We start from the raw sequence: 511,133 nt of genomic DNA on the forward strand, positions 1-511,133 counted from the left end.
GAACAGGAAAGAGGAAGAGAGCGTAATGGACTATGTATCGGTGTTGCGTAAATTAGCACAAGATTGCAATTATGGGAACAACCTGAAGGAAATGCTGCGAGATAGGCTAGTTTGCGGAATTATGGATGACCGAATGCAGCGTAGATTATTATCCGAGACTGGGCTTACTTATGAAAAAGCATTGGAACTTGCTCAAGCCATAGAGACAGCGAACCAAGATGTAAAAGAAATACAGGGTTCAGACAGGGCTAATGCTATGCAAGTTGCAGGTCAGGTTGTTGTGCACAAGTTGAACATGCGTCAGAAACCACAACGTGAGCATGTGAAGGCATGTTATAGATGCAAGGGTGATCACCTGGCGAGTGAATGCCGGTTTCTGGAGGAAAAGTGCTACAAGTGTGGGAAACAAGGACACATAAAACGAGCTTGCAGGGCGAAATCACCCGTGGAGGAATCCAAACCAAAAGGGGGAGGACAGCAAAACCAAGGGAGAGAAGTGAAAAAACATGGAGCACACCACATCAGCGGGGAAGCTGAGGAAGAAGAGGACATGTTCATAATGTATAGCATGTTAGAGAACATTCCAAAAGTGGCTCCTATCACATTGCAACTGACAGTAAATGACTCTAAGGTGAACTTTGAAGTGGATACAGGGTGCGGCATGACCATAATGAACAAGGCAGAGTACTCAAAATTGTGGAACCGTGCAAAAGTTCCAGAGTTAAAGCCTTGCTCCCTGCATCTTAAAACATATACAGGTGAACGAGTAGCGACATTAGGTACAGCTAATGTAACTGTGTAACACAGGGACACAGTGGAACAGCTACCTGTAGTTATAGTATCGGGTACCGGACCAAACCTGTTAGGTCGGGGCTGGATAAAAGAACTTAAATTAGACTGGGGAGCAGTAAATCAAATAGATGCGGGCAAACAGTTGACTTTGCAAGAAGTGTTGAGTGAACATGAGAATGTGTTCAAGGAGGAACTTGACACATTTAATGGCCCCCCAGCTAAGATTTATGTAGACAAGGAGGCACCGCCAAGGTTTTTTAAACAACAACCTGTGCCTTATGCCATGAGGCCAAAGGTAGAGGCTGAGCTTGACTGTCTATTGAGAGAGAACATACTGGAGCCAGTGAAATGTTCGGAATGGGCAGCTCCCATAGTACCTGTTTTGAAACCGGACAATTCGGTAAGACTCTGTGGAGATTATAAATTGACAGTCAATCAGGTGTCCAAACTAGAGCAGTATCCAATTCCGAAAACAGAGGATCTCTTTGCAAACCTGGCTGGAGGAAAGAAATTCACAAAGTTGGATATGAGTCATGCCTACTTGCAGATTACACTGGATGGCGAATCAAAGAAGTATGTCACCATAAATACACACAAGGGCTTGTTTACATATAACCGCTTACCATTTGGTGTCTCATCTAGTCCAGCTTTCTTCCAGAGGACAATCAAAGGCGTACTGTAAGGGATTCCACATGTTTCCATCTATCTGGATGACATTCTGGTGACAGGAAGAACCGACCAGGAGCATCTGAGCACTCTGAGAGAGGTACTACAGAGATTGGAGAGGGCAGGGTTCCGGCTCAAGAGGAGTAAGTGCACTTTCCTGGGGAATAAGGCAGTGTTCCTGGGACACAGAGCGGATGCCACCGGGCTCCATCCACTCAAGGAGAAGGTACAAGCACTGCAGGACGCCCCTGCTCCTACAAATGTGGCTGAGTTAAAAGCTTACCTGGGACTGCTGAACTATTATAACAGGTTTTTACCAAACTTGTCAACTATGTTAGCACCTCTTCACAAACTACTGCGCAAGGAGACACAGTGGCAGTGGGGAGAGGAGCAGGGGGTTTCATTTGAACAGTCCAAGAAACTGATGCTGTTGTCGGATGTGCTGGTTCACTACAATGCAGAGAAAGACATCATTCTCTCTTGTGATGCTTCACCTTACGGGGTGGGGGCAGTTCTTTCGCACTGCATGGAAGATGGAACTGAAAGACCAATAGGGTTTATGTCCCGAACTCTAACACCAGCGGAAAAAAACTATTCCCAGTTAGACAAAGAGGGGTTAGCAGTAATGTTTGGGTTACAGAGGTTCCACAAGTACATATATGGCAGGAAGTTCACCATATGCATTGATCATAAACCTCTTCTCTCTCTTTTCAATGAAATGAAAGCAGTTCCACAGATGGTGTCACCCCGGGTCCAGAGGTGGGCAGTGACGTTGAGGGCATATGAGAATGTCATCGTCTACAAGGTGGGTGTGGTAAACCACTGTTTGTATTCCTGTTTGTCCTGTTTGTATTCCACTGTGTACATGCCTGGACATGCCTCGGCTGACTCCTCCCACAGGTCCTAGTATAAAGGTGACTGCTCCCCAGCCTTTGTATCCTGGACCGGTCGACCACTCGAGGCAGACCTCCATTCTGTTGTTAATAAAAGCCTTTAGTTACTCTTCTAACTCTCAGTCTTTTATGAGTAATTGATGGCGCATCAGTGGGCAAGTACCATGGAAATGCAGATGCCTTGAGCCGACTTCCACTGCCAGGCACACCTATCCGTGCAGCTCCAGAGGACAGAGTTTTGATGTTGGAGGACACTGACATGGCACTTGTGACTGCAGAGCAAGTAAGAACATGGACAGGTAAAGATCCAGTACTGTCTAGAGTTCGAGAATATGTGGTGAGGGGATGGCCACAGCATCCGGAAGGGGCTGACTTCACACCCTACAGTGTCAGGAAAACAGAGCTGAGTGTGCAGGATGGTTGCGTGTTGTGGGGAGCACGAGTAATTATTCCACAGCCAGCACGACAGTCTATCCTAGAGCAACTACATCAGTGTCATCCTGGGGTCTCGCGTATGAAAGCCTTGGCTAGGAGTTACTTGTGGTGGCCAAAGCTAGATGAGGAGATAGAAAATCTAGTCAAGACATGCAGCACTTGTCAAGAACACCGGAAGGCACCAGCAGCGGCTCCTCTCCACCCCTGGGAGTGGCCGAATAAACCATGGAGAAGATTGCACTTAGATTATGCGGGTCCATTCATGGGGAAGATGCTCCTCATAATCATTGATGCACATTCCAAATGGATGGATGTTTATCCTGTAAATTCTGCTTCTGCCGCTACTACTATAGACTGCCTGCGTCGGAGCTTCAGTAATCAAGGGCTACCGGAGATCGTGGTGAGTGACAATGCCACTTGTTTTGTGAGTACAGAGACAAAAGAGTTCTTGAGAAAAAATGGCATAGTGCAGGTGACCTCGGCTCCATATCATCCGTTCTCGAATGGACTTGCGGAGAGAGCCGTACAAACATTTAAGGAGATGATGAAAAAAAGTGCAGAAGGGAGCTTAGCAGCCAAAGTGTCACGGGTTCTGTTCAGCTACAGAATAACGCCTCAATCCACCACAGGACTCTCTCCTGCTGAGATGTTATTAGGTCGTAGACTACGCTCCACTCTTGACCTTGTCCACCCAGACCTAAAAAGGAAAATGGAAAACAGACAAAACAAACAAAAAGAGAACCATGACAAAAGAACAAAGAGCCGAAGTTTTGGAGAAGGAGATGCGGTCCTTACCAGGAATTTCAGTTATGGACCAAAGTGGATTCCTGGCTTCATAGACTCAATGACAGGTCCAGTATCATACAAGGTCATGTTGGGAGATGGTAGGGTAGTACGCAGACATGTAGATCATATACTTCCCAGACAAGGGGAAATTGAAATGAAGGTTCCAGATGCAATGACTGAAGACAGGATTGCCCCAGTTATCCAAGTGCATCTGTGGTGCCACCCCCAGGGGCAGAGACAATTCCACAGGAACCTATTCATCAAGAGGAAACCATCGTTGCAGAGTCAGATACTCTGAGCACTGCTCAGGAGCAGCTGGTGGCTTCACCACAAACAAGCAGGGACTTTACTGTTAGACGTTCACAAAGGACTCGCAAGCCACCAGAGAGATTGATACTGAACTGTTAGATTCGTCAAGTATGGAACATGATGAATGGAGACTCCTTATGTGACCCTCAGGAATGGTTGTCTGTTAAGAAATTCATACTGAAATCTTAAGGGGGGAGGGATATAGTAATCTGGGATGTTATGATTAAGGTTATCCATCAGGTGGTGCTGTAGCCAATGGTGCTGCTAAGGTCAGAGGTTTGCTTCCTGTTAAGGTCAGAGGTTTGCTTCCTGTCAAGGTCAGCAAAGGTGGAATGCCAGGATGCAGGCATGATGTTTGTTACTCTGTTTGTTTAATAAAATACTCGTACTAGTTCCAAGATATCGCCTCTTCAAGTTCTTGTTCCACGACATGGATTTATCACAAAAAATATTCTGCTTTTCCATTCTTCTTATCAAAATGGATAATTTCACACTTCCCCACATTATACTCCATCTGCCACCTTCTTGCCCAATCACTTAACTGTTCTAAACCCCTTTACAGGCTCTTTGCGTCCTCCTCACAGCTTACTTTACTGACAAAGGAAATAAAAGATAAAATATAACAGAAAAAGGAAGCTTATGACCAATGTTCCCTTTAAGCTGCTCAGCCACGCAGCACTTTGCAGTTCCCATGCAGCCGGCACTTAAATAGGAAATAACACGCATGCACGGTGTTTTGAGTGGGCCGCACAGCCCCTTAAGTGGGGAACAAAGGCTCATCTATATGATTAGTCTGAAACATCAAAGCTGTTTAGTTTAAAAAGGTAAACAAACCACAAAAATGTGCAAGTGGCATCCCAAATTATTGAAAAGGGATAACATGGAAACATAGGAACAGCGGTAGTCCATTCAGCCCCTCAAGCCTGTTCCCCCATTCTATTAGATCATGGCTGATCTGTCCCTCAGCTCCATTTTCCCACCTTTGCTCCATATCCCTTGATATTCTTACCTGATTGGGTCAGTTAACCAATCCTCAATCCATGCTAATATATTACCCCCAATCTCATGAGCCCTAATCTTGTGTACGGTATGGTACCTTATCGAATGCCTTCTGACTATCAAAATATACCACATCCACTGGTTCCTTCTTATCTACCCTGCTAGTTACACCCTCAAAAAACTCTAATAGATTTGTCAAACATGATTTTCCTTTCATAAAACTGTGTTGACTCTGCCTAATCATAGTAATTTTCCAAGTGACCTGTTACCACGTCCTTAATAATAGATTCTAGCATTTTTCCTACTATTGATGTCAGGCTAACTGGCCTATAGTTCCCCGTTTTCTTTCTTCCTCCTTTCTTGAACTGCAGGGTTACATTTGCTACCTTCCAATGCATGGGAACCATTCTAGAATCTAGGAAATTCTGGAAGATCAAAACCAATGCATCAACTATCTCTGCAGCCACCACTTTTAAAATCTTAGAGTGTAGGCCATCAGGTCCAGGACATTTGTTGGCTTTTAGTCCCATTAATTCCTCCAGTACTTTTTCTTTACTAATATTAATTACTTCAAGTTCCTCACTCTCACTAGACCCTTGGTTCCTCATTATTTTTGGTATGCTTTTTGTGTCTTCTACTGTGAAGACAGACACAAGGGACAGGATTTTCATTGGGCCGTGGAGGTGGGAGTGGAGGCGTGTGTGGGGTTAAAATCTCGAAATCAGGGGGCACGAACCCATCCCGCCCCCAACCCGCCTCCATGCCAGTTTCAAAGGAGGCGGATACCCGACCTGTGCTGGGACCCGCCTCCCCGAGGCGGGAAGGGGATTAGTGCCAATTAACTGCCTGTTAACGGGTAGTTAACAGGCAGTTTTTAGCCTAATCCCTATTTTTATTGCTGAAGTGTGGGATTCCCGACGACTCCAAACCACGCCAAGTTAGCGAGGCGGACCGTCGGGCTGAAGGACTTGGAGGGTTCGAGATGTCCGATGTTCAGGTGAGTGATGGGTGCATGAGTGCAGAGGTAAGTGTGTTTGGTGTGTGTAAAGTGTATAAAGAAGTTTTACTTGCATTTACTTACCTTTACAGCCTTCCTTCCTTCAGGTCTCGGGAGTCTCTCATCTCACCAGCACAGAAAGCAGAATGGCCGCGAGCTGTCAAAAGTTGCAGCATTCAACTTTCTGTTCCGGAGAGATCTCTAAATCAGCCTGAGAGGAAGGAATTAACTTGAAGTACAGATTGCCAGTGTTTGACAACTTCAAAGAACTGCTAAATGCTGATATTTCATCTGTCAACTGTTGCCGGGTGGCCCTTAATTGACCTGCTGAGCCTTCTGGGCGGGCTCAACAAGGTCAATCAAGTGAAAATCGCGTGGGTTGGCCACAACTCGATGGAGGCGGGACTACAACCCCGAAAGTTGTAATCCCGCTTCCTACACACCTCCTCAATGAAAATCCATCCCAAAATATTTGTTTAACGTCTCTGCCATTTCCTTATTCCTTATTAAAATTTCTCCTTGTTTCTGCCTCTAAAGGACCCACGTTTACTTTTGCTAATCTCTTCCTTTTTATATACTTGTAAAAACTCTTACAATCTGTTTTTATATTTATTGTGAGTTTACTCTCATTTTATTTTCTCCCTCTTTAACACTTTCTTGGTCATCCTGTGCTGATTTTTAAATGTAAGAAGTCACACAACACCAGGTTATAGTCCAACAGCTTTATTTGAAATCACAAGCTTTCGGAGCGCTGCTCCTTCATCAGGTGAAGTGGAGAAATGCATAAAGACACAGCTTATATAGTCAGAGAATAATGTCAGATGTTTACAGGTAATCTTTCCAACTGCCATTTGTCACACCTCGGCAGAGAGATAATCACAGCAATCAAAGGTGTGAATGGTGTCCAAACAGGTCAGTCAGGAAAACATTACATCAAAGAACAATGAGGTGGGGTCACAAGGGGTCAAATATTGCAGATGCTGGGGTCTGTATGAAAAACAAAAAAAAGACAAAAAACATTTTTTTTGCTGGAAATCACAGCAGGTCCGGCCGCATCTGTGTAGAGAGAACAAGCCAATATCGACTCGAGTCTGGATGACCCTGCGTCAGGTGGGGTTACATGTAGCATGACATGAACCCAAGATCTCGGTTGAGGCCGTCCTCATGGGTGCGGAACTTGGCTATCAGTTTCTGCTCGATGATTTTGCGTTGTCGTGTGTCTCGAAGGCCGCCTTGGAGAATGCTTACCCGAAGATCGGAGGCTGAATGTCCTTGACTGCTGAAGTGTTCCCCGACTGGGAGGGAACACTCCTGCCTGGTGATTGTTGCGCGGTGTCCGTTCATCCGTTGTCGCAGTGTCTGCATGGCCTCGCCGATGTACCATGCTCCGGGGCATCCTTTCCTGCAACATATGAGGTAGACAACATTGGCTGAGTCACATGAGTATGTACCATGTACCTGGTGGGTGGTGTCCTCACGTGTGATGATGGTATCTGTGTTGATGATCTGGCATGTCTTGCAGAGGTTGCTGTGGCAGGGTTGTGTGGTGTCGTGGTCGCTGTTCTCCTGAAAGCTGGGTAATTTGCTGCGAACGATGGTCTGTTTGAGGTTAGGCGGCTGTTTGAAAGCGAGTAGTGGAGGCGTGGGGATGGCCTTAGCGAGGTGTTCGTCGTCATCGATGACATTTTTAAAGCCCTCTCAATCCTCAGGCAATTTTTGGCAACATTGTAACCCTTTTATTTTAATCTAATAATATCCTTAACATCTATAGTTAGCCATGGTTGTATCACTTTTCCTGTGGAGTTTTTATTCCTCAAGGGAATGTATATTCATTGAGAATTATGAATTATTTCTTTAAATGTTTGCCATTGCTTAACTACCATCATATCTTTTAATGTAATTTCCCTATCTGCCTCATCCAACTTGCCCCTCATACCTCTGTAATTGGCTTTGTTTAAATTTAAGACCCTAGTTTCAGACTTAACCACAGCACTATCAAACTTATTGTGAAATTCTATCATATTATGATCACTTCCCCAGAGGATCCTTTACTATAAGAATACTAATTAACCCTGTATCATTACACAATACTAGATCTAAAATAGCCTGTTCCCAAGTTAGTTCCTCAACATATTGTGCTAAAAAAACTGTCTCGAATGCTTTCCATAAACTCATCCTCCAAGCTACTTTTGCCAATTTGGTTTGCCCAGTCTATATGAAGATTAAAGTCCCCCCGGATTATTGCATTACCCTTGTTACATGCCCCTCTAATTTCCTGATTTATACTCTGTACAACACTATGATTACTGTAAGGGATCTATAAACTACTCCCACCAGTATTTTCTGCTCTTTGTTATTTCTTAGAAAGAAAGGCTTGCATTTATATAGCACCTTTCACGACCACCAGACCTCCCACAGCATTTTACAGCCAATGAAGTACTTTTGAAGTGTAGTCACTGTTGTAACGTAGGAAACGTGGCAGCCAATTTGCGCACAGCAAGGTCCCACAAACAGCAATGTGATAACGACCCGATAATCTGTTTTTGTTATGTTGGTTGAGGGATAAATATTGGCCAGGAAACCGGGGATAACTCCTGTGCTCTTCTTCGAAATGGTGCCATGGGATCTTTTACGTCCACCTGAGAGAGCAGACGGGGCCTCGGTTTAACGTCTCATCCGAAAGACGGCACCTCTGACAGTGCAGCACATAATATCAGCTTTAACTTAGAAATGCAAACTCTGATACCCTGGATTTTGCCAAAACAGACAAAGGAGTAGCCGAAACATTAATTCCTCTGTACTCCCCACAGATGCTGCCTGAACTGCTGAGTGTTCCCAAGATTTTCTGTGTTTTTTTCTTTTGATTCTTTTTCTATTGGTCGTTTTATTTTTTTTGTCTCTAAGTAAGGTATGTTCAAACGTATTTAGTACAGAGGGAGTGGAAGGGATGGGGTGGCAAGGAAGAAAGCAGAAGAAAAAGACATGGGATTTTGAGAAATGGAACACATCCATTCTAGACACCAATTGTCAGCATTGTGCATTTACCAATGTAGTATCAGCCAAATGCAGAGCAAAGCTCCTGTTTCTATACCACCAGATGCCTGAACTCCAGGCTCAAGTGCACCCTCAGCTGCACTTGCTCCCTCCATTTTGAAGAACACCCATCCTTATTGTCTCCAAGCAAAATTGACAAGTCAAAGGCAATTCTGCACATGGGGCACTTCAGAGACCAGAGTTCAGGCATGTTGTGTCAGGGCAGGAGTAGCACTATTCTGCATCTGGCCTACACTACACCCAAGAGTGGCACCTAGTCCTTCATTAGATAACTAACATAAAAAGGCAGTTCCAAAAGCCACCAAAAGCAAAGTTTACTCTTGATAGTTTAGCCATTACGGAACAACAATAACACAAAAGCAAAATACTGCGGATGCTGGAAATCTGAAATAAAAAGAGAAAATGCTGGAAATACTCAGCAAGTCAGGCAGCATCTGTGGAGAAAGAATCTGAGTTAACGTTTCAGTTCGATGACCTTTCATCAGAACTGTAAAATCATAGTCATATAGAGTCATAGGCCTAGAAATTCATTATGGGGCGCCCAGCTCGCCTGGGCGCTGGAATTACCGCTGCGCGCGGATCCACTTGCGCAAGCGGAATATTCAGTGTCAGTGCACCAAGTGGAAGGCGGCCGCTAAACAGGGGTTTCGGCGCCCCGCTTGAGCGCTGAAACTGATTATCGGCGCGCTAGTGGCCGCAGCGCCACCCGCAGCGGAGCGGCAGGCTGCGGTACTGCAGGCCTTCCTCCCTCTCTTAAGGGGGAGGTGCCTGCAGCAGCCGGAGCCCCGATCGCGAGTGCCGGCAAAAGAGCCCGGCAGAACGGAGAAGTGCCGGGCTCCTGGAAACCAGCCGGCAATGCCGCGGGGGTGGGGGTGGAGGAGGCCGGGGAAGGAGGTGTGGGCAGGCGGCCGCCGAAAAAGCGGCCGGCCGCACCTCCACTTTAATTACCGCCACTACCGCCACAGGTAGGCCCTGTGTACCGGTCGCTGTTTGCGGCCGGCGCTGAAGAGGCGGGCGCGACTTAATATGGCGTTCTTCGCGGAAACGGGGCGCTGCGCACACCGATGACGTCATCGGTGGCGGCGCAGCGCTACAGCCTAACGCCGCCATTAGCGCCCCGCTGAATTTCGCCTGAAGTTTGCAGACTGGCGCAAAAGCCCTCTTTGGGCGCAAACTGGTGGCGCAGGCCACTGAATTTCTAGGCCATAGAGTCATAACGGCACAGAAGGAGGCCATTCGGCCCATCGAGTCCGTGCTGGCTCTCTGTAGAGCAATCGAGTTAGTCCCATTCCCCCGCTCTATCCCCGTAGCCTTGCAAGTTTATTTCCCTCACGTGCCTATCCAGTCTCCCCTTGAAAACATTGAGTGTCTCCGCTTCCACCACTTCTGTCAGCAGCGATGTTAGAGATGAACAGTTTTTAAACAAATGCAGAGCCAAAGAAATGAGGGACCATATGAAAGAACAAAAGGGAGAGGTCTTTGAAAGGGTGTAGTGCAGGAGTGGTTAAATGACAAGAGTGATGATGGTGCAAGGCATAAGGGGTGATAATGGTCCAAATAAACAAACAAAAGATGGGTCTAGAGGAGGTGTAAATGGTTACAGCAGAATAGCAGAGGGGGAGGGACATCTGGTAAAGTGGAGAGGGATGCCGTGGTCTGGGAATGTGGCAGAAGAAAGGCAGTTAGAGCCCCAGGGTTGCAGACCATCCCGCTGGTCATGTACTGATAAAATAACAGTAGTTGTCTCCCTCATAAGACAGGTTTATTTACAGAAGCTCCAGATCCTCTCTCAATAAGTAGCTAACCGAAACAAAAACAGAAAATGCTCGAAATACTCAGCGGGTCAGGCAGCATCTGTAGAGAGAGAAAGAGAGTCAATGTTTCAGGTCGATGACCATTTGTCAGAACTGGAAAACGTTAGAGATGTAACAGATTTTAAAGTTCTGATGAAAGGTCATCGTCCTGAACCTTTTGTGTTGAAGTAGCTAACCGAGTTACATATTTCCCCAGTGACACAGGCATTATGATTAATGCCTTTGGCTTTTTCTCACAATAGCTGATTCATACACGTGTCTGAGGAGGCAATCAAACCATTTGCCCTTTGAGAGGACTGTCTATGAGCAATCAGTATAAACAGAGACAAGACTTTGTGATTATCAAACTCCATTCCAAACAGTCAGGTGCATATTTGCTCTATCCCTGCACCCTCCATCCCCTGCCCCCCGCGCCCCCCACCCCTGCCTTCACAGGGACACCAAGCCTGTGATCTGAAGTCTTGAGTGAAGCAGGGATGAAATATTTATGGATATTGTTAATGATTGCTTTCTTATTCAGCGTATTAGCAAAAATGCTTCTCTAAATAATTTTCTAGATTTAGCCTTAGCAGTGACCATGTGATGATACCTAATCTCCAATGTGGGGGTCCACCTGGGAAATAGTGATCAATAACATTATCAGATTTCAGTTCATTAGGCACTGCTGCAGATAATTTAATGGTAGTAATAGATTTTTAAGGGAGCTAAATTTTCAAGAGTGAGGAAGAACTTGGGAAAGGTTATTTCCAGGATGCTGCTAGGTAGGAATAACTATTGCAAAAAAAAAGGCGTTCTTTTAACTCTTTTGCTCATGGACGAGGAAACTATGTATGTGTGTCAGATTAAAAGGGAGGGTACATGGTAAAGGTCAACCCAAATGGTTGAATAGAGTTGTTTTTAGCTGTTGTGTCCCAGAATTGTTGGTCATTGCACCTAGTAGGAATTTTTGGTTTAAGATATGAATTCAGTTTCAGGATTTTTAAGGGTTAATTCTCAAAGTGCGAGGCAGACAGATGTCATTGAGACAAAAAATTGGTATGTTAGTGCGCTCACCCAGGAGTTAATGAGCCAGCACTGAAACTGTAAAATAAAAAGAAAAAAACTGCAAATGCTGCAAATCTGAAATGAAAACAGACAATGCTGGAAATACGCAGCCTGTGAACAGCATCTGTAGAGAAAAGACAGGTTATGATGTTTTGGGTGTGTACCCTTCATCTGATTGACTGTTAGTCTAATAAAGGGCACACACAAACATGTCATGACCTGCATACAGGTTAAATTAGAATCTTAATTTGGTTTTCCACGTTGTCCCGTACCTTCAGCAGTGTGCTAAGTATGAATTACTCTATATTTCACCAGGATAAGATTGTGATGAAAATGTTGAATTTGAAAGCAGCAGTCCACACTAAGGGCATGGGTGTGCCAAAGCATTATTCCATTTTTGCCAGGATTTGAAAATTGGGCCCATAATTCCTCTGATCTCCAACGTCCATCTTTTTTACTCACATTAGCGACCACAGGAAAATACTCTATCACGTTGGCCAGATTAGGCTAATTCATAAAACCCAGGAGCAGTTTCTCTTCAGTTCACATAGAATGTGGGTTTCTTTGACAATTTGCCTCCAGACTTGTCTTTTGTTCAATTTTTATCATTATTGTGTGCTGTGAGACTTCAATCTCCAAATTCCTCTGTTATCATCTAGTGCAGAGGAAACTATCAAGAATCCATGTCCTAGCTTTCTGTTGTACAACACATTGGATTACCACATATTTTGTCACTAGGAACATACGTATTGCAAGATGAAAAAAGACCAAGGTTCATCTAGTTTGCCTTCTACCATCCTGGAAGTTGCATGATACAATGATATTGGAGTTGATAACTAATCATAGCAATCAATCGCTATTAATTAGTCTACAAATGACCAGACATGGAGCGAGGAAACCCCAGTGGTGGAGAGCTTTGGGAATCATAGGTCTAAAGTTACCTGTTCCTCCCAAGCATGCTACACTTACCACGTGTTATGTCTCAAATTATTCATAAACTATATTCCAAAATAGTATTTTCTGAAAAAAATCTATCTAATTTGCAACTTACCCTCGCCGTTAGTGAATAATGAGATGGGCAATTAACAAATTTGTAGCTACCAAATTGAGACTGGAATGTTACCTTCAAAGGGCTAATTCTGCTGATGGACTATGTTATAATGGAATTTATCTATACTTTGTCCTCCTTTGTTCTGGGTTTTATCCTTTAAAACTGCTGGTCAAAGGCAACCTAAGAATTGAAATAAAAACAGAAAATGCTGGAAATACTCAGCAGGTGATATGGTTATGAACGGTTACATTGCCATAGACTATAATCCCCATTTACTATGTGCTCCGGTTTCCTCCCACAGTCCAAAGATGTGCGGGTTAGGTTGATTGGCCATGATAAAAATTGACCCTTAGTGTTAGGGGGATTAAATACGTGGGGTTACGGGGTTACGGGGATAGGGCTTGGGTGGGATGGCTGTTGGTGTAGGGACCGGGTGCTAGGGTTTGGATGATCAGCCATGATCTCGTTGAATGGCGGAGCAGGCTCGAAGGGCCGAATGGCCTACTCCTGCTCCTACCTTCTATGTTTCTATGTTTCTATGTTTCCTTCCACCACCCACCCACCTCATCTGTCAGGTGAGCTGCGTTCAGGCCTCAAGGACTCTGTAACTGGCCATTATGAGATATGTGAGTTTGGCCCATGGCACCTCGTCCTCTGATTTTCTTCCCTCCTGTGAGGAAGTACCTGTTCATGGCGGAATGATTGAGACTGTGATATTGCCATCTGGTGATTTATGTAAACAAATCTGCATTTTAATATTCCTTGGGAAAGCACATCGAAACCAGAATACGGCTCTCATCCCCATTCATGATGTCACTGCCAACAGAACCTCATTCTGTCACTGTGGGATAATTCTACGCAACCTGTCTGTGCTTGATATTAAGTCAATTTAACAAAAATAAATGGCGGGAAATGATACACTTGTGGAGTACTGGTATATTTTGTTTGCATAGCTGTTGCAGGGTTTCTGAAGCACCCTGCTGTAGAAAAGTAACAAATGAATGAATAATGGAGTCAACGTTTAGATTTATCTGATTAACAAGTCCATAACTGAAGAGAGGTAGACACAGATTTTCTGGTCCTATCTCATTGCTGTTTGGGGGCCCTTGCTGTACGCAAATTGGCTATCCTTGGCCCCCTCCTATTTCTCATCTACATGCTGCCGCTCGGCGACATCATCCGAAAACATGTCGCCAGTTTCCCCATGTACACCGACGACACCCAGCTCTACCTCACCACCACCTCGATCAACCCCTCCATTGTCTCTAAATTATCAGACTCCATGTCTGACATCCAGTACTGGATGAGCAGAACTTTCCTCCAACTAAATGAGGAAGTGAAAGAAATTAGTATTGGTAAAAAAATAACACTGGAGAAATTAATGGGACTGAAAGCCGATAAATCCCCTAGACCTGATGGCCTACATCCTAGGGTTTTGAAAGAGGTGGCTATAGAGATAGTGAACATAAGAACATAAGAAGTGGGAGCAGGAGTAGGCCATACGGCCCCTCGGGCCTGCTCCGCCATTCAATAGGATCATGGCTGATCCGAACTAAGACTCACGTCCACTTCCCTGCCCTCTCCCCGTAACCCCTTATTCCCTTATCAACTAGGAAACTGTCTATCTCCGTTTTAAATGTATTTAATGTCGCAGCTTCCACAGCTCTCTGAGGTAGCAAATTCCACAGATTTACTACCCTCTGAGTGAAGAAGTTTCTCCTCATCTCAGTTTTGAAAGGGCAGCCCCTTATTCTAAGATTATGCCCCCTAGTTCTAGCCTCACCCATCAGTGGAAACATCCTCACCGCATCCACCCGATCAAGCCCCCTCACAATCTTATATGTTTCGATAAGATCGCCTCTCATTCTTCTGAATTCCAATGAGTAGAGGCCCAACCTACTCAGCCTTTCCTCATACGTCAACCCCCTCATCTCCGGAATCAACCGAGTGAACCTTCTCTGAACTGCCTCGAGAGCAAGTATATCTTTTCTTAAATATGGAAACCAAAATTGCACGCAGTATTCCAGGTGTGGCCTTACCAGTACCCTGCATAACTGCAGCAAGACTTCCCTGCTTTTGTACTCCACCCCCTTGCAATAAAAGCCAAGATTCCATTGGCCTTCCTGATCACCTGCTGTACCTGCATACTAACCTTCTGTGTTTCATGCACCAGGACCCCCAGATCCCTTAGTACTGTAGCACTTTGCAGTTTCTCTCCATTTAGATAATAACTTGCTCTTTGATTTTTTCTGCCAAAGTGCATAACCTCACACTTTCCAACATTATATTCCATCTGCCAAATTTTTGCCCACTCACTTAGCCTGTCTATGTCCTTTTGCAGGTTTTTTATGTCCTCCTCACTCACTGCTTTCCCTCCCATCTTTGTATCATCGGCAAACTTGGATATGTTGCACTCGGTCCCTTCCTCCAAGTATAAGTTGCCCTCGGCCATTCTTGTAAACCTCCTGGAGGGAGCTTGCAGAACTGCATTTGCAGAGACCTGGGAATGGTGCCAGTCCATCCTGTTATCTGAAGGATGATGTGTGGCTTGTGGAGGGTGGAGGCTGAAGAGGGAAAGATAAATAAATTTAAAACAAGGTTTTTTTTTCTCCAAAAAATGAACTTGTTGTTGTTTTTCTTTCCTTTGATTTCCTTCCCTACCCCTTTTCTTGTGAAGGCATTGACTCATTCACTGGTACAAATTACACAAGTGCCTTGTCCAAGTGGTTATTATTCATATGAGCTCTCACAACAAGTGCCAGCCATTTATCTGATTGTGGAGGACATGATATGCCAAGCCAGGTCCGATCCTTACCCAGTGTCTACACCTGGGCACTGGTGTAGGGATCAGGAGCAGGAACCCTGCCCAAAATTCTCTTCCTTACAAGTGATTAAAGCATCTGTACTACTGCTGCAGATGAGGTTAGCTAAAACAGCACAGGACAGCCAGTTCTTTTTTTTTTAAAACCTTGTTTTAAGTTTATTTATCTTTCCCTCTTGAGCCGCCACCCTCCACAAGCCACACATCATCTTTCAGATAACAGGATGGACTGGCACCGTTCCCAGGTCTCTGCAAATGGAGTTCTGCAACTGAATATGCATTGCGTCAGATCGGAACAGATCAAACCCAGTTAGGCCTAAACATGAGGCCATTAGTTTGTCCGCATAAATAATCGGAAACAGCTCAAGGAAGCCACCAAGGCTGGACAGGCCGATTAAAAGGCATTAATGACAATACAACTCGGACATCGGGCCATCAGGTGCGATAAATGGCCAGCTAAAGCCAGTTAGTTTAGATTGGTATAATCATTTAAAACAGCCCGCCAAAAGTTAAACAATGGACTGACCTGATTTGGCGCGCAGATAACGGCCTTCGGAAGGAGTATAATTGTAGGCCCATCAGTAGCAATCGCTCTCTTGACTCTGACCTCTTGTCTGGCCTTGGGCTGCTGCCACCCGTACTCGTGCCCCTGGCCTCGTGACGGGTTCTCTTCTCGCTCCCCGCATTGGGAAAACAACCAAGGACATCCATACCAATCGCGGGAGGGGAACGAGACCCGAGTCCAAAGTCACACAGGACACACGGGCCACGAAACAAAATGAGACGAAGAAGAGGGTAAAGACCCAACAAGGACAGAAAAGGGCAGCAAAAGACGCATTGATAAAAGCCAAACGCCTAGTTATAAGCTGGCATTTGGGGAAGAATTTAGACGAATATGCTGGTGTTTGACGCTTGGGTAGTAAAATCAAACCAGCAGTGAAGACCGCCAAACGCCCCGTCACCGCCGACGACCGTCCGAGGGAGAAGAAGAAGAGAACCCATCGCGACAAGACGATGACAGTAGCTGAGGAGAGGGAAGGTGTGTCACAGCAACAGCTCCAGCATCGCGCCCTGAGACCACGTGGCGACGGAGTACTGCAGAGGACAGGAGACCAAACCTCAAAACTCGCAACTGTTAAAGCAACAGGCTTTGGATTGGTGAGCATAAATTCCTGGCCCCTTATAGCTTAATCTAGTTAGGTTTAGGGGGTGGGATAAGGATAAGGGGATTGTTAATGTAGTTGTTTTTCCCTCGATGTGCCGTGTGTTCCCCATTCCCTGTATAAGTATAATTATTGTTTATGCCTGAAATTGTTATCAGTAGCTTCTCATCAGACTGTGTTTTTATTCTGTTTTAATAAAATCTTGGTTTTCTTACACCAAACCACTTGTCTACTCGATTTTCTGTATCGCCGCCTGCACCTAAGTCCGGTGTCTAGAACCCAGGGGTGTGGGAGCAATTCGAACCGCTCACAGGCAGTCAGGGGCATAACTGACTGGGCGCACGCACCACCCGCCAACCCCCTACAATGCAGACATTATAGTTATGGAGGAGGAGTGTGAAATATTAGATGAGATGAATATAGGGAGAGAGGAAGTATTAAGGGGTTTAGCATTTTTGAAAGTAGATAAATCGCCAGGCCCTGCCGAAATGTATCCCAGGCTGTTAAGAGAAGCAAAGGAGGAACTAGCAGAGGCTCTGACATCATTTTTCAATCGTCTAAGAACATAAGAACATAAGAAATAGGAGCAGGAGTAGGCCAATCGGCCCCTCGAGCCTGCTCCGCCATTCAATAAGATCATGGCTGATCTGATCCTAACCGCCAATCCACTATCACAGAACCATCTCCTGAATCTAACAGAATTAGACACACGAAATAGGAGCAGGACCAGGCTACACGGCCCCTGGGCCCGCTCCGCTACCCACAGGGCCATGACCGATCCGAACCTAGACTCATGTCCAAATTCCTGCCCGCTCCCCGTAACCCTTAATTCCCTTTACTTCTAGGAAACTGTCTATTTCTGTTTTAAATTTATGTAATGATGTAGCTTCTACAGCTTTTTGGGGCAGCATATTCCATGGACCTACCACCCTCTGAGTGAAGTAGTTCCTCCTCATCTCAGTTTTGAAAGAGCAGCCCCTTATTCTAAGACTATGCCCCCTAGTTCTAGTTTCACCCATCATCGGGAACATCTTCCCCGCATCCACCCGATCCAACCCCTTCACAATCTTATATGTTTCAATAAGATCGCCTCTCATTCTTCTGAACTCCAATGAGTAGAGTCCCAATCTACTCAACCTCTCCTCATATGTCCATCCCCTCATCCCCGGGATTAACCGAGTGAACTTTCTTTGTACTGACTCGAGAGCAAGTATGTCCTTTCTTAAGTATGGACACCAAAACTGTACGCAGTATTCCAGGTGCAGTCTCACCAATACCTTGTACAACTGAAGCAATACCTCCCTATTTTTATATTCTATCCCCCTAGCAATGAAAGCCAACATTCCACTGGCCTTCTTAATCACTTGCTGCACCTGCATACTAACCTTTTGAGTTTCGTGCACCAGGACCCCCAGATCCCTTTGTACTTCAGTACTTTCCAGTTTCTTGCCATTAAGATAATAACTTGCTCTACGATTTTTCCTGCCAAAGTGCATAACCTCACACTTTCCAGTATTGTATTCCATCTGCCAAATCTCTGCCCACTTACTTAGCCTGTCGATGTCCCCTTGCAGGTTTTTTATGTCCTCCTCACTCACTACTTTCCCTCCCATCTTAGTATCATCTGCAAACTTTGATATGTTACACTCGGTCCCCTCCTCCAAATTGTTAATATAGATTGTAAAGAGTTGGGGACCCAGCACTGACCACTGCGGAACACCACTAGTTACTGATTGCCAGTCTGAGAATGAACCATTTATCCCAACTCTCTGTTAGGTAGCCAATCCTCTATCCATGCCAGAATATTACCCCCAATCCCGTGATTTTTTATCTTAAGCAATAATCTTTTGTGTGGCACCTTGTCAAATGCCTTTTGGAAGTCTAAATACACTACGTCCACTGGTTCCCCTTTATCCACCCTATACGTTACTTCCTCAAAGAACTCCAGCAAATTTGTCAAACATGACTTCCCCTTCATAAAACCATGCTGACTTTGTCCTATTAAATTATGATTATCCAAATGTCCTGTTACTGTCTCCTTAATAATGGACTCCAAAATTTTACCTACCACAGATGTTAGGCTAACCGGTCTATAGTTTCCAGCCTTCTGTCTACTGCCCTTTTTAAATAAGGGTGTTACATTAGCAGTTTTCCAGTCTGCCGGGACCTTTGCCGAGTCCAGGGAGTTTTGGAAAATTATTACCAATGCATCCACAATCCCTACCGCCACTTCCCTCAAGACCCTAGGATGTAAGCCATCAGGTCCAGGTGATTTATCCGCCTTGAGTCCCATTATTTTACCGAGTACCACTTCCTTAGTGATTTTGATCATGTTTAGCTCCTCCCCCCCTTTAGCCCCCTGTTTGTCCAGTGTTGGGATATTCTTAGTGTCTTCTACTGTAAAGACGGATGTAAAATATTCATTCAGTGTTTTTGCCATCTTCATATTTCCCACCATTAATTTCCCGGTCTCATCCTCTAAGGGACCAACATTTACTTTAGCCACCCTTTTTCTTTTTATATAACTATAAAAACTCTTACTATCTGTTTTTATATTTTTTGCTAATTACTTTCATAATCTATCTTCCCTTTCTTAATTAATCTTTTTGTTATCTTTTGCTGTCTTTTAAAGTTTTCCCAATCCTCTATCCTCCCACTAGATTTGGCTACCTTATATGCCCTTGTTTTTAGTCGAATACTATCCTTAATTTCTTTACTTAGCCACGGATGGCTGTCTTTTCTTTTACACCCTTTTCTTCCCAGTGGAATATATATTTTTTGGAAGTTGTAAAATAACTCCTTAAATGTACACCACTGATCATGTATCGTCTTACCCTTTAATCTATTTTCCCAATCCACTCTACTCAGTTCCGCTCTCATACCTTCATAGTCTCCTTTATTCAAGCTTAGCACGCTTGTTTGAGATCCAACTTTCTCACCCTCTAATTGAATATGGAATTAAACCATGTTATGGTCACTCATTCCAAGGGGATCCTTTACTAGGACATTTTTAATTAATCCTGTCTCGTTACACAGGACCAGATCTAAGGTTGCTTGCCCCCTGGTCGGTTCAGTTACATACTGCTCAAGAAACCCATCCCTAATACACTCAATGAACTCATCCTCAAGGCAGCCCTGCCCAATTTGATTTGTCCAATTAATATGATACTTAAAATCCCCCATAATTATAGATGTTCCCTTATTACAAGCCTCAACTATTTCCTGATTGATACTCCGTCCAACAGAGTTGCCACTGTTCGGAGGCCTATAGACTACGCCTACTAGTGTTTTTTTCCCCTTATTATTCCTTACCTCCACCCAAACTGTTTCATTATCCTGATCTTTTGACCCAATATCATTTCTCTGTATTACAGTGATTCCTTCCTATATTAACATAGCCACCCCACCTCCCCTTCCTTCCTGCCTGTCCTTCCTGATCGTTAAATAACCTGGTATGTTTAATTCCCAGGCATTGTCACCCTGCAGCCATGTTTCTGTAATGGCCACAAGATCATACCCATATGTAGTTATTTGTGCCATTAACTCGTCTATTTTGTTACGAATGCTACGTGCATTCAGATAGAGAACTTTCAAAGATGTTTTGTGACACTTAGTTCCTGCTTTTGCCCTTTTTATTACTTTACCTTTTACTCCATACTTTCTGCCCCTTCCTGACACGCTCTGGTTTTTAATTTCCCCACTGCTACCTAAGTCTATGACCTTCTCTGTTGTCATTTTTATTATTTGCTCTCTCGGAACCTCCCCCCCACTAGTTAGTTTAAAGCCCTCTCTGCAGCCCTAGTTATATGATCCGCCAGGACTCTAGTCCCAGCACTGGCCAAGTGAAGCCCGTCCCAACGGAACAGCTACCTCCTGCCCCAGTACTGGTGCCAGTGTCCCAAGAAGCAAAACCCATTTCTCCCACACCAGTCTTTGAGCCACGCATTTAACTCTCTAATTTTATTTGTCCTAGCCAAATTCGCTCGTGGCTCAGGTAATAATCCAGAGATTATTACCCTTGTGGTTCTGCTTTTTAATTTGGCCCCTAGCTGCTCAAACTCCCTCAGCAGAACCTCCTTCCTTGTCCTATCTATGTCGTTGGTACCAACATGGACCACGACAACTGGATCCTCCTCCTCCCACTCCAAGTTTCTCTCCAGTCCAGAGGAGATGTCCTTAACCCTGGCACCGGGCAGGCAACACAGCCTTCGGGACTCTCGCTCTCGGCTGCAAAGAACTCTATCTATCCCCCTAATGATACTATCCCCTACCACTACAACATTTCTTTTAACTCCCCCCACTTGAATGGCCCCCTGCTCCACGGTGCTCTGGTCAGGTTGCTCATCCCCCCCGCAGTCCCTGTTCCCATCCTCACAGGGAGTAAGAGCCTCGAACCTGTTGGCTGCGGCTCCTCCAACACTACCTCCTGGATCCCCGTACCTGCCTCACTTCTAGTCACACCATCCTGACCCTGGCCACGGACTACATCTGAATTAATTAATCTAATTGGTGTGAATACCTCGTGAGTCCAGGTAACTCTCCCCCTCCCTGATGTGTCTCAGTGTTTGAAGCTCGGACTCCAGCTCTTCAACACGGAGCCGGAGTTCCTCGAGCAGCCAACACTTACTGCAAATGTGATCACCGTGAGCATCAATGGTGTTCACCAGCTCCCACATATTGCAGCAGCAACACATCACCTGATCTCCCATTCTAAGTAATTAATTAAAATTTATTAATATTATTCTTAAATACCCTCTGCCCCGATTCTAGATGGTATTTAGATAGTCTCTGGCTACAGGTGTGGTGCCGGAGGACTGGAGGACGGCTAACGTTGTACTGTTGTTTAAATAGGGAGAAAGGGATAGACCGAGTAATTACAGGCCAGTCACTCGGTGGTGGGCAAATTATTGGAAAAAATTCTGAGGGACAGTATTAATCATCATTTAGAAAGGTACAGATTAATCAAGGACAGTCAGCATGGATTTGTTAAGAGAAGGTCGTGTCTGACTACCTTGATTTAATTTTTTGAGAAGGTAACAAGAAGGGTTGATGAGGGTAGCGCATTTGATGTAGTCTACATGGATTTTAGCAAGGCTTTTGACAAGGTCCCACGTGGCAGACTGGTCAGAAAAGTAAAAGCCCATGGGATCCAAGGAAAAGTGGCAAGTAGGATCCAAAATTGGCTCAGTGGCAGGAGGCAAAGGGTAATGGTCGACAGGTGTTTCTGTGACTGGAAGGCTGTTTCCAGTGGGGTTCCACAGGGCTCAGTACTAGGTCCCTTGCTTTTTGTGGTATATTTCAATAATTTAGACTTCAATGTAGGGGGCACGATTAAGCACTTTGCAGATGATACAAGAATTGGCTGTGTGGTTGATAGTGAGGAAGAAAGTTGTAGCGTGCAGGAAGATATCAATAGACTGGTCAGGTGGGCAGAAAAGTGGCAAATGGAATTCAATCCGGAGAAGTGTGGGACAATTGGCGTTTTCAAGACTGAGTTAGATTTTCTATTAGGTAAGGGTATCAAGGATTATAGAGCTAATGTGGGTAAATGGAGTTGAGATCAGCCATGATCTAAATTGAATGGTGGAACAGGCGAGAGGTGATAGTGTGAGGCTTGTGGAGGGAAAGACAAATAAATTTAAAATGAGGATTTAACTAGCTGTCCTGTGCTGCTTTAGCTAACCTTATCTGCAGCAGTAGCATGGGTGCTATAATTGGTTGCATCACTTGCAGGGAAGAGAATTTTGTACTCCTGTTCCTACGTTCCTCTACTACTAGCTTGCTTAGAACTGTGATTTCAACACACAACAACAACTTGTATTTATATAGCACCTTTAACATAGTAAAAGGTCCCACGGCACTTCACAGGAGTATTATAAGTCAAAATATTTGACACTGAACCACCTAAGGAGAAATTAGGGCAGGTGACCAAAAGCTTGGTCAAAGAGGTAGGTTTTAAGGAGCGTCTTAAAGGAGGAAAGCGAGGTAGCGAGGCAGAGAAGTTTAGGCAGGGAATTCCAGAGCTTAGGGCCTAGGCGATTATAATCAGGGATGCTCAAGAGGCCAGAATTAGAGGAGCGCAGATATCTCGGGGGGGTTGTGGGGCTGGAGGAGATTACAGAGATAGGGAGGGGTGAGGTGTTGGAGGGATTTGAAAACAAGGATGAGAATTTTGAAATCAAGGCGTCGCTTATGTGGGAGCCAATGTAGGTCAGCGAGCACAGGAGTGATAGGTGAACGGGACATGGTGCAAGTTAGGACATGGGCAGCCAAGTTTTGGATGACCTCAAGTTTACATAGGGTAGAATCTGGGAGGCCAGCTAGGAGTGCATTGGAATAGTCAAGTCTAGAGGTAACAAAGGCATGGATGAGGGTTTCAGCAGCAGATGAGCTGAGGCAAGGGCAGAGACAGGCAATGTTACAGAGGTGGAAATAGGCAGTCTTAGTTATGGCATGGATATGTGGTCGGAAGCTCATTTCAGGGTCAAATATGACATCAAGGTTGCGAACAGTGTGGTTCAGCCTCAGACAGATGTTAGGGAGAGGAATGGAGTCAGTGGCTTGGGAACGGAGTTTGTGGCGGGGACTGAAAAGAATGGCTTAGATCTTCACAATATTTAATTGGAGAAAACTTCTGCTCATCCAGGACTGGATGTCAGACAAGCAGTCTGACAAGTTAGAGACCGTGGAGGGTTCGAGAGAAGTGATGGTGAGGTATGTCTTGTTTTGCACACTTTGTACAAAAATAATAACTTGCAGGACAACGGAGTATTATAGTTTAACTCTTTCATTAAGCATTAGGTCTGATCTTACTCATAACAGCACCATTGGGGAAAGACTGGCATTAGGACCCCTAGCCTGGGTCTTCAAAACAATAGTAGTCCTTACAGATGCCTGCAGGCCAATGACAACTCAGCATATGATCACATGTGAATATAATAGGTATTCCTTACAGATGCCTGTGGGCCAATGATAATTCAATATGCAAATGTTACATCCCCTTTCTTTTAAAAGAAAAATGTTATGCATTACTTTTAAACCTTTCTTCTACATAATGTTCTCAGTAACATAAACATATAAGTAAACTCAGCATTTAACTAGCACTGAAAACATCTCAACATTTCAATAACGATGTACAGTTTTTTTTTAGGGCAGCGATCCGCCTACACCCTTTGACAGTTCACAAGTCAAGGATAACTCTAGGCTTGACCTCTCGTCCCGACCTTGTGTGGTATGGAATTGAGCATGCTCCTGAATCGGTCAACAATTCAGGTTCAGGTTCAGGTTCAGGTAAGTATGATGTGTTTTGTGTATTGCTCTGTTCATCACACTCTGTTGAACTGATCCCCTCATCGGAATGACGGTGTTGTTCCTTGGTGTTCAGGAGGTGCCTGCGATTGCGACGGTACACCTGTCCTTCTGGGGTGCGGACGTGATACGATTGCTCAGTGTCAGCTGGCTGGATGATGACTGCTGGTTTCCAGTAGTCATGCTCCTGGATTCTGACGGATTCTCCATTGTGCAGCGGCGGCAGTAGTCTAGCTGACCTGTCATAGTATCTCTTTTGGTGTTGCTGTCTCTGTACACATTTTGCATGCACTTGCTTGCAGCTGACGACCTCTGGCTGCAGCTGCTGGTTGGTGCTTGGAAGGATTGAGCGAAGTCTGTGGCTCATCAACAGCTGTGCTGGTGACTTGAAGTTGTCAACCGGAGTGTTGCGGTACTCAAGGAGACTGATGTAGGGGTCTCTTTTGTCCGCTTTGGCTTTGTCCATGAGTGTTTTTGCAATCGGGACAGTTTTTTCAGCAAGGCCATTACTTTGAGGGTAATGTGGGCTTGATGTGACATGTGTGAAATCCCATGCCTTGGCAAACGACTCGAACTCTTTTGATTTGTATTGGGGGCCATTGTCTGAGACTAAAGTCTCTACAATGCCATGCCTGGCAAAGGCTGCCTTTAGCTTGTGGATCAGAGCTGCAGATGTGGTGCTGTGAAGCTTGTCCAGTTCAAAAAATCTGCTGTAGTAATCAACAGTCACTATTTAGTCCTCGTTGTTCCAAGTAAACAGATCCGTTGCTGCGACCTGCCAGGGCCTGTCTGGGATACGGTGAGGCTCTTTGACATTTGATGGGCGGCGTTCTAGACAAAGGGAACATTTTCTGACAATGCCCTCAATGTGTTTGCACATTCCGGGCCAAAACATAATGTCACGTGCTCTTTGTTTGCATTTTTCCATGCCCATATGTCCAGCATGAATTTGTGTCAACATCTCTTCTCTGAGACTGGTAGGAATGATTTTCTCCCCTTTGAAGACGATTCTGTTGATTTGTGACAGTTCGTCTCTGTGGTTCCAGAATTCAGATATGCTCTGAGGGCATTTCCTCCTTTCCTCAGGTCATCCTTCATGTATGACTTTGCTCAGCAGTGTGAGTTGTGCATCTTTCTCTGTTCCTGCTCAGATCTCCTTCAGTTTTGAGTCACTCACAGGTAAGCTGTTGTACACCATGTGCACCTGCACATCCATGCCTTCACTGAGGCTGCTGTCCTGGTAGCTAAGAGACTTTCTGGAGAGCGTGTCTGCGACAGGAATGTCTTTGCCTGGACGGTGAATGATTGTGAAGTCGTACTTCTGTAGCTGAAGGATCATTCTCTGTAGCCTTGGTGGGGCTGCGGCTCGTGGTTTCCTCATGATTGACTCGAGGGGCTTGTGGTCGGATTCCACAATGACTTGTCGGCCATAGACGTACTGGTGGAAACGCTTACATCCAAACAGAATTGCATATAGCTCTTTCTCGATTTGAGCACAGTTGATTTCACTGTCTGTGAGAGATCTGGAAGCGTAGCCGATGGGCTTTCCTTCATGCAGTAATACTGTGCCTAGTCCATACTTTGACGCGTCCACTTGTAGTCTGAGCTCTTTGTTGGGGTCAAAGTAGGCAAGAACTGGTCCTGGTTCTCTGGTGATTAGGTCTTTCATTTTCTGAAATGCTGTGTCAGTTGTTTGTCCCACAGGAACTCATTGGATTGTTTGAGCAACTGACGCATGGGTGCATTGATTTCGGAGAGGCTCGGGGCAAACTTGGCTATGTAATTAACCATGCCTAGTACTGTCTCTAGCTCTGCGCGGTTCTTCGGCGGCTCCATCTTCTTGATGGCGGAGATTTTCTCTGGATCCGGCTTAATGCCATCAGTTGAGAGGCGATGCCCGAAATAACTGATCTTGGTGGATCCGATTATGCTTTTCTTGGGGTTGAGCCGGATACCTTTCTCCCGTGATCTTTGTAGCATCGCACGGAGGTTCCTGTCATGTTCCTCCATATTCCTGCCATAGATGAGGATGTCGTCTGCGATTGCGACTACTCCATCGAGGCCTTCATAGGTTTCGTCGATCTTCCGCTGGAATTCATCCTGAGCTGAGATAAGACCAAATGGTAAATGCAGAAATTGGTAGCGTCCAAATGGTGTGTTGAACGTTGTTAGCTTAGATGACTCTTCCGTGAGCTTGATAGTCCAGTATCCTGATCGTGTGTCCATTACACTGAAGTAACGTGCTCCCACTAGCTTGGGTGTGATGTCATCTCGCATTGGTAGAGGGTAGTGAGGGCATTTGATAGCCTTGTTCAAATCTCTGGGGTTGAGACAGACTCTGAGCTTGCCCACACGTGGTTTCTCAACCACTACTAACGCGTTGACCCACTCTGTCGGTTCTGTTTCCCAGACGATGATTTCTGTATTCTCCATGCTCTGCAGCTCCTCCTTCAGGCGACTATGTAGAGCAATGGGTATCCTTCTCGGTGGGCAAACCACAGGGGTTGCTGCTGGGTCAAGGTGAATAGTGCATTCACCTGGGAATAGTCCGATTCCTTTGAAAACGTCAGCAAACTCCTCCATGACTGTCTGCTTCTCAACTGGTGCTGTCAATGATAGCACTAGCTTGACGAGGTCCATGTCTAAACATGCCTTTAGACCTAGCACTGGAGGTGCTCGAGTGTCAACAATGTAAAAGTCCAACATCATGTCACTTTCTTTGTACTTGCATTTCATCACGCATGTGCCTTTTACAATGAGCTGCTCACCCCCATAGCTGGTCAGTCTGCATGAGGTGGGCTGTAGCTCACACTCATCCTTCAAGCTGTGATACTCACTCAGAGGAATTACATTAACCTGAGCTCCAGTGTCTAGTTTAAACTTAAGCTCTGTGCCCTGTTTTCCTATTTCAATATCTGCAAAGGCTTGCTCAGACTCTGAAATCTGTTTTTTCTGTGACACAGAATCAATAAACAGTTCCTCTGCATTTGGCTCTCTATCTGGCATTTGGCTGTCACTCACTGTGTGTACTGCTTTCCGAAAACAGTCCTGCAAACTTTAGCAAAGTGGTTCCGTTTACCACATTTAGCCCATTGCCTTCCTTTGGCAGGGCATTGCTCCTTTTCCCCATGCAACTTGCCTCCACAATAACCACAGTTTTTGAAGTGTTTTATGGCTGTGTCGCTCATTTTTAGAACTCTCTCTGTTCTTTCTGTTCTGAAACATGCTCTCTGGGCGGTGTTCTTTGGTGTGTGTCTATTAACTGTGTGCACTGTCTGTTCACGCGAGCTGCTCGTGGTGCCGGTTATGGTTTTCAACTGTGCTTGGGCTATCTCGTGCGATCTAGCTATGTCCATAGCTTTCTCCAGCTTTAGCCCGGACCCAACATTCAAAAGTTTCTCTCTCACTTTAGCTGAATGTATTCCAAACACGATGCGGTCTCTGACCATCTCATCTTTATCTGCATATTCACAGTCTTTTACCAGCAGTTTTAACACAGTCACGAACTGTTCAAATGATTCACTAGCTCCTTGTGCTTTCTCCTGAAACTTGTACCGAGCGAATATCGTATTTTTCTTGGGCATCACATATAAGAACATAAGAACATAAGAAGTAGGAGCAGGAGTAGGCCATACGGCCCCTCGGGCCTGCTCCGCCATTCAATAGGATCATGGCTGATCCGAATCTAGACTCACGTCCACTTCCCTGCCCTCTCCCCATAACCCCTAATTCCCTTATCTGCTAGGAAACTGTCTATCTCCGTTTTAAATTTACTTAATGTTGCAGCTTCCACAACTCTCTGGGGTAGCAAATTCCGTAGATTTACTATCCTCTGAGTGAAGAAGTTTCTCCTCATCTCAGTTTTGAAAGGGCAGCCCCTTATTCTAAGATTATGCCCCCTAGTTCTAGTCTCACCCATCAGTGGAAACATCTTCACCGCATCCACCCGATCAAGCCCCCTCACAACCTTATGTTTCGATAAGATCGCCTCTCATTCTTCTGAACTCCAATGATTAGAGGCCCAACCTACTCAGCCTTTCTTCATACGTCAACCCCCTCATCTCCGGAATCAACCGAGTGAACCTTCTCTGAACCGCCTCAAGAGCAAGTATATCTTTTCTTAACTATGGAAACCAAAACTGCATGCAGTATTCCAGGTGTGGCCTCACCAATACCCTGTATAACTGCAGCAAGACTTCCCTGTTTTTATACTCCATCCCCCTTGCAATAAAAGCCAAGATTCCATTGGCCTTCCTGATCACCCGCTGCACCTGCATACTAACTTTTTGTGTTTCATGCACCAGGACCCCCAGATCCCTTTGTACTGTAGCACTTTGCAGTTCTTCTCCATTTAGATAATAACTTGCTCTTTGATTTTTCTGCCAAAGTGCATAACCTCACACTTTCCAACATTATATTCCATCTGCCAAATCTCTGTCCACTCACTTAGCCTGTCTATGTCCTTTTGCAGGTTTTTTATGTCCTCCTCACTCACTGCTTTCCCTCCCATCTTTGTATCGTCGGCAAACTTGGATATGTTGCACTCGGTCCCTTCCTCCAAATCGTTAATATAGATTGTAAAGAGTTGGGGTTGCAGCACTGACCCCTGCGGAACACCACTAGTTACTGATTGCCAGCCCGAGAACGAACCATTTATCCCAACTCTTTGTTTTCTGTTAGATAGCCAATCTTCCACCCATGCCAGTATATTACCCCCAATCCCGTAATTTTTTATCTTGATCAGTAATCTTTTGTGTGGAACCTTGTCAAATGCCTTTTGGAAGTCCAAATACACTACATCCACTGGTTCCCCTTTAGCCACCCTGTATGTTACTTCCTCAAAGAATTCGAGCAAATTTGTCAAACATGACTTCCCTTGCATAAAACCATGCTGACTCTGTCCTATTAAATTATGTTTATCCAAATGCTCTGTTACTGTTTCCTTAATAATGGACTCCAACATTTTGCCAACCACAGATGTTAGGCTAGCTGGTCTATAGTTTCCAGCTTTTTGTCTACTTCCCTTCTTAAATAAGGGTGTTACATTAGCAGTTTTCCAATCTGCCGGGACCTTTCCTGAGTCCAGGGAGTTTTGGAAAATAATCACCAATGCATCCACAATCCCTACCGCCACTTCTCTCAAGACCCTAGGATGTAGGCCACCAGGTCCGAGGGATTTATCCGCCTTAAGTCCCATTATTTTACCGAGTACCAGCTCCTTAGTGATTTTAATCGTGTTTAGCTCCTCCCCCCCCATTGCCCCCTGTTTGTCCAGTGTTGGGATATTTTTAGTGTCCTCTACTGTTCCCCACCACTAGTTTCCCGGTCTCATCCTCTAAGGGACCAACGTTCACTTTAGCCACCCTTTTTCTTTTTATGTAGCTGTAGAAACTCTTGCTATCTGTTTTTATAGTTTTTGCTAGTTTACTTTCATAATGTATCTTCCCTTTCTTAATTAGTCTTTTAGTTATTGTTTGCTGGCTTTTAAATGCTTCCCAATCTTCTATCCTCCCACTAGATTTGGCTACTTTATATGCCCTTGTTTTCAGTCGGATACTATCCTTTATTACTTTACTAAGCCACGGATGGCTGTCTTTTCTTTTACTCCCCTTTTTCCTCAGTGGAATATATTTATCTTGAAATATGTGAAATATCTCCTTGAATGTAGACCACTGCTCTTGTACTGTCTCACACTTTAATCTGTTTTCCCAGTCCACTTTAGTCAATTCTACTCTCATACCTTCATAGTCTCCTTTATTTAAGCTCAGTATGCTGGTTTGAGATCCAACTCTCTCACCCTCAAACTGAATTTGGAATTCAACCATATTATGGTCACTCATTCCAAGGGGATCCTTTACTAGGACATTTTTTATTAATCCTGTCTCATTACACAGGACCAGATCTAAGACTGCCTGCCCCCTGGTTGGTTCAGTTACATACTGCTCAAGGAACCCGTCCCTAATACACCCTATGAACTCTTCCTCAAGGCTGCCATGCCCAATTTGATTAGTCCAGTCAATATGAAAGTTAAAATCCCCCATGCTTATAGCTGTTCCCTTATTACAAGCCCCAACTATTTCCTGATTTATACTCCGACCAACAGAGTTGCAACTGTTAGGAGGCCTATAGACTATGCCCACTAGTGACTTTTTCCCCTTATTATTCCTTATCTCCACCCAAACTGTTTCACTATCCTGATCCTTTGACCCAATATCATTTCTGACTATTGCAGTGATTCCATCCTTGATTAACATAGCAACCCCACCTCCCTTTCCTTCCTGCCTGTCCTTCCTAATTGTCAAATAGCCTTGTATGTTTAGTTCCCAGTCATGATCATCTTGCAGCCATGTTTCCGTAATGGCCACCAGATCATACCCATGTGTAGTTATTTGTACTGTCAATTCGTCTATTTTGTTACGAATGCTGCGTGCATTCAGATAAAGAACTTTCAAATATGTTTTCTGACAATTTATTCCTGCTTTTACCCCTTTTACTACTTTACCTTTATCATTATACATTCTGTCCCTTCCTGACATGCTCTGGTTTTTAATTCCCCCACTGCTACCTTGCTCTATTGCCTTCTCCGCTGTCATTTTTATTTTTCGCTCTCTTAAAACCTCCCCCCGACTAATTAGTTTAAAGCCCTCTCTACAGCCCTAGTTATTTGATTCACCAGGATTCTAGTCCCAGCACTGGCCAAGTGAAGTCCGTCCCAACGGAACAGCTCTCTCCTGTCCCAGTACTGATGCCAGTGTCCCAAGGAGCAAAACCCATTTCTCCCACACTAGTCTTTGAGCCACGCATTTAACTCTCTAATTTTATTTACCCTAGCCAAATTTGCACGTGGCTCAGGTATTAATCCAGAGATTATTACCCTTGTGGTTCTGCTTTTTAATTTGGCCCCTAGCTGCTCAAACTCCCTCAGCAGAACCTCTTTCCTTGTCCTATCTATGTTGTTGGTACCAACATGGACCACGACAACTGGATCCTCCCCCTCCCACTCCAAGTTTCTCTCCAGCCCAGCGGAGATGTCCTTAACCCTGGCACCGGGCAGGCAACACAGCCTTCGGGACTCTCGCTCTCGGCTGCAAAGAACCCTATCTATCCCCCTAACAATACTATCCCCTACCACTACAACATTTCTTTTAACTCCCCCCACTTGAATGGCCCCCCACTCCAGGGTGCTGCGGCCAGGTTGCTCATCCTCCCCGCAGTCCCCGTTCCCATCCCCACAGGGAGTAAGAGCCTCAAACCTGTTGGACAAAAGCAAGGGCTGCGGCTCCTCCAACACTAGCTCCTGGATTCCCGTACCTGCCTCACTTCTAGTCACACCATCCTGTCCCTGGCCACGGACTACATCTGAATTAATTAATCTAATTGGTGTGACTACCTCCTGAAACACAGGGTCCAGGTAACTCTCCCCCTCCCTGATGTGTCTCAGTGTTTGAAGCTCGGACTCCAGCTCTTCAACACGGAGCCGGAATTCCTCAAGCAGCCAGCACTTACTGCAAATGTGATCACCGTGAGCATCAATGGTGTCCACCAGCTCCCACATATTGCAGCAGCAACACATCACCTGCTCTCCCATTCTATGTAATTAATTAAATTTATTAATATTATTTTTAACTACCCTCTGCCCCGATTCTAGATGATGGATATCACACCTTAGAAACTATAAACCACAGAGTTAAGTTTAAAAAGAGAGAAATACTCACCAACCAATCACTTACCTGCTTTCTGGTGACGTCACACTTCGATTATTTTTTACCTCTCTCCTTCCCTCTGAGTTCCGAGTTCGGAGACTGGTCGGCCTTACCTGGTCTCTGGAGCCTTTTATAGCCCCGCTCTGCCGCCGCTGAATTCCCGCCGACGCTCTGAGGCCTTACCTGGTCTCTGGAGCCTTTTATAGCCCCGCTGCCGCCGCTGAATTCCCGCCGACGCTCTGAGGCCTTACCTGGTCTCTGGAGCCTTTTATAGCCCCGCTGCCGCCGCTGAATTCCCGCCGACGCTCTGAGGCCTTACCTGGTCTCTGGAGCCTTTTATAGCCCCGCTGCCGCCGCTGAATTCCCGCCGACGCTCTGAGGCCTTACCTGGTCTCTGGAGCCTTTTATAGTCCCGCTGCCGCCGCTGAATTCCCGCCGACGCTCTGAGGCCTTACCTGGTCTCTGGAGCCTTTTATAGCCCCGCTGCCGCCGCTGAATTCCCGCCGACGCTCTGAGGCCTTACCTGGTCTCTGGAGCCTTTTATAGCCCCGCTGCCGCCGCTGAATTCCCGCCGACGCTCTGAGGCCTTACCTGGTCTCTGGAGCCTTTTATAGCCCCGCTGCCGCCGCTGAATTCCCGCCGATGCTCTGAGGCCTTACCTGGTCTCTGGAGCCTTTTATAGCCCCGCTGCCGCCACTGAATTCTCACCAACGCGCTGAGGCCTTACCTGGTCTCTGGAGCCTTTTATAGCCCCGCTGCCGCCGCTGAATTCCCGCCAACGCTCTGAGGCCTTACCTGGTCTCTGGAGCCTTTTATAGCCCCGCTGCCGCCGCTGAATTCCCACCGACGCTCTCAAAACACCCTCAAAAATGATTCAAAACAGTCAAAATAACTTTTCAGTACCTTTGCTTCATCCACGGTGAGAGAGCATGTGTTAAAAATGTCTCTCCCCTTTTCTCCGATCCACAGGAGTAGGTAGCTGCATCTTTCTTCCTCCCCTTTGCTTTTCAGCGGACCCGAGAACATCAACTCCACGTGTTGCTTGAACTTGCGCCATTCTCTAGGTAAGTTCAAAGATTCCCAATTGATTCGAGGCAAGGGAGCTCCAACGATGTCCATTTACAATCCCTGTTCTAACACCATGTCTTGTTTTGCACACTTTGTACAAAAATAATAACTTACATGTGATCACATGTGAATGCAATGGGTATTCCTTGCAGACGTCTGCAGGCCAATGATAATTCAATATGCAAATGTTACAAGGTAGAGGGATCAAGGGTTGTTTTTTTGAGGAGAGAGGTAATGACGGCAGATTTGAGGCAGAGGGGGACAGTACCTGAGGAGAGAGAACCGTTAACAATATCAGCTAACATGGGAGCCAGAAAAGGAAGTTGGGTGGTCAGCAATTTGGTGGGAATAGGGTCGAGGGAGCAGAAAGTGGGTCTCATGGACAAGATGAGCGCGGAGAGGTCATGAGGGGAGATCAGAGAGAAACTGGAGAAAGATGTGAGTTCAGGGCTAGGGCAGGGGGGAACCTTCAAGGAAATTTGGCCCAGTGGGCTAGGGGAAGGAAGGGAAGTGGCAGAGGCAGCTGAACAGATGGTCTCAATCTTAGAGACAAAGAAGTCCATGAGCTCCTCACACTTGTTGTCGGAGGTTAGGGTGGAGGAGACAGGGGAGAGGGTTTAAGAAGATTGTTAGCAGTGGAGAATAGAAGCTAGGGTTTATCTTTGCATTCCAGAATGATTCTGGAATAGTGAGCAATTTTGGCAGACGAGAGCAAGACCCGATAGTGCTTTATGTGGTCCTGCGGGATCTGTCAGTGAATGACTAAACCAGTTGTCCACCATATCCATTCAAGTCTTCGTCCCTTGGACTTAAGGGAGCGAAGATGAGGACCGTACCAGGGGAATGGCCAGGGTGAGAGAGAGTAATTGTTTTAGTAGGGACTAGGGCCCCAAAGGTAGTGGTGAGGGTGTGGTTGAGCAGATCAGTAACTGCAGAAATGTCATGCTGAATGGAGGGCCAAAGGCTGGACAGTTGGAATTTCATAAGTGCAGTTGTAAGAGTTTTTTCCAGGGACGGACACAGAAGGAAGTAGAGTTGGGGGGTTGCGGGGGATGAAAGGGGGATGTGGGTGGAGAGTGATATGAGGAAGTGGTCAGAGATGGCCTTATCTGCGATTGACATGATGGGAGTAGCGAGGCCACGAGAGATGGCAAGGTCAAGGGGGTAGCCGTGAATATGGGTTGGGGAATTCACATGGAGGAAGGGATTAAGGAGGTACTGTATAGGAGGGTAATGAACTCAAAGGAGGGAGAGCATGATGAATTGAGATGGAGGATGAAATCACCGAAGATGAGAAGTCGCTCGGTGCAGAGGCTGAGGGAAGAAAGCAGTGAAGATATCTTGGCAATAACATTTTTATTGTATTTGGGTGGGCGGCAGAAAACAAGAATTTTAAATGAGAGGTGAGAGGGGTGGAGTAAGGTGAGATGCTCAAAGGAGGAGAAAGTACCGGAGGAATAGGGGGACAGACCTAGGTGTGATTTGGTGATGAGAGCCAAGCCGCCACCACGGCAGTTGAGCGGAGCAAGTGGTGGAAGGTATAGCCAGATGGGGGGACTTCATTTAAGGGTAAGGTGCCATCACCCCTCAACTAAGTTTCTGTCAGGACCTTGATGTCGCTGCAATCATCCATGATAAGCTCATGGATGGCAAGGGCCTTGTTTGCAAGTTAACGGACATTCTAGAGGGAGATGCTCATAAGGAGGCAGCGACGAGTGCATTGATGGGCCCTTCGTAGGATGCCAAGAGAGGCACAGAGGGAAGCAGTAGGCTTATCTAAGACGGCAGCTGTAGGCTTATCTAAGAGGGTGTCGAGCCTGGGACAGCAGCTGGAGAGAAGGAAGGTCGAAGGGTTATGAAGGATTGGGGTAGGGATTTGGGAGGGCAGAGTAAAACGTTGCATTCTTATGGTAGATAGTGCAGAAAAACCCATGGAGGGAAAGAAAGTAATTTGTGTTTGAATGGGGCAAAAAAACATTAAAAAGAAACAAGTCTCTTCTAAATGATGAAATAAAAACAGAAAATGCTGGAAATATTCAGCAGGTCAGGCAACATCTGTGGAGAGAGAAACAGAGTTAACGTTTCAGGTCAATGACTTTTCATCAGAACTGGAAAAAGTAAGAGATGTACCAGGTTTTAAGCAAGTACAGAGGCAGGGAAAGGGGGGAGGGGAGGAAAGAACAAAAGGGAAGGTCTGTGATAGGCTGGAAGGCAGGAGAGATTAAAAGATAAAAGGGATGATGGTGCAAGGCAAAAGGAGTTAATAATGGGACAAGTTAAGAAACAGAAGATGAGTCTAGAAGAGGTGTAAATGGGAATGGCAGAATCATCAACACCTGCCATGTGAAAAAGTAGGAGCAGAGGTTATGGTCTGAAATTGTTGAGCTCGATGTTGAGTCCAGAAGGCTGTAAAGTGCCTAATGAAAAGATGAGGTGCTGTTCCTCGAGCTTACGTTGAGCTTCGTTGGAACAGTGTAGGAGACTGAGGACAGAGAGGTCAGAGTGAGAATGGAGCGGAGAATTCAAGTGACAAGCGACTGGAAGCTCGGGGTCATGCTTACAGACTGAAAGGAGGTCTTATGTTCATTAATAAATAGACATTCTTATTATGAACACAGCTAGCTTTTGCTAGTTACTTTATTGAGCACATGTGGACTAGGTACAGTATCTGTAGAGGATTCCATCTTGACTGCTGCCTTGTGGGTAGCCTAGTGCCTCATGGGTAATGTAGTCTTAATATACATACAGCTGGGTAGTGTAGTCTTATACATACAGCTATATACAGCTCTACACAGCTCTACGGCTCCACCTAGTGTCCACTATAGAATGACATGTTATTGATCATTACATCCCCCTTTCTTTGAGGTTTAACAAAATCAATATCAATCAACTTTCAAGAAAACAATAAAGATAATATCAGTAACACTTTTGTTAGTGCTCTATAAACATAAACATTTTCAAAACAGTCAACACATTTTCAAAGCTTTACATTGTACTCAAAGATTAAGTCTATCAGGCTCTTTTACTTCACGTGTGGATCTTCTCAACATGGGTAAGTCTGATGTGTCTTCATGAGATTGTTCTGGTGGTGAATTACAAGATGCAGTTGCGGCATTGTCATCAATCTGGTCTTGAATAGTCTCTTGTGTTTTTAGGAGGGAACGGCGGTTCCTCCTGAGAATCTGTCCTTCCTCAGTTCTAACAGTGTATGACCTTGGTCCTACTTCCTCAAGAACTGTAGCTTTCCTGTTCCATGCATCTGGATCCTCAATCCTGACAACATCATCCCTTGTCAATGGTTTTAGAGTTTTGGATGACTTGTCATAGTATGATTTCTGTTTCAGCTTTAACAGTTGAAGTCTCTGTCTCAGTTCCTCACTTTGCTGTTCTTTTGCACAGCAGGGTAGCGTGGTGCGCAACTTGCGACCCATTAGTAGTTCAGCAGGTGATGAACCACAGTCTAAAGGTGAGGCTCGGTAGCTCAGCAGGGGGAGATAAGGATCAGACTTGCTTTCTGTCGCTTTCTTCAGTAGCTGCTTGAGAACTTGAACACCTTTCTCTGCCTTACCATTTGACTGAGCATACAAAGGACTGGATGTGATGTGCTGAAAGTCATAATGTGCTGCAAACTGTTGCCACTCCTTACAGTTGAAGCACGGACCATTGTCGCTAACGGCAATCCTGGGAATTCCATGTCTGGTGAAGATGGATTTCACATGCATTATGACACTGCTTGCTGATGTGCTTGAGAGCAGCGCCATCTCAGGATAGTTAGAATAGTAGTCAATCACTATTAGATAGTCTTTACCATTTAAATGAAAAAGGTCCATACAAACCTTTTGCCATGCTGCTGTTGGTATGTCAGCTACTATCATTGGTTCCTTTGCTTGTTTGTTTTGGTGTTTCTGACATGTCTCACATTTGCCTATCATGTTCTCAATGTCCTTATTTATGCCAGGCCAATAAACAGTGTCTCTTGCTCTCCTTTTGCACTTTTCAATTCCGAGGTGTCCCTCATGAATCCTTTTGAGCATGTCTTGACGTAGAGCCTGTGGAATGACTATTCTGTTCTGTTTTAGTAATAGTCCACTTGCGACACTCAATTCTGACCTTATGTGAAAATATTTTGGACAGGAACCTTTTGGCCAACCATGATGAATGTTCTCTATTACTGTTTGTAATACTGTATCTTTTACTGTTTGTTCTGCTATTTGCTTTCATTTTGTGTCTGACACGGGCAGCGCAGCAGTGACCATACTCACATGAACATCCACGTCTTCTTCAGTAGAGCTCACATGACTCATTGTGGGTGCTCAGGATAGTGCATCTGCTAACACTATGTATTTGCCTGGTGTGTAGATCAGTTCAAAGTCATATCTTTGCAGCTTCATCATGAGTCGTTGAATCCTTGGAGACATCTCATTCAGGTTTTTTTTTATGATGGCAACCAGAGGGCTGTGGTCTGTCTCAACTGTGAAGGTGGGAAGTCCATATATGTAGCCATGAAACTTTTCTAGTCCAACTACCAAGCCTAGACATTCCTTTTCAATCTGGGCGTATCGACACTCAGTATCAGTCATAGACCTGGAGGCATAGGCAACAGGCTTCCAATCTTCACCCTCTGCTTGTAGCAAGACCGCACCTAGGCCATCTTTTGATGCATCCGTTGACACTTTGATTCTTTTTGTTGTGTCAAAGAAGGTGAGTACAGGTGTGGTTGTCAGCACTGTTTTGAGGTTTATCCACTCTTGTTCATGTCTTTCTGTCCATGCGAACTCATTTGTTTTATGTAGCAGGTCTCGCAGACAGGCTGTCTTGGCTGACAAGTTAGGAATGAACTTTCCAATGAAGTTTATCATCCCCATGATGCGTAGCACTCCTTTTTTGTCAGTGGGTCGGGGCATTTTGAGTATGGCGTTTACTTTTTCCATATCTGGCTCTATTCCTTTACCAGATAGATTATCTCCTAGGAAAGTGACTTCCTGGACGCCAAACTGACACTTGGCTTTGTTGAGCTTCAGTCCATTCCGGCGTATGCTCTGTAGCACTTTAGTCAGTCTCTCATTGTGTTCTTTCAGTGTGGAGCCCCAGATGATGATGTCAACAATATAGACCCGAACTCCTTCCAGACCTTCAATTATGTGTTCCATCGCTCTATGAAAGATTTCAGATGCAGATATTGTCCCGAAAGGCATTCTGAGGAAACAATACCTGCCAAATGGTGTGTTGAAGGTACAGTATTTGGTGCTCTCTTCATCCAGTTTTAGTTGCCAAAATCCTTGTGAGGCATCGAGCTTTGTAAAGTATCTGGCACCTGACATTTCACTGGTGATTTCTTCTCGCTTGGGAATCTGGTAGTGTTCACGTTTTATGTTTGCATTTAAGTCCTTTGGATCCATGCATATTCTTAGATCATTGTTCTTTTTCTTCACACATACCATGGAGTTAACCCAGTCTGTTGGCTCTTCGACTTTCCTGATGACTCCTAGTGTGGTCATTCTGTCCAGTTCATTCTTGAGCCGGTCACGCAGGGGTGCTGGAACTCTTCGTGGAGCATGTACCACTGGCTGAGCATCCTGCTTTAGCTGGATCTTGTAAGTGAATGGTAGAACTCCAAATCCTTTGAATACATCCTGGAAATTATTCACTACAGAATCCACCGAGTCATCTGGTCTGCTTATGGTACAGTTTATACGGTAGACTCTTTTGACCAGTTCTAAGTCCTCACAAGCTTTGTCACCCAGTAGTGAATCAAGCCTTTCAGCCACAACAGAAAACATGAGATGATGCACTTTGTCTTTGACTGTCACTTTAAGTCTGCATACACCTAAGCTATCTATTTTCTGTCCATTATAGTCCTTCAGTAGTACTGACTTTTTCTGTATTTTGGGCTTTTCTTTCATATTGTTAATGTCACTCATACTGATTAAGTTTGCTTTTGCCCCAGTGTCTAGTTTCAAGGTAACTAATGCTCCATTTACCTGCAGTGGGATCATCCATTTGTCCTCTTTTACTGCATTAACTTTATGTTCAGCATTGTCCATTTCTGAGGGCTGCACATTTTCTGTATCCTTTTTGATATTGTCACATGACACCATTCCTACAAAAAATGTCTCACTTAAATCAGTGTCCTCAATTACATTAACTCGTTGCCCTTTCTTAGTTTGTACTTTTGAAAAGCATTGTTTGGCAAAGTGATTCTTTCCATTACACTTTGTGCACATTTTTCCAAACGCTGGGCATTGTCTTAAGTGGTGTTTGTAACCACAGCGTTTACAATTAAAAATTTCATCCTCCTATTGCTTTTCATTTCTGTTCTGCCCACGTTTCTTCCCCTTGTAGGACACAGCACCGACAGCAGCATTATCACTCATTACAATCGCATCATTATTGATTTCACTGAAAGTCTTCGCGTGCTTTCGAGCTAGCTCGCTGGCTTGGCATATTTTCACCGCATTTTCCAAATTTAGTTCAGTTTCTCTCAACAGACGTTCCCTGACTTTTTTATCATGAATACCAAACACAATCTGGTCACGAATCATGGATGCTTTGAGCTCAGAGAAATTACATGTCTGTGCTTACAGTTTCAGATCAGTTATAAAGCTATCAAAAGTCTCATTTTGCTGCTGTGTCCGAGAACAGAAGATGTATCTTTCATAGGTCTCATTCTTTTTGGGAGAGCAATGTGCATTAAAATTTTTTAGCACATCTTCTAATTTTTTTCTGTTCTCCTCTGGATTAAATACAAATGTATTAAATACCTCTATCGCCTGTGGGCCTGCAACCGTAAGCAGCAACGCTATCTTCCTTGCGTCTGGTTTTGTACCGAATCCGATGGCTGCAATGTAGAGTTCGAATTGTTGTTTAAAAGTCTGCCAATTGTAGTCGATTTTTTCTGTGAGTTTCAAACGCTCTGGTGGCTTCAAATTCTCCATGTCGCTTTTCACAATCTTTAGCAGATCTTCACCATCCTGGTACCATCTTATGTTCATTAATAAATAGACATTCTTATTATGAACACAGCTAGCTTTTGCTAGTTACTTTATTGAGCACATGTGGGCTAGGTACAGTGTCTGTAGAGGCTTCCATCTTGACTGCTGCCTTGTGGGTAGCCTAGTGCCTCATGGGTAATGTAGTCTTAATATACATACAGCTGGGTAGTGTAGTCTTATACATACAGCTATATACAGCTCTACACAGCTCTACGGCTCCACCTAGTGTCCACTATAGAATGACATGTTATTGATCATTACAGGAGGTGTTCTGCAAAGTGGTCACCCAATCTGCATTTGGTCTCCCTAATGTAGAGGAGACCATATCGTGAACAGCGCATACACTATACTAAATTGCAAGAAGTACAAGTAAATTGCTGTTTCACCTGGAAAGAGTGTTTGGGGCCCTGGACAGTGGGAAGGGAGGAGATAAAAGGGCAGGTGTTTTTTTTTATATAGAAGATAGGAGCAGGAGTAGGCCATTCGGTCCCTCGAGCCTGCTCCGCCATTCAATGCGATCATGGCTGATCATCCAAATTCAGTACCCTGTCCCTGCTTTCTCCCCATACCCCTTGATCCCTTTAGCCTTAAGAAATATATCCAACTCCTTCTTGAATATATTTAATGAATTGGCCTCAACTGCCTTCTGTGGTAGAGAATTCCACAGGTTCACCACTCTCTGGGTGAGGAAATTCCTCCTCATTTCTGTCCTAAATGGCTTACCCCTTATCCTTAGACTGTGACCCCTGGTTCTGGACTCCCCGACCATCGGGAACATCCTTCCTGCATCTAGTCTGTCCAGTCCTGTTAGAATTTTATAAGTTTCAATGAGATCCCCTCTCATTCTTCTAAGCTCCAGCGAGTATAAGCCCAATCGACCCAATCTCTCCTCATACATCATATATGCCATCCCAGGTATCAGCCTGGTGAATCTTCGCTGAACTCCTTCCATGGCAAGAACATCCTTCCTCAGATAAGGCGACCAAAACTGCACACAATACTCAAGATGTGGTCTCACCAAGGCCCTGTACAACTGCAGCAAGACATCCTTGTTCCTGTACTCAAACCCTCTCGCTACGAAGGCCAACATACCATTTGCCTTCTTAACCACCTGCTGCACCTGCATGCTTACCTTCAGCGACTGGTGCACAAGGACACCCAAGTCTCATTGCACTTCCCCTTCTCCCAATCTATTGCCATTCAGATAATAATCTGCCTTCCTGTTTTTGACACCAAAGTGGATAACCTCGCACTTAACCACATTATATTGCATGTGCCATGCTTCTGCCCAATCACCCAACCTGTCCAAATCATCCTGGAGTTTCTCGGCATCCTCCTCACAGCACACATGCCCACCCAGCTTTGTGTCGTCTGCAAATTTGGAGATATTATATCTAGTTCCCTTGTCTAGATCATGAATATATATTGTGAATAGCTGGGGTCCAAGGACCGATCCCTGCGGTACCCCACGAGTCACTGCCTGCCGCTCGGAAAAAGACCCGTTTATTCCAACTCTTTGCTTTCTGTCTGCCTACAAGTTCTCTATCCAAGTCAATACCTTGCCCCCAATCCCATGTGCTTTAACTTTACATGCTAATCTCTTATGCGGGATCTTATCGAAAGCCTTCTGAAAGTCCAAATACACCACATCCACTGGTTCTTCCTTATCTATTTTACCAGTTACATCCTCAAAAAATTCCAGTAGATTAGTCAAGCATGATTTACCTTTTGTAAATCCATGTTGACTTTGTCCGATCCTGTTTTCCAAGTGCTCTGCTATTACATCTTTTATAATGGACTCTAGCATTTTCCCCACTACCGATGTCAGGCTTACCGGTCTGTAATTCCCCATTTTCTCTCTACCACCTTTTTTGAATAGTGGGGTAACATTAGCTACCCTCCAATCCATAGGTACTGTTCCAGATTCCATCGAATGTTGGAAGATGATCAGCAATGCATCTGTAGGAGTCTACGTACTCCTAGCAAAAAATACTGAACTCGGCGAGGTTCAACAAAAAAGGTTTAATTCTTGAGACTGCATGTTGAACACAAAATGGCGTCAGAGCCTACACCAAGCATGACTGCCTTTCATCAGTCCACAGCTTCAACTGCTCCTCCCCCGCTCTGGGCTTAACTATGTTGCAGATCGAGTTTCTTAAAGGTGTGATCCTTCTTAAAGGCATGACGCCTGATTTATAGTGTACGGACCGAAAAGCGGATTGTGTCGTTTCTGTGGTCGGTACGCCACACAGCTCCCCCCAGAATCCACTAGTAGGGAGTGTACGAACCGGCGTGGCGGCTTGATGGCACGGCCGGAACGGCTCTTGGCGGTTGGTGTCGGGAGCGGGGCGGTTGAACGCGTCGGGCTCTTAGGCGGTCTGCCCCGCGGTGGGGGTTGGCCCACTTGAACGGGTTCGCCGGGCTCTAGGTGCGCCAGCTTGAGCCGGTCGACCGACACCTTGTCAGTTCTGCCGCCCACTTCAAGGAGGAAGAACTTGTTCCCCGTCTGGAGTACCTTGTAGGGTCCGTTGTATGGGGGCCGTAGAGGTCCTCGGTGGGTGTCATGGCGCACGAAAACAAATTTGGCCATGTGCAGGCTAGGTGGTACGCGGGTTGCTGGTTCGCCGTGCTGGCCGGTGGGTACCTGAGCGAACTGTGGTGCTCGGTTGGCGAAAGTGCGGCGTTGCTGGTCAGCCGACCAGGGGGTCGTGGCGGTGGGCAGGAACTCTCCGGGTACGCGCAGCGGCTGGCCGTACACGAGTTCCGCCGCCGAGGCTTGCAGGTCTTCCTTGACCGCGGAGCATAGGCCAAGTAGCACCCACGGGAGGCGGTCGATCCAAGCCTCGTCCTCGAGGCTGGCACGGAGGGACGCCTTCATGGACCTGTGGAATCGCTCGCACAGTCCGTTGGCTTGGGGGTGGTAAGCCGTGGTGCGGTGAACGGCCACCCCGAGGTTTCGGGCAATGGCGGCCCACAGATCAGAGGTGAACTGCGGGCCTCTATCCGACGTCATGTCAGAGGGGACGCCGAACCGAGCGACCCAGGTACCGATGAACACCCTCGCGATGTCGGCGGTGGTGGTGGACGTCACTGGAATGGCCTCGGGCCAGCGGGTGGTACGGTCCACGATTGTCAGCAGGTGCGTGTGACCTTGTGATGGCGGCAGGGGGCCGACGAGGTCGATGTGGACGTGGTCAAACCTTCTTTCTGGCACGGTGAACTCCTCGAGTGGGGCTTTGACGTGCTGGTGGATTTTGGCACGCTGGCAAGCTATGCAGGATCTGGACCAGACGCGCACATCTTTGCGCAGGCCGCGCCAGACAAATCGGTTGGCCACCAGTCTAATGGACGCGCGGGTGCCGGGGTGTGAGAGGCCGTGGACGATGTCGAACACCCGTTTTCGCCAGGACGCCGGGACTACGGGGCGGGGTTGCGCCAAGGAGGTGTCGCATTTGACTGTGACGGCGGATGGGCCACAGGCGACGTCGGTCAGTCGCAGCCCTGGGAGGGTTGTGGGCGCGGAGAGCAGATCGGGGTCAGTGCGTTGCTCCGCTGCCAGTTGAGCATAGTCCACTGCCAGGTGGGCGCCATGGACAGCGGGGCGGGATAGGCAGTCGGCCACCACGTTGTCGCGATCGGAGACGTGCCGGATGTCCGTGGTGAATTCGGACACCGCGGCGAGCTGGCGTTGTTGCCTGGCTGACCACGGGTCCGCAGATTTCGCCATCGCGAATGTCAGGGGTTTGTGGTCGACAAACACGGTGAAGGGGCGGCCCTCCAGAAGAAATCTAAAATGGCGGACTGCCAGGTACAGTGCGAGGAGCTCGCGGTCAAAGGCGCTGTATTTGGCCTCCGGGGGGCGCAGTTGGCGGCTGAAAAAGGCCAGCGGTTGCCAGGCCCCGTCGACCCACTGTTCGTACACGGCGCCGACCGCATGGTCGGAGGCGTCCGTGGTGAGGGCCACCCTGGCGTTGGGCTGTGGGTGAGCGAGCATGGTGGTGTCGGCGAGCGCCTTTTTGGTCGAGTCGAAAGCGGTCAACATGTCCGCCGACCACTCGATCGCCATTCTGTCTTTCTTACCCCGGAGGGCTTCGTATAGGGGCCGCATGAGGGAGGCCGCTCCGGGAATGAAGCGGTTGTAAAAGTTGATCATCCCCAAGAACTCCGGGAGGCCTTTGATGGTGGTAGGCCGGGGGAACTGCTGGACGGCTTGCACCTTGGCGGGCAGGGGAATGGCTCCGTCCTGCGTGATGTGGTGGCCGAGGAATTCGATCCTGCTGAGGCCGAATTGGCACTTGGCAGGGATGATGATGAGCCCGTGCTCACTGAGCCGCTGGAACAGGGTGCGGAGGTGCTCGATGTGTTCCTGCTTGGAGGAACTAGCTACCAGGATGTCATCCAGGTAGACAAAGAGGAACTTCAGGTCCCGGAGGACCGAGTCCATGAGCCGCTGGAAGGCCTGGGCCGCGTTTTTGAGGCCGAAGGGCATTCGGAGGAACTCGAATAGCCCAAAAGGGGTGATTATGGCCATCTTGGGAACGTCCGTGGGGTGGACTGGCACCTGATGGTAACCGCACACCAGGTCGACTTTGGAGAAGACTGAGCGGCCGGCCAGTCTAGCCGAGAAGTCTTGAATGTGCGGTATGGGGTACCGATCCGACGTGGTGGTGTCGTTTAGGCGCCGGTAGTCCCCGCAGGGGCGCCATCCCCCGTCGGGTTTGGTGACGATGTGGAGTGGGGAGGCCCAGGGGCTGTTGGAGTGGCGGATGATGCCGAGCTGTTCCATTGTGGCAAACTCGGCCCGCGCGATCTCCAGCTTGGCTGGGTCCAGCCTGCGGGCGTGGGCATACACCGGTGGGCCTGTGGTGGGGATGAAGTGTTCTACCCCGTGCTTAGCAACTTTTGCGGAGAAGGTCGGGTTGGTGAGGGCTGGGAACTCAGCCAGGAGTGCTGAGTAGTCGTCCGTTGAGCGGGCGCGGCACTGCCACGCCATTTTGGCGGGTTGGGGGGGGCCATGGCGCCCGGGATAGGTGACATGGTGTTCATGTCCACGAGGCGGCGCCGAGGCATGTCGACCAACAGGCCTTGGGCGCACAGGAAATCTGCACTGAGAAGCGGGGAGAGCACCTTGGTGGTGATAAACTCCCAGTGGTAGCGGCGGCCTGCGAGGTCGATGGTGACGGTGCAGGTGCCGTACGTCCGGATGTCAGTGCCGTTGGCGGCAGCCAGCGCAGGGCCGCGGCTGCCTCGCTGGATCTCGAGGGCAGACGCGGGGATGATGCTGTGTTGCGCACCCGTGTCGCATAGGAAACGACGTCCGGAGGCGCTGTCCGTAACGTACAGCAGCGCGCCTGCTTGCCCCACGGCCATCGTGTAGGCCAGTGTGGGGGCGGTTGGAAACGTGCAGGGATGGCTGCAGCGGTGTGCCCGTGCGCCGAACCGGGTATGGAAGTAGCAGTAGCTCTGGGTCGGAGGGCTTGGGGGACGTGGGGGCCTGGGGGGCCTCGTGGCCGAGCTGTGTGGCCGCGCGATAGAGGGTGGAGCGCGCGCCGACGCTGCAGAGGCCAGGTCGGGGGTGACGGCGTGGTTGGAGCCGGCGGACAGGAGCTTATCGGCTTCGTCGGCCAGGACCTCGAGGTCCGTGAGGCTGGACGCCACGATCGCCGGGCGGATGCTAGGAGGTAGTTGGTGGATAAAGAGCGTGTGGAAGAGGGAGCCGGGCGGTTTCTCGTCGGTCAGAGCAAGCATGTGTGAGAGCAAGTCTGACGGAGTGGAGTCACCGAGGCCCGGGAGGTCGAGGAGGTGGCAGTTGCGCAAAAATTGGGAGACTGTGAATTTTTTAAGGAGCACGGCCTTGAGATGTGCGTACTTGCCTTCCTCCGAAGGGTTTTGTAGTGTTGTCCAGACTTTCGTGATTGTGGAGCTGCCCAGGGAGGCGAGGAGGTAGTCGTACATTGTTGCGTCGGCGGTGATGCCGCGGAGTTGGAATTGCGATTCGGCTTGAAGGAACCAGGCGGTGGCTAGGTTCTCCCAGAACTCCGGCAGCTTCACAGAAACTGCATTTGTGTCAGCCATGGTTACGCTTAGGGGTCGTCCTGAGCGTCGGGGTGACCAATGTAGGAGTCTATGTACTCCTAGCAAAAAATACTGAACTCGGAGAGGTTCAACAGAAAAGGTTTAATTCTTGAGACTGCATTTTGAACACAAAATGGCGTCAGAGCCTACACCAAGCATGACTGCCTTTCATCAGTCCACAGCTTCGACTGCTCCTCCCCCGCTCTGGGCTTAACTATGTTGCAGATCGAGTTTCTTAAAGGTGTGATCCTTCTTAAAGGCATGACGCCTGATTTATAGTCTACGGACCGAAAAGCGGATTGTGTCCTTTCTGTGGTCGGTACGCCACACATCTACTATTTCTAGGGCCACTTCCTTAAGTACCCTAGGATGTAGATTATCAGGCCCTGGGGATTTATCAGCCTTCAATCCCGTCAATTTCCCTAACACCATTTCCCTACAAATACTGATTTCTTTCAGTTCCTCCCTTTCATCAGACCCTATGTTCCCCGACATCTCTGGGAGGTTATTTGTGTCCTCCTTTGTGAAGACAGAACCAAAATATGTATTTAATTGGTCTGCCATTTCTTTGTTCCCATTATAAATTTCCCTGATTCTGACTGCAAGGGACCTACGCTTGACTTCACCAATCTTTTTCTCTTCACATATTTATATAAAAGCTTTTACAGTCAGTTTTTATGTTCTCTGCAAGCTTACTCTCATATTCTATTTTCCCCTTCTTAATTAATCCCTTTGTCCTTCTTTGTTGAATCCTAAACTACTCCCAATCCTTAGGTTTACTGCTTTTTCTGGCCAATTTATATGTCCTCTCCTTGGATCTTATGCTATCCCTAATTTCCCTTTTTAGCCATGGTTGAGTCACCTGTGTTGCATCTCCTGCGCTTGGATGGGAAGGTTCCGTGGGAAGGGGTGGTGATGTTGGGGGTGATTGAGGAGTGGACCAGGGTGTTGTGGAGGGAGCAGTCTCTTCAGAATGCTAAAAGAACAGGGGGAGGTAAAATGTGTTTGGTGGTGGGATCACGCTGGAGGTGGCAGAAATGGCAGAGGATGATACGTTGAATGTGAAGGCTGGCAGGGTGAAAGGTGAGGACAAAGGGGACCCTATCGTGGTTCTGGGAGGGAGGGGAAGGGGTGAGAGCAGAAGTGCGGGAAATAGAATGGACACGGTCGAGAGCCATGTCAACCACGGTAGAGGAAAAAGGAAGACATATCGGAAGCTCTAGTATGGAAGGTGGCATTGTCAGAACAGATGCTACGGAGACGGAGAAACTGGGAGAATGGAATAGAGTCCTTACAGGAAGCTGGGTGGGAGGAAGTGTAGTCCAGGTAGCTGTGTGAGGCAGTGAGCTTATAATGCCTATCCCCAGAAATGGAGACAGAGAAGTCGAGGAAAATCCATGCATGTATCAGCCCTACACAAGAGGAGTGTAGTAAAGCTACGTTGGTTGTTCCAACTGCCGGAAATATGCAGAGGTATGAACAATAGGGTATAACTCACTGTTGGATTATGTCATAACTAACGTTTCAATAAGTTATATTTTCTCTTTTCTTGGGTATTTCCTGCTCTATCCATAATTATGTTGCAGCGTTTGAATGTCTGATAAACCATGTAATCACTTGCATTTAAAATCGGAATGTTGTAGCTTTTCCCCTCTCACCCATTATTATATGTATTTATACCACATTTCTTCGAAAGAAAATATTTTTTTCAGGTTGCTAATCAAAGACACTTTATTCAGCTGATGTCTGAGTGATTTTTGACTAGCGTTACTGGTCTCGGAATGGTATCTGTTTAATACGATGCTCAGTGACAGACCTGAGTTGCACTGTCGGTTGAGGGCTGCACTCAGTTTAGCGATAACGGAGCTCTACACTTGCATGTGAAGAGTCCGCTCTCCAATGGCAATTTTATGAGCAAGGACACGAGCATCGGCTTTCTCCCTACGTTTAAAACTAAGTTTATAGTACACAGGAAGTCCAATGGACTGCTGAGGCACTTTTTAAATACAACTTCACGCCGATTTACAGCTATACTGTCGCCGCTGAGAATCCCAAACAATCTGAGCCGACCTACAAGAGGTGACATCACGTTTCTTGTTAAAGTGCATTTAGAAGTTAGGTCATTGAACTGATTCTTATTTATGCATTGATGCACCCCATAAGCTGTATCATACCAACCTGCTGAAAGTAGCATTATAACTGCAGTCTGAGGTGTCACAACGGAGATTGTTAGATTATAGGATCACCATTAAATTTGTGTTTTAGATCAAACACATGGGAATTGGTCCCAGTTTACCAACATGAGGGAAGTTCTACATTTACCCACTGTCGACACTGTGTGGCGATTTAAAAAATTGAAAGTAGCGAAGTTTACTCATTTGCTGAGATTCTGACATATTGCAGGTTACCTGGTACTTGCAGATACATATTGAGGGTCTTATTTAGGTGTGTATATTTTGTCAGCATTAGGTGTTGAGGGCTGACATAAGCTGTGTCTTTTCATGGAGGGGAAAGGGGTAAAAGGTTGTGCACAACAGGTGGGTCAGGGAATTCACTGGATGTGAGTGAGGTTTGCGTGGGGTAGTCTCTGTGGGTGTTGAGATAAGCAGTAGTCACCCACTGCCTACATCAATAATCAGACACGACAGGTCCAAAGATGATCCCAGAGATCCTTCAGCTGTGAAGACGGTTATAATGCTAACAGTTTTATTGTCCAAATTGGCAGATTGAGTTTTGAAACAAGACCTGAGGAACAGAATGAGCTGGATGAAATAAATGGCCTTTTTGCATTTGTACATTGACTCTGATAATGTCATGTCAATGAAAATACCACTTTATAATATATTGAATTAACCCTTGAGAGAAATGGATACCTAAGTGATTACAGTAATCTGATAGTTATGCTGAAATAATAAGACATGAGAGGCTTGAGTAATTTACATTGGCCACCTGAATACTGAAATAGATTCACAAATCATTGTTTCAGTAATATCTACTGTAAATTGTGTGCATTGGCTTTATCAAATTGTGGGCCATTTTAGTGCTGCCAGCAAGTCTTTATAACCACAGAAACGAATAGTGAAGATTCACCCAAACACCACCTGTTCATTGTGACCACATCAAGTGCAGAAGTGAACCTTGAAAAAGTAAGTATCTTTTCTCTGCCTGTGTAGGTTCACCTGCATATTCCACCATGGTAATGCAGTGTTTCATGTATGAACAAATTTGTCAGCGAACTCACCAATTACCAATGTGTTTCCTGCTGTTGATATGAATGTTTCACACTGAAAGCTTAATACTTGTGACAATGTTGCTGCAAGTTTATCAAGAAGTAACTTTCAGTTAATTACTGGGATGTTCTGCTCCCAGTATACAAGTCGTTAGTATTCTTCTGTCATCATCACATGGTATTAATGTCCTTTTGCAAATGTTATCAGTACATAATGAATACTGTTAGTTGTCATCAGCAAAATATGAATCGAAAGTGGAATAAGAACCTACAAAGGAACAGCATGTATTATAAACAGGATCAACGAGAAGTGACAGTGAATTAACAGACTTTATTTCATTTCAACGTGACTTAATTACAGCAAAGCCTGAGTGGTTCATTAACATTAGAGGCACTGTCAGCTTGAATTCAACTCACTGGCAGCAATTGGTTATTTTTAAAGTATATTTGATTTATTGCTGTTGCTGGCATGGTAGAAAGAAATTGCATTTATGTAGCACCTTATCATGTGCTCAGCCCATCCCAAAGCAGTTTGCAACCAATGGTGAGCTCATGGGGAATTCAGAGGCAGTATAATGTAGGTAAACGGATAATAAAGCTGATTGTAATGGTTATACTGAAGGCATATGGCAGTGTGTGGAACATACAATTTCCAAGTAATCAATTACAGATTATTTCAGAGTAAACCTGCAGTAATTATGTCACAACCATTAATCCTTCAGTGTGAGCATCATCACATAACAATTACTGCCATTGGCATCAACACTGTAAATCACTGAAATAAAAACAGAAAATGCTAGAAATACACAGCAGGTCAGATTGCATCTGTAAAGAGAAAAGGCAGGTTCTGACACTTCAGGTGGATGCCCTTTTTCTGAACAGCAATAACACCATCACAAATGAGCTAGGAGAGCATCAGCAATGAAGGTGAACAGGATGAAAGAGACCTACAAGATTCACCAGAGAACAGGACTTCTTCAAAACTGACATTCCTGAAAGAAAAGTGACAGTAATTTCCAGCATTTGCATTTAATTTCTTTTAATTTGTGCTAAAAGCTATTGTTGGCATAAATCAAACCATGAAACTCATAATTTAGAAAAAAAACTTCTCCTTCTAGCTCTCTCTCACTAGTTCATATCTAATATAATTACAGGGACCAGAAGATAGTTATAAACTGTTTGAACTTTGTTTGAACCTGAATGTTTTGTGGACACCAACAGGTAGCTATTATTCTACATACAACACAGGGTTATTGAGACCATTGTTTACATTTTTCAAATGCAAATAACTCTTTAAATATACCCAAGGTGCTCACAATACAGATTAAGTAATGCACTGTTACAATATTTGGGAACCATTTGAGATCCAGACAGCTCCACATAAATATTTTAATTATTGTGGGTTCCAGAAAATGTCCTGATGCTTATCTCAACATGTCAAGTGGGCATTTATATAATGGTGGCATTACTTAACCTCTATGTTAATAAACTTGGTACATTCTTGTGAATTCCATGATAGCTTTCTGTAGTGGTTACATTATAAATGGTTCTTGCAGTTTTCAATCAAAATTCAAATATTTTAACGATTAGCATTGTGCTTTAGTGAAATTGTTGTATACATTAAGTAAATGACAGATGATGTTTCATGCTTTGTGAAATCATGTGCATATCTAAATTAAACAACAGAATTGTAGCTCAGAAAAATGTCCCAAAACGCTTTACAGAGACGGAATTGGAAAATGGACGCAGAGCCAAGGAAGGAGATATCAGAAGGGTTGACCAAAAGCTTTGTCGGAGGTGGGTTTTAAGGAGTGTCTTAAATGAAGAAGACAGGTGGAGAGGTTTAGGGAGGGAATACTGACACCAGTCTAACCTAGCTGATGTTTGTGAATATTTAAGTATTGTTTTATCTTGTTGCTTGTTCATATTTATATTCTTACAATCCTATTAAAAAACACTAAAAATTCAAAAAAGTAAAAATCTTATTAAACCAATTTACAAAGTGTAACCATGAGAGGATTTATTATATTTTTATGGTTATTGTTGTACAGTAACTTCATGGAGAGGGCAATATACAAAATTATGTGGAGCTACTAAATTTATAGCATCATTATAATGAAACAAAAACATTGATTCATAATAACATATATATATATATATTCAATAAGAAATGATCGCGTCATTGTTGTAATCTACTTGGTTTCCTTATGTGAGGTCGTATGAGACAGATACTCGTGTCGCAAATGAATCCTTTTCGGTATCCTGTTGCTTCACTACTTCTAATGTTAATTTTATTGTTACTGCAACATGCAGAATGCACCTCAAGTCTGTTCTGCCGTGTGAAACAATCAACAACCACGGATGCCGTTCGTCTGGGACGTACACACAAATTAAGCAAGTGGTTTCACTATTATATATATTTATAAAAAAAATGCGGAACGTCACATCTCAAATGTCACACGAAAAAAAGTCTTAATATCCCGCGCAAACACGGGACATGATCCTTTTGATTTTGTTTGTTCTGTTGTTTTTCCTCCCCCCTCGGGTCGGGGTGGCTGCAAAGTGTCAGTGTAAAAACAGTCACATGCCGTGTTTCTTCCTGATGACCGACATGGACAGTAACTTCTCCTTGTTCCTCAGCTCCTCCCGCAGGATCGCCTCGCTGACCTTCAGCTGCCGGATGGTGCCTTTCATCTCCTTGATCTTCACCTCCATCAGGGCGATAATGTCCTTCTGCTCGTTGAGCTTCCTCAGCAGCTCCTCGGAGGTGGTGGTGGAGGAGAGCGAGTAGGAGTGATCCAGGCACTCGGGAGCCTCGGGGCGAGCGACGGCGGTGGCGGCAGCAGCGGCGACGGCGGCCGGGAGGGACGGCGAGGAGGAGGAGGAGGAGGAGGATAAGAAGAACGGTCCGGACAGGTCGATGGGCTTGACGTCCTCGGAGCCGGCGGCCGGCAGCTTCTTGCGGGACCTCCTGATCTTCCTCTCGTTGACCCCTCTCAGCGGGAAGATGGTGGGCACGTTGATGGAGTAGGTCTTCCTGCCGCCCGGGAAGTGCGCGCTGCAGACCCGGTGGCCGGTGGTGGGGTAGAAGGTGCTGAAGCAGCCCGTCACCCCGGTGCGGGAGATGTTCTGCAGCCACACCCGGCGCTGCTCCTCATCCTTGGGGAAAGTGTAGAAGCGCAGGTCTCGGTCCCGGTGCGAGTTGTTGTAGCAGCCGGGCACGCAGCAGGTGAAACCCGGCATCTTCCCGCCGCGATCCCCGGGGCCGCCGAGCCGCCGCCGCCTCACTCGCCGCCCCAATGGGCTCTTCTCCCCCCGCCGCCGGCCCCCCACCTGGGCTTTCCCCGCTCTCCTGTTTTTGCGATCTTTTCCTACCCCCCCCCACTTTTCAATTTATTTATTTTTCCCCCAAACGCTGAGTTCGGTGCAAACCCCAGGCCGCGCGGCGGAACTACATCCCCCACAGTGCCGCGCGCCCCGCGCTGCCACTTCCGCTCCAACTCACAACTCCTTTGGCCAAAAAAAAGTTCTGATGATTTTATTAAAAATGAACTTTAAAAATAAATGTACCATTTTCCAACCTCACCTCACTGTTGTACAAAAGCTCGCGTGGATTATTACTTCTATAAATGCTGCACAAAATTTGTGTTTGAGTTTTGTTGTACACTTTTTAATGCAGTACCCGCACAAATTAAGTATTAGTTCAGCAGTTTTACTGTTACAACACTTCCAACGCGTGAATTTTTGTATAGCTTTTATTAGCTGAGAATAGGGCGAGAGCTGGCTGCAAAGCAAAGTCCACAGAAATAATTAATTAAAAAATGAAAATCCTATTTCTTGTTATTTTATTTACAGCATATTCACCACGAGACAATACAGTTTCAAAATAGATCACTAAAATAGTTTTACAAAGTTAGGTTCTTTAACATAATTTTCGTGACATCTTAAAAGCAGTAATGTTTCAAAAAAAAGTTACAAAAAATAAAATGCATTTTAAATACAATAAAAAGGAAAACCAAATTGACAAATAATCATTGAAGATAATTATGTGACCTAAAATCAAATCATTGGACTAAAACGGTTTGAAATCTGAAATAAAACACAATCTGCCAAAAAATTAACTCGTAATTCATTCTTATTCTATCAAAACTGCACTCTCCCTTGTCCATTATTTGCAATTCAGAAGAGTTGAGCAAACACTAGTTGTGCATTCCCACCCACCTGCAGTCTTACACTGTTTTACAGGATGCCTAGACAAATTCAATAGACTCACTGCAGCTGATCTGGAGGGAAGTCGTACTAATTATTTTATTAATAAAGAGATAAGGATGCCCTCAGTATAATTTTAGAAAACCATCAGTTCCTTTAACATAAAAGCATATAATTAGAACCAGAACGTGTTGTACAAATGGTTATGGTAACCCGGTGGGTATGGTACTGCCCTAAAATTGCAGAGGTTGTGATTTCAAATCCCATCATGGCACATTGGGAAATTAAATTCAGTTAACCTGGTAATTTGTGGGCTGGCACCAGATGAAATAACCATGAAAACTGCTGGACTGTTGTAAAAACCCAACTGTTTCTCTAATGTTCTACCTGGTTCCACATACTTAATGCTTTCAGGGCAACTATGAATGGGTCAAAAATGTGGCTTTGCCAGCATTTCCCCATATCCTGAGAACAAATCATATATATATATATAAAAATGTTGGTCTGCCAACCTTCAAAAAGAGGAAAGATATTTGTTTACTGTGATTGTTGCAACCATTAAAGGGATGTTTGCACCATAAATGGGCCAGCATGCCATGGATTAAGAATTTTAGCACAATATTTTGCACCTGAGGTTGCATAGGCAGCTCAATATGAACTCCATATTGTCAGACTATCATTCCAGCTAAAACTAGCAGTAAAATTTATTAGCAAGATTTTATAATTACTCAAAGTGAGGGTAATCAGCAATACAATTTTGACATACAATACTTTAAACTGCCTTGTGATAATAAAAAAAGGAAACTCAGTCCTTTTTGGAATCTTTTAACTGAGACATCAATGAATGTAATGGAACCCTTTGGCACACCACAGAATTCTGTCTCACTGCCATAACATGGAAACAAATGGTTGAAGTTGGGGAACTGCAGAATAGGGATACCCAGCAGCACTTACACTGCTCCAAAGCTTCTTTTGAAACCCCAGATCAGAGCAGTCCTTTCACACTAGGCATGTTTTTTTGTAGTTGACCAAGATTCTTTGTCACAAGAAGGTAGCTAAATATTCATTATTTCTATCACTTGAAGGGATGGGAAGTGAACAGTACCACATTTCTGGTCTGGAGAGTTGTTTGGTGGAACAAAGCTTATTGCAATTTTTACCTAGTGACACTAGATAAAATGGTTGTAATAATCACAGTAAACAAATTCTGTCTGCCTCCACAGTCACCAACTTACACACATTGTTATTTTAACAACATAAGGTACTCAAGCAAACTCGATATGATTAAATACTGATTACAAGCAGCTCATTAACTGAGGTGGGCTACTGCTCCTTGAAGCCAACAGTTATCGCCAGACAATATTTGTCTAATTTCCCCAATATAAAGACAAAATAATTCTTTCCAGCAATCCAACATAATGATGACACCTAACTCTACCTCTCCACCACCTCTCTCGATCACTGCACTGCTACTGTGTTGTCAGCCTGGATGAGCAGCAATTTCTTTCAGTTAAACATAGGGAAGACCACTGTACAAGTAGATGAGTTCTCAGAATAGTATTCCACCTGACTGACAGCAGCTCCCAGAATGCAGCACTCCCTCATCAGCATTGATTACATGCTCAAATTCCCTGGATTTCTGTCAGTGATATGCTCTCCCCAAAACATAAGGACAGGTATGCACACACACTCTACTACATTATCTCTTATCCTGCTACATTCCACGTAGTGTAGTCTAGGACACAGCTGAAAACTTGAAGTGAATGTGACCTAGAGTTAAAGCCGTTGTGCTGAAACTGAGACCATGGCAAAACTGGAGATGCATTTGTAAACTTTAGCTTTTCCAGTGCCAACATGGAAAGATCAGTTGGCACTGAACTGCATTTTCATATTGCCCATGCACTTCTTGGCATAGCGTGTTGCAGCTGGAGTGCAGTATGCCATTGTGCTGCTTGAAAAATAATTTCTGTTAAGCTGTGCCAAGTTCTGGATTGATGGCCTGAATGAAGAAGCAGCACTTCTGCCAGGTCAGGGTTGCTAGATTAGAGGAAGAAGAAGCAAGTTTATTGACTTGCACCATGTATGGGTTTAATGAACTTGGTTAAATTCAGATTGAACCATAACTGTTCCTTTTTACAAGCTCAAATCATTTATCCTTAACAAAATGCAATTGTATAGGGTCGCCAACCCTTGAGGATTGTCCTGGAGTCTCCAGGAATAAAAATTAATCTTCTCGACACTGCTGCAAGCAACACGGGAGAAAAATCTTAGGGGCATTAAAATTGTGTGTTCTTTTCATTTTCTTTGAACACTTTCATTTATTAGCTATAAAAATATTGGAAAAAAGGCTGTTTGAGGGGGCAGTTCATGTGATGAATCCTCTGGGAATACGTCCTACTGGAGTTGGCAATCCTCTTCTTGTGTAGTTTTGAGAAGTTAGGGACTTTTTATACTGGACTGTAGAAGGTTAAGGAGTGACCTGATAGAAGTTTTTTTAATTATGAAGGATTATGAAAAAGTAATCACACATAGTTAGAATGTGTTCTTTTGTCACAGGCAGTTGTTGAAACAGAGTCTATAAACCTTTTAAATGGATTTAGATAGTTGCTTGAATATTAAAGAGTACAGGCAGCAAGCAGGAGAGCAGGGCTTAAGTCAATGGCTCATATGGAGATAAAGCAATGATGCCGACTTGATGGGGCAGTCAAATGACCAGTTCATTTGCTGTAATATTCTAAATGGAGCTTCAACCCAGAATATTCTGACAGAGTTCTACCATCTAAGCTAACTTAGCACTCACTCGTTTTTAAAATACACACAGATATATAGATGTAGACCTTTCTTTAAAACCCAATACAGCTTGTAGATTTAAACTGGGTTTCCAATTTGTGTCACTCCTGACATTCCCCTCCTCTAAGTATTTATAGGAGCCTCAGACAATATTTTTAGCAAAGGCCTGAGAAGAGATTGTTTTTTCAGCCTTTTGATAAGGGTGTGGTGCTGGTAGCCCTATAGAAGGGAAAGGGGGTCTGAACGCTAAAATAAAATGTTTAATGAACAAAAATAAGTAAAAATGGGTCCCTAGTATCGGAAAACCAACAAATTCACCTAACCTCACCAAACACGAAGAAGCCACAGGAAATAAACTACATTTCCCAGAGGCCATTGTGATGCCGAGGAGTTCACAGACCGCGCTTCCGGTGCCCGATTCTCGCGATAACTAGTTGAATTACGAAGCAGGTGAGGCGCGGTTGTGGGGAAGGTTCCTGAGGCCCGGACCGATCTAAACAGTCGCCTGTTTCATTGACCGACACATCCCGAACGGCCGGCTGGACTGGAGGCGTCTCAGAAATATACGGTTTAGAGTTTATGCCGAGGAGAAGGTGAATTAATCGTCAAATGAAAGGCAGTGATGGGGGCGGGTCTGGAGCCCAACCGCCGCGCAACGGATAACAACCAGGGAGCCGACCCTGTAACCCGGGCACGGACCCAGGGAGCCGACCCTGTAACCCGGGCACGGACCCAGGGAGCCGACCCTGTAACCCGGGCAAGGACCCAGGGAGCCGACCCTGTAACCCGGGCACGGACCCAGGGAGCCGACCCTGCAACCCGGGCACGGACCCAGGGGGCCGACCCTGTATCCCGGGCACGGACCCTGTAACCCGGGCACGGACCCTGGGGGCCGACCCTATAACCAGGGCACGGACCCTGGGGGCCGAACCTGTAACCCGGGCACGGACCCAGGGGGCCGACCCTGTAACTCGGGCACGGACCCAGGGGACCAACCACGTATTCGGGACATCAACCCAGGGAAAACTGATTCTACTACTTGATTTTCAGAGCTAAGATCCTTTCTATCTGCTGTCTTTACCCATCCTTCATTATCAGGACTACCCTTCCTCCAATTCCATTTTGCCTATCTCTTCTAAAAGTTAAGTATCCTGGAATATTTATTTCCCAACCTTGGCCACTTTGCAACCTCGTCTCTGTTATGGCTATTAGATCAAACCTGTTAAATTCTAGTGGTGCTATTAATTCATCTCTTTTGTTGCGAATGCTTTGCGCATTCAGATATAGTGCCTTTAGCTTTGACTTATTTCTATTTTTCCCTGATGTCACCGTAGTCACTGATTACCTTTGTTACTCTCTCTGTTCCTTCCTGACCCACTCTGCTTATTTTTACCCACATCTCTACTCTGCTCTAGAGCCTTGACAGTTCTCTTGCTGCTTTTAAATTTGCTCTTTCCTGAATCCTCCCACCCCACCTTCATTAGTTTAAAGCCCTGTCTACTGCCCTAGTTATTTGGTTTGCCAGGACACTGGTCCCAGCCTGATTTAAGTGGAGCCTGTCCCATCGGAACAGCTCCCTCTTTCCCCAGTACTGGTGCCCATGCCCCATGAACTGAAACCCTTTCCTCCCACACCACTCTCTAAGCCACGCATTTAAACCTGTAATCTGTTTGTCCCTATGCCACTTTGCGCCTCAAACTCCCTCAGCAGAACCTCATTCCTAGTTCTACCTATGTCGTTGGTTCCTACGTGGACCACAACAACTGGATCCAACCCCTCCCAAGTTCTTCTCCAGCCACGAGGGGATGCCTTTAACCCTGGCACCGGGCAAGCAACACAACCATCGGAACTCTCGGTCGCTACCACAACTACATTCCCTTTCACTCCCCCCACTTGAATGGCCTCCTGTACCATGGTGCCATGGTTAGCTTGCTCATCCATCCTGCAGGCCTTTCCCTCATCCACACAGGCAGCAAGAACCTCATATCTGTTGGATAAGGGCAAAGGCTGAGGCTCCTCCAGCACTGCACCTGGGGTCCCCTTACCTGCCTGAGTTGCAGTCACACCCTCCTGTCCCTGACCACTAACCAGACCTGTACCACTACCTAACCTAAGGGGTGTGTCTGCCTCCTGGATCAAAGTGTCCAGGTAACTCTCCCCATCCCTGATGCCCCGCAATGTCTGCACCTCAGACTCCAGCTCCTCTGAGCTGAAGTTCCACAAGATGCAGGCACTTACTGCAAACGTGGTTGTCCAGGATCACAATGCTCTCCACAAACTCCCACATGCTGCAGTTGTGGAACACCACCTGCACTGCCATCCCTATATGACCTTGTTTTATTTAATTAAATTTGTGATTAGGTAACTTAGTTTACAGTGTAGTTTCTTGACTACTTGATCTAGATTAAGTTATGGATACTGAAATTAAATATCTACCTGTAACACAAAGCACTACAAGTAGTGTAGGCAAAAAGCAACTCCTTTCCCCTCTTCTCCAAATTCCCACTCTTTCCAAATTCCCAAATAAAACACTGTTTAAGTACACTCTGTTTTCAGACCGCTCTGTGCTCTGCAGACCCGTTTACTCTTATACTCTAGGAGCCTCACCCAATTTACAAGTGTTGACTCTGCTCCCCTGCTCCTGCTGATTTGCACCTATTCAGGACACTTACCGCTGACCGAACGTTAACTGCCACTGGCAGGCAGCTTCTGTTACCTACAGTTTTTAAAGTTCTAGGTTAAAATTAAAATCTTAAACTATATTTTACTTTTTACAGCTTCTACTTACCCAATACTGTACTTAGCAGAAATTCCCAATCTTTCCAAATTCCCAAATAAAACACTCTGTTCAAGTCCACTCTGATTAATCCTGCTCTTTGCAGATTGCAGTCCATCATGGATTGCTTTTTGTTTGTGTTTGTTACTTTGTACAGCCCAGAAAATGTACTTGTCAGTGAATGCAATAAGGACAGGATTGAAAATGGGATCTTTCCAGATCAGCAAATGAAACAAATGGTCTGACAAAAGTAGTGCTGGTGCACAGCTTTTAGTGAAAATCCAATATGCTCCTAAATTCCAGCAAAATATGATGCATTCGAAGCCCTTCCAGATTTTCTGGGTTAACAATAGATGACTGGGAAAAGTACTTGTGCTAAATTTTTTTTTGCAGATTTTTCTAACCAAAGAGATGGATTCTTTACCTGAAGATATGACGATGCGCACCTTAATTAAGGGTATGATTGCTGAAGAGGCTCCACAGAGTATTGTGCGTCCAGGAACACACAGGTTAGAATGTCATCTCCCCAATTTGTTATCTCTCTACCTCCCTCTTTAAGTCCACTGACATCAATCTCACCATTCCCAGGATAGTACTATTTTTTGAGACACGTTAAATAATGCCACCTCAGTCACACACACAGAGGGGTCAAGCATTCTAAGGCGCTTGATACAGGTTCCAGTCTCTGCGAGTATGTGATGTTGAATCTGACCGTTGCCAGAATTTTGCAGCTGCGATTGCTGAGAGGTTACAGCGTTGGTCTTGAAATCCAGTGGGGTTCAAATCCTGCTCACAGTGCTACTGTTTAATGTTCTGCTGAATTATCAAATCAATGAGTTGGAGCTACCTGTCGGTACTTCTCTCTCTCGGACCCTGAGGGATACTCCAGTCCGATAGGTGCTTTTAACTGGGAGCCCAAAGTGCACCTGCAAGATTTCAACACATGAGAAGGAATCGCCCTCAAGCTGCACCTTAAATATTAACCCTTACTGCTCAGTCGCAGAATTTGATGTAGTTGCCCATGTCTGTGGTGCTCGAGTTTCATGTGAGATTCAGAGCAATACTGTGCCCAGTTTAAGACTGAAGGAAACTGATGTTTTTATGGTGAACTCACAGAACTCTGGTATAAATTGTGCATGGCTATCTTAAGCTGCTTTTATGTTAATGTTGCCACACTAGGAGAGTGGTGCTCAGAGACCTACAAGCACTCTTTTCCCAGCAATGTGACAAGAGGTGTCAACTGGAGAGCCAATAGGAATGAACCTAACATTGTGTGCTACCTCAGATGGCAGCTCTTGGGTCACGGGGGCAGTCAAGCCCTGGATGCTCGATATATTGATAATTTAGCATTGTCCATAGGAAAACCATGTGTCTTCTATCAGTGGCACACTATTAATGTAAAAGCTTCTCTAGTGCAGCAGCAACATACTCGATGGCTGGGTAACCTGCTCTTGAGCCATTGCTGCTATATACAGAGGTTGTTCCAAGTTGGCTTGCTATTTGTCATTTTCCATTAGAGTGCTGAATTCAGTGATGAGTTGTTGATGTACAAATGTGTTGCCGCATTGATCTGACCCATCGTTGTTCAGAGGGCTATTTGACAAATAGTCTAATCACATCTAAGGTGCACGGACATTCATCAAGTGTCCCAGTGAAAAACGGTTGTTTCAACAAAGCTTAGCAAATATTTTTACCAGATACAACTTGATCGACAGATGTGACACCTACAAATTATTCTTTGCTAATTTTGTAGATCTTAATTCTTTTTCTCTTTAAACAGTAGGTTACAGAAAAGAACAAGTACTCCCAAAAAGCTCACCATCTCTGTGCAGCAGTCTCCAAGTATGGTTCTTCGCAGTCACATGAAAGCAAAAGTCAGATCTTCTGTGACAAAAAAAACTTTAGTATGTAACAAGCCACTTTTCTGCTATTTCATCACAACTGACGTTAATTTGTATCAATCTACTGTTGTGAAGGTTTTGGATACTTACTTTTATAAAATGCTTTTCTAATGATTTTTAGTAAAGTGTCTCCCCATGGAATATCATAGTGTGTTGATGCTCCAGTATACTGACTGCCAGTTTGGCTCAGTTAATAGCACAGTCGCCTCTGAGTGTGAAGATCATGAGCAGGTAATCAGGAGAGCTGGATTTTTTGAGACATTAAACCAAGGCCTCATCTACCTATTCAGCTGCAGATGAAAGATCCCGTGACACTAAGTGACCAGAAGATTTGTGTCTATCATCTATTATCTGACGCATTTGGATTTATGATTTTGGGGGGGGGGGGTTGAGAAGGTATATTTCAAGATAGCTGTGTTCAAATGTGTAAGTTTGTCGGTCATCTTTTGGTCTTCTGAGAGCAGTGGAGGCAGGCATGATTATGATCCTAAAGAGAACCACTGCTTTTTAGTTTATCCTGTTCCACTGTACTGTAGCCTGTGTAGAGGTGAAAGTGTGAAAACCTTGAGAGTAGAATAGAACGTTGTGCACAAGTTTATGTTACGGACACTAGTCCAGATTTAATAAGTGAAGGGTTGCATCTTTATTATTTTTGCTTTTTGAGGAGGTGAGAATTAAATGTTCTGTAATCAAGTGAAACCTACTGTATTGACCCTTTAACACGGTTTAATTTTTACTTTTCGGTGTCGGCCTTGGCTCAATGAATGGTAGCACACTCGCCTACGAGTCAGAGGGTCGTGGGTTTAATTCCCACTCCAGATACTTGAGCATATAAACTAGGCTGACACTTCAGTACTGTACTAAAGGAGTGCTCAGTTAAACCGAGGCCCCATTGCCTGTTCAGGTAGACATAAAAGATCCCATGGCACTATTCATAGAAGAGCAGGGGAGTACTGCTGGTGTTCTGGCCAAGATTTATCCCTCAACCAACATTACTAAACAGATTATCTGGTCATTTGTCTCAGCTATTTGGAGACCCTTGCTGTGTGCAAATTGGTTGCTGCATTTTCCAACATTGCAACAGTAACTGCACTTCAAAAGTACTTCATTGGCTGTAAGGTACTTTGGGATATCCTGAAGTCATGAAAGGTGCGATATAAAAGTTTTTCCTTCTTTAATAAACATTATTCATAATTTATAGCCTAAGAGGCATGGTCTGATAGTGCTTATTCTCCCACTATCTTTAGGTGAGGAAAGTACAAGCTGGTTAATTCCAGTGACTAATTACAGTAATACGGTTTCTGTTGAACCCTATGCCATGCTACATTATCACATGCATATAAGGTTGCATTTGGTTCATGAGCGAGGGGCTCATTTATGGGAGTGGTCGTTAATACTGAGCATGAGAGCAATATCTGGTGAAGTTCTAAGATCGTAACAAAGTCACTTGTGTAAGTCCAATACTAGTGCTACAATATGCTCATTAATAAGGAAAACTTGTTTTTTGTATAAAGGGAACTGCTGCATCATCGAGAAAGCATTCTCCAGCCCCGAGGAACGTAGAAGCATTCCCCCGGGAGGCTCTAGATGATTACACACCAAGAAGACTGCTGAAGAAATTCATACAGATAGGTAGGTAGAAACTGCATCTTTTAAAATTTTTTATAGTTGTAGACAGCTTGTGCATTTTTAATGAGCTGCTCAATGCAGGGATGTCACACTTAAATATATAAAGTGGAAAAAGAATGATGTCTATCTGGTAATCTTATCACAAAGAGTTCTAATTTGAGAAGTTTGTATTTCAGCTAGAATTGTATATGGAAGTCGTTGTGCAGTTCCACGGGCACCAATCAGCCTTCAGCACGTTGCCCAAGTGGCAATTAATGTGTGAGCTGAAACAGTGAGTGTTGGCAAGTTATTCAGCTATGGTGGGATATCATAGCTGAGTGTCATCTGGTCCTGAGCTGATAGCCACTGGATAGTATTAGGAGTAGGAAGTCTTGCTGATTTCCCGAATCTAGTGACTCTGAGGCCAATTATAATCCTAGGATCAGCTAACTCTGTACAGAGCAGGAAATGCAACCCGTGATGATCTGATCTGTCTGGCTCCATTATGTATTGATTATACCAAATGAACCATCGGGGGAGAGACCAGACTACCCTTAACATTACCTGCTCACAGATTTTGCGTTACGTTAGTAGGATTAAGATTATAAATTCTTAAACAAACTATCTTCTTTCCCCAACAGAGCTGGAATCCTCCTTGGTTAAGGTTGTGAATCCTAAAATGAAAGAGTCTGTGCAAAAGAATTCTCAACCCAAGACAAAATTGTCATCTGGCAGGTATATAAATTAATTAACTATTCAAGAATACATAGAGTTAACTCCTGGCATGGATTATTAGTAGAAGAAATCATACTGCCTCTTTAATGCTCCACTCTTCAAGGCACAGAATGATGATTTTAAAGGCATAGGCATCACTTAAGTGGTCTTCATTCATATGTGATCCTTGGCAGTGAGTGTTAGCAAGCTGTTTAACTGTGTGAAGCACCACAGGCAAGCCTGATCCTGCTTTCACCTCCCACCTACACGTACACACTTCCAATAAGGGTCACTCTATAGGGATAAGGAAAAAAAACCCAGGGTAATTCTTTTACTTCCCTCAACTCGAAGCACTGAGGAGAATCATAGCCCTCTTAAAACCACCCTGGATGAGTACAGACTGAGGATCATGACTCCTTCTTGTTCTGGGCAGCTCATGAGGTGTTCCACTGTCAAATTGAGCCATTGAGGGTGCTTCAGACCAATTTCAATCAGAATTTTAAATGTCATTCTGCAGGAAGATTATACATGTGTGTACAGTAGGCTGTCAGAACATATTGCTTTAAATAATTCCTGTTTTCTTCAGTAATGACAGCTTCGGTTTAAGTTTGCCAGCAGAAGATACCACAGAGCAGAATTTGCCCATAGACTATAACGTTCGGAAACGGAAGAAAATCAGTGTTTTAGAGTTTGAAAAAGCAACACAACAGAGACTCCAACGTGCAGCAGGTATATGCGGACTTATCCCGATGTGATCAAATATTTGAGAAATTGTTCGGACAAGGATTTTTTCTCTCGTGTCTGTTAAGATTCCGAGACACTGTTACTGATCTTCCAGTTTACAGTATACTCCTATTTCATAACTAACCAAAAAGCCGATGTAGGCTAAATGGTATTGTTCCCATAACTTGAATTATCAAATTTCTTTTGCCTTGAAAGCCTATGCCATTTCTCTAACATTTTAGCTAATGTAGACTGAAGTAGTTTTTGTTAAAGGTGAACTTTCTGGCTAGATGGACAACAAGTGCTATTTCCAAACTTCAATTACTCTGTCCCCTTAAAAAACAAACAAATGCAGAGCAACGTTTCCTTCAAGGGATCCTGCGCAGCTGGCTTTTCAATGTAAGAAGGGGCTGCACGGTGCCAAAAAAATTAGAGTGAACTTTGCTTGGCTAATCTACAACAATGAACATTGGTCTTTTTTCATCCAGCAATCCCTATGTCCATTTAGTTCGCCTTCTACCACCCTGGTGGTCACATGATGCAATGTTAATGGAGTTATTGACTAATAGCAATCAATCTCTATTAATTAGTCTACAACAGACCCAGACATGAGGTGAGGAAAACCCCAGTGGTGGAAAGCCTAGGGAACCACCGGTCCAAAGTCACCAGTTCTGCCATTCCCCCCGCCTCCCCAGCATGCTACGTTTACCATATGCAATAATATATCAAATTACTCACACTATCTCAAAATATTATATTCTGAAATTTGAATAAATCAACACTATGTGCTTCCACCACCTCCCTTGGAAGCCTGTTCCATAGATTTACCACTCGCTCACTGAAATAATGTTTCTGCAGGGTTGTTTTGAATTTGCCCCCTTCAAGCGCAGGTTGGGTTCTTTGGTTCTACTATTCTGGACAAGGTGAAATAGTCTGTTATCTAGTCCCTTTTTAGAATCTTAAAAACAACATCTTTCAACCTCTTTTCCAGTGAGAATATGCCTGTAATGGCTGATCATAATCAAATCCCTCCATCCCCGCAATCATTCTGGTTGCCCTCTTCTGTATCCTCTCAATAGCTGCAATATCCTTTTTGTACTGTGGCAACCAGAGCTGTACACTGTATTGTAAGTGCAGCAACAGTGCAGGATCATCTCCCTATTTTGGCTCAGTGTTGACCTTTTTAATACATCCCACACCTGATTTGCTTTACTCGCTGCTCAGTATTGTGATAGTCAGTCAGTCATTTTCCACGCACCTTAGTTTCTTTCCATTTAATTGATGACACTTCAGTGCTAAGTGGACCAGGTTTTTAAAGGTCATTCATTTCCCTCTTTGCATGTTGCTGTTAGTTAAAGATAGAGATTGATTTTTTCCTCGTTATGCAATTTTGTGATATTTAAAAGGCCAGTCAGTTTAACATCAGCGCTGGGTAAAGTTTTCGAAACAATAATCAAGGAAAAACTTAACAGGCACTTGGAGAGGTTTAAGCTAATTAAGGAGAGCCAACACGGATTTGTAAAAGGCAAATCGTGTTTGACTAATCTAATTGAATTTTTTGATGAAGTAACAGGAAGGATTGATGAAGGGAATGCAATGGATGTTTTCTACATGAATTTTAGGAAGGCGTTTGACAAAGTACCACATAGAAGGCTGGTTAACAAAATTGAGGCTCAAGGAATAGGTGGGTCAGTGGCAGCTTGGATAAGGAATTGGCTTAAGGACAGAAAACAGCGAGTTGTGGTAAATGGCTGTTTTTCAGACTGGAGGATGGTAGACAGTGGTGTTCCCCAAGGGTCAGTGCTGGGGCCACTGCTTTTTTTTGATATATATAAATGACCTGGATATTGGAATACAGGGTAGAATCTCTAAATTTGCCGATGACACCAAACTTGGGGATGTGGCAAACAGTGAGGATGGTACCAATCGATTGCAACAGGACATAGAAAGGCTAGCAGACTGGGCAGACAAGTGGCAGATGGAATTTAATACAGGAAACTTTTGATTTACCGGCACCTAAATAACCGGAAATCTCGGTTAACTGGATTCAGGAGTAGGTTTTACTTCATATTGTATTTGCCGCCTTCCATCTGTGCTGTGCAAGGGTGTGGCTGCAGCTGTTGCTAAGCTACAGAGACGCTTGAAACTTGTGGCCATTGTTCTACAGTTGTTGCTAAGCAATAGGGTTTGTTGCTTTATACGGAGCTGTCCGCTTTCCCTGTCTTTTACTATAGCATTCAGTTATCCGGAATTTTTGATAAACCGGCACCATGTCGGTCCCGTCCGTGCCTGATTTTAAAAAAAAGTTTCCTGTACAGAGAAGTGTGAGGTGATGCATTTTGGCAGAAGGAACAGGGAGAGGCAATATACACTTAATGGCACAGTTTTAAAGAGTGTGCCCGGACAGAGGGACCTGGGAGTTAATGTGCATAGGTCCCTGAAGGTGGCAGGACATATTGAGAGAGTGGTTAACAAAGCATATGGGGTCTTGGGCTCCATAAATAGAGGTATTGAGTACAAAAGTAGAGAAGTTATGCTGAACCTTTATAAAGCACTGGTTAGGCCACAACTGGAGTATTGAGTCCAGTTCTGGTCACCACACTTTAGGAAGGATGTGAAGGCCCTTGAGAGGGCGCAGAGGAGATTTACCAGAATGGTTCCAGGGATGGGGGATCTTGGCTACAAGGATAGGTTGGAAAAGCTGAATTTGTTTTCATTAGAGCAAAGGAGGTTGAGGGATGATTTGATAGAGGTGTACAAGATAATGACAGGTTTGGATAGGCTAGATGGGGAAAGGCTGTTCCCACTAGGTGATGGTGCAAGGACTAGGGGACACAGATTTACAGTTTTGGGCAAGAGATACAGGGGGATGTGAGGAAAATCTTTTTTACACAGTGAGTGGTGAGAACCTTGAATTCGCTGTCGACGGAAGTGGTGGAAGCGGAAACACTCGATGTTTTCAAGGGGAGACTGGATAGGCACTTCAGGGAAATAAACTTGCAAGGCTACGGGGATAGAGCGGGGGAATGGGACTGACTGGATTGCTCTACAGAGAGCCGGCACGGACTCGATGGGCCGAATGGCCTCCTTCTGTGCCGTTATGACTCACCTTTCTGCACCTTTAGTAGTTAAAGTAACATCCTTCATGTTAGTAATGTGTCACATTCTTTACTGGGGGAGATGGCTGGTGGCATCAGCCTTTAAAATTCTCATCCTCTTGTTCAAATCCCTCCAAGGCCTCACCCCTCCCTATCTCTGACCTCCTCCAGCTCTGCAACCCTCTTAATAAAGATAAACTGTTTTCAATGTCAGAAGGGTTGGTAACCAGAGGGCACAGATTTAAGGTAATTGGCAAAAGGACCAGAGGTGAGATGAGGGGAAAAAAATACGCAGCGAGTTATGATCTGGAATGCACTGCCTGAAAAGGTGGTGGAAGCAGATTCAATAGTAACTTTCAAAAGGGAACTGGATAAACACTTGAATCGGAAAAAAATTGCAGGGCTATGGGGAACGAGCAGGGGGGTAGGACTAGTTGGATAGCTTTTTCAAAGAGCCGGCACAGGCACGATGGGGTGAATGGCCTCCTGTGCTGTATCATTCTATGGAAGACCAAATTGGTAATTTGGGTTCTGAAGTCATAGTGGTGAAGGGGAAGTGCAGCAGTTTAACTGAGAAATGTAGCAAAGTTAATCTGATGGATACCAATGCCAGTCATCTAGGAAGAATAGTTAAAAATGTTGATTTTAGTGGAAAGTTAATCCCTTTCTATATCTGTTTAAGCAACTGATTTTCGCAATCTTTTAAATCAACAATCCTCAACTTCCACAACAGCTAAGATTAGATCAGTATAAGCATGTTTCAACAATGTAACAAGGGTGATGAATGTAGAAATAGTATCTAAGAATGTATTTCAGTGATGTGAATAGAGCTTCCCCAATGCCTCAGCAGGTTTCTCCAGTGAGTAACTGAGCCACACAGGCTACGAAGATACCAGCTTCCAACCCTGTTGCTGAATTACCTGATATTAACCAACATAGCAGTGGCCCTGGACTAGGGAGGAGAAAAATAGGCCAGTTTTCCCACTCGTGATCATTATCTGGTGGAAGTGCGTTTGCGTGGATGTATAGTGAGGACATGTTCAGAATTAGCTATGCTGACCCCTTCTCGCAGTTGAATAGCTCTGATTCCCCTCCTTTGGTGATTTGAATAGCCTATGTATATTCACTTTTGAGGCTCACGTGTAAATAATGGTCACTTGTGTAAGGTCCCAAAGGGAAACTGGCTTGTAACTGTACTTCAGCAAGGCAACACTGCCTTCAGGAGAATGAGAAAAAATTGTGAATGGAAATAGTCAAGTCGTGTTTTATGTGCTAAAATGTCTGTTTTGATTCCTAGAACCTCAAGAAAGTGAACAAGTGGAACTAAACGAAAAGAGCACAAGACTTCCAGATGTCTCAACAATAGTTGGGTAATAACCATGCAATCAGATGAAATGAATACTGATTTTACTTAATAGTACTAGAAGCTATTTTAAGGGATTTTGCTGCATTTACCATATAAATGTTGAAAAGTTATCTGCAAAGGAGTCTTGCATTGACTTAGGAATTCCATCATTCTAAGGCTTGTGACTCACATTTTGGGAATGACTGGGGAAATGAATAGAATATATCAGTTTAAAAAAAAAAAAAAAAAAAAAATCCAATGAACAGGTGGAAAAGGAGTAAAACCTCTTGCATTGGTGTTGCTGTACCCACTTTCTGACCCATAATACCATGTTCGTGTAATTACATTTTTCTGCTGGGTGTTGTGGCACCATCCAGTCTTGATGTAGGAGCAAATTCTGGAACTGAGCCTTAAAATGTGTTGTGTTACAGCGGACCCAATTATTGAATTAACAGTTTTTAACCTAGCTTCCAACATACCTACAGCCCCATTTGGTTTCATTATTTTAGTTAATTATTGCAGGCTAACTCATGTCAGAAATGTGGCTCATGATTGGATGGTTTCAAAGACTTGGGACTTGAAAGCTAAATTAAATGTAAACTTTGTATTGTTTTTAATTCTCGGGATGTGGTTTGGCTGGATTTATTGTCCAGCTCTAGTTGTCCTGAGGTGGTGGTTAGGTTTGATACAACTGGGTGCCTTGCTAGGCCACTTCAGAGGGCAGGTTAGACTGGAATCACATACAAACCAGATCAGGTAAGGATAGCATGTGTCTTTCTCCAAAAGACGATAGTGAACCAGTTGGGTTTTAACGACAATCCGACAACTTCATGGCAACATTCGCTCTAAGCTGCGCGGCCACTCTGCTGTCTGCCGGTCCTGCGCAGCCCGGAACCGGCTTTTCCAATGTGAAATTTTGCGCATGTGCAAAACTTTGAGTAGGCTGCACAGCCCGTTAAAGGGACCGCGTACCCAAATTTAAAATTAGGAGGAACATTGCTTCATGGTCACTTTTACTGATACCAGCTTTTTATTTCCAGATTTTTAAAACTGCATTCAAATTCTTAAACTGCCATGGTGGGATTTGAACTGACCGTCTCTGGATTATTAGCCCAGCAACATAAGCACTACACTACTGTACCCTGTTTTAGTTTGATAGAATGTGCACTGTGTTGGATAAATGTGCTGAGAATATAATTAGATAATGAGTAAATTCTAGAATGATGCTTGGAGCAGCTAGCTCTCGAGTGAAAATTTTCAGTTGTGTTGTTTCACCAGTTGAGTTTACTAGTACACTGAGCAATAAAATATTTACTGTGGAAGACTGGAATTATAGTTGTAGTCAACGTTCCCGCTAAGCCGCGCAGTGGTCTGGACATCCCGCGCAGGCCACTCACCAGTTTTTAAATGGAAGAAACAGCGCATGCGCGGAAATTTGAATGGGCCGCGCAGCCAGTTAAAGGGACCACACGAAAAAAAAATGACAGGGAGCATTGGCTGTAATCCCCTTTATACACGCTTGTGAGAAGAGGGAAATGGCTTGAATGGTGTCACAGACACTTATTAAGGAAACTCCCGAAGAATAAATGCTTCTCATTTCTAAATTGTGTTTAACCAGTTCAAAAATCAAGATGGTATGTAAAATATTACTATATATACGAACTTCAGAAGCAAAAGTATATGTAAATGTACCAGCAAATTGGCAAGCATTTATAAATATAGCTGTAGAGGTGGGGGAAGCTAGGACGGATAGGAATTTGTGGCTTTGGGTAAAAGGAATTTGGCTGAAGTAGAGTTCCATACCAAATGTAGTTGGCTTAAAGTTAATTGTTATTTTAGATTTTGAGTCCATTCTAATCCTTTAGTATAGCAGGACAGCAGAAGCTAGTGGTGTGGGGAATTTGCTTAACATGGAAGTTTCTGTAAACCCTGAGTGTATGGGATATTCACTGGAGAAAGTGTCTGCAGTTGGACGTATTCAATCTTAAAGTTACTGAATTTGAGAGAGAGTTAGAGAAACTGCACTATGACAAGAATGGTTCCTGGCATATTACAGGAGGTTGTCACTCCTCAGCTAGAGAAGGATAGTAAAGCAGGGAAGTGGGTAGCCATCTGCTGGGGGGCGATGGGGAAGGAGGAATTGGGTAGTGCAGGAGATTCTTGGGGGTCTGAAGCTGTCTGATAGGCATATGGTGCTGGCTACCTATGACACAGACAAAGACATGACATGAAAGGAAAATCACAAGCAATACTAGCACCATGGAGAAAGTGATTTTGGTTTGGAGGAGGGGAAAAAGTGATAGTGTTGAGAAAAGGCAGATGTAGTTATTTTACTGCTGGAGGGCCAGGTAGCCTTTACTGCAGCTGCATCAGGAAGACTTGAATGGTGAAATGCTTCCCAGGTGTCAGGGTGAGGGATGCAAGCAGCTGGAGGAGATTCTGTAAAGGAGTGTGAGCAGCCTAAAGTCGTGGTTTTTATTACGAACAATAACAGACAGGAAAAGACCCTCTGGTCCATTCAGCCTATCTCTCACAATTGTGATACTGTGGCAGTACCACTGGTTGTCCCTTACATTGAGACACATAATTCCCTTTAACTTACCTTTCGGGGCCGTTGCCCTTTTAACTTACCTGTTGGGGCCATTGCCCCTTTAAGGCGCGCCCTAGCGCGCTGACGTCACGTCACGTACAACGTGATGTGCGTGCGCCGGCATAGCCCGGCCTAGCATCTTCGGCCTCAACGGCCAGCCGACAGGAGCGGCGCAATCTTCCGCTCCCGCGGCAAGCACCGGCACAGCCCGGCCTCCCGACTTCGGCCTCAACGGCCAACGACGCGCATCACGTGACGCCCTAAGCGCGGGAAACGCGAGCAACGTGATGACGTCACAACACAAACGCGATGATGTCATCACGCTCCCCACAGGACTGCGAACTCAGTCCTTGTGGAGTCCCCGCTGGGACAAGACCTACACCACGGTGCTCCTACAGTCAGCCATCTTACCTGATGTAATTAGCCTGTTCCTGTAAATAAACAACCTATTTATAGTTCGTCGAAGTCAAACTCTCTTATTTAGTGGCGATCTACACGAACCGCTACAATACCTTGTATATCACAATATATCCACTCTTCACCCCACCTAAAAACCATGTGATATTGAAATAATTGTATTGGCGAAGAGTAGAATAGAGTTCTTGCGGGGGAGTTTGAGCAGTTGGGCGTTATATACAAAAGTAGGATCATAAGGGTAGTAATCTAGTACCACGGCTTAGGCCAGTTAGCAAGAAGCAGATGAGATGCATCAATACATGGCATGGCAAATGGTGTAGAAGGGAGGATTTCAGGTTTCTAGGGAAATGGGATAGGTTCTGTGGAAGGACAAGATCTACCGACTGGATACCTTCTTGTAAACCAAACGGGTACCAGTCCTCTCCCAGAGAGGATGAATAGGGCAGTGGGGGAGGATTTAAATAAGTAAAATGGGCAGAGAGGTTGGGGTTAGTATAAGTGAAGTTGAAAAGCAATTTAGAACAATAAGCTTGAGGTTGGATACAAAGAGACATATTAGATATGAACAATGTTGAGAAGGATATTGAAAGAAAGAATAAGAAAAGAGTATTTCCCTCCTTTTTACTGAGGTGTGTGAAGGGCCAGGGTTGCAGTCCTTGTATGCAAATGTACAGAGTATTAGAAATAAAGTAAACTTAGCTGGGAGCTAAATATTTCCACCTAATTTTTAGAAGCAGTAAAGATGGAAAAAGGGGAAGAAGGGTGGTCTTTTTAAGAACACAGTTATAGCCTGAAAAAGGAAGGTTTTAACTGATGATGCTCCGATGGAATTTATTTGAGTTGATTAGGAAATAAAAAAGGGATCTGTTACCACATTGGGAGTGGGGGGAAAATGAGGATGAGATTTGTAAGCAATTTAGAGAGGTTTGCAGTGGCAACATAGTTTTAATTATTCTGTGGTTGGGGTGCTTTGTGAACTAAGGTAGATTAGGATAGGACAAAAGTTTGTGATAGAAATGGGGATGGATTCTTAGAATGCAGCCAAGATGTTTCCTAGTCAGTATGTTGCATGTCCTGCAAAGCAGGATGCATTACGTCTGGTCATGGTTAACGAAACAAGACAAGTAAGCGGCCTGAATGTGGGAAGAGAAAATGGCATACGAGACTGCAGATCAACAATGGGATATTTTTAAAAAGGACATTGCAAAGTTGCAGAGTAAATGTATACTTTTTTTTAAAGAAACCTACTTTAAGTTACAGAATGTCATGGATAAATAAAGATGATAGAAACAAGTTAAAATTAAAGAGGGCATGTGGGGCCTGCAAGTATAAAATGATTTAAAAAAGAGATGGAAAATAGGAAAAAAGATTGAGAGCGACAAGGAAAGCAAGGAGGCAGTATGAGGAGAGAATCTCAAAGTATTAAAAACAGTAAAGCCTTGGGGAACAGGAGAGGAACATCCCAGTGTTTTCCTGAAATGACCATAGTTTTGTTTCTGTGTTTTTGCCAAGGAGATTGCATGGTTAGAGGGCGGGTCAGTGTTGTACATGGTAGCACTGTGACTGGGGTGGTATTAATGGTCCTGATGTCCTTTTCATACGTTCTGGCAGCTTTTCTCAGCTGAGTACAGCATACATTGGACAGCGCATTTGGAGAAGTGTATGGCCCAGACTGTAACATATACCTAACTGAAGGTGGAAACGTGGTAGTAGTATTTCAAACAGAGAACGACTATAAAGTAATCCATATGGTTGTATATTTGTTGCAGTTTAATTAATTCTGACTTTGAAGAGTCCAAAACAAAACCAATTCTTTGCAGAAGACCTGTAAACCGCAGAGTCATAAATGAGGATGACTTTGAAGAGGGAGTGCACAACTTTCTGGAACAAGAGAAAGGTATAAACTTAAATTTTTCTTGGGCTTTATATAGTTTTTTGACCACTATCACTTTACAGCTGCTTTAAAGCATGAATGGCCTGTAGTGGCTTGCCACCCAGTTTTGGTTTTACTTCTCCACATTTAAGGGATGAATAGTTGTCAATATCCATTGTACCTTGCAACATGTTAATTGGAAAGGCATACAGTTTAACGTGAGCAATGCACAGCTTTCTGTTTTACATGTGTGTAAAATATAGATATGTGAATATAGTCTCTAATTATAAACTATATAACAACAACAAATATTTGGTATTAGTGTTGGGTTTAAATTTGCTTTAATCACAGATCAAATTTAGAAAATTGGGAAAAGCTGCGCGGGCTATCTTTGGAAATGGCTGGTTTCTACATTGAGTATGGGGCTGAGAATTGTGTTGCTTCTGCGCACACATTCTGCTTTACTTTGCAGTGCATTTAGTGGTGATCTGTTAGGCCCTTAAATAACATGTTAATTCTTCTCATTATATTCTGCAGTCCTGCCACATCCAGTCGTGAGTGGTGGTGGACAATTAAACAGTTAACAGGAGGAGGAGGCTCCAAAAATATCCCCATCCTCAATGATGGTGGAGCCCAGCACGTAAGTGCAAAAGACAAGGCTGAAGCATTTGCAACTATATTCAGCCAGAAGTGCCGAGTGGCTGATCCATCTCGGCCTCCTCCTGAGGTCCCCAGCATCACAGATGCCAGTCTTCAGCCCATTCAATTCACTCCACGTGATGTCAAGAAACGGCTGAAGACACTGGATACTGCAAAGGCTATGGGCCCTGACAACATTCCGTCAATAGTACTGAAGACTTGTGCTCCAGAACTAGCTGCGCCCCTAGCCAAGCTGTTCCAGTACAGCTACAACACTGGCATCTACCCGGCAATGTGGAAAATTGCCCAAGTATGTCCTGTCTACAAAAAGCAGGACAAATCCGACCCGGCCAATTACCGTCCCATCAGTCTACTCTCAATCATCAGCAAAGTGATGGAAGGTGTCGTCGACAGTGCTATCAAGCGGCACTTACTCAGCAATAACCTGCTAACTGACGCCCAGTTTGGGTTCCGCCAGGGCCATTCAGCTCCTGACCTCATTACAGCCTTGGTCCAAACTTGGACAAAAGAGCTGAACTCGTGAGGTGAGAGTGACTGCCCTTGACATCAAGGCAGCATTTGATCGAGTGTGGCATCAAGGAGCCCTAGCAAAACTGAAGTCAATGGGAATCAAGGGGGAAAACTCTCCATTGGTTGGAATCATACCTAGCATAAAGGAAGTTGGCTGTGGTTGTTGGAGGTCATTCATCTCAATCACATGACATCACTGCAGGAGTTCCTCAGGGCAGTGTCCTAGGCCCAACCATCTTCAGCTGTTTCATCAATGACCTTCCCTTCATCATAAGATCAGAAGTGGGGATGTTCGCTGATGATTGCACACTGTTCAGCACCATTCGAGACTCGTCAGATACTGACGCAGTCCGTGTCCATATGCAGCAAGACCTGGACAACATTCAGACTTAGGCTGACAAGTGGCAAGTAACATTCGCACCACACAAGTGCCAGGCAATGACCATCTCCAACAAGCGAGACTCTAACCATCTCCCCATGACATTCAATGGCATTACCATTGCTGAATCCCCCACTATCAACATCCTGGGGGTTACCATTGATCAGAAACTGAACTGGACCAGCCATATAAATACTGTGGCTACAAGAGCAGGCCAGAGGCTGGGAATTCTGCGGCGAGTGTCTCACCTCCTGACTCCCCAAAGCCTTTCCACCATCTACAAGGCACAAGTCAGGAGTGTGATGGAATACTCTCCACTTGCCTGGATGAGTGCAGCTCCAACAACACTCCAGAAGCTCGACACCATTCAGGATAAAGCAGCTCGCTTGACTGGCACTCCATCCACCACCTTCAACATTCACTCCTGGCGCACTGTGGCTGCAGTGTGTACCATCTGCAAGATGCACTGCAGCAACTCGCCAAAGCTCCTTCAACAGCACCTTCCAAACCCGTGACCTCTACCACTTAGAAGGACAAGGGCAGCAGACGCATGGGAACATCACCACCTACAAGTTCCCCTCCAAGCCACACACCATCCTGACTTGGACCTGTATCGCCGTTCCTTCACTGTCGCTGGGCCAAAATCCTGGAACTCCCTTCCTAACAGCATTGTGGGTGTACCTACACCATATGGACTGCAGCGGTTCAAGAAGGCGGCTCACCACCATCTTCTCGAGGGCAATTAGGGATGGGCACAAAATGCAGGCCTAGCCAGCGACGCCCACATCCCATCAATGAATTAAAAAAAACATTTGGCTTGACCCAATTAAAATTTTGCATGGCGTACTTGGAAACGTTTTATCAATATATAAGAACAGCAGCAGGCTATTAAACTCCTCTAGATTGTTCCGCCATTCAATTAAAGAATGGCTGATCTATATCTTAACTGCAGCTACTTACCTTGGTTCCATAACCTTTAATACTCTTACTTGACAAAAATATGTTGAAAATGTTTGAGAGCTCACCCAGTGGCTTATTTGGTGACAGTACCACTTGGTGCAGAACTGAGCCTTTCAATCAGAAAGATCACAGGGTCAATGTCTGGTCTGTGCCGAGTTAGTTAATTTTAACTGAGGTAAAGGTAAGGGCAACAGAAAATGCTGGAAATACTCGGCAGGCCAGGCAGCATCTGTGGAAACAGAGTTAACGTTTCAGGTCTGGGACCCTTCATCAGAACTGGAAAAAGCTGGAGATGTAACAGATATTAAGCAGATGCAGAGAAAGGGGGAGAGGTGGGGGGTTAGGAGGGGAGGAAGGAATTGAAAGAATATACTGTGCTTATGTAAGAGGCAGGAAAGATAAAATGTTGCAAATGGGAATGGCAAAATCATACAGCATGAAAAATGGGAGCAGGGATTATTGTCTGAAATTGTTGAACTCAATGTTAAGTCTGGAAGGCTGTAAAGTGCCTAATCGAAAGATGAGGTGCTGTTCCTCGAGCTTACGTTGAGCTTCATTGGAACAATGTAATAGGCCGAGGACAGAGAGATCAGAGTGGGAGTGAAGCGGAGAATTAAAGTGACAGGCGACTGGAAGCTCAGGGTCACCTTTACGGACTGAACGGAGGTGTTCCGCAAAGCGGTCGCCCAATCTGCGTTTGGTCTCCCCAATGTAGAGGAGACCACATCGTGAGCAGCGAATACAGTATATTAAATTGCGAGAAGTACAAGTAAATCGCTGTTTCACCTGGAAGGGGTGTTTGGGGCCCTGGACAGTGGGAAGGGAGGAGGTAAAAGGGCAGGTGTTGCATCTCCTGGCTTCAGCATCTTTCGGCCAGTGAGTGGGAAGTCAGCCAGTGCTCTTGGCTCAGTATATAGTGACCTGCTAGAAGGAGCATGTTGACAGATGGGGTTCAGATGTGATCTCCTTGTGGTGAAATAACCTGCTTACATTCATGAAGAATGGATGAGATGCCAGAAGTCAGTTATTGACCCTGTTATCACTCGTAATCCATATGCATGTATTTCGAGATTGGGGTCACTGGATGATGGTGAGCAGGAGCTCTGTTTATTTTTCCTTTCCTAGCGCAGAGATATTGACGCTTATTATCGTTTCCCCAAAGCTGTCCTGGCTACAATCATTCAGCTTAGCACGGACCAGGCATCGATCATAGGTTTTTCCTGATTTGTGCTGTTCAACGCTACTTAAAATTACATTTGCCCAAAGAAGGTCCACCATATGGCAGGTTTGAAATATATCTGGCAAGTTCAATCCTAATTACTGAAATGAACGGTATCTATATGCACTTGGGGAACAGAAATGGTCGATGCGCATCACATTGGTATCTAAATATGTTGAATTGTTTCTCTGCTAAAGTGCTTGTTTTTTTTTAAAGAACCTGAAGAAATTGAAAGATCTGGACAGTTTGAAAAGACTGCAGGACTGACTGACATTTCAGGAATAGTTGGGTAATAAATGATAGACAAGTAATAATCAGAGCTGTTGATTTTAATGATTTGAATAAGTCAAATTCAATTTTATTGCATGGTTTATGATATTTATTGATGATTTGGAGATTAGATGCCATGATTGTATTCATTTTTCTGTGTAAACCATAAATAAGTGGCATTGTTAATTCATAAATGCAAAGATAGCTTGATATCAGTAAATGTTGCCATTTATGGAATTCTCTGACTTTCATTGTATTTGACATGGTGCACTGGTCCTGTTTGTCGACCAAGTATTACAGAACATTTGTAATCAATCATCTTCAAGTCTATTAATCCCATGTCAGCAACTCCAAATTTCCTTTATTTTTGGGGGGAGGGGGCATTTAACCTCATGGGGTAAATGCCAGTGTTGCACTGATACTGTGCTGAGTTGAATTGTAATTTTCTTGTGTGGATCTGATTGCAGATAATTAGCACTTTTTTAGCTCTACGTGGCTGAGCTAAGAGCAAGAAATTTAGGCATCATTCTCTAACCTCTCTCTGCACTGCCCTCAATTTTCTTTCCCTTTTTCCTCTTCTGAAAGCAGTGATTCGTGCAGGGATACAGTTGCTCACCAAAGTGACCATCCTTCATGTCTAAGCCTAGATAGTGAGTGTTTGAAGTTATTTGATAATGGGGGCATCTCCGCTGAGCCCAATCCTGCCCTCATTCAATGTGCGCAAATGTATACTAATCACTGTATAAAAATCAGTAGCGGGAACTCTGTCAGATTTTACCCTTCTTAACCCAGTTGCCTTTTCATCAACCCATGGGGGTGAGACAGTAAAGAAAACCCCAAGCCGAGACTCATTTCTGAAGCTGTGGGGTTCCCAAATAATTCAGTTGATAAATACACTTCCCATTGTGGAACTAAGCCATACACACCAGAAAAGTGCATGATTCAACTCCTGGTCTATACCAAGGTAATGACAATAGGAGTGTTGCAATGAATCTCGGTGCTTTTGGACCAGAAAAAGAAGAAAATCAGTTGAGAGTTCCTGCACCTGCTTGCTATTCACTGCTGGCAAGTGCCTGCATGTGGATGACTGGCGAGGACAGGGTCAGGCTCAGCTATGCCATCTCAGATATGAGAGCAAGTTACAGATTGATTTGTTCGACCGCTCCTCAGTGGGAGAAGAAGTCATGATGCAATTGAGTACACCCTATTTTGATGCAGTTCATTGGCTCCAGAATGAGGTAAATTGGGTTTTTGTGGGAACTTTCTAGGCCTGTTCTGCACCATACAATTGAGAGCCCAGTGTCCAGGCAACTTATAGTTTTGAGCACTAATTACTGTAATGCTTTCATGGATTTTTGATCATTTTAAATTATTAGTCCCATCTGAGGAGTTGTGGGAAGATCATTTAGTCCTGTGGATTTGTGCAGGCTGATGCAGAGCCTAGCCTAAACTTAGTGGAAAGAAGAAGATAGGTTGTTAAAACAGAAGACCACGTAGAAAGTCACCTGCTCTGAACCCCATATAAATCGTGACCACTGTTTATATGGTTTTAAAATGCTGCTATTTTGTTTGCATAGAATGTACAGAACAGAAACAGGCTATTCGGCCCAACTGGTCTGTGCCGATGTTTATGCTCCACATGAGCCTCCTCCCACCCCTCTTATCTAACCCCATCAGCATAACCACCTATTCCTTTCTCTCTCTCCTGTGTTTATCTAGCTTCCCCTTAAATGCATCTATGCTATTTGCCTTAACTTACTCGTGGTAGCGAGTTCCACATTCTTAGGGGTAAAGTAGAATCTCCTGAATTTCCTATTGGATTTAGTGACTATCTTATATTTATGGCCCCTAGTTTTGGTCTCCGCCACAAGTGGAAACATCTTCTCTATGTCTACCTTCTCAAACCCCTTCATAATTTTAAAGACCTCTATCAGGTCACCCCGCAACCTTCTCTTTTCAAGAGAAAAGAGCCCCAGCCTATTCAGCCTTGCCTGATAGGTAGATCCTTTCAGTTCTGGTATCATCATTGTGAATCTTTTTTGCTGCTTCTCCAGTGCCTCTACATCCTTTTTTATAATCTGATTTAATCATGATATTTTAATGTAGAAAATATCGGGTATGCTGGAATATTAATAGTCTATAGCCTGATGGCTCTGGCAGTGAGTATTGCTCTTGCAACCTTCTAAAGTTCAAGTTGGTCAATTTTGCTGGTTTGCAACTGGTCCTCCAGGTGATGCGCTCTGGATTTCAGCTAAGGTGAGAAGAGCTGGTGAGACCTGCCCAGTCTCACGGAAATGTATTTCTAGACAGAACATCAAAGGCCATATATGGCACCTGTGGAGAATGTATTAATAGTATTCTGTCTGTTGCAGATCAATTAATTTTGATACTGAAGAGTCTCTGTCAAAACCAGTTCTGAGCAGAAGACCGAGAAGAGACAAACTCATCAGTGAAGATGATTTTGAAGAAGGAGTACTTTTCTACTTGCAACAAACAAAAGGTGTAGTAAATGTTTTATTAAAGCTTTTTCCTCCTGCTTTTAAGTTTTATCGGGGCTCTGCAATTCCCTTGTCTTAAATGTATGCATAGGTGGCCTGGTTCTTCAGGGTCAACTGCTGCTCTTGTAACCGTATGCCAGAAGGTAAGTGACAGCTGCCTGGGGTGGCTCACCTTGTTTTCTTTTTCCACCTCTCTTTGGTAAAGTGGGTCACTTCTGCTCAGTATATCCTCCAACTACCTATTCAAGTTTGGGAACTTGAGTCCTGCAACTGCATGGCATGTTACTTTGATAAGTACTAGGTGTCCCAGCAAATTAAAAGTTGTGTGAAATGTTGCTGAATACAATTTAATGTGAACAAGTACAATGGTGTGTAAAATGCAGAATATAATCACCATTTCTAAATGTCTACTGTATTAACTATTAGTGCACTAAAGAAGCATATCCCACAGTGATAGAATATGGATCTGTGGCTCAATGCTCCATGGAAATAAAGCAAAACTATATTGATGACGTGCATGTGTGCAGCTGGCACACTGAGGTTGGATAATCCCTTGAGGAGGCCTTGTGCCTACTGTGTGCTGTGATTGTGCTGTCTGTGTTTTTACAGCCAGGCTGAGGTGTCATCACAGGATGCTTGCATTGATGGTGTGCAAAGTTCCCGTAGGGTTTGATTATGAGGCTTCCCTACCGTACATTTTGCATGGTTTGTCCAGAAATGCAATGTGATCATTGAAGGACAGGATATTGCACATTTTTAAACTTGCTTCCTGGCCTTTGAGAGTGAGTTTCTTAAAGATGTTTAGCTGGTTTGTGAGTGAGTATGGGCTAGCAGAGTACTACTTTTGGCTTTTCGGATTGCTTTTGTTCTTAGTTTGCTGCATTTTTCTACATTATTTACTTAATTTTTATATTTTAGTTTCTTTGCCTGCCATTTGAAGGGAGTTTTAATCTCATTTTAAGCAACTTTCACTGGTACCCAAGGAGATGGGTGTAGAGACTCCAGTAGAGTTACTTGGACATCTCCAAGTAGATCTGCCTTCCATGCCTACACTTCACCAGGGAGATGGTCTCTACTGCAGACATCCTGCAGGATTAGAATGGCTCTGCCTGTGGCAATGAAAGTCATGACTGCCTCAAACTCCTATGCTATTGGCTTCTTTCAAACTGCCTCGGCCAATATCTGTCACTTCAGCCAGTCTGTGGTGAAATGCCGCATACATGAGGTGAATGATATCTTGTTTACTAGGGCTAATGGGTTTATCACTTTTCCATGGAAAGGTCTCTACTTTTTCAGAGTAGACGGGCTCTCGAGTGCAAGGTCTTATCGATGGAACCCATGAGACCAGTTGGGCTCCTTTCACCAATGTTACGGATTTTATAAATAGGACAGGATTCCACTAAATTAACATACAGCTTGTGACCATCACACCACATTGTAAAGGTGGATGCCAGGTAACCTGGAAACTGCCATGACACACTTATCCTTTAGCAGTTAACAGTTCCATAGTTATTTCATGGTCTATCTAGACAAAACTGATGGATCCTGAAGGAGCAGGAATAGTCTTTTGATACATGATACCAATATAAAATCTATGAAATACAGCTGAAGGAAAATATAATGAGGCGTATGCCACCACAAGAATACAAATAGCACATACCACAAGCATGCTGAAGGCAAGATTCTGCTGTTTGAATAGATCTGGGGGTGTCCTGTTGTACAATGTTGCAGTTACGCTCTCAGAAGAAAAGTCACCATGGAGTAGGTGGAAGATGCATGTCAGGCAGGCCTGAAGAAGACAGTGAGTCTGGGGATGAAGAATTGCAACTGCAGCAAGGAAGATAAATGGCAGTGTTTAATGGACAACAATTTGAATTTAAAAAAATCAAAGCCAGCCCAGCACCGTGTACATGTTACTAATAAACCAGCCCACCAAACCACATGCCCACCATTATCCTCTACTTAACATTAGTTACCATGCTTATCCATTCATTATTTGTAAATGTTTTTTCCCCCTCTTGTGACTGTATGGTGGGTGTTTCCTGCTACCTAACCTAGTGCCACTTTTAGATGCTACCTAACCTAGTGCTACTTTTAGATGCTACCTTAGTGGGAGAAGAAAGTGAGGTGGCTTCCCGATAAATGTCTGAGTAGCTCCTGGAATGGAGGTGGCTCTTTACTCTTTGTGCTGGGTTTTAAGATGCTGATGCTGTGGTAGCTGCCTAAGTCTGTCCTCTTTATGGCTCAGCATGAACCATTTGAGTGGAGTAGCTAGTTGGTACGGTTGTTACATTGAACTGAGAGACAGCAGTCTCATCTGTGCCTACTCCTGCGTGTCCCTACTAGTGGGCACGCTCTCTGCATAATCTGTGATCTGCTTGGGAGCAGATTGCAGGTCTGCAATCATGCTTTTGAAGCCCTGCATCAGGGTACTTTCCAGATGATTCCCAGCATGGTGAATCCAGACAGGACAGTCATGGGCATTGGAGTCCAAAGTCTCTAACATCAAGTTGGAACATTCCCAAGAGAGTCCTGAGCTGCGATTTAGACCTCTGCTAAGCACGGGAGTGGGGTGTGGTGGGAGTGCTGCACTGCAGATGACCCTGAAGGTTTCATGCACTACACGTGAAACAGCACTGCACAAATGTGCTTGGTGAACTCCTTCATACTATTGGATCTTGCAGGGTGTTTTGCACATTCAGATGACTCTATGAATTGATGGTGCTCAGAAAACAGCATTCTTTTGTATACAGGACTTAAATTGCACCAATCCTGGAACTCAGCAGCTGAAGGTGGCCTTGAGTTAGTCCTCAGGCCAACTTGTTAGAATCATAGAATATTACAGCAGTGAGGGAAGCCATTCAGCCCATCGAGTCTGCAGCAGCTCCTTCGAAGAGCAATCCAGTTAATCCCACTTCCTGGCTCTCCCCCAGATCCCTGCAATTTTTTCTCCTTTGAGTATTTATCCAGCTCCCTTTTGAAAGCTACTATTGACATTGAATCTGTTTCCACCACCCTATAAGAACATAAGAAATAGGAGCAGGAGTAGGCCATTTGAGCGCACTCTGCTATTCAATAAGATCATAGCTGATCTTCTACCTCAACTCCACCTTCCCGCACTATCCCCATATCCCTTGGTTCCCTTAGTATCCAAAAATCTATCAATCTCTGTCTTGAATATACTCAACAACTGAGCATCCACAGCCCTCTGGGACAGAGAATTCCAAAGATTCACAACCCTTGAGTGAAGAAATTTCTCCTCATCTCCAGTCATAAATAACTGACCCCTTATTCTGAGATTATGCCCACTAGTTCTAGACTCTCCGGCCAGGGGAAACAACCTTTCAGCATCTACCTTGTCAATCCCCCTCAGATTCTTGTATCTTTCAATGAGATCACCTCTCATTCTTCTAAACTCCAGAGAGTATAGGCCCAATCTACTCGATCTCTCCTCATAGGACAACACTCTCATCCCTGAAAAACGCAGATAGGTTAATATTTCAGGTAGAGACCCTTTATTAGAACTTGATCAGAATTCTGTTCAAAATTGATCACCTGAAATGTTGAGCTGTCTTTTTTTCTTTTCAGATGCTGATGGACCTGCTGTGTATTTTTATTATTTTTGTTTCTATTCCAGATTTCCAGCATTTGTACTTTTTCTTTATATCTCAGAAATCATCTGAAGCTGATTGGTCTTGTGTAATAGTTCAGTATGCAATTTATATTCTCCATCTCAATCTACTTGGAAAGACATCAAATTAGAGATCAGAACTATACATTACAATATTTACAAATTATGACCAATGAAGCATAAGAAAGTTAGCAATTTGTCTCGTATAGAGCTAAAAATCATAAATGTTTGTGTTTGCAGAACTAGCAATAGTCCTGCAGCTGCAGAATTTACATAGATACATAGATACATAGAAGATAGGAGCAGGAGTAGGCCATTCGGCCCTTCGTGCCTGCTCCGCCATTTAATGAGATCATGGCTGATCCTTTAATTCAGTATCCCGTCCCCGCCTTCTCTCCGTAACCCTTAACCCCTTTTGCCCGTAGAAATATATCTAATTCCCTCTTAAATATATTTAATGAGCTGGCGTACACTGCCCTCTGTGGCAATGAGTTCCACAGGTTCACCACTCTCTGAGTGAAGAAATTCCCCCTCATCTCTGTCCTAAATGGTTTAGCCCTTATCCTTAAATTATGTCCTCTAGTTCTGTTTTCACCCGCCAAGGGAAACATTCCTTCTGCATCCAGTCTGTCTAGACCTGTCAGAATTTTATACACTTCTATGAGGTCCCCTCTCAATCTTCTAAACTCCAGTGTGTACATCCCTAAACTACATAGTCTCTCCTCATAGGTCATTCCCGCCATTCCTGGTATCAGCCTGGTGAATCGCCGCTGCACCCCCTCCATGGCAAGAACATCCTTCCTCAGATGAGGCGACCAAAACTGTACACAGTACTCGAGGTGTGGTCTCACCAGTGCCCTGTACAGCTGCAGCAAGGTATCCCTGTTCCTGTATTCTAACCCTTTTGCTATGAAGGCCAGCATACCGTTTGCCTTCTTGACCGCCTGTTGCACCTGCATGCTCGCCTTCAGTGACTGGTGTACAAGAACACCCAGGTCTCTCTGTACTTCCCCCTCTCCCAATCTATTGCCATTTAAATAATAATTTGCCCTCCCGTTCCTGCACCCAAGGTGGATAACTTCGCACTTGTCCACATTATAGTGCATCTGCCATTTATCCGCCCAATCGCCCAGTCTGTCCAAATCGCTCTGGAGCTTCCTGGTCTCTTCCTCTGAGCCCACCCCACCTCCTAGTTTAGTGTCGTCTGCAAATTTGGAAATGCTGCATCCGACTCCCTGATCCAGGTCATTAATGTAAATTGTGAACAGCTGGGGGCCCAGGACAGATCCCTGTGGTACCCCACTTGTTACTGCCTGCCATTCAGAAAATGAGCCGTTTATTCCAACTCTCTGTTTTCTATCTGACAGCCAGTTCCCTATCCACGCCAAAACTTTCCCCTTTATCCCATGAGCCTCAATTTTCCATGCTAATCTTTTATGTGGGACCTTATCGAAGGCCTTTTGGAAGTCCAGGTACACCACATCTACTGGCTCTCCCCCATCTATTCTACCAGTTACTCCCTCAAAAAATTCCAATAGATTAGTCAATTGTGGAAACCTTGGCTGATTGCTTCAATCTTCCTTGGCTAAAAAGAATACAATTATAGCAGCCCTACTGCCACTGTTCTAAGATCACCTAACAGACCAGGATTTGAATCTGGAACCTTCTGGTCTGTATGATTCAGCTACACACTGCCCTTTCCAAATGAGCCATCAGGAATGCTGACCAATTGCACTCTTAAATTGATTAAAAGTTTTGCAAAAGAGGAGCCTGGGTTGACTTCTATTTTTTCTTTCCACTCTATGGAAAATTGCTTTGATCGTGTCTTGATCTTGCCTAGGATTGACCAGTGGCAGTATTACTGAGCCCAAGAACTCACCGTGGTGAAAATTTTGCCATGAGTTAACAATTTACCATTGGATTGCTGCACCATGTACCCAGATAATGATTACACATTAGCTTCTGTTAGTGATGACAATTTCTGATAAACATAATAAGCCTGGCTATAATTTAGTTTTAAATACATTTTGACCAACAAAGTGGAATCTATATTGTTTTTCTTTAACTTATTTAGTTAGTAGAATACCTTAAAAACAATAAGGTAATGAGACAACATTTTCTTTCATAATCTAGAGAAACCGCTCCCTGAAGTACAAGAAACATCAAGTGACAGCACTGGGAAAGAGAAATCAATTGCAAACACACAGCAGGATGAACTTGCTGCTACTGAACTGTACACTTCACCCCGGCCAACGAAAAGTGATGGGATGGAGGCTCTTTCAGTTGGGACTGAAGAGATGAAAAATGAATTTGGTCTGAACTCCAGGCTTGACCTGGAAAAACAAACAGAATTATCAGTACCCGCTGAAGAAGAATCTTTACCAGTACCCGCTGAAGAAGAATCTGTAAAGATGGCCTACGCAGGAAGAGCCAGCTCTCACCCTCTCATTAAAGAAAAGAGCTTGACAGATACAGGCCACCAGATGGAGTATAGTGCAGAGAAACTCACTGAGGATCTTCATGTGGGTGAAGAGTCTATGGATCATGGTATTGCATTTCAGTCATACTGTTCTGTTGTAATGTTGCTGAATCCACTAGATTATGCAGAAATGAATGTTTTGCATTATTGAAGGGGTTATAAGGGCAATTTTCTTGGGATGAAAAGTGTGCAGAATTATTTAGTTCAATATTTGATCCATATAGTCTGCAAATCAGTTATTATTGGTACTGCAGACATTCTCCCTGTGTAGATTCAACTGTTTTCTTTGCAGCACTTCCCTATAAATATATTTTTCTGTTCCCTTTTTATATTTTTTCTCATCTTCAAAGAAATTATAGGAATTTTACTTTCTCCAGTTTTACTCCAGCATTTAATGCAGAATTCTGAATTATATCAAAAATTCTGAACATAAATTGAGGTTGTAACTAATTTTCTCTTATAAAAATGTAACCATTAAATACTGCATTTCACACCTGCAGGAAAGTGGTGGCTATGTAGAGGATGAAATACTCATTCATAACTTTGGACCTTATTGGGATGGAAATGGTATTTAGACCCATACCACATTCTTCTTATGACTTGTGTGTAGTGCAAGGAAACTTCATGTCATTACTAATTACAAGAACTTCCATTTGCATTGTGCTTTCTGGATTTGAATCCAGCGTGGCTAGTTGGGATAAGTCTCCTTTCTCCTGGCTGTAAAGTTGTAAATGAGCTGAGTTTGGTTAGTGCCAACGCTATGCCGAATGGTTCCAAATCCATAGCACGCACAAATTGACACTAAATTATATTAAAATGGCAGTTTCGCTCCGGTTACAAGACAGCTAAGTTGGGCAAAATTGACACCGTCTACTTTTCATTCAAAACTGCTTAATTCAAATTACAGGAAACTTTCTGGTATCCGGCATGGACGGGACCGACCTGGTGCCGGTTCATCAACAATTCCGGATAACTGAACGCTATAGTAAAAGATACGGAGCTCAGGGCTCCATATAAAGCTACAAACCCAACAGCTTCAAAACAATCGGCACAAGTTGCAAGCGTCTCTGTAGCTTAGCAACAGCTTCAGCTACACCCTTGCACAGCAACAAATGGAGTTTAAAAAGGTAATAAAAGTTAACGGAACCGACTCCTGAATTTTGCCGGTGGATAGAGCGTTCTGGTTATTTAGGGGCCGGTTAATCGAAAGTTTCCTGTATGTGAATTCAAATTTCTACTTTGCTGCATTATTAACATTGCTTAATTCAAGTTACTGGACATTTGATTTTTTAAGCACAAAATGACTGAATTGTCAGGAGTAGACTAAATTATATCAAATTGGTAATTATTTAGTTCACAAAGTTTGCCTACATATGTCACTGAGCTTGTAAAATTAATTTCTGTGAATTGTTTGGAGTTGATTCTTAGACATGATATGGAATTAAACATTCAAATCATCATCTTTGTTTACAATTGGTCAGTAAGGGTAATGCAAAATAAATTGGAAGGGAAACAAGAAAATGGAGTAAGAGCAGTAGGACTATTTCAATAGGGTGATTGCTGTTGATTTTCCCATCGTGGCTTAATGAATACATGTACGATTTGGTGTGGTGCTGAGTCATTGAGACCAGGAGGTTCCCTCTTTCCTGGTCTATGCAGATTTGGCTGCTCTCAGCCAGTGTAGCAGTGGGACTTTACAATCAATCTGTGTCCCTACGCTCAGAGGGGAAATATTAGCCAGGGTCCCAGTTCCTGATTTGCCATCTAGTAACCCATGCTGGAGAGTACCTGCAGACATCGGGTGATGGCAGTATTTGGGTTTGGCTGCGATGTCCCTCACACTTGAATAGCCTGTCAGCATTCACTATCTAGGCTCACCCATGAAAAGTGGTCCTTTTAGGTAAGGTACTGGAGGGTAGCTATAGCCCGGCATGAACCATTATCTTCAGAAGACATTGAAAGAAGAGAAAATGAAATTTACGTATAGTGTCTTACTACATCCTTTGAACATCCCAAAGTGCTTTCTAACCATTAGATTACTTTTGAAGTACAGTCACTGCTATGTAGGTAAATGTAGCAGCCAATTTGTACACACAGGTTTCACAAACCGCAAGTGACGAATGACCAGATCATTTCTCTCTTTTTGGTTGTGTTGACATGGAGAGGAATGTTGGTCAGAACACCAGGAGAACCCCAACTCTTCAATAAGTGCTACAAGAGCTGCGCTGGCTTCTGTTTAAGGTCTCATCTGAAAGACAGCACATCCAACTGCACTGAAGTGTTAGCCTAGATGATGTGCTCAAGTCCATAATGGGACTTGAACTCGACAAGCTCTGACTCCGAAGTAAGAGTACTACCAACTGAACCAAGCCGACACTGAAGGGGCAAAATGCGGTCAGTTCCTTTTAAGTGAATACATTGGTGGGAAATCTGGGAAAATTCATGGTACCAAATTTGGGAGAACAATTTTTTTGTACAGTCAGTCATAACGCAAGACCTTGTGAACAATAAACAATGTCAAACTTCTTTTGAATTTTGATCAGTTGAAATAATAGAAGAAATGCAACAGATTTCTGCTTTCTGTTCTGGCTATATTTCTCAACATTCTGTTATCTTTTTTAAATTGTTCTGCTACATTATCTGGGCATTGAAAGTGCTGTGTCTTGCTATTACTCTGATTATTTTTTAAGCCTCCCTGTGTTGATCCAAATCCACTCCACTTATTTCATACTTGTGTCCCACATTTTTTTCCAACCTGTTTCATAGGCAACCATTTGCTGTATTTAATTGAGAATCTGAGTTTATCTCTGCTATTTGTGGGACCTTGCTGTGCACCTTGCTTTTGCATTTGCCGAAGTGACATTGACTATACTTCAAAATAATTCATTTTCAGTGAAGTGCTTTGGGACATCCTGAGGATGTGAAAGATGCTGTAATTAGTGTGTTCTTTTCCTTTTCAGTAAAATATAGTTCTAATTTTCTCGCAGTTTCTTTGTTTTTCTAAAACTATAGGCATTGGAGTTGTGCTTTCAGATGTTCGTGTACAGATGTACAATGCATTTGTGTGACATTCCTTTGTTTGCTATGTTAATGGTAGTAATTCAAACAGATTCAATGTGTATTAAAACAGTGGACAGCTTTTGTACACGACTATCTGACAGTCATTTGAAGACCTTTTTAATTTGGGAAATTCAGAGCAATAGCTAGAAAATTTACTAAAAACAAACTCTTAAATCGGTCCCTTGATTTTTTTTTGGTGTTTTTTTCCCTTCAGGTGTCCAGACACAAGGGGGTAGCAGGGAGCACCGGTCTGAGCATGGAGGATCAGAGTCAGTAGCTGTCACTCAGCATTCTGAAAGAACCAAACCAGATAAAGGAAAAGAAACAGAAAATGATGGTGAATATCAAGCTGGTTATGAAGGTGAGAGTGGAGACTTGAGATGAAAACAGCAAAATCCTAACACGATAGTTTTTTTTAATTGAATCTAAGCAAAAACTGATGTGCCAAAATAAACAATGTTATAGTTTTTCAGTTTTATTACCCGTGGCTGGTGCTGTACTGCACTGTTTAAGTCCTGCTTGAAGAAGGAGAGTAACAGATGATTTAAAGCTCCTCCAAATACAGTGTAGATTTTGACATGTATTTTATTTGTTTGCTTTGTCATTCACCTTGGACACTGACCCAAAACTCAATGACTTGTTTGCATGGTGGGCTGAGAGCCCAGCCTAGCCAGCTCCTTTTTGGCAGAACAAGACAAAACAGTTTATTAGGAGACAGCAACATGTTACCAGACTGCACGCTGCATATAGCAGAACAAAGCTGAATTCAAGTACAATAAAGAAATCTACTGGGGAAGCTTCCTTGATGGCTTAGAATCGAGGAAGCCTCTTGATTCTCCCAACTCAGAGGGAGAAATCCTGCCTTTAACCCGTGATCTTTGTCAAATGAGATTCAGATCAGCTGTAACTGTGATGTTCTCCATACTCAATAGCCTACCAACATTCACTGTTGAAAATTACAAATGGATGCTTGGGCAAGGTACCAAAAAGCACCTAATGCCAGTAGAGCTGCACTTGAGAAAGGAATTGACAACAGGAACGGAGGAGGGAAAATTGATGAGAAAAATATTTTTAAAATACCTGAGCGTTTAGTCCACAAAATGGCTTCATATTTTCTCCTGGGATCTATAGCTCCCAGGCCTTCATGACTTTTCATCAGCATGGGCTCCATGATTGCTCTTTGTGAACAAAGCACTTAGTCTTTGTCTCATTTAATGCCCTTGTGTTTGAAATACTTGTTGGCCATTTTGAAAGTCTTTGTTTCTTTCAAACGCAACATTTACTTCACATAGTATTGTGGAGTCATACATATCTTACATTCTTAGATTTTCTAAATTATCAAGACCATTATAGTTGGGTAACCAACATGTGTCTTTGATCTGAGCTGGGCTGTGTGATGGAAACCCTACGCAAGGGACTCTTGCACAAGGAGAAAGTACATATGTTCCAGTTACCAGTGACCGTGATATTGGCATCGTCTGTGCTCTCAGCAAATGACCTAGGGATGATTTTTTTTTTTTAAAGGAGGTAATCAAAGGAATTATTTACTTGTTTCAAAACCTCAAAATCCATTCACGGGCAATTCAGTTTCAGCATCGATCTGATAATTTATTATGACGGTATCTGAATGGAGTGCCGATGCCCTTGGTGGAGTTCAAAGGAATTCATTGTAATGACGGTCTTCTTCATCTGCAGAATTGGAGATGCCCAAGGATACTGAACAGAACTTATCAACGCAAGGGGGACAGGAGTCAGCCGCAGCACAGCACTCTGAAGGAGTGGACGTTGATGAAGGAATGTTAGTTGATGAAATGGGTGGTAAAAGAGTGGAAGGTGATGAAGTGGATGATCGAGTGTTTGTTGATGAAGTGAGTGAAGCAGGAGTGGAAGATGATGAAGTTGATGATGGAAGAATGGAAGATGATGAAAGAATGGAAGGTATTGAAGTGGATGATGAAGGAACAGAAAGTGATGAAGTGGATGATGAAAGAGTGGAAGCTGATGGAGTAGAAGATGAAGTAGTAGAACCCGATGAAGTGGACGAAACAGAAGAGTTGATAGATGACAGTGAATATGAGGAAGATGACAGTAAAGGTAAAAGTCAAAGATGCAGATAGTTGCTAAAATCGTGATGCAATCTTGACTGAATCTGAGAAAATTGTGTAATACTAGTGAATGCTTTAAAGTCTTTGTTTTTGAATGTCTTCAGCTAATATATAAAATTGATTATTTAAATCATTAATGAGTGTAAAAGATTATTTGTGTAATCTAATCCATACTTTTTTCTTCCTTTCTGAATATATAAATGTGATCTGGAAACCTGCATTGTTATAAAAGTGAGACCAACTTTCCAGCAGATTGGCAAAGTATTCAGATCCTCTCCATTACTGACCACACCACACTTTCTCAGGATACTGGGTAGAAAGTAAGTAACAAGTGCAATACTTCATCCAATATTTCATCCACATAAGACATCTAGATATTGCTAAGAAATGTTTCTAGCATGGAGCCATCTTTTAAATACAGGACTACGCAATTTATCTTCACAGCTTGGGAAACAGCTCTGCTTATAGATAAATATATATTTCAAATAATTGTTAATTTAAATGTTCTTCATTAAACAATATTAATTCAGTTCAAAAACTACTGATGTTTTTACTTAATGGGAGGTCCAGCGGGATTGGCTAACCAGTCTGTTTAGGTAGGGAGTGTTAATATGAATGGGTTTCCTCTGTATTGGGGTGGATGGAAGAGAAGAGGAATGGTCATTAGCAATTCAGTGCTGAACTCCCAACAGAAGCCCACAAGTCTGAGTCAAAAGGCCACCTATCACTCAGATTTGCTTGCTTTTGTTATTAGTTTTCACAGCCCTTATTGCACTGAAGCAGTGAGGAATTCCCTTCTTGGGAGTAGAGAACTGGCACAATACAGCTTGGCCTATCATAGCTCTTGACCATTATAGTGGAGACAGCTGTGGCCCAGCCTGATCTTCTCACACACACATTCTCTCTCTTTTCCCCCCCCCCAACCCCATTTTTTTTTTATTTTTTTATAAAAGAGCAGAAATTGTGCTCAAACATGGAAAGAATAAATAAAAATTACTGAAAAAGCTAAGTGAGTTTGTAAGTTTAAGGTATTTCAAATTAGAAAGGTTAAAAAAATGAGTCTGTGGAGTCTGGAAATCTTATGGTGGATGAGAGTCAGCTGCAACCCAGAACTCCGAAGGAGCAGAAGTTGATGAAACGGGTGGTTAAAAACTGTTAAATTCTAGCCTGGAACTTCTGTAGGTCATAATTATATTCGCTGGTTTTATGAATAAAATATCTCTACCCCTGCCCACATTTGAGTCCCTTCATCATTTTTAAAACTTGGTTATGCTTTCTTCAATCTCCGACCTACCCCCGCCCCCCCCCCCCCCCCCCCCCCCACAACAAGAATACATTGACAGCTCCTCTGATAGCTTAGTTACTAAATGTAATATATAGTGTTGTATTGAGCCATGGAGAGCAGGAATATTCCAGGCTCAATCCCTGGTCTTTGCTGAATTGGCTGATCTCAACCGGGATTGTGCCTGGGACACTACATTTGGCGTCAGTGCTACTGAAGACATGAGAAAAAAATCACCCAGGACTCCTGTTTCTAATGGAAATGCTACCTGGAGGGTAGAGGAGGTTCTCTTTTGAATGTGAGAAAAGGTACGTTGAGTCAAATTGTAAAAATATTAGATCCAGATGAAGCAGCTGGAGAACTGGTATTTCTTGCATACCACATCAGCTTGAGATAGTGGGGTTCATTAAGGCATTCCAGTAACATTCACACCTAATGTGTTGGAATGGTTTCATTCGTATGAGCCCAGTGGGAGGCTGCTGGTAGCTATTGGAGAAGCCCACAGCTATACTGACAGCTTAAGTGGCCACTCCTTGAACAGTGTCAAAAGTCAGGTCTTTCCGCCTAGCTAAGAAAAGAGATAGTATGTAGAAGCTCAGTTTTAAGACTGACACAGAAGGAGAAAACTCTCAAGTTTAATGCTGAATAGCTTCAGAAATTTTCTGGTCAGTAAAGTGAATTTAGTCCTCTAACAGGGATAGTCTGGTATGCTTTCTTATTTTCCATGTAACGAGGGGCATTATGGAAAAGATTAAAATTCACTAAACTTTATTCTGTCTGTTCATGTCATGTGTAAAAGTAAACCAGCTTATTGGTTCACTAGAGTCTGACTTCTGGAAGATAGGAGAAATGCACGTGGGGTAACTTGAGATTACATAATGAGGGGTTTCAGTGTTGGGAACCCCCGGGATAGCTATCCCTATGACTAAATATTGGGCAGTAAAAGTAAACTCCTGGACATGGTCTGCTTACAAAAGTGACGAGTGACACTGAACCCAACTGAAAAATCTGGTGCAGATCTGAAACACACACTTTTGATTTTGAAATCTGGTTTCCAAGTACCAGATGGTTATAAATCTGTTACAAAATAAAATCAATTGCTTGTACCAACAATAAATATATCCATTTTCAACAGGGCACAAAAACCACTTGCAAAGGTAAAGCAAAATCCGAAAAAGCCAACACAAACACGAAAGAAAGCAATTTTGCCAAGCAGCTTTGTAAAGTCTGTGTTTACTCACTATGCCAAAATGAGAGTGAAGAAGGAAGCATTTACAGCAGTTGAACAATGGTAAGTGGCAGTTTCAGGATACGAAGTAATGCAAATCATTTTGTAATACAAATCTTTCAAACAATCCTAAAAACAAATTTTCATTACTGGGGTATAGGCAAATAAGATATTGCTTCTATATATGTCACGGATATTACAAATGCTACTGACCTCTCTTGCAGCTTGGAGTTGTATTTCAAACAGCTTTGTGATGATGTGGATGTTTACAGCAAACATGCTAAAAGAAAGACCATTGAAAAAGAAGACTTGGAACTTCTAATGAAAAGGTAAGGGTTTGAATGCTGTCACAATAAACAGCAAGTCCACAAATCTTGGGATGTATGCTTTTAATCAGCAATTGGTTCCATTATTTTTCATTGGGTATGTTCTGGTCTTGGGGTTATTAAGGATTCATTTAGAGAAGAGGTCATTTCATTGTTTGCAAAGTCAATTAATCTGCTGGGGTTAGCAACACCCATCCTTTTAAGAGGCAACGTCAAGACTGTTAACTAACCGTTTTCTCCAAATTGGCAGTCTGACATCAGCAGCCCTAATACGTGAGTCAGCTTTTTGCCACAAGTAGAAAGCAATTTAAGAGATGAGACTGCATTTACAGCCATTGGCTGATATCTGTGGTTTCAGTCTTTGCATTGGGCAAATCATATCAATCATGCTTGATTTGTATGACATGCAGATCTCAATAAATACGCAGCTGTTTGACAGTAAACTTGCTGTTCAGAATCTCTACGACTTTCAAATGTAACAGGGATGGTTTGTGGCCTTCTATCTATGCACGCTCACATGTGCGCACAATATTCAAAGTACTTCATTGGCTGTAAAGCGCTTTGGGACGTCCTGAGGTCGTGAATGGCGCTATATAAATGCAAGTCTTTTTTATACACGCGCGCAGTTGCATACACATTTTATAAAGTTATAACTCTATTGTGAACAGTAAATTCAAGAAATGTGTTCATTCTGTTAAACTAAGGTATTTTTGAAGTGGGTTGTGGAAGAAAGGCAGAATTCTAAACTGATCTGGTAGAATATAATTGAGATCCATATGTTGAATTTGTTGTTGAATTATTGTTTTTTCTGTTCCTTAGACAGGGTTTTGTGACTGCCAAGACACCCTTGAACGTACTCATTGAACACCATCTACCTATGGAATGCAGAGAAAAACTAATTCCAATGGCTGTCAGTGGGAGTAAGATAATTCCTAAAAAATAACTAGCATATATATATATATATATATATATATAAAAGTGATGGTGTCTCATCAAATCTGTTGCTTTTAGTTGTCAAGTCAGAAATTACAATTCTACGTGAGCAAGTGGAAATGTTTCTCTTTGGTGAAGACAATGTACAGGTCTATAGCCATTTTATAGGCCTTACAGACTTTCATGAGCTGTATGAATCGTAACATCTCTCCACTGAGGGAAAAAATGGTAGTGTAGCATCACATTTAATCCACGGATCCCATCGACTTTAAAACTGATTGTTTCCCAATCACCACCATTTATAATTTTATAATCTCCCCCTCCTAAATTATAAAAGAGGCCAATGTATATATATTTTTACTGGGTCATTTTTTATCTTAATGATGTAAAAGCTCCAGGCTCAGATGGAAACCCTGCTAAGAGATTCCAACATTTTTTTTTAACATGTTCATCAAGATGATGGATGCCAGTACTTTTGGCACTAACTGTCAACATTGAGTACTCCCAGGTTAGGTGTAGCGGAGCCATTTGCAGAGTAATCTTCCCTCTACTCAGCCCAATAACGTGTCTTAGCCCCAATTCCCTACTCCACCAGTGTGAACGTTTCCTGTTCCCGCACCAGCTGCTCTGAGTGAGATTGCCAATTTTGTATAAAATTGTGCACAATTACATGGTGGGTCTGTGCTCACTAGGAAGCAGGTTAAGACTGACCAAAGAAGTTTCCAACAAAAAGAGAGCTAGATTCCGGTCTGGAGGTGAAAAGAAATAAGTACAGTATTTTACTCCAATTGTAGATCTTAAAGTAAAAGTAACTTACAGCACAAGCAATTTTTCTTGCCAAAGCTTTTTGCAATTTTGATCAGATTTTGTTTTGAATTAAAATGCTACTTTCTTAAAATAATAGATGACATGAAGGGTACTGTTGGGTACCTCATTTAAAAAAAATATCTCTTACACCTCTAGTCTTGGGTTTTGCATTCCTGACTTGGAATGACTTCCATGACCAATGTTTGTGAGAACCCTGTACATACAGTGTTGTACATTTTATGTAAAATGTTGTATAAATATTTAAGGAAAGCCTGCATCTAGTTTAGTAAAACTTTACCACAATTGAGATGACCCTTCTATTTGAGTAATTATTGAACTCCCATTACTCCTGTCCCAATAACTACTCAGATACCCTAGTAGTTCTCTTGTAACTTCAAGTAATTTAAATTACTTCATGTTGCAATGGTTTACTAAGTAAATAACAATGTTAATTTAACTTTTAAAGTGTAGAAATAGTGGGAAGTTATTAATCATGACTTTGTCATTCATGAATCATTAAGTTATCCCACTCCTGCAGATGTCTATTGTAATTCATTGACATGTCTATTGTATTTCATGATTCTGAGTATGTATTCGAATAACCTGTATTTCTAATTAAACTGATAGTATTACTTGTTTCTGTTTGGCATGCTATGAAATGTTTCACAGTCTGTTTATCAAGTGTGCAATGTTGGTAATTCTTTAGAATATACTATAAAGGCAACAACTTATTTGTATAGTTGAATCTCAAATTAACTTTCTTTGCATAAAGTTCCATTGTCTGTTGTGGAACCCCTACAATTAGAGTAACTTACTTATTTCCTTTCACCTCCAGGACCTGTTACTTTCTATTCTCTTCTTAGGCGGAACCGAGGATGACTTGCTTCCACATTAAAAATGAGTTTGCAAGTGACTGAGTCCAATGTGGGACCTACAGTCTCTGTCACAGGTGGGGCAGACAGTGGTTGAAGGGGCGGGTGGGTGGGGTGCTTGGGTTGACTTGCGCTGCCTGCGCTTGGATTCCGCTTGCTCCCGGCGGAGCGACTAGAGGTGTTCGGCACCTTCCCGGATGCTTCTCCACTTTGTGCGGTCTTGGGCCAGGGATTCCCAGGTGTCGGTGGGGATGTTACACTTTTTCAAGGAAGCTTTGAGGGTGTCCATGAAGTGTTTCCTCTGCCCACCTGGGGCTCTCTTGCCGTGCTGGAGCTCCAAGTAGAGCGCATGTTTTGGGAGTCTTGTATCGGGCATGCGGACAATGTGACCCGTCCATCGGAGCTGATCGAGCATGGTCAGAGCTTCGATGCTGGGGATGTTGGCCTGAGCAAGAACACTGACGTTGGTGCGCCTATCCTGCCAATGGATTTGCAGGATCTTGTGGAGGCAGCGTTGGTGGTACCTCTCCAGTGCTTTGAGGTGCCTGCTGTACACGGTCCATGTCTCTGAGGCATACAGCAGGGTGGGTATCACTGCTGCTCTGTAGACCATGAGCTTAGTGCTGGGTTTGAGGTCCTGGTCTTCAAACACTCTCTTCCTCAGGTGACCGAAGGCTGCACTGGCACACTGAAGGCGGTGTTGGACTTTCTATTCGATGTCGACGACGTTCTATTAATACTTTATTAATCCCTACGAAGTTGCAATATAGCTGTTTCATCTTAATCTGTTCCAAACAAGGGACAGAATTTCCTGTGGCCAGGTTTTTGTGCTCTGTCCACATGATGGGATTTTCCAAAGTGTTTTGTGTCACTTTTTTTTAGTTGGAGACAAACCTGAGACTCCCCCAATGGGTAAATGTACCATATGGTGTTCCTGAACCAGAATAGTCCCAGTTCAGTTTCTGGTCTGTGCTGAGTTAGCCTATCTCAGCCAGTGAGGATACGAGTTCCTGGACGAGGAAGTTAGCCAATCTCAGCCAGTGAGGATACGAGTTCCTGGACGAGGAAAGGGAACTTCAGCCTGAATGCTCTGATTACAAGCCAGTGACCCTTGCTGGAAAGGGCATGTCAGAGAAACCGGAGCAAGCTATGCATTTTTACTGCCACAGTTCAGCAGCCTGCTAATGCTCACCATTCACACTCGTGCATGCAGAATGGTCACCTAGATGAGTTAGCAGAGAGCTGCAATGCCCATGGAGCCATACCACATAATAAGTTACTGCCTTGAGATGGAAGAAAATGACACAGTCACCTCGGCAGATAAATCTCTGCCAACAGTCAGATACTTTTTAATATCTGGGCTGCTCATTTTAATAACACTTGAGTTCACTACTGCAAGTAGGAATTGCCATTTTCAAACTTTTGTATTGAAGATTAGGCTCGGCATATCTCCTCGGTTTCAGAGGCAATTTTTCTAAAATAGGTTTTATAATGTATGACAAGAATTGAGTAGTGTCTAGTACTAAATTGAAAGGATGCTAATGTTAATTTTAGCACTATTTATATATTCATTTATAGAAAAGCTTATTTGGAGCTGTAAAAAGAACAAAACAGTAGTCTCGTTTTAGCATTTATTTTCTGAATGCAAAAAAAGGAACAGCTCAGTTCAAAAACACTACAGCAGCAAGTAGCAACCAAATATGGCTCCTTAAATGTCCCACTATTGTTGCTCATTTGGATGTTAATTCATTTTATGTGGGAATTGAGCTACATTGAAAACATTAGGAAGAAATATACCTCAATCAGATGATCTTGCATGGCCCAAGACATTTTTTGAAATTACATTAGAGAGACAATTGTGGAAAGAATTCTTAGTTTTATACCTAAAATGGACACTGTATGGGTATTAAAGTTGCATTGATGTACTTCTATTTAAGCGCTGAATTATTACAGTATAACAGTTTGAATCTGTAGTAAAACAAATCTGTAATTATACCATCAACATGTGACTGATGTCTCGCACTTTCTCACAGCCAGTTTTCATGCTTGGAGCATCACTTAACTTCTGGCTTCCAATGGATGTCATTCAGAAACTGGCAGCAATCACTATTTTAAACAGACTATGGATGTATTCAGTTACAGAAAACAAGAGTACTTTTATTTGGGTCCTTATGCTATTTCTACATTGAAAATCAACTGCATAATGTGATTTTTAAAACATCAGCATTAAGTAAGGTTGTACTCATCACAACTGTTTTTAAAAAAAAAAAAAGACAACTGAATTGGAATATCCATTTGTACTACTTCCGTGGTCCACTTCTCTTTATATCACTTGCTTGTAGTCGGTCAAAAACAGTGTCGGTGTCCACAGCACTAGCCTGATCAAGCTGTTCTTTTGTTGTTTGGAAACCTTGAGCTAAATATGCGGTCAGGATTTGTGGATCCACAGAAGGGTCAATTTTAAGAAAAGCCTTTTTTAGGTCAGCTACAGTCAGCTCCCTGTAGATAAAGGACAGGTAAGAGAATAAAATCAGCATTTCTTTTAGTCATCTTCTGTGGATTGCAAAATAATCTGCTTTGTGGGTGTTTCAACAATTATGCACAAGCTTGACTGCAATGAGAGTGCTTTTAACTTATCCACATTCTCCCAGGACTATGTCCCCAGCAGGCTCAGTTGTAATTGACATTTAAATAAGGAGTGCCGAGAATACAAGAGGGAATACTGTACAAGGTTGAAGTTCTGAAGCTTGCCGGTGTCTGGGAGCAGAAATTTAAAGACTTAAGCGGACCTGAAGCTCTCTGGGTTATCTTTATGGATGTTTATTTGATTCTCCTTTGGGGAGTCTAGCTCAGAATGTCATCAGCACTCCCTGTTTAAACAACACTTTTTTTGTAAATATGAAAGGATCAAGTTTGCTATATGACTGTCCTTTAATCTCTGGAGTTCTGCTGACATTGATACAATGTTGAGTGCTGCACTTGTGGTTTATGAAGTCAGTAGAATCCCTTATTTGAATTCTAGTCCTGTAACTTCTGCTTATATTGGGAAATATATATTTTTGATTTTTTTTAAATGCTCACCGTATTAAGGTGTTCCGAGTGAGAAGGACCAACAAATAAAAAATATCTGACCTTGTAGCAACAGGTTGCAAAATTATTGCAGTTATCAACGTACTATGTCTCAAGACATTACAACTAAAGGTTTTTTCCCCAAAAACAAAACTATTACAATAATAGAAATATGTCTATTCCAGTAAAGATACAATTCATTCTCTATTCCCTGTATGGAAATTAATTTAACTAATTTCATAACTGTTGCATGTAGACGTTCTCTTGAACATTTCACACGATTAAAGTCCATCTTTTTTAAAAAGCCCTTCAAGAAACTTTGTTCACCTCATCAAATTGAGTGAAATTAGAAACTTGGTTAAATGATCCACTGGAAATTGGTGTGCTTTCAATTTTCATAGTGAAGCCCCTGCTAAGTTGCTTTGTAGTGAACTGGAGCAAATTCTTGAAGATCCACATTGGTAAGTGGTCTGATGTCAAATTGTGAAGGAAATACTGTGGTATTTTTAAACTGCTAGCTGGTTTCTCCACACTGGTTTATATTCAATACGCAATGATTATTTTCTTCAGGACCATAATGTGATTACATTGTGCATCATTTTTGGTTACCAGCACACGGACTATACTGATCAGTGCTGTGAGACATCTGAGCTGCTTTGTTTTTCAACCGGGGCATTAGATAAGGTTTATACTGTACGTGGTTTGGGGGCAGCTGGCTTTATCCAGCACAGTATTCATTTAATTTTTTGTTGCCTTTACATTAAAATATTAGACGATATCACCACTAAACCATCCTTTATCCAATTTGTGTACTAGCATGCTAAAGTTCCAAATGCAATTGTATTTTATTTACTGCATATCCTTGTTTTCAATTATGTTTTAAGGAAAAATGAATTGTAGTTATAAAAATCTTAAATTGTGTCCTATAAAATTTTGCCTAACAAGAACTTAGTTTCAAATTTAAGCAGAAGTAAAATGACCTAATATCAGTATCTTTAATGAGTCCTATGTAATTAATATGATGGCCACAAAATATCTGTAGTCTGTTTCCCAGTAATCTGCTGTCCAAAAACCCAACAATATACTAGCAGTTCCATCAGGCCACACAATAGTCATGTGACCTGTGCCACATCTGCTAATAAGTGGAAAAGGAATATTATTTAAGAATCAAATATCCCACTATATTAAATACAACTGGCAATGAGTTTAAAGCAATAATAACTTGAGATTCATAACTACTTGGCAGTCAAGCTTGATTTATGAAATCAGAACTGCTCAATTCAATTTGTGTAACTTATAGCCAATCATGTATAATGCCATATGCAATACAGATTTGATCTTTCTGCTGGAACAAGATCCATAATAAAGTTTTACTCTTACTCTTTCTCTGCCACTATATTTTTCAGTTCATTGATGTATTTGTTTTTCTCTGCTGCATACTGGCTTTGCAGCAATGTGATAAAAGCTCCTACTTTGCCTTCTTCATTCTGTAAAGCAGCAACAGGAGAAAATAATAATAAAATGAGAAATCAAACTACCAAATGGGATGGGAGTTTATCTCTGTGGGAGTTCTAATAGAAATCTTCCTTAGGTAGAAAATAAGGGAAATAGTGTGTTGTCGAGTTAGGTTTGGACATAATTGAAATCATGGAATGTACAACAAAAACTTGCAATGCAAGTTTTCCTTTGAAAATGGTACTTAGTAAAAGATAAATCACAAAGGCATTCTTTGCCTCATTAAGTGAGTTAGATGCCTCACCAGTAGGCGGCGTTAGTTTGTATTTAGCTTGTGCACAATGCATCATCACTTGTGAGGGTGAGGTGAGATTCGGTCAAATCTTGCTGGAGCGGGGCATCTCTCAGTGTGCGCCGTTGGACCTTTTCCCTTCAGCTCTAATATAATTTGCGGCGTAACTTGGTGGAAGTACGAGCTGATAATGGTGCAGCAAGCACAATGGCGCATCTGGGAGCTAAGTGAATGGCAGGACCAACAGTGTATCTCATTAAAGAATGAGATTTAAGGATTGGGAAAGAAACAGAGTGAATTAGAGTCAAATCAGGTACAGAAACAGGGAAAGAAAGATTGGATTGAGAGAGAGAAAATAGAGACAAAGAAAAGTAAGAAAAAAAACAAATTTAAAATCTCTTAGAAGCATTTACTACATACAGGAATGAGACAACAGTTTAAATTGTTCCCTTTATGGGACGGAGAGGTTGATTGGCATTGCATTAACAATTATCACATTATTAAAAGGGTACTTACACTGCTAATTATGAGCCCGAACTTTCTGTGGCAAGTTTAATGGCAAGTAACGTGCAGATCCAGCAAATTCTTTAAAATAATGTTCCCATTAAGCTGCGCAGCAGTCTGGCTCACCGGCTTTTAAATGGAAAAACCGCGCATGCGCGGAACTTTGAATAGGCCACATGCCCAAAAAGAATTAGAGGAAACATTGGTTGAGGATGAGCTGTCATTTGTGCAAGGCAAATGGCGGAGCAGCGTAATTTAACCAGAAAGTTACAGAGATTCACGGCGAATCTCCTCTTCCCCTGAACTTGCTGGCCGATTTGCGTATTAATGCCATGCATCGTGAACCCGCCGTTATATTTCCAGGAAGCTTTGAATATTTTAACAATCAAAAAAGTTCACTTTTCTAGTAATTTGGCTGGCCTGCTGAATTGTTGTCCTCATGTTATGATTGGTCAGTGGTTCCCTAAAGCCTAATGCTTCCAATTAGACACTTATCTAGCAATCTGAATGTTTGTGGAAACCATGGCCTTTGAACTATTGCTTGATATGACTGCAGCGACTATCTTGCAGTTTAGGTTTCTTTAGTGAAATTTCTATATGATATACTTGAAACTTGTTACAAGGTCAGAGACCCAACCTGGCAGCAGCAACACTATTCACTGGCAGAGTATCCCCATAAATCTTCCCCCTAACACCCCTTGGCCAGAATCAAATAAATTGGCTGTACTGTTAAATATGCACAACTGGACCAATTAACCCAATGTATAGTCCTGTAAGCATTGTGTGGACTAAACCTATTGTGACTTAACCAACTATGACAATGTATGTAAAATGCTCAAAAGTAATTTAAAAGTATATCAGTATACATCTTGCGATCAAAATATAGTTTTATCTCAATGTATTTAAACCTGTAATAAATACGTTGCACAATTTTTCCAATTGACATTTTAATTAAGTCGTCATTCTGAATTGACAACCTACTTGCCCCACATTCAGTGTTGTGTTTTGTTAATTTTCTTTTTACTAATCTCATTTGTGTCTATTGCCCTAGTTATTTCTGAAAGGCCCCTCCCTCTCCACGTGTCACAGCATGGTTGCTATATTTGGTCACCTATCTGTTACAAAGGGTATAAAGATCTATCCATAATCTATTTCTATCATAATGAGGGCCTCAGTTCTTTTATCTCAAATGCCACTTCATAACTTGTGAAATACCACGGCCATGTGATAAACCGCAGACATGAACCAGAATCCATCATTCCTTAATACTGTAGACCCGCGCACTGCGCTGCACGACTGGGAGGAGGGATTTTTGTAAGCTGGGTGTAGCAAAGTCATGAACATTTCATAAAGAACCAGTTTATGATTTTGCTACACTAACGTAGAAGAAACCTTTGCCTAGGGACACCAGCCTACTAGTTTGGATATTCTTGAATATAATGTTTGCAAGGTGATCGTTGTCTGAAAATGCAGCCAAGCCACAACTAGATTTTTTTTTTTACATTACCTCATCAAATAAGGCTTTGTATTGAATTTTTTTGCCATCTCCAAGCTGGGTTGTTGCAGCACTAATTAGCTCGTGGACGTTTCTTTCACTCTTATTAAGGAGGGCAGTCTTCAAAGTTTGACTATAAGAAACAAGTTTGAGTTTTTATTTCAAAGCTACATACACCAAGATATAAAGATACAGTGGCAAGCTACCAGTGTCTATTGGGCTCTGTTGGTAGCTTCTTGTCTGGGTTCAAGCTTCACTCCAGGACTTCAGTACATAATTAGGCTGATACTTCAGTGCAGTAGTGAGGGAGTATTGCATTGTCAGAGGTGCTTTCTTTTGGATGAGATGTTAAATGAAGGCACTGTTTGCTTGTTCAGGTGGATGTAAAAGATTCCAAGATATTATTTAAAGAGTAGGGAATTCTCTTGGTGTCCTGACCAACATCCCTCTCAACCGACAGCACCAAAACAGATTAACTGGCCCTTATCTAATTTGCAATTTGTGGGGACTTGCTGTGCACAAATTGGCTGCTGTACTTGTTACATAGTAACAGTGACTACACTACAAAAGTAATGAATTGGTTATGAAGCTGTTTAGGATACCCAGAGGCATGATTCTCATCGTGCTGGTTCTCATCCTATTCTGGCTGCTGCTTCCAAGCTGCTGAATGATCTCTGCTTTGCTGCTATCTGCTTGCTTCCTCTGCTCCACTTGTCCATCACCTTTTGGGTTGGACCAGCTCCTCGTCATCCTACAGTTGTTCCTCTCACTAGTTCCCTCATCCTCTGACTAGTTCCCTTATTCTGCCGATTTGCCCTTCAACCTCTCCTGGCTCCCTGCTCTTAATCCTTGGGTTTCACTCCCAATGATCCTCGCTCCTTTACTGGTCCACTGGATCTGTGTGTGCAATCTGCTAACACTTGAGGCAACTGCACACCTCTGCCTAAGCCTCATGCTCTGGAATTCCTTCCCTAAACCCCTCCACTTCTCCATCTTCCTTTCCTCCTTTAAGACCCTCCTTTAAACCCACCTCTTTGACCAAGCATTTGGTCACCGCTTCTAATCTCTCCTCCTTTGGCTCAGTGTCCAATTTTTTGATTATGCCTTTGTGAAGTGCTTTTCTACATTAAAGGTACTATATAAATGCAAGTTGTTGTAGTTGTCTTGTCTCAAACAATGGGCAAGCCAGTGCACAGCCATAACTCCATTGTTTATAGTCCTTTATTTTCTTTGCCAGCAGAAAAATAGACACAAGAGAGTCCAGTAAAAAGTAAAATCTTAGATCCTGATGGTCCAGTGGAATTTTACATTAAATACTGACGGAGATCTTGGAAATACTATGTTGAAGGACACTAGTTTAGTTTACTATTTCAGTACAAGGCACCATTTATCAGTGACTCATTAATGGCAGCATTTTGACCATATTTAAAGTAGAGACTCAATATGTCCTACATAGTTTGTTTTTTTGATGGTGAAAGATGACTATGTTCAAATAGTGTTGATGCTCAGAGGGTTTAAATTTTTTTCTTCTTTTGTTACATTGATGAGTCAGCTTTTTCTTATCTAGGTTCCTCTGCACTGCAAAGTTACAGCACCTAAAATCACTAAGATACATCTTGTATATTTTGCTAACTTCAGCCAATTTTCATCTCAGTACAGAAGAGGTTTGTGAAACTTCTTTTTAATGAATAGCACTGTTTCCTTGTTAAATTAATTCCTTCTGGTATGCTTATTGTTACACCACAGCTGAAACTGCAGGAATCAACTTTGTTGGAATTCCACCACATATTACAGTCAACTAAAATCTCACTCAAATGCCCAGTCTTCATGTGTCAATTGGGACAGAGAGTGCCAGCAGGCTATTTGAGCTTGGAAGGCATCATGGCCAAGACTGACCCTGTCCTCACAAAAACAACTTGCATTTATATAGTGCCTTTTAGTCATCAGTCACCCACATACATGCACTGTTCAGCAGGAATCACTAGATAGCAATCAGCATCAGGAACACAGGCCACTGTTCTTCCTAACCCAGGGACATTGGGACCAATTGTAGCACCATTATTGCCATCCCACCTCAGATCACACACAAACAAAAAGCAGGAATTGAACCGGAGATCTTTAGATTTGTATGGCTGAATACCATATCATGCATTTACCCACAGAGTCATCAGGAATACCTTCAAAATATTTTTGTTAACTTTATGTTTATTGATGTATTTAAATAAGCTTTTAACTTTTGTATTTTTTTAAATTCCCCTTTTTTCTTTGCCTGAGCTAACACCTGCAGCCGAAAGAGCAGCTTACGGCCACCCCCGCTGTCATCAATGTCCCTTGTAGCCGACTGCAAAGAGGTGAAAGAGATTTTCCAGTTATGACTCTTCCCCCTCCCCCCAACCCCTCCCAGTTTACAGTTACTGTTGGTAGTGGAGATTGTAGCGTTCCCTCCTCCTGAAAGGAAGTACTCTGTTTTAGCTCTCTACTCCACTGGACTAAACTCAACAGTGAGAGGCAGGTAGGTTCTAAGTGACCATGAACCTTGAGGGTCAGAGCCATGGCTCCTAGTTAGAGGTGTAAATGTTCTTTTGTTCCTCCTATTGCGTTATTCATTTGAAAGCCATTTGATTTCCCTGGGTAATCTAAATACTTGTTTGAACAACTCCAACCTGAACTCCTGTTTGGAAAGAAAGCCTTTTCCGGAGGTGTCACGATGTGTCAGTTCTTTCAGCAGGTGTGAAATAAGTTGAATCTGCCCATGGTATACACTTTCATCAACCTAAGAAAAACATTTTTTAGAACACAAGCATTGTTAGACAGCTATGCTAGAATATCTTAGCTATGTATAATTTTTTCCAATTTATGTCTCAAACCTTGGCCAGTAACTTCATTCTCTCGAATTTACTCCCATTAGGTAAAGATCCAATTTCTACAATGCTACTTCCTCAAATGACACAGTCATAATGAGGAACTTGTTGGATAGGAGATCACCAAAGCAAACCCGAGTTCTGTCCCCTTGCAGTGGAGAGCAGTGAAGAACTAATCTGCTGCTTTGCTGTCCTATTACTCTTGGGAATATATTGGGCCAGATTTTGCTGAAAAAATAACTACGTCTGAATGATGCACACGTTTATTAATGTGCAAATCAGTCAGCAACTTGTGGCGAGGAAGAGATAGCCCGTGAATTGCGAATCATCACAGGTTGCTGGCTGATTTGCGCCGCTCCGCTGTTAGCGCTGCGAAAATGGCATCTCGCCCTTAACTTCCCTGTGATTTTCATGGAGTTGCTGCATGTACACATTAATTGCCATTAAATTTGCCACAGAAAGTTAAGTCTAGTAATTAATAGTGTAAGTACCCTTTTAATGATGTGATCATTGTTAATAACTGCCAATCAACCTCTCTTGCCCAGAAAGTGGACAATTATAAATGTGGAGTGTCATTCTGAGTTGTGAATTGTTGTTTGAGATTTTTAAAATTTCATTTAAAAAAAATCTTTCTTTTCCTTTTTGTCTCTTTTTTTCTATCTCTCAATCAAATCTTTCTTTGCCTCTCTTTATTTCTCTTTCTGTACCTGATTTCACATTGAATTCATCCACTCTAATTCACCCTCCTCCTTAGTCCTTCCTCTATTTATATTTCAATCCCTAAATCTCATTGGTTAAGGAGATATACTGATTGTCCCATCGTTCACCAACATCCCAGATGCCCTGTTCCCCTGTTATCAATTCGCTCTTCCAGCAACTTTGTGGGCAAAAAATTTAAAAACCTAAATGTGCACAAACAAGTCTCATTAACAGGGCCCTGCTCCAGCAAAATCTGGACCATTATTTATTGTGGATATGTTATCTTTTATTTTCCCTCTTTTTTCCCTTGTACTTGTTACTAATCCAAGATCTTCTCTCGGGTTCAGCAGCACTGGAGACACCCGTAAATGGATCCCACACCCTTACGATCTGGAGTTTACTATCACTACCCAATTATCTAGGTTTACCATAGTGTAACCTGGGGGTTGTAATGACAGTACCACCTTGTTATATAAACTGGATATTGTGAGCCTCACACATGCCTTCACATGTGCTTCTCCAATCTTCTGAAAGGCAGGCTGATTAATATCTGGCCTCATCTCACTAGTATGTTAATCATTAAACTGCTTTATTTTACACTCAGTAAGTGAATGCACACAGTAACCACTTGTAGAAAATCTCACTTACTTCAATTTAACCTTGATTTCTCTTCATAGATAAGAAAAAATAAACCACACTGCCCTGTCCCGGATAGTGGGTTAAATATATTTGCTTTTGGTCAATCTTAGCATTGAATCAGAACAAGGCTTACGCTCAGCCAGGACAACTCTATTCTTGAGGTAGATTGCCTAGACATTACTTGCCTTTCTCAGCAGATCTCACCAACTAACCTCCGATATATGGACCTTTGTTCTTTTTTTCTCCATGTCCTCAGGAAGTATGACCTCCAACTCCTCCCTTATCAAGGAGTTGGTCAGTAGGGCTGCTAATTAACCTGGTTACCACCCTCCCATGAGTGGATTCTTACCAGACAGCCCATTCTATGTACACAAGAATAGCACCATCTCATGTCAATGGCCTAGATGCCTGAAATGAGATAACAAATTAACTTTTATCCCAGGTCATTATGGATAACATACCAATCTCCCAGCAGCCTTGGAATTTCCTTCTGTTAACAACAGCCAGGGAGAGGCAATATCTTTGTGAATTAACCCCTAAAATTCCAATTCTGAATGCATAATCAGAAATATGTTTTAGATTAAAACAAGTCAGCCTAACATCGGCGGTGGGGGAGTTATTGGAAACCATTATTAGGGACAAAATAAACTTTAATTTGGAAATGCATGAATTAATCAAGGAGAGCCAACATGGATTGCTAAAGGCAAATCGTGTCTGACTAACTTGAGTGAATTCTTTGATCCAAGATGTGCGGGTTAGGTTGATTGGCCATGATAAAAATTGGCCCTTAGTGTTAGGGGGGGATTAAATACGTGGGGTTATGGGGATAGGGCTTGGGTGGGATGGCTGTCGGTGTAGGGACCGGGTGCTAGGGTTTGGATGATCAGCCATGATCTCGTTGAATGGCGGAGCAGGCTCGAGGGGCCGAATGGCCTACTCCTGCTCCTATGTTTCTATGTAACAGAGAAGGTTGATCAAGATAGTACAGTAGATGTATATATGGACTTTCGGAAGACATTTGACAAAGGGCCACACAGGAGGCTTATTAAGAAGATGGAAGTCCATGGAATTAAGGGGAAAGTGGCAGTATGGATATGGAATTAACTCAGTGACAGGAAGCAGAGGGTGGTAGTGGGTGATGTTTTTCAGACTGGGGGTGGTTTGCAGTGGTGTTCCCCAAGGGTCGGTTTTGGCTCCATTACTCTTTTCAATTTTTATAAACAACCTAGACTTGGGTGTAGGGAGCAGCATTATAAACTTTGCAGATGATTAATTGAAACTTGGCAACTTAATAGATAATGAAGAGGATAGTTGTAGATTTCAGGATGATATAGACAGGATGGTGAAATGGGCAGAAGTATGGCAGTTGGAATTCAATGTGGAGAAGTTTAAAGTGATGCACTTTGGAAGGACTAATATGGAAAGACAGTGTACTATAAATAATACAAAAAGTGTAGCTGAGCAGAGAGACCTTGGTGTCCATATACATAAATCCTTAAAGATGGCAGGGCAAGTTGATAAGTTGGTTCAAAAAGCATATCGGTTACTTGGGTTTAGAAATTGAGGCATAGAATATAAAGGAAGAGAGATCATGCTAGAACTTTATAAATCATTGGTTAGGCCTTAGCTGGAGTACTTTGGATAATTCTGGGCACCACACTTCAGGAACGATGTAAAGGCCTTAAAGGGTACAGAGAAGGTTTACCAGAATGTTACCAGAGATGAGGGACTTCAGTTATGAGGAGAGGTGGGAAAAGTTAAGACTGATTTCCTTGGAACAGGGAAGGTTAAGAGATGACCTAATAAAGGTTTTCAAGATGGAGAGGTTTTGATAAAGACTATTCCCTCTGGCAAGTGGGTCAATAACCAGAGGGCGTAGATTAAAATCATTGGCAACAGATCTAGAGTGGAGAGGAGGAGAAATATTTTCAGTCAGAGAGTTGTCGGGATCTGGAACACTCCACCTGAAAAGAGGATGGAAGCCAATTCCATAAATAATTTTAAAGGGAGTTGGATAGGTACTTGAGGATGAGGAACTTACAGGGTTACAGACAAAAAGCAGGGGTGTGGGACTAAACACGACTGCTCTTTCAAAGAGACAGCACAGGCATGAGGGACCGAATGGCCTCCTGTGCTGTGTTTCTATGATTCTATGAAAAATCCCTCCTTGGTCAATTAGCCAATAATTCCTATGCAGGACAGTAGTCTTTTGTGCTGTTAAGGCTAACACTGATGTCCTCCTCCCATGCTAACACCAATGACATATTTAGCTGGTTGAAAGGAAGTAGATAGTTCCAACCTTCCTCACAATTTTCCCTCTGGCTGTAAGAAAGCTCCTGGCCTTTGCTCAACACCTCCACAGTAGCACAGCTGATATTGGGAATGCAGCAGAGTAGGGGGAACTCAAACCTACATCTCACCACTGCTGCGGCACACCTTATCAATACCATAATGTGGACACCAGCACACATCAGAGCAGAAGGGTATCCTGTTAATAATGTAGGACTAACAAAAATGATTACTATTTGAAATTTGAAATAACTTTGTTGAATCAGGGAATGCAGAAACTCACAATTCCATTGATAATACTGAAAAACAGACTGATGAACTCATCTGTCTGCTGGTTCCTGCAGCCATAGTAAATGTTGTAGGCCCAAAGCATAGCAGAGTCTCCATATTTCTTCTGGAGGAATTTATGGAAAAACTCAGGAAGGTTGGACCTTGTCCCACTCTATATTTTGGAAGAAAATGCTTAGAATTTAAAAAAACAGTATACAAATATTTTTATAGAATCATTACATCATAGACATAATTATATTATCAGTATCAATGGATGGAAAATAAATCATGTTCTCTTGTTTCATAAAAGTTTCTTCCATTGCAGTTATTATATGTCTATAGGAAATCAATTAAGAGGTGTTATCTAAGCACAAAATAAACCATAACATAGTATTTTAAAAAAATCAGCTCCAATTTTCTCATGCTGGGTGCAAGTTCAGGATGCCACGATTCTCTAGTATCTCACTCAGGTGTGAGTCTAGACATTGAATGTTGGCAGTGGGGGATATCACAGATACCTTCAGCCCTATCCCCGCTCACCTTCCGCCCATGTATACTGTCACTGAATAGAAATCATGAATGTGATCTTTGGCTATATATTTTTTTCCCTAGCCCAGAAACACTGAGGCCAGTCCCAGTTGTGGCTTTCCACTGCAGTGCCCTCAATGATGGGTTGGGGCAGGACATCACAGCCAAGTCCAGTTGTGTCCACTTCCAGCAGTGGTCACTGGAAAACAAGCAGGATTCGGAACTCTGGCAAATTTTCTCTTCCCTATCTGAAGTGTGCTGACGGCACCTGTAGTACCGCTACCACCATTTTAGCTGAGATCAGCTAATTCAGTACAAACTACGATTGAGCCTGGACTCCTCCTGTCTGTATGTTCAGATACTCACTGAAACTTGCTGAACCATTGAAAGATATTAAAAAGTGAGTTTTTAAGTGTAATAGGGATGCAATCCTTGAGGCTCCGGTATAAATGATGTTCAGGGAGGAGAGTAAGTTCATGGCTGGGGGATATCAAGATTAGTGGAACAATTGGAGATAGAGAGATATGAATTTATGGCAGACAGAGGAGACTGCTTTGTGACAAAGTGTCTAGAGCTTATACTGGCATGCTAGCATTCTGCAAAATTCAGGCCAGTTTTGTCCATGTATATGACATAATACATGCCACATAATGCCTCCTAAAGCAAAGCACCCAGTGTGTGTAGCGAGTATAAGCTGTCCAGCTCAATTGATGTGCTGTTAATATATGACTGCTTTCCTTATATACTGCATTGTTGAAATCTCTCCAAATAACAGGCAGAATTATCCCAAATATAACTGACTTGCTATCCTTCCAGAGAGAACAGTTCCCTCTTTTGTGAGAATCTGTATCAATTCCGTGAAAGTCACTGCTGTGGTGCTGAGGACTGAATTCACATACGTGTTGATCTGCTGCAATCTTTTCTTTCCAGATTTCCTTCAGCAAGTTGGTTACGTCCTCCTTTCCCAAATTCACATTCTTGACTAGACCATCATGACGCAGATATACAATAACATCTTCTCCAGTACCCTATGCAAAAAGAAGGCAATCTTGCTTGTAATCCATGCTTTATATTCAGATGAGACATTTAACCAAGACCTTGTCTGCCTGCTGAGGTGCACATAAAAGATCTCATGGCACTATTCAAAGAGTAGAGCAGTTCTCCCGGTGTCCTGGCCAATATTAATCCATCATCCAACATCACTAAAAAACAAATTGTTTCCCATTGCTGTTTGTGGGACCTTGCTGTATGTAAATTGGCTGCCATGTTTTCCTACATTCCAACATTCAACACTTCAAAAGCACGCAATTGGCTGTAAAGCACTTTGGGACATGCTGAAGTCATGAAAGGCACTGTACAAATGTAAGTCCTTTCCTGTAATCCATGTTTTATTATGTTTATGTACTTGCCATCATTTTAGGTCCTTGTGCACCAATGTTCAATTGAGAGACCCTGTTTGCTGTCTCGGCCAATGCTGCTCTCCATCCATATCCATGAGCAGCTTTTTTTAAAATTCATTCTCAAGATGTGGGCATTGCTGGCAAAGCCAGCATTTATTGTCAATCCCTAGTTGCCCATAGACCATGATGGTGGGCCTTCTTATTTAACCACTGTGGTGAAGGTGCTCCCACAAATGTTGTTAGTGTAGTGTATGTACCTTTAAGGGGAGAACTACTTTTTACAGCTCCTGTATACTGTCGTACCGGCAGTGACCACACCTGTATATAGACCCTGAGTAGGGATCTGTACTGTTAATTTTAGAGTAACCCTCATCCAGTAAACACCTGTTGATTGTTCTCTGCAGTCTCTGGTCTAGTTATTGAAGGACACACAACATCAAGATACACGGATTTAACATTGGCGACGAGTCGATTCGAACCTACCTGCAACTCTGCAGAAGAAGGCCGATTCCACCAGCACGGGCGTCGACCATCCAGCGGAGACTCCAGCGAGACGGGCTGGCAACAGGTACGGCACAGACCCTTCCCGCACAGCGGCAGCTACAGCCGACCGACGGCACAGGAAAAGGCCGAGCAGCATCGACAGGAGCAGAGAGAGGGTAGAGCGCACAGGGCGCAGCCGGTGTTCAGGACCGAGCGGCGTCGACGCGAGAAGAGAGAGGGTAGAGCGCACAGGGCGCAGCCGCTGTTCAGGACCGAGCGGCGTCGACTCGAGAAGAGAGAGGGTAGAGCGCACAGGGCGCAGCCGCTGTTCAGGACCGAGCGGCGTCAATGAGAGAGGCGCGCAGGAAACCGCGCAGAGTGCAGCCGGTGTTCAAGGGCTGAGCAGCGTCCGCGGGGAAGAAAGGAAGCGCGGGAGACGCCATTTGAGCCACAGCGGAGAAGAAGGGAGAGCGCGGGAGACGCCATTTTTTTTGAGCCGCAGCAGAAAAGAAGGGAGAGCGCGGGAGATGCCATTTTTAGCCAGTCTAACCACACCCAGGGATGCCAAAGACTGGCAGTGTCACAGCGTTCGACAATGAAGTCGAAGATTGGACGACATATGTCGAACGCATAGAAGTGTACTGCAAGGCGAATGAAGTGCCAGATGACAGGAAAGCACTGGTATTGTTGAATTCCATGGATGCAAAAACGTATGGCTTACTGCAAAACCTAGTAACCCCAGAGAAGCCAGTGGAAAAGGATTTTGAAAACATAGTGTCAATCCTACAGGACCACTTAGACCCCACACCGCTGCTGATAGCGGAAAGATTTAAGTTTCACAAAAGGAACTAGCATAAAGATGAAAGTAATGCTGAGTTTTTAACGGAACTGCGCAAGCTATCGAAACACTGCCAGTTTGGAACGGGACTAGCAGATACTTTAAGGGACAAGTTTGTGTGTGGGCTTCAAAGTGAAGGAACCCAGAAACGGCTTCTATCAGAAAAGGATCTTACGCTGGACAAGGCTTTCAGCATGGCAGTATCACATGAAGCAGCAGCACGGGGCATGGCAGAGATACAACGGAGACCGCAAGAATATGGCACAAATGAAATGTCATACGGAACAGTGAAGTGCTATTGCTACGGCAGAACAACACACGACCATAAGGATTGCTGGTTCAAGGACCAAGTGTGCAGACAGTGTGGAAAAGTAGGACACATAGCAAGAGTCTGCAGGTCGGAAAAGAAAACCAGCAGCAAGAAATCCCCACAGGAGAAGTACAAGAAGGTACATAAGGTGGCGGAGAGTAGTGCAGACGAACAGAAAAGTGATACAGACTCCGGAAGCAAGGAGCTGGGTTGTCTGAAACTACATAATGTGATCAAAAAGGAGGATCACCAAACTATCTGGGTCACGCTCAAGATAGACGGAGTCCAAGTGAAAATGGAATTGGACACAGGATCAGCCCTAACAGTCATAAACTGAAGGGACTACAAGCGGCTATTCTCACATATACCCTTGAGAGATACAGAGATTGTCTTGAAGACGTACACGAGGCAAAAAGTCTACCCCAAAGGAAAAATAAGGGTGAACGTTATATATAACGGCAAGGAAACACCAAAAATGGACCTATATGTATTGGCAGATGGAGGACCACCACTACTAGGACGTGAATGAATCCGGAAGATACAGCTAGATTGGCATTCCATACAAGCACTGACTGTAGATGCCAAAAAGGATGATGATGTCACACCTGGACAACTGTCAAAAATGCTAACTGATGCACAAGAAGTGTTCCAGGAGGGACTCGGAACACTAAAAGGCATAACAGCGATGATCAAAATAGAGGAAAATGCAAGCCCAAAGTTCAACCACTATCTCCACGGGCAGAAGTTCACCTTGCTGACTGACCACCAACCACTTGTCTCCATCTTTAATCCAAAGAAGGGCGTTCCGGTGATGACTGCGCATCCGCCCAGCCGTCGAAGCAGAGCTGGAAGGTTTTGGAACGTTCAGGAGTACTGTCCAAAGTGGACTGGAGCGAGTGGGCTACACCCATCGTTCCTGTAATGAAGAGGTCGTTGAGTAATACGCCTGGGGAACCAAAGAAGGTTCGCATCTGTGGGGACTTTAAGGTGACAGCGAACCCAGTCCTTCACACGGTACAATATCCGCTTCCGCGGATTGAAGATATTTTCGCCTTGCTATTTGGAGGAAAACGTTTCACTAAGATTGATCTGGCCCAGGCGTACCTGCAAATGGAGGTAGAAGAAGCCTCGAAACAGTACCTCACGATCAACACTCATAAAGGTCTCTACCAATACAACCGGCTGGTGTTCGGGGTAGCATCAGCTCCGGCTATTTGGCAAAGGGCAATGGATCAAGTCCTGCAAGGGATTCCAGGGACCCAGTGTTATTTGGACGACATCCTGGTCACGGGCGAAAATGACAATGATCACCTCGCCAACCTGGAGCAGGTGCTCACTAGATTGAAGGAATATGGGCTCCGAGCTAATCGCCACAAATGCAAATTTTTCCAGAAGCAGATCTCGTATTGTGGCCACGTTATTGATGAAGAGGGGTTACATAAGTCCCCTGAAAAGATTGAGGCAGTAGTCAAGGCTCCAGCACCGGAAAATGTGTCACAACTGAGTTCGTTCCTCGGGCTGGTGAACTACTACCATAAGTTCTTGCCGAATTTGTCTACAGTACTACACCCACTGAACACCCTACTGCAAACGGGGGTACCATGGAAGTAGAATGACGAATGTAAACGAGCTTTCCAGAAGTGCAAAGAATTGATCACATCAAAAGAGGTGTTGGCTCATTTCAACCCAGCACTACCAATTCGGTTGGCGTGTGATGCATCACCCTATGGTATTGGAGCAGTGCTGTCGCACAAATTCCCGGACGGCTCGGAGAGGCCAGTAGCCTTTGCGTCTCGGTCACTAACCTCAGCCGAGCGTAACTACGCCCAGATTGACAGGGAGGCCCTCAGCCTAGTGTGGGGAGTGAAAAAGTTCAACCACTATCTGCACGGGCAGAAGTTCACCTTGCTGACTGACCACCAACCACTTGTCTCCATCTTTAATCCAAAGAAGGGCGTTCCGGTGATGACTGCGCAACGGCTACAAAGATGGTCCCTTTTTCTAGGGGCGAACCAATATGAAATAGAGTAGAAGGGCAGGAAACAGCATGGAAACGCTGATGGGCTATCACACCTGCCACTGCCTACTGCGGAGGAAGCACCAGCAGTGGACCCTGTCGAAATATTTTATTTGACTATAATTGAACGCTTGCCAGTAACTAACGCGGATATAGAGAAGGAGACCCGAAACTGTCTCGGGTATATGACTTGACGGTGAAGGGATGGCCAACACATGGCGACTCACTGTTGCCAGCATTCTCATCCAGAAGAGAACAGCTGTCAGTATGCCAGGGGACCTTGATGTGTGGATCCCGAGTGGTAATTCCACCCAAGTTAAGGGAGAGAGTGCTCAATGAGCTTCACGAAGGCCATCTGGAAGGGGTGAAAATGAAAAGCCTTGCTAGGGCTTATGTGTGGTGGCCGGGGATCGATCAGCAAATCGAGGACCTGACAAAGAGCTGCTCAGGATGCCAGAAGTTCCAAAATGCACCACCACCTGCCCCTCTACACCCAGGGAGTGACCCTCCTCTCCATGGCAACGGGTGCATATTGATTTTGCTGGTCCATTCATGGACTCAATGTTTTTAATAGCCGTGGATGCGCACTCGAAATGGCCCGAGGTGATCAAAATGTCCTCCACCACCACGGAGAAAACTATTGCAGTCCTACGGACCATATTTGCCAGGAACGGCTTGCCAGAGCAGATTTGCTCTGATAACGGACCACAGTTTGTGTCCGAAGAGTTTCGGAAATTTATGAAAAGGAATGGGGTAAGGCATTACATATCCGCCCCATATCATCCAGCCACAAATGGATTGGCTGAGAGGTTCGTACAAACCTTTAAAAAGGCAGTGAGGGCCATGTGCGATGATGACATTCCACTGCAGCATAAGGTGGACAATTTCCTGTTAGCCTACAGAAATGCGACACATGCAGTCACCAACCAGACCCCGGCCATGATGTTCTTTAACCGAAGGTTGAGATCTCGTCTGGATTTGCTCAGACCAAATGTACAAAGAGATGTTGAGAATAAGCAATTCCAGCACATCAATGAGAAGCCGACAAGGCGCTTCAATGTAGGGCAACCAGTCTTGGCCCGCGACTACCGAACAGAGAAATGGCAACCAGGAACGATATGCACACGGCAGGGGCCACTAATGTACACAGTGGATGTTGGGGAGAACCTTGTGAGACGCCATGTCGACCAGATCCTAGAGTCACAGGAACGAGTCAACCCCATGTCTCGCGTACCTGGTGATGAACCCGACATACAGGTAGCATCTACCCCAGAAACAGTAGCATCGAAAGCTGATGAACCAACTGACGACAGGGGGCTAGAATCGCCTCCGCACCAAGAGCAAGACACTCAGGAAAGGCGCTATCCAGAAAGGATCAGGAAGCCGCCCCAAAGACTGAATTTATAAATGGACTATTTTCAGTTAATGTTGCATGTTAAAAGTGTTAATTGTTAAATGAATGTTATGGTACTGTTAATCTAAAAGGGGAGGAATTGTAGTGTATGTACCTTTAAGGGGAGAACTACTTTTTACAGCTCCTGTATACTGTAGTACCGGCAGTGACCACACCTGTATCTAAACCCTGAGTAGTGATCTGTACTGTTCGTTTTAGAGTAACCCTCATCCAGTAAACACCTGTTGATTGTTCTCTGCAGTCTCTGGTCTAGTTATTGAAGGACACAAAACATCAAGATACATGGATTTAACAGTTAGGTAGGGAGTTTATTCTTTGTAGCAGTTTGATACAACTGACTGATTTGCTAGGCCACTTCAGAGAGCAGTTAGGAGTCAACCACATTGGTGTGGGACTGGAGTCACATATAGGCCACATATAAACCCCACACTCCTGTGGTCTGATGCCCTCCTGATATCCTCCATGGCCCACAATCTCCTTCCAGTGCCCCCATGTCCTCCATGGGCCCCCTGCGATCTTCTCCCCTCGTCTCCCAATCCCTCCGGCCCTTTCTCTGATCTTCTTCTCCCCTCCTCCCTTGATCTCCGAGCCTCCCCATCGATGTTCCCCTGACCCCTGATCTCCCCATCGATATGCCTGCCCGACTCCCGATCTCGCCGCCACTGCCCCGTCCCCCTGCATCGACGGTCCTCCGACCCCGGATCTCTCCCTCCCTCTTCTTCGCTCACCCGGCTGTGGCCTGGTGCCAAAGGCCTACCCGCCCGCAGCTAGCCAGCCTCTCAATCTGGCTGGCTGCAGCCAGGAAACGAGTCCAAGAATGGTAATCAGGTCCTGCCATTAAATTAGGCAGGACCTGACCACAAAACTACCCGTTAATATAGGGGCCATTGTTATGATACAGCACAGGAGGCTTTTTGGCCTATCATGCCTGTGCCGGTTTTTTGAAAGAGCTATCCAATGTCCCACTCCGCTGCTCTTTCCCCATAGCCCTGCAAATTTTCCCCTTCAAGTATTTATCCAATTCCCCTTTGAAAGTTACTATTGAATCTGCTTCCACCACCCTTTCAGGCAGTGCATTGCAGAAAACCTATGATGATTAAAACAAATCATCTTTTAAACGGTTGATGATTCAGCTGAAAGTGCAAGCCAGTGGCCTTTAAACAAGTGTATAGTGGGTATACTGATCTTATTTATATCCCAATAATAGTAAATGAATGAATACTAAGCTCATACCAGTCCCTCAAAGTAGTCCTCATCCGTTTCAATTGGATTATCTGCCATCTGGCTTAAAGACAGACCACCTGTTCAAATTACAAGCAAAAACAAGCCATCAGTTATGATTCGATAACTTAAAAAAATCCTTTTGAGGAAGACAGACTGTGACAAAAATGAAGAATCTTTGTCTAAGATTTAGTTTGCTATTGGCTTCTTTAATTCTGCCATTGTATATAAGGGGTTGAAAACCAGCTTCAGTCAGAAAAATCATATCCTGGTTAAATTTGATACATTGTTGCAATAATTAGTCAATATATCTGAAAACAAGTGTCGAAGGGAGGAGTCAAGCCATTCAATTCAAATACAAAATTCTGTGTGATTTATTCAAATATTTGTCTGTGTTTAACAGACTACAGTATTATTAAATTCCTGCAGGATACTGGCCTCACCACCACTTTGAAGGTTTTATCAGCCTGATCTTTTCAAATCGGTGAGTCAGCCTTGAATCTCCAAAGACAATTAAGTAAGTCAGATGACTTCTGTAGTTGCTGAGAAAAGGATAAAAAACTACCAAATAAAAAAATAATTGTTACAGCATGTTTTTGCAAATTATTTATGATTCTCTGTTTATAATGAGGAGTTAGCCAAGTTCAACAACTACAGTAAAAAATCTATGTTGTGTTACTGCTATTATCACATGTTCAATTACTGTTTAATAAATCTATTTGGCAGATAAAATGAGGTCTATTGTAATGTGTTATTCTGCCACCTTCCGAAGGCAAAGATAATCCCATGAAGGCATGGGATAGAACCAATAGCTGAGATAATATGAATAAAAAGTTCTGCATTTCTGTTCCTGGCACACTATGAACTTTACCTACATGCCAGGGTATGTAAAAACACTCCCTAGGAAGTCCGGGCTCACCTACGAGAGCAGTCTGAAACATAGGAGAAAAAATATCTAGAGTAAAAAAAGTAAAAGAAATCTAATGACATAACACAGACTTCAACTGTGTTCAACATTGGAGCGCCAGAATCCTGACACAAGGACCAAGTTTCAAAGAGTTTTATTGTTAGTTCTCCCTCACATTCTGTTATTCCCTTCTTTATTTTAGTTTCCATTGCAGCACATAATGGCCCAGAAATTCAGCTCTCCCCGGGTGAGTACGCACGGGGTACTCACCCGTAAGCCCAATGGAAGTACCGGTTTCGTGCATGCACTGCGCATGCGCGGGAAACCGGCACTTCCGTTCCCCTGAAAGAAGGGGTTAAGAGGTGGAACGCGTGCGAGGGAGAGGCAGCGCGTGCGCATCGAACTTACGTTTTTTTGCAGGTTTTCCTGGGAAGGTAAGTCTCCAGAAGTTAGACATATAAAAAGCAGTCGCAAGGCCTGTTTTTTACAAGGTAAGTGGTGAATTAATTAAAATTAAAACATTTTTTCCACAGGTTTATTATTTTTAAATACTTTAAAGAAAAGGTAAGTTTATTTTTAGCCCCATTAGAAAATGTAATTAATTTTTTCAAAAATTTAAATTATTGTTTAAAATAGTTATTTCAAGTAATTTATAGTTTATTTTAAAAATGTGATTTAAAAAAAAAAATATTTGAAGATTTAGTGATGTTTTGGGGCTTATAGTATTTATAGGTTTGAGTCAAACTTACGAATGAAGCATTCCCTGCTCCGATTGGCTCCCCATGGCCCACGTGATCCCAGGGGACGCATCGAACTAACTGTGCCCCTGGGATACGCAAGCACTGCCCGCCGGCAGTTGGAGGAGGCCCAGGATCGGAATCCCATGCGGGCCCACATCTCAACAGCCAGCGCAGTAGGTAAGTGCAGGTCGGGGGCTTGCACCCGCAGGAAGCCCCCGACCCGAATTTCTGGGCCATTGTTCCCTAGTTGAGAGGGTATGCATGCAATCTTTCCCAGCCCTTTACCAATGCCACTCGGTGACGTCATTAGACGAAGTGATGGGGGGCTCGCACTCTCCCTTCCTGTGGGGACGTGTCCACTCAATGCCTTCACAACAGACTCACTGCAACAACTTGTATTTATATCAAATCAAATCAAATCAACTTTTATTGCCATTGTTAGTGCACAAGTGCAGTACAACGAAATGTAGGCTTGCGGCTCCCGAGAGTGTACAATTTGGATTAGGACACTTAACATTTCAACATACATTTGTACATATATATTAGCATAAATATGACCATAATAAAGTGCATCGGCAGATGTGCAGGCTTTAGCGTTTATTTGTGGAGTTCAGTAGGATGACAGCCCTGGGAAAGAAGCTGTTCCTAAATCTGGTCGTACGGGTGCGAATGCATCTGTAGCATCTTCCAGATGGTAGGAGGGCGAACAGACTGTGGCTGGGGTGGGTAGGGTCTTTGATGATGGACCGTGCCCTCCGTAGGCAGCGTTTCTGATATATATGTTCTATGGTCGGTAGCCGGGTGCCGGTAATGCGTTGGGCAGTTTTGACTACCCGCTGCAGGGCTTTCCGGTCATGGGAGCTACAGCTGCCGTACCATACCGTGATACAGTTTGTCAGGATGCTCTCTATAGTGCAGCGGTAGAAGTTAGAGAGGATCGGGGGTGACAGATTACATCCCTTCAGCCTCCTCAAGAAATATAGGCGCTGCTGGGCCTTCTTCACCAGAGAGGAGGTGTTGAGGGACCAGGAGAGGTCTTCCGTGATGTGGACTCCGAGGAACTTAAAGCTGGCCACCCTTTCCACTTCCGCCCCATTGATGTGGATGGGAGCACCTTTAACATAGTAAAACGTCCCAAGGTGCTGCACAGGAGTATTATAAGACCAAAAAATTTGACACTGCACCTGAAAATTCATTGTGCTAGCCTCTGTCAGATCATCTGGCTGAAAATACTAGCTTTAGCTAGAATTTAAGAGTGAGGACTTCAACTAGAAACCCAACTGATGAGTATTTTCACAATGTGAGAATTTAATTTAAAATTACAGGTAGACTATCCTTTATCCGAAAACCTTGGGACCAGCTGTGTTTCGGTTTTCGGAATTTTTCGGATTTCAGAAGGTTTTCATCTCCGTATCTGACAACAAACACTGTTGCTTAGCAACAGCTTGTAAACACTCGGGCCCTGCCTTGGAAGCGTCTCTGAAGCTGTTGCTAAGCTACAGAGACTCTTTCCACAGCCTGACTGTTTAAAAAAATGCTAGGGGAAGAAAAAAACCTAACAAAATGGCTGCTGATTTCTGCCGTTAGATCGAGGTTTTGGCTCCCCCTACTCCGTATCTGAATTCCTTGACTTAGCGGGGGTCTGGGGCTCGACTGCCGCCGCCAGTTGTGGGAAAGTCGGATATCGGCTGACTCCTACACTAAGCTGGCCCGCAAATCAGGTCGGCGGGGGGAGGGGGGGGAAGTAAAGACTATCGGACAGGCCACTGTATTGTTGGGTTCACTCTCCCGGTACCTCCTTCACACTGCCCGGCTCAGCCTGCAATCTCCTACCCAGGAGGGAACTCTGTGACCCTCTGCCCTGCTCACAGGGAAAGGCAGAGCTCCCGGACCACTCCTGTCATGTTTGGCGCCACTCGGGTCATGTCGTGCGCACGACTTACGCTCCACGAAAAAACTTTCAGTTTTTAGAGGTTTTCGGTTTTCGGAAGTGCGGATAAAGGATAGTCTACCTGTACTTACTTTGGAAGTCACAAGGTCCTTGGCTTAATGTCTCATCTGTACCTCCAACAATACAGTAATCCCTCAGCACTACAGTAAAGTATCGGCCTAGATTATGGCCCAGATTTTGATGGATCGGGACATCTCGTGGCATGCCCTGTTAGGCTTGTTTATGCACTTTTAGGTTTTAACACTTGTTGTCCATAAAGTTGCTGGAAGTGCAAGCTAATAACGGTGCAATGAGAGCAACAGGACATGTGGGACCTTGGTGAACAACAAGACAGTGTATCTCTGTAACCAATGAGATTAAAGGATTGAGAAATAAATAGAGGAAGGACTGAGAAGGAAGGTGAATTAGAGTGGGTGATTCAATTTCAAATCAGGTGCAGAAAGAGAAATAAAGAGCAAAAAAGAAGGATTAGATTAAAAAGAGAGAAAAGAGAGTCAGAAAAGTAACAAAAAAAATTAAAATTTTAAAATTTGATGTTTTTAAAATCTCCAACAACAATTCACAACCTGAAGGAATGATACTCCATACTTATAATTGTTCACTTTCTGGGCAAGAGCTTGATTGGTAGTCATTAACAATTATCATGTCGTTAAAAGGGTAGGCACGCTGCTAATTACTAGACATAACTTTCTGTGGTGAGTTTAATGGGAAATGAATGTACAAATGCAACAGCTTCATGAAACTCACAGGGAGGTTAAGTGCGAGATGCCGTTTTCGTGCAGCTAACGGCGGAGCGGCACAAATCGGTCAACACCTTATGGTGATTCATAATTCACGGGCTATCTCTTCCTCACCACAAGTTGCTGGCCAATTTGCACATTAATAATGGCATGCGTTATTGAGATGCTGTTATTTTTTCAGCAAAATCTGGGCAAATATACTCAGGGCTTGAATGCACAACCGTCTAACTCAGAGGCAAGAGTTGTATCACTGAGCCAAGCCAACATTGTACAACTGTAACAGATCCCAGCCAAGTGGCATAATGCATTTCTATACAACACACTATTCCATGGTAAGGTTATACAGAGGGGACAGACATAAATTTTTGACAGAGGTTTTCTGACTTGGCTACAGGGCTGTGGGGGAAAAATTGGGTTGCTTTGCGCCTCCAGTTAGCACCCTAGGGGGGCACTAATGGGTGCAAAGCCCCTAGCACCTGGGCGTGGCGCCACTGACGCCTCCCGCGAAATTCAGCGGGAGGTTAGCGGTGGCGGTAGCACCCAATGACACTGCACTTCCGGTGATGACGTCATCGCCATGCGCAGTGCCCCGCTCGCAAACTTCAGTTGCACCCCCTGACCTACCGCCGGATGATATGTCCTACAGGGCCAGGGTGGTGTTTTTGTGGCCGCTGCGGCGCAAATTAAAGGGCAGGTGCTGGGTGGCCATTTTTTTTGGTCCGCCTGCCAGCACCTGCCCTCTTTTGCCTTCTCATGCAGGGTGCCGGCTGCGATCGATCAGCCCAGCACTCCGTTTGAGCTGTTTTCCCGGCACCCTGCTCCCCGGTGTTCCAACAGGGCTCTGGTGCGCGCTGCGCTAGGCCCCTCCCCTTTAATAAGAGTTGGTTGGCATGTAATACTGCGGTGCTACATGCCAACGCGTGTGGCGCTGTTGCACGTAGCGTCGTGATATTGAATGGTATTGAAGGAGGTGGAGCGCTTCCAGTAGCGCCCCGTCTCCTGCTTGGGGCGCTACCACTCAATTTACGATGCGGGGGGTGTTAACTTTGTCGGGGAGCTAAAAGTAGCGCCCCAGCGAAGTTAGCGCCCCAAAGGGGGCGCGACTGAATTTTTCCCCCCAATGTGTTTTATGGCTTTCCCAGGATGTGGGGGAAAAAAAGGGTGGAAACACAGTGATACATCCAGCAAGAAGTGGGATGAGTGCATATGGACTTGATGGACCTTGTCCTGAGTAACACAACACAACGTAACATATGTGAGTTCCCTCACCAAAGTATATCGGCAGAGGTAATCATCCCTGCATTTGACCAAGCAGCAGTGCCTATAGAGGCTTTGCTTTCCAAAGAAAGCTGGCATAGGGTTATGTCATATGCTATAAATGGACCTGCAGCCCACTTCAACCACCAGCACTGCTCTGGCTGTGGCTGTTAAGGTCACAATTACCCTTAACTTCTATGCCAAGAGTAATTCCATGCTACCACAGGGAACATTAGTAACATTAGCCAAACAATTGTGCACAGATGAATGAAGTAAGTCACAAATAAATTGTCTGATAGAGCAAATAATTAAACCCTCTTCCTCTTGGACAATTGGTGAGATCATGACAGGGCACTTCAATTTTAAAGAGTGACAGAAGTCATAGATTGGACCCACATAGCCATCTGTGCTCTCCTGCTCAATGACACCACCTATGTCGGAAGATTACATTGGATACAAAGGGAAGGATTCCATTCTCTCAATGTATTGCTCATATGTGACCAGCAGAACTGCACAGTGCAAATGAACACTCAATTACCCTGGAGTTGGCATAGTGTCTTCATTTTAAGGCAGTCTACCATGTGAGCACTCTTTGACCCAGAAAAGCAGGTCTCTGGATGGTTTCTGAGAGATCAGAGCTACCCTCGGTAGTTATGGCTGATGATACCTGTACGGTTTTCCAGGTCATGAACTGAACATCAGCAATTAGGTCTATTTCTGCCTCCTTGCAAAGGCTACAGAGTGTGAAAGCCTCCTTGAAAACAATGGGATTATAGCAAGAGGAGCAGTAGAGCAACAGCTCAAAGAGTATGCAGACAAGAATTCATTGCCGACTGCAAGACACGTGTGTCAATCTGAAATGGAAGATTGTCTTTTGACTGCCACATATGGCCACTGCATTAACAGTTCTGTCTACATATTCTCCTCCCATAATTTACAGACTTTCTCTGTGCATCACATCAGCATAGCTCCTATTCATGCCACATGAAAACAATTTCCAAATCTTGCCATCAAAATATTTGCTTGCACAACAACTTTAATGTAACAATTTTAATGTAAATGCATACTGTGTGTGTGTGTGTGTGTACGCCTAATGATTCTTACCACCATGATTTCCCATTGGTGCAGGTGGCGGTGTGTGAACTTTTAAGCCTAGGCTTCTCCTAGGTGCTACTTGAATGGAAGGCTTTTATGCAATGGAAACAAAACTTTGTTTGACTACAAATCCCTTCTTGTGAATGTCTGCCCTTTAAGCTGTGGCAGGCCTTTAAATCTGGCAGAAGTATGTTAGTTCCCGCCCCCAATGGATGAGCTCTGAATCAGAAGATTTCTTGATGTCTGAGGTTTGCCCCGAATATTTTAATTAAGGTGACCCTAGAAATTATAGTGAGTTCAGCCAACTTCACAGTGAGCAGGCATGAATTGCATTCCACCCCACTTCTGGTTGGGATTTTGCCCCAGCTAAAATTTCTTGATGGGTTATAAAACTAGTGACACAGTATGTTAAAACAAATTTTTTCACCTCTGGAACCTGGGTTTGAATCCAGCCCAGACTGATGGGAGGAGTTGGTGTTGTGTACTATTTACCTGCCATTTTAGTTTTGAACAGTTCAACTTCTGCATTCAGTTTGTCTCGCTGAAGGGTAATATGCTTGTTAACATCTAACAGAGTGCTGTGCTCCTGTTTCATCTGATAAAAATGCTTCTGGAGAATTTCATTCTGAAAGAATAAATACATTTGTAAATACATTTGTAAATAAAGAGCTGATAAGACTAACATCCCATAATTCTTCATGCTCTTCTACATTAAGAAAGCAGAAAAATTGTCTCTTTTTGAGGAATTACAGAATTCTAGAGAGGCATATTCATTCAATGCATAGTGTCCTAACATACCTTAGACTTCTGAATGCTTGCTGCCAAAAAGGCTCTTTTCAAAGCATACATGAGCTATTGCTTTAGAAATGTAATTCCTAATAACAATTCCATACATTAAAGAATACAGCCATTGTGTTTTCTCAATTTTTCATCTCCAACAGTGCCGCATGACACCATGCAATTTTTTTTGTTAGCACTGTAAATATGAATTTCACCTTGAGCTAGCAGTCTACAGGGCTTCATTCATTCTCTCTAACACTGTAAAATAGATTCCAGGCAACCATACACTCACTTTTCATCCATTGAATGCTCTGTTGTGGTTTTCAACATGTTTAGGTTTTCCCTCACTAGGGTCTGCATTAGAAGGTTTTCTATCAAAAGGTTTGTGTTCTCTATCGACATAGCATCTATCAAATGTTCTTCCACAATTGTTATTTACCATTCTCTCCACTGGGTTTGAGGAGCGGGATGTGTGAAACATTATCACGAAGCCTCAGGCCTCCATGCATGGGAGAGGAAGAGGTAGAAGTACACAGAACTTACAACACAGAAACAGGCCATTCGGCTTAACTGGTTCATGCCGGTGTTTATGCTCCACACGAGCCTCCTCCCACTCCTTTTCATCTAATCCCATCAGCATATCCTTCTATTTTGTGTTTATCTAGCTTTCCCTTAAATGCATCTATATTATTCGCCTCAACTATTGCTTGTGGTAGTGCGTTCCACATTCTAACCACTCTCTGGGTAAAGAGGTTCCTCCTGAATTCCCTATTGGATTTATTGGTGACTATCTTATATTTATAGACTCCCCTATAAGTGGAAATATTTTCTCTACATCTACCCTATCAAACCCTTTAATAAGCTTATCAAGACCTCTATAAGTAAGACAAAGACCAAAGTAATAAATTGGAAAAAAGCTGATTTTAAGGGGATGAGAATGGAACTAGTTTGATTCCTGGGATGAGAGGGTTGTCCTATGAGGAGAGATTGTGTAGAATGGGCCTATACTCTCTGGTGTTTAGAAGAATGAGAGGTGATCTCATTGAAACATATAAGATTCTGAGGGGGATTAACAGGATAGATGCCGAGAGAATAACAGAAAATGCTGGAAACACTCAGCAGGTCAGGCAGCATCGTGGAGAGAGAAACAGAGTTAATGTTTCAGGTCGATGACCCTTGGTCAGAACTGGAAAAAGTTAGAGAAGTAACAGATTTTTAAGCAAGTGTAGGGGCAAGGAAAGGGGGGAGGGGAGGAAAGAACAAAAGGGAAGGTCTGTGATAGGCTGGAAGGCAGGAGAGATTAAAAGACAAAAGGGATGATGGTGCAAGGCAAAAGGAGATGGTAATGGGACAAGTTAAGAAACAAAAGATGACTCTGGAGGAGGTGTAAATGGCAATGGCAGAATCAATTACGGCTGCTACGTGAGAGAGAAAATAAAATATAGGGGCCGAGGTTATAGTCTGAAATTGTTGAACTCGATGTTGAGTCCAGAAGGCTGTAAAGTGCCTAATCGAAAGATGAGGTGCTGTTCCTCGAGCTTATGTTGAGCTTCGTTGGAACAGTGTAAGAGGCCGAGGACGGAGTGGTCAGAGTGGGAGTGAAGCGGAGAATTAAAGTGACAGGCGACCGGAAGCTCGGGGTCACACTTACGGACTGAACGGAGGTGTTCCGCAAAGCGGTCACCCAATCTGCGTTTGGTCTCTCCAATGTAGAAGAGACCGCATCATGAGCAGCAAATACAGTATACTAAATTGCAAGAAGTACAAGTAAATCGCTATTTCACCTGGAAGGAGTGTGTGGGGCCCTAGACAGTGGGAAGGGAGGAGGTAAAAGGGCAGGTGTTGTTCTCTACCCCATACAGTTACCCCTAAAAGGATCCTGAATCATTGAATAGTCAAGGCTGAGCTAGATAGATTTTTGGACTCTAGGGGAAATCAAGGGACATGGAGATCGGGCAGGAAAGTGGAGTTGAGGTCGAAGATCAGCCATGACCTTATTGAATGGTGGAGCAGGCTTGAGGGGCCATATGGCCTACTCCTACTTCTTATGTTCTTATGTTCTTAACTACGGAAAGTAAACTGGAAAAATTTCCTGACAAACATAGAAATAGAACAGCAGTGGGAAACATTTAAAACAGTGATCAATAGAGTCCAGGAGAAATATATCCCACTAAAAAGCAAGAACAAACTAGCCAGTAATGACACACCATGGTTGAATAAAGAAATAAGGTCAAAAAGAAGTAAAGTCAAAATTGAAACTAAAGAAAAAGGCATACACTAAGTAGATAGACAGCAAAGGAGAGGGTGACAAATAAAAATATGAAAAGGTTAGGAAAGAAGTCAAAAACATTAGGAAGACAAAGAGAAACTATAAAATTAAATTATCAAGGAATATAAAAAAGAAATAGTAAGGTATTCTACAGACACATATAAATAACAAAAGAAACAATAGAATATGGATAGGGCCACTAAGCGATACAAAAGCAAAATACTGCAGATGCTGGAAACCTGAAATAAAAACAGAAAATGCTGGAAATACTCAGCAGGTCAGGTAGCATCTGTGGAGCGAGAAACTGAGTTAACGTTTCAGGTCAGTGACACATGACAAACTTACAATAGGTAATAATGGCAAAATGGCAGAAATATTAAATAATTACTTTGCCTCGGTATTTACCAGGAAGACTAACATGGTGGACGACATTAGAAGAAGAGATCAAAAAAGATATAAAGACATTTAAGATAGAAAGGGGGAGATAATTGATCAACTAACCAAACTTAGAGAGGATAAAACCATTGGTCCGGATGGATTGCATCCACACGTTAAAAGAAGTGAGGGAAGAGATAGCAGAGGCGCTATTACATATATATATATATAAATTAATTAGAAAAGGGAATAGTGTTAGAGAACTGGTGATATAAAAAGGGAGATAGAACAAGTCCAGGGAACTACAGGAAACTCTCTTTTAACTGGCACCTAAATATCCGGAAACCTCTCTTATCCAGCAAAATTCAGGAGTAGGTTCAGGTAAGTTTTACTATATATTAGTGGCTGTGTAACCGGGGTTCCTGGATCTGTGGCTGTGTAACCGGGGTTCCTGCACCTGTGGTCGTGCAACAGGGACTCCTGGATCTGTGGCCGTGTGACCGGGACTCCTGCACAAGTGCTGTGTAACCGGGGCTCCTGCACCTGTGGCCATGTACGGGGCTCTCGTACCTTGGTAAGTATACCTCTCTGTAATCCGGACTTTTTGATCAACCGGCACCACGCCAGTCCCATTGGTGCCGGATAAAAAAGTGTTTCCTGTATAGACCAATTAGCTTAGCGTGGTGGTATGAAAGATAATGGAATCTTTACTCAAAGGTGTAATACAAATAACATCTAGAAACTGAAAATAAAGTAAAGAGTAGTCAGCACGGATTCCAAAAGTTAAGGTCATGCTTGACCAACCTCATTGAATTCTTTGAAGAACACGAGAGGGTCGTGGATAACATGTTTAGTGAGTTGGTCACACCGCAGGGTAGGGCTGCACAGGAAGAAAGGAAATGGGTGGCCACCAGGCGGAGCAATAGAAGCAGGCAGGTAGTGCAGGAGACCCCTGTGACCATTCCCCTCTCAAACAGGTATACCGATTTGGATACTGTTGAGGGGGATGACTCACCAGGGGAAGGCAGCAGCAGCCAACTTCCTGGCACTGGGGGTGCTCCTGCTGCCCAGGAAGGGAGGAAAAAGAGTGGGAGAGCAATAGTGGTAGGGGATTCTATAGTAAGGGGAACAGATAGGCGTTTCTGTGGCCGTAGACGTGAATCCAGGATGGTTTGTCGCCTCCCTGGTGCCAGGGTCAAGGATGTCACTGAGCGGCTGCAGGGCATTCTGGAGGGGGAGGGTGAACAGCCAGAGGTCGTGGTCCACATTGGTACCAACGACATAGGTAAAAAGAGGGATGAGGTCCTGCAGCAAGAATTTAGGGAGCTAGGTAGAAGATTAAAGAGCAGGACCTCAAAGGTTGTAATCTCTGGATTACTCCCGGTGCCACGTGCTAGTGAGTATAGGAATAGGAAGATAGAACAGATGAATGCGTGGCTAAAGGGATGGTGCAGGAGGGAGGGCTTTAGTTTCCTGGATCACTGGGTCTGCTTCTGGGAAAGGTGGGACTTGTACAAGTCGGACGGTTTACACCTGAACCAGAGGGGGGCCAATATCCTTGCGGGGAGGTTTGCTAGCACTGCTGGGGGGGGTTTAAACTAACTTGGCAGGGGGATGGGATACAGAGTGGAACTATAGTAGGGGGTGATTTACAGCCAAATACGGAGGAAAAAACAAGTCAGCTGGGAAGGCAGAGCAAATATGTGAAGGCAAAAGGGAATATGGCAAGGCTGGAAGGCATTTATTTTAATGCAAGGAGTCTTGCAAATAAGGTGGATGAATTGAAGTTGTTGTTGAACACATGGGAGTACGATATTGTTGCTATCACGGAGACATGGTTGAGGGAGGGTCAGGACTGGCAGCTCAATATTCCGGGGTATAGAATCTTCAGGCGAGACAGAGGGGGGTGTAAAAGGGGAGGGGGTGTTGCAATATTAATTAAGGAATCAATTACTGCTGTAAGGAGGGATGATATATTAGCGGGTTCCTCTAATGAGGCCATATGGGTAGAACTTAAAAACAAAAAGGGGGCAAGCACTTTGCTGGGAGTGTACTATAGGCCCCCAAACAGTCAGGGGGAGATAGAGGAACAGATATGTAGGCAAATCTCAGAGAAGTGCGAAAATAATAGGGTAATAATAGTGGGGGATTTCAACTTCCCCAATATTAATTGGGATAGTCAGAGTGTGAAAGGCTTAGAGGGTGCAGAATTCTTAAAGTGCATCTAGGAGAGCTTTTTGAGCCAACATGTAGAAAGTCCTACAAGAGAGGGGGCGGTACTGGACCTAATTCTAGGGAATGTAGCCGGGCAAGTGGTGGAAGTGTCAGTAGGAGAGCATTTTGGCGACAGTGACCATAATTCGGTGAGATTTAAGGTGGGCATGGAAAAAGACAAAGACGGCCCAGAAATAAGGGTTCTAAATTGGGGAAAGGCCGATTTTAATATGATAAGGCAGGATCTGGCCAAAGTGGACTGGGAGCAGCTACTTATAGGAAAATCCACATCAAAGCAGTGGGAGACTTTCAGAAGGGAAATAGAGAGAGTACAACGCCAACATGTTCCTGTAAAGGTCAAGGGTGGGACCAACAAGCAAAGGGAACCTTGGATGACAAGGGATATACAAAAATGCATTAGGAAAAAAAGGGGGGCTTTTGGCAGTTACAAAAGACTAAAGACGGAGGAAGCCCTAGAGGAGTATAAAAAGTGCAGGGGCATACTTAAAAAAGAAATTAGGAGGGCAAGGAGGGGCCATGAAATAACACTGGCGAGCAAAATAAAGGAAAATCCTAAGATGTTTTATAAGTATATTAAGGGCAAGAGGATAACCAGGGAAAGGGTAGGGCCCATTAGGGACCAAAGTGGCAATCTGTGTGTAGAGCCAGATGGTGTAGGCGGGGTTTTAAATGAATTTTTTGCATCTGTGTTCACTATGGAGAAAGACGATGTAGACATAGAAATCGGGCAAGGGGACTGTGACATACTTGAACATATTAGCATCGAGAGGGAGGAGGTACTAGCGGTTTTAGCAGGCCAAAAAGTGGATAAATCCCCAGGCCTGGACGAGATGTATCCCAGGCTGTTGTGTGAGGCAAAGGAGGAGATTGCAGGGGCTCTGACACAAATTTTCAGAACCTCTCTGGCCACAGGGGATGTACCAGAGGACTGGAGAACAGCTAACGTAGTACCATTATTCAAGAAGGGTAGCAGGGATAAACCAGGGAATTACAGGCCAGTGAGCCTAACATCTGTGGTAGGGAAATTATTGGAAAAAATTCTGAGGGACAAAATTAGTCTCCACTTAAGAGAGGCAAGGATTAATCGGGGATAGTCAGCATGGCTTTGTCAAGGGTAAATCATGTCTGACCAATCTGATTGAATTTTTCGAGGGGGTGACTAGGTGTGTGGATGAGGGAAATGCTGTGGATGTGGTTTACATGGATTTCAGTAAAGCTTTTGACAAAGTCCCGCATAGGAGACTGGTCAAGAAGGTAAGAGCCCATGGGATCCAGGGTGCCTTGGCGCGTTGGATCCTAAACTGGCTGAGTGGCAGGAGGCAGAGGGTGATGGTCGAAGGTTGCTTTTGTGACTGGAAGCCTGTGTTCAGTGGGGTACCTCAGGGATCGGTGCTGGGACCCTTGCTGTTTGTGATATACATAAATGATTTGGATGAGAATGTAAAAGGTATGATCAGTAAGTTCGCAGATGACACGAAAATTGGTGGGGTGGTAAATTGCGAGGAGGAAAGCCTTAGGCTACAGGACGATATAAACGGGTTGGTCAGATGGGCGGAAAAGTGGCAAATGGAATTTAACCCTGAAAAGTGTGAGGTGATGCATTTTGGACGGACAAATAAGGCAAGGGAATACACAATGAGTTGTAGGACCCTAGGAAGTACAGAGGGTCAGAGGGACCTTGGTGTATATGTACATAGATCCCTGAAGGCAGCGGAACAGGTAGATAAGGTGGTTAAAAAGGCATATGGGATACTTGCCTTCATTAGCCGAGGCATAGAATATAAGAGCAGGGAGGTTATGATGGAGCTGTACAAAATGCTGGTGAGGCCACAGCTGGAGTACTGTGTGCAGTTCTGGTCGCCTCACTATAGGAAGGATGTGATTGCTTTGGAGAGGGTGCAGAGAAGATTCACCAGGATGTTACCTGGGATGGAGCGCCTCAGCTATGAAGAAAGACTAAACAGGCTGGGGTTGTTTTCCTTGGAGCAAAGAAGGCTGAGGGGGGACCTGATTGAGGTGTACAAAATGATGAGGGGCATAGATAGGGTAGATAAAGAGGAACTTTTCCCCTTAGTAGGGGGGTCAATAACAAGGGGGCATAGATTCAAGGTAAGGGGCAGGAGGTTTAGAGGGGATTTGAGGAGGAACTTTTTCACCCAGAGGGTGGTTGGAATCTGGAACTCACTGCCTGAAAGGGTGGTAGAGGCAGGAGCCCTCATAACATTCAAGAAGCATTTGGATGAGCACTTGAAATGCCATTGCATACAAGGCTATGGACCAAATGCTGGAAAATGGGATTAGACTGGACAGGGATTGATGGTCGGCGCAGACACGATGGGCCGAAGGGCCTCTTTCTGTGCTGTATAACTCTATGACTCTATAACTAGCAGAAAGAGTGGATAAGGGTAATGCAGTAGACGTAATATTTAGATTTCAAAAAAATCTTCAATGAAGTACCACATAGTAGACTCATGACTAAGATCAGAACATTGGGGGCCTAAATTTGATAGCCCTCGAAAATGGGAATGGGGATCACGATGCGCAATTAACCCGCGCCCATTGATTGTATTGCAGGTAGCACGCCAACTTTATGCTGCCTGTTCATTTAAAGGATCTCTGCGTCCAGCCAGCACTAACCGCACTGTTCATTGGCTGAACGCATCAGCAGGGAGCCAATATCGTGAGAGGCTAGCACCACTTAAAGCTAGTCTGCAGTGCTTAAAGATAGCCTGCACCTCTTAAAGGGGAGGTGCATCGTGGCTGGAGCAGGTGCTGAGAGTCATGATTGAGAGATTCTGACCTGGGAAAGAGTGAGGAAATCCACAACAGGGGAGAGAGCAGGCTCCAAGGTTTTCAGAAGTTGCACTGGAGGTCTTGGTGGAGGAGGTGGAAAGGAGGAGAGATGTCCTGTGTCTGTAGGGGGAAAGGAAGCCCTCCACACACAGTCAAAAGGCAGTGGGCGCAGAAAGCCATGGAGGTCAATGCCAGGACTCAAGCCCCAAGGACCTGAATGCAGTGCAGCAAGAAATTCAATGACCTCACACGAGTGGTCAAGGTCAATGAATGCATCTTCAAATGCCATATCCTACCAACTGCACCAGTAACCTCAGCTACTGCTCAAATCACCACACCCTCTTCCCTCAGGCCTCATAACTAACACTCATGTTGCAACTCACTCTCACACACTTAGAACTGCTGAAAGCCTTACACCCACATCTCACAGCTTGCACATACTGCCAGCTATTCAACCATGACAGCTACATCAGCCAAACAGATTGCACGACACGCACTGACACACTTCCCTTTCTCTTTCAGGACAAGATGACACACAACCGGAGGCAGCAGGAGCTAACTGGAGGGGTACAGGCATGCCTGCATGTCCTAGCCCCATGGAGGAGATGGTGCTGGCCATTATTGGGAAGGCCATTGCGGAGGCTGAGGCCAGTGGTGGGGCTGAAACCATAGAAGGTGACGGTATCCTCATACCTAATCCTCCTTCTCACATCCCACTTCCCCCACATTCCACACACACTTCTGATTTGCAAGCTGTAGATGGTGTAAGCATGCATCTCTTACTTTCCGCCACCACCCCCCCTCACCCCCACCACAACCTTACTCTTGTGCCTTTTTCCTTTCAGAGACCCAAGAGGTGGAACCTGGTCAAGCAGTGGAGGAATACCAAAAAGAGAGTGCTGATGAGACATAGCACTGTCACTTGATTTCACACTCGCAGTTAGCAGCTCAGTTACTGACACTGCATGTATCTTAGAAGATAGCTGAAGAGACGGGATTTGCACGTGGTGAGACACCGGACATGAGTGGGCTGCAGGCCGGGCAGGGGGCAAGGATAGCATAGGTGCCAGCTTGCCAGAGGGTGAGGTCACACATAGGTTCTGCTGCAGAGGACTCAGATGGGGACTGCAATGGGGCAGCCTACAGAAGAATGCTGATGGGTATGCACAACAAAATGCTTGGTGCATTGGCAGGCCTGCCAGAAAGCTTGCGGTCAATGTCAAAGACCATGGAAGAGTCCAGCATCAGCTTGGCACAGGGGTTTGTGCAGAGCTTGGAGCTTATCCTTTCCAACATGGAAGTGGTGGCCAAATCCATTCGCACACTTGTGGACCCAACCATGATGCAGTGTCTGATGACCAATGTTGCAGTTTTCATTGCAGCACAAGCAGCAGCCACCCAATGTCTGAGTGCTGCAATGGAAGCTCAGTCTGCTGTCATGCAAGGTCAGCTTGCTGCCATACAAGCACAGACTGCTGCCATCATGGCTGTGGATTACAGTATACAAAGGTGCTTGCAGGGTGTCACAGCAGCCCAGCAATCTGTCCTCGAACAGATTACCAGGATTGCTGAGGCGTCACCCCTGGGGGGGGGCGGGGTCGGGGGGGGGTGGGGTGACAGTGGCTCCATGGAGCACAAACCTGCTCTTCTCTCTCAGGAAGACAGCATTCGTCCTTTCACTCCTGCCACTCTGACCAGTGCCCTTGCTGTTGTCTGTCAGCCAGCCAGCCCAGACTGCTGCTGCACATGCCAAGATGGTGCAGTCCGCAGCGGGGTCTTCTAGGCCTAGAGCTGCTCGAGGTCATCCTCCAAGGCCATCTGCAGTCTCCTGCATTGAAAGTCAGTAGCCTTCCACCAGCCATGCTGCAGCCACTGGGGTAGCACTGCGTAGGAGCACTATGACACACAAAGGCACATGGAAGATAGGCACTAAGGGAATGCACAGGGGTGACTAGTTGATGTTTGTATGCAATGTGGCATGATTTCATTTATAAATTTGGTTTGGAATGTTTATTTTCTGGTGGCTTTTATTTTTGCATTGTGGTCAAGCAGACGCTGTGATAGTCAGTGACAGAGGGGAAAGGTAAGGTGTGGGACTCTGCTGAACAGGGAATTGGGGTTGCGGTTACTGGTATCGCACTCGGATGAGTTCTTCACAGACAGCCCAGGCAGGAAGGGGCTGTCTACGTTGCCTCCTCCCTTCCTCTTCCTCCTCATGCTCCTCAGCTGCTCGCTGTATAGCTGGTGGCAAGGCCTGTGCCCTCAAGATGGGGAGGTTGTGCAGCATGTAGCAGACCACCATGAATCTTGACATCCACTCTGCTGAGTACTGCAGTGTTCCTCCAGTACAGTCCAGGCAGTGGAAGCATTGTTTCAGCATGCTAATGGTCTGCTCAATCACATAAGAACATAAGAACATAAGAAATAGGAGCAGGAGTAGGCCAGTCGGCCCTTCGAGCCTGCTCCGTGATTCAATGAGATCATGGCTGATCTTCTGCCTCAATTCCATTCACCGGCCTTATCGCCATATCCCTTGTTGCCCTTACTAGTCAGAAATCGATCGACTTCTGTTTTGAATATACCCAATGACTGAGCCTCCACAGCCCTCTGGGGTAGAGAATTCCAAAGAATCACCACCCTCTGTATGAAGGAATTTCTTCTCATCTCAGTCCTGAATGGCCTACCCTTTATCCTGAGGCTGTGGCCCCTGGTTCTAGACTCCCCAGCCAAGGGAAACATTCTCCCAGCATCCACCCTATCAAGCCCTGTAATAATTTTGTATGTTTCAATGAGATTCCCTCTCATTCATCTGAATTCAAGAGAATACAGGCCTAGTTTACTCAATCTCTTCTCATACGACAGTCGCGCCATCCCAGGAATCAATCTCGTGAACCTTCGTTGCACTCCCTCTATGGCAAGTATATCCTTCCTTAGGTAAGGAGACCAAAATTGTACACAGTACTCCAGGTGTGGTCTCACCAAGGCCCTATATAATTGGAGTAAGACTTCTTTACTCCTGTACTCAAATTCTCTTGTAATGAAGGCCAGCATACCATTTGCCTTCCTAATGGCTTGCTGCACCTGCACATTCACTTTCAGTGACTCATTTACAAGGACACCCAGGTCCCTTTGAGCATCTGCATTCCCCAATCTTTCACCATTTAGGAAATACTCTGCCTTTCTGTTTTTTCTACCAAAGTGGGTAACTTCACATTTATCCACATTATATTCCATCTGCCATGTTCTTGCCCACTCACTGAGCTTGTCGAGATCCCCTTGAAGCCTCTTCACATCCTCTTCGCAACTGACACTGCCACCTAGCTTTGTGTCATCAGCAAATTTGGAAATGTTACATTTAGTCCCCTCATCCAAATCATTGATATAAATTGTGAATAGCTGGGGCCCAAGCACCGATCCTTGCAGTACCCCACTAGTCACAGCCTGCCATCCTGAAAAAGACCCGTTTATCCCTACTCTTCGTTTTCTGTCGGTTAACCAATTCTCAATCCATGCTAGTATAATACCCCCAATTCCATGTGCCCTAATTTTGTTCACCAACCTCTTGTGTGGGACCTTATCGAAGGCCTTCTGAAAATCCAAATACACCACATCTACCGGTTCCCCTTAGTCTACTCCACTAGTTACATCCTCAAAGAATTCCGATAGGTTTGTCATAAATCCATGTTGACTCTGCCCAATCTTACTATTAGTTTCTAAGTGCTCAGTTATTGCATCCTTTATAATAGATTCCAGCATTTTCCCAACTACTGATGTGAGGCTAACAGGTCTGTTGTTCCCCATTTTCTCCCTCCGTTCTTAAATAGCGGGGTTACATTTGCTATCCTCCAATCTGCAGGAACCATTTCAGAATCTATAGAATTTTGGAAGATGACAACCAATGCGTCCACTATCCGAATGGCCACCTCTTTCAAAACCCTAGGATGTAGGTCATCTGGTCCTTGAGATTTATTGACTTTTAGTCCCACATTTCGTGTGGCAGCATGGCTTTTATTGTACGCATGCTGCACGTGGGTTGTGCACTGGAGTCATGAGCCATGGTCATCAGCAGATAGCCCTTGTTGCCCAGTAGCCACCCTTTGGTTTGCCGTGGTGGCTGAAATACAGCTGGCACAGTGGACTGCCACAGAATGAATGCATCAAGACTGCTGCCAGGATATCGGGCATTGACCTGTATGATGCGCTGTGTAAGGCATCAAGGGGTATGGGGAGAGAGCGAGAATATGGTATTGAGATAGAGGAGCAGCCATGATCATATTGAATGGCAGAGCAGGTTCGAAGGGCCGAATGGCCTACTCCCGCTCCTATGTTTCTTTGGTCACACACAATCTGGACGTTGAGGGAGTGGTATCCCTTTCAGTTCTGGCATAGGGCAGAGTTGACATGTGGTGCCCGCAAAGCGATGTGCGTGCAGTCAATGGCACCCTGCACTATGGGGAAGGCTGCAATCCTAGCGAAGCTGCATTCTTGCTCTGCCTGCTTGTCTCTGGCAAGAGAAAACGAAATGTAGTCAGCTCTCTTTGAATAGAGAGCCACTTACACAACAGTGGATAGCAAACTGTGAGATGTTGCAATTATCTCCAGCTCCAGCCTGGAAGGAACCAGACGCATAAAAGTCCATCGCCACGGTCACCTTCACAGCCACTGGCAATGCGGTCTTTGCCCTGTTCTGAAGTTTGAGTTGTGGCTGCAGCAGGTATGCACAGAGCGGGATTAAAATGGAGTGTACTTAAACAGAGTGTTTTATTTGGGAATTTGGAAAGAGTGGGAAGGATTGCTGCTTTTTGCCTACACTACTTGTAGTGCTTTGTGTTACAGGTAGATATATAATTTCAGTACCCATAACTTAATCTAGATCAAATAAGTAGTCAACTGTAAACTAAGCTACCTAATTACAAATTTAATTACATTTAATTAAATAAAACAAGGTCATATAGGGATGGCAATGCAGGTGGTGTGCCGAAACTGCAGCATGTGGGAGTTTGTGGAGAGCATTGTGATCCTGGGCAACCACGTTTGCAGTAAATGCCTAAATCTTGAGGAACTTCAGCTCAGAGTTTTTGAGCTGGAGTCTGAGGTGCATTGCGGAGCATCAGGGATGAGGAGTGTTACCTGGACACTTTGATCCAGGAGGCAGTCACACCCCTTAGGTTAGGTAGTGGTACAGCTCTGGATAGGGTCAGGAGGGTGTGACTGCAACTCAGGCAGGTAAGGGGACTGCAGCTGCAGCGCTGGAGGAGCCTCAGATTTGCCCTTGTCCAGCAGATGAGGTTCTTGCTGTCTGTGTGGATGAGGGAAAAGCCTGCAAGATGGATGAGCAAGCTGACCATGGCAGCATAGTGCAGGAAGCCATTCATAGTTATGGTAGGGGACAGTATAGTCAGGGGGATAGATACTGTTCTCTGCAGGCGCGACCGAGAGTTCCGAAGGTTGTATTGCCTGCCTGGTGCCAGGGTTAAAGACATCTCCTCATGGCTGGAGAAGAACTTGGAGTGGGAGGGGGAGGATCCAATTGTCGTGTCGACGTAGGAACCAACGACATCAGTAGAACTAGGAATGAGGTTCTGCTGAGGGAGTTTGAGGAGCTAGGATCCAAATTAAAAAGCAAAACCTCAAAGGTAATAATCTCTGGATTGTTACCTGAGCCACGCACAAATTGGCATAAGGACAAACAGATTAGAGGTTTAAATGCGTGGCTGAAAGAGTGGTGTGGGAGGAAGGGGTTTCAGTTCATGGGGCGGTAGATAGGGCTTTAAAATAATGAAGGTGTGGGGTGGTGGTGGGAGGATTCAAGAAAGAGTAAATTTAAAAGCAGCAAGAGAAAAATCAAGGCTCCAGAGCATAGTAGAGCTTTGGGTAAAAATAAGCAGAGTGGGTTAGGAAGGAACAGAGAGAGTAACAAAGGTAATAAGACATCAGTAACTAAGGTGACATCAGAGAAAAATAGAAAAAAGTCAAAGCTAAAGGCACTATATGAATGCGTGAAGCATTCGCAACAAAATAGATGAATTAATAGCGCAGATAGTAATTAATAGGTTTGATCTAATAACCATTATGGAGACGTGGTTGCAAAGTGGCCAAGGTTGGGAACTAAATATTCCAGGATACTTAACTTTTAGAAAAGATAGGCAAAATGGAATTGGAGGAGGTGTAGCCCTGACAATAAAGGATGGAATAAAGGCAGTAGAGAGAAAGGATCTCAGCTCCGAAAATCAAGAAGTAGAATCAGTTTGGGTGGAGCTAAGAAACAGCAAGGGGCAGAAAACATTGGTGGGAGTTGTTTATAGGCCCCCACACAGTAGTTGTAATGTAGGGCAGAGTATAAATCAGGAAATTAGAGGCACATGTAACAAGGGTAATACAGTAATCATGGGGAACTTTAATCTACAAACAGACTGGGCAAAACAAATTTGTAGTAATAGTGTGGAGTCCAATTTCATGGAATGTATGCAAGATAGTTTTCTAGATCAGTATGTTGAGGAACCAACGAGGGAACAGGCTTTTTAAAATCTAGTATTGCGCAATGAGAGTTAAGGGTCAATTAATAACCTTGTAGTAAAGGGGCCTTTAGGGAAGAGTGGCCATAATATGACAGAATTTTATACTGAGTTTGAAAGTGATTTCATTAAATCCAAAACTCAGGTCTTAAATCTAAACAAAGCAAACTACGTAGGTATGAGGGGCAAGTTGGCTAAGGTAGATTGGAAAACTACATTAAAAGGTATGATGGTAGCAATGGCTAGCACTTAAAGAATTAATACATAATTTAGAACAAATATACATTCCTTTAAGGCACAAAAACCCCACAGGAAAAGTGGTCCAACTGTGGCTAACAGGAGAAGTTAAAGATGTATTAGATCAAAGGAAGAGATTTATAATGTTGCCAAAAAGAGTAGTAAGCCTGAGGATTGGGAGGATTTTAGAATTCAGCAAAGAAGGGCTAAGGAATTGATAAAGAAAGGGAACATAGAATGAGAGTAAACTAGCAAGAGACATAAAAACAGATTGTAAAAGCTTCTACAGGTAAGTAAAAAGGAAAAGATTAGCAAAAGTAAATGTGGGTCCCTTACAGGCTGAGACAAGAGAAAATATAATGGGGAATAAGGAAATGGCAGGGAAATTTAAAAAAATACATTGGGCTGGATTTTAATTCAGGGGCGGGCTGGGGTTGTGTAATCCGCATTTCATGTTATCTACCCGAATCTAAATCGATGTGGGAGATTGATGCGCTTTTAACTTAATTGGCCAATTGAATTCCAACGTGTGGGAACCCATGGCAAATTAGTTTTTCCAGTCAGAAAGTCACCTCCGATGATGTCATCATTGCTGCTCCATTTAAGGTCTGCATCAAGCCTTGCTTCTTCTGCAGACTGCCAAACTTTTGGCCTTTCATGCTACAGGGACCTGGAGGCAGAATGACCAGCGAGAGACCTAGGTCTGCTCCCAGGTTTGATGACGTTGCCCTGCAGGCTTTAGTTGAGGGAACAAGAGCTCATAAAGAGGTGATCTTCCCTTCTTCAGGGAGGAAGAAGCCTCCCCAGCAGACCAAGGCTGTGTGGATCCAGGTGGCAGAGGAGTTCAACTCATTATCAGTAACCCGCAGAACCTGGATTCAGTGTAGGAAAAGATTTCATAGAAACACAGAAGATAGGAGCAGGAGTAGGCCATTCAGTCCCTCGAGCCTGCTCCGCCATTCAATGAGATCATGGCTGATCATCCAAACTCAGTACCCTGTCCCTGCCTTCTCCCCATATCCCTTGATCCCTTTAGCCTTAAGAAATATATCTAACTCCTTCTTGAATATATTTAATGAATTGGCCTCAGTTGCCTTCTGTGGTAGAGAATTCCACAGGTTCACCACTCTCTGGGTGAAGAAATCCATCCTCATCTCTGTCTCAAATGGCTTACCCCTTATCCTTAGACTGTGAGCCTTGGTTCTGGAATCCCCCGCCATCAGGAACATCCTTCCTGCACCTAGTCTGTCTAGTCCTTTTAGAATTTAATAAGTTTCAATGAGATCCTCTCTCATTCTTCTAAACTCCAGCGAGTATAAGCCCAATCGACCCAATCTCTCCTCATACGTCATTCCTGCCATCCTAGGTATGTCTGGTGAATCTTCACTGCACTCCCTCCATGGCAAGAACATCCTTCCTCAGATAAGGCGACCAAAACTGCACACAATACTCAAGGTGTGGTCTTCAAGGCCCTGTACAACTGCAGAAAGACATCCTTGTTCCTGTACTCAAACCCTCTCGCTACGAAGGCCAACATACCATTTGCCTTCCTAACCGCCTGCTGAACCTGCATGCTTACCTTCAGCGACTGGTACACAAGGACACCCAGGTCTCGTTGCACTTCCCCTTCTCCCAATTACTGCCGTTCAGATAATAATCTTCCTTCCTGTTTTTGCCACCAAAGTGGATAACTTCGCATTTATCCACATTATACTGCATCTGCCATGCATCTGCCCAATCACCCAACCTGTCCAAATCATACTGGAGTTTCTCGGCATCCTCCTCACAGCACACACGCCCACCCAGCTTTGTGTCGTCTGCAAACTTGGAGATATTACATCTAGTTCCCTCGTCTAGATCATTAATATATATTGTGAATAGCTGGGGTCCTAGGACTGATCCCTGCGGTACCCCACTAGTCACTGCCTGCCACTCGGAAAAAGACCCGTTTATTCCAATTCTTTGCTTCCTGTCTGTCAACCAGTTCTCTATCCAAGTCAGTACCTTGCCCCCAATCCCATGTGCCTTAACTTTACACGCTAATCTCTTATGCGGGACCTTATCAAAAGCCTTCTGAAAGTCCAAATACACCACATCCACTGGTTCTCCCTTATCAATTCTATCAGTTACATCCTCAAAAAATTCCAGTAGATTAGTCAAGCACGATTTACCTTTTGTAAATCCATGTTGACTTTGTCCGATCCTGTCACTATTTTCCAAGTGCTCTGCTATTACATCTTTTATAATGTACTCTAGCATTTTCCCCACTACTGATGTCAGGCTTACTGGTCTATAATTCCCCGTTTTCTCTCTACCATCTTTTTTGAACAGTGGGGTAACATTAGCTACCCTCCAATCCATGGGAACTGTTCCAGAGTCTATAGAATTTTGGAAGATGACCAGCAATGCATCTACTATTTCTAGGGCCACTTACTTAAGTACCCTAAGATGTAGATTATCAGGCCCTGCGGATTTATCGGCCTTCAATCCCATCAATTTCCCTAACACCATTTCCCAACAAATACTGATTTCATTCAGTTCCTCCCTCTCATGAGACCCTATGCTTCTCGACATCTCTGGGAGTTTATTTGTGTCCTCCTTTGTGAAGACAGAACCAAAGTATGTATTTAATTGGTCTGCCATTTCTTTGTTCCCCATTATAAATTCCCCTGATTCTGACTGCAAGGGACCTATGCTTGACTTCACCAATCTTTTTCTCTTCACATATCTATAAAAGCTTTTACAGTCAGTTTTAATGTTCCTTGGAAGCTTACTCTCATACTCTATTTTTCCCCTCTTAATTAATCCCTTTGTCCTCCTTTGCTGAATCCTAAACTGCTCCCAATCCTCAGGTTTACTGCTTTTTCTGGCCAATTTATATGTCCTCTCCTTGGATCTTATTCTATCCCTAATTTCCCTTGTTAGCCACAGTTGAGTCACCTTTTCTGTTTTATTTTTAAGCCAAACAGGGATTAACAAATTCTGTAGTTCATCCATGCGATCTTTGAATGTTTGCCATTCCCTATCCACCGTCAACCCTTTGAATAACATTCCCCAATCAATCCTACCCAACTCGCACCTCATAGCATCGTAGTTTCCTTTATTTAAATTCAGGACCCTAGTCCCTGAGTCAACTACTTCACTCTCCATTTTAATGAAGAATTCTATCATATTATGATCGCTCTGCCCCAAGGGGCCTCGCACAACAAGATTGCTAATTAATCCTTTCTCATTACATAATCCCCATACTAAGATGGCCTGGTCTCTAGTTGGTTCCTCGACATATTGGTCCAGGAAACCATCCCGTAAACACTCTAGGAATTCCTCCTCCACAGTATTGTTACTAATTTGGTTAGCCCAATCTATATGTCGATTAAAGTCACCCATGATAACTGCTGTGCCCTTATTGCACGCGTCTCTAATTTCCTGTTTAATGCCATACCCAATCCGCATTACTGTTTGGGGGTCTGTATACCACTCCCATTAACGTTTTCTGCCCCTTGGTATTTCTCAGTTCTACCAATACAGATTCCACATCAACAGAGCTAATATCCTTCCTTACAATTGTGTTAATCTCCTCTTTAACCAGCAATGCTACCCCACCTTCTTTTCCTTTTTGCCTGTCTTTCCTGAATATTGAATACCCCTGGATGTTGAGTTCCCAGCCTTGGTCACCCTGGAGCCATGTTTCCGTAATCCCAATCATATCATATCCGTTTACCTCTATTTGCACAGCTAATTCATCCACCTTATTACGAATGCTCCTCGCATTAAGACATAAAGCCTTCAGGCTTGTTTTTTTAACACTCTTAGACCTTTTAGAATTATTATTTACTGTGGCCATGTTTGATTTAAACCCTTGATTTCTCTGACTGCCACCTTTGCTTTTCTCCTTCCTGTCTTTTGCTTCTATCCTTGTTTCCCTTTCCTCTGTCTCCCTGCTCAGGTTCCCAACCCCCTGCCATTTTAATTTAAACCTTCCCCCAGAGCACGAGCAAACACTCCCCCTAGGACATTGGTCCCGATCCTGCCCAGGTGCAAACCGTCCAGTTTGTACTGGTCCCACCTCCCCCAGAACCGGTTCCAATGTCCCAGGGATCTGAATCTCTCCCCCTTGCACCATTCCTCTAGCCACGTATTCATCTGAAATATCCTTCTATTTCTACTATGACTAGCATGTGGCACTGGTAGCAATCCTGAGATTACTACCTTTGAGGTCCTATTTTTTAATTTACCTCCTAACTCCCTATATTCAGCTTTTAGGATCTCTTCCCATTTTTTACCTATATCATTGGTACCTATATGCACCACAACAACTGGCTGTTCACCCTCCCCTTCCAAAATGCTCTGCAGCCACTCTGAGACATCCTTGACCCTTGCACCAGGGAGGCAACATACCATCCTGGAGTCTCGTTTGCGGCCGCAGAAACGCCTATCTATTCCCCTTACAATAGAATCCCCTATTACTATAGCTCTCCCACTCTTTTTCCTCCCGTCCTGTGCAGCAGAACCACCCATGGTGCCAGGAAGTTGGCTGCTGCTGCCTTCCCCCGATAAGCCATCCTCCCCAACAATATCTAAAGCGGTATATCTGTTTGAGAGGGGGATGGTCACAAGGGACCCCTGCACTACCTGCCTGCGCCTACTACTCTGCCTGGCGGTCACCCATTCCCTTCCTGCCTGTGCAGCCTTTGACCAACTCATTAAACGTGCTTTCCACGATGTCCTCAGCATCGCGAATGCTCCAGTATGTATCCATTCGCAGCTCCAGCGCCGCAATGCGGTCTGCCAGTAGCTGCAGCTGGATACACTTCCCGCACACATGGTTGTCATGACCTTCTGCGCACTGGAAAAGTGAGTATGAATTTCCCATCACCCTCAATCTGATCCCCGTTGCCTTTCCTCACCAGCACTCAGGTTTAGCAATCTCTTCCTCCACATCCTACTTGACACTGACATCCATGCACCCTTACCCATTCCCTCACACTCTATGGTCACATTCACCTAACTATTCGACTATGCAGCCCTCACTCTCCCTATCACTGTGATGCTATGAAAACAACTGACAACACACAGGGAGGGCCCTTGGTCTTGCCACCTCACTCCATCTTTGTCTCCTTCTAAATATCTATGCGATGGAATCTCTACACTCACTCCTTCATTCTCACTCAACCTCCACTTGTCTCCCTCATTGCAGTAAAAGAGAGCTCACAATAAGTGAGAAAGAGCGAGGACAGGAGGAGGGCCACCCTCAGTAGCCCACCTCACCCACTGGGAGGAGGCGGTCCTGGAGATCGTAAGAGTGGAGGAAGATGCGCAAGTGGGGGACGGACAGAGGGGTGCATCACAGCAAACTTGTGACAGAACAGTTTTCTATCTCTCTCATTGACATTGCATGAGTCGCTGATAATGATTCTGAAGCTCTAACAGATGGACTTATGATCATCTGCAATATGCAATGTACATGTAACCTTGGCATCACATCTCGGGCTCTTTCCTTTACTCCCCCACAGGGCCATCGCAAGCACCCATCCCCACTAGCCAGGAGGAGGAGCATGAGCCTCAAGACAACTCAGAGGAAGCTCCAACTTCTGAGGGCGCAGTGTCAGCAGAATTCAGCGCACCCAGCACCAGCGCAGACACTCACACCTCGGTGGGACCTTCAGGACAGAGTAGTGTTGTCACCTGGTGTATCACAGCTCACAAGTGAGCATCAGCAGATTGTGGAGACAGGGACCGCAGTGGAGAGTCCTAATCAGAGGGCGCAGGAGTCTGCCAGCGCGGCTCAGCTGCATGTCGACCCTGCCTCTGGGTCCATCCATAAGATCAGCAGTGCTGGAGCAGATGCAGGAGTCTCTGGCAGGTTTTGTCTCCAGGGTCGCTGCGAGTGTAGAGCGAATGGAGGAGTCCATAGCAAACATGAGCAGAGCCTTTGTGGCGTCATTGGCACATGAACGCATCACCATGGAATGGATGGCAACCTCCATGGAGGTGATAAGTCGCCAGAGTGCAGAAAACATGGTGGCCTAGAAATTGGGTTGGGGCGCCAAAGTGGCGCAAAAGTCGCCTGAGCGCAGGATTTAGCGCAGCGATCGGAGTGATACCGATCGCCAGAAATTCAGCTTCAGTGCCCCTCGAGGGACACGGGGCGAGGCTCGAGGCGCTCCGCGTCCCTCTTTAGGGCGCTGAAACTGATTATCGCAGCGCAACGTGCCGCAGCGCCACATGCTGCGGCACGGCACGCTGCGGTACTGCAGGCCTTCCTCCCACTGTTAAGGGGGAGGTGCCTGCAACAGCGCGATCCCCGCTCACGAGTGCCGGCAAATGAGCCCGGCACCAAGGAGAAGTGCCGGGCTCTCGGGAAACAGCCGGCAATGCCGCGGGGGGGGGGGGGGGAGGTGGTTAGGAGGCCAGGGACGGAGGTCCCGTGAACCGGGCGCGGGTAGCGAATGGCGCAACTGCGGCGTTCGCTACCAAATATCGTGAACGGGGCACGAATGGGGCGCTGCGCACACCGATGACGTCATCGGTGGCGGCGCAGCGCAAATGCCTAACGCCACCATTAGCGCCCCTACTGAATATCGCGGGAGACGCAGCCAGTGGCGCTACAGCCACTGACTGCCTCTTTAGGCGCTAACAGGTGGTGCTACTCACCCAATTTCTCCCCCGGTGAGTGTTCAGAATAGAATGACATCTCTGAAGGAGCGATGGTCATCTATTGAACAGAGAAACCAGACCTTCATGGAAGTCCTGAGTAGGACTGCCAGTGCAGATACGGGTCCCCATGGCCCGCCTGATGTGCAGCAAGGTGCTCTCAAGCCACTTGCAGGCGCTGAGGGGGACCTGACCCATGAGAGGGAAGTTGGTGGCAGACATCAAGGTAGTGGGGGCTCCTCTCCAAGTGCTCACACTTCCATGCCACTGCAGAGCCCTCGGTCAGAGCCCCACTAGAGTCCACACCCAACTGAGATCGGCGTCTCAACCCCTGCACAGCCGCAGGAGCAGCAGACTGTTGCCGAGCCCTCACAGGTTCGCAACCCCAGAGGACGCCCGCCAAAGTTGTCGAGACAGGAGCAGCAGGAAAGTGAGCAAGGGGCCTCCACATCTGCTGAAGCCACAGGGGAAGCACCACGTAGGGGCACGCGTAAGAGAAAGATACTGCACAAATAGTCACAAGGGTAGTCACTTGGTTGAAATTTGATGTTTTCTGTGAAAAAGCCATCAGATGAATAATGTAAATAAAAAATCTGATGGCTACTGCTGTAGTTGTGGCATGTGTCATTTCGCGAATGGGACTTTCACATTGAGGGCTTAGGATTACTTGCAATTGTCAGTATGGTGGTCAAATTGCTAGGAATCCGCTGGACCTTGGCCATTGTCGATGCTCAGGTAAGAAGCTGTGAGGCAAAAGTGCTTGATTGGCTAGGCTAAGCAAATCTGGCCAAGATGAGTGCGTTCCTTGCATCCTCGGCAGAAATGTTCTCGCGTACTGCTGCCGCTGGTTGATGGGCCTCTGCAAGATGTTCGTTTTCGCCCTCCTCCTCCTCATCTGAGGAGGATATGCGATGAGCCACTTGGTCCTCAGGAATCTGCAAGCCACGACGCTGTGCCATGTTGTGAAGAGCACAGCAAACCACGACGATTCTGGAGACCCTGGCTGCGGAGTACTGCAGGGCTCCACCTGATCTATCCAGGCATCTGAAGTGCATCTTCAGCAAACTGATGGTTTGCTTGATTATGGCTCTGGTGGACATGTGGCTGGAGTTGTAGCTTTCCTCAGCTTCATTGGATGGGCTCCTCAACGGCGTCATTAGCCACGTCATAGCCCTTGTCTCCAAGTAGCCATCCGTTAAGTTGGTCTGGCGGACTGAATAGCGGAGGCACACTAGACTGTTGCAGTATGAAGGAGTCATGGCAACTGCCAGGGTACTTGGCACAAACATGCAAAATTTCCTTCTTCTGGTCACACACCAGCTGAACGTTACGGGAGTGGAAGCACTTGTGGTTGACAAAAATACCTGGTTTGCGATGGGGTGCCCTAAGGGCCACATGTGTGCAGTCAACGATGCCCTGCACCCTTGGAAAGCCTGCCAGGTTAGCTAATCCAACCGCACGCGCCGTGACACTTGCTTGATCCTTGGTGAAATGGATGTGATTGTGCGCGATGGCAAAGAAGGCATCGGTTACCTGCGTGATGCAAGTGTGTGCGGCCGCCTGGGAGATGCCGCTGATGTCTGCTGCTGATCCCTGGAATGAGCCTGAGGCAAAAAAGTTGAGTGCGATGGTGACTTTGACGGCCACTGGTAAGGGTTGTCCACCTGGTCCTCTGGCCTGCAGGTCTTGTTGCAGCATTACGCAGATGTAACCCACTACCTCTCGCGAAAGTCGGAGCCGCCTTTGGCACTCCTGCTCAGACATGTTGAGGTAGCTGACCCTGTGTCTGTAGACCCTGTTTGGGGGGTATCTCCTGCGCCGACGGGCTTCCATGTGCTGGCCCTTTCTGGCCTGTGCAGCTTCAGGTGGGTGAGCAGCAGCTTGGCGCTCCTGTTGTTGCTGCTGCTGTTGGTGCTGCTGCTGTTCCTGGTTCTGCTGGTGCCGCGGCTGGTCTTTGTCCTCATCTAATGTCCTGAAGGGAAGGAAATAAATGGCTCCCATGCTTCTGGTATATGCCTCAGTTGAGGAAGCGCTCAGTGAAGGTGGCGAGAGGGGTTTCCCAGGAGGTCACACTGGAGATGGCTGTCAGGCTCCAAACTTCCACAGCTGTGGTTATGCCTTCTAAAAGTTCTCCCAGACCTGAGATTACAAAGTCCTGCCACCTGCATATGATGGCTGATCAAATCTCCTCTTTAATGGTTGAGCTGCAGCTGATAGTCAGCAATCCGATTGTGCTCCCGTCAGGTTTCACCGTCGTGTTTCATGTGGGGAGAGAGTTAAAATCTCAAAGGCCTTTCAAATTGGCATTATAGAGGCAATTTAGTGCTTGTTAAGGGCCTTAACAGCCTATCCCGCCGCCGGCGGGACAGAGACGGGACCATTAGACACGAATTAATGAAAATTGCTTGGAGGTGGGTTGGAGGCGGTGTTGGGCCCGCCCGCCGGTTTTTGCAATTTTAACCCCCCACACGCCTCCACGACCCAATGAAAATCCTGCCCATTGTGTCTGTCTTCACAGAAGAAGACGCAAAAAACCTCATGGATATAATGGAGAACCAAGGGTCTAGCGAGAATGAGGAACTGAAAGAAATTAGTATTAGTAAAAAAATAGTACTGGAGAAATTAATGGGACTGAAAACCAATAAATCCCCTGAATCTGATGGCCTACATCCCAGGGTTTTGAAAGAGGTGGCTATAGAGATAGTGGATGCATTTGTTGTCATTTTCCAAAATTCCATAGATTCTAGAACAGTTCCCATGGATTAGAAGGTAGCAAATGTAACCCCACTATTTAAGAAAGGAGGGAGAGAGGAAACGGGGAACTACAGACCAGTTAGCCTGACATCAGTAGTAGGGAAAATGGTAGAATCTATGATTAAGGACATAGTAACAGGGCACTTAAAAAATAATAATAGGATTGAGCAGAGTCAACACGGATTTATGAAAGGGAAATCGTGTTTGACAAATCTGTTAGAGTTTTTGAGGTTGTAACTAGCAGAATAGATAAGGGGGAACCAGTGGATGTGGTGTATTTGGATTTTCAGAAGGCATTCGATAGGGTGCCACACGAGAGGTTAAATATAAATTAGGGCTCATGAGTTTGGGGGTAATATACTAGCATGGATTGAGGATTGGTTAATGGACAGAAAACAGAGAGTAGGAATAAACGGGTAGTTTTCAGGTTGGCACGCTGTAACTAGTGGGGTATTACAAGGATCAGTGCTTGGGCCTCAGCTATTCACAATCTATATCAATGATTTGGATGAGGGGACCAAATGTAATATATCCAAGTTTGCTGACAATACAAAGCTGGGTGGGAATGTAAGTTGTGAGGAGGATGCAAAGAGGCTTCAAGGGAATATAGACAGGCTAAGTGAATGGGCAAGAACTTGGCAAATGGAATATAATGTGGAGAAATGTGAAGTCACCCAATTTGGTAGGAAAAATAGAATAGCAGAGTACTTTTTAAATGGTGAGAGATTGGGAAATATTGGTGTTCAGAGGGACCTGGGTGTCCTTGTACACGAATCACTGAAAGTTAACATGCAGGTACAGCAAGCAATTAGAAACACAAATGGTATGTTAGCCTTTATTACAAGAGGGTTTGAGTATAAGAGTAAAGACGTCTTGCTGCAATTATATAAGGCCCTGGTGAGACCACACCTGGAGTATTGTGTACAGTTTTGATCTCCTTACCTAAGGAAGGATATACTTGCCATAGAGGGAGTGCAATGAAAGTTCACCAGACTGATTCCTGGGATGGGGGGATTGTCCTTTGAGGAGAGACTGAGTAGACTAGGCCTATATTCTCTAGAGCTTTGAAGAATGAGAGGTGCTCTCATTGAAACATACAAAATTCTTACAGGGCTTGACAGAGTAGATGCAGGGAGGATGTTTCCCCTGGTTGGGGAATCTAGAACCAGGGTCACAGTTTCAGAATAAGGGGTCAGCCATTTAGGACTGAGATGAGGAGAAATTTCTTCACTCAGAGGGTGGTGAATCTTTGGAATTCTCTACCCCAGAGGGCTGTGGAGGCTCAGTTGTTGAGCATATTCAAGACAGAGATTGATAGATTTTTGGATACTAAGGGAATCAAGCGATATGGGATAGTGCAGGAATGTCGTTGAGGTAGAAGATCAGCCATGATCTTATTGAATGGCGGAGCAGACTCGAGGGGCCAAATGGCCAACTCTTGGTCTTATTTCTTATGTTTTTATGTTCTTATTTCAGTGAGGACATCCTTACTGAAGGGCAGACATCTCACGCATTGTTTCTTGCTGAGGTTTAGGTAGGAGAATTGCTCCCTGAACACCCTGGGTGAATATGGCCTTCTGCTGCCTTTCTCCCACGCCTCCTCCCTCTTCCAGCAGCTTGTTCTGCTCTGCGTGGCCTCTGTTCATTCTCCAAATCATCCTGTATTCCGAGGGGGATGCCTACTAGTGCAGCCATGTCTGGCAGCATGTAGTTTATAAGAACATAAGAAGTAGGAGCAGGAGTAGGCCATACGGCCCCTCGGGCCTGCTCCGCCATTCAATAGGATCATGGCTGATCCGAACCTAGACTCACGTCCACTTCCCTGCCCGCTCCCCATAACCCTTAATTCCCTTATCAGCTAGGAAACTGTCTATCTCCGTTTTAAATTTATTTAATGTCGCAGCTTCCACAGCTCTCTGAGGTAGCAAATTCCATAGATTTACTACCCTCTGAGTGAAGAAGTTTCTCCTCATCTCAGTTTTGAAAGGGCAGCCCCTTATTCTAAGATTATGCCCCCTAGTTCTAGTCTCACCCATCAGTGGAAACATCCTCCCCGCATCCACCCGATCAAGCCCCCTCACAATCTTATATGTTTTGATAAGATCGCCTCTCATTCTTCTGAATTCCAATGAGTAGAGGCCCAACCTACTCAACCTTTCCTCATAAGTCAACCCCCTCATCTCCGGAATCAACCGAGTGAACCTTCTCTGAACTGCCTCGAGAGCAAGTATATCTTTTCTTAAATATGGAACCCAAAACTGTACGCAGTATTCCAGGGGTGGCCTCACCAGTACCCTGTATAACTGAAGCAAGACTTACCTGCTTTTATACTCCATCCCCCTTGCAATAAAAGCCAAGATTCCATTGGCCTTCCTGATCACCTGCTGTACCTGCATACTAACCTTCTGTGTTTCATGCACTAGGACCCCCAGATCCCTTTGTACTGTAGCACTTTGCAGTTTCTTTCCATTTAGATAATAACTTGCTCATTGATTTTTTCTGCCGAAGTGCATAGCCTCACACTTTCCAACATTATATTCCATCTGCCAAATTTCTGCCCACTCACTTAGCCTGTCTATGTCCTTTTGCAGGTTTTTTATGTCCTCCTCACTCATTGCTTTCCCTCCCATCTTTGTATCGTCGGCAAACTTGGATATGTTGCACTTGGTCCCCTCCTCCAAATCGTTAATATAGATTGTAAAGAGTTGGGGTCCCAGCACTGACCCCTGTGGAACACCACTAGTTACTGATTGCCAGCCCGAGAATGAACCATTTATTCCAACTCTTTGTTTTCTGTTAGATAGCCAATCTTCCACCCATGCCAGTATATTACCCCCATCCCGTGATTTTTTATCTTGTGCAGTAATCTTTTGTGTGGCACCTTGTCAAATGCCTTTTGGAAGTCCAAATACACCACATCCACTGGTTCCCCTTTATCCATCCTGTTTGTTACGTCCTCAAAGAATTCGAGCAAATTTGTCAAGCATGATTTCCCCTTCATAAAACCATGCTGACTCTGTCCGATTAAATTATGCTTATCCAAATGTCCTGTTACTGCTTCCTTAATAATGGACTCCAACATTTTACCAACCACAGATGTTAGGCTAACTGGTCTATAGTTTCCAGCCTTTTGTCTACCTCCCTTTTTAAATAAGGGTGTTACATTAGCAGTTTTCCAATCTGCTGGGACCTTTCCTGAATCCAGGGAGTTTTGGAAAATTACCACCAATGCATCCGCAATCCCTACCACTACTTCTCTCAAGACCCTAGGATGTAAGCCATCAGGTCCAGGGGATTTATCCGCCTTTAGTCCCATTATCTTACCGAGTACCATCTCCTTAGTGATTTTAATCGTGTTTAGCTCCTCCCCCCCATAGCCCCCTGTTTGTCCAGTGTTGGGATATTTTTAGTGTCCTCTACTGTAAAGACTGATACAAAATATTTGTTCAGCGTCTTTGCCATCTCCATGTTCCCCACCACTAATTTCCCGGTCTCATCCTCTAAGGGACCAACATTCACTTTAGCCACCCTATTTCTTTTTATATAACTGTAGAAGCTCTTGCTATCTGTTTTTATATTTTTTGCTACTTTACTTTCATAATCTATCTTCCCTTTCTTAATTAATCTTTTAGTTATTCTTTGCTGGCTTTTAAATGCTTCCCAATCTTCTATCCTCCCACTAGATTTGGCTACTTTATATGCCCTTGTTTTCAGTCGGATACTATCCTTTATTACTTTACTTAGCCACGGATGGCTGTCTTTTCTTTTACGCCCCTTTTTCCTCAGTGGAATATATTTTTCTTGAAAGTTGTGAAATATCTCCTTGAATGTGCACCACTGCTCCTGTACCATCTTACACCTTAATCTATTTTCCCAGTCCACTTTAGTCAACTCTGCTCTCATACCTTCATAGTCTCCTTTATTTAAGCTTAGTACACTGGTTTGAGATCCAACTCTCTCACCCTCCAACTGAATTTGGAATTCAACCATGTTATGGTCACTCATTCCAAGGGGATCCTTTACTAGGACATTTTTTATTAATCCTGTCTCATTACACAGGACCAGATCTAAGATTGCCTGCCCCCTGGTTGGTTCAGTTACATACTGCTCAAGGAACCCATCCCTAATACACTCTATGAACTCTTCCTCAAGGCTGCCCTGCCCAATTTGATTTGCCCAGTCAATATGAAAGTTAAATTCTCCCATGATTATAGCTGTTCCCTTATTACAAGCCCCAACTATTTCCTTTCCTGATTTATACTCCGACCAATAGAGTTGCAACTGTGAGGAGGCCTATAGACTATGCCCATTAGTGACTTTTTCCCCTTATTATTCCTTATCTCCACCCAAACTGTTTCACTATCCTGATCCTTTGACCCAATATCATTTCTCACTATTGCATTGATTCCATCCTTTATTAACATAGCCACCCCACCTCCCTTTCCTTCCTGTCTGTCCTTCCTAATAGTCAAATGTTTGTGCAGAAGCCTTGAAGCCAGCAAAAAGTCCTTCAGCACCTGCCACAGCACTCGCTGTAGACTTTTGTAACTTGAAACAACTATAGAAAGCACCAAACACTTGTAGAATCATACTAACAGCCAGGAGGAATCAACCAGCAACTAACCTGTAATTGTTGATGATGCCTTTAAATAGCGCTGGTGGGGGGACCGTCCTACTGCTGAACATGTGTTCAGCTGTGCGAGCTTAAGAGAGGGCATTGGCTGGAGTTTTGAGCTCCAAAATGGCACTGCTGGCTTCAAATCAGCATTGCACGCTGATTGATGTCACGATGTGCCTGCTCTGCATACTTCCAGCGGATGTTAGCTGCACACGCTAACGCCCTCACCAATATGGCGGCCGGCACAATTCAGTCTACGTGTGTGCGCACGCATCAGATGCCATTTTGGTTCCCAAAAGGCACCCGTAGCGCCCAAACAATGGGTTCTACTGTCTTGTTTTGCACACTTTGTACAAAAATAATAAATTGCAGGACAACGGAGTATTACAGTTTAAACTCTTTAATGAAGCATTAGGTTTGTTCTGACTCACAACAGTACAGCACCGTGTGGACAAAATGGAGTCAGGGCCCTGGGTCTTCCCAAACAATAGTAGTCCTTACAGATGCCTGCAGGCCAATGATAAATCAATATGCAAATGTTACATCCCCTTTCTTTTAAAAGAAAAATGTTATGCATTACTTTCGAACCTTTCTTCTACATAATGTTCTCAGTAGCATCAACATATAAGTAAACTCAACATTTAGCTAGCACTGAAAACATCTCAACGTTTCAATAACGATGTACAGTTTTTTTTTAGGGCAGCAATCCGCCTACACCCTTTGGCAGCTCACAAGTCAAGGATAACTCTAGGCTTGACCTCTCATCCCGATCTTGTGTGGTATGGAACTGAGCATGCTCCTGAATCGGTCAACAAATCAGGTTCAGGTTTCGGTTCAGGCAAGTATGATGTGTTTTGTGTATTGCTCTGTTCATCACACTCTGTTGAACCGATCCTCTCGTCGGAATGACGGTGTTGTTCTTGGTGTTCAGGAGGTGCCTGCGATTGCAGCGGTACACCTGTCCTTCTGGGGTGCGGACGTGATACGATCACTCAGTGTCAGCTGGCTGGATGACGACTGCTGGCTTCCAGTAGTCATGCTCCTGAATTCTGACAGATTCTCCATCGTGCAGCGGTGGCAGTAGTCTAGCTGACCTGTCATAGTATCTCTTTTGGTGTTGCTGTCTCTGTACACATTTTGCATGCACTTACTTGCAGCGGACGACCTGCCAGGGCCTGTCTGGGATACGGTGAGGTATCATGGGCTCTTTGACATTCGATGGGTGGCGTTCTAGACAAATGGAACATTTTCCGACAATGTCCTCAATGTGTTTGCACATTCCGGGCCAAAACAGAATGTCACGTGCTCTTTGTTTGCATTTTTCCATGCCCATACGTCCAGCATGAATTTTTGTCAACGTCTCTTCTCTGAGACTGGTAGGAATGATGATTTTCTCCCCTTTGAAGATGATTCCGTTGATTTGTGACACTTCATCTCTGTGGTTCCAGAATTCAGATATGCTCTGAGGGCATTTCCTCCTTTCCTCAGGCCATCCTTCATGTGTGACTTTGCTCAGCAGTGTGAGTTGTGCATCTTTCTCTGTTCCTGCTCGGATCTCCTTCAGTTTTGAGTCACTCACAGGTAAGCTGTTGTACACCATGTGCACCTGCACATCCATGCCTTCACTGAGGCTGCTGTCCTGGTAGCTAAGAGGCTTTCTGGAGAGCGTGTCTGCGACAGGAATGTCTTTGCCTGGACAGTGAATGATTGTGAAGTCATACTTCTGTAGCTGAAGGATCATTCTCTGTAGCCTTGGTGGGGCTGCGGCTAGTGGTTTCCTCATGATTGACTCGAGGGGCTTGTGGTCGGATTCCACAATGACTTGTCGGCCATAGACATATTGGTGGAAACGCTTATATCCAAACAGAATTGCATATAGCTCTTTCTCGATTTGAGCATAGTTGATTTCACTGTCTGAGAGAGATCTGGAAGCGTAGCCAATGGGCTTTCCTTCTTGCAGTAATACTGCGCCTAGTCCGTACTTTGATGCGTCCACTTGTAGTCTGAGCTCTTTGTTGGGGTCGAAGTAGGCAAGAACTGGTCCTGGTTCTCTGGTGATTAGGTCTTTCATTTTCTGAAATGCTGTGACATGTTGTTTGTCCCACAGGAACTCATTGTATTGTTTGAGCAACTGACGCATGGGTGCGTTGATTTCGGAGAGGCTCGGGGCAAACTTGGCTAAGTAGTTAGCCATGCCTAGTACTGTCTCTAGCTCTGCGCGGTTCTTCGGCGGCTCCATCTTCTTGATGGTGGAGATTTTCTCTGGATCTGGCTTAATGCCATCAGTTGAGAGGCGATGCCCGAAATAACTGATCTCGGTGGATCCGATTATGCTTTTCTCGGGGTTGAGCCAGATACCTTTCTCCCATGATCTTTGTAGCATCGCACGGAGGTTCCTGTCATGTTCCTCTCTATTCCTGCCATAGATGAGGATGTCGTCTACGATTGTGACTACTCCGTCGAGGCCTTCATAGGTTTCGTCGATCTTCCACTGGAATTCATCCTGAGCTGAGAGAAGACCAAATGGTAAACGCAGAAATTGGTAGCATCCAAATGGTGTGTTGAACGTTGTTAGCTTACATGACTCTTCCGTGAGCTTGATAGTCCAATATTCTGATCGTACTTCCATTACACTGAAGTAACGTGCTCCCACTAGCTTGGGTGTGATGTCATCTAGCGTTGGTAGAGGGTAGTGAGGGCGTTTGATAGCCTTGTTCAAATCTCTGGGGTCGAGACAGACTCTGAGCTTGCCAACACATGGTTTCTCAACCACTACTAACGCGTTGACCCACTCTGTCGGTTCTGTTTCCCAGACGATGATTTCTGTATTTTCCATGCTCTGCAGCTCCTCCTTCAGGCGACTACATAGAGCAAGGGGTATCCTTCTTGGTGGGCAAACCACAGGGGTTGCTGCTGGGTCGAGGTGAATAGTGCATTCACCTGGGAATAGTCCGATTCCTTTGAAAACATCAGCAAACTCCTCCATGACTGTCTGCTTCTCAACTGGTGCCGTCAATGATAGCACTAGCTTGACGAGGTCCATGTCTAAACATGCCTTTAGACCTAGCACTGGAGGTGCTTGAGTGTCAATAATGTAAAAGTCCAGCATCATGTCGCTTTCTTTGTACTTGCATTTCATCACGCATGTGCCTTTTACAATGAGCTGCTCACCTCCATAGCCGGTCAGTCTGTGTGAGGTGGGCTGTAGCTCACACTCATCCTTCAAGCTGTGATACTCACTCAGAGGAATTACATTAACCTGAGATCCAGTGTCTAGTTTAAACTTAAGCTCTTTGCCCTGTTTTCCTATCTCAATATCGGCAAAAGCTTGCTCAGTCTCTGAAATCTGTTTTTTCTGTGACACAGAATTAATAAACAGTTCCTCTGCATTTGGCTCTCTATCTGGCATTTGGCTGTCACTCACTGTGTGTACTGCTTTTCCAAAAACTGTCTTGCAAACTTTAGCCAAGTGGTTCTGTTTACCACATTTAGGACATTGCCTTCCTTTGGCATGGCAGTACTCCTTTTCTCCATGCCAGTTGTTTCCACAATATCCATAGTTTTTGAAGCGTTTTATGTCTGTGTCGCCCATTTTTAGAACTCTCGCTGTTCTTTCTGTTCTGAAACACGCTCTCTGGGCAGTGTTCTTTGGTGTGTATCTATCAACTTCGTGCACTGTGTGTTCACTCGAGCTGCTCGTGGCGCCGGTTATGGTTTTGAACTGTGCTTGGGCTACCTCGTGCGATCTAGCTATGTCTATGTCTATAGCGTTAGCCCGGACCCAGCATTCAAAAGTTTCTCTCTTACTTTAGCTGAATGTATTCCAAACACGATGCGGTCTCTGACCATCTCATCTTTATCTGCATATACACAGTCTTTTACCAGCAGTTTTAACTCAGTCACGAACTGTTCAAACGACTCACTAGCTCCTTGTACTTTCTCCTGAAACTTGTACCTAGCGAATATCGTATTTGTCTTGGGCATCACATATGCTTCAAAATGGTCAAAATAACTTTTCAGTGCCTTTGCTTCATCCACGGTGAGAGACCATGTGTTAAAAATGTCTCTCCCTTTTTCTTCGATCCACAGGAGTAGGTAGCTGCATCTTTCTTCCTCCCCTTTGCTTTTCAGTGGACCCGAAAACATCAACTCCACGTTTTGCTTGAACTTGCTCCATTCTCTAGGTACGTTCAAAGATTCCCAATTCATTCGGGGGTAAGGGAGCTCCAACGATGTCCATTTCAAATCCCTGTTCTGACACCATGTCTTGTTTTGCACACTTTGTACAAAAATAATAAATTGCAGGACAACAGAGTATTACAGTTTAAACTCTTTAATGAAGCATTAGGTTTGTTCTGACTCACAACAGTACAGCACCATGTGGACAAAATGGAGTCAGGGCCCTGGGTCTTCCCAAACAATAGTAGTCCTTACAGATGCCTGCAGGCCAATGACAACTCAGCATGTGATCACATGTGAATATAATAGGTATTCCTTACAGATGCCTGCGGGCCAATGATAAATCAATATGCAAATGTTACATCTACCAATCCCAATTTCACACCACCGGAGTCAGAGGACAAGTAGCAGAATGGATAGCAAGCTGGCAACAAAACAAAAAACAGAGAGTAGGCGGTTAAAGGTAGCTACTCGGATTGGCACATGGTGGGAAGTAGTGTTCCACAAGGATCGGTGCTGGGACCATTGTTCACCATTTACATAAACAATTTGGACTTGTGAATCTGAAGTACATTTACCCATAGTCTTCTGCAGAATATTATAAATATTTCCACATTGTTCAGAATTAATGAGGCCTTTCTGACTTGTGGGAAGATTACATGTATTCTACTGAAGGCTTTGGAGTATATCCTTGAATTCAGTTACTGTCACTTTCTTGGCTCGTTAATTGTAAACAATCACAGATCCAACTCTCAGTTGGATTTGTCAGCCTGGCATGCTGGGTTTTGTCAGCTTTCTGGCAGGCTACCCAATAGTATGACCTGTGATAGGAGAGTAATATGTCACAGGGAAGAGATAAACTGATATTGCCTTTATAGCTGTCCATAAGAACTTCTCTTTAAATTCCACGTACTTCTTCCAGATCAAAGATATCATTATAGAAACTCGCATGGATCCCAATTATGATTGTCTTTTTGTACGATAAATGGAACATTTTTGTTCCAATCAAGTGCAGACCTATTTCCTGATTCCACTCCTTTGTTACAGAAATAATATGCATATGTTGGTGCTACTTCCTATTCCTGCTCTTGCTCTGATCTGGAGGAGTTCATTGATTGTGATTTCCATTTTCACCAGGCGTAATCTTCACCGTTCAGAAGAAGTGTTACACTTAAAACATTAACATATCTTTCTCTTTCAGATATTGTCTGACCTGCTATGCATTTTCCATTTTTATATTTTAAAAATTCTAATTTGGGCTGATCAGCAAGCTACACAGAAGGGAGCACCAGGGATCTTTATTTCAAACCAAAACGTAAATAATAAATCTTCCAAACAGTCACTAATTAATGACTAACTAATGAAATTGGGGGAATGTACACCTTTGAAATCTGTTTTTTAAAAATGTGATTTTGTTAGAAAGTTGTTAATTACAGAGAAATCAACAGTTTTCTTCTGTTCTTTTCAGAAGATGAATTTCACCCACTTGCAAGAATTTGGATTAAACTGATTTAAGAAAATGCAGAAAATTCTGATTCAATCCAAAATGCCCTAATTTGGCTTCCAAAACCACTTTGCAGATCCCCTGTACTTGGTCCAGTTCCAAGTGGACATAAGCCCTCAACAAAAAGCAACTGGGAAATTAACAATCAAATCAGAATCTGATGTTATGGAAGTACAGTGTCCATATTGTGCCAAGATATTTTGATACACATTCAAATACAGGATAAGACAGCAACTTAGGGAATGTTTGCAGAGTACGCTTTAAACATGACACACACACACACATACCTTTTCAATTAGCTCATTATAGTTTTTATCCAAAGCCTCAAAATCCCTTCTGGGAATCACGTCCCCATACTCAGCCTTCATTGCATTTAGCTCCACTTGCAACACCTTGAGATCCGCACGAGTCACCTTCAATGCCAACTTCAGCTTTACTGTGTCTTCAACTGCCTCAGCTTTCAAAAAGAAAACAAATTCAACCTGCTTAAAAAAGATGGTCTTACTAGAGTAAGCACATGGTTGCCATATTTAATACCTATCAAAATCATGCAAATACCATACATACTCAGATTTTAAAAGTACTTCTTCAAACAAAATTAGTCAGACAGTAGCCTGACCACATTTGTATGACATTTCTTCTGCCAGCTATTTTAACTGAGATGTTAACAAGCTTATTTTAAACAGGTTAATACTTACATTAAAGTAGCCAATAAGCGTTCCTTTGTTAATATTGCCAACAGTAATTTCTGGGCTATTATTAGTAACATAATTCAACTGTAATACATACACAACAGATTTTTGCTTTTGGTTGGGTCAAACCAGCTATACAGTAGTAAGTTGAAATGTACACTGAAATTCTACATTGTAATGTGCTTATATCCTTACTAAATTGTACTGCAAATAGAACATTTATATGAAATTACATTTTTTTTAAAGTGTGCAATGGGTCAGTAAAGTGAATATGTAACACAAGAAAAAGCTGGAGCATGTTAAATTAGTGAGTTAATCAATAAACTGCAAAATTAATGTATTTTAATAACCCCTCTTCAAGGCCAAAGGTGTTACATTAGACACCCATCATATTGCTCAAGTATCCAATTCAAACTACTGCAAAATCTACACTCACCTGTAGGGTTTCTTTTTGCCCAACATAGAGTACACACTCACCCCCCACCCACCCCTTCTCTCCCTATTGGGCAGACCCAAGATTTAGGGGCCCCAATGGGTACTGGTGCATTTAACCAACTAAAACTGTGTAGCTTACCAGACCATATCTGTAATATATGCACCTTTAAGAGAGGAACTATCTTTTACAGCCCCTGTATACTGCAGTACCAGTAGTGACCACACCTGTCTATAACACCGTGTAGTAATTTGTACAGTTAGTTCCAGCATACCCTCTGTTCAGTAAACACCTGTTATTACCGTTCTCCTGCAGTCCGTGTGTTATTGATACGCGGACACTACAGTGGCGACGAGCAGGTTCAAACTCACCTGCAGTACTGCATCACCTCACGGGGATCCATCCCTGAAAAGAAGCTTCTTGGAGGTTGAAGCCAGAGCAACGGGCGTCGACCGTGGGCAACCGCCCAGTGATCCATCGGAGTTCAGAGAATCGCAGGGGAAGCTGTGGAGAGCTGGGCTTGGCTCTCCAGTCAAGGTGTTCCAGCAAATCGGGCTGGTAGCAGGTAGTGCGCTGACCCTTCCCGGACTGCGGCGGGCTAGAGCTCGATCGAGCGGCTCTGCAAGGGGGCCAAGCAGCGTCGTCGGGAAGGAAAAGAGAGAGAGAGGGTGGAGCGCACAGGGCGCGGCCGGTGCTCAAGAGCCGGGCAGCATTAAAGAAAATAAAAAAGGGGGAAGGAAAAGAGACGCGCAGTGGACAGCGTCGAAGAAGAATAAAACGAAGAAAATTAATTAACAAAAGAGAGACGCGCAGAAAGCCGCGGGGCACCGCCATTACTATTTAGAATGCTAGGAGCAGCATTGGCAGCAGGGGGAAGAAGGAAAAGTGCGGGAGGCGCCATTTTAATCCATTGAGGAAGAAGGAAAAGTGCGGCAGGCGCCATTTTAAACCACCCAAGATGCCGAAGAGTGGCAGCATCACTGCTTTCGACAACGAAATAGAAGACTGGACCACGTATGTGGAAAGAATTGAAGTGTACTGCAAGGCAAATGAGGTGGCCGATGAAAAGAAGGCATCGGTATTATTAAATTTGATGGGCGCGAAAACGTACGGCCTATTGCGGAATTTAATTACCCCAGCTAAACTAATGGAGAAAAGCTTTGAAGAGATTGTCAATATCTTACAGGAACATCTAAACCCTACACCGCTGCCGATAGCAGAAAGATTCAAGTTCCATAAAAGAAACCAGCACAAAGACGAGAGTAATGCTGACTATCTTACGGAACTACGCGAGTTATCGAAACATTGCCAGTTCGGAGCAGGACTGGCAGATACCTTAAGGGATAAGTTTGTCTGCAGGCTCCAGAATGAAGGAACCCAGAAACGACTACTTTTGGAAAAGGACCTTATGCTAGAAAAGGCTTTCAGCGTGGCAGTATCCTACAAAGCAGCAGCACGGGGAGCTGCGGAAATACAACAGAAACCGCAAGAATATAGCACCAAGGAAATGGCATATGGAGCAGAAAAGTGCTATCGCTGCGGCAGAACAACCCATGACCAGAAGGATTGCTGGTTTAAGGACAAAGTATGCAGGCAATGTGGAAAAGTGGGACATATAGCACGAGTCTGCAGGTCGGGAAAGAAAACCAACACTAAAAGAACTACTAAGGAAAAGTACAAGTACAAAAGATGACGGACAGTAGTTCAGAAGATCAGAAGAGTGATAATGACTCCGGGAGCAGGAGACTAAGTTGTCTAAAGTTACACAACGTGATCGCAAAGGAGGATCACCGAACCATTTGGGTCACCCTCATGATAGCAGGGTCCCAAGTAAAGATGGAATTGGACACAGGATCAGCCCTAACAGTCATGAATCGACGAGACTACGAGCGGCTATTCTCACACATACCCTTGAAGGACACGTCCATTGTCTTGAAGACATATACGGGGCAAAAAGTCTACCCCAGAGGAAAAATAAGGGTGCCCGTTAAATACAACGGCAAGGAAACACAGAAACTGTATCTATATATACTACAAGATGGAGGGCCACCATTATTGGGACGTGAATGGATCCGAAAAATACAATTGGATTGGCATTCCATTCAGGCGCTAACTGTGGCTGACAAAAAGGATGACGACGTCACACCTGGACGACTGTCAAAAATTCTAACGGACGCGAAAGAGGTGTTCCAGCAAGGACTTGGGACTCTAAAAGGCGTAACGGCAACGATAAAAATTGAAGATAATGCAAACCCAAAATTTTTTAAGGCCAGACCGGTACCGTATGCGATCCGCCCAGCCGTCAAAGCAGAGCTGGAGCGTCTGGAGCATTCGGGTGTGCTGTCCAAGGTGGACTGGAGCGAGTGGGCCACACCCATCATTCCTGTAATGAAGAAATCATTGAGCAGCATGCCTGGGGAGCCGAAGAAGGTTCGCATCTGTGGGGACTTTAAGGTAACTGTGAACCCAGTCCTTCACACAGTACAATATCCACTTCCGTGGATAGAAGATATTTTCACCTCACTATCTGGAGGGAAACGGTTTACGAAGATTGATCTGGCCCAAGCGTATCTGCAAATGGAGGTAGAAGAAGCATCTAGAAAATACCTCACAATAAACACTCACAAAGGTCTTTACCAGTACAACTGACTGGTATTCGGGGTAGCATCAGCTCTGGCTATTTGGCAGAGGGCGATGGAACAAGTCCTGCAAGGGATCCCGGGGACCCAGTGTTATTTGGACGACATCCTGGTTACGGCCGAAAATGACAGTGAGCACCTTGCCAACCTGGAGCAGGTGCTCACTAGATTACAAGAATATGGGCTACGAGCCAACCGCCCCAAATGCGAGTTTTTCAGGAAACAAATCTCGTATTGTGGCCACGTGATTGATGAAGAGGGGTTACATAAGTCCCCAGACAAGATTGAGGCAGTAGTGAAGGCTCCAGCACCGGAAAATGTGTCGCAACTGAGGTCGTTCCTCGGGTTGGTGAACTACTACCATAAGTTCTTGCCAAATTTGTCTACAATTCTGCACCCACTGAACGCCCTGCTGCAAACTGGAGTAGCATGGAAATGGAGTGATGAGTGTAAGCGTGCCTTTCAGAAATGTAAATGCCTAATCACTTCAAAAGAAGTATTGGCCCACTACAATCCAACACTACCGATTCGGTTGGCATGTGATGCGTCTCCATACGGCATTGGAGCGGTGCTGTCGCACAAATTCCTTGACGGTTCAGAGAGGCCAATAGCCTTTGCGTCACGCTCGTTAACCTCAGCCGAGCGTAACTACGCCCAGATTGACAGGGAGGCCCTCAGCCTGGTGTGGGGGTGAAGAAGTTCAATCACTATCTGCACGGGCAGAAATTCACCTTACTGACTGATCACCAGCCTCTTGTCTCCATTTTTAACCCAAAGAAGGGCGTTCCGGTGATGACGGCGCAACGGCTGCAAAGATGGTCCCTTTTTCTAGGGGCACATCAATACGACATAGAGTATAAGGGCACGAAACAGCATGGAAACGCTGATGGGCTGTCGTGCCTGCCGCTGCCTACGGTGGAGGAAGCACCTGCAGTGGACCCTGTTGAGATATTCCACTCGACCATAGTTGAATGTCTACCTGTTACAAACTCAAGTATAGAGAAGGAAACCCGAAATGACCCGACACTCTCTCGGGTCTATGATTTGACGGTGAAGGGATGGCCAGCACATGGCGACTCACTGTTGCCAGCATTCTCGCCAAGGAGAGAACAGCTGTCAGTGTGCCGGGGGACCTTGATGTGTTGATCCCGAGTGGTAATTCCACCCAAGTTGAGAGATAGAGTGCTCAATGAGCTTCATGAGGGTCATCTGGGAGGGGTAAAAATGAAGGGCCTAGCCAGGGCGTTTGTGTGGTGGCCGGGAATCGATAAAGAAATCGAGGAAATGACCAAGAGATGCACGGGATGCCAGAAAGTCCAAAACGCTCCACCACAGGCCCCGCTACACCCATGGGAGTGGCCCTCATCTCCATGGCAACGGGTACACATTGATTTTGCTGGTCCATTTATGGACTCAATGTTTTTAATCGCCGTGGATGCACATTCGAAATGGCCAGAGGTCATCAAAATGTCCTCCACCACCACGGAGAAAACTATTGCAGTCCTACGGACCATCTTCACCAGGAATGGCTTGCCAGAACAGATTTGCTCCGACAATGGACCACAGTTTGTGTCCGAGGATTTCCGGAGGTTTTTGAGGAATAATGGGGTAAAGCATTACACATCCGCCCCATATCATCCAGCCACAAATGGATTGGCTGAGAGGTTTGTTCAAACCTTTAAAAAAGCAATAAAGGCGATGTATAATGACAACATACCACTGCAACACAAGGTGGATAATTTCTTGTTTGCTTACCGGAATGCGACACATGCAGTCACCAACCAAGCTCCAGCCATGATGTTCTTTAACCGAAGGTTAAGATGTTGCCTGGATTTGCTCAAACCAAACATAAGACGAGATGTTGAGAATAAGCAATTCCAGCACATCAATGAGAAGCCAACCAGGAGCTTCAAGATAGGGCAACCAGTCTTGGCCTGCAACTACCGAACAGAAAAATGGCAGCCAGGAACGATATGCACACGGCAGGGACCACTAATGTACACAGTGGACGTTGGAGAGAGCATCGTGAGACGCCATGTTGACCAGATTCTAGAGTCACAGGAACAAGTCAACCCCATGCCTCGCCCATACGTACCTGGTGATGAACCCGAAGTACAGATTGCGTCTACCTCAGAATCAGTGGTATTGGAAGCTGACGAACCAACCAATGACAATGAGCCAGAATCGACTCCGCCGCAAGAACAGGATACTCGAGAAAGGCGCTATCCAGACAGGATCAGGAAGCCTCCTCAAAGACTGAATTTATAAATGATTACTTTCAGCTGATGTATATAGTACAAAGAAAATTGTAATTGTAATGAGTTATTATTTAATTGTTAAATGAATCTTATGTACTGTTTATCTAAAAGGGGAGGAATTGTAATGTATGTACCTTTAAGAGAGGAACTATCTTTTACAGCCCCTGTATACTGCAGTACCAGTAGTGACCACACCTGTATATAACACCGTGTAGTAATTTGTACAGTTAGTTCCAGCATACCCTCTGTTCAGTAAACACCTGTTATTACCGTTCTCCTGCAGTCCGTGTGTTATTGATTCGCGGACACTACAATATCATTGTTAACTTTTTTGTTCCTTGTCCAGCTGGAACCACACCACCCATTAAGGCTTCAGCCTGCAGGCTAACATGGAGCTCAGTAGGAGATATCCCAGTGATAGGTCTACCCTTCTGGATTCCAAGAATGAGCCAGCTGGCTAGTCAAGAATCAACAATACCTTGGAGTATCAAATTACCAAAACTGCCACAAAGAGTGGACTTGGTTCCAAACTTCCATCTCCTGTTATCTTGAAACCACCTTGATCCCAAAGCAACCCTATCTCATACACAAGGAGGATAGTTACTAGTTGATTATTAGACAACTGAAGTGTACAATCCCGACTATCATATTTCACCTTCGTATACATGAGAATCTTTTGACTCTTCTTGCTGATATCGCAGATTATTTATATCTGAAATCAGAAGTTTGCGCGCATCATGTTGGTCTCGATATCGTTCATATTCAGCTGCCAGCTCTTCCTGAAGTTTACTGACCTGACAAAGGCATAAAAATTAACAAAAAATCAGTACTATTGAATCTCTGCATGTCAGTCTTTATTTTAAAACTTATTTTTGTGTGATTTTTGTCCTCATCAAGGTGAGGGATGTTGGTGATGGAGTATGGAACACTTTCCATTTTTGGAACTTAGTGTCAGCATTAAGCAGTCCCAACCACTAGATTCAGAGATCAGCTCAGTCTACTCTACTCCAAAAATATTCCTCAGCCCAAACCTCAGCTGTGGTTGTGTAAGTCATATTAAGGAATATTGGCCCAAAAATTGGGCTACTTACTGCCACCCATTAACGCTGGAATCATGGTGAAAAATGGCAGCTGCCACTTTAACACCCTTCTCTGGCGCAGGATTCAGCAGCCGTCATTTTGGTGAGGGCCTTAGCTCTGCCGATAGCCGACTTAATGTCACGCTCTGGAAACTTCAACCTTAGTCCTAAGCTTGCTCTGAAAAGCAAGCATGCAGCAGACTGACAGAGACGCTGTCAGCACTTCTTAAAGGGACACACACATCTTTCAGCTAAGTTTGCATTTAAGCTTTTCTGCTTTTACTTCAGAGTTACAGCATCCGCTCACAGAGGGAAGAGGAAGACGCAGAAGAATAAGACGCAGAAGAATAAGACGCAGAAGAATAAGACGCAGAAGAGGAGGACGCAGAAGAGGAGGACGCAGAAGAGGAGGACGCAGAAGAGGAGGACGCAGAAGAGGAGGACGCAGAAGAGGAAGACGCAGAAGAGGAAGACGCAGAAGAGGAAGACGCAGAAGAGGAAGACGCAGTAGAGGAAGACGCAGTAGAGGAAGACGCAGTAGAGGAAGACGCAGTAGAGGAAGACGCAGTAGAGGAAGACGCAGTAGAGGAAGACGCAGTAGAGGAAGACGCAGAAGAGGAAGACGCAGAAGAGGAAGACGCAGTAGAGGAAGACGCAGAAGAGGAAGAAGCATAAGAGGAGGATGCAATCCAGACAGTCTCTTTCTGGCCGGGATATCCGGGATGGAATCATCCGCCTGTGGTACCAGTGACCACAACCCCAATTCCCCTTTCAACATTTGTCCCACACCTTACCTTCTTTCTGCTACTGACCAGCACAGTGTCCTCTTGACCACAATGCTGAAATAAAAGCTTCCACAAAACAAACTTTCCAATCCAACTTTATACATCTATCTATCCAATATGATATAAAGAAATCAATTAATCACCTTTATGCATTCCCTTAGTGACTGTCTTGTGTGTGCCTTTGCCTATCCTATTGATGTCATGCTTTCCAACCCAGTGGCTGCAGCATGGCTGGTGGAAGGCTGCTGACTTTCAGTGGGGGACACTGCAAATGGCCTTGCTGGTCGACCTTGAGGAGCTGGTGGCTGGGAGTGTGAAATCGAGTGACGGTGTTTCTTCTTCACTCTCCTCTCCTTCTTCTTGGTCAACCACTGGCTGAGCAGGCTGCATTTCTTGGGTGTGTGAAATGAGGAAGGCACAAGGGTGGTGTTGTGGTGAGGCGAAGGCAGGAAAATAAGAGGTGCATGCAAGAAGGAGGATAATGTATGAGGATACTAGCATCTTGTATCCTTTCAGCCCTGCCACTGGCAAAGGGCTCAGCCATGCTCCTGCCAAAAATGGACAGCACCATCTCCTCCAAGGGGGTGATGTGAAGCTAGGAATGGGAGGTGTGCCTCATGTTTGGTACAGATTGTTGGTAGGTGAGTGGTTGGGTTGGGGGGGGGGTGGGAGGGACGAGAGTCGTGCATTGAGAAGTGTGTGAGGCTAGTGGTGCAGTTCGTAGGAGATGGCTTTTGAAGATGCATTCACTAAACTTGACCACTGGTCTGGCACTGAAGCCAGATCATGGGGACGACACTGCTGGCAGTGATGACCTCGGTGATCTGGTCCCATATCCTACTTTCTGGAGTGCCTCCTCACCCCTGTGGGTAGAGGACCTTTCTTGCAGTGCTGAACCCCTGCACAAAGCTGGAGTGCTGCGGGCGAGACCCGGGGTGCCCCTTCCCTGGCTTGCTGAGCCATTTGTGGTAGTGCTGAAGCACTTTTCCCATTTTCTTTAGGTGCGGAAGGCAATTCAGCTTTAAGAGCTGAAGAAGAAGCACTGAGAGTAACAAGGGCATAAATGTACTCTGGGTGGGGGACTTCAATGTCCATCACCAAGAGTGGCTCGGTAGCACCAATACTGACCGAGCTGGCCGAGTCCTAAAGGACATAGCTGCCTGTCTGGGCCTGCGACAGATGGTGAGAGAACCAACACGAGGGAAAAACCTACTTGACCTTGTCCTCACCAATCTACCTGTAGCAGATGCATCTGTCCATGACAGTATTGGTAGCAGTGACCACCGCACAGTCATTGTGGAGACAAAGTCCCGTTTTCACACTGAGGACACCCTCCATCGTGTTGTGTAACACTACCACAGTGATAAATGTGAAAAATTCAGAACAGACCTAGCAGCTCAAAACTGGGCATCCATGAGGCGCTGTGGGTCATTTGCAGCAGCAGAACTGTATTCCACCACAATCTGTAACCTCATGGACTGGCCTGCAGTCCGCATGATGTCAAAAGGGGAGTCAGGTCTGACTGCAGTGTTAAACAAACATGCAGAACTCTTCAATGGGGAACTTGGGAGCATGAAAAAGATCAGCGTGAGACTGGACATTAAACCTGACAGCAAGCCGAAGTTTCACAAAGCCCGACCTGTACCCTATGCAATTAGGCCAAAAGTTGAGGTTAACTTGGAGGCCTTAGTCGAGAATGGAGTCCTGGAGCCTGTGAGCGTGAGCAAATGGGCCACACCCATTGTTCCTGTCCTGAAAAAGGATGGATCTGTTCGAATCTGTGGGGATTTTAAAGTGACTATTAACCCGGTGCTGTCTGCGGAACAGTACCCTCTTCCCCTCATTGATGATCTTTTTACGGGCCTGGCCGGAGGGCAAAAGTTCAGCAAAATAGACTTATGCCAGGCTTATCTACAAATGCATGTCGATGACAAATCAAAGGAGCTGCTGACAATTGTGACACACAAGGGGCTATACAGGTACTGCCGCCTTCCGTTTGGAATTACGTCGACCCCTGCTCTATTCCAAAGGGCAATGGATCAGATTTTGAGTGGACTGCCAGGAGTCCAGTGCTACCCGGACGACATCCTTGTCACTGGGACAAATGAGGAGGATCATCTTCTGAACTTGGATGCGACACTACAACGACTGAAAGAGTACAGACTCAGAGTTCGTAAAGACAAATGTGAATTCTTTCAGTCTTCAGTTGAGTACCTGGGGCATGTGATTGACGCTACTGGCCTGCATAAGGCGCCGCCAAAGGTCAAGGCGATCGTGGAGGCCCCAGCACCCCAGAATGTGAGCCAGTTACGTTCATTTCTGGGGCTACTTAACTACTATGGGAAGTTTATTCCAGACTTAGCAACATTGCTGAAGCCGTTACATCAGTTGCTATGTCAAGGCAAAATATGGAAATGGACTGAACTGTGCAACGAAGCTTTCGCCCAAGCAAAGAAAGCATTGCTGAATTCGGAGGTCCTGACACACTTCGACCCAAAGCTACCCATGCAGCTAGCATGTGATGCATCACCATATGGTGTGGGAGCAGTCATATCCCACATCATGCCTTCGGGTGAAGAGAAACCTATTGCCTTTGCATCACGCACCTTGAACAAGGCCAAGAGTAACTATGCGCAGATCGAGCGCGAGGCCTTGGGAATCGTTTTTGGAATTCGAAAATTTCATCAGTACCTGTTTGGGAGAAGGTTCACACTCCTGACAGACCACCGTCCATTGACTTCAATCTTCGGGCCCCACACCGGAATTCCATCTCTCGCTGCAAGCAGGATGCAAAGGTGGGCTTTACTGTTGTCAGGACACACATACGACATAAAATATCGCAAATCAGACTTGCACGGCAACGCAGACGGTCTCTCGAGGCTACCCTTGCCTGTTACTCCCCCAGAGCCTCGTCAGATAGACATCTTCTACTTTAGACAAGTGGAGGGAGCACCTGTCACTGCAGTTCAGGTGCGAAGGTACACCCGCAACGATCCAGTCCTGTCTGAGGTAATGGACGATGTCATTCGAGGGAGAGCGATAGGAGATTCTCCTAGTTTGAAACCTTACGTTTCAAAAAGAAATGAGCTCTCCATCCAGGCAGGTTGTCTTCTTTGGGGACGCCGTGTCATCATTCCGCTACCTCTGAGGGAACCTATACTGCAACAACTTCATACAGGCCACAGTGGGATGGTTCGGATGAAGGATATGGCAAGAAGCTACTTCTGGTGGCCAGGTCTCGATGGGAATATTGAGGAGAAAGCCAAAACATGTTCCCCATGTCAAAGGGTCCGGAATGTTCCACAGCTGGCAACCCTACACCCCTGGGATTGGCCTGCAGAAGTGTGGCAGCGAGTACATGTGGACTTCGCCGGTCCTTTCGAAGGGAAGATGTTTATGGTGGTTGTGGACGCTCGTAGCAAGTGGCCGGAGGTCGCTGTGATGAGGTCTACCACGGCAGAGAAAACAATTGAGAAACTTGGTGAGATGTTCAGCCGTTATGGCTCACCGGAACAACTCGTAAGTGACAACGGTCCACAATTTGTATCACAGGAGTTTGCAACCTTCCTGCATGTGAATGGTGTCCAACACATCAGGTCTGCGCCCTATCATCCCTCTACTAACGGCCAGGCAGAAAGGTTTGTGCAAACTTTGAAGCACGCCTTGAAGGCATCGCAAGGTCAGGGCTCAATCCACCAATGTCTGAACAGCTTCCTGTTGTCCTACAGGAACGAGCCGCATGCCACAACCAAAACTTCCCCCGTTTCGCTCATGATGAAGAGGCAGTTGCGGACAAGTTTTGACTTACTCAAACCTCCAAGGGCAGAACAGGTTGTCCATTGTCAACAACAAGCTCAAGTTGAAAAGAGAGAGAAAAGAGCCAAGGAGAGATGGTTTCATCCGGGAGAGCACGTCCTAGCTCGAAACTACAACACTAGACCGAAATGGGTTCCTGCTACGGTGATCGCGCAGACGGGCCCTGTGTCTTACATGGTTGAGACTGCTGAGGACGTCGTCTGGAGAAGACACACAGATCAACTGTTGCTCGGAGCAGAGACAGCCACAGAGGCTCCAATGGCTGATTGGCCTGAACTGTTTCCGGATGATACCGCAAACCAGCATCCTTTGCCACAGTGCTCTTCTCCAACACAGGAAGTCAAAGAGACTGTTCCACCTGTGCAAACTCCTGACTTTCAACTGACACAGGCACCTTCTCCATCCAGGCCTGTGTCAATGCCTACTGCTGTGGAAGCCAGCGATGACCGCCGGTATCCTGTCAGAGAGCGGCGGCCTCCAAGACGTTTGGATCTGTAGGCTTAGTGACTTACCCACAAGACTGGGGCAGAATAAACCCCAGGGTAAAGTCAGGGTTTGAGGCAGTCTACCTCTACCCTAGGTTCGTTGAGTGCATTGAAAGTAACTTACCTGTTGAGGAATGATGTGGACCTTCCATTTAAGAGGGGAGGAAATGTTATGTATTGTGTGTTCTCCTCCCACCTGTGGTGGCGCTGTCACAGGAGATAAATGGTTGGGTGTTCTCTGTTAAGTTTTAGCTCTCTTTGTTCGGAACTTGCCAGAACTTCCTTTCCTTCCAATAATGCACTTCATGTTTGAATCTCTGAGTTGAGTCCTAAATTGTGTCTAGGTAGAAAGGTACCGACACAACAATGACCTGGCATATCCCTCACTCTACCATTAACATCAAGCCAGGGGACCAACCCTGGTTCAATAAGGAGTGTAGTAGAGCATGCCAGGAGCAGTACCAGGCATACCTAAAAATGCGGTGCCAACCTGGGGAAGCTGCAACATGCATGCTAAAAAGCAGAAGCAGCATGCTATAGACAAGGCTAAGCGATCCCACAATCAACATATCAGATCAAAGCTCTGCAGTCCTGCCACATCCAGTCGTGAATGGTGGTGAACCATTAAACAACTAACGGGAGGGAGGAGGCTCCATGAATATCTCCATCCTCAATGAAGGTGGAGCCCAGCATGTGGGTGCAAAAGACATGGCAGAACTGTTTGCAACCATCTTCAGCCAGAAGTGCTGAGTGGATGATCCATATCGGCCTACTCCTGAGGTCCCCACCATCATAGAAGCCAGTATTCAACCAATTCGATTCACTCCACGTGATGTCAAGAAACGGCTGAGCGCACTGGATACAACAAAGGCTATGGGCCCCAACAACATCCCGGCTACCGTGCTGAAGACTTGTGAGAACTAGCCGTGCCTCTAGCCAAGCTTTTCCAGTACAGCTACAACACTGGCATCTATCCAACAATGTGGGAAACTGCCCAGGTATGTCTTGTTCACAAAAAGCAGGACAAATCCAATCTGGCCAATTACCTCCCCATCAGTCTACTCTCAATCATCAGCAAAGTGATGGAAGGTGTCATCGACAGTGCTATCAAGAGGCACTTACTCACCAATAACCTGCTCACTGATGCCCAGTTTAGGTTCCACCAAGATCACTCGACTCCTGACCTTATTACAGCCTTGGTCCAAACATGGACGAAGGAGCTGAATTCCAGAAGTGAGGTGAGAGTGACTACCCTTGACATCCCTTGACATCAAGGCAGCATTTGACTGAGTGTGGCATCAAGGAGCCCTAGTAAAACTGAAGTCAATGGGAATTGGGGGGAAAACTCTCCACTGGATGGAGTCATACCTAACACAAAGGTATGGTTCAAGGTCAATCATCACAGCCTCAGAACATCACTGCAGGAGTTCCTCAGGGCAGTGTCCTAGGCCCAGCCATAGAAAACATAGAAAAATAGGAATAGGAGTGGGCCATTCGGCCCTTCGAGCCTGCTCCGCCATTCAATATGATCATGGCTGATCCACTATCTCAATACCATATTCCTGCTCTTTCCTCATACCCCTTTTGTGTCTCCTTCTTAAATATATTCAGTGACTTGGCCTCCACAGCCTTCTGTGGTAGAGAATTCCACAGGTTCACCACCCTCTGAGTGAAGAAATTTCTCGATAATCTCAGTCCTAAATGTCCTACCCCGTATCCTGAGATTGTGACCCCTCGTTCTAGACCCCCCAGCCAGGGGAAACATCCTCCCTGCATCCAGTCTGTCTAGCCCTGTCAGAATTTTAAACGTTTCAATGAGATCCCCTCTCATTCTTCTAAACTCTAGTGAATACAGGCCTAGTCGACCCAATCTCTCATCATACGACAGTTCTGCCATCCCAGGAATCAGTCTGGTGAACCTTCGCTTCACTCCCTCCACGGCAAGTATATCCTTTCTTAGGTAAGGAGACCAAAACTGCACACAGTACTCCAGGTCTGGTCTCACCAAAGCCTTGTACAACTGTAGTAAGACATCCTTGCTCCTGTACTCAAATCCTCTTGCAAAAAAGGCCAACATACAATTTGCCTTCCTAACTGCTTGCTGCACCTGCATGTTTGCTTTCAGTGACTGGTGTACAAGGACACCTAGGTCCCTTTGTACATCAGCATTTCCCAATCTATCACCAATTAAATAATACTCTACCTTTCTGTTTTTCCGACCGAAGTGGATAACTTCACATTTATCCACGTTATACTGCATCTGCCATGTATTTGCCCACTTACTCAACTTGTCTAGATCGCCTTGAAGCCTCTTTGCATCCTCCTCACAACTTACAATCCCACCTAGTTTCGTGTCATCATCTTCAGCTGCTTCATCAAAGACCTTCCCTCCAACATAAGGTTAGAAATGGGGATGTTCGCTGATGACTGCACAGTGTTCAGTGCCATTCATAAAAACATAGAAACATAGAAGATAGGAGCAGGAGTAGGCCATTCGGCCCCTCGAGCCTGCTCCGCCATTTAATGAGATCATGGCTGATCATCTAAATTCAGTACCCTGTCCCTGCTTTCTCCCCATATCCCTTGATCCCTTTAGCCTTAAGAAATATATCTAACTCCTTCTTGAATATATTTAATGAATAGGCCTCAACTGCCTTCTGTGGGAAAGAATTCCACAGGTTCACCACTCTCTGGGTGAAGAAATTCCTCCTCATCTTGGTCCTAAATAGCTTACCCCTTATCCTTAGACTGTGACCCCTGGTTCTGGGCTCCCCCGCCATCGGGCTTCCTGCATCGAGTCTGTCTGGTCCTGTTAGAATTTTATAAGTTTCAATGAGATCCCCTCTCATTCTTCTAAACTCCAGCGAATATAAGCCTAATCAACCCAATCTCTCTTCATACGTCATTCCTGCCATCCCAGGTATCAGTCTGGTGAATCTTCGCTGCACTCCCTCCATGGCAAGAACATCCTTCCTCAGATAAGGCGACCAAAACTGCACACAATACTCAAGGTATGGTCTCACCAAGGCCCTGTACAACTGCAGCAAGACATTCTTGTTCCTGTACTCAAAACCTCTCGCTATGAAGGCCAACATACCATTTGCCTTCTTATTCGCCTGCTGCACCTGCATGCTTACCTTCAGCAACTGGTGCACAAGGACACCCGGGTCTCATTGCACTTCCCCTTTTCCCAATCTATTGCTGTTCAGATAATAATCTGCCTTCCTCTTTTTGCCACAAAAGTGGATAACCTTGCATTTATCCACATTATACTGCATCTGCCATGCTTCTGCCCAATCACCCAACCTGTCCAAATCATACTGGAGTTTCTCTACATCCTCCTCACAGCACACACACCCACCCAGCTTTGTGTCATCTGCAAATTTGGAGATATTACATCTAGTTCCCTCGTCTAAATCATTAATATATATTGTGAATAGCTGGGGTCCTAGTACCGATTCCTGCGGTATCCCACTGGTCACTGCCTGCCACTCGGGAAAAGACCCGTTTATTCCAACTCTTTGCTTCCTGTCTGCCAACCAGTTCTCTATCCAAGACAGTACCTTACCCCAAATCTCATGTGCTTTAACTTTGCATGTCAATCTCTTATGCGGCACTTTATCCAAAGCCTTCTGAAAGTCCAAATACGCCATATCCACTGGTTCTTCCTTATCTATTCTACCAATTACATCCTCAAAAAATTACAGTAGATTAGTCGAGCATGATTTATCTTTTGTAAATCCATGTTGACTTTGTCCAATCCTGTCACTGTTTTCCAAGTGCTCTGCTATTACGTCTTTTATAATGGACTCTAGCATTTCCCCCAGTACCAATGTCAGGCTTACCGGTCTATAATTCCCCGTTTTCTCTCTAACACCTTTTTTAAATAGTAGGGTTACATTAGCTACCCTCCAATCCATGGGAACTGTTCCAGAGTCTATAGAATTTTGGAAGATGACCAGCAATGCATCTACTATTTCTAGGGCCACTTCCTTAAGCACCATAGGATGTAGATTATCAGGCCCTGGGGATTTATCGGCCTTCAATCCCGTCAATTTCCCTACAAATACTGATTTCATTCAGTTCCTCCCTCTCTTTAGACCCTATGTTCCCCGACATCTCCGGAAGTTATTTGCGTGCTCCTTTGTGAAGACAGAACCAAAGTATGTATTTGCTATCGTATGTATTTAATTGGTTTGCCATTTCTTTGTTCCCATTATAAATTCCCTTGATTCTGACTGCAAGAGACCTACACTTGACTTCACCAATCTTTTTCTCTTCACATATCTATAGAAGCTTTTACAGTCAGTTTTTATGTTCCTTGCAAGTTTACTCTCATACTCTATTTTCCCCCTCTTAATTAATCCCTTTGTCCTCCTTTGCTGAATCCTAAACTGCTCCCAATCCTCAGGTTTGCTGCTTTTTCTGGCCAATTTATATGTCCTCTCCTTGGATCTTATGCTATCCCTAATTTCCCTTGTTAGCCACGGCTGAGACAGCTTTTTTGCTTTATTTTTATGCCAGACAGGGATGAACAAATTCTGTAGTTCATCCATGCGATCTTTAAATGTTTGCCTTTACCTATCCACCATCAATCCTTTAAGTAATGTCCTCCAATCGATCCTAGCCAACTCACGCCTCATACCATCGTAGTTTCATTTATTTAAATTCAGGACCCTGGTCTCTGAGTCAATTACTTCACTCTCCATTTTAATGAAGAATTTTATCATATTATGATTGCTCCTCCCCAAGGGGCCTCTCACGACAAGATTGCTAATTAATCCTCTCATTACATAATACCCAGTCTAAGATGGCCTGATCTCCAGTTGGTTCCTCAACATATTGGTCCAGGAAACCATCCCGTATACACTCTAGGAATTCCTCTTCCACAGTATTGTTACTAATTTGGTTAGCCCAATCTATATGTAGATTAAAGTCACCCATGATAACTGCTGTGCCCTTATTGCACGCATCTCTGATTTCCCGTTTAATGCCATCCCCAACCTCAGCATTACTGTTTGGGGGACTATATACAACTCCCACTAACGTTTTCTGCCCCTTGGTATTTCTCAGCTCTACCCATACAGATTCCACATCATCAGAGCTAATATCCTTCCTTACTCTTGTGTTAATCTCCTCTTTAACCAGCAATGCTACCCCACCTCCTTTTCCTTCTTGCCTGTCCTTCCTGAATATTGAATACCCCTGGATGTTGAATTCCCAGCCTTGGTCACCCTGGAGCCATGTCTCCGTAATCCCAATTATATCATATCCGTTTACATCCATTTGCACAGCTAATTCATCCACCTTATTACGAATGTTCCTCGCATTGAGACACAAAGCCTTCAGGCTTGTTTTTTTAACACTCTTAGTCCTTTTAGAATTATTATTTACTGTGGCCCTGTTTGATTTACACCCTTGATTTCTCTGCCTTCCACTTTTGCTTTTCTCTTTCCTGTCTTTTGCTTCTATCCTTGCTTCCCTTTCCTCTATCTCCCTGCACAGGTTCCCAACCCCCTGCCATTTTAGTTTAAACCCTCCCCAACAGGACTAGCAAACACTCCCCCTAGGACATCGGTCCCGGTCCTGCCCAGGTGCAAACTGTCCAGTTTTCGCAACTCCTCAGATAATGAAGCTGTCCATGCCCACATGCAACAAGACCTGGACGATGTTCAGGCTTGGGCTGATAAGTGACAGGTAACATTCGCGCCACAGAAGTGCCAGGCAATGACTATCTCCAACAAGCGAGAGTCTAACCACTGCCCCTTGACATTCAATGGCATTACCATCGCCGAATCCCCCACTATCAACATTCTGGGGGTCACCATTAACCAGAAACTTAACTGGACTAGCCACATAAATACTGTGGCAACAAGAGCAGGTCAGAGGCTAGGTATTCTGCAGCGAGTGTCTCATCTCCTGACTCCTCAAAGCCTTTCCACCATCTACAAGGCACAAGTAAGGAGTGTGATGGAATACCCTCCACTTGCCTGGATGAGTGCAGCTCCAACAACACTCAAGAATCTCAACACCATCCAGGACAAAGCAGCCCACTTGATTGGCACCCCATCCACCACCTTAAACATTCACTCCCTCCACCACCGGTGTACAGTGGCTGCAGTGTGTACCGTCTACAAGATGCACTGCAGCAACTCGCCAAAGCTTCTTTGGCAGCACCTCCCAAACCCGCGACCTCTTCCACCTAGAAGGACAAGGACAGCAGGCACATGGGAACACCATCACCTCCAAGTTCCCCTCCAAGTCACACACCATCCTGGCTTAGAAGTATATCACCGATCCTTCATCGTCGCTGGGTCAAAATCCTGGAACTCCCAACCTAACAGGACTGTGGGAGTACCTTCACCACACGGACTGCAGCGGTTCAAGAAGGTGGCTTCTCAAGGGCAATTAGGGATGGGCAATAAATGCTGGCCTTGCCAGCGACGCCCACATCCCATAAATTAATTTAAAAAACTCCCACTTGGGAATTCTTGAAAAAAAAAATTTCAGAAGGCAGTTGAGCTGTAAGGGCTAAAAACAGCCTATTTTTTACATGATTTTAATTTTTGCTCTAAAAGAAGGCTGTTCTTACTGCAATGACGCTATGGCCACGCTACATTGGGGTCTCCTGCCGGGACTAATGCCACCAGAACAGCCTTGCACAGTAAGTTTAGCGGTCTTGCCAGTGCCATCATTTACCGGTCTTGCCAGTGCCATCATTTTCGGCGGCCGTTAAAACTGACCTCCGGTGGCACCGGCAGGTTTTTACTGATATCGAATTTCTAGGCCATTGTGTATATGGGCTGAATTGTAGACATGCTGACTGGATGCAAATTATAAAGTCACGCTTTAAATCGAAATCCGCATCAAAGTTGGTGCACTCCTCATATGCAATAAATCAACAACTCACATTTATATAGTGCTATTAACATAGTAAAACATTTCAAGTCTATTTGAGAGTAGCCTGAAGAAAATAATTTGGAACCAGAAGAGTTTGAAAATTATGGGAAGAGAGTGAAATCATGGGATCAATGACAAAGGTATAGCTTTAACTGTTATAACCCTGAATAAAAATATTTATATCTCTATACACAAGTGAGAACACAAAGGTATGGGGAAAAATCATTGTTTTAGGCATCCTATACAGGAAGCAAGTACATTTCAAATGAGAAGTTAAACCAAGGTCCCCCGCCCCCTCAAGTGGACGTAAAAGATTCTGTGGCACTATTCGAAGAAGAGCAGGGGAGTTCTCCTGGTGTCCTGGCCAAAATTTATCCCTCAACCAAAGTCACATAAAAAAAAAAACAGAATATCTGGTCACACATCTCATTTCTGTTTGTGGGACTTTGCTAAGTGCAAATTGTCTGCCACGTTACCCTACATTACCACAGTGACAACACTTCAAAAGTATTTCATTGGCTGTAAAGAGATTTAGGATACCCTAAAGGTTGCTATATAAATGTAAGTCCTTTCCTTTCCTATTGTGAATAACATGAATAAAGTATAAAAATAACAACAGAAAATGCTGGAAAAACTCAGCAGGTCAGGCAACATCCATGGAGAGAAATTTGAGTTGACGTATAGCTTTATTGTACTGTACTTTGAAAAATGTGTAGTTTAATACTCGCATTTTGTCTCTCTGGCTCACCACCAAGCCTTATGCCATCAAAATAATGTCAGCCAGTACACAAATAAATTACAATCATTGCTATATCTTACACTGATTAAGAGTTTGAATTGCTTACAAAATAGCTTGCTGAAACTGCACTGTGAAGGTTCACACATGAATAATGATCACTTGGCTGACAACTTCTGCAAGGAGTCAACATATTGGGAGAGGGGGGAGGGAAGAAAATAATGATAAATAAAAAAAGTGTTTTTAAAATTGAAAAAAAGATCTGTTTGCTCGGCTGTGGTAGCAGTACTGGGGTGTCATTCAGATTGTCCTAACATGGCAAATGACATTTGATTTGAAAAGAAGTCATACACTTCCATTTATTATAAGACCAAACCAAACAGCAGCAAAGGAAGACAAGACTGCCAGTATCATAATAAACTTTTAATTTTGTCTGACAAACTAGCCACCAACATTTGGAAGGATATACGAAGCCAGCTAGCTTGAACTTCAGTCTAATTTTTTGTTGTTTGTATCAGATCCTACATACTTTGATACTTATAGGATATATGGTCAGTCTCACATGAATTATACTGCATTTGCCATGCATCTGCCCAATCACCCAACCTGTCCAAATCATACTGGAGTTTCTCGGCATCCTCCTCACAGCACACACACCCACCCAGCTTTGTGTCATCTGCAAACTTGGAGATATTACACCTAGTTCCCTCGTCTAAATCATTAATATATATTGTGAATAGCTGGGGTCCTAGGATCGATCCCTGCGGTACTCCACTAGTCACTGCCTGCCACTCGGAAAAAGACCCGTTTATTCCAACTCTTTGCTTCCTGTCTGCCAACCAGTTCTCTATCCAAGTCAGTACCTTGTCCCCAATCCCATGTGCCTTAACTTTACATGCTAATCTCTTATGCGGGACCTTATCGAAAGCCTTCTGAAAGTCATCCACTGGTTCTCCCTTATCTATTTTACCCAGTTACATCCTCAAAATATTCCAGTAGATTAGTCAAGCACGATTTACCTTTTGTAAATCCATGTTGACTTTGTCCGATCCTGTCACTGTTTTCCAAGTGCTCTGCTATTACATCTTTTATAATGTACTCTAGCATTTTCCCCACTACCGATGTCAGGCTTACCGGTCTATAATTCCCCATTTTCTCTCTACCACCTTTTTTGAACAGTGGGGTAACATTAGCTACCGTCCAATCCATGGGAACTGTTCCAGAGTCTATAGAATTCTGGAAGATGACCAGCAATGCATCTACTATTTCTAGGGCCACTTCCTTAAGTACCCTAGGATGTAGATTATCAGGCCCTGGGGATTTATCGGCCTTCAAACCCGTCAATTTCCCTAACACCATTTCCCTACAAATACTGATAAATGCGAGGTTATCCACTTCGGTGGCAAAAACAGGAAGGCAGATTATTATCTGAACGGCAATAGATTGGGAGAAGGGGAAGTGCACCGAGACCTGGGTGTCCTTGTGCACCAGTCGCTGAAGGTAAGCATGCAGGTGCAGCAGGCGGTTAAGAAGGCAAATGATATTTTGGCCTTCATAGCGAGAGGTTTCAAGTACAGGAGTAAGGATGTCTTGCTGCAGTTGTACAGGGCCTTGGTGAGACCACACACCTTGAGTATTGTGTGCAGTTTTGGTCGCCTTATCTGAGGAAGGATGTTCTTGTCATGGAGGGAGTGCAGCGAAGATTCACCAGAATGATACCTGGGATGGCAGGAATGACATATAAGGAGAGATTGGGTCGATTGGGCTTATACTCACTGGAGTTTAGAAGAATGAGAGGGGATCTCATTGAAACTTATAAAATTCTAACAGGACTAGACAGACTAGATGCAGGAAGGATGTTCCTGATGGCGGGGGAGTCCAGAACCAGGGGTCACAGTCTAAAGATAAGGGGTAAGCCATTTAGGACAGAGATGAGGAGGAATTTCTTCACCCAGAGAGTGGTGAACCTATGGAATTCTCTACCACAGAAGGCAGTTGAGGCCAATTCATTAAATATATTCAAGAAGGAGTTAGATATATTTTTTAAGGCTAAAGGGATCAAGGGATATGGGGAGAAGGCAGGGACAGGGTACAGAGTTTGGATGATCAACCATGATCTCATTGAATGGCGGAGCAGGCTTGAGGGGCCAAATGGCCTACTCCTGCTCCTATCTTCTATGTTTCTATGTTTCTATGTAATTAACTGACCTGGATCTTTAGGGAATCCTGCATCTCCATCAAATTATCAATTTTTTCTAGTAGCTTTTTGTTTTCCCTCCTCAGTGATTGTATCTCTAATTTTTCCTGTTCACGTAGGGCAACAATCCTCTGTTCGCAGTTCTCTGATGTGGCAATCAGCAAGCTTTTCAGTGGCTCTAACTCGCGGATTTGGTTTCGCTGGTGAGCTGAGATAGAAAAAAATAAGTAACACTTGGTTAAAGACAGGGACATGAAGGAAATGTAATTCTTTTGCTTACTGTTCTTGCAGAGGTTTTAGAAAACAAAAATAATGGTCACGAACCACTTTCAGTCTGGATTTTCAAGAAATAAAATGTCCTAGTAAACGAGGCGTGACTGCTTTATCGCCAAATACCCTGATTTGGAGGAAAAGATGTTGCAGTTATCTTTTTCCACAAGACATTTCCTCCTCCAAACTTAAAATCTGTTGCAAACTCAAAAACCAGGAAGTTAAAATAGGTTGGTGAAGTCATCGGGGGAATGTTTTGGGTGGGGGGGGCAGCAGGCGCGTTCGGTGGCGCGTTCGGTGGCAGGTTGGGTTGGCCATGCGACTTTCCCAGATGTCGGGTCTGTCAGAGCTGAACAGACCCAACACACAGCAGTGGAGGAGGCAATTCAGGTCATTAATACATTGTTAACAGCCCATTAAAAAGTATTTTGAGCTCACCTTACCATTTTATGAGGTCGCCCACAGGGTCCATGCTGCTCATGTCAGGTAAGGAGATCGGGAGTTGTATGACCATGGGATCATCTCATTACTTGACAGCTGCAAATGTGCTATAAAAGCTCCCATCTCAGAGCTGTTCACTTTCCAAGCTCAGAAGCTGTTGCTTAACTGCATTTGGAAGTCAGATTGAGCTTTATGCAGGTTGCAAGTGTTTGGGGCAAACTATCTATCCAGTGTCACCTCATTGGAGCAACCACTCTCACCAATGACGGATCGCTTCTGTCATCTCAAGTTCACCTGCCATCTATTACATCAGCATCGGTGCCCTTGAAACTATCTCACCTTGGTCCTCAGAATCCTACCACATTCAGCCCCAACACCAACAGCACCAGGCACACCAGCACCACCAACAACACCACCAACCTTCTCCGCAATCAACTGATGCTGCACAGGACAGAGGGCATCAGCACCCAACCACATTGCTGCCTGGGAGGACAGGGATGGCCTCACTATGGCCAGATTTACTTCACTGGATGCTGTACACCCTGACTGCCACAGAATGTGCCAAGTTGGCACCACCCCAAACCAACACCAAACACAATAAAGCATCCCTACAATGCCTACACCATTCCTTTCACATTCATGACCTTTGTGGGGGGTACCGTTATGTCTCACCATTCACTGCAACTCACTAAGCCACTTCCAAAGGTGTACACAAATCTATCCAAGAATGCAAAGTGTTGAAAATAAAAGTTTCAATGTTTGACACCACATTAACAGAAACTTTACATGCACATTGCATAAACCACCCAAGTGCCTACCCTTGTGTGTTGTTAGTTGGTATGATTGGACTAGGATGAGGGTGAGTGGTTAGTGAGATAGGGAAGTGATAATGTAGATGGAGAGGGATGGGTGGAGGTGCAAGGTAAGTTGGTGTGAGTAAGGATGTGCAGGAGTAGGGTAGGGAAGGCAGAGTGATGGGCATGTGATGAGTGGCACAGCAGAATGAGGTTGAGTGTGGCTTTGCAGTAACAATTTGTGATCTACTGAGATCATTGAAAGGTTTGCGGCACAGCAGCCTGGTCCTCCTGATGACATCCCTGCTTGTGTCCTCCTGTGCAATGTGCAACCAGTCTGTGTTGGTCTCCTGGGGAAGTCACTTCCACCCATTAGAAGGGAAGAGAACCTCCCTCCACGCTGTGATTCCCTCCATAAGCATATGGAGGGAGTCATGGGAGAGCCTGGGTGCAGCTGTGCACCTCTGTGCAGTGCTCGTTAGTGTTTGCAGCATCTCAATGCTGTAGAACAGTGAAAGCACAACTGTCAAAATAAATTTGTGCATGGTCCCTTTAAGGAAACCGGCTGATGACGCGTCATCCAATGATGACCCGCTTCCTTCAATTGGCCGGCAAATGCACATAATGTAAATGCCCAATCAACATAAAATCATTCTACAGAGCGGGGTCAGGACCCGCCACCAACATCGCCCACCATGGACCCGCCGAGGTAGGGGAAATCGCGGCCATAGTTTTTTTTAAATGAGGAAAAACTGAGTGCAGCTGGCACAGGGTGAGAAACTTTGGAGTTTGAGCAGCGGTGGACCTGAGAGGGAGCAGACTGAGGCCCGAGAGCGGGGATAAAAGCAGCAGCAGACCTGCAACAACAAAAGAAAACTACAGTGTGACATCACAGGTAAGGCGGGTAAGTGATTGGTAGTGACTGTGGGCTAAGTTTTAAATTAACATATAGCATATAACTAAATTTAAAAAATTAAACTTAATTTAATTAATTTAATAAATTAAATGAGGTAAATAATTTGATTGACATTAAACGAATTAATTAAATAAATAAAATAATGGGAGAACAGGAGATGTGTTGCTGCTGCAATATGTGGGAGCTTGTGGACATTTTTGTCCAGGGCGACTACATCTGCGGTAAGTGTCTGCAGCTCGAGGAACTTCGTCTCCAAGTTGAGGAGCTGGAGTTCGAGCTGCAGACATTGCGAGACATCAGGGAGGGTGAAAGTTACCTGGACCTTTTGCTCCAGGAGGCAGTTACACCCCTTAGATTAAATACTTTAGAATTGACACGTGGTCAGGGACAGGAGGGTGTGACTGCGAGTGAGGCAGGTATGGGGATCCAGGAGGTAGTATTGCAAGAGCCTCAGTCTCTGCACTTGTTCAATAGATTCGAGGTTCTTGCAACCCTTGTGGACAAGTGCGGGGGCTGTGGGGAGGACGAGCAAACTGACCGCGGCACCGTGGTACTGGAAGCCGTTCAAGTGGGGGGAGTAAAAAGGAACGTGGTTGTAGTAGGCGACAGTATAGTTAGGGGGATAGACACTGTTCTCTACAGCCAGGAGTATGAGTCCCGAAGGCTATGTTGCCTTCCTGCGCCAGGGTAAAGGACATCTCCTCCGGGCTGGAGAAGAACTTGAAGTTGGAGGGGGAGGATCCAATTGTCGTGGTCCACGTAGATACCAACAACATAGGCAGGACTAAGAAAAAGGTTCTGCTGAGAGAGTTTGAGCAGCTAGGGACTAAATTAAAGAACAGAACCACAAGGGTGATAATCTCTGGATTATTGCCTGAGCCACGAGCAAATAGGACCAGGGAGATGAATGTGTGGCTCAAAGGTTGGTGTGGGAGAAGTGGGTTTTGAGTCGTGGGGCACTGGCACCAGTACTGGGGAAAGAGAGAGCTGTTCCGTTATGACGGACTACACCTGATCCATGCTGGGGCCAGAGTTCTAGCGAATCGAATAACTAGGGAGGTATATAGGGCTTTAAACTAAATAAGGGGGGGGGCGGTGAGGGTCCTGGTGGAGAGAAATCTAGAATGCTAAAGAGAAAAGACAAGGAAGCATTGCAGGAAAGTGATTGGGGTAAGGATAACAAGATTGTGTCAGGAAAGGACAGAGCGTACAAACAAAAGAGTGCACTAACAAATAGGGTCTGGGTAAGAAAAAATGGTAATAAGACAAATAGGGCCATAGTACAAAAAAATGTTAAGATGTCTAAAAATGTTAAAAAGACAAATCTAAAAGCACTGTATCTGAATGCATGAAGCATTTGTAATAAGGTAGATGAATTAACAGCGTAAATAGATGTAAACGGATAAGATATAATTGCAATTGCAGAGACATGGCTACAGGGTGGCCAAGGCTGGGAGCTGAATATTCAATATTTAGAAAGGACAGGCAAAAAGGTAAAGGAGGTGGGGTGGCATCATTAGCAAAGGATGAAATCAGAGCAATAGTGAGAAAGGATATTGGCTCAGAAAATCAAGATGTAAGATCAGTCTGGGTGGAGCTAAGAAGCACCAAGGGGCAGAAAACATTGGTGGGAGTTGTCTTTCGGCCTCCAAACAGTAGTGGTAATGTCGGGGATGGCATCAAACAGGAAATTAGAGATGCATGTAACAAGGGTACTACAGTAATCATGGGTGACTTTAATTTATATATAGGCCGGCCAAACCAAATTAGCAATAATACTGTGGAGGATGAATTCCGGGAGTGTGTACGAGATGGATTTTTAGACCAGTACATTGTGGAGCCAACCACGGAACAGGCTATCCTAGATTGGGTATTGTGCAATGAGAAGGGGTTAATTAATAATCTTGTTGTGCGGGGTCCTTTAGGGAAGAGTGATCATAACATGATAGAATTCATCATTAAGATGGAAAGTGAAGTCGTCCAATCCGAAACTAGGGTCCTAAATCTAAACAAAGGAAACTATGAAGGTATAATGAGTGAGTTGGCTATGATAGATTGGGAAGCTTCATTAAAAGGCTTGACGCTGGATAGACAAAGGCTAACATTTAAGGAACGAATGCATGAATTGCAACAGTTATACATTCCTTTCTGGCACAAAAACACAAAAGGAAAAGCAGTCCAACCATGGTTAACAAAAGAAATTAAGGATAGTATAAGATCCAAAGAGGAGTCATATAAAGTTGCCAGAAAAAGTAGCAAGCCTGAGGATTGGGAGCAGTTTAGAATTCAGCAAAAAAGGACCAAGAGATTGATTAAGAGGGGAAAAATAAAGTGACGTAATAAAACTCACTACGCACTTGGTTTGAGCAGAAAGCAAGGCTTTAATCAACTTGTTTCAGAACATGGAGGTCTAGTTGTACTTCACTAGTTCCTTGTCTTACAAAATGTCCCTGGCAAGCTGGGGCCAACGCCCGAGTATTTATACTCCTTGGACGACGCCACCAGCTGGCCGTCCAGCGTTATTTCACGAGTAGTTTCTTGATGAATGATGAGATTTATAACATTCTTCCTGCCTAAAAGATTTGGAAGTTCGACGACTTCCTCTTAGCGGATCAGGCAGACCATGAATAGCCGCAGTCTCTTAGATTTTTGTTTATGGCTAGAAGGCACGTCTCCCCGGATCGTGTCTTGGTCCGCTTGATCCGTACCGGTGGCCCGTGTTGCTCTGATCGACCCAAGGGAGGCTGGGGAGATTATGACTCCGGGTGCAGGTCCCCACAGGCACAGAACTGGCTTCATCCTGTTGGATAGCCGGGGATTGACCGGCATCCTGGCCTCGGGTGGCCATCCCACGGGGAGCGCTCGGCTCCCCGAGTGGATCCGGTGGGGCAGGGCGTCATCTTCGGGGGAGCACAGAGTGTCGGCATCATCCCCGTGGGTCCCTCTATTGGTTGGGTCCGTGGAACTGGCCGGACAGGGAGCCAGGTCCCGGAGCGAAGCGGTGGACTCCCGGCCATCCGGGTACCGCACGTGCGCGTACGTGGGGTTGACGTCCGTGAGTTCTACCTCGTCGACGAGAGGATCGGTTTTAGATATTCGGACGAATCTTCAGAGCAGCACGGGGCCGGGAGCTGCCAACCATAATGGTAGAGACGTCCCATGGGTGGAGCGACGCTGGAAGCTGAAGAATCGCTCGTGAGGTGTGACATTGGTAGACATAGAAAGGAGAGACCTGATGGAATGCAACACGTCAGGGAGCATAGTTTCCCACTGCTGGTCTGGTAGGTTGCGTGACCTCAGCGCAAGATGAACAGCGTTCCAAATGATAGCATTGTATCTCTCAACCTGTCCGTTACAGATGGGATGGTATGGTGTCATTTTACTTGTGGCGATTCCCCATTGGGAGAGGTAACTTTTGAGTTCGCTTGACATGAAGGAGGGACCCCGATCAGAGTGGATGAAATTGGCCGTACCGCAAAGGGAAAAGACTTGATCAAGGCATTTGATCACTGTGGAAGTAAGCATTTTGGGACAGGGGAAAGCAAAGGGAAAGCGTGAATATTCGTCCACCATAGTCAGTAAGTAGGTGTTTCGTGTTGAGGAGGGCAATAGCCCTTTAAAGTCAATCCTGAGTCGCTGCATAGCGTGTATGAGCAAGCCATCCGATGGACGGAAGAATTGCGGTTTTAATTCCACACAAATTCTACAGGAGGAGCACGTTCTTTTCACATCTTCCGTAGAAAATGGGAGATTTTTAGATTGCACAAAGTGCAACATACGGGTAACGCCAGGATGGCATAAGTCAGTATGAAGATCCGCCAGAGTCGAAGTTGACATACAAGAGCAGAATGCCCACGTGAGGGTATCCGGGGCCACATTCTCTTTGCCGGGTCGATAATGTATGGTGTATCCAAAGGCGGCCAATTCCATCCTCCAGAGTTGTATTTTGCTTTTCTTGATCTTAGTGCGTTTCCGGTTATCCAGCATAAAGGCCATGGAGCGCTGATCGGTTATAAGTGTGAAATGGCGACGAGCGAGAAAATGACTCCATTTACGTACCGCTTCGATAATGGCCGTAGCCTCCTTCTCGACAGGAGGATAATGGAGCTCGCTACCCTGCAAAGTTGTGGACAGAAACGCAACGGGTCGACCACCTTGATTCAAGGTAGCAGAGATCGCCATATCCGATGCATCGCACTCGACCACGAAAGGAAGATTTTCATCAATGGAACGAAGCGTGCCTTTTTCCAGTTGTCGCTTGAGGAGGTTGAAAGCTGAAATAGCCGTTGCCTCTAATGGAAATGACTTTGCGTGAAGCAGGGGCTAGATCTTGTCGAAGAAGTGGGGTATCCATTTCGCATAATAGGCGAACATGCCAAGTGCCCGACGAAGAGAGCCGAGATTCGTAGGGGGAGGGAGCTCCTGAAGCGGACGAAGTCGCTCCAGATCCGGTTTGATGACACCATTGCCCACCCAGTAGCCAAAGATGTTGACTGATGGTACTGATTTCACAGATTTGGACTCATTTAAGGTTAAGTTGCGACAACGGAGAACGGCAACAAATTTCTGGAGGTTGGCATCATGCTCCTTCTGGTCATGACCAGCAATAGTGATATTATCCAGATATGGAAAAGTGTCCGTTAAGTTCTCCTGTTTGACTAGGCTATCCATTGCCCGTTGAAAGACGGCCACCCCATTGGTGACTCCAAATGGAAGGCGACAAAACTGGTAAAGCCGACCATTGGCCTCAAAGGCCGTATACTTCTTGTCAGAGTCCTTTGACGGCACTTGATGATATGCGCTCTTTAAATCAAAAGTTGAAAATACCTTGTAGTTGGCAAGGTTATTGACCATGTCATCGATGCGTGGTAGTGGGTAGGCATCCAGGTCAGTATACTGGTTAATAGTTTGCGAGTAATCGATGCAAAGACGTTTCTTGTGTTGCTTCAGAGGATTTTTAACAATGATGAACATGGCTCAATGATACCGTCAGCTAGAAGGCGAGAGATTTCTGTCTCGATAAAGGATCGATCATCTTGGCTGAAACGTCGTGATTTAGTGACTATGGGCTTACATCGGGGGGAAAGATTGGCAAACAAGGAGGGCTCTTCAAGCGAAGCCGCCAAAAGCGCACAAAACGGTACTTTGGAAATAGTAAGCTCCGGCTTTGACTCTCCAAACTCGAAAGTGAGTCTTTTGTGTTGTTTCTGGAAATCCTGCCCCAGGAGCACATCACTGCATAGGTTCTTGAGCACCCCGAGCCGGGTGGAGAAATAAATGCGGCCATTGAGAATAAGGTCAACAAGACAAAAGCCGGAAGAATTGGTGGTCAGTGTCGTCAGAGCCATTGCAATTTCCCTGTCCGAGGGGTAAATACGCAGTTTTAACTTACTTACAGCCCGTTCACTAATGAAGCTGTCAGAGCTGCATGAGTCGATTAGTGCACTCAAAATGTGTCCATTTACCGAAACCTTCGTGGCTGCATGGGACAGACTTTGGGGAAAAACAGCTGTGATGGGAGGAGGGGCAGTTTTACCCTTGACAACTGTACCCTTAGTAGTGGTTCTTGGGGGAGGAGCAGTTTTATAGATTGCAGCTGTAACCTTAATAGTGGCTCTTGTGGAAGGAGCAGTTTTATAGATAGTAGCTGCAAAACTAACAGGAGCTCTCGACCGGTATACCTTAGAAAAGTGGCCTTTCTTACTAACAGTGGCTCTTGACTGGCATACCTTAGAAAAGTGACCTTTCTTGCTGCAATGATTGCAGGTCATGTTACGAGCAGGACAAAATTTCCTATAATGGAACGCACCTCCACAGAAGAAACACTTCCTTCCAGATTGCCAAGATGCCACTAGGGCGGGGTCGTCATCGGTGTAGGTTTCTAGGGTAGGGTTGTCATCAGCCGGGTTGGAGTCGTCATCCGTGAGGGCTTCCGCCCGAGGCCTATCGAAAGAGTCACTAAAAGTGATAGCAGCAGCCCGTGCACGTGGTGAAAGATAGGTGTCTGCATTCCTCTTTGCTAATTGCAGAGAACATGCCTGGTCATAGGCAGCCTGTAACTTGAGGGTTTTATTCTCCAACAGACGCTGCCGTATGAAGGGAGACGCAATCCCATTAATAAAGGAATCACGAATTAACGCCTCCTGGTACTGCTCAGCTGTAACAGCTTTAAGATTACAATCCTTGCTGAGCCTGCAAAGTTTCTGAAGGAATTCGTCAAGTGATTCCCCGGGTTGTTGTCGAGTTGTGGCCAGTAGATGCCGAACAAAAATTTCATTTGGGGACTTGACACATATCTGCTGTAGTATTTGGATAGCGGCGTCATAGTCTACACAGTCTTCGATATAATCAAACACATGAGAGGATACATAATTAGCAAGTATCTCTAATTTATCAGGAACATTTTCACCACGCACCCTGAAGAAGTTGTTGAAAGTACGATACCAGTGTTTCCATACTTTAGCAGCTGTAAGTGAATTCGGGTCCAGGTCGAGACGGGCGGGTCTGAGTAGTTTCTCCATGATGGATCGATTACTTGTCTGAGTTCCCTTCTATGGTTCGAGTCGTAGCTGGCTGTTCCCGAAATCACCCAAAGCGTGGAGTCGATATCAAGTTGATTAAATTGATGTAATAAAACTCACTACGCACTTGGTTTGAGTATAAAGCAAGGCTTTAATCAACTTGTTTCAGAATTTGGAGGTCTAGTTGTACTTCACTAGTTCCTTGTCTTACAAAATGTCCCTGGAAAGCTGGGGGTGACGCCCGAGTAGTTTCTTGATGAATGATGAGATTTATAACAGAGTATTAGAGTAAACTTGCAAGGAACATAAAAGCGGACTGTAAAAGCTTCTACAAGTACGTAAAAAGAAAAAGATTAGTGAAAACAAATGTAGGTCCCTTACAGTCAGAAACAGGAGAATTTATAATGGGGAGCAAGGAAATGGCAGAGCAATTAAACAAATACTTTGGTTCTGTTTTCACAGAAGAGGACACAAATAACTTCCCAGAAATGCTAGGGAACCAAGGGTCTATTAAGAAGGAGGAATTAAAGGAAATTAGTATTAGTAAAAAAAAATAGAGCTGGAGAAATTAATGGGACTGAAAGCCGATAAATCCCCAGGGCCTGATAATCTGCATCCCAGAGTACTAAAAGAGGTAGCCATGGAAATAGTGGATGCGTTGGTTGTCATCTTCCAAAATTCTATAGATTATGGAACAGTTCCTGCAGATTGGAGGGTGGAAATGTAACCCCACTATTTAAAAAAGGAGGGAGAGAAAACCAGGAACTACAGACAGTAGTAGTAGGGAAAATGCTAGAGTCTATTATAAAGGATGTGATAACAGAACACTTAGAAAATATCAACGGGATTAGACAAAGTCAACATGGATTTATGAAGGGGAAATCGTGTTTGACAAGCCTACTGGAGTTTTTTGAGGATGTAACTGGTAGAATAGATAAGGGAGAACCAGTGGATGTGGTGTATTTGGATTTTCAGAAGGCCTTTGATAAAGTCCCACATAAGAGGTTAGTGTGCAAAATTAAAGCACATGGGATTGGGGGTAATATATTAGCATGGATTGAAAATTGGTTAACAGACAGGAAACAGAGTAGGAATAAATGGGTCTTTTTCGGGGTGGCAGGCAGTGACTAGTGCAGTACCGCAGGGATCAGTGCTTGGGCCCCAGCTATTCACAATATATATCAATGATTTGGATGAGGGAACTAAATGTAATATTTCCAAGTTTGCTGACGACACGAAACTAGGTGGGATTGTGAGTTGTGAGGAGGATGCAATGAGGCTTCAAGGTGATTTAGACAAGTTGAGTGAGTGGGCAAATACATGGCAGATGCAGTATAATGTGGATAAATGTGAAGTTATCCACTTCAGTAGGAAAAACAGAAAGGTAGAGTATTATTTAAATGGTGATAGATTGGGAAATGTTGATGTACAAAGGAACCTGGGTGTCCTTGTACACCAGTCACTGAAAGCAAACATGCAGGTGCAGCAAGCAGTTAGGAAGACAAATGGTATGTTGGCCTTCATTGCAAGAGGATTTGAGTACAGGAGCAAGGATGTCTTGCTACAGTTATACAGGGCCTTGGTGAGACCACACCTGGAGTACGGTGTGCAGTTTTGGTCTCCTTACCTAAGGATATACTTGCCATAGAGGGAGTGCAGCGAAGGTTCACCAGACTGATTCCTGGGATGGTTGCACTGTCGTATGAGGAGAGATTGGGTCAACTAGGCCTGTATTCACTAGAGTTTAGAAGAATGAGAGGGGATCTCATTGAAACGTATAAAATTCTGACAGGGCTAGACAGACTGGATGCAGGGAGGATGTTTCCCCTGGTTGGGGGGTCTAGAACGAGGAGTCACAATCTCAGTGTGGCAAAGACATGAAAGGAGGTTAAAAAATTCTTAGAATTAGATCATAATCAATCTTCAGTTTCATGAACAGCAGAAATTTATAACATTTAATTATTATTTTATTTCTCCTCTCCAGCTTTTTTCCCCTTCCTCTCTTGACTCGTGCTGATGTATTGATTGTCCTCTGCTAGTACACCCAAGAAAAAAAAAAATCTTTCCTTTTATTAATTGTCCTCGGTTGCTCACCCAAGTTGCCATTATTCATGTGGGAGCCTAGACAGTGAGTACTGGCAGGCTATTCACCATGGAGGGCAACGCAGCTATGTCGGATCCTGTCCGCACCAGATATCAATGTGCATGTAAGTCTTCTTACAGGAGTCACGGGCTAACAACTAGGAGTGAGAACCCTAGCAGATCTTCCCCTCTTGAACCCAGGAAGACTGGGACCAATTGTGGCACCCCTACTGCTGCCCTGGCTGAGTTCAGTTAAGTCAGCACTGGCTATGGATCAAATCTGGGATGTTTCTGGTCATTATAGTTCAATTACTCGATGGATAAACCTGCTGAGCCACTGGGGTAGTCTCATTAGAAGTAATTTTAAACAAAACGTTAAATGATCTTTAAGCAAAAATATTGATGTTATACTTAGTTTATGGTAATGTTCGTTGAATTAATGGGTACTTTCAAACTAATGTGAGCAAGTGATCAGTTAACAACTACCTGATGTTTAGCTACAAGAGATTAATTTACAAAGAAACTGACTGATGATTAGGAGTTACCTTCCTTTCTAATTTACTCAATGTCTAGAAGTACAGTACAGGTTCCACGGTGAGTGACAGAAAATTACATACCTAGGGTAATTTCATATTCATTCTTTATGGCTGATAGCAACGGTTTGTAGGTTTTTAAATCCTCGATGAAATATTCAAACACCTCACGGTAAGCCTTTGTGGAAAGCAGAACAATTAGTGTCTCAGCAATGATAGGCAGGGGTCTGAGTCAACACCTCGATAATTTAAGAAGCACTCAGAATAGGCTGTGATGAAGTAATTTTAAACATTACATATCAACTGCATCTGCTTATGCTGTGCTTCCTCCAAATATTCTGGGTGCTTTCTTCAATTCTTGTACAAGAAGTAGGTGTCAGTGTGAACAAAGAAAGCCAGTGTACTGCAGATCATTGATGTAGAATGATTGTGACATACTTGCTGGAAGTTTATCTCAAAATAAGCTTCTAGCTGACAACTGGAAAATTCTACACAATGGGGGTGGGGGAGTGGGGTGGAAAAAGGATGCAATGTCAATGCAAGAGCATTTTTTCCCTTTTATGTATAAAATCTCTTAAAATCAGCATTCACAAAAACTACAAACTTCTGGGCTTTATATTAGTGCTGAAATACTACAGTGATTTCTAAAGGGTTAAGACCATTACATCACAGGTCTAGAAAGTTCTTGCTCTGCGGTATTCTTCTCACACTAATCACTTGCTTCATTATGTCTGACACAGCCGCTTACTAGCTGCATGCTGGTTCTCAGTTTCACATTAGCATCTAATTATCAGTTATTCCAGCAATTATTGGTTTTTGGAACCATACTTTATGTATAAAATTTAGAAAGAAAGGATATATTTCTTTACACGGTACAGCTGCAGCAATAGACATATCAATTAGTTGTTCCTGTTGCTGCACCTTAAGAAAATTATCCCAGGCAGCAATCTATCAAAAGTGCAAGGCTAATTATAGGGGGATGGGTGGTGTAGAGCAATTGGGCGGTAATTAAAAAGCAGATGCATAATATAACACAAAGACAATGTCATCATTGCCAATAACACACAAGGAAAGAAAATGCTAAAACTCGCACAAATAGGTCTCAGTCTCACACAAGCCATCACGGAGTGGTGCTCGGCAGAGTTCAGCCAATGTCACACCTGGGGAAAACAAAACAATTCCATACAACATCAAAATAAAAGAAAGCTACCCAGAGCAGTTTGTAGAAACTAGCTTGAGTGGTATAGGTAAATGTCTTTGAATAGGTTCTCCATCGGTCCATGTGCTGTAAGGTTCTAACAAAAATTGAAGTCCATCATTTACCCACAGGCTTTATTAGTAAATTTGCCAATCTTCATGATTCACATGGTGGTATGTGATAATTTTGTTGCCTATAGTTTTCCCTTCCTTACTCTTGCTGGGGTAGAGTCCCATAGGCTTTGAGTACCCTCTGGTAACTTAGCCGAGCAGTCATTTATTTCCATGTATGTACAAGCTCCAAAAGGGAGTGTCAGCAGGCTATTTGTTTGTGGGGGTATCACAGCCAAGCCCAATTGTTTCCTTACCCAACATTCACTTTCTAGGGGGGTTCACTGGATAGCAATTAGGAATGGGAACAATTTCTGATTTTTCTCTGTCATTGCGTGGTGTACTGAGGCCAACTATAGTCCCTCTACTGCCCCACTGGTTGAGATCAGACAATTCTGACAACACAAAAAACTTTTACAATTATATTAGGAAAAAGAGGGTGGTTAAGAGCAATGTGGGCCCATAAAAACTGACAATGGTGATATTATAAATGAAAATAAGGAAATGGTGGACATGTTAAATAATTACTTTGCGTCAGTATTTACAGAAGAGGATAGCATGCCGGGCATCCCAAAGAAACTAATATTGAATCAGGGGCAAGGACTCATCAAACTCAACGTAGTGAAAGAGGACGTATTAAGGGGTTTAGCATCTTTGAAAGTGGATAAATCCCCAGGCCCGGATGAAGTGTATCCCAAACTGTTAAGACAAGTAAGAGAGGAAATAGCAGAAGCTCTGACCATCATTTTCCAATCCTCTCTGGCTACAGGTGTGGTGCAAGAGGACTGGAGGACTGCTAATGTGGTTACCGTTGTTTAAAAAGAGGGAAAGGAATATACCGAGTAATTACAGGTCAGTCAGCCTAACCTCGGTGGTGGGAAAATTATTGGAAAAAATTCTGAGCGACAGGATAAATCGTCATTTAAAAAGACACGGATTAATCAGGGACAGTCAGCATAGATTTGTCAAGGGAAGGTCGTGTCTGACTAACTTGATTGAATTTTTTAAGGAAGCAACAAGGAGGGTCGATGAGGGTAGTGCATTTGATGTAGCCTATATGAATTTTGGCAAGGCTTTTGATAAGGTCCCACATGGCAGACTGGTCATGAAAATAAAAGCCCATGGGATCCAAGGCAAAGTGGCAAGTTGGATCCAAAATTGGCTCAGAGGCAGGAAACAAAGGGTAATGGTCAAAGGGTGTTTTTGTGACTGGAAGGCTGTTTCCAGTGGAGTTCCACAGGGCTCAGTACTGGGTCCTCTGCTTTTTGTGGTATATATCAATGATTTGTACTTGAATGTAGGAAGTATGATTAAGAAGTTTGCAGATGATACAAAAATTGGCTGTGTGGTTGATGATGAAGAACAAGGCTCCAGACTGCAGGAAGATATCAATGAACTGGTCAGGTGGGCAAAACAGTGGCAAATGGAATTCAAACTGGAGAAGTGTGAGGTAATGCATTTGGGGAGGGCTAACAAGGTAAGGGAATACACTATAAATGGTAGGACACTGAGAAGCGCAGAAGATCAGAGGGACCTTGGAGTGCATGTCGACAGATCCCTGAAGATAGCAGGATAGGTAGATAATGTGGTTAAGAAGGCAGACAGGATACTTGCCTTTATTAGCTGAGGCATAGAATATTAGAGCAGGGAGGTTATGCCTGAACTGTATAAAACACTAGTTAGGCCACAGCTAGAATACTGCATGCAGTTCTGGTCACCACATTACAGGAAGGATGTGATTGCACTAGAGGGGTGCAGAGGAGATTTACCAGGATGTTGCCTGGGCTGGGGAATTTTAGCTATGAGGAAAGATTGGCTAGGCTGCGGTTGTTTTCTTTGAAACAGAGGAGGCTGAGGGGAGACCTAATTGAGGAGTATAAAATTGAGTGGCCTAGATAGAGTGGATAGGAAGGACCTATTTCCCTGAGCAGAAGGGTCAATAACCAGGGGGCATAGATTTAAAGTAATTGGTCGGAGGTTTAGAGGGGAGTTGAAGAGAATTTTTTTCACCCAGGGGGTGGTGGGGGTCTGGAACTCACTGCCTGAAAGGGTGGTAGAGACAGAGACCCTCATCACATTTAAAATGTACTTGGATATGCATTTGAAGTGCCATAACCTACAAGGCTATGGACCAAGTGCTGGAAGTGAGATTAGGGTGGATAGCTCTTTGTTGGCTGGCGCGACCAAGATGGGCTGGATGGCCTCCTTCTGTGCTGTAATTTTCCATGTAAGCGAATTAACAGTAAAGAAGAAAATGACACTAAAGAGTGACAGATCCCCAGGACCAGATGGTTTTCATCCCAGGATTTTAAAGGTAGTAGGTAAGAATATTGCAGATGCCCTAACTATGATCTTCCAAAGTTCTCCTGATTCAGAACTTGTTCCCTTAGATTGGAAAATTGCACATGTCACTCTGTTATTTAAGAAAGGTGAGAGAGTGAAACCAGGAAATTATAGAACAGTTAGCCTAACATCTGTTGTCGGAAAATTACTAGAGTCTATAATTAAGGATGGAGTGACTGAACACCTTGAAAATTTTCAGCTGATCATAGAGAGCCAGCATTGATTTGTAAAGGGTAGGTTATGCCTACTGGATACAGCAAAGGCTATGGGCCCCGACAACATCCCAGCTATCGTGCTGAAGACTTGTGCTCCAGAATTAGCCGCGCCTCTAGCCAAGCTGTTCCAGTATAGCTACAACACTGGTATCTATCCAACAATGTGGAAAACTGCCCAGGTATGTCCTGTCCACAAAAAGCAGGACAAATCCAACCCGGCCAATTACCGCCCCATCAGTCTACTCTCAATCATCAGCAAAGTGATGGAAGGTGTCATCGACAGTGCTATCAAGCGGCACTTACTCACCAATAACCTGCTCACTGATGCCCAGTTTGGGTTCCGCCAAGACCACTCGGCTCCCGACCTCATTACAGCCTTGGTTCAAACATGGACAAAGGAGCTGAATTCCAGAAGTGAGATGAGAGTGACTGCCCTTGACATCAAGGCAGCATTTCACCGAGTCTGGCATCAAGGAGCCCTAGTAAAACTAAAGTCAATGGGAATCAGGGAGAAAACGCTCCACTGGCTGGAGTCATACCTAGCACAAAGGAAAATGGTTGTGGTGGTTGAAGGTCAATCATCACAGCCCCAGGACATCGCTGCAGGAGTTCCTCAGGGCAGTGTCCTAGGCCCAACCATCTTCAGCTGCTTCATCAATGACCTTCCCTCCAACACAAGGTCTGAAATGGGAATGTTTACTGATGACTGCACAGTGTTCAGCAACATTCGCAACTCCACAGATAATGAAGCAGTCCATGCCCGCATGCAACAAGACCTGGACGACGTTCAGGCTTGGGCTGATAAGTGGCAAGTAACATTCACGCCACAGAAGTGCCAGGCAATGACTATCTCCAACAAGCGAGAGTCCAACCACCTCCCCATGATATTCAATGGCATTACCATCGCCGAATCCCCCACTATCAACATCCTGGGGGTCACCATTAACCAGAAACTTAACTGGACTAGCCACATAAATACTGTGGCAACAATAGCAGGTCAGAAACTAGGTATTCTGCGGCGAGTGTCTCACCTCCGGACTCCCCAAAGCCTTTCCAACATCTACAAGGCACAAGTAAGGAGCGTGATGGAATATTCTCCACTTGCCTGGATGAGTGCAGCTCCAACAACACTCAAGAAGCTCGACACCATCCAGGACAAAGCAGCCCACTTGATTGGCACCCCATCCACCACCTTAAACATTCACTCCCTCCACCACCGGCGTACCATGGCTGCAGTGTGTACCATCTACAAGATGCACTGCAGCAACTCACCAAGGCTTCTTCGGCAGCACCTCCCAAACCCGTGACCTCTTCCACCTAGAAGGACAAGGGCAGCAGGCGCATGGGAACACCACTGCCTCCAAGTTCCCCTCCAAGTCACACACCATCCTGACTTAGAAGTATATCGCCGATCCTTCATCGTCGCTAGGTCAAAATCCTGGAACTCCCTACCTAACAGCACTGCGGGAGTACCATCACCACACGGACTGCAGCGGTTCAAGAAGGTGGCTCAAGGGCAACTAGGGATGGGCAATAAATGCTGGCCTTGCCAGCGATGCCCTGATCCCATAAACAATTTTTTTTTTAAATGACTGACGAACTTGATTGATTTTTTTGAAGAGGTGACTAAAGTAGTGGACAGGGGTATGTCTATGGATGTTATTTATATGGACTTCCTGAAAGCATTCGATAAAGTCCCTCATAAGAGACTGTTAGCTAAAGTTGAAGCTCATGGAATTGAGGGCAAATTATTGACCTGGTTTGGAAGCATAAAATTACAAAGAGATATTAATAGATTAAATGAATGGGTAAAACTGTGCCAAATGGATTTCAGTATAAGCAAGTGTGAGGTCATCCACTTTGGACATAAAAAGGATAGATCAGAGTACTTTCTAAATGGTGAAAAGCTAAAATCAGTGGAGTTCCAAAGAGACTTGGGGGTCCATATACATAGATCATTAAAATGTCATGGGCAGGTACAAAAAAATCAGAAAGGCCGATGGAATGCCGACCTTTATATCTAACTATAGATATACTATAGTTAGAAATAACTAAATAGCTATAGTTATATAGACTATATAACTATAGATACATATCTATAATACAAGGGGTATTAGAATACAAGGTCTAATACCCCTTGTATTCTAGCTATACAGGGATTAGAAGTCATGCAGCAGCTATACAAAGCCCTAGTTAGACTGGAGTACTGTATTCAGTTCTGGGCACCGCACCTTATGAAGGATATATTGGCCTTTGGTGTGCAGCGTGGATTTACTAGAATGATACCTGGACTCCAAGAGTTTAATTACGAGGAGAGATTACACAAACTAGGGTTGTATTCCCTGCATTTTAGAAGATTAAGCGGTAATTTGATTGAAGCTTTCAAGATATTAAGGAGAACTGATAGGGTAGATAGAGAGAAACTATTTTGCTGGTTGGGGAATCCAGGACTAGGGAAGCTAGTCAGACCTTTCAGGAGTGAAGTTAGGAAACACGCAAAGTGTAGCAGAGGTTTGGAACTCTCTTCCGCAAATGGTAGTTGATGCTGGGTCAATTGTTAATTTTAAATCTGAGATTGATAGATTTGCGTTAACCAAATGTATTAAAGGATACGGGGCAAAGGTGGGTATATGGAGTTAGGTCACATAACTTTATTATTAATTTGATTGTTGTAAATTGTGCCCAAACCTCTGTGGTAAACCACTTTTATCGTTCACTATCGTTACACTATAGTTATCACTGTTATATCGTTACTCTATGGTTATCACTGTTCACACTGTTGTATCACTATATGAGGTCGCCTCTTGTCACACTGTTATACCTGGGCTGACCACTGCTGACTCCGCCCATGGCTCCACCTACCTGCCCAGGTATAAGGGTGGTCGACTGGCTGGTATTCCTCCTTGTTGGATCCGATCACCCACGAGGGTGGGCTCTGTTATTTAGCCAATAAAAACCTATAGTTACTTTCTTAACTCGTCGCTTTTCATTGGATGAATTGATAGGTATATCAATTTTATTGGCTAAATTTTAAAATGTCGTTCCCTGAGCAGCAAAGCGAGCAGCAAAACGACCAGCCAGACGCCGAGCTACAACAGCCACAGCAGCCAGCTTGGCTGCGAGCCCTCAGACCACCGTACCTGGATCTAAACCCACAGGCTGCAAACTCAGCCCTCGACTTCGAACACTGGCTGAGCTGTTTCGAGTCCTACCTGGGAGAATCCGGCGTGCCTCAGAGATCCAAGCTAAGAGTTCTGACCGCCCAAGTGAGCCCTAAAGTATTTGCACTCATCCGGGACCTTAAAACATACGAGGACGCCATCAACCGGCTGAAAAGACAGTACCAGAGCCCGGTAAATTCCATGTATGCCAGACACCTCCTAAGATCCCGCCCGCAACAGCCAGGAGAGCCCGTGGATGAATTTTTACGGGTGCTACAAGCACTCGGCAGAGACTGTAACTTTAAAGCGGTAACGGCGGCAGAAAATACTGAAGACAATGTCCGCGATGCCTTCGTGAAAGGCCTGCGGTCCAACTACTCACGGCAAAGACTACTGGAAGCAAAGGACCTCGACCTGGACAAAGCTGCAGCCCTCGCTCGCTCTCTAGAAGTGGCCCATCGGGACCTCGAGGCATACTCAAGGTACTGTAACTCGCGACCCTGGGACATGGGACCGACCCCGACCGCAATACCCCCCGCAGCAACCCCCCTGGGACCTACCTCAGCGTCGGCGTCCCGGACCCGATCGAGACCGCCACCCCCGGTACCGGCTCAGACATCGGACCCCCGCGATCGGGCCGCCGGCTGCTTCTTCTGCGGCCAGGCGAAACACCCGAGGTCGCGCTGCCCTGCCAAAAACGCGACCTGCTGGACCTGCTTGAAGAAAGGCCACTTCGCAAAGGCCTGCAGAGGGGGATCAACGGAGGCCAGCAGTGCCTCATGCGAGCTGTGGGGGCGGCCATCTTCCATCAAGGCAACAGAGGCCAGCATCCCCACATGTGAGTCATGGGGGCGGCCATCTTTGATCCAGGCAACCGACACCAGCAGTGCCTCATGTGAGTTACGGGGGCAGCCATCTTCTCCGCCATTTTGTCTAACCTCGTGGGAGACACCATTTTACCCACCACGCTCGACCGCCACCGTGCCTCTAGACCCGACTACCGCCTCACCCGCAGACTACAGCAACTCGCTCAGCTATACACTAGCCTCCGTCACACTGGACCAAGCCCGCCCGCATCACCTGTCCAAGTCCATGATGGACATCAAAGTAAACGGCCACGCCATGACCTGCCTGTTCGACAGCGGAAGCACGGAGAGTTTCATCCACCCAGACACGGTGAGCCACTACTCCCTCCCTGTCCAGCCAACGCGCAACCGGATCTCGATGGCATCGAGGTCCCATTCTACAGACACCAGCGGCTACTGTGTCGTGACCCTGTCGGTTAAGGGTACGGAGTATAAAAATTTTAAACTCCTCGTCCTGCCCCAGCTATGCGCTGCCGTCCTACTAGGGCTAGACTTCCAATCCCACCTCCAAAGTGTCACGCTAGCATACGGCGGACCCCTCCCCCCACTCACAGTCGACAACCAGCAGATTTTAAACCGCCCACCGCGTAACACCTGCGGCCTATCCACCCTCAAGGTCCCGCCACCTTCCCTGTTCGCTAACCTCACCCCCGACTGCAAACCCGTCGCTACCAAGAGCAGGCGGTACAGCGCCGGGGACAGAGCTTTCATTAGCTCTGAGGTGCAGCGTCTCCTGAAGGAGGGCATCATCGAAGGGAGCACTAGCCCCTGGCGTACCCAGGTCGTGGTCGTTAAGACCGGCAATAAAAACCGCCTGGTCATCGACTACAGCCAGACCATAAACAGGTACACCCAGCTGGACGCATACCCCCTTCCCCGCATATCTGATATGGTCAATCAGATCGCACAATACCGAGTATTCTCTACCATCGACCTTAAGTCGGCCTACCACCAACTCCCTATCCGCCCTGAGGACCGCCAGTATACTGCCTTCGAGGCGAATGGCTGCCTCTACCACTTCCTTAGGGTTCCCTTCGGCGTCACCAACGGGGTTTCGGTCTTCCAAAGGGAGATGGACCGGATGGTTGACTAGAACGGGCTGCACGCCACGTTCCCCTACCTAGATAACGTCACCATCTGCGGCCGCGACCGGCAGGACCATGACGTTAATCTGGAGAGATTCCTCCGTACGGCCCAACGGCTGAACCTCACCTACAATAAGGAGAAATGTGTGTTTAACACCTCGCGCCTTGCCATCCTCGGCTGTGTAGTAGAGAACGGAGTCATCGGCCCCGACCCCAAAAGAATGCGTCCCCTCATGGAGCTACCCCTCCCCCACTGTCCAAAGGCTCTGAAGAGAACCCTGGGGCTCTTCGCCTACTATGCCCAATGGGTGCCCAATTATGCAGACAAAGCCAGACCCCTCATGAAGTCCACATCCTTCCCCCTTACGGAGGAAGCGTGCGCAGCCTTCTCCCTCATTAAGGGAGACATTGCCAAGGCCACAATGCACGCAGTGGATGAGTCCATCCCCTTCCAAGTGGAGAGCGATGCATCCGACTTCGCCCTAGCCGCTACCCTTAACCAGGAGGGGAGACCAGTGGCCTTCTTCTCAAGGACCCTACAGGGCCCTGAGATCCGACACTCGTCGGTCGAGAAGGAGGCCCAGGCGATTGTGGAGGCGGTACGACGCTGGAGGCATTACCTGGCAGGCAAACGATTTACCCTCCTCACCGACCAGCGTTCGGTCGCTTTTATGTTTAATAACAAGCTGAGGGGCAAAATCAAGAATGACAAGATCTTGAGGTGGAGAATCGAGCTCTCCACCTATGATTATGATATCTTGTACCGGCCAGGTAAGCTGAACGAACCCCCTGATGCTCTGTCACGAATTACATGCGCCAGCGCGCAAAGTGATAGACTTCAGACCCTCCACAACGACCTCTGCCACCCCGGGGTCACCAGACTTTACCACTTCATTAAGGCCCGCAACCTGCCCTACTCCATCGAGGAGGTCAGGACCATGACCAGGAACTGCCAGACCTGCGCCGAGTGCAAACCGCACTTCTTTAGGCCGGACAGAGCAAGCCTGATCAAGGCCACCCGCCCCTTCGAGCACCTGAGCATCGACTTTAAGGGGCCCCTCCCGTCCTCTGACCGTAATGTGTACTTCCTCAACATTGTTGATGAGTACTCCCGTTTCCCTTTTGCCTTCCCCTGCCCAGGCATGACCAGTACCACGGTCATTAAATGCCTGAACGACCTCTTCGCCTTGTTCGGGTTCCCAAACTATATACATAGTGACCGGGGCTCCTCCTTCATGAGCGAGGAACTCCGTCAGTTCCTACTAGCGAGAGGTATTGCCGCAAGCAGGACCACCAGCTACAACCCCCGAGGGAACGGCTAGGTGGAAAGAGAGAACGCGACGGTATGGAAGGCCGTCCTCTTAGCCTTAAAGTCTAAGGGCCTCCCAACCTCCCGCTGGCAGGAAGTCCTCCCGGCAGCGCTGCATTCCATCCGGTCACTACTTTGCACTGCCATTAACGCCACCCCCCATGAACGAATGTTTGTTTTCCCCAGGAAGTCGACTACGGGAACCACTCTACCAACCTGGCTGACCTCTCCGGGGCCAGTCTTGCTGCGAAAGCACGTGAGGGCCCATAAAACGGACCCCCTGGTCGAGAGGGTGGACCTCCTGCACGCCAACCCCCAGTACGCCTATGTGGCATACCCAGACGGGCGGGAGGACACAGTCTCCTTACGAGACCTCGCACCCTCGGGCACTCCGGAGACACCACCTTCACCCCCCCCCCACCACCCCCCCAATTCCAGCCCAGGTAGACGGCATGCCGGAACCCCACGAGCCTTCGCCAACCACGCAGACACCAGCATTAACACCGGATAATGCAACACCGCCGCTGCGACGATCAGAAAGGCTTACGAGGCCTCCGGACAGACTGACATACCAGAACTGGTAGTACACTTCACCCCGCCGGACTCAAATCTAAACAAGGGGTGAATGTGGTAAACCACTTTTATCGTTCACTATCGTTACACTATAGTTATCACTGTTATATCGTTACTCTATGGTTATCACTGTTCACACTGTTGTATCACTATATGAGGTCGCCTCTTGTCACACTGTTATACCTGGGCTGACCACTGCTGACTCCGCCCATGGCTCCACCAACCTGCCCAGGTATAAAGGTGGTCGACTGGCTGGTATTCCTCCTTGTTGGATCCGATCACCCACGAGGGTGGGCTCTGTTATTTAGCCAATAAAAACCTATAGTTACTTTCTTAACTCGTCGCTTTTCATTGGATGAATTGATAGGTATATCAACCTCCACCCCCATTTCTGCTGTACTTGGCATTGTCGGGTAGCAGGGTGTAGTAGCCTGTGCCACTGGTTTCTGTACATCCTCTTAGAATTGCTCCATCTCATTTGGCAAGATTGATAATTAGCTGCACATGGCAGGTTTTGTTTCTCTTAGAAAACATCCTTTACAATGAATGTGCAGCTGTCTTATTATTTGCCATTGTTATATGGAAATGGGAGTTTTTTTTGGATTAGTCACAAAGGAAAGAAAATCTTGTTCTTGTGCAGATTCTGGAATATCCTTCCCCTATGGAGTTAGTGAAAAGGTTCCCTTTTTTGCAGATAGAATATAGTGATTGTCTCCAGTTAAATAGTTTTCATTTCTGCTTGTAGCTAGTTTAACACAGTCAATGCATAATAAGTACAGTAATTGTGCTACATTGCAATTGAGCAATGAGGCATTTGAGCTGATGACAATTTAGCATGCATGATTGTGTCTTTTTTGGGGGGTGGGGGGAGTGAGGAGAAGAAAATTAGTGTTATTATGAGAAAAGGAATTCATTAATTTAGTCATTTAAATGTGTAATTTTTCCTCAACGTTCTCTCCTCTCCTGAAGCCATGACTCTTGCTGGTATATAGTTCGATAGGCCAGATTAAGTGCTTCTTAATTCAATGGTTAAACTCATGCACTTATATAACAAACATAGTAACCATATATCAACAGTAGCTTTAAACACACTTGTAGCTTTACTTCCTGAGCATTGGGCCCACTCAAGTCCAAGACCTCGAGCTCTTTCCTCAGGTGTGCTTCCAGCTGTTCCAAGAATCGAGGTTTCGGAGCGTTGTTCGTATACGCAACATCAAATCTATAGGATTAAAACAAAAAAGTGTTTCAGAAAAAAATTAAGCAACTGCTCCAATGCAGCCCACCCGGTTCTGCCTCCCTTGGGTACAATGGACCAACAGCATAATTACAGCAATTTTACTCATAATATTTCTAAATTATTGTGAATGAGAAATTTTCTTTCATTTTCATGCATTTCCCCATATTTTTTCTCTGCAGTATTTCTTTACAGAAATTTGTGGTTAAAAAAATACCCTTTACACTTTCTGACAAAACAAAGGGATAAATATTTCCAAATTTATACTTATATTATGAAAAAACTTTCAGAACATAGATACGAATAGACAATGAACAGTGTCAGACCATCAGAATGGACCTTCCACCCAGTTTAACTCAACCTATTTTCCTGAGTCAGGGCTCATTTAGTATGCAGCATGGGCTCCCTCCAGGACCCCTGCCATCAAGTGGAAGCCTACCGCTGCCAACGAGAAGTCCTGGCAGTACTGTAGGAGGCCACTTAAAGGGGCAGAAGGGCCCCAAAGATTTCAGTAAATGTATTAATGATGAAGGCCTCAGCCGAGATTGAGGCCTCCAGAGGAGGTTGCTATTAGGCCCTCTCCCTCCATCAAGGGACTTTGGAGCCTTCACACCACTACCCCAAGGACTACCACAAAGTCAGGGAGTAGTAGTAAGAGGGTCTTCCTACTTGTATTAATATGCAGTGGGTGGGCCAGCCAGTGGTGGTCCCGGTAGAAGCAATGGGGGGGACGGGGGAAATAAGTTCAGAGTGGGAGAGCAGCATTAGACCTTAACTTTTTCCACTGGTTCTGCCACTATCCTATGTCATTTCAGGTGGGATAATAGAGGAAAATCCAGGGCCTAATATCCATATAGTGTTAACCTTTATCACATGTAATTAAAATCCGTATATGACTGATTTGATGTATTAAATTTTGATAGAAGACTTGTCAGAAAATATAGTTCAGTAACCAAAATCATGCAGTTGTTCTATGTATTCATTGAATGTCGCTTCAACTTAGGTGCTGCTACCAATACAGACAAAGAGCAGCAGTATCTCAATAACCAGGACAATTTTTGAAGAAACAGGTTGATTTTGTTTTTTGTGACTACTTTGTGTTCATCAACATGAGGAGCTAGGGTTGGGGAATGAAATGCTTTTCATTTTGGGTATCCTGTGTCATCATTGAGCACAACCTGATCAGGTATAGCAGTATGGTTGGAGAGCGAGTGAAACTCCCTCTATATTTCCCCAACAAATGGGGCTGACAATGGGTCACTGTGGGATGACTGGGTCAGTTTGAAGCACATTGGGATGTTTTATTATGTTAAAGACGCTATATAAATGCAAGTTGTTGATGGTTTAGTTAGGGTTACTGTGCCACTAAATTTTAGCAAAAAGTAGACACGAGGAAAAAGTGGTGGAATGTAGGTCGAAAATACTAATGCACTATTTTCCCATGTTTAGCACTGCGCTGTAGATTGCTATCCATTAAAAATGGATTAATGAATATTAAGTTAGGAAGAAAGGGTATTTAACTTGTGAAGGCCTTATTAAAAGGTAAATCATGAAAAACTTATGCAGTTGCAGCAAATAATAAAAAAGGGAGTAAAACCCGAGTTTGGTGAATTAATAAATTGAGAGAATTTTGAAGCATTACCACACTAATGAGGAATGTAACAGATCAAAAGTCGTAATATCTTAAATCAAAAGAACTTTCAGAACACAGATACAAATACTTACTAGCAGAATTCCTGTGGTGCTGGTCAAAGTGATTCAGGGGGTTCACTGTTTGATAACAACAGGGATGTCTGCACAATGACAGGGATTACATCAGGGCTACTGATTTACAGTAACTGAATGTCAAATTCTAGTTTTATTAAATGGTATTTTGCTATTTTTATTGGTGCTTTGGGGGCTGAATTCAATGGCTCTGCCCATTATTCTGTGAAACATGTAAATGAAAGCCCATATATTCCCTTACCTATGTATTTAGTTTTAATCCCTTACCAGTTTAAAGCCAAGAATACACAGCAAGATGATATGCAGGGTGTATCAGTTAGATATCTGGGGTGCAATTTTCTGAGGCCCTGCGCCACTGTTTATTTTAATGTTATTTCAAGTCTAGAAGAACACAAGAAGGCATGCCACTTCATTGAGCTAATTACTGTAATGGGGGGTTTGTTTGACTTCTGGGTAACAATACATCACCAGATATTGTGATATAGTTATCTCTGGTTCATTGGAAGTAAGGGCTCACTTATAGGTGATCATCATTGGCACAGGGGACAAGGGAAGTATCTGGTGAAGCTCTAAAATTGTAAGCACCACAGCAGCGTGATAAAAGTGAACAGTACAGAGCAGTTCTCTGCCAGAGAACATAAGTGCAGTGTCCATTACAGAGGAGAAGAGTTCAGAGCCTCAAAGTGGAGAGGGCATAGGCTCGCAGCAAACAGTGATCTGAGACAACAGGTCTACTGCAATGGATTATCAAGCTGGGGACGACAGAGGAGCAGTTCACAAGGAGACTTGGGCTCAAGAGGGAGGATGTTCACAGTTAGATAGCAGTTTCCATAAGTAGAACAAGTCCTTTATAAACCAAAACATGCATCATTATTCACTGCTGTGGACAAGATAGTGTACCTAGGTTTAACAATTACCCACTAATTGTTGTAAAACACTTACTGGAGGATACATGGGTTGCTTACCAAGTTCTCCTATCACTTCTGAAGACAGAAAGTTATTGGCCTGGATTTTGCAGTGGATGTGACAGCTTACTGAGGTTCTACTGAGGGAGTTTGAGGAGCTAGGATCCAAATTAAAAAGCAGAACCTCAAAGATAATAATCTCTGGATTGTTACCTGAGCCACATGCAAATTGGCATAGGGACAAACAAATTAGAGGTTTAAATGTGTGGCTCAAAGAGTGGTGTGGGAGGAAGGGGTTTCAGTTCATGGGGCACTGGCACCAGTACTGGGGAAAGAGGGAGCTGTTCCAATTGGGCACGCTCCACTTAAACCAGCATGGGACCAGTGTCCTGCCGAATTGAATAACTAGGGCAGTAGAGAGGGCTTCAAACTAATGAAGGGGGGTTGGGGGGGTAGGTGGGAGGATTCAGGAAAGAGTAAATTTAAAAGCAGCAAGAGAAATGTCAAGGCTCTACAACAGAGCAGAGTTTTGGGCAAAAATAAGCAGAGTGGGTCAGGAAGGGACAGAGAGAGTAACAAAGGTAGTAAGGTATCAGTGACTAGGTGACATCAGGGAAAATAGAAAAAAGTCAAAGCTAAAGGCACTATATCTGAATGCGTGAAGCATTCGCAACAAAATAAATGAATTAATAGCACAGATAGGAATTAATAGGTTTGATCTAATCGCCATTACGGAGATGTGGTTGCAAAGTGGCCAAGGTTAGGAACTAAATATTCCAGGATACTTAACTTTTAGAAGAGATAGGCAAAATGGAAAAGGAGGAGGGGTAGCCAATAATAAAGGATGGGATAAAGACAGTAGAGAGAAAGGATCTTAGCTCCGAAAATCAAGAAGTAGAATCAGTTTGGGTGGACCTAAGAAACAGCAAGGGGCAGAAAACATTGGTGGGAGTTGTTTATAGGCCCCCAAACAGTAGTTGTAATGTAGAACAGAGAATAAATCAGGAAATTAGAGGTGCATGTAACAAGGGTAATACACTAATTATGGAGGACTTTAATCTACATATACACTGGGCAAACCAAATTTGCAGTAATAGTGTGGAGGACGAATTCATGGAATGTATGCAAGATAGTTTTCTAGATCAGTATGTTGAGGAACCAACTAGGGAACAGGCTATTTTAGATCTAGTATTGTGCAATGAGTAAGGGTTAATTAATAACCTTGTAGTAAAGGGGCCTTTAGGGAAGAGTGACCATAATACAATAGAATTTTATATTGAGTCTAAAAGTGATTTACTTAAATCCAAAACTAGGGTCTTAAATCTAAACAAAACAAACTACGTCGGTATGAGGGGTGAGTTGACTAAGGTAGATTGGAAATCTACATTAAATGGTATGACGGTAGAGAAGCAATGGCTAGCATTTAAAGAATTAATGCATTATTTAGAACAAATATACATTCCTTTAAGGCACAAAAACCCCACAGGAGAATGAGGAACTGAAAGAAATTAGTATTAGTAAAAAAAAGTACTGGAGAAATTAATGGGACTGAAAGTCGATAAATCCCCTGGACCTGATGGCCTACATCCTAGGGTTTTGAAAGAGGTGGCTATAGAGATTGTCATCTTCCAAAATTCCATAGATTCTAGAACGGTTCCAGTGGGTTGGAAGGTAGCAAATGTCACCCCACTATTTAAGAAAGGAGGGAAAGAGAAAACAGGGAACTACAGAACAGTTAGCTTGACATCAGTAGTAGGGAAAATGCTAGAATCTATTATTAAGGTCATGGTAACAGGACACTTAGAAAATAATAATAGGATTGGGCAGAGTCAACACGGATTTATGAAAGGGAAATCATGTTTGACAAATCGTTAGAGTTTTTTGAGGTTGTAACTAGCAGAATAAAAAAGGGGGAACCAGTGGATGTGGTGTTTTTGGATTTTCAGAAGGCATTTGATAAGGTGCCACACAAGAGGTTATTAAACAAAATTAGTGTTATAAATCTCATCATCATCAAGAAACTACTCATGAAATAACGCTGGATGGCCAGCTGGTGGTGACGTCCAAGGAGTATAAATACTCGGGCGTGGGCCCAGCTTGGCAGGGACATTTTGTAAGACAAGGAACTAGTGAAGTACAACTAGACCTCCATGTTCTGAAACAAGTTGCTTAAAGCCTTGCTTTATGCTCAAACCAAGTGCGTAGTGAGTTTTATTATGTCAATTAGGACTCATGGGATTGGGGGTAATATACTAGCATGGATTGAGGATAGGTTAACTGATAGAAAACAGAGAGTAGGAATAAACGGGTCATTTTCAGTTGGTAGGCTGTAACTAGTGGGGTACTGCAAGGGTCAGTGCTTGGGCCTCAGCTATTCTCAATCTATATCAATGATTTGGTTGAGGGGACCAAATGTAATATATCCAAGTTTGCTGATGATACAAAGCTAGGTGGGAATGTAAGTTGTGAGGAGGATGCAAAGAGGCTTCAAGGGGATATAGACAAGCTAAGTGAATGGGCAAGAACATGGCAAATGGAATATAATGTGAAGAAATGTGAAGTTATCCACTTTGGTAGGAAAAATAGAAAAGCAGTGTATTTTTTAAATGATGAGAGATTGGGAAATGTTGGTGTTCAGAGGGACCTGGGTGTCCTTGTACACAAATCACTGAAAGTTAACATGCAGGTACAGCAAGCAATTAGGAAAGCAAATGGTACATTGGCCTTTATTACAAGAGGATTTGAGTATAAGAGTAAAGATGACTTACTGCAATTATATAGGGCCCTGGTGAGACCACACCTGAAGTATTGTGCACAGTTTTGGTCTCCTAACTTGCTATAGAGGGAGTGCCACAAAGGTTCACCAGATTGATTCCTGGGATGGGGGGATTGTCCCATGAGGAGAGATTGAGTAGACTAGGCCTATATTCTCTAGAGTTTAGAAGAATGAGAGGTGATCTCATTGAAACATACAATATTCTTACAGGGCTTGACAGGGTAGATGCAGGGAGGATGTTTCCCCTGGCTGGGGAGTCTAGAACTAGGGGTCACAGTCTCAGAATAAGGGATTGGCCATTTCGGACTGAGATGAGGAGAAATTTCTTCACTCAGAGGGTGGTGAATATTTGGAATTCTCTAACCCAGAGGGCTGTAGAGGTTCAGTCGTTGAGTATATTTAAGACAGAGATCGATAGATTTTTGGATATTCAGGGAATCAAGTTCAACAATTTCAGATAATTATCCCTGCCCCCATTTTTCATGCAGTATGATTTTTGCCATTCCCATTTGCAACATTTTAACTTTCCTACCTCTTACAAAAGTACAGGATATTCTTTCTATTCCTTCCTCCCCTCCTAACCACCACCCCACCCCCCCCCCACCCCCCGTCTCTGCACCTGCTTAATATCTGTTACATCTCCAGCTTTTTCCAGTTCTGATGAAGGGTCCCAGACCTGAAACGTTAAATCTGTTTCTCTCTCCACGGTTACTGCCTGGCCTGCTGAGTATTTCCAGCATTTTCTGTTGTTATATTATATAAGAGATCGCAAAGTCTCTGTTTGAAGAATGGACTCAGTCGAGAATATTTTTGTGGACTTTATGGGCTGAGGGTGTTTTCCCTGTGGTGGGATCGCCTTGTGCAGATGCGTGGGGGACTGGTTTGTTAAAACTCCAGAGAACGCATTGCAGTTGGCTGTGACAAAAGAACTGTCAGTCATCCAGAATGTATGGGTTCGCCCAACAGTCCTGGAAAAAGGAAGGGGGCCATTGAACTTGAACTTATTAGAAAGGCCACTCTAATATGCAAAAGCACTTCTCACCTCCATCTCAGAAGAGAAGCAGAACAATGAACCCACTGGCCTCAGCCAGCCGAAAAGGAGCCAGTTTTTTTCCCAACACAAAGACCGAAAGATATGTCCCAGACTTAGGGCCATTAATCCAATACTCATGGGTCCAAGGACGACCCATCACTGATTAAGCACCGGAGTGCTTAGAAACAAAAGGATTTTAAAGATTGGTGGGAAAGATAGGGGTAGCCAGATTCCTATAAAAGATAGAGGCCCAGAAATTCAGTGGGCTGCGCCACCCGTTAGCGCCTTAAGAGGGCGCTAATTGGGTCGGAAGCCACTGGCCACGCCTCCCGCTAAATTCAGCGGGACGCTAATGGCGGCGCTAGCCGTTAGCGCTGCGCCGCTACCAATGACGTCATCGGTGTGCGCAGCGCCCCGCTAATGCCCCAATCGCGATATTTAGATGTGCCACCTGCTTTAACGCTGGGTGCTATTTGCGACCGGTTCAGGGGGGCCTACCTGCGGCGGTAGAGGCGCTAATTAAAGGAGAGGTGCGGGGTGGCCATTTTTTTTGCTGGCCGTCTGCCAGCACCTCTCCGCACTGCCGTCCCCGGCCTCCTGAGCCGCCCCCCCGCGGAGTGCCGACTGTGTTCCAAGAGCCCGGCACTTCTCCTCGGTACTGGGCTCTTTTGCCGGCACTCGCGATCCTCGATCTGCAGTACCGCAGTGCGCCGTGCCGCAGCGTGTGGCGCTGCGGCACGTTGCGCAGCAATATTCAGCTGCAGCGCCCCAAGAGGGATGCGGGGCGCCTCCAGTAGTGCCGTGCTTCCCTCTGGGGCGCACAAACTGAATTTCCGGCGGGCGGCCGCGACTGCTTCCGGGGCGCTACTTTTAGCGCACTGGCGAGGCTGGCGCCCCAAACGGGGCTATAGTGAATTTCTAGGCCAGATTCTTTTCCACCATTCTCTCTCTCTCTCTCACTTCCTCGCTCCACCAAGATCGACCTAACAAGAAGTACCAGAGGAAGAAGCCGCTGAGCGAAGCGATTGAGCCAAGCCGGTAACCAGATATCCCAGGCAAGCTGGGTGAGGTGTAAAGGGCTCAGGGTTTTTCTCAGAAGTGAAGTTTTTGGGCTATTCCGAGGGTGGGAGCTTCGTTTGGTTCAGCCAGGCGAAGGGGCTTATGCGACTGGGTAATTCGTTGGTAGGGGTGGAATTAGAGTCCACCATAGCAACAAGGGAATTACTGCATGTTATAGTCCCCAGTTTTGTACTGTATGTATGTTGTTTGTAACCTGGATTTTATTCTCCACAGAGACAGTGATTTCGATTAGTAGTGCATGTTTTAGCCAGTGTATGTTAGACCAAATAAATATAAGTTAGATTTTTCACCGAAGCCTTCCTGTCCGTGACTTATTTCATTTACACTCTGAATAATAATTCCCGGGTATAGAACTTTCGTAAGGCGGGGGCGATTCGAACCGTCCATCTAGCAATTGGGCTAGGATCAAAAGCCGCTTACATCTCTTGGCGACCAGCGGCAGAATCTGGGTTAAAGGAGTGTAAATCAGTCATGGACAGCGCTTCTGGCGAAAGATCCCAAATGGAGGAAAGGATTTCTTCATATGTGTTTAAGAAGGTTAACATCACTAAGAAGTGGGTGCTAGGCTTGTTGTGTGCTGAGCGTCCGGTGGACGCAGCGGCAGAATGGACGGAGGGCAAGGAGCATAGGAGCAGCATTGAAAAGGCGATATGGCTCGTCTGTCTACAAAGACAAGTGCAACTGCTAAATAAGCAGGTTGCTAAGTTAGAGGCAGAGCTCAGGGAGTCCGAGGCACAGTCAGATGCAAGGGCTGTAGTAGGGAGCAGGTTATGCACGGAGCTAACGGATGAGAAGCAGGGAAGAATAAGCCAGGAGGAAACCTTCCGAAACAATAAGGAGTTCCTGCAATGCCAGGTAACTGAGGCAAAGGGGAACGAGAGGGTGGTTAGGGAGGAGAACGCTCGCTTGTCGAGTGAGGTAAAGGTGCTGGGAGAGCAGTTGAAGGATAGTCAGGTGGCATACAGAGTCCCCAGCACTGGAGGGTTTGGAGGGTGATCCTGGTCCTTGCCAGGAGCAGATCCGGAATTTGACCGATGCTCTATCTAAAGGCAAAGGGATGGTCTGCTTGGTAGCTCCGGGAGCGGCCCGGGTAGATGAGGAAGAGCAGGAGGGAGATAAGGAGGACTGTGAGGCAGGGGAGGATGCTCGACCACCGCCCGAAGTGCCGGGACCAGGACCCATGTGCCCTGTCCGGCAGCAGATATACGGTGCGCCCGTAAACAGTCAAGAGCAAGGAGCACTGTAGCGTGACTTCATGGTCCCATATACAACCTCCCAGCTGCAGGCAATGGTCTCTAACCTGACCAAACTGACCAGCACAGGGGGCCCATCTGTCCATTTAACGAATGTGGAGCAGGTGGGGGGGATCAATAATTGTAACGAAGCTGAGACAGCCAAATTACTTTTATTTTTCCTGGATAGTAGATTGTACCAGTCGCTCTCAGCGGGTAGCAAGAGGGGGCAGGGTACGTTAGAGGGGATAAAGGACGACATCCTAGAGGCTATGGGCCTCAATGATGGAAGTCCCTTCTCCCGAGTAGAAAGGGCACTGCAGTCAGCTGGGGAGGCACCGCAGGCTTTCACGGACAGGCTTTGGCCCTGTTATGTATTGTGTGTTCTATTGTGTGTTCTCCTCCCACCTGTGGTGGCGCTGTCACAGGAGATAAATGGTTGGGTATTCTCTCGGTTAAGTTTAGCTCTCTTTGTTTGGAACTTGCCAGAACTTCCTTTCCTTCCAATAAAGCACTTCATGTTTGAATCTCTGAGTTCTGAGTCCTAAATTGTGTCTAGGTAGAAAGGTACCGACACAACAAGTGGCAACGAGGAGCGGATGAACCTGCGTACGTTACGGGTGCAGTGAGTAAACAGAAAATTTAATTTGAAACGTGAGACGGCTACTATATTAGGAAACATCGGTGATTTTGATGAAAATGTGGAGCAATGGAGCGCATATACGAAATGTTTTGACTATTTTGTATTGGCGAATGCGGTGGCAAATGAAAAGGTCGTGCCTACCTTTTTGAGTGTAATCGGGCCGAAGACTTTCAGTTTACTTCGCAGCCTCGTGCAGCCAGATAAGCCAGGAACTAAAACATATAAGCAACTAGTGGAAATTCTTGGAGCACATTTTTCACCAAAACCTCTGGTTATTGCTGAGAGATTTAGATTTCACAAACGGAATCAAGAGGAGGGGGAATCAGTGACGATGTTTATTGCTGCTTTAAAAAGGTTGTCGGAACACTGCCAGTTCAAGGAGGTGCTGAATGACACCATTAGAGACAGACTTGTGTGTGGTCTGCAAAATGCAGCCACACTGAAGCGCCTTCTTACTGAGGACAACCTTACTCTTGAAAAGGCCATTGAAGTTAGTGTCTCCATGGAGATGGCGGAAAAGGAGGCTCACCAGTTGAGTTCAACAGGGAGAGTTCACAAGGTGTCGTCTGAGCCTAAAGGTGCGCGGAACGGCACATGTTACCGTTGTGGGAAAACGGGCCATCACGCTAATGACTGCTGGTGTACGGAGCTGGAATGCCGAAATTGTGGCAAAAAGGGTCACATTGAACGCGCCTGTAGAGGTAAAAAAAGAACAGACAGAGCTGAGAAGCATGGAAGCAAAATGTCTGTATTTGGACAAGAGAGGAAAAAGAGTGTTCATTCAGTGCAGTATGATGGAACAAGCAAAACAGAGGGGAGCGACACCTCTGAGGAGGAAGAGGTGCATATACTGACGGTTGCAGGTGGTTCAAATGGCTACTGGGTGTCACCACTGGTGGAGGGACAATCAGTGCGGATGGAGGTGGACACAGGCGCGGCTGTGACCCTTGTTTCAGACACTGTCTACAACAAAATGCTAAAGCATCTTACCCTTCAGCCAACAAACATTGTGCTAAAGACGTATACCGGCGAACCTGTGGCCACGAGAGGCGTCATTGAGGTGACAGTTAAATTGAACGGACAGACTGCAAAACTGCGACTATATGTGGTAAAGGGAAATTACCCATCGCTACTGGGACGTGCGTGGCTAGAGAAAATCACGCTGGACTGGCCTGCAGTCCGCATGATGTCAAAAGGGGAGTCAGGTCTGACTGCAGTGTTAAACAAACATGCAGAACTCTTCAATGGGGAACTTGGGAGCATGAAAAAGATCAGCGTGAGACTGGACATTAAACCTGACAGCAAGCCGAAGTTTCACAAAGCCCGACCTGTACCCTATGCAATTAGGCCAAAAGTTGAGGTTAACTTGGAGGCCTTAGTCGAGAATGGAGTCCTGGAGCCTGTGAGCGTGAGCAAATGGGCCACACCCATTGTTCCTGTCCTGAAAAAGGATGGATCTGTTCGAATCTGCGGGGATTTTAAAGTGACTATTAACCCGGTGCAGTCTGTGGAACAGTACCCTCTTCCCCTCATTGATGATCTTTTTACGGGCCTGGCCGGAGGGCAAAAGTTCAGCAAAATAGACTTATGCCAGGCTTATCTACAAATGCATGTCGATGACAAATCAAAGGAGCTGCTGACAATTGTGACACACAAGGGGCTATACAGGTACTGCCGCCTTCCGTTTGGAATTACGTCGGCCCCTGCTCTATTCCAAAGGGCAATGGATCAGATTTTGAGTGGACTGCCAGGAGTCCAGTGCTACCTGGACGACATCCTTGTCACTGGGACAAATGAGGAGGATCATCTTCTGAACTTGGATGCGACACTACAACGACTGAAAGAGTACGGACTCAGAGTTCGTAAAGACAAGTGTGAATTCTTTCAGTCTTCAGTTGAATACCTGGGGCATGTGATTGACGCTACTGGCCTGCATAAGGCGCCGCCAAAGGTCAAGGCGATCGTGGAGGCCCCAGCACCCCAGAATGTGAGCCAGTTACGTTAATTTCTGGGGCTACTTAACTACTATGGGAAGTTTATTCCAGACTTAGCAACATTGCTGACGCCGTTACATCAGTTGCTATGTCAAGGCAAAACATGGAAATGGACTGAACTGTGCAACGAAGCTTTCGCCCAAGCAAAGAAAGCATTGCTGAATTCGGAGGTCCTGACACACTTCGACCCAAAGCTACCCGTGCAGCTAGCATGTGATGCATCACCATATGGTGTGGGAGCAGTCATATCCCACATCATGCCTTCGGGTGAAGAGAAACCTATTGCCTTCGCATCATGCACCTTGAACAAGGCCAAGAGTAACTATGCGCAGATCGAGCGCGAGGCCTTGGGAATCGTTTTTGGAATTCGAAAATTTCATCAGTACCTGTTTGGGAGAAGGTTCACACTCCTGACAGATCACCGTCCATTGACTTCAATCTTCGGGCCCCACACCGGAATTCCGTCTCTCGCTGCAAGCAGGATGCAAAGGTGGGCTTTACTGTTGTCAGGACACACATACGACATAAAATATCGCAAATCAGACTTGCACAGCAACGCAGACGGTCTCTCGAGGCTACCCTTGCCTGTTACTCCCCCAGAGCCTCGTCAGATAGACATCTTCTACTTTAGACAAGTGGAGGGAGCACCTGTCACTGCAGTTCAGGTGCAAAGGTACACCCGCAACGATCCAGTCCTGTCTGAGGTAATGGACGATGTCATTCGAGGGAGAGCGATAGGAGATTCTCCTAGTTTGAAACCTTACGTTTCAAAAAGAAATGAGCTCTCCATCCAGGCAGGTTGTCTTCTTTGGGGACGCCGTGTCATCATTCCGCCACCTCTGAGGGAACCTATACGGCAACAACTTCATACAGGCCACAGTGGGATGGTTCGGATGAAGGAAATGGCAAGAAGCTACTTCTGGTGGCCAGGTCTCGATGGGAATATTGAGGAGAAAGCCAAAACATGTTCCCCATGTCAAAGGGTCTGGAATGTTCCACAGCTGGCAACCCTACACCCCTGGGATTGGCCTGCAGAAGTGTGGCAGCGAGTACATGTGGACTTCGCCGGTCCTTTCGAAGGGAAGATGTTTATGGTGGTTGTGGACGCTCGTAGCAAGTGGCCGGAGGTCGCTGTGATGAGGTCTACCACGGCAGAGAAAACAATTGAGAAACTTGGTGAGATGTTCAGCCGTTATGGCTCACCGGAACAACTCGTAAGTGACAACGGTCCACAATTTGTATCACAGGAGTTTGCAACCTTCCTGCATGTGAATGGTGTCCAACACATCAGGTCTGCGCCCTATCATCCCTCTACTAACGGCCAGGCAGAAAGGTTTGTGCAAACTTTGAAGCACGCCTTGAAGGCATCGCAAGGTCAGGGCTCAATCCACCAACGTCTGAACAGCTTCCTGTTGTCCTACAGGAACGAGCCGCATGCCACAACCAAAACTTCCCCCGCTTCGCTCATGATGAAGAGGCAGTTGCGGACAAGTTTTGACTTACTCAAACCTCCAAGGGCAGAGCAGGTTGTCCATCGTCAACAACAAGCTCAAGTTGAAAAGAGAGAGAAAAGAGCCAAGGAGAGACGGTTTCATCCGGGAGAGCACGTCCTAGCTCGAAACTACAACACTGGACTGAAATGGGTTCCTGCTACGGTGATCGCGCAGACGGGCCCTGTGTCTTACACGGTTGAGACTGCCAAGGACGTCGTCTGGAGAAGACACACAGATCAACTGTTGCTAGGAGCAGAGACAGCCACAGAGGCTCCAATGGCTGGTTGGCCTGAACTGTTTCCGAATGATACCGCAAACCAGCATCCTTTGCCACAGTGCTCTTCTCCAACACAGGAAGTCAAAGAGACTGTTCCACCTGTGCAAACTCCTGACTTTCAACTGACACAGGCACCTTCTCCATCCAGGCCTGTGTCAATGCCTACTGCTGTGGAAGCCAGCGATGACCGCTGGTATCCTGTCAGAGAGCGGCGGCCTCCAAGACGCTTGGATCTGTAAGCTTAGTGACTTACCCACAAGACTGGGGCAGAATAAACCCCAGGGTAAAGTCAGGGTTTGAGGCAGTCTGCCTCTACCCTAGGTTAGTTCAGTGCATTGAAAGTAACTTACCTATTGAGGAATAATGTGGACCTTCCATTTAAGAGGGGAGGAAATGTTATGTATTGTGTGTTCTATTGTGTGTTCTCCTCCCAGCTGTGGTGGCGCTGTCACAGGAGATAAATGGTTGGGTATTCTCTCGGTTAAGTTTAGCTCTCTTTGTTCGGAACTTGCCAGAACTTCCTTTCCTTCCAATAAAGCACTTCATGTTTGAATCTCTGAGTTCTGAGTCCTAAATTGTGTCTAGGTAGAAAGGTACCGACACAACAGGCCCGTCTACCGGAGTGCCATTGCAGGGGTGCCCGACCGGGCGCAGCTGCAGGGGGAGCCTAGGGCTCATTGGCTGAGGACCCTGGTGGCAAACAGCCTGCCCAGGATCAAGGCCAAAGCAGAGGGGTGGTTCGATTCCAGGGATCCCCAGGTCACAGAAGAGAGTGTGATCCAGCAGTTAACTCTCGCTTTTAAAAATGGTAGGGGTGAGGATGACAAACCAAAGGGCAGAGTACACGAGTTAAAGCCTAGTGGAGGCAACGTTAGAAGAGAGTGGCGCCAGGAAGGGGGTAGCTCAGAGAAGAAGCAGGATTGTTATGGGTGCGGGAGTAAAGGGCACTGGAGAAGAGACTGCCCAGTCTCTGACAAAAGGAGCGGGAAAGGGGATCTTCCAGCGCCAGTGCAGAAAGCCGCAGCTGTGCCAGGAAGCAGCGCTGATCCGTTTGCAGTATTAGTGGCTGCTCTCCGCGCAGTCTTTCCAGCAGGGCAGGGTAGGGTGGACGCGGCAGCGGGCAGCGTACTCCCATCCGCCCTGAATAATCCCGACCCATGACTAGGGGCTTCTCAGCCCGTTTACCTGTGCCCACTAAGTTATGATGCTTGGAAGACACCGTGCGTGAAGATGGGGGTGGAGAAGGTGCAAGGGACCTATCTGCTGGACACTGGAGCTTCAAGCACCATTGTCTATGCGGATAACCCGACCACATCACCTCTATCGAGCGAGGTCCCATATAACTTAGTAGGGTTCACCGGGAATGACAGGCTGGGTCTTTCTCCATCCCGCTAGCCATCGATCTGGGTACACTCTATACGGAGTGGAAATGTGTCCTGATGCGGTGGGAGCGGGAGGGAATAGGCATTTCGGGGGCAGATTTCATACTGGCCCACAAGATATTGGTGGATTTCCGGAATCACTGTCTTTAGGGGGCAGTATGCACGGGAAAGGAGAAGAAGGTGGTAGTTATACCAGGGAAGCAAGGCAAGGGAACTGTGTGCATGATGAAGCCCAAGGGTAGTTATGACCTTGAACTTTTGGTCACTTCTACCCCGGCAGAGTACATAGCGGATGTGCGAGCCAACCTCGCGACATTTGCTACACACAAGCACAGCTGTGGGATGGTAATAGGGGTGGAGGTCAGAGTAGAAGGGGACCCCATGGCGTGACCACAGAAACAGTACAACTTCCCCAGAAAGGCAGAGGCGGATTTAGAGAATGCAGTGGGATCACTGGTTGAGCAGGGTGTCTTGAGACCCATAGCGACCCAAGTCAACTCTCTGATTTGGCCGGTTAGGAAACCAGACAATTCGTGGAGAGCCACTGTGGACTATCGGGATCTTAACAAGAACATTCCAGCCTGTGCCCCCACCGTTGCAGCCGTAGCCGACCTGATCGGAAGTATCCCAGCATCCGCGAAAACATTCACAATGCTGGATATTTTGAACGGATTCTGGTCTATCCCTCTCAAAAGGGAGGACCAGTATAAGTTCGCATTCACTTTCAAGGGTCAGCAGTACACATGGACCTGCCTTCCCCAAGGGTTTCATAACAGTCCTTCTATTTTCCACCAATGTATGGCCAACTGTTTAAAAGGGTTCAGCAGACCACAGCAGCTTGTGCAGTACGTGGACGACCTGCTTTTGTTCTCCAACGAGGGGGCAGAGCATGGCCCCCTGCTGGCTGAGCTGCTAAGTCTGTTAAAGGAAGCTGGGTTTAAGGTTAATCCCAAGAAAGCACAGATCGACCAGCAGGAAGTAAAATTCCTCGGGCTGACCGTGCGTGCTGGGGAAAGGGCCATCGATGAGGCGAGGAGGAAGGCGGTACAGGAGCTACCTGCCCCGACCACGGTAATGGGGGTAAGATCCTTCCTGGGACTCACAGGGTACTGCGGGGATTTCATAGAGGACTGTGCCGCTACGACAGCTCCTCGACAAGGGAGTGGGCTGGGAGTGGGATGAGGACTGCATGGCATCTTTGTCGTCTGAAGAGAGATCTGCAGGCCACAACGGCTTTAGAAGCGATTGATGGGGGAAAGGAGTTGTTTTTGGAGGTAGCTACCACAGGGGACAGTTTCAGCGCAGTGCTGCTCCAGGAGCGGCATGGCAAGCTAAGGCCTGTGGTATACTCATCAAGAATCCTCACAGATGTAGAGAGGGGGTACTCCAATTGTGAGAGGCACCTGCTTGCCACACATTGGGCCATGAGGAGATCACAAATCTTCATGGGGGCTTCCCCGGTAACTCTCTTAACCCATCATACGCCCACTCAGATGCTTCTGGATGGGAGAATAAAGGACAGTACGGTGAGCAGTGCACGCATTGCTCACTGGACTTTATTGCTGTTTCAGATGAATTTGAGTGTGAAAGGCTTCTGTGAGCCCAAGCTCGCCGCAAATTTGATCTACCCAGGGGTGGCCGCAAATGTTCTGTTGAAGAGGTATGGGACGTAAACATAGCGTTTCGGGCTGGGATCCATCCCATGGGCCGCGTGATCTATGTAGACGGGTCCAGTACAGTGGTGGCCGGGGAGCGACTCACTGGATGCGGGATTTTTGGCCCAAAGGCAGGCATCACCAAGGCCATTAAACTCCCGAGCACCATGAGCGCCCAGCACGCTGAACTGTCGGCGGTGGTGTGTGTGGTTACCCACCCCGAAGAGTTCCCTACACCCTATACGATTTGCTCGGACAGCATGTTCACTTGCAATTTGTGTACAGAATATTTAGCCATTTGGTCTTGTCGCGGGTTCACATCTGCAGATGGGAAACCCCTAGTAACCTCGGAGTGCACATCACGGAAGACCTCTCCTGGTCCCTCAATACCTCCTCTCTGGTGAAGAAGGCCCAGCAGCGCCTATATTTCCTAAGGAGGCTGAAGGGATGTAACCTGTCACCCCTGATCCTCTTGAACTTTTACCGCTGCACAATAGAGAGCATCCTGACAAACTGTATCACAGTATGGTATGGCAGCTGTAGCTACTATGACCGGAAAGCCCCGCAGCAGGTAGTCAAAACTGCCCAACGCATTACCGGCACCCGGCTACCGACCATAGAGCACATATACCAGAAACGCTGTTTACGGAGGTCACGGTCCATCATCAAAGACCCTACCCACCCCAGCCACAGTCTGTTTGCCCTCCTGCCATCTGGGAGACGCTACAGATGCATTCGCACCCGAACGACCAGATTTAGGAACAGCTTCTTTCCCAGGGCTGTCATCCTACTGAACTCCACAAATAAACTCTAAAGCCTGCACATCTGCCAATGCACTTTATTATGGTTATGTTTATGTTAATGTATTACAAGCCAAATGAATGTTGAATGTTTAAATGTCTTAATCTAAATGTACACTCTCGGGAGCCGCAAGCCTACATTTCGTTGTACTGCACTTGTGCACCAACAATGACAATAAAGTTGATTATTATTATTATTATTGTTGCGACAGATCCTAACATCGATAGGAACCCAGGGGGATTTCTATATCCATAAAGTCAAGGCCCATTCTAAGACAGAATCCCGTGCAGAGGGCAATCAGCAGGCCGACGTGCTGGCCAAAGAGGGTGCTCTAACGGGCACGTTTTGGGATCCATATGGGTCAAGTCTGGTAACAGCGATCAGAGACAGAGGTGGGACCCAAGGGAGTGCAGGGGTAGCATTGGCCCCGAACCTAAAGATGGTCCAGGCATGGGATCCCGCCCTAATGACTGTTCTGGAGATGCTAGCTAAGGGAGATAAGGTAGAAGGTCCATACGGAGTGGCAAGTATTACGGTAAAGGAAGAAGCCTTCCCATGCCAAATAGCCACAGCTTTGGGGACCGCAAGGATTCTAGTGAGAGGTGTTCTCTAGGTGGTGGCTATCACAGTATGTGGAGTCCGATCAGGGGAGTCACTTCACAGGGGCAGTCATGCAGGCGACTCTGAAGATGCTAGGTGTAGAGGGTAAATGGCACGTTGCACACAACCCACAGTCATCGGGGATTGTGGAGCGGATGAATAGGACCATCAAGGAAAGATTACGGAAGGAGACGGGAGACTCGCCTAGAAAATGGGCGGAGGTCTTGCCGTTGGTTCTGATGGGGGTCCAAGCCAGCCCGTTTAGAAGCACAGGGTATTCCCCGCATGAACTCGTGACTGGCAGGGTCATGAGAATGCCCAACCATGTACTGGCCCCGGTCCTCATGGAAGGTCAGTTGAGAGCGGTGAACCAGGACAGGTTTGTTAAGAATTTGTTTGAGCATCTCAGACAGATCCATGGGGAGGCAACATCGTAGAAATCGTTTATTGCTTGAGCCTCAGAGGCACCACGAATGGAAGGTCGGAGATCAAGTAATGGTTAGAAACTTTGCCAGGGTAGGGACTTTTGAACCGCTATACATGGGACCGTACAGTATTGTGGATAGGGCAAGTCCAATGGTATATGCGGTCAAAATGCCCCGACGCACTAAGTGGTTCCATATCAATCAGTGCAAGCTTTTTAACCCTGGGGAAAGAAATGATAAGAGGAGGATACAGCAGGGAGTGGTGAGCTGCGCTACAGGTGTGGGTCTCCAGCCCCTAATCTGCGACTGTGAGGGGCCCACAGAGGGACCAGTCGTTCCGCCTGTGGGGGCAGGAGTGAGAAGTGGTGCCAGGATCCCACGGCCGAGGGTGCCGTGGACACCTCCTTACACACCGATGAACGAAGGAAGCTGGAGTCATAAGAGGCGACCTAGTGTGGCCACCCGGAGACAGGTGGCGCTGTACATAACTTCTTTCTCTCCTGTCTGTTGCCTTAGCTTGTCTGTATAGTTTGGATTTTAATCGTGTGTAGCTGCGTCACCCAAAGACAACGTTGCATTCTGTGTGTTTTATGGGAACGCCTAAGAACAAGATGAAGTCAGCCATGGTAGTCCTGATCGTCATGATTGAAGCCAGCATGAGTCACAGGGGCGACACCAAGGAATCGGTTGTCTTCGGCTGCACCGGCGGAGACGGACCGACCGTGACCACTGGAGGTGGCTCGAAGGATGGGGCGAGCGTCTATCTGCGCGAGGGAAGAGGGCCTGGATGACTGGGGTCGAATTCCACCCGGTATTCCAGCCATGACGAGTTCACCTATGGTGAAGCGTCCATCTCATGCCCGAGAATAGGGGTTACCACCTCCCGGGTTAGGGTAACAGAGGGTAAACGGGTGTGCCTTAGCTGTAGGGGACACATTCCACTGGGAAGGTGGTGGTGGCTCAGGAAACTGAGCGTGAATACAGGGGAAGACTAGGAAAGACTAAGTAATGACATGTACCGGACGATCACGGGTTCTCAGGGAGGAGTGAATGTGTGTTGGGATAAGTGGTGGGAATCCGAGGAAAGGATTTATGTGTGTATGTGGGGGTCGGAAAAGATCTGCCCAGCGGGTGTGTCGATCGTGTTTAGCAGACGATGGCAGGACGCCAGGGGTGGGATCGGTTGGGATCGGAGTGTGGACTCCTGTGTGATCCCAAAACTCCCGAACACCATCAACGCCACAGAGCTCATCTCATACACCAGGAAGCCCCTGCCCAGAGCCCCAACGGTACAGATGACTGTAGATGGGTGTCCCACCACAACCAGGGGTCCAGGGAATGGGTTGGTGTTAATCCCTACTGACAAAGTGTTGTTTCAGAATGTGCACTACGCCATGGCATCCGTGATCCTGAACCTGACTGAAGTCCATCTGCCTGTGTGGTGTCCAAGAAAGACGGAGAAGCTGTATGAAGCTTTGTTAAAAGTGATGTTTCAGGAATTTTATGAACTGGACTATGGAAATGTAGAGAAAGAACAGCTTTATAATCTGCATGTTGGGGGTAGTGTGGGGTCCGGGAGGCAGAGAAGAGGGAACTGGAACGATGTAGCCACAGCGTTCAGTACAGGAACGGGTATTGTTAATAGTATGGATGATGCACAACTCCAGATGCAAATCACTGGGTTAAAGAACCAACTGCGTAAGATTCTAGGGGAAGAGAATACAGTGGTGGGTTCAGAGCTTCACGAGGACCAGGCAATGATCGTTCATTTAAAGGAGGTCATTGCGGAGCTGGAGAGGCACGCAAAAACTGTCAATGATTTGATGCGGGAGGACAGGAACGCCTCGGAGCAGGCTGCACAAAATGAGGTGTGTGTGTTGTATGGAGCATGGTTGCTGGGCGAGGGCCACGTAACCTGGAGGACCTGAGGCAAGGTCGCATCCCTTCATGGTTAAGCAACAAGCATCTTGCCGCGCTGCACCCGTATAGCAATTCGTTGAGCCCATGCCAGCTTCGTTTAGCCTCTGAAGCCTACCCTGTCCCTGTAGATTGCGGGCAGTCCAACCATACTATGTGGAACATTTCTGGTACCCGATTTCTTTTCTACCGGAACACCTCACTGCGTTAATAAAGACTGTTGAGCTCTCTCAAAAACATTTTTACACTTTAGAGCAAAAGACAGTAGAAGTGGGGGAAGAGATCAAAGGGATTGTCTTGCCACCATGGTGGGACAGCGGTCTGAGTATAGAGATTCCTCCCTGGATTCGCATCTGTTCCCATGCATTAGTTATCATACAATTGTTGCTTGTAAGCTACTTGTTTTACACCAGCTGCAGGCGACAGAGCGGTGGCAAGGGGTGTTAGATCGATCCGGAAAGGTGCAATTGATTTGTGTTGATGATGGTTTCTCCCTGCAAGACCTGTAATGTACTAAAGTTCTGTAAGCAAGTGTATTGTATTCTGGTTACAGTTTTACACTCTGTATTGCGCGATGTGTGCTGTTGCATTTTTGTAATGCGTTACCACCTGTCAGTGCTGTACTGTGTGATGTGCGCAGTGACTTTTTGGTAACGCCCTGTGGATCTTATTAATGTTCTGTATTTTGACTTGAAGTTTGTCGGTGGGAATTGGAATCCAGCCATTTGAATGTGTTAAGAAGCTGTTTCGCTGATGTTTTAACTCGGTAGAAGGGAACTATGACACGCAGTGAGAGGTACAGTTCTGGGGTTTAAAACGTAAAATCAGGGGAATAGCTTCAATTGTGGGAGACTTTGGCCTTTGCTCTCTCGTCAAGTGATGCTTTGTGGAAAGAAAAGCATCAAACTGGGGACTGAAGAGATCGCAAAGTCTCTGTTTGAAGAATGGACTCAGTCGAGAATATTTTTGTGGACTTTATGGGCTGAGGGTTTTTTCCCTGTGGTGGGATCGCCTTGTGCAGATGCGTGGGGGACTGGTTTGTTAAAACTCCAGAGAACGCATTGCAGTTGGCTGTGACAAAAGAACTGTCAGTCATCCAGAATGTATGGGTTCGCCCAACAGTCCTGGAAAAAGGAAGGGGGCCATTGAACTTGAACTTATTAGAAAGGCCACTCTAATATGCAAAAGCACTTCTCACCTCCATCTCAGAAGAGAAGCAGAACAATGAAGCCACTGGCCTCAGCCAGCCGAAAAGGAGCCAGTTTTTTTCCCAACACAAAGACCGAAAGATATGTCCCAGACTTAGGGCCATTAATCCAATACTCATGGGTCCGAGGACGACCCATCACTGATTAAGCACCGGAGTGCTTAGAAACAAAAGGATTTTAAAGATTGGCGGGAAAGATGGGGTAGCCAGACTCCTATAAAAGATAGATTCTTTTCCACCATTCTTTCTCTCTCTCGCTCCCTGCTCCAACAAGATCGAACTAACAAGAAGTACCAGAAAAGCCGACGAGCGGAGCGATCGAAACCGACCACGTGTGGGGGTAAGCACAGTCTCGAGTATCCCAAGCCGGTAACCCGTGAGCTGTAAGGGCTCAGAGTTTTCTCAGAAGTGAAGTTTTTGGGCTGTTCAGAGGGTGGGAGCTTCGTTTGGTTCAGCTAGGCGAAGGGGTTTATGCGACTGGGTAATTCGTTGGTAGGGGTGGAATTAGAGTCCACCATAGCAACAAGGGAATTATTGCTTGTTATAGTCTCCAGTTTTGTACTGTGTGTATGTTGTTTGTAACCTGGATTTTATTCTCCACAGAGACAGTGATTTCGTTTAGTAGTGCATGTTTTAGTCAGTGTATGTTAGACCAAATAAATATAAGTTTGATTTTTCACCGAAGCATTCCTGTCTGTGACTTATATCATTTACACTCTGAATAATAATTCCCGGGTATAGAACTTTCGTAAGGCGGGGGCGATTCGAACCGTCCGTCTAGCAATTGGGCTAGGATCAAAAACCGCTTACACGGAGCAGGCTCGAGGGTCCGAGTGGCCTACACCTGCTGCTATTTCTTATATTCTTGTGTTCTTATGTACTCAGAGTCATACCGGCTTTGAAATCCACTGCAAGTTCGGAAGCAAGTTCGGGATTTAAGAGCATGTGCTAAATCCCGAACTTGTCTGTCAACGTATGCGTTGACGGGCCATCAACTCCACCTCCAGAAACCGAATTGCCAGCACAGCGTTAGGCTATTTGCCCACTAACTGCCCAGCAATTACGTACAGAAATTTTACGGCTGTTGGAAACAGGCACAGGGCCTGTATCTATGGTTATGCGAATTAAACTGTGAAGCGAATAATATTGTGTTTAAATGATTGTATGTTTTTGCTTGAGACAAGTAAGGGGTTAATGTATAAGTTATGTTTTACTGGGACTGCATAAGTTTCAGTTTTCTGGAAGCTTGTATTAGAGTTTGACTTCCATTAGTTAGATTAGCTGATGCATAACATCCCACACAGGGGCCCACAATATAGCCATGCCAGTTAACAACAGGCTAGCTGTCTGTTGTTTGTAAGTTAGAACTTTGACTCTGTTTAATGTATCTTTAATTCGGCCAACTAAGACCCAACCTATGTTTCTTCCATTATTGCTAATAACCATATTATAATGCTAAGGTAGGAATTGGAGTTCGTTTAACAGAACTGCTTGCGAAGATATGTAAAAGTTAATTAGTATAAAGGACCTAGAAGAAAAGGAGTTTATGGGAGTTAAGGTACCATCTCAGAATGGAATAGTCTGTTAGATTAAGGGGAGATAGTTTAGATAGCAGCTGGTTGAGTAAGACAGCTCTGGTTTGGGCCTTTGGGCTGCACCAGGGGGGACAAGACAGGATGAGATAAGAGACTATTGCTTTGAAAGGAAAGGGCTGAATGAAATAAGGGAAGCCATCCTCAGTCTGCTGTAAGGCCATGATTCGTTAAGTACAGAAAGCATGTGTAATGGTTGTGAGAGGACCCCTGACAGGTGGGAGTTAACAGGAGAGTTGGCCTTTTTCCATGGTTTAGACAAAGAACTCGACATACCATAGTGCACCTTGTTTTAAGGGGAACCTCTATAGGTTAAATGGTCTCGTCAATAATTTATTCCAAGCCCACCCTTAAAAAGAGAATAAAAGCAAGACCCGAAAACCCCTTAGCAGAGACTGTGGAGCGGAGGGTTCCCAAGAGTGAAATCGGTGGTCTAACACTCTTCGGAGGGTGGGCCCACGCTGACCATAGTCTAACACTCTTGGGTAGTTGAGAGAGAGAGAGAGAGAGAGAGAGAGAGAGACACGTGAGACAAGAAGGAGAACAAATAAGAGTTGTTTGTGTTCGTCAGCCCAATCGGGTCCAGCTGCTTGTCACGGTCGTATGTTTTTGCGGTATAACTAGTGTGTTATATTCCGTCCTAAACTCCGATTAAACACAATGGCCCAGAAATTCGGGTCCCAACGTGTGAGTACGGACGGAATACCCACGCGTGGACCCGAAGGAAGTGTCGGTTTCTTGCATGCACAGCGCATGCACGGGAAAACGGCACTTCCTGTCCCCTGAACGAAGGGGTTAAGAGGTGAAACGCGTGCAACGTATGAGGCAGCGCGTGCGCGTTGAACTTCCGTTTTTTTGACAGGTTTGCCCGTGCGTGAAGGCCTGTACTTTTTGCACATTTAAAAACCAGACGTAAGTACTTAGTTTTAAAAGGTAAGTGGTCTATTAAAGTTAGACATTTTTTTCCACAGGTTTATTATTTTTAAAGACTTTACAGTAAGGTAAGTGTATTTCTAGACCAGATTTTTAAAAAAATAATTTTTTTCAAAAATTTGATTAATTGTTTAAATTCGTTTTTTACAGTTATTAATAGTTCATTTAATTCGTGGGATTTTTTTTAACTTTTATTTGAAGTTTAAGTACTGTTTTGGGCGCCCGGAGTTTTCATGAGTTTGACAGTTCTTACTATCAAACTCATGAATGAACTTTTGCAACCTCTGATTGGTTGCCCAGTGCTCACGTGATCCCAGCCGGCTCATCGCACTAACTACGCCGCTGGATCATGCAAGCACAGCGCGCCGGGAGCTGCAGCGGGCCACAGACCAGAAATGCACGCAGGCCCAGGCCTCAACTGCCGACGCGCTAGGTAAATGCAGGTCGGGGGCTTGCACCCGCGGGAAGCCCCCGACCCAAATTTCTGGGCCAATATACCCACCATATTGGTTTGCACTCGATACTGATTATTTGAAAGACCAGAGAGATAAGTTAATCTCTACACACGGAATACCCTCAGAGGGTGAGGCCTCCTATTGGGAGCCCTGATGGTCCTCCTCCTCCCTCTGGTCACATGTTCCAGTCTTTTTCGCTGCCTCCGCCATAGATCTTGGAGGGCCAGGTCAACTGCTAGTACAGCCCCCATTAATGTAAGCCAAGTGTAGCACTTTGATATTTTTTTAAGAATAAATGAAACTACTTTTTAGTTACCACAACACTCCTTGTAAGAGCCACCACTGCACTCCTGATACAGAAGAACCTTTAAGTTACTGAATTAAACTGTTGCACAATGTCAAACTGACAAAAAAGCACTGAAACTCCACTAACCTGACAGTTGGGGCTCATTACTCATGATCCCTGTAAGAAACGTCCCTGGAGCCGGCTTCTGCCTGCTTGACGCCTCCTCTCCCTGTCGCTGTTTGGTCGAGGCGTTAAGGTAGGTGGCAAAAATCAATTTTGCAGATCAGGCAGCCAGTGAACGTTGCACACTCACTGACATCACGATCTGCCTGGCATTGAAGTCCCCGGCGGTACCTCGTACCAGCAGCGCAATGGGGGGACCGGATTTGCCATGCGGCGCTGGATTTGCCTCGCCCCGGCGCTATTGCATCAGTGCCCCGTTAACGTCAGCTGCTGCCGCTAACCAACTGAATTAGAACATAAGAACATAAGAAATAGAAGCAGGAGTAGGCCATACGGCCCTCAAATCTGCTCCGCCATTCAATAAGATCATGACTGATCATCGACCTCAACTCCACTTTCCTGCCTGATCTCCATATCCCTTGATTCCCCTAGAGTCCAAAAATCTATCTATCTCAGCCTTGAATATACCCAAAGACTCAGCATCCACAGCCCTCTGGAGCAGAGATTTCCAAAGATTCACAACCCTCTGAGTGCAGAAATTCCTCCTTATCTCGGTCTTAAATAGCCTACCCCTTATCCTGAGACTATGCCCCCTAGTTCTAGACACTCCAGCCAGGGGAAACAACCTCTCAGCATCTACCCTGTCAATTCCCTTCAGAATCTTGTATGTTTCAATGAGATCACCTCTCATTCTTCTAAACTCCAGAGAGTATAGGTCCATTCTACACAATCTCTCATCATAGGACAGCTCTCATATCCCAGGAATCAATCTAGTGAGCCTTCGTTGCATCACCTCCAACGCAAGTATATCCTTCCTCAGATAAGGAGACCAAAACTGTGCACAGTCCTCCAAGTGTGGTCTCACCAAGACTCTGTACAATTGTAGCAAGACTTCCTTACTCTTATACTCCAACCCCCTTGCAAGAAAAGCTTTGTGGCAATCTAAATATACTACATCCACTGGTTCCCCTTTATCTACCCTGCTAGTTACATCCTCAAAAAACTCTAATAAATTTGTCAAACATGATTTCCCTTTCATAAAACCATGTTGACTCTGCCTAATCATGTTATGATTTTCTAAGTGCCCCGATACCACTTCCTTAACAATGGATTCCAATATTTTCCTGATGACTGGTGTCAGGCTAACTGGCCGTTTTCTCTCTCCCTCCTTTCTTGAATAGCGATGTTACATTTGGTACCTTCTAATCCGCTGGGACCTTTCTAGAATCTAGGGAATTTTGGAAGATCAAAACCAATGCATCCACTATCTCTTCAGCCACCTCTTTTAGAACCCTAGGATGTCGGCCATCAGGTCCAGGGGATATGTCGGCTTTTAGTCCCATTAGTTTCTCCAGTACTTTTTCTCTACTTGTATTAATTACATTAAGTTCCTCACCCTCATTAGACCCTTGGTTCCCCACCATTTTTGGTATGCTTTTTGTGTCTTCTACTGTGAAAACAGATACAAATTTTTCCTTATTCCCCATAATAATTTCTCCTGTCTCAGCCTCTAAGGGACAAACATTTACTTTTGCTACTCTTTTCCTTTTTACGTACTTGTAGAAGCTCTTACAATCTGATTTTATATTTCTTGTTAGTTTTCTCTCATTCTATTTTATCCCTTTTTATCAATTTTTTGGTCATCCTTTGCTGGTTTCTGAAACTCTCCCAATCCTTAGGCTTACTACTATTCTTTGCAACATTATAAGCTTCTTCTTTCAATCTAATGCTATCCTTAACTTCTTTAATTAGCCACAGATGGATCACTTTTCCCATGGAGTTTTTGTTTCTCAATGGAGTGTATTTTTGTTGAGAATTATGAAATATTTCTTTAAATGCTAGCAACTGCTTATCTACCGCCATACCTTTTAATCTATTTTTCCAATCTGCCTTAGCCAGCTTGCCCCTCATACCTATGTAAATGGCTTTATTTAAGTTTAAGACTCTAGTTTTGGACTTAGGCAAGTCACTCTCAAACTTAATGTGAAATTCTATCATATTATGATCACTCTACCCCAGAGGATCCTTTACTATAAGATTGCTAATTAACCCTGTCTAATTACACAATACAAGATCTAAAATAGCCTGCTCCCTGGTTGGTTCCATGACGTATTGTTCCAGGAAACTGTCACGAATGCATTCCATGAACTCATCCTCCAGACTACCTTTGCCAATTTGATTTGTCCAGTCTATATGAAGATTAAAGTCCCCCACGATTATTGTATTACCTTTGTTGCAAGCTCCTACTATTTCTTGATTAACATTCTGTCCAACGGTATAGCTACTGTTTGGGGCCTATATACTACTCCCACCAGTGTTTTCTGCCCCTTGTTATTCCTTATCTCCACCCATACTAATTCTACTTCCTGATCTTCTGAAAAGAGATCCTTTCTCTCTACTGCCCTTATGTCATCCTTTATTATCAGGGCTACTCCACTCCTTTTCCATTCTGCCTGTCTTTTCGAAACGTCAAGTACTCCCCGTAGAACTCTAATTATCAATTTGCATATATTAACATTCTAAATTAGCTGTACCAACCTTTAAAGTAACTTCATTGGTTTCTGAACACAATCATTTGTCTCTATCCCATAGACAGATTGTCTGTGGTTCCCCCATTTTGAAACCTTAGTGAGGGAGGACAAAAGATGTTCCTCTGTGAACATGGGCAGCAGGAGTGACGTAGCTGGGATTACTAAAGCAGTACGTGGATTGGAAGACAATTCTTCAGCTCCTTGAAATTGCTGGGCATGAAGGACTGGTAAAGGCTGCTCCCTGACTGGTCAAAATCCTTTTCCAGTCCTCCAGGCCCAGGAACATAATTCAGCATGAAGGTGCTGACGTCAGTTTTGCACACAAGTGCATAGAAGCTTGTGGGCCATCTCTTTGACTCGGTGCCCTGTGTCGATTTCTTAAACATGGATCTCAAGCACAAAGATTCATCAAAAATATAGATTTTGAAGGAAAAATTGACACTTTAAAAAATGTACATTACCAAAGAAAAGCATTATAAAAGATTTGTGCAATACATTGGTATTGTATTTTTCTGGTGGTTGCAGTTGTAGTTAAGATTTTTATTGTACTTTTGAAAATTTACAATCAGATATAGATTATAGCAGAACAAATTACATTGGAGTAAAATCAATATTAATTTACATCACCAGATCTATTGTGGCAATATAACAGAAAGCATTTTCTATATTGCAAACACAAATGTAAATGTTAATTTATATATTGATAAATCTAACCAGTAGAATTATAACTATCAATACAGCAGGCCTGAAACTATAAAATCACCATGGACTTAATATCTAATGATGCTTAATCTTATAATTAAATTATATTACAGGACAAAAGCTTATCAAATGAACATCAATTAAAAAGGAATTTAGAGATTCTTACATTAGGCAGCTTGATTGAAAGTTGTCATATCAGAATTCCACCCCAACTTTCCTAAAGGTGCTAACTCAAGCTGGGATACATTTCCATTCATGGCCTCCAGTACCTTGCCCAACTACCCATTCTTCATGTGTAGTTATAGACAGTGAGCATTGGCAGGCTTTGTGACTACGGGAATGGGACATTAAACCAGAGCTCAATTCTGTCCTTACCTGATGCCCATGCACATGCACCTCCTTAGATAGTGATCAGAAGGCCAGGGTTTAAAGGGTTAAATTATTGATGGCTGATTGCATAAACTTGGGTTGTATTCCCTTGAGTTTAGAAGGTTGAGGGGTGATCTAATTAAGATGTTTAAAATGATGAAAGGATTCGATAGAGTAGACACAGAGACGCTATTTCCTCTGGTGGGGAATACAGAACAAGAGGGCACAATCTTAGAATTAGAGCTAGGCCATTCAGAAGGGAAATCAGGAAGCATTTATCCACACAAAGGGTAGTGAAAATATGGAATTATCTCCCCCAAAATGTTGTGGATGCTGGGGCAATTAAAATTCTCAACACTGAGATCGACAATTAGGTAACAGCATCAAGGAGAAATTTCTTCACTCAGAGGGTTGTGTGAATCTTTGGAATTCTCTACCCCAGCCGGCTGTGGATGCTCAATTGTTGAGTATATTCAAGACTGAGGTCGATAGATTTTTGGATACTAACGGAATCAAGAGATATGGGGTTACGGCAGGAAAGGAGTTGAGGTAGATCAGCCATGACCTTATTGAACGGCAGAGCAGACTCGAGGGGCCGTATGGCCTACTCCTGCTCATATTTCTTATAGATCAAGGGATATGGATAAAAGTTGGGCAAATAGAGTTAAGGTACAGATCAGCCATGATCTAATTGACTAGTGGAACAGGCTCAAGGGGCTGAATGGCCTGCTCCTGTTCCTATCTTTCCAGTGGGAATCCTGCATGTTGTTTTGCCTCCCTAGCCCAGGTACACAGAAGCCAATTGTAGCACCCAACTGTCACCCAAGCTAAGATGAGTTAAATCAGCACAGACATGGATTGTACCTGAGTTCATACGAGGGAGGGCACTGATCAACTGAGCTCCAATGGCATGTCATTTAACTTCCTATTTACAATTTTATATTTAAAAGGGGTAATCTCTTCCCATTATAAGCTTTAACAGTCTCTATGAACATAATTGTCTCTCTTACCCATGGTGTCTGTCGACATTTGATGGCTGAAGCTTTCGTTTATGTTGAACAATCTCTCCACTTATGTGCCCAGGCCAGCTGGTCAGGTATCCCTCATTCATTTCAACACTTGGCTGCATAGTAATGGAGTGCAAGATCAGAGTGTTACTTAAAAGAAAATAACATATCTATTAGAAAAACACTTCTCTGTGTTGAAGAACTGCCAAGGGAAAAAGTACGCATTTTCTGTGTGGGTATCAAATCCCTCTTTCTTCTTAGACCTCTTGTGTCCTCAGGCCACACTTCAGCTGCAGCCAGGATACATGCTGTGATGCCTCCAACACTGCTCAGTGATGAAACAAAGTTAGGAGGAAAATAATCAGGAAATACTTAAATTTACATATCCCTTACATATTACAATCCAAATGATGCAAACTGACCAAGTAATCTGACGAGGAAGGAAGTCTTTGAAAGAAAGACAATAACAATGCCAGTGTTGTAGCTGTACTGGAACAGCTTGGCTAGAGGCACGGCTATGGACACGGCAACAGCACACCCAGCCCAGTTGACTCTGCAAAGTCCTCCTCACCAACATCTGGGTACTTGTGCCAAAATTGGGAGAGCTGTCGCACGGACTAGTCAAGCAACAGCCTGACATAGTCATACTCACAGATTCATACTTTTCAGCCAATGTCCCAAACTCCTCCATCACCATCCCTGGGAATGTCATGTCCCACCTAGGACAGATCCATCTGGGGTGGCGGCATAGTGGTAGACAATCCGGAAGGGGTGGCCCTGGGAGTGCTCAACATTGACTCTGGACTCCATGAATTTTCATGGCTTCAGGTCAAGCATGGGCAAGGTTACCTCCTGCTGATTATCACCTACCGCTCTCCCTCAGCTGATGAATCAGTACTCCTCCATGTTGAACGCCACTTGGAAGAAGCACCAAGAGTAGCAAGGATACAGAATGTACTCTGGGTGGGGACTTCAATGTCCATTACCAAGAGTGGCTCAGTAGCACCACTACTGACCAAGCAGGCTGAGTCCTGAAGGACATAACAGGTGGCGAGAGAACCAGCACGAGGGAAAAACCTACTTGACCTCGTCCTCACCAATCTACCTGTCGCAGATGCATCTGTCCATGACAGTATTGGTAGCACTGACCACCGCACAGTCATTGTGGAGACGAAGTCCCGTCTTCACACTGAGGGCATCCTCCATCGTGTTGTGTGGCACTACCACTGTGCTGAATGGGATAGATTCAGTACAGATCTACCAGCTCAAAACTGGGCATCCATGAGGCGCTGTGGGCCATCAGCAGCAGCAGAATTGTTTTCCATCACAATCTGTAACCTCATGACCCGGCATATCACTCACTCTACCATTACCATCAAGCCAGGGGGCCAACCCTGTTTCAATAAGGAGTGTAGAAGAGCATGCCGGGAGCAGCACCAGGCATACCTAAAAATGAGGTGCCAACCTGGGGAAGCTGCAACACAGGACTACATGCATGCTAAAAAGCGGAAGCAGCATGCTATAGACAGGGCTAAGCGATCCCACAATCAACGGATCAGATCAAAGCTATGCAGTCCTGCCACATCCAGTCGTGAATGGTGGTGGACCATTAAACAACTCACGGGAGGAGGAGGCTCCATGAATATCCCCATCCTCAATGAAGGTGGAGCCCAACATGTGAGTGCAAAAGACAAGGCTGAAGCTTTTGCAACCAACTTCAGCCAGAAGTGCCGAGTGGATGATCCATATCAGCCTACTCCTGAGGTCCCCACCATCACAGAATCCAGTCTTCAGCCAATTCGATTCAGTCCACGTGGTATCAAGAAATGGCTGAGTGCACTGGATACAGCAAAGGCTATGGGCCCTGACAACATCCCGGCTATCATGCTTAAGACTTGTGCTCCAGAACTAGCTGCGCCTCTAGCCAAGCTGTTCCAGTACAGCTACAACACTGGCATCTACCTGACAATGTGGAAAACTGCCCAGCTATATCCTGTCCACAAAAAGCAGGACAAATTACCACCCCATCAGTCTACTCTCAATCATCAGCAAAGTGATGGAAGGTGTCAGACAGTGCTATCAAGCGACACTTACTCACCAATAACCGGCTCACTGATGCCCAGTTTGAGTTCCGCCAAGACCACTCGGCTCCCGACCTCATTGCAGCCTTGGTCCAAACATGGACAAAGGAGCTGAATTCCAGAGGTGAGGTGAGGCGAGAGTGACTGCCCTTGACATCAAGGCAGCATTTGACCGAGTGTGGCATCAAGGAGTCCTCGTAAAACTGAAGTCAATGGGAATCGGGGGGGAAACGCTCCACTGACTTGAGTCATACCTAGCACAAAGGAAGATGGTTGTGGTGGTTGAAGGTCAATCATCACAGACCCAGGACAGTGCTGCAGGAGTTCCTCAGGGGAGAGTCCTAGGCCCAACCATTTTCAGCTGCTTCATCAATGACCTTCCCTCCAACATAAGGTCAGAAATGGGGATGTTCGCTGACGACTGCACAGTGTTCAGTGCCATTCACAACTCCACAGATAATGAAGCAATCCATGCCCGCATGCAACAAGACCTGGACGATGTTCAGGCTTGGGCTGATAAGTGACAGGTAACATTCGCACCACAGAAGTGCCAGGCAATGACTATCTCCAACAAGCGAGAGTCTAACCATCTCCCCTTGAGATTGAACAGCATTACCATCGTCAAATCCCCCACCATCAACATCCTGGGGTCACCATTGACCAGAAACTTAACTGGACCAGCCACATAAATACTGTGGCAACAAGAGCAGGTCAGAGGCTAGGTATTCTGTGGCGAGTGTCTCACCTCCTGACTCCCCAAAGCCTTTCCACCATCTACAAGGCACAAGTAAGGAGTGTGATGGAATATTCTCCACTTGCCTGGATGAGTGCAGCTCCAACAACACTTAAGAAGCTCGACACCATCCAGGACAAAGCAGCCCGCTTGATTGGCACCCCATCCACCACCTTAAACATTCACTCCCTCCACCACCGGCGCACCATGGCTGCAGTGTGTACCATCTACAGGATGCACTGCAGCAACTTGCCAAGGCTTCTTTGGCAACACCTCCCAAACCCGTGACCTCTTCCAGCTTGAAGGACAAGGGCAGCAGGCGCATGGGAACACCACCACCTCCAAGTTCCCCTCCAAGTCACACACCATCCTGACTTAGAAGTATATCGCCGATCCTTCATCGTCGCTGGGTCAAAATCCTGGAACTCCTTACCTAACAGCACTGCGGGAGTACCATCACCACACAGACTGCAGCGGTTCAAGAAGGCAGCTCACCGCCACCTTCTCAAGGGCAATTAGAGATGGGCAATAAAATGCTGGCCTCGCCAGCGACACCCGCATCCCATAAACAAATTTTAAAAAATTTAAACCATCGCTGCTGATAGAAGAATGCATCTATCGCAATAAGTCTATTTTCTGTTATAATGCAGTCGAGGTTTAAGAGCAGTTTGCCACACCCCTCTACAATATTTTTTGTTTGACAGTCCATTGCCTTACACTATATTGTGACTGATTCTTTGCGGTTTACCTAAAAGGTTTTTCTATGGCTATTCAAGTGATCTAAATGCTTACCAATAATTGTTTCAGTGGAAGATGGTATCTTATATCACTGCCTTGTAGCTGATACGCCAGACAGGAGGGTGCAGGTGCAGTCACATTTAATTTGCTTGATGCTCCTCTACAATTAGAAAAAGGTCAAGTTATATATTAATGAACAATGGTAAATTAGATTTTTTTAATAATGAATATCTTAGTCTGCTTGCCCAGACTGCAGAGAACAGATTACTGCACCAAATAGTGTTTATGAACTGAAGGCAAATCTAAAACTTTTTTTCCTGTTTAAAGTCTCAAAATACTGATGACTCACTGATTTTAGCCAGTGAGTAACTGAACCATACAGCCACAAAATTCCTAGGTTGAATCTCCAGACTGTGCTACAGTTAGCCGTGGTAGGGACATTACCACTGATCCCCGTGTTAGGGAAGTGAAAATTGGCCAATGTTCCGTCTCCCGACCACTGTCCAGCAACAGCTACTGAAAATGTGAGTGTGTGGATGCTGGGTGAGGACAAGCTTCAGCTTGACTGTGATGCCCTTCCTGAAATATTGCCTGCTGGCAGACACTCTCAAGGCTCAGTCATGAATAATTGCCACTTGGGTGAGGTACTGATTGGCAAGTAGCATCCATGGAACTTTAAACTAGCAAAGACTTGGGCCACGATTTTGCTGGCGCTCAGAGGGCGGGTTTGGAGGCGGGTCAGGAGTGAAAATCTAAATGATTGACGGCGGGTTGTGAACCCGCCACTATCCCGCCTCCACGCAACTTTGCAAAGTGTTGAGTCTGTAAGTCCCGATCAGACCTGACACCAAGCGACGGGAGAGGCACGTAAGGCAGTTAACAGCTTGTTAACTGCCTACATAATCCCATTTTAACAGGTTCTTCCCATTTTACTACATTTTCAGCGTGTTGCACATCGTGTACCAAACACCCCAGCTGATTGTACCGTGTTCAGCAAGTAGCTGAATTCTTGACAGCTGCTCCTGCAGCATAAAAGCAGACCTGTAACATGGCTGACTTTCAGATGCCAGAACATTATGCTTTGAAGTTTTGGAACACATTTTGCAGGTCTATTGAGCTTGTAAGTGTTTAAGCTGAGATCCATTAGCACTGTGACCGCCTTGGAAAACCCTCTCCTCACATTGACTGAGCACTTATAACATCTATTCCTCAACAGAGATATATACCAGCGGAATGGGAACCATTCATACCCTCTCATCCTGGTCCTCAGAATCGGAGGAGGAGCAGCTGCGGCAGCAGCAGAATGAGGCACAACAGGAGCAGCAATCTCCTCCTTAGCCACTTGATGCTGCACAGGGCAGAGGGCGTCAGCGCAGGGCTGCACCGCGCCGCAGGAGGTACCCCCAACACAGGGTTTACAGGCAGAGGATGAGCTTCCTCAATATGAGTGAGCAGCAGTGCCAAAGGAGACTGAGACTTTTGCGAGAGGTAGTCGCTGACATCTGCACAATGTTGCACCAACACCTGGAGCCCAGAGGAGCGTGTGAACACTCCTTACCAGTGGCGGTCAAAGTCACCACCGCACTCAACTTTTTTGCTTCAGGGTCCTTCCAGGGATCAACAGCAGACATCAGTGACATCTCCCAGTCGGCTGCACACACTTGCATCACACAGGTTACCGATGCCCTCTTTGCAAAGTCGCACAATTACATCCACTTTTCCACGGATGAAACAAGTGTAACCACGCGTGCAGTTGGCTTTGCAAATATGGCAGACTTCCCAAGGGTGCAGGGCGTCGTAGACTGCACACATGTGGCCATTAGGGCACCCCATCACACCCAGCTGTATTTGTCAACCGCAAGGGCTTCCACTCCCTTAACGTCCAGCTGGTGTGTAACCACAGGAAGAATATTATGCATGTTTGTGCCAAGGTCCCGGACAGTTGCCATGATGAGTTCATCCTGTGGCAGTCTACTGTCCCTCAGCTGTCCAATCCGCCAACCCAACTTTCCGGATGGCTACTTGGAGACAAAGGCTATCCCCTGAAGACATGGCTAATGACACCGATCGGGAGGCCATCAAACGAAGCTGAGGAGCGCTACAATGTGAGCCACATTTCCACCAGAAGCATCATAGAGCAAACCATCGGTTTGCTCAAAATGCGATTCAGATGCCTCGACAGATTTGGTGGAACCCTACAGTACTCACCAGCCAGGGTCTCCAGAATCATTGTGGTCTGCTGTGCACTGCACAACATCGCACAGCAGCGTGGCTTACCGCTGCCTGAGGAATAAGTGGCTCAGCGCACAGCCTCCTCAGATGAGGAGGAGGAAGACCTTGCCGAGGTGGATGTGCCAGTTCCACCAGCATGCGAGCACATTGCTGGTCGTGAGGCAAGGGATGCACTAATCCATGCCAGATTCGCGTAAGTTTACGAAGCAAACACATGTGGCTGCCACATGGAAATAAGTGTTTGGCCGACCTTCTTAACACACCATACAGCATCTGTACAATAAACTGTGGGTCCCTATCACTCTCCCCACCATCATTTCAGATGAAAGGCGCCCTCACCCCTCACTGTGACACTTCCATTTCTGGGCACACATGGGCCATCTATTTGAATCTTTGCCATCGCATTTCTTTATTACAATTTAAATAACGATGAGAATCTTCACTTTGTATTAGATCAAAACACCCAAATGACTACCCTTGTGACTATTTGTGTGTTAACTTTCTCTTACGCGTGCTTCTACGTGATGCTTCCCCTGTGGCTTCAGCAGGTGTTGAGGCACCTTGCTCACTTTCATGCTGCGCCTGCTTCGACACCTTTGGCGGGTGTCCTCTGGGTTGGGGAGCCTGGGAGGGCTCAGCAACAGTCTGCTCCTCCTGTTGCTGTGCAGGGGCTGAGATGACCATCTCAGTTGGGTGAAGAATCTGGGGCTCTGACCGAGGGCTCTGCAGTGGCATGGGAGTATGAGCGCTTGGAGAGGAGCCCTCCCTGTGCATTGTTAGTTGTTGTCATAGCATAACAGTGATAGCGAGTGTGAGGGGTGCATAGTAGAATGGTGAAGTGATTCTGTACATAGAGAGAGAGGGTGATGTGCCTCAATTATTCCGAGACTCGAAGTTAGCAGAACAAAAGTAAGGCTTTTATTAACTCAGAACATAACACGTAAAATAGAGAGATGTCTACCTTCAGGAGGCTGATGCCGGACTGAAGTTAGATTACAAAGGAGCCAGGTATGGGCGGAGCCCTGCACACAACCAGTTCCAGCACATTCCAATGCATAATACATGAGGACTGGGGGAAGGGAAAAGACACAGAAAGCAGGCAGTTAGAAGACACAGAAAACAGGCAGTGATGAATGGAATATATTTCATCACATTCACCCCTTCTATAGATTTAGTCTGTTCGGGGGTTTGATAGTCCTCTGCGACCGACGTGGCTGTTGTGGTGCCGCGGGTGTCGGCTGGGTGTCCCCGGTAGCCTCCTGGGTCTCTGCCGGGGGTGCCGCCGGGGTTGTTGAAGGGGTAGTTGGTGGGGGTGCCGTTGGTCGATGTTCTTCCGGGGGTGATGAAAGAATAGTGGGTGGGTAAGGGTTGCTGTGATCGTCGTCGCTGCTATTGCCGTGGTTGTTGTTGATGCCGGCTGGGGCGACGTCTTTTATGGACACGGTGTCCTCCCTTCCGTCGGCGTGCCGGACATATGCGTATTGGGGGTTGGCGTGGAGTAGGTGTACTGGCTCCACGAGAGGGTCCGTCTTGTGGCCCCTCACATGCCTTCGCACGAGTACCGGACCTGGGGTGGAGAGCCATGACGGCATGGATACGCCCGAGGTGGATTTCCGGGGAAAGACAAACATTCGTTCATGAGGCGTGGTATTAGTGGCCGTACACAATAGCGACCGTATCGAATGGAGCACATCCGAGAGGACTTCCTGCCAGCGGGAGATAGGGAGGCCCTTGGTCCTTAGAGCTAGAGTGACTGCTTTCCACACTGTCCCGTTCTCTCGCTCCACCTGGCCGTTACCCCGGGGGTTGTAGCTGGTGGTACGGCTCGTGGCGATCCCCTTGGACAGCATGTACTGGCGTAGCTCTTCACTCATGAAGGACGCCCCCCTATCCGTGTGGATATAGCTCGGCATACCGAACAGGCAGAACAGGCTGTTGAGGCATTTAATGACCGTGGCGCTGGTCATGTCTGGGCAGGGGAAGGCGAATGGGAAACGGGAGTATTCGTCCACAATGTTCAGGAAGTAAACATTGCGGTCGACGGACGGGAGGGGGCCCTTGAAATCTAAGCTGAGCCGCTCGAAGGGCCGTGTAGCTTTGATTAAGTGGGCTCTATCTGGGCGGTAGAACCGAGGCTTGCACTCAGCGCAAGTGCGGCAGTTCCTGGTCAGAGACCGAACTTCCTCAATCGAGTAGGGTAAGTTACGGGACTTTATGAAGTGGAACAGCCGCGTGACCCCTGGGTGGCAGAGGTCGTTGTGGAGGGTCTGTAGCCGATCCTCGGTGGCGCTGGCACACATCCCTCGTGAGAGGGCGTCAGGGGATTCGTTAAGGGCCCCTGGCCGGTAAATGATGTCGTACTCGAAAGTGGAGAGCTCGATCCGCCACCTAAGAATCTTATCATTTTTAATCTTCCCCCTCTGTTTATTGTTGAACATAAACGCTACCGATCGCTGGTCGGTAAGTAGGGTGAAGCGTTTGCCGGCTAGGTAGTGGCGCCAGTGGCGCACTGCCTCCACGATGGCTTGGGCCTCCTTTTCCACGGAGGAGTGTCTGATCTCGGGGCCTTGGAGGGTCCTCGAGAAGAAAGCTACGGGCCGCCCCGCCTGGTTGAGGGTGGCCGCTAAGGCGAAGTCGGACGCATCACTTTCCACTTGAAATGGAGTGTTCTCGTCCACTGCCTGTAGCGTGGCCCGCTCAATATCCTGCTTAATGCTTTTGAAGGCGGCGTGGGCCTCAGCAGAGAGCGGAAAAGAGGATGCTTTCAAGAGGGGGCGGGCTTTGTCGGAGTAGTTGGGGACCCATTGGGAATAGTAAGAAAATAACCCCAGGCACCTTTTCAGGGCTTTGGGAGTGTTGGGCAGGGGCAGCTCCCGTAGGGGGCGCAATCGGTCGGGGTCTGGTCCGATTTCCCCATTCTCCACCACGCTGCCCAGTATGCAGAGGCGCGTGGTGTTGAAAACGCACTTGTCCTCGTTATAGGTGAGGTTGAGTTTTTGTGCGGTTTTCAGGAACCTCTCGAGGTTCGAGTCGTGATCCTGCTGGTTGTGACCGCAGATGGTGACGTTGTCGAGGTAGGGGAAGGTTGCCTGCAAGTGGTGGTCATCGACCATGCGATCCATCTCCCTCTGAAAGACCGAGACCCCGTTCGTCACCCCAAAGGGGACTCTGAGGAATTGGTAGAGGCGTCCGTTCGCCTCGAAGGCGGTGTACGGGCGGTCCTCTGGTCTGATAGGGAGCTGGTGGTACGCTGACTTGAGGTCGATGGTGGAGAACACCCGGTATTGGGCGATTTGGTTCACCATTTCTGATATTCGGGGTAGCGGGTAGGCGTCTAGTAGGGTGTACCTGTTGATCGTTTGACTATAGTCGATCACCATCCGTTTCTTCTCGCTACCCCTTACCACTACCACTTGGGCGCGCCACGGGCTGTTGCTGTGTTCAATAATGCGCTCTTTCAGGAGCCTGTCTACCTCGGTCGCGATAAACCGCCTGTCCTCCCAGCTGTACCTCCTGCTTTTGGTCGCTATTGGCCGGCAGTTAGGGGTAAGGTTCGCGAATAGCGAAGGCGGCTTTACCTTCAGGGTAGCCAGACCGCACACTGTGAGGGGCGGCTGGGACCCACCGTACTTGAGCGTGATGCTTTGGTGGTTGCACTGGAAATCCAAACCCAAGATCACGCTCGCACATAGATTCTTCATGATTAATACTTTAAAATTATCATACACAGTTCCGTTAACGCACAATTGTACCGTGCAGTAACCCAGAATGGTCGATGTCTGGGTTTTATCGGCCATAGAGATGGTACCCTGAGCAGGGACCACCTTTAGGGAGAGTTGTTGTGCCAGTTCAGGGTGGATAAAACTCTCCGTGCTTCCACTGTCAATTAAGCATTTAACCCGGCACCCGTTTACCTCGATGTCCACCATTGATTTGGATAGCGGATGCGGCCTGGTCTGGTCCACTGTGACCGATGCCACTGTAGGGCCCTGATCGAGACAAGATGGCGTCCACGCTGTCTGCTCATAAGATGGCGGACCCCACGAGGTCGGGCAAGATGGCGTCCAAGATGGCCGCTCCCACGGCGCACACGCGGCGGTGGCGGGTTTTCCGGCGGTTGGTTTTCCGGCGGGGTTCCCTCTGCACACCTTCCCGAAGTGCCCCTTCTTACCGCACTTAAAGCAGGTGGTGCCTTTCGCCGGGCACAGGTTTCTGGTGTGCTTTGGCTGCCCGCAGAAGTAGCAGTTGGGTCCTTGACGCGTCGCGGCTGTCGTAGGGCTTCTGGGGGGAGAGCTGGGCCCCGCCGGTGTCGGGCTGCCGGGCGGGGAAGATGCCTTCCAAGATGGCGGCGCCCTCGGCGCACACGTGGCGGCGTGGGCGGCGCGGGCTGAAGAGTAGGCGTCCGAGTTTCTCTGGGCCATCTCCAGGGACCGCGCGGTGTCCGCAGCCTGTTTCAGGTCCAACCCCGTTTTTTCCAGCAGTCTTTGCCGGATGTGAGTGGAGCTGAGGCCTGTGATAAAGGCATCGCGAACAAGCTCGTCGGTGTACACTGCGGCTTTTACATCTCGGCACTTACAGTCCTTGCCAAGCATTTTCAGGATGCTTAGGAACTCCTCCACCGATTCCCCAGGTCGCTGTGCGCGAGTAGCGAGTAGATGCCTAGCATACACCTCATTCGTAGGCTGCTGGTAATGCGCCTTTAAGGTGTTGCAGGCGGCCAGGTACGTATCGGCGTCTTGGATGAGGGGGTAAACCCGGTGGCTTACCCAATTCCGTAGCATTCCGAGTCTCATCTTCGCAGTGTCCGTAGCGTCTTTGACGGCTGCGGAATTGTCCAGGAAGAATTCCATACAGTCAAACCAGTGTCCGAAGCGTGCTGATGCGTCCGGAGCATGTTGATCCAAATCCAAACGTTCGGGTTTCAGGAGTTGATCCATAGTGTTGAAAATTGAGTTAATAAAATTGATGTGCCTCAATTATTCCGAGACTCGAAGTTAGCAGAACAAAAGTAAGGCTTTTATTAACTCAGAACATAACACGTAAAATAGAGAGATGTCTACCTTCAGGAGGCTGATGCCGGACTGAAGTTAGATTACAAAGGAGCCAGGTATGGGCGGAGCCCTGCACACAACCAGTTCCAGCACATTCCAATGCATAATACATGAGGACTGGGGGAAGGGAAAAGACACAGAAAGCAGGCAGTTAGAAGACACAGAAAACAGGCAGTGATGAATGGAATATATTTCATCACAGAGGGATGGTTAAGGGTGCAGGGATTGTAAGGGTAAATTGGGATGTGCAGGAGTAGGTTGACAATGCAGAGTGCTGGTGATGAGAGGAGATGGGGAGCAGATTGACGGCAAGTGTGATGTTACACTCAATTTTACTGAGCATAGCAGATCATTGAACCTTTTGTGGCACTGAACCCAGGTGCGTGAGTACAAAGACCTGGTGCTAACCTCCTCAGCAATTTGCACCAGGCTGCCTTGGCTTGCTGAGGAGGCTACCTCCGTCCATTTGAGGAAAACAGAACCTCTTTGCGCCCTCTCACTCCCTCCACAAGAGCATGGAGGGAGTCATCATCGAATCTTGGAGAGGCCTTTGCTCTTGAAGCAGTCATCTCGCTATCTGCCGCACTGAGAAGCATCAGAATATGAATGAAAAACCACAAGGCTGCATGGGCCCCTTAAATGCAGCTGAATGGAAGACGTCAGCAGAGGAAAGCAGCAGACCCGAATCTACTGATTGGGCCGGGTAACGCGCACGACGGACTTAATAAGCCCAGTTAAGGGAAAATAGTTCATTCAGAGCGGCTGAAACCGGCAGCGGGACCGGAACCCACCGAACAGCCAACCCGACTTCAACCCATCGCCGATGGTAAAATCGCGGCCTTGATGTCTTTAGAAGAGGGAGAGGGAAGAAATTGGTGAGAGAAAAAAAGTCCTGATAGGAGCAAGATGGGAATGAGTGAATGTAGCACAGGGGACTTTTGCACAAGTATTTGGCATATTTGACCAATGACCTTTACCCGTGCCTCCATCTCTGTTTTGGTCATTCCAATAAAAGGACTCACCTTTGCTTTCCAGTTCTGATAAAATCATTACCCCGTTTTTTTCTCTTTTTGGATATGACTGGCCTGCTGTGTATTTCCAACATTCTCTGTCTTTCAGCACTTGCAGATTTTTCCTTTTATCTTTGTAAGCTACAGAAATGGATAGACAGAGGATTGCAAGTAGGTAATCTCCTTGTCCTCTCAGTTGGAAAACCTCAAGGAAAAGTTGTCACCAGTGTCTTTCAGCCACTCAAAGTGTCAACTTCACTCAGTGGTAGCACTCACCTCTCTGCCAGGAGGTTGTAGGTTCAAGCCCCATTCCAGGAGTTGCGCATATAATCTAGACTGCCACTTATGTGCAGTATAGAGGGAACGTTGCATTGTTGGAGTTGATGGGGGTGATTTTCTCACTGGAGGAGAGATGGAGGCAGGTTTCAGCTTGTGTCTGATTTTATGGCTTTTTGCTCCCTTGCCTCATTCCACAGCATTTCTGCTTCTCCTGCACCACCTCCAACATCTTTTGAGATACGTATATCCAATTCCAAGGCAAGGGCCTACCCGAGGCTCTCAGATGAGGCGCTACAAATGTTGTTTGAGGGGGTGAGAACTAGCATGGAAGTGCTCTTCCACTCATCTCGGAGGAAGAGGCCTGCCAAAGAAACCAAGGCTGTGTGGGTACAGCTGGCAAGGGATATAAGCTCCAGATCTATGTGTAGATTGGGAGACTGTTTCTGTGTATTGATGAAATGCCATCCTTGTTGGAAAGCAATAACATGATTTGATGCCAAAATGTTGGCATTATGCCATCTGTTACTTAGCTTTAGGCAGCTTCCACATTGCGGGCAACGCCACACTTGCGTTGTCACGTTGGTGGCCTGACTGAAAGGAGGCCAGAGAGTCATGTCCATTGTCAATGAAGTCCTAGCATGGAGCCAAGGACATGTGCCAACTTGGCCAACCTATACAAATCTGGCCATGATAAGTTCATCCCTTGCATCCCTGGCAACCATGCGCTCGTGTCCTACCATTGCCGCTGGTTGAAACACCGGCGCTGACCTCCTCCGGCTCCTCCTCCTCCTCAGCTTCCTCCTCTGAGGAGGAGGGCTGCAACTGAGCCGCTTGCTCATCAGGAAGCTGCAAGCCACGACACTGTGTGATGTTGTGCAGTGTACAGCAGACCACGACCATTCTGGAGACCCTGTATGGTGTATACTGCAGGGCTCCACCTGATCGGTCAAGGCAACGGAACCGCATCTTCAGTAACCCAATGGTCTGCTCTATGATGGACCTGGTCGAAATGTGGCTGGCGTTGTAGCACTCTTCAGCCTCATTAGCTGGCCTCCTGATCGGCATCATTAGCCACTTCTTCAGGGGATAGCCTTTGTCACCAAGGAGCCATCCATTAAGTTGGTTTGGTGGATTGAAAAGCAGAGGAACATTAGAGTGCCGCAGGATGAAAGAGTCATGGCAACTGCCAGGGTACATGGCGCAAACATGCAAGAACTCCTTCTTGTGGTTACACACCAGCTGTACATTGAGGGAGTGGAAGCCCTTTTGGTTGACAAAGATAGCTGGGTTGTGATGGGGCGCCCTAAGGGCCACATGTGTGCAGTCTAATGACGCCCTGCACCATTGGCATGCCTGCCATATTTGTGAATCCAACCAAACAGGCAGTTATACTTGCTTGATCCCTTGTGAACTAGAAGTAATTGTGGGACTTAGCAAAAAGGGCATCGGTAACCTGGGTGATGCACCTGTGGGCGGCTGACAGGGAGATTCTGCTGATGATCCCTGGAAGGAGCCGGAGGCAAAGAAGTTGAGTGCGGTGGTAAATTTGACAACCACTGGCAAGGGGTGTCCACCCATTCCTCTGGGCACCAGGTCTTGCTGCAGCAGACCGCAGATCTCTCGGACAACCTCACGCGAAAGTCTCAACCTCCTTTGGCACTGCTGCTCACTCATGTTGAGGTAGCTCATCCTTTGTCTGTAAACCCTCTGTGGGGGGTATCTCCTGCGGCAAGGTGCCTCGATGTGCTGGTGCCTTCTGCCCTGTGCAGCATCAGGTGGCTGAGCAGGAGGTTGGGGCTCCTGCTGATGTTGCTGCTGAGCTGCCTGGTTCTGCTGCTGCCCTGGATGGTCCTCATCCTCATGAGGTCCAAGGTGAAAGGAAATGAATGTTTCCCATTCTGCTTGCAGAAGCCTCCTCTGGGAAAGCGCTCATTGTAAGCAGGGCGAGTGTCTTCACAGGAGGTCCCACATTTGATGGAGTCAAGCTGTAGCCCCTCCGACTTCAGAAGACCTTCTAAAAGTGCTCAGAGACCTTTTAAAGCCAGGGTCTGGCACCTGCAAGTAATCCTTGCTGCAGTAAACGAGGTCTTGTTAGACCTGCAGCAGTGAGGAGGCCACCCACGAGTCAACCCACCAGGTTTACCTGGCGTGGTTCAGGAGGTGTGTGGAGCATGTCGAAATGATGGGAAATTCACGAGGGCCTCTCAAAATAGGCTTAGAGAGGCCCTTAACAAGCATTTGCAGACGTTAATTAACGCAATGGCCAGCTGGAGGCGGGAGCGTTTCCCGACCTCCAAAACCGGCACCGGCAAAATCCAACGGAGGCGGGTTGGAGTCGGGTTTCGAACCCCATCTCATTGATTCTAATTTTCCCGACTCCAAACCCGCCTCCTCCGGTGTCAGAAAATTGCCCCCGATATCTTTCAAATGAGACATTATATTGATGCCCTGTCTGACTGTCCACGTGGGTGTAAAAGATCCTGTGGCACTATTGAAATAAAAGCAGGAAATTCTCCTGGTACCCTATGCAACATTCGTCCCTCAACCAACACCAAGACAGATTAACTGGCCATTTGTTTCATTGCTACTTATTCTTTTTGTTTTATGCTTTGAGACAGCTGGGAGAAGCCATTTAGTGAAATTGCCCCCTGATGTGACATCATAAATGAAGAGTACATTTGTACCCCACAGCTCCCATTTGTCATGTTACATCAGGGAAGGGCATATACATAAAATTATAGTTCCCAGGCTGCCTAACATAAAAAAAGAAAATCAGGGTGAATGATTAATACCAAAATTTGCACAGAAATTTCCCTTTACAATATTCACCAGAACATACTTTTCTTTTAATTTCAATGAGAAATATACAAACAGGTTCTACATAGTGTATTTTGTCAGTCGTTAGAATGACCATCATGGAATTAATCTCAAGGTCGATGATTTTTGTGACCTTACATTTGACCCTAAATGGTGAAGTCTATAAACAAGCTTCTTTATTAGAGCAATCTCTATTTAGGAGAGTTTTTCATTAATAGAATTAAATAAGTTCCCTTGTGACAACAACTGTCAAAATAATGAAGTTACCTATAGTGCAATGATTAACCTTTACACCCTTTATAATTTGTCTTTGCACACAATGGTACTGACATAATTATTTCAGCAGTTTAGAGTGTGTGTGTATTTAAATATATTAAAGTCAAATGTTCACTCCTGATTTTTATATTTCCATTATAAATTGCTATGTTGACACTATAAGCGAGAATTGGGCCAAGGAATGGGAGTTGTGTGGTCAGGATTTGGGCTGTAGGAATCAAGGGCACAGGAGATGGATCCCATGGAGGGACGAGCCTGGTAAGTACTTTGGGGGGTGGGGCGGGGGTAGAAAGAAGGGAAGCTCCACAGAGACATGTTCTGGGCAGTGGAAGAGGAGGAGGCAGCTGAATCAACAACAACTTGCATTTATATAGCACCTTTAAAAGTAGAAAAACACCCCAAGGCATTTCACAGAATCATAAACAGACAAAAGAATGACACCGAGCCGAAGAAGGATGTCAGGAGGGCTGAATAAAAGCTTGGTCAAAGAGGTGGGTTTTAGGGAGGGTCTGAAAGGAGGAAAGGGAAATGGAGATGCAGAGAGGTTAGGGCCTAGAAGGCACAGCTGCCAATGGTGGGGCAAACAGAATGTGGGATGCAGGAGGCCAAAGTTGGAGGAAAGCAGAGTTCTCAGAGGGTTGAAGGACTGCAGTAGATTACAGAGATAGGGAGGGCCAAGGCCATGGAAAATTTAAACATGAGGATCAGAATTTTAAATTTGAGGCTTTAGGGGGCTAGGAGCCAATGGACGTTAGTGAGCACGGGGTGATGGGCGAACGGGACTTGGTCCGGGATAGGATACAGACAGCAGAGATTTGGATGAGCTGACGTTTATGGAGGATGGCCAGCAGAGCATTGGAATAATTGAGTCTGGAAATGACAAAGACATGGATGAGGGTTTCAGCAGCAGACTAGTCAAGCAATAGCCTGACATAGTCATACTCACAGAATCATACCTTTCAGCCAATGTCCCAGACTCCTCCATCACCATCCCTGGGTATGTCCTGTCCCACCGGCAGGACAAACCCACCAGAGGTGGCTGCACATTGCTATACAGTCAGGACCCCATGAAGTCTCATTGCTTCAGGTCAAGCATGGGCAACGAAACCTCCTACTGATTACCACCTACTGCTCTCCCTCAGCTGATGAATCAGTACTCCTTCAAGTTGAACTCCATTTGGAAGAAGCACTGAGGGTAGCAAGGGCACAGAACGTACTCTGCGTGGGGGACTTCAACGTCCATCACCAAGAGTGGCTCGGTAGCAACACTACTGATCGAGCTGGCCGAGTTCCGAAGGACATAACTGCCAGACTGGGCCTGCGACAGGTGGTGAGAGAACCAAACACAAAGGAAAAACATACTTGACCAATCTACTTGTCGCAGATGCATCTGTCCATGACACCATTGGTAGCAGTGACCACCGCACAGTCCTTGTGGAGATGAAGTCCCGTCTTCATACAGAGGACACCCTCCATTGTGTTGTGTGGCACTACCACTGTGCTAAATGGGATAGATTCAGAACAGATCTAGCAGCTCAAAACTGGGCATCCATGAGGCGCTGTGGGCCATCAGCAGCAGCAGAATTGTATTCCACTACAATCTGTAACCTCATAGCCTGGCATATCCCTCACTCTACCATTAACATCGGGCCAGGGGACCAACACTGGTTCAATGAAGAGTGCAGAAGAGTATGCCAGGAGCAGAACCAGCTGTACCTAAAAATGAGGTGTCAACCTGGGTGTGCTGCCACATAGGACTACATGCATGCTAAACAGCAGAAGCAGCATGCTTTAGACAGAGCTAAGTGATCCCACAACCAACGGATCAGATCAAAGTTCTGCATCCTGCCACATCCAGTCATGAATGGTGGTAGACAATTAAACAACTAACGGGTAGAGGAGGCTCCATGAACATCCCGATCCTCAATGATGGTGGAGCCCAGCACGCGAGTGCAAAAGATAAGGCTGAAGCGTTTGCAGCTATCTTCAACCAGAACTGCTGAGTCGATGATCCATATCGGCCTCCTCCTGAGGTCCCCACCATCATAGAAGCCAGACTTCAGCCAATTCGATTCACTCCACGTGATATCAGGCTGAGCTCATTGGATACAGCAAAGGCTATGGGCCCCGACAACATCCCGGCTGTCGTGCTAAAGTCTTGTGCTCCAGAATTAGATGCGCCCCTAGCCAAGCTATCCCAGTACAGCTACAATACTGGCATCTACCCGACAATATGGAAAACAGCCCAAGTATGTCCTGTCCACAAAAAGTAGGACAAATCCAATCCGGCCAATTACCGCCCCATCAGTCTACTCTCAATCATCAGCAAAGTGATGGAAGGTATCGTCGACAGTGCTATCAAGCAGCATTTACTCACCAACAACCTGCTCACCGATGCACAGTTTGGGTTCTGCCAGGACCACTCGGCTCCAGACCTCATTACTGCATTTGTCCAAACATGGAAAAAGAACTGAATTCCAGAGGTGAGGTGAGAGTGACTGCCCTTGACATCAAGGCAGCATTTGACCGAGTGTGGCATCAAGGAGTCCTAGTAAAATTGAAGTCAATGGGAATTGGGGGAAACTCTCCACTGACTGGAGTCATACCTAGCACAGAAGAAGATGGTTGTGGTTGTTGGAGGTCAATCATCTCAGCCCCAGGACATTGCTGCAGGAGTTCCTCAGGGCAGTGTCCTAGGCCCAACCATCTTCAGCTGCTTCATCAATGACCTTCCCTCCAACATAAGGTCAGAAATGGGGACGTTTGCTGATGACTGCAGTGTTCAGTTTCATTCGCGACTCCTCAGATAATGAAGCAGTCCATGCCTGCATGCAGCAGGACCAGGATGACATTCAGGCTTGGGCTGATAAGCGGCAAGTAACATTCGCGCCACACATGTGCCAGGCAATGACTATCTCCAACAAGTGAGAGTCTAACCACCTCCCCTTGATATTCAATGGCATTACCATCGCCAAATCCCCCACCATCAACATCCTTGGGGGGTCACCATTGACCAGAAACTTAACTGGACCAGCCACATAAATACTGTGGCAACAAGAGTAGGTCAGAGGCTGAGTATTCTGTGGTGAGTGTCTCACCTCCTGACTCCCCAAAGCCTTTCCACCATCTATAAGGCCCAATTCAGGAGTGTGATGGAATACTCTCCACTTGCCTGGATGAATGCAGCTCCAACAACACTCAAGAAGCTCAACACCATCCAGGACAAAGCAGTCCACTTGATTGGCACCCGATCCACCACTTCAAACGTTCACTCCCTCCACCACCGGTGTACCGTGGCTGCAGTGTGCAGTGCAGCAAATCACCAAGGCTTCTTCGGCAGCACCTCCCAAACCCGCGACCTGTACCACCTAGGAATACATGGGTAGCAGGTGCATGGGAACTGTAAGTTCCCCTCCAAGTCACACACACCATCTTGACTTAGAAATATATCGCCGTTCCTTCATCGTCGCTGGGTCAAAGTCCTGGAACTCCCTCCCTAACAGCACTATGGGAATATCTTCACCGCATGGACTGCAGTGGTTCAAGAAGGCAGCTCACCGCCACCTTCTCGAAGGCAATTAGGGATGGCCAATAAATGCTGGCCTTACCAGTGACGCCCACTTCCCATGAATGAATAATGAAAAAAAAGATGGGTTGAGGCAGGGGGGCGAAGGTGGACGATGTTATGAGCGAAGGAATTACGTGACAGTCACTTGAAAGTCTTTGTGAGTATATGAGGTAGGGCCAAAGTGAAATACTACAGATGCTGGAAATCAGAAATAAAGACAGAAAATGCTGTCTGACCTGCTGAGTATTTTCAGTATTTTCTGTTTTTATTTGATATTACCAGCACCTGCTGTCCGAGAAAATTAGAGCAGTGATTATGATCTGAAGTTGTTGAATTTGATGTTTGTTGGAAGGCTGTGAGTGCCTAACTTTTGATGAGATGCTGTTCCTCAAGCATGCATTGAGCTTTATTGGAACCATGTAGGAGGCCGAGGGCAGAGAGGTCAGAGTGGGAGTGCAATGAAGAATTAAAAGGAGGTAGGAAGATCAGTTTGGGGTCAAATAGGATGCCATAGCTATGAACAGTCTGGTTCAACCTGAGATTGTCTTAAAGATAGAGAAGAAAAATCCACATGTTCCTGTAAAACTAACATACCAATTGTCTAAATTCATCTTTCAGAAATTCAATGTTTAAAGACTGACCCAGCTTTCCCAAAGAGGTCAGAGGGTAAATGCATCACTCAGTTGGGCACTGAGCTATAAAGAAAGAACAAATTTAGATTCATGTAATACCTTTTGCATCCTCGGCATTTTCCAAAATGATTCACAAACTAATGTAGCCACTGTTGTTATGTCGGCAAACACAGAAGCAAATGACATCAAATTGGGGATGTAGTTAATACGGAGGAGGACTGCGACAAAATACAGGAAGACATGAATAAACTTGCAGAATGGGCATGTAATTGGCAAATTAACTTCAATGTATATAAGTGTGAGGTAACATATTTTGGTAGCAAGAATAAGAAGATTACATATTCCTTGTACAGTACAATAAGAGACTAAATGGTGTAGAGGAACAGAGGGATCGGGGGGGTACAGAAACACAGATCTCTGAAAGTAGTGACACAAGTTCACAAGGCCATAAAAAAGCAAACAAAGCACTGAGGTTTATTTCTAGAGGGATAAAATTGAAAAGCAGAGAAGTTACGTTAAACTTGTATTGAACCTTGGTTCGACCACACTTGCTGCACTGTGAACAGTTCTGGTCTTCATATTATCAAAAGGATGTAGAGGCACTGGAGAAGGTGCAAAAGAGATTTCCTAGAATAATACCAGACCCGAGGGGTTATACGTATCAGGAAAGATTGAAGAGGCGGGAGCACTTTTCTCTAAAAAAGAGAAGACTGAGGGGTGACCAGATAGAGATCTTTAAAATTATGAAAGGATTTGATAGGGTAGACATAGAGAAGATGTTTACACTTACGGGCGAGACCAGAACTAGAGGCCATAAATATAAGATAGTTACTAATAAATCCAAAAGGGAATTCAGGAGAGTGGTTAGTCGCTACCACATGGAGTGGTTGAGTTGAATAGCATAGATGCATACAAAGGGAAGCTAGATAAGCACATGAGAGGGAAAGGAATAGAAGGATATGTTGATGGAGTTAGATGAAATGGGGTGGGAGGAGGCTCATGTGGAGCATTAGCACTGGCATGGACTTGTTGGGCCAAATGGCCTGCTTCTGTGCTGTAAATACTTTGTAATAGCAAAGCCTCAAAAACAGCAAATGAAATGAATGACAAGTCGATCTATTTTTGGTGGCATAGGTTGGGGGAGAAATGTTTGACAGGACACAGGGATAATTATTTGTCCTTTGAATAATACCACGTCCACCTGCACAGGCATTTGTTGTCTTGCCTTAACATCTCATCCAAAGACAGTACCTCCCTTGTGACAATGAAGCGACAGCTTAGGTTGTGTACTCAAGTTCTCGAGTGGCTTGACTGCACAGCCTTCTGACTCAGAGGTGGGAATGCTATCAGTTGAGCAAAGTGACACTATAAAGACTAGGAAGGTCTTGAGTGTAATCCCTGGTGAGTTATCTGAGGTCAGCCAGATAGTAATGAAGGCATGACAATTAGCCTTAGACAGTATTTCAACTCTTAATTGCTACCTAGTGATCCCCATTGAAAGTGAATGCATGGTTGTGAAGTGAGAACAGTATTAGACTTGGCTGCGATGTCGCTACAGTAAAATAACCAGCCACCACTCAATGCTTAGGACTACAGTGAAGAACACTCGTTGCATTTGGGGACTTGAGAGCCAGGAACTTTATCCCAGCAAAATCAAGCATCTCCTGCAGGAGGAAAAAGCATACAAGTGTGGGTGCGGGATGGGGAGAAAATTGTGCACCTGCTTAAATGTTGGCCGTCGACTTTTAAAACGGACTTTCAAAAATCGCACGGAACAAAATGTTAACTTTCCAATACAGAAATCGTCAGCCCCGGTGCAACTGTGATCGAGATTTATGTAAAGCCCCACAACACCCATCATTTCTCAGGCAGATACTCAGGCACCTCAACTAGCATTAAGAGGCGGAGAAATCGTTGGGATGGCAACGGGGCTCGGAAACTAAAGCAGAGAGAAGGCGAGCAGAGGCCGCCTCTTCTCCCGTCTGTAGGGGCGGATCGGTTCAAGTCAGTCACCGAAAACGGCACCAGTTGGACTGCGGTGCTGCTAAACGGCACATTGCACCTTCTGCTACAGACCCCCTCAACCACACACACACAGACTCCAACACAGCGGCTTAAATCGCCCGCCTGTTCCCAGCACTCTCTGGTCTTACCGTTGGTTCGGAGCGGGTGTTTTCAAGCGGCCGGCAACGCCTGTTGACATAATTAATGCAAACAAAGCGAGGAGCCACTGGCTCTCAGCCCGCCTGACCAGCTGTTGTGTACAAGCCGTTACCATGGCGACACCTGAAGGTCCCCGACGGTTAGGACCCCTCGTTACCTTTGGTGCCTGTCATAGAGAAGCGAGAGCAACCTATAGCCGGCAAGCGCTTCAAAATTATATTTAATATAGTGAAAATTATATTCTGGTAAACGCCGAGGGACGCTACTCATCGCTTGGATTTTTTTAAATGACTTTATTTGACATCAAATAATCGGAACATTAATTTGACCTCAAATGAGTAACCTTTCGTACCGGCGGTCCCAGTGATTGACAGTTGTGCAACTGGGGAGATTTATTTAACACGGTTCCCCAAAGGAAGCGGAGACCAGGGTTTACGGTCTCCCGGTGTTGACATTGGGATTAAAGTCGCGCCGCAAACCCGGGCCGACCCACATTCCGACCGTTTGTTTTCGCTGAGTCCGCGACGCCTTGTGGGTGTTGGAGTGCCTTTTGTTCCGAGGCGGTGAGGAAGACTCGTTCTTATGTTGCCGATGAGCTTGCCCTAACTCCGCGCCCTCCCTTCGACTCAGTAAACGTTTGAAGTAAAAGTGCAGCGATTCCTCTCGACGATTTCCTCAAATCACCCTTTCTGAAAATCTTGATTTTTTGACAGTTTCGGAGGAACTACAACTCCCAGCGTACCTGGCGTCGGAGAACCTTCTTCCCCTCACCCCCCAAGACGTTCGGGTGTCCCCGACAGCCAATCAATTGCCGAGTCGGCGTGTTTACGCGTCGCACTGTTGGCGCGCTGCACCCCGGGAGTTGTAGTCACGACTCCTTTGAACGGCGCTCACCGGCCGAGGCGGCTGGACTCCAATCTCCGTCGGTCTTAGCGCGCAGCCCCGTGGCCCCGATCGGTGCGGCAACCAATGAGCTGCCTGTATAATACGTTCGTTATCCGGGATATATACACAATAGGATCCAAGATGGCTGAGTTTGGAGCTTCAAACCACGGGGACTCCGCGCTGAATTATCAAGAAAAAGAGTTAAATGAGAGATTAAAGCGCCTGTATCCAGCTGTGAACGAAGATGACACCCCTCTGCCTCGATCGTGGAGCCCAAAGGACAAGTACAACTATATCGGACTGTCACAGAACAACCTCCGTGTTCACTATAAAGGTAATCTCTGTGGAATAATCTAGGTTAATCCTGTAAAAAAGGGTAACCGACGGGCGATCGTGTTGTGAATAAGTGATGTTTTTTTCTGTCCGTTTAGAGGCGATGATTGGCACCGTGACAGGTAACGATCTTAAAGCTGATTGACGTCACTGGTTGATCTCTTCTGTTTGTGGCTCCTGGAAATGTTTCTTTTTATTTTAAGATGCTGTAATTTTAATAATTTATAAAATCGCCCCTCTGTAAATATGTGATTGTCAAATGTACCCCATTTCTGGCGCTGTGCCCGCTTGTTGAAGTGATTACCAAATGATTTCTGAGCAACAAAGTGCAGATGGTTTCAATGGTGGCAGTGCAGTATCATATTTTGTAGTTACTTAAAATAAACACCCCTTTTTGGCTGAGCTTCTTGTATTGTTTAAAACTAACAATTTTGTTTGTAGTCATCTGACGATGCAGTCGCTTCTATATACGCGTGTATAGTATTAAATGTTTCGACATCTGTTGTGTTGAGATGGATTTACAAAAAAAATGTAATTTATTTGTGCCCTTATGGGTCCTCTTTGCTTTAACACTGACGCAATTCCATGGCGAAAGCTGTCGGCTTTGAATAATTTAGCTGCTAAAATTGCGTAAGGTGTTTCCGAAGGTGATTATTGTTTTTGTTAAATCAGGTCACGGAAAAAATCACAAAGATGCTGCATCGGTTCGTGCAACACACCCGATCCCTGCTGCTTGTGGCATATATTACTTCGAGGTGAAGATCGTTAGCAAAGGCAGAGATGGGTAAGTCCATTGCTGCCGACTCTCTGACATTACGTGACTCTCTCATGGCGGTGGACGATTCCTTAATAATTGCAGCTTTCATTGTTCGCAGGTATATGGGAATCGGACTGTCTGCCCAGGGTGTCAATATGAACCGATTGCCGGGTAAGTAAGTCACGGTTGTGTAATTATTGTTGGTATTTAAAGACATGGTTTGAGTACAAAATAATCAAAACAAGTGCAGATTATTGTTGCTTGTGTTTTTCACTGGGAAGCATAGTTAGTGCATGTTTTTATTCTGATTTCCTGCCTGAAGGTTCCTATGGCCCGGGTCGATCTCTAAAATATCATTTCTTTCGATTTTCCAAACCCAGTAAAACAGGGGCCGTGGTCACGTGCCCGCTCCTGGTACATTTGTTGACATTATTAGCATACGATCACGTGATAACTGCATGCATTGCAGGGAATTGGGATTCACTCTTTGCAGCAGAGAGGCGGCTGAAAGGAAGGATTTGTGTGTGTGTTTTTAATAAGATATCAGCATTTTGATATTGTATTAATGTTATATCTATCTCGATCCAAGCTATTCACAGTGTGGTTGCACTATTCTTGTCTTCGAATTTATGCAATGTGATGTACTGATACCCACATTGAAAGGATGGCACTTTTTTAAAAACTGGAATCAACTTAATATTTGTTCACACATTTGGGCTGTCAGATAATTCTCCCTTTTCCCTGTCTTCTTTCCCCTAAACAAAGCAACATTTTGAAAATCATGTAAATGAACACTTGATTTAATTGTCATTTATATTCAAATTAGTAGATGTGTACAATATTTTTCTCAACATTACTATTTGGCCAGTTGCTGAGGCTTTTTAGTTTTTGGAGGTGCAATACCAAATTAATTGTGATTAGTAAAATATATTTGCTAAAACTGAGAAAAGCTGCCAGATACAAACAACCCAGAGTCTTTATGGCTGATTACAAACCAAGAGATTGTAGTTATATTCAGAGGCAGCAGCAAAAATACATGCCTGTTAGCTATGTATCTCTTGCGTGTATTTTTCCAGGAATTAGGTGATGAGTTTAAATAAAGTTTTTGACCTGATAATTTACTAGTTTGTCATCTGACACTTGGCATTCCAAAATTCCTTCACATAACTCTATCAAATGTAACAAAGCTGCTGTATAGAACCTTCTTCCTCCGCCCGTCCCTCCTCCCCTCCTCCCCTAAAGGTGATGACTCATGTTGGTTATGATTCCATGGACACTGACAATTATCTGATGACTACCCTTGATTTGTGAATCTAGACAGTGAGTTGGTGTGGGTACATTATTTGAAAGTGCTTTAAAGGAGTATCACAGTTAGTGTAATCCCACCCTTCCCTATTGTTGCTGTATCTGGTTTCCTGAAGCAGAAGTTTGGTTCACTTTCAGAGTAGAAAACCTGGCCGATGATTTTTTTTCCCTTTTTGACCTCAGTATGCTGAAGTTAAGTGTAGTGCTTGAACTATCGTACCACCTCACTTGGCACAAACTTTAGATCGAACCTAGAATCTTGCCGCACAGGACGCCATTTGGCCCATTGTGCCTGTGCCGGTTCTTTTAAAGAGCTGTCCTACTAGACCCTCTCCCATGCCAAGGATGTTCCCGATGGCAGGGAAGTCCAGAACCAGGGGTCACAGTCTAAAGATAAGGGGTAAGCCATTTAGGACAGAGTTGAGGAGGAATTTCTTCACCCAGAGAGTGGTGAACCTGTGGAATTCTCTACCACAGAAGGCAGTGGAGGCCAATTCATTAAATATATTCAAGAAGGAGTTAGATATATTTTTTAAGGCTAAAGGGATATGGGGAGAAGGCAGGGACAGGGTACTGAATTTGGATGATCAGCCATGATCTCATTGAATGGCGGAGCAGGCTCGAGGGGCCGAATGGCCTACTCCTGCTCCTATCTTCTATGTTTCCCCATAGCCCTGCAAATTATTTGTTGTCAAGCGTGTATATATATCCAATTCCCTTTTGAAAGTTACTATTGAATCAGCATCCACCACCTTTTCAGGCAGTGCATTCTAGATCATAACTCGCTGAGCATACTGGGATCAAGAGGGGAAAAAAATCATTGGCCAGGTTTTCTACTCTGAATGGGAACCAAACTTCTGCTTCAGGAAACCAGACTTGGCAACAATCGGGAAGGGTGGGATTAAACTAGTTGTGATACCCCTATTAAAACACTTTCAAATAACGTACCCGCACTAACTCCCCTCTGATTCTTTTGTCAATTAACTTAAATCTGTGTCCTCTGGTTACTGACCATCCTGCCAGTGGAAACAGTTTCTTATTTACTATACCAAAACCCTTCATAATTTTGAACACCTATTAAATTTCCCCATAACCTTCTAATCTCTAAGGAGAACCTGCACCGTGTGGCTTTTTACTTACACAGTCGGAACACCAGGATGTAGCATTTACTTACAGGGTTGTTCAGGGAGAGCAAACAACTTTTTTTAGATAGAGCAGAAACCATATTGGTAATAATTAAATCTTGAAGTCTCAACAATAATATGTATATCGTTCATTCTAATGTAGGAGAATATCTCTTGAGCTCTTCAAGGTAGTGAAAACAATTTATAAGGAGTAGATTGAGGTGGAACAGAAGGTTGAAGGGATAATGTTGAAAGGAAGAGTGAGAGAAAATGCAGAGTGAATTGGCTTTGGATGCGGATCCAAAGGGCAAGAATAATGGCTGGAAGCTTGGCCTCCGGTGAGGGAGAGGGCAATAATGTGGAATCCAAGGAATAAAGGATGTGATCTGGAGCATACAGCTGTAGGGTGTTGATGGAGCTTGACGAGGGGAGGGCTGATAAGTGTGCAGGGCAAGAGGTGACATGGGCCATAAGTGTTCTGAATTAACTGGCATTTATGAAAGATGCATGTGGGGGCTTATTAGAGCAATCCAAGGAGTCAATTGGTGAGGCGACGAAGCATGCATTCGTTTTTTGGAAGTGCAGGGAGAGGGATAGCAAGCGGGCAGTTTTGTGGAAGTCAAAAAATGTGGCTTTGACAAATGACCTGAGGTACGGTAAGAAGAGCAACTCAGGGTTGACCAGAAAACCAGGATTATAAGTATATTAAGGTTAAGAGGATAACTAGGGAAAAAATAGGGCCCATTAGGGACAAAAGTGGCAATCTGTGTGTGGAGCCGGAAGATGTAGGAGGGGTTCTAAATGAATTTTTTGCATCTGTTTTCACTATGGAGAAGGACGATGTAGACATAGAAATAGGGCGGGGGGACTGTGATATGCTCGAACATATTAACATCGAGAGGGAGGAGGTATTGGCGGTTTTAGCAGGCCTAAAAATGGATAAATCCCCAGGCCCGGACGAAATGTATCCCAGGTTGCTGTGTGAGGCAAAGGAAGAGATTGCGGGGGCTCTAACACATATATTCAGGACCTCTCTGGCCACAGGGGATGTGCCAGAGGACTGGAGAACCGCTAATGTAGTACCATTATTCAAGAAGGGAAGTAGGGAAAAACCGGGGAACTACAGGCCAGTGAGCCTAACATCAGTGGTAGGAAAATTATTGGAAAAAATTCTGAGGGACAAAATTAGTCTCCACTTGGAGAGGCAAGGATTAATCAGGGATAGTCAACATGGCTTTGTCAAGGGAAGATCATGTCTGACTAATTTGATTGAATTTTTTGAGGGGGTGACTAGGTGTGTGGATGAGGGTAACGCAGTGGATGTGGTATACATGGATTTCAGTAAGGCCTTCGATAAAGTCCTGCAGAGGAGACTGGTCAAGAAGGTAAGAGCCCATGGAATCCAGGGTGCCTTGGCACATTGGATCCAAAACTGGCTTAGTGGCAGAAGGCAGAGGGTGATGGTCGAAGGTTGTTTTTGTGACTGGAAGCCTGTGGCCAGTGGGGTACCACAGGGATCGGTGCTGGGTCCCTTGCTGTTTGTGGTCTACATTAATGACTTGGATATGAATGTAAAAGGTATGATCAGTAAGTTCGCGGATGATATAAAAATTGGTAGGGTGGTAAATAGCGAGGAGGGTAGCCTCAATCTGCAGGACGATATAGATGGGTTGGTCAGATGGGCGGAACAGTGGCAAATGGAATTTAACCCGGGAAAGTGCGAGGGATGCACTTTGGGGGGACTAACAAGGCAAGGGAATACACAATGAATGGTAAGATCCTAGGCAAGACGGAGGGTCAGAGGGATCTGGGTGTGCAAGTACACAGATCCCTGAAGGCGGCGGAACAGGTGGATAAGGTGGTAAAAAAGGCATATGGGATACTTGCCTTCATTAGCCGAGGCATAGAATATAAGAGCAAGGAGGTTATGATGGAGCTGTATAAAACACTGGTTAGGCCACAGCTGGAATACTGTGTGCAGTTCTGGTCGCCACACTACAGGAAGGATGTGAACGCTTTGGAGAGGGTGTAGAGGAGATTCACCAGGATGTTACCAGGGCTGGAGCGCTTCAGCTATGAAGAGAGACTGGGCAGATTGGGTTTATTTTCCTTGGAGCAGAGGAGGCTGAGGGGGGACATGATTGAGGTGTACAAAATTATGAGGGGCATAGATAGGATGGATACTGAGGAGCTTTTTCCCTTAGTAGAAGGGTCAATAACTAGGGGGCATAGATTCAAGGTAAAGGGCGGGAGGTTTAGAGGGGATTTGAGAAAGAACTTTTTCACCCAGAGGGTGGTTGGAGTCTGGAACTCACTGCCTGAAAGGGTTGTGGAGGCAGGAACCCTCACAACATTTAAGAAGCATTTGGATGAGCACTTGAAATGCCATAGCATACAAGGCTACGGACCAAATGCTGGAATATGGGATTAGATTAGACAGGGCTTGATGGCCGGCGCGGACACGATGGGCCGAAGGGCCTCTATCCGTGCTGTATAACTCTATGACTCTATACACCACATAGTTCAACCTGAGCAGGCACGTGGGAAAGTGGAATTAATAATGAAAGGAATAAATTTTGTTTAACTTAGAATCATAGAATGATACAGCGCAGAAGGAGGCTGTATCATTCTATGATTCTATCATTCTGTGCTTGTGCCAGCTCTTTGAAAGAGCTATCAAATTAGTTTCATTCCTCCGCTCTTGCCCCATAGCCATGCAAATTTTTCCCTTTCAAGTATTTATCCAATTCCCTTTTGAAAGTTATTATTGCACCTGCTTCCACCACCCTTTCATTCATCTGCATTCCAGATCACAGCTCGCTGTGTATAAACATTCTCCTCATCTCGCCTCTGGTTCTTTTGCAATTACCGTAAACTTATGTTTCAAATCGTTGTACAGAGTACAACATAATTTGTTTGCCTCTAGTAGGATATTGTGACAGTTTAAAGATTAAGTTATTGTTTTGGGTCCCAACAATTGAGTAACCTTTGAATAATCTTGCATCATGATCGTTCATGTACAACAGAATATCAAATTGCAAAATGGGTCAAAGGTTGTCATGTGGAATGGAATTAGTGTTTGCAATTGCGTTTCACGTGATGAAGAGATGTACAAGGCGTATTTTTGAAAAAAATACGCAGTAAGATTAACCGAAATACTGTTTTGCATCATTAACATGAGTATGTCACTAGTTATTTTTTACATATATTCAAGGATACAAATCTCAGGAGCTTTAGATGGATTATGCTTGTGGTTAATTCTTGCTCATAGTCTTCGGTAATAAATTTGTGTTATAATGTACTTTTGAGTTATAATTTGTTGATAAAGTATACTTTCTTGATAAAGTAGCCACATCTTTTAACAGTGAATAGTGATTTTTTTTGTTTGCACAGCATCCTCCTTCATTAAAGGTTTAATTTACTTTTATTTTTTGTTCATGGGATGTGTCCAGGCCAGCATTTATTGCCCATCCCTAATTGCCCTTGAGAAGGTGGTGGTGACCTGCCTTCTTGAACCACTGCAGTCTGTGTAGTGAAGGTACTCCCACAGTGCTGTTCGGGAGCGAGTTCCAGGATTTTGAACCAGTGACGATGAAGGAATGGCGATATATTTCCAATTCAGGATTGTGTGTGACATGGAGGTGGAGGTGTTCCCATGCGCTTCTAGATGGTAGAGGTCGCGGGCTTGGGAGGTGCTGGTGAAGGCCTGCAGTGCATCTTGTAGATGGTACACACTGCAGCAATGGTGTACCAGTGGTGGAGGGAGTAAATGTTTAAGTTGGTAGATGGGGTGCAAATCAAGTGGGCTTCTTTAGTGTGGCAGGTATGGGGATCCAGAAGGTAGCATTGGAGGAGCCTCAGCCCTTGCACCTGTCCAACAGGTACAAGGTTCTTGCAGCCTGTGTGGACGAGAGCAGGGACTGCAGGGAGGATGAGCAAACTGACCACCACCGTGGTACAGGGGGCCATTCAAGTGGGGGGAGTAAAAAGGAATGTAGTAGTGGTAGGGGACAATATAGTTAGGGGGATAGATACTGTTCTCTGCAGCCGAGAGAGTGAGTCCCGAAGGCTGTGTAGCCTGCCCGGTGACAGGTTTAAGGATATCTCCTCGGGGCTGGAGAGGAATTTGGAGTGGGAGGGGAAGGATCCAGTTGTCGTGGTCCATGTAGGTACCAACGACATAGGTAGGACTTAAGAAAGAGGATCTGCTGAGGGAGTATGAGCAGCTAGGGGCTAAATTAAAAAACAGAACCGCAAAGCTAATAATCTCTGGATTGCTGCCTGAGCCACGAGCAAATTGGCATAGGGTCAGTAAGATCAGAAAGTTGAATGCGTGGCTCAAGGATTGGTGTGGGAGAAATGGGTTTCGATTCATGGAGCACTGGCACTAGTGCTGGGGAAAGAGGGAGCTGTTCCCTTGGGACGGGCTTCACTTGAACTGTGCTAGGACCAGTGTCCTGGCGAATCGAATAACTAGGGCTGTAGATAAGACTAAACAAAATAGAGGGGGGAGGGTTCAGGTGAGGGGAAACTTGGCAAGTTCAAGAGAAATAAAAGGCAATAGTGCAGGGTAGCGATAGGGGTAATGATAACCAGAGTGTGACAGGAAGGGACAGAGCATACAAGTATAAGAGTGCACCAGGAAATAGGGTCAGAGTAGGGAAAAATGGTAAAAAGACAGAATTAAAGGCTCTTTATCTGAATGCACACAGCATTCGTAACAAGATAGCTGAATTGACGGCACAAATAGGAATAAATGGGTGTGATCTGATAGCCATTACAGAGACATGGTTGCAAGGTGACCAAGGCTGGGAACTGAATATTCATGGGTATTGTGACATTTCGGAAGGATAGGCAGAAAGGAAAAGGAGGTGGGCTAGCTCTGTTAATAAAGGATAAGATCAGTACAGTGGTGAGAAATGATCTTGGCTCGGAAGATCAAGATGTAGAATCAGTTTGGGTATAGCTAAGAAATAAGGGAAAGAAGTCACTGGTGGGAGTAGTCTATAGGCCCCTTAACAGTAGCTACAATGTAGGACAAAGTATTAATCGAGGAAATAATGGGGCTTGTAAGAAAGGTACTGCAATAATTGTGGGTGATTTTATTCTTCATATAGATTGGGCAAATCAAATTGGCAATGGTAGCCTTGAGGACGAGTTCATAGAGTGTATTCAGAACAGTTTCTTAGAACAATACACTGTGGAACCAACCAGGGAACAGGCTATTTTAGATCTGGTAATGTGTGATGAGACAGGATTCATTAATCATCTCATAGTAAAGGGTCCTCTAGGGAAGAGTGATCATAACATGAAAGAATTTCACATTCAGTTTGAGGGTGAGAAACTTGGGTCTGAAATTAGTGTCTTAAACTTAAAGGCAATTACAAAGGTATGAAGACAGAGTTGGCTAAAGTGGACTGCGAAAATAGATTAAAAAGTAAGACGGTAGATAAGCAGTGGCAAACTTTTAAGGAGATATTTCATAACTCTCAACAAAGATATATTCCAGTGAGAAAGAAAGACTCCACGAGAAGGATGAACCATCCGTGGGTAACTAAGGAAGTTAATGAGAGTATAAAATTGAAAGAAAAGGCATACAATGTTGCGAAGATTAGTGGTAGGCCAGAAGATTGGGACATTTTTAGAAACTTGCAAGGCATGACTTAAAACAATAATAAAGGTGGAGAAAATAGATTGAGAGTAAACTAGCAAGAAATATAAAAACAGACAGTAAGAGCTTCTACAAGTATATAAAAAGAGGGTAGCTAAAGTAAACTTTGGGCCCTTGGAGGATGAGACTGGGGAATTAACAATGGGAAATAAGGAAATGGCAGAGACTTTGAACAAATATTTTGTATCTGTCTTCACGGTAGAAGACACAAAAGGCATCCCAATAATAGTGGCTAAAGGGAGGGAGGAACTTAAAACAATCATATCATTAGAGGAAAAAGTACTAGGCAAACTAATGGGACTAAAGGCTGACAAGTCCACTGGACCTGATGGCCTGTATCCTAGGGTCTTAAAAGAAGTGGCTGCAGAGATCGTGGATGCATTGGTTGTAATCTTCCAAAATTCCCTAAATTCTGGAAAGGTCCCAGCGGATTGGAAAACCGCCAATATAACGCCCCTATTCATGAAAGGAGGGAGACAGAAAGCAGGAAACTATAGGCCAGTTAGCCTAACATCTGTCATTGGGAAAATGCTGGAATTCATTATTAAGAAAGTAGTAGCAGGACATCTAGAAAATCATAATACAATCAAGCAGAGTCGACATGGTTTTATGAAAGGGAAATCATGTTTGACAAATTTATTAGAGTTCTTTTGAGGATGTAACGAGCAGGGTGGATAAAGGGGAACCAATAGATGTAGTGTATTTGGATTTCAAAAAGGCATTCGATAAGGTGCCACATAAAAGGTTACTGCACAAGATAAGAGCTCATGGTTGGGGGTAATATATTAACATGGATAGAGGATTGGCGAACTAACAGAAAGCGGAGAGTCGTGATAAATGGGTCATTTAGTGAGGTGCCACAGGGATCAGTGCTGGGGCCTCAATTATTTACAATCTACAGGAAACTCTCTTTTAACCGGCACCTAAATAACCGGCAATCTCTGTTAACCGGCAAAATTCAGGAGTAGTTTCAGGTAAGTTTCACTTCATATTAGTGGCAGTTCCTGGATCTGTGGCAGTGTAACTGGGGTTCGTGCACTTGTTGCTAAGCAACAGGGACGCTTGGTCTGTGGCCGGAGTTCCTGCACATGTTGCTAAGCAGGGAAGCCTGGATTTGTTGCTGTGTACGGAGCTCTCGTATCTTTTAACTATACCTCTCTGTAATCCGGACTTTTTGATAAACCAGCACCACGCCGGTCCCGTTGGTGCCGGATAATAAAGAGTTTCCTGTGTATTAATGACTTGGATGAAGCGACCGAGTGTACTGTAGCCAAATTTGTTGACGATACAAATAAGGTGGGAAAGCAAGTTGTGAGGAGGACACAAGGAGTCTGCAAAGGGATATGGATAGGTTAAGTGAGTGGGAAAGAATTTGGCAGATGGAGTATAATGTGGGAAAATGTGAGGTTATCCACTTTGGTAAGAAGAATAGAAAAGCAAAATATTATTTAAATGGAGAGAGACTACAGAGTGCTGTGGTAGAGAGGGATCTGGGTGTCCTCGTACATGAAACACAGAAAGTTAGCATGCAGGTACAGCAGGTAATTAGGAAGGCAAATGGAATGTTGGCCTTTATTGCAAGGGGAATGGAGTATAAAAGGAGGGAATTCTTGCTACAACTGTACAGGGCGTTGGTGAGACCACACCTAGAGTACTGTGTCTCAGGATATGGGATAGGACATTTAGGACTGAGATGAGGAGAAATTTCTTCACTCAGAGGGTGGTGAACCTGTGGAATTCTCTATCACAGGAGGCTGTGGAGGCCAAGTCACTGAATATATTTAAGAAAGAGATAGATCGATTTCTAGACACAAAAGGCATCAAGGGGTATGGGGAGAGAGCGGGAATATTGAATTGAGATAGAGGATCAGCCATGATATTGAATGGCAGAGCAGGCGTGAAGGACCGAATGGCCTACTCCTGCTCCTATGTTTCTATGTACAGTTTTGGTCTCCTTATTTAAGGAGGGATATACTTGCATTGGAGGCAGTTCAGTGAAGGTTCACTATGTTGATACTTGGGATGAAGGGATTGTCTTATGAGGAAAGGTTGAGCAGGTTGGGCCTATACTCCTTGGAGTTTAGAAGAATGAGAGGTGACCTTCTTGAAATATATAAGAATCTGAGGTGGCTTGACAGGGTAGCTGCTGAGAGGATGTTGCCCCTCGTGGGGAAATCTAGAACTAGGGGGCATAGTTTCAGAATAAGGTGTCATCCATTTAAGACGGAGATGAGGAGGAATTTCTTCTCTGAGGGTCTACCCCAAAGAGCTGTGGAGGCCGAGTCATTGAATATATTCAAGGGTGACATAGACAGGTTTTTGAACTACAGGGAAGTCAAGGATTATGGGGAACAGGCAGAAAAGTGGAGTTGAGTCCAAAATCAGATCAACCATGATTTTATTGAATGGCGGAGCAGGCTCGAGGGGCCGAATGGCCTGCTCCTGCTCCTATTTCTTATGTTGTTATCACACTCCTGACTTGGAACTTGTAGATGGTGGAAAGGCTTTGAGGAGTCAGGATGTGAGTCACTCGTCGCAGAATACCCAGCCTCTGACCCACTCTTGTTGCCACAGTATTTATGTGGCTGGTCCAGTTAAGTTTCTGGTCAATGGTGACCCCCCCAGGATGTTGATGGTGCGGATTTGGCGATGGTAATGTCGTTGAGTGTCAAGGGTGGTGGTAAGATTCTCTTATTTGTTCATCCCTGTCTGGCATAAAAATAAAACAAAAAAGGTGGCTAACAAGGGAAATTAGGGATAGCATAAGATCCAAGGAGAGGACATTTAAATTGGCCAGAAAAAGCAGCAAACCTGAAGATTGGGAGCAGTTTAGGATTCAGCAAAAGAGGACAAAGGGATTAATTAAGAGGGGGGAAATAGAGTATGAGAGTAAGCTTTCAGGGAACATAAAAACTGACTGTAAAAGCTTTTACAGATATGTGAAGAGAAAAAGATTGGTGAAGTCAAGCATAGGTCCCTTGCAGTCAGAATCAGGGGAATTTATAATTGGAAACAAAGAAATGGCAGACCAATTAAATACATACTTTGGTTCTGTCTTCACAAAGGAGGACACAAATAACCTCCCAGAGATGTCGGGGAACATAGGGTCTAATCAGTATTTGTAGGGAAATGGTGTTAGGGAAATTGAAGGCTGATAAATCCCCAGGGCCTGATAATCTACATCCTAGGGTACTTAAGGAAGTGGCCCAAATAGATGCATTGCTGGTCAGCTTCCAAAATTCTATAGACTCTGGAACAGTTCCCATGGATTGGAGGGTAGCTAATGTAACCCCACTATTTAAAAAAGGTGGTAGAGAGAAAACAGGGAATTATAGACCGGTAAGCCTGACATCGGTAGTGGGGAAAATGCTAGAGTCCATTATAAAAGATGTAATAGCAGAGCACTTGGAAAACAGCGACAGGATCGGACAAAGTCAACATGGATTTACAAAAGGTAAATCATGCTTGACTAATCTACTGGAATTTTTTGAGGATGTAACTGGTAGAATAGATAAGGGAGAACCAGTGGATGTGGTGTATTTGGACTTTCAGAAGGCTTTCGATAAGGTCCCGCATAAGAGATTAGCATGCAAAGTTAAGGCACATGGGATTGGGGGCAAGGTACTGACTTGGATAGAGAACTGGTTGGCAGACAGGAAGCAAAGAGTTGGAATAAACGGGTCTTTTACCGAGTGGCAGGCAGTGACTAGTGGGGTACCGATCGGTGCTAGGACCCCAGCTATTCACTATATACATTAATGATCTTGACGAGGGAACTAGATGTAATATCTCCAAGTTTGCAGACGACACAAAGCTGGGTGGGCGTGTGTGCTGTGAGGAGGATGCAGAGAAACTCCAGTGATTTGGACAGGTTGGGTGATTGGGCAAATGCAGCATAATGTAGATAAATGCGAGGTTATCCACTTTGGCAAAAACAGGAAGACAGATTATTATCTAAATGGCAATAGATTGGGGGAAAAAGGGAAGTGCAACGAGACCTGGGTGTCCTTGTGCACCAGTCGCTGAAGGTAAGCATGTAGGTGCAGCAGGTGGTTAAGAAGGCAAATCGTATGTTGGCCTTCATAGCGAGAGAATTCGAGTACAGTAGGAAGGATGTCTTGCTGCAGTTGTACAGGGCCTTGGTGAGACCACACCTTGAGTATTGTGTGCAGTTTTGGTCACCCTATCTGAGGAAGGATTTTCTTGCCATGGAGGGAGTGCAGCGAAGATTCACCAGGCTGATACTTGGGAAGGCAGGAATGACGTATGAGGAGAGATTGGGTCGATTAGCTTATATTCGCTAGAGTTTAGAAGAATGAGCGGGGAATCATTGAAACTTATAAAATTCTAACAGGACTAGACAGACTAGATGCAGGAAGGATGTTCCCGATGGCGGGGGAGTCCTGAACCAGGGGTCACAGTCTAAGGATAAGGGGTAAGCCATTTAGGACTGAGATGAGGAGGAATTTCTTCACCCAGAGAGTGGTGAACCTGTGGAATTCTCTACCACAGAAGGCAGTTGAGGCCAATTCATTAAATATATTCAAGAAGGAGTTAGATAGATATATTTCTTAAGGCTAAAAGGATCAAGAGATATGGGGAGAAAGCAGGGACAGGGTACTGAATTTGGATGATCAGCCATGATCTCATTAAATGGCGGAGCAGGCTCGAGGGGCCGAATGGCCTACTCCTGCTCCTATCTTCTATGTTTCTCTTGTTGGAGATAGCCAATACCTGGCATTTGTGTGGCGCGAATGTTACTTGCTACATGTCAGCCTGAATATTGTCCAGGTCTTGCTGCACGCAGGCACGGACTGCTACATTATCTGAGGAGATGCGAATGGATCTGAACACTGTGCAATCATCAGCACACATCCCCACTTCTGACCTTATGATGGAGGGAAGGCCATTGATAAAGCAGCTGAAGATGGTTGGGCCTATGACAGTGCCCTGAGGAACTCCTGCAGCGATGTCCTGGGGCTGAGATGATTGGCCTCCAACAACCACCTTACTTTGTGCTAGGTATGACAACAGCCTGTGGCGAGTTTTCCCCCTGATTCCCATTGACTTCAATTTTACCAGGGCTCCTTGATGCCATACTCGGTCAAATGCTGCCTTGATGTCAAGGGCAGTCATTCTCTCCTCACCTCTACAATTCAGCTCTTTTGTCCATGTTTGGACCAAGGCTGTAATGAGGTCTGGAGCCGAGTGGTCCTGGCGGAACCCAAACTAAACATCAGTGAGCAGGTTATTGGTGAGTAAGTTTTGCTTGACAGCATTGTCAACTATACCATCCATCACTTTGCTGATTAATGAGAGTAGACTGATGGGGCGGTAATTGGCTGGATTGGATTTGTCTTGCTTTCTATGGACAGGCCATACCTGGGTAAATTTCCACATATCGGGTAGATGCCAGTGTTGTAGCTGTAATGGAACAGCTTGGCTAGAGGCACGGCTTGTTCTGGAGCACAATTCAGCACGACAACCAGGATATTTTCGGGGCCCATAGCCTTTGTTGTATCCAGTGGGCTCAGCTGTTTCTTGATATCACTTGGAGTGAATTGAATTGGATGAAGACTGGCTGCTGTGATGTTGGGGACCTCTGGTGGAGGTCAAGATGGATCATCCACTTGGCACATCTGGCTGAATATGGTTGCAAACGTTTCAGTCTTGTCTTTTGCACTCACGTGCTGGGCTCTGCCATCATTGAGGATGGGGATGTTCATGGAGCATCCTCCTCCCACTAGTTGTTTAATTGTCCACCACCATTCAGGACTGCAGAGCTTTGATCTGATCTGTTGATTGTGGGATCGCTTAGCTCTGTCTAAAACATGCTGTTTAGCATGCATGTAATCCTGTGCTGTAGCTTCACCGGGTTGGCACTTCATTTTTAGGTATGCCTGGTGCTGCTCCTGCCATGCTCTTCTACACTCCTCATTGAACCAGAGTTGGTTCCCTGACTTGATGGTAATGGTAGCATGAGGGATATGCCAGGTCATGAGGTTACAGATTGTAGTGGAATACTATTCTGCTGCTGCTGATGGTCCACAGTGCCTCATGGATGCCCAGTTTTGAGCTGCTAGCTCTTCTGAATCTATCCCATTTAGCACGGTGGTAGTGCCACACAACACAATGGAAGGTGTCCTCAGTGTGAAGATGTCTTTGTCTCCACAAGGACTGTGTGGTGGACACTGACCCATACTGTCATGGACAGACGTATCTGTGATGGGTAAATTGGTGAAGATGAGGTCAAGTAGGTTTTTCCCTTGGGTTAGTTCTCTCACCACCTATCACAGTCCATCAGGACTCGGCCAGCTCAGTCAGTAGTGGTGCTACTGAGCCACTCTTGATGATGGACATTGAAGTTCCCCACCCAGAGTGCATTCTGTGCCCTTTCTACCCTCAGTGCTTCTTCCAAGTGGAGTTCAACATGGAGAAGTACTGATTCATCAGCTGAGGGAGGGCGGTAGGTGGTAATCAGCAGAAGGTTTCCTTGCCCATGTTTGACCTGATGCCATGAGACTTCTTGGGGTACGGAGTCAATGTTGAGTACTCCCAGGGCCACTCCATCCCAACTGTATGCCACTGTGCAATCAACCTCTTTGTGGGTCAGGACATATCTAAGGCGGGTGATGGAGGAGTCTGGGATGTTGGCTGATAGATATGATTCTATGAGTATGACTATGTCCGGCTGTTGCTTGACTTGTCTGTGGGACAGGTCTCCCAATTGTGCTACAAGTCACCAGATGTTAGTGAGGAGGACTTTACAGGGTCGACTGGGCTGGGTGTGCCTTTTTAAAAATTTGTTTATGGGATCAGGGCGTCGCTGGCATGGCCAGCATTTATTGTCCATCCCTAGTTGCCCTTGAGAAGGTGGTGGTGAGCCGCCTTCTTGAACTGCTGCAGTCCGTGTGGTGAAGGTACTCCCACAGTGCTATTAGGTAGGGAGTTCAAGGATTTTGACCAAGCGACGATGAAGGATCGGCGATATACTTCTAAGTCAGGATGGTGTGTGATTGGAGGGGAACTTGGAGGTGGTGGTGTTCCCATGCGCCTGCTGCCCTTGTCCTCCTAGATGGAAGAGGTTGCGGGTTTGGGAGGTGCTGCCGAAGAAACCTTGGCGAGCTGCTGCAGTGCATCTTGTAGATGGTACACACTGCAGCCACGGTGTGCCGGTGGTGGAGGGAGTGAATGTTTAAGGTGGTGAATGGGGTGCCAATCAAGCGGGCTGCTTTGTCCTGGATGGTGTTGAGCTTCTTAAGTGTTGTTGGAGCTGCACTCATCCAGGCAAGTGGAGAATATTCCATCACACTCCTTACTTGTGCCTTGTAGATGGCGGAAAGGCTCTGGGGAGTCAGGAGATGAGACACTCGCCACAGAATACCTAGCCTCTGACCTGCTCTTGTTGCCACAGTGTTTATGTGGCTGGTCCAGTTAAGTTTCTGGTTAATGGTGACCCCCAGGATGTTGATAGTGGGAGATTCGGTGATGGTAATGCCATTGAATGTCAAGGGGAGGTGGTTAGACTTTCGCTTGTTGGAGATAGTCATTGCCTGGCACTTCTGTGGCACGAATGTTACCTGCCACTTATCAGCCCAAGCCTGAACGTCGTCCAGGTCTTGTTGCATGTGGGCATGGACTGCTTCATTATCTGTGGAGTTGTGAATGGCACTGAACACTGTGCAGTCATCAGTGAACGTCCCCATTTCTGACCTTATGTTGGAGGGAAGGTCATTGATGAAGCAGCTGAAGATGGCTGAGCCGAGGACACTGCCCTGAAGAATTCCTGCAGCAATGTCCTGGGGCTGTGATGATTGACCTTCAACCATCTTCCTTTGTGTTAGGTATGACTCCAGCCAGTGGAGCGTTTTCCCCTGATTCCCATTGATTTCAGTTTTGTTAGGGCTCCTTGATGCCGAGTGGTCTTGGCGGAACCAGTGAGCAGGTTATTGGTGAGTAAGTGCCGCTTGATAGCATTGTCGATTACACCTTCCATCACTTTGATGATTGAGAGTAGACTGATGGAGTAGTAATTGGCCGGGTTGGATTTGTCCTGCTTTTTGTGGACAGGACATACCTGGGCAGTTTTCCACATTGTCGGATAGATGCCAGTGTTGTAGCTGTACTGGAACAGCTTGGCTAGAGGCGCGGCTAGATCTGGAGCACAAGTCTTCAGCACGATAGCCGGGATGTTGTCGGGGCCCATAGCCTTTGCTGTATCCAGTGCTCTCAGCCATTTCTTGATAGCACGTGGAGTGAATCGAATTGGCTGAAGACTGGATTCTGTGATGGAGGGGATCTCGGGAGTAGGCCGATATGGATCATCCACTCGGCACTTCTGGCTGAAGTTGGTTGCAAATGATTGGGAGAAGGGGAAGTGCAACGAGACCTGGGTGTCCTTGTGCACCAGTCACTGAAGGTAAGCATGCAGGTGCAGCAGGTGGTTAAGAAGGCAAATGGCATGTTGGCCTTCGTAGTGAGAGGGTTTGAGTACAGGAACAAGGATGTCTTGCTGCAGTTGTACAGGGCCTTGGTGAGACCACATCTTGAGTATTGTGTGCAGTTTTGGTCGCCTTATCTGTGGAAAGATGTTCTTGCCATGGAAGGAGTTCAGCGAAGATTCACCAGGCTGATACCTGGGATGGCAGGAATGACGTATGAGGAGAGATTGGGTCGATTGGGCTTGTACTCGCTGGAGTGTAGAAGAATGAGAGCGGATCTCATTGAAACCTAGAAAATTCTGACAGGACTAGACAGACTAGATGTTGGAAGGATGTTCCCGATGGTCGGGGAGTCCAGAACCAGGGGTCACAGTCTAAGGATAAGGGGTAAGCCATTTAGGACAGAAATGAGGAGGAATTTCTTCACCCAGAGAGTGGTGAACCTGTGGAATTCTCTACCACAGAAGGCAGTAGAGGCCAATACATTAAATATATTCAAGAAGGAGGTGGATATATTTCTTGAGGCTAAAGGGATCAAGGGGTATGGGGAGAAAGCAGGGACCGGGTACTGAATTTGGATGATCAGCCATGATCACATTGAATGGCGGAGCAGGCTCGAGGGGCCGAATGGCCTACTCCTGCTCCTATCTTCTATGTTTGTGTTGGTTCACTCACTGCCTGTCGCAGGCCCAGACTGGCAGTTATGTCCTTCAGGACTTGGCCAGTTCGGTCAGTAGTGGTGCTACCGAGCCACTCTTGGTGATGAACATTGAAGCCCCCCACTCGGAGTGCATGCTGTGCCCTTGCTACACTCAGTGCTTCTTCCAAGTGGTGTTCAACATGGAGGAGTACTGATTCATCAGCTGAGGGAGGGCGGTAGGTGGTAATCAGCAGGAGGTTTCCTTGCCCATGCTTGACCTGAAGCCATGAGACTTCATGGGGTCCGGAGTCAATGTTGAGGACTCCCAGGGCCACTCCTTCCCGACTGTATACCACTGTGCTGCCACCCCTGGTGGGTCTGTCCTGCCGGTGGGACAGGACATACCCAGGGATGGTGATGGAGGAGTTCGAGACTTTGGTTGAAAGGTATGATTCTGTGAGTATGATTCTGTGAGTATGACTATGTCGTGCCCAAATCCGGTGCCTAGGTTGATGCTGGGTAATCCGTCTGTTTTATTATTCTTGTTTTTCACTGAGTGGCTTGATAGGCCATTTCAGAGAGGGCAGTTACGAGTCACTCACACTGCTGTGGGTCTGGAGTCACACCTAAGCCAGACCGAGTAATGATGGCAGATTTCCTTCCCTAAAGGACATGAGTGAATCAGATGTGTTTTTACGACCATTCTTGAACAGTGATGAAATATCTTTGTTTTCTGTGTCTTTAAAGCTGCACTCTGAATATTCAAAATTGAGGCTGGTGTGCATATTCTAATTAGAACCTGTTAGATGATGTGCTTTTATCAGTTATACAATGATCTGATCTCTGAGCTTTGAATGTATTTCCTGTCCCCTTCATTGTGCTTCTGCATTATGCTGTGGCTTCTGATGTAGTGGAGTCTGCTCTCTTTTTACATTGTAATGAAGGTGTGCCAGCACTGGAGAAACATAGCATATGTGCAAGTCAAGATTGCAACTTTTAACTTTATGATCCCTGGAAGTTCATCTGTGCCCATTTGGGAAAGGTCTGTAGAAGCCAACAAAACTCCATTGAGACCAGTACAAACAATGGCAGCGGGCAACAGCTTTTTATACTTGATGACAGCAGCATTGCTGACGCTGTTGGAGCCTTGGCAAACCAGCTCTCTAGCAGTAGTGGTGTCCCATTTACTGTAGATTGCAGTGCAGCTGTCGAAGTCCGAGCTGCTGTTGGTGGTAGAATTGCAATATACAGGGGGCATCATTACTATCTTTCTCAAAATCTACTACTTACTCGGTTTCATTTTGTTACCATTTACATAGGCCCCAATATTCATGGGGAGGGTATGGGGGAGTGCGGTAGTGGGGTGGCAGGGGGAGTGACCCGACAAAGCCGGGGATGCAGAGGTCCTGCCAAATTTAACGGCAGAAACTCATTTATAATTTTTTTTCCTTCCATTTCCTGCTGGCTGCTTGGCAAATTGACAGGCTGGCCGGCTGCCGGGCAGGAAAACCCGGCAGGAGGCCGCAACCGGGGACCTTGGGATAGTCCCCAGCAATTGCGATCATGGAGCAGGTGGGGGGGTACGATGAGTTGTCGATCACAGGGCAGGCCGGAGATCAAGGGTTGGAGGGGGAGGTTGCCGATCGCAGCGGGGGGAAGAGAGAGGCCGCGATCGGCAGAAGGGAAGCTGAAGGCTTGCTTGAGGGGCTCGGGGGATCAGTTCCTGGCCCACAAGGGGTGCTTTTAAAAAGCACTTGCCTTCTTGATCCAGCAGCTCACACCTACCTTTCGCTGCTAAGTTTCCTGAACCCTAGGAAATCCAGCCGGTAGCTGTTAAATTTAAATAAGACTCCCAATTGCACTGTGGAAGCCTGAGTTAAATATAATAATGAAGTGCCGCGCTTCTCCCAAATGGGGGACACACCCGCCTCGCAACCCATCACCATAAAAATGTCAACTGGCGTATATGTCCATTACCTCCAAACACAGCATCAGTTTCCACATGTACGCTGACGACTCCCAGCTCCACCTCACCACCATTTCTCTTGACCCCTCCACGGTCTCTAAGTTGTCAGACTGCTTATCTGACATCCAATACTGGATGAGCAGAAATTTTCTCCAGTTAAATATTGGGAAAACTGAAGCCATTGTCCTTGGGCCCGGCCACAAACTCCATTCCCTAGCCAACGACTCCAACATTCTTCCTAGCATCTGTCTGAGGCTGAACCAGACTGTTCGCAACCTTGCTGTCATATTTGACCCTGAAACGAGCTTCCAACCACATATCCACACCATAACTAAGACCGCCTATTTCAACCTCCGTAACATCGCCCGTCTCCGCCCCGCCTCCACTCATCTGCTGCTGAAACCCTCATCCATGCCTTTGTTACCTCTAGACTTGACTATTCCAACGCACTCCTGGCCGGCCTCCCACATTCTACCCTACGTAAACTTGAAGTTATCCAAAACTCGGCTGCCCATGTCCTAACTCGCACCAAGTCCCATTCGCTCATCAGCCCTGTGCTCGCTGACATACATTGGCTCCCGGTTAAGCAACGCCTCGATTTCAAAATTGTCATCCTTGTTTTCAAATCCCTCCATGTCCGCGCCCCTCCCTATCTCTGTAATCTCCGCCAGCTCCACAACCTTGGGACGATTTACTACTTTAAAGGCGCTATATAAATACAAGTTGTTATTAATATAAAACGTTTTTAAGTTTTACTGACTACTATATTGATTAGTTGTGCTTTGGGTGTGATGTGTATACTTTCCCTTCTAGGTTAAAGTTGTTTGGTCTCTGAAAAAGGTTCTTGGATGTCAGTGCTAGCCCACTTTTAATAACAAAGGCATCTTTATTCAAACTTCAATTTAAAATAAGACTTTTTGGAAATGCTGCATTTTTAAAAAAACATCCTCTATGACTATGCCTGTGGTGCTTTGCCCCTCCTTGACTTCTGCAGTGTTCTACTCGGTTGACCAATGACCAACACCTCTCCTTCATTGTTCAGCTCCACAGGACTCCATTTCCCTTTTTCTTTTCTCTTTACCCCTCTAAGTCCCTTCTGTGCTGTCATCATGCCTCCTTTCTATGAGGCTCGGTGTCGACCTTTGTAAGATAATGCTCCTGTGAAGTGCCTTGGGACAGTTTACTACGTTAAAGGTGCTATATAAATGCAAGTTGCTGACGTTGCCCCTCTCATGGTTCTACTCCTACCTGTCTGAATGTAGCCAGAGCATCTCCAATGATCGCTTCTCTTCCCACCTGCGCACTGTCACTTCCAAAGTCTCCAAGTATCTATCCTTGGGGGCCCCTTCTCTATCTACATGCTGCCCCTTGGTGACATCCACAACAGGTGTCATTCACATGGACACCAATGATACCCAGCCAAATCTCTCTACCAGTTCTCTAAACTGCCTCTGTGCTGTCCTGCTGCTTATCCGCAATTCAGTTTTGTATGAATCTTAACGTGCTGCAGCTAAACATTGGGAAGACTGAAGCCATCAGCTTTGGCCCCTGACACAAACCTTGCATATTTGTGGCTAATTCTATACCCTCACCAGGCACACTCCGGCTGAACCAGACTGTTCACAACCTTGATTACGTGTTCAACCCTGAGCTTCAGACCCCATATCTTTCTGTCATAAAGACCACTTACATCCATCTCTGCAAAATATCTTGTCTTTGCTGTGCCCTCAGATCTTTAGCTGCTGCAACCTTTGTAAATACTTTTGACAGCTATGGGCTCGACTACTCCAATGCTATTCTTGCTCACTTCACATCCTCTGCCTGCCATGAACTGTAACTTATCCAGAACTCTGTTGCATGTACAGTATTATATCTCACACCAAATCCACTTCCCCATCATGCTAGTTCTTACTGAGCTACATTTATTCCCTGTCTACCAATGCTTCAAGTTTAAAATCCTTGTACTTATCTTTAAATCCTTCCATGGCTTCAGCCTACCCAAACTCCACCTTCCTCCAGCCCTCCTGAGCTATTTCTCTCTCCTTTCTCTCTCTCTCTCTCTCTCTTAAACTCTTAACTGGGTCAATGTCCATTTTTCATACTCCTGTGAATAGCTATGGGTCTCTTTTATAAAAGGTGCTATATAGGTGAACATTTTTGTTGGTCTTTTAGAGGCTCTGAACTGTAGTCTTAAGTCAGTATTCCATCACTCCGTTTTCTTTTCTTTTACTTAATATGAATCTTTGTTTCTTTTTCTTTGCTGTCTCATTGAGGCTGCTTCGGTTGCCATGGTATCTTTTGCCTCCCAACATTTTGGGGTTAAATTGTATTCATAATGGCTTATGATAGCCATAGTGTTTGGTCAAGCAGCTCTGATGGTGTGGACTGTACCCATTGGGTTGTCTACATTTTATTGTGGTTATCGAAGCCTACATTTTGTTTTTTTATAATTTGTCAGTGTGAATGTGTGTTTTCCCCCCAATTTTTCCTCTCCTAAAGGTGCTGACTCGCAGGGTGGTACATTTCCAGGGTGCCAGCCACCGATTAATGATCAGGAGTGGGAACTCTGGTGATGCTTTTTCCTTCTCTAGCCCAGGGACACAGACCACGAGCAGTACCCTTGTGGCTGAGATCAGTTAACGGGTCACAGACTGCGAAACAAACCTTTGGGCTGTATGATTTAGTATTCCATAAACAGTGTGTTTACCTTACCTGTCATTTAAGAATGCTGTTGTGTATTTTTGATCACATATTTTGCACTGAGAATGCATGTCTTGCCTCCAATTTTTTTTTAAACTAAGCCAAGGACAGAATTGTGTTGCAGTGTAATCATTACAGAAAATCTATTTTTTTAAATGAATTTATATTTATTACAGTAAAGAATAGAGGGAGAGAACCGTTATATAAATAACACACGTCAAGTTAATGCTAGTATTGATCTAAATCTCACAACAGATTCATTGTATGACACTGCACAATTGCAAATTAATGCCTAATCCATTGGCAGTGAAATCTTTGCAAAGTGTTGGTATGTGACAGGATTCACTTTGTGTTGATTCTAGGTGGAGTGTAATTACACTTCCGATGCCGATGCATTTCAAGACATTTTGAATCATGTAGAAACCAATCTAATTACTGATCCATGTGATCTCAATTATTCTTGGCTGATAGATTTGAGCTAGTAAGTAGATTTGTGTAATATGTATGTGCTTGTGGGGCTCGATAAGATGAGGCACAAATGCTTGGCACTCCAGTTCCTTGTGCAGCGCTGAGTACTACTGCACATGCACTTCCAATATATGTAACTACATATGTGCAGTGCTTGTCTGCACTTCGGAGGAAACTGAAGTAGCCAGTGCATCCCAAGCAATGGCTTCCCTCCTCCTTTCATCCACACTCCATAAGCTCCACTTGTCCAAAATAGTGCTGCACATATCCTGTTCTGCACTTTTCCTGTCTTGTACAATCCTACTTGTATATCATCCTCATCTTTACTGACCTACACACCATCCTGTCGTTGCTGACCTACACTGGCTGCCTGCCTGCCACGAAAGGAGATCAGGAAGACAAATGTTGGAGTAGTCTTGTCAGGAGGAAAAATGGGCATGTATTAAAGTTTTAGCAGTGAAAGGACAGAGCCAAGCAATGTTACAGAAGTGGGAAGTGGTCTTAGTGATGGACAGGGTGCAGGGTTGAAAGCTTATGGACATGGAGCCTGTGGACAATTTGGTTCATCGCATTACAACAGTGACTCCACTTCAAAAAGTACTTCATTGGCTGTAAAGCGCTTTGAGACGTCTGGTGGTCGTGAAAAGCGCCATATAAATGCAAGTCTTTCTTTCTTATTTAAAAAATCCTTGTCCTCATCCTATACCTGCAATCTTCTCTGTCCCTTCATTCCCTCTCAAACACTCTCTTCCTCTGATTCCAGCTTTCTGTGCAACCCACTCCCTTGCCACCTCATTCGTGGCAGAGCCTTCAGATGCCTCAGTCGTGCTCTCTGAAACTCCCTCCCACCAGCTCGCCACCGTTGAAACCTTTTCAAAACCCATTTCTTTAACCAAGTTTTGTGTCATGCTTCTGAATTTCAATTCCTGCTAACTGTCTTCCATATGCCTGTATCTTGGGGTACTTCTTTATGTTACAGGTGCTGTATAAATGCAAGTTGCTATTGTTAAAGGCAAATATACTCCTATCAACAAATGAGGTGGCATTGTTGAATGTGCTTCGCCTGTACACTGCCTATTACACTTCTATTTACAAATATAACAGTAGAAGAGTGAGAGAACAGAACAGATTTTTCTCTTCCTCTTCACTACAGTAATCTTTTTTCCTCTCCCTGTCACATATACTTCTGTTTGATACGATGGCCTGGATTTCTGCTCTTGCACCTTCACCAATTCTATGGTATTGCATACCACTAGGAGCTGTATACTTCCTTAGGGGAGCAAAAAACTGCCCAACTTGCAGTAGACCACTTCCCACTGCAGCAAATTTCAGACCAGGAGCTTGCAGCAAGGGGTATGATGGGTACAAACCTTTGTCTCATTGCTCTGGTGCTGTGTGTAATGGCAAGGGTACAGTTCACAAACTAGATACAAATGAGTGAAGCCATTCAACCCTTAGCCCATTAATCCAGAAAGGTCCTGCAGTCCCGAGTCATGGCATCCAACTACAGTACTTAAATGATTGCAAAGTTTTTACTTCCACAATTCTGGCTGGAAGTCCATTGTGTGTGTTGATAACTCCATGGAAAAACTTCCTAACATTGGTCTTAATTTTTTTAATTTGAAACTGTAACAGCTTGTCCTATTGTCATAGTTTATTTTGAAGTAATGTTACCAATTTACTTTTTCTGTAGCATTAAATCTAACTTTTCTGAGGTCAACTGTGTTCTCTCTTTTCACAGTTGAATAGCCCTGGTTTCTCCAGTCTTGCCTCATAACTCAGTCCCCTTTTATGGATCAGAGATAAGTCTTGTGGCTTATCTCTGAAGAGATCTTGAATGCTTCTCTTGTGTCTTGGTGACAAGAACTGAACAGGGTACTCAAGGTGTGGTTTAACCAGAGCGCTATTGAGCATGACTTCCTCTGATCTGTACTTTACTGTTTGGCTATATAGTTCAGCATTCTGTTTGCATTGTCTGCTGCTCTGCAGTGATTGGATATGTTAAGTGTCACCTCTGCTAAAAACCTCCTAGATCTTATTCAACTTCATCTTTAGCTATTTCGACACCATTCGTTGAGTACTTCTGTCACCCATTTCTTTCTTTCTATGTGCAGGGGGAACTGTATACAGAATTTAAAACTTTGGTTATTGCTTATTGCTACCCATTTGGTGAGTCAAAGTGACTACATTTTGCTTCATGATATATCTAATATACAAAAGACTCAATTGATAATTTTGGAATATATTTATAATATAAATCAAACCTTTGAAATAAAAACATGAAGTAAGTAAATTGATGGATACAATAGCTGGCTGGACTGCATCTTGACATTATGTAATGGAGAAAAATCTAATTTTTACACTTTCTTGCCCTTGCCTCTGCCTCTCCAAGTGTTCTGTTGCCACTGTCTCTGAGAGTGTAATGCTGGGGTTAAGGTGTTTTCATGTCTCTGTCTTTTTGAGAAGAAGGCTTGGGGCCAAGGTGCACAGAAGAAAGATATGCATTTATTTAGCACCTTATTGCTTCTGTCAAAAATGTCCTAGAACATTAAACAATAAATTAATTTAAAGTGCAGTGATTGGTATGTAACCGCATTGAGCACAGTAAGATTTCCAACCCACCGTAAATGAGATGAATAACCAATTAATCTGTTTTTTTATGGTAATTGGTTGATGGAGTAGTGTTGGCCACGATCCCTGCTCTACTTGGAATATTGTCTGTAAACACCTACTAAATATGGCATCTATTTAACATCTGGTTCAGCAATACCACACTGCCTCAGTACTGAGGTACTCCTACAACAACTTGCATTGATATAGCACCCATGTAGGAAAACAACCCAAGTGTTTCATCAGACAATAATTGACACCGAGCCAAAGAAGGAGATATTAGGGGGTGGGGATACTAAAAGCTTGGCCAAAGAGAGAGGTTTTTAGGAAGGTCTTAAAGGAGGTGAAAGAAGTGGAGAGAAAGAGAGCTTTAAAGAGCGAATTCCACAGTTTAGGGCCTATATGGCTTGAAGCACAGCTGCCACTGGTGGGGCGAAGGGAGTGGGAATAAGAGACCAGAATATATTAACATAGATTAAAGTCCTGGATTGGAGTTTGAACCCATATATACCTGATTCTGAGGCAGGGGTTCCGTCAACTGAGCCAAACTTGCATCTGGTAAGTAATTGTCATTGTTAGGTATTGTCATTTTTTTTCAAGCTCAAGACCAGGGCGGAAATTTATTCTGGTGGAGAACCATCATGGTGACTTTATGTTGTGGTTTATGTAGAACGAGATGAGTGAATCAAAAGCCTTTTGAAAGGAGAACTTTTTGGAAGGGTAGAATGTGATAGTGAGTTAACGAATTAGAATGTAAAACAACCAATTAAAAAGCAGAAGCACACAAACACTTATCAGAAAAAACAGTTATATAGGAAAACAATAACTCTTTTTGATATTTAATTCACCATTCGGTTCTGAGATCATTAACTCACTTAAAACAATACAGTAGAACCTCCATTATCTGTACTGGAATTATCTACCAGAAGTTTTGTGGGACACATCATTTCGTGAGTCATTGTATCCATGTAGAAACTGCAAAGGTTTCTTTTATTTTTGTTTCACATTTTGAAAACTTAATTTTTTGCTTATATACGCTAAAAATCTGCAGACTTCCTATCAGCTGTTCCATTATAAATTCCTATCTCCACATTTATAAAGGAAATTGCCTTTCTCAACTTGTCCTGCTGTAATTACATTGTGTGAGCGAGGGCTCTACGGTGCCACGATTGGTGTGAGCCAGAGTATAATTACAGTGTGATCAGTTTACATAAACAATTTCATCATTATAGGGACATAAGAATTTATTATGGAAATATAAAGATAAGGAGAGCATGTATGACTTTAAAATGGGGACTGAACTATGTCTGCTTGCCCTGGTCTAATTATCCATTACTCTCTCACCCCGCTTCACCTGAAGACTACAATTGTTTTGACTCCTCATGTGGAACGCCACATATAGTATATATTTTGTGAGTGAGAGACATTTTATATTTAATTTTCTTTATTCTTGTGCTTAGGGGATTGCTGTACCACGTGTGCAAGACCAAAATTTAGGAACTCAATTACTTGTGAATTTCCATTATGTATGGGTGGGTGGATGCACTCCATTATGAAGGTTCCAATATAAAGTAAGTTTATATTTAAAAAATCATTGTTAATTCATTTGAGCAATTTTTTTAATGTGGCAAGAGGAGAACTGAGCTATAAGATGATTAAATTCATTTAAATAACTAAACGTTTCTCACTGGGTGGGTTAAGTAAGTTGGTGCAGGGTGTTCTGACCAGAAGAATAAGAAAGTACAGTCATGTGAAAGCCAAGAACAGTGAGTAATGTGGTTAAATGAATAGAGTGACTTTCTTGCTGGAGTTTAGTTTCTCCTTTTTTAAAGACTGTCTTCACTAGGTACATTGGAGGAACATGTCTTATTAGTCACAGTGATACTGGGATCACATGATACAATGATTTACATTGTTGTGTTGAGTTTATCAAATACAATGCCGCATTTAATTACCTGCTTAGGGAAGCAGCTCTCAAATTGGATAATTCATTAATGTATTATTGGTTGACCGGCAGACCAATGTGCATTTTTCTTTCCTTTTGTTTTTGTCATTGTCTCCTGAATGCTTGTATGATTCAGCACATACAGAAGGAAGGGTGGAAAAAGGCCATCAGGCCCTTCAGGCTTACCTCATCCAGATATGATACAACCATATACATCATTTACCCATCACATAACCACAACCTCCAAGGAGAGGTGAAATAAAACTGTGGCCAATTTAATAAAAACGCTGAGAAATTCCTCTCCTATTGCTTGAGGCAATCGAGCAAGGTTTCAGGAAACTGCAATAGCCATTACTCATCCTAGTTGACTAACAAGTCGTATAACTGGAAATATTCTCTTCACTTAGGAACTATTAAAGGACTACAGCAAATCCATATCCACCAACTGCTTTGGTAATCTGTTCCATGAGCACTAGTAACCCTCTTGTACCTCACCCAAGTGACCATTCTTCCTGTGTAAGTTTTGGCAGTGAATGTCAACAGATTGGTGGATGGTATCATATGACCTACCCTCATCTGATAGGTGCACACTTACATTAATCTCTGTTCAGTATTGAATAGTTGTCCTTCCTGTTGGCAGCGAGATTAAGACTTTTTATTATTGATGCCATAGGTGGTCCTTATTTTAACTATATACAAGTGGATGATGTAGCTTGTCTGAAGGCTCTTTTCGTGTTGCATCATCAGTTCCTAAATAAAGGGTCTTTCACAGTTGATGGCACTGCAGGATATAAAGTTACTGACCTCCATGCAGCAGACTATAGTGGAGACCTACTTTTCTGTGGGTCCTTAGATCAGCTGTCTGTATCCTGACCTTTTGTAATGGCTTTGTAAACGTGCTGAGTTGGTTGTGCGTCAGTGCTTGCATTGTGATGTAAAACAAATGTTTTGCACTGGCCTTCTTGGTGTCTGTTTAGTGACCAATGGCCAGGACGTTTTATAAACTGAAAGGAATTGTTTTTAAAATTTTAAAAATCCTATACTCACTACCTCCACTTTGTTTTAGGCATGTTGGAGGCCGATTCAGAAAACAAAAACTCAGTCTGTATATTATTGGAGGCGCTCTCCTTCAGATGAGATGTTAAAATTAGGACCCATCTGGTAGTTCAGGAGCAGAGTATTCTCCTGTGTCCTTGCCAAAATTCCTCCCTCAAACAATACCTCCAGAAACTGATTAACTGGCTTTTCATCTCACCATAGTTTGTGAGAGATTGCTAGCAGAGAATGACCATTGTGTATGTCTACAAATGTTGCTCCACTGCAAAAGTAATTTGTTGTAAGAATTACTGGGAGGCATTACTATATCAATTAGCTTTTAATATTTTCTAAATCAGCAACTTCAATGGCCAAGCAAACTATTGCATTTTGTAGTCTAGCCATCTTAGATATTGCCTGTTTATTCTTTTCGAGTGTTCTCTTTTTTTTCTCTCCCCAAGCCCCCCCCCCCCCCCCACCCCCACAACAAGCATAGTATGATTTAACATCAATTTATTTTTCCTGTTTCTTACCTATGAAGATATTCAAAGATTGGGGGAGGATCTGCTTTCAGGTCCTCCTCCCTTCCCCCCCCCCCCCTTTTCTGTCGCCCTTTTATGATCCTGAAAGCCACTGAATGTGCAGATTGATTGTGTGTGAGCAGCATTTGAGAAGGTGGCATCCTGGGTCTATTCATTATTGAACGCTGACTGAAGTGTTGCAGGGTTTAAGAGACAAAGACAACTAAACCTGCTGACTCAGCAGAGGCCAGTATTCTACAAGTGTGGACTTGTTTTACATCTGAACGCTTGGACCAAGTTCTCCAAACCTTTTAAAAATGCTTCCAAGTGAGATTGTTGAGCTTCATTTAAGCTGCTTTTATATTGCGCTGGTGTTGCTAGCTCCTGACGTATGAGTCTCTCACAACCAACGGCAACTCCAAATTAAACTTGCCATTTTTACTAAGGTCAGTAGTCAGGAAGACTCTGTTTTAAAAAAACTTCCTTGCCACTGGTAACAAATCTGGCAAGTTTAGTTTGATTATGCTGCTGACTGCATGAGACTCTACCCAATGGCACTAGGACAATATAAAGGCAGATTAAGATAGTCAATTATAGGTTTGTTAACTTGAGTGCATTGTTTTTAAAATGAGCTGCTTGACACAGTATTGGGGCTGTTGGTTTGCAATAGAGAGGTCAGTAAGCAGATATGTTTATTTGGCTGGTGTTAATGGGTATTGCATAATGTTGGAATAATGGTCATTGATCTTTACATTACCGATACTATTAAATGTTATATTTAACACTTTCAACGTTCAAAATGCTCCTGAAGTTTAGCCATGAAGCTGACTGCCCATCTGAATTTGAAATAGTGTTTTGAACAAAAAGAATCAGTCAGGAAACACAGCGTTTCTATCTTGCTGGTGCTATGAGTAAAAATAAAAATCTGATCTTGTTGCATGTTTGTTTTTTGTAACTGACATGTTGCAGTGGTCTTCAGAATTAAAGTTTGAAGTTTGCCCTGGTTATTGTACTCATAGTAAATGCAAATTTAGATTTGCCTTTCTGCAGAGTGGGATAAATGTAACTGCAGTTTTGGTGCTTAGCATGGCTGCAATCTGTTAGTACAGCTTTCTGGATATTCTGCTCCTTGAATCTTATGTTTTGAATTGAATCTGTTGTGGGGGGAGGATCTGTGGAATTTTCTTCATTGTCTTCCATTGACACATTTGTAAAGCTACAATGGTTTTAAGTTTTTGGTATTTTTTGGGGTGTTTCTAGAGATAACTAATGTTAATGCTGGGGAATAGAATACTTTTGGCAAATTGTCTGCATCAAGATCAGGTGTACCATGAATGCGATACAGAATAAACCCCATCTCCATTATGGAATGCGTATGTATATTTTCCATGCCATGCCACCTGTGCTGCTGAGCTCTGTGAATGAGAGTGGTTATAGGTGATGAACTGTGGACTCTCACTCACTAGAATTGGGTTGAAATCACCACAAACTAATTTCCCTGAAGAACATCACAGCGAACAAAGAGAAGACATACATTCCTTTGGTCTGGGCTGAACTCAAATCACCATCCAGCGGTGTTTTAACCCATTCTTCTGCTTAGTCTTTACTCTCCATGCTTTTCAGTAGCTTTCATTAAATGCTGAGTAATTTTGTGCTTTACTACATTGCCATCTTATGTTGTGATTACATTGTTAACTTACTGCTGACGAAAGTTCTACTGTTGATGGCAAACTGGTATTGTAAACAAGGTGGCACTACTGCTTACCTTAGCTGGGTGGGTTAACCAATAAAAGAGGTGGTTTCTCTGGGCACCTCATCTGGAGTTCTTTGAGGAAGTAACATATAGGGTGGATAAAGGGGAACCAGTGGACGTAGTGTATTTAGACTTCCAAAAGGCATTTGACAAGGTGCCACACAAGATTATTGCTTAAGATAAAAAATCACGGGATTGGGGGTAATATTCTGGCATGGCTAGAGGATTGGCTATCTAACAGAAGGCAGAGAGTTGGGATAAATGGTTCATTCTCAGACTGGCAATCAGTAACTAGTGGTGTTCCGCAGGGGTCAGTGCTGGGTCCCCAACTCTTTACAATCTATATTAACGATTTGGAGGAGGGGACCGAGTGTAACATATCAAAGTTTGCAGATGATACTAAGATGGGAGGGAAAGTAGTGAGTGAGGAGGACATAAAAAACCTGCAAGGGGACATAGACAGGCTAAGTAAGTGGGCAGAGATTTGGCAGATGGAATACAATACTGGAAAGTGTGAGGTTATGCACTTTGGCAGGAAAAATCGTAGAGCAAGTTATTATCTTAATGGCAAGAAACTGGAAAGTACTGAAGTACAAAGGGATCTGGGGGTCCTGGTGCACGAAACTCAAAAGGTTAGTATGCAGGTGCAGCAAGTGATTAAGAAGGCCAATGGAATGTTGGCTTTCATTGCTAGGGGGATAGAATATAAAAATAGGGAGGTATTGCTTCAGTTGTGCAAGGTATTGGTGAGACCGCACCTGGAATACTGCGTACAGTTTTGGTGTCCACACTTAAGAAAGGACATACTTGCTCTCGAGTCAGTACAAAGAAGGTTGACTCGGTTAATCCCGGGGATGAGGGGATGGACATATGAGGAGAGGTTGAGTAGATTGGGACTCTACTCATTGGAGTTCAGAAGAATGAGCGGCGATCTTATTGAAACATATAAGATTGTGAAGGGGTTGGATCGGGTGGATGCGGGGAGGATGTTCCCGATGATGGGTGAAACTAGAACTAGGGGGCATAGTCTTAGAATAAGGGGCTGCTCTTTCAAAACTGAGATGAGGAGGAACTACTTCACTCAGAGGGTGGTAGGTCCATGGAATATGCTGCCCCCAAAAGCTGTAGAAGCTACATCATTACATAAATTTAAAACAGAAATAGACCGTTTCCTAGAAGTAAAGGGAATTAAGGGTTACGGGGAGCGGGCAGGAATTTGGACATGAGTCTAGGTTCGGATCGGTCATGGCCCTGTGGGTAGCGGAGCGGGCCCAGGGGCCGTGTAGCCTGATCCTGCTCCTATTTCGTGTGTCTAATTCTGTTAGATTCAGGAGATGGTTCTGTGATAGTGGATTGGCGGTTAGGATCAGATCAGCCATGATCTTATTGAATGGCGGAGCAGGCTCGAGGGGCCGATTGGCCTACTCCTGCTCCTATTTCTTATGTTCTTATGTAAAATAAATAGAATTAGACTTACCAGCAATCCAGGAAATATTTTTTTTTGTCCCTGTTGGACTGAGTGATTCACCCCACCTGTAAAGACCAGTTGAGCATTTTTTGGCCCCATAGATTATCCATACCTGTCCTAGCATTTGGAGAAGGTATGAAAATCAAATGGTCACAAATTGCGACTTTAAAGCAACATCCAAAAGTTACTAATGCATCTCTTGAATTGACTGGCAGGGAGCTTCTATTAAGGTAGCAATTTAAAATCAAAATCATTGACCCAGAGGAGACAGATTGGGGGGGGGTAATTTTCATTTTCAGTGCCCGGGTGGTAAATTGACAAAGTGGATTCGCTGCTCATTATAGACCCAGCCCAACTTTCATTTTCAGTGATTACAGTGGAAGTGGAGATCGGGTAGGTTCTGTAAGGGCCGGTGATCCACTCTGCCACTTTACCGCCCAAGTGGTGAAGGTGAAAACCTACTTCATTGTGTCAAAGCAAGGGAGTGAAACTGGAGCATCAACAGGATAGATCATGGCTCAACTTGGATATGAAGCGTAGAACTGGAACGGAACTTATTGAAGCTGAATTTTGACGTATTGAGGCTTGCAGAACGAGCAAAACTTTGTCCCCTCTTGTGTAGTTTAACATTGATATTCAGTTTACCTCCCTTTATGCCCTGCTGTTCTTTTCATCATTTGCTTTTGTTTTTGCCTTATGCATCTCCTACTGGAGAGTCTGTGATGCGGATTTTACTGTAACTTGGACAAAGCAGAGTTGCTGCTTTCTTCTGGTCATGCACAAATGCCTGACTGAGGTGGGTGGATTATGTCGAATGGTTGCCCTGGCACTTAATGTTTAATCTTCTGGTTGATGGCAACCTCTTTACTACTAGCACTATTCATTTGGCATAGTAACTTTATGGTTAATGAAGTGGTTGTTCCTAAACCAGCAATGAGTAATGGGTTGGCTGGTACTAGTGGAATGACAGATGTGTCTAAGGTACAGCTGTATGTGATTATACTGTACTCTGAAACCACTGTAGTCATGTGAATTTTGTTTATGCTCTTGGGAACTGACCCAAAAAGGTCAAATGGTTTAATTTAGAAAGAGATGTGAATACAGTATTGAGAAAATAACAGCACGACTCAAAAGAATGTTCTAAACAGCAGTCTGGATAACCGTAGTTCAACGAGAAATGGAATTTGAATAAAATTATAGTGGGTAGAGGACCAATTAATTCTTCTTTTTGTTCTCCCTGGCACTCCCCCGAGGAGGAGAATGTATGTGTTGTTTATGGACATTGAGTTTCCACCTTTTCTGCACATTATAAACAAACCTCATGGAAGGCCTTTTCTCTTTTCCGAATGAGAGTTCCTTTCAAACATAGGCATATTCTTTAGCTATTTTCATTTTAGAAACCATACCCTGCTGGAGTTTACCAGATTGTGCACTCCCATTATTCCATATTTGATGATCTCCAATGGTGTCTTGTTCCTTAAAGTCCTTTATTCAATGTCAAATCCTCCACGGCCTTGCTGCACCCTGCCTGAATGACCTAATCCTGCAGTGTGTCCCATCTTGCATCCTCTGCTTTCTTGACTCAGGCTTAGTGCTTATTCTCTTCTCTACTCTGTGTGGCTGAGCCTTCAGTCTCTACAACCCTGCCTTCTGAAATTATCTCCCTAAACTGCTCTGCTTTGCCACTTCTCTCACTTTTAACCCTACCTTCCTCGCTCCACAGGTGCTGCCTGATCTGCTGAGTGTTTTTGGCATTTTCTGTTTTTATTCCAGGAGAACCTGAGTCCTTCAAAACACAATGCGTATGACTGAGCATTATTTTTTTTTAATTTCATCACTGGCCACCAACTTCTCATTAATTGAGACAACTGGTGATAAGCTGACCTCGTTGCTACCTGTGCTGGGAAAACACTTCAACTCTGTATCTATCCCTGACAGTGTAGTGGAGATTGGGAGCTCACAGTGTGAGAAACCATGACTACAATGAGGACTTGTATTCTAAATGGCCTGAGCACATAATCACAGAATCACAACAGTGCAGATAGAGGCCATTTCAGCCCATCGAGCCTGCACTGACACATATCCCACCCGATCCCCGTAACCCCTACACCAACACATATCCCACCCTATCCCCGTAACCCCACGTATTTAATCCCCCTAACACTAAGGGTCAATTTTATCATAGCCAATCAACCTAACCCGCACATCTTTGGACTGTGGGAGGAAACCGGAGCACCCGGAGGAAACCCACGCAAACACGGGGAGAATGTGCAAACTCCACACAGACAGTCGCCCGAGGCCAGATTCGAACCCGGGTCCCTGCTGTCTTTTGGATGAAACCGAGGCCCCATTTGCCTGCTCGGGTGGATGTGAAAGATTATAGCATTGTTCAAAGAAGAGCAGGGATGTCTCCTGGTTTCTTGCCAACATTCCTTCCTCAACCAACACCACCAAAAGCAGGTTAACTAATCAATGATCTCATTTGCTGTTTGTGAGATCATGTGCACAGTTTGGCTGCCACATTTGCCAACGTGTCAAGTGACTAAATTTGAAAAGTAATCCATTGGTTGTTAAGTGCTTTGGGACTTCCTGAAGATATGATAAGGCATGATATAAATGCGTGCAAGTTCTCTTATCTTTCCTTTCTTGCCTTTTCTACTTTGCTCTTGTTTTCTGCCATTGTGCACCATGCTACTCATAATTGTGACAACTCAGCCACAAGATACTACCCAGAGCTGTTGGCATTCTTACATTCTGAAAGGGACCCCTTTCAATAGCACCACAAATTTATTGGGAAAGCATTCAGTACACAAAATAACGTGGGCTTTGGAAGTGGACTATGTCTTGATTTAAAAAAAAAACCTTTTCTCATTTTAAAATAAATGAGTAATGTTACAGTCTAACCCAAATTCACTGGAGTTCCAATGATAGTACTGTAAACAATAATGCCTGTGCATAGGCCATGATAGCCATTTGCTATATTGTCTCTTATGAGTGAAGAATGTAAACTCAGATTGTAGGTTGCGAATGGGTAGTAAAGATAGTTTGCCAATTGCCTCCCTTGGTTCAGAATCCCAAATGCTATTCTGCAGGTTCCACTGTTATTGTCATGCAAGCAGAATGCTGCGAAAATAATAACAGGCATGTACAGATCGAGCACGGCCTCCCCTGCTCATAAGTTTAATCAAATCTTTGTGTACATAGTGTATATTTATGTTCTATCGAGAGATTATAGACCATATCAGTGTTCTGTTTCTTTGAGGTTAATAAGGGTTTCTGTAAGTAACTGATAGCGCTGAGTCAGTTCAACAGAAAAGAAGTTTGTTTCCCTACTCAAAAAAAATATATGCAGCATCCTGCAAGACACATTTTAAGGTAGTCTTTAGGTTCTGAAGTATCCAGAACAATTTCATGTTTTCTGGCATATTCTTCACTTCCCCTGCCCCTCTCAAAGATTTGGGAATGTAGGAGATGGCTGGTTCAGTGCATTACTCTGTATACAGGAAAAGTTCTGATATACGGGACCGGCGTGTTGCCGATCTATCAAAAGTGCCGGACATGCAAAGTCAACGTTGAAGCATATGGAGATGAAAATCTCCGTATTTGACAACAAACACTGCAGCTCGTAAACACTCGGCCCGTACCTTGAAGCGTCTCTGAAGCTGTTGCTAAGCTACAAAGACGCTTTCCAGAGCCTGCCTGTTAACAGAATGCTAGGAGAAGAAAAAAAAACTAACTAAAACGGCTGCTGATTTCTGCCGTTAGAGCAAAGTTTCCGGCCATACAACCTCCGGATAAACCAAAGTTTCCTGTACATCATATAGAATAATGTCTCCTTTCCAGTTGCAGTGTGATCCAAGTGTAACTTGTCTGAGAGAATCATACAATACCCTAAATCTACAAGAGCGGCTACACAGTTTGCAAATGCTTTCTGAACCCTGATTTTGTGTTTTGTCCCATGATCTGTGCTGCCTCATTCTTATAATCTGCTGAGGTTCTATTTAACAGTGGTTCAGTGCTGTGCAGTTGGTAAGTAACTGCAGTGCTGTTTTTCTGATAATGGTGGCAGTTACCTTCTCATGTAACAGGTTACAACAGCAGATCAACAAACTCCAGTTTATGGCTGACATGACTGGATGAGCCAGTGTCCTAGGTGTGTAACTGACATGGTATCTAACCTGATGGAGAAAAGACTGGAGGAGCTGGAACCACTTCTAAGGTGCATCGCTATGGTTTGTTTGCGTCAAACCTGTCTGGCCAACTTACATTTGTTTTTGCCATCGTGGCATTAAATAACCAGAGCAGTCTTTTATTAAATTAGATTTTTTTTCTCATGGAAACACATTGACTGTATTGTATAAATTGTGTCAAGTGACCGTGCGTGAGTCATTAACCTACTCACTACTCTCTTGCAGTGCTGTACGTTTTCTGGTGTTGGAATGCTGTTGAAGCTGGTGGGGTCTCTGTTGGATTTTTGGCTTCATTTCCACTTAAACCATCACTGGACCACGGTTCCTGCTGCTTGATCCACTTTCAAAAAGTAGAATACTGTGTTTGGCCAGCAGTTTGACCTACAAAAAATGAAGTCTTGCCCATAGAGGTGGATTTTAATCCCCATTTTGTATGTATTTGTCCCCCTTCTTTGCTACACATTTTAAAAGTTCCTGCAGTAATTTCATTGGGGTAGAAATTTGGCTTGAGCGGTTGCGCAAAACATGCGGTGTTGTATCGGCCGCCCATTATACTCCCCGCTTGATATTCAGTTCCATTTAATTCAATAGAACTGAATATCAAGCGGGTGTATAACAGGCGGCCCATGCGATAACTCCTGTTTTTTTTCCCCTCATCACTTTACAGAGTTGTTGTAGGATGCTAACCTTTACTGATTTCTCTCTCTGCATTATTTAAGCAGTTTGCTTTTTTATTTGGTGCTGTATTTTCCTGCACTAATGCTATATGTCTTGCAGTTAAGTATGTTGTTTCTTTTTCTCAAGCTATTAAATACACATCAGTAGTGCACCATTCTGAGAAGCAGTGTAGATTTGGGTACTGAAATTGGCCTCCAGGTCCTTGAGCTGGGAAGAGAAGCAAATCAGTCAGTGATGTCTACCTGCTGGGAAGTGTGCATGTGGGACTGTCTGGAGCTTTTGGGATCTGATTGGGCTGTAATGTCTCCCTGCCTGCACTTGCTGTCAAGGCCTGCACTTGAAGAATGGGCATTTGGTTGAGGTAAAGGAGGTACAGGCAACTGCAGATCCATCCCCTACATGAGTGACTTCAGAGGAGAAAGTTGGAGGAAGGCAAAAGGATATATGAGGGGATACCCTCTGCTGTTATATACTTGTAGCTGTAACTGTTGTATGGGCCAGAAGCATGGATGTAAAAAGTAAAATCTATTGTCACTCCAAATGAAAGAACTATTGAAATTATTTTCCAGTTTAATTACTCAGGCTATTTCATTTAAAAAGCTTGTACAGTATATAGGGATCACCATATGGAGCCATGAAGTGGGAATTTTGTGATGTAATGCCCCGTGTGCAATGAGGTCTTGGGCTTAGTCTACCAACTGGGGAAGTGCTGAGTGCACTTTCCCACAGAGGAGAAGGGACTACTGGTGGAGAATTCCACATGTAGCTACTAACTGGTATTGGCAAAGATCTGCATGCAAGTTGTTTGGGACTGGTGCAATTTGTTGGGAGAGTAAGAAGGGAAAAAGATAGAAAGTAATGTGCAAAGGTTTTATCTTTCAACAGTTTTTATTATATGTAATGTTGTACCCACACATCACTTGTGGAGTTGCATGCCTTTCCATCGAATTTTTGAGTTCATTTATGCTCTGTTGAAAATACTTTAAAATACTTTTAAATAATGGTTATTGGGTGGGAATTTGATAAATTATGTGGTGATGTTGCTGCTTAACCACACGTGGTGATGTTTTATATTTCACAGTTCTGTGAAATGCTGTTGCATATATACTGGCTGGGCTTTTGGTAAAGAGTGCAAGTGCTGACTGAAAACAGTCCACGCAAATCTACTTCGTGTAAACCCAGTGAACTGGTCTGGAGTGATACTTTAAATCCCGTACCATGGAAATAAATTCGGTTTTGCTTTTTTGAAAGTTATTTATCTGTATTGACAGTGAGGTGGAATATACTGCAAGCAAGATTATCCTTGTTACAGACTGAACCAAACGGGTTCCCATGGAAACAAATTGGGAAAGTTACATGCATTTGACCAACGCCAGGTATAGGCAAGTGGAGTAAACAGAAGCACATTTCAGATCACATGGTTGTTGATTTAGGCACTATTGCAATTTTTAAGTTGACAACTAAGGTGCTCATTTAGTTGCAGCCAGCTTTTTGACACTTTAATTTATGTTTTTCGCTGCCTTAATAAGTGTGGTTGATGTTGAAAAATTAAAGATAATGTAAAAGTAAATACTAAAATCCACAGTGACTGGACATGTTTTGCACCTTTGTACCCCGAGGGCAGAGTTCCTAACAGGTAGGTAGCAAGAGGATGATGAGGTATTTTCCTTGCAGAAGGACAAGGAGGAAAATCTAAGATTGAGAGATTATTGTTGAAGTTTCTTTTTATTCTTGTTTATATACATTTGCTTTGCCAGACTTCATTACTCAATAGGTGCATAGCTCATGGTCGACTGTGACTCTCTAAAGGTTGGAGATATAAAATATGAATTTACTCCACAGTGCTTCAAGTACAGCTTTTAACCATTTTCATAGCGCCAATGTGAGGAGAAGCGGGATTCATTTCTAGTGTAAGAAACTTAAAGACAGTTTAGCAGGCAGGTTTCTTTTTGAACTTCACAAAATGTGAAGCCATCGGGTGTAAAATGCTGGATTGGGACCAGTTATGTATCTCAATTTGCATTACTGCAATAGGGAAACTGCTTCACAGCAACGCAAGATGTGGAACATAGTAGATTTTGTTCCATCGTTATGCTAGCACAGATTTTTCAAATGTTCTAACCTGGCACTGTTATTTTGGGTAACTCTCCGCAGTTAAATTCAAGAATTACTGCAGTCCTAGTAACTTGAATTGTTTGGTAAATATAGCTTTTACTTTTAATGGAATGGATGAACATGTGAATCACTGACATCACTGGTTGCTGCTGACAAATGCCAAGTAAGTACACAAGAAAGTAGTGTTGGCACAGTTGGTTATAAATACTTTAAAGTGTTTTTTATACTCCATGGTGGCAAAGTTATGGTGTTGGGGTGGGAGCAGCCCCAGGGAAATTTCTGGCCTTTATTGTCCCATTTAATGAATAGATTTTCGAACCTCTTCAGATGCTGGGTTCAGCTGATCATTCCACTGTCTCATCATCAAACTGTATATGGTGACTGATGATTCTCTCTGATTAAACACAAAATCCAGTTAAAAATGGAAAACGGAGATGAAAATTTTGCGGACTTAATTTTAAGCTGGTGATTTTTTTTTTTAACGTCATAATCTTAAAGGGTCTGAGATTCCTTCTTCCAGTGGTTTTTACTGTGCTTGGCAGGATTTGCTGGGGGCTGGTCAGCTAAGAGGTCTGCATGTGAATGTTGCTCCTGTTACTAGTTTTTAAATTGAGTTTTTAACCTGAATGAGATTTTTTCATTTGGCCTTCTGCTTTTTGATCATACTGTAAATTTACACTTTTCTTAATTTGCTTTTAGTAATTGAGATGAAGTTGGCTCCCTGCATAAATCTAAACTGGGCTCTAGAATTGTGTTCCAGTTTTCAAGCTTCCAGTAAAAAAAATCTAGATGATAAATTCCGAGTGGGTTAGCTCATTGAATGCTCTCCAATCATTGTAAATTCATGTCTGTGGTGGATTTTGATCATATGGCTGGTAGAGAGTTACAAAGTTGTTCAGGTATCTGGTGCATAATAGAATTGCTGGCAAATCATGATCAGAGCATATATTATCAATGATCCTTAATAAAGCAATGCAAGTAGTTAACCTATTAGGATTTACTGTAAATAACTAGCAGAAATTGCGCTCATCACTATAGTATGTGTCAGCTGTGGCTCAGTGGCACTCTCTCCTGAGTCAGAAGGTTGTGGATTCAAATCTCACTAGAGTCTTGAGCACTAAATCTAGGCTGACGCCCCTGTGCAGTACTGAGGAAGCGCTGCACTGTCGGAGGTGCCGTCTTTTGGATGAGACGTTAAAGCGAGACCCCATCTGCCGTTTAAGGTGGGTGTAAAAGATTCTATGGTATTATTTGAAGAAGAGCAGGGAAGGTCTCCCCAGTGGCCTGGCCAATATTTATCCCTCAAACAACATCACCTAAAAGAGATTATCTGGTTGCTGTTTGTGGGACATTGCTGTGTGCATATTAACTGCAGCGTTTCCTACATTACAGCAGTGGCTACACTTCAAAAGTACTTATTTGGCTGTAAACGCTTTGGAATGTCCTGAGGCTGTGAAAGGTGCTTTATAAATGCAAGTTCTTTCTTTATAATATTTCTACTTCCGTGATATTTTTTTCCTCTACCAGTTTCTCCTTCCCTCCTCTCCTGAAGATGTTGACTCCCTCACTGGATACCACAGGCACCAGTTGCCCCCTAGCACTTCGCCCAAGTGGGCGATTAATTATTGATGATAAACATCAGTAATCTATTTGATTGTGGAGGGCACCACAGCTGAGCTCTGTTCTTTTCTCATCCAACACCCGCACGTAGGAACAGGAGTAGGCTGTTCAGCCCCTCAAGCCTGTTCATTCACATTTCCAACAGGGTTTACTGATTAGCAATCTGGAAGGGAACCCTGATGTCCAATTGTTGTTTTTTGTTTTCTTCCTTAACCCAAGGCCACCGAAGCCATTGTCAGGTTCCTACGACCACCCTGGTCAAGATTAGTTAACTGCACCAGAGACCAAAGATCAAACCTGGGACCTTCCTTTCTCCATAAGGCACGGCTGCTCATTTATGTAAATTCACTGCATCATCTGGAAGGCATGAGTTCCTTGTGAATTTATCCATTGAGCAGCAAATCCTCATTTTAAGACTGAATGTCAACCACACACCCAGGAAAATAAAAGCATGCAAGTAAAGGAGGGGGTGTAGAATTAAAGTAGGTGGTGAGTGAAGCATAGCAAAAATGAAAGCTTTGCACATGTCCTATAGTTTCACCAATTGACGAAGCATCAGCTTTTTTTTAAGTCTTGTTTAATAGGTCTTAGACTCATTTAATAGCTCTTAAACTCAAAAGCATGGATCTACAGATTATAATTCAATGTAATTGGAATATATAAAACACAGGGTATTCTGTATATATTATAATGTGACATTCCAATAATCTTAAAGGGTTAATGGAGCTCCCAAGTGTGAAAAACCGGCCCTTCCAAACAAATAGACAGGAATAAAGCAATACTCCGATGGAAGCAATAAACAGATGTAATTACAGTTTATGGCCACTTCTTAATCTCACTGCAAAATTAAGCCCATTCTCAAAGGTGTAATTTGGATTCACTGCATAGCTTTAAGATTTGGGGAACTTTGCTGTTTTGCAGGATCTACATATCGTTATGTACTGCAAGTCTGTCCAAATAGACTGAACAGGAGAATCACAAAGAGGTGAGAGTTGGACATTAATTCTTTGCAGACTGCAGTATTATTTTCCTCCCCGCTTCCATTCCCTGCCATTAATTTTGTCCTGCACTGCTTTCCATTCCTTGGCTGATTTGACTTAGGAAGCCTTTGTCAAGACCATTGTAAAGCCAGTTGCAGGAACTGGTTCAAATGTGACAATCACCACCTCATTCCCTCCAACCCGCCCCCCACCCCCCGGTCAATAGCCTGTTGACACTCGCTATCAAGCCTTGTGTATGAAGAATGACCACCTGGACAAGGTGCCCAAAGCAACATAACCCAAAATGAGGGAGTCCACACAGGAGTAGAGGGGAAGGGAGACATTTTAAAAAGCTCTAGAGACTGAGCTGATTCTGAACTTGACAAATACTTTACTGAAGTGAGCAATATGAGACTGGAAAATCCTTCAAAATATTTAGGTAAGATCCCAGATATTACTGTTTTTTCTCTCTCCATACTTTGAGTTTTATCTTTTTCCAGGAGCCTCTTACCCGCTGAAAAATAAAATAAGGTTTCAGTGACGTAATTGGACTGTCTGATTGTCTCGTTTTATTATTTAATTAAAACCAAATGAATAAGCTACAGTGTCTAGTACCACACACCCAGGAGTTTCAGTCTATAAAAATCTCTTTGGGTGGGAGAGAGGAAGGGAGGAAATAGTTTGATTTGTATGGAAGCAGACCAAACACACACAGGCTAGTGTAAGGAAGAGGAAGCCCTCCAAGGGGATTCCATGGCCTGCGTCACCAGGACACAGCTGCTACACTGTTTGGCTTGATGTGTGGAGACTAACTGGACTTCACAGAGAAACTCTTAAAAACATGATTCCTTTAACACACGTTAACAGTTCAGATCTGGGGTAGGTAATTAGCATTCGCAGTACTTAATCCCTTTTTACTGCATTACTGGCTTTTTAAAAAAATATGTAGTTTACACCCAGGACGAGGTTGGTTTTCAATCTTGACCATGGTGTGCAGCAGAAATCTGAGTAAAGGCCAGGCATTTTCTCCATGAAAGGAAAATGTTGTAGCACCTGTTTACTCAACATCATTGGCCTTCTGGCTGGGGAGTGGTGTGTGATGTATGAGAAGCCGAAAGAAAGGAGTGGAAAAAATATTAAATGTTTTGAAAAATTTTCACCATTTGCTGACTTGAGTGGGCGTGCAGAGCATTTGTTCCCAGGCCTTAACCTGTACTACATTAGGAAGTGCGCAAGAGTACAGTACTATGAATGCACGTGATTTTGCCTTTGAGTAAAGTGCTTTATCTCTTTCAGAATGCACCAGGTTTGGAAGAGGGGAAGGAAAAGGGGGCACAAACAGCTGTAACTTGGCATTTGTCAGTCACTTGGTTGGCACCTAACACCAGGTCTGCCAATGAACAAGCAATACCATACCGTAAACGCACGCATGTTATAAGTACTGGGATCTGAGGAAGTGTGTGATGCAGCATCAGTTGATTAACCAAAGTTTAGCAGTTATTTTGTTTTACAACCTCAATGCAGTACAGGTTGAGCGTCCTGAATCCGGCAACCTCGGGACCGAGGCCGAGCCGGTTTTCGTGTTTTTTCCGGACTTCGGAACGTGTTTCTGATGTCTGAAGTCTGTAAATATCGCAACCTGGGCTCGGGCGTTTCCAGACTTCGGACATTAGAAACATGTTCTGAGTCCGGAAATGCCTGGGCCCGGGCCCGGTTTGACAGGGTGCCTGGATTCCGGAACATTTTACGGATTCCGGATGACCCTGCCACCAATCGTCCTGGAGTCCGAATTCCGGAACATTCCAGATTCCGGAACTCCCGATTTTGGACACTCAACCTGTATCTACACTTTGTAATTTCTCCCTTTTATTGTAAACACAAAGCAGCATTGAATGATTCATTAAAGTTGTATGTTATTCTTCCCAGCCATGTGCTCCTGAGAGGTTTGGGAATTTAGTGACTGATCTGAAAAGTTCCACCGTTACCACAGCCATAGGTTAAAGGCACCGGGTTACTCTGATGGGACCTGAGTGACATCCAGTGGGAATCTGGTCATAACATCCAGATTAATGGGCTCAGTCAGATAAATGGGCACCCAAGCAATACTAAGGTGATAAAATCTGTAATTTGATTGGAACTTCACATATCCAGAGGCTGTTGCTAGGGAGAGATGGGAGCTGAGGAAAGATGTGAGTAGAATATATCAAACGCTGCAGCCTGTGGAACAATAAGTTGCTCAGTTCATTTAGTGGATTTCTGTCTGCACAGGACAGTACCCTGTATCAGCACAAAGGAGCCTTTCTTAAGTCTTTTCACTCTGCTTTTTCTTTTGTTTTGATCAAGTTATTTTTCCATACATAAATAGGTTGAGGAAACTGCTCAAGGCTCTTTTATTTAAAAAAAAAGTGTATTCAATCTGCCTTTGTGTCATCTGTCCCCTGCCCAGGTGGGGGACATTGGTGGAAGTTGGGCTAAATAAAGAGTTCAATCAAAATGTCACCTTGCTTTATGGTATTTTACTGTTTCTTGTATTATTTCCGGTGTAAAGTCTTTGTTTTCAGCTTTTGTCAAGTATAACTTCTTATTTATGCCAATATTTTGATTTGGTGCTAAACTGTAGACCTCAGAGTTATTCCATTTTATTCTTTGACCAATTTTCTGCTCTGCCCTGAAGGTGTTGCCTCTTTGCTGGGATATGGGTTCCCAGGCACTCTTGTGTTCCTCACCCAAGTGGTTGCTATTCACATGTGAACCCTGATGATGAGTGTTGGCAGGCTATATGGGGTGGGGCAGGAATCAGATGAGTTACACCCACCGATATCTACTTCTAGCAGGGTTCACTGGACAGTGATCAGGGAAGGAGAATCCTTTCTTTTTTAATCTCCTCACTAATGTGTGCTGATGCCAGTGGTAGTGCCCCAGCTGCTGCCTGGCTTAAATTAGCTAACTCATCACAGACCAGGGATTGATGGTAGTACCTTCTTTGTCTGTATGACTCAGCTACGCACTAGATAAACTCCTAAGGCATTAGGGGAGCAGTTAAATTGACTCTAACAACAACATATATTTATATTGCCCCTTAACATAGCAAAATGTTCCAAGATGCTTCACAGTAGGGGTGACTCGGCATATTTTGAAGCTACAGTTTTCAGCTCAATAGTTTAGGAAGTAATGGGTCCTGTTGGCTCCATTGTTGTTGGATCTTGCTTCTGTTATAGGAGCTAGGATTTTCAGATCCACTCGTGGATGAAGGAAGATGATGAAGGAAACTGTAGGAGAACACTCTCTCTTGCCTCTATCAGCTGTTATTGCAGTGTATTGAGTGGCACTCTGAACAGCATAGTGAACCAGACTCTTTCCCCCCCCCCCCCCCCTTTCCCCTGCTTTCCTGGGAAGGAGGGCACTTGAGTTTTGATGATTTGTTGCTGTTTTTACAAAGTTGCACTATTTTATGGTCCTGAACAGTTTAGCAGAGCTTCTTGGGGGATGGTGGAGAGAAAATGGGAAACAGTGGGAGAGAAGGTTATGGGAGGCGATTTTATCCGTGTCTTCAGGTGGGACTGGTGCGGAAGCCCTTTGAAAATTGTGAGCCTGAACTTATCACCCCATTCCCACTACAGGTCTGCCAGCTGTCATTTTTGTTGGGGACTTTGCATGGGCGGCCCAAGTGCCCACCTGTTTTTGGTAGGACCAACTTGCAATATACAAATCCGGGTCTTGCGCTGGTTGTAGGCACCTGATGCTGTTTTTGAGATACTAATGGGTGGAGTGTGCGTGATGAGTAAAAGTGGAACCGTGTGAGGGCAGTCCCACTGAGCTGAATGGTCGAGGAAAGGAATCGGAGGAAGGTGGTGTAGTCGACTATGTCAAATGAGGATGAGGAGGGATAATGCACCAAGGTTGCTGTCAGAGTTTGTTAACTTTGACTTTTGGGCTGTTTCAGTGCTGTGACGAGTGTGGAAACCCGATTGGTGATCCAAACGTGGAGTTGCGGGGAAGATGGGCATGGATTTGGGAGGTGACAACATGTTCAAGGTCTTTGAAGAGGAAACTGAGGTTGGAGATGGGGGAGTAGTCTGCAAGAACAGATGTGTTGAGGTTTTTTTGAGGAGGGGAGTGATGACGGCAGTTTTGAAAGGGAGGGGAACTGTACCTGAGGATAGGGAACCAATTACATTGTCAACTGTCATGGGAGTCAGGAAGGGAAGTTAGGTGGTCAGTTTAGTGAGAATGGGGCCAACCCAGCAGAAGGTGTGTTGTGGAAAAGATAGGGAGATACTGAAAAAAGATGTAGGTTCACGGCTGCCGCAGGTGGAGCTTTGGCTCAGTGGGAAAGGGGGATGGAGGAAGCAGCAAAAGCAGCTGAACGGATGGTCTCATTCTTGGTTACAAAGAAGTCCATGAGCACTTTTTGTTGATGAAGGTGGAGGAAGCAGAGGAGAGGAGTATAAGGAGATGTTTGGTAGTGGAGAAAATAAGTCAAAGGTTATCTGCTCTCCAAAAGATCCTGGCATAATGGGGGATGAGAGGCCCAACAGCAATTCATATGGTCCAGCCAGATCTGGAGATGGGTGACTAAAGTAGTTTTGTGCCAGATAGACTCAAGTTTGCACCCCTTGGACTTGGGGGAGTCATATCCGGGAGGATTGACTGGGACGGGATAGAGTAAAGGTTTTGCTGGGACAAGGGCATCAAAGTGCTACAGTACAAAGGGATCTGGGTGTCCTGGTACATGAAACACAAAAAGTTAGTATGCAGGTGCAGCAGGTGATCAGGAAGGCCAATGGAATCTTGGCTTTTATTGCAAGGGGGATGGAGTATAAAAACAGGGAAGTCTTGCTGCAGTTATACAGGGTATTGGTGAGGCCACACCTGGAATACTGCGTGCAGTTTTGGTTTCCATATTTAAGAAAAGATATACTTGCTCTCGAGGCGGTTCAGAGAAGGTTCACTCGGTTGATTCCGGAGATGAGGGGGTTGACGTATGAGGAAAGGTTGAGTAGGTTGGGACTCTACTCATTGGAGTTCAGAAGAATGAGAGGCGATCTTATCGAAACATATAAGATTGTGAGGGGGCTTGATCGGGTGGATGCGGGGAGGATGTTTCCACTGATGGGTGAGACTAGAACTAGGGGGCATAATCTTAGAATAAGGGGCTGCCCTTTCAAAACTGAGATGAGGAGAAACTTCTTCACTCAGAGGGTAGTAAATCTATGGAATTTGCTACCCAAGAGAGCTGCGGAAGCTGCAACATTAAATAAATTTAAAATGGAGATAGACGGTTTCCTAGCAGATAAGGGAATTAGGGGTTATGGGGAGAGGGCAGGGAAGTGGACGTGAGTCTAGATTCGGATCAGCCATGATCCTATTGAATGGCGGAGCAGGCCCGAGGGGCCGTATGGCCTACTTCTGCTCCTACTTATGTTCTTAAAGAAGGAGTTGAGAAAGTGACCGAGTAGATAGATGGCTGCAGAAGTATCATGGCTATGCATTTGGGAGTTTGGAAATGCAGTTGTAAGTGATTTGGGATGAGTTTTTCCAGAAGTGGACACAGAAGGAAATGGAGAGAAAGTGGAGTTGGGGATGTGGGTGGTTTCCACTCAGGCTGCCAGGTAATTAATCCCACCTGAAAGGTTTGAGTGGAGGATGGATGGGCAGGCAGACTGGTTCCAGATCTCAGTGCTGCTTTCTGTTGGCTGTATCAGATGCATGAGCATCGTTCAGGGTCAGCTTGCTCTTTTGTGTTCATCCCCTTTGAGGGAGTGGCGGTCTCTACATTTTTTTCCCCTGATTTTTCTCGCCTCAAGGTGCTAATTCAGACTTTTGTATGGTTTGGCATGTGCAAGCAACCCTGGCACCATTCCCACATGGTCGTTCTTCTAGGTGAACCTGGACAGTGAATATCAATAGGCTATTTTGCCTTGAGGGCCATTGCTGTTAAGCCCATTTCTTTCCTCACCCAATGTTTACACATGCACTTTTTTAGCAAGGGTCACTAGGTAAAAGTGAAGATTTTGTACTTCTCTTCCCATCTCCTATGCCATCACCCCCAATAATTACACTGCTTGGAAACACTGAGGTTACATTTACACCATCACCATTCTGGTTGAGAGCACCTCAGGCTAGGGATAGAACTTGAGACCTTCCTGGTCTAGTTGGCTCAGTACCTCACAAAGCTTTGTAATTACTAACGACCATTGGGGAATCCCCTGGCTCTGGTTGAGATTGGAAGCTCTATGGCATGAGTGGGGCGGGGCGGGGGGTGGCCGTGGAACTTGTGGCCTCCATTCTATAGCACCTTGTATAAGATGTGAAACAATGCATGAATCTGAAGCGTGAGTTAGAGGTAACATTTCTGTTCCTCTACACCTAACTGTCCAAATGCGTTGCACATACAGTTGTATTGGGACTGCCTTACACTTAAAACCTCTACTGATTTTGCGATATAGCTGTGCATAATGTTTGCTTTAATTGCTTTTCTGCAATACTAGACGTGGTCAATGTTGAGTCTACTATCATTCACAGATCTCTTTGACTCTACCCTAGCTATCTCAATGCCATTCATTACATATGTAACTACCCCACTTTCTGCTTCCAATGTGTAAGACCTTGCACATATCTACGTTGAATTTCATCTGTTGTAGATCTGCCCACTTGCAAATATTGTCTAGGACCTTCTTTAATTCCTTGTGCTTTGTTGGATTCTACTGTCTCTTCCCATTTTAGTATCATCTGTGAATTTGACCAACCATTTGAATTTGAGTTTCTGAATTCAGGTCATTAATGTAGATCAGAAATAGTCAGGGCCCCAGTGCCAATCCATAGGGCACACCATTCAATACATTTTCCAGCCTGGCATCACTCCTCTAACTAGTACCTGCTGTTTCCTCACTTTTTAATAATTCTGTAACCATTTCCAAGTTTGATCAAGGATAGCCACCACCTTGAGCTGGTGTAGCAGCCTTTCATGTGGAACTTTTTCTAAGGCTTTCTGGAAATCTGGATGCTCGACATCATGAGGGTTTCCAATATCCACTTGTGCTGTCACTTCCTCAAAAAAAAAGTAAAGGAGATTGTCCGGTTATGATCTGCCTTCCTGAAAATGCCACTTAAAAGGTTATTTAGGTATTCCTCTACCTATTGACTGTTTTAGAGATCCCCCTCCCACACCAAAGAGAAACACTTCTGCCACAATTCTTGCTAGTTGTTCTGATCCTGTATGTAATGGATTTGATTAATATTCTTGACCCACCCTACCGGAGTAATCTCTTCTAATCCCAGTGTGCACTATTCACAATTGACAGTTCACTGCACTGTCAAGAGCTGCTTCCATTTGAATGCGACATTAAATGAAGGCCCCATCAGCCTGTCCTGTCTAAAAATATTTTTGCATGAATCCGATTTGTCCTTGCTGTATCAGGAGTATTCACTGGAGTAAATCTTCAGTGCTGCAGCATGAGTAACCTGTTTTTTTATTTTTATTTCTGAAATAGTACTCTCCAGCAATCTAGGGTTTTGTATGTGGGTAAGATGACTTTTTGGTTTAATTTTTTTTTGGTTTCTGCACCATCGATGGCGAGCAGCTGGGGAGGTGAGTTGCAGCTAGGCCTCTGGCATTGCCGTTGATTGCCTACTTACTATTGGGCGTGTGCGAATGCCCTGGCCAGGGTGGTGACTCATGCCCACAGTTGTGAGCCTTTATTTAGTAAGTAGTTGTGTGAGGAACTGTGAATAAGAACCCATATTGCAAATTGCAAACCTACCACCCGATGAGGTGCAAAAATACAAATGAAGCGATTGCCATGTAGAATTGGAAATATCCATTGCTTTTCTGAAAGTAGTACCTTGCATGGAAGACTTAAATGTTTGTTTATTTTCCTCACACACATTTTGTCTCCCACATTGTGTCACCATCCTTGGTAAGCAAACTAATTACCGACACGCAGAAATTATATTGAATGACATTGCAACACCCAAGAACTTTCTCTTGTAGCTTGATTATACAGCCCCAACCTATGGCATTGCAATGAATCTAAACCACAAAGCATGACGTTTGTTTAAATATCAAAAGTATGGTCCACCAAGGCTTCAAATTTAAAATTCTCATCTTTGTGTTCAAATCCCTCCATGGCCTCGTCGCTGACTATCTCTATCTCTGTAACCGCCTCCAGCCCTACAACCCTCTGAGAACTCTGGCCTCTTATGAATCCCCCACTTCCTTTGCCTTACCATTGGCGACCATGCCTTCAACCGCCTAGGCCCGAAGCTTTGGGATTCCCTCTCCAAACCTCTTTGTCTCTCAACCTCCCGCCCCTCCTTTTAAAATGCACCTTAAAACCTACCTCTTTGACCAAGCGTTTGGTCACCTGCCCTAATGTTGTCTTCTTTGGCTCGGTGTCAGTTTTTGTCTGGTTACGCTCCTGTGAAGTGTCGTAGGACATTTTACTACGTTAAAGGTGCTATATAAATGCAAGTTGTTGTTGTAGGTACATTTGAGTCGTATTAGTGTTCAGTCATCAGCATAAAGAATAAAGGACTAACTTGTTTTGGAGCTATTTCCAGTGAAGGTTCCCATTGCAGATTGTAAATTTTAAAGAGTCATAGGCCTAGAAATTGGGTTGGGGCGCAAAAGTCGGCGGAGCGTAGGATTTAGCGCAGCGATCGGAGTGATACCGATCGCCAGAAATTCAGTTTCAGTGCCCCTCAAGGGACACGGGGCGAGGCTCGAGGCGCTCCGTGTCCCTCTTAGGGCGTTGAAACTGATTATCGCAGCGCAACGTGCTGCAGCGCCACATGCTGCGGCACGGCACGCTGCGGTACTGCAGGCCTTCCTCCCACTGTTAAGGGGGAGGTGCCTGCAACAGCGCGATCCGCGATCGCGAGTGCCGGCAAATGAGCCCGGCACCAAGGAGAAGTGCCGGGCTCTCGGGGGAAACAGCCGGCAATGCCGCGGGGGGGGGGGGGGGGTGTGGTTAGGAGGCCGGGGACGGAGGTGCTGGCAGGCGGCCGCCCTGCACCTCCACCTTAACTTGCGCCACTGCCGGCACAGTAAGGCCCCGTGAACCGGGCGCGGGTAGCGAGCGGCGCAACTGCGGCGTTCGCTACCAAATATCGCGAATGGGGCGCTGCGCACACCGATGACGTCATCGGTGGCGGCGCAGCGCAAATGCCTAACACCACCATTAGCGCCCCTACTGAATATCGCCGCAGACGCAGCCAGTGGCGCTACAGCCACTGACTGCCTCTTTAGGCGCTAACAGGTGGCGCTACTCACCCAATTTCTCCCCCATAATTTCTCAAAAATGATGGAATCTGTATTTATTTGAATTATTTCAGTAGATTTGAGCAATAAAATTGGGTCACTCTTCAGAAACATTTGGGAGAAAACTTGACATTGGGCTAAGCATGTCTTATATAATAATTACATAAGACATGCCTGGGGGTCTTTAAATTACTTCATAGCATCCTGCGGATTCTCTTTTAAAAAAAAAAAAAACTACCTTGTCCAATAAAAGGTTCTCTTTATTCTATTGTTTCTGCTCACAAAAGATGTTTTGAATGTCCTGGTGGACGGGAGATAGACAAAATGCTGGGAAAATAGTAATATTGTAGGTAGATACCTGGGAACTGTTGAGCTGTACTAATCTACATTGTAAACTGTTGGCGATAGACACTAAATACCAATGTTTGAAATGCAGTTATGGACAAGGAACTGTGATTTGCTGTTTGTGAATGATGTTTACAGGTAGTCTTCATTGAGCAATAGATATAGGCTGAGAAACTGGGTTACAGAAGTGACTTTGGGACACCCATCCTCTGCCTCTAGCTTCACAAACTCGGACTGTCCTGTAGGACACGGATAAATGCATTTGCTGCTCGAACCTTTGAATATGCACTTTATGTTGCCAACACGTGCACTACATATGAAGGTGCATCAGTCGGAGTCACTATGCTTCCTATCCCCGCTGAAGGGATTATTTAAACTTTATTTAATCCTTTTTGTTGTCTGATGCAGGTGTAGCAAATTGCCTTGTACAGACTAAGACCTAGTTTGAACTGAGCAGATTCGAAGTGAACACTATGTGTGCCAGCTCTCTGCGGGCAGTTGATACTCATTTTGATTCAAATTGCTTCAATTCACAGTTGACTTTAAATGGCTGTTCATTGGGATAAGTAAGCCTGTGATGCCCCACATCATCAGCTCTGTTACATGTCCTTTTATCTTTCAAGTAAAGTGAGGCAGGAACTGCTTTAAAAGTAACACCTGCCAATTTCCAGTGTTTTTTTTTTAAAAAGACTAATCCTGTGTGTATTGCACAATTGGAGTTATTGTGCAATGGTTCTTTAATTGGCTGAGGTGATTGGAGTGGAAGCTGTCAGTATTCATCTCCCTCACAGTTGTCATATTGTTGCCAGAACAGAATTCCTGAAAACTATTGCCCTGTATAGATTGCCTGAAATGTTTGATATTAATTTGGATTACTGTGTTTCATCCAATCCCAGTCAGTTCTTTTCCATTCAGTTTTTATTCTGTTGGATTTATCTTTCTCACTCCCACTTCAATTGCCTTACTGAGGGCAGACTGCTCTCAGGCTACTGCTACGAGAGGGTCAGTATCTTATGTGGACCTTTTATAAAGTGGTGTATTCTTGCACAGTGCCATTTGCTTTCTGCTACTGTGCCCAAGTGACAATTCTTGATGTGGGAGCCTAAGAAAGACTTGCATTTATATAGCGCCTTTCACGACCACTGGACGTCCCAAAGCACTTTACAGCCAATCAAGTACTTTTTGAAGTGTAGTCACTTTTGGAATATAGGAAACGCAGCAGCCAATTTGCGCACAGCAAGCTCCCAAAAACAGCAATGTGATAATGACCAGAATTTTTTTTTTTTTAAGATGTTGTTTAAGGGATAAATATTGGCTAGGACACCGGGGATAACTCTCTTGCTCTTCTTCGAAATAGTGCTACGGGATCTTTTACGTCCACCTGAGAGAGCAGACAAGGCTTCAGTTTAACATCTCATCCGAAAGACAGCACCTCCGACAGTGCAGCACTCCCTCAGTACTGCACTGGAGTGTCGGCCTAGATTTTTTTTTTTTTTTTTTTTCTGCTCAGGTCTCTGGAGTGGGACTTGGACCCACAACCGTCTGACTCAACGGCGAGAGTTCTACCAACTGAGCCAAAGCTGACGCTGTGGATATATACTGTACTGGCTATTTTACTAACCGTGGTGTGGTATCACAGCGGAGTGCAGTCCTGTTTTTCGCGTGCACAAATCTTCCAGCAGGTGTTGCTGGATAGAAGTACTGAGCAGAAACACGAGCTAACTTGTCCCTTCTTTGAAGTTAGTTATAGTGCCCATTCTGCCATCCTGGCTGAGATCAGCTAACTGGGAATTGCACGCGGGACCTTGTGGTCTTTATGGTTCAGTTAAAGGCTGGCTTTGCTAATGTGAGTAGGTTGGGTATTTGGATTTCCTTGTGGAAATGCCTTGCCACTTACTCCTCCCTGCCTCGAAGAGATCAGAAACCTGCTATGCAGAGAACCAAAAGCTGGGGCTTTTTTGTCCTACCAGTATATATGCGCCAGTGCATTGCTATGGAGGCATTATACAGAAAAAGGACTGGGGCCTGACAATTTGCAGGCTATCTAACTTGACGTCAGGATGCACCCACTGGGGACATCCAGCGCTGAATCCGCCAAAATATCTGGAGTCAGGGGAAGGTCATGATACGAGCATAATCCACTTTGGCATTCGCTTCTCTATGGCACTTCTTGGCAGTCCCAACAGCATTCCTCTGAAAAGATGTTCTAAATGGCCCATTGGCTTGCTGCTGTTTCGCCAAGCCAATGCTGAGGAAACTTCTATTCTTGGAGTTCCCACCCTAACCCTGGCTATGCCCCTTCTAGCACTGGGAACCTTATTTATAATGGTCAGAGGTTCTGCCCCAAATAAAGTCCTGTAGAAACTGTCAGAGAAGGCCCATATCTAGCGTATCTGGATTTTGGCTCTTTTGCCACGTTTCCACTGCTCTTTTTTGTTATTTATTTGTTTATGGGATGTGGGCGACGCTGGTAAGGCCAGCATTTATTGCCCATCCCTAGTTGCCCTTGAGAAGGTGGTGGTGAGCTGCCGCCTTGAACCTCTGCAGTCCGTGTGGTGAAGGTACTCCCACAGTGCTGTTAGGTAGGGAGTTCCAGGATTTTGACCCAGCGACGATGAAGGAACGGCGATATACTTCTAAGTCAGGATGGTGTGTGACCTGGAGGGGAACTTGGAGGTGGTGGTGTTCCCATGCGCCTGTTGCCCTTGTCCTTCTAGGTGGAAGAGGTCGTGGGTTTGGGAGGTGCTGCTGAAGAAGCCTTGGTGAGTTGCTGCAGTTCATCTTGTAGATGGTACACACTGCAGCCACGGTGCGCCGGTGGTGGAGGGAGTGAATGTTTAAGGTGGTGGATGGGGAGCCAATCAAGCGGGCTGCTTTGTCTGGATGGTGTCGAGCTTCTTGAGTGTTGTTGGAGCTGCACTCATCCAGGCAAGTGGAGAGTATTCCATCACACTCCTTACTTGCACCTTGTAAATGGTAGAAAAGCTTTGGGGAGTCAGGAGGTGAGACACTCGCTACAGAATACCTAGCCTCTGACCTGCTCTTGTTGCCACAGTATTTATGTCCAGTTAAGTTTCTGGTCAATGGTGACCCCCAGGATGTTGATGGTGGGGGATTTGGCGATGGTAATGCCATTGAATGTCAAGGGGCAGTGCTTAGACTCTCACTTGTTGGAGATAGTCATTGCCTGGCACTTCTGTGGCGTGAATGATACCTGCCACTTATCAGCCCAAGCCTGAACGTCGTCCAGGTCTTGTTGCATGCGGGCATGGACTGCTTCATTATCTGAGGAGTTGTGACTGGCACTGAACACTGTGCAGTCACCAGCAAACATCCCATTTCTGACCATATGTTGGAGGGAAGGTCATTGATGAAGCAGCTGAAGATGGTTGGGCCTTGGACACTGCCCTGAGGAACTCCTGCAGCGATGTCCTGGGGCTGTGATGATTGACCTTCAGTCACCACAACCATCTTCCTTTGTGCTAAGTATGACTCCAGCCAGTGGAGAATACTCCTCCCTGATTCCCATTGACTTCAGTTTCACTAGGGCTCCTTCATGAAACAGTCGGTCAAATGCTGCCTTGATGTCAAGGGCAGTCACTCTCACCTCACCTCTGGAATTCAGCTCTTTTGTCCATGTTTGGACCAAGGCTGTAATGAGGTCAGCAGCCGAGTGGTCTTGACGGAACCCAAACTGGGCATCAGTGAGCAGGTTATTGGTGAGTAAGTGCCGCTTGATAGCACTGTCGATGACACCTTCCATCACTTTGATGATTGAGAGTAGACTGATGGGGCGGTAATTGGTCGGATTGGATTTGTCCTGCTTTCTGTGGACAGGACATACCTGGGCAGTTTTCCACATTGTCTGATAGCTGCCAGTGTTGTAGCTGTACTGGAACTGCTTGGAGCACAAGTCTTCAGCACGATAGCCGGGATGTTGTCAGGGCCCACAACATTTGCTGTATCCAGTGCGCTGAGCCGTTTCTTGATATCACGTGGAGTGAATCTTATGGTGGGAATGCATTGGCAGGGTCATGGATTCATGGCCCCTGGACTTTAAACACCAGCTTGTGCATAAATGCCACTGCCTCAGTAAACGGAGCTCACTGCCCAGGTTGTAGTTTGTCCTCATGAAGCAAACCCTAATTTGAATGAACTATTTCAAAGGGATCTGCAAAAATGCAATACAAGAAAAAACTTGCAAGAGATATGAAGGACAATGCTAAAGGTTTTTACAAATATATATTAAAAGAAAGAGTGGTTAAGAGTAACGTGGGCCCTTAATGACAGATGCAGGTGATACTGTATTTGGAATTCAGGAACTGGCAGACTTACAAAATAGCTACATTGTATTGGTCTTTACAGTAGAGGATGGGGATAAAGTACCAGAGATACAAGGAAAACTAAAACTAAATCAAGGGGAGGAACTAACGGATTCAATATAAGTTGTTTTTTTAAAAAGGTAATGGAAATGCTAATGTGATTAAAGATAGACAAATCTCCAGGACCCGATGGTTTCCAACCCAGGGTGTTAGAAGATGAGGAAATTCTTGATGTATTAGTCATGATCTTCCAAAACTCTCTCGATTTAGGAATCGTCCCCTTGGATTGGAAAACTGCCAATGCCACTCCACTATTTAAGAAGGGTAGGAGAGATAGATAATAGGCCTATAATTTCCTAGTTTAACATCAATTATGGGGAAGTTACTAGAATCTTTGTGGGGACAGTGACTGAGCATTTGGACAAATATGACCTGATCAGAGAGAGCCAGCATGGATTTGTAAAGGGCAAGTCATGTCTAACAAACCTAGTTGAATTTTTTGATGAGGTAACTAATGTGGTAGATAAGGGAGTGTCTATGGATGTTATTTATATGGAATTCCGGAAGACATTCAACAAGGTTTCACATAAGAGACTTAACAAAAATGAGAGAGCATGGGTTTGGAGGCAGCCTATTGGTTTGGATGGGGTATTGGTTAGGAGGTAGGCAACTAAGAGTAGGGATAATGGGTATGTACTCAAATTGGCAGGATTTGACTGGTGGTGTCCCCCAGGGATCTGTATTGGAGCCTCAGCTTTTCACTATGATGAAGGAATAGAGAGCCGTATATCTAAGTTTGCTGACGACACTAAGTTGGGTGGCACAGTAAATAAAATAGGCAGGAGCAGAAAGTTGCAAAGGAACATAGCTAGATTAAGGGAGTGAGCAAAACTATGGCAGATGCAATTTAATGTGGGAAAGTGTGAGGTCATCCACTTTGGACCCAAGAAAGATAGATCAGAGTATTTTCTAAATGGTGAGTAGCTAGGAACTGTGGGTAAGCAGAGAGATTTAGGGGTTCAGGTACAGAAATCACTAAAAGCTAGTGTATAGGTTTAAAAAAAAAAAAAATTAAAAGGCTGATCGAATGTTGTCCTTTATCTCAAGAGGGCTGGAAGTTGTATTACAGCTGTACAGAGCTCTGGTTAGACCCTATTTGGAGTACTGTCTTCAGTTCTGGGCACTCCAACTCAGGAAGGACATACTGGATTTGGAGTGGGTGCAGTGCAGATTCACCATAATGATACCGGTGTTGAGATACCACGGCAAACGTGGGAGTCGAGACAGAGCTATTGAAGACACAACTGCTTTATTCTGACCACATGGCAAAAAGGAACTAGAAAAGCCCGCGCATCCACTTAAATACTTCCCAGACAGGAAGTGCTCCCGGCAGCCTGTCCCTGCGGGAAACAAGTTGCTGGAGGAAAGGGCCCCCGGCTGGGGGCTTCTGCTTAGACTGTCTGTGCCGCCGTGAGCGGATTATGTCCAGTGGTGGCGTGTCGCCACAGAGCTCCCCCCAGAATCCGCTTAGGAGGAGCGGACGAGTCGTGACGGTGGTCTAATGGTTCTGCCGCAGCGGCTCTGAGTGGTCGCCGGTCTGGTTGGTTGGGTCGGGCGGTTCGCCGCCGGCTGTGCTGGCTTGCCGGGGGGACGGCCTCTAGTTGGAGGCTGGGCCACGGGGACCTGTTCCCCTGGTTCTGTGTGTGCTGGTTTGAGCCGGTCGATGGAGACTGTCTCGACCCTGTCGCCGAGTCGCAGCTTGAATACCTTGTCCCCGGTTTGTAGTACCTCGTACGGACCGTCGTACGGGGGTCGCAGGGGCCCGCGGTGCGCGTTGTGTCGCACGAAGACGAAGCGCGCCTGCTGTAAATTTGGCGGGACGTGAGGTGCGAGTTCGCCGTGTCGGTTGACCGGAAGTGGGGCGAACTGCTGAGCGGAAGAGAAAGAGTCGAGCCGCTGCTGTTCGGCCGACCAAGGCTTGGTAGGCTCCGGAAGGAATTCGCCTGGGACGCGCAGCGGTTGTCCGTAGACTAACTCCGCTGCCGAGGACTGGAGGTCTTCCTTGACCGCGGTGCGTAGGCCGAGTAGCACCCACGGTAGGCGGTCCGTCCAGGTACTGTCCTGCAGGCCGGCGCGGAGTGAGGCCTTGAGTGACCTGTGGAAGCGTTCACAAAGCCCGTTGGCCTGCGGGTGGTACGCCGTGGTGCGGTGGAGCGTCACCCCGAGGTTGCGTGCTGTGGCCGTCCAGAGTTTGGAGGTGAACTGGGCGCCTCTGTCGGAGGTTATGTCGGCCGGTACGCCGAACCTCGCAACCCAGGTGTTAACGAACGCCCTGGCGATGTCGGCTGTGGTGGTGGAGGTCAGCGGCACTGCCTCAGGCCAGCGTGTGTAGCGGTCGACCATCGTGAGGAGATAAGTTTGGCCTTGCGATGGCGGCAGGGGACCGACGATGTCGACGTGTACGTGGTCGAAGCGGCGGCTGGGTACCTCGAAGTCTCCCAGGGGTGCTTTGGTGTGCAGCTGTACCTTAGCCCATTGGCAGGCGAGGCAGGAGGTGGCCCAAGTCCGAACATCTCTGCTAAGGCCGCGCCAGACGAAGCGCTTGGAGAGGAGTTTGACGGATGCGCGGGAACCCGGGTGAGAGAGCCCGTGGAGCGCGTCGAAGACGCGGCGGCACCAGGTCTCGGGGACGACCGGCCTGGGTTGGCCGAGTGAGACGTCGCACGTGACTGCCGTGGCTTCGGGCCCGTGCGCGACCTTGGCTAGGCGTAGCCCTGGCAGGCTGGTAGCCGCCAAGAGGAGGTCTGGGTCCGTGAGCTGGGCCGCTGCTAGTTGTGCGTAGTCGACCGCGAGGTGATTCGCACAGACGGCGGGACGGGAAAGGCAGTCGGCGACCACGTTGTCTCTATCGGAGACGTGCTGAATGTCCGTAGTAAACTCGGAGACGGCCGCGAGCTGGCGTTGCTGCCTAGCGGACCAGGGTTCGGTGTGCTTGGCCATCGCGTATGTGAGTGGCTTGTGGTCCACATACGCGGTGAAGGGGCGGCCTTCCAGGAGTTCCCTGAAATGGCGGACCGACAGGTGGAGTGCGAGAAGCTCGCGGTCGAAAGTGGAGTATTTGACCTCCGGGGGGCGCAGTTGGCGGCTGTAGAAGGCAAGTGGCTGCCACGCGCCATTGACCCACTGCTCGAACACGGCCCCGACCGCGTGGTCGGAGGCGTCGGTGGTGAGCGCGACCCGGGCATTGGCCCTCGGGTGCGCGAGCAGAGTGGCGTCGGCGAGCGCGTTTTTGGTGGCGTCGAAGGCGGCTGCCGTGTCAGTGGTCCAGGCTACGTCCATCTTGCCGGATTTTCCTCGGAGGGAGTCGTATAGGGGCTTCATAAGGGCTGCGGCTCTGGGGATGAACCTGTTGTAGAAGTTCACCATCCCGAGGAACTCCTGGAGGCCCTTGATGGTTGTGGGGCGGGGGAATTGCTGGACGGCCTGCACCTTGTTGGGCAGGGGGACGGCCCCAGCAGGGGTAATGTGGTGACCGAGAAAATCGATCTCGGTTAGGCCGAATTGGCACTTCGCCGGGCTGAGGATGAGCCCGTGTTGGGCTAGGCGCCCGAACAGGATGCGAAGGTGTCCGAGGTGTTCCTGTTTGGAGGAGCTGGCCACGAGAATGTCGTCTAGATAGACGAATAGGAAGTTCAGGTCCCGGAGGACTGAGTCCATAAGGCGCTGGAAAGCCTGTGCTGCATTCTTGAGGCCGAAGGGCATCCTCAGGAACTCGAACAGGCCGAATGGGGTGATGACGGCCGTTTTGGGGATGTCCGCGGGGTGTACGGGGACTTGGTGGTAACCGCGCACCAGGTCGACTTTGGAAAAGACGGTTCGTCCGGCCAGTCGGGCCGAGAAGTCCTGGATGTGTGGCACCGGGTACCGATCGGGGGTGGTGGCGTCGTTGAGGCGGCGGTAGTCCCCGCAAGGGCGCCAGCCTCCGCCGGGCTTGGGGGCGATGTGGAGGGGCGAGGCCCAAGGGCTGCTGGAGCGGCGGATGATGCCGAGTTGTTCCATGTTGGTAAACTCGGCCCGCGCGATTTCCAGCTTGGCCGGGTTGAGTCTGCGGGCGTGGGCAGAAACTGGGGGGCCGGTGGTGGGGATATAGTGTTCCACACCGTGCTTGGCGGCTTTGGCCGAAAAGGTCGGGTTAGTGAGGGCGGGAAACTCAGCTAGGAGTGCCGAGTAGTCGTCCGTGGCTCTGGCGAGGCAGTAGGTCGTCGGGCCGGCCGAACGGGCCGGGGTAAAGGCGCCGGGGATGGGGGCCATAGTGTTGATGTCGACGAGGCGGTGCCTCGGAATGTCGACAAGGAGGCCGTGGGCGCGTAGGAAGTCGGCGCCGATGAGTGGGCAGAGGACCTTGGCTGTCAGGAACTCCCAGCGGTAGCGGCGGCCCGCGAGGTCGAGCGTGACCATGCGGGTGCCATATGTGCGGATTTCAGAGCCGTTGGCTGCAGCCAGTGTGATACCCCGTGTGCCGCGTTGGATCTCGAGGGCGGAGGCGGGGGTGATGCTGTGCTGGGCCCCTGTGTCGCACAGAAATCGGCGGTTGGTTCTGTCGTCAGTGACGTACAGTAGGGGCTCCTTCTGCCCCGCGGCCATCGCGGGGGCCGGTGCGGGGGGGGGGTTTGAAGGAACACGGTGGCGTGCAGCGTTGAGCCCTAGCGCCAAAACGGGTGTGGTAGTAGCAGTGACCCGGAGTGGTAGGGCGGTCGGGCCTAGCGGCCCGGGAAGACCGCGTGGTCGTTGCCGTGAGGTCGGGCGCGACGTCGCGAGCGGCCTGTGCAGAGAGCAGCCGGTCGGCCTTTTCGGCTATCTCATTCAGGTCCGTGGAGTCAGACTCCACAAGGAGCGGGCGGATGCTGGCGGGGAGCTGCCGAATGAAAAGCGTGCGAAAAAGGGCGCCGGGATTTTTGTCGTCTGAGAGGGACAGCATGTGGGAAAGCAGGTCTGATGGGTGAAGCATCACCAAGGCCGGGGAGGTCCAGGAGTTGGCAGTGGCGCTGGTAAGAGGACGTTTGAAATTTTTTAAGTAGCGCAGCCTTCAGATGCTCGTACTTGCCCTCCGTTGGTGGATTCTGCAGCGCTGCCCAAACCTTGGGGACTGTAGCGTAGGTGAGCGAGGCGACGAGGTAGTCGTACTTCGTGGCGTCGACTGTAATGCCTTTCAGCCGGAATCTGGACTCAGCTTGAACGAACCAGGCTTCGGCGAGGTTCTCCCAAAAGTCAGGTAATTTAACCGTGACTACGTTTGTATCCGCCATGCTAGCTTAGGATTCGTCCTGAGCGTCGGGGTCACCAGTGTTGAGATACCGCGGCAAACGTGGGAGTCGAGACAGAGCTATTGAAGACACAACTGCTTTATTCTGACCACATGGCAAAAAGGAACTAGAAAAGCCCACGCATCCACTTAAATACTTCCCAGACAGGAAGTGCTCCCGGCAGCCTGTCCCTGCGGGAAACAAGTTGCTGGAGGAAAGGGCCCCCGGCTGGGGGCTTCTGCTTAGACTGTCTGTGCCGCCGTGAGCGGATTATGTCCAGTGGTGGCGTGTCGCCACACCGGGACTAAAAGGGTTAAATTATGAGGACATATTGCATAGACAAGGCTTGTATTTTCTTGAATATAGAAGATTATGGGGTAATCAAATTGAGGTGTTTACTATGATCAAAGGAGTTGATAGGGTAGATAGAGAGAAACGATTTCCTCTAGTGGGGGAGTCCAGAACAAGGGGGCATAACCTTAAAATCAGAGCTAGGTCATTCAGGGGTGATGCCAGAAGGCACTTCTTCACACAAAGGGTAGTGGAAATCTGGAACTCTCCGCCCCAAAAAGCTGTTGAGGCTAGGTCATCTGAAAACTTAAAAACTGAGATTTATAGTTTTTTGTTAGGCAATGGCATTCAGGGTTATGGAACCAATGCGGGTAGATGGTGTTAAGATACAAAGCAACCATGATCTAATTGAATGGCAGAACAGGTTTGAGTGGCTGGCCAATTCCTGTTCCTATTCCTATTTCCTTGTAGATTCAGCAGTCACCTGCTAAGGCAGCTACCAGCTTTGATTGATTTTAAAAATAGCAGCTCAGTAATATAAGGAAGTTGTTCTTGGGTTGGGTTAAGTGGCTGGCCTCAGACGGTTGTGACCAATTTTAAACAGTCGGTATAAGTGACGACTTTGGTACAGTCTTAAAATTAGTGCTGTGTACTCATACTTTTAGTATTTGGCAAGTGCTGAATTAAGTTTAAATGCCTTGGGAGTGAGGCAGTGGTTACAGAGATTAGAACAAGGTTTGCCAATGGTTCTTAAACATTTTTCAAGGGTTTACAGACCCATTTCTTGCTGGTAGGTATCATTCTTTCATTCTTGGTCTAGTGGCCTTTGAAAGGGAAGGAAACGCAGTCTCACAAGCCTTGAAGTACATGTGCATAACTCAATTTCACTGATAAGATTAAATGGTTTTCATAAAATGTGAAATGCACAATACAATACTCTATGTACAATACTCAAGACTAGATTATTTCCTTTGTGATCATGTATCTGTGCTGCTATAGAGTCGCCCAGTAAGGGTTTAGTACTCGGGACTTGGCCCCCTTCTGTTTCTCATCTACATGCTGCCCCTCGGCAACATCATCCAAAAATACAATATCAGGGTTCACATGTACGCTGACGACACTCAGCTGTATCTCGCCAGTGCCTCTCGCGACCCCTCCACTGCCTCTGATTTGTCACACTGCTTGTCCGACATCCAGTATTGGATGACCAGAAATTTCCTCCAACTAAATATTTGGCAGACTGAAGCCATTGTCTTTGATCCCTGCTACAAACTCCGTTCCCTGACCAGCATTTCCATCCCTGGCAACTGTGTGAAGCTGAGCCAGACTGTTTGCAACTTTGGTGTTGTATTTGACCCCGAGATGAGCTTCTGACCACATATCCGCTCCGTCACCAAGACCGCCTACTTCCACCTACATAAATCGCCCGATTCCGCCCCGCCTCGGCTCATCTGTTGCTGAAACCCTCATCCATGCCTTTGTTACCTCTAGACTTGACTATTCCAATGCTTTCCTGGCCAGCCTCCCATTTTCCACCCTACATAAACTTGCGCTCACCCATCACACCTGTGCTTGCTGACCTACATTGGCTCCCGGTCAGACAACGCCTCAGTTTTAAAATCCTCATCCTTGTTTTCAAATCCCTCCATGGCCTCACCCGTCCCTATCTCTGTAACATCCTCGAGCTCTACAAGCCTTTGAGATCTCCACGCTCCTCCAATTCTGGCATCTTGCGCATCCCTGATTTTAATTGCTCCACTATTGGCGGCCGTGCTTTCAGCTGCCTTGGCCCTATGCTCTGGAATTCTCTTCCTAAACCTCTCCACCTCTCTTTCCTCCTTTTAAGATGCTCCTTAAAACCTACCTCTTTGACCAAGCTTTTGGTCATCTGTCCTGATATGTCCTTATGTGGCTCGGTGTCAGTTTTTTTTATTGATAACGCTGTTGTTAAGCACCTTAGAACATTTTACTATGTTAATGCAAGTTGCTTTTGTTGTTGTTATATGTTCACTAACAAAATAAAAAATGTCAAACCGGTTTCATAGAATGAGTATGATTTGCCTTGCTCTCTGCACCCAGATTTTTACAGTTTTCCTTGTTGCTTGTCCTCCCCTTTCCCCACCAGACATTGCACCTTATAACCCAAATGTTCTGCTTTTGTTGAATTTGGGATGTATCTCCAGTGGGGCGGGGCTTCTGCCCGCCACACAGATGGGTTCTTGACCCTAGCCAATTTTCCCACACATTGGACGTGCTCTCCCTGGTGTGTGTCGGAGGTGACCCGTCAAAATGGGAGCAAGACTTTTCCTATGGCGGCCTGCTGCGGTGTGGCGATACCGCCATCCTCTGCAAAAACTGAATTTTATATATAAAAAAACAATTTCTGTGTGCTTCTCCGTGAGCTCTTCCGCAAGTAGAATTACTCTGGACCCCTGGGCCTAACTTGCGTCCCTTACATCCAGCATTAAAACCAGGCAAATACCAGAGGATTTATTTCCCTGACTTGCATGCAGTTTTCCACAGCAGCCCATTGGTGGACAAACTCTCCCTCCAGGGAGCAGGAAAAGAGGGAGTACAGAAGGAGGTGGGGATGTAATGGAGTGCATGCCTGAGCAATTTTTTGATTCCACCCACCCCAAATTTGCGAAAAAAGTTTATGGGCATGGGACAGACAAGAAACCTAGGCCCTGCCCTGGGGGTTGCGGAGGATGGGTTGCCTACTCACGGGCTGTTACTAGTTTCAATGCAAGTGTTTGATTTTCACAGTTACCTGCAGGAGTCTCCACTCACCAGCCTAAAATGAGAAAGTCAGATGGGTGAGGCACTGGATCACCATTAACGATCCAGTTTACCACACCATTGTGTCACTACTACCCGTGTCATATTTCACATAGACTCCAGTACCTGTGCATTAAATGTTTGAAACACTGGCAGTTGGTTACCGAGTGGTATCAAAGGAGCCTAAGATCACTTTGCTGTGTTTGTCCTTTTGGTTTGTATTTTTTTGTATCACTTGCCTTTGGGGGAGAGAGCGCAGACATTTGAACCCTTGCTGGTATATAATTCCGCTTGTGGCAAGTACCTCCAGCACCTAGTTCAAGTGGCCATTGTTCATTTGCAAGTGGCAGCAGGCTATTTCATCACTGGAGGCATCACAGCCACAGCTATTCCTTTTCTCAGCCATCATAAACATGAGCATTTCCATTGATCGAGTAGGAACCTTAGCTGTGTTTTTCGCTCTCTGTTTCCTGGCCCAGGGGAACCATACCGTCCTCACCACCATCTCGGCTGATATTAGCTGCATCAGCACAGTCCAGGTATCAGACCTGGGACCCTGTTCATGTGTATGGCCCGTTACTCAGTGAGCCATTGGAAAGCACACTCTCTTCTCAGTGGTTGAATATTTCATATTGTTTGGCATCAAGTTGGTACGCTTCAATTCAAAGCAAGTTTTCTGTATGTTCTCAGGCATGCAATGTTGCGCATTCCAGTCAGTCTGATTAAAATAGACATCCTTTCTTGAACTCCATTTAGGATGAAGAATAGATCTGGCTAAGAAACAATAGGAACAGGAGTAGGCCATTCAGCCCCTCGAGCCTGCTCCGTCATTCAGTGAGATCATGGCTGATCTGCGACCTAACTCCACATACCCGCCTTTGGCCCATATCCCTTAATACCTTTGGTTAACAGAAAGCTATCAGTCTCCGATTTAAAATTAACAATTGATCTAGCACCAATTGCTGTTTGCGGAAGTGTTTCCTAATTTCACTCCTGAAAGGCCTGGCTCTAATTATTAGACTATGCCCCCTAGTCCTAGAATCCCCAACCAGTGGAAATAGTTTCTCTCTACCCTATCTGTTCCCCTTAACATCTTGAAATCTTCAATCAGATCACCCCTTAACCTTCTAGATTCGAGGGAATACAGCCCTAATTTATGTAATCTCTCCTCGTAACTTAACCCTTGAAGTCCGGATATAATTCTGGTAAACCTACGCTGCACTCCCTCCAAGGCCAATATATCCTTCCTACGGTGTGGTGCCCAGAACTGCTCTCAGTACTCCAGGTGTGGTCTAACCAGGGTTTTGTATAGCTGCAGCATAACCTCTACCCCTTTGTATTCTAGTGCTCTAGATGTAAAAGCCAGCATTCCATTAGCCTTTTTCCACCTGTTCATGACATTTTAATGATCTATATACCTTGACCCCCCAAGTCTCTTTAGACCTCCACTGTTTTTAGCCTTGCACCATTTAGAAAGTACCCTGTTCTATCCTTTTTGGGTCCAAAGTGGATGACCTCACATTTGTCTACATTGAAATCCATTTGCCACAGTTTTGCCCATTCACTTAATCTGTCGATATCCCTTTGTAATTTTATGCTTCCATCTACACTGCCTACAATTCCACCTATCTTTGTGTCATCGGCAAATTTGGATATATGACTTTCTATGCCATCATCTAAGTCGTTAATAAATACTGTGAATAGTTGAGACCCCAACACAGATCCCTGTGGGACACCACTAGTCACATACTGCCTGTCTCCTGCTGCTCAGCCAATTTCCTAACCAGGTCAATAATTTGCCCTCAATTCCATGGGCTTCTACCTTAGTTAACAGTCGCTTATGTTGGACTTTCTCTCCGATCTCCCCTCATGATCTCTCTGCGCTCATCTTGTCTGAGACCCACCTCCTGCTCCCTTGACCCTATTCCCATCAAACTGCTGACCACCCAACTTCCTTTTCTGGCTCTCATGTTAGCTGATATTGTTAACGGTTCTCTCTCCTTGGGTACTGTCCCCCTCTCCCTCAAATCTGCCATCACCACCTCGCAAAAAAACCAAACCTTGATCCCTCCGCCCTTGCAAACTACCGCCCCATCTCCAACTTCCCTTTCCTCTCCAAAGTCCTTGAACATGTTGTCACCTCCCAAATCCGTGCCCATCTTTCCTGCAATTCCATGTTTGAATACCTCCAATCAGGTTTCCACCCTTGCCACAATACCGAAACAGCTCTCATCAAAGTCATAAATGACATCCTTTGTGACTGTGACAAAGGTAAACTATCCCTCCTCGTCCTTCTTGACTTGTCTGCAGCCTTTGACACAGTTGACCACTCCATCCTCCTCCAACGCCTCTCCAGCGTCATCCAGCTGGGTGGGACTGCACTCGCCTGTTTCCATTCTTATCTATCTAATCGTAACCAGAGAATCACCTGCAACGGCTTTTCTTCCCGCTCCTGCATCATTACCTCTGGTGTCCCCCAACGAGCTATCCTTGGCCCCCTTCTGTTTCTCATCTACATGTTGCCTCTTGGTGACCTCATCCGAAAACACAGCACCAGTTTCCACATGTACGCTGATGACACCCAGCTCTACCTCACTACCTTTTCTCTTGACCCCTCCACGGTGTCTAAATTGTCAGACTGCTTGTCCAACATCTAGTTCCGGATGAGCAAAACTTTTCTCCAGGAGCAAAAATTTTCTCCAATTAAATATTGGGAAGACCAAAGCCATTCTTTTCGGTCCCCACCACAAACTCCGTTTCCTAGCCACTGACTCCATCCCTCTCCCTAACATCTGCCTGAGGCTGAACCACACTGTTCGCAACGTTGGTATCATATTTGACCCTGAAATGAGCTTCTGACCACATATCTGCAGCATAACAAAGACCGCCTACTTCCACCTCTAACATCGCCCGTCTCTGCCCTTGCCTCAGCTCATCCGCTGCTGAAACCCTCATCCATGCCTTTGTTACCTCTAGACTTGACTATTCCAATGCACTCCTGTCTAGCCTCCCACATTCCAGCCTACGTAAACTTGAGGTCATCCAAAACTCGGCTGCCCGTGTCCTAACTCGCACCAAGTCCGTTTGCCCATCACCCCTGTGCTCGATGACCTACATTGGCTCCCGATTAAGCAGCGCCTCGATTTCAAAATTCTCATCCTTGTTTTCAAATTTTTCCATGGCCTCGCCCCTTTCTATCTCTGTAATCTCCTTCAGCCCCACAACCCCCTCGAGATTCACAGATTCACAGAATCTACAGTGCAGATAGAGGCCATTTCGGCCCATCGAGCCTGCACCGACACATATCCCACCCTATCCCTGTAACCCCACGTATTTAATCCCCTAACACTAAGGGTCAATTTATCATAGCCAAATCAACCTAACCTGCACATCTTTGGACTGTGGGAGGAAACCGGAGCACCCGGAGGAAACCCACGCAGACACAGGGAGAATGTGCAAACTCCACACAGACAGTCGCCCGAGGCCAGATTTGAACCCGGGTCCCTGGCGCTGTGAGATATCTGCGCTCCTCTAATTCTGCCCTCTTGAGCATCCCTGATTATAATCGTTCAACCTTTGGTGGTCGTGCTTTCTGTTGCCTAGGCCCTAAGCTCTGGAATTCCCTCCCTAAACCTCTCCGCCTCGCTACCTCTCTTTCCTCCTTTAAGACGCTCCTTAAAACCTGTCTCTTTGACCAAGCTTTTGGTCACCTGCCCTAATTTCTCCTTAGGTGGTTCAGTGTCAAATTTGTTGTCTTAAAATACTCCTGTGCAGCGCCTTGGGACGTTTTATTACGTTCAAGGTGCTATATAAATACAAGTTGTTGTTGACGTTATCAAACGGGTTTGGCTTGACTTAAAACTCCCTATTAGATAAAACCTTAATGATCGCATTATGCTAGAAATGGCCATTTTGGTTTGGATAACCATATGCCAGCAACCAGTCAAATTTAACATATAATTAAACGGATACAGCTCAGCGGATGCCAAGAAATAATCCTGTCCTTATCTGAGAAGCCGGTTTAGATAACCCCATGTTAAGTCCTTTGACAAATAACTTCCACTCATTTTACCAAGTTGCTCTGTTTCATTTGATCACATCAGTTGAATCCAAATTCAGTATGCTCACTAGCTGCACTAACTGGTTAATTTATGGAATAGTTATTCAAATGTGCTTTTAGCTCCATCCTCTTGATCCAGCATTACTGGCTTCTCCACGTCCATCCCATCTAATTTCATGGTTTAAATATTTGGTTCATTTTTCTGACCTCCTTTACTCCTAACCCTAATAATTGCTTAGTTATTTCCCAAATAGATAACAGTTTTTACTCCTGTTAATTGATTTAGTACCTAATACCATTGTTGCTCTTGATTGAACTGTTTTGATCGCCTATGGGGTTTTTTTGGTAAGCATTTTGAACAAATCATGAAAGTGTGCCCCACGAGATTTCACCAGTGCTTTGTTTACAGTGGTCCGATCATTTCTTGAGACTTGCACTACATTTCTCTTTACCTTGGCAACTACTGCCATAAGATGTTACAGCACTTTGTGTTTTTACTCTCACACCAAAGTCTCCTTCCTGTTGCACCTTGTTTAAAGTTACACCCTTCTCTATAATCATAGTGGCTATTTTTAGCACTGACACACATAGCTTACATTTCTTAGTATAAAATGCTATTTCCTTTCATCTGCCCAGTTGGTAAGTGCTTAAATATCTTTAAATGATGTCTATCTCTAAAGTCTAGACACTTTAATAACCCTATTGCCTAAAGATATTGTGAACAGCTGGGGTCCCAATGCTGGTCCCTGGAGAATTCCACCAGTTGCAGCTTCTTTTCTACCACATTTCCTGTTCTCTAAACAACTAATGACAGAATCAATAATTTAATTCACAATCCCGTTTAAGATCAGTTTAGCCTTTTTTTAAATTCATTCATGGGATGTGGGCATCGCTGGCAAGGCCAGCATTTATTGCCAAACCTAATTGCCCTTGAGAAGGTGGTGGTGAGCCGCCGCCTTGAACCGCTGCAGTCCATGTGGTGAAGGTACTCCCACAGTGCTGTTAGGTAGGGAGTTCCAGGATTTAGACCCAGCGATGATGAAGGAACAGCGATACATTTCCAAGTCAGGATGGTGTGTGATTTGGAGGGGAAATTGGAGGTGGTGGTGCTCCCATGCACCTGCTGCCCTTGTCCTTCTAGGTGGAAGAGGTCACAGGTTTGGGAGGTGCTGCTGAAGAAGCCTTGGCGAGTTGCTGCAGTGCATCTTGTAGATGATACACACTGCAGCCACAGTATGCCGGTGGTGGAGGGAGTGAATGTTTAAGGTGGTGGATGGGGTGCCAATCAAGCAGGTTGCTTTGTCCTGGATGGTGTCGAGCTCCTTAAGTGTTGTTGGAGCTGCACTCATCCAGGCAAGTGGAGAGTATTCCATCACACTCCTTACTTGTGCCTTGTAGATGGTGGAAAGGCTTTGGGGAGTCAGGAGGTGAGACACTTGCTGCAGAATACCCAGCCTCTGACCTGCTCTTGTTGCCACAGTATTTATGTGGCTGGTCCAGTTTAAGTTTCCTGCAAATAACCTTATCAAAAGCTTTCTGCAAGTCCACTTATATAACGTACGCTACTTCCATGTTGTAGTTATCCTCTGACAAAGGATGTGAAGTCTGAGATGATTGCACACCTGCGTTCTATACCTCCCCTTTGTAAACTCCCCACCCCCACCCCTAAATTAAGGTTTGAGTGAAATGTCCATGCTACTATATTCAATCAAACTGTGAAGCAATGCCCAGCAGTACTTTCTCAACTTGAACTGTGTCTTTTAATTGGGTATTTTGAGCAATATGACACCAGGGTGAACTACTGGTGTTTGCAAGTCTGTTGCTTGTGGTGAGAGCAATTGAAGATGAAAGATCATGCAAGCAGTATATTGCCTTAAGTGTGTTTTTATGCCCTCTTTGCATTGTATTGATACCAGTACGGTAAATAAACCTGGTGACAACACTGTACTCATTTTACAGAATAGCTGTAAACTTGTTTGACATAACCTGCCATTCATGATTGATTTATTGGCCTGGTATATTTTGTTCCTATTTACAAGTGCCAGTTATAGCTCAATTTAACCCATCCGTATTTTGAAATAAAAAGCACAATGGTCACCATGTCCTGTAAACTCTATAGACATGGGAAGCTCAGGAAAAGCTAATGATTATTCACCGTAACTGACTTTTTTTCCCCCTCTCCTCTCCTGAAGAAGCTGATTGTTTCTGAGGTACGATTCCAGAGGAGCCACTAACTCCCTGGTACCTTATCCGAGCAGTCGTTCTTCATTTGCGAACCTGGACAAGAAGCATCAGCAGGCTATTTGATTGTGATGGGAACAAACATGTTGCATCTGACCTGTCCTTAACTGTCAGCCAAATATTAGTACTTTCCAGTAGGGGGGTCACAGGATAGAAATCAAGAGCAGGAACCCTGGATGATATTCCCCAGTCCAGCACAGGGGTACTGATGTCCATTGAAGAATCCCAAATTAACTCTTGCTTTGACTGAGATTAGCTTACTCAGCAATGACCAGAAATTGAATTTTCTAGTTTGTATGACTAAGTATTGCACCAGGGGTACCATAACCCAGTAGACCATCGAGAAGCAAAAATGCAGATAAAATTCTCACTTTTCCTAATTTTATATCACAGAATCCCCACAGTGCAGATAGAGGCCATTTTGGCCCATCGAGCCTGCACCGACACATATCCCACCCTATCCCCGTAACCCCACGTATTTAATCCCCTAACACTAAGGGTCAATTTATCATAGCCAAATCAACCTAACCCGCACATCTTTGGACTGTGGGAGGAAACCGGAGCACCCGGAGGAAACCCACGCAGACACAGGGAGAATGTGCAAACTCCACACAGACAGTCGCCCGAGGCCAGATTTGAACCCGGGTCCCTGGCGCTGTGAGGCAACAGTGCTAGCCACCGTGCCACCTATATATGCTTTATTGTTTCTCATTAAGCACTAATGTTCCTGAATTGCATATTTGCATGGGGTTAGAAGACAAGTCAGAAGTGATGGTAAGACCATTACACAAGTCTCTTGTTTCAGCTACTCGCAGTTTACAGTGTTATCTGAAACCTTTCAGTCCATTTACACTGCAGGTTTTACACTATCATGAAAATGGTATTATGACACCAGTATCAAGTTTTCAGCATAAACCCACTGAACTTTCAAAATGCCTATTTGAGTGACGGGAGATGTGGCTTTGACTTGACGCCTCTTTCATAGGGATATCACTATGGAGTACTTCTTGTAAACCATTGTGAGTTGTGCACTTCCTCTGTATTACCTAGCGATTCTCTGGCAGTATTGGGAACTGTGCTGCTTAATGACACAATGCACAGTTTATAAGTGAAGGAATTGAGTGGAGCGGTGTCTGGCTGTCTTGGCAACGGGAATACAATTCATCAACAACCTGGAAACTGCTCTCCAGTTGGGTGAAATTTATCTGCGCTGTAAATGAGGTTTTGGATTTGAACATGCTGGTATTGTAGCTTCTATTGTACCGTAGGTTTCTTAGCTTCATCTGTGTATGTGTTCCTCTCTCAGTTCCCTCCCCCCCTCCCACTTTTTTAAAAGTAAAACACTTGGTTGGTTCTGGTTAGCTGAATTAATTTCTCGTGCATCACTGGGATGTAATGATGTATGAGGGTAAAGTGTGCTTGGGTGGTTATCAAAACAAGAACATAATGTGCTCCTGCAGTGACCTCGTTGGCTGCACGGGTGCTTACACTTGTGTGAGGAGGAGAACGGAATTCTCTTTTCTTGGACTCACTCCAAGATTTATGCCTGGCTTTAAGCACAGCATTGTACTGGATTTTGGGACAATTTTATTCAAGGCAACTTGCACATGTTCGTTGCTGGCTTTTAAAAGGTCCCAAAAAATTTGCCTTGGGAAGGACAGAAAGTACTGAGCTTGATCCTATCCTTGGCTAACATCCACATATGTTTACTTCCAGTAGGGATAACTGGATTATGATAAGGAGCAGATTTTCCCCCCTTTCCAAGCCTAAAGGTTCCGATGTCACCCCAACCAATATACGCAGAGCAGGGATTAAACCTGGGGCTTTACTGGTCTATACATGGTGAGTGCAACTCCATGTCCGCTGCCCAGTAGAGTTGCATGCAGTCCATTTAATTAAACATTTTTATGAAAACAGATCTTGATTTGTACATAAAATGTACTATTTTTTTCATTGAAGAAATGTGCTTGAAACACTGGTTCATGTTTTATATCAAAATTACACTAATACAGAAATGTTAGTTGCAAGTCTGGGCTAATCCACTATTTCTAAAGAGCAAAATGGCTTTGATTAGCCAGACTTACAACTAGCATTTCTGTATTAGTGTAATTTTGATATAAAACATGAACCAGTGTTTTAAACACATTGCTTCAATGAAAAAAAGTGTTTTATGTGCAAATCAAGATCTGTTTTCACAAAAATATGTTTAATTAAATGGACTGTATGCAACTCTACTAGAAAGTGGACATGGTGTTGCAGTGAGGAGAGGGAGGGAAAAAGAAGAGAGATGACACCACTATTTCTAAAGAGCAAAATGACTGTCTTTTCTCTCTCTCTCTCTCTCTCTCTTTTTCTCTTTCTCTTTCTCCTTTCTCCTTTCTTTCTTTACTCTCTTTCTCCTCTTCTTTTCATCCCTCTCTTTCTCCTCTCCCTTTCTTGCCCTCTCTCTCTCTCTCTCTCCTTTGAAGGGTAATTTCTCATTTCAACCTGATTATTTTTTGCAAGGAAGGACATTCAGGCTGAAGTTTTGAGCAAGGAGATGGCATCCTGAAAAGACAGGATAAGTAAAAATCAGTTTTAAAAAAAATTGAGAAGGAAGTCCTTGATTCCTTAAAAGTTTGAACAGGTGGGATCTATAAACCATTTCTGGTTTTTGGCAGAAATTGGACTCTGGCGTCTCGGACACATTTTTTCACATTTGCCCTGAATTGCATACCTATTATTTAATTAGCATTGAATCTAGTGTGTGGATTCCACTTAACTGCAAAAGGCTGTACCTATCAACTCCGCCGCCACCCCCCGCCCATTCTCTGTTTGAAGTTTTCAGGTTTTCTGCCCTTTCTGTGTCCTTTTCTAAACATTTGAATTCCAATATTTTGGGAGCAATTACAGAACTAGCCCTTCAAACCACTTGCAGTACTGAAATGGAATGAACCCCCACCCCTTTGCTTCAAAGAGTAGATCACTAATATTAAATGGTACTCTGGTACAAAGCATATTGTGGCTTTGATTTACTGTTCCAAGCATCTTCATATTTGTTTTCTATGAACACCATATGTCTTTGATTTTCCATGGATTGTGTTATATTTTTATGTCTTGGTTATTAATACCATCTCCTTAATCTTGCACCAGGTGATGGTAATATTTAGGTATCAGCTGTGGCTCAGTGGGTAGCACTCCTTGCCTCTGAGTCAGAAGGTTGTGGGCACAAGTCCCACTCCAGAGACTTGAGTACAAAATCTAGTCTGACACTCGAGCTCAGTACTGAGGGCTGCACTCTTGGAGGTGCCATCTTTCTGATGACACACCAAAACGAGGCCCCATCTGCCCTCTCAGGTGGACATAAAAGATCCTGTGGCACAATTTCGAAGAAGAGCAGGGGCGTTCTCCCCAGTGTCCTGATCAATATTTATTCCTCAATCAACATCACTAAAATAGATTATCTGGTCATTATCACATTGCTGTTTGTAGTGCACAGATCTGATTTTGGATAAACAACAACTTGCATTTATATAGTGCCTTTAACGTAGTAAAATGTTCCGAGGCACTTCACAGGAGCATTATCAATAAAAAAACAATTGACACCGAGCCACATGAGGAGATATTAAATGAGAGGTAGGTTTTAAGGAGCGTCTTAAAGGATGAAAGAGAGGTTTAGGGAGGGAAATACAGAGCTTAGGGCCGTGGCAACTGAAGGCACAGCCACCAATGGTGGAGCGATTAAAATCGGCGATGCTCAAGAGGCTGGAATTGGCAGAGCACAGAGATCTCGGGGGCGGAGGGGAGTTGTAGGGCTGGAGGAGATTACAGAGATAGGGAGGGGCGAGGCCGTGGAGAGATTTGAAAGCAAGGATGAGAATTTTAAAATCAAGGTATTCCTTAACCAGGAGGCAATGTAGGTCAGTGAACACGGGCGATAGGTGACCGGGACTTGGTGCGAGTTAGGACACGGGCAGCTGAGTTTTGGATGACTAAGTTTACGGAGGGTAGCACTGGAGAGGCAGGCCAGGAGTGTGTTGGAATAGTCAATTCTAGAGGTAACAGGCATGGATGACGGTTTCAGCAGCAGATAAGCTGAGGCAAGGGCGGAGTCGGGCGATGTTCCGGAGGTGGAAATAGGCGGTCTTAATGATGGCTCGGATATGTGGTCGGAAGCTCATCTCGGGGATACATATAACACCAAGGTTGCAAACAGTCTGGTTCAGTCTCAGACAGTTGCCAGGGAGAGGGATAGAGTCGGTGGCAAGGGAATGGAGTTTGTGGCAGGGACCGAAGACGATGGCTTCGGTCTTCCTAATATTAAGTTGGAGGAAATTTCTGCTCGTCCAGTACTGGATGTCAGATAAACAGTGTGACAATTTAGAGACAGTGGAGAGGTCGAGAGAGATGGAGGTGAGGTAGAGCTGGGTATCGTCCACATACATGTGGAAACTGACGCTATGTTTTCAGATGATGTCGCTGAGGGGCAGCATGTAGATGAGAAATAGGAGGGGGCCAAGTATAGATCCTTGGACACCAGTGGTGATGGTGCAGGAATGGGAAGAGAAGCCATTGCCGGTGATTCTCTGGTTATGACTGGCTAGATAAGAATGAAACCAGGCGAGTGCAGTCCCACCCAGCTGGACGATGGTGGAGAGGTATTGGAGGAGGATGGTGTGGTCAACCATGTCAAAGACTGCAGACAGGTCGAGAAGGACAAGGAGGGATAGTTTACCTTTGTCACAGTCAACTAGGATGTAATTTGTGACTTTAGTAAGAGCTGTTTTGGTACTGTGGAAGGGGATGAAACCTGATTGGAGGGATTCAAGCATGGAGTTCCGGGAAAGGTGAGCACAGATTTGGGAGGCAACAACACGTTCATAGAGGTGAGCTGTTTACAAGTTGCTCATTATGTGATGACTAACAGCACGCGTAAGCAGCGTGTAAATACAGTGCACTGCTACGTTTGAGGGCACCTTCCTATACACAAGTGATATGCAGCAAATTACTGAGCAATTTGTTCCTAAGGCTCTTTCCAGCCACCAACAATATTCTCTCTAAGCCGCGCGGACGTGTAGCACTCTGCCGGTCCCGCGCAACCCGGGACCAGCTTTTCCAATGGTAAATTTTGCGCAAGCGTGAAACCATGGATGGGCTGCGCAGCCCTTAAGGGGAACATTGGCCACCGCCCTTTGCATTAGCATCAAACCAATAAGTTGCCAAGAAATATGCATGCCCCTTGAGCCTGTTTCACCATTCTATCAGATCATGGCTAATCTGTACCTCCACTCCATTTACCTGCCGTTTCTCCATATCACATGATACCCTTAAAACTAAAAAATCTATCAATCTCAGTCTTGGAAAATTTCAATTGATCCAACAGCCAGTCTTTTAGGTTAGAGAGTTCCAGATTTCCCCTATCCTTTGTGTGAGAAATTGCTTCCTGATTTCACGCCTAACTCTCTCATTTTAGGATTATGTCCCCTTGTTGTGGATTCTGGCTGCTTGTTCTGGATTCCTCCACCAGAGGAAATAGTTTCTATATCTGTGCTATCAAATCCCTTTATCATTCGAAACATCTCGATTTAGATCACCCCTTAACCTTCTTAACCTATAAACCAAGTTTTTCCAACCTGTCCTCATCGATTAGTGTTTTGGATCAAGCAGAGAGGTTTGGGTCTCAAGAACTGGAATAGCTACCTCTGGGCCTCCAGCGAGTGATGTGTTTTACTTAGATATTAAATATGTATAATATATGTGTATAGCAAGTTTATCAGGATCTGAAAGAGATAAATTAGTGTTTCATTTGAAATTTGTTAAACAAATAATGTTGCACGACTGACGGTGCATTACAGCAGTTATTTTGTAAGTATGAATGCCCATAATTATGAATGCTACAAAACAGTGAGTGACCTCTGGTTGTTTTGCTTTGGAAGGAGGAGGAGCAGGATAAACACGGCTATGCAGTATTTAATATACTGGAATCACATTGCAAAAATCAAATTTTTTGTTTTTTTATTTTGCCTTATCAGTCTGCAACTTCTGGTAAAACTTTTATTTGCTTGCTGTGTTATGTAAATTCTCTTTTTCTGGTGTTTGATCCCATCTCTGATCTGTGCCTTTATTGGTCATTTTTAAGGCATTAGAGTACAACATGGAATAATGTGACAGTTCTTATGCACAGAGTCGTCACTCTTCCAACCAATATTACAGCTGGACCTGCTGTCTATCTAATTCTAATTTCCAAAGAAGTGAAATGGAGGGCAGTATTCAGTTAGTTACACTGTTGTGGTGAAAGAGTAGGTGCAGCATGGGCGTGAGGATTGAGGTGCTTCATCACCGACGGGTAATGCTGTATTCTATTCTCTGGTCAGGAAGAGGAACTCTCACAGATTGTGGAACAGATGCTCGGAAAATAAAGACCATAATTCACATAACAGACAAGTCGCAACTTAGATTTTCCTGGAAATGCATTCTGATTATGCCCAGGGTCATATATGTGTGTGTGCTTTGTGTGTTCCACAGTGCATTTTAAATGTGTTGTGGTACATATCTGCAATGGTAGTCATGAATTGATCACTGTAGATACCCTGCCCCACGTAATAAAACACTCGAGCTCTGATTTGAAGCTGTTGAAAGATTGGGGTTGAGTTTCCGCTTGTTTACTCTAGTAATATCCGCACAATGCGGGCGGAATTGGCTAAACCAGCGCAAAAGATCGGAGAACATTAAACGCAAGTGAGTTACGCCCAAAACCACTTGCACTCATGTTTTCCATGATCTTATACGCTGGTTCAAGATTCCATTTGCCCGAATCAGCCTCACCCACAAACTGGCTATGCCCCAGGCCGAAGTTGCGAGATTCTGCCGATTGTGCTGGTTCGGGAAGGCTCTTCAAATTGTGTTAATTTCTTAGGCGCACAGACACTAGTAGGCACGTTTTAAAAGTTTTTCATACCAAAATACAAAAAATAAAAACTTGACTTGTGTACACCAACGAAACTATTAAATGGTTCAGTATATATTTTTTAAAGTCATTTTCAATGATTTTAAATGAAGTTACTCACAGGTGGAGGACTGGACACCAATGTTTCCTTTAAGCTGCGTGGTTGTGCAGCACTGCAGCTCCTGCGCAGCCGGCTCACCAGCTTTTAAATAGGAAAAATCACGCATGCGCAGTATTTTGAATGGGCCGCGTAACCCCTTAGAGGTCGCGCGCCCAAAAAAAATTGAAGGGATCATTGCTGGACACCCTTATTAAAAATACTTTATTTTTAGTGATAAGCCCATTTTCAGCTGCATTAATAAAACTGCACCAGGTTACCACTCTTAAAATACATCAAGGAATATTTTTTAATAAGAAAAAAAAATGATTACGTTCTATTACGCTGCCTGGTTGTGTGGGGTCATGGAAGATTTTATGTTTGTGATTATGCAAATGAATTTTAATGGAAACTTGAATTATAGCCTAACCAGCACAATTTTAAGCGCATTTTGGGCACAATTTCCCGATTGCGCCCAAAGCAGAAACTCTACCCCATTGTGTTTAAATGTTCCAGTGCACAGCATAGCAGTGGCTAAGGCATGCAAAGGAGAGGAATATAGCATTGTAATGAGGGAGGAAATTCAATGTGATAGATTAAACATTTACCTGCCAGGTGTGTACATGTCTCAAAAATCAGCAGCAAGTACATTTTGGTATTTGTTTCATTAAAATATGTGTTTATATTTGTGTGGGAATCTACCTGTTCAGCAAAATTATTGCTGTTGAGTTGGCAACTTCAAATGATGGTGGGCAGCCATACTGTTGAGGGACATACTGACAGTCTGAGTACAGTATCTGTGACCTTGGGGAAGCTTGCTCTACTGGCCTGCTGCACCATGGAGTGGGGTGGGAGGTAGAGGCTCGTCACAAGGGGAATTATCATGAATAAGCTGTAGTGCACCATACTAGTACAGTAAAACCGATGCTTCACCATGACGTGCACTCAAAAATGTCGTGTTTTAATTTTTCCAGGCAGAAGCAAAAACCTCTTCATTCATCTGTTTGGTTCAGTCAGTTCACATGGTATCAAAGTGTTTTAATTTTGAAACTTCACAACTGAGCAGCTATGAAAAGAAGAACAAGATATAAGTTTCTTTATTTCCCCTCCCTTCACCTCAAAAAATAACACTCTTGCATTCATGCAATAGCAAAATACTGCGGATGCTGGAATTACATAATCTAAAATAAAAACAGAAAATGCTGGAAATATTCAGCAGGTCAGGCAGCATCTGTGGAAATAGAAATAGAACTAACGTTTCAGGTCTGTGACCCTTCGTCAGAACTGGAAAAAGTTAGAGATGTAACAGATTTTAACCAGGTGCAGAGGCATTCATAATTGGTTTTAAATATATGTTTAAGTTAAAATGGATTGTAGAATATTGAAATAACCGGCATTTTTATTGGGATTTTTTGGGCTTTTACACAATACTTTTACACAATACTTTATACAGTATACTGATATCTTACACAGATGAATTGAATATGCTGGCAAGTAGGTTTATAATCTGAACAGTGGAAACAATCTTGGTCAAAGCAGATTTTATTTGTTTTTTATGGCAAAGCAGTTGTGTGGAGAGCCTGAGTGCAGTTAGGTTCCTCTGCCTGACTAACAGCTGGTGTTTATAAGGTTCTGAATTCTAACAGTCGCTGCAATCTTAACTTATGAGGTCGCAATAAGCAATGAAATTGAATCTTACTAGAGATGAAAGAAGAAGAAATTTGAGTACAAGGGACTTTTTTTTACTTATTAGCAGTAGGTATAATACCTGACTAGTTTACCAGTGTTTTCTAAATATTCCCCATTACTTTTTAAATATGCTTCTTTCCTCCGCTCCTGAGAATAGTTGACCACATCATAGCCTACTCCAATTTATTGTCTTTAATTTCCAGGTCAGAGTCCATTGAGTAACCACTCAAGTGCAGCTGTACTACTGGTGTTTCATAACCTCTAGGAATATGGCACCCAGCCATACCTTTGTGACTGGCTAGCCTTAAAAAATACAAAAACAGGAAGAACAGCACTTGCTAAAAATACTAACTAACTCCTTCAAATTGTTGCTGTTGGGCATTAGGCCCATTTTATAGAGTCATAAAGTTAGACAACACAGAAAGAGGCCCATTGTGCCATCAAGCCCTATCTATTCTAATCCCATTTTTCAGCACTTGATCCATAGCCTTGTATGCTATGGCGTTTCAAGTGCTCATCTAAATGCTTCTTGAATGTTGTGAGGGTTCCTGCCTCTACCACCCTTTCAGGCAGTGAGTTCCAGATTCCAACCACCCTCTGGGTGAATTTTTTTTTCCTCAAATCCCCTCTAAACCTCCTGCCCCTTACCTTTAAAACTATGCCCCCTGGTTATTGACCCCTCTACTAAGAGGAAAAGTTCCTTTCTATATGCCCCTCAAAATTTTGTACAATCAGGACCCCCCCTTAGCCTTCTCTGCTCTAAGGAAAACAACCCCAGCCTATCCAGTCTCTCTTCATAGCTGAAGTGCTCCAGCCCAGCTAACATCCTGGTGAATCTCCTCTGCACCCTCTCCAATGCAATCACATCCTTCCTATAGTGTGGCGACCAGAACTGCACACAGTATTCCAGCTGTGGCCTAACTAGCGTTTTGTACAGCTCCATCATAACCTCCCTGCTCTTATATTCTATGCCTCGGCTAATGAAGGCAAGCATCCCGTATGCTTTTTTAACCACCTTATCTACCTGTCCTGCTGCCTTCAGGGATCTATGTACATGCACACCAAGGTCCCTCTGATTCTCTGTCCTTCCTAGGATCCTACCATTCATTGTGTATTCCCTTGCCTTGTTAGTCCTCCCAAAATGCATCACCTCACACTTTTCAGGGTTAAATTCCATTTGCCACTGTTCTGCCCATCTAACCAACCCGTCTATATCGTCCTGTAGTTTGAGGCTTCCCTCCTCACTATTTACCACTCCACCAATTTTCGTGTCATCTGCGAACTTACTGATCATACCTCCTACATTCATATCTAAATCATTAATGTACACTACAAACAAAAAGGACCCAGCACCGATCCCTGCGGTACACCACTGGACACCGGCTTCCAGTCACAAAAACAACCTTCTACCATCACCCTCTGCCTCCTGCCACTAAGCCAATTTTGGATCCAATGTGCCAAATTGCCCTGGATCCCATGGGCTCTTACCTTCTTGACCAGTCTCCCATGTGGCACTTTGTCAAAAGCCTTACTGAAGTCCATGTAGACTATATCAACTGCACTACCCTCATCCACACACCTAGTCATCATCCCCTCTCAAAATTTAATCAAATTGGTTAGACATGATCTCCCCCTGACAAAGCTATGCTGACTATCCTTGATTGATCCTTGTGGAGACTAATTCTGTCCCTCAGAATTTTTTCCAATAATTTCCCTACCACTGATGTTAGGCTCACTGGCCTGTAATTCCCTGGTTTATCCCTACTACCCTTCTTGAATAATGGTGCTACGTTAGCTGTTCTCCAGTCCTCTGTAGCCAGAGAGGTTCTGAAAATTTGTGTCAGAGCCCCTGCAATCTCCCCCCTTGCCTCACACAGCAGCCTGGGATACATCTTGATGTAAGAAAAAGGAGACTTACCATCAAGTAACTTTAAAGTAAGCTTTAAGTAACTTATAAACACACTATATACACAAGAGAGGTCTTTACCATGCCTCTGGTAGAAGCCTCTTACAATACTGAACAGACCAGTATTTATACCAGTCCAACAGGAAGTGACATATGACAGGAAGTGAGGTATGTACACAGTTCATAGTTCACAGGAAGTGATGACATAACTTCCCGGAAGTTATCATTTTTATCACATTCTTCCCTCCTGCAGGATTAGGAGGCTGTGGTCTACCTTTTGGTCCGCAGCCGCCGAACAAGGAAGAGTCGCACCCGTTTGGATTCCCGTCGTAGAGGGTCGCTGGTCCGCTTACACGCGGTTGGCCATTGGTCAGAGTCTGTGTGGCCTGGATTGCCCTGTGAAGGGTCGGGGAGATCATGGCTTCGAGTACGAGCCCCAATAGGTTCAAAGTCGGACTGCCTCTGTTCAGAGGGAGGTGCAGAGCTGGTCTGTGGCGGATCAGTACTTTCATGCGCGGTACTGGGAGGGTCGCAACCTTGAGCACGGGGTTCTACCGGCACCAAGCTAGTTGGTGTCCGATCAGGATCCTGGAGAGGGGTACCCGATAGGTCCCAAGAGTTTCCTGGTGAAATGCCATCACCCGATGTCCCACTAGGTCCTGGTGGGCAGGGAGCCAGATCCCGTAATGATACGGTAGATTCTTGGCCGTCGGAATATCGTATGTTTGCATAGGTGGGGTTGGCATCGGTTAGTTCGACCTCGTCTACAAGAGGGTCATTTTTAGACGTCCGAACGTATCTTCGGAGTAATACAGGTCCAGGAGTAGTTAGCCATGACGGGAGTGATGTCCCATGAGATGAGCGACGCTGGAATCCAAAGAACCGCTCATGAGGTGTAGTATTTGTGGCTGTAGAAAGCAGGGACCGTATAGAGTGCAATGCATCCGGAAGCACTGTTTCCCATTGCTGGTCTGGTAGGCCCCGAGATCTTAAAGCGAGACATACGGAATTCCAGATGATACCGTTACACCTCTCTACCTGCCCATTTCCGATGGGATGGTATGGTGTTGTTTTGCTTGTAGCAATTCCCCGTTCTGAGAGGTAGTCCTTGAGTTCCCTTGACAAAGGATGGACCCCGATCTGAGTGAATATAAGCCGGCATGCCACAGAGAAAATACCTGCTCAAGGCAGCAGATTACTGTGGACGCCAGCATATTGGAGCAGGGGAAGGCAAACGGAAAACGTGAATATTCGTCGATCATGGTGAGCAAATATGTGTTCCGAGTTGAAGAGGGCACTGGGCCCTTAAAATCGATGCTAAGTCGTTGCATCGGTTGGGTTGCATGTATGAGTATACCATCTGAGGGGCGGAAGAACTGAGGTTTTAATTCCGCACAAAGCCGGCATTCTGAGCATATTTTCTTTACATCTCCAATGGAAAAAGGGAGATTCCGTGATCGTACGAAATGTAGCATGCGCGTAACACCAGGATGACACAAACCATTGTGGACATCCATGAGAGTGGAGGATGACATAGTGGAGCAGAATGCCCGTGTGAGGGTGTCCGGGGCCACATTCTCCTTGCCAGGCCGATAGAGAATGGTATAACCAAAAGAGGCCAGTTCCATCCTCCAAAGTTGTATTTTATTATTCTTAATTTTGGTTCGTTTTCGATTATCGAGCATGAAGGCGACTGATCGTTGGTCCGTGATCAATGTAAAGTGCTGGCGAGCTAGAAAATGGTTCCACTTCCGTACTGCCTCTATGATGGCTGTGGCTTCTTTCTCAACCGGAGGATAATGTAGCTCGGCACCTTGTAAGGTCCTGGACATAAATGCTACAGGACGACCTTCCTGATTCAGAGTAGCCGAGATCGCCACCTCCGAGGCATCACATTCAACCACGAAAGGGAGATTCTCATCAATGGAGTGAAGAGCCGCTTTCTCCAACTGTTTTTGAGAAGGTTAAAGGCTGCAACAGCCGCTGTTCCCAGTGGAAATGATCTAGCATGCAGCAAGGGTTGGATTTTGTCCGAAAAATGAGGAATCCATTTAGCGTAGTATGCAAACAGACCGAGAGCCCGACGTAAAGAAGCCGGATTCTTAGGTGACGGGAGCTCTTGGAGCGGGCGAAGTCTTTCTGGGTCTGGCTTAATGATACCATTGCCTACGCAGTAGCCAAGGATGTTGATGGTCGGTTGCGACTCAACAGATTTGGATTCATTCAGGGTCAAATTACGGCGATGGAGGGCATCCCGAAATTTTTGGAGGTTGGAGTCGTGTTCCTGTTGATCGTGACCTGCAATGGTAATGTTATCAAGATAGGGAAAAGTGTCCCTTAGGTTTTCCTGCTTAACCAGGCCATCCATTGCCCGTTGAAAGACAGCCACTCCATTAGTAACCCCGAATGGGAGGCGACGAAATTGGTACAGCCGTCCATTAGCCTCAAAGGCTGTGTACTGCTTATCTGAGACCTTCAAGGGTAACTGATGATAGGCACTTTTTAAATCGTAAGTTGAGAACACTTTGTATTCGGCCAGTTTATTAACCATATCATCAATGCGTGGCAATGGGTAGGCGTCCAAGTCGGTATATTGATTGATGGTTTGCGAATAATCGATGCATAGTCGCTGTTTGTGAGGTTTTAGAGGGTTCTTGACAATGACGACTTGAGCCCGCCAGGGCGACGAACATGGTTCAATGATATCCTCTGCTAGAAGTCGAGAGATTTCAGCCGCAATAAAAGATTGGTCTTCCTGATTAAAGCGCCGCGATTTCGTTATTATCGGTTGGCATTGAGGCGGAATACTGGCAAATAATGAGGGTTCATCAAGTGAAGCTGCTGATAATGCACAAAATGGTAATTTAGACGGTATATTAGAAATAGTAAGTCCGGGTTTGGATCCACCAAACTCAATGGTGAGTTTCTTATGCTGTTTTTGGAAGTCCAGCCCTAAGAGGAGATCACTACATAAGTCTTTGAGCACCGAAAGTCGGGTGGAGGGATACATACGACCATGAAGTGTCATATCAACAACACAAAAGCCGGAGATTCTGGTATTAAGTGATGACTGGGCCATCGCAATTGCCTGGTCCGATGGGAAGACATGTAGTTTCAATTTCGCAACAATCTGTTCCTTAATGAAACTATCAGTACTTCCTGAGTCAATTAAGGCATCTAAGGTATGCCCTTTAATTGAAATTTTTGTGGCTGCATGAGACAGGTTCTGTGGGCAAGCAGCTGTAATTGGTGTCGTTGCACAGAGAGTGGCTAAAACTCTCGGTGTGCTTCTTCGGGAGAAAGCTCGAGAGGAAGCTTGATAGGTCCTAGCTGGAGCATCTTGATAGGCCCTAATTGGGGCAGTTCGGTAGGCCTTAGCTGGATTGGCCCTCGTAGAGGCCCTTGATAGGCAAACTTTAGCAAAGTGTCCTTTTTTCCCACAATGACTGCAGATTGCATTGCGAGCAGGGCAGGTTTTCCTAGGGTGAAAAGCATCTCCACAAAAGAAGCATTCCTTCCTAGATTGCCAAGAGGCTGCTAAAGTGGGGTCGCCCTCCTCTTCTTCATCAGAATTATCAGAATTAGATTCCCCCATGATAGGGTTCACCTGAGACCGCTTGAATTGTCTGGTTGCAGCTACAGTAGCAGATCGAGATCTGGGCAGCTGATAGAGGTCTGCATTTCTCTTTGCCAAATCCAGTGAACAAGCTAGGTCAAAAGCTTTTTGTAGCTCAAGTGTTTTACTTTCTAGTAGACGCTGGCGTATAAATGGAGAGGCAATCCCGCAGATGAAAGCATCACGAATCATTTCTTGGCGGTACAGCTCAGCTGAGGCTGCCTGAAAGTTACAATCTACGCTGAGCCTGCGAAGTTCTTGCAGGAATTCGTCAATTGATTCCCCTGGCCCTTGTCAGGCTGTGGCCAGTAGATGTCTAGCATAGACCTCATTTGGGGTCTTCGCATACAGTTTCTTAAGTGCCCGAATCACCTCTTCGTAATTATCCCAGTCATCAACATATTCGAACACTTTTGGGGTCACATAATTGACAAGTATCTTCAATTTAGCAGGAGCATCCGCTTTACATTCATCCAGAAAATTCTCAAAAGTACGATACCAATGCTTCCATACCCTGCCAGCTGCTGGAGTATTCGGGTCCAAGTCCAGACGAATAGGTCTAAGGATTTTCTCCATGATGGGTGGTTCCCTGGATCCTTAACTTCCGAGTTTGTCTGAAGGTCGAGTATTTGTCAGTGTAAATACTAAGTTACTTAAATTGATGTAAGAAAAAGGAGACTTACCATCAAGTAACTTTAAAGTAAGCTTTAAGTAACTTATAAACACACTATATACACAAGAGAGGTCTTTACCATGCCTCTGGTAGAAGCCTCTTACAATACTGAACAGACCAGTATTTATACCAGTCCAACAGGAAGTGACATATGACAGGAAGTGAGGTATGTACACAGTTCATAGTTCATAGTTCACAGGAAGTGATGACATAACTTCCCGGAAGTTATCATTTTTATCACACATCTCATCTGGGCCTGGGGATTTATCCACTTTTAAGCCCGCTAAAACCGCTAGTACCTCCTCCCTCTCAATACTAATTTGTTCAAGTATATCACAATCCCCCTGCCTGATTTCTATGCCTACATCGTCCTTATCCATAGTGAACACAGATGCAAAATATTCATTTAAAACCTCACCTATATCTTCCGGCTCTACACACAGATTGCCACTTTGGTCCCTAATGGGTCCTACTCTTTCCCTGGTTATCCTCTTGCCCTTAATATACTTATAAAACACCTTGGGATTTTCCTTTATTTTGCCTGCCAGTGTTTTTTCATGGCCCCTCTTCGCTCTCCTAATTTATTTTTTAAGTACCCCCCTGCACTTTCTATACTCCTCTCGGGCTTCTACTGTTTTTAGTCCTTTGTGTCTGCCAAAAGCCTCCCTTTTTTTCCTAATCCATTCTTGTATATCCCTTGACGTCCAGGGTTCCCTGGGCTTGTTGGTCCCACCCTTGACCTTTACAGGAATATGTTGGCGTTGTACTCTCTCTCTATTTCCTTTCTGAAAGACTCCCACTGCTCTGATGTGGATTTTCCTACAAGTAGCTGATCCCAGTCCATTTTGGCCAGATCCTGCCTTATCATATTAAAATCGACCTTCCCCCAATTTAGAACCTTTATTTCCGGTCCATCTTTGTCCTTTTCCATGACTACCTTAAATCTCACCGAATTATGGTCACTGTCGCCAAAATGCTCTCTTACTGACACATCTACCACTTCCCCGGCTACATTTCCTAGAATTAGGCCCAGTACTGCCCCCTCTCTTGTAGGACTTCCTACATGCTGGCTCAGAAAACTCTCCTGGATGCACTTTATGAATTTTGCACCCTCTAAGCCTTTCACACTCTGACTATTCCAGTCAATATTAGGGAAGTTGAAGTCCCCTACTATTATTACCCAATTATTTCTACACTTCTCTGAGATTTGCCTACATATCTGTTCCTCTATCTCCCCCTGACTGTTTGGGGACCTATAGTACACTCCCAGCAAAGTGCTTGCCCCCTTTTCGTTTTTAAGTTCTACCCATATGGCCTCATTAGAGGAACCTTCTAAGATATCATCCCTCCTTACAGCAGTAATTGACTCCTTTGATTAATATTGCGACACCCCCTCTTTTACACCCCCCTCTGTCTCGCCTGGAGATTCTATACCCCGGAATATTGAGCTGCCAGTCCTGTCCCTCCCTCAACCATGTCTCCGTGATAGCAACAATATCATACTCCCATATGTTCATCAAAACTTTCAATTCACCTGCCTTACTCACAAGACTCCTTGCATTAAAATAAATGTCATCCAGCCTTGCCATACTTCCTTGTACCGTTACATATTTGCTCTGCCTTCCAGACTGATTTGTTTTTTCTTTTATATTTGGCTGTGCATCACCCCCTACTATAGCTCTGTATCCCATCCCCCTGCCAAGCTAGTTTAACCCCCCCGCCCCGCAACAGTACTAGCAAACCTCCCCGCAAGGATGTTGGTCCCGTTCCGGTTCAGGTGCAACCCGTCCGACTTGTACAGGTCCCACCTTCCGCAGAAGCAGACCCAGTGATCCAGGAAACTAAAGCCCTCCCTCCTGCACCAACTCTCTAGCCACGCATTCATCTGCTCTGTTCTCCTATTCCTATACTCACTAGCACGTGGCACCAGGAGTAATCCAGAGATTACAACCTTTGAGGTCCTGCTTTTTAATCTGCTACCTAGCTCCTTAAATTCTTGCTGCAGGACCTCATCCCTCTTTCTACCCATGTCGTTGGTACCAATGTGAACCACGACCTGATTGTTCACCCTCCCCCTTCAGAATGCCCTGTAGCCGTTCAGTGATATCCTTGACCCTGGCACCAGGGAGGCAACATATCATCCTGGAGTCATATCTGCAGCCACAGAAATGTCTATCTGTTCCCCTTACAATAGAATCCCCTATCACTATTGCTCTCCCACTCTTTTTCCTCCCCTCCTGTGCAGCTGAGCCACTCGTAGTGCCACGGACTTGGCTCTTGCTGCATTCCCCTGAGAAACCATCTCCCCCATCAGTATCCAAAACGGAAAATCTGTTGGAGAGGGAGATGGACCCAGGGGACTCCTGCACTACCTTCCTAGTTCTTTTACTCTGTCTGGCGGTCATACATTTACTGTCTGCCTGTGTGCACTACCTGCGGTTTGACCACCTCGTTAAACGTGCTATCCACGAAGATCCCTACTCATAGTTGAGTATTTAGAACCCCAAATGTGGGCAAATTGTCATGCAGTTATTCGGGTCTTTGCTGTTGTTGGTTGTTATCCAGAGGACAGGCATCAAAGGCCTCCATTGAGCAATTTTTTTTAAATAAATTGTTCTCAGGATGTGGGTGATGCTGTTAAGACTGTATTTGTATTTATTACTCATCCTTAGTTGTCCTAAGATGGTAGTGGGGTCCTTCTTGAACCACAACAGTCCATGTGGTGATGGTGTTCACAAAATGGTGTTCGGTCTTGTCACCCTTGCTGGTAGAAGTCACAGAGTAGAAAAAAGCTGTTGAAGTAACCTTGTTGAGTTGCTGCAGTGCATCCTGTCGTATATATTGTCGCAATGGTATATTGCTGAGGAAAGGGTGTATATTGAATCTAGTGGCAGGGGTGCCAATCAAGTGAACCACTTTATCCTAGACGGTGTTGCTTTTTGAGTGTTGCAGCTATACCCATCCAGGCGAGTGGCAAGTATTCCATTACACTCTTGACTTGACCCTTGAAGATGGTGGATAGACTTTGACTGTCTAGAAGGACAGCCACTCATCGAAGAGTACCTAGCTTCTGCTTTGCTCTTGTAGCCATAGTAATGATATGTCTGGTCCAGTTCAGCTTCTGGCCCATGATGACCCCCAAGATATTGATGGTAAGAGAGGGAAGAAAATCAGCCCTTGGGGTAATTTCACAGTGGAGTAGGTAGGGAGAAAAGACAAACAGATGTGAGGTGAAAACAGTTGATATTCTAACATGGTCTTCACTTCAGATACAGCTGAATTGAACAGTCCAGAAATCTAGTGAAGCATTGACCAAGAACATTCATGTGATGTGGATAACACTCTCTCCAGACCTAAACTCACTATAATTTGTCATAAGGAAAACCATCCATGTAAGTCAGGAACAATGATTGTTGAGGACTATTGCAGGTACCTTGTCCTGAGCTAGCTGTAGGATCCATGCCCTATTCTCCACTAGCTGCTGCTCTCCCCATTGCTGTTGAATCTTTTAAGAATAAGCCAGGTGGTTTCCTGGACAGAGGAAGAAAATACTGAAGGGAAAGCGAGGCCAAGGACCTGCTTTGAACGCATCTTCTCAGCTAAAGGTGGTGCAGACTGACTGACTTTGAAGAGAAGTAAAAAGGCAAAATGAGAAATAATTTAAAGAAAGCAAAAATGTGGGTGCAAGTCTGGAGTGAAAACCAATGTTTTTTTTTTGTTAGTGGTTTGGAAGAAGCAGCTTTACTTGCACAAAATTTCTGATTGAAAATTCCAACCCAGTATAAAAAGTCTTTTAATTCAGGAGGGGTGGGGAGTGCGAGTTGTGGGTGGGGAAGACAACTATTGATTGTTAGGGATAAGGAGTGAAAATGCTGAGACCACCTGAACAGACAGTATTCCATAGTGAGCATTCTGACAGTTGGTGGAGCTGGCAGGAAATGGAAAGGGTCAGCATTCTAGTGCCTAAGCCATTATGCACACCTGCGAAAATAATGGTTCAGAATTTGCTGGAAAAATAACAGCAAGTTTAATGCATACGCTGTTATTGGTGTGTAAATCGTCCAGCAATTTGTGGTGAAGAAGAATTGCCCGTTTTATTATGTTAAAGGCGCTATATAAATGCAAGTTGTTGTTGTGAGGTGTTAGCCTCTTAGAAACGGCAAGTCGCTGTCAACCTCCCTGTGAGTTTCAAGAAATTCCTACATTTACACAGTAAATACGAATTAAACTCATCGCAGAAAGTTGGGGCTGGTACTTAACAGCATGAAGACCCATTTAATGATGAGATTTATGTTCCTGCAATGCCACTCAACCTATCTGGCCCAGAGAGAGAACATTGGAAACTCTCCAGTCTCATTCTTGCATGTAGTAAATTGTTCTTAGAGATTTTTTTTAATGTATACATTTTTTTCCCTTTCTGTCCCTTAATCCATTCTTTCTTTCCCTCTTTATTTCTCTTTCTATACCTAATTTGATTCTAATTCACCCTAGTTCCTTCTCCGTCGTTCCTCTGTTTCTTTCTTCTTATCTCATTGGTTAAGGAGATAGACTGTTGGTCCTGTCATTCACCGAGGTCCCAGATTCCCCTGCCTAAGAAGAAGATGATTCCCCGCTGACCTTGTTGCGCTGTTATCAGCTTGCACTTCCAGCAATTTGCGACGCAATTTTTTTTCGAGCTGTACAATGAGGGAAAATGTCTTAACTAATCGGTATCGCTGCGAGATGCCCCGCTGCAAATTCTGGGCCAATATTTCTTACTCCGTTATCGGTGCCTTTTTGAACATCTTCAGTAACATCCGTCAATAATCTTTGCATGTGGTGTTCTGTGCAATACAACCTATTCTAATCTCTTTTCCCATCACCTGACCTTTTAAAGTTTTTCCACCAAGTAATCGTTAAAATTGTAAAACTGAAATGGAGAATAATTGAAATCTGAGATGCAATGTTTATCCCTTCTCTTCAACTGTGCCTCTCAGCATGACCTGTCAGCAAGTTCCTTCCTCACAACCACAAAGTGAAATCTTTTCCTGGAATCCAATATTCCAGCCCTGTATTCTCCCAGTGTCTTTGGTTCTATTCATAACAGGGTAATGTAAACTTGAGTCAAAACATTGCCTCCCTCATACTGATGTTAATGGACTTGTTCTTTCTCTCCCACTCCACCTTTGTTGCTGCTGGAGTCACAGCTCTGGGTTCATCTGCCTGTGGTGCAGGGGAGTTGCAAAGGACAAAGTAACCTGCCAGTGTTTGTCTTTTGTGCCCTCTCTGGAGTACAGGGATCTAAGCAAGGCCAAACTGCACCACTACTTCTCAGTAAATATTTTGGAGTTTCCACACTCCAGCTGTTGCATAAGAGGGGATGATTAAAGCAGGATGTTTGCCTGAGCACAGCCAAGTACATTGCATGCTGGAACAGTGGTCTGTTTGCTCGTTGAACTGGAACAGAAAATTCACATTACTCTCATTCAGTGGGAGTTACTTGACAAGACAATTTTCTTAGAAGAATAAACATTTGTTATTTTAATTTTTTTCTGAAAGTTTTCTACAGTAGTTTTAAGAGTGAGAAATGTGTTTATTGGCTGGAGTGGACACACTACATAATTGTTGGATTTCTGGGACCTGTCCCCGTAGGTATCCTAATGTCGAGGGCTATAATTGAATACACTTATGATCGACTATGACTAATGTTTAACTCCTCTATATAATTATGTGGGTTCAAGATATTTTGTTACCAATACTATGCAATCTCTTTAGAGACTAAATTAGACGGATGGAAATCTACAGCCCATTGGTTGTCTCAGCATTCTTTTAAAAATGGCACAGTTGAGCATCCCTGGGTTACAGGATGGAAGTAAAACAGAAGGCACATTTGGACACCTAACAGACTATACCCCCCCCAAACCAAGATTCAAAGTCTTAAGAGGGTTTGAAACCTGGTTATGTAAATTGCATCAGGAGAAAATCACTGCTACATGTGTGGGGTCATCATCAGGATTATGAGGATGACCTCCGAGGCAGAGGGGGACAGGAAAAAAAGTTAACTGTCCACTCCAGGGTGCCCAGAGAGAGAGAGAGCAGCATACTGCCCCAATCCAGGGAATTTACACACAACATTTGATAAACATAACAGCAGATGTTTGTCTTCGCTGTGTTGAACATCACAGACTAATACAGCCCCCAATATGGCAGATATCAAAATTAATTCGCTGAGTGTTAAAGGGGCTAAACAGCCCATTCAGAAAAAAATGTAATAAACTTACCATAAAAAGAGAAATTAGGAGTGGCATTCTTATGGGAAATCCATCTATCCCTACTGGAATGTGCAAAACTTATAAGGCCGCTGATTGGGCCAAATCTTGTCCATCACGCCCTCGTCAAAGAACAAAGGGGTGGCAATCTTAATTAACACACACTATTATTTCACTCTGGAGACCAGCATCCCAGGAGAGGACAGCTGCTCCACTTTGTGCAAATCAGGGGAAAGGGTTACAGTGCTAAACATCAATGCCTTGGAATAGAGACACCACCACATTCCCATAATAGTTGTCCCCTGCCCAAAGGAAAAATGGCCATAGCAACCAGGGCACAATGCAAAATCCTTGGCCTTGTAGATACTTAGTGGGCCCTGCACCCCACAGGGAAAAGATTCACATTTTATTCAAATTCCTGAGACATATTTTAGAATAGATTACTTCTTTGTGAAGCAACTGTATACTGTCTAGAGTCCATAGTTGTGAAATTGGACTTATTGCCCTCTTGGAGCATGTCCAACTCACCCTGTCCAGCCTTCTTCCCCATCCACATCACTGGCACCTGGAATCTACTCCTATTGGCAACCCAGCGTCGTTGTCAACACAACTTGCTACGTGTGTCAGTGAATGAAGGACTTGAAGCGTCCCTGAACTTCAAGGCAGTCCTTAGGAATCATATATTCACCTTCACTGCAGCTAAGAAGCACTAAATGTTCTGCAACTAAAGAGGACTTGAGTGCAAAATAACAGATCAAGTGACCTAAAACAAAGGACAGAGGTAAGATAGCACTGAAAGGGCTCTAATTCAGGCTGGTGGAAAGCTAAATAATCTGTTGTCCATGGGTACAGAAAAGCTAATCCAGTTCACCAGAGCAAAGTGTTCTGAACAAGGTGAAAAGTCCAGGAAGCTTTTCGCATTCACCACCTTAAACTTTGTTCCACCCCGTTGGATAAATCCAGAGGAGTGTGTGGCCAGATAGGTGCACTTATACACACTTTCTGGACCTGCTCTGCAATCCAACTATTATGGGAAGCAATCCAGGTTGGTACAAAGACCATGACCAGCACTACTGTCCTCACAGATCCAATTCTCTCTGCTAGAGCTGTCCTCGGGGATGCAAAATCTGCCTGAGATGCACAATCTAGTTCGCGTCTCACTGCTAACGGTAAGTAGATACATGCCTCTCCGCCCTCCTCCCCCCACCCAATATGACAAAACCTTACTCTCACCACAGACATGGAGAGCGATATTAAGATGAATAGAGAAAATTTTAGATAAACTCAAGGTTAAAGGAAGACAAAACACCAGGGCCCAAGAGGATACATCCTAGGATCCCTGCTGGAGGAAATTGCAGAGGCCAGAGCAATTATATTTGCATGTAGATGTTTTCTGCAGGGGTGGAAAGTGGCCAATGTAGTACCCTTTTTTAAAAAGAGAAACCAAGCTAATCCGGCTAATTACATGCCAATTAGTTTAACATCTGTAGCAGGGAAAATTTTAGAATATTTAATTAAGGATGATATTACCACATAACTAGATAAAGAGAAAAGTGTTAGAAGTAGCTAGCATGGATTTCAAAAGAAACTATCATGCTTGACAAACCTCACAGAATTCTTAAAAGGAGGTAACTGGCATCGTAGGTGGGGAGAATGCAATGGATGTAGTGTACCTGGACTTTAGGAAAGCTTTTGAACGGGTAACACATGGGAGATTGTTGGAGAAAATTAGGAAAGCAAACTGAATTAAAAATTGGTTAAAGGGAGAAAACTGAATAGAAGTAAGGGGCCCTTTTCAGAGTGGTTGGAAGTGGGTAGGGGTGGCCCACAGGGTTCAGTCTGGGACCACTTCTGTTCTGATTTAAACCAGAGGACACAAATTTAAGGTGATTGGCAAAAGAACCAGAGGAAACATTTTTCAATCGTAACTTTCAAAAGGAAATTCAATAAATACTTGAAGGGAAAACATTTACAGGGCTATGGGGAAAGAGTGGGGAGTGGAACTTGTTGGCTAGCTGTACCAAAGAGCCAGAACAGGCACGATGGGCCAAATGGCGGCCTCCTGTGCTGTATCATTCTATGAAATATAGACCTAGAGGGAGTGATGTTGAAATTTGTAGATGATACCAAACTAGGAAGTACAGTTAATTCTTTAGAATATCAAAACATGCTGCAAAAGGATATTGATAAGATGGGGAATAGGCTAAAAAGTGACTGATGAATGTCCCTAAGTGTGAGGTGATACGTTTTGGTATAAAAAAATAACCAGAGTAATTGTATTCTGAATGTGTAAGTAGGCTCAGTGCTGTGGAAGAGCAGAGGAATTTAGGGGTATAGGTTCACAGGACGTTAAAGGCAGCACCTCGGGTTGATAAGGCCATTTAAAAAAGAGCTGATGGAATTCTTGGTTATCACACGAGGTATAGAACACAAAGGCCAAGAGGTATTGATGAGCCTATATAAAACTTTAATAACGCCTCTGTTAGAGTACTATGTGCAGTATTGGGCTCTAATTTTATTCGAACTGGATGTTGGAGGAAGTGAAGATAAAAAGAAAAACTAAAAATGTTGGAAATCTAAAATTTAAAAAAAAGAAAGTGCTAGAAATATACAACTGATTCATCATCTAAAAAGTTAAACGGTGGAGTTAACATTTCAGAACAGTTCTGACAAAGGGCCTGTATCTGAAAGAAAAAATACATTCTTCAGATGTGATGGATTAGCTCAGTATTTCCAGCATTTTCTGTTTTTGTTGGAGTAAGTGGGTTTTGTACCATTGCAACTTTTTAATTTTAGAATAAAAATAGGACTTAATATATGAATGCATTCGCAAAACTCTGGAGATTCCTGTTCACTGGAGATTCCTGTTCACTTGCTTCTAGTTCATTCTGAGGCTTCTAATAGAAGAAGGGTTATAGCTAAAATAAAAGGAAAAACTGGAAATCTGAAATAAAAACAAAATGCTGTAAATACACAGCATGTCCTTTTAGAATTTGTAAAGAGAAAAGCCATTTCGGGTATATACCCTTCATCAGAACTGAGTTAAACCTGAAATTATTATACAGTGACAGCACTGGTTCTTTTTTTTACTTTGGGTTTGTTTCTAGGTCAAACTTCTCCTTCCAATCCGCCAGTGATGTAGTCAAGTATTTGTTTTCAGTCCTTTAGGACTTGGATTTAGTGGGAAAAGGTTGTAAATGAGAGTTGGAATAACTTTACTTGGTGTAAGATTTCTATTTTGAAAGTGCGTGGTCCATTTCAATTTTAACATGAATCCAGTTTGTCAGGATTTTCAGAGGGCATCTATTTCTCCTTCCCCCGCATTTCTGCTTTATGATGGTTTAAACTGAGTACAGATGCTTTCTTGATGGGAACTACCTTGTTAAATTTCAGGGAGTTCAGTCAACATCAACAGAGGTTCAGCCAGTAATCTGGGGTGAGTCATCTTCACTGCATGTGTTACTTCACTCCATCAGACTCAGGGCTCCCTCCAAGCTAGCTCTGATAATATTGGCTGTCATTGTTACCTAAAGATATCAAAGTTGCTGATAATTCTTTGTAAGCTTGTGTTTTGAAAAGGTTACCAAACGTAACTGGTGTTATTAGGCCAATATCCCTTTCAGTGCCAGCTGGTACAGAACTTGAGGGGGCACTTTGGTGACAGCTGGATTCATGCTGCCCAGGAAGCAGAAGATTTTCAGTGCTGCCACATGCTACATTGCAGTATGTTCACCCATGTTGCTGCTTTATTTACATCCAGAGATATTGGGTGGGGTAAGGGGGTTAAGAAGAAAGACATTTAAAATCTATTGTAATCTGCTGCAGAAGGTTCTAAAACTCCCGTGGTCTACTTCAACCTCTGAAATTAAATCCCATGACCCTTTGGCCAATGTTTCATCATAGGAATGACATCCCACTGACATTAGAGGGGCTCACATTTGATTCTGCTCAGATTCCACTGTGAAACTGTTTTTCAGGCCCTATGTTAATACTGCTCTCCACTACTTACATTTTCCCCCAATAATCACCTCAACAGAAACAAAATTGACATGAGAAGATTACATGTATCCATCACTGTTTTGCGCAGTCTCTATGTCTGCTTCAGTCAAATCTCTTGCACCTGAAAATCACATACCATTAGCTTCCTCCTGTTTGAATGTAAACTTGTTGCACATCACGTGTTGTGCTCTGCATAGGATGTGCTGTTTGTGCACAATCGTGCTTTAGGTGTGGTGAGTCTAAGAGTTTTTCTGAGTTTTGACTTCACAGTGCATTTCAACAGTATTGTACTGACATAAATTCCTTCAATGCAGCACAATGTTCAGCCCAGTGACAGAAATTCCCGTAGTTATGACTTCACACCGCCTCAAGTACTGTGAGTATATGGAAACTGAAGTAAAATCCATCAGCGGTTGGATTGCTTACAATCTTTGGTGATCCAGGAAGATAGGGCAACAGGACCAGATGTAGATTCAATTCTGCTCTTGTGCCTTGCTTGATGTTTTTTTCCTAGCTGTTGAAAACACTTGTACAAGGATACTTGAACTGATCATATTACAATGGAGTGAACTGTATTGGGTGAAATGGGATGACCCACTCCAGACAGCCTAACTTGAGGAGTCCGCAAATATAATGTTTAATTTCCCTGCTCTCCCCACCACTTCCCCAAATTACATTCAGCATCTCCCTCAAGCCCACATATAATGAAAAGTAACAAGAAAAAAGGTCTTCTAACTCCAGACATTTGGCTTCTTCCCCCTCCCCCATATTCTTTGTTTACAGGTAAAACTATTTGTTTCAAATGACCAACTTGGGAATTGAGCGGTTTCTAGTCTTATGGTAATCTGCTTTAGTGACGTGTGTATGCATAATTGCAAACTGCCCCTGCAGTGTGATCTGGAAACAGCAACAGAACTCGCGAGCAAGAAAGCAGCTCTACAGAAGCCTGAAGGCCGAGGTCCAACAAAAAACTCGTGACCTAAAAAACAGATGGTGGATGGAGAAAGCGCAGGAGATCCAGCAGCTAGCCGACAACCACGACGTGCGTGGATTCTTTAGCGCAGTCAAGACCATCTACGGCCCAAGCACCCAAGGCCCTTCCCCACTGCGGGCCAAGAATGGAGAGGTACTCATCAAGGACAGGGAAGCAGTCAGTGCCAGCTGGAAGGAGCACTTCGAAGATCTCCTTAACCACGACTCTGTCTTCGACACGAGTGTCCTCAACTCCATCCCACAGCATGCTACCCGCCACCATCTCAGCACAACCCCAGCCCGGCATGAGGTTGAAAAGGCCATCTGACAGCTGAAGAACAACAAGGCCTCAGGAGCAGATGGAATCCCTGCCGAGGCACTAAAGCATGGCGGAGAAGCACTGCTGGCGCGAATTCATGAACTCATTTCTCTTATCTGGAGGAGGAGAGCATGCCAAGGGATCTCCGAGACGCCGTAATTGTGACCATCTTCAAGAAAGGTGACCAGTCCGATTGCGGTAATTACAGAGGAGTTTCCCTGCTGTCTGCCACAGGGAAAGTCATCGCAAGAATCCTCCTCAATCTCGCCTTCTCCCAGTGGCCGAAGAGCTCCTCCCAGAGTTGCAATGTGGATTCTGCCCACTAAGGGGCACAATGGACATGATCTTCACCGCATGTCAATTACAAGAGAAATGCAGGGAACAGCACCAACCACTGTACATGGCCTTCTTTGATCTCACAAAGGCCTTCAACACTGTCAACCGTGAGGGATTATGGAGTGTCCTCCTCAAATTCGGCTGCCCTCAAAAGTTTGCTACTATCCTCCACCTGCTTCACGACGACATGCAAGCCGTGATCCTGACCAACTGTTCCACCACAGACCCAATTCACGTACGAACCGGGGTCAAGCAAGGCTGTGTCATCGCACCAACGCTCTTCTCAATCTTCCTTGCTGCAATGCTCCATCTCGCCCTCAGTAAGCTCCCCACTGGAGTGGAGCTAATTTACAGAACAAACGGGAAACTGTTCAACCTCCAGTCCAGATCCAAGGTCGTCCCATCCTCTGTCGTCGAATTACAGTATGCAGACGATGCTTGCGCTCACTCGGAGGTCGAACTCCAAACCATCGTAAACACCTTCACCGAAGCATATGAGAGCATGGGCCTTACACTAAACATCCGTAAGACAAAGGTCCTCTACCAATCTGCCTCCGCCACACAGTGCTGCCCCCCGATTATCAAAATCCACGACAAGGCCTTGGACAACGTGGACCACTTTCCATACCTCGGGAGCCTACTGTCAACAAGGGCTGACATCGCGACGAAGTCCAACACCGCCTTCAGTGTGCCAGTGCAGCCTTCGGTCGCCTGAGGAAGAGAGTGTTTGAAGACCAGGACCTCAAACCCGGCACTAAGCTCATGGTCTACAGAGCAGTAGTGATACCCGCCCTGCTGAATGCCTCAGAGACATGGACCATGTACAGCAGGCACTTCAAAGCACTGGAGAGGTACCACCAACGCTGCTTCCGCTAGATCCTGTAAATCCATTGGCAGGATAGGCGCACCAATGTCAGTGTTCTTGCTCAGGCCAACATCCCCAGCATCGAAGCTCTGACCACGCTCAATCAGCTGCGATGGACGGGTCACATTGTCCGCATGACCGATACGAGACTCCCATAACGAGCGCTCTACTCGGAGCTCCGGCACGGCAAGAGAGCCCCAGGTGGGCAGAGGAAATGCTTCAAGGACACCCTCAAAGACTTCTTGAAAAAGTGTAACATCCCCACTGACACCTGGGAATCCCTGGCCCAAGACCACACAAAGTGGAGGAGAAGCATCCGGGAAGGCGCCGAACACCTCGAGACTCTTCGCCGGGAGCAAGCGGAAGCCAAGCGCAGGCAGCGCACGTCAACCTATGCACCCCACCCACCCGCCCCTTCAACCACCGTCTGCCCCACCTGTGACAGAGACTGTAGGTCCCGCATTGGACTCATCAGTCACCTGCAAACTCATTTTTAATGTGGAAGCAAGTCATCCTCAGTTCCGAGGGACTGCCTAAGATAATTTTTCCTGCCTCTCCGTTCTTTTGCATTTCAGATGGGGAATTTTGGGCTGTGGACATCTTGCTGTTCACCTCCCTCCATGCATTAACCTGAAAGTGCTCATGTTGTCAGTGGGTCCAAGAATGTGGAAGTGTTCCATTCTTGAACACTGACATTGAGCACAAAGATTTATCCCAAAAAGTGTAAATTTCATTGAATTGTATTTTCTGTGAAGCAAGTTCCTCCACTCTGTGACACTTAGTCCAATAAGCATTCAGCCTGACAACAAATTACATTTGATAGCAGCAAGTGTGGGGAAATGCACCAGTGTCTGACAAATGTGGGACCATCTGTGTGTGATTTTGGAGTCGTTTGACCAGCACATGTTCATATTTCTCTGTACACTGCCTGGAATGAAGTGTTTTCCTTTTCCTGTCCCTCTCCCGACATTGTTCACTCAGTGGGATAAGGTTCCAGGTCCCTCTAGAGCTTTACCAAATTTGCCAGTTTTCACCTTTGTGCATAAGTCCCAGACAGTGAACGTTGCAGGCAATTTGACTATAGGGGTGTATAGCTGATCCTGATCCTGTCTACACAATATCCACAGATATACACGTTCCAGCATGGACCACTGAATAGTGATTAGGACCAAGAACCAATGTTCCCTCTCATTCTTTTTTCTGTGTGTATGCGCGTTATCTTTTACAGCGGCAACAGCTGGTGAGCGGCCTGCGTGGGACCTCCGGATCGATGCGTGCCCACGCACTTTAGGGGAAATGTTGCTAATAACTCTGTTTTTCCTCATCTCCCCCCCCCTGCCCCCGCCCCCCCCATTCTGCCCCTTTAACCCAGGAACACAGAGGTCAGCTGCAGTGTCTCCATTATCTCCTCAGCTGAGATCAGCAAACTAAGCACAAAATACAGATTGAAGCTGGAACTTTCCTGGTCTCTCAGTCAGTAACACACTCTATGATGCAGCTATCCACTGAGCCTTTGGGGGAGCCTGAAGTCAACTTGTTTGATTTAGGAACTAGTCAACAAAGTTACAGTGAATTGATATAGCACTAAGGGGTATACTTTGGGGTCATGGGTATAACTTTCCAAAGGGCTATGTTGATGTTTTTAGTCTGTCCTACCTGCCAACGGCATAGGAATAGATTAGTTGCTCTTTCTCTCTATCGAGGACTGGTGTATGGCATGGAGGGCCCAAAGACCATGGAAATTAAATTGAAATGGAAACAGAAACTTTGGAAAGAAGATCTATAGAGGGAGGAAGGTTCAGAGAAATTATGCTAAGTCTAACCCAAGTGTTTTTGGAAATTACCGCAAATGCCTATACGTCCAGCAGTGTGCAGGCAAGAGAATGGATGAAAAAATTAACTCTTGAGGCCAAGGAAATGCAATTAAATGTTGTTCAGGCCTAATTACAGATCTCTTGTGGTACTATAGCCGTGAAAAATTAAAATTGGTTTATGATGCAGCTGTAATATGTGAACACACAAGCTCTGAGCTGGGTAACTGCTTCAGTTCACTGCAGGTCCACTAGTCCAGAAGGGGACGTTTCACATTCGTACGCTAACAATTTGTAGATGGATCAGCACATGCCCTTTTGAGGAGACTCATTTACATGCTTCACATTTTATGTTCAGTTCTTAGAATGCAGCGGTTTCTTGTGAGTATTAATGCCTACACGCCAGCATCTGAGCCTTAGAACATGATTTAAAATGGGCTTGGGCTTTTTGAGAAATTAATACTCAAAACGTTTGGGTTTTTACAGTTCTGTGATTTAAAGCAGATCATCACTGACCAGTATAGTAATAAGGGATCCTCAGTCAGCTTCTTACAGTGCTACATTGTTGATGGAGGAAATGTGGACCTGGATTGGAATGTACTGCTTCCTGAGCCCTCTCCCTCAGAAGTGAATTTGTTGACATGTAGTGGTATCAAGTAGAGTATAAGGGCATGAGGAGGTTTTATTAATGTCACACTGCAGCAGAGCTCTATTGCTGCGGCTAATAAGTACTAATTTGGTCAGGAGATATATTTAGCCGACTGTGAAGAGTGTTTGTATTGGACTGTGTAATCGGACACCTTTCATCATCTTGTGACTAGTCTCTTTGTACACTGTGTCTATGTTAATGTGTTCCGTTTATTCTAACAGCAACATAGTACTGTACCGTATTTCAGCTCTATTACAGAAGGCGGACAGTTATTAGTCCACCCGGTAATTTACAACTTGTGTGGCCTTTTTAAAAGTACATGGGAGTGGGCATTTGCCTAGCTCCTTTTAGTTGCAGCAAGTGTGTGTCTATCAGTTTTACAGACGGCTTGAGTGAAGTGTACACTTGGTTCTTCAGAAATGAAGACCGTGAGACTGTAGCTGTAGAACTGAGTGAATCCTGGTACAGCAACTGGACCCATTGTTGCAGTTAATTCTCCTTGCTCTTGGAGATATATATGTATATAGGCTTACATTTCAATTTAGCTTAGTTGGTTACAGTCTCACCTTTTAGTCAGAGGACTATGGGTTCATACTTGAGATATTCAGAGCAGTATTGAGACTGCTATATTGTCAGAGGTGCCATCCTTTGGATGAGATGAGATAAGGCCCTATTTCCTTACTTGAGTGACACTAAGTAGTGCCACGAGATCTTTGAAGAAGAGCAGGGTGTTTTCTTGGTGGCATGGTCAACATTTTTTCCAACAATCTTACCATCACTAAAAACAAACTAACTGATAATTCGCCTGATCTGCTGTTTGTGGGATCTTGTCATGTGTAAATTTGGTGTCATGTTTGCTGATGTAACAGTCGCGACTGCACTTCAAAGTAATCCCTTGTGTGTGAACCTCTCTTTGAGATATGAGGAGACATTATGTAAGTATGTGTCTCTGTCTCAATCTCTATTTTCTATCTTTCTCCGCCCAGTAAGATGGGCTTGAATTAAATTTTGTAATTGCCTCTCTCCGACCAGGTAAAGAACTTTGATTTTTATATAATGTGGTTATTTTCTGACCACATTAATAGCAATAAGTCTGGTGCAAGAAACAAATGCAAGGAACCTGACATCTCCTCCTTTATATCTTCCCTTTCTGCTCCTCTTCCTTCCTCTCCCATATATAAACATTATACTATAAACTCTGCTGGCTTGTAATTTTAATTTTGTACATCCTCAGTTTTTAAGATAAACCTGCACTATTGATGCAGTCAAGAGTTATTTATTATTGGTATTGTGGTAGGATCATTCTGTTCTATAGTATGTGTCTGAAGTGATGGGAGTATTTTCAGCTTGACTGTTCATGGGCCAAGCATAGGCGATATTTGTTATTTTCTTCCTGCTGTTGAGTCTGGGTGTGTCGTGACGTGTAGTGTTGATTTGTTTTTGAATGTGCAAAACTGACCTGATATTGACCAGTTGTTTTAAAGTAAGATGCTGCAGTTTTTAATTTGGGCTGCAGAGACCAATAAAGGGGTTACTGTCTGTGGCTTCCTCACTGATAATGGAACAAATTGGTTGGCAAATACTGCACAGTATAGCCATTTATGTTGACTGGCCCTACTGTAAAACTGTGACGTGAATGGAATATTGGAGAACAGTCGCTATTCAAACTTTGAAATGGTCACTGTGCTGTATTTTGTTTTCTCACTCATGACTCCGTTTGGTAATAACATATTTGTGTGTGAAAACTTTAGAGGTGTTGCCTGGCAAAATTTCTTGCAACACACCAACTGGTTTATAAAATAAAGGTGTACACAGATATGTCAATTAAATATTGAGCATCAGGAAAGATTACAGAAGTCCATGATGCAGCCATGACCTACCCCAATGGTCACTGTCAAGCGTTTGAACCCAGTTTTCAGTTGTACAAGGATCCAAGCCTAGCTGACAACACTCTGGTGTGATGACTGCAACATATGAACACTTTGGGGTAGATTTTCCCGAACCTGTTGGAAAAAAGGCGGGACTTCCCCTTTTGGGTTTTTGACCCGCCTACTTCGACGTCTGGCCAATCCGCGCGATTTTCCCTTGTTGAGCCCGCCCAGCGGGCTCAGCAGGCCAATTAAGGGCCACCCGGCAACAGGTGACGTCACAGACTGCAATTTCATCTGTCAAGAGTTCTTGACAGATGAAATATCAGTGTCTCACAGCTGTTTGAAGCTGTGAAACACTGACACTCTGAGTTCTAACATGAGTCCTTCTGCACAGACTCAGTTAGAACTCTCACCGGCACTCAAAGCTGAAGGCTGTCACTTTTGACATCGCAGCCATTCAGCTTTCAGTTCCAGCTGAGTGATGCGCTCCCAACGGCTACAGGAAGAAAGGCTGTGAAGGTAAGTACAAGTAAGTAAAAGTTCTTTACACACACCAAACACACTTACCTTTACACTCATGCACCCATCACTCACCTGAGCACCGACATCACGACCCCTTCAACCCGACGGCCCGCCTGCTCCAACCTGGCGTGGTTTGGAGCTGTCGGGAAACCCACACGAAATCCCTCAAAATAGGGATTAGGCTAAAAACTGCTTGTTAACTACCTGTTAACAGGCAGTTAATTGGCACTAATCCCTTCCCACCTGGGGTCGGCGGGTCCCAGTGCGGGGCGGGTACCCGCCGCCCCTGAAACTTACGTGGGGCGGGGTTTTGGGCGGGATGGTGTCAGGACCCCCACACACGCCTGAAACCCCGCCTGACGGCTCCAGGAAAATCTAGCCCTTTGTTTCTGAGTGAAGTAAGAAGAAAGAGCTGCTTAACATGCCTTGGAATTGCCTGAGGTTATTGATGCAGTACCACACCATATGTGGCTCAAGCACTGCTTTTAAAAGGGTGCTTCGAGTTCCTGTCCTTTTGATTTTTAAAAAATTCTCAACTCATTGAGACATGTTTCCCATTTATAATGGACGCTGTGCAAATGGCCATAATGTACTCGGCTTAATTACTCGAGTTCTCGCCTTGCTTGTGAAAGAATTGATGTAAATACTAATTTTTGGTTTGCAATTCTTTCTATATGGCTGCCCATCACTCCTGAAACCTGTAACTGTAAACTGATCGCTTTGTACCGTGCCACCTTCACGAGTACCTTTGTTGGTGAAGTGACTACCTTTCCACTGGAGGACAGCTTCACCAGCAGGAGGGGGAAAAAAGGTGGCTGCAATGCCAAGAAACAGTAATGGTTGCCGTTTTCCTTTCATTGCCTTATTTATGCCCTAGCAGCTGTTGAAATGGTTTTTATAGAGACTATGACATGCTTCTCTTTATATGCATGGAAAATTAACTTTTTAATTCCATCTCCTTTTCTAAATTAAAGATGTACAAAATCTCAAGTTTTTTTCAATATTTAAAATTGTAGCTGGACCTGTTAACAACGCACACCGACTGTCATATTCAGTTATCAACTTGCATTTCCTCGAGGTCTACCAAGAGTTCGCAGTTATTGCACTAGGTACTCTGTTGCCGAGAAATTCGACCAAAATGGGCACAAAGGCAGTGGGAAGAGTTGATATCGGGGGACCTCAAACATGCTGTCTGCGGGCCGGAGGTTTATTGTGGGCCCAGGAGGAGCACTCGGTTGCCCCCGAGCCCCAAAAAATTAAAAAATTAAATTTCTTGGGACTTTTTTTTGAGCAGCCTCCAGCAGTCTCTAAGTCAGCTGGTTAGGTACAACTTGTGTGTCACAAGGCCCGCCTAGCTGGACCTGAGTTTTTCATTTGGGGCCTACAATTCCTTAAGACCCCAATTTGTGTATTTAGGGAGCTTAAAGCCTTTTTCAGGCAAATGCTCTGGACGACGAAAAGGTTGCCCGAACCAGTATAACATCCAATGCAATTCTGGCATAATTCAGGGGTGGCAGATGGCGCTGCAAATTTCAGAGGTCTAACGCTGATTTTACGCTGGAAAAGTGAGCGGCCATATTGAATTTTCCCCCCTGTATTTTTGAAATGTTAAAAATCCTGATCTTGTAAACGAGAACTGACTCCTGCTTGCTACTATGAATAAAGCGCCCATGACTAGAGGCAGCACTACTTTTTGTCTGAGCACATTGTTTTAATGGAAACCTTGAAATGGAAACAAATTTAAACTCTGCTTTCCCTCTGTTCCATGTTTTGCAGGTTGGGACAAACATTCATATGGTTACCATGGAGACGATGGACATTCCTTCTGCTCTTCAGGTACAGGACAGCCATACGGTCCCACTTTCACCACTGGAGATGTTATTGGGTGCTGCGTTAACCTCATAAACAACACCTGCTTCTACACAAAGAATGGTCACAGCCTAGGTAAGCCATCACCTGCCACTTGTAAGACTGCTGGACTGAAATGTGATTAAGGGACTCATTCACATGAGGTTTACTTTACAATTCAAAACTGGCTGGAGGCTGAATATCAATTTTTGGTAACTGATGCTGCATTTTCCCTTTCATTCCCTTCACGGTAAACATGTCTTTTTAACTTGTGAAAAATGCAGGTTTCTATTTGTTGAATTATTGATTGTTTTCTAAAATCTAAGTGTGATTATGTTGCAATGGCTCAGTGGGTAAGAGATTGATTAAGAGGGGAAAAATAGAGTATGAGAGTAAACTTGCAAGGAACATAAAAGTGGACTGTAAAAGCTTCTACAAGTATGTAAAATTAAAAAGATTGGTGAAGACAAATGTAGGTCCCTTACAGTCAGAAACGGGAGAATTTATAATGGGGAACAAGGAAATGGCAGTGCAATTAAACAACTACAGGTACTTTGGTTCTGTCTTCATGGAAGAGGACACAGATAACTTCCCAGAAATGCTAGGGAACCAAGGGTCTAGTGAGAAGGAGGAATTAAAGGAAATTAGTATTAGTTTAAAAAAAATAGAGCTGGAGAAATTAATGGGACTGAAAGCTGATAAATCCCCAGGGCCTGATAATCTGCATCCCAGAGTACTAAAAGAGGTAGCCATGGAAATAGTGGTTGCATTGGTTGTGATCTTCCAAAATTCTATAGATTATGGAACAGTTCCTGCAGATTAGAGGGTGGCAAATGTAACCCCACTATTTAAAAGGAGGGGGAGAGAAAACGGGGAACTACAGACCGGTTAGCCTAACATTAGTGGTACGGAAAATGCTAGAGCCTATTATAAAGGATGTGATAACAGGACACTTAGAAAATATCAATGGGATTAGACAGAGTCAACATGGATTTATGAAAGGGAAATCGTGTTTGACAAACCTACTGGAGTTTTTTGAGGATGTAACTGGTAGAATAAATAAGGGAGAACCAGTGGATGTGGTGTATTTGGATTTTCAGAAGGCCTTTGATAAAGTCCCACATAAGGGATTAGTGTGCAAAATTAAAGCACATGGGATTGGGGGTAATGTACTGGTATGGATTGAAATTGATTAACAGACAGGAAACAGAGAATAGGAATGAATGGGTCTTTTTTGGGGTGGCAGGCGGTGACTAGTGGGGTATCGCAGGGATCAGTGCTTGGGCCCCAGCTATTCACAATATATATCAAGGAATTGGATGAGGGAACCAACTAATATTTCCAAGTTTGCTGACGACACAAAACTAGGTGGGATTGTGAGTTGTGAGGAGGATGCAAAGAGGCTTCAAAGCAATTTAGATGAGTGGAGTGAGTGGGCAAATACATGGCAGATGCAGTATAACGTGGATAAATGGGAAGTTATCCACTTCGGTAGGAAAAACAGAAAGGCAGAGTATTATTTAAATGGTGATAGATTGGGAAATGTTGATGTGCAAAGGGACCTGGGTGTCCTTGTACACCAGTCACTGAAAGCAAACATGCAGGTGCAGCAAGTAGTTAGGAAGGCAAATGGTATGTTGGCCTTCATTGCAAGAGGATTTGAGTACAGGAGCGAGGATGTCTTAACTACAGTTACACAGGGCCTTGGTGAGACCACACCTGGAGTACTGTGTGCCGTTTTGGTCTCCTTACCTAGAAAGGATATACAGTAAACTCTTGTTTAAACGGCACTTAATCATCTGGAATACTTTAATAACCGGCAAAATAGATAACCGATAATCTTGCCGAATCCATCCAGCACTCATTTTGCCAAGCCCGAATCTCCTGCGGTGGCTGAGTTAGTCAGTGGTTTTTATTTTTATTTGTGTTAAAAATTGCCTTGGTAGGTATACCTCTCTGTTATCCAGAATTTTTCATCAACCGGCACCATCCTGGTCCCATAGGTGCCGGATACGAAAGAGTTTACTGTACTTGCCATAGTGCAGTGAAGGTTCACCAGACTGATTCCTGGGATGGCAGGACTGTCGTATGAGGCGAAATTGGGTCGGCTAGGCCTGTATTCACTAGAGTTTAGAAGAATGAGAGGGGATCTCATTGAAAGGTATAACATTCTGACAGGGCTAGACAGACTGGATGGAGGGAGGATGTTTCCCCTGGCTGGGGGGGGTGTCTAGAATGAGTGGTCACAGTCTCAGGATACAGAGTAGGACTGAGATGAGGAGAAATTTCTTCACTCAGAGGGTGGTGAACCTGTGGAATTCTCTACCACAGAAGGCTGTGGAGGCCAAGTCACTGAATATATTTAAGAGATAGATTTCTAGACACAAGGCATCAAGGGGTATGGGGAGAGAGGGGGAATATGGTATTGAGATAGAGGATCAGCCATGATCATATTGAATGGCCTACTCCTGCTCCTATTCCTATTTTTCTATGTTTTCTAAGTGGATCATGAGCTGTGGTATTAAACTACATGGTCCTGGAAAGTGCCAGGTTCAATCGTTGGTCTGCACTAAGTTAGCTAATCTCAGCCTAGATAGTGATAGCTGTAGTACAGTTGGCCTCAGTACATCTGGGTTGGGGGGAGAAGAGAAAATCTGTTCAAGTTCCTGCTTCTGCTGGCCATCCATTGACTCCTGCTATAAATTGCAAGTGTACAGATCGAATCCGGTGTGCACCCTTCCACAATCAAGCCTGCCAATACTCAGTGTAGGTTCACACATGGAAAGTGAACACATGGGCGAGGTACTGGAGGATTGGCATCATTGTCGTCAAGAGTGGGGGAGGGCGGAGTGGCAGAATATTTTTGAAAGGGTGTAATGATGATGCCCTCACTTTCCAAGCCGATCATTTCGGTCAGATAAAGTTAGAATGCCTTTTCATAGGATTATACAGCACAGAAGGAGGCCATTGTGTGCTTCTCCCAAGTATTTTGAAAAACCTGGAGCCTTTCTATCCATGGATCAAGGAAAATTTACCTGCTCTGCCACCTATGCCAGAAACATATCTCCACTGGATCACAGATTGGCAATGATAGAAGTATGACCTGGACTGGACTCTTATATCTGAGCACATTATTTTAATGGAAACCTAAGTATTGCTGCCTCTAGTCGTGGGTACTTTATTCATAGTAGCAAGCAGGAGTCTGCTCTCGTTTACCACTACAAACCTTACCAATCAAAGTAAATCATGCTAAACAAAATCAGGATTTTTAACAGATTTCAAAAATATAGGGGGGAAAATTCAACAGATTGAATCTTCTAACTTTTCCTCTGTCTCTTAGCCTTATAAAGTTCAAGCACTCAGCTAATGAAACATCACTGTAATGTGAGTAGAAATTAAGGAATATGACTATTTTGATTTAGGTAATCGAGAAATTTGATATTTTTTCAAACACAAATTTGTGTTTGCATTACTGCAAATCGCCAAGTGTATTAGCAGTTACTCAAATCTTAAAAATCTGGCCCAGAGCTTCAGGATGATCAATGTTTAAGCTAAAAACTGCTTATTTGTTATTGCTTAATTTCTCCTTGGTTCCCTGACAGCAGTGTTTTAGTAGGTGGGGAATTGCTGTCTTAAGCATCCTAAAGTTGAATGGGGATAAAGAATGGATTTTAAAGAAATTAAGTGCACACTGGATAATGGATGGATAAATTAATTCAAATTATATCTGTTTAGTTCACAATTCAGAAATTGTATTTTTTAAATAGCTACATGTATACTAGGCAGGAGATAGTTACTGATCAGGTTCAGTTCTCATGATGACTTTGAAGTTCCTATGAATCTGGCAGTGGAGACTGCAGTGCAGTGTCTGGATCCCTGTGCCTTGCTTGCTGTATGCTTATTGATTGGGGTTGATTCACGAGAGGCAGAATTAGGCTCAGCTGTATTTGAGCCTCTCGGTTGAATCTGATTAGTATCTGAGTGGCTGAGTATCTATACCAGATGCTTCAGTGTGGAGTATTGTACAGCACATCAAGGCTTGATACAAGTACTGGTTCAGACTGCCTACCATTACAAAGTAAAGCCAGCACTCCAGGCTATCTAAAGATGAGTTTGGAGTCCTTTTTAACTGAAACACGGTAGTGTTGCTGTTTGCCAAGGAGACTACAACAGGCAAATTGTCTCTGCAGGAACCAGTGGCTTCTTCACCATCAATCTAAATTTCTCTTTACTTCAGATCAGGGTGGTAATGTGCCATGGATTTTTACCAGCTCTGTCCATCCTTTAATGGAACAACTGTGAACAGTTTTCACTATCCCCTCTGACCTTCCCCTCTCTAACCCCGACCGATCAGTCCTCCGCAAAGGCCCGAGCTTCATCCCCTTACGCCCCACCTCAATTAATTTCGAACTCGGCACGACACTGAGCTCTTTTTCCGTCGCCTTCACCTCCATGCCCACTTCTTTGGCCAGGAATCTAACCCCGCCCACCCCCCCTCCCCCCCCAACCTTCCCTCCTGCACAGCTGACCCTTTCTCCCGTTTTCAGAATTCTCGTTCTACCTGGACCCCTCCCTCTGGCCTCTTAACCTCTCTAGACCTTTTCATTGCAAACTGCCGACGTGACATCGGCCATCTCAATTTCTCTGCTCCCCTCTCACTCCAACCTACCTCCCTCTGAACTTGCAGCATTCCATTCTCTCAGATCCAAACCCCAACATTGTCATTAAACCTGCTGACGAGGGTGGCGCTGTTACATAAGATCATAAGATGTAGAAGCAGGAGTAGGTCATTTGGCCCCTCGAGCCTGCTCCGCCATTCAATAGGATCATGGCTGATCTGACCTTGGCCTCAACTCCACTTCCCTGCCCGTTCCCCATAACCCTTGACTCCCTTATCGTTCAAAAATCTGTCTATCTCCCCCTTAAATATATTCAATGACCCAGCCTCCACAGCTCTCTGGAGAAGAGAATTCCAAAGATTCATGACCCTCTGAGAGAAGAAATTCCTCCTCATTTCCAATTTAAAAGGGTTTCCCCTTATTCTGATGCCCCCTAGTTTTAGATTCCCCCACGAGGGGAAACATCCTCTCTGCATCTACCCTGTTAAGCCCCTTCAGAATCTTATATGTTTCAATAAGATCCCCTCTCATTCTTCTAAACTCCAATGAGTATAGGCCCAACCTGCTCAGCCTATCTTCATAAGACAACCCCTTCAACTCTCCGACACCTACTCCTACCTCCCCCTGGACCATGACCCCACTACTGAACATCAAGCCATCGTTTCCAAGACTGTCACTGACCTCATCTCCTCTGGAGATCTTCCCTCCACGGCTGCCAACCTCATAGTTCCCCAACCCCGCACAGCCTGCTTCTACCTCCTTCTCAAGATCCACAAACAGGACTGCCCTGGTAGACTCATCGTTTCAGCCTGTTCTTGCCCCACGGAACTTATCTCTTCCTATCTCGACTCTTTTTTCTCCCCTTGTCCAGTCTCTTCCCACCTACATTCGTGACTCTTCTGACGCCCTCCACCACTTTAACAGTTTCCAGTTTCCTGGCCCCAACCATCTCCTTTTCACTATGGACGTCCAATCCCTCTACACCTCCATCCCCCACCAGATGGGGTTACAGGGATAGGGTGGGATATGTGTTGGTGTAGGGGTTACGGGGATTGGGTGGGATATGTGCCGGTGCAGGCTCGATGGGCCGAAATGGCCTCTATCTGCACTGTGGGGTTTCTGTGATTCTGTGATTCTGTGAACGGCCTGAGGGCACTCCGCTTCTTCCTTGAACAGAGGCCCAACCAGTCCCTATCCACCACTACCCTCCTCCGCCTGGCTGAACTTGTTCTCACATTGAACAACTTCTCTTTTGACTCCACTGACTTCCTCCAAATTAAAGGTGTTGCTATGGGGACCCGCATGGGTCCTAGCTATGCCTACCTTTTCGTGGGATATATGGCACATTCTTTGTTCCAGTCCTACTCCAGTTCCCTCCATCACCTCTTTTTCCGGTACATTGATGACTGTATCGGTGCCGTTTCCTGCTCTCGCCCTGAACTAGAAAATGTCATTCACTTTGCTTCCAATTTCCACAACTTCCCTCACCTTCACATGGTCCATCTCCGACTCTTTCCTTCCCTCCCTCGACTTCTCTGTCTCCATCTGTGGGGATAGGCTATTGACAAATATTCACTATAAGCCCACTGACTCCCACAGCTACCTGGACTACACTTCCTCCCACCCCGCTTCCTCTAAGCACTCTATTCCATTCTCCCAGTTTCTCCATCTCCGCCGCATCTGCTCTGACGATGCCACCTTCCATACTAGTGCTTCCGACATGTCTTCCTTTTTCCTCAACTGAGGATTCCCCTCTACCGTGGTTGACACGGCCCTTGACCGTGTCCGTTCTATTTCCCACACTTCTGCTCTCACCCCTTCCCCTCCCTCCCTCCTGGAACCACGATAGGGTTCCCCCTGTCCTCACCTTTCACCCCACCAGCCTCCACATTCAACGGATCATTTTCCGCCACTTCCAGGGTGACCCCACCACCAAACACATCTTCCCCTCGCCTCCCCTTTCAGCATTCCAAAGGGACCACTCCCTCCATGACACCCTGGTCCACTCTATCACCCCCAACACCCCTTTCCCTTCACCCGGCACCTTCCCATGCAAACGCAGGAGATGCAACACCTGCCCTTTTACTTCCTCCCTTCCCACTGTCCAGGGCCCCAAACACTCCTTCCAGGTGAAACAGCGATTTACTTGTACTACCTGCAATTTAGTATACTGTATTCGCTGCTCACGATGCGGTCTCTACATTGGGTGACCGCTTTGCGGAACATCTCCGTTCAGTCCGTAAGGTGACCCCGAGCTTCTGGTCGCCCGTCACTTTAATTCTCCGCTTCACTTCCACTCTGACCTCTCCGTCCTCGGCCTCTTACACTGTTCCAGTGAAGCTCAACATAAGCTCGAGGAACAGCACCTCACCTTTCGATTAGGTACTTTACAGCCTTCTGGACTCTACATCGAGTTCAACAATTTCAGATCACAACCTCTGCCCTTATCATTTTTTTCTCTCACATGGCAGCTGTTGATCATTCTGCCATTGCCATTCACACCTCATCTAGAGTCATCTTTTGTTTCTTAACTTGTCCCATTACCATCTACTTTTGCCTTGCACCATCATCCCTGTTTTCTCTTAATTTGTCATGCCTTCCGGCCTATCACAGACCTTCCCTTTTGTTCTTTCTTCCCCTCCCCCCTCTCCCTGCCCCTGCACTTGCTTAAAAACCTGTTACATCTCCAACTTTTTCCAGTTCTGACGAAGGGTCATTGACTTGAAACGTTAACTCAGTTTCTCTGTCGACAAATGCTGCCTGACCTGCTGAGTATTTCCAGCATTTTGTTTTGATTTCAGATTTCCAGCATCCGCAGTATTTTGCTTTTGTAACTGTGAACAGTAGCTGCATGCTGAGTCCAGCGAAGGAGGAGAATATAGTACCTTGCTTTATTACTTTGATTTGTATTCCCAGGCTTCCTCGTGAGTTGATGCACCAACATAAGCATACTTAGTTGAGAATCTTTAGGCAAGGGTATTCAGGGTTACGTAACCAAGGTGGGTAGATGGAGTTAGGATGCTGATTAGCCATGATCTAATTAGATGGTGGAACAGGCTTGAGGGGCTGAATAACCTAGTCCTGTCCCTATGTTCCTATCTTGGCCTAGTAGGCTGATCAAAGTCCCAACTTGATTTAGAAATTGTTTTTTCTTGAACAGGCATATATCAGTTTCACAAAGTACAAGAAAATTAGAGTGCAGAATTGGACATGCTTTCTTTTCCTGTGTCCCCCTCTCCCTCTGATTCAGCAGAACATTCTTTTAAAGAATTGGGCAATTTTTTTCTTGAATTTGAGTGGCATGTGTAGTGTATGTGCCTTTAAGTCAGAACTACTTTTTACAGCTCCTGTATACTGTAGTACCGGCAGTGACCACACCGGTATATAAGCTTTGCGCATGCCTCTGTACCCCAGTCTAGAGATTACCCTCCTCCAGTAAAGACCTGTTATTTGTTAATGTACAGCATCCGTGTGATTATTTATCCACTGAACCACGGATCTAACAGTGGCGATGAGTGTCGATTCGAATCTACCTGCAACATTAAAAAAAAAATAGTCGAGTCCAGGAACACAGGCGTCGACCGCGAGCAACCGCCCAGCAGTCAGGCAGAGATCCAACTTCGCTGGGGAGGCTGTGGAGAGCCGGGCTTGGTTCCCCAGCCACAACGAGCAGTAAGAGACCGACGACAGGTCCAGAGCAGACCCTTCCCGAGCAGCGGCGGCTGGAGCCGACCGACGGCAGAGAGAGAGCCGAGCAGCGTCGACGGGGTAAGAAAGAGGGTGAAGAGCGCAGGGCGCAGCCGGGGGTTGAACACCGAGCGGCGTCGAGGAAAAATACTGCAAACCGGAGAGAGGGCAAGAAACAGCCGGGTTCTAGACTGAGCGGCATCGACAAATATCAAGAGAAGAACGCGCAGAGCACAGCCAGGGATCACAGGCTGATCAGGGTCCGTGGGGCGAAGCAAGGGGAGACGCCATTGAGCCGTGGAGAAGCAGGGAGAGCGCAGGAGACGCCATTGAGCCGCGGAGAAGCAGGGAGAGCGTGGGAGGCGCCATTGAGCCACGGAGAAGAAGGAAGAGCGCGGGAGACGCCATTTTGCGAAGCCGCAGCGGAGAAGGCGGCGAGCGCGGGAAGGAAGGAAAGCGCGGGAGACGCCATTTTGTGCCAGCGGAGAAGAAGGGGAAGCGCGGGAGGCGCCATTGGTGATAGTTAACGCACAACCAAGGATGCCGAAGTGGCAGTATCTCTACGTTCGACAATGAAGTCGAAGATTGGGCGACATATGTGGAACGTATTGAGGTGTACTGCAGGGCGAATGAAGTGTCAGATGCTAATAAAGCCCTGGTTCTGTTAAATTCCATGGGTGCAAAAACGTATGGGTTACTGCGAAATCTAATAACCCCAGAGAAGCCGGTAAACAAGAATTTTGAAAGCATAGTAGAAATCCTACAGGACCACTTAAACCCCACACCGCTGCTGATAGCAGAACAATTTAAGTTCCATAAAAGGAACCAACACAAAGACGAAAGCAATGCTGAGTACCTAACAGAACTGCGCAAGTTATCGAAACACTGCCAGTTTGGAGCGGGACTAGCAGACACGTTAAGGGACAAGTTTGTGTGTGGGCTACAAAGTGAAGGAACCCAGAAACGGCTTCTATCAGAAAAGGACCTTACGCTGGACAAAGCTTTCAGTATGGCAGTATCACACGAAGCAGCCGCAAGGGGCGCTGCAGAGATACAACGGAGACCGCAAGAATATGGCACCAACTAAATGACCTATGGAACAGGGAAGTGCTATCGCTGCGGCAGAACAACACATGACCAGAAAGATTGTTGGTTCAAGGACCAAGTGTGCAGACAGTGTGGGAAAGCAGGACACATAGCAAGAGTCTGCAGGTCTGGGAAGAAAACCAACAGTAAGAAATCTCCACAGGAGAAGTACAAAAAGGTACACAAGGTGATGGACAGTGGTTCAGACGAACAGAAAAGTGACACAGACTCCGGAAGCAAGGAGCTGGGTTGTCTGAAACTACATAATGTAACCGAAATGGAGGATCACCAGACTATCTGGGTTACACTCAAGATAGACGGAGTCCAAGTGGAAATGGAATTGGACACAGGGTCAGCTCTAACAGTCATAAATCAAAGAGACTACAAGCGGCTATTTTCACACATACCCTTGAAAGCTACAGAGATTGTCTTGAAGACGTATACGGGGCAAAAAGTCTACCCCAAAGGAAAAATAAGGGTGAAAGTGACATATAAAGGCCAGGAAATACCTAAAATGGATATATATATATTGCCAAATGGAGGACCACCACTGCTAGGACGTGAATGGATCCGGAAGATACAATTAGATTGGCATTCCATACAGGCACTGAAGGTTGAGGCCAAAAAGGATGATGACGTCACACCTGGACGACTGTCAAAAATTCCACCAGAATGTTTCCACCGAAATTCCACCAGAATGTTTCCTGCCCCACAAGAGGGGAGAACACACTGGATCAAGTCTACGCGAGCATTGTAGACGCTTATAAGGCCATTCCCTGCCCCCACCTTGGGAAGTCTGACCACCTCTCCCTGTTTCTAGCCCCAGCATACAAACCGCTCATCAAAAGAGTGAGAACATCAGTGAGATCAGTGAAAGTATGGCCAAAGGGGGCAGTCTCGGAGCTTCAGGATTGCTTCGAACGCACTGATTGGGGCATGTTTGCCAATAATGACATCGAGGAATACGCATCCACAGTGCTATTCTACATTAACAGTTGCGTCGAGGTCGTCACGACCCATAAAAATATCAGGACATACCCCAACCAGAAACCCTGGATGAACGGAGAGGTCCGCTCGCTGTTGAAAGCACGCGACGCAGCATTTAAATCTGGCGACGCGGCGGCTTACAGTGCAGCTAGGACCAACCTAAAAAAGGGTATCAGGACTGCCAAAAGGAAACAAACACTGCGGATAGAGGATCATTTCCACAACAACTCGGACCCCCGGCGCATGTGGCAAGGCATCCAGTCCATCACTGACTACAAGAGCAAAAACACCAGCCCCCCGGTTAGCGATGCCTCCCTTCCGGAGGAGCTTAACAACTTCTACGCTCGCTTCGACAGGGACAACAGGGAGCCGGCTACCAAAGCCTTGCCACCCCCGGAAGACCAGGTGCTCACTCTGTCGACCTCCGACGTAAGGGGTGTTCTACGCGGAGTGAACACACGAAAGGCTGCTGGACCGGATAGCATCCCTGGACGGGTACTCAAGGAATGTGCTGATCAGCTGGCTGATGTCTTCACCGCCATCTTCAATCTGTCATTGGCCCAGGCAGTAGTCCCTACATGCTTCAAGACCGCTACCATTATTCCTGTGCCAAAACAAACGGCTGTGACGTGCCTGAACGACTATCGACCTGTCGCACTCACACCCAGCATAATGAAGTGTTTCGAGAGACTGGTCCTGGCTCACATCAAAGCCAGTGTTCCCACCTCTCTTGACCAACACCAGTTTGCCTATCGTGCAAACAGATCAACGGAGGATGCAATCACAACTGCTCTACACTCTGCACTGAATCACTTAGATGGTAAAGAGACCTACATCAGAATGCTGTTCATAGACTACAGCTCAGCATTCAACACTATCGTCCCCAACAAGCTGGCCACCAAACTCCAAACTCTTGGCCTGAACACTTCCCTCTGCAACTGGACCCTGGACTTCCTAACAAACAGACCCCAGTCTGTCAAATTAGGTAACCACACCTCCCACCCTGACCCTGAACACGGGGGCCCCATAAGGATGTGTGCTGAGCCCCCTCCTCTACTTCCTCTTCACCCACGACTGTGTGGCTGTTCATGGTTCCAACACCATCATCAAGTTTGCGGATGATACCACGGTAGTAGGCCAGATCACCAACAACGATGAGTCAGCCTACAGGGAGGAGGTCCAGCATCTCGTGAAGTGGTGCGCCGATAACAACCTGGCCCTTCACATCAAGAAAACCAAAGAAATCATTGTGGACTTCAGGAAGTCGAAAGGCGGAAGTCACACCCCCATCCACATCAATGGGGCTGTGGTGGAAAGGGTGGACAGCTTTAAGTTCCTCGGAGTCCACATCACGGAAGACCTCTCCTGGTCCCTCAATACCTCCTCTCTGGTGAAGAAGGCCCAGCAGCGCCTATATTTCCTAAGGAGGCTGAAGGGATGTAATCTGTCACCCCTGATCCTCTCTAACTTTTACCGCTGCACAATGGAGAGCATCCTGACGAACTGTATCACAGTATGGTATGGCAGCTGTAGCTACTATGACCGGAAAGCCCTGCAGCGGGTAGTCAAAACTGCCCAACGCATTACCGGCACCCGGCTACCGACCATAGAGCACATATACCAGAAACGCTGTTTACGGAGGTCACGGTTCATCATCAAAGACCCTACCCACCCCAGCCACAGTCTGTTCGCCCTCCTGCCATCTGGGAGACGCTACAGATGCATTTGCACCCGTACGACCAGATTTAGGAACAGCTTCTTTCCCAGGGCTGTCATCCTACTGAACTCCACAAATAAACTCTAAAGCCTGCACATCTGCCAATGCACTTTATTATGGTTATGTTTATGTTAATGTATTACAAGCCAAATGTATGTTGAATGTTTAAATGTCTTAATCTAAATGTACACTCTCGGGAGCCGCAAGCCTACATTTCGTTGTACTGCACTTGTGCACTAACAATGACAATAAAAGTTGATTTGATTTTGATTTAACTGACGCAAAAGAAGTGTTCCAGGAGGGACTAGGAACACTAAAAGGAATAACAGCAACAATTAAAATAGAGGAAAATGCAAGCCCAAAGTTTCTGAAGGCCAGACCAGTGCCTTTTGCGATCAGACCAGCGGTTGAAGCAGAGCTGGAAGGGTTGGAACGTTCAGGAGTACTGTCCAAAGTGGACTGGAGCGAGTGGGCTACACCCATCGTTCCTGTAATGAAGAGGTCGTTGAGTAATACGCCTGGGGAACCAAAGAAGGTCCGCATCTGTGGGGATTTTAAGGTGACAGTGAACCCAGTCCTTCACACGGTGCAATATCCGCTTCCACGAATTGAGGATATTTTCGCCTTGCTATCTGGTGGTAAACGCTTCACCAAAATTGATCTAGCCCAGGCGTACTTGCAAATGGAGGTAGAAGAAGCTTCGAAACATTACCTTACGATCGACACTCATAAAGGTCTCTATCAATACAACCGGCTGGTGTTTGGAGTAGCCTCGGCTCCGGCTATCTGGCAAAGCGCGATGGATCAGGTCCTGCAAGGGATTCCAGGGACCCAGTGTTATTTGGACGACATCTTGGTCACGGGCGAAAATGACGGTGATCACCTCGCTAACTTGGAGAAGGTGCTCGCCAGATTAAAGGAGTATGGGCTACGAGCTAATCGCCACAAGTGCGAGTTTTTCCAGAAACAGATCTCGTATTGCGGCCCCGTCATCGATGAAGAGGGGTTACATAAGTCCCCTGACAAGATAGAGGCAGTAGTCAAGGCTCCAGCACCGGAAAATGTGTCACAACTGAGGTCGTTCCTCGGGCTGGTAAACGATTACCACAAGTTCTTACCAAATTTGTCTACGGTATTACACCCGCTGAACACCCTACTGCAAACAGGGGTACCATGGAAGTGGGATGACGAACGTAGACGAGCTTTCCAGAAGTGTAAAGAATTGATCACATCAAAAGAGGTGTTGGCCCATTTCAACCCAGCACTACCAATTCGTTTGGCATATGATGCATCACCCTACGGCATTGGAGCGGTGCTGTCGCACAAATTCCCAGATGGGTTGGAGAGGCCAGTAGCCTTTGCGTCTCGGTCACTAACCTCAGCCGAGCGCAACTACGCCCAGATTGACAGGGAGGCCCTCAGCCTAGTATGGGGAGTAAAAAAATTCAACCACTATCTGCATGGGCAGAAGTTCACCTTGCTGACTGACCACCAACCACTTGTCTCCATCTTTAATCCTAAGAAGGGCGTGCCAGTAATGACTGCACAGCGGTTACAAAGATGGTCCCTGTTTCTAGGGGCGGATCAATATGAAATAGAATATAAAGGCACGAAACAACATGGGAACGCTGATGGGCTATCGCGCCTGCCACTGCCTACTGTGGAGGAAGCACCAGCAGTGGACCCTATCGAGATATTTTATTCGTCGATAATTGAACGATTGCCAGTAACAAACGCGGATATAGAGAAGGAGACCCGCAATGATCCGACGCTGTCACGGGTATATGAATTGACGGTGAGGGGATGGCCAACACATGGCGACTCACTGTTGCCAGCATTCTCATCCAGAAGAGAACAGCTGTCAGTATGCCAGGGGACAGTGATGTGTGGATCCAGAGTGGTGATTCCACCCAAGTTAAGGGAGAGAGTGCTAAATGAGCTACATGAAGGTCATCTGGGGGGAGTGAAAATGAAAAGCCTTGCTAGGGCTTATGTGTGGTGGCTGGGAATCGATCAACAAATCGAAGACCTAACTAAGAGCTGCTTAGGATGCCAGAAGGTCCAAAATGCACCACCACATGCCCCTCTACACCCATGGGAGTGGCCCTCCTCTCCACGGCAATGGGTGCACATTGATTTTGCTGGTCCATTCATGGACTCAATGTTCTTAATAGCAGTGGATGCTCATTCAAAGTGGCCTGAGGTGATAAAGATGTCTTCAACCACTACAGAGAAAACGATTGCAGTCCTACGGACCATATTTGCCAGAAACGGTTTGCCAGAGCAGATCTGCTCTGATAATGGACCACAGTTTGTGTCCGACGAGTTCCAAAAATTCATGAAAAGGAATGGGGTAAGGCATTACACATCTGCCCCGTATCATCCAGCCACCAATGGATTGGCTGAGAGGTTCGTACAAACCTTTAAGAAGGCGATAAAGGCCATGTGTGACGAGGAAATTCCACTACAGCATAAGATGGACAATTTCTTATTAGCCTACCAAAACGCGACACATGCAGTTACCAACCAGACCCCAGCCATGATGTTCTTTAACCGAAGGTTGAGATCTCGTCTGGACTTGCTCAGACCAAATGTGCGAAGAAATGTTGAGGACAAACAATTCCAGCACATCAACGAGAAGCCGACAAGGAGCTTCAATGTAGGGTAACCAGTCTTGGCCCGTGACTATCGAACAGAGAAGTGGCAACCCGGAACGATATGTACAAGGCAGGGGCCATTAATGTACACCGTGGATGTCGGGGAGAACATTGTGAGACGCCACGTCGAGCGTCACAGGAATGCATCAACCCTATGTCTCGAGTACCTGGGGATGAACCCGACATACCGGTAGCATCTACTTCAGACCCAGTAGTAGTGGAACCCGATGAACTACCCGATGAAAAGGGGTCAGAATCGCCTCTGCACCAAGAACAAGAACCTCTGGAAAGGCACTATCCCGAAAGGGTCAGGAAGCCGCCCCAAAGACTGAATCTATAAATGGACTTTTGTTGTTGAATGTACATGTAAAAATGTAATTGTTATTTGAATATTAAGGGGGTATTAATCTAAAAAGGGAGGAATTGTAGTGTATGTGCCTTTAAGTCAGAACTACTTTTTACAGCTCCTGTATACTGTAGTACCGGCAGTGACCACACCGGTATATAAGCTTTGCGCATGCCTCTGTACCCCAGTCTAGAGATTGCCGCCCTCCAGTAAAGACCTGTTATTTGTTAATGTACAGCATCCATGTGATTATTTATCCACTGAACCACGGATCTAACAGCATGGTAGTGAGGTTTTTGATGAAATATATTCTATTATCATTGTACCCTATTCCAGTCACTGAACGTACTGTACTGAATCCAAGAACTACTGAACACTACACTGTATCTGTTTAGCTTTTGCACAGCTCCATCTGGTGATCAGAATTGGATATTAGAGCACTAAGTTGGGTTTTAGCAAATGCTTGAACCAGTATCACACGACATTTACAGATGAGGAAGTCATTTGGGCAATCTTCATTCATCTACCCAGAAAGATCCTTAATTTCAGCATCCAATACAATTCCAGGGGTTTCATCTCCACTACTCTTCCTGGAAGTCTGTTCAATATACTTCTGTTTATGTAATGAAGAATTTCCTGACAGTCTTAAATTTACCTTTTATTAGTTTGAATCTGCGTCCTCTTGTCCTACTCTCACTGTTTAACTTCTAATATGTCAGGTTTATCTTTACAATTCCCTTAACTTTCTCGCATACCTTTTATAAGATCACTTCTCAGACGCATGCTTTCCAAGCCGAAAAAAAAAACAAGTTTCTCCTGTCTTTCCTTATGTCAAATCTTTTAAGCTATGGATCAACCTTGTGGCTCTTCCCTGCAGTGCATCAATGTCTCCCTTGTGTCTCAGCGACCAGAACTGGACACAGTACTCAAGATGCGGTCTGACTAGAGCACTCTACAGTTTGATTGCAACTTCCTCTGACTTGTGTTCTAATGTTTTGACTGTGTAGTTCAACAATCCATTGGCTCTTTTTATGTTGATTGCTGCTCTACATTAGTTGAACATGTTGAGCGTTGAGTCTATTAAAACTCGGGTCTTTTTCAGCTTCATCCTTGGCTATTTCAGCACCATTCATGGAGTGCATGTGTTGCTTATTTATTTCTTGCTGTATGCAGTAATTTACAGTTGTGGGCACTAAATTTCACCTGCCAACTAGCAGCAAGAATACAGCAACCTCATGAAATACTAAATTTCAAAGGATGGTTTTCCTGAAGTTAAAAGGAAGAAGAAGAAGATGTAAGGTTAAAAAATAAAATGGAAGAAAAATATAAATTTCAACATCAAAGGAAGCCATTCAGACCATTTTGCCTGTGCTGGTGATAGCTGCACATTGGAGCTATCTGCTCTAACCTTTTTTTTATTTATTTGTTCGTGGGATGTGGGCGTCGCTGGCAAGGCCGGCATTTATTGCCCATTCCTAATTTCCCTTGAGAAAGTGGTGGTGAGTCGCCTTCTTGAACCACTGCAGTCCTTGTGGTGAAGGTCCTCCCATAGTGCTGCCTTTGTTGTAGTGGTTTGTTTCAACTGAATGGCTTGCTAGGCCATTTCAAATGGCAGTTAAGAGTCAACCACATTGCTGTGGGTCTGGAGCCAGACCGGGTAAGGACAGCAGATTTCTTTCCCTAAAGGACATTAGTGAACCAGTTGGGTTTTTCCGACAATCCGGTAGTTTCATGGTCACCATTACTGATACTAGCTTTTTAATTCCAGATTTATTTAATTAACTGAATTTAACTTCCCCAGCTGCCGTGGTGGGATTTGAACTCACGTCTCTGGATCATTAGTCCAGGCCTCTGGATTACTAGCCCAGTAACATAACCACTATGCTACCGTATTGCCCTGTTCTTTTCCTGTATAATTTTTAATATTTTTCTTCAAGCATTTATTTGATTCCCTCTGAAATGTGATCGACTGGCTTCAATACAACAACAACTTGCATTTATATAGCATCTTTAACATGGTAAAAACGTCGCAAGGCGCTTCACAGGAGCGTTTTCAGACTAAATTTGGCACCGAGCCACATAAATAGATATTACAACAGGTGATCAAAAGCTTGGTCAGGTTTCCGCCCCTGCCACAGTACCGAAGCGGCTCTCTTCAAAGTCACAAATGACATCCTTTGTGACTGTGACAAAGGTAAACTATCCCTCCTCGTCCTTCTTGACTTGTCTGCAGCCTTTGACACGGTTGACCACTCCATCCTTCTCCAACGCCTCTCCACCGTCATCCAGCTGGGTGGGATTGCACTCGCCTGGTTCCATTCTTATCTATCTAATCATAGCCAGCGAACCACCTGCAATGGCAGCTCTTCCCGCTCCCGCATTGTTACCTCTGGTGTCCCCCAGGATCTATCCTTGGCCCCCCTCCTATTTCTCATCTACATGCTGCCCCTTGACGATATCATTTGAAAACACAGCATCAGTTTCCACATGTACGCTGACGACACCCAGCTCTGCCTCACCACCACTTCTCTCGACCTCTCCACGGTCTCTAAATTGTCAGACTGCTTATCCGACACCCAGTTCTGGATGAGCAGTTATATTTGACCCTGAAATGAGCTTCCGACCACATATCCACGGCATAACAAAGACCGCCTATTTCCATCTCCATAATCTCCCCATCTCCGCCCTTGCCTCAGCTCATCCACTGCTCAAACTCTCATCCATGCCTTTGTTACCTCTAGACTTGACTATTCCAACCCACTCCTGGCTGGCCTCCCACGTTCCACCCTACGTAAACTTGAGGTCATCCAAAACTTGGCAGCCCGTGTCCTAACTCACACCAAGTCCCATTCACCCATCACCCCTGTGCTCACTGACCTACGTTGGCTCCCGGTTAAGCAATGCCTCGATTTCAAAATTCTCCTCCATGGCCTTGCCCCTCCCTATCTTTGTAATCTCCTCCAGCCCCACAACCCCCCAAGATATCTGCGCGCCTCTAATTCTGACCTCTTGAGCATCCCTGATTATAATCGCTAAACCATTGGTGGCAGTGCCTTCTGTTGCCTAGGCCCTAAGCTCTGGAATTCCCTACCTAAACCTCTCCGCCTCTCTTTCTTCCTTTTAAGACGCTCCTTAAAACCTACCTCTTTGACCAAGCTTTTGGTCATCTGCCCTAATTTCTCCTTATGTGGCTCATTGTCAAATTTTTTGTCTTAAAATACTCCTGTGACGCGCCTTGGGACGTCTTACTATGTTAAAGGCACTATATAAATACAAGTTGTTTTTGTTTGGTTGAAGAGTTAGGTTTTAAGGAGCAAATTAATGGAGAAGAGAGAGGTTGAGAGGTTTAGGGAAGGAATTGGAGCGTAGGGCCTTGGCAACTGAAGGCACAACTGCAAATGGTGGAGCGATGAAAATCGGGGTTGCACAAGAGGCCAGAATTGGAGGAGCACAGAGATGGTGGAGGCATGTAGGGCTGGAGGAGGTTACAGAGGTAGGGAGGGGGCGAGGCCATGGATGGATTTGAACACAAGGATGAGAATTTTTAAATCTAGGCGTTGTTGGACCGTGAACCAATGTAGGTCAGCGAACACGGGTGATGGGTGAACGGGACTTGGTGCAAGTTAGGATACAGGCAATGGAGTTTAGGATGAGCTCAGGTTGATGGAGGGTGGGAGGCCAGCCAGGAATAGTCGAGCCTGGAGGTAACCAAGGCTTAGGTGAAGTTTCAGCAGAAAGAGCGGAGGTAGGGGCGGAGTCAGGTGATATTATGGAGCTATAATTAGGCAGGCTCGGTGATGGAGAGGATATGGGGTCAGAAGCTTGGCTCATAGTCAAATAGGACAGCAAGGTTGCAAACAGTCCAGTTCAGTCTCAGACAGTTACCAGGGAGGAGGATGGAATCGGTGGCTAGGGAATGAAGTTTGTTGTGGGAACCAAAGATAATGGCTTCTTTCTTCCCAATATTTAATTGGAGGAAATTTCTGCTCATTCAGTACTGGATGTCGGACAAGCAGCATGACAAATGGCAGTGATGGGGTCAAGAGAGGTAGTGGTGAGGTAGAGCTGTGTATCGTTGGCGTACATGTGGAATCTGACGTGTTTTTGGATGGTGTTGTCAAGGGGCACCATGTAGATGAGGAATAGGAGGGGGCCAAGGATAGATCCTTGTGGGACGCCAGAGGTAATGTTGCGGGAGCGGGGAGAGAAGCTATTGCAGGAGATTCTCTGGCTGTGACTTGATAGATAAGAATGGAACCAGGCGAGGCCAGTCCCACCCAGCTGGACATTGGAGGAGGAGGATGGTGTGGTCAACCATGTGGCTGCAAACAGGTCGAGACAGATGTATGGGATAGTTTAACATGGTCACAATTGTATAAAATGTCATTTGTGACTTTGATGAGTACTGTTTCAATGTTGTAGCAGGGGCAGAAACCTGATTGGAAGGGTTCAAACATAGATTTGCGGAAAGATGGGAATGGATTTGGGAGGCGACAACATGTTAGAGGACTTTGTACAGGAAAGGGAGGTTGGAGATGGGGGGGGGAGGGTAGTTTTCGAGGACAGAGGGATCGGGTGACCTTTTTGAGGAGGGGTTGATGAAGGTAGATTTGAAAGGGAGTGGGACAGTATATGAGAGGAAACCATTCACAATATCAGCTAACATGAGGGCAAGGAAGGGAAGTTGGGTAGTCAGCAGTTTAGTGAGAATAGGGGGCAGGATGTGATTTTCATGAATAAGGTGAGCTCGGAGAGGGCATGAGGGAAATAGTAGAGAAACATGTGAATTCGGGGCTAGTACGCACTTGTAATACATTCCGTATTCAAATATCCATGAGCATGATAAAATATTCCTAACATTCAAGGATACAGTCATTATAGGGCCTTAACCTAGAGTATCTATTTTATTGTCTGCAGTAAAACAGTCATCCTCCACAGCTCTGTTATGGTTGACCTCCTGCATTTCCTTTTGATAGGTCAATTTAGAGGGTCAGTAGTCCAGAGAGGTATTTAGGGAGAAATTGTCTTGTCTGTCTTGGGACATGTATCATAAGGTGGATTATCGAAATGTTGATAAGGACCTCTTCTGATTTACTTAAAGTACGGCAACCTATTCAGCAGTGAGTAGCTGATCCCTAGAAAGTTAATGGATGCAGAGGATATTGATTGTTATGTTAAAATATTGAACAGAGGATCATTTTGGCTCTCAGCACTTTCCTAATGCATCATTGCCCTAGTATACAGGCTTACTGGCTGTTGGACAACTTATTAGCTCCATTCAGCACCTTGTATCGCCAAGTAGAGCACAGGTCTGAAATTCATCCATTGGAGGGGAGGCGGGGAGCAGTGGCCAGTAGGAAGGAGTGAGGGAATCTATAGGTGAGTAGTCTTGGCTACTGCTGAATATCTCCTAGCAACTGGGTGAACATTGGCATTGGAAGTTGTTGGAATGGGTTGTTTGCCCACCAGTTTGGTGGGAGAGCATTTGCACCATGTCCAGACACTTCACAAAACCATTTTTAACAGGCCACCTTTTACACAATGCTGATTTACTCTGGTTATAAATGTCTGTAATTGGAATACTGTCAAACTGACTGTTTTACTGTTTGCTTGATTGTCAGTCTCCTAAGACTTGAATAATGAAAGAAGCTGATTGAGAAATAATTTTGATCCAAGGTGGAATACATGAGCTAATTGTTGGGCATGTATTTGAAGATGATCTGTGATTGGCATCCATTTTGAATATCTAGCAAATAGTGTTGTCTTTTCAGCAGAAGCTCTGCAGTTGTGCTGGCTGATGTGCAACTGGGTTTGTGTGACAAATTCATGGAGCTCAACTATAAATCAATTAAGGTGTTGAATGTTTCACTTATTCAATACTTGCATTTTATGTGTCTATATTTAACCTCTCTTAGTGATACTGAGGTCAAAATTCAGCACAATTGAACAAATCTTTAAAGAGCTATAATAAGAACAGCAGCAGCATACATTTATATGACTAATGTAATGTTTTCCGTATTTATCATACTGAGCTATGGTAGGTAAAAGAAAGAAAGATTTTATATAGTACCTTATCACATTTCTCAAATGCCTTAAAAGCATTAAGTGCAGTTACTGTTATTATGTAGACAAATGCGGCAGCCATTTTGCAATATTACACAAACTGTAACGAGGTGAAGGGCCAGTTACTGTTTTTGGTGGGATTGGCTGGGGGAGGAATGTTGATCAGAATACCAGAGAACCAGCTGCTCTTGCATGAATAATGCCATGTGATATTTTAACATTGTACCACTGGAACAGATAGACAGAACCTCAGTTTTAATGCATCATCTTAGGATCTGCGCCTAAGCCAAAGCAACAATCCTTCACTGTTGTATTGGAGCCTAGACTACCCGCTTAAGTCCTAGTAGGGCACAATTTGGCCCTGGTGATTTTTCGTTTACCAATTTATTTAATTTTCCCTCTAAAGGTTAGCTAGGAATGTTCTCTCTATCTCCACCAATATTTCACTATAACTAGTCTCTAGAAAGCATGCAAGAGGGGCCATCTTCTATCTCTTTTATTCCCTCCACCTCCCAATCCAATTTTAGACATTTCTGGCCTCTATGTGGTGCCCCTCCTCCCTTCACGGACACAAAGGCCTAGAAATTCGGTTGGTAACGCCAGCGATTAGCGCCTAATGAGTCCGAAATTTGGGGCGTTACCCAATGTTCGGGCGGGCGCAATGAAGATAGCGACACCTCCCATATTGACTATACATTTAGCGCCTGTGCTAACTGTTAGCGCGAGCCCGCGTGCGCAGGCAGATCATGACGTCATTTCAGTGTGCAACGCCTTTTTGGCGCCCCGACCGGATATTCGGTGGCGCCCGGAACCTTTCCGCCTAGCGCTATTAGTGACAGTTCGATGGAACGTTCCCAGGCCCTTCTCGGAGTTGGGGGGCGCTATTTAAAGGGGACAGCTCTAGTATAAAAGGTGCAGCCACTTGGCCTGTTCATTGTGATCGTTGCTGGAGAGAGTTGGTGAGCTACTGTTGAGCAGTTTTTTTTGGATTTAGCCTTCGAATACTTGGGACCTTCAGACCTGTCCGGAGCAGTTGGAGCGCTACACATTACAGCATGTTGCCCGTCTGGCATCGGAATGGGAGCTACTTTGGAGGGGAACGTCCTCATGGCCGGACACTTTGAAGGGGCACAGAGACGGCGGGAGAGAGGGCCGGGATTGGCCAGAAGGAGGAGGGGCAATGGAGGTCGGCCAATCCGAAGATACGCTGCGAGGGTATTCAGGCAGCAGGTGTCATACCTTGCCATGTCGGAGGAGCAGTGTGTGCGAAGGTTCCGATTCAGTAAGGAGGTTGTGACTGAGCTGTGTTACCTGCTTGCTGAGGATCTGCAGCAGCGTCTACGGTGCAGGACCTCTCTGTCGGTGGCCGTCAAAGTGACTGTTGCCCTCAACTTTTACGCCAGCGGATCCTTTCAGTCAGCCATTGGGGACATTGCGAATATATCTCAGTTTGCAGTGCATTGTTGCATCCGGCAAGTGACAGCTGCCCTTTATAGAAGAAGGCGTCAATTCATCACCTTCCCTCTGACCCTGGAGAAGCAGGCAGAGCGCGCGCAGGGCTTCGCTGCTATTGCGGACTTCCCCATGGTGCAGGGGGCGATTGATTGCACACACGTGGCTTTGCGGGCGCCATTACTGAATCCTGAGGACTTCAGCAACCGCAAGGGGTTCCACTCCCTCAATGTCCAGCTGGTCTGTGACCACCGCCAAATGATCATGGCAGTCAACGTGCAATTCCCTGGGAGCAGCCACGATGCGTTCATCCTGCGGCAGACCTCAGTTTCTGACTTTTTTGAGGGGCCGGCTCACCCACGAGGCTGGCTTCTTGGTGACAAGGGCTATCCTCTCTGCCCATGGCTCATGACCCCACTCCGTTTGCCCACCACCCCGGCAGAAGAGCTGTACAACAGCAGCCATCAGGCGACCAGGAACATTGTGGAGCACACTATTGGTGTGCTCAAACAGCGTTTCCGCTGTCTAGACCATTCGGGGGGAGCCCTGCAGTACTTGCCGGAGCAAGTGGGTCGCATCGTCGTCGTCTGCTGCATGCTCCACAACTTGGCCATTCGACGAACCCAGCCAATGCCAGCTGTCCCTCAAGGTCCAGCAGAGCAGGCAGACGAGGAGGAGGAGGAAGAGCAGGCGGACGAGGAGGAGGAGGAGCATGCGGAGGAGGAGGAAGATGGGAGGGCTCCTGAAACTGGAAGGGCCATCCGTCAGAGGCTCATCAGGACTCGGTTCGAGACTCTTCTGACGGAATGATGGGTGTAAATCGTCCTGCACACTTCGGATCGTACAAAGCCTCTGAAGGCCACCTTGAGTGTAAATAGTTACGAGTACCATTGTAAATTAAAACTTTTCTTTATTGTCAAAAAAGTCCTTCCTTCCAGCATAACAACGTCATGTCAACAGAATCCATAACTAACAAAATAACAGTTAACTCTTTGGCAAAGCCGCAAAACTAAACAAACCATTTCCAACAATCACAACAGGTGAGGGAGTCCTTGAATTTGGGCAAAGAAATGTCTCAGCACTTCCCTCTACTGCTGGCCCCTTGATGGAGACCGACTTCTCTTTTGCGGTCGGCCCCTTCCCTCCCTGCTGCTCCTACGTAATTGAACCCCAGTGGCGGCGTCAAGGCTGGGGGACGCCTGCTGACTGTCTAGAAGCGCAGAAGCCCCTGAGGGACGGCTTGGACGACCTCTGGGCTTGGAGGGTGCGGAGGCTGGCTGCTTGATCTCGCCATGGCTGGAAGCAGTCTGCACTGCAGGTGGTGGCAGCTGCACTGCAAACGTAGCAGCGGTGGCATGAGCAATGGTCACCTGCCGAGAGAGGACACCTGCACCATGGTCGGGCGACACACTGGCTCTCTGAGGGGGACTGGCTCGGCTCATCCATCACAATCGACTGCTTCACTGATTCCTGGCCTCGTGTGGTACTGGAAGGGCCCGGGGTGATCCTAGCTGATGCAGATAGGGTGGCAGCAGTGAGAGTTCGCGTTGCCTCAATCTGGATGTTGACGAGGCCAGCAAGTGACTGCGTGGTAGCAGTAAGGACCTGTGTGGCAGGTGCCAGTGCTTCGGAGAAGCCCTGGACAGTTCTTTCCATTGCTTCGGACAAGGCCTGAGCAGTCCGTTCTACTGCCTCGGACAAGCCCTGGACAGACCTTTCCAGGGATTGTCCGAAGCTCTGAACAGTCCTTTCCATAGCGGCCTCGAAGCCCTGGACAGTCCTCTCCATTGCTGCCCCAAAGTCCAGCACACTCTTTGCCAGTGTTTCTATCGACTGAGGCATCCTCCCCACTGCAGCCATAAGCTCAGTGTGCCTGAGCCGGGACTGGGTGCTCATTTTAGCCAGACTACGCACCTCCTCTGCACTCTGTGCAGCAGTCATCGCTGTCTGCCTTGCCCTTCGGGGAGCCGGCGCCCGAACTTGCCTACCCCCCTCGCATAGCTGCAGGCCGCTTGTTCCAGCAACTGGCTCCTCATCAGAGCCCCCCCCCCGCCCCTCCCCTCCAGGGAGCTACTATCCCCAGTCTGCAGATGTGTAGGCTCCCCTGAGGCTGGAACGGATGGTCCGGCTTCCTCCTGATCCTCGCCTCCGGAGGCACTGGCAGCTTCAGGGCGCGGATCCCGAGTTGGTGATGCAGCATCTGAAAGCAGGGAGGTGGAAGAGTGGCTTTAGCAAAAGGACAGGTTGGCGGCAAGGCATGCCAGATTGCGGCAAGGCTCTGACATGGCTCCACAATGAGAAAGCATGCTGGCGGGGGGACCAAGTGGAAGGAGACAGCTGTAAAAGGTGAGAACCTTACCATCGCTGTCGACAATGGGGTCGGCAGCTGCAGTGGTAACAGGACCACTCAGACGTCCTCCAAGAATCTGGTGCACTCTCTCTCCTCGAGATCCGTGAGAGTGACCACTTGTGGAGGTCCGCCACCGGTTCGAAGCTGGTCCTTGCGGATCGTCGCCAGCTTGGACTGCAGGGGAAAGAAGGGGAAGTTCTGTTACATGATGCCCTGAGTGATCATCTCATGCACCCCATGATGCAAGAGCCCTTACATGACGCCTTGAGTCAAATGTGCATGTGTGTGCCCAGAAAGGGTCATGGGTGCTTGCTGACAGATGGCCATTGGGGCATCGCGCACCCTGTAGCCATGAAGTCAGGTGCAGATGGAGGGAATCAGAAGTTTGCATAAACAACACTCACCCTAACGACCCGAGTGAGGTCGTTGAATTTCTTCCTGCACTGAACAGGGCTCCTGGTCGCCATGCTGCTGGAGTTGACCCTCTGACAAACATCCCTCCAAGCTCGGCGGTACTCCTTTTGATTCGGCCTCCTGCCATTGTCAGGATAGAGAACATCTCGACGGCGCTCCACTGCGGACACCAACTGCTCCAGAGCCTCAGTGCTGAAGCGCTCTGCTCTCTGTCTCACCTTCTCCATCTTGACCAAGTTTTTTGCGCCAGAGAAGGGCGAGCGCCGACTGAGGCCTACAGGGCGATGAGTGTGGAAGCCGAGGCTGACTGACCCACCCCTTTAAGAGCCGGCCGGTGCCTGGAAGTCTCGTGGTTATCGGTAATTGAGATCACCTGCGCTGCGCCCATCCGCGCCGATATTGGGTAGCGCCGGAAGTTTTGCGCCTTAGGAGGCCCGTGCAACATCTGAATTCGCGCCTCAATCCCCTTTGGGGGCGATGCAACCCAATATCGTGCCAGGCGGTGATAAGTTTCGTCTGGCTATAAACTTTGCGCAGTGCCAGTTCTAACGCCTCAAGCGGGGCTATACCCAATTTCTAGGCCAAAATGTTTAAGTTGTTTGACACTGCCTCCGTTTTATATAGGTTTTTAAAAAAATAAATAATGGGGTTGCAGGAACAGAGACCTGAGGGTGTATGTACACAAATCTTTGAAGGTGGCAGGACAAGTTGAAAAGGCTGTTAAAAATGCATATGGGATCGTTGGCTTTATAAACAGAGGCATAGAGTTCAAAAGCAAGGAAGTTATGCTAAGCCATTATAAATCACTGGTTAGGCCCCAACTGGAGTATTGTTTCCAATTCTGGGCGCCACACTTTCTGAAGGATGCTAAGGCCTTAGAGAGGGTGCAGAGGAGATTTACTAGAATGGTACCAGGGTTGCGGGACTTCAGTTATGTGCAGAGACTAGAGAAGCTGGAGTTGTTCTCTTTTTAGAGCAGAGAAGGTTAAGGGGAGATTTAATAGAGGTGTTCACAATCATTAAGGGTTTTGATAGAGTAAATAAGGAGAAACTGTTTCCAGTGGTAGACGGGACACAGATTTAAGGTAAATGGCAAAAGAACCAGAGGCGAGATGAGGAAAAAAAATTACTCCGCGAGTTATGATTTGGAATGCACTGCCTGAAAGGGTGGTGGAAGCAGATTCACTAATAGCTTTCTAAAAGGAATTGGATAAATACTGGAAGGGGAAAGTTTTTCAGGGCTATGCGGAAAGGGCATAGGAATGGGACTAATCGGATAGCTCTTTTAAAGAGCCGGCAGAGGCCTGACTATTGAGAAAATCTGGTGAGGTGTCTATTGCTTTCTAATTGAACCAGGTTTTTTTTTGCAATTACTTCTGCAGTAAGAATTGTTTTCATTGTAAGGCAGTGCTGTGGCGCAGAGCACTAGAGTGCTAGTGCTGGTACAACAACAATGGGATGTAACTATCCACTCACAATCCTCCACCCCATGTGTTGTGGATCCAGCTCTCCAAAAGGCATTCCTCCTGCAGGGATGGAGTTCGAGTCCTCCCCAACCACCAGCCAGCATCCATTTGGTGGTCAATCCAGAATGGCAGTGGCATGGAAGTGGGTTGCCGACCTCGCGAGTGAATATTTATAGGTCAGAAAGTATGCATAAGACTGCAGTGTTCTGTCCACTGCATCTGGATTAACTTGCATACAATTGAAGTGGAGAATGAGTTTTCTTCTAGCCAATCAATTAGTGTGTGATTTTGTTTTAGTCTGACGCAAACCAATAACGATCACAATAAAGATTCACCAAGATAAGCTGTCAAGAAATTCTTGCAGATAGAAGATCACACAAGAGAGTTTATGTTTGCTTGATAGGGAGTGCACACCCTTCAAAGTAGAGACATATCTCACTTAGCTAAATCCAAAGATTCTAGGTACTGATTGGCAAGAATGGATTTAGTTGTGTACAAGAGCTGTGTGGAGATCAAGAGTGCCACCTTGTGACCGTGTTCTCTGATGCAATTGTAGTGAATTCTGCAATGCAGAATCTACATGGTAGACTCCATGGTATCCTATCTATTGAATAATTATTAATATTTTTCAAAATATTAATTGCTGTTTTTGAATTTCTTTTTCAGGAATAGCATTCACAGACCTGCCTGTAAGTATATGTAACTTTTTTTTCTGTCCTGAAATTTATTTTCAAAAATGTTCTCTTTAAAAAAAAAAAAAAAAAAATCTTTACCAAAAGAAATTCCCTGTGAAAGTTGGAACCAAAGGTTACAGAAGGAACTGGCTGTCGTTTTGAATTTTTTTTATATGCTTTAAAAATCCAAATTTAATATATTGATTCTAGGTCTTTGCTGCTTAGGCCATGAGAGTTGCACTTTTCCACTGGTTGGAAATATTAACTGTACCTTGTAAAATTTTTATTCTAATAAGGTTTTTATTTCAAAAATAAGTTCTGCTTTAAGATCTGCCCTATAATAACAAATCACAAAAGGGTAAAGGCAGTAATGTCCTGCTGGTAAACCTTTAATTTGGGTAATTATTATTGTCATGTCTTATTAGGCATTACTTTTATTTAATATGCACTATTATTATTTTCCTTTGTTATACACTGGAGGTTTTAGACTGCTCTAGTTATGTACATGTGTGTAAGTGTCACGACTCATTCCCAGTATTTAATTTATTATGGGAGAGTGTCTTCATTTCAGGATTATACAATGTTCCACAATATGAGCATTATTCAAATGGCCATTGTCATTCAGAGTCAACGGATAATGAAGTATACACTGATCTGGGCTTGGATTACTTCCACTTTTCTCTCTGTCCTTAAGGGACTGCCATGCTGGAGAATGGCTCCACAACTGTTTGTAATCACTGGAGTAACTTACGTCACAACCGAGCCCAGTGCTATCCTCACCCAATGTTTAAGCACATTACATACTTTCCAGCAAATTTCACTGGATAGTGATTGGTTGATATTCCTTTCGCTCTCCCTCCATACCCTTAACAAGATGGTGTTTGACTTGGAGGTGGTGGTGTTCCCATGCGCCTGCTGCCCTTGTCCTTCTAGGTGGTAGAGGTTGCGAGTTTGGGAGGTGCTGCCGAAGGAGCCTTGGCGAGTTGCTGCAGTGCATCTTTTAGATGGTACACACTGCAGCCACGGTACGCCGGTGGTGGAGGGAGTGAATGTTTAAGGTGGTGGATGAGGTGCCAATCAAGTGGGCTGCTTTGTCCTGGATGGTGTTGAGCTTCTTGAGTGTTGTTGGAGCTGTACTTATCCAGGCAATTGGAGAGTATTCCATCACACTCCTTACTTGTGCCTTGTAGATGGTGGAAAGGTTTTGGGGAGTCAGGAGGTGAGACACTCGCCGCAGAATACCCAGCCTCTGACCTGCTCGTGTTGCCACAGTATTTATGTGGCTGGTCCAGCTAAGTTTCTGGTCAATGGTGACCCCCCAGGATGTTGATGGTGGGGGATTCGGTGATGGTAATGCCGTTGAATGTCATAGGGCAGAGGTTAGACTCTCGCTTGTTGGAGATAGTCATTGCCTGGCACTTGTGTGGCGTGAATGTTACCTGCCACTTATTAGCCCAAGCCTGAACGTCATCCAGGTCTTGTTGCATGCGGGCATGGACTGCTTCATTATCTGAGGAGTTGTGAATGGCGCTAAACACTGTGCAGTCATCAGCGAACATCCCCCATTTCTGACCTTCTGTTGGAAGGAAGGTCATTGATGAAGCAGCTGAAGATGGTTGGGCCTAAGACACTGCCCTGATGAACTGCTGCAGCAATGTCCTGGGGCTGTGATGATTGACCTTCAACCACCACAATACAGGAAACTCTGTGCTATCCGGCACCGACGGGACCGAGCTGTTGCCGTTCCCTCAAAACTGCCGGACATTCCAGCGCTAATGTTGAAAGATACGGAAGCTTTTGAGCTCCGTATCTGTCAACAAACCCTCAACAGCTTCTAAACAGTCCAAGCGTCTCTGTAGCGTCTCTGCAGCTTAGCAACAGCTTCAGCAGACCTTGCAGAGCTTGACTGTTGAGGGAAAAAGCAACGAGAAGAAAAAAAACCTAACGAAAACGGCTCCTGATTTTTGCCGGTGGCTCGAGCATTCCGGACAGTTAGCCTCCGGATAACACAAAGTTCCCTGTATCTTCCTTTGTGCTAGGTATGACTCCAGCCAGTGGAGCATTTTCCCCCTGATTCCCATTGACTTCAGTTTTACTAGGGCTCCTTGATGCCACAATCGGTCAAATGCTGCCTTGATGTCGAGAGCAGTCCCTCTCACCTCACCTCTGCAATTCAGCTCCTATGTCCATGTTTGGACCAAGGCTGTAATGAGATCTGGAGTCGAGTGGTCCTGGCGGAACCCAAACTGTGCATCAGTGAGCAGGTTGTTGGTGAGTAAATGCTGCTTGATAGCACTGTTGACGACACCTTCCATCACTTTGCTGATGATTAAGAGTAGACTGATGGGGTGGTAATTGGCCGGATTTGATTTGTCCTGCTTTTTGTGGACAGGACATACTTGGGCAGTTTTCCACATTGTCAGATAGATGCCAGTGTTATAGCTGTACTGGAACAGCTTGGCTAGAAGCACGGCTAGTTCTGGAGCACACGTCTTCAGCTCGACAGCCGGGATGTTGTCGGGACCCACAGCCTTTGCTGTATCCAGTGTGCTCAGCCGTTTCTTGATATCACGTGGAGTGAATCGAATTGGCGGAAGACTGTCTTCTGTGGTGGTGGGGACCTCAGGAGGAGGCCGATATGGATCATCCACTCGGCACTTCTAGCTGAAGATGGTTGCAAACGCTTCAGCTTTGTCTTGCACTCACGTGCTGGGCTCCACCATCATTGAGGATGGGAATATTCATGGAGCCTCCTCCTCCCGTGAGTTGTTAAATGGTCCACCACCATTCACGACTGGATTTGGCAGGACTGCAGAGCTTTGACCTGATCCGTTGATTGTGGGATCATTTAGCTCTGTCTATAGCATGCTGCTTCCGCTTTTTAGCATGCATATAGTACTGTGTTGCAGCTTCCCCAGGTTGGCACCGCATTTTTAAATTCACCTCGTGCTGCTCCTGGCATGCTCTTCTACACTCCTTATTGAACCAGGGTTGGTCCCCTGGCTTGATGGTAAAGGTAGAGTGAGGGATATGCCGGGCCATGAGGTTACAGATTGTGGTTACAGATTGTGGTGGAATACAATTCTTCTGCTGCTGCTGATGACCCGCAGTGCCTCATGGATGCCTAGATTTGAGCTGCTAGATCTGTTCTGAATCTATCCCATTTAGCACGATGGTAGTGCCACACAACAGGGTTAATTAGCAATTCATAGTAAAGGATCCTCTGGGGCAGAGTGATCCTAATATGATAGAATTTCACAGTAATTTTGAGAGACCTGCCTAAATCCGAAACTAAAGTCTAAACTTAAATAAAGCCAATTACATAGGTATGAGGGGCAAGTTGGCTAAGGTAGATTGGAAAAATAGATTAAAAGGTACGGCGGTAGATAAGCAGTGGCTAGCGTTTAAAGAAATATTTCATAATTCTCAACAAAAATACATTCCATTGAGAAACAAAAACTCCACGGGAAAAGTGATCCATCCATGGCTAACTAAAGAAGTTAAGGATAGCATTAGATTGAAAGAAGCAGCTTATAATGTTGCAAAGAATAATAGTAAGCCTGAGGATTGGGAGTTTCAGAAACCAGCGAAGTTGGCCAAAAAATTGATAAAAAGGGAAAAAATAGAATATGAAAGAAAACTAGCAAGAAATATAAAAGCAGATTGTAAGAGTTTCTACAAGTATGTAAAAAGGAAAAGAGTAGCAAAAGTAAACGTTGGTCCCTTAGAGGCTGAGACAGGAGAAATTATTACGGGGAATAAGGAAATGGCAGAAACGTTAAACAAATATTTTGTATCTGTCTTCACAGTAGAAGACACAAAAAGCATACAAAAAATGATTGGGAACCAAGGGTCTAATGAGGGTGAGGAAATTAACATAATTAATATAAGTAGAGAAAAAGTACTAGAGAAACTAATGGGACTAAAAGCCGACAAATCCCCTGGACCTGACGGTCTACATCCTAGGGTTCTAAAAGAGGTGGCTGAAGAGACAGTGGATGCATTGGCTTTGATCTTCCAAAATTCCCTAGATTCTAGAATGGTCCCAGCGGATTAGAAGGTCGCAAATATAACCCCGCTATTCAAGAAAGGAGGGAGAAAAAAAACAGGGAACTACAGGCCAGTTAGCCTGACATCAGTCGTCAGGAAAATGCTGGAATCCATTGTTAAGGAAGTGGTATCAAGTCGCTTGGAAAATCATAACATGATTAGGCAGAGTCAACATGGTTTTATGTAAGGGAAATCGTGTTTGACAAATTTATTAGAGTTTTTGGAGGATGTAACTAGCAGAATAGATAAAGGGGAACCAGTGGATGTAGTATATTTGGATTTCCAAAAGGCATTCGATAAGGTGCCACATAAAAAGTTATTACACAAGATTAGGGCTCACAGGGTTGGGGGTAATATAGTAGCATGGCTAGAGGATTGGTTAATGGACAGAAAACAGAGAGTAGGGATAAACGGATCTTTTTCAGGTTGGCAGGCTGTAACTAGTGGGGTGCCGCAAGGACCAGTGTTGGGGCCTCAGCTATTTACAATCTATATTAATGACCTAGATGAAGGGACCGAGTGTAATGTTTCCAAGTTTGCTGATGATACAAAGCTAGGTGGGACAGTAAGCTGTGAGGAGAACACAGAGTCTGCAAAGGGATATAGATCGACTAAGTGAGTGGGCAGTAAGGTGGCAGATGGAGTATAATGTGGGGAAATGTGAAGTTATTCACTTTGGTAGGAAGAATAGAAAAACAGAATGTTTTTTAAATGGTGAGAAACTTTCAAATGTTTGTGTTCAGCGAGATTTGGGTGTCCTCGTGCAAGAAACACAGAAAGCTAGCATGCAGGTACAGCAAGCAAAAGGAAGGCAAATGGCATGTTGGCCTTTATTGCAAGGGGGTTGGAGTATAAGAGTAAGGAAGTCTTGCTGCAATTGTACAGGGCCTTGGTGAGACCACACCTGGAGTATTGTGCACTGTTTTGGTCTCCTTATCTAAGGAAGGATATACTTGCCTTGGAGGCTGTGCAACGAAGGTTCACTAGATTGATTCTTGGGATGAGAGGGCTGTCCTATGATGAGAGATTGTATAGAATGGGCCTATACTCTGGTGTTTAGAAGAATGAGAGGTGATCTCATTGAAACATACAAGATTCTGCAGGGGATTGATAGGGTAGATGCTGAGAGGTTGTTTCCCCTGGTTGGTGTGTCTAGAACTAGGGGGCATAGTCTCAGGATAAGGAGTAGGCCATTTAAGACTGAGATGAGGAGGAAATTCTTCACTCAGAGGCTTGTGAATCTTTGGAATTCTCTGCCCCTGAGGGCTGTAAATGCTAAATCTTTGGGTATATTCAAGGCTGAGATAGATAGATTTTTGGACTCTAGGGGAATCCGGGGATATGGAGATCAGGCAGGAAAGTGGAGTTGAGGCCGATGATCAGCCATGATCTTATCAGGGGGCCATATGGCCTATTCCTGCTCTTATTTCTTATGTTCTAACACGATTGAGGGTGTCCTCAGTGTGAAGACAGGACTTCGTCTCCACAATGACTGTGCGGTAGTCACTGCTACCAGTACTGTCATGGAGGTTTTTCCCCTCATGTTGGTTCTCTCACCACCTGTCGCAGGCCCAGACTGGCAGCTATGTCCTTCAGGACTCAGCCAGCTCGGTAAGTAGTGGTGCTACCGAGCCACCCTTGGTGATCGATATTGAAGTCCCCCACCCAGAGTACATTCTGTGCCCTTGCTACTCTCAGTGCTTCTTCCATGTGGTGTTCAACATGGAGGAGTACTGGTTCATTAGCTGAGGGAGGGCAGTAGGTGGTAACCAGCAGGAGGTTTCCTTGCCCATGCTTGACCTGAAGCCATGAGACTTCATGGGGTCCGGAGTCAATGTGGAGGACTCCCAGGGCTACTACTTCCCGCCTGTATACCACTGTGCCGCCACCCCTGGTGTCTTCATGTTAATGAAGTGTGTATACACTGAGGACACATTATCATCTGCCCCAAATCACATTTAACTAATTACGGAATCTGCAGCCAACCCAAACTATTTGTAAATATCACCTGTGGCATGTGCCTGTCATGTGGCTGGCTGATTAGTCACTTCGCCCCCATGTTTCCCAGATGCCCTTTATATGTGAACAGTGAGATTCTCACACAAATGATTCCTTTAATTCTATGTTCAGTAACCTAATAAAAAGCCTATTTTGGCAAAACAATTATGCAATGCTTGTTGATATATCTAAATCTTGTTCTGCTACCATTGGATACTCTAGAGCAACAATAACAACTTGTATTTATAATAGCGACTTTAACGTAATAAAACATCCCAAGGAGCTTCACAAAAGAGTTATAAAACAAAATCTGACACCTAATCTCATAAGGAGATATTAGGGCAGATGACCAAAAGCTTGGCCAAAGAGCTAGGTTTTAAGGAGCATGTTAAAGGTGAAGAGAAGGGTAAAGAGGCAGAGAAGTTTAGGGAAGGAATTCCAGAGCTTAGGCCTAGGCAGCTGGAGGCACAGCCACCAGTGGTGGAGCGAATAAAATCGGGGATGCTCAAAGGGCCAGAATTAGAGGAGCGCAGATATCTCGAAGGATTGTGGGGCTAGAGGAGATTACAGCGATAGGGAGGGGCGAGACCATGGAGGGATTTGAAAACAAGGATGAGACTTTTAAAGTCAAGACATTGCTTAACTGGGAGTCCATGTAGATCAGCGAGCACAGGGGTGATCAGTGAACGGGATTTGGTGCAAGTTAAGACACAGGCAGCAGAGTTTTGGCTGACCTCAAGTTTGTGGAGGGTAGAACGTGGGAGTCCATCCAGGAGTGCGTTGGAATAGTCAAGTCTTGAACAAAGGCATGGATGAGAGTTTCAGCAGCAGATGAGCTGAGGCAGGAGTGGAGTTGGGCAATGTTCCGGAGCTGGAAATAGGCGGTCTTAGTGATGGCGCGGACATGTGGTTGGAAGCTCATTTCGGGGTTAAATATGACACCAAGGTTGCAAACTGTCTCATTCAGCCTCAGACAGTTGCCAGGGAGAGGGATGGAGTCAGTATCTTGGGGAACGGAGTTTGTGGCAGTCTTCCCAATATTTAGTTGGAAGAAATTTCTGCTTATCCAGTACCAGATGTCGGACAAGCAGTGTGACAATTTAGAGACAGTGGAGGGGTCGAGAGAAGTGGTGGCGAGGTAAAGCTGGGTGTCGTCAGAGCAGAGTGGTCTCTGTACAGGGAGGAGAGGAGAATAAAGAGAACCTCTGTGCAGACCAGTCTTGGCCCTCACAAGTTCACCTTGTGTCAAGCAATCAGTGTGGCTTTTCTATGGGCCAGCTGCAAGAAGACATGATTGTGGTGACACAAAGAGAGGCTAAGATAAATGGATACAATGTAAATCCATGTACTGACCAGAATCTCTGCAATGTTCTAATGTTATTGTTTAAATGCAAAATCTTGTAAGATTGAAGAGAAAACACAGCTTTTTGGATATTATAATTAAAATTACTTAATTAAAACACGGGGGAAAATTCAGTTGGTTTGCGCCTCCCGATAGTGCCTTAAGAGGGCGCTAATGGGGCGCATAGCAACTAGCGCCCGTGCGCGGCGATGTTTGTGCCGCTCACGAAATTAACTAGACATTTTGCGGCGGCGCTAAACACTACCGCCACGATCTCCTGCGCCGGCAGATCGTGACATCAGTCGAGTGTGTAGCGCCTCGGATATAGAAACATAGAAACATAGAAGATAGGAGCAGGAGTAGGCCATTCGGCCCTTCGAGCCTGCTCCGCCATTCAATGCGATCATGGCTGATCATCCAAATTCAGTACCCTGTCCCTGCCTTTTCCCCATATCCCTTGATCCCTTCAGCCTCAAGAAACATATCCAACTCTTTCTTGAATATATTTAATGAACTGGCCTCCACCGCCCTCTGTGGCAGAGAATTCCACAGGTTCACCACTCTCTGGGTGAAGAAATTCCTCCTCATTTCAGTCCTAAATGGCTTACCCCTTATCCTTAGACTATGACCCCTGGTTCTGGACTCCCCGGCCATCAGAAACATCCTTCCTGCATCTAGTCTGTCCAGACCTGACAGAATTTTATAGGTTTCGATGAGATCCCCTCTCAATCTTCTAAACTCCAGTGAGTATAAGCCCAATCGACACAATCTCTCCTCATACGTCATTCCTGCCATCCCAGGTATCAGCCTGGTGAATCTTCGCTGCACTCCCTCCATGGCAAGAACGTCCTTCCTCAGGTAAGGTGACCAAAACTGCACACAATACTCAAGGTGCAGTCTCACCAAGGCCCTGTACAACTGTAGCAAGACATCCTTGTTCCTGTACTCGAACCCTCTCGCTACGAAGGCCAACATACCATTTGCCTTCTTAACCGCCTGCTGCACCTGCATGCTTACCTTCAGCGACTGGTGCACAAGGACACCCAGGTCTCTTTGCACTTCCCCTTCTCCCAATCTATTGCCATTCAAATAATAATCTGCCGCCTTGCTTTTGCCACCAAAGTGGATAACCTCACATTTATCCACATTATAGTGCATTTGCCATGTTTCTGCCCAATCACCCAACCTGTCCAAATCGTACTGGAGTTTCCCGACATCCTCCTCGCAGCTTACCCTCCCGCCCACCTTTGTGTCGTCTGCAAATTTGGAGATATTACATCCAATTCCCTCATCCAGATCATTAATATATATTGTGAACAGCTGGGGTCCGAGGACCAATCCTTGCGGTACCCCACTAGTCACTGCCTGCCACTCGGAAAACGACCCGTTTATTCCAACTCTTTGCTTTCTGTCCGCCAGCCAGTTCTCTATCCAAGTCAATACCTTGCCCCCAATCCCATGTGCCTTAATTTTGCACGCTAATCTCTTGTGTGGGACCTTATCGAAAGCCTTCTGAAAGTCCAAATACACCACATCCACTGGTTCTCCCTTATCTATTTTACCAGTTACATCCTCAAAAAATTCCAGTAGATTAGTCAGGCATGATTTACCTTTTGTAAATCCATGTTGACTTTGTCCGATCCTGTCACTGCTTTCCAAGTGCTCTGCTATTACATCTTTTATAATAGACTCTAGCATTTTCCCCACTACCGATGTCAAGCTTACCGGTCTATAATTCCCCGCTTTTTCTCTACCACCTTTTTTGAATAGTGGGGTAACATTAGCTACCCTCCAATCCATGGGTACCGTTCCAGAGTCTATCAAGTTCTGGAAGATGATCAGTAATGCATCTACTATCTCTAGGGCCACTTCCTTAAGTACCCTGGGATGTAGACCATCAGGCCCTGGGGATTTATCGGCCTTCAGTCCCATCAATTTTCCTAACACCATTTTCCTACAAATACTGATTTCTTTCAGTTCCTCGCTTTCATCAGACCCTATGTTCCCTGGCATCTCTGGGAGGTTATTTGTGTCCTCCTTTGTGAAGACAGAACCAAAGTATGCATTTAGTTGGGCTGCCATTTCCTTGTTTCCCATTATAAATTCCCCTGATTCTGACTGTAAGGGACCTACGCTTGACTTCACTAATCTTTTTCTCTTCACATATCTATAAAAGCTTTTACAGTCAGTTTTTATGTTCCCTGCTAGCTTACTCTCATATTCTATTTTCCCTTTCTTAATTAATCCCTTTGTCCTCCTTTGTTGACTCCTAAACTGCTCCCAATCCTCAGGATTATTGCTTTTTCTAGCCAATTTATATGTCCTCTCCTTGGATCTTATGCTATCCCTAATTTCCCTTGTTAGCCACGGTTGAGTCACCTTTTTTGTTTTATTTTTACGCCAAACTGGGATGAACAAATTCTGTAGCTCATCCATTCGGTCTTTGAATGTTTGCCATTGCCTATCCACCGTCAACCCTTTGAGCGCCATTCCCCACTCAATCCTACCCAACTCGCTCCTCAGACCATCGTAGTTTCCTTTATTTAAATTGAGGTCCCTTGTCTCTGAGTCAACTACTTCATTCTCCATCTTAATGAAGAATTCGATCATATTATGATCGCTCCGACCCAAGGGGCCTCGTACAACAAGATTGCTAATTAATCCTTTCTCGTTGCATAATACCCAGTCTAAGATGGCCTGATCTCTGGTTGGTTCCTCGACATATTGGTCCAGGAAACCATCCCGTAAACACTCCAGGAATTCCTCCTCCACAGTATTGTTACTAATTTGGTTGGCCCAATCTATATGTAGATTAAAGTCACCCATGATGACTGCTGTGCCCTTATTGCACGCTTCTTTAATTTCCCTTTTAATGCCATCCCCAACCTCCACCTTACTGTTTGGAGATCTATATACCACTCCCACTAATGTTTTTTTCCCCTTAGTATTTCTCAATTCTACCCATACAGATTCCACATCATCAGAGCTAATATCCTTCATTACAATTGTATTAATCCCTTCTTTAACCAGTAATGCTACCCCACCTCCCTTTCCTTTTTGCCTATCTTTCCTGAATATCGAATACCCCTGGATGTTGAGTTCCCAGTCTTGGCCATCCTTGAGCCACGTTTCTGTAATCCCAACCAAATCGTATTCGTTTACCTCTATTTGCACAGCCAATTCATCCACCTTATTACAAATGCTCCTCGCATTAAGACACAAAGCCTTCAGGCTTGTTTTTTTAACGCTCTTAGACCTATTAGAATTATTATTTACTGTGGCCACGTTTGATTTAAACCGTTGATTTCTCTGACTGCCACTTTTGTTTTTCTCCTTCCTATCTTTTGCTTTTATCCCTGTTTTCCTTTCCTCTGTCTCCCTGCTCAGGTTCCCAACCCCCTGCCATTTTAGTTTAAACCCCCCCGAACAGTGCTAGCAAACCTCCCCGCAAGGATATTTGTCCCGCTCTGGTTCAGGTGCAACCCGTCCGACTTGTACAAGTCCCACCTTTCCCAGAAGCAGGCCCAGTGATCCAGGAAACTAAAGCCCTCCCTTCTGCACCAACTCTTTAGCCACGCATTCATCTGCTCTATCCTCCTATTCCTATACTCACTAGCACGTGGCACCGGGAGTAATCCAGAGATTACAACCTTTGAGGTCCTGCTCTTTAATCTTCTACCTAGCTCCCTAAATTCTTGTTGCAGGACCTCATCCCTCTTCCTACCTATGTCGTTGGTCCCAATGTGAACCACGACCTCTGCCTGTTCACCCTCCCCCTTCAGAATGCCCTGCAGCCGTTCAGTGACATCCTTGACCCTGGCACCAGGGAGGCAACAAACCATCCTGGAGTCACGTCTATGGCCACAGAACCGTCTATCTGTTCCCCTTACGATAGAATCCCCTACCACTATTGCTCTCCCACTCTTTTTCCTCCCTTCCTGAGCAGCAGCAACACCCCCGGTGCCAGGAAGTTGGCTGCTGCCGCCTTCCTCTGGTGAGTCATCCCCCTCAACAGTATCCAAATTGGTATACCTGTTTGAAAGGGGGATGGCCACAGGGGTCTCCTGCACTACCTGCCTGCTTCTACTGCTCCGCCTGGTGGTCACCCATTTCCCTTCTGCCTGTGCAGCCCTACCCTGTGGTGTGACCAACTCATCAAACGTGTAATCCACGACCCTCTCAGCATCGTGAATGCTCCACAACCCATCCATCCGCAGCTCCAGCGCCTCAATACGGCCCGTTAGTAGCTGCAGCTGGATGCGTTTCTGGCACACGTGGTCATCAGGGACACTGGCAGCGTCCCTGAATTCCCACATAGAGCAAGAGGAGCATAACACGGGGCTGGGCTCTCCTGGCATGACTTACCCCTTTAATTAATTTAAATTAATTCAATACCACCAGTTAAAGATATACTCTAGGGCGCTTATTTACCAACTGTCCCCACTACACCACAGAGACCCAAGAAAATATAAACCGCAGAATTTAAGCTTGTAATAAAAGAAATACTCACCAACCAATCACTTACCTGCTTCCTGGTGACGTCACACTTGGATTACTTTTTACCTCTCTCCTCTGCTGTTGAATTGGTATGCCTCGCCTCACCTCGCAACTGCCGCCGCTTTTAAGCTCTGCCGCCGGTCACTGCCCCCTCACAGGTCCGATGCTCTGATCAGGCCTCACCTCACAACTGCCGCCGCTTTTAAGCTCTGCCGCCGGTCACTGCCCCCTCACAGGTCCGATGCTCTGATCGGGCCTCACCTCGCAACTGCCGCCAGTCACTGCCCCCTCACAGGTCCGATGCTCTGATTGAGTGGCGCCGCCTGCCGCTAGCAACGACCGGTTGAGGGGAGCGTCTTGCAGTCAGGAAGGGACTGGGGGAGCGCTATTTAAAGGCGAATGCTTCCTGCCTTTTTTTGTTGGTGACATTTTTGCACCACGCATTCTGAGAGAGAGAGAGAAGGAGACTTCTGGAGAGATTTAATGCTGTGTGAAGGAGTTTTGGGTACTGAGCAGCACTTTACAGGTTCATTTTGATTTGCCCTTGTATCAATTTAGAAGAGACTGTGGGGGCTGCACTCTGAGCTCTTTCCCTGGTTCTCTCCAGCAGATTTGATGTACAGGTCTCTCCAGGCCGAGATTCAAGGCTGCAATGAGCAGGATGTGGATGGAGAGCAAGATCAACTCTCCCCTTTAAGAACTGGCCGATGCCATTGTGTCTGTGTTCCATTGCTGACTGACATCACATGAGCTTCGCCAGTGCTATGAGGTAGCGCTTTGCTCCTCGGCCTTTGCGCCTGATTTAGCGCTCCAATCACCTCCAGGGGCGATAAAAGCCAAGTTTGCAGTCGGAGGCGATAATTAGCGCCAGGCGCTAATCTTTGCGCCCGGCCGATAATTGCGCCCCAAATGGGGCGATGCTGAATTTCTCCCCCAGAGTGTGCAAGCATGCTTGTAAATAGTGACCGTCTACTGCCTGGTATCTGCAATGCTAGAGTATTGGGATCCTGACTTGAGCAGACCAGATGCTTTTATTTGATTGGGAGCATCTACAAGGAAAGAGAGAGAAGGGATGAAATTCATCTTTGGCAGGGGTGAAAAACAGGCAGTAGCAGAAGTGAATGGAAAGGAAAATTAGGTTGGGTGTATAATGGGTGGCCAATCCGCTACTGCACATTTTGCACTTCAACCGAAGTTGAATTTCACCCCACAGATTACGTTAATAAATTTCTTTGCTGACTCCATGTCGCATATAAGAGGAATTGCATGTTATGTTGAATTGAGGAGTTTCACTACTTTATGTCTTTCAGCCTAACCTGTACCCGACTGTGGGACTTCAAACGCCGGGCGAGATAGTAGATGCCAACTTTGGGCAGCAGCCATTTGTGTTTGACATAGAAGATTACATGCGAGAGTGGAGGGCAAAGATTCATGGCACAATTGAGCGATTCCCCATAGGAGACAGATTAGGGGAGTGGCAGACGATGCTGCAAAAGTAAGAAATGCTGCTCTTAGCTTATCGTACATAGAGGGTTAGCTGATTGCTTTGGTACCACATTTAAACTAGCTCATTATGTGAGAATTTGTTTTATAGCATGGTGTCGTCCTACCTGGTGCATCATGGGTACTGTGCAACAGCAACTGCCTTTGCCAGAGCAACAGGGCAGACCATTCAAGAGGAGCAGAGCTCAATCAAAAACAGACAGCGTAAGTCTGGCAGTGATGTTATATGTGTAAGATTTTGAAATTTCTACTTTAAATACCCTATTGTCTCAGTTGCTAACTGCACTGCTCAATATGGAGCTGAGCCATGCAAACCAAAAAGGTTCCACGGGCTGAATTACCCAATATCAGCCAAGATGACAATAGGGGCACTTTAGTTACCCTCTGTACTTCTGGACTCGAGGCACAAAAATCAGCAAGGGTTCCCAATAGTGATCCATGTTCAGTGACCCTGCTTTACAGTGAAAATGATTCCTGTAATGCTCCCTATAGTAGAACACAGGTAGATTTTCAACTTGCCACCCAAGAGTAAAACTAGCAATGCGGATCAGCTGACCGTTGTAGAAATCAGCAGAAATTAAAATCTGGCAGTTTTTATAACGGGCGTCTGAGCTGCAACGCCAGCTTTATGCCTGGGCGGCAATTTGAAAATGACGGATGACCAGTTGAGCAAGGCACTGAAGGGCTGTTCGTGCCCGTGGAATTGCACCGTAGCAAGAGTGTGTTCAGGATGGGAGAGGAGAAAATTGGAGGGTGAAAAAAGTAAATTGAGTCCTTTGAGTCGATATGACCTTCGTACCTCCTTTATGTCGGCCTCATCGCACAGCAAACTTCATTGAATAGTTTTCACCTCCTGCCAGGAGAACGGGAGAGTAAAAGTCAGAAGGTACTGATTTTACCAACCCCTTTAAGATTGTTTCCAATGCTTAATGGTTTTAATACTTCCTCTTGATCTCCATATTTCTCAGTACAGTAGTAAAGGGAAAGGACACAGAGTACAGTGCAGGCATGCAAGAATAAAATCAGATGGAAGTGGTATGCAGTGAAGTCCTATGCTGGAAACAACTAAATGGCCAGGTGTCTTGTGAATATTGCAGTTTTACTACCCAAAACATTACTTGAAATGTTCACATCAAACTAAAGCTACAGCAGCGAGCATTAAACAATTAAGTTGAGTAGTCTAATAGGCTGAGATTTTCCGGGGGGTCAGCGGGCACAACCGGTGGCGGGTCGGGTCGGGTGGGAAAGCTTTTTTTTCCCCAGCGGGTCGGGACCCCGCTGTGAGCCTGCTGCCACACGCCTTTCCCAATGTCGGGTCTGTCAACGCTGAGCAGACCTGACACGCAGCAGCGGGGGACCCACTTCAGGTAATTATGACCTTGTTTAGAGATCATTAAGAATACATTTGAGTTCACCTTTTGATTTTATGTGCTCGCCCACAGGGTCCACGCTGGTCGTGGACCACGTCTGTTAAGCTGAGGTAGGAGTTCAGTGGCCACAGCTGTTGAGTTGACAGCTTCAAATGTACAGTAAAAGCTCCCACCTTACAGAGATATCTTCCCTCAGCCACACGCTCTTTCTCACTGCATTTCCACAACAGATTCACTATGCTGCAAGTCTTTACACAAGTCTCCATCGCTTCTGCCATCTCTACTTCACCTGCCATCTGTTCCATCAGCATGGGTGCCCTTTATACTCTCTCACCTTGGTCCTCAGAATCCCACCACGATCAGCCCCAACACCAGCAGCACCAACAACAACAACAACCTTCTCCGCAATAACCTGATGCTGCACAGGACCGAGGGCATCAGCACCCGAGCAGATTGCTGCCCGGGAGACATGGAATGGTCTCGCCATGGCCAGATTTACTTCACTTGACGCTGTACACCCCATACCAACATCATAAAGCACCCCTACAATGCCCAAGCCATTCCTTTCACACTCATCACCATTGTGGGGGTTACGATTATGTCTTACCATTCACTGCAATTTACGAAGCCACTTCCAAAGGTACACACAAATCTGTCCAAGAACGCAAAGTGTTGAAAATAAAGGTTTCAATGTTTGACACCACATTAACAGAAACTTTACATGAACATTGCATAAAACACCCAAGTGCCTACCCTTGTGTGTTGTTAGTTGGTATGATTGCACTAGGATGAGGGTGAGTGTGAGGGGTGGCTAGTGAGACGGGGATGTGATAATATAGAGAGAGATGGGTGGAGGTGCAAGTTAAGTTGGTGTGAGTAGGGTAGGGAAGGCAGAGTGATGGGAATGTGATGAGAGGCACAGCAGGATGAGGTTGAGTGTGGCTTTGTATGTTGTTGGGGGTGATGGCTTATCGGGGGAAGGCAGCAGCAGCCAACTTCCTTGCACCATGGGTGGTTCTGCTGCACAGGACGGGAGGAAAAAGAGCGGGAGAGCTATAGTGATAGGGGATTCTATTGTAAGGGGAATAGATAGATGTTTCTGCGGCTGCAAACGAGACTCCAGGATGGTATGTTGCCTCCCTGGTGCAAGGGTCAAGGATGTCTCGGAGCGGCTGCAGGACATTCTGGAGGGGGAGGGTGAACAGCCAGTTGTCGTGGTGCATATAGGTACCAACGATATAGGTAAAAAACGGGATGAGGTCCTAAAAGCTGAATATAGGGAGTTAGGAGGTAAATTAAAAAATAGGACCTCAATGGTAGTAATCTCAGGATTGCTACCAGTGCCGCATGCTAATCAGAGTAGAAATAGAAGGATATTTCGGATGAATATGTGGCTAGAGGAATGGTGCAAGGTGGAGGGATTCAAATTCCTGGGGCATTGGAACCGGTTCTGGGGGAGGTGGGACCAGTACAAACTGGACGGTTTGCACCTAGGCAGGACCGGGACCGATGTCCTAGGGGGAGTGTTTGCTAGTGCTGTTAGGGAGGGTTTAAACTAAAATGGCAGGGGGTTGGGAACCTGTGCAGGGAGACCGAGGAAAGGGAAGCAAGGATAGAAGCAAAAGCCTGGAAGGAGAAAAGCAAAAGTGGAAGGCAGAGAAATCAAGGGTGTAAATCAATCAGGGCCACAGTAAATAATAATTCTAAAAGGACTAAGAGTGTCAAAAAAACAAGCCTGAAGGCTTTGTGTCTTAATGCGAGGAGCATTCGTAATAAGGTGGATGAATTAGCTGTGCAAATAGATGTAAACGGATATGATATAATTGGGATTACGGAGACATGGCTCCAGGGTGACCAAGACTGGGCATTCAAAATCCAGGGGTATTCAGTATTCAGGAAGGACAGGCAAAAAGGAAAAGTAGGTGGGGTAGTAAAGAGGAGATTAACACAATAGTAAGGAAGGATATTAGCTCTGATGATGTGGAATCTGTATGGGTAGAGCTGAGAAATACCAAGGGGCAGAAAACGTTAGTGGGGGTTGTATACAGACCCCCAAACAGTAATGCTGAGGTTGGGGATGGCATTAAACGGGAAATCAGAGACGCGTGCAATAAGGGCACAGCAGTTATCATGGGTGACTTTAATCTACATATAGATTGGGCTAACCAAATTAGTAACAATACCGTGGAGGAGGAATTCCTAGAGTGTATACGGGATGGTTTCCTGGACCAATATGTCGAGGAACCAACTAGAGATCAGGCCATCTTAGACTGGGTATTATGTAATGAGAAAGGATTAATTAGCAATTTTGTTGTGCGAGGCCCCTTGGGGAGGAGCGATCATAATATGATAGAATTCTTCATTAAGATGGAGAGTGAAGTAGTTGACTCAGAGACTAGGGTTCTGAATTTAAATAAAGGAAGCTATGATGGTATGAGGCGCGAGTTGGCTAGGATGGATTGAGGAACGTTACTTAAAGGGTTGACGGTGGATAGGCAATGGCAAACATTTAAAGATCGCATGGATGAACTACAGAATTTGTTCATACCAGGTTGGCATAAAAATAAAACAAAAAAGGTGACTCAACCGTGGCTAACAAGGGAAATTAGGGATAGCATAAGATCCAAGGAGAGGACATATAATTTGGCCAGAAAAAGCAGCAAACCTGAGGATTGGGAGCAGTTTAGGATTCAGCAAAGGAGGACAAAGGGATTCATTAAGAGGGGGAAAATAGAGTATGAGAGTAAGCTTGCAGGCAACATAAAAACTGACTGTAAAAGCTTCTATAGATATGTGAAGAGAAAAAGATTGGTGAAGTAAAGTGTAGGTCCCTTGCAGTCAGAATCAGGGGAATTTATAATGGGGGGAACAAAGAAATGGCAGACCAATTAAATACATACTTCGGTTATGTCTTCACAAAGGAGGACACAAATAACCTCCCAGAGATGTCGGGGAACATAGGGTCTAATGAGAGGGAGGAACTGAATGAAATCAGTATTTGTAGGGAAATGGTGTTAGGGAAATTGACGGGATTGAAGGCCGATAAATCCCCAGGGCCTGATAATCTGCATCCTAGGGTACCTACAAATAGTAGATGCATTGCTGGTCATCTTCCAAAATTCTATAGACTCTGGAACAGTTCCCATGGATTGGAGGGTAGCTAATGTTACCCCACTATTTAAAAAAGGTGGTAGAGAGAAAAAGTGGAATTATAGCCTGACATCGGTAGTGGGGAAAATGCTAGAGTCTATTATAAAAGATGTAATAGCAGAGCACTTGGAAAACAGCGACAGGATCGGACAAAGTCAACATGGATTTACAAAAGGTAAATCATGCTTGACTAATCTACTGGAATTTTTTGAGGATGTGACTGGTAGAATAGATAAAGGAGAACCAGTGGATGTGGTGTATTTGGACTTTCAGAAGGCTTTCGATAAGGTCCTGCATAAGAGATTAGTGTGCAAAGTTAAAGCACATGGGATTGGGGGTAAGGTACTGACTTGGATAGAGAACTGGTTGGCAAACAGGAAGCAAAGAGTTGGAATAAACGGTCTTTTTCCGAGTGGTAGGCAGTGACTAGTGGGGTACCACAGGGATCGGTGCTAGGACCCCAGCTATTCACAATATATATTAATGATCTAGACGAGGGAACTAGATGTAATATCTCCAAATTTGCATACGACACAAAGCTGGGTGGGCGTGTGTGCTGTGAGGAGGATGGAGAGAAACTCCAGTATGATTTGGATAGGTTGGGTGATTGGGCAGATGCATGGCAGATGCAGTATAATATGGATAAATGCGAGGTTATCCACTTTGGTGGCAAAAACAGGAAGGCAGATTATTATCTGAATGGCAATAGATTGGGAAAAGGGGAAGTGCAACGATACCTGGGTGTCCTTGTGCACCAGTCGCTGAAGGTAAGCATGCAGATGCAACAGGCGGTTAAGAAGGCAAATGGTATGTTAGCCTTCATAGCGAGAGGGTTCGAGTACAGGAACAAGGATGTCTTGCTGCAGTTGTACAGGGCCTTGGTGAGACCACACCTTGAGTATTGTGTGCAGTTTTGGTCGCCTTATCTGAGGAAGGATGTTCTTGCCATGGAGGGAGTGCAGTGAAGATTCACCAGACTGATACCTGGGATGGCAGGAATGACGTATGAAGAGAGATTGGGTCGATTAGGCTTATATGTGCTAGAGTTTAGAAGAATGAGAGGGGATCTCATTGAAACTTATAAAATTCTAACAGGACTAGACAGACTAGATGCAGGAAGGATGTTCCCGATGGCGGGTGAGTCCAGAACCAGGGGTCACAGGCTAATGATAAGGGGTAAGCCATTTAGGACTGAGATGAGGAGGAATTTCTTCACCCAGAGATTGGTGAACCTGTGGAATTCTCTGCCACAGAAGGCAGTTGAGACCAATTCATTAAATATATTCAAGAAGGAGTTAGATATATTTCTTAAGGCTAAAGGGATCAAGGGATATGGGGAGAAAGCAGGATCAGGGTATTGAATTTGGATTAACAACAGAAAATGCTGGAAATACTCAGCAGGCCAGGCAGCATCCGTGGAGAGAGAAACAGAGTTAACGTTTCAGGTCTGGGACCCTTCATCAGAACTGGAAAAAGCTGGCGATGTAACAGATATTAAGCAGGTGCAGAGACGGTGGGGGTGGGGTGGGGGGGTTAGGAGGGGAGGAAGGAATAGAAAGAACACCCTGTACTTTTGTAAGAGGCAGGAAAGATAAAATGTTGCAAATGGGAATGGCAAAAATCATACTGCATGAAAAATGGGGGCAGGGATAATTATCTGAAATTGTTGAACTCAATGTTGAGTCCGGCAGGCTGCAAAGTGCCCAATCGAAAGATGAGGTGCTGTTCCTCGAGCTTACGTTGAGCTTCATTGGAACAATGCAATAGCCCGAGGACAGAGAGATCAGAGTGGGAGTGAAGCGGTGAATTAAAGTGACAGGCTCAGGGTCACCCTTACGGACTGAACGGAGGTGTTCCGCAAAGCGGTCGCCCAATCTGCGTTTGTCTCCCCAGTGTAGAAGAGACCACATCGTGAGCAGCGAATACAGTATATTAAATTGCAAGAATTACAAGTAAATCGTTGTTTCACCTGGAAGGGGTGTTTGGGGCCCTGGACAGTGGGAAGGGAGGTGTTGCATCTCCTGTGCTTGCATGGGAAGGTGCCAGGTGAAGGAGAAGGGCTGTTGGGGATGATTGAGGAGTGGACCAGGGTGTCGCGGAGGGAGCGGTCCCTTCGGAATGCTGAAAGGGGAGGTGAGGGAAGATGTATTTGATGGTGGGATCACGTTGGAGGTGGCGGAAATGGCGGAGGATGATCCGTTGAATGTGGAATTTGGATGATCAGCCTTGATCTCATTAAACAGCGGAGCAGGCTCGAGAGGCCGAATGGCCTACTCCTGCTCCTATCTTCCATGTTTCTATGTACTAACGTTTCGTGATCTACTGAGATCATTGAAATGTTTGCGGCACTGTACCCTGGCCACATCCCTGCTTGTGCTCTCCTCTGCAAAGTGCAACCAGGCTGTGTTGATCTCCTGGGGAGATCTGTTCTGCCCATGGGAAGGGAAGAAGTCCTCCCTGCATGCTGTGGCTCCCTCCAACTTCAATTTCAATTTCAATTTTATTTATCACATAACTAAATACAAGAAGTGAAATCTAATCAGTGAAATGCTTTTTTCTTGACGAGCCGAGAGCACCAAGCAGCAAGAACACTTGGCTGCCTGGTACGCACAGAGCCCGCAAGGACAGCAGCCATCTTCATCGGCGCTATATACACGCATACATACTTTTAAATATAAATATGTCTGCTCCAGCTCTCGCTCCTTCAAACTGTCCTCTCTCCAGCTCTCGCTCCTTCAAACTGTCCTCTCTCCAGCTCTCGCTCCTTCAAACTGCTCTCTCCAGCTCTCGCTCCTTCAGACTGTCCTCTCCAGCTCTCGCTCCTTCAAACTGTCCTCTGCAGCTTTCGCTCCTTCAAACTGTCCTCTCTCCAGCTCTCGCTCCTTCAAACTGTCCTCTCTCCAGCTCTCGCTCCTTTAAACTGTCCTCCCTCCAGCTCTCGCTCCTTCAAACTGTCCTCTCTCCAGCTCTCGCTCCTTCAAACTGTCCGCTCCAGCTCTTGCTCCTTCAAACTGCTCTCTCCAGCTCTCGCTCCTTCAAACTGTCCGCTCCAGCTCTCGCTCCTTCAAACTATCCTCTCTCCAGCTCTCGCTCCTTCAAACTGTCCTCTCTCCAGCTCTCGCTCCTTCAAACTGTCCTCTCCAGCTCTCGCTCCTTCAAACTGTCCTCTCCAGCTCTCGCTCCTTCAAACTGCTCTCTCCAGCTCTCGCTCCTTCAAACTGTCCTCTCTCCAGCTCTCGCTCCTTCAAACTGTCCGCTCCAGCTCTCGCTCCTTCAAATTGCCCTCTCTCCAGCTCTCGCTCCTTCAAACTGCTCTCTCCAGCTCTCGCTCCTTCAAACTGTCCGCTCCAGCTCTCGCTCCTTCAAACTGTCCGCTCCAGCTCTCGCTCCTTCAAACTGTCCTCTCTCCAGCTTTCGCTCCTTCAAACTGTCCTCTCTCCAGCTCTCGCTCCTTCAGACTGTCCTCTCCAGCTCTCGCTCCTTCAAACTGTCCTCTCCAGCTCTCGCTCCTTCAAACTGTCCTCTCCAGCTCTCGCTCCTTCAAACTGTCCTCTCAAGCTCTCGCTCCTTCAAACTGCTCTCTCCAGCTCTCGCTCCTTCAAACTGTCCGCTCCAGCTCTCGCTCCTTCAAACTGTCCGCTCCAGCTCTCGCTCCTTCAAACTGTCCGCTCCAGCTCTCGCTCCTTCAAACTGTCCTCTCTCCAGCTCTCGCTTCTTCAAACTGTCCTCTCTCCAGCTCTCGCTCCTTCAAACTGCTCTCTCCAGCTCTCGCTCCTTCAAACTGTCCTCTCCAGCTCTCGCTCCTTCAAACTGTCCTCTGCAGCTCTCGCTCCTTCAAACTGGCTCTCCAGCTCTCGCTCCTTCAAACTGTCCTCTCTCCAGCTCTCGCTCCTTCAAACTGTCCTCCCTCCAGCTCTCGCTCCTTCAAACTGTCCTCTCTCCAGCTCTCGCTCCTTCAAACTGTCCGCTCCAGCTCTCGCTCCTTCAAACTGTCCGCTCCAGCTCTCGCTCCTTCAAACTGCTCTCTCCAGCTCTCACTCCTTCAAACTGTCCGCTCCAGCTCTCGCTCCTTCAAACTGTCCTCTCTCCAGCTCTCGCTCCTTCAAAGTGTCCTCTCTCCAGCTCTCGCTCCTTCAAACTGCTCTCTCCAGCTTGCTCCTTCAAACTGTCCTCTCCAGCTCTCGCTCCTTCAAACTGCTCTCTCCAGCTTGCTCCTTCAAACTATCCTCTCCAGCTCTCACTCCTTCAAACAGCTCTCTCCAGCTCTCGCTCCTTCAAACTGCGCTCTCCAGCTCTCGCTCCTTCAAACTGTCCTCTCCAGCTCTCGCTCCTTCAAACTGCTCTCTCCAGCTCTCGCTCCTTCAAACTGTCCTCTCTCCAGCTCTCGCTCCTTCAAACTGTCCTCTCTCCAGCTCTCGCTCCTTCAAACTGCTCTCTCCAGCTCTCGCTCTTTCAAACTGCTCTCTCCAGCTCTCGCTCCTTCAAACTGCTCTCTCCAGCTCTCGCTCCTTCAAACTGTCCTCTCTCCAGCTCTCGCTCCTTCAAACTGTCCGCTCCAGCTCTCGCTCCTTCAAACTGTCCTCTCCAGCTCTCGCTCCTTCAAACTGTCCTCTCTCCAGCTCTCGCTCCTTCAAACTGTCCTCTCCAGCTCTCGCTCCTTCAAACTGTCCTCTCCAGCTCTTGCTCCTTCAAACTGTCCTCTCCAGCTCTCGCTCCTTCAAACTGCTCTCTCCAGCTCTCGCTCCTTCAAACTGCTCTCTCCAGCTCTCGCTCCTTCAAACTGTCCGCTCCAGCTCTCGCTCCTTCGAACTGTCCTCTCTCCAGCTCTCGCTCCTTCGAACTGTCCTCTCTCCAGCTCTCGCTCCTTCAAACTGCTCTCTCCAGCTCTCGCTCCTTCAGACTGTCCTCTCCAGCTCTCGCTCCTTCAAACTGTCCTCTGCAGCTTTCGCTCCTTCAAACTGTCCTCTCTCCAGCTCTCGCTCCTTCAAACTGTCCTCTCTCCAGCTCTCGCTCCTTCAAACTGTCCTCAATCCAGCTCTCGCTCCTTCAAACTATCCTCCCTCCAGCTCTCGCTCCTTCAAACTGTCCTCTCCAGCTCTCGCTCCTTCAAACTGTCCTCTCCAGCTCTCGCTCCTTCAAACTGCTCTCTCCAGCTCTCGCTCCTTCAAACTGTCCTCTCTCCAGCTCTCGCTCCTTCAAACTGTCCGCTCCAGCTCTCGCTCCTTCAAATTGCCCTCTCTCCAGCTCTCGCTCCTTCAAACTGCTCTCTCCAGCTCTCGCTCCTTCAAACTGTCCGCTCCAGCTCTCGCTCCTTCAAACTGTCCGCTCCAGCTCTCGCTCCTTCAAACTGTCCTCTCTCCAGCTTTCGCTCCTTCAAACTGTCCTCTCTCCAGCTCTCGCTCCTTCAGACTGTCCTCTCCAGCTCTCGCTCCTTCAAACTGTCCTCTCCAGCTCTCGCTCCTTCAAACTGTCCTCTCCAGCTCTCGCTCCTTCAAACTGTCCTCTCAAGCTCTCGCTCCTTCAAACTGCTCTCTCCAGCTCTCGCTCCTTCAAACTGTCCGCTCCAGCTCTCGCTCCTTCAAACTGTCCGCTCCAGCTCTCGCTCCTTCAAACTGTCCGCTCCAGCTCTCGCTCCTTCAAACTGTCCTCTCTCCAGCTCTCGCTCCTTCAAACTGTCCTCTCTCCAGCTCTCGCTCCTTCAAACTGCTCTCTCCAGCTCTCGCTCCTTCAAACTGTCCTCTCCAGCTCTCGCTCCTTCAAACTGTCCTCTGCAGCTCTCGCTCCTTCAAACTGGCTCTCCAGCTCTCGCTCCTTCAAACTGTCCTCTCTCCAGCTCTCGCTCCTTCAAACTGTCCTCCCTCCAGCTCTCGCTCCTTCAAACTGTCCTCTCTCCAGCTCTCGCTCCTTCAAACTGTCCTCTCTAGCTCTCGCTCCTTCAAACTGTCCTCTCTCCAGCTCTCGCTCCTTCAAACTGTCCGCTCCAGCTCTCGCTCCTTCAAACTGTCCGCTCCAGCTCTCGCTCCTTCAAACTGCTCTCTCCAGCTCTCGCTCCTTCAAACTGTCCGCTCCAGCTCTCGCTCCTTCAAACTGTCCTCTCTCCAGCTCTCGCTCCTTCAAAGTGTCCTCTCTCCAGCTCTCGCTCCTTCAAACTGCTCTCTCCAGCTTGCTCCTTCAAACTGTCCTCTCCAGCTCTCGCTCCTTCAAACTGCTCTCTCCAGCTTGCTCCTTCAAACTGTCCTCTCCAGCTCTCACTCCTTCAAACAGCTCTCTCCAGCTCTCGCTCCTTCAAACTGCGCTCTCCAGCTCTCGCTCCTTCAAACTGTCCTCTCCAGCTCTCGCTCCTTCAAACTGCTCTCTCCAGCTCTCGCTCCTTCAAACTGTCCTCTCTCCAGCTCTCGCTCCTTCAAACTGTCCTCTCTCCAGCTCTCGCTCCTTCAAACTGCTCTCTCCAGCTCTCGCTCTTTCAAACTGCTCTCTCCAGCTCTCGCTCCTTCAAACTGCTCTCTCCAGCTCTCGCTCCTTCAAACTGTCCTCTCTCCAGCTCTCGCTCCTTCAAACTGTCCGCTCCAGCTCTCGCTCCTTCAAACTGTCCTCTCCAGCTCTCGCTCCTTCAAACTGTCCTCTCTCCAGCTCTCGCTCCTTCAAACTGTCCTCTCCAGCTCTCGCTCCTTCAAACTGTCCTCTCCAGCTCTTGCTCCTTCAAACTGTCCTCTCCAGCTCTCGCTCCTTCAAACTGCTCTCTCCAGCTCTCGCTCCTTCAAACTGCTCTCTCCAGCTCTCGCTCCTTCAAACTGTCCGCTCCAGCTCTCGCTCCTTCGAACTGTCCTCTCTCCAGCTCTCGCTCCTTCGAACTGTCCTCTCTCCAGCTCTCGCTCCTTCAAACTGCTCTCTCCAGCTCTCGCTCCTTCAGACTGTCCTCTCCAGCTCTCGCTCCTTCAAACTGTCCTCTGCAGCTTTCGCTCCTTCAAACTGTCCTCTCTCCAGCTCTCGCTCCTTCAAACTGTCCTCTCTCCAGCTCTCGCTCCTTCAAACTGTCCTCAATCCAGCTCTCGCTCCTTCAAACTATCCTCCCTCCAGCTCTCGCTCCTTCAAACTGTCCTCTCTCCAGCTCTTGCTCCTTCAAACTGTCCTCTCTCCAGCTCTCGCTCCTTCAAACTGTCCTCTCTCCAGCTCTCGCTCCTTCAAACTGCTCTCTCCAGCTCTCGCTCCTTCAAACTGCTCTCTCCAGCTCTCGCTCCTTCAAACTGCTCTCTCCAGCTCTCGCTCCTTCAAACTGCTCTCTCCAGCTCTCGCTCCTTCAAACTGTCCGCTCCTGCTCTCGATCCTTCAAACTGTCCGCTCCAGCTCTCGCTCCTTCAAACTGTCCGCTCCAGCTCTCGCTCCTTCAAACTGCTCTCTCCAGCTCTCGCTCCTTCAAACTGTCTGCTCCAGCTCTCGCTCCTTCAAACTGTCCTCTCTCCAGCTCTCGCTCCTTCAAACTGTCCTTTCTCCAGCTCTCGCTCCTTCAAACTGCTCTCTCCAGCTCTCGCTCCTTCAGACTGTCCTCTCCAGCTCTCGCTCCTTCAAACTGTCCTCTGCAGCTTTCGCTCCTTCAAACTGTCCTCTCTCCAGCTCTCGCTCCTTCAAACTGTCCTCTCTCCAGGTCTCGCTCCTTCAAACTGTCCTCTCTCCAGCTCTCGCTCCTTCAAACTGTCCGCTCCAGCTCTCGCTCCTTCAAACTGTCCTCTCTCCAGCTCTCGCTCCTTCAAACTGTCCTCTCTCCAGCTCTCGCTCCTTCAAACTGTCCTCTCTCCAGCTCTCGCTCCTTCAAACTGTCCTCTCCAGCTCTCGCTCCTTCAAACTGTCCTCTCCAGCTCTCGCTCCTTCAAACTGTCCTCTCCAGCTCTCGCTCCTTCAAACTGTCCTCTCCAGCTCTCGCTCCTTCAAACTGCTCTCTCCAGCTCTCGCTCCTTCAAACTGTCCTCTCTCCAGCTCTCGCTCCTTCAAACTGTCCTCTCTCCAGCTCTCGCTCCTTCAAACTGCTCTCTCCAGCTCTCGCTCCTTCAAACTGTCCTCTCCAGCTCTCGCTCCTTCAAACTGCTCTCTCCAGCTCTCGCTCCTTCAAACTGTCCGCTCCAGCTCTCGCTCCTTCAAACTGTCCGCTCCAGCTCTCGCTCCTTCAAACTGCTCTCTCCAGCTCTCGCTCCTTCAAACTGTCTGCTCCAGCTCTCGCTCCTTCAAACTGTCCTCTCTCCAGCTCTCGCTCCTTCAAACTGTCCTTTCTCCAGCTCTCGCTCCTTCAAACTGCTCTCTCCAGCTCTCGCTCCTTCAGACTGTCCTCTCCAGCTCTCGCTCCTTCAAACTGTCCTCTGCAGCTTTCGCTCCTTCAAACTGTCCTCTCTCCAGGTCTCGCTCCTTCAAACTGTCCTCTCTCCAGCTCTCGCTCCTTCAAACTGTCCTCTCTCCAGCTCTCGCTCCTTCAAACTGTCCTCTCTCCAGCTCTCGCTCCTTCAAACTGTCCTCTCTCCAGCTCTTGCTCCTTCAAACTGTCCTCTCCAGCTCTCGCTCCTTCAAACTGTCCTCTCCAGCTCTCGCTCCTTCAAACTGTCCTCTCCAGCTCTCGCTCCTTCAAATTGTCCTCTCCAGCTCTCGCTCCTTCAAACTGCTCTCTCCAGCTCTCGCTCCTTCAAACTGTCCTCTCTCCAGCTCTCGCTCCTTCAAACTGTCCTCTCTCCAGCTCTCGCTCCTTCAAACTGCTCTCTCCAGCTCTCGCTCCTTCAAACTGTCCTCTCAAGCTCTCGCTCCTTCAAACTGCTCTCTCCAGCTCTCGCTCCTTCAAACTGCTCTCTCCAGCTCTCGCTCCTTCAAACTGCTCTCTCCAGCTCTCGCTCCTTCAAACTGCTCTCTCCAGCTCTCGCTCCTTCAAACTGTCCGCTCCAGCTCTCGCTCCTTCAAACTGTCCGCTCCAGCTCTCGCTCCTTCAAACTGTCCGCTCCAGCTCTCGCTCCTTCAAACTGTCCGCTCCAGCTCTCGCTCCTTCAAACTGTCCTCTCTCCAGCTTTCGCTCCTTCAAACTGTCCTCTCTCCAGCTCTCGCTCCTTCAGACTGTCCTCTCCAGCTCTCGCTCCTTCAAACTGTCCTCTCCAGCTCTCGCTCCTTCAAACTGTCCTCTCCAGCTCTCGCTCCTTCAAACTGTCCTCTCAAGCTCTCGCTCCTTCAAACTGCTCTCTCCAGCTCTCGCTCCTTCAAACTGTCCGCTCCAGCTGTCGCTCCTTCGAACTGTCCTCTCTCCAGCTCTCGCTCCTTCGAACTGTCCTCTCTCCAGCTCTCGCTCCTTCAAACTGCTCTCTCCAGCTCTCGCTCCTTCAGACTGTCCTCTCCAGCTCTCGCTCCTTCAAACTGTCCTCTGCAGTTTTCGCTCCTTCAAACTGTCCTCTCTCCAGCTCTCGCTCCTTCAAACTGTCCTCTCTCCAGCTCTCGCTCCTTCAAACTGTCCTCAATCCAGCTCTCGCTCCTTCAAACTATCCTCCCTCCAGCTCTCGCTCCTTCAAACTGTCCTCTCTCCAGCTCTTGCTCCTTCAAACTGTCCTCTCTCCAGCTCTCGCTCCTTCAAACTGTCCTCTCTCCAGCTCTCGCTCCTTCAAACTGCTCTCTCCAGCTCTCGCTCCTTCAAACTGTCCTCTCCAGCTCTCGCTCCTTCAAACTGCTCTCTCCAGCTCTCGCTCCTTCAAACTGCTCTCTCCAGCTCTCGCTGCTTCAAACTGTCCGCTCCTGCTCTCGCTCCTTCAAACTGTCCGCTCCAGCTCTCGCTCCTTCAAACTGTCCGCTCCAGCTCTCGCTCCTTCAAACTGCTCTCTCCAGCTCTCGCTCCTTCAAACTGTCTGCTCCAGCTCTCGCTCCTTCAAACTGTCCTCTCTCCAGCTCTCGCTCCTTCAAACTGTCCTTTCTCCAGCTCTCGCTCCTTCAAACTGCTCTCTCCAGCTCTCGCTCCTTCAGACTGTCCTCTCCAGCTCTCGCTCCTTCAAACTGTCCTCTGCAGCTTTCGCTCCTTCAAACTGTCCTCTCTCCAGCTCCCGCTCCTTCAAACTGTCCTCTCTCCAGGTCTCGCTCCTTCAAACTGTCCTCTCTCCAGCTCTCGCTCCTTCAAACTGTCCGCTCCAGCTCTCGCTCCTTCAAACTGTCCTCTCTCCAGCTCTCGCTCCTTCAAACTGTCCTCTCTCCAGCTCTCGCTCCTTCAAACTGTCCTCTCTCCAGCTCTCGCTCCTTCAAACTGTCCTCTCCAGCTCTCGCTCCTTCAAACTGTCCTCTCCAGCTCTCGCTCCTTCAAACTGCTCTCTCCAGCTCTCGCTCCTTCAAACTGTCCTCTCTCCAGCTCTCGCTCCTTCAAACTGTCCTCTCTCCAGCTCTCGCTCCTTCAAACTGCTCTCTCCAGCTCTCGCTCCTTCAAACTGTCCTCTCCAGCTCTCGCTCCTTCAAACTGCTCTCTCCAGCTCTCGCTCCTTCAAACTGTCCGCTCCAGCTCTCGCTCCTTCAAACTGTCCGCTCCAGCACTCGCTCCTTCAAACTGTCCGCTCCAGCTCTCGCTCCTTCAAACTGTCCTCTCTCCAGCTTTCGCTCCTTCAAACTGTCTTCTCTCCAGCTCTCGCTCCTTCAGACTGTCCTCTCCAGCTCTCGCTCCTTCAAACTGTCCTCTCCAGCTCTCGCTCCTTCAAACTGTCCTCTCCAGCTCTCGGTCCTTCAAACTGTCCTCTCCAGCTCTCGCTCCTTCAAACTGCTCTCTCCAGCTCTCGCTCCTTCAAACTGTCCTCTCTCCAGCTCTCGCTCCTTCAAACTGTCCTGTCTCCAGCTCTCGCTCCTTCAAACTGCTCTCTCCAGCTCTCGCTCCTTCAAACTGTCCTCTCCAGCTCTCGCTCCTTCAAACTGCTCTCTCCAGCTCTCGCTCCTTCAAACTGTCCGCTCCAGCTCTCGCTCCTTCAAACTGTCCGCTCCAGCACTCGCTCCTTCAAACTGTCCGCTCCAGCTCTCGCTCCTTCAAACTGTCCTCTCTCCACCTTTCGCTCCTTCAAACTGTCCTCTCTCCAGCTCTCGCTCCTTCAGACTGTCCTCTCCAGCTCTCGCTCCTTCAAACTGTCCTCTCCAGCTCTCACTCCTTCAAACTGTCCTCTCCAGCTCTCGCTCCTTCAAACTGTCCTCTCAAGCTCTCGCTCCTTCAAACTGCTCTCTCCAGCTCTCGCTCCGTCAAACTGCTCTCTCCAGCTCTCGCTCCTTCAAACTGTCCGCTCCAGCTCTCGCTCCTTCAAACTGTCCGCTCCAGCTCTCGCTCCTTCAAACTGTCCTCTCCAGCTCTCGCTCCTTCAAACTGTCCTCTCTCCAGCTCTCGCTCCTTCAAACTGTCCTCTCTCCAGCTCTCGCTCCTTCAAACTGTCCTCTCTCCAGCTCTCGCTCCTTCAAACTGTCCTCTCCAGCTCTCGCTCCTTCAAACTGCTCTCTCCAGCTCTCGCTCCTTCAAACTGTCCTCTCCAGCTCTCGCTCCTTCAAACTGTCCTCTGCAGCTCTCGCTCCTTCAAACTGTCTCTCCAGCTCTCGCTCCTTCAAACTGTCCTCTCTCCAGCTCTCGCTCCTTCAAACTGTCCTCCCTCCAGCTCTCGCTCCTTCAAACTGTCCTCTCTCCAGCTCTCGCTCCTTCAAACTGTCCTCTCTAGCTCTCGCTCCTTCAAACTGTCCTCTCCAGCTCTCGCTCCTTCAAACTGTCCTCTCCAGCTCTCGCTCCTTCAAACTGTCCTCTCAAGCTCTCGCTCCTTCAAACTGCTCTCTCCAGCTCTCGCTCCTTCAAACTGCTCTCTCCAGCTCTCGCTCCTTCAAACTGTCCTCTCCAGCTCTCGCTCCTTCAAACTGCTCTCTCCAGCTCTCGCTCCTTCAAACTGTCCGCTCCAGCTCTCGCTCCTTCAAACTGTCCGCTCCAGCTCTCGCTCCTTCAAACTGTCCGCTCCAGCTCTCGCTCCTTCAAACTGTCCTCTCTCCAGCTTTCGCTCCTTCAAACTGTCCTCTCTCCAGCTCTCGCTCCTTCAGACTGTCCTCTCCAGCTCTCGCTCCTTCAAACTGTCCTCTCCAGCTCTCGCTCCTTCAAACTATCCTCCCTCCAGCTCTCGCTCCTTCAAACTGTCCTCTCTCCAGCTCTTGCTCCTTCAAACTGTCCTCTCTCCAGCTCTCGCTCCTTCAAACTGTCCTCTCTCCAGCTCTCGCTCCTTCAAACTGCTCTCTCCAGCTCTCGCTCCTTCAAACTGTCCTCTCCAGCTCTCGCTCCTTCAAACTGCTCTCTCCAGCTCTCGCTCCTTCAAACTGCTCTCTCCAGCTCTCGCTCCTTCAAACTGTCCGCTCCTGCTCTCGCTCCTTCAAACTGTCCGCTCCAGCTCTCGCTCCTTCAAACTGTCCGCTCCAGCTCTCGCTCCTTCAAACTGCTCTCTCCAGCTCTCGCTCCTTCAAACTGTCCTCTCTCCAGGTCTCGCTCCTTCAAACTGTCCTCTCTCCAGCTCTCGCTCCTTCAAACTGTCCGCTCCAGCTCTCGCTCCTTCAAACTGTCCTCTCTCCAGCTCTCGCTCCTTCAAACTGTCCTCTCTCCAGCTCTCGCTCCTTCAAACTGTCCTCTCTCCAGCTCTCGCTCCTTCAAACTGTCCTCTCCAGCTCTCGCTCCTTCAAACTGTCCTCTCCAGCTCTCGCTCCTTCAAACTGTCCTCTCTCCAGCTCTCGCTCCTTCAAACTGTCCGCTCCAGCTCTCGCTCCTTCAAACTGTCCTCTCTCCAGCTCTCGCTCCTTCAAACTGTCCTCTCTCCAGCTCTCGCTCCTTCAAACTGTCCTCTCTCCAGCTCTCGCTCCTTCAAACTGTCCTCTCCAGCTCTCGCTCCTTCAAACTGTCCTCTCTCCAGCTCTCGCTCCTTCAAACTGTCCTCTCTCCAGCTCTCGCTCCTTCAAACTGCTCTCTCCAGCTCTCGCTCCTTCAAACTGTCCTCTCCAGCTCTCGCTCCTTCAAACTGCTCTCTCCAGCTCTCGCTCCTTCAAACTGTCCGCTCCAGCTCTCGCTCCTTCAAACTGTCCGCTCCAGCACTCGCTCCTTCAAACTGTCCGCTCCAGCTCTCGCTCCTTCAAACTGTCCTCTCTCCAGCTTTCGCTCCTTCAAACTGTCTTCTCTCCAGCTCTCGCTCCTTCAGACTGTCCTCTCCAGCTCTCGCTCCTTCAAACTGTCCTCTCCAGCTCTCGCTCCTTCAAACTGTCCTCTCCAGCTCTCGCTCCTTCAAACTGTCCTCTCTCCAGCTCTCGCTCCTTCAAACTGCTCTCTCCAGCTCTAGCTCCTTCAAACTGTCCTCTCCAGCTCTCGCTCCTTCAAACTGCTCTCTCCAGCTCTCGCTCCTTCAAACTGTCCGCTCCAGCTCTCGCTCCTTCAAACTGTCCGCTCCAGCACTCGCTCCTTCAAACTGTCCGCTCCAGCTCTCGCTCCTTCAAACTGTCCTCTCTCCACCTTTCGCTCCTTCAAACTGTCCTCTCTCCAGCTCTCGCTCCTTCAGACTGTCCTCTCCAGCTCTCGCTCCTTCAAACTGTCCTCTCCAGCTCTCACTCCTTCAAACTGTCCTCTCCAGCTCTCGCTCCTTCAAACTGTCCTCTCAAGCTCTCGCTCCTTCAAACTGCTCTCTCCAGCTCTCGCTCCGTCAAACTGCTCTCTCCAGCTCTCGCTCCTTCAAACTGTCCGCTCCAGCTCTCGCTCCTTCAAACTGTCCGCTCCAGCTCTCGCTCCTTCAAACTGTCCTCTCCAGCTCTCGCTCCTTCAAACTGTCCTCTCTCCAGCTCTCGCTCCTTCAAACTGTCCTCTCTCCAGCTCTCGCTCCTTCAAACTGTCCTCTCTCCAGCTCTCGCTCCTTCAAACTGTCTCTCCAGCTCTCGCTCCTTCAAACTGTCCTCTCTCCAGCTCTCGCTCCTTCAAACTGTCCTCCCTCCAGCTCTCGCTCCTTCAAACTGTCCTCTCTCCAGCTCTCGCTCCTTCAAACTGTCCTCTCTAGCTCTCGCTCCTTCAAACTGTCCTCTCCAGCTCTCGCTCCTTCAAACTGTCCTCTCCAGCTCTCGCTCCTTCAAACTGTCCTCTCAAGCTCTCGCTCCTTCAAACTGCTCTCTCCAGCTCTCGCTCCTTCAAACTGCTCTCTCCAGCTCTCGCTCCTTCAAACTGTCCTCTCCAGCTCTCGCTCCTTCAAACTGCTCTCTCCAGCTCTCGCTCCTTCAAACTGTCCGCTCCAGCTCTCGCTCCTTCAAACTGTCCGCTCCAGCTCTCGCTCCTTCAAACTGTCCGCTCCAGCTCTCGCTCCTTCAAACTGTCCTCTCTCCAGCTTTCGCTCCTTCAAACTGTCCTCTCTCCAGCTCTCGCTCCTTCAGACTGTCCTCTCCAGCTCTCGCTCCTTCAAACTGTCCTCTCCAGCTCTCGCTTCTTCAAACTGTCCTCTCAAGCTCTCGCTCCTTCAAACTGCTCTCTCCAGCTCTCGCTCCTTCAAACTGTCCGCTCCTGCTCTCGCTCCTTCAAACTGTCCGCTCCAGCTCTCGCTCCTTCAAACTGTCCGCTCCAGCTCTCGCTCCTTCAAACTGTCCGCTCCAGCTCTCGCTCCTTCAAACTGTCCTCTCCAGCTCTCGCTCCTTCAAACTGTCCTCTCTCCAGCTCTCGCTCCTTCAAACTGTCCTCTCTCCAGCTCTCGCTCCTTCAAACTGTCCGCTCCAGCTCTCACTCCTTCAAACTGTCCTCTCTCCAGCTCTCGCTCCTTCAAACTGCTCTCTCCAGCTCTCGCTCCTTCAAACTGTCCTCTCCAGCTCTCGCTCCTTCAAACTGTGCTCTGCAGCTCTCGCTCCTTCAAACTGTCTCTCCAGCTCTCGCTCCTTCAAACTGTCCTCTCTCCAGCTCTCGCTCCTTCAAACTGTCCTCCCTCCAGCTCTCGCTCCTTCAAACTGTCCTCTCTCCAGCTCTCGCTCCTTCAAACTGTCCTCTCTAGCTCTCGCTCCTTCAAACTGTCCTCTCTCCAGCTCTCGCTCCTTCAAACTGTCCGCTCCAGCTCTCGCTCCTTCAAACTGTCCGCTCCAGCTCTCGCTCCTTCAAACTGCTCTCTCCAGCTCTCGCTCCTTCAAACTGTCCGCTCCAGCTCTCGCTCCTTCAAACTGTCCTCTCTCCAGCTCTCGCTCCTTCAAACTGTCCTCTCTCCAGCTCTCGCTCCTTCAAACTGTCCTCTCCAGCTCTCGCTCCTTCAAACTGCTCTCTCCAGCTTGCTCCTTCAAACAGCTCTCTCCAGCTCTCACTCCTTCAAACAGCTCCCTCCAGCTCTCGCTCCTTCAAACTGCTCTCTCCAGCTCTCGCTCCTTCAAACTGTCCTCTCCAGCTCTCGCTCCTTCAAACTGTCCTCTCCAGCTCTCGCTCCTTCAAACTGCTCTCTCCAGCTCTCGCTCCTTCAAACTGTCCGCTCCAGCTCTCGCTCCTTCAAACTGTCCGCTCCAGCTCTCGCTCCTTCAAACTGTCCGCTCCAGCTCTCGCTCCTTCAAACTGCTCTCTCCAGCTCTCGCTCCTTCAAACTGTCCGCTTCTGCTCTCGCTCCTTCAAACTGTCCTCTCCAGCTCTCGCTCCTTCAAACTGTCCTCTCCAGCTCTCGCTCCTTCAAACTGTCCTCTCAAGCTCTCGCTCCTTCAAACTGCTCTCTCCAGCTCTCGCTCCTTCAAACTGCTCTCTCCAGCTCTCGCTCCTTCAAACTGCTCTCTCCAGCTCTCGCTCCTTCAAACTGCTCTCTCCAGCTCTCGCTCCTTCAAACTGTCCGCTCCAGCTCTCGCTCCTTCAAACTGTCCGCTCCAGCTCTCGCTCCTTCAAACTGTCCGCTCCAGCTCTTGCTCCTTCAAACTGTCCGCTCCAGCTCTCGCTCCTTCAAACTGTCCTCTCTCCAGCTTTCGCTCCTTCAAACTGTCCTCTCTCCAGCTCTCGCTCCTTCAGACTGTCCTCTCCAGCTCTCGCTCCTTCAAACTGTCCTCTCCAGCTCTCGCTCCTTCAAACTGTCCTCTCCAGCTCTCGCTCCTTCAAACTGTCCTCTCAAGCTCTCGCTCCTTCAAACTGCTCTCTCCAGCTCTCGCTCCTTCAAACTGTCCGCTCCAGCTGTCGCTCCTTCGAACTGTCCTCTCTCCAGCTCTCGCTCCTTCGAACTGTCCTCTCTCCAGCTCTCGCTCCTTCAAACTGCTCTCTCCAGCTCTCGCTCCTTCAGACTGTCCTCTCCAGCTCTCGCTCCTTCAAACTGTCCTCTGCAGTTTTCGCTCCTTCAAACTGTCCTCTCTCCAGCTCTCGCTCCTTCAAACTGTCCTCTCTCCAGCTCTCGCTCCTTCAAACTGTCCTCAATCCAGCTCTCGCTCCTTCAAACTATCCTCCCTCCAGCTCTCGCTCCTTCAAACTGTCCTCTCTCCAGCTCTTGCTCCTTCAAACTGTCCTCTCTCCAGCTCTCGCTCCTTCAAACTGTCCTCTCTCCAGCTCTCGCTCCTTCAAACTGCTCTCTCCAGCTCTCGCTCCTTCAAACTGTCCTCTCCAGCTCTCGCTCCTTCAAACTGCTCTCTCCAGCTCTCGCTCCTTCAAACTGCTCTCTCCAGCTCTCGCTCCTTCAAACTGTCCGCTCCTGCTCTCGCTCCTTCAAACTGTCCGCTCCAGCTCTCGCTCCTTCAAACTGTCCGCTCCAGCTCTCGCTCCTTCAAACTGCTCTCTCCAGCTCTCGCTCCTTCAAACTGTCTGCTCCAGCTCTCGCTCCTTCAAACTGTCCTCTCTCCAGCTCTCGCTCCTTCAAACTGTCCTTTCTCCAGCTCTCGCTCCTTCAAACTGCTCTCTCCAGCTCTCGCTCCTTCAGACTGTCCTCTCCAGCTCTCGCTCCTTCAAACTGTCCTCTGCAGCTTTCGCTCCTTCAAACTGTCCTCTCTCCAGCTCCCGCTCCTTCAAACTGTCCTCTCTCCAGGTCTCGCTCCTTCAAACTGTCCTCTCTCCAGCTCTCGCTCCTTCAAACTGTCCGCTCCAGCTCTCGCTCCTTCAAACTGTCCTCTCTCCAGCTCTCGCTCCTTCAAACTGTCCTCTCTCCAGCTCTCGCTCCTTCAAACTGTCCTCTCTCCAGCTCTCGCTCCTTCAAACTGTCCTCTCCAGCTCTCGCTCCTTCAAACTGTCCTCTCCAGCTCTCGCTCCTTCAAACTGCTCTCTTCAGCTCTCGCTCCTTCAAACTGTCCTCTCTCCAGCTCTCGCTCCTTCAAACTGTCCTCTCTCCAGCTCTCGCTCCTTCAAACTGCTCTCTCCAGCTCTCGCTCCTTCAAACTGTCCTCTCCAGCTCTCGCTCCTTCAAACTGCTCTCTCCAGCTCTCGCTCCTTCAAACTGTCCGCTCCAGCTCTCGCTCCTTCAAACTGTCCGCTCCAGCACTCGCTCCTTCAAACTGTCCGCTCCAGCTCTCGCTCCTTCAAACTGTCCTCTCTCCAGCTTTCGCTCCTTCAAACTGTCTTCTCTCCAGCTCTCGCTCCTTCAGACTGTCCTCTCCAGCTCTCGCTCCTTCAAACTGTCCTCTCCAGCTCTCGCTCCTTCAAACTGTCCTCTCCAGCTCTCGCTCCTTCAAACTGTCCTCTCCAGCTCTCGCTCCTTCAAACTGCTCTCTCCAGCTCTCGCTCCTTCAAACTGTCCTCTCTCCAGCTCTCGCTCCTTCAAACTGTCCTCTCTCCAGCTCTCGCTCCTTCAAACTGCTCTCTCCAGCTCTCGCTCCTTCAAACTGTCCTCTCCAGCTCTCGCTCCTTCAAACTGCTCTCTCCAGCTCTCGCTCCTTCAAACTGTCCGCTCCAGCTCTCGCTCCTTCAAACTGTCCGCTCCAGCACTCGCTCCTTCAAACTGTCCGCTCCAGCTCTCGCTCCTTTAAACTGTCCTCTCTCCACCTTTCGCTCCTTCAAACTGTCCTCTCTCCAGCTCTCGCTCCTTCAGACTGTCCTCTCCAGCTCTCGCTCCTTCAAACTGTCCTCTCCAGCTCTCACTCCTTCAAACTGTCCTCTCCAGCTCTCGCTCCTTCAAACTGTCCTCTCAAGCTCTCGCTCCTTCAAACTGCTCTCTCCAGCTCTCGCTCCGTCAAACTGCTCTCTCCAGCTCTCGCTCCTTCAAACTGTCCGCTCCAGCTCTCGCTCCTTCAAACTGTCCGCTCCAGCTCTCGCTCCTTCAAACTGTCCTCTCCAGCTCTCGCTCCTTCAAACTGTCCTCTCTCCAGCTCTCGCTCCTTCAAACTGTCCTCTCTCCAGCTCTCGCTCCTTCAAACTGTCCTCTCTCCAGCTCTCGCTCCTTCAAACTGTCCTCTCCAGCTCTCGCTCCTTCAAACTGCTCTCTCCAGCTCTCGCTCCTTCAAACTGTCCTCTCCAGCTCTCGCTCCTTCAAACTGTCCTCTGCAGCTCTCGCTCCTTCAAACTGTCTCTCCAGCTCTCGCTCCTTCAAACTGTCCTCTCTCCAGCTCTCGCTCCTTCAAACTGTCCTCCCTCCAGCTCTCGCTCCTTCAAACTGTCCTCTCTCCAGCTCTCGCTCCTTCAAACTGTCCTCTCTAGCTCTCGCTCCTTCAAACTGTCCTCTCCAGCTCTCGCTCCTTCAAACTGTCCTCTCCAGCTCTCGCTCCTTCAAACTGTCCTCTCAAGCTCTCGCTCCTTCAAACTGCTCTCTCCAGCTCTCGCTCCTTCAAACTGCTCTCTCCAGCTCTCGCTCCTTCAAACTGTCCTCTCCAGCTCTCGCTCCTTCAAACTGCTCTCTCCAGCTCTCGCTCCTTCAAACTGTCCGCTCCAGCTCTCGCTCCTTCAAACTGTCCGCTCCAGCTCTCGCTCCTTCAAACTGTCCGCTCCAGCTCTCGCTCCTTCAAACTGTCCTCTCTCCAGCTTTCGCTCCTTCAAACTGTCCTCTCTCCAGCTCTCGCTCCTTCAGACTGTCCTCTCCAGCTCTCGCTCCTTCAAACTGTCCTCTCCAGCTCTCGCTCCTTCAAACTATCCTCCCTCCAGCTCTCGCTCCTTCAAACTGTCCTCTCTCCAGCTCTTGCTCCTTCAAACTGTCCTCTCTCCAGCTCTCGCTCCTTCAAACTGTCCTCTCTCCAGCTCTCGCTCCTTCAAACTGCTCTCTCCAGCTCTCGCTCCTTCAAACTGTCCTCTCCAGCTCTCGCTCCTTCAAACTGCTCTCTCCAGCTCTCGCTCCTTCAAACTGCTCTCTCCAGCTCTCGCTCCTTCAAACTGTCCGCTCCTGCTCTCGCTCCTTCAAACTGTCCGCTCCAGCTCTCGCTCCTTCAAACTGTCCGCTCCAGCTCTCGCTCCTTCAAACTGCTCTCTCCAGCTCTCGCTCCTTCAAACTGTCTGCTCCAGCTCTCGCTCCTTCAAACTGTCCTCTCTCCAGCTCTCGCTCCTTCAAACTGTCCTTTCTCCAGCTCTCGCTCCTTCAAACTGCTCTCTCCAGCTCTCGCTCCTTCAGACTGTCCTCTCCAGCTCTCGCTCCTTCAAACTGTCCTCTGCAGCTTTCGCTCCTTCAAACTGTCCTCTCTCCAGCTCCCGCTCCTTCAAACTGTCCTCTCTCCAGGTCTCGCTCCTTCAAACTGTCCTCTCTCCAGCTCTCGCTCCTTGAAACTGTCCGCTCCAGCTCTCGCTCCTTCAAACTGTCCTCTCTCCAGCTCTCGCTCCTTCAAACTGTCCTCTCTCCAGCTCTCGCTCCTTCAAACTGTCCTCTCTCCAGCTCTCGCTCCTTCAAACTGTCCTCTCCAGCTCTCGCTCCTTCAAACTGTCCTCTCCAGCTCTCGCTCCTTCAAACTGCTCTCTCCAGCTCTCGCTCCTTCAAACTGTCCTCTCTCCAGCTCTCGCTCCTTCAAACTGTCCTCTCTCCAGCTCTCGCTCCTTCAAACTGCTCTCTCCAGCTCTCGCTCCTTCAAACTGTCCTCTCCAGCTCTCGCTCCTTCAAACTGCTCTCTCCAGCTCTCGCTCCTTCAAACTGTCCGCTCCAGCTCTCGCTCCTTCAAACTGTCCGCTCCAGCACTCGCTCCTTCAAACTGTCCGCTCCAGCTCTCGCTCCTTCAAACTGTCCTCTCTCCAGCTTTCGCTCCTTCAAACTGTCTTCTCTCCAGCTCTCACTCCTTCAGACTGTCCTCTCCAGCTCTCGCTCCTTCAAACTGTCCTCTCCAGCTCTCGCTCCTTCAAACTGTCCTCTCCAGCTCTCGCTCCTTCAAACTGTCCTCTCCAGCTCTCGCTCCTTCAAACTGCTCTCTCCAGCTCTCGCTCCTTCAAACTGTCCTCTCTCCAGCTCTCGCTCCTTCAAACTGTCCTCTCTCCAGCTCTCGCTCCTTCAAACTGCTCTCTCCAGCTCTCGCTCCTTCAAACTGTCCTCTCCAGCTCTCGCTCCTTCAAACTGCTCTCTCCAGCTCTCGCTCCTTCAAACTGTCTGCTCCAGCTCTCGCTCCTTCAAACTGTCCGCTCCAGCACTCGCTCCTTCAAACTGTCCGCTCCAGCTCTCGCTCCTTCAAACTGTCCTCTCTCCACCTTTCGCTCCTTCAAACTGTCCTCTCTCCAGCTCTCGCTCCTTCAGACTGTCCTCTCCAGCTCTCGCTCCTTCAAACTGTCCTCTCCAGCTCTCACTCCTTCAAACTGTCCTCTCCAGCTCTCGCTCCTTCAAACTGTCCTCTCAAGCTCTCGCTCCTTCAAACTGCTCTCTCCAGCTCTCGCTCCGTCAAACTGCTCTCTCCAGCTCTCGCTCCTTCAAACTGTCCGCTCCAGCTCTCGCTCCTTCAAACTGTCCGCTCCAGCTCTCGCTCCTTCAAACTGTCCTCTCCAGCTCTCGCTCCTTCAAACTGTCCTCTCTCCAGCTCTCGCTCCTTCAAACTGTCCTCTCTCCAGCTCTCGCTCCTTCAAACTGTCCTCTCTCCAGCTCTCGCTCCTTCAAACTGTCTCTCCAGCTCTCGCTCCTTCAAACTGTCCTCTCTCCAGCTCTCGCTCCTTCAAACTGTCCTCCCTCCAGCTCTCGCTCCTTCAAACTGTCCTCTCTCCAGCTCTCGCTCCTTCAAACTGTCCTCTCTAGCTCTCGCTCCTTCAAACTGTCCTCTCCAGCTCTCGCTCCTTCAAACTGTCCTCTCCAGCTCTCGCTCCTTCAAACTGTCCTCTCAAGCTCTCGCTCCTTCAAACTGCTCTCTCCAGCTCTCGCTCCTTCAAACTGCTCTCTCCAGCTCTCGCTCCTTCAAACTGTCCTCTCCAGCTCTCGCTCCTTCAAACTGCTCTCTCCAGCTCTCGCTCCTTCAAACTGTCCGCTCCAGCTCTCGCTCCTTCAAACTGTCCGCTCCAGCTCTCGCTCCTTCAAACTGTCCGCTCCAGCTCTCGCTCCTTCAAACTGTCCTCTCTCCAGCTTTCGCTCCTTCAAACTGTCCTCTCTCCAGCTCTCGCTCCTTCAGACTGTCCTCTCCAGCTCTCGCTCCTTCAAACTGTCCTCTCCAGCTCTCGCTTCTTCAAACTGTCCTCTCAAGCTCTCGCTCCTTCAAACTGCTCTCTCCAGCTCTCGCTCCTTCAAACTGTCCGCTCCTGCTCTCGCTCCTTCAAACTGTCCGCTCCAGCTCTCGCTCCTTCAAACTGTCCGCTCCAGCTCTCGCTCCTTCAAACTGTCCGCTCCAGCTCTCGCTCCTTCAAACTGTCCTCTCCAGCTCTCGCTCCTTCAAACTGTCCTCTCTCCAGCTCTCGCTCCTTCAAACTGTCCTCTCTCCAGCTCTCGCTCCTTCAAACTGTCCGCTCCAGCTCTCACTCCTTCAAACTGTCCTCTCTCCAGCTCTCGCTCCTTCAAACTGCTCTCTCCAGCTCTCGCTCCTTCAAACTGTCCTCTCCAGCTCTCGCTCCTTCAAACTGTCCTCTGCAGCTCTCGCTCCTTCAAACTGTCTCTCCAGCTCTCGCTCCTTCAAACTGTCCTCTCTCCAGCTCTCGCTCCTTCAAACTGTCCTCCCTCCAGCTCTCGCTCCTTCAAACTGTCCTCTCTCCAGCTCTCGCTCCTTCAAACTGTCCTCTCTAGCTCTCGCTCCTTCAAACTGTCCTCTCTCCAGCTCTCGCTCCTTCAAACTGTCCGCTCCAGCTCTCGCTCCTTCAAACTGTCCGCTCCAGCTCTCGCTCCTTCAAACTGCTCTCTCCAGCTCTCGCTCCTTCAAACTGTCCGCTCCAGCTCTCGCTCCTTCAAACTGTCCTCTCTCCAGCTCTCGCTCCTTCAAACTGTCCTCTCTCCAGCTCTCGCTCCTTCAAACTGTCCTCTCCAGCTCTCGCTCCTTCAAACTGCTCTCTCCAGCTTGCTCCTTCAAACAGCTCTCTCCAGCTCTCGCTCCTTCAAACAGCTCCCTCCAGCTCTCGCTCCTTCAAACTGCTCTCTCCAGCTCTCGCTCCTTCAAACTGTCCTCTCCAGCTCTCGCTCCTTCAAACTGTCCTCTCCAGCTCTCGCTCCTTCAAACTGCTCTCTCCAGCTCTCGCTCCTTCAAACTGTCCGCTCCAGCTCTCGCTCCTTCAAACTGTCCGCTCCAGCTCTCGCTCCTTCAAACTGTCCGCTCCAGCTCTCGCTCCTTCAAACTGCTCTCTCCAGCTCTCGCTCCTTCAAACTGTCCGCTTCTGCTCTCGCTCCTTCAAACTGTCCTCTCTCCAGCTCTCGCTCCTTCAAACTGTCCTCTCTCCAGCTCTCGCTCCTTCAAACTGTCCTCTCTCCAGCTCTCGCTCCTTCAAACTGTCCTCTCTCCAGCTCTCGCTCCTTCAAACTGTCCTCTCCAGCTCTCGCTCCTTCAAACTGTCCTCTCTCCAGCTCTCGCTCCTTCAAACTGTCCTCTCCAGCTCTCGCTCCTTCAAACTGCTCTCTCCAGCTCTCTCTCCTTCAAACTGCTCTCTCCAGCTCTCGCTCCTTCAAACTGCTCTCTCCAGCTCTCGCTCCTTCAAACTGCTCTCTCCAGCTCGCTCCTTCAAACTGTCCTCTCCAGCTCTCGCTCCTTCAAACTGTCCTCTCTCCAGCTCTCGCTCCTTCAAACTGTCCTCTCTCCAGCTCTCGCTCCTTCAAACTGTCCTCTCTCCAGCTCTCGCTCCTTCAAACTGTCCTCTCTCAAGCTCTCGCTCCTTCAAACTGTCCTCTCTCTCCAGCTCTCGCTCCTTCAAACTGTCCTCTCTCCAGCTCTCGCTCCTTCAAACTGTCCTCTCTCCAGCTCTCGCTCCTTCAAACTGTCCTCTCCAGCTCTCGCTCCTTCAAACTGTCCTCTCCAGCTCTCGCTCCTTCAAACTGCTCTCTCCAGCTCTCGCTCCTTCAAACTGTCCTCTCTCCAGCTCTCGCTCCTTCAAACTGTCCTCTCTCCAGCTCTCGCTCCTTCAAACTGCTCTCTCCAGCTCTCGCTCCTTCAAACTGTCCTCTCCAGCTCTCGCTCCTTCAAACTGCTCTCTCCAGCTCTCGCTCCTTCAAACTGTCCGCTCCAGCTCTCGCTCCTTCAAACTGTCCGCTCCAGCACTCGCTCCTTCAAACTGTCCGCTCCAGCTCTCGCTCCTTCAAACTGTCCTCTCTCCAGCTTTCGCTCCTTCAAACTGTCTTCTCTCCAGCTCTCACTCCTTCAGACTGTCCTCTCCAGCTCTCGCTCCTTCAAACTGTCCTCTCCAGCTCTCGCTCCTTCAAACTGTCCTCTCCAGCTCTCGCTCCTTCAAACTGTCCTCTCCAGCTCTCGCTCCTTCAAACTGCTCTCTCCAGCTCTCGCTCCTTCAAACTGTCCTCTCTCCAGCTCTCGCTCCTTCAAACTGTCCTCTCTCCAGCTCTCGCTCCTTCAAACTGCTCTCTCCAGCTCTCGCTCCTTCAAACTGTCCTCTCCAGCTCTCGCTCCTTCAAACTGCTCTCTCCAGCTCTCGCTCCTTCAAACTGTCTGCTCCAGCTCTCGCTCCTTCAAACTGTCCGCTCCAGCACTCGCTCCTTCAAACTGTCCGCTCCAGCTCTCGCTCCTTCAAACTGTCCTCTCTCCACCTTTCGCTCCTTCAAACTGTCCTCTCTCCAGCTCTCGCTCCTTCAGACTGTCCTCTCCAGCTCTCGCTCCTTCAAACTGTCCTCTCCAGCTCTCACTCCTTCAAACTGTCCTCTCCAGCTCTCGCTCCTTCAAACTGTCCTCTCAAGCTCTCGCTCCTTCAAACTGCTCTCTCCAGCTCTCGCTCCGTCAAACTGCTCTCTCCAGCTCTCGCTCCTTCAAACTGTCCGCTCCAGCTCTCGCTCCTTCAAACTGTCCGCTCCAGCTCTCGCTCCTTCAAACTGTCCTCTCCAGCTCTCGCTCCTTCAAACTGTCCTCTCTCCAGCTCTCGCTCCTTCAAACTGTCCTCTCTCCAGCTCTCGCTCCTTCAAACTGTCCTCTCTCCAGCTCTCGCTCCTTCAAACTGTCTCTCCAGCTCTCGCTCCTTCAAACTGTCCTCTCTCCAGCTCTCGCTCCTTCAAACTGTCCTCCCTCCAGCTCTCGCTCCTTCAAACTGTCCTCTCTCCAGCTCTCGCTCCTTCAAACTGTCCTCTCTAGCTCTCGCTCCTTCAAACTGTCCTCTCCAGCTCTCGCTCCTTCAAACTGTCCTCTCCAGCTCTCGCTCCTTCAAACTGTCCTCTCAAGCTCTCGCTCCTTCAAACTGCTCTCTCCAGCTCTCGCTCCTTCAAACTGCTCTCTCCAGCTCTCGCTCCTTCAAACTGTCCTCTCCAGCTCTCGCTCCTTCAAACTGCTCTCTCCAGCTCTCGCTCCTTCAAACTGTCCGCTCCAGCTCTCGCTCCTTCAAACTGTCCGCTCCAGCTCTCGCTCCTTCAAACTGTCCGCTCCAGCTCTCGCTCCTTCAAACTGTCCTCTCTCCAGCTTTCGCTCCTTCAAACTGTCCTCTCTCCAGCTCTCGCTCCTTCAGACTGTCCTCTCCAGCTCTCGCTCCTTCAAACTGTCCTCTCCAGCTCTCGCTTCTTCAAACTGTCCTCTCAAGCTCTCGCTCCTTCAAACTGCTCTCTCCAGCTCTCGCTCCTTCAAACTGTCCGCTCCTGCTCTCGCTCCTTCAAACTGTCCGCTCCAGCTCTCGCTCCTTCAAACTGTCCGCTCCAGCTCTCGCTCCTTCAAACTGTCCGCTCCAGCTCTCGCTCCTTCAAACTGTCCTCTCCAGCTCTCGCTCCTTCAAACTGTCCTCTCTCCAGCTCTCGCTCCTTCAAACTGTCCTCTCTCCAGCTCTCGCTCCTTCAAACTGTCCGCTCCAGCTCTCACTCCTTCAAACTGTCCTCTCTCCAGCTCTCGCTCCTTCAAACTGCTCTCTCCAGCTCTCGCTCCTTCAAACTGTCCTCTCCAGCTCTCGCTCCTTCAAACTGTCCTCTGCAGCTCTCGCTCCTTCAAACTGTCTCTCCAGCTCTCGCTCCTTCAAACTGTCCTCTCTCCAGCTCTCGCTCCTTCAAACTGTCCTCCCTCCAGCTCTCGCTCCTTCAAACTGTCCTCTCTCCAGCTCTCGCTCCTTCAAACTGTCCTCTCTAGCTCTCGCTCCTTCAAACTGTCCTCTCTCCAGCTCTCGCTCCTTCAAACTGTCCGCTCCAGCTCTCGCTCCTTCAAACTGTCCGCTCCAGCTCTCGCTCCTTCAAACTGCTCTCTCCAGCTCTCGCTCCTTCAAACTGTCCGCTCCAGCTCTCGCTCCTTCAAACTGTCCTCTCTCCAGCTCTCGCTCCTTCAAACTGTCCTCTCTCCAGCTCTCGCTCCTTCAAACTGTCCTCTCCAGCTCTCGCTCCTTCAAACTGCTCTCTCCAGCTTGCTCCTTCAAACAGCTCTCTCCAGCTCTCGCTCCTTCAAACAGCTCCCTCCAGCTCTCGCTCCTTCAAACTGCTCTCTCCAGCTCTCGCTCCTTCAAACTGTCCTCTCCAGCTCTCGCTCCTTCAAACTGTCCTCTCCAGCTCTCGCTCCTTCAAACTGCTCTCTCCAGCTCTCGCTCCTTCAAACTGTCCGCTCCAGCTCTCGCTCCTTCAAACTGTCCGCTCCAGCTCTCGCTCCTTCAAACTGTCCGCTCCAGCTCTCGCTCCTTCAAACTGCTCTCTCCAGCTCTCGCTCCTTCAAACTGTCCGCTTCTGCTCTCGCTCCTTCAAACTGTCCTCTCTCCAGCTCTCGCTCCTTCAAACTGTCCTCTCTCCAGCTCTCGCTCCTTCAAACTGTCCTCTCTCCAGCTCTCGCTCCTTCAAACTGTCCTCTCTCCAGCTCTCGCTCCTTCAAACTGTCCTCTCCAGCTCTCGCTCCTTCAAACTGTCCTCTCTCCAGCTCTCGCTCCTTCAAACTGTCCTCTCCAGCTCTCGCTCCTTCAAACTGCTCTCTCCAGCTCTCTCTCCTTCAAACTGCTCTCTCCAGCTCTCGCTCCTTCAAACTGCTCTCTCCAGCTCTCGCTCCTTCAAACTGCTCTCTCCAGCTCGCTCCTTCAAACTGTCCTCTCCAGCTCTCGCTCCTTCAAACTGTCCTCTCTCCAGCTCTCGCTCCTTCAAACTGTCCTCTCTCCAGCTCTCGCTCCTTCAAACTGTCCTCTCTCCAGCTCTCGCTCCTTCAAACTGTCCTCTCTCAAGCTCTCGCTCCTTCAAACTGTCCTCTCTCTCCAGCTCTCGCTCCTTCAAACTGTCCTCTCTCCAGCTCTCGCTCCTTCAAACTGTCCTCTCTCCAGCTCTCGCTCCTTCAAACTGTCCTCTCCAGCTCTCGCTCCTTCAAACTGTCCTCTCCAGCTCTCGCTCCTTCAAACTGCTCTCTCCAGCTCTCGCTCCTTCAAACTGTCCTCTCTCCAGCTCTCGCTCCTTCAAACTGTCCTCTCTCCAGCTCTCGCTCCTTCAAACTGCTCTCTCCAGCTCTCGCTCCTTCAAACTGTCCTCTCCAGCTCTCGCTCCTTCAAACTGCTCTCTCCAGCTCTCGCTCCTTCAAACTGTCCGCTCCAGCTCTCGCTCCTTCAAACTGTCCGCTCCAGCACTCGCTCCTTCAAACTGTCCGCTCCAGCTCTCGCTCCTTCAAACTGTCCTCTCTCCAGCTTTCGCTCCTTCAAACTGTCTTCTCTCCAGCTCTCACTCCTTCAGACTGTCCTCTCCAGCTCTCGCTCCTTCAAACTGTCCTCTCCAGCTCTCGCTCCTTCAAACTGTCCTCTCCAGCTCTCGCTCCTTCAAACTGTCCTCTCCAGCTCTCGCTCCTTCAAACTGCTCTCTCCAGCTCTCGCTCCTTCAAACTGTCCTCTCTCCAGCTCTCGCTCCTTCAAACTGTCCTCTCTCCAGCTCTCGCTCCTTCAAACTGCTCTCTCCAGCTCTCGCTCCTTCAAACTGTCCTCTCCAGCTCTCGCTCCTTCAAACTGCTCTCTCCAGCTCTCGCTCCTTCAAACTGTCTGCTCCAGCTCTCGCTCCTTCAAACTGTCCGCTCCAGCACTCGCTCCTTCAAACTGTCCGCTCCAGCTCTCGCTCCTTCAAACTGTCCTCTCTCCAGCTCTCGCTCCTTCAAACTGTCCGCTCCAGCTCTCGCTCCTTCAAACTGTCCTCTCTCCAGTTCTCGCTCCTTCAAACTGCTCTCTCCAGCTCTCGCTCCTTCAAACTGCTCTCTCCAGCTCTCGCTCCTTCAAACTGTCCTCTCTCCAGCTCTCGCTCCTTCAAACTGTCCTCTCTCCAGCTCTCGCTCCTTGAAACTGCTCTCTCCAGCTCTCGCTCCTTCAAACTGCTCTCTCCAGCTCTCGCTCCTTCAAACTGCTCTCTCCAGCTCTCGCTCCTTCAAACTGTCCTCTCTCCAGCTCTCGCTCCTTCAAACTGTCCTCTCTCCAGCTCTCGCTCCTTCAAACTGTCCTCTCTCCAGCTCTCGCTCCTTCAAACTGTCCGCTCCAGCTCTCGATCCTTCAAACTGTCCTCTCTCCAGCTCACGCTCCTTCAAACTGTCCTCTCTCCAGCTCTCGCTCCTTCAAACTGCTCTCTCCAGCTCTCGCTCCTTCAAACTGTCCTCTCCAGCTCTCGCTCCTTCAAACTGTCCGCTCCAGCTCTCGCTCCTTCAAACTGTCCTCTTTCCAGCTCTCGCTCCTTCAAACTGTCCTCTCTCCAGCTCTCGCTCCTTCAAACTGTCCTCTCCAGCTCTCGCTCCTTCAAACTGTCCTCTCCAGCTCTCGCTCCTTCAAACTGTCCTCTCCAGCTCTCGCTCCTTCAAACTGTCCTCTCCAGCTCTCGCTCCTTCAAACTGTCCTCTCCAGCTCTCACTCCTTCAAACTGCTCTCTCCAGCTCTCGCTCCTTCAAACTGCTCGCTCCAGTTCTCGCTCCTTCAAACTGTCCGCTCCAGCTCTCGCTCCTTCAAACTGTCCGCTCCAGCTCTCGCTCCTTCAAATTGTCCTCTCTCCAGCTCTCGCTCCTTCAAACTGTCCTCTCCAGCTCTCGCTCCTTCAAACTGTCCTCTCCAGCTCTTGCTCCTTCATACTGCTCTCTCCAGCTCTCGCTCCTTCAAACTGCTCTCTCCAGCTCTCGCTCCTTCAAACTGTCCTCTCCAGCTCTCGCTCCTTCAAACTGCTCTCTCCAGCTCTCGCTCCTTCAAACTGTCCTCTCTCCAGCTCTCGCTCCTTCAAACTGTCCTCTCTCCAGCTCTCGCTCCTTCAAACTGCTCTCTCCAGCTCTCGCTCCTTCAAACTGCTCTCTCCAGCTCTCGCTCCTTCAAACTGCTCTCTCCAGCTCTCGCTCCTTCAAACTGTCCTCTCTCCAGCTCTCGCTCCTTCAAACTGTCCGCTCCAGCTCTCGCTCCTTCAAACTGTCCTCTCTCCGGCTCTCGCTCCTTCAAACTGCTCTCTCCAGCTCTCGCTCCTTCAAACTGTGCTCTCCAGCTCTCGCTCCTTCAAACTGTCCGCTCCAGCTCTCGCTCCTTCAAACTGCTCGCTCCAGCTCTCGCTCCTTCAAACTGTCCTCTCCAGCTCTCACTCCTTCAAACTGTCCGCTCCAGCTCTCACTCCTTCAAACTGTCCGCTCCAGCTCTCGCTCCTTCAAACTGTCCTCTCTCCAGCTCTCGCTCCTTCAAACTGTCCTCTCTCCAGCTCTCGCTCCTTCAAACTGTCCTCTCTCCAGCTCTCGCTCCTTCAAACTGTCCTCTCTCCAGCTCTCACTCCTTCAAACTGTCCTCTCCAGCTCTCGCTCCTTCAAACTGTCCTCTCTCCAGCTCTCGCTCCTTCAAACTGTCCTCTCTCCAGCTCTCGCTCCTTCAAACTGCTCGCTCCAGCTCTCGCTCCTTCAAACTGTCCTCTCCAGCTCTCGCTCCTTCAAACTGTCCTCTCCAGCTCTCGCTCCTTCAAACTGTCCCCTCTCCAGCTCTCGCTCCTTCAAACTGTCCTCTCCAGCTCTCGCTCCTTCAAACTGCTCTCTCCAGCTCTCGCTCCTTCAGGAGAATGTCATGGGAGAGCCTGTGTGCAGCCCTGTGTGTTTATGCAGTCATTGTCAGTTTTTGCAGCACCTCAATGCTGTAGAACACTCAGAGCACAAATGTCAAATTAAAGTTGGACATGGTCCCTTTAAGGAAACCGGCTGATGACAAGTCATCAAATGATGTCACCAGACCCACTTCCTTCAATTGGTCAGGAAACTCGATGGGCGGGCTTAACAAGCCCATTCAAGGGAAATTCATTTCACCAAGTGGGATGGAGTCAGCAGTGGGGTCGGGACCCGCCACCAATGTTGTCCGCCACGAACCCACCGAGGTAAGTAAAATCCCGGCCTTAGAGTCTGCAGTTGACTGCTAGAGTCTTTTGTTTAAACTTCACAAAATGGCTGTTTAGCCTTATGTAAGGGTTACCTGCTTTGGGCAATGAATAACAGACCCACCATAGGACCTTCAATCCATTATTTTGGCTCCTATCTGCCTCTGTAAATGTGATATTTCTCTGCTTTTGACTATCCGTAACCGACCTCTGGAGATGTTGTCTGCCCTTTTCAGGCACAAAACTTGGTCTTGCCCTTTATTTCAGTAGCAGTATAAACAGCAGTGATACTGAAGGTGAAGACAGAACTGGTAAGTTAAAATGGCTGCTGTCAGTCTGTATGACTGAAGCCCCTTTCACTACTCTCTGCACGGGTAGTGAAGAAGTTTTACTACCAGTGTCAGTTTGGCTCAGTGGTAGCTCTCACTTCTGAGTCAGAAGGTTGTGTGTTCAAGTCCCATTCCAAGACTTGAACGCATAATCCAGGCTGACCCTTCAGTGCAGTACTGAGGGAGTATTCTGTTGTCACAGCTGCTGTCTTTCAGGTGATAGATTAAATCTATTGCTGACTGCCTGATTAGGTGGATGTAGAAGATTCCATGGCACTATTTGAGGAAGATCAGGGGAGTTCTCTTTGGTGTCATGACCAACATTACCCCTCAACCCTTAACTGGTCATTAATGGCATTGCTGTTTGGAAGACCTTGCAGTATGTAAATTGGCTGCCGTGTTTGCCTACATAACACCAATGACCACACCTGAAAAGTAATTAATTGGGTGTGAAACACTTGCCTGCAAGGATTTTCCACTATCATTAATGGAAGTTGTTGGAGCTAATCAAATATTTGAATGACGAAGACTGGGATTTGAACAGAGTCTTTCTTTCTAGTCTGAGTGCAGTCCCTGTCTAGCTGTCCAATTCATTTGAAATGGAAATGGTTTCCAAACTGTAGTTTCTGACAAAGTGGTGCTGTTTCTTTTGCAATACAGGATTGGATGGGGTCATGAATGTTACAACATTTTGGAAAGAGTCACCTTTTTATAACAAAAATGGAAACTGAATTTCACCAGTAATTGCAGTTATCACCCTTTCTCTTTCAGGAATACAAAAGCTAGTTTTAGCAGGAAGAGTGGGTGAAGCTATAGAAGCAACACAACAACTATACCCAGGACTGCTTGAGCGTAACCCAAACCTGCTCTTCATGTTAAAGTAAGTACACTCGTACACCAGACTCACATTGCATTTGATTAAAGATGGCATGGGGGGCAGGGGAAGGATCACGTTCACCCAAAAAGGGCACAAAGTTGATGATACATCCACAGCGCATGCCTGATGGATTTACTGGGAGCCACAAATAATTTTCAGGATCGGGTCTCATTAGAATATAGTTGGCAAGCTGCACAGTGCTCGATGAGTGTGAATGGGCAACTTGCCAAACCGGGGCGTGGGAAATCTGGCAGCTCCATGTGTGAGCTGAGCTGGAAGATGGTAGTAGAGTGGGGTGGGGGGTGGTGGTGCACGGGGATGGGGTGGGTCTACACAGCGGCTGGCAACGAGCCTAGGAGGAGCATTGATACTTCTTTGGCCCCCACAAAAATTGGTCCAGGCCCTTTTTGGAGCTGCCTCCAGCGGTCCCTTAAAGGAACGGCAATTAGGCTGCTCACCGCCTGGTACAAATAGGCGGAGTGTGCACAACACACATTCTTCCCATTTGTACTTGAAAATTGCAAATTGGATCCTACAACCAGCGAAGGACCCAGATTTGCATATGCAATCAGCTTCCTGCCTGTTTTGACATCAAGTGGACTTAGACGTCCAAAGGGCAACTCCTGTTTCCCTGGCATTATCACCCACTGGATCACTTGTAAACAGGGCAGCTTGCAATAGAAAATCGCTCGCAAAATGTTTTCACAAAACTCCTTTATGTTGACTTTTTAATGTTGTCTGTTCCAGCCATCTTGCTCAGGAATTACTCTTTGCTCATTTTGTGTAGGTGTCGGCAATTTGTGGAGATGGTGAATGGTACAGACAGTGAAGTGCGCTGTTTCAGTGCCCGTAGTCCCAAGTCCCAAGATAGCTACCCTGGATCACCCAACATGAGCCCCAGGCATGGAGCCAATAACTCTCACCTCAACAATGCAGGTACATTACTGAACCATTTCTGCTCATCAATTCAGGCAATGTTATTGACTGGGAAAGAACCCAACCACCAAGTCCTCCATGGCGTTCACATGTTCTTTCAGTGCTCTATTTGGTTTAAGCACTAGCTAATACTGGTAAATGTCTGAGAAAATAATCTGCAGCAAGCTCTATGCGTTTACACCAAATCTATTGGTTCTGTTTTTAGACTTTCTGTGCACTGGGGTTTCAGGACATTAGCATTGGGCTTTCTGCTGAAATAATAGTATTGGGGGGGAAAATTTGGTATCGCCCATTTTGGGGTACTAATATCGGCCGTGCGCAAAGTTAGCGCCCGGCACTAATTATCGCCTCCAACTGCAAAATTCGCCTCTATCACCTCTGGAGGTGATTTGAGCGCTAAATCAGGCGCTACACACCTCTCAAGGCGCAAATGTCAGGGAGTGAGGCGCTACCTCAGAATGCTACCGAAGCTCAGGCGATGCCAATTGCCATGGAAGCCAGACAGACTGGCGCTGTCCAGTTCTTAAAGGGGAGGGGCCATCTTGCTGGCCAGCCACTCCCTGCTCATTGCAGCCTTGAATCTTGGCCTGGAGAGACTTCAAAAGCAATTGTGTTGGAAGTATTAATGGATAGGCCCAAGGAAAGAGCTCGGCGCTTAGGAACCTCAAAAGTGGTGCTGAGGGCCAAAACTCCTTAGGACAGCGATAAAACCAAAAATTTTGCCAACAAGAAAAAGCAGGACATGCCCACCTTTTAATTAGCCCCTTCCTGATTTGAAAACGTTCCCCTCTACCTGTCATTCCTAGCAGCAGGCACTAAGGCCGGGGGCACGACTCAATATCCCGTCCGGGGCATTGCACACTTGACTGACGTCACGATCTGCGGGCGCAGGAGATCGTGGCAGTAGTGTTTAGCACCGCTGCAAAATGACTGGTCAATTTCGCGAGCGGCGCTAAGTTCCTAGTGCCCCATTAGCGCCCCCCAGAGGCGCTCACGGGAGGCGCTAACCAACCGAATTTTTCCCCCTTGATCTTTTTCCAGTGCAGTGAAGGAGTATGAGGGAGGAACAGGATTGAAGAAAAATGTTTTCAAACTACAGTTGTGTATCTTCCCCCCACCCCCCCCCCCCTCCAATTTTCCTCCCCCACTACTCGTGATGGGAAACCAAGGCACTGGGACATTCCCACTCTTGCATAATATTCACATCCGTGATCCCCAGCTACAATAATTGCTAAAAATCAGGAGCAGTATTCCATTTATCACAAAGCATGGCTCTGAGAATCAAGTTATGAAGATCAGGCCCAAGAGTCTTCCAATAAAGTATATTTCTGCACTATACCAAAATGACACTGTATTTGTTGCTGATTCTCTGAGCAGGTCAGAGGCTGGGTATTCTGTGGCGAGTGTCTCACCTCCTGACTCCCCAAAGCCTTTCCACCATCTACAAGACACAAGTCAGGAGTGTGATGGAATACTCTCCACTTGCCTGGATGAGTGCAGCTCCAACAACACTCAAGATGCTCGACACCATTCAGGATAAAGCAGCCCGCTTGATGGGCACCCCATCCACCACCTTAAACATTCACTCCCTCCACCATCGGTGCACCTTGGCTGCAGCGTGTACCATCTACAAGATGCACTGCAGCAACTCGCCATGGTTTCTTCAACAGCACCTCCCAAACCCAGGACCTCTACCACCTAGAAGGACAAGGGCAGCAGGCGCATGGGAACACAACCACCTCGTTCCCCTCCAAGTCACACACCATCCTGACTTGGAAATACATCACTGTTCCTTCATCGTCGCTGGGTCAAAATCCTGGAACTCCCTACCTAACAGCACTGTGGGAGTACCTTCACCACACAGACTGCAGTGGTTTAAGAAGGCAGCTCACCACCATCTTCTCAAGGGCAATTAGGGATGGGCAATAAATCCTGGCCTTGCTATTGATACCCACATCCCATGAACAAATAAAAGAAAAACTATTTGTAGAAAATCAAATATTGAGTTGGATAGACTTTCAGTGGGAAAGATCTTCTTGACCTGCTGGGACCAAGGAACAGATCATGGTTGTGGAGGGGGAGATGCAAGATAAACAAAACATTACCAAACTGCAATTTAAAGATTAACAGCCATGTTAGTAAGATGCTCCTTTTTCTGTAATTAAATTTATTTTGTGCCTTGCAGGAGCAGATAGCCCAAACTGCAGCAATGGGGTTGTGTCATCGAAAAGCAAACCAGTCCACAACAAATATCCAGCTATAAGTTCCTCATCCTCATCTTCTTCATCCTCTTCCTCGCCCTCCTCTGTAAACTATTCAGAGTCCAATTCTACAGACTCTTCCAAATCCCAGCAGCACAGTAGTACAAGTAACCAGGAAACCAGGTATGTCTGTCACAATGCTGCCCCGCTGACTACAATCAAACCAAATGTTTACAGTTTAAGAAAAGAAAGGGGATATCGGCCTCTTTGTAAATTATAAGCAAAGCAATTAGTTTTCCATTTCACAGAATCACAGAATACGATGGTCAAAACACTAATAAAAGTCCTTGAATCCCTGCTAATAAAAATGGAATTTGACATATTCAATCATTGTAAACCAGGGATCCTGATACTCCTGTGATGTGAAAAGGTGTTATAAATGCAAGCTGTTTCTTTCTGCTAATCCTCACTGTAGTGTTGGAGCTACTGTATTAATAGAGCTGATCACAAGGATATGTAACCAATGTGAGATGGCTATGGTGTGTTTGCAAATCAAACTCCAGATGGTTTCTTCACCTACAACCTGATGTGTTCTATCTGATCATTTGTGGCATTAAAATGGCTAATTTATACAGCACAGTTTCAGTGGTTATGAACTGCTAGGAGGGGTGCCGAAGGATACCAGAACAGTGAAGACTTGTGAATTCGAAATGTCTTAGCATTCTTCTACTTCGCAACAGAACGTCACTGCCGATTTGGTAACAAGGTTAAGTACGGAAGTGGAATAAAGAACTTAATGGGATGTGTGGGAGAATAATGTGAAGTACGAGTCACGATCATATTTAATGTTCTGTTATCAGTCTTCCAACTCCACAGTCTCCAAAGCACAACAGCAGTGATGGAGAGGAGAATAAGTATTGGGAAAACTAGCACCTATTTGAAATGTTCTTTGTTGGGAGGGGCTGCAGCTGTGTCAACTTTGGAGCTGAATTAATTCTGGTTTTCTATTTTTGCTGTGAAAATCCATAAAACACAGACCCCGATCCAGGTTTTCCTGGTATGTACCTGCTGGGATTTAATAGAGTTTCCAGACCTTCATTGTCGTGTACAGTCCAATGCGCACACGTGCCTGATTCTAGCTAAACACACTTAACAGAAAATATCCCAAACTTGAAAATGAATGGTGAGGTGAAATGTGTACTATGACAACTCCTACCCAATCTCATCAGCTTTGTGACAAGAGAAAGCTGTGATTGATTTATGAAGTTAAATTATTTTTGATTCATTTGCACTGTGAAAATGCCTGCGCTTCATGACAGTGGGCTGGGTTTTAAAAAATCAGTCATTGCTTTTAATGTGAGAGTACATTGCCTTTTCACCACTGGCACCTGGTGTGTGGAAAGGGGAAGCTAACTTTAAAAAATGTTCCCTTTCCCAGTATGTTTTAGCTCCAATAAAATGTCAGGAAGGCTCATGTCTGTGATTCCCCTCTTGGTGAATTGCTAGTCGTGGTTATAAAGAAATACTGAGGTCAGCCATTGCACCCATGACAAAGGCAGAGTCAACCTAAAGTGGAGAAAGACTTGGCTGGCCTGCTTTCATGCCCATTATAGAGGCCTGGGACCAGGTTGTCTGAGTGAAGATAGAAAATGAAAAGATGAAAACCTATACCCTTTTACATTTTGGTAGGGAGGGGGAATTCTTGCAGGTGCCCATCTCCGTAGTTTTGAGCCTGAAAGATCCATTGAAATGGGTTGGAGGATTTTGTCGCCTGATTTCTGTGTTATTGTTCAACAGTGACAGTGAAATGGAAATGGAACCAGAGCACTACACCAACGGAGTCTTGGAAAACTCCTCCACTAGAATAATGAATGGCAACTATAAGCACGAAGAAATCCTGCAGACGGATGAGTCCAGCATGGGTAGGATGAGGCAGAGGGCAGGGGTGTGCACACTGTGTGAGAGAAAGAAGGGACAGGTGTTGGATCTGCAGGCAAATATGGTTGGAAAGGGAAGGGACAATGGGAGGAAGAAGCTTTGGAAGCTCGACACTTGCACAAAGAGTTAGCAAAGTGAAATTCTGCACTCAACTATTTTTTGTCATAGATTCATATTTTTTCCCAGAGCCACAGTGCTCCCTTTCCCAGCTCCAATCCCTCCTTAAATCCAGTTCCTCTGGCATTGTCCATCTTAAAAGTGGAATTGGCCCCCTCCCACCCCAAGAATTGTGAACCCCTCCCCTCCAAGAGAAATATGCAGCTCAGTGATTTTTTAAATCTTCTTCCACCTCTTGGTTGCAAAGCTGACTGCATTACTATTCCTAAACCTGAGCAACCTTTTGCTCTCCCTGCCCTACCCTATCCTCCAGATCAGCAGCTGCTGCTGCTTAGGCCCTCCATCTCCATTCTTAACCGAAGGAAACTGGATGGTTTGAATATGTACCCACCCTCCACGTCTTTCGTGACAGGTTGTAATGTAAATTTCATAGTCTTGAAACTCTTTCCCATCTGCTGAGATTGCAAAACTGGCACTGTAAAGAGTGACTACACCCTGATGGGCTTTAGAATCAAAGAATGATACAGCACAGAAGGAGGCCATCCAGCTCATCATGCCTGTGCCAGTTTATGGTAGAGCTATCCAATTAGTCCCACTCCCCTGCTCTTTCTCCATAGCCCTGTAAATTTTTCCCTTTTCCCTTTTGAAAGTTACTAGAAAGTTATTACTGAATCAGCTTCCACCACCCTTTCAGGCGTGAATTCCAGATCACAACAACTTGCTGCATAAAAAAAGTGTTCCTCATGTCGCCATTGGTTCTTTTGAACATCTCTATCAAATCTCCTCTTAACCTGCTCTGCTCTAAAGAGAACAACTCCAACATCTTCAGTCTCTCCACATAACTGAAGTCCCTCATCCCTGGTACCATTCTAGTAAATCTCTTCTCTGTGTTCTCTAAGGCCTTGACATCCTTCCTAAAGTGTGATCCAAGAATTGAACATAATTCTGCAGCTGAAGCTAGCCTAGCTAGTGATTTATAAAGGTTTAGCATAACTTCCTTGCTTTTGTACTCTCTTCCTCTGTTTGTAAAGCCAAGGATCCCATCTGCTTTTTTAACAGACACTTGTCCTGCCACCTTCAAAGATTTGTGTGCTTACTCCCCCAGGTCTCTCTGTTTCTGCACCCACTATAAAATTGTACCATTTACCTTATATTGCTTCTCTTCATTCTTCCTACCAAAATGGATCACTTCACACTTACATATTACATCGTATTACATAGCATTTACGGCACAGAAACAGGCCATTCGGCCCAACAGGTCCATGCTCCACACGAGCCTTCTTCACCTAACCCGATCAACATACCCTTCTATTCCTTTCTCCCTCGTGTTTATCTAGCTTCCCCTTAAAGGCATCTATGCTGATCGCCGCAACTACTCCCTGTGGTAGCGAATTCATCATTCTAACCACTCTCTGGGTAAAGAAGTTTCTCCTGAATTCCCTATTGGATTTATTAGTGACTATCTTGCATTTACGGCCCCTAGTTCTGGTCCCCCCCCCCCGCAAATGGAAACATCTTCCCTACGTCTACCCTACCCTATCGAACACTTTCATACCTTTCATAATCTTAAAGACTTCTATCAGGTCACCCCTCAGTCTTTTTTCCAGAGAAAAGAGCCCCAGTCTGTTCAATCTTTCCTAATAGATATAACCCCTCAGTTCTGGTATCATTCTGGTAAATCTTTTTTGCACCTTCTCCAGTGCGTTTATATCCTTTTTATAATATGGAGGCCAAAACTGTTCACAGTAATCCAAGTGTGGTCTAACCAAGGTTCTATATAAGTTGAACATAACATCTCTGCTTTTCAATGCTATCCCTCTAGAAATGAACCCCAGTGCTTTTTTTATGGCCTTATTAATTTGAATCACTACTTTTACTGCCACGTCTGCGTTAAATTTCATCTGCCATGTGTCTGCTCATTTCACCAATCTGTCTATGTCCTCCTGAAGTCTGTTACTATTCTCATTGTGTACTGCATTTCCGAGTTTCATATCACCTGTAAACTTTGAAATTATGCCCTGTATACCCCAGTCCAGATCACGAATATATATCAAAAAGAGCAATGGGCCTAATACTGACACCTGCGGAACACCACTGTATTATTCCCTCCAGTCTGAAAAACAATCATTCACCACTAATCTTTGCTTTTTGCCCCTTAGCCAGTTTCGTAGCCACGCTGCCACTGTCCCTTTAATCCCAGGACTTTAATTTTGCTAACAAGCCTATTATGTGGTACTTTATCAAACGCCTTTTGAAAGTCCATATACACACCATCAACCGCACTACCGTCATCAACCCTCTCCATTACTTCATCAAAGAACTCAATCAAGTTAGTCAAACATAATTTTCCTTTAACAAATCCATGCTGATTATTAGCCAACTCTTTTCCAAATGCCAATTAATTTTGTTCCAGATTATTGTCTCTAAAGGCTTCCCCACCACTGAGGTTAGGCTGACTGGCCTGCAATTGCTGGGTTTATCCCCCTCCCCTTTTTTGAACAGGGATGTAACATTTGCAAACCTCCAGTCCTCTGGCACCTCCCCCATACCTAAGGAGGATTGAAGATTGTGACCAGAGCCTCCACAATTTCACCCTTGCTTCCCTCAGTAACCTAGGATGCATCCCATCTGGATCAGATTACTTTTCTACTTTAGGTACTGCCAACCTTTTAAGTACCTCCTCGTTTGCTATTTTTATCCTATCCAATATCGCTACTACCTTCTCCTTTACTACAACATTGGCAGTATCCTCTTTAGACAACCCCTCGAGATAACTGCGCTCCTCTAATTCTGTCCTCTTGAGCATCCCTGATTATAATCGCTCAACCTTTGATGGCTGTGCCTTCTGTTGCCTAGGCCCTAAGCTCTGGAGTTCCCTGCCTAAACCTTTCCGCCTCGCTACCTCTCTTTCCTCCTTTAAGACGCTCCTTAAAACCTACCACTTTGACCAAACTTTTGGTCACCTGCCCTAATTTATCCTTATGTGGCTCGGTGTCAAATTTTTTGTCTTAAAATACTCCTGTGCAGCGCCTTGGGACGTTTTACTACGTTAAGGGTGCTATATAAATACAAGTTGCTGTTGTTGAAGACAGATGCAAAGTCCTCATTTAGTACCTCAGCTATGCCCTCTGCATCCATAAAAAGATCTCCTTTTTGGCACCTAATCGGCCCACGCATCCTTTGACTATGCTTTTATTATTTATATGTTTATAAAAGACCTTTGGGTTCCCTTTTATGTTGGCCACTAATCTATTCTCATACTCACTCTCTCTTTGCCCCACCTATTCCCTTTTTTAGATCTCTTTCTGTATTCAGCTTTGTTCTCTACTGTATTATGAACCTTGCATTTGTCATAAGCCTCCTTTTTCTGTTTCTTTTTAATCTCTATACCTTTAGTCTTCCAGGGAGCTCTAGCATTGGATGCCCTTCCTTTCCCCTTCATGGGAATATGTCTACTCTGTACCCGAAGCATCTTCCCTTTGAAGGTCCCCCATTGTTCAACTACTGTTTTGCCGACCAATTGTTGATTCCAATCCACCTGAGCCAGATCCCTTTTCAACACACTGAAATTAGCCCTCCTCTAGTTCAGTATTTTTGCACTTGATTGTTTTGTCCTTTTCCCTCTGCTTAAAAAATCCACCCTTGACCCCTCTGTCCTTGCAAACTACCGTCCCATCTCCAACCTCCCTTTCCTTTCCAAAAACCTTGAACGTGTTGTCGCCACCCAAATCCGTGCCCATCGTTCCTGCAACTCCCATGTTTGAATCTATTCAATCAGGCTTCTGCCACTGCCACGGTACTGAAACGGCCCTTATCAAAGTCACAAATAACACCCTATGTGACTGTGACCATGGTAAACTATCCTTCCTCATCCTTCTTGACCTGTCTGCAGCCTTTAACACAGTTTGACACCATCCTCCTCCAACGCCTCTCCTCTGTCATTCAGCTGGGAGGGACTGCCATCACCTGGCTCCATTCTTATCTATCCAGTCGTAGCCAGAGAATCACTTGCAATAACTTCTCTTGCAGCTCCCGCACCATTACTTCCTTGGCCACCTCCTATTTCTCATCTACATGCTACCTCTCTGCGACATCATCCATAAACACAATGTCAGGTTTCACATGTATGCTGATAACACCCAGCTTTACATCACCACCACCTCTCTTGAGTCCTCCACAGTCTCTGATTTGTCACCCTGCTTGTCCGATATCCAGTCGTGGATGAGCAGAAATTTCCTCCAACTAAATATTGGGAAGATTGAAGCCATTGGGGTTGATTTTCAGTGTGCCGTGAGGCGGGCTTTCAGGCGTGCGGGGGGCTAAAATCCCGAATTCAGGGGTCCCGACACCATCCCGCCCAAAACTCGCCTCCATGTAAGTTTCAAAGGAGGTGGATACCCGCCCCGCACTGGGACCGGCCGACCCGAGGCGGGAAGGGATTAGTGCCAATTAACTGCCTGTTAACAGGTAGTTAACGGGCAGTTCTTAGCCTAATCCCTATTTTGAAGGTTGTCGTGTGGGATTCCCGATGGCTCCAAACCACGCCAAGTTAGAGGAGTCGAGCCGTCGGGTTGAAGGACTTGGAGGGGTCGAGATGTCGGTGTTCAGGTGAGTGATATGTGCATGAGTGCAAAGGCAAGTGTGTTTGGTGTGTCTAAAGTGTGTAAAGAAGTTTAAATTACCTGTACTTACTTTTACAGCCTTCCTTCCTGTAGGCTTCGGGAGTCCATCATTCAGCCGGCACAGAAAGCAGAATGGCTGTGAACTGTCAAAAGTGACAGCCTGCAGCTTTCATTGCCGGCGAGATTTCTAACTGAGTCTGTGTAGAAGGACTCAGGTTAGAAGTAAGACTGTCAGTGTCTGACAGCTTCAAACAGCTGTGAAACACTGATATTTCATCTGTCAAAACGTCTTGACAGATGAAATTTCAGTCTGTAACGTCACCTGTTGCCGGGTGGCCCTTAATTGGCCTGCTGAGCCCGCTGGGCGGACTCAACAAAGTCAATCAAGTGAAAATCGCGTGGATTGGCCGCATCTCAATGGAGGCGGGACTACAACCCGAAAGTTGTAGTCCCGCCTCCTTCCCGACTTCTGAATGAAAATCCAGCCCATTGTCTTCGATCCCTGCCACAAACTCTATTCTCTAGCCACCAACTCTATTCCTCTCCCTGGCAATTTTCTGAGGCTGAACCAGACCATTTGCAACCTTGGTGGGATGAGCTTCCGCCACATATCCGCTCCACCAAGACTGGTCTATTTCCACCTCCATAACATTGCCCGACTCCACCCCTGCCTCAGCTCATCTGCTGCTGAAACCCTCGTCTATGCCTTTGTTGCCTCTAGACTTGACTATTCCAATGCTCTCCTGGCTAGCCTTCCATCTCCCACCCTACATAAACTTGAGCTCATCCGCTGCTGCCTGCATCCTAATTCGCACCAAGCCCCGTTCACCCATCACCCCTTTGCTCACTGACCTATATTGGCTCCCAGTCCGGCAACGCCTCAATTTAAAAATTCTCATCCTTGTTTTCATATCCCTCCATGGCCTCGCCCCTCCCTATTTCTGTAGCCTCCTCGAGCCCTACAAGCCTTCGAGATCTCTGTGCTCCTCTAATTCTGGCCACTTGTGCATCCCCGATTTTTAATCGCTTCATCATTGGCAGCTATGCCTTCAGCTGCCCAGGCCTTGAGCACTGGAATTCCCTCCCTAAACCTCTTCGCCTCCACTTGTCTTTCCTTCTTTAATGCGCTTCTTAAGAGAGGAAAGCGAAGGAGAGAGGAAAGCGAAGGAGAGAGGAAAGCGATTGGAAAGCCAAAGATAGATTTTGATGAAGTAGTTGACTCAGAGACTAGGGTCCTCAATTTAAATAAAGGAAACTACGATGGTCTGAGGAGCGAGTTGGGTAAGATGGATTGGGGAATGTCACTCAAAGGGTTGACGGTGGATAGGCAATGGCAAACATTCAAAGACCGAATGGATGAACTACAGAATTTGTTCATCCCAGTTTGGCATAAAAATAAAACAAAAAAGGTGACTCAACCGTGGCTAACAAGGGAAATTAGGGATAGCATAAGATCCAAGGAGCGGACATATAAATTGGCCAGAAAAAGCAATAATCCTGAAGATTGGGAGCCGTTTAGGATTCAACAAAGGAGGACAAAGGGATTAATTAAGAAAGGGAAAATAGATTATGAGAGTAAGCTTGCAGGGAACATAAAAACTGACTGTAAAAGCTTTTATAGATATGTGAAGAGAAAAAGATTGGTGAAGTCAAGCGTAGGTCCCTTGCAGTCAGAATCAGGGGAATTTATAATGGGGAACAAAGTAATGGTAGACCAACTAAATACATATTTTGGTTCTGTCTTCACAAAGGAGGACACAAATAACCTCCCAGAGATGCTGGGGAACATAGGGTCTGATGAAAGGGTGGAACTGAAAGAAATCAGTATTTGTAGGGAAATGGTGTTAGGAAAATTGATGGGACTGAAGGCCGATAAATCCCCAGGGCCTGATAATCTACATCCTAGGGTACTTAAGGAAGTGGCCCTAGAAATAGTAGATGCATTGCTTGTCATCTTCCAGAACTCGATAGACTCTGGAACAGTACCCATGGATTGGAGGGTAGCTAATGTTACCCCACTATTCAAAAAAGGTGGTAGAGAAAAAGCGGGGAATTATAGACCGGTAAGCCTGACATCGGTAGTGGGGAAAATGCTAGAGTCCATTATAAAAGATGTAATAGCAGAGCACTTGGAAAGCAGTGACCGGATCGGACAAAGTCAACATGGATTTACAAAAGGTAAATCATGCTTGACTAATCTACTGGAATTTTTTGAGGATGTAACTGGTAAAATAGATAAGGGAGAATCAGTGGATGTGGTGTATTTGGACTTTCAGAAGGCTTTTGATAAGGTCCCGCATAAGAGATTAGCGTGCAAAATTAAGGCACATGGGATTGGGGGCAAGGTACTGACTTGGATAGAGAACTGGTTGGCAGACAGAAAGCAAAGAGTTGGAATAAACGGGTCATTTTCCGAGTGGCAGGCAGTGACTAATGGGGTACCGCAAGGATCGGTCCTAGGACCCCAGCTGTTCACAATATATATTAATGATCTGGACGAGGGAATTGGATGTAATATCTCCAAATTTGCAGACGACACAAAGCTGGGTGGGAGGGTATGCTGTGAGGAGGATGCCTTGAAACTCCAGTACGATTTGGACAGGTTGGGTGATTGGGCAGAAACATGGCAAATGCACTATAATGTGGATAAATGTGAGGTTATCCACTTTGGTGGCAAAAACAGAAAGGCAGATTATTTTTTGAATGGCAATAGGTTGGGAGAAGGGGAAGTGCAAAGAGACCTGGGTGTCCTTGTGCACCAGTCGCTGAAGGTAAGCATGCAGGTGCAGCAGGCGGTTAAGAAGGCAAATGGTATGTTGGCCTTCGTAGCAAGAGGGTTCGAGTACAGGAACAAGGATGTCTTGCAGCAGTTGTACAGGGCCTTGGTGAGACCTCACCTTGAGTATTGTGTGCAGTTTTGGTCACCTTATCTGAGGAAGGACGTTCTTGCCATGGAAGGAGTGCAGCGAAGATTCACCAGGCTGATACCTGGGATGGCAGGAATGACGTATGAGGAGAGATTGTGTCGATTGGGCTCATACTCACTGGAGTTTAGAAGATTGAGAGGGGATCTCATCGAAACCTATAAAATTCTGTCAGGCCTGGACAGACTAGATGCAGGAAGGATATTTCTGATGGCCGGGGAGTCCAGAACCAGGGGTTATAGTAAGGATAAGGGGTAAGCCATTTAGGACTGAAATGAGGAGGGATTTCTTCACCCAGAGAGTGGTGAACCTGTGGAATTCTCTGCCACAGAGGGCGGTGGAGGCCAGTTCATTAAATATATTCAAGAAGGAGTTGGATATATTTCTTAAGGCTAAAGGGATCAAGGGATATGGGGAGAAGGCAGGGACAGGGTACTGAATTTGGATGATCCGCCATAATCTCATTGAATGGCGGAGCAGGCTTGAAGGGCCGAATGGCCTACTCCTGCTCCTATCTTCTATGTTTCAATGATTAAAATGAATACTAACTAAAATTTTCTTTTGGCTTCCACTCAATTACTTGTCTAATTTGGAGAAATGTTTTGTAATTTTTTTTTAATTCCCTTGAAGAGAATTCTAGTTACCAACTGGTTGGGGTGGTGTGTGTGTGTGGTGCGTGGGGGGGTTGATGATAAATGGTTCATTCTCGGGTTGGCAATCAGTGACTAGTGGTGTTCCACAGGGGTCAGTGCTGGGACCCCAACTCTTTACAATCTATATTAACGATTTGGAGGAAGGGACCTGGTGCAACATATCCAAGTTTGCCGACGATCCAAAGATGGGAGGGAAAGCAGTGAGTGAGGAGGACATAAAAAACCTGCAAAAGGACATAGACAGGCTAAGTGAGTGGGCAGAAATTTGGCAGATGGAATATAATGTTGGAAAGTGTGAGGTTATGCACTTTGGCAGAAAAAATCAAAGAGCAAGTTATTATCTAAATGGAGAGAAACTGCAAAGTGCTACAGTACAAAGGGATCTGGGGGTCCTGGTGCATGAAACACAGAAGGTTAGTATGCAGGTACAGCAGGTGATCAGGAAGGCCAATGGAATCTTGGCTTTTATTGCAAGGGGGATGGAGTATAAAAGCAGGTAAGTCTTGCTTCAGTTATACAGGGTACTGGTGAGGCCACCCCTGGAATACTGCGTACAGTTTTGGTTTCCATATTGTAAGAAAAGATATACTTGCTCTCGAGGCAGTTCAGAGAAGGTTCACTCGGTTGATTCCAGAGATGAGGGGGTTGACGTATGAGGAAAGGTTGAGTAGGTTGGGCCTCTACTCATTGGAATTCAGAAGAATGAGAGGCGATCTTATCGAAACATATAAGATTGTGAGGGGGCTTGATCGGGTGGATGCGGGGAGGATGTTTCCACTGATGGGTGAGACTAGAACTAGGGGGCATAATCTTAGAATAAGGGGCTGCCCTTTCAAAACTGAGATGAGGAGAAACTTCTTCACTCAGAGGGTAGTAAATCTATGGAATTTGCTACCTCGGAGAGCTGTGGAAGCTGCGACATTAAATAAATTTAAAACGGAGATAGACAGTTTCCTAGCTGATAAGGGAATTAGGGGTTACGGGGAGCGGGCAGGGAAGTGGACGTGAGTTTAGGTTCGGATCAGCCATGATCCTATTGAATGGCGGAGCAGGCCCGAGGGGCCGTATGGCCTACTCCTGCTCCTACTTATGTTTTTAAAACCTTCCTCCTTGTTCAAGCTTTTGGTCATCTGTCCTAATATCTCCTTATGTGGCGTGGTGTCAAATTTTGTTTGATAACGCTCCTGTGAAGCATCTTGGGACATTTAACTGCATTAATACCGCTACATAAATGCAAGTTATTGTTGTTTCCATAACTATTCTAAACCTGATGGTATTATGATCATTGTTCCCCAAATGCTCCCCCACTGAAACATGCTCCACGTGCCCCACTTCAGTTCCCAGAACTAAATCCAGCACTGATTCCTTTCTCATTGGGCTGGAAACACACTGATCAAGTAAGTTCTCTTGTGCACATTTCAGGAATTCCTCCCTCTCTTTTTCCCTTTACACTGTTACTATCCCAGTCTATATGTAGGATAATTGAATTCCTCCATTATCACTACTCTATAGTTCTTGCATCTTTCTGTAATTTGCCTGCATATTTGCTCCTCTATCTCCTTCCCAATATTTGGTGGCCTTTCATATACACCCAGTAGTATAATAGCTCCTTTATTGTTCCTTAATTCCAATCAAATAGACTCTGTCTTTGACCCCTCAACTAGAGCATCCCTTTCCAGTGCTATCATAGTTTTTTTGATCAATACTGCCACCACCCCCGCCCCCTCCTTTTTTCCTTCCCTATCTTTCCTGCATGCCTTGTAGCCAGGAATATTAAGTTCCCAATCCTCCCCTTCTTTGATCCTGGTCTCTGTTATTGCTTCATTGTGGCATGTGGCGACGTGCCTGCAGCTCACCAACCTTATTTACCACGCTATATGCACTTGCGCATGTGCACTCCAAACCCATGTCTCGCATTTACCTCCTGTCTGATCCCAAGAGCTCACCTTCCCCCCCCCCCCCCCCCCTATCCACCTGCTGAGAAAGAATACCAAGTTTGGCCGGGAGAAGGCCAGCTGGACCCGCCCACTCGTAGGAAAATCTAGGACTGGTGGAGGGAAGGGTTGCTCACCGCAACCCCTATTACTGAGGAGGAACTCCAGAACTAGTGGAAGGGTATCTCACTGTCGCTTCCCCCGTCCCTTCGCTCCTCTCCCTGTCCTGTCCGTTTTCCCCCCTTGCCCCACCCTCCCCCATCTGGGTTCAGTTACCTCCCCTGTCCTTAAATTTTGCAAGACCTGAATACTACACTTGGTCTTGATGTCACAGGAGATTGACTAGTATTATAATAAAAAAACATGGGCCTATAGTATGATTTTAAAATGGAGACTGAATTATATCTGCATGCCCCTGTCCAATTAACCCCTGTGTTCTAACCCCGCTTCACTTGAAGACTACTACACTTGGTCTTTCCCATGTGCAGTGCCACAGGAGATGAATTCATTTTTGTTTATATATAAAATAAAAATAAACATAACATTGATCACAGTAAATGAAAGAACACTCTCTTGCCTATCTTTGAGTCATAGAGTCATAGAGTTTTACAGCACAGAAAGAGGCCCTTCGGCCCATCGTGTCTGCGCCGCCCATCCCTCCCTGTCCAGTCTAATCCCATTTTCCAGCATTTGGTCCATAGCCTTGTATGCAATGGCATTTCAAGTGCTCATCCAAATGCTTCTTGAATGTTGTGAGGGTTCCTGCCTCTACCACCCTTTCAGGCAGTGAGTTCCAGCTTCCAACCACCCTCTGGGTGAAAAAGTTCCTCCTCAAATCCCCCCTAAATCTCCTGCCCCTTACCCTGAATCTGTGCCCCCTTGTTATTGACCCCCCTACTAAGGGGAAAAGTTCCTCTTTATCTACCCTATCTATGCCCCTCATCATTTTGTACACCTCAATCAGGTCCCCCCTCAGCCTCCTTTGCTCCAAGGAAAACAACCCCAGCCTGTTGAGTCTTTCTTCATAGCTGAGGCGCTCCATCCCAGGTAACATCCTGGTGAATCTTCTCTTTGTGTTACTGTTTCTCTACATCACCCTCTTTTTTGCTTCTCTGTGACTTTCTGTTCTTTTCATCTCTGTCATCTTCTATGGGTTTTTTTCTGCTTTTGATTTGGGTGGATGGTGCTCCCTCTTCCCCTTTTGGCCTTATTTGTCTGTATTCCGACCCTTGCCTTCCTCAAAAATTCCTGCCCCCCTGCCTAATCATGCAATTTTCGCTCAACCTTAACTCCCTGTGCCCTCAATCCCACTCTCTCTGAAATCCAAATATACCCCTTTAATCTCTCCAGCTTCCTCTATTCTCCTCTGAATTGCACCACCTTCACCATGCACTGCGGCATCCCCACAAACATATATAATTTTATCCAATCCCTGCTCGATTACATTACCTTCACTCATCTGCCCCTGAATCCCACCCATCCCCCATTAATTCTAACTATTCCTCCTCAAGCCCACTATTTTCCCTAATGCTCCTTCAATTGTATCATGCTTCATCAGCAATGCTGTTCCCTTATCTAGTTGTCTATTAATCATCATTGCACCCTGAGGTTATTCCTTCTCCCATGCCGCCTCCACCTATTAATATCAAGTCCTGTCCTTATGATGCCCACCAGTGTCAGCCAAAAGTCTTTGAAAGTGCAGGGTGGGCCCAAGCCGCATTTTCTGACTTTTTTTCCTCTTTCTCTTTCAGTAGTATTTAAGTTTCCCTCCTATATGCGCTGGGTTGCTGCCAAATTTTCAACACTTTCAGCAGCCTCCACCCACACCTGAACCCTAGTCAGTTACTGCAGCCTGTATCCAAATCTTCACTGCTTTCAATGGCAGTTAAGTTTTCAAAATGCAGCCTATGAGCATTTACAATTTTTGCTGACTCAATCATAACCACTCATAATACTTTTAGCATTAAAAATCTGCCCTTCAAAAGGTGTGAGTATTGAATTTAAATTGTAAAACATTTTCAATATTCCCTCTGGCCTGCAGCTCGTACTGTGCCTTTCTATCCCTGTCACTCACCCCGGCTGCTTTAGGCAATTCACCTGCCAGAATTTTACATTGAGCCTTCAGCCCTCGAGCCAGATAATATTTTGCTTACAGCTGTGCGCTATATTTTAAATATATATTCCTCCCTCCTGGCTCCACTCGCCTTGTCAAAAATTTTTTTTTTGCCTCTCTTCTCAACTCCCAACCCACCAAAATACTTTTTAGATGCTTTTTTAAGCACTGCTCACCTTCCAGACAACAGCACCACTGAAATTTTTATATGCCTCCCTTCCTGCACTTCCCACCAGAAAATATGGCATGTTCCCTAGATACCTCACCAGCCATCAGAAAATGCAGTCTGAGGCTCTTGCCAGCTCTCTTACCCAGCCTGACTGGTGTGCACAGCCACAGCGGGAAAATATTACCTACATCCTTCAGCAGCTCCCTTCACCATCACCACCACCTCTCACCAGAAATAGCAAAACAAAACAAGAAAGAGAAATAACCATAAATGAAGAGAAAGGGAATGAAAATAGAAGGCAAAACAGAGAGACAACAGAAGAGGAGAGAAAAAGAAGCAGGACGGAGAAAGACCAGCAGAAGAGTAGAGGTAGAAGCACGAAAAAGACAACCGCATGCACCAATAATAGATTATATCCTCCAATTTACCATGACAAATGCCACAAGAGGTCCACTAGTACTAAAAGTCTTGCATATTGAATGCATTTCCTGTAAGTACTGCTGTCACATTTCAGCTATCCTCTGGCACCATGAGCAATACAACAAAGTGTGTGTAGTGTGTATAACCGGACTGTTAACTTGGCATTCATTTTTTTTTAAATTGAACTCTACGGTGTCAAAACTACAAATATTTTGCCACTGATCTTTTGGCTAAAATGCAGCAGTTAACTTACAGGAAGTCCCCATTGTTTGGAAAATCCTAAATTTAGTTTGTGTCATTATTGTGATGAGTCTTTGTCAGATTTTTGATATTCTTTTGTATAAATTAATTCTCCCATTACAGAGGACAGCTGCCCTCAGCGCCAGCTCTGCGGAGGTAACCAAGCAGCAACAGAGCGCATGATCCAGTTTGGACGGGAGTTGCAAGCCTTGAGTGAACAACTTTGCCGAGAATATGGAAAAAATGCCACGCACAAAAAAATGTTGCAGGTATTGCATATAATACTATTTGTTTTAAAAGTTCCAGCAAAGAGGATTGACTGACTGGTGGCCCCATTGCCAGCCCTCTGGCTGTTCCACTTTATAATCAGCTTCCAAAAGGTGCAGATTTTCCAAAGCCACATCTAGGAAGAAGCAACACAAAATATTCCACTTCACTGACTGCACCATATGAAATCCTTTACACTCCACATCCTTTACTAGACAACATCAGATGGTTCAAAAATATAGTTAGATTGCCAGTTTGTACCAGCTGTGTTAGAATAACCAGCACAATTCTCCATCTGGCTGGCCTAGTGAGAAGTGATTAATTTGAGGGCCAATTGTGGCTGGGATTGAAACTTATTCTTGATTAGAAATCGTGCTTGATCAACCGCTAGTGCTATTTGTCACCTGTCATGTTTTGACTATTTTACCACAAAGAATTTGAAAGAGAGTTGCATTTAAAAAAAAAAAAAAAAAAAAAAATTTAAACTGTATTCACACAAGTCTTTAAAAAAATTAAAAAAAACCCTGTGACATAGGTGGTTAAAATGCTAATAAGCTAGGCATTAAAGATATTTTATAAGAACAGAACAATTAGGAGCAGGAGTAGGCCATACGGGCATTCGAGCCTGCTCCGCCATTCAATAAGATCATGGCGGATCTTCGACCTCGACTCCACTTTCCCGCCCGATCTCCCTATCCCTTGATTTCCCCTAGAATCCAAAAATCTATCTATCTCAGCATTGAATATATTCAACAATTCAGCATCCACAGCCCTTTGGGGTAGAGAATTCCAAAGATTCACAACCCTCTCAGTGAAGAAATTCCTTCTCATCTCAGTCTTAAATGGCTGACCCCTTATTCTGAGACTATGCCCCCTAGTTCTAGACACTCCAGCCAGGGGAAATAACCTCTCAGCATCTACCCTGTCAATCCCCCTCAGAATCTTATATGTTTCAATGAGATCACTTCTCATTCTTCTAAACTCCAGAGAGTATAGGCCCAATCTACTCAAAATTTCCTCATAGAACAACCCTCTCATCCCAGGGATCAATCTAATGAACCTTTGTTGAACCACCTGTAAGGCAAGTATGTCCTTCCTCAGATAAAGAGACCAAAACTGTTCACAGTACTCCAGGTGTGGTCTCATCAAAGCCCTGTACAATTGTAGCAAGACTTCCTTACTCTTGTACTCCAACCCCCTTGCAATAAAGACCAACATGCCATTTGCCTTCCGAATTGCTTGCTGTACTTGCATGCTAACTTTCTGTGTTTCTTGTATGAGGACACCTAAATCTCTCTCTACACCAACATTTAATAGTTTCTCACCATTTAAAAAATATTCTGTTTTTCTATTCTTCCTACCAAAGTGAATAACATCACATTTCCCCAAATTAGACTCCAATGCCACCTTATTGTCCACTCATTGTCGATATCTCTTTGTGTCCTCCTCACAGTTTACTTTCCCACTGAGCTTTGTATCGTCAGCAAACTTGGATACATTGCACTCGGTCCCTTCATCTAAGTCATTAATATAGATTGTAACTAGCTGAGGCCCCAGCACTGATCCTTGCAGCACCCCGCTAGTTACAGCCTGCCAACTTGAAAATGACCCATTTATCCCTACTTTCTGTTTTCTGTCCATTAACCAATCCTCTCTTCATGCTAATATATTACCCCCAACCCCATGAGCCCTTATCTTGTGTAACATTGTTTTCAGTCTTTGGGAAAATTAAGCATTTTGTTAGCTTGTCTCTAATTGATAAACACCTTGCACCCATGGTGTTGAGAGGTTGCTGGTCCCGGGCACTAGGCAGGGATTGTCTGGCCTAGGCCCTTCCTTCTGGTTGTGAATGGTGGGAGATAAAAATAGGGACAAAAGACTCACTGACAATCAAGTTTATTAAACAGCTGAGCTGCAATGGCAAGCTATTGTCAGACTTGGAAGATTAGAATACAGGACGACAGTTATTTTGTTTAAATCAAGCAAGACAAGTCACTAATGTGGGTAAGTGTAACATGTTCATTATTTTGTATTCTTGCATGAAGACAAGTTGCACTGATGAACTAAATGAGCCTAATCATAACTATTGCTTTGTATATTCACTTTCTGTAAAATAAAGCAGCTTAACTATTTGTACTCTCCACGGATGCTGCCTGGCCTGCTGAGTATTTCCAGCATTTTCTGTTGTTAACTATTTGTATCTTGGCCTTGTATTTTAAGGCTGTGCTTCCACATGCACCTCTCCAATCTTTTCAAAGGCAGATCGAGAAAAAATTTGGTAAGACAAGGCCAGATATGAATCATTAAGCTACTTTATTTCACAGCAAGGAACATACAGAGCAATTGTTAAGATCGGACTTAGCTTGGTTCAATCAGTACAAATTGTCTTCACGTAATACTAAACATTAGAATACTATGCTTCCCCACATTAGTGAATCATCTTGCTTGACTTAAACAAAATAACTTCTAATTACCTTCTTGCATTCTAACCTCCTGAGTCTGGCGAAAGCTTGTCCTCACAGCTTTCTTTTTAAAACTTGATCATCAGGGAGTCTTTCTGGCCCTATTTTTTTAATCACTCTTTCAATGAGGAGGGCCTATGCCAGACCACCCTTTCAAACACAATGGGTGTGAGGTGTTTAGTAATTGTTGAGGCAGACTAACTGTTGTATCCGTGTGTTAATGGAGACACGGAATGCAGGAGTTGGTTTAACAGGTGTTTACTGAACAAAGTCTGGAGGTGAACTAAAAGATACAAGACACTATACAGGCTTATATACCCGAGTGGTCACTACCGGTATTACAGTACACAGGGGCTCTTAAAGGTACATACACTACAATTCCTCCCCTTTTAGATAATTAGTACATAACATTTTAAGTAATCATTAATTAACATGTTTACAAGAACAATAATCTACACATTTGCTGCAGTTAATCAATTATAAGTCAGTCTCTCTGGAGGCTTCCTGACTCGGTCCGGATAACGCCTCGGTGGTGTAGTAGTTTTCGGCGGTGTAGTAGGTTCTTTTGGCAAGGTCGATTCGGCTTGAATGCCAGTGTCGGGTTCATCTGGTTCCAGTATCACCGGATCGGAGGTAGATACTATGGGTGTCTCTGCTTCATCATTAGGCGTATAGCGTTGTGGTGTAGGTTGTCCCTTTTCGGATGACTCTATGATCTGGTCAGCATGGCGCCTTATTATGCTTTCTCCAATGTCCACGGTATACATCAGCGGTCCCAGTCGTGTGCAAATAGTTCCAGGCTGCCATTTCTCGGTACGGTAGTCCCGGGCCAAAACTTGTTGACCTATCTGGAAGGTTCTAGTTGGCCTTTCATTCATGCCTTGAAATTGCCGGTTCTCTACGTCCCTTCTGATGTTTGGCTTGATCAAATCCAGCCGGCATCTTAGTCTTCTATTGAAAAACATCATGGCGGGAGTTTGGTTTGTAACCACATGTGTTGCATTCCTGTACGCAAACAAGAAGTTATCTACCTTATGTTGTAGATTTATGTCTTCATTACCCATGGCCTTTATGGCCTTCTTGAAGGTCTGGACAAACCTTTCAGCTAATCCATTGGTGGCGGGATGGTATGGGGCGGACGTGTAGTGCTTAACCCCATTGTTTTTTAAGAACTTCCTGAATTCAACGGACACAAATTGCGGTCCATTATCAGAACAGATCTGTTCAGGCAGCCCATTCCTGGCAAATATGGTCCTTAATACTGTGATGGTTTTTTCCGTGGTGGTGGAGGACATCTTTATTACCTCCGGCCACTTGGAGTGTGCATCAACCGCGATTAAGTCCATTGAGTCCATAAATGGACCAGCAAAGTTGATGTGTACCCTTTGCCATGGAGATGAGGGCCACTCCCATGGATGTAGAGGGGCTTGTGGTGGGGCATTTTGGACCTTCTGGCATCCTAGACAGCTCTTGGTCATTTCTTCGATGTCTCCATCGATACCTGGCCACCACACAAACGCTCTGGCTAGGTTCTTCATTTTCACTCCACCCAGATGCCCCTCGTGAAGCTCCTTTAGCACTTTATCCTGGAGTTTGGGTGGAATCACCACTCTGGATCCACACGTCAAGGTTCCTCGGCACACTGACAGCTGTTCTCTTCTTTGCGAGAATGCTGGCAACAGTGGTTCACCATGTGCTGGCCATCCCTTCACCGTTAAATCGTAGACTCGTGAGAGAGTCGGGTCATTTCTCGTTTCCTTTTCAATAGTAGAATTTGTTACTGGTAGACATTCCACTATGGTTGAGTGGAACATCTCCACTGGGTCCACTGTAGGTGCCTCTTCTACCGTTGCCAACGGTAGGCGCGATAAACCGTCAGCATTCCCATGCTGTTTTGATCCTTTGTATTCTATGTCATATTGGTGTGCCCCTAGGAAAAGGGACCACCTCTGTAGCCTTTGCGCTGTCATAATGGGAACGCCCTTTTTAGGGTTGAATATGGAGACGAGGGGTTGATGGTCAGTCAACAAGGTAAATTTTTGTCCGTGTAGGTAATGGTTGAATTTCTTCACTCCCCATACCAGGCTGAGTGCTTCCCTGTCGATCTGGGCATAGTTACGCTCAGCTGAGTTCAATGAGCGTGACGCAAAAGCTATCGGCCGCTCCAAGCCATCAGGGAATCTATGCGATAATACCGCTCCTACGCCGTAAGGGGATGCATCGCACGCCAGTCTGATTGGCAGTGATGGGTTGTAATGAGCCAACACTTCCTTGGACTTGATCAAGCCTTTGCATTTATGGAAGGCACGTTTACAGTCTTCGCTCCATTTCCAAATTACTCCCGTTTGTAGCAGTGCGTTAAGAGGGTGCAGAACAGTTGACAAGTTCGGTAAAAATTTATGATAGTAATTTATCAATCCCAGGAACGACCTTAATTGTGAGACATTTTCAGGTGCTGGGGCTTTTATGACCGCTTCAATTTTTTCAGGTGACTTATGCAACCCTTCTTTGTTAATTATATGGCCACAATATGATATTTGTTTCTGGAAAAATTCACACTTGGGGCGATTTGCTCGTAGGCCCCGTTCTCTCAGCCTAGTGAGCACCTGCTCCAAATTGGCAAGGTGCTCGTTGTCGTTTTCTCCTATTACAAGGATGTCGTCTAGGTAGCATTGAGTCCCCGGAATCCCTTGCAGGACTTGCTCCATAGCTCTTTGCCAGATAGCTGGAGCTGATGCTACTCCGAAAACCAGTCGATTGTACTGGTACAGGCCTTTGTGTGTGTTTATCGTGAGATACTTTTTAGAGGCCTCCTCAACCTCCATCTGTAGATATGCCTGTGCCAAGTCAATTTTGGTGAAACGTTTCCCTCCAGATAGTGAGGCGAAAATATCTTCTATCTTCGGAAGAGGATACTGTACCGTGTGAAGGACCGGGTTTACAGTCACCTTGAAGTCCCCACAGATGCGAATTTTTCTCTGTTCTTCGGATTTATCATTATTCAACGTTTTCTTCATGACCGGGACGATGGGTGTTGCCCACTCGCTCCAATCTACCTTGGATAACACGCCTGCCTTTTCCAAATTCTCCAGCTCTGCCTCGACTGCTGGACGAATTGCGTATGGCACCGGCCTTGCCTTAAAAAACTTGGGAATTGCCGCATCTTCCACTTTTATTGAGGCGGTGACGCCTTTCAAGGTTCCTAGTTCCTGTTGAAACACTTCTTTGGCGTTGGCCAAGATGTCTTTTAATCGTTCAGGTATGACGTCATCATCATTTTTTTTCTTACTGGTCACCGTCAGTGCCTGAATGGAGTGCCAGTCTAAACGTATCTTCCTGATCCATTCACGTCCCAACAGCGGTGGACCACCATCTTGCAGAACGTATAAATACAACTTCTGTATTTCTTTGCCGTTGTATACAACAGGCACCCTTATTTTCCCCCTGGGGTATACTTTCTGCCCCGTATATGTCTTCAAGATAATGGATGTGTCTTTCAAAAGTATATGCGGAAATAGCCGCTCGTAATCCCGTCGACTTATGACGGTCAGAGCTGATCCTGTATCTAGCTCCATTTTAACTGGGGACCCCGCTATCATGAGGGTAACCCAAATGGTCTGGTAATCTTCTTTGGCAATTACATTATGTAATTTGAGACAGCTTAGTCTCTTGTTTCCGGAGTCGCTATCGCTCTTCTGGTCTTCGGAGCTACTGTCTGTCATCATTTGTACCTTTCTGTACTTTTCCTTATTGATTTTTTTTCTGTCAGTGGATTTTTTGTTTCCAGATCGGCATACACGTGCAATGTGTCCCATCTTTCCGCATTGCCTGCATGCTTTGTCCTTGAACCAGCAGTCCCTCTGGTCATGGGTGGATCTGCCGCAGCGATAACATCTCTCGAAACCCCGTGTCATTTCATGGGTGCCGAAGTCCTGTGGCTTTTGCTGTATCTCTGCAGCTCCTCTTGCTGCTGCTTCGTATGATACAGCCACACTGAAAGCCTTGTCCAGTGTCAAATCTTTCTCAGAAAGTAGCCGTTTCTGTGTTCCTTCACTTAGGAGACTGCAGACGAATTTGTCTCGTAGAGAATCTGCCAGTCCTGCCCCGAATTGGCAGTGCTTTGACAGCTTTCTTAATTCGGTGAGGTAATCAGCGTTACTTTCATTCTTGTGCTGATTCCTCCTGAAGAATTTGAATCGTTCCGCTATCAGCAGCGGTGTTGGGTTTAAGTGCTCCTGTAGGGTATCGACAATCTCCTTAAAATTCTTGTCTATCGGTTTGGCTGGAGTGATTAAGTTTCGTAACAGCCCGTATGTCCTTGCGCCCATCAGATTTAGAAGTACCGATGCCTTTTTATCATTCTCTACTTCATTCGCTGTGCAATATACCTCCACTCTTTCCACATATGTGGTCCAATCCTCTATATCACTATCGAAAGCAGTAATATTGCCAGTCTTAGGCATCCTGAAAATCAAAAATGGCACCTCCCGCGCTTTCCTTTCTTCCCTGCCGAGAAAAAATGGCGCCTCCCGCGCTTTCCCGCCGCTGCTGACAACGCTGTTCTCCGCGGTTTTTATTTACGCAGATATTTTTAATAGTTGGAGACTCGTTCCCGCCGGACTCTCTGGGACTTTTCCCTCCCTCTGCTTGGTCCGAACGCCGACCTGCTTTGCAGCGCCGGCCGTCTCCCGAGTGCTCCACCCTCCGTCTCTGTTTGCCTCCGCCTTCCGACTCGCTGCTCGGCCCCGCTGCAGAGCCACCCGATCGAGCCCCAGCCCGCCGCCCAGGAAGGATTAGTGCAGTACCTGCCACCAGCCCGGCTAGCTGGTGAAACCACAGTTTTTTTTTTCCTTCGACCTTCGTCTGAGGAATCGATCTCCTTGAGGTGCTGCCGAATTGCAGGTAAGTCCGTTTCCAATTCGTCGCCACTGTTGTATCCATGTGTTAATGGAGACACGGAATGCAGGAGTTGGTTTAACAGGTGTTTACTGAACAAAGTCTGGAGGTGAACTAAAAGATACAAGACACTATACAGGCTTATATAGCCCGAGTGGTCACTACCGGTATTACAGTACACAGGGGCTCTTATAAAGGTACATACACTAGACTAACAAATTGTCTTTTTTAAACTTCTGAATACACATTGCTTTGAAACCCCAACATTTAAATGCAACTCTTTTCCAAATCCTTTCTGGACAAACAAATATCAACATTTTTGTTTTTTAATCCAATTGGATCTTGTGATGTGCTTACGCATCAGAAGGTTGTGTCACAGAGAGATGGGGAAAGAGCACTGTTCACTCCACTGACGACTTGATCTTTGCCACACTGCTATGAGGAGCTGTCAATAAAAGGCCAGAACCCTCCTTACATGCTGCTGTTGAGCACCCTCTAGCTGAAGAACAGCATTGGCAGTGGCCTGAGAGCACGTCATCTATTGTTTAGGATGAAGGAGATACCTACATTTGGGAGAGTACAAGTTACGAAAATGAAATGGGGAGCAGGGAAATCTGGTGTGGTGATAAAGTTTTTTTTAATCGCTGCTGTGACACTGTTTTTTATCTTCTCCAGGATGCATTTAGCCTGCTAGCGTACTCTGATCCTTGGAGCTGTCCAGTTGGGCAGCAGCTTGACCCTATCCAGAGGGAACCTATCTGTGCTGCCCTTAATAGTGCTATTTTAGGTAAGCAGCAAAAAAAAGAGCAAGGGTCTGTTGAGCAGCTTTGAGTCCTTTTGAATAGTGATTGGGGTAGAAAATGATACTAAGATGGGAGGGAAAGTAGTGAGTGAGGAGGACATAAAAAACCTGCAAGGGGACATCGACAGGCTAAGTAAGTGGGCAGAGATTTGGCAGATGGAATACAATACTGGAAAGTGTGAGGTTATGCACTTTGGCAGGAAAAATCGTAGAGCAAGTTATTATCTTAATGGCAAGAAACTGGAAAGTACTGAAGTACAAAGGGATCTGGGGGTCCTGGTGCACGAAACTCAAAAGGTTAGTATGCAGGTGCAGCAAGTGATTAAGAAGGCCAATGGAATGTTGGCTTTCATTGCTAGGGGGATAGAATATAAAAATAGGGAGGTATTGCTTCAGTTGTACAAGGTATTGGTGAGACCGTACCTGGAATACTGCATACAGTTTTGGTGTCCATACTTAAGAAAGGACATACTTGCTCTCGAGTCAGTACAATGAAGGTTCACTCGGTTAATCCCGGGGATGAGGGGATGGACATATGAGGAGAGGTTGAGTAGATTGGGACTCTACTCATTGGAGTTCAGAAGAATGAGAGGCGATCTTATTGAAACATAAGATTGTGAAGGGGTTGGATCGGGTGGATGCGGGGGGGATGTTCCCGATGATGGGTGAAACTAGAACTAGGGGGCATAGTCTTAGAATAAGGGGCTGCTCTCTCAAAACTAAGTTGAGGAGGAACTACTTCACTCAGAGGGTGGTAGGTCCATGGAATATGCTGCCCCAAAAAGCTGTAGAAACTACATCATTACATAAATTTAAAACAGAAATAGACAGTTTCCTAGAAGTAAAGGGAATTAAGGGTTACGGGGAGCGGGCAGGAATTTGGACATGAGTCTAGGTTCGGATCGGTCATGGCCCTGTGGGTAGCGGAGCGGGCCCAGGGGCCGTGTAGCCTGGTCCTGCTCCTATTTCGTGTGTCTAATTCTGTTAGATTCAGGAGATGGTTCTGTGATAGTAGATTGGCGGTTAGGATCAGATCAGCCATGATCTTATTGAATGGCGGAGCAGGCTCGAGGGGCCGATTGGCCTACTGCTCCTATTTCTTATGTTCTTATGTAAATTGGACCTTATTGCGCCAGTTTTACGACAGCCAATTTCGGGGACCAATGTCCCATGGCCAAATTAAGCCTGAAAGACATCCAACCTGATATTGAGTCAGACTGTTTTTCTGGCAGCCACATATAACAAACATTATGCCTTTTACATATGTAAATGAGGGGCTTAACACCTGTTTAGCATCCCTCTGCCCTGTGAAATTGGTTACCGATGAGTGGAGAAGGAGCCTGAGCTGCTCCACTTGGGATTCTTCAGCGGCTGCTGAGGCCTAAGCAGCAGTCACCAACAAAAGCTGAGTTTTGTTTTTGAGAAAATGTTATATTTCATTCCCGTGGCGTCAGGAGGACCAGAAATGTTCCCCCAACTCCACATTACTCCCAATCGGCCCCACCACCGTTGTCGCTCCACCCGCCTTCGGGCCCCTTAAAGCGATGAAATAAATGACCAGATCATCTGTTGTAGGTGTTGGTTGAGGCATAAATGTTTGGCTAGGACACCGGGAGAACTCCCCTGCTCTTCCTCGAAATATCCACCCGAGAGGGCAGATGGGGCCTCGGATTAATGTCTCATCCGAAAGACAGTACCTCTGACAGTGCAACACTCTCTGAGGGAAGTTATTATTGAATATTTTTTCTGACTAATGCCAGCCAGTCTTCAAACCTCCAGATTAAAATGGCTCAGTGAACCAAAGTAAAAATTCATTGCATCAGTGCCAAATAATGTCAGACCTGACCTGGCCTGGGAATGTGTCACATTCTTGCTGGGGGTGCTGGTTTTCTGCTGCCTGGCAGCCTCAATCCTCATGGTCAGCTAAGCACACACTAACAACATGCTCCAGAAATGCAACAACATTTCAAAATGGTAACTGGATGGCGAGGATACAGCTTCTCCAAGCAGCATCCAATGGATTTGAGACTAAGGTCAGATGATAAATGTTGCTTGTTCTCAGCCTAGCTGCTGGATGGAACACCAGGTGAAAGATGTGCCCCTCTCAATGGAAGAAAATCTGAGGTAATCTGATTAACCCCTGATATGATTGCAACTTCCCAGTTGATGTCTTTAGGCCAGAAACCTTTCTTTGGGAGGAGAAAAGAATGAGTAAAAATGCAGCATCTTAGATGAGGAGCAATGAAAATGGCGCTGATCTGTATGATTTGTAGGGCTATAGCATGCATGGTGGTGCAATGGTAAAACCGACCTTGTTTGTTTGTTCCTCTCTTTCATGCACAGAATCTCAGAATCTGCCAAAGCAGCCACCATTGATGCTTGCACTGGGCCAGGCCTCCGAATGCCTTCGGCTGATGGCACGTGCAGGGATTGGATCCTGTTCATTTGCCAGAGTGGACGACTATTTGCACTAGCTGCTGTGGCAGTGGAAAGACCTCAAATACTGCCCCCTCACCTCCTGTTCAAGACCTACAACAACCCCTCCCTCTTCTCGAAGACCATCGCACTGCCCACCAGATGGGTGCTGACCGATCTCCTTTCCTGCCAGCATCCTTGTTACATTTTATCAGGTTACACGACTGAATGCATTGCATTTTGCAAGAGATCATGGGTGCAGTAGTGCACAGTACAAATGTAGCATATTCCTCTCTGATTTCTTAGTCACTGAGCCACCAGTATTTAGCCCTGGAGGTTTTGTCCTGTGCTAGCCTCTGTTGTTTACTGGTTATTATTAGGGCTGTAACAAAACTCGTGTATTTTGAAGCTTTATTCATTTATTTTATTTAACAAGGCACAAATAACGCCTTGCATTTGTAGCAGCATTCCTGTTCCCCAGCGCTAATCGTATTGGTTCAAGTCCAGTCCCTGTTTCCTTTGGCAAAATTTCATAGGCACCCAAAGCTTTGCTGTGTACTATTGCCAAGGCTTTGAATTCCCCCCCTGCCATTTTCATACCCAGTCCTTTGCCAAAAAAATACAACTCTTGGTTTGTTACAGCCCTAGTAATCAACCATGTTTGGTTTACATCTTTTCCATGTTCTACCTGTGTATATTTGTGTGGAACAATGCTGCTCATTATCACTTTGCTGTTTTGGTTTTGTTGTTCTGTCGTTCAGCCTCTAGTTGCACGCCAATAACTTCCATTCGTTTCTTATCGGGAGTCCTACTTTACAACCAATATCATGTCAGGTTATACAGTATGTGAGTTCTGAACAGCCTCATACATTCAGCTGTGAGTTCAAATCACATTCTCAAACTGACCCCTCCACCAGGCCTTCCCTTCCAATATGAGTGCCACCAGTTCTATCTGGGTCATTTGTCAGCGAGAAATAGAATGGGGTTGGGGGTGAGAGGGAAATAATGCTAGGCAAGGATAATGTGGGTGCAAAGCTAGCTAACTTTCTGGGCGCTTGGGAAACCAAGGCAAAGGCCATTTCAGTAGTTGAAGGTATACATTTCTGCAAGTTTACTACAAAACATCCTTCCTTGGAAGGGTTTTCTTGATCTGTTTTTGCTATAATACAAATTAACCTCTGGGCAAGTTAGTTGATGAGCAACTTATTCCACTGTTACTTGATTACCACAGCACTGATTCCACAGTTCTGGCTTACCACTGCAATATCATTAATTGAACAATCTACTCTGGTATTTCTTAAGCTATTAAAACTTCAAAATCAACCAGTTAGTCATGTCAGTATGATAGTTCCACCTAGAAGTCACCTCAAAGCAATCATAAGATTACTACAACAACATAGGACTAACTCCCCGGAGAAACATCAGGATGACAGAATTCCAGACATGAGCCAAGAAATTTAAAATGTGCTGTGGATTCCTGTGACTGCCTTGAATATCATAAAATAGGAATCTAACTACTTCGAAGTCCACCAGTTCTATAAGTCAGTAAATATTCAAAAATAAGAATGCTGCCATTTGGACAATAAGCATTGATCATGAATTGAAGCGGATTCGGAGCAGTTATTCCAAATGGTAACCAGTAAAGACAGAATAGGAACTGCAGTATGTAACTTCCCAGTTGTGAACAGTTGCACAATGCAGTTCACCTAGCAGTGTGGGATTGAAGTATTGGCTTTTATTAGTTTTTTAAAAAAATAGGCCATTACTTTCTCTCAAGCTTCTTTTATATTGGTGCTATTCTAATTTGGATTCAGTAACATCATCTCCCAGCATTTGATGCTAAATCCAGTTCCTTTGTCCCAGGGTTAAATCAGCTATAGTTCCCAGAGAATAATTTCAATAAGGAAATGTGGGAATTTCTGTTTCAGCGTAAATTGTGCACATTATAGTGAAATAGCACTGCTCCAATAAACATGAGGTTTTAGTGCCCGAGGATCAACTCGCATGATCCCATCTTAACTTACTGTCCTTTATGCATTGACTTGCCCAAGTGCCCTGCAACAGAACTTGGTGATCAGAGTGGAAATAGGGAACCAAAATGACAAAATATGGTAGTTGCAGGAGATGATGTGGCTAAACACAACTTCAGTGGAAGGTGGAAACCACTTCAGCAATACTTGAAAAGCAAAATATGAAGGCAAATGGGGAGCTTGCAGATCACTAGTGTCTGTGAGCAAAGCTGAAATGCCATCTGAGGGTTCAGATAATGCAGTACCCTCCACTTTTGGGAGATTTTTTTGTCACATCATGGACAAAAAAAAAGTTTCATATTAGTTGAAATTTACAAAACTTCTGCAAAGAATGTAGTGGTGCAATGTAGGGTGGATTATTGATGAAACGCACTTCTACAGCTTCAGGAAAGTTTTCACTTGTAACCAACATTTTGGTAAAATTGAACTTTCCTTTTTGGCCTTTTAACCATTTATTTCTTCTTTCTGTTAACGATCTACAATAGCATTACAATTCTGTTACTTTTATTTTTAAATCCATTCCACGTTTATTTTTTATTCATTATTTTCCACACACAATTCCCCTTCCCATCCTCTCCCAGCTGCTGTTGGGCACTGTTCTCTGCCCAGGGGGAGAGGCCAGACAGCTTCTCCAGGTCCCTGCCTATTCCACATTCATCTGCCACAGGGAGGTATGCAGGACTGATCTGGTATGATGTCTGAACTCTGTTCTGCTCAGCCAATCCCTGGAGCTTGTAACATATGGCAGTGGAGCATGACTATCCATTGCACCTCTCCGTGGTGCAGCATGTGGTCTGGGGGGAAATCTGATATTTTAGTTATTGAATTTAATACCAGGAATTACAGCATTGTATGGCTGATTTTTTTTAATGTACATTTTAATATTTAAGCACTTGTGCAACCCACAAAGTCCAAGTAATAGAATGTTGTTGATGCAAGATCCCTGTTAATGCATTGATGATCAGAAGTTTCAGCTGGCTGGGAGGCATGAGAAACCAGGCATTACTTGTCATCTATATACCAAGCTGAGATAGGCAGTTATGTGCACCTAGGCATACTCACCAATTAAACACAAGCCTGCGATCCTGGCATCGCCCAAGATTTAATTCTGCACCTGTGGGATTGGGGTAATTTGACCACTCTGACTGTGTTTTTCTCCCCAACCAGTTTCCTCATGTGGTCCCTTGCTGCCTGCTTAGAGAGGGTGTAAACATTTGGCCTGTTGACATACCCATGGGTGTCTTCAGTGCCACTCTGTGGCTGACTGAAAATGTGATGGGGCCCGTCAGTTTGCTCTTCCATGCATGACTCTGGGTAACAATTAATGAGACCTGCCAATGCTGCTTCACTAAAGTGAGGCACATATTTTCACTGAAGCTAGGATTTGAACTTGAGGCTTTTTAAGAGAGTCTACAGCTAAGCAGGTAGTACATGCAAGAATTCATACATAGAGAATAGAGGAGCACTGATTCACTGCAAAATCAAAGCAGACTGGGGCTGTGATGAATGGAGGAAGGTCCACTGAGGAGACCAAAATGTCAAAGGCTTCTGGAGTTGTGTTGTCTGCATCACATGGAACTTACTGGCCACTCCTTGATTGAGCCTAGTTTATCTAGTGAATGTCACATATTGATGTAGATATTTTTAAAGGATTTATAAAAATCAGTAACCATAGGTAAATACTCAATCCCCTTCAAATGTATGGTGGAACATGAAACATAGGACAGAGTATGATGTAGAAACGAATGGGGGAAAGGGGGACAATGACTCACTGGGCTGCAAGAGCTAGAATTTTATGGTCTAACACGAAGGTGACAACATTCCTCGTAATGGCCTAGATTTAATTTTCTTAAATTTGAAACCTATTATAGACCCTGCATCATCCCTGTCAGTTGGTTGGTCTTATGCATCACCTGTTGGATACACCCAGGCAGTTTTCAGTAACAGTAAAGTAGTCTGTGGCACACTGTACAGTGCTGCAAAGCAAGTGTGCATGCAAGGTGGGCAACACCAGGTGGTTTAAGGTGTCATTTACATCTAGTATTTTTGTTTTCCGCGGAATAATCTGACCACACCATTCTTTTTCATTTTAACCAATCTTTTTCATAAGGTTCACGGGGCATTGGAGCCCTTTTAAGTTCAACTCTCATCTTTTGGAAGATCAGCTTTTTAAAGATGTAAGACTATGTTAATGTAGGTTGTGCCCTGATGAGACTTACCTTAAAGTCAATGCCTTATACTTGGATTTGTCATGGGGTTAGTTAAAAGGGAAGTATATGGAATTGATAACTGTTCATCGGTCATAGTTATCTCATTAGTCTGGCTTTCTTTTTAGAAGGTTTTGATTAAGAGCAGCATACAAGCAGACATTCTTTGTAGCTCTCCCCTTCCCATGATACAATATATTCAGTGTCATCATAGTGAAGCATTTTGTGCACAATCCACTTTCCCCACAGGAAAGGAGGGGGGTTTGACAAAATGTTTGCTTCAGCCTGCCTCTACCCACTACTAAAGCATAAAACTAAGTATCAAATGTAGACTGAATGACACCAATATATTCAGATATTTCCATTTGTAAGTTTTTTTGAATTGACGAGATTGGGTTAGTTCCAGTTGTTGGATAGCATGTTATTTTCTGAAAGTTAATAATCTGGATAAATAGACAGGTATAAGTGTCCAACTCCCTTTTTTTCAAAAAAAAAGATTTGGATTGGGGGATATGCCATTTAATTCCACTTTTAATGTCTTAACAAATCCAACTTTATTTTAACACCGCATTAACTTTAATATCAAGGCACAACCTAATTCAGTACATTATATTTCCCCTTCATTTTTTGGGTGGGGGGGGTGGAGATATGAAAATTAATTCAGATATTTCTCCTGCACAACCATGTCTATCAATTAAAAAGCAGAAAACGTATGCTGGAAAAGGTCAACAATTTAGTTGTTTAAGAGAGTGCATAATCTTAAGAGTACTTTTTATTTAACCATTAACCAGATTAGGTCAACAAAAGGGGATTGTGTCATGTTGGGACAGTGTTATCCAATAGTAATTGCTGACTAGCCCCAGGTGTGGCTACGGCGATACTGTTTTAGCCACATGCACTAAATTAAATAGAAAACGCCTTGCACACAATACAGGTAAATGTACCTCATGTATATTTACTTAGCTTACATCTACCACCATTCAGTAACCAAGGAAGTAAATAAAGCGCTCACAACAATCAAAAAATACTTGTACACTCTGCTTTTTGTCTTACCATTTTACCAACGAATGCACAAAGGATTAAAGTACACGTGCACATGCCATGTGGATGAATATTGAGATCACATGCTCATTTTTAAATTTACTAACCAGAAGTGTAATGGAATTAGCCACATCTGGATTCCCAATTTGCCAGATGTGGCTGATGTATTGGACAACACTGTCTTAGGAAATGAAGCAAATGGTTTTTACAGCAATCAATCCCTGGCTTTGTTCATCAGGCTGTCAGAATTGTTTTCACTGCATTCCCATCCCATGAAAACACATTGGACCAGAAACAGGAGGTTGGGTCAGTTTCAGTTGCTGGACAGCTCATTATCTGCTGCTAGCTGATAATCTACAAATTGACTTGCCCTTTCTGGCGATCCATCCAGACATTATAGGTCTTGAAATTTCATACTGACTCACGATTGGAGAACAATTCTTAATTTTTAAATGAAAAACGGGGCTTTCAGCTAAATGTTTTTCTGACTGGCTGCTGGTGACCTTTTACATATAAAAATATAAATGCACTAGCCAAACCAGAATCTACTTGCCAAACCCTACATACCCTCCTCCCCCAATAATATTAGCAGTAAAAAAAAAAGGCAAATAAATGGGCATTCAACTGTCCAGAAAGTTGATTTGCTTGCAAATTGCTAGCCTTGAAAAGCCTGGAAATATGACATACTGTAAATTAGCAACATGAACTTGTATTCAGTATTGTGTATTTACAAATAATTGAAAGACCAGCAACAGCGATGTTGGAGACAGTGCTACTGATTGGTCACACTCGCATCCCAGTTGTCACTGTAAGCTGGAAATCTGTATTGTGTACTAGGTAAGTGTGAATGTGAGTGGAGGTGTCATACTATATGACGAGCTACTAACAGCTTTGTAAAACCATGTATTTTTCTTCCTTGTTTTTTTTTTTTTAAAGTGTCTGTCAATCAGTGGCGAGGTTGATGTTGTCACCTTGAGACAATCTAAAATGATCATTTTGAATTAAAGTTTCTGATTTCATTTTCTGATATTCGTCATTGGAAACAATGCTACTAATTTGTATATTGTCTCACTAACATCTTACGGTTGCGATTATGCACCATTTTAAATTTTCTTTCTGGTTTATATGCTTTCGGTCCCACTGTCCCCTGTGCAGCTACTCTTGACACAACTCAAGTATTTTTGCTGATGTGGGAGACATTTCACAAAAGTGGTATAATTTACCTCTCGTATCTTCTCTTTCTGCTAAATTTCCCAAATGAATTCTGATCCTGGATATAACCAAACACCAATTTGGAAAGAGAAGCATGCTGCATTTTAACAGTAACTTACATTTGCACTCACACAAAACCCTGAGGTTGACGCTTTTGAGTTTGTACCAGGCACTTTGAAATATGGGAACAGGAGGTCTCATTTTCCTGATGTTATGAAGTGTACTGAAGCATGGCTTTGATTTTTTTTGTGTGCTCTTTTCCCTTGGTTGGGCTCTGCAAAACTAATGCTGATTTTTTTTATTTTAATTTTCTTTTTTTTTTAGAATAAAACAATACAAATGGTGTGACACTATTTAAAGATTTAAAACATTCTGTTAATCTAGTAATTCTAGTTTTGTGTACTTAACTATGCTCAGCTTGAAACTATAGTCATTTTGTTTAAAGGAAGGGAAGGGTGATAATAAAATGTTAAATTCTGTATACAGTATAAAATGTATACATTGTAATTTAATGATTTTCTTTTGTTGCTCCAAACTCAGGTATGATACATACAATTACAGCATGGAATGTGAAGCAAGATGTTTCGTTTTACCAACACAAAACTCATGAACTAATTTCTGCTCCATGCTCAATATCAGTTTAGTTTTGTTATGAATTCAATAAATGAACACATAAGTTGTGCACAAGTACAATGGTTGTTCAGTTTGAGCATAGTAAGTATTTGTGAAGCAAAAATTACCCAGTACTAGCATGAACATTTGAGAAACTTTTAAAACAAAAGGAAAACACAAAAAAAACAAAATATGTACTAGAAATATGTTAAAACAAAATGTATTCTGTTGTATTTTGACAGAATTATTTTTATTAAAATACACAGTCATGTGCTAAATTGCTGTTGGATTTTTAATAACTTCTGCCCTTAGTTTTTTTGCAGTTGATCATGTATATCTTTTCATTGCTACAAACTTAGTCTATAAAGTGCAAATTATCAGCAGCTTGTTGATTTCATTAAAATAAAATGCATAGTAATTGATGAAAAGGTCAAACACTTGGTTAAAACATTGCACATTCACCTCTCGAACCCAGGCCCAAATCCAGACTGAACTGATGGGCAAAATTTCTCCTTGCTGCCCTACATAGGCCCCAGAGAAGCCATGGGTCTTAATTTGACTCTATTGCGTTTCACGGATCATTTGTCTCCTATTTAAATTGAATTTTTAATGAGTAATTAGTGTAAAACAAAATTTTAAATAGCTGCAGCTCCTTTTACTGAGGAAGTTGGTTATATGATCACTTCGTTGACAGTGGATGTGAGCTTCCAACACAATTTTCACATTCAGTTGCTAAGAAAGGCTCAAAAAACTCGACCTTTTTTCACTGGAGCAGAGAGGATTAAGGGGGGGGGGTGGATCTAGATGAGGTTTTCAAAATTGTGAAAGGTTTTGAGATGGTAAATGGTGCAGAAGATTGTTTCCACTGGTTGGTAAATGGCTAATAAGGACATAAATCCCAAAATTCGCACTAGAAGAATAAAAGGAGAAATTGGAAGAATTTTTTTCAACTGGTAATTAAAACCAGGAATGCTTTGCCATAACTGTAGCATAGGCAATAGTGTAATTTAAAAGGGAATTGGGTAAGGAAGAAAAGGATAGAGAAATTAGGTTAAGATTGATAGCTCTAGTTGAACAGCTAGCTTAGATGCGATGGACTTAATGGGCTCTTGTATTGTCAATTCTGATACTGCAATGCTTTGTTTTAATATGTATATTTTTAAGGGGTTGTTTGAGATTTTTAAAAATTAAATCTTAACTGTCTTCTGCTTTTCACCCTTAGTAGTTAAGGAATAATTCTGAAGCTATTTAGGGAGGGAAATTAGCTTCAAGTTCAGCCTGTCATAATACTCTGAAGCACAATTTAAGCCTCTAGAACATTTATCCACTGTTTACGCTTCCAGTCAGCAGTTTTGAGGTATTGTCTCTAATGAGGTGGCAGAGAATTCCAATGGGTAATGTTTTGGGACTGAGTTTCCTCATTAATCTGTGGATATCAGCAGCTGAAGTAACACAAAATTACACCGATCAAGCAATTAGCCACTGAACCACCTATTTAGGATTGGGTCAGATCAGCAGGGACTGTCACACTGTAGCAGTTAAATTATCAATTTGCAAGAGGTAGTGTTTATAAGTACTGTTTATTGTCAGTTGTTGGGGGAAAAAGAAGGGAAAGAAGAAAAAGGTATACAAAAAATAAAGAACAAGAACAAGGAAAAGCTAAATTACAATTGTTAAAAATCTGTTACAATGGTGATGTACTTGCTGTCCACATGGTAGTGATACATTTAAATTTCAGGTTACAACGCTGGGAGGGAAGTTCTTCTAATAGCAAACTGTTAACATTGTTTCCATTTTTTTTCTCTCAACATTCACTTAAGAGCTGGGGAGCCGATTCCAGGACTTGAGAACATAAACTAGGCTGATACTCCAGTGGAGTACTGAAAAACTGCAGCATTGTTACAAATGCCATCTTTCAGATGACGGGTTAAACCGAGATCCCATCTGCCTGCTTAGGTAGATGTTCAGGATCTTATTGCACTGCTGGGATAAGAGCAGCAAGTTCTCCGATGTCCTGGTCAACATCCCTCCCTCAGTAAATACCACATTCATTTGTCGGTCGTCTCATTGCTGTTGGTGGGATATTGTGTGCAAAATAATTGCAACAATCCCTGTGCTTCAAAAGCTTTTGCCATGTGAATCGCTTTGAGTGTACTACGTAAATGCATTTTTTTCTTGCTACAGAGAGTTCATAGCTACTTAAGAATTTCAACAGTTCAGTTAACCTTTCATTAACTTTCCTGATTACTTTTGGCCTTCAGCCATCTGTTTTGGATTTTATTTATTTGTCCAATCAATTACACAGCACATGTTGGAATGCCAGTGCCTAATACTAGAGTTGTAGGCCACAGGTTTGATCCACCACCCTGCTGAATACCAGTGCCAACAGCGGTGCAGTGGAGAGGCAGCAACACGTTGTATTTAGCACCCCTTACATACAGGAAGTGTTGGCTCACTTTACAATAAGCTAAGGATGCAAGCAGAGGAGGAATGAGAAGCTGCTGGCATCAAGTTAATACCTGTGTTGAATCAGGTGAGAGCAGAACTAGAAGAGACCAGTGCCCAAAGTTGACTGCAGAGGAGAAATGGAATGGTTAATGGTGTCAACAGTGTCAGAGCGGTTAAGGTGAATGAGAAAATGTAGGGAGCCAAAGTTGCACAGGATGTCACTTGTGACTGGTGCAGTCTTGGTCCTTTGGCAGGACGAACGCCCAATTAGAGGGACAAGAGTGATAGGCACACAGTTACAAGGTGATAACATGTTCCAGAACTGGAGAGGAGGGGAAGGTTTGAGAATGTGCTAGTTGGAGGGGTTTAGAGTGGGCTTCTTGAGAAGGGAAGAGATAACTGATTTGAAGGCGGTGAAGGACATTAGAATCATAGAATGGTTACAGCACAGTAGGAGGCCATTCGGCCCGTCAAGCCCGTGCTGGCTCTCAGTAAGAGCACTTCAGCTAGTCCCACTCCCCGTAGCCCTGCAAATCTTTTTCCTTCAGGTACTTATCCAATTGCCTTTTGAAAGCCACGATTGAGACTGACTCCACCACCCTTTCAGGCAGTGCATTTGCGATCCTAGCCACTCGCTGCGTAAAAAAGTTTTTCCTCATGTCGCCTTTGGTTCTTTTGCCAATCACCTTGAATCTGTGTCCTCTGGTTCTCGACCCTTTCGCCAATGGGAACAGTTTCTATCTACTCTGTCTAGACCCCTCATGATTTTGAATACCTCTATCAAATCTCCTCTCAACCTTCTCTGCCCTAAGGAGAACAACCCCAGCTTCTCTCATCTATCCACGTAACTGAAGTCCCTCATCCCTGGAATCATTCTATTAAATCTTTTCTGCACCCTCTCTAAGACCTTCACATCCTTCCTAAAGTGCGCTGCCCAGAATTGGACACAATCCTCCAGTTGAGGCCGAACCAATGTTTTATAATGGTTCTTCATAACTTCCTTGCTTTTATATTCTATGCCTCTGTTTATGAAGCCCAGTATCCCGTATGTTTTTTTTAACTGCTTTCTCAACCTGCCCTGCCACCTTCAACAATTTGTGCACACATACCCCCCAGGTGTCTCTGTTCGTGCACCCCCTTTAGGATTGTACCCTTTAGTTTATATTGTCTCTCCTTGTTCTTCCTATCAAAATGTATCACTTTGCACTTTTCTGCGTTAAATTTCATCTACCACATGTCCATCCATTTCACCAGCCCGTCTACGTCTTGAAGTCTATCACTATCCTTCTCACTGTTCACTATACTTCCAAGTTTTGTCATCTGCATATTTTGAAATTGTGCCCTGTACTCCCAAGTCTAAGTCATTAATATATATCAAGAAAAGCAGTGGTCCTACTACTGACCCCTAGCTTCCTCCAGTCCGAAAAACAACCGTTCACCACTACTCTCTGTTTCCTGTCACTTAGCCAATTTCGAATCCATGCTGCCACTGTCCCTTTTATTCCATGGGCTTCAACTTTGCTGATAAGCCGATCTGGCATTTTCTTAAACGCCTTTTGGAAGTCCATATACACCACGTCAACTGCATTGCTCTCATCAAATCTTTCTGTTACCTCATCAAAAAACTCAATCAAGTTAATAAACACTATTTGCCTTTAACAAATCTGTGCTGGCTTTCCAGATGGGAGAGAGAGACTGATGTTACAAGCATAAGTCCGGGGATGTGGAGTTGGAGAGGCTGGGATGAGGGGCAATTGAGGGAGCAGGTGATGAGCTTCACAAATGAGGTGAAATGGGGGAGAAACTGCAGAGAACAGGAAGGGTGAAGGTACAGTTGAGTGGAGGGCGGATGAGAGAGCTGGGAGTTCAGGAGGCAACAGCTGCTAGCAGATGGCCTCGATATTGGAAACACAAAAGTACTCATTTCTCATATTTCAACTCTGAGCAGCAATCTAAGGTTGAGTTTGGAGTTGTTTCTGCTCTCCAGAATGAGTGGTTTTGGCCAGGAAAAGTAAACTTGGATAAATTGAGGTGCTCCAGCCAAAACTGATGGTGAACGGCCAGGCTCGATGAAAGAAAGAACTTACATTTATATAGTGCCTTTCACAACCTTGGGATGTCCCAAAGCGCTTTAGAGCCAATGAAGCACTGTTGGCGTCTCCTACACTACAAGTCCATTTGAGTTTAATGTTGCAGAGGTGGCCATTATAATGGTAGAGCGGTGGGAGTGGAAGACTGAATGAGACCTGAGAGGTGTTAAAAGGTGAGTGTGCGGTAGTTTTAGAGAAGATTGGCCCAAACACCAAGTAGCAGCCAAGTATCTTCCCAAAGGGTGAGGGAGGAAAATCTGAGAGTGCTACCATCTGATACCAGAAGCTGCCCCACCATACAACTTAACAAGAACCAACTGGTTCATTCAAGTATTGCCAAGATTGCGATTCAAATTGCAGCCACAAGATTTGAAGTATAAAACATTCGTAGGTTGTATGGTGGAGTTACTGTGTTAATTTTATTTATATGAAATAGGATTATAAGAGATGTGAATTGGAAGATCTCATTTATGATTTATCCCTCCGGTGGGCTGGGCCTACTTCATGCTGATCACTTGTCGGACTCTTCTGTGCTCTCAACAGTCACTGGGATTAAGTGGTAAAACATCTTGCATAATTATCCATTCCCTCTGACTATTCTTATGTGACCTATTATGATGTGGGGAAGAATTATTAGCTCAATTACAGAAATAATTTAATGCAGGGAAAGTGGAGATTGCAAGTTTTATTATAGTACAGCCTGACTTTGAATGGAATTTGGACTTTTGCTCTAGCTGATGCCCTTAATATCAAATTCAAAGAGAGTTCATCACACATTATCACCTTAGCAACCAAGAGTTGCTTATCATAACCTCTTGTTTAGGGACCGACTTAAAAGTTGCAGATCCAAACTCAAATGTACTGTATATTGTTTAATAGTGGTTCAGAAACCACAGGTGCTCAGTATGTAGTTGCTGGCTGCAACACGATACCACCTCAGTAATGAGATTATTTTTTAAACCTACATGAACATGAGCTCATCCTAACTTGCACCAAGTCCCGTTCACCCATCGCCCCCATGCTCGCTGACCTACATCGGCTCCCGGTCCGCCAACGCCTCAATTTAAAAATTCTCATCCTTGTTTTAAAATCCCTTCATGGCCTTGTTCCTCCCTATCTCTGTAACCTCCTCCAGCCGAACAATCCTCCGAGCTCTCTGAGCCCCTCCAATTCTAGCGTCTTGCGCATCCCCGATTTTAATTGCTCCACTATTGGTGGCCATGCCTTCAGCTACCTAGGCCCTAAGCTCTGGAAATCACTCCCTAAACCTCGCTGCCTCTCTCCCTCTCCTTTTAACACGCTCCTTAAAACCTACCTCTGGCAAAGCTTCTGGTCATCTATCCCAATATCTCATTATGTGGCTCGTTGTCAAATTTTGTTTGATAACACTCTTGTGAAGTGGCTTGGGATGGTTTACTATGTTAGAGTTGGTATATAAATGCAAGTTGTTGTTAAACAGGATATATTGTGGCATACTGCATACATAACAAAGAAATGCATGTTGCTTGTATTCTAGTCCACATCATTTAGTGAACTCTGTTGCATTTAGCCTATGTCCCATATTGCATCTTTTATATATGGCTTTAAATATCAGATGTGAAAAAATCTAGTATAAAACCTGCTACAAAGAGGCACATAAGAATGTACACGTCTGGAAAAAGCAATTATAGTCCACCAGGGTGGTTCTAAAGTTCAGAAATTATCAGTCTCTTCAAATCCCCACCATCACCTTGCTTGCCAAATATCTATCCAGCACACGGTCCATTCCATTCACCACTCTGTGTAAAATAATTAAATTCAAACTGTTCATCTTTGAACTTGATTCAATGTCCCACTTGTAGAGTTTGTGACTGTATCAAGTATATTATTGTGCTTCATCTTGTATATACCCATCAGAATCTTGAATACCTCATTAACATCTCCCCTGAGCTTTTGTGAGTATAAACACCTCAGTTATCACTAAGCATAGTAGACTCATAACTAAGGTCAGAGCATATGGGGTCGGGACAGGTAGCCGAATGAACAGCAGCTGGCTACAAATCAGAAAACAGAGGGTAGGCATTGAGGGCAGCTACTCAGACTGGGAAAAGTTGGGAAGTGGTGTTCCACAGGGATAGCTGCTGGGACCACTGTTCACGATTTACATTAACAATTTGAACTTGGGACTTGGAAGTACAATTTCTAAATTTGTGGATGACACCAACTTGGGGGGAGGGGTGCAGTTAAAGGGTAGACATGGAGAAAATGTTTCCACTGGTGGGGAGTCCAAAACTAGAGGTATAAATATAAGATAGTCACTAATAAATCCAATAGGGAATTCAGGAGAAATTTCTTTACCCAAAGAGTAGTAAGAATGTGGAATGTGCTACCACAAGGAGTAGTTGAGGCAAATAGCATATATGCATTTAAGGGCAAGCTAGATAAGCACGAGGGAGAAAGGAATAGGGTTAGATGAGGAGGCTTATGTGGAGCATAAACACTGGCATAGACCAGTTGGGCCGAATGGCCTATTTCTATGCTGTAGACTCTATGTAATTTCCATAGAAACTTGCATTGTTCACCTCCTCGGGGCATCCTAAAGCGCTTGAATTATTTCTAGAATGAATGTGGGCAAACATGACAATCAATTTGCATACAGTAAACTATAGAGAAATTTAAAATTTATCATTCTTTAAAACATAAATGATAAAATTCCAATGTTTACATTTGATAAATACACAATAATACAAGAAAAACCTACCCGTGGATTAAAAAAAACTAATTGGGATGCACCTATCCCTTTGAATGTAATTAAAACTTCATAGTGAGAGACCCTTTATTATTACATTTTCAGGCCAATGGATTAAACATTGGAAAACAGGAAATTAATTGCATTTTTTGATGATTGTTCTTAAGCCAAAAGCATAGTTAGCCCATAATTACTGTTTCAACATTTTTTTTTGCATTTGCAGTTCATTCATACAGGGTGCGGTAGCATAGTGGTTATGTTACTAATAATAATCAACTTTATTGTCATTGTTAGTGCACAAGTGCAGTACAACGAAATGTAGGCTTGCGGCTCCCAAGAGTGTACATTTAGATTAAGACGTTTAAACATTCAACATTCATTTGGCTTGTAATACATTAACATAAACATAATAAAGTGCATTGGCAGATGTGCAGGCTTTAGAGTTTATTTGTGGAGTTCAGTAGGATGACAGCCCTGGGAAAGAAGCTGTTCCTAAATCTGGTCGTTCAGGTGTAATCCAGAGGCCTGAACTAATGATACAGAGACAGCTGGGGAATTTAAATTCAAATAATTAAATAAATCTGGAATAAAAAGCTAGTATCAGTAATGGTAACCATGAAACTACCAGATTGTCGTAAAACCCATCTGGTTCACTAATGTCCTTTAGAGAAGGATATTCTGCCGTCTTTACCTGGTCTGGCCTATATTTGACTCCAGACCCACAGCACTGTGGCTGATTCTTAAGTGCCCTCTGAAATGGCCTAGCAAGCCACTCGGTTGTATTCAAGAAGGTGGCTCACCACCACCTTCTCGAGGGCAATTAGTGATGGACAATAAATGGTGGCCTTGCCAGTGACATCCACATCCCGTGAACGAATAAAAAAAATTCATCTCCTAGACAGTATAGTCCCCAAAGCACACTATTAAATCTTTAGGTGCCAAAAAACTCTGAACTAGAAGGGAAAATTGGCCAGATCTTCCACTCCTGATCTCTATCAAGTGACTTCTGGAAGTGCTTGCATGCTGACATTAGACGCCGAATCAGACATGCTATAATGTTCCCATGGTGAAGTGGCTCACAAAGCTCCCTGTCCAGGCACACACGTGAAAAAAGAACCATATGTGCCAAGGTACAATGTCTACAGAAGAGACTGTGTTGTGATGGCTACAGGTTTATTGCCATTGCTCAGAGAAGAGGAACGGTGCCTATGAAATGCTGAACACATGTTCTCATTACAGATTACGTTTTAAAAGTTCATGAATAGTTGTAAAAAAAAAATGCCACAAAGCATTTTACAGGGGAAATAGATAAGGAAATAGATGCCAGGCCATGAAGGGAGAGATTAGATGGGGTGATTGAAAGCTTGGTAAAAAAGATGAGTTTGGAGAAAAGCAAGAGAACTGGAAAGTGAAAGCCATTTGGTAAGATAGAGGGGTATATATGTTGTACTACTCACTTCAGACTGACTTAACACAACAGTTTAGGCAATTTTATTGTAAAGATGCATTATTCATGATTAGCTGTTCTCACTAAACCCTACTGATCCATTATTCATAATGGAGCTATGTATTTAACTTTCTCTAGTTATAGGAACAGGAGTCGGCTGTTCAGCCCCTGGAGCCTGTTCCGCCATTCAGTTAGATCATGGCTGATCTGTACCTCAACTCCATTTTACCTGCCTTTGTTTCATATCCTTTGCATGCATCCGCTATGCAACAAAAATCTATCGATCTGAATCTTGAAAATTTCAATTGACTCAACATCCACAGCCTTTTGAGGGAGCGAGTTCTTGATCTCTACTACCGTTTGTGTGAAAAAGTGCTTCTTGATTTCACTTTTTAAGTGGCCCAGCTCTAATTTTAAGATTATAATCTCTTGACCTGGATTTCCTTACCGGAAGAAATAGTATCTCTGTATCTACCCTATCAAATCCCTTAATCATTTTGCATACCTCAATTAGTTTACCCCTCAACCGTCTAAACTTGGGGGAATACATGCCAATTTTATGCAAATTCTCTTCAGAATTTAACCCTTTAAGCACCGTTTATCATTCTGGTGAATCTACCCTCTGCCCCTTCCAAATAATGATGTCCTGTGACTGTTGGCAAGGACATTGGGAGACCTCCCCTGCTCTTTTTCAAATAGTGCCATAGGACCAATTATGTCCACCTTAGAGGGCAGTTTAATATCTCATCCAGAAGGCTGCACCTCCTCCAATGCCTCTCCACCATCGTCGAGCTGGGTGGGACTGCACTTGCCTTGTTCCATTCATATCTATCTAATCATAACCAGAAAATCACCTGCAATGGCTTCTATTCCCACTCCCGCACCGTTACCTCTGAGGCCTCCCAAGGATCTATCCTTGGCCCCTCCTATTTCTCATCTACATGTTGCCTCTAGGTGACATCATCCGAAAACACAGCATCAGTTTCCACATGTACGTTGGCGACACCCAGCTCTACCTCACCACCACTTCTCTTGACCCCTCCACGGTCTCTAAATTGTCAGACTGCTTGTCCGACATCCTGTTCTGGATGAGCAGAAATTTTCTCCAATTAAATATTGGGAAGGCCGAAGCCATTGTCTTCGATCCCCGCCACAAACTCCGTTCCCTAGCCACTGACTCCACCCCCCTCCCTAGCATCTGTCTGAGGCTAAACCACACTGTTCGCAACCTTGGTGTCATATTTGACCCTAAAATGAGCTCCCAACCACATATCCGTGGCATAACTAAGACCACCTATTTCAACCTCCGTAACATTGCCCATCTCTGCCCCTGCCTCAGCTCATCTGCTGCTGAAACCCTCATCCATGCCTTTGTTACCTCTAGACTTGATTATTCCAACGCACTCCTGGCTGGCCTCCCACATTCCACCCTACGTAAACTTGAGGTCATCCAAAACTCGGTTGCCCGTATCCTAACTCGCACCAAGTCCCGTTCACCCATCACCCCTGTGCTCACTGACCTCCATTGGCTCAATTTCAAAATTCTCATCCTTGTTTTCAAATCCCTCCATGGTCTCGCCCCTTCCTATCTCTGTAATCGCCTTCAGCCCCACAAACCCACAAGATATCTGCGCTCCGCTAATTCTGCCCTCTTGAGCAACCCTGGTTATAATCACTCAACCATCGGTGGCCATGCCTTCAGCTGCATAGGCCCTAAGCTGTGGACCACCCTCCCTAAACCTCCCCGCCTCTACCTCTCTTTCCTCCTTTAAGACACTCCTCTAAACCTACCTCTTTGACCAAGCTTTTGGTCATTTTCCCTAATTTCTTCTTATGTGGCTCAGTGTCAATTTTTTGTCTTATAACACTCCTGTGAAGCACCTTGGGACATTTTACTATGTTAAAGGTGTTATATAAATACAAGTTGTTGTTGTAGGACATATTATGTCCACCTTAGAGGGCAGTTTAATATCTCATCCAGAAGGCTGCAGCTCCAACAGTGCAGCACTCTTCAGTATTGCACTGAAGTGTCAGCCGAGATTATGTGCTCAAGTTTCTGGAGTGGGCTTGGACCCACGACCTTCTGATTTAGAGCCGAGAGTGCTACAACTAGCAATAAGTAACACAACTTTCAACTTTTCTGTAAAGAGGCACTCTCAACAGGCAAAATATTTTCAATGTGCACACTACCCCAAAATTCTTACCTTTACTTCCTTCTTTATGATTTGATTGCATTACTTATCTACCACCTTGTTTTCCCCTGTATGTACTGGTATTATGCGAGCAGAGATAAAGTTGGACAGAAGCTGGTTATACATATGCCACAGTGGCTAATCTCTGCTCCCTGAGTGCGTCCGATATGTATACATTGTGACTGGATTCCAACCATGTACTACTGTACTTTCTCACAAAACACAAAGGAAAACAAGTTACAAAAAAATGGAGTTGATCATTGTTGCAATCGCACCTATCCGGGCGAGTGGTGAGCATTCCATCGCACTCCTAACTTGAGCTATTTAGATGGTGAAGAGGCATTGAGGGATCAGGAGATGAATCACAGAGGACCCAGCCTTTGTGTTGCTCTTGTAGCCACGGTGTTGCTCTGTCTCATCTAGTTAAGCTTTTGGTCTCCTAAATATTGATGGTGGAGGACTCAGCAATGGTGGTACTGTTGATGGTCGGGGAAGGTGGTTGGATTGATAAAGTTCTTCCTCTTTGGTCATATCTTAAACCCATTTTTTTTTAATCCACCCAATTTTATTCCTGCCTCACCAGAAGGTGCTGACTTATGCTGTTGTACTGTTCCTGGGTGCTGACAACACTCCAGCATCTTGCCCAAGTATACATGCTTCATTTGTGAACCTGGATACTGAATGACAGCAGGCTACTCAACTGTGGGGCAGTGGGTCATGACAGTGGAGTCCCATTCCTCACCTATTACGAAAAGAAAATACTGCAGATGCTGGAAATCTGAAATAAAAACAGAAAATGCTGGAGACACTCAGTAGGTCAGGCAGCATCTGTGAAGAGAGAAACAGAGTTAACGGTTCAGGTCAACTTTCGACCTGAAACGTTAACTCTGTTTCTCTCTTCACAGATGTTGCCTGACCTGCTGAGTGTCTCCAGCATTTTCTGTTTTTATTTCTGTCCTCACCTAATGTCTGCTTATATGCACTTTCCAGTAGGAGCCGCAGAATTGACGTTGACAGTGGGCAGAATTTTTCTTTCTCTAGACCAGGGATGCTGAGGTCAGTTGTAGCATTCCTACCACCACCCAGCCTGAGAACAGCTAACTCAGCTCAGATCAGGAATCAAAACTGGGGCCCTCCTGGTCTGTATGGCTCATTTATACACTAGGAGAGAGTGACTGGGTCATCAGACTTATCTGATTTGTGTTGCTCAACATAATGACAAAAGTTGAAGAAATGTGCTCTTTTTGTTGATTTACAAGTCCAGCTTCCTAATTCCTCCAATTCCTATCACCAATAAGTGCTCCACGCCCTTCTATTTATAACACACATTGCACCCATAATGCACATACAAGCAGCCGCGTGAATGCAAGAACAAAAGCAGGTTGTTTAAGGTTCACTTGCTGTTAGGTTGTTCACACATTCTAATGATATCAAGGATGTGATTATTCCCCTGTATAGTGCCTGCAGGCATCCATTATTACTTAAGTGGTTTTACTGGTGTTGATGTAGTGACATTGTATTTAAAGTCAGTGTAATGATTTTCAATGTCATGTATTGTGATGTGTGGATACCTTTTAAAAGAAAATAAGAATATTTTAATAAAACTTGTCAATCCCCTGTGGTGTTACGCACAGTACATTGGAGAATGTGGTGTCTCTCTTACCTGTCCTTTCTGCCTTCATATTGCTGTTTCTTCTCTGTTTCTCCTCTTCTGCTTTGACTTCTGCCTCCTTTTTTCTTTTGTTCTACTCCCCTCTCCCCAACACTTTTTGCTTTTCTCTCTGTCCTCTTCTGCTTCTCTTGCTATACTTTTCTGCTTGTCTTTCATTTGTTTTTCTTCTTTCATTTTAGGTGAGAGGTGGTGGGTGGTGACATGTTATGAAGCGACCAATGGCTACAGGCTGCATTTGGGGTGGCAGCGGTGGGGGAAAATGTGGCCTCAGCGGCTCCCTTCCAATCGCTCATGCTTCCTCCTACCCCTCGTTCCCATTGTTTTCCCCATATTCATCAATACAGCTGACTGAGCAGTACTGATGCATTCTAGAAAATTAGGTACACTGCATATGCTCAGACTGCTTTGCCAAATTCAGTTCACAATGTTGCATCTCTGGGCAAAAATATTAAGACGATGCCCAGGCTTTTGGCAGAAGCGGAAGACTTCAAGTAAATGCTTCACTGAACATAATAACTGTTACATTGTAATATAGTGTTATTGTGAAATATGTAATTTAAAAATATATATATATTCAAACTCTTAGGGTATAGAAATGTTAGTGACTGAGGAAAAAATGGGAAATCAGACATTTTCAGATGAAAAATGTTCAGAAATTATTTTGAACTATTTGTGGGTTAAAGTCATCTGATGTACAATTTTTTCAATTAAAGGATGACAAGTTTACATAGGCAAAGCCCATTACAGGTGTGGACATAGGAATTTATAATGGGAAAAAGTTGACATAAGATGTGACAACAGGAAGTGAGGTTTTCTGGATAGGTTTATTTTAAAAACATATATGTAGGTTTAAGATGATAGGTGTAGGCTACCCTCCTGCCCCTCCCCACCTCATCGACTGCAGGGAAATGCCACTTTCTGGTATGGTGAACAGCCATACATGCCAGAAGGTTGTATCATTCTATGAAAAGCTCTAACCACCAGTTACAATTATAGAGAAGGGAAACAAAAACAAAAATATGGCCGGGTGGGGGGGGGCGGAGGGATGGAGGTGGTGGTGGAAATGAAGTGATTGGTTCTTAGTGCGCAGGTTGTTCTTTTTCCCTCTATCTCACTAAAGTCCTGGCCTATTTCAAATCTGTGTCAGTTCCTATGTGCTCTGTAATCCAAAATGGAACTTGGCAATGAAAGGGCGGTGCAAGTAAAACAGGATTTCAGTAGAACCATTAATGGGGAACCACTTATGTATTTTGTGGGGTAGCTGATTAATTTTTTTCATATATTTCCTTAGTTAGCTAAAGGCAATTTAAAAAAGTTGCACTGATACAGTCACAGTTCTGAGGAAAATGAAGTACAGGAGACAACAAAGTATATGAACAACAACTGGTAAAAATTAGTCTGTGGGAGAACAAAATAAAAATGGGGAAAATAACAAATATAAATTATTTTTCTGACTTTAACTCTCCATTACAGGCTAACCTTAATGTAGAGTACGACAAAGTAAGGGATAGTGAATATCATAGTAAAACACAATGGGGGGAATTTTAACAGCAAGGACGGGTGGGTTTGAGCAGGTGGGTAGTTAAATTCGGTGAATAAAAATTGCAGCTTCAACGCGCCGACTTCCAGGTTTCACTGAAGCACAATTGGCTACATGTGAACAACATACTCGCTGGAGTTGACGTGATCATTAGTGTAGGCGGGTGGATAATGAAGACATCATTTAAGGTGATAATTGGATGCAAATGAGGGCCTTTTCAAAGAAAATAAACTTTCCTTTGAATTTAACGCCTCCAGCACAGGTCTTCCAGGGCTCGTGAAACTGACCAGTAAAAAGGCGAGTTGCAGCTGTACTTTATGGGGGTCTGTCAACTTCAGATAGCACTAACTTAATAAATGCTCAGTTCTTACAGCTGCTTTGTCAGTTCTCTCTGGCAAATGTTTAGCAGAGCGTTCTTGTCACCATACAGATATTGGAGAACTTTGGAGGCTTTCACACACCAGCAGGATGGGAGGCGCTTTGGATGTTTATGACAGTACATCAGACGAGGAAGACCATCACCAGCCATGGCAGTGTCGACGTGCTGTGGTGGGATCAGCAGGTGGACAGGAGGGAAGTGCACAGGAGAGAGAAAGAAAGACTTGAATTTACATAGTGCCTTTCACAACCTCAGGGTGTCCCAAAGTGCTATACAGCCAATGAAGTACTTTTGAAGTGTAGTCACTGTTGTAAAGTATGAAACGTGGCAGCCAATTTGCGCACAACAAGCTTCCACAAACAGCAATATGGTAATGACCAGATAGTCTGTTTTAATGATGTTGGTTGAGGGATAAATATTGGCCAGGACACCGGGGATAACTCCCCTGCTTTTTGAAATAGTGCCATGGAATCTTTTACGTCCACCACAGAGAGTTTAACATCTCATCTGAAAAACAGCAGCTCCGACAGTGCAGCACTGACCCAGTACTGCACTGGAGTGTCAGCTTAAATCTTTGTGCTCAGGTCTCTGGAGTGGGACTTGAGCCCACAACCTTCTGGCTCAGAGGCGAGGGTGCAACCCATTGAGCCACAGCTGACACAAGATGCACAGGAGAGAGGTGCACAGGCGAGGGGCCGAGGTCGCAGGAGGCACTACCCACGTAACAGGGTAACAGACAAAGGCTCAGCTTCCAAGACCTCTTGGAAGAGCAATGCTTCTGCAGGCTGAAGTTGTCACGTCAGGAGGTCGCAGATATCTGGTGGACATGCATTACCAAAGGCTGTGAATGTTATCACCGCCTCTAGCCAAGCTGTTCCCGTATAGCTAAAACACTGGCACCTATCCGACAATGTGGAAAACTGCCCAGGTATGTCCTGTCCACAAAAAGCAGAACAAATCCAATCCGACCAATTACCGCCCCATCAGTCTACTCTCAATCATCAACAAAGCGATGGAAGGTGTCATCGACAGTGCTATCAAGCGGCACTTACTCACCAATAACCTGCTCACTGATGCCCAGTTTGGGTTCCGCTAGGACCACTCGGCTCCAGACCTCATTACAGCCTTGGTCCAAACATGAACAAAGGAGCTGAATTCCAGAGAAGTGAGAGTGACTGCCCTTGACATCGAGGCAGCATTAGACCAAGTGTGGCATCAAGGAGCCCTAGTAAAACTGAAGTCAGTGGGAACCGGGGGGAAAACTCTCCACTGGTTGGAGTCCTACCTAGCACAAAGGAAGATGGTTGTGGAATTTGATGGGCAATCATCACAGCCCCAGGACATCACTGCAGGAGTTCCTCAGGGCAGTGTCCTAGGCCCAACCATCTTCAGCTGCTTCATCAATGACCTTCCTTCCAACGTAAGGTCAGAAATGGGGATGTTCGCTGATGGCTGCACAGTGTTAAGTGCCATTCACAACTCCTCAGATAATGAAGCATGCAACAAGACCTGGACGATGATCAGGCTTTGGCTGATAAGTGGCAGGTAACATTCGCGCCACGGAAGTGCCAGGCAATGACTATCTCCAACAAGTGAGAGTCCAACCACCTCCCCTTGACATTCAATGGCATTACCATCGCCGAATGCCCACCATCAACATCCTGGGGTCACCATTGACCAGAAACTTAACTGGACCAGCCACATAAATACTGTGGCATCAAGAGCAGGTCAGAGGCTAGGTATTCTGTGGCGAGTGTCTCACCTCCTGACTCCCCAAAGCCTTTCTACCATCTACAAGGCGCAAGTAAGGAGTGTGATGGAATACTCTCCACTTGCCTGGATGAATGCAGCTCCAACAACACTCAAGAAGCTCAACACCATCCAGGACAAAGCAGCCTGCTTGATTGGCACCCCATCCATCACCTTAAACATTCACTCCCTCCACCACCGGCGTACCGTGGCTTCAGTGTGTACCATCTACAAGATGCGCTGCAGGAACTCGCCAAAGCTTCTTCGGCAGCACCTCCCAAACCCGCGACCTCTTCCAACTATAAGGACAAGGGCAGCAGACGCATCGGAATACCACCATCTCCAAGTTCCCCTCCAAGTCACACACCATCCTGACTTAGAAGTATATCGCCGATCCTTCATCATTGCTGGGTCAAATTCCTGGAACTCCCTATCTAACAGCACTGTGGGAGTACCTTCACCACAAGGACTGCAGCGGTTCAAGAAGGCGGCTCACCACCACCTTCTCAAGGGCAATTAGGGATGGGCAATAAATGCTAGCCTTGCCAGCGTCGCCCACATCCCCAGGGTGCTACCAGAGACATATTGAGGGTCTCACAGTCAGCTGCACATCAATGCATAAGACAGACAACGGATGGATTATCTGCCAGGGCTGGGAGCTATGTAAACTTCCCTTGTGATGAAAATAGCTAGAATGAGCGGGCACTTGCATTTGCCTCTCTGGCTGGCTTCCCACAGGTACAGGGTGCCACTGATTGTAGACAAGTGGCAATCCGAACACCACCACATCAACCAGGAGTTTTTATAAACCGCCAAAGACTGCTCTGATGCGCCATCAATTACTCAAAAGACTGAGGTTAAGCGAGTAACAACCAGGCTTTTATTAACTAAAGAATGAAGGTCTAGTCTCGAGTGGTCGACCCGTCCAGAATACTAAGGGACTGGGAGGTAGTCACTTATATACCTGGAATAGTGGGAGGAGTCAGCCGAGGCATGTCCAGCCCTGTACCTAGTGGAATACACATACACATACAGACAGGTATAACAGTGGTTTACCACATTCACCCCTTGTTTAAAAATGAGTCCGGCGGGGTGAAGTGTATTTAAAAGTTCGTGTATTGGAGTCTCTCCGGAGGTCTTGTCTGCCGCTGTGATCGATGTGGCGACGGCAGGGGTGGTGGAGCTTCCGGTGTCGCGTCCCGTGTAGGCTGGGGCACTGGAGTGTAGTCCTCGTGGGTGACGGTCCAAGGCGAGCCGGCTGCTGGGGTTGGATATCGGGTCGTGGGGGGGGGTGGTAATGGGTAGTGGGTTACAGCAGTCCCCGAGGGTGCGAGGTCTCGTATGGAGACTGTGTCCTCCCGCCCGTCCGGGTACGCAATGTAAGCGTACTGGGGGTTGGCGTGGAGGAGGTCGACCCTCTCGACCAGGGGGTCCGTTTTATTGGTCCTCACGTGTCTTCTCAGTAGTACCAGCCCTGGGGATGTCAGCCATGGCGGTAACGCTGTCCCCGATGTGGACTTCCTTGGGAAGACAAACATTTTCTCGTGAGGGGTGGCATTGGTGGCAGTGCAGAGCAGTGACCGAATCGAGTGGAGCGCATCGGGGAGCACCTCCTGCCAGCGGGAGGTCGGAAGGCCCCTAAACTTTAAGGCTAGTAGGGCGGCCTTCCAAACTGTTGCATTCTCTCTTTCCACCTGTCCGTTCCCCCGGGGGTTGTAACTGGTGGTCCTGCTTGTGGCAATACCCCTAGCGAGCAGGTACTGGCGGAGTTCGTCGCTCATAAACGATGAGCCCCGGTCGCTATGGATATAGCTGGGGAAACCGAACAGGGTGAAGAGGCTGTTCAGACATTTAATGACCGTGGCACTGGTCATGTCCGGGCAGGGGATAGCGAACGGGAAACGGGAGTACTCGTCAATGATGTTGAGGAAGTACACATTGCGGTCGGAGGAGGGGAGAGGCCCTTTAAAATCGACGCTCAGGCGTTCGAAAGGGCGAGTGGCTTTTATCAGGTGGGCTCTGTCTGGTCTATAAAAGTGCGGTTTGCACTCAGCGCAGACTTGGCAGTTCTTGGTCATGGTCCTGACCTCCTCAATGGAGTAAGGCAAGTTGCGGGCCTTGATGAAGTGGAAGAACCTGGTGACCCCCGGGTGGCAGAGGTCATTGTGGAGGGCCCTCAGCCTATTGATCTGCGCGCTGGCGCAGGTGCCACGCGATAGGGCATCTGGGGGTTCATTGAGCTTTCCAGGCTGGTACAAGATCTCGTAATTGTAGGTGGAAAGTTCGATTCTCCACCTCAAGATCTTGTCATTTTTGATTTTGCCCCTCTGCTTGTTGTTGAACATAAAAGCAACTGAACGCTGGTCAGTGAGCAGGGTAAATCGTTTTCCGGCCAGGTAGTGCCTCCAATGACGCACAACCTCCACAATAGCCTGGGCCTCCTTCTCGACTGCGGAGTGTCTGGTCTCCGGGCCCTGGAGGGTTCGTGAGAAGAATGCCACAGGTCTCCCCGCCTGATTAAGGGTGGCGGCCAGAGCGAAGTCGGACGCATCGCTTTCCACCTGGAAGGGGATGGATTCGTCCACTGCGTGCATGGTGGCTTTGGCAATGTCTTCCTTGATACGGTGGAAGGCCGAGCGGGCCTCTGCCATCAGGGGAAAAGAGGTGGATTTGATCAGCGGACGGGCTTTGTCTGCATAGTGGGGGACCCACTGGGCGTAGTAGGAAAAAAACCCTAGGCACCTCTTCAGAGCTTTTAGGCAGTGGGAGTTCCATAAGGGGACGCATCCGGTCCGGGTCGGGACCGATGACCCCGTGTTCCACAACACAGCCAAGGATGGCGAGGCGGTCTGTGCAGAATATGCACTTCTCCTTGTTATATGTCAGGTTCAGGAGTTGGGCGGTGTGGAGGAATTTCTCGAGGTTTGCGTCATGGTCCTGCAAGTCATGGCCGCAGATGGTCACATTGTCTAGGTAAGGGAAAGTGGCCTGCAGCGCGTTTTGATCGACCATCCGGTCCATCTCCCTTTGGAAGACGGAGACCCCGTTGGTAACGCCAAAGGGAACCCTAAGGAAGTGATAGAGGCGGCCGTTTGCCTCAAAAGCAGTATACTGGCGGTCTTCGGGGCGGATGGGGAGCTGGTGGTACGCTGATTTCAGGTCAATGGTCGAAAAGACGCGGTACTGCGCGACCTGGTTGACCATGTCAGCTATGCGGGGGAGTGGGTAGGTGTCCAGCAGGGTGTAGCGGTTTATTGTTTGGCTGTAGTTGATGACCAGGCGTTGTTTCTCGCCGGTCTTAACGACCACAACCTGGGCTCGCCAGGGGCTGGAGCTGCCCTCAATAATCCCCTCCTTCAGGAGCCGCTCCACTTCGGTTTTGATGAAAACCCTGTCCCCGGCACTGTATCGCCTGCTCTTTGTGGCGATGGGCTTACAGTCGGGGGTGAGGTTAGCAAACAGTGGGGGGGGGTGGGACTCTGAGTGTGGAGAGGCTGCGTCTGGTGCGCGGCGGGCAATTTGGAGGCTGCTGGCTGCGGACTGTGAGTGGGGGGAGGGGGCCACCGTACGCCATCGTAACGCTTTTGAGGTGGCACTGGAAATCCAACCCCAGTAGAACGGCAGCGCAAAGTTGGGGCAGGACCAGGAGTTTAAAATTATTGAACACAGTCCCGTCTACTACTAGTGTCACCACGCAGTAGTCGCCAATGTCTGCTGACTGGGACTCGGCGGCCATAGAAATCCGCTGGTGCGCAGGCAGGACTGGGAGAGAGCAACGCCGCACCTTGTCGGGGTGGATGAAGCTCTCTGTGCTCCCGGAGTCAAAAAGGCAGTTTATTGCATGGCCATTTACCTTTACGTCCATTTTGGACCGAGCTAGTTGGTGCGGTCTCGTTTGGTCCAGCGTAACAGAGGCCAGCGTAGGGGTCGGTGTGTCGCTGCGGGTATCAGATGGGGGGGGGGGTTGGCGGCCTGCTGCGTCCCGGCTGGTGTCCAAGATGGCGGCGTCCATGATTCCCATGTGGCTGGAGTCGTCCAAGATGGCTGCTGCTGTGGTGGTTCGCACATGGCTGGGGAGGCCCAAGATGGCGGCCCGCACGGCCCACACGCGGCGCTGTTGGGGGCCCAAGATGGCGGCTCGCACGGCCCACACGCGGCGCTGCTGGCGTTCGGGGTGGCTTTGGCCTTGCAGACGCTAGCTTAGTGTCCCTTTTTCCCGCAGCCCGAGCAGGTCGCATTCTTCGCCGGGCAGCGCGCTCTGGGGTGTTTGGCCTGGCCACAGAAGTAGCATTTCTGGCCTTGGGATACTGCTGTCTGGCTTTGGGACACTGCTGCGGTGGTTGGGCCGTTGTTGGGCTGTGGCTGGGGTGGCACGGTGCTATGGGGCTGTCCTACCGTGTCCCAGGTTGTCGTTCCCCGCGGCGTCCACGGTGCAGAGGAGTAGGCATCCATGCCCCGGTAGGCTGCGTCCAGCGTTAGTGCGATTTCGGAGGCTTTGTCGAGGGTGAGGTCACTCTGCTCCAGCAGTCGCTGTCGGGTGTAGTTGGACCTGTGGCCCGCTACGAAGGCATCCCGGATCAGTTCCTCCGTGTACTTAGTGGGCGTTACCGCCTTACACCCACAGGCCCGGCCAAGCACGGACAGTGCTTGGAGGTATTCCTCAGTCGATTCCCCAGGTTGTTGCTTGCGACTCCCCAGGAGGTGCCTGGCGTAAACTTCGTTCACAGGGCGCGTGTACTGGGTCTTGAGGAGCTGGAGGGCGGCTGTGTATGAGGTCGCGTCCCGGATGACTGAGTACACTCGGTGGTTCACCTTGGATATCAGGACAGACAGTTTGTTCGCATCTGTTACGACCGCAGTGGAGGCAGTCAGGAATGCCTCGAAGCACATAAGCCAGTGAGCAAACTTGGTGGAAGCGTCCGCTTCCCGACTGTCCAGGTCCAGGCATGCTGGTGCGAGGATCTTCTCCATTATAAAAAATTTAGTTAATAAAATTGATGCGCCATCAATTACTCAAAAGACTGAGGTTAAGCGAGTAACAACCAGGCTTTTATTAACTAAAGAATGAAGGTCTAGTCTCGAGTGGTCGACCCGTCCAGAATACTAAGGGACTGGGAGGTAGTCACTTATATACCTGGAATAGTGGGAGGAGTCAGCCGAGGCATGTCCAGACCTGTACCTAGTGGAATACACATACACATATAGACAGGTATAACAGTGGTTTACCACATGCTCCACCTGTGCAAGGGCAGACTCGGCCATCGGGTGACGAGACATCATATTGAGTACTGGCTCAGTGGGGGGCAATGGGTGAGAAGTGGGAGCACTTCAAGTGGAATTCCCACTTCCATGACCCCTTTCGCCATTATCCCTCTCCTGGGCCAGCGCCAGATCACTCCTATCACTCTGCTGCAGACCAGTTTGGTGAAGATCAGTGAAGCGTTGTAAGGCCATGCATAAAGTATCTGTCATCCTATTTAAGGCGGCAGAAATATTGGCATCCAAAGTCTCCATGGCCGTGTTAATGGCCTGCATGTACTCACTTGAGAGCCGTGCTTGAAGCTCCATGGAGGCGGCCACTCCATGGCAGACATTCTCGCAATTCCCTGCGCCACCAATCCTACTGATCAAGCTGTACTCCTCCATCCTCTCCGCTATTGTGGAGAGTGTGTGTGGCATGTCTGTCAGTACCTGGCTAAGTTGCTGATGCATCTTCAGCATTCTCCTCAACAATAAACCCTGGGTTCAGCATCTATGTCCAGCTGAGAGGATTGCATCCCCCAACATAGATTATCCACAGTTGCCCTGGCCACAAATGCCTGCTTGTGCTCACTTGTGAGTTGTGAATCACCAGGTGAAAATCCAACTAACTCGCACTGAAGTGTAAGTATCTGTGCTGGTGCGTGTCCGTATGTCCTGTGATGGTGCACCCTCAGAAGGAATGAGCTGCTTCATCGTTGTGCATGTCCAGCGACACTTGCTGTACATGTGAAGACCCTGGAAGACAAAAGAAAGGGATATGAATTAGTTGTGGCAAAGTCATGATCTTGACAATCACTATACTCAGTCTTCTCATAGTTCAATCATTGATGAAATAAAGTCAGCATGTGTGTCAGAGATATTTGTAATTTTGTCACCCACTATCTGCAAGCCAATTGAGAGAGACACAGATGTGCCACTTATCTCCATGGCACTCTCTTCTGCATCTGTGAGTTGGACTATTTGTGGTGGCCCATCTCCAGTCCTCTCCCTCTCCCTCTCCCGTGCATTTTGCGCTCTCTTCTCCTACAAGGGGTGAAAAAACAGACCTGTGAGTGGCTGAATGTCAGGTATTCACCTGATGGATGCAGTGAATTTGGTGGAGGTGACTATTAGAACAAATGCATCACATTGCATAAGAATTGGGGTGAATGGCAACGGTGGATGGATAAATGGGGAAGTGATGAAGTGCATAGAGAGTGAAGGCTGGGTGCTGCTGAAAGTTGAGTGGGTGTGAGGAGTGATGTGATGAAATACTCTTAGCAAGACAGAGTGAAGAGGGGGCTTAAAGCACAGGATGTAGGTGAATCAGCCAATGTACTCACTTTTCCTGACCTGATTGGTAAGTAGGACCTGGTGAGTATTTCTAAAGTCCAGTCGTTGAAGTAAAAGTAAGGTCTCTAGTTTAGAGTGAGTAGTGTTTAAAGGGAAGTAAGGTCCCTAGTGTATTTAATATTCTTTAATTTAAAGGAAGTAAAGGGAGTAAATTAAGGGTAGGACATGGCAGGGCAGCTCGGCAACGTGGAGTGCTCCTCCTGTGCTATGTGGGAAGCCAGGGACACTTTCGGTGTCCAGGGCGAACATGTGTGCAGGAAGTGTCAACAGCTGCAGCTACTCGAAATCCGTGTTTCGAAGCTGGAGCTGCGGCTGGAGTCACTGTGGAGCATCCACAAAGCTGAGATCTTCGTGGATAGCATGTTTAATGAGGTGGCCACACCACAGGTAAAGAGTGCACAGGCAGACAGGAAATGGGTGACCACCAGACAGAGTAAAAGAACTAGGAAGGTAGTGCAGGAGATGCTGCACAGGAGGGGAGGAAAAAGAGTGGGAGAGCAATAGTGATAGGGGATTCTATCATGAGAGGAACAGATAGACATTGCTGTGGCCGCAGACGTGACTCCAGGATGGTATGTTGCCTCTCTGGTGCCAGGGTCAAGGATGTCACTGAACGGCTGCAGGGCATTCTAAAGGGGGAGGGCAAACATCCAGAGGTCGTGGTTCACATTGGTACCAACGACATGGGTAGAAAGAGGGATGAGATCCTGCAACAAGAATTTAGGGAGCTAGGTAGCAGATTAAAAAGCAGGACCCCAAAGGTTGTAATCTCTGGATTACTCCCGGTGACACATGCTAGTGAGTATAGGAATAGGAGGATAGAGCAGATGAATGCATGGCTAAAGAGTTCGTGCAGGAGGGAGGGCTTTAGTTTCCTGGATCACTGGGTCTGCTTCTGGGGAAGGTGGGACCTATACAAGTCGGACGGGTTGCACCTGAACCAGAACAGGACCAACATCCTTGTGGGAATGTTTGCTAGTGCTGTTTGGGGGGGGGGGGTTTAAACTAACTTGGCAGGGGGATGGGATACACAGCTATAGTAGGGGGTGATGCACAGCCAAATAAAGAGGGAAAAACAAATCAGCCTGGAAGGCAGAGCAAATATGTAACGGCACAAGGGAGTATGGCAAGGCTGGATGACATTTATTTTAATGCAAGGAGTCTTGCAAGTAAGGTAGATGAATTGAAGGTGTTGATGAACACATGGGAGTATGATATTGTTGCTATCACAGAGACATGGTTGAGTGAGGGGCAGGACTGGCAGCTCAATATTCCGGGATATAGAATTGTCAGGCGAGACAGACGGGGTGTAAAAGAGAAGGGGGTGTCGCAATATTAATCAGGGAGTCAATTACTGCTGTAAGGAGGGATGATATCTTTGCAGGTTCCTCTAATGAGGCCATATGGGTAGAACTTAAAAACAAAAAGGGGGCAAGCACTTTGCTGGGAGTGTACTGTAGGCCCCCAAACAGTATGGGGGAGATAGAGGAACAGATATGTTGGCAAATCTCAGGGAAGTGTAGAAATAATTGGGTAAAAATAGTAAGGGATTTCAACTTCCCTAATATTAACTGGGACAGTCAGAGTGTGAAAGGCTTAGAGGGTGCGGAATTCTTAAAGTGCATCCAGGAGAGCTTTTTGAGCCAGCATGTAGAATGTCCTACAAGAGAGTACTGGACCTAATTCTAGGGAATGTAACCGGGCAAGTGGTAGAAGTGTCAGTAGGAGAGCATTTTGGTGACAATGACCATAATTTGGTGAGACTTAAGGTAGTCATGGAAAAGGACAAAGATGGACCGGAAATAAAGGTTCTAAATTGGGGGAAGGCCGATTTTAATATGATAAGGCAGGATCTGGCCAAAGTGGACTAGGATCAGCTACTTGTAGGAAAATCCACACCAGAGCAGTGGGAGTCTTTCAGAAAGGAAATAGAGAGTACAACGCCAGCATGTTCCCGTAAAGGTCAAGGGTGGGACCAACAAGCCCAGGGAACCCTGGACATCAAGGGATATACAAGAATGGATTAGGAAAAAAAGGGAGGCTTTTGGCAGATACAAAGGACTAAAAACAGTGGAAGCCCTAGAGGAGTATAGAAAGTGCAGGGGGGGTACTTAAAGGAATTAGAAGAGCGAAGAGGGGGGATGAAGAAACACTGGCGGGCAAAATAAAGGAAAATCCCAAGGTGTTTTATAAGTATATTAAGGGCAAGTGGATAACCAGGGAAAGAGTAGGGCCCATTAGGGACCAAAGTGGCAATCTGTGTATAGAGCCGGATGATGTGGGTGAGGTTTTAATTGAATATTTTGCATCTGTGTTCACTGCGGAGAAGGACAATGTAGGCATAGAAATCAGGCAGGGAGATTGTGATATACTTGAACAAATTAGTATTGAGAGGGAGGAGGTACTAGCAGTTTTAGCGGGCTTAAAAGTAGATAAATCCCCAGGCCCAGACGAGATGTATCCCAGGCTGCTATGTGAGGCAAGGGAGGAGATTGCAGGGGCTCTGACACAAATTTTCAGATCCTCTCTGGCCACAGGGGAGGTGCCAGAGGTTTGGAGGACAGCTAACGTAGTACCATTATTCAAGAAGGGTAGTAGGGATAAACCAGGGAATTACAGGCCAGTGAGCCTAACATCAGTGGTAGGGAAATTATTGGAAAAAAATTCTGCAGGACAGAATTAGTCTCCACTTGGAGAGGCAAGGATTAATCAAGGATAGTCAGCATGGCTTTGTCAGGGGGAGATCATGTCTAACCAATTTGATTGAATTTTTCGAGGGGGTGACTCAGTGCGTGGATGAGGGTAGTGCAGTTGATGTAGTCTACATGGACTTCAGTAAGGCTTTTGACAAAGTCCCAAAGTATCACCCCCTACTATAGCTCCACTCCGTATCCCATCCCCCTGCCAAGTTAGCTTAAACCCCCCCCCAACAGCACTAGCAAACATTCCCGCAAGGATGTTGGTCTAGTTCCGGTTCAGGTGCAACCCGTCCGACTTGTACAGGTCCCACCTTCCCCAGAAGCAGACCTAGTGATCCAGGAAACTAAAGCCCTCGCTCCTGCACCAACTCTTTAGCCACGCATTCATCTGCTCTATCCTCCTATTCCTATACTCACTAGCACGTGGCACCGGGAGTAATCCAGAGATTACAACCTTTGAGGTCCTGCTTTTTAATCTGCTACCTAGCTCCCTAAATTCTTGTTGCAGGATCTCATCCCTCTTTCTACCCATGTCGTTGGTACCAATGTGAACCACGACCCCTGACCTCGACCAAGAGCTCATGGGATCCAGGGCAATTTGGCACATTGGATCCAAAATTGGCTTAGTTGCAGGAGGTGATGGTCGAAGGTTCTTTTTATGACTGGAAGCCTGTGTCCAGTGGTGTACCGCAGGGATCGGTACTGGGTCCTTTGCTGTTGGTAGTGTACATTAATGATTTAGATATGAATGTAGGAGGTATGGTCAGTAAGTTTTCAGATGACACGAAAATTGGTGGAGTGATAAATAGCGAGGAGGGAAGCCTCAGGCTACAGGACGATATAGACGGTTTGGTCAGATCGACAGAACAGTGGCAAATAAAATTTAACCCTGAAAAGTGTGAGGTGATGCATTTTGGGAGGACTAACAAGGCAAGGGAATACACAATGAGTGCTAGGACCCTAGGAAGGACAGAGGATAAGAGGGACCTTGGTGTGCATGTACATAGATCCCTGAAGGCAGCAGGACAGGTTGATAAGGTGGTTAAACAGGCATATGGGATACTTGCCTGCATTAGCTGAGGCATAGAATATAAGAGCAGGGAGGTTATGATGGAGCTGTACAAAACGCTAGTTAGGTCACAGCTGGAGTACTGTGTGCAGTTCTGGTTGCCATACTATAGGAAGGATGTGATTGCATTGGAGAGGGTGCAGAGGAGATTCACCAGGATGTTACCTGGGCTGGAGTGCTTCAGCTATGAAGAGAGACTGGACAGGCTGGGGTTGTTTTCCTTAGAGCAGAGAAGGCTAAGGGGGGGGACCTGATTGAGGTGTACAAAATTATGAGGGGCATAGATAGGGTAGATAGAAAGGAACTTTTTGTCTTAGTAGAGGGGTCAATAACCAGGGGGCATAGTTTCAAGGTAAGGGGCAGGAGGTTTAGAGGGGATTTGAGGAAAAACTTTTTCACCCAGAGGGTGGTTGGAATCTGGAACTCACTGCCTGAAAGGGTGATAGAGGCAGGAACCCTCACAACATTCAAGAAGCATTTAGATGAGCACTTGAAATGCCATAGCATACAAGGCTATGGACCAAGTGCTGGAAAATGGGATTAGAGTAGAGAGGGCTTGATGGCCGGCGCAGACACGATGGACCGAAGGGCCTCTTTCTGTGCTGTATAACTCTATGACTCTATGACCTGATTAGGTCATTAAATCGCTTCCTGCACTGCAGCCAAGACCAGGACACAATGCTCCTGCTGCTTACCTCCTCAGTCACCTCCAACCATGCTTTCTTGGTGAGAGCCACATTTTTCATCCTCCCATTGCTGGGGAAAAGTATGTCCCTCTGGCCCCTGATTGTACTCAGCAGTAATTCTAGGGATGTATCATTAAATCTGGGTGTAGCCCTCGCTCTCTGTGCATCCATCCTAAACACCACCTGGCTCCTCCAAATTCCATTTCTAAATTGTCCCTTTAAATAGAATTGAAATTGCCTCATGCGGGTGCGCAACACTCCCACTGCTTGGAGATGTGAAACTCGAAAGTCAAAGGGGGAGAAATTCGGTTGGTTGCGCCACCCATTAGCGCCTTAAGAGGGCGCTAAGTGGGTCGCAAGCCAACTGGCGCCCGGGCGCGGCACTGCCCACGCCTCCCGCTAAATTCCGCGGGACGTTAGTGGTGGCGCTAACCGTTAGCGCTGCGCCACTGCCGATGACGTCATTGGTGTGCGCAGCGCCCCACTGACGCCCCGGCCGCGATATTCGGCAGCGCCCCCTGATTTACCGCCGGACGCTATGTCCGACGGGGTCAGGGGGGCCTACCCGCGGCCGGGGAGGTGCAAATTAAAGGCGAGGTGCGGGGCGGCCATTTTTGTTGTTGGCCGCCTGCCAGCACCTGCCTGCGCTCCCGTCTGCGGCCTCCTGAACCCCCCCCCGCAGAGTGCCGGCTGCGCTCCAAGAGCCTGGCACTTCTCTTCGGTGCCGGGCTCTTTTGCCTGCACTTCTGATCCTCGGGGGCCCAGCTGGGCCCCAGATCGCACTGCACAAGGCCCCTCCCCTTTAAGAAGGGGAGGAAGGCCTGCAATACCACAGCGCGACGTGCCGCAGTATGTGGCGCTGTGGCACGTAGCACCCCGATATTCACTTGCAGCGCCCCAAGAGGGATGCGGGGCGCCTCCAGTAGCGCCGCGCTTCCCTTTGGGGCGCAACCACTCAATTTCCAGTGGGGGGGCGCGAATGCTTCCGGGGCGCTACTTTTAGTGCCCTGGCAAGGCTGGCGCCTCAATTGGGGTGCTACTCAATTTTTAGCCCAAAGTTTATTGCCTCAATCAAGCTGAAATTGGAGAATCCAACACCCCTCTCGGAAGCCGCATTAACATTAATATCAGGGCTAATGCTTTACTTTTCACAAAAATGTCCAAATCAAAGCCTCTCAGGATGTCTCAAAGTATTTCACACCCAATATATTACTTTTTGTCTGTTGCTTTGTCAGTAAATGACATCCGATTTGCACACATGAAGGTCTCACAAACAACCAATGAGAGTAATGACTAGCACTAGCTTTTTCGGGTGGTGTTGTTGGTTGAGAGAGCAATGTTGGCTAAGAGAACTTCCCTGCTGTTCTTCAGATAGCTCTATAGGATTTTTTACATTTCCTTGAATAGGCCTCGGTTTAACATCTCAGCTGAAATCAAGCACCTTTGGCAATGCAGCACTCCACCAAAGTGTCAGCCTAGATTGTGGAGTCAGACTTTAACCCACAACCTTCTGATTTAGAAGTGGTAATGCTACCAACCGAGCCAAGCTGACACTGAGGTAACCTTGTGTTTTATTTTTCAATGGACCCATTCTCTTACACTCACATGATATAAAAATGCACAGCAAACCCCAGCAGCAATGATGTCAGTTGATTGCAATAATAGAAAAATTGTCAGCTGAAATATAAGATGACTACTCAAACAGCATTGCTTACCAATGAGAAAAGAAGCTAAAGGCAGTATAAATGATAAATACTAATGGCATTATGGATTGTAATGCAATCTTTGTGACAAAACCGTACCTCTCATACCAACAGTATTATTCCAAAATGTCAATGATTTTTACTTCTTTGTTACCTTAGTAAGTTATTTTCTTTCCTGTTCTCTTTAGAGTTCCTGTGCCATGCATCATTCCCTAACTGAGTGTGAAAGAGGGTATACTGGCATACTATGGCAATACCTCTATCAATGTTACTATTAAGCTATTCACTAGGCAGTGCGCTACAGTGACTTACCCTTGGATTTTGCCTCCCCAAGAAGTTTCTCAGCTCCACTCAATGCATGGCTAAATCATCAATGTGTGCTCAATTTCTGTCAATCCATAGTGCTGTCTGTCAGTACACTAACTTACCACATCACCAGGCTGTCTTTCAATCTGTTATTCCTTGTCTGTATATCTTTAGGTCCTGTTGTGCCACTCATGATTTGTCAGTCAATGCAATGGAGGCCATTGATAATGCTGCTCTTCGACCTATTGTCTGAAGGAATACGGGAGTTGTCTGCATTATTTGCCCTCCAATGTTAATCCCCACCTCCCTTGGGGACTGTCTACCTACATTCAGCATCTCTTTTGGATGGTGTAATGTATTATCACTGGTTTGTCACATCATTTAGTATGAGCATGCTCAGTTTGCTCTGGCCTAGTAAAACAAGCACTTTGACTAGCAACTCATCATGTTTCTGGCCTTCATTTGTTCTACCCACATATATTACATTTTTGGCGACAAGAATGGGATCCCAAAGCCACTTTTAGGGATCATGGAAGGACACTGTGTTCAACCTTGGAGTTGAAAAGTTTAAGGTGAATTTGTGACACCTAAACTGGCCTCGCCTACGGGATTCATCGGAAGCCTTGACATGTATGACCGAGCTCGTGAACCATTCAGTTCTTACATTGAGTGGATGGAGATGTTTTTTAAGGTCAATAACATTAATGAGACCGAAGGTGCAGATGAGAATGTTCAAGCTCAAAATAAAGTATTCATGAACGTAAAAAAGCAATTTTTCTAACGGCGATCAGGCCAGATGTCTACGGAACGTTGACAAACCTACTCGCGCCAGGGAAAGCAAAGGATGTGTTGTTTGAAGACATTGTCGAGAAACTCGAGGACCATGTCGACCCAAAGCCCTTAGAATTAGCAGAGAGCTATAAGTTTGGTACCAGAAACCAAAAACAAAGTGAAACCATCAGTGAGTACATTGTAGCTCTTAAAAACCTGTCTTTGCAGGGAGTGCAGCGACGATTCACCAGACTGATACCTGGGATGGCAGGAATGACGTATGAGGAGAGATTGGGTCGATTGGGCTTATACTCACTGGAGTTTAGAAGAATGAGAGGGGATCTCAGTGAAACTTATAAAATTCTAACAGGACTAGACAGACTAGATGCAGGAAGGATGTTCCCAATGGCGGGGGAGTCCAGAACCAGGGGTCACAGTCTAAGGATAAGGGGTAAGCCATTTAGGACAGAAATGAGGAGACATTTCTTCACCCAGAGAGTGGTGAACCTATGGAATTCTCTACCACAGAAGGCAGCTGAGGCCAATTCATTAAATATATTCAAGAAGGAGTTAGATATATTTCTTAAGGCTAAAGGGATCAAGGGATATGGGGAGAAGGCAGGGACAGGGTACTGAGTTTGGATGATCAGCCATGATCTAATTGAATGGCAGACCAGGCTCGAGGGGCCAAATGGCCTACTCCTGCTCCTATCTTCTATGTTTCAATGTTATGTAACTTTGGCACATTTTTGGATCGTGCGTTGCAAGATAAGTTTGTGTGTGGACTGGTGGATGAGCGCACACTGTCCAAGTTACTAAACACTTTGAACCTAACGTTTGACATAGCATGCAAAATTGCCCTATCTATGGCGATGGTGTCTAAGAATGCTAGGGAGCTCCGTCCAACTCAAGTGACTAGTACAGCTGAGGCCTACAGTCACAAAGCCACTGCCAAACCTAAAGTTGCGAGACCAAGTCGGTGAGAGCAGTTCAGTGAATTGTTATCGCTGCAATGGAAATCACTCACCACAGTCCTACCAACACAAAAATGCGAAGTGTTTTCACTGCCAGAAACAAGGCCATATTTCAACAGCTTGCAGAGCTAGATTGAATGCAGGAAGTAAGAACCATTCCAGTGGCAATGCAAAGAAGCGACAACAAAAGGGAGGAATTCACAATATTGAAGTGAACACACCTGATGTTGAAGAACTAGGCATCTGCACTATCTATGCCACTTGCGGCAATGCTAGCACTCATGAGAAAGACTTCCGTACAACACTTTTGATCAATGACCAATATATTGATATGTGTATCAACACAGCGGCGGACTGCTCTATCATGAGTAAGGACACATATGAGCGTAAGTTTAATCAAATACCACTTACAAAGAGTACCGTAGAGTTAAAAACCTAGTCCAGAGAAATCCTAGAGACATGTGGACAAATGGAATGTAGAGTTCAACACAATGGCCAGTCAGTAAAGCTGCCTATTATTGTAGCGAGTTACAACAACAGGCCAACCCTCATGGGCAAAGACTGGTTGAGAAAGTTAAAACTAGACTGGAAAAACATCTTCAGTGTAGATGCTTCAAAGAAGTGGCTCGACACAATGCTGAACAAGTACGAAAGCATGTTCTCAGACAGCTATGAGGGCATAGAAACATAGAAGATAGGAGCAGGAGTAGGCCATTCGGCCCTTGAGCCTGCTCCGCCATTCAATGAGATCATGGCTGATCATCCAAACACAGTACCCTGTCCCTGCCTTCTCCCCATATCGCTTGATCCTTTTAGCCTCAAGAAATATATCTAACTCCTTCTTGAATATATTTAATAGCAGGGGATGCCCGGCGTTGCCAGGGCAATTTTGGGCCGCGCGGTCTGCCTGCCCCTGTCTGTCCCCCCTTTCTCTCCCTCTCCCCCTCTCCCTGTGCTGTCCTCTCCCTCCCTCCCCTCCCTCCCCTCTCCCTGCCTCCCCTCTCCCTGCCTAGCGCCTGAGGCCCGGTGCCGTTGTGATTCCGGCCGTACAGGCCTAGCGCTTTTAGGGCCGAGACGGACCCGAGCTGAGCTCCCCCGCGGATCGCGCGGCTGATGGCCGGCCGCTGCTGGTCCCCCGACCGCTGTGTGTGTCGGGGCCGAGTGGTTGCGAGGCACGGCCCGAGTGAGCCCAACTTACCTGCCGCTCCGGCGGGGCGGGAGCGGCAATCGGCGCCGCAATGTGGGTGTTTCTTTTGCTGATGCTGTCCCTGTGGGGATGGAAAAAATGGCGGCGAAGTTTAAGGAGACTGGAGGATTAGGACCCGCCCGTGACGCACCGATTGGTCAACCATCAGGTGAGTGAACTGTAGGATTGGTCAATCATCACGTCACAGGATTGGTCAACCTTCACGTCACTCAATGCTAATGAGTGGATAATGAGTGGAATTTGAAGGTTTTTGAAGGTTTTTTGTATACTGCCTGAACAATTTCAAAAAAGTAAATACGCTTATGAGGTTTCGATAATCATAAGCTTTCTTTTGATATAACACATGTGTAGGTACGCTCTATAACTTTTGATTGTATAGCCGGACAGACAGAAAGACAGACAGAAAGACAGACAGAAAGACAGACCGTTTTATATATATATAGACTAGCTGGAGTGCCCGGCGGTGCCGAGGCTTTTTCGAGGGTATGCTGTTGTTGGAAGAGAGAGAGAGAGCGACTGGGGGGGAAGAGAGAGAGCGACTGGGGGGGAAGAGAGAGAGCGACTGGGGGGGGAAGAGAGAGAGCGACTGGGGGGGGAAGAGAGAGAGCGACCTGGGGGGGAAGAGAGAGAGCGACTGGGGGGGAAGAGAGAGAGCGACTGGGGGGGAAGAGAGAGAGCGACGGGGGGGAAGAGAGAGAGCGACTGGGGGGGAAGAGAGAGAGCGACTGGGGGGGGAAGAGAGAGAGCGACTGGGGGGGAAGAGAGAGAGCGACTGGGGGGGGAAGAGAGAGAGCGACTGGGGGGGAAGAGAGAGAGCGACTGGGGGAAGAGAGAGAGCGACTGGGGGGGAAGAGAGAGAGCGACTGGGGGGAAGAGAGAGAGCGACTGGGGGGGAAGAGAGAGAGCGACTGGGGGGGGAAGAGCGAGAGCGACTAGGGGGGGAAGAGAGAGAGCGACTGGGGGGGGGAAGAGAGAGAGCGACTGGGGGGATGAGAGAGAGCGACGGGGGGGAAGAGAGAGAGCGACTGGGGGGGGAAGAGAGGAGAGCGACTGGGGGGGGAAGAGAGAGAGCGATCTGGGGGGGAAGAGAGAGAGCGACTGGGGGGAAAGAGAGAGAGCGACTACAGGGGAAGAGAGAGCAGACTGGGGGGGAAGAGAGAGCGCGACGGGGGGGAAGAGAGAGCGTGACGAACGGGGGGAAGGTGGCCCGATGGACCCCTACGAAGGAAGGAAGAAGGTAAGCTCTCCCTCCCTGTCCCACCCCTTCACTCTTTCCCTCCCTCACCCTCTCTCTCCCTCCCCGTCTCTCCCTGCTTTACTCTCCCTCCCCTCTCCTCACGCTCTCCCTCCCCCTGTCTCTCCCTGCTTTACTCTCTCTCCCTCCCTCCCCCCCTCCCTCCCTCCACCCTCTCTCACTCCCCTCCCCCCACCCTCTCTCGCTCCCCTCCCCCCACCCTCTCTCCGCTCCCCTCCACCCACCCTCTCGCTCCCCTCCCCACCCTCTCGCTCCCCCACCCTCTCTCGCTCCCCTCCCCCACCCTCTCTCGCTCCCCTCCCCCCACCCTCTCTCGCTCCCCTCCCCCACCCTCTCTCGCTCCCCTCCCCCCCACCCTCTCTCGCTCCCCTCCCCCCACCCTCTCTCGCTCCCCTCCCCCCACCCTCTCGCTCCCCTCTCCCCACCCTCTCTCTCCCCTCCCCCCACCCTCTCTCTCCCCTCCACCTACCCACCCTCTCTCTCTCCCCTCCCCCACCCGCTCTCTCTCCCTCCCCCCACCCTCTCTCTCTCCCTCCCCCCACCCCCTCTCTCTCCCCTCCCCCACCCTCTCTCTCTCCCCTCCCCCACCCTCTCTCTCTCCCCTCCCCCACCCTCTCTCTCTCCCTTCCCCCACCCTCTCTCTCTCCCCTCCCCCCACCCTCTCTCTCTCCCCTCCCCCCACCCTCTCTCCCCTCCCCCACCCTCTCTCTCTCCCCTCCCCCACCGTCTCTCTCTCCCCTCCCCACCCTCTCTCTCTCCCCTCCCCACCCTCTCTCTCTCTCTCTCTCCCCTCCCCCACCCTCTCTCTCTCTCCCTCCCCCACCCTCTCTCTCTCTCTCCCCTCCCCACCCTCTCTCTCCCCTCCCTCCACCCTCTCTCTCTCTCCCCTCCTATCCTCCCTCTCCCCCTCCTCCTCCCTGCTCAGCCACCTCCCTATCCCTCCTCCCTCTCACCACCTCCCTACCCCCTCCTCCTCCCTCTCACCACCTCCCTACCCCCTTCCTCCCTCTCCCCCTCCTCCCCCCTCCTCCCCCCTCTCCCCCCTCCTCCCCCCTCTCCCCCCTCCTCCCCCCTCTCTCTCCCCCCTCTCCCTCTCCCCTGCCCGAGCCCTCATCCCCCGCTCCAATCCCTCTCTCCACCCCGGGGCCCGGGCCTCGCACTGATGAACGCGTTCTCTCGGCCATCACCCTGATGCCGTTGGCCGAGGCGAACACCCGCAAAGACATGGCCCAGCCGAGTCCAGCGCCCCGGTCAGCTCGAGGTCCGCAGCCGCTGTTCGGCCGCAGGCCACAAAGCACCCGAGCCCAGCGCCGGCGATGGCTCCACGGAGCTCTGTGCCGCCCCACGCACTGACATGGCCCCGCCCCTACCGAGCTGGCTTGAAGAGCGCCGATTGCGGCTGTGAGAGACGGCCGGCGGGCCCGGTTGCCGGGTAACCCTTCCCGCTCTCCAAGCCCCGCCCGAGATCAGCACTCCCGAGAGCCCCGCCCCCCCCCGCCCGAGCCGAGCGGGGAACAGAGAGAGACGCCGCGTCTCAGCTGCTCCTGCTGCGCGCAGCACCCTTTACTAAGGTAGTGGCGCTCGGCTGAGGCCCGCCCCTTCAGCCTTCACAAAGATGGCGGCGATCGGGGGCCGCTTGTTGACTGGAGCTGGGAGGTGCCTAGCTGGGGCGTGGGTGCGGAGGAAGGCCGAGGCTTCGAGGCCTACCTGGAAAAACGGGGAAAGGTACGAAAATTAATGAGATTAGATAAAAGATTTAGAAAGTAATTAACTTTTTTAAAAAACAATATGTGTTTTAAAAGCGACGTTTTTTGAAAGACGGCGACTCACCTCGGTTCAGAACGATAAGGCCCGCCCACACACACACACACCGTCAGGTCACCAAAGCGTAGGATTGGTCAATCGTCCCGTCACTCGACCGTAGGAGGGCCCGGCCGCATGCGCCAGCAACCCGGTGTACAATTGGTCGACCTCGAGGTCACTCTGTTGCTGTTCCTGGGACTAGGGACAGGGTCACTGGCAAGGCTTGGAAGCTAAGCGAGAGCCAGGCCTGGTTAGTACCTGGAGGGGTGACCATCAGGGAAGACCAGGCGCAGAAGGTCACGGAAGGAGCCCCGAGGAGGGGCGGTTGGTGAGAAGGTCACAGAAGGAGCCCCGGGAGGGGCGGCTGGTGAGCAGGCCCGGGCGTTGGGCTGAAGATTGTCGGACAGGAGGAATGGTGGAAATGGAATGGCGGCGCGCACAGATGCAGCGGCTTTGCTTCTCCCAGGACGGTGCTATTTACGTTTAATGTTAATGTTATTTGTACTGGACTCATGGGAGCTTGCAAGATCACATTTCGTTGTTCATGTACTTGTGCATTGTGCAATGACAATAAAGTTGAATTATTATTATTATGAGCGGATAATGAGATGCTAATGAGCGGAATTTTGAAAGTTTTTCGGATACCGCGGGCACGATTTTTGTCCGGCCGAAACGTAAATACGCTTACGACCATTTTGGAAAGGTAAGCTTTCTTTCGACGTAACGCACGCATAGGTACGCTCTATAACTTTCGAGCGCATAGTCGGACAGACGTACACGTGAGGACAGAAGGACAGACAGACAGATAGACAGACAGATCGACTAGTCTCTCT

At 45.9% G+C, this 511,133-nt stretch overlaps 4 protein-coding genes across 7 annotated transcripts; 2 read left to right on the forward strand and 2 right to left on the reverse strand.

Moving 5' to 3' along the window:
- Window positions 1-49,510: 49,510 nt before the first annotated feature.
- On the reverse strand, window positions 49,511-52,860 carry thap11 (THAP domain containing 11). The gene has a single exon (XM_085991311.1). The coding sequence runs from the start codon at window positions 52,440-52,442 to the stop codon at window positions 51,780-51,782; it is 663 nt and encodes a 220-aa protein (XP_085847437.1). The 5' UTR covers window positions 52,443-52,860; the 3' UTR covers window positions 49,511-51,779.
- Window positions 52,861-56,552: 3,692 nt separating this feature from the next.
- Window positions 56,553-96,228, forward strand: cenpt (centromere protein T). 2 transcript variants are annotated; one of them, XM_085991312.1, is made up of 17 exons: window positions 56,553-56,791; window positions 59,368-59,483; window positions 60,755-60,878; window positions 62,390-62,507; window positions 63,125-63,218; window positions 63,784-63,926; window positions 68,316-68,388; window positions 73,140-73,267; window positions 77,188-77,260; window positions 79,614-79,741; window positions 85,504-85,917; window positions 89,124-89,270; window positions 90,605-91,003; window positions 91,247-91,334; window positions 93,432-93,587; window positions 93,749-93,853; window positions 94,670-96,228. In XM_085991312.1, the coding sequence occupies exons 2-17, from the start codon at window positions 59,386-59,388 to the stop codon at window positions 94,791-94,793; spliced, it is 2,412 nt and encodes an 803-aa protein (XP_085847438.1). In that variant the 5' UTR covers window positions 56,553-56,791; window positions 59,368-59,385; the 3' UTR covers window positions 94,794-96,228. The 2 variants fall into 2 exon arrangements, with proteins under 2 accessions (XP_085847438.1, XP_085847439.1); XM_085991313.1 differs by having other exon boundaries at window positions 60,758-60,878.
- Window positions 96,229-98,079: 1,851 nt separating this feature from the next.
- On the reverse strand, window positions 98,080-256,435 carry tsnaxip1 (translin-associated factor X interacting protein 1). Of its 2 annotated transcripts, XM_085991314.1 has the most exons (16): window positions 256,294-256,422; window positions 238,330-238,435; window positions 234,727-234,839; window positions 205,379-205,505; window positions 193,511-193,604; window positions 181,881-182,077; window positions 166,527-166,665; window positions 160,137-160,306; window positions 125,429-125,561; window positions 118,259-118,326; window positions 111,463-111,591; window positions 110,049-110,207; window positions 105,941-106,050; window positions 103,290-103,410; window positions 100,912-101,018; window positions 98,080-98,961 (listed from the first exon to the last, which is right to left on the reverse strand). In XM_085991314.1, the coding sequence occupies exons 1-16, from the start codon at window positions 256,416-256,418 to the stop codon at window positions 98,763-98,765; spliced, it is 2,097 nt and encodes a 698-aa protein (XP_085847440.1). In that variant the 5' UTR covers window positions 256,419-256,422; the 3' UTR covers window positions 98,080-98,762. The 2 variants fall into 2 exon arrangements, with proteins under 2 accessions (XP_085847440.1, XP_085847441.1); XM_085991315.1 differs by lacking the exon at window positions 100,912-101,018 and having other exon boundaries at window positions 98,852-98,961; window positions 256,294-256,435.
- Window positions 256,380-475,266, forward strand: ranbp10 (RAN binding protein 10). Of its 2 annotated transcripts, none has more exons than XM_085991316.1 (15): window positions 256,380-257,522; window positions 258,194-258,305; window positions 258,397-258,449; window positions 362,385-362,552; window positions 389,967-389,989; window positions 403,172-403,356; window positions 403,429-403,568; window positions 438,672-438,780; window positions 439,565-439,713; window positions 441,899-442,097; window positions 443,712-443,836; window positions 457,168-457,313; window positions 465,345-465,456; window positions 467,815-468,101; window positions 474,917-475,266. In XM_085991316.1, exons 1-14 carry the CDS (start codon window positions 257,273-257,275, stop codon window positions 467,943-467,945), a joined length of 1,902 nt encoding a protein of 633 aa, XP_085847442.1. In that variant the 5' UTR covers window positions 256,380-257,272; the 3' UTR covers window positions 467,946-468,101; window positions 474,917-475,266. The 2 variants fall into 2 exon arrangements, with proteins under 2 accessions (XP_085847442.1, XP_085847443.1); XM_085991317.1 differs by having other exon boundaries at window positions 403,456-403,568.
- Window positions 475,267-511,133: the final 35,867 nt, after the last annotated feature.

This window comes from Somniosus microcephalus, chromosome 6 (genome assembly GCF_052327205.1).
Source record: "Somniosus microcephalus isolate GS21.2 chromosome 6, FLI_Smic_1.0, whole genome shotgun sequence".
Classification (NCBI taxonomy): Eukaryota; Metazoa; Chordata; class Chondrichthyes; order Squaliformes; family Somniosidae; genus Somniosus; species Somniosus microcephalus.

Coding starts and splice junctions, on each gene's coding strand:
- ranbp10 (XM_085991316.1), top strand. CDS start 257,273: ATGAGCTGCCTGTATAATACGTTCGTTATCCGGGATATATACACAATA. Junction 403,569..438,671: donor CTCAATCAAAAACAGACAGC/GTAAGTCTGGCA, acceptor TTTCTCTTTCAG/GAATACAAAAGCTAGTTTTA. Junction 438,781..439,564: donor AACCTGCTCTTCATGTTAAA/GTAAGTACACTC, acceptor CATTTTGTGTAG/GTGTCGGCAATTTGTGGAGA.
- thap11 (XM_085991311.1), bottom strand. CDS start 52,442: ATGCCGGGTTTCACCTGCTGCGTGCCCGGCTGCTACAACAACTCGCAC.
- tsnaxip1 (XM_085991314.1), bottom strand. CDS start 256,418: ATGGTAACGGCTTGTACACAACAGCTGGTCAGGCGGGCTGAGAGCCAG. Junction 193,605..205,378: donor CTCAGGAAGTAAAGCTACAA/GTGTGTTTAAAG, acceptor CTTTCCACAAAG/GCTTACCGTGAGGTGTTTGA. Junction 110,208..111,462: donor AGATTGCAGCAGATCAACAC/GTATGTGAATTC, acceptor TCCAAAATATAG/AGTGGGACAAGGTCCAACCT.
- cenpt (XM_085991312.1), top strand. CDS start 59,386: ATGGATTCTTTACCTGAAGATATGACGATGCGCACCTTAATTAAGGGT. Junction 63,927..68,315: donor GAGACTCCAACGTGCAGCAG/GTATATGCGGAC, acceptor TTTGATTCCTAG/AACCTCAAGAAAGTGAACAA. Junction 79,742..85,503: donor CTACTTGCAACAAACAAAAG/GTGTAGTAAATG, acceptor TTCATAATCTAG/AGAAACCGCTCCCTGAAGTA.